At 46.8% G+C, this 576,716-nt stretch overlaps 4 protein-coding genes, 1 long non-coding RNA gene, 1 other non-coding gene and 9 pseudogenes across 7 annotated transcripts; 12 read left to right on the top strand and 3 right to left on the bottom strand.

Moving 5' to 3' along the window:
• Positions 1 to 5,608: 5,608 nt before the first annotated feature.
• Positions 5,609 to 374,228, top strand: Idua (alpha-L-iduronidase). Of its 2 annotated transcripts, XM_065439736.1 has the most exons (11): positions 5,609 to 5,820; positions 9,134 to 9,271; positions 29,262 to 29,461; positions 31,195 to 31,287; positions 33,588 to 33,763; positions 35,119 to 35,219; positions 35,949 to 36,027; positions 39,334 to 39,620; positions 48,585 to 48,688; positions 366,372 to 366,493; positions 373,804 to 374,228. In XM_065439736.1, exons 1-11 carry the CDS (start codon positions 5,609 to 5,611, stop codon positions 374,221 to 374,223), a joined length of 1,932 nt encoding a protein of 643 aa, XP_065295808.1. In that variant the 3' UTR covers positions 374,224 to 374,228. The 2 variants fall into 2 exon arrangements, with proteins under 2 accessions (XP_065295808.1, XP_065295809.1); XM_065439737.1 differs by lacking the exons at positions 5,609 to 5,820; positions 9,134 to 9,271 and adding an exon at positions 11,860 to 11,957.
• LOC139056483 (uncharacterized) lies at positions 50,628 to 55,993 on the bottom strand. The gene is made up of 2 exons (XM_070534723.1): positions 55,917 to 55,993; positions 50,628 to 52,856 (listed from the first exon to the last, which is right to left on the bottom strand). Exon 2 carries the CDS (start codon positions 52,420 to 52,422, stop codon positions 51,373 to 51,375), a length of 1,050 nt encoding a protein of 349 aa, XP_070390824.1. The 5' UTR covers positions 52,423 to 52,856; positions 55,917 to 55,993; the 3' UTR covers positions 50,628 to 51,372.
• Positions 54,816 to 54,973, top strand: LOC135907971 (U2 spliceosomal RNA; annotated as a pseudogene).
• On the top strand, positions 79,807 to 79,986 carry LOC135907975 (U2 spliceosomal RNA; annotated as a pseudogene).
• LOC135907967 (U2 spliceosomal RNA) lies at positions 106,079 to 106,258 on the top strand (annotated as a pseudogene).
• Positions 147,246 to 147,425, top strand: LOC135907974 (U2 spliceosomal RNA; annotated as a pseudogene).
• Positions 163,602 to 163,781, top strand: LOC135907966 (U2 spliceosomal RNA; annotated as a pseudogene).
• On the top strand, positions 192,574 to 192,753 carry LOC135907973 (U2 spliceosomal RNA; annotated as a pseudogene).
• Positions 211,280 to 211,459, top strand: LOC139055026 (U2 spliceosomal RNA; annotated as a pseudogene).
• Positions 241,020 to 241,199, top strand: LOC139055046 (U2 spliceosomal RNA; annotated as a pseudogene).
• Positions 282,145 to 282,332, top strand: LOC135907970 (U2 spliceosomal RNA). Its single transcript, XR_010566155.1, has one exon. It is a non-coding gene; the product is annotated as a U2 spliceosomal RNA (small nuclear RNA).
• Positions 300,075 to 300,253, top strand: LOC135907972 (U2 spliceosomal RNA; annotated as a pseudogene).
• Positions 318,565 to 441,616, bottom strand: LOC139054316 (uncharacterized). Its single transcript, XM_070531140.1, has 2 exons — positions 441,557 to 441,616; positions 318,565 to 320,311 (listed from the first exon to the last, which is right to left on the bottom strand). Exon 2 carries the CDS (start codon positions 320,059 to 320,061, stop codon positions 319,150 to 319,152), a length of 912 nt encoding a protein of 303 aa, XP_070387241.1. The 5' UTR covers positions 320,062 to 320,311; positions 441,557 to 441,616; the 3' UTR covers positions 318,565 to 319,149.
• Positions 374,574 to 375,184, top strand: LOC135907935 (homeobox protein slou-like). Its single transcript, XM_065439738.1, has one exon. The coding sequence runs from the start codon at positions 374,585 to 374,587 to the stop codon at positions 375,143 to 375,145; it is 561 nt and encodes a 186-aa protein (XP_065295810.1). The 5' UTR covers positions 374,574 to 374,584; the 3' UTR covers positions 375,146 to 375,184.
• Positions 429,904 to 438,907, bottom strand: LOC135907964 (uncharacterized). The gene is made up of 3 exons (XR_010566154.2): positions 438,457 to 438,907; positions 437,217 to 437,322; positions 429,904 to 430,635 (listed from the first exon to the last, which is right to left on the bottom strand). It is a non-coding gene; the product is annotated as an uncharacterized lncRNA (long non-coding RNA).
• Positions 441,617 to 576,716: the final 135,100 nt, after the last annotated feature.

Raw genomic sequence — 576,716 nt, forward strand, 5'->3', positions numbered from 1 at the left:
TATATGTATATATCGATGTAGTGATACCGCAGCGTTATTTTCTTACGTGCGTTCTGTCGCATTGCCAAGTAATTTCGCTCAAATGAATGAACGAACAACTTTATTTGTCCGTATTAAAACGCTGCAGGACGTGCGGGGGTGGGAGGCGACAGAGACGTCTACTCGAGGTAAAGCTCCATCACTTCCACGGCCCAGCGCACTATGTCGCCCTGCAGACTAGGTTCGGAGCTCTGCCCCCGACAGCTCCACATTCCTAAGGCGGGGGGGAGAGGGGGGGGGGGAGGCGGAGGGGTCGAGGCATTCTAAAAGTATGTGGTTATAGTTACCATAAGGGGGCTGCGCAACGATAACAGTTGGGATCTAGAAATTGATCGGGGTATAGTTTATTCAGGAGTAGCGGAGTAGTGACGGCGTGTGTCTGCAGTTGTCTCCATATGATTTCCATTTACCTTGAGTGGGGAGGAGTGAGAGGGGGTAGAGTGCGTCGGGATGACTTGTAGTGTTGACAGGTGTCGTGGTATGTAATGAGTCTGTTGCGGAGGCGTACCATGCTAATTAGGCGAGCTATGAAGTGGCCAACGGTAAAAGAGCCATGTAAGGAGCACTTGTGGATTAGCGGCATATGGGAAGGCAAAAAGGACGTGGCTTAGAGTAGCTTGCCATGGTAGTGATAGCAGAGATGAAAATAAACAATTGATTGATTGCATTAGAAGCTATATAAATGAGTTCGAGAAATCGGGTCAGGTGGTGTTAGTAAGAGATATGAATGCGCACATGGAGGATTTAGACAAATATACTGACTATAACGGTTCTGTAGTGTGGGATCTGTGCGATGAACAGAACCTTATAGTAGTTACCATATACAGGCTGTCCCAGCTAACATGGACCCAGATTTTAAAAATACTGAAGAGCTCTAGAGAAATCGTACCGACTGCATAGTAGCAGTAGTCGTATGTACTTACGGCCAGTATTTCTTTCATGACGAAGTACTACTTAATTACTTTTAATTAGTGAACTTTTTAATTAGTGAATTGCTTGAATTGCAAACATATTAATTACAATGTTGTAGGGCATCTTAAATAACCTCCGAATCAATCATTTATTTCGTAATGAAGTGGTCCTGGTTGTTTTTTTTTTCAAGAAAAAACAAAAGCCCGCGAAATACGAAATAGATGCGCACTCGCACGCCGCTACTCAAGCGCCTACAATCAACCATTGAAAGATATACGGCTGCATTCTCTTATCGCCGCATCGCACAAGGCTCCGGTACGCTTATCGATGCGTCAGCGGCGTGTTCTCTTGATGCCGCGACCATCACATAGCGTGAAGCCCTGTATCGAGCTGCCGCCGCTAGTAACGCTGTGTATTCGTGGCTATTCGCTTGGGAGCGCTTGAGTAGCGGCGCGCGAGCGGGTATGTATTTCGTATTTTGGATGTTTCGCGCGCTTTTGTTTTTTCTCGGAAAATACCAACGAAACAAAGCTGAGCACTAAACAAATGCTTGATTCGGAGGTTATTTGAGGTGCCCTACAACACTGTAATTGATATGTTTTCGATTCAAGCAATAATTAAAGAGTTCACTAATTAAAAGTAATTAATCAAGTAATACGTCGTGATGGAAAAAATATTGGCCGTAAGTACATACGACTACGGCTACTATGCAGTCGGTACGATTTCTCTAGAGCTCTTGGGTATATTTAAAATCTTGGTCCATGTTAGCTGGGACACCCTATATATCTGAGGTCGTTTGCTGCAGCGTTATGTCATTTGCGCCTCTCTTGCCCTCGGCTGCAGTTGCGGAAACAGCACGAACCTTTAGCGGGCCTTCATCGGCCTGATTTGTGTAAGGGCCGCACCCAGCCATGGTTTTAGAAAAAGGTGCGGCCTTTGCACGAGTATATATGTTAACAGAGATAATAGGCGTCATGGACAGGTAACGTGGCAATGCGAAAACAAGCAGCCATGTATCGACTACACCTTAGCCTCAGAAACAGTATACGAGCGACTAGACCAAAGGGTGATAGACGAACATCGAAACAATAGCCTGACTAGTGATCATAAACGCCTAACCTTCAAATCTGGGAGAGATACCAACGCAAAACATGAGCAGCATCAGAATGTATAAAAATGAATGAAAAGCAAACAGCAGAGATGGCGAAAGACGTAGAGGAGGAAATGGAGGCGTTTCGTGCGACAGTGTGAGAATATAAAGAACTGGTAGACGTTCTGCAGCAGGAGATAAGCCAGACATGGCAAAAAAAAAGTGTTGGGTTGCAAAGAGGAAACCACGTAAGTGGCGGAACAAGGAAATAAAGCAAGCTATAGCAGAGTCTACGCAGGCGTCTAGGGATCATCGAGAAGCCAAAATGTTGGGATTACACGAAGAAGCGGCGCTCCTTGGACGAAACGAGGTAAGAAAAGGGTGGCGAGTGAGCTCGTGCAAGAGAAAAATTAAACGCGCAAGTGAACGTTGGGTGCACAACATACGCAAAAGAGACAAAGGTGCTCAGAAAAAGATTCTAAAACCATGTAAGAACACTCGGAGACAACAGAAGTTCGAATCCTCGAGTATTTTTTACAGCGAAGGTGTATACCTTAACCATCCAAAGAAATTTTCGTGTCGTAAGCAAACAACACCCAATACGTGGGCCGATACCGAACATAGTGGAGGTGAAGGCGGAGGTGAAGCAGGTGTTATGCACGTGGGCCGATCCCGAAGATGGTGCAATACCGCCCTGATCCGAGGCGGAGGTGAAGCAGGTGTTAAGCACTCCCCATACGTGGAGAACCCGGCATACGTGGGCCGATCCCGAAGATAGTGCAATGCCGAGCCGACCCGCGGCGGAGGTGAAGCAGGCGTTATGCACTCCCCATACGTGGGCCGATCTCGAAGATAGTGCGATACCGGCCCGACCCGAGGCGGAGGTGAAGCAGGTGTTATGCACGTGGGCCGATCCCGAAGATGGTGCAATACCGGCCTGATCCGAGGCGGAGGTGAAGCAGGTGTTAAGCACTCCCCATACGTGGCCTGATCCCGAAGATAGTGCAATGCCGGGATGACCCGCGGGGGAGCTGAAGCAGGCGTTAAGCACTCCCCATACGTGGGCCGATCCCCAATATAGTGCAATACCGGCCCGACCCGAGGCAAAGGTGAAGCAGGTGTTAAGCACTCCCCATACGTGGACTGATCACGAAGATGCTGCAATACCGGCCTCACCCGCGGCGGAGGTGAAGCAGGCGTTAAGGGGCCCACATACACAACTTCTCTGGTCATCCTTCTTCACAGTGAAAGGGCACTGAGTTTTTTTTAGATTTGAAGGTGGTAAGCTCGAATTTACCTCCTCCAGTACATTACATGTCCTTGCTTGGAGTGGCGCGTGACACCGGCACAAATCCCGAGAGCCAGTGGGGCTATACTAATCCAATTAGGAAGACCAACTGAGCTTCAACAAAAGACACTCCCTCAGCAAAACAAGAATTGGCCTCCCTGGTGCAGTATTCGGCCATTCCCTCCCAAATGACTCATGCGATCAACCAATGGCCCTGAGTCACCAGCAGCAGCGGAGCACCTGACCAAGGCGGCGGTCAGACCTGTAACACCTGTAAGGCACTCGGAACCCGGACAGGCCGCCAATGGAAACTGACCCTGGCAACATTTAACACCCGAACCCTCTCGAGTAAAGCTAGCTTAGCAGGCCTCTTTGTGGAACTATCAGGCATTATTTGGGATATCATTGGCCTTAGGGAGGTTAGAAGAACTGGTGAGGCTTATACAGTGATGACTAATGGCCACGTCCTCTGCTATAGAAGAAGCAGTGCGGAGATAGGATTCCCAATCCATAAGGACATAGCGGGCAACATTGATGAATTCTACAGCATTAATCAGAGGGTAGCAGTAGTCGTAATAAAGCTTAATAAAAATAGGAAGTATAAATTAAAGGTAGTGAAAGCCTACGTCCACCTCCAGTCATGACGATGATGATGATGATGATGAAGTAGATCAGTTTTATGAAGGTGTTGAATTAGCGATGAGAAAAGTGCAAACTCAGTATGCTGTAGTCATGGGCGATCTTACCCGAATCTGATAAATTTTCAACTCGAATGAAAGGTGCTCCTTCAGATTTTTTTGCCAGGGCCTTTCCGTTTCTCATCCACACGAACTTATAGCCATTTTCCTTTCCTTTGGAGTGGGTCAGCCGGAAGAGCTCCCGGTTCATACGCGTCAGGTTTTTGTTAATTAACAGACGAGCCTCAGGCTGAGTAAGATCCGGGAGACCTTTCCAAGCGCGAAACCATTTCTCTTTCACTGAAGCGCTCTGTATTTGCACAAAAACGGGCAGGTTACAGCTAGAATTAGTGAATCTTTGTTGATTAGTTGATTATACATTTCTATCTTTTGCGCAAGTAATCGAGTAGGCCAGCTCACGGACTAGTCTTGTGCTAACTACCACAGGCAAGTTTAAAAAAAATTGTATGTGTTCGCTTAAACACCCGGTATTTAATACCAGTTATGTAGCTCGATAAAATGATGTTTATAAGCGTGCAAAATGGGCAAGGTTATCCGAACCCTGCTCCTATATTTCTTCAAAAGTCTATTGTGGCAGAATACGGCAGAAGCAGGAGGGAGCCTGAAGGACGTTTACGTCCGACGGATCGAGAAGCCAAGATATGGCTGATAGTACAGACGCTTGATGGCGTCGAGCAACGTATTTCCTTCAATTGCTGCGGGTGCCCTTATCGTACGTGACTTATTGCGTGTTTTCTTTTGGTCCTCATCGGCGCGTATCGAGCTTAGAGTATATAGCGGGGCGCCTTCCAGCGAGTGCCCAGAACGCTTGTCCTTCTATCCTGGCCCGACTCTCGTTCTAATTGTGATAGCGACCACAAGCTGAGCACACCAGAGTGGGCCTGATGCCTCAAGGTAGAGATTCTTCCGAGTCTAGGTTTCAAGCGTGAATGGACATATGTAGCAGCCAAATGTCAATCGTTCAGTTGTCACATGGCGTCGAAAGGACACATGGAAGACCGTAGCAATGAGATATTTCGCTGTGAAATGCAATAACGGCCGTAGGAACATTTAAGCGCTCATTTATGGCGTGCGTGCGTGAGTGGGTGGGGGGAGGGGGGGGGGGAGTTGCACAGCGGCTATAGTAGCACCAATTCAGCTCTCAGGAGATGACACTACTGTTGTGCTGACCTTTCTATGGTGTTGTGGGGCGGAGAATGCACGTAACGTGTACTTTGTTGGGATCGGTAGCGAGCAGAATCAAATTATGTGGCGTGGGTGGTGCACCGCGTTCAAGCAAACCGCACTGTTTACAACCGAAGAGCGCTCGCTTCGAAAAACGCGCACACTTACAAAAGAAAAAAAAAAAAGACGGGTTTCGTGACATCACTTGTGGAAATGCTCAGGCACTCGAGCAACAAGAGCTGCTCCAGATATTGACGGCTCCGTATTCACTCCTAGATAGAGCAGCACACAATATAATGGGAGTGTTGCCACTTTTGCTGTCGACTGAGATAGCGTGCACTGGACCAGTTTATCGGCGCTGATAACCGCCCGCGTGTGTTGTGGGTCTGGCGTTTCCGGCCCAGCGTCCGCGCAGTCATGTGCAGAGAGGGTGTCGAGATGTTCGCGGTGGTTGTGTTGCTCCTTTGCAAAGCGATCGTAAGCGAGTCGACCTGCCTGGACTCCGACATACTGTACGTGAGAAGGCTAGACGGGCTGAAACAGACAACTTCAAAGAACTTCGAAGTTTTCATTAACGCTTCTGATGTTGTTGGTATAGTGAAGCCCTTTTGGAAAAGCACCGGCTTCTGGTATGTATGCATTTGCGCGACTTGTTCGCATCTCAGTTGAACAGCGAAGCAGATTTACTGACATTTCGTGCGCCACGCGTCGGGGTTGCTTAGTAGCTATGGTATTGGGCTGCTAAGAACGAGGTAGCGGGATTGAATCGTGGCCACGGTGGCCGCATTTCGATGGGGGCGAAATGCAAAAACACCCGTGTACTTAGATATAGGTGCATGTTAAAGAACCCCAGGTGGTCCAAATTAATCCGGAGTATTCCACTACGGCGTGACTCACAATGAGATCATGGTTTTGGCATGTAAAACTCCATAATTTTAATTTCGTGCGCCGCGAGCAGCTACCCTCGAAGCTTCTCTATTAATTTGGTGATAACAAACAGCATGCAGTGCAATCTACGATGCTCTGTTCTACGCGAATGAGCTCGAGCTGTCTGATGCGGCGCCTATTTTTTTTCGATAAGCGCAACGTGAGATATCATCCAGGCTCTGAGAGAGAGGAAATGTAAGTGAGAAAAAGCATCAAAACTTTGATACGCGCTGTGTATGTTCACATCGCGTGAGTTGGAAGCGCTTCGAACAAGCACTTTACCGCGGCGCCGCATTCCGATGGGTGCAGATTGCCAAAATACTTCTATACTGAGATTTTTTGTTGAGGTTAAAGGAGCTCATGCAGGTATAGGAATTAATGCCGAGTCCCCCACATACGGCATCCTTCAAAACCCGTATTTGTTGTTGTGGGACATTGAGAGCACATAATCTGAATTCAATTTTGAACAAGTATGGTATAAACGTGCCTTTGAGGTTAGCTAAACGGGCACTACCAGAAAAATGAATGAAATAACCGAAATCTTTATGGGCGAACTTGTGCACCCCCCCCCCCCAAAAAAAAAAAGAAAGCAACACAAAAGTGACTATGGTATGTAGCGCGGAGCACGGTCGGTGGTCGTCGAACCGAACCCCACTGCTCAAGATCGTTCGATCGTACATCTCAAAGCGATCAGTGGTGCTCGCGCATATAGATTCGAAAATGCTCTGCAATGTTCGTCCAGTGCCTACAAACCGATACGGTAGACTTTGTCTCGATACTGAGTTCGCGACAACGTTTACGAATTTTCCGGTAGAGAAAGCGCGTCTTGCTCACTAGAGATGACAACAAAAAATAAAACACGCGCGTGGTAATATGCTACAACAATTTATTGGGCTGTATTTAAATAGAGTAACATCGCATGGTACAAGACAAACGGAAGCAAACGGATGAATCTCTGAATTCAGCGCCTCTTCCTTTTCCTTCCATTTGTCTCATGGGCTGCTCTATTTAGCTACAAGATGTACCAACCAGCCAAAGTTTGCAGTATATTGGGCTTAGTAACTGTTTGCGTTATGAACTACACTAAAGAGCAAGAATAGATCAATTTAGACTGATAAAGTATCCCTTCAAAACCCAATTTCATTCATTTCGCCAGAAAAAGTTCGATTATATTACAGGAGAAAATGGAGACCAAGCTACCCAATTTTGAATTTCGCGCTTAAACCCCAGCCCCAGTATACGTCAGTGTGACGTCAGGGTTTTCAACGTATTTTCTCGTGTGTGGAATGTGTGTTTGGCGCGGCAAAAATTGTCGAAACATCGAAGATGAACTCTTTCGTTCATTCAAGATGCAAGGTTGTCCTTCTTTGCCGATCAGTCTATTAACTACACCCGTGTGGACGATGTCAGAATAACTGACGTCACAGCAAGTTGGTGTGTGGGTTCACCTGTCTTTCGTCTTGGCGTCTTTCCTGACTTGCCGATCCTCCTCTCACAGTAAGAATGGCCATTATGCTATTCCAGAAGTATGATTTGCCTACATAACGTGGCCTTCCTGTTCAGTGGCCATTTCGGCAGTCTTAATTAGGCCTCGCTATAACGAAGTCCGAAAAGAATCCAGTAGCGTGTTCGTCTTGATTACTGCTTTGCGACGCGTAAATGCATAAATTTACTGGGTCTCGTAAACTGGGTCGGGCTGCAGTCAACCTGCCTGCACACGGGTGGGCTGACCAAGACCGACCCGCTCGGTAGAGTGCAGGAAAAGTGGCTGTTGCCGGGTCGGCCCGTCGCAGCCAGCAACGAAGTGCCAGCAGACGCCATGTTCACGCGCTCTCGCGTCTCACTTTGACGGCGTAGTAATGTATGCGAGACTGTCACGCTCGCACATGAATCCAGTACGTCTCCTTGCCGGGAGCTCTGGTTTGCTAAGCCAGGAAAGGCACAAGAATGAAAGACAAGTGACGACTTGGGAAGCCTCCGCACGGGGTCGCCATGACATCATGGATTCTAATGTCGCCTGCTACGAACTAGTTTATTGAGTGTTATAGTTAAGTAGGGATTATATACATTGCATTACTAAAGGAGCAGAGGACTCGGCCTAGTAAATTTGGAGAATGCTGTCAGCGCAAAACTGGCCCCAACACCTGGAAACGCACAGAGATCCGTCAAGTGATAATGACGTACCAGCGCCGTGGTTTTGGAGTGAAATTTGAGAAAAGAAACTTCCGACCGTTCTTTCGGAACCAGTTCGTCAACGAAATAAACGAGATTATAGTGTTTGGAGAATACTTCATCAGTCTAATTTGATTTTATTGGTATTTTATAGTGTCTCTATAAATTTAAATGTGCTGGGTGTTTTGGCGACGGCTATCTTTATTTAAAACGGGGGATTTGAGAAGAAAAAAAAAGTTATATTTGTGGTTTGAATTCAGAGCTGGCGGCGTACGCATGGACTTGTGCGGTATAATCGCTGATAAGTTTCTTAATGAACAAAGTTTCCCAAATTAGCACTTATTCGTAAAACAAACGCTCATATTCATTTTGCGTAATCACATAACTCGTCAGTACTCGAGGCACTTCCACTCCGAAAGTAAATCCTGGCAACATCATCAGTTTCAAGATCACTCGTCCTTAAAGTCAGCGACACACTGTCACATAGTTTCGTGCCGCATTACTGAAGGATGCCTTCGTGGGTGAATGAAGAGCAGAACGCCCGCGCACTTCTCCGCGAGCTTTCTGTGCGCTTTTGCCCTCACATCAACAAGTAGATCGCGTCGCGGCAACCCTGATGCGAGCGTTGTGGAGATGTTCAGTGAATTTAGTTGTGTTCCCTTAAGGAGATTCCTACTTTACCGAAATAATTAGCTGTAGTGTTCGTAGACTTCGTGAACGTTTCTTTTTCTTTCTGATTGACGTGTGCCGAAAAGAGGGAAAAAAAAGTTTCCGCTGTTCGAATTGTCCTTCGGAAGCGCCATAAAATTGACGCAAGCTCTTCTTATTCTGCGGTTATTGCAGCCCGCCTGAGCCGCACAATGACCCGGAATTCTTCTTGGGGGACGACATGCAACAGAACTTGATATACATCGCTTCCGTTCCTGGGTACGGGACAACCCAGGTCAGGATGCACTGGCTCCTTGACATTGTGAATGCCAAGTAAGTTGCATTGCGGCACGGCGTGAACTGCGATTGAGGAAATCATATCAAATGCCACGTTCCTGCTTCCGAGGGTATCACGATCAAGATTCGCTTTCATTTGTAGGGCCCAGTGCCACAATCATCGCGTCCGAGCGGCATTATTGTGTCGTACGAACACAAGACTCTTATAATAATAATAATAATAATAATAATAATAATAATAATAATAATAATAATAATAATAATAATAATAATAATAATAATAATAATAATAATAATAATAATAATAATAATAATAATAATAATAATAATAATAATAATAGTAATAGTAATAATAATAATAATAATAATAATAATAATAATAATAATAATAATAATAATAGACAGAAGACCTTTCACTCTAAAAAGGTACTTGGCCCATGGCCAACTGCGGGCCTTCAAAAAAGAGGACTTCTTGATCTGAAAAAGTTTTTAGAGGACACCAACATATTGGGAAAATATTAAGTTTCAGATGATCCGAATACGCTAAATGAGTAACATAAATGTTGTTCATGGTTCATAATTGGTTTATGTGGAGATCGCAACTTTTACGAAATATGTATAATTCTGTTCTGTACTTGCATTGTATTACATGTGTTATGTGTTTTGGCTGTTCAAAATATCTTACTTTATATATGCGCATGTGTACTGAACTAATGCACAAAACTTTGCGACTCATGTACTGTTGGACTGTAGATTTTTTATTCATCCAGTGTTCTACTGAGTGTTATATTCTGTGTCGCTATTCTCCCTTTTTATGCAAATTTGTTTCGTTTGCCAAGTGACAAGCAGTGGCCTAACGTTTCACTTCAATAAAACAACAACAACAACAACAACAACAACAACAACAACAACAACAACAACAACAACAACAACAACAACAACAACAACAACAACAACAACAACAACAACAACAACAACAACAACAACAACAACAACAACAACCTGGGGGCCTGATTCCCGATGTAAAGTTCCCCGCTTGCCCGAACGAGTAGTAGTATAAAAGCGTTTATTCAAGCTGTAGTCAAGCTGTTTTTCCAACAGCTTTTAGCCCTTGGTATCCACCAGAACACTTGTAATTCTGGAAATAAATAAAATGAATATTAAAATTATTGGTTTCATCAGAACTTGCCCACAAAGGGACGAATTAGTATTTTCTTTAAACGGCGATTGATCACGGTGACGTAGACCGCATGCGCAACGAGCACTACACACCTTCGCTATCGAAAAGATTTTCCTATTATTTTTTCATTGCCTTCTGTGGCATTCTACACAGATCATCAGCTCAGTGTCTACTGACTCTTCGGAATCGACCCATATGGAACAAGATAATCAAAACTTTCTGGGGTGTTTTCGACATTGTGGAAATCCGTGTGCTTTTATTGAAACGGAGACTGCTTTACACGCGGGTCTGTGGGCTGTACAGGAGCTTGGCTAAATAATAAAACAAAAAATCCGGTAGAGCCGACGAATGTCGACGTTAATGCGATCAGCATTGAAGCAATAAAGCGACACACAGTATACTGGCACCGCCGAGACATGCATGCAGCCAGGATTTACTCTTGCGCTTCTTACTGCACGCGCTGCGGCATCTGGCGGCGCCGCCGGAAAGTCCGCGCGTGGCGCGGCGTCGATTCCGCTGAGGATCGGTAAAATTTACAGGATGATTTTTTTGTCATTGTAGAGCGGCACAAGGACAGCGGCACGTACCTAGCTACCGGAGTTCAACTCAAAGAGGTTAATTGAAGAGCGCCGCACACCTACTGGGACATACCCAGTGACCCAAGTTGCTATCAAAGAGGCTCAATTAACAGCAGCACATACATAGCGGCACATACTCAAGTGTTGGATGTCGGAGTCAAACAGGTTCATCGAAGAGCGGTGCATGCCCAGCACCACATGCCCAGTGCCACTTACCCAGAGATTCACGCCTGTGTCAGAGAGGTTCGTTGAAGAGCGGCACATACTCAGTGGCTTAGGTTGGCGCGACGGTTGGTCTCGAACCCCGTACCCTCAGCACAGCAGCCCGATGCGCAACGCATTCGGCCATGGACTACCCAGAGACCCAGTTGGCGGGAAAACGGCTAGAGACGCAAATAGGCAGATAGATAGAAAGACAGACAGACAGACAGCCCCCGTAAAGTGCGGGAAGTATCCTAAGGATGCTAATGCCATTAAAAAGGCGTTGTTGCAATTAGCAGATATATCGACGACAATCAAGTTGATTCTCAACCGGTGCCCCAGTAATTGACAAACTTGAGGCCTGGCAACTGGCTTACAGTGCCCTGAACGCGATTCCACCTTGGCTTCGTGCCGCAATACCTTCGTACAATTGTTTGTAGTTACCGTCTGTCGTAATTTATTTCAGTGGAAACCATTTATATCGATTGCTATCGTCTGCTCAGGGACAAGCCTACTGAAACGATCCCATCTGCTCAAAGAAACGTGAACGCGCGTGCCCAGCCACGCACGCACGCACGCACGCACGCACGCACGCACGCACGCACGCACGCACGCACGCACGCACGCACGCACGCACCGAGAACCGCACTTTCTAAAGTGTTCCAGGTACACACGGTGTTCCCGACAAACGCGCCGGGCTCTCTGCCCCACCGCAGACATCTGATTGTTCTGGGAACCAACCTCGAGCTTAACGCGACATTAGGTATGTATGTAAATGTTCAAATCGGCGATCGGTGAAACGGATCCATATGGCTGCCTGCACATTTAATCTCGCGTCCCCCGCCCACGATTCCCCTTATAGCCAAGCTAGCGCACGGTCGCATCCCCAACGGAAACGCTTTGAGCGCCGCTTAAGCCCTTGGCCAAACAGTGAGACAAGCGCCTGGGCAAAGTTCAAAGGAGCCCCGTAACCGGGAGATGAGTAGCGGGGCGACGAGCAGAGGGGGGCGCTTCGTGTTTCGCTTGGGGGCACGGCGCGTCAAATGGGAATTGCCGTACAGCCTTCGCGACGAGCGCCGCAGTGATCGCCTCAATTCTAAAACCACTGCCTGCAGGCGCAGTCTACTACGAAAACATTGGGCTCCCCCCCGCACCTCCGCCCCCTATTCGCCCCCCTCCCCCCCTCCCGCGAGACTGAGTGATTGCTGCATGCGGTCGGGCGAGCGACGAAAGTTCCTCGTCGCTTGCGCAATCACCGGGCGGTGCTTTCTCTCGTTCACGGAGGCGGTCATGATATACCTTGACCGAACCAAGCGGGATGTATGCGGTGGGCGAGCGATTAAAGGCTGCTAGTTTGCTGGTCGTGTAGCATTCGGGGCACGAAATCAGGCTAGACTTCTTTCCTATAGATCTGTAATTCTTCCTACGTTAGACTACGCCTGTGTGATCCGGGACCCGCACTCTGAAACCACCATAGATAAACTTGAACGTGTGCAAAAGTAGGCTGTTCGCTTTATTTATCAGAATTTCGGACGTACCTCAATAACACAGGTATTAGAAAGATCTAAACTTCAACTCTCAGTGCAAGGAAATCTCAAGCCCTGACTAAAATTTCTGTACAAATAATTAAAAGACATCGTAAAACTGACGTCACAGAAATGATCTCCCCTTCTTACGGATACGCCACAAGAAAAATACGCGAGCTGACCATAACCCCTTTTCAAACCAAAAGCAACTGTTTCAAATACTTTTTTCCCGCGAACTGTCAATGATTGTAATGGTTTAACAAACATTCAAATCCTACAACCTGCAATAACATTATTTTTGTCGCATTCACCGAACTGAATTAAGGCTCTTTTTATTTTTGCACGTGACACTGAGTATGTTTTGTTTGTGCTATTTACTTTTTTTTTAACTTGCTGTAATCTGTACTTGCCTTGTAGTGTGCTATACGTAACTTATCGTAACCTATGTATGTATTTCCCACCCTGCTAAGATTCCCAAGAGGGAATTGCAGTATAAATAAGTAAATGCATGCGTGCATGAATGAATGAATGAATGAATGAATGAATATGTTCTTTCATTGCTAAGTAACGAGTAAGTAAGAATTTCGATTCGACTCGAGAATTGTATGTGACGTGGATAACGACAGACGCACTAGCGCACACCCGCTCTGGGGAAGTGTTACGAAACAGCGCCTAGGCCAGAGGCTGCGGTAGGCAGATGGAAAGAATGTAAAGTCTATTAAGATAATCAGACTACAGCATGGTGCTCATATTCACAAAAACTTCTTACGATAGAATTGTTCGTAAGAGAATATTAAAGCCAACCTTGGTTCTGTAGGTATTACTAGCAAACGTAGCCGGTGAATGGGGTAAGGAGCACTTACGTGCGAAACGTTTTGTGCGGAATTTGGCTCCGGGTCTTTTGTTGTTTTGCTTTAAAGACAGAACTACCTCGCCTATTCGAGGTGCGGTGATGGCGACACTGATTTGGTCGCGACTGGCATAAGTGATCAAGCGAGAGCAATTTCCATCGTGTGCTTTTGGCACATACCCTTCGAATCAGTACGATATCTGACAAGACAAGCAGTGTCCAGTACCATAGAAGGCAAGCTCATCATGAAGGAGGAGCGCTGTCTCTGCTTGCAGCAAAAATTTGGAGCAGCGAAAGCTGGTGCCCGATTAACGAGCATGAGATGCGTTGCAGCCCACCTGTCCTGTCTTGAAACGAACACTCTATTTCACAGTAAACTTATACATCGGAGCAGAAGCAACAAGCCGCGTTCTGGCGCTTGAGATTGCGCTCCAGACTGCAGACGACGCTCTGGTATGACTTGGACGATTAACGAGGCGCTGGAAAGTGCGCTTTCGCGTGCACACGGTCCTGATTTCCTCACTTAAGTCACGTAGCCTCCACTCCAGTCCCTCATTACCGTGAAACAACATACCAGTCCGTGCGCCAGTGCTAGGCAAACGATCACATTCGGGGATACAATTATATTGCCGATTACAAAAACGGCGCCGAATAAAACAACACACGAAGAAGGGAAACACGAGACAGCACGTAGGCGCACTAACAACGGAGTGTTTTATTTCTTGACATAGCAATATATAGCTGCTGTCAAAAAACAACAAGAACTAAACAAGGCAGTCATCTGCATCGCACAAGGAAGCGAAGATACAGAATAACATTTCAAGAGTCACTCTCAAGATATGCCAGCTCCTTTGCCGAAAGCGAAATTGAGGCTTCACTGATACATTCAAGACCGCGCTTTTTTATCTCAAGCGCTTCCAATATCTCCCTAGTGAGTTGATGGTCAGCTCTGTACAGAACACTGGTTCTATCGAAATCTGGGATGCACTTGTGCGCCTTACAATGCGCACTTATATGACCGGAGAGCTCGTTTTCCATCTTATACCTATGCTCATGTAATCTGTCATTCAGACATCTGCCCGTTTGGCCTACATATGTTGAACCGCACGACAAGGGGACCGAATAAACTACTTTCTGTACACATCTGACATGTTTCTGCCCATGTTTTTTTGCGCACACCTGTTTGTTTTCGCGATTTCCTGCGTTCACTTTGGCACACATCAACCCAAGACGTTTCGGAGCGGAAAATATTCTTCTTCGTGTGTTGTTTTATTCGGCGCCGTTTTTGTAATCATGCTTAACCAACTAGCCCACCAACACATGCTCAGTATATTGCCGAGTTTTTGCGTGAATGGACACTGGACGAATTGAAGTATATATCCGATAGCGTTCTTGACACTGCCAGTAGATAGTGAGCTTGGCACAGTGCCAGGAACGCTGTGGGCCATATACGCCGGCAGGTCCGTGCCGAGTCACATGAAATCTTGCAAAAGTGATCGCTCGCGATTACTGGCTGAGATCACTCAAAAGCATGAGCGCAGGGACCCGCGGCCGCGAGCGGGCAATTATCGACGCTTCTGCTTTGAGTTACGATCTAAACGGAGCTTATGCAGTAAACTGTACTTCTGCTTAGAATCACTATATGGAATTTTGCTTAGGGTACCTTCGTATTCAGGCACCACTCGAAATCACTTGCGTGGCGTTTGCGAGCTACGTGGCACTAGGGGCGATTAGTGTGTGCAGGCGAAAAGATATCGTCAAATTACGACACCCAGGAGGCCTGGCCTGACCTATACGTGTCAAGACAAAAGTGGCCACCACGGTTTGGGGGTTAATCTTCACCACATGCGCGCAAAAGTTGGGTGAAGCACGCTTCCGGGCAGTTGCGAATTAAGGTTTTCGTGGCTTGACATTGTATTATTGCGAATAATTTTTTTAACAATTCCATTCGGGTGGTAGATCCGGTCCTCCGAGTCGGACTACCAGACGCTGCAGATCCAAGCCACAGAAAGCGTGCGCAACCCAAACGCCGGGTCAGTTTCCGGAGAGGTGAGAGGGAAGGATTAACTGAGGGCAGCGCAGAAGTTCTTGTGATACCCGACTAAATGCCGCTGCTTTCAGGACAGTCCTATGCCAGCACAGCAAGTTGTTAGCACTATGATGTTGCTCCTGTCATTGCTTATCTCTCGGCTCAAAAGAAGAGCTTAAGGTGCCGCTAACAAATGCAAACATCGCCACTTTGCCATTATCGACGTGAGGCGCACAAAGTACGACAACACGAGGTTGAAGCACAGTCGCGAAACCGCGTAGACGACCGAGCCTTCGCAGCTCGCACCATCAAAAGTGCGCTGTCGGAAGCTGCATAGCGCTCACACGAACAGAAACCGGCAGCATACTGCATTTGCTCCCACGTCGTCAGTGGAAGCATTTTGAGGCACTCCCAGTCAAATTTCAGCAACCTTAAAGAACAAAGCGAATGCAGTTGGAACACCCCCCCCCCCCTTTTTTTTTTCTTTTAAAAACCACTAGATATGCCACTTAGCTCACTCCAGGCACATTGCGGTAGGTTCTCGTGTCGCATCGTTCCGGGCCTCTTCAATAATAATAACAACAACAATAATAATAATAATAATAATAATAATAATAATAATAATAATAATAATAATAATAATAATAATAATAATAATAATAATAATAATAATAATAATAATAATAATAATAATAATAATAATAATAATGATAATAATAATAATAATAAAGAAAGTCCGTTGGCGGGATTGAACCTCGGGCCCCTGGCACAATAGGTAAATGCTATAACCATTAGGAAACGATCGCGTTTTTGTTCTTTATTGCCTTATTTACCGCTGCACGAAAATTTCACAATATATAGGCATGTGGCTCCCGTCGCACTCTGGCGCAAACACGTTTACAAATTATTCAGTTCTTTCAGCACACCAAGGATAGTGACCCAGTCAGGCGGCACTCGCACTTCTCTCGTGCCAACGGCGACTCTTTGAGACGACTGGCGCACCCATCACGTTGCATAGCACGAGCTAGAGCACGTACGCGAGCGCCAGTCTCCAGCAGAGAACAGAGTTATCACTGCCTTTCGCGGGCTTCACGTCGCAAAACAACAAGCTGCTTATTAAAAATGAGATCGTTCCAGTTTCTATCGTCATTCCCTTGTGAAAGCTAGCGCTTTGAAACGCTGTGTCGTACTGCACCGCCTCCTGGATCGGCTCACATTTCCCAGCCCTTTTCTTGTTGCAGCTAACGCTAAGCAGACGCTGTGTGTCATTGTATCCACTTCAGTAACGACCCTGGTCACAACGAAAGAGGTTGTAACGTCTCATTCCCGGCGCACAAAGAATCAGTCGCCGTGCCATCGTCTTCACCGTCGTCATCGTCTTGCAGCTGTCGTTACACACGCGATTGCTCGCCTTATCGACAAACAAGTTGGCCCGCCTGGTAACGCTTTGCGGAAACCTAAACAATGCATATACGTCCGTCTATGGCTTGCAGTAGCATTTTCAAATGCCTACTCTTTCCTTATCGGAATGGCCAACAGCCCACTATGTGACTTCTGCAGGTGCAATGAAATGATCGAGCATCTTCTGTGTCAGTGCTCTCGTTTTAACCCACAAAGAGCAGTCCTCTCAGCCACCTTAGTCAAACTGGACAAGCGCCCAATGACAGAAAACAAGATTCTTGGAACCTGGCCTACGCGAACATCAGCGCGATCCGCTATGAAGGCGCTGCTGTGATACTTGAAAGACACGGGACTTTCTGACAAATTGTGACTGTACACTGTGTGACGTAGGACTGTACGGTGACACTGCGTAAGACTAGGAACGCCTTTGCGGGCTGCGTGACAGTGCCCACAGAAATAGCTCGTGTGTACGTGCGTGTGTGTTTAGGCTTTTTTTTTCCTTTTTTCGTATCCTTCTTTCTTTCTCATCTATTGCATCCCCTTGCCCCTCCCCCAGTACAGGGTAGCCAACCGGAGATAATCTCTGGTTAACCTCCCTGTCTTTCCTTTGCCTTTCTCTGTCTCTCTCTCTAAACAATGCTGAATATAGCTGAGCTAGGTGCAAAACGCTTCACGTGGCATTGATTCCCACGTTGTTGGTTTGCGATTACGTAATCGAATCGAATCGAATTGAATTCTGGGGTTTTGCTTGCCAAACCCACGATTTCATTATGAGGCAAGCCGTAGTGGGGGACTCCGGTTTAATTTTGACCACCGGGGGTTCTTTAACGTACACCTAAATCTAAGCACATGGGTGTTTTCGCATTTCGCCCCCATCGGAATGCGGCCGTCGCGGTCAGAATTTGATGCCGTGACGTCGTGCTTAGCAGCGCAACACCATAGCCTTACGTAATCGAGACTGAGATGGTTGGAGCAGCGACAGAACATTGAAGATCTGCCTTCTTGCCTAATCCGCTTGTCTGTGACAACATCACGAAAGTTGCGAACGGACGTGGTCAAGTACGAGTGAGTGCTGGCACGTGGGAGCCCTCCTCCATTAATAATGCGGCCTGAAAAAAAAAAAAAGTTCTGCGAGGCAACTGCATGCGTGGATATTATAGTCACCCACATTTGCCTGACTTTAATAAAACTAATATTCGTTAAGGGACGACACTGCCCTTTAATCATTGTAACGTTTCAATAGAAATATTATAGGCAAGTTTGTAGTCGAAACCTTTACTTTTACCGCGTCGTATAATATAGTGTGAACATTGGTGTCGTTTAACAAGAATAGAATGGCAACTTTGAAGAAGAAATAGAATAGAAGGTTTGGTCAGTCTCAGCGTTGGCATTGGAACAAAAGTATTGTTGAGCACATTGGCAGTAGACGTTCTATGAAGGCGTAGAATTGGCTATGGACTCATACGAGTTTTCGACAGCGATACACTTGTGCCCCACCCGTTCAGATAGTCAGCAAATGACGCTACCGTCTCAACGGCTCTGTTCAACTGAATAATTTCTCAGCCATCCTCTAAAATGCGTTATATAGGAATACTGGGCACTCTACAAAGAATAATGAAGTTTTCAGATAACTGTTTCGATATTTAGTGAGGCGTGTTGACGTCATGAATTCGAGCCGTGACTGTGCGGGACGGAGTGAAAATGCTGTCGGATGCGGCGCGACGTCCTGACCTGAACGAAAAATAGCTCATGCAAAGCAAAAGCTCTGTAGTTCGAAAAGACAATATTAAGAATGACCTACATCGCAAGCTTTACAAGCATTAGAATCCGTTCAGAGCTGGAATATCAAAATACAATACTAGGCTGGAAAAAGAGGGTGGAGGAGGAGGAAGGAGGAGCTACGAGTATGCAATATGCCAAAAAGAATGTAGCTTGAGCAAGTGAAAACGTTACTAAGCTCTTGGCTGACCATTATGTACCACCGAGATCGACAATATGAAACTAAGCTAAGGAGGCTAAGGAAATTACCTGTTTTTTAAAATTGAAATGTATAATTGATTATAGAGGACGGATAAATTTGTGATAAATTTAATATTGGTAATATCTGAAAAAGAAAATGAAAGTGGGAGAGCAGACAACTTTGCCGCCATTGGGAGCCGAACCTACGTCTGAATGACGCGCGCGCTGCGTTATTTCTGCTTTAATTTATTCAGAGTGTGACTCTCAAAGATTATTTGTACCCCAGTGGTTGTGCGTCTCGTCGCGATCAGGCTCATCGCGCTCTCCTTACTTTTCTAGAATTAACTATTTTAGATTCACGTTTGTAACTCAGACATTTTTAACATTCTTTAGTAGCTTGACCTGCAGTGACCTGCCCTACTGTGTGTGACCACAACCGTGTGTTTTACTTCATTTTTTGAGATTTGTCACCTTGCTCTTTCTTTCCTCTTCTCTCCCTGTCTTCCTGTCTTTCATTTCCGTGTTTCTGTCGCCTTCCTTCTGAAGAGTAGGCAGGTGTCGTGCCCTTTCCGGTGGCAGTTGCCAGCCTGCTCCTCGCTTTCCCTTTCCTGTCAAGTGTATATATGTTTTCAAAACAAATAATAATAATATCTATACAGAGTATGAAGTTTATCACAAACTTAGCTCTCATATATAGGGTATTATATATTTAACTATAAGACAGCTAATAGCCCATATGCTTTCCCCATACGCATTGTACATTTCCTTCATGTGGTTCTTACTAAAAAGTTGAACCCCACCTTTCCCCTTAACCTTGCGAGATCGATAATGCTTCAGAGGAATCTGCAGCGTGTGAAACGGCGTATGCATGTCGTCTGATTATGTATGAAATTTATAGCGCGAGCGTGTCTTGCGGTGGTCTGACCACTAACGAGGAAAGGTAGAACTAGTCATCCTGCATTAACCATTCGCTCGCTCGCACTTTAAAGTTACTATGAGATGATTTTTTACAAGAATTTGCACAGCGCCAAGTATCATGGCCTTCTGCTTCGTCCAGAACCAACCGAAATACGTAGTCACCCACCATAATTCTTAACCAAAGATGCCTTGGCACGCTGAGTGGTTCGTTATCGCTTGCTAGTATGGACGATAGACATGCTGCCTTCCCTATTTCTATCAGCCAAGCTTTCTTTAGGATAGCCCCGCCGTCGCCGCTGATCGCTGCACTAGTAATAGTTCTACATCGACCCGCAGACAGCGGCGTTCTCGGTTTTACTTCGGCCAGAACAAACACGGTCATCACTCTGAAGGTTGCACGAAACTATAATTTCTAGAGCACATTTGTGTGTGGAATTCGAGCGTAAACAATCGCTTGGATTATACTTCCCCTCGTTAGGGGTGCCACGTTCGGTTTCCAAGATATTCTATAACTTTGTGGGCGGAATGCTGGCCCTGAAATACCTCCTGTATCACACGAAGTATGCCACATTCTCAGCTTACGATCAATGTATGGCAATACGAAGTTACCGCCAATGCACTTGGAGGCAAGAAAGAGGCATAAACAGGTAGATACCGCTTTACCTTAGTTTTTATTGTCTTCAAAACATCATTGGATTTCAAGCTGACAATGTGGCAGAACGCGCAAAATTAGATGGACTTTATGGTTAAACGATGAGGTGTAGCGTCCCACGGCTACACGTGACACCTTAAGCCCTATACGCGCCAGCGGAAAAACGGGCGCGGCGTTAACACGCAGCGCCGGCAGTGCGGCCACACCAACTGGTGGCGAGCCGCTACGGCAGTCGTGTGACAGCATGAAAATCTCGCCTCCTCCTTTTTAATCTGCGGTGTGAGCTATCGCGTGCTTTTTCCTTCGTCTGCTGACAGATTGGCGCTGCGCTTACGTTCTTCGTCCTTCATTCTTAATGCGAGTCATGTCTCATGAAAATGACGACGTCGTTGCCATTGATCATAATCATATGGGTGTGCTCCCTACTATTGCGGCGGCGCCGCGTTCAAAAGACAAGGAGAATGAGCTACTGGGTGTCGCCTCTGCGCCCTTGTATTCAGGATCCGTCTTTTCGTGCAGAATCGGATATGGCGCACTGTCTCTAAAAAAACCTTTCTATCGGGACGTCTCGGTTTAGATTCACCATTGAAAAAAAAAAGAAAAATCTCGAAGCATGACAATCACAACAAGTGCGAACGAGAACAAACTCGAGCCAACCAAAACAAGCGCGAGCGAGAGTTGACGCGAGCAGACGATAAAGCAAAACGAGCTCATACAGTGGTCGGGCGGGTCCGCATGACACCAGTTTCTCGCGCGCACCTCACTGGAGGGACCGCTTTCACTGGTTTCCTCCGATCGCGGCTCACTTGCCGCCGCGGCGAGGCACGAAAAATCACTCCAGGATGAGATCCCTTCCGCGACACGAAAGAGCTGCCGCGAGGCCGTCTGCAATGCGCGCTTTGCGTTTGGCGCCACGCCGTGCGAGAAGCTTCCACTGGTGTGGCTCTGGCGTCATAGCGGTGGGTTCCGGACGAGGGCAGATCTAGAGCAGGACAGGACGTGGGATGGAGTAGCGGTCAAGTTATTGTTCTCCTCCCTTGTCAAGCATGCATCATTGGACAAATGGGTATCGAGCATCGGGCTGCTGCGCTGGGTGTCCTTGGAATCCAACAGTGGGAAATGAATTTTTTTTTTATTGAAGAGGCCCCAAACGAGGCGAGACAGGTGCTTACCTACCTACCAAGCGCATGGTCAGAGGAAAATATGCTTGGCGTTAGAAGAAGTAGAAGAAGAAGAAACTTTATTAATGAATGGTCCGGCAGTTTTTGTTGTGGTGGCCTCAGGTGGCGGCTCGAAGTCCTTGGACTCGGGCGGCATCTTCGGCTTGCCGGACGGCCCAGAGCTGGTGTGCCAGCTCTGAACTTTTGAGAGCCGCCTCCCAGCGGTGGCGACGCCGACGGTTAGAAAAGAAAAAAAAAATTGTGGTGTGTTGAAGGACGCCCTTGGCTTCAAGGCTTCATAAGTAGAGGAAAAAGTCAATTTTCGTAATGTATGTCAACGGTCACGCTATAGCGACGGTTAAGAGGCAGAAACAAATGAACAGAGAATCGAAATGTTTATTGTGGATGAACTTGTGTCGATAAAGCAAAGTAACCATTCAGTGACAACGATTGAGGCGAGCACGGTCGGCAGTGATCGAATCGAATCTCACTGCTCAAGTCCGCCTGCTATGTATACATGCATCATCGTGTACTTATACAATGTAGCAGTGGATGGTGCCAGCGTATATTCTACATCGCACAATACTATTCAGGTATTGCGTACACTCGGGTTAGACACGGCTGTCTCGCTGTCGAATTGACGACAACGTCCGCGAAATTTCCGATGTAGCAAGCGCGTCTGGCACGCAAGCGATAACACGATGACAGTGACAATTCCGTCAAAGCGGTCACATGCAAAAAGTAAAACATTGCACGCATGGCGTAATTTGTGTCGCTGGAAAAATAACCGACGCACAGCAAAGCATGTATTGGGAATTTGGTAAGATGTATAAACTTTGTACGTAAAAATAACCCACCCGCTTATTCTGAGAGTTAAAAAAATTTAAACTACTAGGGCTGCGACATTTCGACAAAAACGAACAACAAATATATCGGAACAGAGTTAAGGAAGCTCACGTAGAAATGGTAAGCAGAAAAGACGAGACGCGGCGCGTTTATATATGTCTTTTCTGGGTCCTCGTCCTTAGCGCTGACCTGCCTAAAGTTAGCTAACCTACTCCTAGCCTATGTCGCTAGGCAAAACAAAATAGGCAGGACAATACGTCATGATTTAACAATTTAATACGTTCGTACGTCAGACTAGCTCGTAACAACAGGCACTGTCCAATATAGTGAAAGCTTACGAGATGCTATAGGCGAAGCTCCGACCTGAACGAAAAATAGCTCACGCAAACCAAAAGCTTTGCAGTTCGAAAAGAGAATATTAAGAATGACCTACATCGCAAGCTCTACAAGCATTAGCGCTGGAATATCAAAATACAACTGCTTCGATTGCCCAGTAGCACTGGTCTTATAGCTCTGTAACACAGAGACTGTGACGGCCAGCAAATTCTTGACTTGAATGTGAGACGTGATCAGCTTAGCTCGTGTGATAGACGCTGAAGCTGCTTGACCGTTGATTCCAGATGTCAGTCATTTCAGTGCCCCTGCAACAGTTGTCCGAAGCACTGCCCTCGATGCCATTTGATCATCTTCAGAGCCACCTTAACGCTTCTCTAAGGAGTCAGCTTGTCTTTGCTAATAACCGATACAGACACGCGCAAAGCGAAGCTGCAGCCAGGAATAAGCGCACATTTGACACGGATGTGCTCTATCATTACTGTTGAAAGGGCAATTTGGTGTAGTGTATAGCTTTAAGGGTCGAAATGTTCGGGGTTGGGTGGGAGGATCAAAAGCCGATCGTGTTCTTGTATTTTCTTCTCTTTCATTTCCAGCCAGCGATGGTGCGCTTTTGGCCACTATAGAGTGACGAGAAATCGCGCTGAAAATCGGGGTTCCCGCCTTGCACAATGCCTGGGTGGGGGGAGGGGCACAGGGCTTTCGAGAACCGGAAGCAGCAGCGCGATGTATACGATCGTGCTCACCGAGGAGAGAGAGAACCACGCTCTTGACACCCGCATTTGGCGCAACGTTGAAAAAGGAAAAAAAAAGAACAAGAACGGGGCTATTCCAGGCACAAGTGGCTGTCGCCCATCAGGTCCCGAGAGAGAGAGAGAGAGAGAGAGAAAGCGGCCCCCTTTATGTCGGGGCGTGCGCTGCAGCGCGCACACACGCGGGAGCACGCATCCAGTGTCGCAGCCGTCAAGCGCCCGTTGCGCGTCTCCTTTTTCGCTTTCAGGCGGCCCTCGGACGCCGTCGAAGAGCGGCACGCCGTCCTGCCCTAATTGGCCTGGCCCCCGCGAAGACGGCCGCTACTGCGTTCGTCTCTCGCGACGCGCTTTCGCTCGGCAAACTAAGCGACTCCCCAATTCTCGATAGCGCGTCCCCGCGGCTGCTCTGAATCAGCAGATGACGTTTCAATTTCACGAGCGACAGGCTGCGCGCACCGCGGCGGTGTGCGTCGGGGGGCAGCCACGCTGGGGTCGGGAGTCTCTTCATCGATCCGCGCCGGCAGCACAGCGGCGCGGAGGGGAGGAAGATCCCGCGTCGCTCGCCTCGACTGTGTAAACAGCGTAATATGCCCTCCCTAGTTTCAAAGAAATAATATTGACGTTTAATTTCGTTATTTGTTTGGAACGCGCTCTGGCGGAATAAACAATATCGGTAATGGCCGGTCGCGCAACCGTCACTGGCGGCGGCGCTCTTCCCTAGCCGCCCGCATCGCCGCCGCTGGCGCGGCGGCATCGTCGTTTGGGCGCTTGCAGGCTCTCGCTTGCGATTCGCCGCAGACGCCCGGCGGGCGCGGAGAGCGAACGCCTCGCCGAAACGTCGCGCAGGGCAGAGAGGGGACGCCATATGCCCAGCCCTTTCCTTCGGGCGCGTCGACGACGGCGATAGTGGAGGGCACCGCGCGGGAGCATGCACGGAATCGCGAGAAGAATGAACGCCCCGAAACCGGCAATTTACATGGCGGGCGCCCGTTCTCCTCGATAGCCTTGCGCGCGAGTTTATCCCCGCGAGCCGGGCTGAGGGATACCGCGCGCTCGAACCACCTCGGCTGTCGCAGCGCGAACGCCTGCAGTTCTCCGTTTTTAATCCGTCCTTTGAGTGAAAGATTATACGGCCCGGTTTACTAATCCCCACGCCCGTAATTGACGTTCTCTTCCTCGGGCTTCCGGGAGATATCCTACCGTCGCGTTGCAAATGACAGGTTCTCGAACCTCGCCCGCTAAAAGGATAATGGCGTGAAGCGCCGCAGTTTCCAGAATTAGCGGATCGTTTTGCCGCCGCGCAGCTACAGAGTGCGTCATGGGGACCTTTGAGAACAGGGCAGAGGGTAATAAATCAGCGGGAGAAGAGGCGGATTTTTTTTGGAAAACTTTAAACGCGCTTTTCAAACTTGAAAACACAGCAATCTTCGCGAATTACGCAATAATCGAAACGGTCGTTTCGAAGCGTTTCGTGTCTTGCACGTGACTCGGACACGTCATGATAACAGATCGATGCCAACTTGGGCTGCGTTCTCTTTTCGTTTTAACTTTATTGAACAGCCCTATGTTTCCGTACAGTAATTGCTGTTGCGTATCCTCTGACGCGACAAGGCATTCTGACGAGGCTGGCCGGTCCGTACGCGAAAAAGCCCGAACGTTTCCGATGCGCCTTTCCGGAACCGACGCTACAAGAAAAATTTCTTTCCTGGCTAGAACTATTGTACACACTTATTGGTATTCTCCTAACCTCCAAGCTACAAGTGACACCAGAAGTTTCCCGCTCTGATGATGCGACGTTTTTCAGTCGCTTCTGGCTTGGGATGGCACTTACAAAGGCTTACTCATTCCGCGTGCGAATGTCTGGCACTCTTATGTGCGACTCTTGTGGAAGCAAGTAAACCAATGAATACATTTTGTATATTTGTCCCCAATACGACGTCGAACGTGAATCTGTCCACAGCATTAAACCGGCTAGAATCGAAGACCGTTTATGTATACGAAGATTCTTAGATCACGGCTGTTCGCGTCGCGGGCGCAGAAAGTAAGGAGTCTCCAGGTCTGTGCGATTGTTTACAGGTTTGCTGCGTATCTTCGCGTGTGTGCCAGCTGGTGCTCTTTCATTCTTTCTTTTCGTTGTTACGTTCCCTTTCTCCAGGGCAGGGTAGAAAACCGAACGGACATCTCTCTCATTTCTTGGCCCTATGTCTCTGACACGACTTTAGAACTGGGCAGCCCAGGCCGCGAACAATGTATTAGATGAGGCACTTTGAATTGGACCGATCATGCGGTTTTCCGCGCTTCTTGGCTGAGGCGTTAGTGACAACTGTGCAGCCTTAAATAGTTGAACTTGATACGGTCGTCATGAAACGCACCCCTATTCGACTCGGAAGCTTGTGGCGAGAATATACCGTTTAATTTTTATCGACTTTTCTCATCGAATATATTTTTTAACAATAGTCGCATGTGGCAATAACTTTTTTAAAGCGAACTTTCTCTGTCTACTCCACCACGGCTTCGCGTCCATCGGTCTGTATTTCGCAGGAAATTTTCATGTGTCAAATCATAAGAAGGCAACAAACAAGGACACAAAGCATAGGCGAAAATATTTGTAGTTCCTAAATGAAATGGAGAACTGATAAATGGAAATGAAAAGTGGGATACGAACCCACGTCTTCGCATTACGCGTGCGATGCTCTTACCAATTGTGCTACCGCAGCGCTGTTTTCCCATACCCTTTCTTGGGTATTTATGTCTGTCTACTGGAACTAACTATACAGGGTGATAATATTTAAGTTTTACGGAATATTTAAAAATCGCCTGTGGCAGATAGCATAATTCTTGTCCTTGAGCTTGATTATTCTAAGAAGTGGACATTACTAGTACGAGAAATCGAAACACATATTAAAATAATTAACTTCTCAGTTAATTACTTTACGGCATATATTGCAATTTACGAATTCACATATTTACGAATTACGTTTTCACTTGAATTTAATTTCCAGGATCACACCAGTTTCTAGATATGATTTCCAAAAGTGTGGAATGAAACACATGGCCGTTCCAGTTACTTTTGTGCTTCAATGCATAAAAAAGCACTTTGTTAAAAAAGCAAGTGGAACAACAGTGCATTTTTAGGGTAAGTTCGATGGCGCATATCTGGAAACTGGTGTCATTCTGGAAATTAATTTCAAGTGGATACGCCTTGCAACCTCACCGGCTGCAATTCGTACATTGAAATATGTAATTAATTCAAACAATACTTAATGGATTTTTGTTAATTATTTGAATATGTGTTTCGATTTCTCGTGTAATTAACGTCTGCCTCTCAGAATAATGCAGCTCAAGGACTAGAATTACGTTATCCGCAGCAGCCTATTTTTAAATTTCCACAAAACTTTAAAATAAATTATGCGGTTTTACGTGCCAAACCACTTTCTCATTATGAGGCACGCTGTAGTGGAGGACTCCGGAAATTTCGACCACCTGGGGTTCTTTAACGTGCACCTAAATCTAAGCACACGGGTGTTTTCGCATTTCGCCTCCATCGAAATGCGGCTGCCGTGGTCGGGATTCGATCCCGCGACCTCGTGCTCAGCAGCCCAACACCATAGCCACTGAGCAACCGCGGCGGGTAAAACTTTAAAATGATCCCCTTGTATATACAGGGCGATAATTTTTAAGTTTTGTGGAATTTCAACAAACATAAAAAACAAAATAAATATTGCATGAGGTTCCACTGTGCGCCGGAATAAAATAAAGTAAACTGTACGCCTTAATTAAGCTATAAAGCATATAATTAACCGCTTCACATATAGATCGCAAACTGCGCGTTGGATTTGCATAATATACATGTGTTATGTCTCTCTTTGCATGCATTTTAATTAAGAATGTTTCGAAACAGTTTCAATTAACTTTGATTCCGACAAGGGTGTTGGATCTGCAGTACTTTCTTTCTATATTTAATTATCGGAGCGTTAGCACATTACGGGAGGGGGGGTGATACAACAAATTGGAAAAAAAACATAATTTTGTAAGCAGGAACAAAATCAAGGCACGGATGAGAAGACAGAGAAAAAAATTATCACGGAAAAAAAATTATGGGGTTTTACGTGCCAAAACCACTTCTGATTATGAGGCACGCCGTAGTGAGAGAATCCGGAATAATTCTGACCACTTGGGTTTTTTTAACGTGCACCTAAATCTAATTACACGGATGTTTTCGCCCACATCGAAATGCAGCCGCCGTGGCCTGGAGTCGATCCCGCGACCTCGTGCTTAGCAGCCCACACCGTAGCCACTAAGCAAGCATGGCGGGTAAAATTATCACACATAATTCTAGCAGAAATATGCACTGCACAAGGATAATGCCTACTTAAAACAAATAAATGACAGTAATACAGATCACGAATGTATGTGATCACTGCAATAAGTAAAAAGAGAACAATAACAAAAGATTTGGAAGCACAGCAGGAATTAAGAAAACTATGCTTTGAAGTGCATTGTGGCAAGTCGTTTCATCAAAGTGTTTATACAAGTCGTTCCATTCCATCATGGCCACATACAGAAACGATAAACGAAGGGAATCGGTACACGAAAACGAAGATTTCATACCTTGTATTTATTATCTAAATGATAAGTCAGAATGTCCAGGCAAGTAGTTATAGTGCTCCATTAAATAACTTTTTCATTACTTGCGCTAGGGCAGCAACTGGAGAAACATATTAAATATTGAAGTCATACAAACTGAGCCGCAATTCTCAGCGCCAGATTAAAACAATCCGTCCCCAAAATTTGCTAAAGAAAGTGCATTGGTGCTGCAGTTAAAATCTTCCGAACCTGCACGAGAATACGCTATTTGCTGGTAAGACGAGTGCACGTTTTGTAGGCGGATATGCGGAAACTGACCTAAGGATTTCTGCGACGTAGATACAACTTCACGACTGCTCGACTTCAATGCCGCTGCTTTAACATGCGCCACAAAGTGCGTAATTAGAAACGTGATCGACCGAGAATACGGCCACCGATAGTGCTCAGTAATCACCTTTTCCTATCGACTGGTGCAGGGTGAACTTGAAGTGACGTTAAGACGCTTCTGCACTTACTTCCGGTTCGCTATAGTACGTGTCCTTGACATGCATACATTGCTTATTATTTGCTAGTCGTTTTCCGGGGGACCGCAGTTCACGCGCTAACAACTCAAAGATCTTGCACAGCGCAAAGCGCGCCTACATGCATCGGAACTTTCTCGAAGGTTATCGTTAATTCTACGCGTCGCCTGTGTTGTCGGCAAACCTTGTGTAATAAGATTGTATGCGCGATGCGAATAGTGCTGTACTTTCTACAAGGCGCGGGGGCGCCAGCGAGTACGCTAGAATCTTCTACGTGTCATGTATAAATAGCCGACGCGTTTGATCCGCAGATCAGTTTTCGACGATCGCTGACTGTGCTCGCCGCTATATCGTTGCGCATGGAGTGTCGATCACTTGTTTTCCTGAACACAGGTTTGTTCAATAGAACGTTAGTCTTCGTTGCTCACACTTTTCCCTACTGTCCTGCCTCTTCGCCGTCGCTACAACGTGACACTATACAGAGTGGTGGCCGAGTCTATACAATGGATGAACCAGATCTTTCTCACTGACAGCACCTCCTCGGAGACTGGCGGCAGTACAACGTTCGACTTCAGTTTGCTGGACACGCTGCTCGACCGGCTGCGAGCGCTGGGCCTCAAACCTGGCCTGGAGCTCATGGGAAACCCATTCCCGCGGCCGCTGGACTTCGAGGCGCGTGCTGACCTCGACCTATGGAAGGAGCTCGTGGCTGCGATGGCTCGCCACTACCTCGGTACGTACACACACGTAGCGCAAAGTACAGGCGAAAAAAAAAGGGGATTATGAAAGGCCTAGCCAGGTGTATTACCCTGCCTGAACCGAAAGAGGAGACCTATACGGCAACATCATTCTCGCCAAGTATCTGCGTCGACCGCTTTCGGCGAATCGGTGGGCACCACAGCAGGAAAGGTTAAAGAAGCTCGGAAAATACAGCGCTGACGGATTGGTAAGAAGGCGCTCTGTTCGTTCTTACTAAAGTGTAGGTTTAAGCTGCAATTAGACCGGTATACAGTTGGATTTTGAAGAGACAAAAAAAAAAAAAGAAACTGTGGTGTATCGAGGTCAAGAAACTGGAAAGGATTCGTGCGTTTGGACCTATCATCCAATTAGTGTACGTGGAGGACTCTTACACCGACGTATAACGACTGCAAAGTGTGTTTATTATTCGGGTAGCAGCGCGGACAGACGTCAGTGAACTCTCTGCTGCGATGTTATCTCTATTAGTGTCACTTCATTTGTTCATTCATTTGTTTTTTAGCATTGATATTTATTCCTTTACTTTCTTCACTGCATAAAAATAGATAAATGGGGCAGCCCAAAGCACTCTTTACCTCCATCTCTCCACACCAACCTTTGTATAACATAGCGGAACAGAGGTCGAGAATTCGGTCACCCGCGGCGGCGGCCGCATTGCGATGGCGTCGGAGTATTGTACCCAGTTGTGTACTTATATTTAGGGGCACCTTAAAGAAAACCAGGTGGTTAAAATGAATCCGAAGTCCTCCATTACGACGTCCTTCATGGTTATAGCTCAAGCGAAAACGCACAATGACAAGGTGACAGAACGGGACAGCGTTCTGTCGTTGTGTGCGTGCGCTTTAGTTACGTGTTTGTTCCGCAACCAACAAGCCCAATCCTCCAATCTTGTGTCCTTTATTGTTTGCTGCCAGCGACTGGACTTAAAACTCCATCGACTGTAATAAGAGAAGCACTCGAACTAGCGTGGTAGGCACATTATAACAAACATTCTGCAATTTCAGTGAACCCATAGATAGCAGATGATATCGACCCTGCGTGCAAGAGAGCCCAAGCGTATGCGCATGCGCTGCTCCAGCAAAGCCATGTTTGAGTACCATGGTGAAGAAACAGGGAAGTCGGGACGCAGCTTAACGTCACAGGGAACGGCGTTTAAGGGTACAGAGCACGAATGTGTCCTAGCTGTGTCCTTAAGCTGCGACCCGACCTTGCGCCGTTTCTTCGCCGTCACAAATAACTAACTAGCTCACATGTGGACCTTGCCGCTGTTAATTTTCGAATTCGCTTACCTGCTTGAACGGGTAAACAGCGCCCAAGACGAGAACAATGAAAGATCAGCAGCACATGCGCTGATGACGATAATCAGCGCATGTATTATTGACCTTTCATTTGCCTCGTCTTAGGCGCTGTTTCTCCGTTAAAATGCAACACCATGTAGCTCAACGTCGATCCCTTATGTATCTGCTTGAGTTCGCTACGTCTAAAACAATCTGTTAGCGCAAAATAACCACTACTGATTGCACCTGCGGGTAAAGGTGGGTTTACCTTGGGAGTAAAAATATTTCTTATGCCGTTGTTTGCGCTTTGACGGCGCTTTCCACGAGGCGCTACTCCGATTTAGTTTTGTGTGGTGACTGAGCAGAATTGCCAGAACGCCATCAAAGGCCACTGCCCTGTATTTCCTTTTCTTCATTATATTGACGACTGTAGATAGGTACGACGAGGATTACGTGACGCAGTGGAATTTCGAGTCTTGGAACGAACCGGATCACAAGGGCTACGGAAGCAACTTCACGGAACAAGGTAAGTTTGTGACACCCGCTGGAGGTCATGTTGTATGTGGTCATGTCATGTTGTTCTAAAAGCTCGGAGAGCCCGGCATTACATAATGCGTAAAGTGAACAAACGCATATGCCTGTATACAGGGCAACTCTACTACGTAGAAGGAAATACCCTCAATAATGCTACACTTACACGAGCGTTTTTCTCATTAGAGTCAGAGCCAGCTTGCACTGAACTTTGCGAGCGCGATCAAGGAACGAACGTGAGTGAGTATGGCTGAATTAAAGCCTAGTGTTCTCGGAAATGAAATGTAGTAGTACTCGGTCTTCCCCGAGTTTGACCTGCGTTGACTCAAGCACGCTCGAAAGTGTCCGTATAACAAACGGTGTCACGCGATGATTTTCCAGGGGCGAGAATAGCTCAACAACACCGGTGGAAGTTGTCTCGCGTAAGCCCGAGCATCGATTTCTTTGAAATTGACCGGCCCAGTAACAAACAATAAACGATGAACATCTTAGCCCTTGAAGATGCGCATAAGTCGAGTTGATGATAGCTGTAGAGCGGCCTGTTGCGCTAGTTGGTGGAAGTTATCTTGTAATGCTGGGATTACTACGCTAAGACACACGGAGAACAGAATAAGAAAAGGACAGTACGCGCGCAGACTCACAACTTAATTGTATTGGGCGACAGATGGCATATATATATATATATATATATATATATATATATATATATATATATATATATATATATATATATATATATATATATATATATATATATATATATATATATATATATATATGTATATATATATATATGTATATATATATATACCAGAAAAGCAGTTCTGGGTCCGGGTAAATATTCACAGTGAAGTAGACGCGCGTATGAAGCGGTTTATTGACGTTTCGGCCGGGGTCCGGTATATATATATATATATATATATATATATATATATATATATATATATATATATATATATATATATATATATATATATATATATATATATATATATATATGTGTGTGTGTGTACATTCACCCCATAACGGAAAGATATATACAATCTTTCCGTTATGGGGTGAATGTAGCGTTTTCTGCTCCTTTAAAAATGGCTCATTTGTGTGCACAGGTCCTGAGAGAGATTGAATAGATTACTAGCCATAGCCCTTTTGTTTGCCATGTAAGCCACAGGTCACAGTTTGTTCCTTGCACGTGCGGCGTTGTTTATGAATTCCACTTCTCATGCGTCTGTGTTCATGTTGGTCAGACCGGACGCTGTATTAATATCCGTCTAAATGAACATTTTAAGAATAAGTCATCTGACGAGCATTCCCACGTAGCAAAACATTGCCGGGATTGTGAAAAAGAGACAAAAAAGGCGTGCCTTCCGCTTCTAGAAAAACCAAAATTTTTTTTCGGTCATGGGGATCGTCGTACGCGGGAGCTGTTCGAAGCATATGTTATAAAGAAGAAAGCACTTGTATGTGTTAGCGACCCCTTCCTTGTGCTTGCTGACTGTGAGGTGCAAATTCTGGACGCAAGATTGTGACGGCAGTGATTTTGGATGGCCTATCACCATGATGACGTCATTTTGATCATTGTGTATATATATATATATATATATATATATATATATATATATATATATAAACGAGAAGAAAGGGGGTTAACCGAGGGTCCCGATTTTATTAGTAATATCATAAGAAGCCAACAAACAATGACACCAAGGACAACATAGGGGAAATTACTTGTGAATATGTTGTCCTTGGTGTCATTGTTTGTTGGCTTCTTATGATATTACTATATATATATATATATATATATATATATATATATATATATATATATATATATATATATATATATATATATATATATATGTGTCATTTTTCGCCCGATAAAATTCAGTTGTTAGTCTGCGCGCGTCCTGTCCTTTCCTTCTTCGGTGAGTGAACTTGCAAAGTTCACTTGGGTTTGTTTAAATTACAATGTTGTCTATCTTTAACGATAAAAAAAATAAATAACTAGAGCACGCCGTCAAAATGCATGGCGTCACGGCGAGTAAGGACGGCATGGGGTTGGGGTCAACGGTACTTAGTTTCTTCCGTCTTTTGTGGCTTACCAAGCTTCCTCTCACGTTAAACATACCTTTTCGTGGTATCGTAGAAGCGGAATTGATAAAATGCAGCTTGACACGATTTTTTTTTTCTTTCAAGCGTCCCTTTAAATATGGTCGTGGTGTTGGCCGTCTTGCACGGAATACGACGTGCAGTGTTCTGTATACGCAAGTGACTACGCTCGTGCACGCCTTTCAGGACTGTGCAACTACTACGACGCCTGCTCAGAAGGGCTGAACGAAGCCAGTCCTCTACTGAGGCTGGGCGGTCCCGCCGAGAACCTGGCGCCCCGCCACCGCTCGCCGCTGGCCTGGGCGCTGCTCGACCACTGCGAGAGGGGCGCCCGGCTGGACTTCATCTCCATCCATCAGAAGGTGCGACGGAGCACCATTTGTAGGGAGGCTCGCGCCACAAAGGCCTTTCGAGTTTCACGAACGAGTTAGGTGTCTGCAGCCACTGAGCAAAGTGAAGCAAGTGAAGAAGTGTGTTGCTGTGATTATGCGTACTGCCTTATTATGTGGACATTCATTTAAGTGTATAGTAGTAACGTTCTGCTGTACTCTGTACGTACGCGTGTGTTAAACTAGTCATGTGGGACAGGGAACGGCCGGCACCACATCAAGACCCCAACACTTCCTACAGTGTGCTCGAGTGCACCAAATTGAAAAAAGAGAGAAGAGGCTTTTTTTTTCTTTAAATAAGACTATATATATTATTCTCGTACACGGGATTCGAGCCCCGAACCTCGAATTGCCTGCCCGAGGAAGTAATTCTAGTAATTCTACTCACTGAGTTTAATGAGAAACTAGCAGAGGGCAATGCGAAGGCCGATCAACTGTCAACTCGAAGCACAGGATCAAACTGGAACAACATTCAGTGATGTGTGTCGTGCGCATATCCGCGGGTTGTAGGAGTGAAAGAGGAATTCAAAAATTTCCCACCTCTCTGAAAGCTGCAATACTTCCTGGTCTGGCAGTCGCAACCAGATCATATTTAAGGCAGCTGTCCCGCGCTTGGTTGTCTGGCAGGAACGAAGTTTTTTTTTTCAAGCTAAAAAAAAAAATATCTTTATGTTCAGGTGCATTTTCTAGAAGCTTGCATTATGGCCTTGAAAAATGATGTTGAACTACGAAGCCTTGCTTTGCGAAAAACCTTTATTTTTGAGGAACGAGTTTCCGTAACAGCCTTACGCCGTCTTTAAGTGAATGGTATGGCTAATTTTCGTGAAACATCCTGCAACTCGCCGGCTTCCGCGCAACTAATTTCGTTTTCATGATTGCAAACGCGCGGAACATAGAGAGGTGGTTCGGTTTAACATTAAGCTTCGTTACTGCCTTTGTAAGTGCACGCCATATTTAAATCTCGCAACTAATCTTTGTAATCTTCGTCTAAATCTGTAAACATGACCAGCGTGATTTTTTGCGCTGAATTACTTATCTTGTAACTTATCTGTTAAGTGTGACTAACCGTAAAAAACGCAATGAAGTGCTTCATTGGGACACTTCCATAGCCAATTCGTCCTAAACCATTGATCATGAAGCATTGTTTGAGCTAGAGTAAATATTATTACATTGACAAAACCAACAAACACAGGCTTGTCGCAGAAAAAAAAAAGGAAGAGAGAGAGAGAGAGAGGGAAGGAGAGATGGGTAGCGAGAGAGAGAAAATACCAGGAGAACAATTACGAAGTTGCGTAAATGATCAAGGAACTGGGTGATAACTGTTCCAGGGCAATGCCTCCACGGGGGACATCGTGGAAGCGGAGATGGAAGCTCTGTCCAGGATCCGTGAGCGCTGCCCGAGCCTTAGCACGAAACCCTGCATCAACAAGTGAGGGCCGCAGTGTTCAGCATGTCTTGCAGTTGTAGAGGGCCATATGAAGCCACGATAGCTTGAACTTTGGGCAAGATGGCTGCCGACGGAACGTGGTACGAGAAAGTGCGAGGCAATGTAAATGCATAAATTCGAATCGCTGCCAAAGCCAGCGGTCGTGCATAGAAGGTGAATACTCGGCCACAGGGACTGTGGAGCCGTTTTTATGCTAAGCACGCAGTAGCTAAGTTGTTCTTGCTTTGAGAATCCACGAAAAAAAATGTCCTCTACACGCCATGGAAAATTTCCTTTACTTTTTACATGTGATTCCGTGCTTCAATGTTAAAATGTATATGACGCGAAATAATTGACCGAAGAAACTAGAACTCTCTTAATTAAACAATTTATAAATTTATTTTGTGGGTACAGTCTATCAAGGCACAAGCGTTTGCGGTACTATGCTACGGCCTATAAAGTTGGCATGTCTTACGGCCTGCCGGCCGTAGTGGGCCGCTCCATTTCGTTTAAAACCAACCAAGAAACTTTAGAGGTACGCTAGTTATCGCTGTTACTGTGTCGAATGTGGACGAAACTCGTCACCCACACATAAAAAAAATCTTCGTATTACCACATTCTGCTCTTCACTAAAGAGCAACAAAAACAGGAATATATGGGAACAGATAAAGCTGCCTGTATCTTTGAACGCACTCCACCGATTTCTGATTTCCACCGCTTCTCTATTTCCAGCGAAGCGGATCCCATCAAGAATTGGGCCGAGCCTTACCCGTGGCGCGCCGACGCCACATACGCGGCAATGCTGGCTCGAGTGAGTGCTCTCGACCGTTATTATTAGCACGGTTCAGGCCATAATTAGCGCCAGCGCCTGAAGCAGATACCTAATAGTACCGTGAACAAACGTTTCAATTTTGGAAGTGTTAGTTCTTAGAGCACGTGCGTTGTGCGCTCCTTGTATGTGACACATTTACAATTGAGGCCATAAGAGATGTGTAGGGCTTGGCCCGTGCAATTTTTTTTCATCTTCTTCCATCACTACGTTGTCTTTTTCACTTGTGTCTGTACTTTTCGAACCTTTGTCATTTACTCCTGGGTACTGGAATATGAAAGCACGAAACTTTGCATTTTCGTACAAGCAGCTTTTTTGCAGTACACTGTCGCCTTACAGAAAAGAAGCCTTGCAATCTTCCTTCCTTTCTTTCTTCTTTCTTTCTTTCTTTCTTTCTTTCTTTCTTTCTTTCTTTCTTTCTTTCTTTCTTTCTTTCTTTCTTTCTTTCTTTCTTTCTTTCTTTCTTTCTTTCTTTCTTTCTTTCTTTCTTTGACGGGGAAGTGGATGGTAGTTATTACCAATTGTAAACTGAGACTCGTTGTTATTTAAGCCCATATCCAGAAGGCAGAGAAGTGGACGGGAAAGTGGAGGGAGGTGTAATAGAGTAAGCTAGCGGTTCCACGCAAGCGTTCAGTCGACGCGGTTAATATTGGGTTTTGTATAAGACACTCGAAAACGAGAACGAAATCGAGATAGCGCCGTAAAAACGCTTGACTGCCTTCCGAACAAATCATTCGTCTTGTAAGTCGTTTTTAGTTGCACGCAAGCCCGGACGTTCGCTTACAGGCGCCGACTTCCTCTCTCCGGCGCACACGTTAAAAGGAAAACGATGATCGAAACATTAGCACTGGTATTTCAGAACCATAAAACGTAAGCCTATCGGACGAAGCCTAAGCGTCTCGGGATTTAATCCTACAAAGGGCAAACACCATTCCACGTCGAGAAAAATTATAACAACTCGTTCACCTTTATTTCTGGCCACGGAGAGTGCAATCGTCATCTTCATGAAAGGGGAACAGGCGAGCGCGTGGCAAACATGTAGTGCGGCGTAACGGCGAAATATGAAAAGAAAGAAGGAGAGATCGTTACCGCTCTTTCTGCTACCTGCACTCCTTATTGTGTGTGTGTGTGTGTTTTTCTTCTTTCTCTTTTGGTAATCCATGCGAGTGGAGAAGAGCTGAAGAATCTGATAGGACGATCATGTTAGCTGTCCTGCTCACGGTTTCCAAAGCTGCGACAAATAGAGTGCGTCCATATCGAATTCAGACCCAGTAGTTCTTGTTCGTGGGCGTGCCACAATGAGGATTAAGATAAAATAAGCATTTGGTACGAGGTTGCATGCGCAATACGGAATGGTGTCCTGATGCTCTCCTTTTGTTTTCGCATCTAGGCGGGGCGCCGCTCAACGTATGGCCCACGAGGCTCCCTGCCACGAGCTCGTGTGTTCTCTTTCCTAAAGACGGCGACTGCGCATTCGCACACACACAAAAAAGTGTTTTTAAGTAAAAATAATTATAGCAGTTATTTATTTATTATTGGTTTGCTCAACTACCGACAATTGAAAACTCGCTCCAGTGGATCGAAAACGCACTTAAGTTTCCCGCCCCTAAATCACAATCTTGAGGTATCAAACTTGGCGTTGCAAAAATTATAACGTTGGGCTTTGCGCGGTTAAACACCACGTTCCTTTCCCCTTCACGAAGGTGCTATATTCGTGCGCACAATATCGAAGATCAGTAAGACTTGAATTTTAATGCAAGAGCAGTTAAAAGCTCGAAAGTAGCTTAGCTGCGTTCCAACGTCCGTCCTTTCCGTTACTCCGACAACGACGGCGGCCGCAGTCGTCGTCATGAGGCCACCCTCTCACCATCAGCTATACGCCCTCGCCACAGGGCGAGGAAAGAGACAGCTGTGTCCAGCATCACCGCAGCTTTGTTCGCTCACCAAGATATCCAAGCCCCGTTCGGTTGCCGAGGCAGGACAATCGCACATCGCACAAAGCTTAATGCACTTCTCGCATCGGAAGAGACGACTGTGCCACATGTGACGAGTGTGGGAGCGAGGAAACAATCGAATAGGTTCTTTGCCACTGTCCGCGCTACAGCGCACACAGGCGGTCACTCGCAACCGCGTTGGCCCGTCTCGATGGCCGGCAGCTTTCGGAGCAGACATTCCTGGGGTGCGGGCCTGTACGGCCGGTCACGCCAGAAGTCGGTCAAGGCGTTGCTAAACTTTCCAAGTTCGAGCAGCCTATCAGGGAGACTTTAATAATCCCAGACTCTCCCCAACTGTAAGGTTTCCCCACCTGTCAGGTGCCCGGCTCGAGCGGTTGGCGGATGGGAGCAAATGGGAGCCGCCGCCAAACTTGTTTGTCGAGTTTTGATCGAGGGAGAGAAGGGACGCGGAGCAACTGGTGTCGCGCGAATAGTGTTGAGCTAAGAGCGGTGCAGGACGGGTCGCAGTAGGTGTTGTGACCCGGAAGCAAGCTGGCCTCTGCATAACCGCTTCATATTGAGTGCATCCGTCATGCCTTGCTGGTTGTATATATTCCTGTAAATGCATTGTTAAACCAAGAAATTTCTCGTGACCTTTGGCGGCGACGAATATCCGCCACCTGGAGTGAGCAGGTACGGACGGAAGGAGCCTGTGGAGATTTACTCCACCACCTCCTTTTCTTTTCTCTCGCGCATTTGCTTTCTTTATCCGCTGCTCTTTCAGCCTGTCTTTAGCCCTTACCCTTTAGCCAGTGCTAGGCCAGCATTTAGCCGGTGCTAGGTAGCAAACCATACGCTCCTCTTCTAAATCCAACTGTATTTTCACTCACTCACTCACTCACTCACTCACTCACTCACTCACTCACTCACTCACTCACTCACTCACTCACTCACTCACTCACTCACTCACTCACTCACTCACTCACTCACTCACTCACTCACTCACTCACTCACTCACTCACTCACTCACTCACTCACTCACTCACTCACTCACTCACTCACTCACTCACTCACTCACTCACTCACTCACTCACTCACTCACTCACTCACTCACTCACTCACTCACTCACTCACTCACTCACTCACTCACTCACTCACTCACTCACTCACTCACTCACTCACTCACTCACTCACTCACTCACTCACTCACTCACTCACTCACTCACTCACTCACTCACTCACTCACTCACTCACTCACTCTCACTCTCTCACTCACTCAAAACGAACGAACGAACGAATGAATGAATGATTGAATGAAAACCTGCTCGCCCCTTTTCTTTCTGGGGTGGTGAAGCTGGTGAAATCCCACCTGGCAGAGACTGGCTCGTGCGAGTCGCTGAGCAGCGACAACGGCTTCCTCAGCTACCCGCCGCAGCCCTTCAGCCAGCGCACGCAGCTGGCACGCTTCCGCATGAACCTGACCGAGCCGCACGTACTGTTCGTGCGCAAGCCCGTGCACGCCGTGCAGGCGCTGCTGGGAAAACTGGCCAGCCGTGCTGTCTACGCGTCCGCCAGGGCTGAAGACCGGGACGACCACGGCGAACCGGGGCCCCAGCTGGACGTCATCGCAACGGCGTCGGGGTGAGGTGGACACTCGGGAGCTAACTTTCGCCGTCGGGCCGCGTCGGCCGAATTCTTGTGAAAACGCGTGCTCGGCCGAAACAGTTTCGCTGTTCATTGGTAGTAGAAAGCCAAGCAGCAAAGATTCCGAATATTGACGCTCGTAGTCAGCAATACATTCAGGAAGACCTGTGATTTAGTAAGTTAAAAAGAAAAAAAAACTAAGAAGGCGGGTGGGTGCAGTGACCATTGCCCAACATGTGCACTACGGGGGCCCCTAGTGCCGTAGGACTTGTGCTACATGCCATAGATGTGTTTCGCTTGCGCTAGGAGGCTTAAGCAGTAAATAGATCAAAAACAAGCTTTCATAAATACCGCAGCAGTCACACCTTCTCGTCGAAATACCGAAAAGATGATCACGCATAGAGGAATTTGTAAAATCCTTCCAGTAAGACGAAGTAACAGCGGACTATGGTGGATTACCCGCTATCGGATTTGAATCCTCGCCGTCCGAAGTTCAGTCAATCGGTGACACCGCTGGCTTCCCAAGGGATGGCGCCACTGTGGTGACGCGCTAAAGTATTTCTCCGGCCGGCTGTGTTGCGTATACCGCGCCTCTGTTCGCACGACGCCTGCGTCCAGAGACTGTATACGAGAGCTTCATGTATAATTTGTACTCATCTGTCGTATTATTATTATTATTATTATTATTATTATTATTATTATTATTATTATTATTATTATTATTATTATTTCAAAAAACGAGGCGTGCGTCAACTCTAAGTGCTATGAGAAAGCGCAGAAGTTGCGCACGGTTAAACTTGAGCTGAAATACCATGGTTCGATAACTTGAGCTTTCTGTGTAGTTTTGTGTCTTTCATTTCACTCCGATGGATTCTTACGGAGCGGGTGTATTACGACACAGAGAGTACTACTTGTACCTACTAATTGAAATAAAGAAATTATACATTAATGGGAATTGAAAGTGGATGACGAAACAACTTGCCATATATATATATATATATATATATATATATATATATATATATATATATATATATATATATATATATATATATATATATATATATATATATATATATATATATATATATATATATATATATATATACACAAGATTTATAGGTGAGTTTACAGCTTACGTGGAATTTTACACTGTTTGCGAGGGTGTAGCCAAAGTCCTCACAAATTAACGGCATGTTACAGAGCAGGGTGTAATACGTACGCTACGTTTGTATGTTATAGATCTATTATTAAGTGCAGTTTACAGAATTCTGATATCGTTTTCTTATTGCCGAGTTAGAGAGCTGTAAACTTGGTTCTTAATTTTCTTGTAATTTTGCAATTTTAGGGTGCCTTGATAAGAAAGATTGGCGGCATAAATCAATTGGAAATGCACTCCCTGTTTATGGACTTTTAACGTTTTCCTGTAAAGGCAACGAACCTTATCAACATCGGGGGTTGACGAAAAATACAATTTCTTCGTTCCCATACATATATATAGGAGCTCCGGAGCTAAATTTTCCATTTAAGGTGGAGATGGTCCGTGTAATGCAGCAGCATTCAATCGACGATGCGGCTCACCCCTTTCGCAACGGCACCAATCGGCCTTACTGTCGAGATGCCTACTTCTCGGGAAGCCCATCCGTTCATTACAACTTCGAATTGAAATGATGAAGCAGTTTTTATAGCCTCAGTTGCAGTGGCTAGGTTGCTAGTGGTTGCTTAGTAGAGCCGAGCTTGTGCTGCCTTAAAGAGGAAAACCAAAGGACCTTGTGCAGCACGATGTTTCGAACCACCTTTTTAAGTGCAATCAAAACTCTTTCCTCTGTCAATCCACGAAAGCACCTGTGCATAAAGAAGACACCACAAGCCTCCTATGAACGTGCTTGATTTTGAACACCTCAGTGAATTACTATAATTTCAGTGTGTCCCGCAGAAGTATGAGGCTTTAATTTCTTGTTGGATGTTGGCGCCATGTTTAGCCTAAATGTTTGGGTATAGGTGCAATGTCAGATTTTCAAAACGAACCTGTCATAACCGTTTCTGAATTATAAAGATCTGTATATCACTGACCAGAGTTGAACGTGAAGCATTAAATTGGACTACGTACTGGCCACTGCCTTTCCGTATACTGACAGCAACTGACAGTCTCAACTCGTTTCGCTTACCTACTGCTTCTAAGGGCCGGCGTCAAACAACTTACTTTTGGTATGCAGTTCGCAGCGCAAATAACACCGGTTTAACCTCGATATCAGTGGTAGTTCAGTCCTCATCCTACTGCCGGACGTTTCCATGGATGTACAATTTTCGTGACGAAACAAGTTAAAATGGCTTAAAATCAAAGTAAATGTCGTAGAATTTATATGTAGCAAGCATTTCTTAAGTGGTTCTTGCACCGCAGCAAATACTGTTCTGGTCTCTTAGTCAGATATTCCACCCTGTTCACGTTTATGCTTTGGCTGTGCACCTGAACTGTCACTTCAGGTTTTAAAAGCGTGCATGAAAAGTTGCAACCCGCTAGACGAGCTCCGTCAGTCGGCAATCTAAACGCTGCCTTAAAGTAATAGATTGTTTAGCCGCTTTTTATAAGTTTCACATACGGAAACAAACAAAAAAAACTTATTTGAAAGTATCGTCAGAAGCGTATGCATACAAAACTCGAGCGAACAAACTGAAACACTATGAGACGCACGCGTACGCCGCCCGGAGTCTAGCAGACGACAAATGCATGAGTTCCATGGCCCTGACGTCACACGTTTTCGTTACACGCGGTTTTTGCGAGCGATCCCCTCACCGGTTTTGAAGACGTCTCACTTAAAAAAAAAGAAAAAGACAAATAATAGCACAGTCCTTGAACAGAATAAGAGGATGTTAGCCTCCATTCCACGAGTTCAATGCGCGGCGCTTGGTTTAGGTGGTCCTTCCGTCACCAAGTCAAGCTTAAATATTCATTCGTTGCTATCTCTGTTCATGCTGAACAGCTCCTGCGGCGACTGCCTTGCCGCCTCTCAGCGTGGAGTGCCTCTTAAGCTTTATTTTTGCTTCTTTGGTTTTTGCCTAATGCTGTTCACTCGGTGGATTAGAAAACATAGAAGGAAGGAAAACTTTCAGCCTGGGTCAATATCCGACGAGCAGCGTAAACATCGGGAATGTTTACAGTATTCACGGCGGCTTTCCCGGCCTGCTGTCCGGGATCGTCTCGAGTCGTAGATGAAGTTCATCATAAATCTCCCAACGGAAGCTGCGTGGGCCAGCATGGCAGCGTCCCCACTGACATTAGAGTTTTAGAATAGGGGCCCCAAACGTTTTGGGGCCCCCAAAAAATTGCGTGTGCGAGACGCAAACTGTGTTTGGGTTTTGCGTTCGGAAGGCTATTTCACCGATTTAGCGGGAGCCCAAATAGCGGCCACAAAAGCTTTGCGTCAGCAAACATGGCGGCACCCATCGAAGCGACGGCTCTAACCTAGCACCAAACTGGGTTCGATTCGTGGTAACGCGTGAAGTTCGCAAGCTAGGAGAAGTGACTGCGGTTATAGCTTTATCTCAACTAGCGTGTGTTATGAAGATTGATTTATTAGACGCCGCTGCTTCCGAATTTGATTGTGGATTTTATAGCTCGTAGGCTTAACACGGCTAAGCTTGGCTGGTGAAGGTACGTAAAGTTGGCTTGCTCAAAACTAAGCGCAACTAATTGTTTGCTGCTTACAGATTAACCTCTAAATTGTAATTAAACGCGAATGCACGCAAGTCAAAATTACCATTCCTATCATAAAATGGTATATTTTATTTAACTATTTCTAATAGCTTTTCTTTGACGCCGTAGTGGCGCTGTCAGCGCAAGACGCTATCCGCAAACGCAAAGCCCTGTATATTCAAGCCCTGTACAAAGCCCTGTACGTGATTCAAGGATACTCCGCGTCTTCCGGTTTGCGGCGGCTCCATGTTGGGGGACCTATAGGCCTATGCGCGCGCCTGCTGATAAGGTTCCCCAAGATGGCGGAAGGTAGCGGAAGCAGACGACAGCAGCGGATGTGACGTCACGTGCATGCTATATATGTATTCTAAAACTCTTCACTCCTGCGTTCCCTAACGCTAACACCCGCAAAGCTCTTTGGGGCCTCAAACTTTTGGGACCCCTATTCTAAAACTCTCTATTTACCTGCATCGACCTTCCGCTAATCATAACCACTGCTTGCGTATCAAGATAATAGATATCACGATACGGTCGGATGAAAGGAGGAAAGCCTGCTGGCGGCATCCTAACTGTTTAGACCAAGGCGCTTGAACATTGGTCGGATGTAGTCGGAGGAGAGAGAAAAGCCAGTGCGCTGCTATTTGAGCCTCCAGAAGTTGCCGTTCAGCTGGTGAAACACCTCGAATAACGATGCACCCACTTGCATATATAGGCGCCAATATTCTATTAAAAAAGGAAAACTTAGATTACAACGACGATCGTGATGTCAGTTTCCGCTCTGTGCCCTTTCAAATGCTGCGCTAAGTTGTCATTTCACTCTGTCCGTCTCGCTAGCGTACCGGTGGTTAGCAGAAGGGACCGCGCGCCACGGGTAATTCGGGGATAAAATGACGCTTGTTTTCGTGTTACAGTGGCTTTGCACGACTCGCCGCGGCAGCACCGTGGCTATGTTGTTGCGCTGCTGATCATGATGTCGCGGGTTCGGTTGAGGTCGCGGCGGCCGCGTCCCTATGTGGCCGGAGTGCAAAAAAAAAAAAAAACGCTCATGTGCCGTGCATTGGGTGCACGTTTAAGAACCCCCGGTATACCCCGTGCAAATCGTGGTTTTGGCACGGAAAACCCCAGAATTTAACTTTTTTTTTTTGAGAAATGGCTTTGCACACTGCGTTCACTGAGCACGGTTTCTGGTGCCATGCGCAGTCCTTGTCAAAAGTTGCGAAGCCACCCCAAGAGATACGTTCTCGCACGCTTCCAGCACGAATCCTGTAGCACACCAGGCGTTTGCGAAGCTCGGGAGAACGAGGGGCATAGTCACCCCTAATCTCTCGGGCTTTGGAGAAACGAAACCTTTAAATGTGCCCCAATACACTGCCAGACCAATGCCCCGCCCTTCTCTTTCCCAATCACGATTGAATGTCACTTGATCCTTAAAATTCGGCCATGTGAACAAAAGCAAAGTAAAAAAAAAATAAACATTTACTTCTCCTTCTACAGACGCAAATTGCGCTAACGAGTTCCTTGAATGATTTGACTAATGTGCGGGAACCGTACAGTGGTCGTATATGATTTTACGGAGGTCCGAACACTCGGAAGCGGACACCTTATGCTGCGCATTCAAACCCTCGCCGGGCGTCAGAGTTAAGTGCCTTTGGCGTCGGTGTGCATGGCTGACAGCATCGAAATCCCAAGTAAGGAACGAACCTGGGATCGCTCTCAAGTCGCGCGATTACTTATTTCCCGTGTATAAAATGACTCACAGCATGCAAATTTCCGCAGATGTTATGTTTGGATCTATTTTTGTTTTCCGTGGTATTGCTTGGTCCATTACTGGCCCGAGAAGCTGTTCTCCTTTCTCTTCTTATGATTCTTTTGTTCTGATGAAGGATAACAAAGCGGAGACGGAACTACCTAAACGTTCTCTCCTCCCGGGATACCGCCGGTGCGTGCGAAGCGTGTAATTGATGGCGAATTCATTTGGTGGTAGACAGGTCTGCTCTTAGCAGCTCCCTTTTATTCTCGTCAGTCGACAAGCCCTTTGCCCACGCTTTTTACTCAGTGTTTATCTGACTTGCTTTTTCTTTCTTACTTGTTATTTTTTTTCCCTTCTTGCGTTTACGAGAAGAGGCAGATTGGTTAGAGGAGCGAAGGGGATGTGAAGCGGTGAGGGGGAGCGATAGATGAACGCCGGCCGCGGGCCGGGACGGTAGTGATCCACAAGCGGTGCCGATTTCCGTGGGGTCAACCCCCCCGTTCTCGTCAATTATTTTCTTCATATTTCACAGAGAAGTGGAGGTGGAGTGGGGGGCACCGACTCGCTTGCGGATGTTTATGTTCTGATACGCTTAAATTTGGTATGCATGCCCGCTTCCCGACTCCCCGCGCATTCCCAACCGAGGAGAAAGAGGCGGACGACCCGTGGTCCTTTACCTCACCGGACCCCCGTCCTCTCACGCATCCGGGCAGCGCTTCTCCCTAGGCGCCCTTTCTTCCCCACGCGAACGGGTGCCGAGGCTCCCGCCTTCTTTTTTTAGGGAGAAAGGGTCTCGCGCGGTGCGGCCATGCAGCAACGAGCGTTGTCCGCGGAAGCCCGTGCAGGCGCGGATCGATCAGGCGGCAAAGCGGGGGCGCCAAAGGAGTCGCGTGTCCCCGGCAGGCGACGGTGCTTGCGCGCGTCGCCAGCAGAAGCGTGACGGCACGCTTGTGCTTCTAGCAACGCTGCCGCTGCACCGCCAAGGCACGCGCCGCTTGCGGTCTCGGCGGTGTACGGTTGCCGCGCGGCGCCGCGCTACGCCGCTCCAGCGCCGACTTGCACATCTGTGCCGCCGAAGCAACTCGCCAGCAAAAACGCAGGACCACGAATTTATGGTTAACGCGGGACGGCGCAGACACGCAAGTAGTTAAAATCAAATGGTTAACTTTTTCACCCCGTGCCGCCTTGGGACGTTAAGTCCCATCATTAATTTCATTAACGACTTTATGGCTTACTTGTAGGGCGGAAGCTTTAGAGCGTCATTGGAAGCCTAAGATCCAATTGTCTGTCGCACGCTTCCTGTCTGTATAGGGCTTTTCGGCCCGCTTGCTGAGGCGCGTCGCTACGAGGCCGTTTCTTGTTTATTGCTTGTTCCGTCGGCTCTTTTCAAAGCGCGGCAAACAGGAACGACGCAGAAGGTAGCTTGTCGCAAACAACTCGATCTTCTCATTTACAATGGTGCTCCAAAAGTTTTGCATCCGCAAACAAGTAGCACAATTACAACTAAAACAAGCTACTAATGATTACAAGCCATCCAATTAGGCCATACAAAATAAAATGATATCGACATTTCCGAATGAATGCTGACGACACACAGTTACCTTCATTCCTATATACGAGTCATCGCTTTGAAAAAAAAAAAAGAAAGCTGGCGCGCATTAGTTAGGGTTACGCAGTATATTTTGAGCACTATTTGATTACGATTTTTTTAAAGTTATGTCTGTGTAGGAGAGTGCGGCATCGTGTGTTATGATGGTTACAACATCTTGCTTGATCGGACGGTACATATAAAACCGAAACAAACAAACAAACAAACAAACGTATAAAATAAGATGTATATAGAAGTCGGATCGCGTTGACACACTATTCAGAGAAAGTTCAAGGTGGCTCATTGTACGCCATTGTATGTCGGAACAAACACATATAGCATAGCAAGTAATCCCAACAAGTTTAATAAAGCGCACTGTACGCCCCACCAAACACACATATGCACGTCATGTAATGACAGTTTTGAAGAGCAGAAATGAAATAAAAGTAAAGTTTATGGGACCTCAATAGAGATAGAGAGAAATAGAAAGTTAGAGTTATTTTTCTTTGCTTCGATAGTTTGCCCCCACACAATAAACTGGGTATTGCAACCCGTAAACACACACACACACACACACACACACACACACACACACACACACACACACACACACACACACACACACACACACACACACACACACACACACACACACACACACACACACACACACATATATATATATATATATATATATATATATATATATATATATATATATATATATATATATATATATATATATATATATATATATATATATATATATATATATATATATACTGTCGGCGTCAGAAGTTGCGGGACACAGCATTTGCGAAAAAAACTGAACTCCCCGAAAACCTAGGCACAAACAGGCATTCAATGTTGAAGTATTCAACAGCTTGTGTGATGCACATCATGTACGATTCAATTGGAACCGGCATGCTCATAACATTCATGGAACCCCTGCACGGCGAACTTTTGAGGCCAGTTGCAGCTGGTATTGGTCAACGCAGTTCATGAGGGATCGGTGACGAGGATTGTAAAATCAGTGACGGTCGTTGAGTGGGTGGCCTAAGCCGCCTCTTAAACATAATTGCGGTATCTTGAGGAGCGTAGCGAGAGGCAACAGTCTCGATTCAGTTCCACAATGGCAACGTGTTTTATCAAGAATAATTAAGCTTAGGGAACGCAGGTCAATTAAAGAGAACCAAGTGAGTGTCGCGCAATCTTTATGGCCATCGGCGAGAATGAATTCGCGTGGAAGAAATTTGCAGTTTCGTTCGACAGCTAAGCCGTGGCACCGATAGCATGCGAAACTCCAGAGCGCCGCCATTGCTAATTTTCCCTTTAAATCGGTTTCATTTTGTGCCTGAAAAATATTCAGAATACCACGCTGGTGAATATAGTGATGCGTAACGCACAACCCGTAAACACAATAGAGAGTTTTAGTTTAGGGGACGCAAGCGGCTTGTGTACGCAAGAACTAGGGGCCACGGTTCTGCGCATGCGCAGACCCGGACCCGGCGCCCGTAGTTCTTGCGTACACAAGCCACTTGCGTCCCCTAAACTAAAACTCTCTAATATCTAGTGACTACGCGCTTCGTATACCCAGCATGGTGGCTTAGTGGCTATGACACTCTGCTGCTAAGCACGAGGTTGCCGGTACGATCCCCGGCCACGGCAGTGGTATTGCGAGGAGGGCAGAATGCAGCTGTATGTTAAAGGACCCACTTGCTCGATATCAATCCGGAGAACGGAGACGAGTTTCCTCCGCCCCCCCCCCCCCCCATTCCCCAGCAGCTGTATAGTATAACTGTCTTCCTTACCATATACGCTGTGCTTAAGGAATAATTAAAGCATTCGCTCAAAAACACCCAGTACTGGGTACCAACCCACTCCCACTGTAGCGATTCCCGCCTAATGCGACCCCTGCGACTCGTGCAGGTCTTACTCGCTGTCGGCGCTGCTGTACTACAGCAACGAGTCCACGTGGGAGCCAGGTGTCGAAGCCAAGGTGTCTGTGCGCGCAGAGCTGGACTGGAGCACCGGTGAGTGCTGGGGCAGCGTTGGTATTTATCTGCGAGCCCTCCATCACGCCGCCGCTAGTGTGCCAGATGCCAGCTATAGTAATATGACCCACTTCGCGTCGTCACCATATAGTATGTTGTCCAGTTTACAGTTTCGTGGTGCGGTTCCTGTAGCGGTCCTGGCAGTGCAGACATCTGGACTGCAAGCAAGTACGAGAGCCCTTTTCAGTGCAGCATGCGTTGGCACTAAGGGCGAAAATAATATATATATATATATATATATATATATATATATATATATATATATATATATATATATATACATAAACGAGAAGAAAGGGGGTTAACCGAGGGACCCGATAATTATATATATATATATATATATATATATATATATATATATATATATATATATATATATATATATATATATATATATATATATATATATATATATATATATATATATATATATATATATATATACATACATACATACATACATACATGCAGAGATAGAGCGAAGAAGACAGGAGGCTGTCCTGTGTTCCTCTAGTCTTCGTCTATGTCACTTCGAGCTAAAAACATAGAATACGATACCTTACCAACTGTCCATCCTTTTGCAGCCCGTATACGTTTGACAAGGACTGCACATACTCACACAGCGACACATGGTTTTCGCTAACAAAAGAAGAAAAGGGAGTGACGGAAAAAATCTCTTTGCAGGAGAAAGTGCTTGCCCCATATGTCGCTCCAATTTACGAGCTGCCACCACCCCTTCCATGAGGCAACAAAGTTGTCCGTCTTATCGTATGCAGTTCTGGCCTTGGTTGCGAGAACTTGTGTGCGCCCGAACGCACGCAAGAAAACACACACCCAAGTTTTTTTCACTGACTACGGAGTGGGCACGTGTCACGAACCCGAGTACATTACCAATAACATAGTTTTGACCCGTACGCTTAATGCTATCACGTAGACACATGATCCTAAGAGCCGCTAGAAGTTCGTTTTTATTGCGACAGCAGTAAATGCTTGGAATAGGTGTTGCCGGTCCGTCCTTTCCTTTACTTTGACGGCGTACGTTGTCAAGTTGTTGTCAGGTCACTAGCTCACCTTAGCTTAACCACCTTCACAGGGCTAATAGTTCATATTCACATATTACTAAATCCTGCTTCAGATCCTCGTTGCAGAAAATTGGAGTTTTCTGACTTATTTTGCCAAGAACTACTGATGATCATCGACGGGATCCTAATGCCTGCAATAGACACCACGGAGTTTGCGTAATATACTCTAAGCAACTCTCGCCAACAAAAAGCTGCAGATATCCCTGTGACGTCAGTATCAGTACAACATTAAGTGAAATTAGCATTTAAAAATTATGGCGACATTTTAATGATTGTGCTTTTGACATCTGCTACGCTACAATTGAGACTGCTTTGCAATGTACGTAAGCGTACTTTACACACTTTCGATTGCAATACCCGAGTTTTCCTTATGACGTTTTCCTTTTCCTTATTTATTGTGTCATTTCCAGCAAAACAATGCAAGAAAAGCTCAATGAGCTACATGAGTACATCCGAAGAAGATTACCCCAGTCTTTTGTTTTCAGATACTTCACAAAATTATGTCTCTGCCATTAAAGATCGCTACGTTTCTTTTTTTGCTGCGGCGATAAAGGTCGTTCGCGTAATTAGGAACGCCTTTCAGATACTTTGCCATTACGGTGGTTCTCTGTTGCAGCCGTGCCCGCCCTTCACGCGCGTTTTCTAACTGTACAACCATTCTTCCTGTGCGTCGCTTTCTTAACATTTATCGATTTAAATTGATATAGAGATATTGCCATATAGATAGTGCGCATTGCGGACGGATAGCAGTGATCCTGTCCACGATAAGATAATGTGTAGTGCTTACTGCGACCTACGCCTAATGTAAAAAAAAAAAAAAGTCTCGGACGCCTTCGTGTCGAATTCAATTGCTTTTATTGTGCCGAATAGGACTTATGGAGATTATATGAAAGATGGTATGTGGCAATTGTACACTAATAATCACAATGGTTCGTGTGGAATAATGCTTTTAAAAAAACAAAATCGTTGTGATGAACCAGGCTGCTCGCAGACTTCACACTGTCATGAAGGCATGTGCAAAGTCCGAGGCCCACATTGCGTCGACTCGTCCAACCATAGCAGTCGAGATCGCTCCACGAGCCTCCGCAGCAGGAACCCACGTCACGCACAAGAATGCAATAGATGTAGGTCCCACTCCAAGCCTGCCGTCTTGAGAAGCAGAATCCACACCTCCATCTGCTGGTTCCCGCTACTGGCATTAGCCTCGACGACCACCGCGAAAAGGGTTTCCATAACTATTTGCGCTGCGTCAGCACATGGTATATAACAGTGTGTTAGCTGGTCTATTCCTGTTGGGTTCCGACCTCTATCCGACACTTCCGAAGATGAGCGAGCGAATAGCCCCTCCAGGTGTCACACAGTCTTCGTAGACATTCACACCGGTCATACCGAGTCCTGATGGCGAGTGCCGGGCGATGACCGTGATCGTGTCGCACCCGATGCCAGGTGGCGGTGTCTTTCGTCTGGCTGCGTGGGAGCGCACACTAAGTCTTCCACCACGTTGTCTTCGCCAGCTTCGTCGTTGAATGACTGTGTGACGCCATTCAGCCTGTCGTGCTCATCCTGGTCGACGTCTGCTGCCTACGGCTGTGTTACTGCATTCAACCTCTGATCGTATTCTTGCTCCGTGTATTCTGCCATTTTACCAAGGAAAAGCTCGAGGCTCTGCCTAATGAGCGGCGGCGAAAGCTCGATTGCGGCAACGACGTTCTTGCAGACGCATCTGTGGCTGGCTTCGTGGAGGCGGGGGATGCAGAGACAGTTACGTTGAAGCCGTTGGTGGAAATGGTCGAGACCCAGTGACAGCAGCAGACGTTCGCTCAGCTCGCCTGTCTCGAGCGCCAGAAGTGCAACCGCTGTGAGACCCCGAGCAGTGTCGCCATCCTGCATTTTCGCAGCCTCTACGACGTCATCCTGGAGGCGCGCAACTGCGGCGGCATGGACTTGCGAGACATCCACGCAATTGTTGTCAAAAAGGTGAGAGACGTCGGTGGCAGTAGCAGGAAAGGCAAAATGTTGAGGCGCGCCGCAGGATAGATAACGGTCCGGCGGCTTGTTGTGGAATGAGCTTACAGGTGGCCTTGACGTAGGCGGAGGTGAGCTATAAAGCAGTTCTGTGAATGCTGGAGTATTCGCGCTCAACGAGAGGCGAACGTTTGTCGGGGGTGGCCAACGGCAACCAGTCACGTCATTTTGGCATCTGGGCGCCGAGACGCTCACAACAAGCTGCGCGTGGATGTAACTAGCTGCGGCCCACGCCGTGCACACGGCCCGTTGTATGGGCCGCAGTAGCGCTTGGCCCCATGGCTTGGTGCTGGCAGCACGTTGGTGATGCGCAGACGCAGATCGTTGTTGCTGCCGAGGAAGGTGAAGCTCAGGCGTCGTGAGAAGCAGAATCCACAGCTGCTGGCGGTGGTTGCCGCCACTAGAGGCGGCCTCCGAGAACGAAGCGAACAGGATTCCTGTAGCTAGATGACCTGTGTCAGAGCGTTGGTGATGCGCTGACGGACGTTGCTTTTGTTGCCGGAGAAAGTGCAACTCAGACGTCTTCGGGAGCAGAATAGACGGATGCAGCTGCTCGTAGCCGTCAATGGCAATGACTTCGACGAACGTCGCAAACAGCATTCCCATTGGAAGTTGTACTGCGCAAGCACGATGACAATGTGCTGACGGAGATCGTTTTCGCTGCCGAGAACGCCGAAGAAATGCTCAGTGGCCTGGGATGGGTAGATGCATAGTAGGACCAAGCGTCAAAGCTCCGGTGTCTCGCGGCTTGTCACAAAGAGGCATCGAACGTTCTGGCTTCTCCTGTATCTGTGCAGCGGCTCCGGCAACGCGGACACGTCCTGACTTTCGGCGATGTTCAGGCTTTGTGGATCCTCTGGCCGTGGCGATGCTGCCTTAGGTCGCTATTGACCGCGCGCGACCCCAGTGAATCAGGATGACCTTCTTGTTGGACTGGAGCTTAAGCTACTGCTTGAAAATGGCGATTCGATGAACGAGCGTCAACTGCACGAGGATGCGTGGGTCCACTTCTTTGTCATCGTTCCACGTCTCGTGCTCGACTGTAAAGAAGTAAAAAAAAATTCACGCAGAAATGTATGTGTTTGACCTGCCGTGGTTAGTTAGTGGCTATGATGTTGTGCTGCTAAGCACGAGGTCGCGGGATGGAATCCAGGCCACGGCGGCCGCATTTCGAGGGGGCTAAATACGAAAACACCCGTGTACTTAGATTTAGGTGCACGTTAAAGAACCCCACGTTGTCCAAATATCCGTAGTGCCCCACTACGACGTGCCTCATAATCAGATCGTGGTTTTGGGACGTGAAACTAAAATTTAGTCAAAATTTAAATTTTCTTTTGTTGTCTAAGTATACGTAAGCGTTGTGCGACTTGTGCATTTCCACAGAGCCCGGTGCATTAGCCATGTTATGGAACCTGATCCAACCAGTATTACCCCTTATCAACCCTCATTGATCGTTCGCATACCATTTTCCATAGCGAACAAGATAAGGCAGGTTTAGGATAGAGTTCCATACCGCAGTCCAAGGCTGTGCCTTTGGTGGGAGTCGAAGCCATGACCTTTGGTGTTAATTAAGGTGAACTAAGGTTAATTGATTGAAGCTAGTACGAAATCACCAGTACATTTTCTGAGGGAAGTATGTAATGATTTATTGATGGTTCGGATGCTTGTTTTGAGCTCGTTCTTTGTTGAAATGTCCGGTGTTCTGTGTGTTTTATGCGCGATTGCAATGAATGTATGCACTGCTCGCTTGACTTTGCTGAGCACTTGTAGCCTCTGCCTTAAGGTGGTATGAGCCATTGCATATTGTGTTTGCTTACGGAGGTATGAGCCATTCATTGTCTTACGTGACGGACCAATTTCTCGTTGAGTAGGTATAGAAATGCTTACTCATTTAAAAGGCTACTGCTCTCACCACTACGGTTTCCCTCGTAACTCATTGTGGAGTTTTGGGACGTTAGACCACGTTGCTGCTGTAGGAAACTATTCACGCGCCAATCGTCTGTAAGCTCTTCATTGCTCGAGGGAAGCGGAAATAAGTGATATTAGGCAATTAGAGGCAAGAGTTCGATGCCAATCGGGCTGCAGCGTGGGGGGAACTGGTTCCAAACGAGCAGCTCCTATTCGGGATAGCACACGACGTCGACACGCCTAATCTTGAGGAGGTAGAAAAGTAAAGCGTCGATTTAAAATCATTATTGTCATGACGAGGAATATTTAATGGAATATGGATATTTATCTCTCTGCGTAATTTCGCAGAGAACAAAGCCGGTCACCCGCACAATTGCAGTGCTTGTAGGATCAGTGAAAATTGCTCTACCTTGATCCTTCCGCTTCGCGGCCATTCTGTTGTCCACATGGTGTTTACAAATTACAAACCATACTTACCGTATGGTTTGTAATTAAAAAAAAGAACAATTCAATGGCATTCTGCTGTGTGAAGGTGGATGACCAGCGAAGCTGTGTATGTGGGCCTTTTAATGGTGAACTGTCCATTGCCGGCCTTGAAACGCGGTATGCACACAAATGGAAGACGAGATGCGACTAGTCGCTCATCCACGATGTTGAGCCTCGGAAGACGATGAGGCACCGGGGGTTATAACATACCCATCTATTCTTGCAAAACGCGGCACGACGTCTTTATCTTACGAATCCTGGCACCTAGGACAGACCCGCACCTCACCGCTCTCCGAGGGCACACACTTCTCCTCTGTAGTCTAGGCGATCATGCGTTGGTCGACGTCCCGCAGTGCAGTAGTGGTTGTGAAGTCACTCGAAAACCAACGTAGACATAGCCGACGCGCGTCAAAGTGTAGTATCTGTTCCTATCAACTTAATATCTAATACAGGTTCTATTGGGGCCTAAGATATTATAGTTATGACGTAGTAGTTCTGCGGAAACCCGCAAGGTGGAGAGAAGTAATGAATAAAGGGAAAATAAGACATCCACCCGTTCGTAGCAATTGCAACAAAGGAAATCCATACGGGTTCCACGAAATTCCACCCGTTCGTAGCAATTGCTACGAACGGGTGGATGTCTTATTTTCCCTTTATTCATATTATAGTTATGTTTTCAATTTGGCGGAGTGCTTAACGCCTGCTTCACCTCCGCCGCGGTTCGGCCTGGTATTGCACTATCTTCGTGATCGGTCAAGGTATGGGGGGAAATTCTCGATCTGTACGGCTCGATAGACGAACTCAGTATTTACAGAAGCTAGCCATGTGGGCCTTCGCTGTAACAACTGACGTATTTCTGCTTTGTTCCGCCGCCTGTCGCGTTAGTTTAATGGTGTTGCGCCGGTAAGCTCTAGGTCATGGTTTCGTTCCCGGCTGCGGCGGCCGTAGTTCGGAGAGGGCGAAGCGCAAAAAAAAAAAACAGAAAGAAGAAAGAAGACGTTCGTGTACTTCGATTAAAGCGGGCGGTGAATCAAGAAGCCCAGCTGACCAAATTAATCCGGAACCTCCAACTATGGGGTGTCTCATAAACAGATCCTAGTTTTGGCGCGTAAGACCACAGAAGTTAACTGAAAATGTTGTCCTCGTTACTCAATCAGACGACTCTTCTAGATACTTTGCCACTACGGCGATTTTCTATTGCTACTATAGGCGCTCCTCGCATGTCTTCTATTCGTACACCTATTCTATGTGTGTCACTTTCTTTTATTGATATTTTGTTATTCCCTATACGTTAGGGTACGCAAGTGATTGAGTGGCGGTGGCTATCATAGCTGACATTAACGATTACGTCAGCGATATGTTCATGTCATCGCGGTTAGTGAGACTTGCGTAGAAAGCTTAAAAAGGTATCTTCGAGACTCGCGCGTCCAATCCCGTTTATTTTATTGTCTCAAATCAGCGCAATGAATGACTATTGTGAAGACACTATGCGACGACTACACTTACGTATGAATGGAAGGTGTGGGCCAGTTCTATTAAACAGACAAAAACTTTACGATCAACATCATTCCGTGCGCATAAGACGGCGCGATGAAGGAATGCGCAACGTGTGAGGCCACCACTGGCGTCCACTGGTCTAACCGCCGGCTATCTCGGACGCTCCACGAGCCTTCGCAGCACAAGATCACGCGACAGACAAAAAATACCGTGACTACGCCTTGCACTCCGACCCCGCTGTCTTGAGTAGCAGAATCCACACTTCCAAGATGCTGGTCACTGTTGGATGCCGAGTACTCAGCTCCCGGCCTGGCACCTTGTGCAGAGATAGTCACACCCAACAACGATGGTAGGAGGGAGCACTACGTCGAAGCAGCACAGAAGAGACACAGAGTTTACAACCAAATACAACGAAATACAAGCAGATTTGACCCGCCGTGGTTGCTCAGTGACTGTTGTGTTAGGCTGCTGAGCACGAGGTCGCGGGATCGAATACCGAAATGCGAAAACACCCGTGTACTTAGATTGAGGTGCACGTTAAAGAACCCCAGGTGGTCGAAATTTCCGGAGTCCTCCACTACGGCGTGCCTCATAATCAGAAAGTGGTTTTGGCACGTAAACCCCATAATTTAATTTTAATTTTTTTAACCAGATTTGGAACGGAGAGACCGTCGTCCGCTCCAACCTGGTCAAGAAGAACTCAAGGCATCAGGTTGCCAACACTGCTAAGGTGCTGCATGGCTAAGGTGCAAAGAAAACTGCAAAGAATACCGAGAAATTGGACCATCGGATACCTAGCATATGAAGCTATCACTGATGAATTATAATAACAGGAAGCACTGATAAATAGATCAGCAGTTGGTGTGTTAAAAGAGGTATTATAAGCATACAGAATGAACTGTTCTTACATTGCACTTATTTTTTTTTAGCTTAGCAAACGTCCTGATGCCGCAGGCCAGTACACAGCGAGTGAGAGTAACATAAGGAATTGTAAATAAGTAATTTCACCTGCGCCGAGAGAAGGTATTTGATGCGGCCAACTATTCCTGTTTTGCGAACAATGTTTTCGATCATACTTATATGACTATCCTACGACATATTTGCAGAAAAGGCCGCTCCTAGGTACTTAAAAGGATAAACAAGTTAAATGCTACGACATTCTAAAACAATATCTACATGTGAAAGGATTTCTTTGTTCTTTGGTCTCAACATAATTGCCTTTATTTTGGTGTAATTAATTTTTACGCCATTCGGTAACTACCATACTGCTAATTTTTGTACTTTACAATTGCCATTATATATGTAATAACATTTATATAGGTTATTACCTGAAGCAAAAATGCTGCTGTTATCGGCATGTGTAATAAGTTTTGCACTGCAATCATTACGTTTACCACATCATCAATATATAATGTAAACAATACATGACCTAATATACTCCCGTGCGGAACTTCGTAAACTGCCTTCATATCTCGTCACCTTGGTTTATTTACTTGGACGATTTCTTGCCGACGACCTAGGCAAGGTCTTGTTACTTCCTCTGTGCGACCACGTTCCCCATAGTAATTAGGTTTTATTATTCGAGATTTGTGGTGAACTAAATCAATACATTTGTATTTTAAACAAACTGTGTTATAATGTATTCTTTTTGCTGAAGTATTGCCGTTTCTGCAGATTTATTGTTGCAAAATCAACAACAACAAGAAGTAGCTTTTTCAAGAGCCAAGTCGAGTCCCAAACTGTGCTTATAGTATTATGTCTGGAGCACATTGCTTACTTGTGGGTTAGTTCGGTGTTATATCTTTGCACATAGTGATTTGTTTCTTCGTCGGAGCCTACATTTTGAAATCTGAAGAGATGACCAAACAAAAGTGAGTTTTGTAGGAGCGTCCACCTTTACGCGAATCGGTGTACGTTGGCCTGTCATGGTAAGAAATGTTGTTCTTGCCTCAAATCGCCGGGCAGCGGTGCCAAACGCAAGGTGCACGTCGTTTTCAAAACTCGCACATTGAGAAGCGTGAGCGAACTGGGAAATGGTGACTTTTAGTCGCCATGGCTACGCATTGCTTGACATCGAACTTTTATGCACTATGTGCGATAACTGTGGTGGGAACGTTCAGCTGTTAGAAACATCAGAATGCGCTCAGGTAAATAAAAGTGAGGCGTGCAGACAGGACACAAGAGTAGAGAAGTGGACAGTACGAACGCCGCCGAGAGTTTCATCCTCCATAGGAAGCCCGCATGTTGCACGGCTAACTTATTCCAATCGGCGTAGGGGCGGCTCCAAAGGCGACCGTCTCCCAGGGCCGCGCAACGGACCCTTAGACACGGCAGCATGATTCAGCCTGGCATGCCCAGTTGATGGTTGAAGAAAGCGGCACATCATTTGAACTTCCAATGGGACGACACGATTATGACTAAACCACGACATGGTTCTAGCGCGGAACATACAAATCGCAATTAGGGAAGCTAACGAAGCAGGATTGTGCAGATAAGTATGGGAACATGGAAAAAGGCTCAGAGTACTAGAAATGAAGCTTAGAACGACAGAAAGCTGAGCTAGTTGGTAAGGATTCATTATGCAAATAAACCTTTTCTACTCTTCTGTCCTGTCTGCACGCCTCACTTTTATTTGCAGAATGAATCCTTACCAACTAGCTCAGCTTTCTGTCGTACTGCGCTCAGGTGTTGCCTGCACTTGAGATATCGAATGCAACTACACTGGTTGTCGCTGTCACATTTAATGATGACAGCATTGTCCGATGCAATGTCCTGAAGTCATTCAGAATTGCATCAAGACGCTAGTCAGTGGATGGGTTACACAGCATTGATCAGCATTGACCTTATCCCATCGAAAGGGCTACACAGCAGTACACAAGATTGGCCCCAAAGGCAAGGAAACAAACCAGAAAAAGAAGAAAAGCGTTTATCGCGACGAGTATCCTGCTGATGATTACTGAATGAGTCCATAAATTTGTATTTCTTCCATTTTAGTTGTGTAATAGACGTTTTTTTTTCATTTTAAAAACAATTGTCTCGGAACTCTAATTTTTTCAACATTTTTCTCATCATCTAAGCAAGCGCAAATGCGAAGAATTTTCTTTCAGTATTTAGTGCGCAAACTAGGAAAGCTACTGGAGTACAATTATTGTGGTTGATTGAAGCGTTATTGTTCCGGAAGACATTTACTATCTAACAATGCCTAAAACTGAGCAAAGAAACAGTAAAAATTTGAAAAAAAGCGAGCATAATGATATTGGGCGAGCAGTATACTTCAACAAAAAGAAGAATAAATGCTGAAAACAACGATGGAATATATTTTTTCTAATACCTACATATGCTGAGCGACCTCTCTGCCTTTCTGTAACTAAACTTCTTTCTCATTTTTCTGTCTACATCTATTGAGAAAAGGGTTTAGCAATATGACCTAAAGTATGTGGTACGTATACGGCCTAACATCTTCTCTAAAATAATATGATATAGCATTCAGCTAACCGCTTTAGGAACAATTCGCCTTGATAAAATTCCAACTTACCCGTCGGAATACCCTTTTCGATAGGGGGCGAAATGCAAAAAAAACACCCGTGTACTTAGATTTAGGCGCACATTAAGGATTGCTAGGAGGGAAAAATTAATCCAGAGTTCCCCACTACGGTGTGCCTCATATTGAGATCGCGGTTTTGAAAAGTAAAACCCCTATGACATATTTTTTTAAAAATCGGTCTGCACTACATAATAGTTTGGTAGTAGTTGCCATGAAGATGTTCTTAGACGGGATGAAAACATGTTCCTCAGTGCGCGGAAGTGATAGAGCAGCAGTGGATTCTATGGCGGACGACGATGATATCAATGACAGGTTACAGTGTCATGCTTTCTGCGATATACGTAGGCAGCTTAAAAAGATATCCCTGAGACCTGCGCGTCAATTCATAGCTGTTTTATATCATCGAATAAGGGCATTAAAAACAAAAGCGATTATTCAATGCAGCGAGTACACAAACGTATCAATTGTTCCTGTGGCCCAATACTATTAAATCGAGAAAATGTTTACGATCTATCCGACCGCTCGCACATCTCATGGCGTCATCAAAGCACGCGCAGCATTCCAAGCTCATTTTTTGCGCGTCTCGTCCACCAGTTGGTCGTCGCGGTAGCCCCACCTTCCTCCGCAGCAGTAATCCATGTGCCACACAAAATTGCGGGGGCTGCCAGTTGCGCTCCAACACCACCCAGCTTCAGAAGCAGGATCCACACGCTGATGTTGGATGGAGAGTAATTCAGTTCCTGTTCGTATGCCTAGTCTGCAGATCACGATGGCAGGACCGGCTACGATGTCAACGAAGCACGGAATATATATGTGCAGAGTGCGTGCAAAGATCATCAGCCAGATTTGGTCCTACTTCATTTGGAGACGACAGGATGCCTGCGGGCCCGTGTTTTTCTGGATTGTCTTCCTTGAGGCTGCAAGCTCGTTTCCAAGACATTCCAGCGCCAGATGACATCTGCCAGTGTCTGGCGGCATTTCACAGCTTGTGCAGGATTCAGTGGCCTCCTTTCCATCTCGAGCACCATTATCTTCCTTCTCAGTAGCAGTTGTATCAAGGTCTGTAATATCGCTTGTACGAAGTAGGCGCCTATCACGGTCTTCAGCAGTCACTCCTCTTTTATTAACATCCACACTTTCTTGCTGCTCCGCAGGTACTTTTGGAGGGTTGCAAGTGGTTACCATGCTTGATTGCTGGTTGGCTTGTTTAGCTTCAATAACCACGCACCCAATTAGAGAAGTATCTGGAGAAATTGAGCCCGAACCTTTGGCGTCGTCGGCTTTTTCTATGCAAGTTAGTTTCTTGGATGCCTTCGACTGCGAGGAGGCTTCCAGCTGCTGCCGCTGCATCCATTCTGCCCCTGGAGCACTGAGTTCTGAGACGCTGTCGCAAGTAAGGTTCTTGAGACTCATCCTCCTCCTAAGCAGCATGCTGTACGTATTTTCGACACTTCTGACGACGGGAGTGCCGATGGCACCGCCACGTTTCATGCAGTCTTCGTAAAGAGTCGCAACGGCCATATCGAAACAGGATAGTGAGCGCCGGGCTGTTACCGTGTTCGCGTCGCTATCATCGTCTTCAGGATCGCTTTCCAGAAGAAAGCCGGGCGAAAGTGGTGGTGTCTCGTCTTTTGTAGTTTTTGGCGATACTGGCGGTGCCTTGTGGTCTTTGTTGCTCTCTTCCGCCAATGATCGCCTCTCTCGACAGTACTTCAGCAATACATCAACTTTGTGTGTTGGGAAATCCCTCTTTGTCGGCACGCAGAAGTCGACGTCGTCACCGTCGCCGCTATCGTTGTCGTAACACGGCTGGGACTGTTCCCATAGGACGAAGCTGAGATTGGACACACCCGACAGTTGGCACCGGTGTCTTTGCTCCGGTTGCGTGGGAGCATATACGCAGTTTTCTTCCGCATACTCCACCGCTTCGTCATTGAAGGGTTGCGTCACTGCATTGAAACTGTCGTGTTCATCCTGGCTGACGTCTGCTTCATATGGCTGTATTGCTGCGTTAAATATTTCTTCTTCATCCTGGTTGACGTCTGCTGCATGTGGATGTACTACTACATTCAAGCTTTCATCCTGCACCCTGTATCCTGCCATCCTGCCATGAAAATGCTCGATGCTTTGCAGAGTGAGCGGCAGTACAACTTCGAGTGCGGCCCTGAACTTGCAGGAGTCTCTGTGGCTGGTTGCGTGGAGCCTGTGAAGGCAGAGGTAGCTTCGTTGGAGCCGCTGGTAGAGCAGTATGAGGTCAAGACCCAGCAGCATATGTGCACCGATATCGCGAATCTCCTGGTCCAGAACTGCAACCGTTGTAAGGGCTGAAACAACGCCGCAATTGCTCACTTGTCCAGCCTCTAAGCCACGATTCCTGCGGCGTTCGATCCCATCGGAAAGCGACCGTGCGTGAAGGGAAGGGAACGACAACCAGTGATGCCTTTTCCGCATGCGGGCGCAGTGGAGCTCACCACAAGCTGCTAGTTGGTGGAAGTCACTGCAGGCCAAGCCTCGCAGATAGTCTGTTGTAAGGGCCGCAGCAGTTGTGCTCTGGACTTGATGGGTCGAAAGATCCGGAGTCTGAAGCATGATAGTGCGTGCTTGAGTACGCGGGCTATACGCTGACGCAGATCGCCGTGCTTGTTGCTGCGGGAGGTGCCGCTCAGCCGACTTTAGAAGAAGGGTCCACAGCTGGAGCTGCTGGTCGCCGTCACTGGTAATGGCATCAAAGAATGCGACCAACTGCATTACTGTAGCTTGTTGCACCGTCTCGGCTCGTTGGTGATACACGAGCGGAGAGCGCCTTCGCTGCCAACAACGCAGAGGTCGTCTACAATCGCTCTGCAATGGTAGTTGCACTGTAGAATCTTGCGCAGAAGTTCCAGCCTCTTTGGGATTGTCTCGAAGACGCGTCAAATGTTCTCGCTCCACGTGCATCTGTACAATGGTTTCACCGACACCCACCCGTCTTTCCAGTGGTCGATGTTCAGTCACTGTGGATCTTCTGGCCGTCGCGGTGTTGGTTTCTACTTGACCGCGTGCGATCCAAGGCAATCAGAAGGACTTTCACGTCGGACTGGAATGGTTGCTGCTGCTTGAAAATGGCGATTCAATGAACGTGCATCACCTGCACGAGGACACGAAGGAGCACTTCTTTCTCATCCTGGAACACAACGTGATCAGCTCTGAAGAATTAAAGACAACGCAAATTTTCGTAAAATGCTTTGTCTGTTACTTTTATGGCGTGCAGCTAGCACATACTACGTGATTTTGCATATGTATATAACCTGGTCAGTGTAATAGGACATTCAGTGGTGATTCCGCGCTTGAGTTGAGTAAATTCTCTTTCCGTCGTCCGTTTCGTGCTGTTCGTTTACGAAGTTGTATGGTGTACTGGTAACTACTGGAATTTAACAACGGTGCGCCTGTTTTTTCCTGAGTAATAAAATATTTCAATTGATCTCCAAGTGATAAGATATTCCGCACAGAACTCACCTGCCGATAACTGTGGACGTTACAGCAATTTGATTTTGATCTAGAAATGGATAAGAACAGACACGGATATCCCCCCCCCCCCTCTTCCCCCATGTCTACTTTTTTGTAATTCCTATTTTTCGCCTTGAACTGTTTCTTGCGATGTACCCGCTAACACGACAGCTGACATTACTAAGCTTTGGAGCAATGTAGCTACACACGCCTACGTTAGGCACGTTCAGCGTATCTATCTAGATACCTAGCCTTTTATGTCGACCCCGTGACCCAAGTTGTCTGCTTGCTTGGACAACTTGGTATTGCCTCGTGGTCGTGATGCCATCGTGATCGTTGCATGGCCGTCATTTTAGATTCGCCATCCGAATCTGATCGTGCCGTAGTCCTCACGCCGTCAACGTCACACTGTCCTCGTTTATTCATTGTCATACCATCGTCTGGGTGCCGCAGTAGTCGTTCCACATCGTCCTCTATGAGCTCATATCGCCAGTTGATTCAGTTCATGTGATCATCATTACAGCTTCGTCATCCGGCTATCTTCAAAGCATCGTCGGTACGCCATCGCCATCACTGCGTCGTCGTCATACAGTCATCGTGATGGCATCGTGTTCATGGCCGACTTTGAGAAGTGAGAGTCATAGCAAATTGGCCGATACTGGCGATAGAGTATGTGGCATATAGCCGAAGCAATGGAAGTCTCAGAATGACCAACCAGTGCAGATTCTGAATAAAGGTGTCTTCAGCATTACGGCGAATAGCTACATTGCCTGAATGTTATTTTAAAAAAAAAGAACGTCGACAGCCACCGTGAAATGGGGTCTGCTGAAATCTTGTTAGAGTCTGAAGTGGTTGGTTGTTCTGTCCTTTCTATTCCTTTATTTTTTTTATTCTTTTCTTTTTATTTTCTAACACTCGCTGAAAGTTCGCCATGACAAAGGGTCGGGCATGACCACGACGGCATTACGACGATTGTATGGCGACGGCCCCATGGCGATGATGGAATGAACTCGATGGAATTACTAATGGAGTATCACGACAACGGTACAAAGACAATGGGATGACGATTCTGAAATGATGACTACGGTGTAATGACGACAGTGGGACGAGCATGGCATGGGGACAATGGCATGTCCACGACTGTATGACCAATGCATGACGACGAAGGTGTGACGACGATGATATGAAGAGAATCGGATGGCTAAGCTCAAATTGCGATGGTATCGCGGCGACAGTGTGACAACGAATGCGTGATGACGACTGTAGATGACGATGAAATGACGACGATGAAATGACAAAGGCCCATAATCACGTTTGAATAGCGAGAATGTGATGAAGACGTAGTGACGAAGTAGGGAAGACGTCGAGGGAACGACAAAGGCGGTATCTTGACCGTGGCTCCACGAAAATGGGATGACGTTTCTGAACTGATGACGATGTTACGAGGACAGCGTGAAGACGACGGCATGACGACAATTGTATGTGGTTCACACAAATAGTCAACTTGGGTCACTGGGCGGGCAAAGGTTAGATACAGGCACGGACATAGATAGATAGATAGATAGATAGATAGATAGATAGATAGATAGACAAACAGACAGACAGATAGATAGATAGATAGATAGATAGATGGATAGATAGATAGATAGATAGATAGATAGATAGATAGATAGATAGATAGATAGATAGATAGACAGACAGACAGACAGACAGACAGACAGACAGACAGACAGACAGACAGACAGACAGACAGACAGACAGACAGACAGACAGACAGACAGACAGACAGACAGACAGACAGACAGACAGACAGACAGACAGACAGACAGACAGACAGACAGACAGACAGACAGACAGACAGACAGACAGACAGATAGATAGATAGATAGATAGATAGATAGATAGATAGATAGATAGATAGATAGATAGATAGATAGATAGATAGAATTGAATAAGGTATTCTAAGGCGCGACAATCATAGCACAGACGGCAGCTTTATGGATTCCGCGTCACCGACCGAGATCCGATCCGCGCTGGGGACATGTACCGAGTTTTCTGGCTATTTACTTTTTCTTGCAAAAAAATCCTGATGTTTGTAGACAAGATGTTGACGCCAGCAATAGACGACGCAAAGGTTGCATGAAGTTTTCTTAGCAGATGCCGCATGGAGAAAGCTGCAGGTATTCTTGTGACGCATACACTTATACAATCTGACGTGAAATAGGCACTTATAACTTTGATGCTAATGTTATAATGATGTTGCTTCTACTGTGAAAGCCTCTGGACGTCTCGTTCACGTAAAAGTAGTATGTGCTTAGTCTCCAATATGTATCTCTTTTACTCGGTTCCGTCACGACACAGGACTTATTTACGGCTTTACTCACAGGTGTGCGACTTAATGTCTCATATGAAAAAAAGAGTGCGCTAGAAAAGCTGAACTAGGTACATCAGCCTATCCAGAGAAGGTCACAACAAATTTGTTCAGGCTTATACGGATACTTAATAAAAAATCGCTGTGTCCCTAGAAAAAAAGAAAATCGACAGCACACTTGTATGCCTTTGTAGAAGCACAGTCCAATTTCCGACGAAGCTGTTTCTTTCGAGCGTTTACATTACGAATGCTAGCAGCATGTAATTAAACAACACATTTTGGAACGTTACTCACATCTGGTTCACCCGTATGAAACGTTTCGCGCTAACAACGCATTCGAACACTGCAATAACAAATGATAATCAACGGCCCTACATCCCCAACACACCTTAAATATCGTAAACAATGTGGGCCGTACAGTCCCCCCCTCCCCTCCACCCTTTTACATCAAACCTTATCTCCGTTTGGTGTAAATATACGACATTCTTTAAACACCCTTGCAACGCCCAGGAACGCTGTATATGAAATTTACCGAAAGCGCCATAAGTATTAACCCAGCCATCATGAACAGTGTTTACTCATCAATCGTAAAACCTGCTCCCTATTGCCACGAAATTTAAACAAGGTGACGCGTCCGACAAGCGGAAACCTGCTACGAACCTCTTATTATGCCTTAAAATAGGGAGATCAGATTGTTCAATTATTACTTGCGAAATTCACAATTGAACGAGAAACGTTTCGCCCAGCATTAAACTTAACATGAGACCCAAATTCACCAAACCTAAATTTAATGTCACTTAGTGTTCTTTAGGGATGCTGTGAGGCACAGCGGATAAGGGCGGTGTAACGCTTTCAAACAGTTCGCGAAGGAATATCGTGGACAAAGGCTGTATTTTATGCAGAGATAACTAAGAGCACATGCAATTTAGCTATTGCGTTCTCCCTATTTTTTCATTTTTTAAAAATTTCGTGTTGGTGGCTGCTATATGCAATTCTTCTAGGAAAGTGGGGGAAATCCTGCGCTATTGATAGCACACTGATAAAGCTCGGGAGCGCTTGATTACATAAGTTTAATGCAAAGACCACATTTATGCAACCAGATTTGATCTTCGCCTACACATCACCCAAAGCCGGCCTCTTATCTCCAGAAAACACATATAACGTGCCTTGTTATTTCACCGAAGGACAGCGCGAAAACCTGCTGCACACGAAACGCATGAAAGTTGGCAGAAAACGGGTATTATGTGAATACTTCCAACAATTTCGTCATGACAAAAACATCCAGCATTATCCACACATCAGCACCAGGATCACCCCAATTCCCAAGAAATATGAACACACTGTGACGTACAGTTCTCCAAGGACTATAAAATATTGTGGATAACGGTCGAGAAACACTTTCGGAAACTTTATTTAAGAACTTTTTGCAGAACCCATCTTTGACTCACATACTTTGCAATTATGCCCACGCATCCTTCATGAGAATTCATCCTTACTTTAAAATGTGAACTTTAAGGCGTCTTTAGTTCTTTCAGGAGATTAGGGAAACCTAGGAGGAATTTCATAAAATAAGCTTGTGGAACTTTGCAAAGCTCGACCAAGTAATTTGCCACAAAGGCTGTTTATAAACTATGCAGTTCAAACTTTCCGTACACATCAACCATAACACGGCGCCGATCTTTTCCAAATATAACACAGCTTCCGCTCTTGGTTCTGTCAGGTGAGTGTGAAATTGGCAAGCATTTCATATAACGCCTCTCAACATGGGGAGAACGAGCGTTAAGCAATTTTCACTTCGCTCTTAACTAACCAACACATTTGAATATGTGACTGCAATGCACGCCTAATATGTCCCGTTTACCTAAGATACAAGCTGCACTGTAAAATAATTTACACCCTTAAAAGTGAAAAAAGGGTGTTAAAATAAATTATGGGGTTTTACGTGCCAAAACCACTTTCTGATTATGAGGCACGCCGTAGTTGAGGACTCCGGAAATTTGGACCCCCTGAGGTTCTTTAACGTGCACCTAAATCTAAGTACACGGGTGTTTTCGCATTTCGCCCCCATCGAAATGGGGCCGCCGTGGCCAGGATTCGATCCCGCGACCTCGTGCTCAGCCGCCTAACACCATAGCCACTGAGCAACCACGGCGGGTGAGAAAAGGGTGTTAATTGCTTATAACTCACACCCTTAGGGTGTGATTTATATAGGCGACACCCTAAGGGTGTGAGTGTAAATTGACGTGACCTCACACCCTTAGGGTGTGATTTATATAGCCGACACCCTAAGGGTTTGAGTTATGGACACATTTACACCCTTTTTCACTTTTAAGGGTGTAAATTAGTTTATAGTGTGGCTGAATGATCTAGACTTTTTCATGACAACGTGAGAACAGGCATATAACGTATTCGACCGATTCTGGTCACAATACGAGCTTTCAGGGAAACTGGCGCGTTTCTTCGTAGTGTCACCACTAATCATGGATTGCAAAATTATAGAAGCAGACAACTATTTTAGATATACAGTGAACTCCTACATGAGTGAACTTCAAGGGACCGAAGGAAGTAGTTCACTTAACTGAAAGTTCACTAAACTTAATATTCACTAGACCAACATAAAACATGGCATACAGAGTCAAAAGTTTGAAGTGCAATTCATGAAGGAAAAGACATGGCATCCATAGTGTTAGAAATGTGTGAAATGGAATTTGTACATATCAAGGAGTACAAGGTTTACAACTGTTATAATGCTGCCTTTCTCACTGAAATCTGTAATCTTCTTCTGCACTTGTACTTTTAAAGCACAGGAAGTAGCAAAACTGTCAGAGTCAATGTTTTTGTACACTTCTTCTGGCACAGCTTGCTGTTGAGACACAAAGTCTCTCAACTTTCCAGTGTGTCCTACAACCTCAGCTAGAGCTATAGGGCTTGACACTGGCTCGGCACTTGCCTCTTCTTAGTCGCACTCTTCTTCTTCAGGATGAACACTGGAAACAATGTCCAGATCCGTCTGTCCAGCGCAGGTACTCAGTGCACTGTCACACTGTGCATAGTCTTCAAACGAAGTATTGCTATCGACCTACAGCTGATGACAGATCTCTGTTCACATCGTGGTGTCTATCATCTCGTCGCGCTGTTGCTCAGGCTCGCATTCATTGCTCAGGGTAGAAAGGCCAGATTTCTGCCAGCAGGTTCTAATGGTAACCGGAGTTACTGACCACCAGGAACCTGTCACCATCTCGGCCGCCTGCCTGACGTTGATGGGGGCATTGGTGCCAACCCTTTGATTAATCGAAATCCGCTGAACCAGCCGCCGTCGGTACTCCACCTTCAAGTTTTGAATGAAGCCCGGTTGACCCTGCAGCGCAGCGCGAAAAACTTCGTTAACCTAATCGTAAAAATAAGCCTTAGTCCTCTGAGCGAGTTCGTTAAACTGAAATATTCACTGTTCTGAAATTCATTTGAGTGAAAAATTTTTGCATAGAACCTATAAGACATCTGCCGGGGATTTTTAAAAAGTTCGTTTTTCTGAAATATTCGATAAACCGACATTCGTACAACTGAGAGTTTACTGTATTGTTATCACGGCAATTTTCTATCGGTAGAGTAGACAATCTTCAGGCGTGTTCGTTAAGCACACACCCATACGTCCCGTTGATGATGATGGTGATTATATTAGATTATATTATGATAAGGATTATCCTTGGAAATATGGCACCTACCCACTATGAGGGACGTGCCAGAAATCCGGTGAATGTACGTACAGGAAATAATGAAAGGAAATAATCGCAGGAAATAATGACGATGTGGTAAAGCAAAGATTTGGAACAATCGAGGTATCATTTGTTCGGCGATATTGCACAACCGGTTGAATATGTGCTCTTCAGTACGCGTAAGTGATCGAGCGGCGGTAGTGCTCATGGCTGACGACGACGACGGTTTCATCCATAAGTTAGGGTGTCCTGGTTACGGCGAGCTGCCCTTTAAGCAGAGAACTGACATTCCCGAGACAGGCGCGTCAAGTTTTATTATTTCTTTTATTCCGTCGAATAGATCCAGTAAAGTACGATATGGAAGAATATACGCGGTCAGTACACTGATACACAAATGATCTTAGTGGGTTCCTGCTAACAAACAGTCGAAATGTTTACTGCGAAGACTACCTCACACGTTTCGACGTCGTCAATTTAAGCGTAATCTTTAAGTCCTTTAAAGTCGCTTTCTCCATAAATATGGTGTGGCCGCCACTGCACCAGCTTGCAGAGAAGGAAACCCAACCGTCGTGGTGCCCACAAAACGAAAGATGGCACGACGGAGTCCAGATGTCCGGCAGATTGAGTGGCGGGGAACTATACGACGGATCGGACACTGGACGCCGGTGTCTTTCCTCTGGTTGCATGGGAGACCACACGGAGTGTTCCGCCGTGTTATCTTCCTCAACATTGCCGTTGAATTACTGCGTGACTACATTCAGGCTGTCCTAATTATCCTGGTTGAGGTCTACGGCGTACTGCTGCGTCACTGCATTCAGCCGAGTACCTTCATTCTGCTCCCTGTATTGAGATCCTGTAAAGGGAAAGCTCGAGGCTGTGCCTAATTAGCGGCAGCGCAAGGTCGTGTGCGGCCAGGACGCTCTTGCGGATGCCTCTTTGGCTAGTTGGTTGTGCCGAGGAGGTAGCTGCAAAGACAGCCCTGTGGAAGGCAATGGTCGGGGAAATCCTGACCCAGGGCCAGCAGCAGATGTTCGCCAGGCTCGCCGATCTCCTGGGCCAGAAGTGCAACCACTGGGAGAGCCTGAACAGCGTCGCCAATCCTCGCCTGCGCAGCCTCTACGTCATCCTGGAGGCGCGCAACTGCGGCAGCACGGACCAGCGAGACGCCCACGCAGATGTTGTCGGAATGGATGGAGGACCTGGTGTCGGCAGCAGGAAAGGCAGCAGGTGCAGGTGTGCGGCAGGAAAGCAGTCGCGCTGGCGGCTTGGTGGGCATTGACCTCCCAGGCGGTCTTGGCTTAAACGGAGGTGAGCAGCTCAGCATCGCCACGAATCCATGTGCGTTCGGGCTGCATGAAAGGCGACCGTGCCTCGGGGACAGCGAGTGGCAACCAGTCACGTCACTTCGGTATCGGGGCGAGGGAAAGCGTCCAACAAGCGGCGGGTTGATGCAAGTCGCTTCGAACCAAGATGAACACACAGCCTGTTGCAAAGGCGGCGGAAATTCCCCGGATCGCTCGGCACGTTCCCAAAGCTGCAGCGTGTCCAGGATGGTGTTCGGTGCTTCAGTGCTTTTGTGATACGGTGAGCGTTCTGGCTGTCGAGGAAGCCGCCGCTCCTTCGGTTTGAGAAGCGGGATCCGCAGCTGCAGTAGCCGGTCACCCTCACGTGCAGGGGCCTCGATGAAGGCGGTGAACTGGATTCCTGTAGCTAATTGCGCTGCGTCAGCGCGATGTTGATGCGCTAACGCGCATGTTATTCGTAGCTGTGAACGCCAGGTAGCCTTTGGTGTTTCTGCACAGGTAGTTGCGGGATAGGACCCAGCGTAGAAGCTCCGTGTTGTCCCAGCTTGACACGAAGGTGCGTCGTACATCCTCGTTCCTGGTACATCTGTGCAGAGGCTCCGCCAACGTCGGCGCGTGTTGCCAGTAGGCGATGCTCATGCGTTGGGAATCCTCTGGCGATGACAATCTTGGTTTCAGTCAGTAGTGTTGGCATGCGACACCAGACAAACGGTAAAATTCTTGTCCGTCTCGAACGATTGCTGCCGCTCGAAAATGGCGATTCGATGAACGAGCACGAGCTGCACGAGGACACGCGAGAGCGCTTCTTTCTCAGCGTGGAACGCCGCGTGTTCGGTTCTGAAGATGTAAAGAAAAAGAAGAGGCGTCGCAAACTGCTTACTGTGTATTTTGCATGATTTCGTTGTAAAATTTGTTAAGTGTGTACTTGTTTATTGAAAAGCAACAAATTTTTTGTATTACCACGTGATAAAAAAAGAAGGAACGCGCACACAAACTAACGAACATAAAGAGCATATGCAATCTCTGATGTGGCCCTATGCATCCGTGCATCGTCAACATCGACGGTGCTGGTGAGACGCCATGCGGTCAGACCTTTGCGTGAGACAGACGCGTAAGCCATAAGCCAAGACAGACATCAGAAACAGAAAAAAAAGACACACACACAAAATATTGGCTTCTTTTATTAGATTGGCGCGTCATTTGGAATGCCTTTAGCAGCTCATAGTGTGCGACCAAGTTGGGGGCAATAAAGCGCGTAGTAATGAGATAGATGTCACTGTTACTGCTGCGCTCTTCTTGGGGGTCTGCAAGTTCTTTTATGGTCGCGTCAGCATTTTAGTGTGGTAGAAATCTATGGTACATGCGCAGCGTAGATTTAGTGCTTATTTTATTATTCTCTCTTCACTTGTCGCTGACTTAGTCAATGAGATTCAGATGAATAAACGATGAAGTAGACAATTTTGGACAATTTTACAGTGCTTTCGTACCTCTTACGCTTTAGCGTTTTTCTCTGAAGGAGCAAATCTTAAACGGTGCCCTGGTATGGTAGGGGAAGTGAAGCTAATTCTGTATTTGAAAATTTAATAATAATAATAATAATAATAATAATAATAATAATAATAATAATAATAATAATAATAATAATAATAATAATAATAATAATAATAATAATATACAACTACTACTACTACTACTACTACTACTACTACTACTACTACTACTACTACTACTACTACTACTACTACTACTAGAAGCTGCTATTGTAGATCTACTACCCAGCTGTGCGTGATGATCAGTGAACTACCTGCCTTTGTCCATACAGTATCCACTGGTGTGCCCCAAGGTTCCGCGTTAGGTCCACTTCTCTTGCTATTTTTCATCAATGACGTTTCCTCAGCAATCCCGTAGCCTTTATTTCTTCTTTACACTCACGACATCACACTTTTTAAGGAGATTCACACTACTGAGGGCTGCCTCGCTCTGCAGTCCTACCTATCCTTCTCTGAATGATGCCAGTTAAACGGACAGACTCTACATTAATCTGAAACCAGAATTTACTCGTATTCGATCGCGCGAAACCTATAAAATCGTCTACCTTTATTCTGTTGACCGGGCGGTGTTTTAATCAGTCAACAAAGGAACGTCTATTGCTTACAAAGGTGGTTCGTATTGGCCAGAATATACAGAAGGAGGTCCGATAGCTCAAGCCTGCAAGGGAATCTCCTGTGTTGAGATGAATGAAGAGAAGTGAGTAACCAACAGTGATTATACTTTATAACAACTATTAAACATAATTCAAAGAAGCAGAAAACGATAGTGTAAGCACCATCTATTAGAAACGGGATTAGTTTTTTTTCTTTAATGTAACAGAGGATACACTTTATTTTATATCGTCAAGCAGGTTATTCCACAATGTTACAGTTGCAAATTAGGCTTTGTGTCATTGATAGTTACTGCACACTTATGGTAGTATACTGTTGTTATTCAAGGCAAACCTGGTGTTATTTAAATGGTAAAGGGATACGTTGTCAGTTAGATTGATTTGTCATTTACATTATTATGCCTGAATAGTGTGGTATGGTGCAAGGAATTCGAATAGCATTTTATTTGGGCGTGTTAGAAAAAAGTAAATGAGTCTGTGTATAAAGATCGTTTCCTGACCTCATGCACCAACAACTTTTCAAGTCTGAGTAATCATCGTGTACACTTCCGCCACTTAGCTGCAGACGTAGTCGAACCGACGTGCGATCTCCAAGCGAATAATTCCTAGAATTATTACGTGTTCTGTTCTACTAGCCTCTGTTTGACTGCGGGTTTTGCAGATCAGGACACCAGGGACTACCTTCCTCGTTCCTGCCTATTTCAGCACGCACTCACCTCTCCACAGAATGCACTGTCGTTTTCTCCATATTGATGTTTTTCAAAACGTGTTGTTTTCAATTACTTCCGAGCTTCCTACTTTTTCTTGAGTCTTCTTTCTAGATGTGCTCCTGTCCTATCTTCTCATAGTTTCTGCCTTCGTCCGTAGATGCGCTCTGTCTCTCAGTAATGTGTTATTCCAGGATTGTTGCTAATTATGTGGCCCTTTATCCGCCTATTCCTGGTTTTTATTTTTCCTTTTTATATTTTAACTTTGTGATTTTAGTTGCGCTGGGGTGCGCTATGAACAGAATAGCACAGCATGGCACAGTGATAAAGATGTGGGAGCGCTCTAGCAACTGACGTTTACGGAAACGCCCCGTGTTCATATATACACATCACTGCACAGCCAGTTGACGCGTCCCATCTATATTACTTTCGAGTCAAGAAGCAAAGCAATACTGATAGCCATCTGCATAATTGCACTGTTACTCTTTAATAGCGCCAAGTTAAAGAAAAGCACATGGAACATCGCACGATAATTTGTGGAAATTAAAAATTCTGGGGTTTTACGTGCCAAAACCACTTTCTGATTATGAGGCACGCCGTAGCTGAGGACTCCGGAAATTTTGACCACCTGGGGTTCTTTAACGGGCACCTAAATCTAAGTACACGGGTGTTTTCGCATTTCGCCCCCATCGAAATGCGGCCGCCGCGGCCGTGATTCGATCCCGCGACCTCGTGCTCAGCAGCCTAACACCATAGCCACTGAGCAACCACGGCGGGTCAATAATTTGTGGAAGATAGATCAGTAAATACAAAAGTGCAGCGCTTCTCTGAGTTGTTAAGGTCCTCAAAATAACTCCACGAAGCCTGATAGACGCGGAGCAGCGCAATACGAGAATGCGACCAAGATTAAGAAAGACCCACACACAGCGATAACTTGTATCTCGGTGTATGCGTGCGCGCTGTGTGCGTGTCTAATTCATGGTCCCTGTCACATTGCGCTGTTCCGCGTCTATCGTGAATCTAAACCAACTAGCCAGGCAACGTGCCCCACAAGGCAACGTACTCATAGCATCCGCACCTTCTGCAACTAGACTCGAACAAGCCCAGTTGCTCTACACGCTACCCGCGATTTCCAAAACGTCTGTTCGATCTAAAGAAAAAAAATACACATGGCATTTCCGTGTCTCATATTGGTGGTACGGCCATTTCCGCTGGCAGAGAGAAAAACCTGAGAGCTTAATTTTTTTTTCAGCGGTGGCACTTGGTTCAAAGGGCCATATAAGATGATGCATTCGGAATCATGTGCATGAAATGTATAATTTTGATCACAGTTGGTGGCGTGTTACATGCGATAAATCAGCGCGACTTTTGCGTCGCTTAGGACAGTGACTAACTTGGAAAGGGCGCCGTGTCCCATGATGCAGCTGCGCGCGCAACACTTTTTTACATCATCGTCTCTGGTATACCATGCCCTGTTCAGATGGCCACAATGTGTAACTTCTTTCTCAGTTAGATGCAGACTGCTGAATACGATGGGTGGTTTCATAGATGCTGCGCGAAGCCGGTATGATACAGCCTGTGGGAAGGATAATATGAAGCCTATAGACAACAACGGAGCAATATGCTACACGAGCACATCCAAAGATTACCCCAGTCTCGTTAAGAGCTTTCCGCTTACTTCACAAAATATGTCTCTGCCATTAAAGATCGGTGCGTGTCCTTTTGCTGCGGCGATAAAATTTGCTCGCGTAATTAGGAACGCCTTTTAGATGCTTTGCCATTACGGCGCTTCTTTGTTGCAGCCGTGGACGCTGCTCACGCGCTTCCTAACTGTACAACTATTCTTCCTGTGCGTCACTTGCTTCTGAACATTCATTGATTTAAATTGATATGGACATATTGATAAATGGCTCGAAAATATGCTCTGTAGTGCACGCAAGTGATGGACCTGCGACGATGCGCATGACGGACAGCAGTGATCCCATCTACGATAAGCTAATGATAAGTGCTTACTGTGACTTACGGTTACAGCTAAAAAAAATGTCTCGGAAGGCTTCACATCGAATTAAATTTCCTTTATTGTGCCTGATAGGACATATGAAGATCATATAAAAGATGCTACGTGGCAGTTGTACATTAATAATTACAGTGGTTCGTGTGCAAAAGGGCTTTTCAAGAGACAAAATCGTTATGATGAACCAGACTGCTCGCACACTTCACACCATCATGAAGGCATGTGCAAAGTCCGAGGCGCCCATTGCGTCGACTCATCCAACCAGAGTAGTCGAGATCGCTCCACGAGCCTCCGCAGCAGGAACCCACGTCACGCACAAGAATGTAATAGATGTACGTTCCAGTTCAAGCCTGCCGTCTTGATTCATGCCTCCGTCTGCTGGTTGCCGCTAATGGCAGTAGCCTCGACGACCATCACGAAAAGGGTTTCCATAAGTAGTTGCGCTGCGTCAGCACATGGTATATAGCCGTGTGTTAGCTCATCTGTTCCTGTTGGGTTCCGACCTCTTTCCGACACTTCCGAAGATGAGCGAGCGAATAGCCCCTCCAGGTGTCACACAGTCTTCGTAGACACTCTCACCGGTCATACCGGGACCTGATGACGAATGTCGCGCGATGACCGTGATCGTGTCACCATCATCGTCTTCAGGATTGCTCACTGAAACAAAGCCAGGGGAAGGTGGTGGAGTCTCCTCGGTTGTAGTTTTTGGCGACAGTGGCGGTGTCTCCTCGTCGATCTTGCCCTCTTCCGTCTACCCCTCTCTGTCTACTGTACTTCAGCAAGTGTCGCGCTTTCGAGGGTGGAGACTCTTCCACCTTGGTCGGCGCGCACAACTCCTCGCTGTATACCCGTAACCGGCATCGTTGTCGTAACACGGCTGGAACGCTTTACACAGGAGGAAGCTGAGCTCTGACGGACCCGACGCGAGGTGCCGGTGTCTTTCGTCTGGCTGCGTGGGAGCGCACACTAAGTCTTCCACCACGTTGCCTCCGCCAGCTTCGTCATTGAATGACTGTGTGACGCCGTTCAGCCTGTCGTGCTCATCCTGGTCGACGTCTGCTGCAACGGCTGTGTTACTGCGTTCAACCTCTCATCGTATTCTTGCTCCGTGTATTCTGCCATTTTGCCAAGGAAAAGCTCGAGGCTCTGCCTAATGAGCGGCGGCGAAAGCTCGATTGCGGCGACGACGTTCTTGCAGACGCATCTGTGGCTGGCTTCGTGGAGGCGGGGGATGCAGAGATAATTACGTTGAAGCCGATGGTGGAAATGGTCGAGACCCAGTGACAGCAGCAGATGTTCGCTCTGCTCGCCTGTCTCGAGCGCCTGAAGTGCAACCGCTGCGATGGCCTGAGAAGTGTCGCCATTCTGCATTTTCGCAGCCTCTACGACGTCATCCTGGAGACGCGCAACTGCTGCGGCATGGACTTGCGCAACATCCACGCAACTGTTGTCAAAAAGGTGAGAGACGTCGGTGGCAGCAGCAGGAAAGGCAAAATGTTGAGGCGCGCCGCAGGATAGATTCCGCTCCGGCGGCTTGCTGTGGAATGAGCTTACAGGTGCTCTTGACGTAGGCGGAGGTGAGCTGTACAGCAGTTCTGTGAATGCTGGAGTATTCGCGCTCAACGAGAGAAGAACGTTCGTCGGGGGCGGCCAACGGCAACCAGTCACGTCATTTTGGCATCTGGGCGCCGAGAAGCTCACAACAAGCTGCGCGTGGATGTAACTAGCTGCGGCCCACGTCGTGCACACGGCCCGATCTATGGGCCGCAGCAGCGCTTGGCCCCATGGCTTGATGCGCTCCGATAGCTTCGGAGTGTCAAGCATGCTTGTCCGTGTGGCTGCACGTTGGTGATGCGGAGACGGAGATTGTTGTTGCTGCCGAGAAAGGTGAAGCTCAGGCGTCGTGAGAAGCAGAATCCACAGCTGCTGGCGGTGGTTGCCGTCACTAGAGGCGGCCTCCGAGAACGAAGCGAACAGGATTCCTGTAGCTAGATGACCTGTGTCAGAGCGTTGGTGATGCGCTGACAGACGTTGTTTTTGTTGCCGGAGAAAGTGCAACTCAGACGTCTTCGGGAGCAGAATAGACGGATGCAGCTGCTCGTAGCCGTCAATGGTAATGACTTCGACGAACGTCGCAAACATGATTCCCATTGGAAGTTGCACTGCGCAAGCACGATGACAATGTGCTGACGGAGATCGTTTTCGCTGCCGAGAACGCCAAAGTAGTGCTCAGTGGCCTGGGATGGGTAGATGCCTAGTAGGACCAAGCGCCAAAGCTCAGGTGTCTCGAGGGTTGTCAGAAAGAGGCATCGAACGTTCTCGCTTCTCCTGTATCTGTGCAGCGGCTCCGGCAACGCAGACACGTCCTGACTTTCGGCGATGTTCAGGCTTTGTGGATCCTCTGGCCGTGCCGATGCTGCCTTATGTCGCTATTGATCGCGTGCGACCCCAGTGAATCAGGATGACCTTCTTGTTGGACTGGAGCTTAAGCTACTGCTTGAAAACGGCGATTCGATGAACGAGCGTCAACTGCACGAGGAAGCGCGGGTCCACTTCTTTCTCATCGTTCCACGCCTCGTGCTAGGCTGAGAAGAAGTAAAAAAAAAATTCACGCAGTAATTTCTGTTGTGGTAATGTTGTGCTGCTAAGCACGAGGTCACGGGATGGAATCCAGGCCACGGCGGTCGCATTTCGAGGGGGCTAAATACGAAAAGACCCGTGTACTTAGATTTAGGTGCACGTGCCCCAGGTGGTCCAAATATCCGTAGTGCCCCACTACGACGTGCCTCATAATCAGATCGTGGTTTCGGCGCGTGAAACTAGAATTTAGACATAATTTAAATTTTCTTTTGTTGTCTAAGTATACGTAAGCGTTGTGCGATTTGTGCATTTTCACAGAGCCCGGTGCATTAGCCATGTTATGGAACTTGATCCGACCAGTATAACCCCTTATCAATCCTCATCGATCTTTCGCATACCATTTTTCATAGCGAACAAGATAAGGCAGGTTTAAGATAGAGTTCCATGCCGCAATCCAAGCCTGTTCCTTTGGTGGGAGTCGAAGCCATGACCTTTGGTGTTAATTAAGGTGAACTAAGGTTAATTTATCGAAGCTATTGCGAAACCACCAGTACATTTTCTGAGGGAAGTATGTAATGATTTATTGATGGTTCGGATGCTTGTTTTGAGCTCGTTCTTTGTTGAAACGTACGGTGTTTTGTGTGTTTTATGCGCGATTGCAATGAATCTATGCACTGTTCGCTTCACTTTGCCTAGAACTTGTAGCCTCTGCCTTAAGGGGGTATGAGCCATTTCATTTTTTGCGTGCTTACGGGGGTATGAGCCATTCATTGTCTTACGTGTCGGACCAATTTCTCGTTGGGTACGTATAGAAATGCTTACTCATTTAAAAGGCTACGGCTCTCACCACTGCGGTTTCCCTCGTAACTCATTGTGCAGGTTTAGGACGTTAGACCCCGTAGCTGCTGTAGGAAACCATTCATGCGCCAAGCGTCACAACGCTCTGCATGGATGGATGGATGAAACAACTTTATTCGGAATCCGGCAAATTTGACGACCCAGGCTCAGGTCTCCCATGAGGGGACTTCGAGGCCTTGCCTCGGCGCCGCCTCTCGGGCTTGCTGGACAGCCCACTCTTGTGTCTTGAGGTTGGAGCTGCGCAGAGCGGCGGCCCACTTCGACGCAAGAGCCTCCGGAGCTACTGCCATTGTAGCTGATGTAACCCGACACTCCCACAACATGTGTGACAGCGTCGCTCTAGTCTCCTGACATAATTTGCAAAGAGCAGTCGGGTATTGCGCGGGGAAAATGTGCTGCAATCGTACCGGACTGGGGAAGGTTTGTGTTTGCAATTGTCGCCAGATGACTGCCTAGCGACGTTTCAGCATGGGGTGAGGCAATTGTCGCAATTGTCGCCAACCGCCTGCCTAGCTGGTAGTGCTTGGTGATGTCATTGTACCTGACCAGGCGTTCTCGCGTGTTTTGAGCCAGCAGTTCTGAACTCGAAGAGGCGGTCTCCGATTCTGCGCGGCGGGTGAGGGAAGCGGGAAAAAGTTCTGTTAGGCAATTACAGGCAAGAGTTCGATGTCAATCGGGCTGCAGCGCGGGGGGAACTGGTTCCAAACGAACAGCTCCTACTCGGGATGGCAGACGACGTCGACACGCCTAATCTCGAGGAGGTAGAAAAATAAAGCGTCGATTTAAAATCATTATTCTCATGACGAAGAGTAGTTGATGGAATATGGATATTTATCTCACTGCGTAATTTCGCAGAGAACAAAGCCGGTCACTCGCACAATTGCAGTGCTTGTAGGATCAGTGAAAATTGCTCTACCTTGATTCTTCCGCTTCGCGGCCATTCTACAAACCATACTTACCGTATGGTTTGTAATAAAAAAAAAAGCAATTCAATAGCATTCTGCTGTGTGAAGGTGGATGACCAGCGAAGCTGTGTATGTGGGCCTTTTTAATGGCGAACTGTTCATTGCCGGCCTTCAAACGCGGTATGCACACAAATGGAAGGCGAGGTGCGACTAGTCCCTCCTCCACAATGTTGAGCCTCGGAAGACGATGAGGCACCGGGGGGTATACATACCCACGTATTCTTGCAAAACGCGGCACGACGTCTTTATCTTACGAATCCCGGCACCTAGGACAGACCCGCACCTCACCGCTCTCCGAGGGCACACACTTCTCCTCTGTAGTCTAGGCGATCATGCGTTGGTCGACGTCCCGCAGTGCAGTAGTGGTTGTGAGGTCACTCGAAAAAGAACGTAGACATAGCCGACGCGCGTCAAAGTGCAGTATCTGCTCCTATCAACTTAATATATAATACTGGTTGTATTGGGGCCTAAGATATTATAGTTATGTTTGCAATTTGGCGGAGTGCTTAACGCCTGCTTCACCTCCACCGCGGTTCGGCCCGGTATTGCACTATCTTCGTGATCGGTCAAGGTATGGGGGGAAATTATCGATCTGTACGGCTCGATAGACGAACTCAGTATTTCCAGAAGCTAGCCATGTGGACCTTCGCTGTAACAACTGACGTATTTCTGCGTTGTTTCGCCGCCTGTCGCGTTAGTTTAATGGCGTTTCGCCGGTAAGCTCTAGGTCATGGGTTCGTTCCCGGCTGCTGCGGCCGTAGTTCGGAGAGGGCGAAGCGCGAAAAAAAAAACAGAAAGAAGAAAGAAGACGCTTGTGTACTTAGATTAAAGCGGGTGGTGAATTAAGAAGCCCAGCTCACCAAAATAATCCGGAACATCCAACTGTGAGGTGTCTCATAAACAGATCTTAGTTTTGGCGCATAAGACCACAGAAGTTAACTGAAAATGTTGTCCTCGTTACTCAATCAGACGACTCTTCTAGATACTTTGCCACTACGGCGATTTTCTATTGCTACTATAGGCGCTCCTCGCATGTTTTCTAATCGTACACCTACTCCATGTGTGTCACTTTGTTTTATTGAGATTTTGTTATTCCCTATACATTACGGTACGCAAGTGATCGAGTGGGGGTGGCTATCATAGCTGACAACAATGATGACGTCAGCGATAAGTTCATGTCATCGCGGTTACTGAGACTTACGCAGAAAGCCTAAAAAAGTATCTGCGAGATTCGCGCGTCCGATCCCGTTTATTTTATTGTCTCCAATAAGCGCAATGAATGACTATTGTGAAGATACTATGCGACGACTACACTTACGTATGAATGGAAGGTGTGGGCTTGTTCTATTAAACAGACAAAAACTTTACGATCAACATCATTCCTTGCGCATAAGACGTCGTCATGAAGGAATGCGCAACCTGTGAGGCCACCACTGGCGTCCACTGGTCTAACCGCCGGCTGTCTCGGACACTCCATGAGCCTTGAGTGCATACCGTGACTACGCCTTGCACTCCGACCCCGCTGTCTTGAGAAGCCGGATCTACACTTCCAAGATGCTGGTGACTGTTGGATGCAGAGTACTCGGCTCCCGGTTTGGCGCCTAGTGCAGAGCTGGTCACACCCAACAGCGATGGTAGGAGGGAGCACTACGTCGAAGCAGCACAGAAGAGACACAGAGTTTACAAGCAAGAGAGAGAGAGAGAGAGAGAGAAAACATTTATTTGTCATCAGATTGGGCGACTTCCTCGCAGGGTGGAGCCCTTAGTTCAGGGCCCCATTGGCCCGCGCCACTCCGCGTGCCCGCCGGATCAGCCGTCGCTGCTCTTGCGGGTCTGAGCTGGTCAGCGCAGTCTCCCAGGAGGAAGGGGAAGGTGAAGGAATAGGGGAGTAGCCCGGAGGGTGCGGGCACTCCCAGGTGCAATGATATATTGTGGGCTTTGCTCCACAATAGGGACAGTATGAGGAATATTGTGTGGGGTGGAAGAGGTGAAGATAAAAGAGGCAGGGAAATGAATTAGTTTGAAGCTGTCGCCACGCAACGGCATCTTCTCGATTAAGGGAATTATGTGGCGCAGGGAAGTGTCTCCTGGTATCTCTGTAATATTGTAGAGTTTCAGTGTAGTTCAGTGGTTCTGTCGGTGCGTCGTCTGGGTTGGACAGCTCTTCCAATGGCGCCCGGTTAGCGAGCTCTCGGGCTACCGCATTAGCGCGTTCATTACCATGGAGAGAGGCGTGTCCAGGCGTCCAGACGATACGCACCTGTGTAACGCTGTGGGGTGTAATGATGTAAGGATGCGGTGTGTGTAGGGTGTCACCCTCCCTTGTGCCAAATTCCTGCAGGCGGTCTGAGAATCAGTGACCACTGTGATAGGTCCATCCGGTGCCGGCATGGTTGAAGCGTGTACGATGGCTAGGGCAATAGCAGCCTCTTCCGCCGTGCCACTGTCCACAGTGCTGAGCGTGGCCGAAGCTCTCAGAATGTCTGCACTATCTAGTACGACCAGACATAGGGCGCGTTTCTGTGGGTAGCGGGCCACGTCGGTGTATAGGACTGGAGTGTTTGATTTGTCATCGCCAAATAGGCGAGCCAGGGCTTGTGCTCTTGCCTTTCGTCGACCTTTATGACGGTCAGGGTGCATATTCCGGGGAATTGGGGCCACGTGAATTTTGTTGCGAATGCTAAGCGGAAGAAGTGTGCGGTTTTCCTGTTGTGGTTCTCTCGGTGTTTGGTATCCTAGCCGGGATAGAATGTGGCACCCTTGCATTGTTCGTTGCAGACGTTGCAATTGGCTGTTCAGATGACCTTCAACTAGTTCGCGGATGGTGTTGTGCACTCCCAGTCGTAGTAGCAGCTGCGTAGACGCATGTTGGGGTAGTCCGAGCGCTGCCTTTAGTGCCGTACGGAGGAGGGTGTCCATCTGGTGCATCTCAGTCTGAGTCAGATTATGATAGGGCAGGTGGTAGGTTAATCGGCTGATTATGAGGGCTTGCACAATTTGGAGTACGTCTTTTTCTTTCAGTCCTTGTCGGCGGTTTGTAATGCGCTTTATCATGTGCGTTATTTGGGTAAGTTGTTGGCGGAGCACGTGTAGGGTATGTGTGGCCTTCCCGTTGTGTTGTATGTGAAGGCCAAGTACACGTAGTCTGTCTACCCTTGGAATAACGTTGCCACTGAGATGCAATGTGATGGCTGGTGGAATATCGGTCCTGTTCCGTTTTTTAAATACAAGCAGGAGCTCCGACTTCTCAGCTGCGCATGTGAGTCCTCCGGCTGTTGCATACTCTTGAACTATATTGACGGCTTCCTGTAGTGCGTCTTGAATGGCGCCGTCTGACCCTGTGGTCACCCAGATTGTAATATCAATACAACCAGATTTGGGACGGAGAGACCATCGTCCGCTGCAACCTGGTCAAGAACTCAAGGCATCAGGTAGCCAACACTGCTGAGGTGCTGAAGGGCTAAGATGCAAAGAACACCGCAAAGAATACCGAGAAATTGGACCGTCGCATACTTAGCATATAATGCTATCACTGGTGAATTCTAATGACAGGAAGCACTGATAAATAGATCAGCAGTTGGTGTGCTAATTAAAAGAGGTATTATAAGCGTACAGAATGAACTGTTCTTACATTGCACTTATTTTTTGTTGCTAAGAAAACGTCCTGATGCCGCAGTGCAGTACACAGCAAGTGAGAGTAACATAAGGAATTGTAAATAAGTAATTTCACCTGCCCCGAGAGAAGGTATTTGATGCGACCAACTATTCCTGTTTTGCCAACAACGTTTTGGATCAGTCTTATGTGACTATCTTAGGACATATTTGCAGAAAAGGCCGCTCGTTGGTGCTTAAAATGGTAAACAAGTTAAATGCTACGACCGTTTAAAACAATATCTACATGTGAAAGGATTTCTTTGTTCTTTGGTATCAAAATAATTGCCTTTATTTTGCTGTAATTAATCTTTGCGCCATTCGGTAACGACCATACTGCTACTTTTTGTACTTTACAATTGCCATTATATCTGTATTAAAATGTATATATGTTATTACCTGAAAAGAAAATGCTGGTGTTATCCGCATGTATAATAACTTCTGCACTGCAATTATTAGGTATACCACATCATCAATATATAAAGTAAACAATACATGGCCTAATATATTCCCGTGCGAAACTTCGCAAACTGCCTTCATATCTCGTCACCCTGGTTTATTTACTGCGACGATTTGTTGCCGATTTTGTTAGTTCCTGTACGCGACCATGTTTCCCATAATAATTAGGCTTTATTATTCGAAATTTGTGGTTAACTAAATCACATACATTCGTATTATCAACAAACATTCGAACTGTCAAATATCTTTTAAAACTGTGTTATAATGTATTCTTTTTGCTGAAGTAATGGCTTTCCTGTAGATTTATTGTTGCAAAATGGTGTTGTGCACTCCCAGTCGTAGTAGCAGCTGCGTAGACGCATGTTGGGGTAGTCCGAGCGCTGCCTTTAGTGCCGTACGGAGGAGGGTGTCCATCTGGTGCATCTCAGTCTGAGTCAGATTATGATAGGGCAGGTGGTAGGTTAATCGGCTGATTATGAGGGCTTGCACAATTTGGAGTACGTCTTTTTCTTTCAGTCCTTGTCGGCGGTTTGTAATGCGCTTTATCATGTGCGTTATTTGGGTAAGTTGTTGGCGGAGCACGTGTAGGGTATGTGTGGCCTTCCCGTTGTGTTGTATGTGAAGGCCAAGTACACGTAGTCTGTCTACCCTTGGAATAACGTTGCCACTGAGATGCAATGTGATGGCTGGTGGAATATCGGTCCTGTTCCGTTTTTTAAATACAAGCAGGAGCTCCGACTTCTCAGCTGCGCATGTGAGTCCTCCGGCTGTTGCATACTCTTGAACTATATTGACGGCTTCCTGTAGTGCGTCTTGAATGGCGCCGTCTGACCCTGTGGTCACCCAGATTGTAATATCAATACAACCAGATTTGGGACGGAGAGACCATCGTCCGCTGCAACCTGGTCAAGAACTCAAGGCATCAGGTAGCCAACACTGCTGAGGTGCTGAAGGGCTAAGATGCAAAGAACACCGCAAAGAATACCGAGAAATTGGACCGTCGCATACTTAGCATATAATGCTATCACTGGTGAATTCTAATGACAGGAAGCACTGATAAATAGATCAGCAGTTGGTGTGCTAATTAAAAGAGGTATTATAAGCGTACAGAATGAACTGTTCTTACATTGCACTTATTTTTTGTTGCTAAGAAAACGTCCTGATGCCGCAGTGCAGTACACAGCAAGTGAGAGTAACATAAGGAATTGTAAATAAGTAATTTCACCTGCCCCGAGAGAAGGTATTTGATGCGACCAACTATTCCTGTTTTGCCAACAACGTTTTGGATCAGTCTTATGTGACTATCTTAGGACATATTTGCAGAAAAGGCCGCTCGTTGGTGCTTAAAATGGTAAACAAGTTAAATGCTACGACCGTTTAAAACAATATCTACATGTGAAAGGATTTCTTTGTTCTTTGGTATCAAAATAATTGCCTTTATTTTGCTGTAATTAATCTTTGCGCCATTCGGTAACGACCATACTGCTACTTTTTGTACTTTACAATTGCCATTATATCTGTATTAAAATGTATATATGTTATTACCTGAAAAGAAAATGCTGGTGTTATCCGCATGTATAATAACTTCTGCACTGCAATTATTAGGTATACCACATCATCAATATATAAAGTAAACAATACATGGCCTAATATATTCCCGTGCGAAACTTCGCAAACTGCCTTCATATCTCGTCACCCTGGTTTATTTACTGCGACGATTTGTTGCCGATTTTGTTAGTTCCTGTACGCGACCATGTTTCCCATAATAATTAGGCTTTATTATTCGAAATTTGTGGTTAACTAAATCACATACATTCGTATTATCAACAAACATTCGAACTGTCAAATATCTTTTAAAACTGTGTTATAATGTATTCTTTTTGCTGAAGTAATGGCTTTCCTGTAGATTTATTGTTGCAAAATCAACAACAACAACAAGTAGCTTTTCCAAGAGCCAAGTCGAGTCCCAAGCTGTGCCTATAGTATTATGTATGGATCACATTGCTTACTTGTGGATTAGTTCGGTGTTATATCTTTGCACATAGCGATTTGTTTCTTCGTCGGAACCTACATTTTTAAACCTGAAGAGATGAACACACAAAAGTGAGCTTTGTAGGAGCGTCCACCTCTACGGAAATCGGTATACGTTGGCCCGTCATGGTAAGAAATGTTGTTTTTGCCTGAAAACGCCGGGCATCGGGGCCCAACGCAAGGTGCATGCCGTTTTCAAAACCACGCATTTAGAAGCGTGAGTGGACTCGGAAATCCAGACTTTTAGTGACAATGGGTACGGATTGCTTGACATCGAACTTTTATGCACTGTGTGCTAAGTCTGCGGTCGGAACGTTCAGCTGTTAGAAAGCATCAGAATGCGCTCAGTTGTCGCCTGCACTTGAGATATTGAATGCAGCTACACTGGTTGTCGCTGTCACATTTAATGATGATAGCATTGTCCGATGCAGCGTTCTGAAGATATTCAGAATTGCATCAGGACGCTAGTCAGTGGATGGGTTACATAGCATTGACCAGCATTGACCTTATCCCATCGAAAGGGCTACACAGCAATACACAAAAGAACCCTCAAAGGCTAGGAAACAAACCAGACAAAGAAAAGAAAGTGTTTATCGTGACGTATACCCTGCTGATGATTATTGAATGAGTCCATAAATTCGTATTTCTTCCATTTTAGTTGTGTAATAGACGTTTTTTTCATTTAAAGAACAATTGTCTCAGAACTTAAATTTTTTCAACATTTTTCGCATCATCTAAGCAAGCGCAAATGCGAAGAATTTTCTTTCACTATTTAGTGCGCAAACTAGGAAATCTACTGCAGTACAATTATTGTGCTTGATTGAAGCGTTATTGTTCCACAAAACATTTATTATCTAACAATGCCTAAAACTGAGCAAAGAAACAGTAAAAATTTGAAAAAAGCGAGCATAATAATATTGGGCGAGCAGTAGCTTCAACAAAAAGAAGAATAAATGCTGAAAACAACGATAGAATATATTTTTTCTAATACCTACACATGCTGAGCGACCTCTCTGCCTTTCTGTAACTAAACTTCTGTCACATTTTTCTGTCTACATCTATTGAGAAAAGGGGTCAGCAATGTGACCTAAAGTATATGGTACGTATAGGGCCTAACATCTTCTCTAAAATAATATTATATAGCATTCAGCTAACCGCTTTAAGAACAATTCGCCTCGATAAAATTCGAACTTATCCGTCGGAATACGCTTTTCGATAGGGGCGAAATGCAAAAACACCTGTGTACTTAGATGTAGGCGCACATTAAGGATTGCTAGGAGGGCAAAATTAATCCGGAGTTCCCCACTACGTTGTGCCTCATATTGAGATGGCGGTTTTGAAAAGTAAAACCCCATGATATATTTTTTAAAAATCGGTCTGCACTACATAATAGTTTGGTAGTAGTTGGCATGACAGATACTCTTAGACGGGATGAAAACATGTTGCTCACTGCGCGGAAGTGATATAGCTGCAGTGGATTGTATGGCGGACGATGATGATATCAACGACAGGTTACCGTGTCATGTTTTCTGCGATTTACGCAGGCAGCGTAAAAAGATATCCCCGAGACCTGCGCGTCAATTCAAAGTTGTTTTATAGCGTCGAATAAGGGCAATACAAAATAAAAGCGAATATTGAATGCGACCGCCGGCTTGAGAAGCAGGATCCACACGCTGCTGTTGGGTGGAGAGTATTTAGTTCCTGTTCCTAAGCCTAGCTTGCAGATCACGATGGCAGGACCGACTATGATGTCAACGAAGCACGGAATATATACGTGCAGAGTGCGTGCAAAGATCATCAGCCAGATTTGGCCCTACTACATTTGGAGACGACGATAGGATGCTTGCAGGCCCGTGTTTTTCTGGATTGTCTTCCTTGCGGCTGTAAGCTCGTTTTTAAGACATTCCAGCACCAGATCACATATGCCAGTGTCTGGCGGCATTTCACTGCTTGTGCAGGATTCAGTGACCTCCTTTCCATCTCGAGCACCATTATCTTTCTTATCAGTAGCAGTTGTATCAAGGTCTGCAATATCGCTTGTATGAAGTAGGCGCCTGTCACGGTCTTCAGCAGTCATTCCTCTTTTATTAACATCCACACTTTCTTGCTGCTCCACAGGTACTTTTGGAGGGCTGCAAGTGGTTAGCATGCTTGAGTGCTGGTTGGCTTGTTTAGCTTCAATAACCACGCACTCTGTTAGAGAAGTATCTGGAGAAATTGAGCCCGAACCTTTGGCGTCGTCGGCTTTTTCTATGTACGTTAGTTTCTTGGATGCCTTCGACTGCAAGGAGGTTTCCAGCTGCTGCCACTGCATCCATTCTGCCCCTGAAGCACTCAGTTCTGAGACCCTGTCGCAAGTAAGCTTCTTGAGACTCATCCTCCTCGTAAGCAGCATGCTAGATGTATTTCCGACACTTCTGACGACGGCAGTGCCAACGGCACGGCCACGTTTCATGCAGTCTTCGTAGAGAGTCGCAACGGTCATATCGAAAATGGATGGTGAGCGCCGGGCTGTTACCGTGTTCGCGTCGCTGTCATCGTCTTCAGGATCGCTTTCCAGAAGAAAGCCGGGCGAAGGTGGTGGTGTCTCGTCTATTGCAGTTTTTGGCGATAGTGGCGGTGCCTTGTGGTCTTTGTAGCCCTCTTCAGCCAATGATCGCCTCTCTCGACAGTACTTCAGCAATACATCAACTTTGTGTTTTGGGAAATCCCTCTTTATCGGCGCGCAGAACTCGTAGTGGTCGTAGTCGCCGCTATCGTTGTCGTAACCCGGCTGGGACTGTTCCCATAGGACGAAGATGAGATCGGACACACCCGACAGGAGGCACCGGTGTCTTTGCTCCGGTCGCGTGGGAGCATACACGCAGTTTTTTTCCGCATACTCCACCGCTTCGTCGTTGAAGGGTTGCGTCACTGCATTCAAGCTCTCGTGTTCATCCTGGCTGACGCGTGCTTCATATGGCTGTATTGCTGGGTTAAATATTTCTTCTTCATCCTGGTTGACGTCTGCTGCATGTGGATGTATAACTACATTCAAGCTTTCATCCTGCTCCCTGTATCTTGCCATCCTTCCATGAAAATGTTCGATGCTTTGCAGAGTGAGCGGCAGTACAACTTCGAGTGCGGCCAGGAACTTGCAGAAGTCTCTGTGGCTGGTTGCGTGGAGGCTGTGAAGGCAGAGGCAGCTTCGTTGGAGCCGCTGGTAGAGCAGTATGAGGTCAAGACCCAGCAGCATATGTGCACCCGGATCGCGAATCTCCTGATCCAGAAGTGCAACCGTTAAAGGGCTGAAACAAAGCCGCAAGTGCTCACTTGTCCAGCCTCTAAGCCACGAATCCTGCGGCGTTCGAGCCTATCGGAAAGCGACCGTGCGTCAAGGGAAGGGAACGACAACCAGTGATGCCTTTTCCGCATGCAGGCGGAATGGAGCTCACCACAAGCTGCTAGTTGGTGGAAGTCACTGCGGGCCAAGCCTCGCAGATAGTCTGTTGTAAGGGCCACAGCGGTTGGGCCCTGGACTCGATGGGTCGAATGATCCGGAGTCTGAAGCATGATAGTGCGTGCTTGAGTAAGCGGGCTATACGATGACGCAGCTCGCCGTGCTTGTATCTGCGGGAGGTGCCGCTGAGTCGACTTGAGAAGAGGGGTTCACAGCTGGAGCTGCTGGTCGCCCTCACTGGCAATGGCATCGATGAATGCGACCAACTGCATTACTGTAGCTTGTTGCACCGCCTCGGCTCGTTGGTGATACACGGGCGGAGGGCGCCTTCGCTGCCAAAAACGGCGAGGTCGTCCACAGTCGCTCTGCAATGGTAGTTGCACTGGATCCTCTGGCCGTCGCGATGTTGGTTTGTACTTGTATTGACCGCGTCCGATCCAAGGCAATCAGAAATACTTTCTTGTCGGGCAGGAATGGCTGCTGCTTCAAAATGGCGATTCATTGAACGTGCATCACCTGCACGAGGACACGCAGGAGCACTTCTTTCTCATTCTGGAACAAAGCGTGATCAGCTCTGTAGAATTTGACAACGACAAATTTTCGTAGAATGCTTTGTCGGTTACTTTTATGGCGTGCAACTAGCACGTACTATGTGACTTTGCATATGTATATAACCTGGTCAGTGTAATAAGACATTCAGTGGTGATTACGCGCTTGAGTTGAGTAAATTCTCTTTCCGTCTTCCGTTTCGTGCTGTTCGTTTAAGAAGTTGTATGGTGTACTGGTAACTACGGGAATTTAACAACGGTGCGCCTGTTTCTTCCTGACTAATAAAATATTTCAATTGATCTCCAAGTGATAAAATATTCCGGCAGAAGTCAGCTGACGGTGACTGTGGACGTTAAAGCCATTTGATTTTGATCTAGAAATGGATAAGAACAGACACGGATATTACCCCCCCCCCCCATGTCTGCTTTTTGTAATGCCTATTTTTCGCCTTGAACTGTTTGTTCCGATGTACCCGCTAACACGACAACTGACATTAGTAAGCTTTGTAGCAATGTAGCTACACACGCCTACGTTAGGCACGTTCAGCGTGTCTATCTAGATACCTAGCCTTTTATGCCGACCCCGTGACCCAAGATGTCTGCTAGCTTGGACAACTTGGTATTGCCTCGTGGTCGTGATGCCATCGTGATCGTTGCATGGGCGTTATTGCATATTCGTCATCCGACTCTGATCGTGCCGTAGTCCTCACGCCGTCAAAGTCACACTGTCCTCATGCATTCATTCTCATGCCATCGTCTGGGTGCCGCAGTAGTCGTCCCACATCGTCCTCTATCAGCTCATATCGCCAGTTGATTCAGTTCATATGGTCATCATTACAGCTTCGTCATCCGGTTATCTTCAAAGAATAGTCGGTACGCCATCGCCATCACTGCGTCGTCGTCATACAGTCATCGTGATGGCATCGTGTTCATGGCCGACTTTGAGAAGCGAGTGTCATAGCAAATTGGCCGATACTGGTGATAGGGTATGTCGCATATTGCCGAAGCAATGGGAGTCTCAGAATGACCAACCAGTGCAGATTCTGAATAAAGGTGTCTTCAGCATTACGGTGAATAGCTACATTGCCTGAATGTTATTTAAAAAAAAAACGTCGACAGCCACCGTGAAATGGGGTCTGCTGGAATCTTGCTAGAATCTGAAGTGGTTGGTTGTTCTGTCCTTTCCATTCTTTTCGCTGTATGAGACATACACTGTATCAGCTGTTGGCCCACTTTGCAATAACACTCGCTGAAAGTTCGCCATGAGAAAAGGGTCTGCCATGACCACGACGGCATTACGACGACTGAATGACGACGGCCCCATGACGATGATGGAATGAACTCGATGGAATTACGGAGGCAATATGACGACAACGGTACAAAGACAATGGGATGACGATTCTGAAATGACGACTACGGTCTAATGACGACAGCGGGACGAGCATGGCATGGGGACAATGGCATGTCGACGACTGTATGAAGACTGTATGACGCCTGCATGACGTCGATGGCGTGACGACGATGATAGGCAGAGAATCAGATGGCTAAGCTCTAAATACTACCGTATGAAGGCGACAGTATGACAACGAATGCGTGATGACGACTGTAGATGACGATGAAATGACGACGATCACATGACAAAAGCGCATAATCACGTTTGCATAGCGAGAATATGATGAAGCCGTAATGAGGAAGCAGGTAAGATGTCGAGGGAACGACGAAGGCGGTATCTTGACCGTGGCTCCACGAAAATGGGATGACGTTTCTGAACTGATGACGATGTTACGAGGACAGCGTGAAGACGACGGCTTGACGACAATTGTATGTGGTCCACACTAATAGTCAACTTGGGTCACTGGGCGGGCAAAGGTTAGATGCAGGCACGGACATAGATAGATAGATAGATAGATAGATAGATAGATAGATAGATAGATAGATAGATAGATAGATAGATAGATAGATAGATAGATAGATAGATAGATAGATAGATAGATAGATAGATAGATAGATAGATAGATAGATAGATAGATAGATAGATAGATAGATAGAATTGAATAACGTATTCTAAGGCGCGACAATCATAGCACGGACGGCAGCTTTCTGGATTCCACGTCACCGACCGAGATCCGATCCACGCTGGGGACATGTACAGAGTTTTCTGGCTACTTCTTACTTTTTTTTTAGAAAAAATCCTGATGTTTGTAGACAAGATGATGACGCCAGCAATAGACGACGCAAAGGTTGCACGAAGTGTTCTTAGCAGATGCCGCACGGAGAAAGCTGCAGGCATTCTTGTGACGCATACACTTATACAATCTGACGTGAAATAGGCACTTATAACTTTGATGCCAATGTTATAATGTTGTTGCTTCGTACTGTGAAAGCTTCCGGACGTCTCGTTTACGTAACAGTAGTATTTACTTAGTCTCCAATATGTATCTCTTTTACTCGGTTTCCGTCACGATACAGGATTTATTTACGGCTTTACTCACAGGTGTATGACTTAATGTCTCATCTGAAAAAAAAAAAATAGTGCGCTAGAAAAGTTGAACTAGATAAAGCAGCCTATCCTGAGAAGATCACAAAAAAATTTGTTCAGGCTTATACGGATAGATCATAAAAAATCGCTGTGTCCCCAGAAAAAAAGAAAATCGACAGCGCACTTGTATGCCCCGGTAGAAGCTTAGTCCAATTTACAGCGAAGCTGTTTCTTTCGAGCGTTTGCATTACAAAGGCCAGCAGCATGTAATTAAACAACACATTTTGAAACGTTGCTCACACCTGGTTCACCCGTATGAAACGTTTCGCGCTAACAACGCATTCGAACACTGCAATAACAAATGATGATGAACGGCCCTACATCCCCAACACACCTTAAGTATCGCAAAAAAGTAGGCCGTACTGTCCCCCCCCCCCCCCCCCCTTCACCCTTTTACATCCAACCTTATCTCCGTTTGGCGTAAATATACGACATTCTTTAAACACCCTTGCAACGCCCTGGAATGCTGCATATGAAATTTACCGAAAACGCCATAATTATTAACCTACCCACCATGAACAGTGTTTACTCATCAACCATTAAACCTGCTCCCTATTGCCACGAAATTTAAACAAGATGACGCGTCAGACAAGCGGAAACTTGCTACGAACCTCTTATAATTCATTAAAATAGGGAGATGAGATTGTTCAGTCATTACTTGTGAAATTCACAATTGAACGAGAAACGTTTCGCCAAGCCTTAAACTTAACATGGAACCCAAATTCACCAAATCTAAATTTAATGTCACTTTGTGTTCTTTAGGGATGTTGTGAGGCACAGCGGATAAGCGCGGTGTAACGCTTTCAAACAGTTCGCGAAGGAATATTGTAAACAAAGGCTCTATTTTATGCAGAGATAACTAAGAGCACATGCAGTTTAGCTATTGCGTTCTCCCTGTTTTTCCTTTTTTTAAAATTTCGTGTTGGTGGCTGCTATATGCAATTCTTCTAGGAAAGTAGGGGAAATCCTGCGCTATTGATACCACACTGATAAAGCTCGGGAGCGCTTGATTGCATAAGTTTAATGCCAAGACCACATTTATGCAACCAGATTTGATCTTCGCCTACACATCCCCCAAAGCCGGCCTCTTATCTCCAGAAAACACATATAACGTGCCTTGTTAGTTCCCCGAAGGACAGCGCGGAAACCTGCTGCGCATGAAACGCATGAAAGTTGGCAGAAAACGGGTATTATGTGAAAACTTCCAACAATTTTGTCATGACAGAAACATCCAGCTTTATCCGCACATCAGCACCAGGATCACCCCAATTTCCAAGGAATATGAACACACTGTCACGTACAGTTTTCCAAGGACTATAAAATATTGTGGATAACGGTCTAGAAACACTTTCGCAAACTTTATTTAAGAACTTTTTGCAGTACCCATCTTTGACTCATATATTTTGCAATTATGCCCTCGCATCCTTCATAAGAATTCCTCCTTACTTTAAAATGTCAACTTTAAGGCGTGTTGAATTCTTTCAGGAGATTAGGGAAACCTAGGAGGAATTTCATAAAATAAGCTTGTGGAACTTTGCAAAGTTCGACCAAGTAATTTGCCACAAAGGCTGTTTATAAACTATGCAGTTCAAATTTTCCGTACACATCAACCATAACACGGTGCCGACCTTCTCCAAATATAACACCGCTTCCGCTCTTGGTTCTGTCAGGTGAGGTGTGAAATTGGCAAGCATTTCATATAACGCCTCTGAACATCGGGAGAACGAGCGTTAAGCCAGTTTCACTTCGCCCTTAACTAACCAACACATTTGAATATGTGACTGCAATGCACGCCTAATACGTCCCGTTTACCTAAGATACAAGCTGCACTGTAAAATAATTTACACCCTTAAAAGTGAAAAAAGGGTGTTAAAATTAAATTATGGGGTTTTACATGCCAAAACCACTTTCTGATTATGAGGCACGCCGTAGTTGAGGACTCCGGAAATTTGGATCCCCTGACGTTCTTGAACGTGCACCTAAATCTAAGTACACGGGTGTGTTCGCATTTCGCCCCCATCGAAATGCGGCCGCCGTGGCCAGGATTCGATCCCGCGACCTCGTGCTCAGCCGCCTAACACCATAGCCACTGAGCAACCACGGCGGGTGAAAAAAGGGTGTAAATTGTTTATAACTCACACCCTTAGGGTGTGATTTATATAGGCGACCGCCTAAGGGTGTGAGTGTAAATTGACGTGACGTGTAAATATTCTTTAACTCACACCCTTAGGGTGTGATTTATATAGCCGACACCCTAAGGGTTTGAGTTATGGACACATTTACACCCTTTTTTCACTTTTAAGGGTGTAAATGAGTTTACAGTGTGGCTGAATGATCTAGATTTTTTTCATGACAACGTGAGAACACGCATACAACGTATTCGAGCTATTCTGGTCACAATACGAGCTTTCAGGGAAACTGGCGCGTTTCTTCGTAGTGTCACCACTAATCATGGATTGCAAAATTATAGAAGCAGACAACTATTTTAGATATACAGTGAACTCTCACATGAGTGAACTTCAAGGGACCGAAGGAAATAGTTCACTTAACTGAAAGTTCACTAAACTTAATATTCACTAGACCAACATAAAACATGGCATACAGAGTCAAAAGTTTGAAGTGCAATTCATGAAGCAAAAGACATGGCATCCATAGTGTTAGAAATGTGTGAAATGGAATTTGTACATATCAACAAGTACAAGGTTCATAACAGTTATAATGCTGCCTTTCTCACTGAAATCTGTAATCTTCTGCACTTGTACTTTTAAAGCACAGGAAGTAGCAAAACTGTCGAAGAGTCAATGTTTTTGTACACTTCTTCTGGCACAGCTTGCTGTTGAGACACAAAGTCTCTCAACTTTCCAGTGTGCCCTACAACCTCAGCTAGAGCTATAGGGCTTGAAACTGGCTCGGCACTTGCCTCTTCTTCGTCGCACTCTTCTTATATAGGATGAACACTGGAAACAATGTCCAGATCCGTCTGTCCAGCACAGGTACTCAGTCCACTGTCACACTGTGCATAGTCTTCAAACGAAGTATTGCTGTCGACCTACAGCCGATGACAGATCTCTGTTCACATCGTGGTGTCTATCATCTCGTCGCGCTGTTCCTCAGGCTCGCATTCATTGCTCAGGGTAGAAAGGCCAGATTTCTGCCAGCAGGTTCTAATGGTAACCGGAGTTACTGACCACCAGGAACCTCTCACCATCTCGGCCGCCTGCCTGACGTTGATGGGGGCATTGGTGCCAACCTTTTGATTAATCGAAATCCGCTGAACCAACCGCCGTCGGTACTCCACCTTCGAGTTTTGAGCGTAGCCCGGTTGCGCCTGCAGTGCAGGGCGAAAAACTTCGCTGACCTGATCGTAAAAATAAGCCTTGGTCCCCTGAGCGAGTTCGTTAAACTGAAATATTCACTGTTCTGAAATTCGTTTAAGTGCAAAATTTTTGCGTAGAATCTATAAGAAATCTGCCGGGGATTCTTAAAAAGTTCGTTTTTCTGAAATATTCAATAAACTGACGTTCGTGCAACTGAGACTTTACTGTATTGTTATGACGGCAATTTTCTATCGGTAGAGTAGGCAATCTTCAGGAGTGTTCGTTAAGCACACACCCATACGTCCCGTTGATGATGATGGTGATTATATTAAATTATATTATGATAAGGATTATCCTTGGAAATATGGCACCTACCCACTATGAGGGACGTGCCAGAAATCCGGTGAATGTACGTACAGGAAATAATGAAAGGAAATAATCGCAGGAAATAATGACGATGTGGTAAAGCAAAAATTTGGAACAATCGAGGTATCATTTGTTCGGCGATATTGCACAACCGGTTGAATATGTGCTCTTCAGTACGCGTAAGTGATCGAGCGGCGGTAGTGCTCATGGCTGACGACGACGATGGTTTCATCCATAAGTTAAGGTGTCCTGGTTACGGCGAGCTGCCCTTTAAGCAGAGAACTGACATTCCTGAGACAGGCGCGTCAAGTTTTATTTCTTTTATTCCGTCGAATAGATCCAGTAAAGTACCACATGGAAGAATATACGCAGTCAGTACACTGATACACAAATGATCTTAGTGGGCTCCTGCTAACAAACAGTCGAAATGTTTACTGCGAAGACTACCTCACACGTTTCGACGTCGTCAATTTAAGCGCAATCTTTAAGTCCTTTAAAGTCGCCTCGTCCATAAATATGGTGTGGCCGCCACTGCACCAGCCTGCACAGAAGGAAACCCAACCGTCGTGGTGCCCACAAAACGAAAGATGGCACCACGGAGTCCTGAGGTCCGGCAGATTGAGTGGCGGGGAACTATACGTCGTATCGGGCACTGAACGCCGGTGTCTTTCCCCTGGTTGCATGGAAGGGCACACGGACTGTTCCGCCGTGTTATCTTCCTCAACATTGCCGTTGAATTACTGCGTGACTACATTCAGGCTGTCCTATTTATCCTGGTTGAGGTCTACGGCATACGGCTGCGTCACTGCATTCAGCCATATACCTTCATTCTGATCCCTGTGTTGAGATCCTGTAATTAGTGGCAGCGCAAGTTGGTGTGCGGCCAGGACGCTCTTGGCTAGTTGGTCGTGCCGAGGAGGTAGCTGCAAAGATAGTCCTGTCGAAGGCAATGGTCGAGCAAGTCCAGACCCAGGGCCAGCAGCAGGTGGTCGCCAGGCTCTCCGATCTCCTGGACCAGAAGTGCAATCACTGGGAGAGCCTCAACAGCGTCGCCAATCCTCGCCTGCGCAGCCTCTACGTCATCCTGGAGGCGCGCAACTGCTGCAGCACGGACCAGCGCGACGCCCACGCAGATGTCGGAATGGACAGAGGACCTAGTGTCGGCAGCAGGAAAGGCAGGAGGTGCAGGTGTTCGGCAGGAAAGCAGTCGCACTGGCGGCTTGGTGGGCATTGACCTCCCAGGCGGTCTTGGTTTAAACGGAGGTGAGCAGCTCAGCAGTGCCACGATCCCATGTGCGTTCACGCTGCTTGAAATGCGACCGTGCATCGGGGACAGCGAACAGCAACTAGACACGTCATTTCGGCGTCTGGACGAAGGGAAGCTTACAACAAGTGGCGGGTTGATGCAAGTCGTAGTGAACCAAGCCGAGCACAGAGCCTGTTGCAAGGGCGGCGGTAATTCGCCGGATGGCTCGGCACGTTCCCAAAGCTCCAGCGTGTCCAGGATGATGTTCGATGCTTCAGTGCTTTGGTGATGCGGTGAGCGTACTGGCTGTCGAGGAAGCCGCCGCTCCTTCAGTTTGAGAAGCGGGATCCGCAGCTGAAGCAGCTGTTCGCCCGCACGTGCAGTGGTCTCGATGAAGTCGGTGAAATGGATTCCCGTAGCTAATTGTGCTGCGTCAGCGCGATGTTGATGCGCTAACGAGGACGTTATTCGTAGCTGTGAACGCCTAGGTAGCCTTTGGTGTTTCTGCACAGGTAGTTGCAGGATAGGACCCAGCGTAGAAGCTCCGTGTTGTCCCAGCTTGACACGAAGGTGCGTCGTACATCCTCGTTCCTGGTACATCTGTGCAGAGGCTCCGCCAACGTCGGCGCGTCTTGCCAGTCGGCGATGCTCAGGCGTGGGGAATCCTCTGGCGATGGCAATCTTGGTTTTAGTCAGTAGTGTTGGCGTGCGACATCAGACAGGGTGAACTTCTTGTCCGTCTCGAACGATTGCTGCCTCTGGAAAATGGCGATTCGATGAACGAGCATCGGCTTCACGAGGACACGCGAGAGCGCTTCTTTCTCAGCGTGGAACGCCGCGTGTTCGGTTCTGAAGATGTAAAGAAAAAGAAGAGGCGTCGCAAGCTGCTTATTGTGTATTTTGCATGATTTCGTTGTAAAATTTGTTAAGTGTGTACTTGTTTATTGAAGAGCAACAAATGTTTTGTATTACCACGTGATAAAAAGGAACGCGGACACAAACTAACGAACAAAAAGAGCATGGCAATCTCTGACGTGGCCCTATGTGTCCGTGCATCATCAACATCGACGGTGCTGGTCAGACGCCGTGCGGTCAGACCTTTGCATGAGACAGACGTAAGACATAAGCCAAGAGAGACATCAGAAACAGAAAAAAAAGACACACACGCACACACAAAATATTCTCTTCTTTTAATAGATTGGCGCGTCAGTTGGAATGCCTTTAGCAAGTCATAGTGTGCAACCAATTTGGGGGTAATAAAGCGCGTAGTAATGAGATAGCTGCCGTTGTTACTGCGGCGCTCTTCGCAGCAATCTGCAAATTCTTTTATGCTCGCATCAGCATTTTAGTGTGGTAGAAATCTATGGCACATGCGCAGCGTAGATTGAATGTTTATTTTATTATTCTCCCTTGACTTGTCGCTGACTTGGTCAATGAGATTCAGATGAATAAACGATGGTTCGAAGTACAAAATTTGGATAATATTATAGTGCTAATTTTATAAAGCTATTATTATTATTATTATTATTATTATTATTATTATTATTATTATTATTATTATTATTATTATTATTATTATTATTCCTAGATTTGCTCCTTGTTCGTGTTAAGCTTCCTAGCTGTTAGTCCTCCTGCATTATCTTGTTATATGTCGTTGCTAAGGTGAATACTGGATCCTGAATCGGTGATTTTTCCGGGCCAAGTCCCTCAAGCCACTGGTGGCTTTGACAGGCCCGTTTATTGTACTTGGTGTTCCTTTGTGCAATTGTTATTATTATTATTATTATTATTATTATTATTATTATTATTATTATTATTATTATTATTATTATTATTATTACTACTACTACTACTACTACTACTACTACTACTACTACTACTACTACTACTACTACTACTACTAGAAGCTGCTATTGTACCTCTACTACCCAGCTGTGCGTGATGATCAGTGAATTACCTGCCTTTGTCCATACAGTATCCATTGGTGTGCCCCAAGGTTTCGCGTTAGGTCCACTTCTCTTGATATTTTTCATCACTGACGTTTTCTCAGCAATCTAGTAGCCTTTATTTCTTCTTCACGATCACGACATCACACTTTTTAAGGAGATTCACACTACTGAGGGCTGCCTCGCTCTGCAGTCCTACCTATCCTTCTCTGAATGATGCCAGTTAAACGGACTGACTCTAAATTCATCTGGAACCAGAATTTTTTCGTATTCGATCGCGTGAAAGCTATAAAATCGTCTACCTTTATTCTGTTGATCGGGCGTTGTTTTAATCAGTCAACCAAGGAACGTCTATTGCTTACAAAGGTGGTACGTATTGGGCAGAATATACAGAAGGAGGTCCGATAGCTCAAGCCTGCAAGGGAACCTCCTCTTTTGAGATGAATGAAGAGAAGTGAGTAACCAACAGTGATTATACTTTATAACAACTATAACAAGAAACAGAAAACGGTAGTGTAAGGACCATCTACTAGAAACGAGTATAACAGAGGATACACTTTATTTTATATCGTCAAGCAGGTTATTCCACAATGTTACAGTTGCAAATTAGGCTTTGTGTCATTGATAGTTACTGCACACTTATGGTAGCGTACTGTCGTTATTCAAAGCAAACCTGGTGTTATTGGAATGGTAAAGGGATACGTTGTCAGTTAGATTTATTTGTCATTTACATTATTATGCCTGAATAGTGTGGTATGGCGCAAGGAATTCGAATAGCATTTTATTTGACCTCATGCACCAACAACTTTTCAAGTCTGAGTAATCATCGTATACACTTCCGCCACTTAGCTGCAGACGTAGTCGAACCGACGTGCAATCTCCATGCGAAATAATTCCTAGAATTATTACGTGTTCTGTTCTACTAGCCTCTGTTTGACTGCGGGTTTTGCAGATCAGGACACCAGGGACTGCCTTCCGCGTTCCTGCCTATTTCAGCACGCACTCACCTCTCCACAGAATGCACTGTCGTTTTCTCCATATTGATGTATTTCAAAACGTGTTGTCTCCCTTTACTTCCTAGCTTCCTACTTTTTCTTCAGTCTTCTTTCTAGATGTGCTCCTGTCCTGTCTTCTCATAGTTTCTGCCTTCTTCCGTAGATGCGCTCTGTCTGTCAGTAATGCGTTATTATAGGATTGTTGCTAATTATGTGGCCCTTTATCCGGTTATTCCTGGTTTTTCATTTTCCTTTTTATCTTATAACTTCGTGATTTTAGTTGCGATGGGGTGCGCTATGAACGGAACAACACAGCATGGCACAGAGATAAAGATGTGGGAGCGCTCTAGCAACTGACGTTTACGGAAACTCCCCGTGTTCTTATATACACATCACTGCACAGCCACTTGACGCGTCCTGTGTATATTAGTTTCGAATCAAGAAGCAAAGCAATACTGATAGCCATCTGCGTAATTGCACTAGTACTAAACATGTTTATTTAATAGCGCCAAGTTAAAGAAAAGCACATGGAACATCGCACGATAATTTATGGAAGATCGATCTGTAAATACAGAAGTGCAGCGCTTCTCTGAGTCGTTCCGGTGCTCAAAATACCTCCACGAAGCCTGATAGACGCGGAGCAGCGCAATACGACAATGCGACCAAGAATAAGAAAGACCCACACACACCGCTAACGTGCAACTCGGTGTATGCGTACGCGCTGCGTGCGTGTCTTATTCATGGTTCCTGTCACATTGCGCTGTTCCGTGTCTGTCGTGAATCTAAACCAACTAGCCAGGCAACGCGCCCCACAAGGCAACCTACTCATAGCATCCGCCCCTTCTGCTTATAGACTCGAACAAGCCCAGTTGCTCTACACGCTACCCGCGATTTCCAAAACGTCTGTTCGATCTAAAGAAAAAAAAAATACACACGGCATATCCGCGTTTCATATTGGTGGCACGGCCATTTCCGCTGGCAGGGAGATAAACCTGAGAGCTTAATTTTTCTCTGCGGTGGCAATTAGTTCAAAGAGGCATGAAAGACGATGCATTCGGAATCATGTGCATGAAATGTATAATTTTGATCACAGTTGGTGGCATGTTACATGCGATAAATCAGCGCGACATTTGCGTCGCTTAGGACAGTGATTAACTTGGAAAGGGCGCCGTGTCCCATAATGGAGCTGCGCGCGCAACACTTTTTTACATCATCGTCTCTGGTATACCATGCCCTGTTCAGATGGCCACAATGTGTAACTTCTTTCTCAGTTAGATGCAGACTGCTGAAGACGATGGGTGGTTTCATAGATGCTGCGCGAAGCCGGTATGATGCAGCCTGTGGGAAGGATAACATGAAACCTACAGACAACAACGGAGCAATAACCTACACGAGCACATCCAAAGATTACCCCAGTCTCGTTAAGAGCTTTCCGCTTACTTCACAAAATATGTCGCTGCCATTAAAGATCGGTGCCTGTCCTTTTTTGCTGCGGCGATAAAGTTTGTTCGCGTAATTAGGAACGCCTTTCAGATATTTTGCCATTACGACGCTTCTCTCTTGCAGCCGTGGACGACACTGACGCGTTTCCTAACTGTACAACTATCCTTCCTGTGCGTCACTTTCTTCTGAACATCCATTGATTTAAATTGATATAGAGATATTGCTAAATGGCTCGAAAATATGCTCTGTAGTGCACACAACTGAAGCGATGGACCTGCGATGGTGCGCATGACGGACAGCAGTGATCCCATCTACGATAAGCTAATGATAAGTGCTTAATGTGACTTACGGCTACAGCTTAAAAAATATCTCGGAAGGCTTCACGTCGAATTAAATTTCCTTTATTGTGCCTGATAGGACATATGAAGATCATATACAAGATGCTACGTGGCAGTTGTACATTAATAAATACAATGGTTCGTGTGCAATAAGGCTTTTAAAGAAACAAAATCGTTATAGTGAACCAGACTGCTCGCACACTTCACACCGTCATGAAGGCTTGTGCAAAGTCCGAGGCGCACATTGCGTAGACTCATCCAACCACAGTTGTCCAGATCGCTCCACGAGCCCCCGCAGCAGGAACGCACGTCACGCACAAGAATGTAATAGATGTACGTTCCACTTCAAGCCTGCCGTCTTGAGAAGCAGAATCCACGCCTCCGTCTGCTGGTTGCCGCTAATGGCAGTAGCCTCGACGACCATCACGAAAAGGGTTTCCATAACTAGTTGCGCTACGTCAGCACATGGTATATAGCCGTGTGTTAGCTCATCTGTTCCTGTTGGGTTCCGACCTCTTTCCGACACTTCCGAAGATGAGCGAGCGAATAGCTCCTCCAGGTGTCACACAGTCTTCGTAGACACTCTCACCGGTCATACCGGGACCTGATGACGAATGTCGCGCGATGACCGTGATCGTGTCACCATCATCGTCTTCAGGATTGCTCACTGACACAAAGCCAGGGGAAGGTGGTGGAGTCTCCTCGGTTGTAGTTTTTGGCGACAGTGGTGGTGTCTCCTCGTCGATCTTGCCCTCTTCCGCCATAGAACCCCTCTCTGTCTACTGTACTTCAGCAAGTGTCGCGCTTTCGAGGGTGGAGAATCGTCCACCTGGGTCGGCGCGCACAACTCCTCCTGTATACCCGTAACCGGCATCGTTGTCGTAACACGGCTGGAACGCTTTACACAGGAGGAAGCTGAGCTCTGACGGACCCGACGCGAGGTGCCGGTGTCTTTCGTCTGGCTGCGTGGGAGCGCACACTAAGTCTTCCACATCGTTGTCTTCGTCAGCTTCGTCATTGAATGACTGTGTGACGGCGTTCAGCCTGTCGTGCTTATCCTGGTCGACGTCTGCTGCATACGGCTGTGTTACTGCGTTCAACCTCTCATGGTATTCTTGCTCCGTGTATTCTGCCATTTTGCCAAGGAAAAGCTCGAGGCTCTGCCTAATGAGCGGCGGCGAAAGCTCGATTGCGGCGACGACGTTCTTGCAGACGCATTTGTGGCTGGCTTTGTGGAGGCGGGGGATGCAGAGATAGTTACGTTGAAGCCGATGGTGGAAATGGTCGAGACCCAGTGACAGCAGCAGATGTTCGCTCTGCTCGCCTGTCTCGAGCGCCAGAAGTGCAACCGCTGCGAGGGCCTGAGCAGTGTCGCCATTTTGCATTTTCGCAGCCTCGACGACGTCATCCTGGCGACGCGCAACTGCTGCGGCATGGACTTGCGCGACCTCCTCGCAACTGTTGTCAAAAAGGCGAGAGACGTCGGTGGCAGCAGCAGGAAAGGCAAAATGTTGAGGCGCGCCGCAGGATAGATAACGGTCCGGCGGCTTGCTGTGGAATGAGCTTACAGGTGCTCTTGACGTAGGCGGAGGTGAGCTATAAAGCAGTTCTGTGAATGCTGGAGTATTCGCGCTCAACGGGAGGCGAACGTTCGTCGCGGGTGGCCAACGGCAACCAGTCACGCCATTTTGGCATCTGGGCGCCGAGACGCTCACAACAAGCTGCGGGTGGATGTAACTAGCTGCGGCCCTCGCCGTGCACACGGCCCGTTGTATGGGCTGCAGCAGCGCTTGGCCCCATGGCTTGGTGCGTTCCGATAACTTCGGAGTGTCAAGCATGCTTGTCTGTGTGGCAGCACGTTGGTGATGAGCAGACGCAGATCGTTGTTGCTGCCGAGGAAGGTGAAGCTCAGGCGTCGTGAGAAGCAGAATCCACAGCTGCTGGCGGTGGTTGCCGTCACTAGAGGCGGCATCGGAGAATGAAGTGGACAGGATTCCTGTAGCTAGATGACCTGTGTCAGAGCGTTGGTGATGCGCTGACGGACGTTGCTTTTGTTGCCGAAGAAAGTGCAATTCAGACGTCTTCAGGAGCAGAATTGACGGATGCAGCTGCTCGTAACCGTCAATGGCAATGACTTCGACGAACGTCGCAAACAGGATTCCCATTGGAAGTTGCACTGCGCAAGCACGATGACAATGTGCTGACGGAGATCGTTTTCGCTGCCGAGAACGCCAAAGTAGTGCTCAGTGGCCTGGGAAGGGTAGATGCCTAGTAGGACCAAGCGCCAAAGCTCCGGTGTCTCGCGGCTTGTCACAAAGAGGCATCGAACGTTCTCGCTTCTCCTGTATCTGTGCAGCGGCTCCGGCAACGCAGACACGTCCTGACTTTCGGCGATGTTCAGGCTTTGTGGATCCTCTGGCCGTGGCGATGCTGCCTTATGTCGCTATTGATCGCGCGCGACCCCAGTGAATCAGGATGAGCTTCTTGTTGGACTGGAGCTTAAGCTACTGCTTGAAAACGGCGATTCGATGAACGTGCGTCATCTGCACGAGGACGCGTGGGTCCACTTCTTTGTCATCGTTCCACGTCTCGTGCTCGGCTCTGAAGAAGTAAAAAAAATTCACGCAGAAATTTGTGTGTTAAACCTGCCGTGGTTAGTTAGTGGCTATGATGTTGTGCTGCTAAGCACGAGGTCGCGGGATGGAATCCAGGCCACGGCGGTCACATTTCGAGGGGGCTAAATACAAAAACACCCGTGTACTTAAATTTAGGTGCATGAAAGAACCCCAGGTGGTGCAAATATCCGTAGTGCCCCACTACGACGTGCCTCGTAATCAGATCATGGTTTTGGCGCATAAAACTAAACTTTAGTCATAATTTAAATTTTCTTTTGATGTCTAAGTATACGTAAGCGTTGTGGAATTTGTGCATTTCCACAGAGGCCGGTGCATTAGCCATGTTATGGAACTTGATCCGACCAGTATAACCCCTTATCAACCCCCATCGATCGTTCGTATACCATTTTTCATAGCGAACATGATAACGTAGGTTTAAGATAGAGTTCCATGCCGCAATCCAAGCCTGTACCTTTGGTGGGAGTCGAAGCCATGACCTTTGGTGTTAATTAAGGTGAACTAAGGTTAATTTATCGAAGCTATTGCGAAACCACCAGTACATTTTCTGAGGGAAGTATGTAATGATTTATTGATGGTTCAGATGCTTGTTTTGAGCTCGTTCTTTGTTGAAACGTACGGTGTTTTGTGAGTTTTATGCGCGATTGCAATGAATGTATGCACTGTTCGCTTCACTTTGCTGAGCACTTGTAGCCTCTGCCTTAAGGGGGTATGAGCCATTTCATTTTTTGCTTGCTTACGGGGGTATGATCCATTCATTGTCTTACGTGACGGGCCAATTTCTCGTTGGGTAGGTATAGAAATGCTTGCTCATTTAAAAGGCTGCGGCTCTCACCTCTACGGTTTCCCTCGTAGCTCATTGTGGAGTTTTGGGACATTAGTCCACGTAGCTGCTGTAGGAAAGTATTCACGTGCCAAGCGTCTCTAAGCTCTTCATTGCTCGAGGGAAGCGGGAAAAAGTGCTGTTAGGCAATTACAGGCAAGTGTTCGATGCCAATCGGGCTGCAGCGTGGGGGGAACTGGTTCCAAACCAGCAGCTCCTAGTCGGGATGGCAGACGACATCGACACGCCTAATCTCGAGGAGGTAGAAAAATAAAGCGTCGATTTAGAATCATTATTCTCATGACGAGGAGTAGTCGATGGAATATGGATATTTATCTTACTGCGTAATTTCGCAGAGAAGAAAGCCGGTCACCCGCACAATTGCGGGTGACCGGCTTGTAGGATCAGTGAAAATTGCTCTACCTTGATTCTTCCGCTTCGCGGCCATTCTGTTGTCCACACGGTGCTTACAAATTACGAACCATACTTAGCGTATGGTTTGTAATAAGAAAAAAAAACAGTTCAGTGCCATTCTGCTGTGTGAAGGTGGATGACCAGCGAAGCTGTGTATGTGGGCTCTTTAATGGCGAACTGTCCATTGCCGGCCTTCAAACGTGGTATGCGCATAAATGGAAGGCGACGTGCGACTAGTCGCTCCTCCACGATGTTGAGCCTCGGAAAACGATGAGGCACCGGGGGATATACATACCCACGTATTCTTGCAAAACGCGGCACGACGCCTTTCGCTAACGAATCCCGGCACGTAGGACAGACACACACTTCACCGCACTCCGAGGGCACGCACTTCTCCTCCGTATGTCTAGGCGATCGTGCGTTGGTCGACGTCCCGCAGTGCAGTAGTGATTGTGAGGTCACTCGAAAACCAACGTAGACATAGCCGACGCGCGTCAAAGTGTAGTATCTGTTCCTACCAACTTAATATCTAATAGAGGTTGCATTTGGACATAACATATTATACTTATGTTTGCAAGTTGGCGGAGTGCTTAACGCCTGCTTCACCTCCGCTGCGGTTCGGCCTGGTATTGCATTATCTTCGTGATCGGTCAAGGTATGGGGGGAAATTCTCGATCTGTACGGCTCAATAGACGAACTCAGTATTTCCAGAAGCTAGCCATGTGGACCTTCGCTGTAACAACTGACGTATTTCTGCGTTGTTTCGCCGCCTGTCGCGTTAGTTTAATGGTGTTGCGCCGGTAAGCTCTAGGTCATGGGTTCGTTCCCGGCTGCGGCGGCCGTAGTTCGGAGAGGGCGAAGCGCGAAAAAAAAAACACAGAAAGAATAAAGAAGACGCTCGTGTACTTAGATTAAAGCGGGCGGTGAATTAAGAAGCCCAGCTCACCAAATTAATCCGGAACCTCCAACTATGGGGTGTCTCATAAACAGATCTTAGTTTTGGCGCGTAAGACCACAGAAGTTAACTGAAAATTTTGTCCTCGTTACTCAACCAGACGACTCTTCTAGATACTTTGCCACTACGGCGATTTTCTATTGCTACTATAGGCGCTCCTCGCATGTTTTCTAATCGCACACCTACTCCATGTGTAACACTTTCTTTTATTGAGATTTTGTTATTCCCTATACATTACGGTACGCAAGTGATCGAGTGGGGGTGGCTATCATAGCTGACAACAATGATGACGTCAGCGATAAGTTCATGTCATCGCGGTTACTGAGACTTACGCAGAAAGCCTAAAAAGGTATCTGCGAGATTCGCGCGTCCATTCACGTTTCTTTTATTGTCTCAAATAAGCGCAATGAATGACTATTGTGAAGATACTATGCGACCACTACACTTACGTATGAATGGAAGGTGTGGGCCAGTTCTATTAAACCGACAAAAACTTTACGATCAACATCATTCTGTGCGCATAAGACGGCGCGATGAAGGAATGCGCAACGTGTGAGGTCACCACTGGCGTCCACTGGTCTAACCACCGGCTGTCTCGGACACTCCATGAGCCTTCGCAGCAGAACATCATGCGACAGACAAAAAATATCGTGACTACGCCTTGCACTCCGAGCCCGCTGTCTTGAGAAGCAGGATCCACACTTCCAAGATGCTGGTGACTGTTGGATGCAGAGTATTGAGCTCCCGGTCTGGCGCCTTGTGCAGAGATGATCACACCCAACAACGATGGTAGGAGGGAGCACTACGTCGAAGCAGCACAGAAGAGACACATAGTTTACAACCAAATACAACCAGATTTGGGACGGAGAGACCGCTGTCCGCTCCAACCTGGTCAAGAACTCAAGGCATCAGGTTGCCAACACTGCTGAGGTGCTGAAGGGCTAAGATGCAAAGAACACCGCAAAGAATACCGAGAAATTGGACCGTCGCGTTCTTAGCATATAATGCTATCACTGGTGAATTCTAATGACAGGAAGCACTGATAAATACATCAGCAGTTGGTGAGCTAATTAAAAGATGTATTATAAGCGTACAGAATGAACTGTTCTTACGTTGCACCTATTTTTTGTAGCTAAGAAAACGTCCTGATGCCGCAGTCCAGTACACAGCAAGTGAGAGTAACATAAGGAATTGTAAATAAGTAATTTCACCTGCCCCGAGAAAAGGTATTTGATGCGACCAACTATTCCTGTTTTGCGAACAATGTTTTGCATCAGTCTTATGTGACGATCTTAGGACATATTTGCAGAAAAGGCCGCTCGTTGGTGCCTAAAATGATAAACAAGTTAAATGCTACGACCGTTTAAAACAATATCTACATGTGAAAGGATTTCTTTGTTCTTTGGTCTCAAAATAATTGCACTTATTTTGCTGTAATTAATCTTTACGCCATTCGGTAACGGCCATACTGCTAATTTTTGTACTTTACAATTGGCATTATATCTGTATTAAAATTTATATAGGTTATTACCTGAAAAGAAAATGCTGGTGTTATCCGCATATATAATAAGTTATGCACTGCAATTATTACATATACCACATCATCAATACATAAAGTAAACAATACATGACCTTATATATTCCCGTGCGAAACTTCGCAAACTGCCTTCATATCTCTTCACCCTGGTTTAATTACTGCGACTATTTGTTGCCGATTTTGTTAGTTCCTGTACGCGACCACGTTTCCCATAATAATTAGGCTTTATTATTCGAAATTTGTGGTTAACTAAATCACATACGTTTGTATTATCAACAAACATTCGAAATGTTATAGATTTCTTATTAAACTGTGTTACAATGTTTTCTTTTTGCTGAAGTGTTCCCGTTTCTGTTGGTTTATTGTTGGAAAATCGTTAACAACAAGTAGCTTTTCCAAGAGCCAAGTCGAGTCTCAAACTGTGCCTATAGTATTATGTATGGAGCACATTGCTCACTTGTGGGTTAGTTCCGCGGCATATCTTTGCACACAGTGATTTGTTTCTTCTTCCGCGCCTACATTTTGAAACCTGAAGAGATGACCAAACAAAAGTGAGTTTTGTAGGAGCGTCCACCTCTACGGAAATCGGTATACGTTGGCCCGTCATGGTAAGAAATGTTGTTCTTGCCTCAAGACGCCGGGCAACGGGGCCCAACGCAAGGTGCATGTCGTTTTCAAAACTCACGCATTTAGAAGCGTGAGTGGACTGGGAAATGCTGACTTTTAGTCACCATGGATACACATTGCTTGACATCAAATTTTGTCCACTATGTGCGAAAACTGCCGAGGGAACGTTCGGCTGTTTGGAAACACCAGAATGCGCTCAGGTGTCGCCTGCACTTGAGATATTGAATGCAACTACACAGGTTGTCGCTGTCACATTTAACGATGACAGCGTTGTCCGATGCAGTTTTCTGAAGTCATTCAGAATTGCATCAGGACGCTAGTCAGTGGATGGGTTACATAGCATTGACCAGCATTGACCTTATCCCACCGAAAGGGCTACACAGCAGTACACAAAGGAGGCCCCAAAGGCAAGGAAACAAACCAGAAAAAGAAAAAAAGTATTTATCGCGACGAGCATCCTGCTAATGATTACTGAATGAGTCCATAAATTCGTATTTCTTCCATTTTAGTTGTGTAATAGACGTTTTATTCACTTTAAAACCAATAGTCTCGGAACTTACATTTTTTCAACATTTTTCTCGTCATCTAGGCAAGCGCAAATGCGAAGAATTTTCTTTCAGTATTTAGTGCGCAAACTAGGAAATCTACTGCAGTACAATTATTGCGGTTGATTGAAGCGTTATTGTTCCACAAAACATTTGCTATCTGACAATGCCTAAATCTGAGCAAAGAAACAGTAAAAATTTGAAAAAAAGCGAGGATAATGATATACAGCGAGCAGTATACTTCAACAAAAAGAAAAATAAATGCTGAAAACAACTATAGAATATATTTTTTCTAATACCTACCAATGCTGAGGGACCTCTCTGATTTTCTGTAACTAAATTCCTTTCTCATTTTTCTGCCTATAGCTATAGAGAAAAAGGGTCTGTAATGTGACCTAAAGTACATGGTACGTATAGGGCCTAACCTCTTCTCTAAAATAATATTATATAGCATTCAGGTAACCGCTTTAAGAAGAATTCGCTTCGCTAAAATTCCAACTTATCCATCGGAATACGTATTTCGATAGGGGCGAAATGAAAAAACACCCGTGTACTTAGATTTAGGTGGACATTAAGGATTGCCAGGAGGGCAAAATTAATCCGGAGTTCCCCGCTACGGCGTGCCTCATAATGAGATCGCGGTTTTGAAAAGTAAAACCCCCACGATATATTTTTAAAAAATCGGTCTTCACTGCACAATAGTTTGGTAGTAGTTGGCATGAAGATGTTCTTCGACGGGATGAAATACATGTTCCTCAGTGCGCGGAAGTGATATAGCGGCAGTGGATCCTATGGCGGATGACGATGATATCAACGACAGGTTACCGTGTCATGCTTTCTGCGATTTACGTAGGCTGCTTAAAAAGATATCCCCGAGACCTGCCCGTCAATTCAAAGCCGGCCTCTTATCTCCAGAAAACAGATATAACATGTCTTGTTAGTTCAGTGAAGACAACGCGCAAATCTGCTGCGCATGAAACGCATGAAAGTTGGCAGAAAACGGGTGTTATATAAATATTTCCAGCAATTTTGTCATGACAAAACATCGAGCTTTATGCACACATAGCGCCCGCATCACCCCTATTTGCAACGAACATGAACACACTGTCACGTACAGTTCTCCTAGGACTAAAAGATATTGCGGCTAACGGTCGTAAAACACTTTGAGAAACTTTATTTAAGAACTTTTTGCAAAACCCATCTTTGACTGATTTATTTTGCTATTCCCTCCACGCATCCTTCCTAAGAATTCCTCTTTACTTTAATCTGTCAACGTTAAGGTATGTTAAGTTCTTTCAGGAGATTAGGGAAACCTAGAAGGAATTTCGTAAAATAAGCTTTTAGACTTTGCAAAGCTCGAGCAAGTAATTTGCCGCAAAGTCTGTTTATAAACGACGCAGTTCAAATTTTCCGTACACATCACTCATAACATGGCGTCGATGTTCTCCAAATATAACGCAGCTTCCGCTCTTGGTTCTGTCAGGTGAGTGGAAAATTTGCAAGCATTTCATATAACGCCTCTCAACATGGGGAGAACGAGCGTTAAGCAATTTTCACTTCGCTCTTAACTAACCAACACATTTCAATATGTGACTGCAATGCACGCCTAATATGTCCCCGTTTCCCTAAGATATAAGCTGCACTGTAAAATAATTTGCACCCTTAAAAGTGAAGAAAGAGTGTTAAAATTAAATTATGGGGTTTTACGTGCCAAAACCACTTTCTGGTTATGAGGCACGCCGCAGTGGAGGACTCCGGAAATTTTGACCCCCTGTGGTTCCTTAACGTGCACCTAAATCTAAGGTCCACGGGTGTTTTCGCATTTCGCCCCCATCGAAATGCGGCCGCCGTGGCCGGGATTCGATCTCGCGGCCTCGTGCTGAGCCGCCTAACACCATAGCCACTGAGCAACCACGGTGGGTGAAAAATGGGTGCAAATTGTCTATAACTCACACCCTTAGAGTGTGATTTATATAGGCGACATCCTAAGGGTGTCAGTGTAAATTGACGTGACGTGTAAATATTCTTTAACTCACACCATTAGGGTGTGATTTATATAGCCGACACCCTAATGGTGTGAGTTAATTATAGCCACATTTACACCCTTTTTCACTTTTAAGGGTGCAAATTATTTTACAGTGTGGCTGAATGATCTAGGTTTTTTCATGACAACGTGAGAACACGCATATAACGTATTCGAGCGATTCTGGTCACAATGCGAGCTTTCAGGGAAAGTGGCGCGTTTCTAGTGTCACCACTAATCATGGATTGCATAATTATATAAGCAGACAACTATTTTAGATACATTGTTATCACGGCAATTTTCTATCGGTAGCGTAGACAATCTTCAGGCGTGTTCTTTAAGCACACACCTATTCATCCCGTTGATGATGACGGTGATTATATTATGATAAGGATAATCCTTCGAAATGTGGCACCTACCCACTATGAGGGACGTGCCAGAAATCCGGTGAATGTACGTGCAGGTAATTGCAGGAAATAATGACGATGTGGTAAAGCGAAAATTTGGAACAATCGTGGTATTATTTGTTCGGCGATATTGCACAACCGGTTCAATATGTGCTCTTCACTACGCACAAGTGATCGAGCGGCGGTAGCGCTCATGGCTGACAACGACGATGGTTTCATCCATAAGTTAGGGTGTCCTGGTTACGGCGAGCTGCCCTTTAAGCAGAGAACGACATTCCCGAGACAGGCGCGTCAAGTTTTATTATTTCTTTTATTCCGTCGAATAGGTCCAGTAAAGTACGATATGGAAGAATATACGCGGTCAGTACACTGATACGGAAATGATCATAGTTGGCTCCTGCTAACAAACAGTCGAAATGTTTACTACGAGGACTACCTCACACGTTTCGACGTCGTCAATTTAAGCGTAATCTCCAGGTCCTTTAAAGTCGCCTCGTCCATACATATGGTGTGGCCGCCACTGCACCAGCCTGCAGAGAAGGAAACCCAACCGTTGTGGTGCCCACAAAGCGAAACATGGCACCACGGAGTCCTGAGGTCCGGCAGATTGAGTGGCGGGGAACTATAGGTCGGATCGGGCACTGAACGCCGGTGTCTTTCCCCTGGTTGCATGGGAGGGCACACGGAGTGTTCCGCCATGTCATCTTCCTCAACTTTGCCGCTGAATTACTGCGTGCCTACATTCAGGCTGTCCTATTTATCCTGGTTGAGGTCTACGGCGTACGGCTGCGTCACTGGATTCAGCCTTTTACCTTCTTCCTGCTGCCTATGTTGAGATCCTGTAGAGGAAAAGCTCGAGGCTGTGCCTAATGAGCGGGAGCGCAAGTTCGTGTGCGGCCAGGACGCTCTTGCGGAGGCCTCTATGGCTAGTTGGTCGTGCCGAGGAGGTACCTGCAAAGACAGTCCTGTGGAAGGCAATGGTCGAGGAAATCCTGACCCAGGGCCAGCAGCAGATGTTCGCCAGGCTCGCCGATATCCTGGGCCAGAAGTGCAACCACTGGGGAAGCCTCAACAGCGTCGCCAATCCTCGCCTGCGCAGCCTCTACGTCATCCTGGAGGCGCGCAACTGCTGCAGCACGGACCAGCGAGAGGCTTACGTAGATGTTGTTGCAGTGGACGGAGGACCCGGTGTCAGCAGCAGGGAAGGCGGGAGGTGCAGGTGTTCGGCAGGAAAGCAGTCGCACTGGCGGCTTGGTGGGCATTGACCTCCCAGGCGGTCTTGGCTTAAACGGAGGTGAGCAGCTCAGCATCGCCACGAATCCATGTGCGTTCGGGCTGCATGAGAGGCGACCGTGCCTCGGGGGCAGCGAGTGGCAACCAGTCACGTCACTTCGGCATCCGGGAGCGGAGAAGCGTACAACAAGCTGCCGATCGATGCAAGTCGCTTCGAACCAAGCCGAGCACACAGCCTGTTGCAAGGGCGGCGGAAATTCGCCGGATGGCTCGGCACGTTCGCAAAGCTGCAGCTTGTCCAGGATGATGTTCGGTGCTTCAGTGCTGTGGTGGTGCGGTGAGCGTTCTCGCAGTCGAGGAAGCCGCCGCTCCTTCGGCTTAAGAAGCGGCATCCGCAGCTGCAGTAGCTGGTCGCGCTCACGTGCCTCGATGAAATCGGTGAATTGGATTCCTGTAGCTGATTGCGCTGCGTGAGCGCGATGTTGATGCGCGAACGCGGATGTTATTCGCAGCCGTGAACACCTAGGTAGCTTTTGGTATTTCTGCACAGGTAGTTGCGGGATAGGACCCAGCGTAGATGCTCCGTGTTGTCCCAGCTTGACACGAAGGTGCGTCGTACATTTTCGTTCCTGGTACATCTGTGCAGAGTTAACGTCGGCTCGTCTTGCCAGTCGGCGACGTTCAGGTGTTGGCGATCCTCTGGCCATGGCAACCTTGGTTTCAGTCAGTAGTGTTGGCGTGCGACACCAGACAAACAGGGTGAACTTCTTGTCCGTCTCGAACGACTGCTGCCTCTGGAAAATGGCGATTCGATGAACGAACATCGGCTGCACGAGGACACGCGAGAGCGCTTCTTTCTCAGCGTGGAACGCCGCGTGTTCGGTTCTGCAGGAGTAAAGAAAAAGAAGAGGCGTCGCAAACTGGTTACGGTGTATTTTGCATGATTCTGACCTGACAGCACAACTCTGGGCCGTCCAGCGAGCCGAGGAAGCCGCTTCGAGGCAAGGTCTCGGAACCGCGTTCGCGGCGGGTGCCCAGACCCACTAAACAGACGCCGGACTCAAATCTTGTTGATTTGAAATAAATGTTTACGCTCTCTTTCTCTCTCGTTGTAAAATTTGTTAAGTGTGTACTTGTTTACTGAAGAGCAAGAAATTTTTTGTATTACCACATGATAAAATAATGAAGAGAAACACGCACACAAACTTACGAACAAAAAAGAGCATATGCAATCTCCGACGCGGCCCTATGCGTCCGTGCAGCGTCAACATCGACGGTGCTGGTGAGACGCCGTGCGGCCAGACCTTTGCATGAGGCAGACGTTAGCCATAAGCCAAGACAGACATCAGAAACAGAAAAAGAAGACACACACAAAATATTGGCTTTATTTATTAGATTGGCGCGTCACTTGGAATGCCTTTAGCAACTCATTAGTGTGCGACCAATTTGGGGGTAATAAAGCGCGGCGTAATGAGGTAGCTCTCGCTGTTACTGCTGCGCTCTTCGCAGGAATCTGCATGTTCTGTTAATGTCGGGTGAGCAGTTTAGTGTGGTAGGAATCTATGGTATATGCGCAGCGTAGATTGAACGTTTGTTTTATTAATCTCTCTTCACTTGTCACTTACTTGGTCAATGAGGTTCACTTAGAAACGATGATTTGAAGTCGGCTATCTTTGGAGAATGTTATAGTGCTTTCGTACCCCTTCCGCTTTAGCGTTTTCCTTTAAAGGAGCAAATCTTATATGGTGCGCTGATATGGTAGGGGAATTGAAGCTAATGCTGTATTTGAAAATTTATTATTATTATTATTATTATTATTATTATTATTATTATTATTATTATTATTATTATTATTATTATTATTATTATTAGAAGCTGCTATTGTAGCTTTAGTGTGCAGCTGTGCGTGATTGTCAATGAACTATCTGCCTTTGTCTATAGAGTATCCACTGCTGGTGTGCCCCAAGGTTCCGCGTTAGGTCCACTTCTCTTGTTATTTTTCATCAATGACGTTTTCGCTGCAACCCAGCATCCTTTATTTCTTTTTTACGCTCACGACATCACACTTTTTATGGAGGTTCACACTACTGAGGGCTGCCGTTCTCTACAGTCCGATGTATTTCACCTGAAAGGTGCCAGTTAAACGGACTGACATTAAATTCATCTGAAACGAAAATTTTGTCGTATTCGATCGCGTGAAACCTGTAAAACAGTCCACTTTTATTCTGTTGACCGGGCGGTGTTTTAATTAGTGAATCAAAGAACGTCTATTGTTTACAAAGGTAGTACATATTGGGCAGAATATGCAAAAGGAGGTCCGATAGCTCAAGCCTGCAAGGGAACCTCCTGTTTTGAGATGCATGAAGAGAAGTTAGTAACCAACAGTAATTATACCTTATCAACGACTAATAAGCACAACTAGTAAACATAATTCAAAGAAACAGAAAACGGTAGTGTAAGGACCATCTATTAGAAACGAGATTAGTTTCTTTCTTTATTGCATCAAAGGATGCACGTTATTTTATATCGTTTAGCCCGTTATTCTATAATGCTACTGTTGCAAATTGGGCTTTGTGTCATTCATAGTTACTGTATACTTTTGGTAGAATACTGTTGTTATTCAAAGCAAACCTAGTGTTACTGGAATTGTAAAGGGGTATACGTTGTACGTTACATTTATTTGTCATATACACTAATATAACTAAATATTGTGGAATCGCACAAGGAATTCGAATAGCATTTTTATTCAGCGTGTTCGGAAAAAGGTAATGAGTCTATGTTTAAACATCGATTCCTGACCTGATGTACCAACTTTTCAAGTCTGAGTAATCATCGTATAGACTTCCGCCACATAGCTGCAGACGTAGTGGACCGACGTCCTCTTCTTATGCAAAAGATAATGAGTGTTCCGTTCCACTATAGCTTCTCTTTCACTGAGGGTTCTGCGGATGAGTATACTTGGGACTACCTTCCGTGTTCCTGCAAATTTTGGCACAGTCACCTCTCAGAGGAATGCGCTGTCACTTTCTCAATGTTTATATCTTTCAAAACGTGTTGTCTTCCTTTGTTTCCGAGCTTCCTACTTTTTCCTCAGTCGTCTTTCTAGCTGCCCTCCTCTCCTGTCTTCTCATAGTTTCTGCCTTCGTCCGTAGATGCACTGCCTCTCTCAGTAATGCGGTATTACAGGATTGTTACTAAATATGATGCCCTTTATCCGGCTATTTCTGGTTTTCCATTTTTCTTTTTATCTTAACACTTTGTGATTTTAGTTGTGCTGGGGTGCGCTATGAACAGAACAACACAGCATGGCACAGTGATAAAGATGTGGGAGCGCTCTAGCAACTGATGTTTACGGAAACTCCCCGTGTTCATATATAGATAGATAGATTATGGGGTTTTACGTGCCAAAACCACTTTCTGATTATGAGGCACGCCGTAGTGGAGGACTCCGGAAATTTCGACCACCTGGGGTTCTTTAACGTGCACCTAAATCTAAGTACACGGGTGTTTTCGCATTTCGCCCCCATCGAAATGCGGCCGCCGTGGCCGGGATTCGATCCCGCGACCTCGTGCTCAGCAGCCTAACACCATAGCCACTGAGCAACCGCGTCGGGTCGTGTTCATATATACACGTCAATGCAGAGCCACTTGACGCGTCCTATCTATATTACTTGCGAGTCAAGAACCAAATTTCGCTTTCTGACGACAATACTGATAGAAATCTGTGTAATTCTACTAGTACTAAAAGAATGTTTATTTAATAGCGGTAACTTAAAGAAAAGCACATGGAACATCGCACGATAACTTATGGAAGATCGATCGTTAAATACAAAAGTGCAGCGCTTCTCTGAGTCGTTAAGGTGCTCAAAATAACTCCACGAGGCCTGATAGACGCGGAGCTGCGCAATACGAGAATACGACCAACAATAAGAAAGACCCACACACACCGCTAACTTGTATCTCGGTGTATGTGCACGCGCTGTGTTCGAGTCTTTCTTATTCTTGCTCCCTGTCGTATTGCGCTGCTCCGTGTCTGTCGTGAATCTAAACCAACTATAGCCAGGCAACGTGCCCCACAAAGCAACGTCGCATAGCATAGCATCCGCATAGCATCCGCCCCTTCTGCTAATAGACTTGAACAAGCCCAGTTGCTCTACACGCTCCTCGCGATTTCCATAACGTCTGTTCGAAATAAAGAAAAACAAATACACATGGCATTTCCGCGTTTCATATTGGTGGTACGGCCATTTCCGCTGGCAGAGACATAAACCTGAGACATTAATTTTTTTCTGCGGTGGCACTTAGTTCAAAGGACCATGTAAGAGAATGTATTTCGAATCATGTGCATGCAGTTTATAATTTTGATTACAGTTGGTGGCGTGTTACATGTGATAAATCATCGCGACAGTTTATGCGTCGCTTCTGACAGTGATTCACTTGGAAAGGGCGCCGTGTGCCACGATATCAGCTGCGCGCGCAACACGTTTTTACATCATCGTCTATGTTATACCATGTCCTGTTCAGATGGCCACAATGTATAACTTCTTTCTCAGTTAGATACAGACCGCAGAAGACGATGGGTGGTTTCCTAGATGCTGCGCGAAGCCGGTATGACACAGCCTGTGGGAAGGCTAACATGAAGCCTACAAACAACAACGGAACAATAAGCTACACGAGCACATCCAAAGATTACCCCAGACAAAATTATGTCTCTGCCATTAAAGATCGGTGAGTGTCCTTTTTGCTGCTGCGATAAAGTTTGTTCGCGTAATTAGGAACACCTTTTAGGCATTTTGCCATTACGGCGCTTCTCTGTTGCAGCCCTGGACGCTGCTCATGCGTTTCCTAACTGTACAACTATTCTTCCTGTGCGTCACTTTCTTCTGGACATTCATTCATTTCAATTGATATAGAGATATTGCTAAATGGCTCGAAAATATGCTCTTTAGTGCACACATGTGAAGTGATGGACCTGCGACGGTGTGCATGACCGACAGCACTGATCCTATCTACGATAAGCTAATGATAAGTGCTTACTGCGACTTACGGCTACAGCTAAAAAAGAAATGTCTCGGAAGGCTTCACGTCGAATTCAATTTCCTTTATTTTACCTTATAGGACATATGAAGATCATATAAAAGATGCTACGTGACAGTTGTACATTATTAATTACAACGGTTCGTGTGCAATAATGCTTTTAAAGAGACAAATTCGTTACGATCAACCAGACTGCTCGGACACTTCACACCATCATGAAGGCATGTGCAAAGTGCGAGGCGCACATTGCGTCCACTCATGCAACCACAGTAGTCGAGATCGCTCCACGAGCCTCCGCAGCAGGAACCCACGTTACGCACAAGAATGCAATAGATATAGGTCCCACTTCAAGCCTGCCGTCTTGAGAAGCAGAATCCACGCCTCCATCTGCTGGTTGCCGCTAATGGCAGTAGCCTCGACGACCATCACGAAAAGGGTTTCCATAACTAGTTCCGCTGCGTCAGCACATGGTATATAGCCGTGTGTTAGCTCATCTGTTCCTGTTGGGTTCCGACCACTTTCCGACACTTCCGAAGATGAGTGAGCGAATAGCCCCTCCAGGTGTGACACAGTCTTCGTAGACACTCACACCGGTCATACCGGGACCTGATGGCGAATGTCGCGCGATGACCGTGATCGTGTCACCATCATCGTCGTCAGGATTGCTCACTGAAACAAAGCCAGGGGAAAGTGGCGGAGTCTCCTCGGTTGTAGTTTTTGGCGACAGTGGCGGTGTCTCCTCGTCGATCTTGCCCTCTTCCACCAGAGAACCCCTCTTTGTCCACTGTACTTCAGCAAGTATTGCGCTTCCGGTGGTGGAGAATTGTCCATCTCGGTAGGCGCGCACAACTCATCGCTGCACCCGTCACCGGCATCGTTGTAGTAACACGGCTGGAACGCTTTACACAGGAGGAAGCTGAGCTCTGACGGACCCGACGCGAGGTGCCGGTGTCTTTCGTCTGGCTGCGTGGGAGCGCACACTAAGTCTTCCACAACGTTGTCTTCGTCAGTTTCGTCATTGAATGACTGTGTGACGCCGTTCAGCCTGTTGTGCTCATCTTGGTCGACGTCTGCTGCATACGGCTGTGTTACTGCGTTCAACCTCTGATCGTATTCTTGCTCCGTGTATTCTGCCATTTTGCCAAGGAAAAGCTCGAGGCTCTGCCTAATGAGCGGCGGCGAAAGCTCGATTGCGGCGACGACGTTCTTGCAGACGCATCTGTGGCTGGCTTCGTGGAGGCGGGGGATGCAGAGATAATTACGTTGAAGCCGATGGTGGAAATGGTCGAGACCCAGTGACAGCAGCAGATGTTCGCTCTGCTCGCCTGTCTCGAGCGCCTGAAGTGCAACCGCTGCGATGGCCTGAGAAGTGTCGCCATTCTGCATTTTCGCAGCCTCTACGACCTTATCCTGGAGGCGCGCAGCTGCTGCGGCATGGACTTGCGCGACATCCACGGAACTGTTGTCAAAAAGGTGAGAGACGTCGGTGGCAGCAGCAGGAAAGGCAAAATGCTGAGGCGCGCCGCAGGATATATAACGGTCCGGCGACTTGCTGTGTAATGAGCTTACAGGTGGTCTTGACGTAGGCGGAGGTGAGCTATAAAGCAGTTCTGTGAATGCTGGAGTATTCGCGCTCAACGAGAGGCGACCGTGCGTCGGGGGTGGCCAACGGCAACCAGTCACGTCATTTTGGCATCTGGGCGCCGAGAAGCTCACAACAAGCTGCGGGTGGATGTAACTAGCTGCGGAGGACGCCGTGCACACGGCCCGTTGTATGGGCCGCAGCAGCGCTTGGCCCCATGGCTTGGTGCGTTCCGATAGCTTCGGTGTGTCAAGCATGCTTGTCCATGTGGCAGCACGTTGATGACGCGCAGACGCAGATCGTTGTTGCTGCCGAGGAAGGCGAAGCTCAGGCGTCGTGAGAAGCAGAATCCACAGCTGCTGGCGGTGGTTGCCGTCACTAGAGGCGGCCTCGGAGAACGAAGCGAACAGGATTCCTGTAGCTAGATGACCTGTGTCACAGCGTTGGTGATGCGCTGACGGACGTTTCTTTTGTTGCCGGAGAAAGTGCAATTCAGACGTCTTCAGGAGCAGAATCGACGGATGCAGCTGCTCGTCGCCGTCAATGGCAATGACTTCGACAAACGTCGCAAACATGATTCCCATTGGAAGTTGCACTGCGCAAGCACGATGACAATGTGCTGACGGAGATCGTTTTCGCTGCCGAGAACGCCAAAGTAGTGCTCAGTGGCCTGGGAAGGGTAGATGCCTAGTAGGACCAAGCGCCAAAGCTCCGGTGTCTCGCGGCTTGTCAGAAAGAGGCATCGAACGTTCTCGCTTCGCCTGTATCTGTGCAGCGGCTCCGGCAACGCAGACACGTCCTGACTTTCGGCGATGTTCAGGCTTTGTGGATCCTCTGGCCGTGGCGATGCTGCCTTATGTCGCTATTGATCGCGTGCGACCCCAGTGAATCAGGATGACGTTCTTGTTGGACTGGAGCTTGAAGTACTGCTTGAAAACGGCGATTCGATGGACGAGCGTCAACTGCACGAGGACGCGTGGGTCCACTTCTTTCTCATCGTTCCACGTCTCGTGCTCGGCTGTGAAGAAGTAAAAAAAATTCACGCAGAAATTTCTGTGTTAGACCTGCCGTGGTTAGTTAGTGGCTATGATGTTGTGCTGCTAAGCAGGAGGTCGCGGGATGGAATCCAGGCCACGGCAGCCACATTTCGAGGGGGCTAAATACAAAAACACCCGTGTACTTAAATTTAGGTGCATGTTAAAGAACCCCAGGTGGTGCAAATATCCGTAGTGCCCCACTACGACGTGCCTCATAATCAGATCGTGGTTTTGGCACGTGAAACTAAACTTTAGTCATAATTTAAATTTTCTTTTGATGTCTAAGTATACGTAAGCGTTGTGCGATTTGTGCATTTCCACAGAGCCCGGTGCATTAGCCCTGTTATGGAACTTGATCCGACCAGTATAACCCCTTATCAACCCTCATCGATCGTTCGCATTCCATTTTTCATAGCGAACATGATAAGGTAGGTTTAAGATAGAGTTCCATGGCGCAATCCAAACCTGTACCTTTGGTGGGAGTCGAAGCCATGACCTTTGGTGTTAATTAAGGTGAACTAAATAGAGTTCCATGCCGCAATCCAAGCCTGTACCTTTGGTGGGAGTCGAAGCCATGACCTTTGGTGTTAATTAAGGTGAACTAAGGTTAATTTATCGAAGCTATTGCGAAACCACCAGTACATTTTCTGAGGGAAGTATGTAATGATTTATTGATGGTTCAGATGCTTGTTTTGAGCTCGTTCTTTGTTGAAACGTACGGTGTTTTGTGTGTTTTATGCGCGATTGCAATGAATGTATGCACTGTTCGCTTCACTTTGCTGAGCACTTGTAGCCTCTGCCTTAAGGGGGTATGAGCCATTTCATTTTTTGCTTGCTTACGGGGGTATGAGCCATTCATTGTCTTATGTGACGGATCAATTTCTCGCGGGGTAGGTATAGAAATGCTTGCTGATTTAAAAGGCTACGGCTCTCACCACTACGGTTTCCCTCGTAACTCATTGTGGAGTTTTGGGACATTAGACCCCGTAGCTGCTGTAGGAAACTATTCACGCGCCAAGCGTCTCTAAGCTCTTCATTACTCGAGGGAAGCGGGAAAAAGTGCTGTTAGGCAATTACAGGCAGGAGTTCGATGCCACTCGGGCTGCAGCGCGGGGGGAACTAGTTAGAAACGAGCAGCCCCTACTTGGGGAGGCAGGTGACGTCGAACGCCTAATCTCGAGGAGGTAGAAAAATAAAGCGTCGATTTAAAATAATTATTGTCATGACGAGGAATATTTGATGGAATATGGATATTTATCTCTCTGCGTAATTTCGCAGAGAACAAAGCCGGTCACCCGCACAATTGTAGTGCTTGTAGGATCAGTGAAAATGGCTCTACCTTGATTCTTCCGCGTCGCGGGTATTCTGATGTCCACACGTTGCATGAGAACATCAGCAGGAATACCTCAGCCTCGTTCGGACGCTCAGCCTCGCTGGGACGTTGGGACCGTATGGTTTGTAATTAGAAAAAAAAAACAATTCAGTGCCATTCTGCCGTGTGAAGGTGGATGGGATGACCAGCTAAGCTGTGTATGTGGGCTCTTTAATGGCGAACTGTCCACTGCCGGCCTTCAAACGTGGTATGCACATAAATGGAAGGCGAGGTGCGAGTTGTCGCTCCTCCACGATGTTGAGCCTCGGAAGACGATCAGGCACCGGGAGGTATACATACCCATGTATTCTTGCAAAACGCCTCACGACGTTTTTCGCTAACGAATCCCGGCACGTAGGACAGACACGCACCTCACCGTACTCCGAGGGCACACACTTCTCCTCCGTAGTCTAGGCGATCGTGCATTGGTCGACGTCCCGCAGTGCAGTACTGGTTGTGAGGTCACTCACCCTGCGCCGAGAGAAGGTATTTGATGCGACCAATTATTCCTGTTTGGCGAACAATGTTTTGGATCAGACTTATATGTCTATCCTAGGACATATTTGCAGAAAAGGCCGTTCGTAGGTGCTGAAAATGATGAAGTTAAATGCTACGGCAGTTTAAAACAATATCTACATGTGAAAGGATTTCTTTGTTCTTTGGTCTCAAAATAATTGCCTTTATTTTGCTGTAATTAATTTTTACGCCATTCGGTAACTACCATACTGCTAATGTTTGTACTTTACAATTGCTTTTATACATGTATTAGAATTTATGTAGGTTATTAACTGAAAAGAAAATACTGATGTTATCGGCATGTATAATAAATTTTGCACTGCAATTATTACGTATACCCCATCATCAATGTATAAAGTAAACAATACATGACCTAATATACTCCCTTGCCGAACTCCGGAATCTGCCTTCATAACTTGACACCTTGGTTTATTTATTTCGACGATTTGATGGCATAGGCAAGATTTTGTTAGTTCGTGTGTGCGACCACGTTTCCCATGATAATTAGGCTTTATTATTCGAAATTTGTGGTTAACTAAATAACATACATTTGTATAAACAACTAACAGTCGAACCGTTATAGATTTCTTTTTAACCTGTGTTATAATGTATTCTTTTTACTGAAGTAATGCCGTTTCTGTAGATTTATTGTTTCAAAATCAACGACAACAACAAGTAGCTTTTCCAAGAGCCAAGTCGAGTCCCAAACTGTGCCTATAGTATTATGTCTGGAGCACATTGCTTACTTGTGGGTTAGTTCGGGGTCATATCTTTGCACATAGTGATTTGTTTCTTCTTCGGAGCCTACATTTTGAAACCTGAAGAGATGATCAAACAAAAGTGAGTTTTGTAGGAGCGTCCACCTCTACGGAAATCGGTATGCGTTGGCCCGTCATGGTAAGAAATGTTGTTCTTGCCTCAAAACGCTGGGAAGTGGGGCCCAACGCAAGGTGCATGTCGTTTTCAAAACTCACGCATTTAGAAGCATGAGTGGACTGGGAAATGCTGACTGTTAGTGACCATGCGTACGCATTGCTTGACATCGAACTTTTATGCAATATGTGCGAAAACTGCGATGGGAACGTTCAGCTGTTAGAAAACATCAGGTTGGGCTCAGGTGTCGCCTGCACTTGAGATACTGAATGCAGCTACACTGGTTGTCGCTGTCACATTTAACGGTGACAGCATTATCCGATGCAATGTCCTGAAGTCATTCAGAATTGCATCAGGACGCTAGTCAGTGGATTGGTTACATAGCAGTGACCAGCATTGACTTGAGCCCATCGAAATGGCTACACAGCAGTACAAAAAAGAGGCCCCAAAGGCAAGGAAACAAACCAGAAAAAGAAGAAAAGCGTTTATCGCGACGAGTGCCCTGCTGATGATTACTGAATGAGTGCATAAATTCGTATTTCTTCCATTTTAGTTGTGCAATAGACGTTTTTCTCACTTTAAAAACACTTTAAAAACAATCTAAGCAAGCGAAAATGCAAAGATTATTTTTTCAGTATTTAGTGCGCAAACTAGGAAATCTACTGCAGTACAATTATTGTGGTTGATTGAAGCGTTATTGTTCCGGAAGACATTTACTATCTAACAATGCCTAAAACTGAGCAAAGAAACAGTAAAGATTTGAAAAAAAGCGAGCGTAATGATATTGGGCGAGCAGTATACTTCAACAAAAAGAAGAATAAATGCTGAAAACAACGATGGAATATATTTTTTCTAATACCTACATATGCTGAGCGACCTCTCTGCCTTTCTGTAACTAAACTTCTTTCTCATTTTTCTGTCTGCATCTATTGAGAAAAGGGGTCAGCAATATGACCTAAAGTATGTGGTACGTATACGGCCTAACATCTTCTCTAAAATAATATGATATAGCATTCAGCTAACCGCTTTAGGAACAATTCGCCTTGATAAAATTCCAACTTACCCGTCGGAATACCCTTTTCGATAGGGGGCGAAATGCAAAAAACACCCGTGTGCTTAGATTTAGGCACACATTAAGGATTGCTAGGAGGGAAAAATTAATCCAGAGTTCCCCACTACGGTGTGCCTCATATTGAGATCGCGGTTTTGAAAAGTAAAACCCCTATGATATATTTTTTCAAAAATCGGTCTGCACTACATAATAGTTTGGTAGTAGTTGCCATGAAGATGTTCTTAGACGGGATGAAAACATGTTCCTCAGTGTGCGGAAGTGATAGAGCAGCAGTGGATTCTATGGCGGACGACGATGATATCAACGACAGGTTACAGTGTCATGCTTTCTGCGATTTACGCAGGCAGCTTAAAAGATATCCCCGACACCTGCGCGTCAATTCATAGTTGTTTTATACCATCGAATAAGGGCATTAAAAAACAAAAGGGATTATTCAATGCAGCGAGTACACAAACGTATCAATTGTTCCTGTGGCCTAATACTATTAAATCGATAAAATGTTTACGATCTATCCGACCGCTTGCACATCTCATGGCGTCATCAAAGCACGCGCAGCATTCCAAGCTGATTTTTGTGCCGTCTCGTCCACCAGTTGGTCGTCGCGGTAGCCCCACATTCCTCCGCAGCAGTAATCCATGTGCCACACAAAATTGCAGTGGCTGCCAGTTGCGCTCCAACAGCGCCCAGCTTGAGAAGCAGGATCCACACGCTGATGTTGGATGGAGAGTATTCAGTTCTTCTTCGTAGGCCTAGTTTGCAGGTTACGATGGCAGGACCGACTACGATGTCAATTAACGAAGCACGGATTATATATGTGCAGAGTGCGTGCAAATATCATCAGCCAGATTTGGTCCTACTTCATTTGGAGACGGTGATAGGATGCCTGCAGGCCCGTGTTTTTCTGGATTGTCTTCCTTGCGGCTGCAAGCTCGTTTCCAAGACATTCCAGCGCCAGATGACATATGCCAGTGTCTGGCGGCATTTCCCAGCATGTGCAGGATTCAGTGGCCTCCTTTCCATCTTGAGCACCATTATCTTCCTTCTCAGTAGCAGTTGTATCAAGGTCTACGATATCGCTTGTACGAAGTAGGCGCCTTTCACGGTCTTCAGCAGTCACTCCTTTTTTATTAATATCCACAATTTCTTGCTGCTCCACAGGTACTTTTGGAGGGCTGCAAATGGTTACCAAGCTTGAGTGCTGGTTGGCTTGTTTAGCTTCAATAACCACGCACTCAATTCGAGAAGTATCTGGAGAAATTGAGCCCGAACCTTTGGCGTCGTCGGCTTTTTCTACGTAAGTTAGTTTCTTGGATGCCTTCGACTGCGAGGAGGCTTCCAGCTGCTGCCGCTGCATCCATTCTGCCCCTGGAGCACTCACTTCTGAGAGCCTGTCGCAAGTAAGGTTCTTGAGACTCATCCTCCTCCTAAGCAGCATGCTATACGTATTTCCGACACTTCTGACGACGGGAGTGCCAAGGGCACCGCCACGTTTCATGCAGTCTTCGTAGAGAGTCGCAACGGTCATATCGAAAAAGGATGGTGAGCGCCGGGCTGTGACCGTGTTCGCGTCGCTATCATCGTCTTCAGGATCGCTTTCCAGAAGAAAGCCGGGCGAAGGTGGTGGTGTCTCGTCTATTGTATTTTTTGGCGATAGTGGCGGTGCCTTGAGGTCTTTGTTGCTCTCTTCAGCCAATGATCGCCTCTCTCGACAGTACTTCAGCAATACATCAACTTTGTGTTTTGGGAAATCCCTTTTTATCGGCGCGCAGAAGTCGTAGTGGTCATCGTCGCCGCTATCGTTGTCGTAACACGGCTGGGACTGTTCCCATAGTGCGAATCTGAGATCGGACACACCCGACAGGAGGCACCGGTGTCTTTGCTCCGGTCGCGTGGGAGCATACACGCAGTTTTTTTCCGCATACTCCACCGCTTCGTCGTTGAAGGGTTGCGTCACTGCATTCAAGCTCTCGTGTTCATCCTGGCTGACGCGTGCTTCATATGGCTGTATTGCTGGGTTAAATATTTCTTCTTCATCCTGGTTGACGTCTGCTGCATGTGGATGTATAACTACATTCAAGCTTTCATCCTGCTCCCTGTATCTTGCCATCCTTCCATAAAAATGTTCGATGCTTTGCAGAGTGAGCGGCAGTACAACTTCGAGTGCGGCCAGGAACTTGCAAAAGTCTCTGTGGCTGGTTGCGTGGAGGCTGTGAAGGCAGAGGTAGCTTCGTTGGAGCCGCTGGTAGAGGAGTATGAGATCAAGACCCATCAGCATATGTGCACCCGGATCGCGAATCTCCTGATCCAGAAGTGCAACCGTTGAAAGGGCTGAAACAAAGCCGCAATTGCTCACTTGTCCAGCCTCTAAGCCACGAATCCTGCGGCGTTCGAGCCTATCGGAAAGCGACCGTGCGTCAAGGGAAGGGAACGACAACCAGTGATGCCTTTTCCGCATGCAGGCGGAATGGAGCTCACCACAAGCTGCTAGTTGGAGGAAGTCACTGCGGGCCAAGCCTCGCAGATAGTCTGTTGTAAGGGCCGCAGCGGTTGGGCCCTGGACTCGTTGGGTCGAATGATCCGGAGTCTGAACCATGATAGTGCGTGCTTGAGTAAGCGGGCTATACGCTGACGCAGCTCGCCGTGCTTGTTGCTGCGGGAGGTGCCGCTGAGTCGACTTGAGAAGACGGGTTCACAGCTGGAGCTGCTGGTCGCCCTCACTGGCAATGGCATCGATGAATGCGACCAACTGCATTACTGTAGCTTGTTGCACCGCCTCGGCTCGTTGGTGATACACGGGCGGAGGGCGCCTTCGCTGCCAAAAACGGCGAGGTCATCCACAGTCGCTCTGCAATCGTAGTTGCACTGGATCCTCTGGCCGTCGCGATGTTGGTTTGTACTTGTATTGACCGCGTCCGATCCAAGGCAATCAGAAATACTTTCTTGTCGGGCAGGAATGGCTGCTGCTTCAAAATGGCGATTCATTGAACGTGCATCACCTGCACGAGGACACGCAGGAGCACTTCTTTCTCATCCTGGAACAAAGCGTGATCAGCTCTGTAGAATTAGACAACGACAAATTTTCGTAAAATGCTTTGTCGGTTACTTTTATGGCGTGCAACTAGCACATACTACGTGACTTTGCATATGTATATAACCTGGTCAGTGTAATAAGACATTCAGTGGTGATTACGCGCTTGAGTTGAGTAAATTCTCTTTCCGTCTTCCGTTTCGTGCTGTTCGTTTAAGAAGTTGTATGGTGTACTGGTAACTACGGGAATTTAACAACGGTGCGCCTGTTTCTTCCTGACTAATAAAATATTTCAATTGATCTCCAAGTGATAAAATATTCCGGCAGAAGTCAGCTGACGGTGACTGTGGACGTTAAAGCCATTTGATTTTGATCTAGAAATGGATAAGAACAGACACGGATATTACCCCCCCCCCCCCATGTCTGCTTTTTGTAATGCCTATTTTTCGCCTTGAACTGTTTGTTCCGATGTGCCCGCTAACACGACAACTGACATTAGTAAGCTTTGTAGCAATGTAGCTACACACGCCTACGTTAGGCACGTTCAGCGTATCTATCTAGATACCTAGCCTTTTATGCCGACCCCGTGACCCAAGATGTCTGCTAGCTTGGACAACTTGGTATTGCCTCGTGGTCGTGATGCCATCGTGATCGTTGCATGGGCGTTATTGTATATTCGTCATCCGACTCTGATCGTGCCGTAGTCCTCACGCCGTCAAAGTCACACTGTCCTCATGCATTCATTCTCATGCCATCGTCTGGGTGCCGCAGTAGTCGTTCCACATCGTCCTCTATCAGCTCATATCGCCAGTTGATTTATTTATTTATTTATTTATTAATCATACCCTCAGGGCCATTACGGCATTATTGGCCTCGAGCTCCACCACTGGAAAAGCTGGCGCCACCGTCGGCGTGACGTGCTAGGAGGGATCACGTGGACATAGCGGCCGCGTCGGCTGCTTCGGGCGCGCCGAAGCGAGCTGAAAACGAGCTTAAATTCCCTCGTACGCTGCGGTTTTCATTTAGTGGCGAAATTTCCCGCTTCGAGTGTCTCCTTTACAACGCTTGAAAGCACTACAATAGGTAGTGGCTGCCTTTGAAGGCGCGCGACATGGTAGGCTACTGCTCGGTGCCGCAGGGCCGGACGTACGTAACGGAGGCCGGTGTCAGCCTTATTCGCACGTAGCCGCAGGACAAGCTGGGTGAAGCTTGGCTCGCGAAACATAAAACCGGTAAACAGTCATCGGCTACAACTCGGGTATGCAGCAAGCCAAGACGCGAGGAAGATTTCTGCTACGGCGCCCGGTTCGCGACGTTCTGAAAACGCGCACTGAGACGCTCGCGCGAGTCCGCTGCCCGACTAATGTCATGACGGTTTAGCCTATGAACTTGTGATATTATAGATACTGGCAAGTTCAGTGGAGTGGAAAGGCAGCGGTAAGAAGCACATTTAAAGAAAGCATGGCATATGGTCATGTTTGTGTTATGAATTAATGCACTGGATTACAAAAAATGGCTGTGGCTTAGGTAAGGTTAAGCCCAGGATGCGAAGCATACTAGCCTTTATTTTAGTTGTTGAACCACTGTTTAGCCTGGTGAACTGCTGTTGCTTGGCTATATTTGGTTTGGCTAGACGAAGAAACAACTCATGCATTACTGCTTCGCCTTCAAGAGTGGAACGCGACAGCGTTCCCGTCGACCCGCCAAGGGGTGTAAGACAATGGGCTACAGGGCAGCGACTACGCGCCCCGCATTGGACGCGGTGAGCGTCGAGCAAAGCAGCGTTCGGCGCGGCAACGAAATGTGCGCCTGAGCAAGAGACGCACGCCTTAGAAACAGCTCGTTTCTAAGGCAACACCGCATTCACTAGAGGCGCTTTTGTACCGCTTTGAAGCATCGTACTCGTGGCTCAGTGGTAGCGTCTCCGTCCCACACTCCGGAGACCCTGGTTCGATTCCCAACCAGCCCGTCTTGCAAGAATTGAGCCAAAGCCACTTCTCCTCTGTCGTGACGTCACGGTGTCACGTGGTTTCATGGCGACACCGCCGCGCCTGAGGAGCTGGGTTGAGCTCTCGTAATATGCTTCGCATAAAAAGGAGCAGCGGGAAATTGCGCGCCGAGAACGCCGATAAACATACAGTGCGACGCAACTCAAGAAATAGCATTGAAAGTTCAAAGAATTTAGAAGAAAAAAAAGATTGAATCGTCGCGACGGCACATCACAGTCCCGTAGGCGTCAAGTCTCTACAATGAAATTATTTTTGAACAGCTTTGATAGCGCCCACGCAACAATGGTTGCTTGTATACTGTCAAATGTTCATATTCTGCGGCCTTAAGCTCATGGCACGGTGCGAAAACGCGCGCGCGGAGAAAGCGAAACAGTGCGCGGACAAGCATGCAGACGCGCAGTCGGTCGCGGCGAATCTGCGCGATCGCTGCATTGAGGCTTCATTCTATTACGCTCCATTTAGTTATACAAACACTATAAGAACATATTTCACATAGTTTGCTCTCAGCGTTTACCTACCTTTCACGCAAGAAGCCGGTTCGGGAGACTCCATCGCGGCGACCGCGCGCTGTGGCGTTCACTGTACGTATTCGGTAAAGGATCGCGGCTGTAAACGATTGTGTGCTTTCAGTTTGCCAAAGATTATTATTTAGACAGTAAGAAACTTCTCTCGTTTCGGAAGTACTTACAGAAATGTCCGGGAGAGCTCGCGCGTGGTGTTTTCAGTGAGCGCTGACAGCAAAACCTATGAGGAGCGCGCCACGTGATCCCTCATACTACGCCAGCGAGGCGCTTCCGATAGAGGGCGACTCCGTAACTCCTCGCCGCCAATAGAGGGGAGTGGTTACAATAAAAAAATGGGTAAATTCAACAAACAGGAGTTATTAGTGCAGAACATTATGTATATAAATATGTATAAACAAAACTATTTAACAAATGGCACCTAGATATACAATGTTAGCTAAGGCATTTGTGAGTACAGGTTGAACAATATGAAAAAAAAAAGGTTCCTAGTTATACAGTGTTAGCTATGACATTCTTGAATAATTGGTGATCTGCGATAGTGGCTATCGAGGCGGGGAGGTGATTCCACTCATTGGAAGTGCGTGGTACAAATGACTGCAAAAAAGCGTTCGATCTGCAAAATGAAATGTCAACCTTATGAATGTGGTCTAGTCTGGGTGATACATACGGAGGCGGAGAAATAAGTTTGTTGCGTAGCAGCGGGTGATGAAATAATTTATGAAAAAGGCACAAACGGAACAATTTTCGACGTGATAACAAGGACGGTAGGTTGAGGCTAGATTTCATGGCACTGATACTCGCGGTTCTATTATAGTTAGAAAGAATGAAACGAGTAGAGTTATTCTGAACCATTTCCAGTGAGTGTATTAGGTTTACTTGACCTGGATCCCAGATTGAAGCAGCGTACTCAAGTTTAGGTCGTATTAGAGTTTTATAGAGGATTAATTTTAAGGAAGAAGGTGCTTTGGAAAAGTTGCGTCGTAAGTAACCTAGCATTCTGTTAGCGTTACTTATTATATGGGTGATGTGGGTATTCCAAGTAAGATCAGAGGTGATGTGAAGGCCAAGGTACTTGTAAGTTGTTACCAATTCTAATGGAGTTTTATTAAGGGAGTACACAGGTGGTTCACTGGTAGTTCGAGATACGCGCATGAATTTACACTTGTTAACGTTTAGTTCCATTAACCATGAATTGCACCATGCAGAAATGGCGTTAAGGTCAGCTTGAAGCCTGGTAACATCCTCGTCGCGAGTTATTTCGGTGTAAATTACGCAGTCGTCAGCAAATAGGTGAATTTGAGATGAAACACAGGAAGGTAAGTCGTTAATATATATGAGAAATAGGAGGGGTCCAAGCACGGAGCCTTGTGGTACACCTGAATGAACAGGACTCAGATTAGATGTTACTTCGTTAGCTGAAACGAACTGTGAACGGTTAGTGAGGAAAACTTCGAGCCAGTACAGAATTTTAGGCTCAAGGTTTAGTTGTTGCAGTTTGTAGATTAATAAGCAATGGCACCTATGGCAGCTATGGCAGCTATGGCAGCACCTATGGCAGCTATGGCAATAAGCTATGATAGATAGATAGATTCAGTTCATATGGTCATCATTAAAGCTTCGTCATCCGGTTATCTTCAAAGAATAGTCGGTACGCCATCGCCATCACTGCGTCGTCGTCATACAGTCATCGTGATGGCATCGTGTTCATGGCCGACTTTGAGAAGCGAGTGTCATAGCAAATTGGCCGATACTGGTGATAGAGTATGTCGCATATTGCCGAAGCAATGGGAGTCTCAGAATGACCAACCAGTGCAGATTCTGAATAAAGGTGTCTTCAGCATTACGGTGAATAGCTACATTGCCTGAATGTTATTTAAAAAAAAACGTCGACAGCCACCGTGAAATGGGGTTTGCTGGAATCTTGCTAGAATCTGAAGTGGTTGGTTGTTCTGTCCTTTCCATTCTTTTCGCTGTATGGGACATACACTGTATCAGCTGTTGGCCCACTTTGCAATAACACTCGCTGAAAGTTCGCCATGAGAAAAGGGTCTGCCATGACCACGACGGCATTACGACGACTGAATGACGACGGCCCCATGACGATGATGGAATGAACTCGATGGAATTACGGAGGCAATATGACGACAACGGTACAAAGACAATGGGATGACGATTCTGAAATGACGACTACGGTCTAATGACGACAGCGGGACGAGCATGGCATGGGGACAATGGCATGTCGACCACTGTATGAAGACTGTATGACGCCTGCATGACGTCGATGGCGTGACGACGATGATAGGCAGAGAATCAGATGGCTAAGCTCTAAATACTACGGTATGAAGGCGACAGTATGACAACGAATGCGTGATGACGACTGTAGATGACGATGAAATGACGACGATGACATGACAAAAGCGCATAATCACGTTTGCATAGCGAGAATATGATGAAGCCGTAATGACGAAGCAGGTAAGATGTCGAGGGAACGACGAAGGCGGTATCTTGACCGTGGCCCCACGAAAATGGGATGACGTTTCTGAACTGATGACGATGTTACGAGGACAGCGTGAAGATGACGGCTTGACGACAATTGTATGTGGTCCACAAGGTTAGATGCAGGCACGGACATAGATAGATAGATAGATAGATAGATAGATAGATAGATAGATAGATAGATAGATAGATAGATAGATAGATAGATAGATAGGATAGATAGATAGATAGATAGATAGATAGATAGATAGATAGATAGATAGATAGATAGATAGATAGATAGATAGATAGATAGATAGATAGATAGATAGATAGATAGATAGATAGATAGATAGATAGATAGATAGAATTGAATAAGGTATTCTAAGGCGCGACAATCATAGCACGGACGGCAGCTTTATGGATTCCACGTCACCGACCGAGATCCGATCCACGCTGGGGACATGTACAGTTTTCTGGCTACTTCTTACTTTTTTTTAGAAAAAATCCTGATGTTTGTAGACAAGATGATGACGCCACCAATAGACGACGCAAAGGTTGCACGAAGTGTTCTTAGCAGATGCCGCACGGAGAAAGCTGCAGGCATTCTTGTGACGCATACACTTATACAATCTGACGTGAAATAGGCACTTATAACTTTGATGCCAATGCTATAATGTTGTTGCTTCGTACTGTGAAAGCTTCCGGACGTCTCGGTTACGTAACAGTAGTATTTACTTAGTCTCCAATATGTATCTCTTTTACTCGGTTTCCGTCACGATACAGGATTTATTTACGGCTTTACTCACAGGTGTACGACTTAATGTCTCATCTGAAAAAAAAACAGTGCGCTAGAAAAGTTGAACTAGATAAAGCAGCCTATCCTGAGAAGATCACAAAAAAATTTGTTCAGGCTTATACGGATAGATCATAAAAAATCGCTGTGTCCCTAGAAAAAAAGAAAATCGACAGCGCACTTGTATGCCCCGGTAGAAGCGTAGTCCAATTTACAGCGAAGCTGTTTCTTTCGAGCATTTGCATTACAAAGGCCAGCATCATGTAATTAAACAACACATTTTGAAACGTTGCTCACACCTGGTTCACCCGTATGAAACGTTTCGCGCTAACAACGCATTCGAACACTGCAATAACAAATGATGATGAACGGCCCTACATCCCCAACACACCTTAAGTATCGCAACAAAGTAGGCCGTACTGTCCCCCCCCCCCCCTCTTCACCCTTTTACATCCAACCTTATCTCCGTTTGGCGTAAATATACGACATTCTTTAAGCACCCTTGCAACGCCCTGGAACGCTGCATATGAAATTTACCGAAAACGCCATAATTATTAACCTACCCACCATGAACAGTGTTTACTCATCAACCATTAAACCTGCTCCCTATTGCCACGAAATTTAAACAAGATGACGCGTCAGACAAGCGGAAACCTGCTACGAACCTCTTATAGTTCATTAAAATAGGGAGATGAGATTGTTCAGTCATTACTTGTGAAATTCACAATTGAACGAGAAATGTTTCGCCCAGCCTTAAACTTAACATGGAACCCAAATTCACCAAATACAAATTTAATGTCACTTTGTGTTCTTTAGCGATGTTGCGAGGCACAGCGGATAAGCGCGGTGTAACGCTTTCAAACAGTTCGCGAAGGAATATTGTGAACAAAGGCTCTATTTTATGCAGAGATAACTAAGAGCACATGCAATTTAGTTATTGCGTTCTCCCTGTTTTTCCTTTTTTAAAGATTTAGTGTGGTGGCTGCTATATGCAATTCTTCTAGGAAAGTAGGGGGAAATCCTGCGCTATTGATAACACACTGATAAAGATTGGGAGCGCTTGATTGCATACGTTTAATGCCAAGGCCACATTTATGCAACCAGATTTGATCTTCGCCTACACATCCCCCAAAGCCGACCTCTTATCCCCAGAAAAAAAAAATATATATATATATATAACGTGTCTTGTTAGCTCCCCGAAGGACAGCGCGAAAACCTGCTGCACACGAAACGCATGAAAGTTGGCAGAAAACGGGTATTATGTAAATACTTCCAACAATTTTGTCATGCCAGAAACATCCAGCTTTATCCACACATCAGCACCAGGATCACCCCAATTTCCAAAGAATATGAACACATTGTCACGTACAGTTCTCCATGGACTAAAACATATTGTGGATAATGGTCGAGAAACACTTTCGGAAACTTTATTTAAGAACTTTTTGCAGAACCCATCTTTGACTCATATATTTTGCAATTATGCCCACGCATCCTTCATAAGCATTCCTCCTTACTTTAAAATATCAACTTTGAGGCGTGCTGAGTTCTTTCAGGAGATTAGGGAAACCTAGGAGGAATTTCATGAAATAAGCTTGTGGAACTTTGCAAAGCTCGACCAAGTAATTTGCCACAAAGGCTGTTTATAAACTATGCAGTTCAAATTTTCCGTACACATCAACCATAACACGGCGCCGATTTTCTCCAAATATAACACAGCTTCCGCTCTTGGTTCTGTCAGGTGAGTGGGAAATTGGCAAGCATTTCATATAACGCCTCTCAACATGGGGAGAACGAGCGTTAAGCCAGTTTCACTTCGCCCTTAACTAACCAACCCATTTGAATATGTGACTGCAATGCACGCCTAATATGTCCCGTTTACTTAAGATACAAGCTGCACTGTAAAATAATTTACACCCATAAAAGTGAAAAAAGGGTGTTAAAATTAAATTATGGTGTTTTACGTACCAAAACCACTTTCTGATTATGAGGCACGCCGTAGTGGAGGACTCCGGAAATTCGGACCCCCTGGGGTGCTTTAACGTGCACCTAAATCTAAGTACACGGGTGTTTTCGCATTTCGCCCCCGTCGAAATGCGGCCAGGATTGCGATGCGGCCAGAAATGGCCAGGATTCGATCCCGCGACCTCGTGCTCAGCCGCCTAACACCATAGCCACTGAGCAACCACACCGGGTGAAAAAAGGGTGTAAATTGTTTATAACTCACACCCTTAGGGTGTGATTTATATAGGCGACAACCTAAGGGTGTGAGTGTAAATTGACGTGACGTCTAAATATTCTTTAACTCACACCCTTAGGGTGTGATTTATGTAGCCCTAAGGGTTTGAGTTATGGACACATTTACACCCTTTTTCACTTTTAAGGGTGTAAATGAGTTTACAGAGTGGCTGAATGATCTAGATTTTTTCATGACAACGTGAGAACACGCAAAAACGTATTCGAGCGATTCTGGTAACAGTACGAGCTTTCAGGGAAACTGGCGCGTTTCTTCGTAGTGTCACCACTAATCATGGATTGCATAATTATATAAGCAGACAACTATTTTAGATATGCAGTGAACTCTCACTTGAGTGAACTTCAAGGGACCGAAGGAAATAGTTCACTTAACTGAAAGTTCACTAAACTTAATATTCACTAGACCAACATAAAACATGACATACAGAGCCAAAAGTTTGAAGTGCAATTCATGGAGCAAGAGACAGGGCATCCATAGTGTTAGAAATGTGTGAAATGGAATTTGTACATATCAACAAGTACAAGGTTCATAACAGTTATAATGCTGCCTTTCTCACTGAAATCTCTAATCTTCTTCTGCACTTGTACATTTAAAGCACAGGAAGTAGCAAAACTGTCAAAGAGTCAATGTTTTTGTACACTTCTTCTGGCACAGCTTGCTGTTGAGACACAAAGTCTCTCAACTTTCCATTGTGCTCTAAAACCTCAGCTAGAGCTATAGGGCTTGAAACTGGCTCGGCACTTGCCTCTTCTTCGTCGCACTCTTCTTCTTCAGGATGAACACTGGAAACAATGTCCAGATCCGTCTGTCCGGCGCAGGTAATCAGTGCACTGTCACACTGTGCATAGTCTTCAAACGAAGTATTGCAATCGACCTACAGCTCATGACAGATCTCTGTTCAAATCGCGGTGTCTATCATCTCGTCGCGCTGTTCCTCAGGCTCGCATTCATTGCTCAGGGTGGAAAGGCCAGATTTCTGCCAGCAGGTTCTAATGGTTACCGGAGTTACTGACCACCAGGAACCTGTCACCATCTCGGCCGCCTGCCTGACGTTGATGGGGGCATTGGTGTCAACCCTTTGATTAATCGAAATCCGCTGAACCAGCCGCCGTCGGTACTCCACCTTCGAGTTTTGAGCGTAGCCCGGTTGCGCCTGCAGTGCAGGGCGAAAAACTTCGCTGACCTGATCGTAAAAATAAGCCTTGGTCCCCTGAGCGAGTTCGTTAAACTGAAATATTCACTGTTCTGAAATTCGTTTAAGTGCAAAAGTTTTGCGTAGAATCTATAAGAAATCTGCCGGGGATTCTTAAAAAGTTCGTTTTTCTGAAATAATCGATAAACTGACGTTCGTACAACTGAGAGTTTACTGTATTGTTATGACGGCAATTTTCTATCGGTAGAGTAGACAATCTTCAGGCGTGTTCGTTAAGCACACACCTATATGTCCTGTTGATGATGATGGTGATTATATTAGATTATATTATGATAAGAATAATCCTTCGAAATATGGCACCTACCCACTATGAGCTAGGGACGTGCCAGAAATCTGGTGAATGTACGTACAGGAAAAAATGAAAGGAAATAATCGCAGGAAATAATGACGATGTGGTAAAGCAAAAATTTGGAACAATCGAGGTATCATTTGTTCGGCGATATTGCACAACCGGTTGAATATGTGCTCTTCAGTACGCGTAAGTGATCGAGCGGCGGTAGTGCTCATGGCTGACGACGACGATGGTTTCATCCATAAGTTAGGGTGTCCTGGTTACGGCGAGCTGCCCTTTAAGCAGAGAACTGACATTCCCGAGACAGGCGCGTCAAGTTTTATTTCTTTTATTCCGTCGAATAGATCCAGTAAAGTACGACATGGAAGAATATACGCGGTCAGTACACTGATACACAAATGATCTTAGTGGGCTCCTGCTAACAAACAGTCGAAATGTTTACTGCGAACACTACCTCACACGTTTCGACGTCGTCAATTTAAGCGTAATCTTTAAGTCCTTTAAAGTCGCCTCGTCCATAAATATGGTGTGGCCGCCACTGCACCAGCCTGCACAGAAGGAAAGCCAACCGTTGTGGTGCCCACAAAACGAAAGATGGCACCACGGAGTTCTGAGGTCCGGCAGATTGAGTGGCGGGGAACTATACGTCGGATCGGGCACTGAACGCCGGTGTCTTTCCCCTGGTTGCATGGGAGGGCACACGGACTGTTCCGCCGTGTTATCTTCCTCAACATTGCCGTTGAATTACTGCGTGACTACATTCAGGCTGTCCTATTTCCCCTGGTTGAGGTCTACAGCATACGGCTGCGTCACTGCATTCAGCCGTATACCTTCATTCTGCTCCCTGTGTTGAGATCCTGTAATTAGTGGCAGCGCAAGTTCGTGTGCGGCCAGGACGCTCTTGCGGATGCCTCTTTGGCTAGTTGGTCGTGCCGAGGAGGTAGCTGCAAAGATAGTCCTGTCGAAGGCAATGGTCGAGCAAGTCCAGACCCAGGGCCAGCAGCAGGTGGTCGCCAGGCTCTCCGATCTCCTGGACCAGAAGTGCAACCACTGGGAGAGCCTCAACAGCGCCGCCAATACTCGCCTGCGCAGCCTCTACGTCATCCTGGAGGCGCGCAACTGCTGCAGCACGGACCAGCGCGACGCCCTCGCAGATGTTGTTGGAATGGATGGAGGACCTAGTGTCGGCAGCAGGAAAGGCAGGAGGTGCAGGTGTTCGGCAGGAAAGCAGTCGCACTGGCGGCTTGGTGGGCATTGACCTCCCAGGCGGTCTTGTCTTAAACGGAGGTGAGCAGCTCAGCAGTGCCACGATCCCATGTGCGTTCACGCTGCTTGAAATGCGACCGTGCATCGGGGACAGCGAACAGCAACTAGTCACGTGATTTCGGCGTCTGGACGAAGGGAAGCTTACAACAAGCGCCGGGTTGATGCAAGTCGTAGTGAACCAAGCCGAGCACACAGCCTGTTGCAAGGGCGGCGGTAATTCGCCGGATGGCTCGGCACCTTCCCAAAGCTGCAGCGTGTCCAGGATGATGTTCGGTGCTTCAGTGCTTTGGTGATGCGATGATCGTTCTGGCTGTCGAGGAAGCCGCCGCTCCTTCAGTTTGAGAAGCGGGATCCGCAGCTGAAGCAGCTGTTCGCCCGCACGTGCAGTGCTCTCGATGAAGTCGGTGAAATGGATTCTCGTAGCTAATTGTGCTGCGTCAGCGCGATGTTGATGCGCTAACGAGGACGTTATTCGTAGCTGTGAACGCCTAGGTAGCCTTTGGTGTTTCTGCACAGGTAGTTGCAGGATAGGACCCAGCGTAGAAGCTCCGTGTTGTCCCAGCTTGACACGAAGGTGCGTCGTACATCCTCGTTCCTGGTACATCTGTGCAGAGGCTCCGCCAACGTCGGCGCGTCTTGCCAGTCGGCGATGCTCAGGCGTGGGGAATCCTCTGGCGATGGCAATCTTGGTTTCAGTCAGTAGTGTTGGCGTGCGACATCAGACAGGGTGAACTTCTTGTCCGTCTCGAACGATTGCTGCCTCTGAAAAATGGCGACTCGATGAACGAGCATCGGCTTCACGAGGACACGCGAGAGCGCTCCTTTCTCAGCGTGGAACGCCGCGTGTTCGGTTCTGAAGATGTAAAGAAAAAGAAGAGGCGTCGCAAGCTGCTCATTGTGTATTTTGCATGATTTCGTTGTAAAATTTGTTAAGTGTGTACTTGTTTATTGAAGAGCAACAAATGTTTTCTATTACCACGTGATAAAAAGGAACGCGCACACAAACTAACGAACAAAAAGAGCATAGCAATCTCTGACGTGGCCCTATGCGTCCGTGCATCGTCAACATCGACGGTGCTGGTCAGACGCCGTGCGGTCAGACCTTTGCGTGAGACAGACGTAAGACATAAGCCAAGAGAGACATCAGAAACAGAAAAAAAAGGCACACACGCACACACAAAATCTTCTCTTCTTTTAATACATTGGCGCGTCAGTTGGAATGCCTTTAGCAAGTCATAGTGTGCAACCAATTTGGGGGTAATAAAGCGCGTAGTAATGAGATAGCTGCCGTTGTTACTGCGGCGCTCTTCCCAGCAATCTGCAAATTCTTTTATGCTCGCACCAGCATTTTAGTGTGGTAGAAATCTATGGCACATGCGCAGCGTAGATTGAATGTTTATTTTATTATTCTCCCTTGACTTGTCGCTGACTTGGTCAATGAGATTCAGATGAATAAACGATGGTTCGAAGTAGACAATTTTGGATAATTTTATAAAGCTGTTATTATTATTATTATTATTATTATTATTATTAATAATATTATTATTATTCCTCGACTTGCTCCTTGTTCGTGTTAAGCTTCCTAGCTGTTAGTCCTCCTGCATTATCTTGTTATATGTCGTTGCTAAGGTGAATACTGGATCCTGAATCGGTGATTTTTCCGGGCCAAGTCCCTCAAGCCACTGGTGGCTTTGACAGGCCCGTTTATTGTACTTGGTGTTCCTTTGTGCAATTATTATTATTATTATTATTATTATTATTATTATTATTATTATTATTATTATTATTATTATTATTATTATTATTATTATTACTACTACTACTACTACTACTAGAAGCTGCTATTGTACCTCTACTACCCAGCTGTGCGTGATGATCAGTGAACTACCTGCCTTTGTCCATAAAGTATCCATTTGTGTGCCCCAAGGTTTCGCGTTAGGTCCACTTCTCTTGATATTTTTCATCACTGACGTTTTCTCAGCAATCTAGTAGCCTTTATTTCTTCTTCACGATCACGACATCACACTTTTTAAGGAGATTCACACTACTGAGGGCTGCCTCGCTCTGCAGTCCTACCTATCCTTCTCTGAATGATGCCAGTTAAACGGACTGACTCTAAATTCTTCTGGAACCAGAATTTTTTCGTATTCGATCGCGTGAAAGCTATAAAACCGTCTACCTTTATTCTGTTGATCGGGCGTTGTTTTAATCAGTCAACCAAGGAACGTCTATTGCTTACAAAGGTGATACGTATTGGGCAGAATATACAGAAGGAGGTCCGATAGCTCAAGCCTGCAAGGGAACCTCCTCTTTTGAGATGAATGAAGAGAAGTGAGTAACCAACAGTGATTATACTTTATAACAACTATAACAAGAAACAGAATACGGTAGTGGAAGGACCATCTACTAGAAACGAGGATAACAGAGGATACACTTTATTTTATATCGTCAAGCAGGTTATTCCACAATGTTGCAGTTGCAAATTAGGCTTTGTGTCATTGATAGTTACTGCACACTTATGGTAGCGTACTGTTGTTATTCAGAGCAAACCTGGTGTTATTGGAATGGTAAAGGGATACGTTGTCAGTTAGATTTATTTGTCATTTACATTATTATGCCTGAATAGTGTGGTATGGCGCAAGGAATTCCAATAGCATTTTATTTGACCTCATGCACCAACAACTTTTCAAGTCTGAGTAATCATCGTATACACTTCCGCCACTTAGCTGCAGACGTAGTCGAACCGACGTGCGATCTCTATGCGAAATAATTCCTAGAATTATTACGTGTTCTGTTCTACTAGCCTCTGTTTGACTGCGGGTTTTGCAGATCAGGACACCAGGGACTACCTTCCTCGTTCCTGCCTATTTCAGCACGCACTCACCTCTCCACAGAATGCACTGTTGTTTTCTCCATATTGATGTTTTTCAAAACGTGTTGTTTTCAATTACTTCCGAGCTTCCTACTTTTTCTTCAGTCTTCTTTCTAGATGTGCTCCTGTCCTGTCTTCTCATAGTTTCTGCCTTCTTCCGTAGATGCGCTCTGTCTGTCAGTAATGCGTTATTATAGGATTGTTGCTAATTATGGTGCCCTTTATCCGGTTATTCGTGGTTTTTCATTTTCTTTTTTATCTTATAACTTCGTGATTTTAGTTGCGATGGGACGGAACAACAGAGCATGGCACAGAGATAAAGATGTGGGGGCGCTCTAGCAACTGACGTTTACGGAAACTCCCCGTGTTCTTATATACACATCACTGCACAGCCATTTGACGCGTCCTGTGTATATTAGTTTCGAGTCAAGAAGCAAAACAATACTGATAGCCATCTGCGTAATTGCACTAGTACTAAACATGTTTATTTAATAGCGCCAAGTTAAAAAAAAAAGCACATGGAACATCGCACGATAATTTATGGAAGATCGATCTGTAAATACAGAAGTGCAGCCCTTCTCTGAGTCGTTCCGGTGCTCAAAATACCTCCACGAAGCCTGATAGACGCGGAGCAGCGCAATACGACAATGCGACCAAGAATAAGAAAGACCCACACACAGCGCTAACGTGCAACTCGGTGTATGCGTACGCGCTGCGTGCGTGTCTTATTCATGGTCCCTGTCACATTGCGCTGTTCCGTGTCTGTCGTGAATCTAAACCAACTAGCCAGGCAACGCGCCCCACAAGGCAACGTACTCATAGCATCCGCCCCGTCTGCTTATAGACTCGAACAAGCCCAGTTGCTCTACACGCTACCCGCGATTTCCAAAACGTCTGTTCGATCTAAAAAAAAAAATACACACGGCATATCCGCGTTTCATATTGGTGGCACGGCCATTTCCGCTGGCAGGGAGATAAACCTGAGAGCTTAATTTTTCTCTGCGGTGGCAATTAGTTCAAAGAGGGATGAAAGACGATGCATTCGGAATCATGTGCATGAAATGTATAATTTTGATCACAGTTGGTGGCATGTTACATGAGATAAATCAGCGCGACATTTGCGTCGTTTAAGACAGTGATTAACTTGGAAAGGGCGCCGTGTCCTATAATGCAGCTGCGCGCGCAACACTTTTTTACATCATCGTCTCTGGTATACCATGCCCTGTTCAGATGGCCACAATGTGTAACTTCTTTCTCAGTTAGATGCAGACTGCTGAAGACGATGGGTGGTTTCATAGATGCTGCGCGAAGCCGGTATGATGCAGCCTGCGGGAAGGATAACATGAAACCTACAGACAACAACGGAGCAATAACCTACACGAGCACATCCAAGGATTACCCCAGTCTCGTTAAGAGCTTTCCGCTTACTTCACACAATATGTCGCTGCCATTAAAGATCGGTGCCTGTCCTTTTTTGCTGTGGCGATAAAGTTTGTTCGCGTAATTAGGAACGCCTTTAAGATATTTTGCCATTACGACGCTTCTCTCTTGCAGCCGTGGACGCCACTCACGCGTTTCCTAACTGTACAACTATCCTTCCTGTGCGTCACTTTCTTCTGAACATCCAATGATTTAAATTGATACAGAGATATTGCTAAATGGCTGGAAAATATGCTCTGTAGTGCACACAACTGAAGCGATGGACCTGCGACGGTGCGCATGACGGACAGCAGTGATCCCATCTACGATAAGCTAATGATAAGTGCTTAATGTGACTTACGGCTACAGCTTAAAAAAATATCTCGGAAGGCTTCACGTCGAATTAAATTTCCTTTATTGTGCCTGATAGGACATATGAAGATCATATACAAGATGGCACGTGGCAGTTGTACATTAATAAATACAATGGTTCGCGTGCAATAAGGCTTTTAAAGAAACAAAATCGTTATAGTGAACCAGACTGCTCGCACACTTCACACCGTCATGAAGGCATGTGCAAAGTCCGAGGTGCACATTGCGTCCACTCATGCAACCACAGTAGTCGAGATCGCTCCACGAGCCTCCGCAGCAGGAACCCACGTCACGCACAAGAATGTAATAGATGTACGTTCCAGTTCAAGCCTGCCGTCTTGAGAAGCAGAATCCACGCCTCCGTCTGCTGGTTGCCGCTAATGGCAGTAGCCTCGACGACCATCACGAAAAGGGCTTCCATAACTAGTTGCGCTGCGTCAGCACATGGTATATAGCCGTGTGTTATCTCATCTGTTCCTGTTGGGTTCCGACCTCTATCCGACACTTCCGAAGATGAGCGAGCGAATAGCCCCTCCAGGAGTCACACAGTCTTCGTAGACACTCTCACCGGTCATACCGGGACCTGATGACGAATGTCGCGCGATGACCGTGATCGTGTCACCATCATCGTCTTCAGGATTGCTCACTGAAACAAAGCCAGGGGAAGGTGGTGGAGTCTTTTCGGTTGTAGTTTTTGGCAACAGTGGCGGTGTCTCCTCGTCGATCTTGCCCTCTTCCGCCATAGAACCCCTCTCTGTCTACTGTACTTCAGCAAGTGTCGCGCTTTCGAGGGTGGAGAATCTTCCACCTGGGTCGGCGCGCACAACTCCTCGCTGTATACCCGTAACCGGCATCGTTGTCGTAACACGACTGGAACGCTTTACACAGGAGGAAGCTGAGCTCTGACGGACCCGATGCGAGGTGCCGGTGTCTTTCGTCTGGCTGCGTGGGAGCGCACACTAAGTCTTCCACAACGTTGTCTTCGTCAGCTTCGTCATTGAATGACTGTGTGACGCCGTTCAGCCTGTCCTGCTCATCCTGGTCGACGTCTGCTGCATACGGCTGTGTTACTGCATTCAACCTCTGATCGTATTCTTGCTCCGTGTATTCTGCCATTTCGCCAAGGAAAAGCTCGAGGTTCTGCTTAATGAGCGGCGGCGAAAGCTCGATTGCGGCCACGACGTTCTTGGAGACGCATCTGTGGCTGGCTTCGTGGAGGCGGGGGATGCAGAGATAGTTACGTTGAAGCCGATGGTGGAAATGGTCGAGACCCAGTGACAGCAGCACATGTTCGCTCTGCTCGCCTGTCTCGAGCGCTTGAAGTGCAACCGCTGCGAGGGCCTGAGAAGTGTCGCCATTCTGCATTTTCGCAGCCTCTACGACGTTATCCTGGAGGCGCGCAGCTGCGGCGGCATGCACTTGCGCGACATCCACGCAACTGTTGTCAAAAAGGCGAGAGACGTCGGTGGCAGCAGTAGGAAAGGCAAAATGTTGAGGCGCGCCGCAGGATAGATAACGGTCCGGTGGCTTGCTGTGGAATGAGCTTACAGGTGGTCTTGACGTAGGCGGAGGTGAGCTATAAAGCAGTTCTGTGAATGCTGGAGTATTCGCGCTCAACGAGAGGCGAACGTGCGTCGGGGGTGGCCAACGGCAACCAGTCACGTAATTTTGGCCTCTGGGAGCCGAGAAGCTCACAACAAGCTGCGCGTGGATGTAACTAGCTGCGGCCCTCGCCGTGCACACGGCCCGTTGTATGGGCGCAGCAGCGCTTGGCCCCATGGCTTGGTGCGTTCCATTAGCTTCGGTGTGTCAAGCATGCTTGTCCGTGTGACAGCACATTGGTGATGCACAGACGCAGATCGTTGTTGCTGCCGAGGAAGGTGAAGCTCAGGCGTCGTGAGAAGCAGAATCCACAGCTGCTGGCGGTGGTTGCCGTCACTAGAGGCGGCCTCGGAGAACGAAGCGAACAGGATTCCTGTAGCTAGATGACCTGTGTCAGAGCGTTGGTGATGCGCTGACGGACGTTGCTTTTGTTGCCGGAAAAAGTGCAACTCAGACGTCTTCGGGAGAAGAATAGACGGATGCAGCTGCTCGTAGCCGTCAATGGTAATGACTTCGACGAACGTCGCAAACATGATTCCCATTGGAAGTTGCACTGCGCAAGCACGATGACAATGTGCTGACGGAGATCGTTTTCGCTGCCGAGAACGCCAAAGTAATGCTCAGTGGCCTGGGAAGGGTAGATGCATAGTAGGACCAAGCGCCAAAGCTCCGGTGTCTCGAGGCTTGTCACAAAGAGGCATCGAACGTTCTCGCTTCTCCTGTATCTGTGCAGCGGCTCCGGCAACGCAGACACGTCCTGACTTTCGGCGATGTTCAGGCTTTGTGGATCCTCTGGCCGTGGCGATGCTGCCTTATGTCGCTATTGATCGCGTACGACCCCAGTGAATCAGGATGACCTTCTTGTTGGACTGGAGGTTAAGCTACTGCTTGAAAACGGCGATTCGATGAACGAGCGTCAACTGCACGAGGAAGCGCGGGTCCACTTCTTTCTCATCGTTACACGTCTCGTGCTCGGCTGTGAAGAATTAAAAAAAATTCACGGAGAAATTTATGTGTTAGACCTGCCGTGGTTAGTTAGTGGCTATGATGTTGTGCTGCTAAGCACGAGGTCGCGGGATGGAATCCAGGCCACGGCGGCCGCATTTCGAGGAATCTAAATACAAAAACACCCGTGTACTTAAGTTTAGGTGCATGTTAAAGAACCCCAGGTGGCGCACATATCCGTAGTGCCCCACTACGACGTGCCTCATAATCAGATCGTGGTTTTGGCACGTGAAACTAAATTTTAGTCATAATTTAAATTTTCTTTTGAAGTCTAACTATACGTAAACGTTGTGCGAGTTGTGTACTTCCACAGAGCCCGGTGCATTAGCCATGTTATGGAACTTGATCCGACCAGTATAACCCCTTATCAACCCTCATCGATCGTTCGCATACCATTTTTCATAGCGAACATGGTAAGGTAGGTTTAAGATAGAGTTCCATGCCGCATTCCAAGCCTGTACCTTTGGTGGGAGTCGAAGCCATGACCTTTGGTGTTAATTAAGTTGAATTAAGGTTAATTTATCGAAGGTATTGCGAAACCACCAGTACATTTTCTGAGGGAAGTATGTAATGATTTATTGATGGTTCGGATGCTTGTTTTGAGCTCGTTCTTTGTTGAAACGTACGGTGTTTTGTGTGTTTTATGCGCGATTGCAATGAATGTATGCACTGTTCGCTTCACTTTGCTGAGCACTTGTAGCCTCTGCCTTAAGGGGGTATCAGCCATCTCATTTTTTGCTTGCTTACGGGGGTATGATCCATTCATTGTCTTACGTGACGGACCGATTTCTCGTTGGGTAGGTATAGAAATGCTTACTCATTTAAAAGGCTGCGGCTCTCACCTTTACGGTTTCCCTCGTAGCTCATTGTGGAGTTATGGGACATTAGTCCCCGTAGCTGCTGTAGGAAAGTATTCACGTGCCGAGCGTCTCTAAGCTCTTCATTGCTCGAGGGAAGCGGGAAAAAGTGCTGTTAGGCAATTACAGGCAGGAGTTCGATGCCAATCGGGCTGCAGCTTGGGGGGAACTGGTTCCAAACGAGCAGCTCCTAGTCGGGATGGCAGACGACGTCGACACGCCTAATCTCGAGGAGGTAGAAAAATAAAGCGTTGATTTAAAATCATTATTCTCATGACAAGGAGTAGTTGATGGAATACGGATATTTATCTCACTGCGTAATTTCGCAGAGAAGAAAGCCGGTCACCCGTACAATTGTAGTGCTTGTAGGATCAGTGAAAATTGCTCTACCTTGATTCTTCCGCTTCGCGGCCATTCTGTTGTCCACACGGTGCTTACAAATTACAAACCATACTTACCGTATGGTTTGTAATAAAAAAAAAACAATTCCATGCCATTCTGCTGTGTGAAGGTGGATGACCAGCGAAGCTGTGTATGGGGGATCGTTAATGGCGAACTCTCCATTGCCGGGCTTCAAACGCGGTATGCACACAAATGGAAGACGAGGTGCGACTAGTCGCTCATCCACGATGTTGAGCCTCGGAAGACGAGGGGTATACATACCCACGTATTCTTGCAAAACGCGGCACGACGTCTTTATCTTACGAGTCCTAGCACCTAGGACAGACCCGCACCTCACCGCTCTCCGAGGGCGCACACTTCTCCGCTGTAGTCAAGGCGATCATGCGTTGGTCGACGTCCCGGAGTGCAGTAGTGGTTGTGAGGTCACTCGAAAACCAGCGTAGACATAGCCGACGCGCGTCAAAATGCAGTATCTGTTCCTATCAACTTAATATCTAATACAGGTTGTATTGGGGCCTAAGATATTATATTCATGTTTGCAATTTGGCGGAGTGCTTAGCGCCTGCTTCACCTCCGCCGCCGTTCGGCCTGGTATTGCACTATCTTCGTGATCGGTCAAGGTATGGGGGGAAATTCTCGATCTGTACGGCTCGATAGACGAACTCAGTATTTCCAGAAGCTAGCCATATGGACCTTCGCTGTAACAACTGACGTATTTCTGCTTTGTTCCGCCGCCTGTCACGTTAGTTTAATGGTGTTGCGCCGGTAAGCTCTAGGTCATGGGTTCGTTCCCGGGAGCGGCGGCCGTAGTTCGGAGAAGGCGAAGCGCGAAAAAAAAAACAGAAAGAAGAAAGAAGACGCTCGTGTACTTAGATTAAAGCGGGCGGTGAATTAAGAAGCCCAGCTCACCAAATTAATCCGGAACCTCCAACTATGGGGTGTCTCATAAAAAGATCTTAGTTTTGGCGCGTAAGACCACAGAAGTTAACTGAACATTTTCTCCTGGTTACTCAATCAGACGACTCTTCTAGATACTTTGCCACTACGGCGAATTTCTATTGCGACTATAGGCGCTCCTCGCATGTTTTCTAATCCTACACCTACTCCATGTGTGTCACTTTCTTTTATTGAGATGTTGTTATTCCCTATACATTACGGTATGCAAGTGATCGCGTGGGGGTGGCTATCATAGCTGACAACAATGATGACGTCAGCGATAAGTTCATGTCATCGCGGTTACTGAGACTTACGCAGAAAGCCTAAAAAGGTATCTGCGAGATTCGCGCGTCCAATCCCGTTTATTTTATTGTCTCAAATAAGTGCAATGAATGGCAATTGTGAAGATACTATGCGACGACTACATTTACGTATGAATGGAAGGTGTGGGCCAGTTCTATTAAACAGACGAAAACTTTACGATCAACATCATTCCTTGCACATAACACGGCGTCATGAAGGAATGCGGAACGTGTGAGGCCACCACTGGCTTCCACTGGTCTAACCGCCGGCTGTCTCGGACGCTCCATGAGCCTTCGCAGCAGAAAATCATGCGACAGACAAAAAATACCGTGACTACGCTTTGCACTCCGACCCCGCTGTCTTGAGTAGCAGGATCCACACTTCTAAGATGCTGGTGACTGTTGGATGCAGAGTACTGAGCTCCCGGTCTGGCGCCTTGTGCAGAGCTGGTCACACCCAACAACGATGGTAGGAGGGAGCACTATGTCGAAGCAGCACAGAAGAGACACAGAGTTTACGAACAAATACAACCAGATTTGGGACGGAGAGACCATCGTCCGCTCCAACCTGGTCAAGAAAACTCAAGGCAGCAGGTTGCCTACACTGCTGAGGTGCTGCAGGGCTAAGATGCAACGAACACCGCAAAGAATACCGAGAAACTGGACCGTCGCATACCTATAGCATATAATGCTATCACTGGTGAATTCTAATGACACGAAGCACTGATAAATAGATCAGCAGTTGGTGTGATAAAAGGGGTATTATAAGCATATAGAATGAACTGTTGATACATTGCACTTAATTTTGTAGCTAAGAAAACGTCCTGATGCCGCAGTCCAGTACACAGCAAGTGAGAGTAACATAAGGAATTGTAAATAAGTAATTTCACCTGCCCCGAGAGAAGGTATTTGATGCGACCAACTATTCCTGTTTTGCGAACAATGTTTTGGATCAGTCTTATGTGACTATCTTAGGACATATTTGCAGAAAAGGCCGCTCGTTGGTGCTTAAAATGATAAACAAGATAAATGATACGACCGTTTAAAACAATATCTACATGGGAAAGGATTTCTTTGTTCTTTGGTCTCAAAATAATTGCCTTTATTTCGCTGTAATTAATCTTTACGCCATTCGGTAACGACCATACTGCTAGTTTTTGTAGTTTACAATTGCCATTATATCTGTACTAAAATTTATATAGGTTATTACCTGAAAAAAAATGCTGGTGTTATCCGCATGTATAATAAGTTATGCACTGCAATTATTACGTATACCACATCATCAATACATAAAGTAAACAATACATGACCTAATATATTCCCGTGCGAAACTTCGCAAACTGCCTTCATATCTCGTCACCCTGGTTTATTTATTTCGACGATTTGTTGCCGATGACATAGGCAAGATTTTGTTAGTTCCTCTGTGCGACCACGTTTCCCATAATAATTAGGCTTTATTATTCGAAATTTGTGGTTAACTAAATCACATACGTTTGTATTATCAACAAACATTCGAACTGTTATAGATTTTTTTTAAACGGTGGTATAATGTATTATTTTTGCTGAAGTATTGCCGTTTCTGTAGATTTATTGTTGCAAAATCAACAACAGCAAGTAGCTTTTCCAAGAGCCAAGTCGAGTCTCAAACTGTGCCTATAGTATTATGTCTGGAGCACATTGCTTACTTGTGGGTTAGTTCCGCGGAATATCTTTGCACACAGTGATTTGTTTCTTCTTGGGCGCCTACATTTTGAAACCTGAAGAGATGACCAAACAAAAGTGACCTTTGTAGGAGCGTCCACCTCTACGGAAATCGGTATGCGTTGGCCCGTCATGGTAAGAAATGTTGTTCTTGCCTCAAGACGCCGGGCAACGGGGCCCAACGCAAGGTGCATGTCGTTTTCAAAACTCACGCATTTAGAAGCGTGAGTGGACTGGGAAATGCTGACTTTTAGTCACCATGGATACGCATTGCTTGACATCAAATTTTGTCCACTGTGTGCGAAAACTGTGGTGGGAACGTACAGCTATTAGGAAACATCAGAATGCTCTCAGGAGTCGCCTGCACTTGAGATATTGAATGCAAATACACTGGTTGTCGCTGTCACATTTAATGATGACACCATTGTCTGATGCAGTTTTCTGAAGTCATTCAGAATTGCATCAGGACGCTAGTCAGTGGATGGGTTACGTAGCATTGACACAAAAGAGGACCTAAAGGCAAGGAAACAAACCAGAAAAAAAAAGTGTTTATCGCGACGAGTATCCTACTGATGATTACTGAATGAGTCCATAAATTCGTATTTCTTCCATATTAGTTGTGTAATAGACGTTTTTTTCACTTTAAGAACAAGTGTCCCAGAACTTACATTTTTTCAACATTTTTCTCATCATCTAAGCAAGCGCATTGCGAAGAATTTTTTTTCAGTATTTAGTGCGCAAACTAGGAAATTTACTGCAGTACAATTATTGCGGTTGATTGAAGCGTTATTGTTGCACAAAACATTTACTATCTAACAATGCCTCAAACTGAGCAAAGAAACAGTAAAAATTTGAAAAAAAGCGAAGATAATGATACGGAGCGAGCAGTATACTTCAACAAAAAGAAAAATAAATGCTGAAAACAACTATAGAATATATTTTTTCTAATACCTACCAATGCTGAGGGACCACTCTGATTTTCTGTAACTTAATTCCTTTCTCATTTTTCTGCCTATAACTATAGAGAAAAAGGGCCTGCAATGTGACCTAAAGTACATGGTACGTATAGGGCCTAACCTCTTCTCTAAAATAATATTATATAGCATTCAGCTAACCACTTTAAGGACAATTCGGCTCGCTAAAATTCCAACTTATGCGTTGGAATACGTATTTCGATAGGGGTGAAATACATATTCCGTGTGCTTAGATTTAGGCGGACATTAAGGATTGCCAGGAGGGCAAAATTAATCCGGAGTTCCCCGCTACGGCGTGCCTCATAATGAGATCGCGGTTTTCAAAAGTAAAACCCCCACGATATATTTTTTAAAAATCGGTCTTCACTGCACAATAGTTTGGTAGTAGTTGGCATGAAGATGTTCTTAGACGGGATGAAAGGATGTTGCTCACTGCGCGGAAGTGATAGAGCGGCAGTGGATCCAATGGCAAACGACGATGATATCTAAGATAGGTTACCGTGTCATGCTTTCTGCGATTTACGCAAGAAGCTTAAAATGATATCCCCGAAACCTGCCCGTCAATTCAATGCCGGCTTTTTATCTCCAGAAAACAGATATAACGTGTCTTGTTAGTTCAGTGAAGACAACGCGGAAATCTGCTGCGCATGAAACGCATGAAAGTTGGCAGAAAGCGGGTATTATATAAATATTTCCAGCAATTTTGTCATGACAAAACATCGAGCTTTATGCACACATCAGCGCCAGCATCACCCCTATTTGCAACGAACATGAACACACTGTCACGTACAGTTCTCCTAGGACTAAAAGATATTGCGGCTAACGGTCGTAAAACACTTTGAGAAACTTTATTTAAGAACTTTTTGCAAAACCCATCTTTGATTTATTTTGCTATTCCGCCCACGCATCCTTCATAAGAATTCCTCTTTACTTTAAACTGTCAACGTTAAGGTATGTTAAGTTCTTTCAGGAGATTAGGGAAGCCTAGAAGGAATTTCGTAAAATAAGCTTTTAAAATTTGCAAAGCTCGAGCAAGTAATTTGCCGCAAAGTCTGTTTATAAACTACGCAGTTCAAATTTTCCGTACACATCACTCATAACATGGCGTCGATGTTCTCCAAATATAACACAGCTTCCGCTCTTGGTTCTGTAAGGTGAGTGGAAAATTTGCAAGCATTTCATATAACGCCTCTCAACATGGGGAGAAAGAGCGTTAAGCAATTTTCACTCCGCTCTTAACTAACCAACGCATTTCAATATGTGACTGCAATGCACGCCTAATATGTCCCCGTTTCCCTTAGATATAAGCTGCACTGTAAATTAATTTACACCCTTAAAAGTGAAAAAAGAGTGTTAAAATCAAATTATGGGGTTTTACGTGCCAAAACCACTTTCTGATTATGAGGCACGCCGCAGTGGAGGACTCCGGAAATTTTGACCCCCTGGGGTTCCTTAACGAGCACCTAAATCTAAGTACCACGGGTGTTTTCGCATTTCGCCCCTATCGAAATGCGGCCGCCGTGGCCGGGATTCGTTCCCGCGGCCCCGTGCTCAGCCGCCTAACACCATAGCCACTGAGCAACCACGGTGGGTGAAAAATGGGTGTAAATTGTCTATAACTCACACCCTTAGAGTGTGATTTATATAGGCGACACCCTAAGGGTGTCAATGTTAATTGACGTGACGTGTAAATATTCTATAACTCACACCATTAGGGTGTGATTTATATAGCTGACACCCTAATGGTGTGAGTTATAGCCACATTTATACCCTTTTTCACTTTTAAGGGTGTAAATTATTTTACAGTGTGGCTGAATGATCTAGGTTTTTTCATGACAACGTGAGAACATGCATACAACGTATTCGAGCGATTCTGGTCACAATACGAGCTTTCAGGGAAAGTGGCGGGTTTCGTAGTGTCACCACTAATCATGGATTGCATAATTATATAAGCAGATAACTATTTTAGATATATTGTTATCACGGCAATTTTCTATCGGTAGCGTAGACAATCTTCAGGCGTGTTCTTTCAGCACACAACTATTCATCCCGTTGATGATGATGGTGATTATATTATGATAAGGATAATCCTTCGAAATATGGCATCTACCCACTATGAGGGACGTGCCAGAAATCTGGTGAATGTACGTACAGGAAATAATGATAGGAAATAATTGCAGGAAATAATGACGATGTGGTAAAGCGAAAGTTTGGAACAATCGAGGTATTATTTGTTCGGCGATATTGCACAACCGGTTGAATATGTGCTCTTCAGTACGCGTAAGTGATCGAGCGGCGGTAGTGCTCATGGCTGATGACGACGATGGTTTCATCCATAAGTTAGGGTGTCCTGGTTACGGCGAGCTGCCCTTTAAGCAGAGAACTGACATTCCCGAGACAGGCGCGTCAAGTTTTATTATTTCTTTTATTCCGTCGAATAGGTCTAGTAAAGTACAATATGGAAGAATATACGCGGTCAGTACACTGATACGCAAATGATGTTAGTGGGCTCCTGCTAACCAACAGTCGAAATGTTTACTACGAAGACTACCTCACACGTTTCGACGTCGTCCATTTAAGCGTAATCTCTAGGTCCTTTAAAGTCGCCTCGTCCATAAATATGGTGGGGCAGCCACTGCACCAGCCTGCAGAGGAGGAAACCCAACCGTCGTGGTGCCCACAAAACGAAGGATGGCACCACGGAGTCCTGAGGTCCGGCAGATTGAATGGGGGGGAACTATACGTCGGATCGGGCACTGGACGTCGGTGTCTTTCCTCTGGTTGCATGGGAGGGCACACGGAGTGTTCCGCCGTGTTATCTTCCTCAACTTTGCCGTTGAATTACTGCGCGACTACATTCAGGCTGTCCTATTTATCCTGGTTGAGGTCTACGGCATACGGCTGCGTTACTGCATTCAGCCTTTTACCTTCATTCTGCTCCCTGTGTTGAGATCCTGTAAAGGAAAAGCTCGGGGCTGTGCCTAATTAGCGGCAGCGCAAGGTCGTGTGCGGCCAGGACGCTCTTGCGGATGCCTCTTTGGCTAGTTGGTTGTGCCGAGGAGGTAGCTGCAAAGACAGCCCTGTGGAAGGCAATGGTCGGGGAAATCCTGACCCAGGACCAGCAGCAGATGTTCGCCAGGCTCGCCGATCTCCTGGGTCAGAAGTCCAACCACTGGGAGAGCCTGAACAGCGTCGCCATTCCTCGCCTGCGCAGCCTCTACGTCATCCTGGAGGCGTGCAACTGCTGCAGCACGGACCAGCGAGACGCCCACGCAGATGTTGTCGGAATGGATGGAGGACCTGGTGTCGGCAGCAGGAAAGGCAGCAGGTGCAGGTGTGCGGCAGGAAAGCAGTCGCGCTGGCGGCTTGGTGGGCATTGACCTCCCAGGCGGTCTTGGTTTAAACGGAGGTGAGCAGCTCAGCATCACCACGAATCCATGTGCGTTCGGGCTGCATGAAAGGCGACCGTGCCTCGGGGGCAGCGAGTGGCAACCAGTCACGTGATTTCGGCATCCGGGAGCGGAGAAGCGTACAACAAGCTGCCGATCGATGCAAGTCGCTTGGAACCAAGCCGAACACACAGCCTGTTGCAAGGGCGGCGGAAATTCACCGGATCGCTCGGCACGTTCCCAAAGCTGCAGCGTGTCCAGGATGGCGTTCGGTGCTTCAGTGCTTTGGTGATACGGTGAGCGTTCTGGCTGTCGAGGAAGCCGCCGCTCCTTCGGCTTGAGAAGCGGGATCCGCAGCTGCAGTAGCCGGTCACCCTCCTGTGCAGTGGTCTCGATGAAGGCGGTGAACTGGATTCCTGTAGCTAATTGCGCTGCGTCAGCGCGATGTTGATGCGCTAACGCGGATGTTATTCGTAGCTGTGAACGCCTAGGTAGCCTTTGGTGTTTCTGCACAGGTAGTTGCGGGATAGGACACAGCGTAGAAGCTCCGTGTTGTCCCAGCTTGACACCAAGGTGCGTCGTACATCCTCGTTCCTGGTACATCTGTGCAGAGGCTCCGCCAACGTCGGCGCGTCTTGCCAGTCGGCGATGCTCAGGCGTGGGGAATCCTCTGGCGATGGCAATCTTGGTTTCAGTCAGTAGTGTTGGCGTGCGACACCAGACAAACAGGGTAAAATTCTTGTCCGTCTCGAACGATTGCTGCCGCTCGAAAATGGCGATTCGATGAACGAGCACGAGCTGCACGAGGACACGCGAGAGCGCTTCTTTCTCAGCGTGGAACGCCGCGTGTTCGGTTCTGAAGAAGTACAGAAAAAGAAGAGGTGTCGCAAACTGCATACTGTGTATTTTGCATGATTTCGTTGTAAAATTTGTTAAGTGTGTACTTGTTTATTGAAAAGCAACAAATTTTTTGTATTACCACGTGATAAAAAAAGAAGGAACGCGCACACAAACTAACGAACATAAAGAGCATATGCAATCTCTGATGTGGCCCTATGCGGCTGTGCATCGTCAACATCGACGGTGCTGGTGAGACGCCGTGCGGTCACACCTTTGCGTGATACAGACGCGTAAGCCATAAACCAAGACAGACATCAGAAACAGAAAAAAAGACACACACACAAAATATTGGCTTCTTTTATTAGATTGGCGCGTCATTTGGAATGCCTTTAGCAACTCATAGTGTGCGACCAAGTTGGGGGCAATAAAGCGCGTAGTAATGAGATAGATGTCACTGTTACTGCTGCGCTCTTCTTGGGGGTCTGCAAGTTCTTTTATGGTCGCGTCAGCATTTTAGTGTGGTAGAAATCTATGGTACAAGCGCAGCGTAGATTTAGTGCTTATTTTATTATTCTCTCTTCACTTGTCGCTGACTTAGTCAATGAGATTCAGATGAATAAACGATGAAGTAGACAATTTTGGACAATTTTACAGTGCTTTCGTACCTCTTACGCTTTAGCGTTTTTCTCTGAAGGAGCAAATCTTAAATGGTGCCCTGGTATGGTAGGGGAAGTGAAGCTAATGCTGTATTTGGAAATTTATTATTATTATTATTATTATTATTATTATTATTATTATTATTATTATTATTATTATTATTAGTACTACTACTACTACTACTAGAAGCTGCTATTGTAGATCTACTACCCAGCTGTGCGTGATGATCAGTGAACTACCTGCCTTTGTCCATACAGTATCCACTGGTGTGCCCCAAGGTTCCGCGTTAGGTCCACTTCTCTTGTTATTTTTCATCAATGACGTTTCCTCAGCAATCCAGTAGCCTTTATTTCTTCTTTACGCTCACGACATCACAATGTTTGAGGAGATTCACACTACTGAGGGCTGCCTCGCTCTGCAGTCCTACCTATCCTTCTCTGAATGATGCCAGTTAAACGGACAGACTCTACATTCATCTGAAACCAGAATTTACTCGTATGCGATCGCGTGAAACCTATAAAATTGTCTACCTTTATTCTGTTGACCGAGCCAAGTCAGTCAACCAAGGAACGTCTATTGCTTACAAAGGTGGTTCGTATTGGCCAGAATATACAGAAGCAGGTCCGATAGCTCAAGCCTGCAAGGGAACCTCCTGTGTTGAGATGAATGAAGAGAAGTGAGTAACCAACAGTGAACCAACGTGAAGCCGGTATGACACAGCCTGTGGGAAGGATAACATGAAGCCTACAGACAACAACGGAGCAATAAGCTACACGAGCACATCCAAAGATTACCCCAGTCTCGTTAAGAGCTTTCCTTACTTCACAAAATATGTCGCTGCCATTAAAGATCGGTGCGTGTCCTTTTTTGCTGCGGCGATAAAGTTTGTTCGCGTAATTAGGAACGCCTTTCAGATATTTTGCCATTACGACGCTTCTCTCTTGCAGCCGTGGACGCCACTCACGCGTTTCCTAACTGTACAACTATCCTTCCTGTGCGTCACTTTCTTCTGAACATCCATTGATTTAAATTGATATAGAGATATTGCTAAATGGCTCGAAAATATGCTCTGTAGTGCACACAAGTGAAGTGATGGACCTGCGACGGTGCGCATGACGGACAGCAGTGATCCCATCTACGATAAGCTAATGATAAGTGCTTACTGCGACTTACGGCTACAGCTAAAAAAATGTCTCGGAAGGCTTCACGTCGAATTAAATGTCCTTTATTGTGCCTGATAGGACATATGAAGATCATATAAAAAATGCTACGTGACAGTTCTACATTAATAATTACAACGGTTCATGTGCAATAATGCTTTTAAAGAGACAAAATCGTTATGATCAACGAGACTGTTCGCACACTTCACACCGTCATGAAGGCATGTGCAAAGTGCGAGGCGCACATTGCGTCGACTCATCCAACCAGAGTAGTCGAGATCGCTCCATGAGCCCCCGCAGCAGGAACCCACGTCACGCACAAGAATGCAATAGATGTACGTTCCACTCCAAGCCTGCCATCTTGAGAAGCAGAATCCATGCCTCCATCTGCTGGTTGCCGCTACTGGCAGTGGCCTCGACGACCATCACGAAAAGGGTTTCCATAACTAGTTGCGCTGCGACGGGACATGGTATATAGCCGTGTGTCAGCTCCTCTGTTCCTGTTGGGTTCCGACCTCTTTCGGACACTTCCGAAGATGAGCGAGCGAATAGCGCCTCCAGGTGTCACACAGTCTTCGTAGACACTCACACCGGTCATACCGGGACCTGATGACGAATGTCGCGCGGTGGCCGTGATCGTGTCACCATCATCGTCTTCAGGATCGTTAGCTGAAACAAAGCCAGGGGAAGGTGGCGGAGTCTCCTCGGTTGTAGTTTTTGGTGAAGTGGTGGTGTCTCCTCGTCGATCTTGCCCTCTTCCGCCATAGAACCCCTCTCTGTCTACTGTACTTCAGCAAGTGTCGCGCTTTCGAGGGTGGAGAATCGTCCATCTGAGTCGGCGCGCACAACTCCTCGCTGTATACCCGTCACCGGCATCGTTGTCATAACACGGCTGGAACGCTTTCCACAGCACGAAGCTGAGCTCTGACGGACCCGACGCGAGGTGCCGGTGTCTTTCGTCTGGCTGCGTGGGAGCGCACACTAAGTCTTCCACCAAGTCGTCTTCGTCAGCTTCGTCGAATGACTGCGTGACGGCGTTCAGCCTGTCGTGCTCATCCTGGTCGACGTCTGCTGCATACGGCTGTGTTACTGCGTTCAACCTCTGATCGTATTCTTGCTCCGTGTATTCTGCCATTTCGCCAAGGAAAAGCTCGAGGCTCTGCCTAATGAGCGGCGGCGAAAGCTCCATTGCGGCTACGACGTTCTTGCAGACGCATCTGTGGCTGGCTTCGTGGAGGCTGGGGATGCAGAGATAGTTACGTTGAAGCCGATGGTGGAAATGGTCGAGACCCAGTGACAGCAGCAGATGTTCGCTCAGCTCGCCTGTCTCGAGCGCCAGAAGTGCAACCGCTGCGAGGGCCTGAGCAGTGTCGCCATTTTGCATTTTCGCAGCCTCGACGACGTCATCCTGGCGACGCGCAACTGCTGCGGCATGGACTTGCGCGACCTCCTCGCAACTGTTGTCAAAAAGGCGAGAGACGTCGGTGGCAGCAGCAGGAAAGGCAAAATGTTGAGGCGCGCCGCAGGATAGATTCCGGTCCGGCGGCTTGCTGTGGAATGAGCTTACAGGTGCTCTTGACGTAGGCGGAGGCGAGCTAGAAAGCAGTTCTGTGAATGCTGGAGTATTTTTGCTCAACGAGAGGCGAACGTGCGTCGGGTATGAGCAACGACAACCAGTCACGTCATTGTGGCATTTGTGCGCCGAGAAGCTCACAACAAGCACCGGTTGGATATAACTAGCTGCGGCCCACGCCGTGGACACGGCCTCTTGTTTGGGCCGCAGCAGCGCTTGGCCCCATGGCTTGGTGCGTTCCGATAGCTTCGGAGTGTCAAGCATGCTTGTCGATGTGGCAGCACGTTGGTGATGCGCAGACGCAGATCGTTGTTGCTGCCGAGGTAGGCGAAGCTCAGGCGTCGTGAGAAGCAGAATCCACAGCTGCTGACGGTGGTTGCCGTCACTAGAGGTGCCCTCGGAGAAGGAAGCGAACAGGATTCCTGTAGCTAGATGGCCTGCGTCATAGCGTTGGTGACGCGTTGACGGACGTTGCGTTTGTTGCCGGAGAAAGTGCAACTCAGACGTCTTCGGGAGCAGAATAGACGGATGCAGCTGCTCGTAGCCGTCAATGGTAATGACTTCGACGAACGTCGCAAACATGATTCCCATTGGAAGTTGCACTGCGCAAGCACGATGACAATGTGCTGACGGAGATCGTTTTCGCTGCCGAGAACGCCAAAGTAGTGCTCAGTGGCCTGGGATGGGTAGATGCATAGTAGGACCAAGCGCCAACGCTTCGGTGTCTCGCGGCTTGTCATAAAGAGGCATCGAACGTTCTCGCTTCTCCTGTATCTGTGCAGCGGCTCCGGCAACGCAGACACGTCCTGACATTCGGCGATATTCAGGCTTTGTGGATCCTCTGGCCGTGGCGATGCTGCCTTATGTCGCTATTGATCGCGCGCGACCCCAGTGAATCAGGATGATCTTCTTGTTAATAATAATAATAATAATAATATTTGGGGTTTTACGTGCCAAAACCACTTTCTGATTATGTTCTGATCTTCTTGTTGGACAGGAGCTTAAGCTACTGCTTGAAAACGGCGATTCGATGAACGAGCGTCAACTGCACGAGGACGCGCGGGGCCACTTCTTCCTCATCGTTCCACGTCTCGTGCTCGGCTGTGAAGAAGTAAAAAAATTCACGCACAAATTTATGTGTAATGCTATGTTCAGACTACGTTCGTAAGGCGCCGGTTTTTCGTAACATGCGTAGGCGGAAGCGCAACAAGCGTATGCGTCTAGTTCAGACTGCGAACGTAAAGGTACCAACGTGCGCAATTCACGCAAAAAGCGTGGGTGAGAGTGTTAAAGGGTCGGCAACATTTACGACTATGATATTACGACCGTTGCGACACAGCCAATAACCGATAAGCTTTCAGTTTTCAACAACCGGTGACGACACTCCCGTTCTCCCGTCTGCAGACGGCTCCGGGCGCGGGAAGTGTCATTCCGCTATTCCGTGCGCACGATCAGGTTGGCTGTGTTCGTGAAAATTTGTGCAGTGCGCCTTGCGAGACTGTTTTCAGTTGATCTGGTTTATCCGCCGAGGAAATCGATGGCCACAGATGCGTGCTCCGAACTTCGATGGGTGGTCTCACTAGGTTTTCAAGGAAGCGGAACTGCTGGGACGATATGCGCATGAAGTTATGAAACATCACAGCGTCACCAACTCGGAGCTTGGCGAAAAGGTTGTGAAAATCGCCGTCCACGGCCCTGTCGAGAAATACTTGCCGCTCCCAAACCCTTCTGCGTCACCTCCGTGGTCTTTGTGCGATTGAATACATGACTATAAGTTTGTATTGAGCGTGAATTTTTTCGATCTCGGCCAGCGCTTGCATGTTGACAGGAGCCATATTGGACCACTGGTGACGTCGATTCTGCAGCTCCAAATTTGATTGGCCTGTTGTAAAAGCCGTAATTTACGCAGCAGTAAATGTGAACAAAGGTGCCGGCTTAACTGCCGTAACTTTTTTTACAGCCGTTACGTTCGATACGCCGAAAGAGCAGTTACGCGCGTTACGACCGTAGTGTGAACATAGCTTTAGACCCGCCGTGGTTTGTTAGTGGCTATGATGTTGTACTGCTAAGCACGAGGTCGCGGGGTGGAATCCAGGCCACGGCGGCCGCATTTCGAGGGGGCTAAATACGAAAACACCCGTGTACTTATATTTAGGTGCACGTTAAAGAAACCCACGTTGTCCAAATATCCGTAGTGCCCCACTACGATGTGCCTCATAATCAGATCGTGGTTTTGGCGCGTGAAACTAAACTTTAGTCATAATTTAAATTTTCTTTTGTTGTCCAAGTATACGTAAGCGTTGTGCGATTTGTGCATTTCCACAGAGCCCCTTGCATTAGCCATGTTATGGAACTTGATTCGACCAGTATTATCCCTTATCAACCCTCATCGATCGTTCGCATACCATTTTTCATAGCGAACATGATAAGGTAGGTTTAAGATAGAGTTCCATACCGCAGTCCAAGCCTGTACCTTTGGTGGAAGTCGAAGCCATGACCTTTGGTGGTAATTCAGGTGAATTAAGGTTAATTTATCGAAGCTATTGCGAAACCACTAGTGCATTTTCTGAGGGAGGTACATAATGATTTATTGATGGTTCGGATGCTTGTTTTGAGCTTGTTCTTTGTTGAAAGATGCGGTGTTTTGTGTGTTTTGTGCGCGAGTGCAATGAATGTATGCACTGTTCCCTTCAGTTAGCTGAGCACTTGTAGCCTCTGCCTTAAGGGGGTATGAGCCATTTCATTTTTTGCTTGCTTACGTGTGTATGAGCCATTCATTGTCTTACGTGATGGACTGATTTCGCGTTGGGTAGGTATAGAAATGCTTACTCATTTAAAAGGCTACGGTGCTCACCGCTACGGTTTCCCTCGTAATTCATTGTGGAGTTTTGGGACGTTAAACCCCGTAGCTGCTGTAGGAAACCATTCATGCGCCAAGCTTCTCAACGCTCTGCATAGCTGGAGGGAAGCGGGAAAAAGTGCTGTTGCAATTACAGGCAAGAGTTCGATGCCAATCGGGCTGCAGCATGGGGGGAACTGGTTGCAAACAAGCAGCTCCTATTCGGTATGACAGACGACGTCGACACGCCTAAATTCGAGGAGGTAGAAAAATAAAGCGTCGATTTAAAATCATTATTCTCAATGATATGCGTGAAGAGTGCGCGATCCGTCTCGTGCAGGCGTACGCGATAAGCCGCATAACGTATGTTGCCCCCTACCTGAGGTGGATCGGGTCCGAAAAAAACAAAGTCGAATGCATGATCCGAAAGGCTTTGAAGAGGGCGATCGGCGTTCCACTCAACGCGAGCACCGACAAGTTTCTAGAACTCGGAGTTCACAACTCTCTCAACGAGTTAATCAAGGCGCACGACATTGCGCAATACGAACGATTATCCAGGTTAAAGGCAGGTCGATGCATCCTCGAGTCGCTCAGCATCGCGTACCACACTCAGCATGGAGAAAAGATGGCGGTTCCCGCCTCTGTTCGCGACCGCCTGACCATCCCGCCGCTTCCCAAGAGCATGCACCCTACGCACCACACCGGGAGACGCAACAAACGAGCAAGCGACCTACAGAAGAAGTTTGGTAACAGCAACGAGGCGGTGTACGTAGACGCGGCGCGATATGGAGGAGGGAGAAGCGCGCACGTGATAGCGGTTGTAGACCGCTCGGGTAGGTGCCTCGCGAGCGCCACGGTGACCACGGGACACACGGAAGCGGCCGAAGAAGCCGCGATAGCCCTAGCGCTCGTCGCGGTGCCGAACGCTGCGATCGTGATCAGCGACTCGCAGGCGGCAATCCGCGGCTTCGCGCGCGGTCGTGTCTCGCGGGAAGCGGCCCGCATACTCCAAATTTCTGACGACGGCGACTCGTCATCGCCCTCGCAACCCCAAAATTCTACGGTCTTCCTCCTCTGGACCCCGGCACACACCGATGTTCCGCTAGCGGGAAACGAGGCGGCCCACGCCACGGCTCGAGGTCTCACACGCCGAGCCGCCGCTGATTATGAGGCCGCCTCCGCCCCCGCGAGCGGGGCATCGGATCTGCCGGATCGGGACACTACAACAGAAACACAGCAACAAGAAACACACTGGGCGTGGGGCGATCGCCTAACCACGTTCAGAGACCTCACCCAACACTACAGACTCGAAAGACGCAGATTCCCGCCACCGCACGATAAACTGAACAGGAACGAGGCCGTGACGTTACGCTTGCTCCAAACACACACCTACCCTAGCCCCGCTATCTTACACCACTGCTATCCGCGTTTGTACCCAACAGACGCGTGTAAAACATGCGGACGCAGAGCAACGCTGCGACACATGCCCTGGGAGTGTACCGGCAACAACGGTAATCAAAGCAGCTCCGTTGGCGACGCGTCCATAATCGCGGCTGTTGCCAGAGTAGAAGGCTCGAGCTCCGTTCTTCCCGACGCCGCCCCGGATGCGGGAGCCGCCGGGGACTTTCTCCGTAGGCGTCGCCGCCGCTGGGAGGCGGCTATCAGAAGTTCAGAGCTGGCAGACCAGCTCTGGGCCGTCCGGCAAGCCGAAGATGCCGCTCGAGTCCAAGAACTTCGAGCCGTCACCCGAGGCCACCACATCAAGAACTGCATCAAGAACTGCTTTACTAAAGTTTCTTCTTCTTCTTCTCATGACGAGGAATATTTGAGGGAGTATGGATATTTATCTTTCTGCTTAATTTCGCAGAGAACAAAGCCAGTCACTCGCACAATTGCAGTGCTTGTAGGATCAGTGAAAATGGCTCTACCTTGATTCTTCCGCTTCGCGGCCATTCTGTTGTCCACACGGTGCATGAGAACATCAGGAAAAAATACATCAGCCTCGTTGGGAAGCTTTAGAATACTTACCGTATGGTTTGTAATAAGAAAAAAAAACAGTTCAGTGCCATTCTGCTGTGTGAAGGTGGATGACCAGCGAAGCTGTGTATGTGGGCTCTTTAATGGCGAACTGTCCATTGCCGGCCTTCAAACGTGGTATGCGCATGAATGGAAGGCGAGGTGCGACTAGTCGCTCCTCCACGATGTTGAGCCTCGGAAAACGATGAGGCATCGGGCGGTATACATACCCACGTATTCATTGAAATAGCGGCACGACGCCTTTCGCTAACGAATCCCGGCACCTAGGACAGACCCGCACCTCACCGCTCTCCGAGGGCACACACTTCTCCTCCGTAGTCTAGGCGATCGTGCGTTGGTCGACGTCCCGCAGTGCAGTAGTGGTTGTGAGGTCACTCGAAAACCAACGTAGACATAGCCGACGCGGGTCAAAGTGTAGTATCTGTTCCTATCAGCTTAATATCTGATACAAGTTGTATTGGGACCTAAGATATTATATTTATGTTTGCAAGTTGGCGCAGTGCTTAACGCCTGCTTCACCTCCGCCGCGGGTCGGCCCGGTATTGCACTATCTTCGCGATCGGTCGACGAGCTCAATTTTTCCAGAACCTAGCCATGTAGAGCTTCGCTGTAAAAATTGCCGGATTTCTGTTTTGTTTCGCCACCCGCCGCGTTTAATGGCGTTGCGCCGGTAAGCTCTAGGTCGTGGGTTCGTTCCCGGTCGCGGCGGCCGTAGTTCGAAAAGGGCGAAGCGCGAAAAAAAAAGAGAAGAAAGAAGACGCTCGTGTACTTAGATTGAAGCGGGCGGTGAATTAAGAAGCTCAGCTGGCCAAATTAATCCGGAAGCTCCAACTATGGGGTGTCTCATAAACAGATCTTAGTTTTGGCGCGTAAGACCACAAAAGCTAACTGAAAATTTTGTCCTCATCACTCAATCAGACGACTCTTATAGATACTTTGCCACTACGGTGATTTTCTATTGCTACTATAGGCGCTCCTCGCATGTTTTCTAATCGTACACCTACTCCATGTGTGTCACTTTCTTTTATTGAGATTTTGTTATTCCCTATACATTACGGTACGCCAGTGATCGAGTGGCGGTGGCTATCATAGCTGACAAGAACGATGACGTCAGCGATAAGTTGATATCATCGTGGTTTCTGAGAGTTACGCGGAAAGCCCGAAAAAGTATCTTCGAGACTCGTGCGTCCAATCCGTTTCTTTTATTGTCTCAAATAAGTGCAATGAATGACTATTGTGAAGATACTATGCGACGACTGCACTTACGTATGAATGGAAGGTGTGGGCCAGTTCTATTAAACAGACAAAAACTTTATGATCAACATCATTCCTTGCACATAAGACGGCGTTATGAAGGAATTCTCAACGTGTGAGGTCACCACTGGCGTCGACTGGTCTAACCGCAGACTGTCTCGGACACTCCACGAGTCTTCGCAGTAGAACATCACGCGACAGACAAAAAATACCGTGACTACGCCTTGCACTCCGACCCCGCTGTCTTGAGAAACAGAATCCACACTTCCAAGATGCTGGTCACTGTTGGATGCAGAATATTCAGCTCCCGGTCTGGCGCCTTGTGCAGACACACAACCACGACGGTAGCAGGGAGCACTATGTCGAAGCAGCACAAAAGAGATACAGAGTTTACAACCAAATACAACCAGACTTGACCCGCCGTGGTTGCTCAGTGACTGTGGTGTTAGGGTGCTGAGCACGAGGTCGCGGGATCGAATCCCGGCCACGGCGCCCGCAATTCGATGGGGGCGAAATGCGAAAACACCCGTGTACTTAGATTTAGGTGCACGTTAAAGAACGCCAAGTGGTCGAAACTCAAGGCATCTCGTTGCCAACACTGCTGAGGTGCTGCAGGGCTGAGATGCAAAGAACACTGCAAAGAATATTGAGAAATTAGACCGTCGCATACTTAGCATATAATGCTATCACTGGTGAATTCTAATAACAGGAAGCACTGATAAATAGACCAGCAATTGGTGTGCTAAAAGAGGTATTATAAGCATACAGAGGAACTGTTCTTACGTTTCACTTATTTTTTGTAGCTCAGTAAACGCCCTGATGCCCCAGGCCAGTACACAGCAAGTGAGAGTAACATAAGGAATTGTAAATAAGTAATTTCACCTGCTTCGAGAGAAGGTATTTGATGCGACCAACTATTCCTGTTTTGCGAACAATGTTTTGGATCAGACTTATATGAATATCCTAGGACATATTTGCAGAAAAGGCCGCTCATAGGTGCTTAAAATGATAAACAAGTTAAATGCTACGACAGTTTAAAACAATATCTACATGTGAAAGGATTTCTTTGTTCTTTGGTCTCAAAATAATTGCCTTTATATTGCTGTAATAAGTTTTGCACTGCAATTATTACGTATACCACATCTTCAATACATAAAGTAAACAATACATGGCCTAATATGTTCCCTTGCGGAACTTCGCAAACTGCCTTCATATCTCGTCACCCTGGTTTATTTACTTCGACGATTTGTTGCCGACGACAGAGGCAAGATTTTGTTAGTTCCTCTGTGCGACCACGTTTCCCATAATAATTAGGTTTTATTATTCCAAATTTGTGGTTAACTAAATCAATGCTTTTGTATTATAAAGAAACATTCGAACTGTTATAGATTTCTTTTTAAACTGTGTTATAATGCATTCTTTTTGCTGAAGTATTGCCGTTTCTGTAGATTTATTGTTACAAAATCATCAACAACAACAAGTAGCTTTTCCAAGAGCCAAGTCGAGTCTCAAACTGTGCCTATAGTATTATGTCTGGAGCACATTGCTTACTTGCGCGTTAGTTCGGTGTTATATCTTTGCACATAGTGATTTGTTTCTTCGTCGGAGCCTACATTTTAAAATCTGAAGAGATGAACAAACAAAAGTGAGTTTTGTAGGAGCGTCCACCTTTACGCAAATCGGTGTACGTTGGCCCGTCATGGTAAGAAATGTTGTTCTTGCCTCAAATCGCCGGGCAGCGGGGCCAAACGCAAGGTGCACGCCGTTTTCAAAGCTCGCGCATTGAGAAGCGTGAGCGGACTGGGAAATGCTGACTTTTAGTCGCCATGGCTACGCATTGCTTGACATCGAACTTTTATGCACTATGTGCGATAACTGTGGTGGGAACGTTCAGCTGTTAGAAAACATCAGAATGCGCTCAGGTAAATAAAAGTGAGGCGTGCAGACAGGACACAAGAGTAGAGAAGCGGACAGCGCCAACGCCGCCGGAAGTTTCATCCTCCATAGGAAGTCCGCATGTTGCATGGCTAACTTATTCCAATCGGCGTAGGGGCGGTTCCAATGGCGACCGTCTCCCAGGGCCGCGCAACGGACCCTTAGACACTGCTGGTAGAACCTAACTTGGCGCCATGATTCAGCGGAAAGAATAGCTCCAATCCTCCTGGCATGCCCAGTTGATGGTTGAAGAAAGCCGCACATCGTTTGAACTTCCAATGGGACGACACGATTACGACTAAACCACGACATGGTTCTAGCGCGGAACATACAAATCGCCATTAGGGAAGCTAACGAAGCAGGATTGTGCAGATATGTAGGGGAACATGGAAAAAGGCTCAGATTACTAGAAATGAAGCTTAGAACGACAGAAAGCTGAGCAAGTTGGTAAGGATGCATTATGTAAATAAAACTTCTCTACTCTTGTGTCCTGTCTGCACGCCTCACTTTTATTTGCATAATGAATCCTTACCAACTAGCTCAGCTTTCTGTCGTTCTGCGCTCAGGTGTCGCCTGCACTTGAAATATCGAATGCAACTACACTGGTTGTCGCTGTCACATTTAATGATGACAGCATTCTACGATGCAATGTCCTGAAGTCATTCAGAATTGCATCAGGACGCTAGTCAGTGGATGAGTTACACAGCATTGACCAGCATTGACCTTATCCCATCGAAAGGGCTACACAGCAGTACACAAGATTGGCCCCAAAGGCAAGGAAACAAACCAGAAAAAGAATAAAAGCGTTTATCGCGACGAGTATCCTGCTGATGATTACTGAATGAGTCCATAAATTTGTATTTCTTCCATTTTAGTTGTGTAATAGACGTTTTTTTTTCACTTTAAAAACAATTGTCTCGGAACTTAAATTTTTTCAACATTTTTCTCATCATCTAAACAAGCACAAATGCGAAGAATTTTCTTTCAGTATTTAGTGCGCAAACTAGGAAAGCTACTGGAGTACAATTATTGTGGTTGATTGAAGCGTTATTGTTCCACAAATCATTTGCTATCTAGCAATGGCTAAAACTGAGCAAAGAAACAGTAAAAATTTTGAAAAAAGCGAGCATAATGATATTGGGCGAGCAGTATACTTCAACAAAAAGAACAATAAATGCTGAAAACATCGATGGAATCTATTTTTTCTAATACCTACATATGCTGAGCGACCTCTCTGCCTTTCTGTAACTAAATTCCTTTCTTATTTTTCTGTCTACATCTATTGAGAAAAGGGGAAATGTACAATGCGTACCATTGTTCAATGTAGAATGGTACGTATAGGGCCTAACATCTTTTCTAAAATAATATTATATAGCATTCAGCTAACCGCTTTAAGAACAATTCGCCTTGATAAAATTCCAACTTACCCGTCGGAATACCCTTTTCGATAGGGGGTGAAATGCAAAAACACCCTTGTACTTAGATTTAGGCGCACATTAAGGATTGCTAGGAGGGAAAAATTAATCCAGAGTTCCCCACTACGGTGCGCCTCATATTGAGATCGCGGTTTTGAAAAGTAAAACCCCTATGATATATTTTTTAAAGATCGGTCTGCACTGCATAATAGTAGTAGTTGGCATGAAGATGTTCTTAGACGGGATGAAAACATGTTCCTCAGTGCGCGGAAGTGATACAGCTGCAGTGGATTGCATGGCGGACGACGATGATATCAACGACAGGTTACAGTGTCATGCTTTCAGCGATTTACGCAGGCAGATTAAAAGATATCCCCGACACCTGCGCGTCAATTCATAGTTGTTTTATACCATCGAATAAGGGCATTAAAAACAAAAGGGATTATTCAATGCAGCGAGTACACAAACGTATCATTGTTCCTTTGGCCTAATACTATTAAATCGATAAAATGTTTACGATCCATCCGACCGCTCGCACATCTCATGGCGTCACCAAAGCACGCGCAGCATTCCAAGCTCATTTTTGCGCCGTCTCGTCCACCAGTTGGTCATCGCGGTAGCCCCACCTTCCTCCGCAGCAGTAATCCATGTGCTACACAAAATTGCAGTGGCTGCCATTTGCGCTCCAACACCGCCCAGCTTGAGAAGCAGGATCCACACGCTGATGTTGGATGGAGAGTATTCAGTTCCTGTTCGTATGCCTAGTTTGCAGATCACGATGGCAGGACCGACTACGATGTCAACGAAGCACGGAATATATATGTGCAGAGTGCGTGCAAAGATCATCAGCCAGATTTGGTCCTACTTCATTTGGAGACGGCGATAGGATGCCTGCACGCCCGTGTTTTTCTCGATTGTCTTCCTTGCGGCTGCAAGCTCGTTTCCAAGACATTCCAGCGCCAGATGACATATGCCAGTGTCTGGCGGCATTTCACAGCTTGTGCAGGATTCAGTGGCCTCCTTTCCATCTTGAGCACCATTATCTTCCTTCTCAGTAGCAGTTGTATCAAGGTCTACAATATCGCTTGTGCGAAGTAGGCGCCTTTCACGGTCTTCAGCAGTCACTCCTCCTTTATTAACATCCACACTTTCTTGCTGCTCCACAGGTACTTTTGGAGGGCTGCAAGTGGTTACCATGCTTGAGTGCTGGTTGGCTTGTTTAGCTTCAATAACCACGCACTCAATTAGAGAAGTATCTGGAGAAATTGAGCCCGAACCTTTGGCGTCGTCGGCTTTTTGTACGTTAGTTAGTTTCTTGGATGCCTTCGACTGCGAGGAGGCTTCCAGCTGCTGCCGCTGCATCCATTCTGCCCCTGGAGCACTCAGTTCTGGGACCCTGTCGTAAGTAAGGTTCTTGAAACTCATCCTCCTCTTAAGCAGCATGCTATACGTATTTCCGACACTTCTGACGACGGGAGTGCCAATGGCACCGCCACGTTTCATGCAGTCTTCGTAGAGAGTCGCAACGGTCATATCGAAAAAGTATGGTGAGCGCCGGGCTGTTACCGTGTTCGCGTCGCTATCATCGTCTTCAGGATCGCTTTCCAGAAGAAAGCCAGGCGAAGGTGGTGGTGTGTCATCCATTGTAGTTTTTGGCGATAGTGGCGGTGCCTTATGGTCTTTGTTGCTCTCTTCCGCCAATGATCGCCTCTTTCGACAGTACTTCAGCAATACATCAACTTTGTGTGTTGAGAAATCCCTCTTTATCGGCGCGCAGAAGTCATAGTGGTCATTGTCGCCGCTATCGTTGTCGTAACACGGCTGGGACTGTTCCCATAGGACGAATCTGAGATCGGACACACCCGACAGTTGGCACCGGTGTCTTTGCTCCGGTCGCGTGGGAGCATACACGCAGTTTTCTTCCGCGTACTCCACCACTTCGTCGTTGAAGGGTTGCGTCACTGCATTGAACCTGTTGTGTTCATCCTGGCTGACGCCTGCTTCATATGCCTGTATTGCTGCGTTAAATATTTCTTCTTGACCCACGTTGACGTCTGCTGCATACGGATGTGTTACTACATTCAAGCTTACATCCTGCTCCCTGTATCCTGCCATCCTGCCAAGAAAAAGCTCGATGCTTTGCAGAGTGAGCGGCAGTACAACTTCGAGTGCGGCCAGGAACTTGCACAAGTCTCTGTGGCTGGTTGCGTGGAGTCTGTGAAGGCAGAGGTAGCTTCGTTGGTGCCGCTGGTAGAGGAGTATGAGGTCAAGACCCAGCAGCATATGTGCACCCAGATCGCGAATCTCCTGATCCAGAACTGCAACCGTTGTAAGGGCTGAAACAACGCCGCAATTGCTCACTTGTCCAGCCTCTAAGCCACGAATCTTGCGGCATTCGAGCCCATCGGAAAGCGTCCGTGCGTCAAGGGAAGGGAACGACAACCAGTGATGCCTTTTCCGCATGAAGGCGGAATGGAGCTCACCACAAGCTGCTAGTTGGAGGAAGTCACTGCGGGCCAAGCCTCGCAGATAGTCTGTTGTAAGGGCCGCAGCGGTTGGGCCCTGGACTCGATGGGTCGAATGATCCGGAGTCTGAAGCATGATAGTGCGTCCTTGAGTACGCGGGCTATACGCCGACGCCGATCGCCGAGCTTGTTGCTGCGGGAGGTGCCGCTGAGTCGACTTGAGAAGAGGGGTTCACAGCTGGAGCTGCTGGTCGCCCTCACTGGCAATGGCATCGACGAATGCGACCAACTGCATTACTGTAGCTTGTTGCACCGTCTCGGCTCGTTGGCGATACGCTGGTGGGGAGTGCCTACGCTGCCAACAACGCCGAGGTCGTCCACAGTCGCTCTGCAATGGTAGTTGCAGTGGATCCTCTGGCCGTCGCGATGTTGGTTTGTACTTGTATTGACCGCGTCCGATCCAAGGCAATCAGAAATACTTTCTTGTCGGGCAGGAATGGCTGCTGCTTCAAAATGGCGATTCATTGAATGTGCATCACCTGCACGAGGACACGCAGGAGCACTTCTTTCTCATCCTGGAACAAAGCGTGATCAGCTCTGTAGAATTAGACAACGACAAATTTTCGGAAAATGCTTTGTCGGTTACTTTTATGGAGTGCAGCTAGCACGTACTACGTGACTTTGCATATGTATATAACCTGGTCAGTGTAATAAGACATTCAGTGGTGATTCCGCGCTTGAGTTGAGTAAATTCTCTTTCCGTCTTCCGTTTTGTCCTGTTCGTTTACGAAGTTGTATGGTGTACTGGTAACTACGGGGATTTAACAACGGTGCGCCTCTTTCTTCCTGACTAATAAAATATTTCAATTGATCTCCAAGTGATAAAATATTCCGTCAGAAGTCAGCTGACGGTGACTGTGGACGTTAAAGCCATTTGATTTTGATCTCGAAATGGATAAGAATAGACACGGATATCGCCCCGCCGCCCATGTCTACTTTTTTGTAATTCCTATTTTTCGCCTTGAACTATTTCTTGCCATGTACCCGCTAACACGACAACAGATATTACTAAGCTTTGTTGCAATGTAGCTACACACGCCTACGTTAGGCCCGTTCAGCGTATCTATCTAGATGCCTAGCCTTTTATGCCGACCCCGTGACCCAAGTTGTCTGCTAGCTTGGACAACTTGGTATTGCCTTGTGGTCGTGATGCCATCGTGATCGTTGCATGGCCGTTATTGTATATTCGTCATCCGACTCTGATCGTGCCATAGTCCTCACGCCGTCAACGTCACACTGTCCTCATGCATTCATTGTCATGCCATCGTCTGGGTGCCGCAGTAGTCGTTTCACATCGTCCTCTATCAGCTCATATCGCCAGTTGATTCAGTTCATATGGTCATCATTACAGCTTCGTCATCCGGTTATCTTCAAAGCGTCGTCGGTACACCATCGCCATCACTGCGTCGTCGTCATACAGTCATCGTGATGGCATCGTGTTCATGGCCGACTTTGAGAAGCGAGTGTCATAGCAAACTGGGCGATACTGGCGATAGAGTATGTCGCATATAGCCGAAGCAATGGAAGTCTCAGAATGACCAACCAGTACAGATTCTGAATAAAGGTGCCTTCAGCATTACGGTGAATCGCTACATTGCCTGAATGTTATTTAAAAAAAACGTTGACAGCCATCGTGAAATGGGGTCTGCTTGAATCTTGCTAGAATCTGAAGTGGTTGGTTGTTCTGTCCGTTCCATTCTTTTCGCTCTATGGGACATACACTCTATCAGCTGTTGGCCCACTTTGCAGTAACACTCGCTGAAAGTTCGCTATGACAAAGGGTCGGCCATGACCACGACGGCATTACGACGACTGTATGACGACGGCCCCATGACGATGATGGAATGAACTCGATGGAATAATAATATAATATTTGGCGTTTTACGTGCCAAAACCACTTTCTGATTATGAGGCACGCCGTAGTGGAGGACTCCGGAAATTTTGACCACCTGGGGTTCTTTAACGTGCACCTAAATCTAAGCACACGGGTGTTTTCGCATTTCGCCCCCATCGAAATGCGGCCGCCGTGGCCGGGATTCGATCCCGCGACCTCGTGCTCAGCAGCCCAACACCATAGCCACTGAGCAACCACGGCGGGTAACTCGATGGAATGACTAATGCAGTATGACGACAACGGTACAAAGACAATGGGATGACGATTCTGAAATGACGACTACGGTCTAATGACCACAGCGGGACGAGCATGGCATGGGGACAATGGCATGTCGACGACTGTAGGACGACTGCATGACGACGATGATATGCAGAGAATCGGATGGCTAAGCTCTAAATACTACGGTATGACGGCGACAGTATGACAAAGAATGCGTGATGACGACTGTAGATGACGATGAAATGACGACGATGACATGACAAAGGCGCATAATCACGTTTGAATAGCGAGAATATGATGAAGCCATAATGACGAAGCAGGGAAGACGTCGAGGGAACGACGAAGGCGGTATCTTGACCGTGGCTCCACGAAAATGCGATGACGTTTCTGGACTGATGACGACGTTACGAGGACAGCGTGAAGACGACGGCATGACAAGTGTATGTGGTCCACACAAATAGTCGACTTGGGTCACTGGGCGGGCAAAGGTTAGATACAGGCACGGACATAGATAGATAGATAGATAGATAGATAGATAGATAGATAGATAGATAGATAGATAGATAGATAGATAGATAGATAGATAGATAGATAGATAGATAGATAGATAGATAGATAGATAGATAGATAGATAGATAGATAGATAGATAGATAGAATTGAATAAGGTATTCTAAGGCACGACAATCATAGCACGGACGGCAGCTTTATGGATTCCGCGTCACCAACCGAGATCCGATCCACGCTGGGGACATCTACAGAGTTTTCTGGCTACTTCTTACTTTTTTTTAACAAAATATCGTGATGTTTGTAGACAAGATGATGACGCCAGCAACAGACGACGCAAAGGTTGCATGAAATGTTCTTAGCAGATGTCCCATGGAGAAAGCTGCAGCTATTCTTGTGACGCATACACTTATACAATTAGACGTGAAATAGACACTTATAACTTTGATGCTAATGTTAAAATGATGTTGCTTCGTACTATGAAAGCCTCAGGACGTCTCATTTACGTAACAGTAGTATGTGCTTAGTCTCCAATATGTATCTCTTTTACTCGGTTTCTGTCACGACACAGGATTTATTTACCGCTTTACTTACAGGTGTACGACTTAATGTCTCATCTGAAAAAAAAAGAGTGCGCTAAAAAGCTGAACTAGGTACATCAGCCTATCCATAGAAGGTCACAACAAATTTGTTCAGGCTTATACGGATACTTCACAAAAATCGCTGTTTCCCTAGAAAAAAAGAAAATCGACAGCACACTTGTATGTCTTTGTAGAAGCACAGTCCAATTTCCAGCGAAGCTGTTTCTTTCGAGCGTTTGCATTACGAATGCTAGCAGCATGTAATTAAACAACACATTTTGAAACATTACTCACATCTGGTTCACCCGAATGAAACGTTTCGCGCTAACAACGCATTCGAACACTGCAATAACAAATGATGATCAACGGCCCTATCCCGAACACACCTTAAATATCGCAAAAAAGTGGGCCGTACTGTCCCCCCCCCCCCCTCCCCCGTCCACCCTTTTACATCAAACCTTATCTCCGTTTGGTGTAAATATACGACATTCTTTAAACACCCTTTCAACGCCCAGGAACGCTGTATAAGAAATTTACCGAAAACGCTATAATTATTAACCGACCCACCATGAACAGTGTTTACTCATCAACCATTAAACCTGCTCCCTATTGCCACGAAATTTAAACAAGGTGACGCGTCCGACAAGCGGAAACCTGCTACGAACCTCTTATGATGCGTTAAAATAGGGAGATGAGATTGTTCAGTTATTACTTGCAAAATTCACGATTGAACGAGAAACGTTTCGCCCAGCATTAAACTTAACATGGAACCCAAATTTACCACATCTAAATTTCATGTCACTTAGTGTTCTTTAGGAATGCTGTGAAGCACAGCGGATAAGGGCGGTGTAACGCTTTCAAACAGTTCGCGAAGGAATATCGTGGACAAAGGCTGTATTTTATGCAGAGGTAACTAAGAGCACATGCAATTTAGCTATTGCGTTCTGCCTATTTTTTCATTTTTTAAAAATTTCGTGTTGGTGGCTGCTATATGCAATTCTTCTAGGAAAGTCGGGGACATCCTGAGCTATTGATAACACACTGATAAAGCTCGGGACCGCTTGATTACATAAGTTTAATGGAAAGACCGCATTTATACTGCACATTTGATCTTCGCCTACACATCACCCAAAGCCGGCCTCTTATCTCCAGAAAACATATACAACGTGTCTTTCTAGTTCACTGATGACAGGGTGGAAACCTGCTGCGCATGAAACGCATCAAAGTTGGCAGAAAACGGGTATTATGTAAATATTTCCAACAATTTTGTCATGCCAAAAACATCCAGCTTTATCCACACATCACCACCAGGATCACCCCAATTTCCAACGAATATGAACACACTGTCACGTACAGTATTCCAAGGACTAATAAATATTGTGTAACGGTCCAGAAACACTTTCGGAAACTTTATTTAAGAACATTTTTGTAGAACCCATCTTTGACTCATTTTTCTTGCAATTATGCCCACGCATCCTTCATAAGCATTCCTCCTTACTTTAACATGTCAACTTTAAGGCCTGTTGAGTTCTTTCAGGAGATTAGGGAAACCTAGGAGGAATTTCAAAAAATAAGCTTGTGGAACTTTGCAAAGCTCGAGCAAGTAATTTGCTCCAAAGGCTGCTTATAAACTATGCAGTTCAAATTTTCCGTACACATCAACCATAACACGGCAGCGACCTTCTAAAATATAACACAGCTTCCGGTCTTGGTTCTGTCAGGCGTGTGGAAAATTGGCCAGCATTTCATATAACGCCTCTCAACATGGGGAGAACGAGCGTTAAGCCATTTTCACTTCGCCCTTAACTAACCAACACATTTCAATATGGGACTGCAATGCACGCCTAATATGTCCCGTTTACCTAAGATACAAGCTGCACTGTAAATTATTTACACCCTTAAAAGTGAAAAAAGGGTGTTAAATTTAAATTATTGGGTTTTACGTGCCAAAACCACTTTCTGATTATCAGGCAGGCCTAGTGGAGGACTCTGGAAATTTTGATCCCCTGGGGTTCTTTAACATGCACCTAAATCTAAGTACACGTGTGTTTTCGCATTTCGCCCACATCGAAATGCGGCCGCCATGGCCAGGATTCGATCCTGCGACCTCGTGCTCAGCCGCCAAACACCATAGCCACTGAGCAACCACGGCGGGTGAAAAAAGGGTGTAAATTGTCTATAACTCACACCCTTAGGGTGTGATTTATATAGGCGACACCCTAAGGGTGTGAGTGTAAATTTACGTGACGTGTAAATATTTTTTAACTCGCCCCCTTAGGGTGTGATTTATATAGCCGACACCCTAAGGGTTATAGACACATTTATACCCTTTTTCACTTTTAAAGGTGTAAATTAGTTTACAGTGTGGCTGAATGGTCTAGATTTTTTCATGACAACGTGAGAACACGCATATAACGTGTTCGAGCGATTCTGGTCGCAATACGAGCCTTCAGGGAAACTGGCGCGTTTCTTTGTAGTGTCACCACTAATCATGGATTGCATAATTATATAAGCAGACAACTATTTTAGATATATATTGTTATCACGGCAATTTTCTATCGGTAGAGTAGACAATCTTCAGGCGTGTTCGTTAAGCACACACCTATTCATCCCTTTGATGATGATGGTGATTATATTGGATTATATTATGATAAGGATTATCCTTCGAAATATGGCACCTACCCACTATGAGGGACGTGCCAGAAATCCGGTGAATGTAAGTACAGGAAATAATGACAGGAAATAATTGCAGGAAATAATGACGATGTGGTAAAGCGAAAATTTGGAACAATCGAGGTATTATTTGTTCGGCGATATTGCACAACCGGTTGAATATGTGCTCTTCAGTACGCGTAAGTGATCGAGCGGCGGTGGTGCTGATGGCTGACAACGACGATGGTTTCATCCATAGGTTGGGGTGTCCTGGTTACGGCGAGCTGCCCTTTAAGCAGAGAACGACATACCCGAGACAGGCGCGTCAAGTTTTATAATTTATTTTATTCCGTCGAATGCGTCCAGTAAAGTACAATATGGAAGAATCTACGTGGTAAGTACACTGATACACAAATGATCTTAGTGGGCTCCTGCTAACAAACGGTCGAAATGTTTACTACGAAGACTACATCACACGTTTCGACGTCGTCACTTTAAGCGTAATCTCCAGGTCCCTTAAAGTCGCCTCGTCCATAAATATGGTGTGGCCGCCACTGCACCAGCCTGCAGAGAAGGAAACCCAACCGTCGTGGTGCCCACAAAACGAAGGATGGCACCAGGGAGTCCTGAGGTCCGGTAGATTGAGTGGCGGGGAACTATACGTCGGATCTGGCACTGAACGCCGGTGTCTTTCCCCTGGTTGCATGGGAGGGCACACGGAGTGTTCCGCCATGTTATCTTCCTCAACTTTGCCGTTGAATTACTGCGTGACTACATTCAGGCTGTCCTATTTATCCTGGTTGAGGTCTACGGCATACGGCTGCGTCACTGCATTCAGCCTTTTACCTTCATTCTGCTCCCTGTGTTGAGATCCTGAAACGGAAAAGCTCGAGGCTGTGCCTAATTAGCGGCAGCGCAAGTTCGTGTGCGGCCAGGACGCTCCTGTAGAGGCCTCTTTGGCTAGTTGGTTGCGCCGAGGAGGTAGCTGCAAAGACAGTCCTGTGGAAGGCAATGGTCGGGGAAATCCAGACCCAGGGCCAGCAGCAGATGTTTGCCAGGCTCGCCAATCTCCTGGGCCAGAAGTGCAACCACTGGGAGAGCCTGAACAGCGTCGCCATTCCTCGCCTGCGCAGCCTCTACGTCATGCTGGAGGCGCGCAACTGCGGCAGCACGGACCAGCGAGACGCCCACGCAGATGTTGTCGGAATGGATAGAGGACTTGGTGTCGGCAGCAGGAAAGGCAGCAGGTGCAGGTGTGCGGCAGGAAAGCAGTCGCGCTGGCGGCTTGGTGGGCATTGACCTCCCAGGCGGTCTTGACTTAAACGGAGGTGAGCAGCTCAGCATCGCCACGAATCCATGTGCGTCCGGGCTGCATGAAAGGCGACCGTGCCTCGGGGGCAGCGAGTGGCAACCAGTCACGTCACTTCGGTATCTGGGCGAGGGAAAGCGTCCAACAAGCGGCGGGTTGATGCAAGTCGCTTCGAACCAAGATGAACACACAGCCTGTTGCAAGGGCGGCGGAAATTCCCCGGATCGCTCGGCACGTTCCCAAAGCTGCAGCGTGTCCAGGATGGTGTTCGGTGCTTCAGTGCTTTGGTCATGCGGTGAGCGTTCTGGCTGTCGAGGACGCCGCCGCTCCTTCGGTTTGAGAAGCGGGATCCGCAGCTGCAGTAGCCGGTCACCCTCCTGTGCAGGGGCCTCGATGAAGGCGGTGAACTGGATTCCTGTAGCTAATTGCGCTGCGTCAGCGCGATGTTGATGCGCTAACGAGGACGTTATTCGTAGCTGTGAACGCCTAGGTAGCCTTTGGTGTTTCTGCACAGGTAGTTGCGGGATAGGACACAGCGTAGAAGCTCCGTGTTGTCCCAGCTTGACACGAAGGTGCGTCGTACATCCTCGTTCCTGGTACATCTGTGCAGAGTCTCCGCCAACGTCGGCGCGTGTTGCCAGTCGGCGATGCTCAGGCTTTGGGAATCCTCTGGCGATGACAATCTTGGTTTCAGTCAGTAGTGTTGGCGTGCGACACCAGACAAACAGGGTAAAATTCTTGTCCGTCTCGAACGATTGCTGCCGCTGGAAAATGGCGATTCGATGAACGAGCATCGGCTTCCCGAGGACACGCGAGAGTGCTTCTTTCTCAGCCTGGAACCCCGCGTGTTCGGGTTCTAAAGATGTAAAGAAAAAGAAGAGGCGTCGCAAGCTGCCTACTGTGTATTTTGCATGATTTCGTTGTAAAATTTGTTAAGTGTGTACTTGTTTATTGAAGAGCAACAAATGTTTTGTATTACCACGTGATAAAAAGGAACGCGCACACAAACTAACGAACAAAAAGAGCATATGCAATCTCTGACGTGGCCCTATGCGGCTGTGCATCGTCAACATCGACGGTGCTGGTGAGACGCCGTGCGGTCACACCTTTGCGTGATACAGACGCGTAAGCCATAAGCCAAGACAGACATCAGAAAGAGAAAAAGAAGACACACACAAAATATAGGCTTCTTTCATTAGATTGGCGCGTCACTTGGAATGCCTTTAGCAACTCATAGTGTGCGACCAAGTTGGGGGCAATAAAGCTTGTAGTAATGAGACAGATGTCACTGTTACTGCTGCGCTCTTCTTGGGGGTCTGCAAGTTCTTTTATGGTCGCGTCAGCATTTTAGTGTGGTAGAAATCTATGGTACAAGCGCAGCGTAGATTTAGTGCTTATTTTATTATTCTCTCTTCACTTGTCGCTGACTTAGTCAATGAGATTCAGATGAATAAACGATGAAGTAGACAATTTTGGACAATTTTACAGTGCTTTCGTACCTCTTACTCTTTAGCGTTTTTCTCTGAAGGAGCAAATCTTAAATGGTGCCCTGGTATGGTAGGGGAAGTGAAGCTAATGCTGCATTTGAAAATTTATTATATTATTATTATTATTATTATTATTATTATTATTATTATTATTATTATTATTATTATTATTATTATTATTATTATTATTACTACTACTACTAGAAGCTACTATTGTAGATCTACTACCCAGCTGTGCGTGATGATCAGTGAACTACCTGCCTTTGTCCATACAGTATCCACTGGTGTGCCCCAAGGTTCCGCGTTAGGTCCGCTTCTCTTGTTATTTTTCATCAATGACGTTTCCTCGGCAATCCAGTAGCCTTTATTTCTTCTTTACGCTCACGACATCACACGTTTTGAGGAGATTCACACTACTGAGGGCTGCCTCGCTCTGCAGTCCTACCTATCCTTCTCTGAACGATGCCAGTTAAACGGACAGACTCTACATCCATCTGAAACCAGAATTTACTCGTATTCGATCGCGTGAAACCTATCAAATCGTCTACCTTTATTCTGTTGACCGGGCGGTGTTTTAATCAGTCAACCAAGGAACGTCTATGGCTTAGAAAGGTGGTTCGTATTGGCCAGAATATACAGAAGCATGTCCGATAGCTCAAGCCTGCAAGGGATTTCCTGTGTTGAGATGAATGAAGAGAAGTGAGTAACCAACAGTGATTATACTTTATAACAACTAGTAAACATAATTCAAAGAAACAGAAAACGGTAGTGTAAGGACCATCTATTAGAAAGGGGATTAGTTTTTTTTCTTTAATGTAACAGAGGATACACTTTATTTTATATCGTCAAGCAGGTTATTCCACAATGTTACAGTTGCAAATTAGGCTTTGTGTCATTGATAGTTACTGCACACTTATGGTAGTATACTGTTGTTATTCAAGCCAAACCTGGTGTTATTGGAATGGTAAAGGGATACGTTGTCAGTTAGAATTATTTGTCATTTACATTATTATGCCTGAATAGTGTGGAATGGCGCAAGGCATTCGAATAGCATTTTTTTGGGGGGGGGGGGGGGCGTGTTAGAATAAAGTAAATGAGTCTGTGTATAAAGATCGTTTCCTGAGCTCATGCAGCAACAACTTTTCAAGTCTGAGTAATCATCGTATACACTTCCGCCACTTAGCTGGAGACGTAGTCGAACCCACGTGCGATCTCCATGCGAAATAATTCCTAGAATTATTACGTGTTCTGTTCTACTAGCCTCTGTTGCACTGCGGGTTTTGCAGAACAGGACACCAGGGACTACCTTCCGCGTTTCTGCCTATTTCAGCACGCACTCACCTCTCCACAGAATGCACTGTCGTTTTCTCCATATTGATATCTTTCAAAACGTGTTGTCTTCCTTTACTTCTGAGCTTCCTGCTTTTTCTTCAGTCTTCTTTCTAGATGTGCTCCTGTCCTGTCTTCTCATAGTTTCTGCCTTCGTCCGTAGATGCGCTCTGTCTCTCAGTAATGTGTTGTTCCAGGATTGTTGCTAATCATGTGGCCCTTTATCCGGCTATTCCTGGTTTTTAATTTTCCTTTTTATCTTATAACTTTGTGATTTTAGTTGCGCTGGGGTGCGCTATGCACAGAACAGCACAGCATGGCACAGAGATAAAGATGTGGGAGCGCTCTAGCAACTGACGTTTACGGAAACTCCCCGTGTTCATATACACACATCACTGCACAGCCACTTGACGCGTCCCATCTATATTACTTTCGAGTCAAGAAGCAAAACAATACTGATAGCCATCTGCGTAATTGCACTATTACTAAAAATGTTTATCTAATAGCGCCAAGTTAAAGAAAAGCACATGGAACATCGCACGATAATTTGTGGAAGATCGATCGGTAAATACAAAAGTGCAGCGCTTCTCTGAGTTGTTAAGGTGCTCGAAATAACTCCAAGAATCCTGATAGACGTGGAGCAGCGCAATACGAGAATGCGACCGAGAAAGACCCGCACGCAGCGCTAACTTGTATCTCGGTGTATGCGTGCGCACTGTGTGCGTGTCTTATTCACGGTCCCTGTCACATTGCGCTGTTCCGCGTCTATCATGAATCTAAATCAAATAGCCAGGCAACGCGTCCCGCAAAGCAACGTACTCATCGCATCCGCCCCGTCTGCTAATAGACTCGAACAAGCCCAGTTGCTCTACACGCAACCCGAGATTTCCAAAACGTCTGTTCGATCTAAAGCAAAAAAAAAAAAAAAATACACATGGCATTTCCGTGTCTCATATTGGTGGCACGGCCATTTCCGCTGGCAGGGAGATAAACCTGAGAGCTTAATTTTTCTCTGCGGTGGCAATTAGTTCAAAGAGGCATGAAAGACGATGTATTTCGAATCATGTGCGTGCAGTGTATAATTTTGATCACAGTTGGTGGCGTGTTACATGTGATAAATCAGCGCGCGTGTTGATGCGTCGCTTATGACAGTGATTCACTTGGAAAGGGCGCCGTGGGCCACGATACAGCTGCGCGCGCAACACTTTTTTACATCATCGTCTCTGGTATACCATGCCCTGTTCAGATGGCCAGAATGTGTAACTTCTTTCTCAGTTAGATGCAGACTGCTGAAGACGATGGGTGGTTTCATAGATGCTGCGCGAAGCCGGTATGATACAGCCTGTGGGAAGGATAACATGAAACCTACAGACAACAACGGAGCAATAACCTACACGAGCACATCCAAGGATTACTCCAGTCTCGTTAAGAGCTTTCCGCTTACTTCACAAAATATGTCGCTGCCATTAAAGATCGGTGCCTGTCCTTTTTTGCTGCGGCGATAAAGTTTGTTTGCGTAATTAGGAACGCCTTTCAGATATTTTGCCATTACGGCGCTTCTCTGTTGCAGCCGTGGACGCCATTCACGCGTTTCTTAACTGTACAACTATTCTTCCTGTGCGTCACTTTCTTCTTAACAGCCATTGATTTAAATTGATATAGAAATATTGCTAAATGACTCGAAAATATGCTCTGTAGTGCACACAAGTGAAGCGATGGACCTGCGACGGTGCGCATGACGGACAGCAGTGATCCCATCTACGATAAGCTAATGATACGTGCTTAATGTGACTTACGGCTACAGCTTAAAAAAAATATCTCCGAAGGCTTCACGTCGAATTAAATTTCCTTTATTGTGCCTGATAGGACATATGAAGATCATATACAAGATGCTACGTGGCAGTTGTACATTAATAAATACAGTGGTTCGTGTGCAATAAGGCTTTTAAAGAAACAAAATAGTTATAGTGAACCAGACTGCTCGCCCACTTCACACCGTCATGAAGGCATGTGCAAAGTCCGAGGCGCACATAGCGTCGACTCATCCAACCATAGCAGTCGAGATCGCTCCACGAGCCTCCGCAGCAGGAACCCACGTCACGCACAAGAATGCAATAGATGTACGTTCCACTCCAAGCCTGCCGTCTTGAGAAGCAGAATTCACGCCTCCGTCTGCTGGTTGCCGCTAATGGCAGTAGCCTCGACGACCATCACGAAAAGGGTTTCCACAAGTAGTTGCGCTGCGTCAGCACATGGTATATAGCCGTGTGTTAGCTCATCTGTTCCTGTTGGGTTCTGACCTCTTTCCGACACTTCCGAAGATGAGCGAGCGAATAGCGCCTCCAGGTGTCACACAGTCTTCGTAGACACTCACACCGGTCATACCGGGACCTGATGACGAATGTCGCGCGATGACCGTGATCGTGTCGCCATCATCCTCTTCAGGATTGCTCACTGAAACAAAGCCAGGGGAAGGTGGTGGAGTCTCCTCGGTTGTAGTTTTTGGCGACAGTGGCGGTGTCTCCTCGTCGATCTTGCCCTCTTCCGCCATAGAACCCCTCTCTGTCTACTGTACTTCAGCAAGTGTCGCGCTTTCGAGGGTGGAGAATCTTCCACCTGGGTCGGCGCGCACAACTCCTCGCTGTATACCCGTAACCGGCATCGTTGTCGTAACATGGCTGGAACGCTTTCCACAGCACGAAATTGAGCTCTGACGGACCCGACGCGAGGTGCCGGTGTCTTTCGTCTGGCTGCGTTGGAGCGCACACTAAGTCTTCCACCACGTCGTCTTCGTCAGCTTCGTCGTTGAATGACTGCGTGACGGCGTTCAGCCTGTCGTGCTCATCCTGGTCGAAGTCTGCTGCATACGGCTGTGTTACTGCGTTCAACCTCTGATCGTATTCTTGCTCCGTCTATTCTGCCATTTTGCCAAGGAAAAGCTCGAAGCTCTCCCTAATGAGCGGCGGCGAAAGCTCGATTGCGGCCACGAGGTTCTTGCAGACGCATCTGTGGCTGGCTTCGTGGAGGCGGGGGATGCAGAGATAGTTACGTTGAAGCCGATGGTGGAAATGGTCGAGACCCAGTGACAGCAGCAGATGTTCGCTCTGCTCGCCTGTCTCGAGCGCTTGAAGTGCAACCGCTGCGAGGGCCTGAGAAGTGTCGCCATTCTGCATTTTCGCAGCCTCTACGACGTTATCCTGGAGGCGCGCAGCTGCTGCGGCATGAACTTGCGCGACATCCACGCAACTGTTGTCAAAAAGGTGAGAGACGTCGGTGGCAGCAGCAGGAAAGGCAAAATGTTGAGGCCCGCCACAGGATAGATAACGGTCCGGCGGCTTGCTGTGGAATGAGCTTACAGGTGCTCTTGACGTAGGCGGAGGTGAGCTATAAAGCAGTTCTGTGAATGCTGGAGTATTCGTGCTCAACGAGAGGCGAACGCGCGTCGGGGATGGCCAATGGCAACCAGTCACGTCATTTTGGCATCTGGGCGCCGAGAACCTCGCAACAAGCTGCGGGTGGATGTAACTAGCTGCGGCCCACGTCGTGCACACGGCCCGTTGTATGGGCCGCAGCAGCGCTTGGCCCCATGGCTTGGTGCGTTCCGATAGCTTCGGTGTGTCAAGCATGCTTGTCCGTGTGACAGCACATTGGTGATGCACAGACGCAGATCGTTCTTGCTGCCGAGGAAGGCGAAGCTCAGGCGTCGTGAGAAGCAGAATCCACAGCTGCTGGCGGTGGTTGCCGGCACTAGAGGCGGCCTCGGAGAACGAAGCGAACAGGATTCCTGTAGCTAGATGACCTGTGTCAGAGCGTTGCTGATGTGCTGATGGACGTTGCTTTTGTTGCCGGAGAAAGTGCAACTCAGACGTCTTCGGGAGCAGAATAGACGGATGCAGCTGCTCGTAGCCGTCAATGGTAATGACTTCGACGAACGTCGCAAACATGATTCCCATTGGAAGTTGCACTGCGCAAGCACGATGACAATGTGCTGACGGAGATCGTTTTCGCTGCCGAGAACGCCAAAGTAGTGCTCAGTGGCCTGGGAAGGGTAGATGCATAGTAGGACCAAGCGCCAAAGCTCCGGTGTCTCGAGGCTTGTCACAAAGAGGCATCGAACGTTCTCGCTTCTCCTGTATCTGTGCAGCGGCTCCGGCAACGCAGACACGTCCTGACTTTCGGCGATGTTCAGGCTTTGTGGATCCTCTGGCCGTGGCGATGCTGCCTTATGTCGCTATTGATCGCGTACGACCCCAGTGAATCAGGATGACCTTCTTGCTGGACTGGAGCTTAAGCTACTGCTTGAAAACGGCGATTCGATGAACGAGCGTCAACTGCACGAGGAAGCGCGGGTCCACTTCTTTCTCATCGTTCCACGTCTCGTGCTCGGCTGTGAAGAAGTAAAAAAAATTCACGCAGAAATTTATGTGTTAGACCTGCCGTGGTTAGTTAGTGGCTATGAAGTTGTGCTGCTAAGAACGAGGTCGCGGGATGGAATTCAGGCCACGGCGGCCGCATTTCGAGGAATCTAAATACAAAAACACCCGTGTACTTAAGTTTAGGTGCATGTTAAAGAACCCCAGGTGGCGCAAATATCCGTAGTGCCCCACTACGACGTGCCTCATAATCAGATCGTGGTTTTGGCACGTGAAACTAAATTTTAGTCATTATGTAAATTTTCTTTTGAAGTCTAAGTATACGTTAGCGTTGTGGTGGTGGTGGTAAGAACTTTATTAACAATCCGGCAAATTCGTGGCCTGGGCCTAGGCCGCCCCCGAGGAGGTCCGGAGATCCTGTCTCCTCGCCGCCTCACGGGCTTGCTGGATGGTCCATAGTTGATTTTCGAGGTTTGAGCTGCGCAACGCGGCCGTCCATCGCGCCGCAGCTTCATCTGGGGAAACTGCATTTTCTTCGCATATAACGTGACATTCCCAGAGAATGTGTCTAAGAGTTGCGTGAGCCCTGCTGCATAGCTTGCAGTTATCATCTGAGTAGACGTTCGGATATATCCTCCTGAGATGGACGGGATTGGGGAAGGTCTTTGTTTGTAGCTGCCGCCAGTCTACCGCTTGGGCCCTGTCGAGTTTGGGGTTAGGGGGCTGATAAACCCGCCTTGAGTTTTGATAAAATTTTGTAATGTCACAGTATCTGGTCATTCTGTCCCTCTCTGTCCATGCCTCCGTTGGATTTCCAACTCCAAGAGAGGATCCTTCTTCGCGGGCGCGGAACTTGAGACCTCGCGCTACGCGGTGGACCTCCTTGTTGAGGTTGGGTACGGGGGTGTCGGGGGACGTGTGAGCCGGGAACCATATAATGTGTCGTTCCTCCGTCTCCTCGGAGGTGACATAGTTCGCGTTAGCTTTGAGTATAGCCTCAGCCTTCGGCGAAATTCTGCCTTGTGCATAGTTTCTGACCGCCGTCTGCGAGTCACTGATTACGTATCTACAACTGGGGTTAACGATGGCTAGGGCTATCGCCACCTCTTCCGCTACCTCGGGTTTTTTTACACGCATGCTACAACAACTGACCAATTGTTTCTCGGTATTGAGGACGGCCACTGCAAAAGCACGTCGATCCTCGTATTCTGCCGCGTCTACGAACAGCGCTTCCTTGTCCCTACCGAAGGCTTTGAGTAAAGCCTTGGCTCTACTCTCTCTTCGACCCTGATTGAATTCGGGGCTCATGTTCTTGGGTATATTAGCCACCTGCAGCTTTTCCCTGATCGCGCTTGGAAGGGATGTCTTGTCGCCGTGCTGCTTGTGATAACTTATCCCGAGTTTGTCCAGGATACTCCTGCCCGTTCGTGTCTTCGCTAGTCTTTCGAGTTGCGAGATTTGGTGTGCTTCAATTAACTCTTCAAGCGTGTTGTGGACGCCCAGCTGTAGCAGCAGTTCCGTGCTGGTGCTGTCTGGAAGGCCCAGTGCCATCTTGTATGCTCTTCTAATGAGGGTGTTCAGTTTGGCATATTCGGCCGCGTACCAGTTGTGGTAGGCGGCCACATAGGTAATGTGGCTAATAACGAAGGAGTGTATGAGTCTGACGACGTTGGCCTCCCTCATACCCTGATGTCTGTTGGTGATTCTTCTGATGAGCCTCATCGTGTTCGTGATCTTAGTCTCCAAATTCCTGACCGTTTCTCCGTTGTTGCCGTTCGATTCTATGATGAATCCGAGCACCTTAATCTGCTTCACCCTGGGTATTTCTTGTCCGTCTTTGGTGCGTATGCAAATTTCTTCGTATGTAGCATGCTGGATGTAAGCCTTGGGGGGTCTTCCCCTAAGCGTCGGGCGGTAGAGGAGGAGTTACGATTTTTCTGGCGAGCAGACGAGACCGGTTCCGACGAGGTACTCCTCCACCACCTCGACCGCGGTCTGTAATCGCTGTTCGATTTCTCCGTCGCTTCCCTCGGACACCCAGATCGTAACGTCGTCCGCGTATATTGTGTGATGCACTCCCTCGATGGCGTTGAGGCGCTCGGGGAGGCCGATCATAATGAGATTAAAGAGCATCGGCGAGATGACCGAGCCTTGCGGGGTGCCGACGCTGCCTATGTTCCTGTCTTCGGATGCGAGTTTGCCCAGCGTTAAGGAGACTTTCCTGTTTGTGAGGAAATCCTTAACATAGCTGTACGCACGGTTTCCTAGATTGAGTGCGGCAATGCTGCGTAGTATGGCTGCGTGAGCTGCATTATCGAAAGCTTTCTTGAGGTCTAATCCTAGAATGGCCCTGGTACCTCTTGTCTTGTTGTCGAGTATCTGGTGCTTGATTTGCAACATTGCATCCTGCGTGGAGAGATGAGCTCGAAATCCGAGCATGGTGTCTGGATAGGCTTCCACGTCGTCCAAGTGTGCGTTGATACGGGTGAGGAAGGCGTGCTCCATCAACTTGCCGACGCACGACGTAAGGGATATGGGTCGAAGGTTGGCCAGATCTGGGGGTTTCCCTGGTTTGGGGATGAGCACCATTTTTGCTCTTTTCCACTGGTCAGGGATGCATCCTCGGGTCCAGCAATCGTTGATGTACTTGGTCAGTTCGGAGATGGTCTCGTTGTCCAAGTTACGAAGGGTCTTATTAGTTACGCCGTCCGGTCCCGGGGCCGACTTGCTGTTGAGCTTTTGCAAAGCGGCCCGGATTTCCGCCTCGCCAAAGCCTCTGTCCAGAGAGAAATTGGGATTTCCCGTGTATTCGCCGTGTTGAATAGTCGGGCTGTGCGGGGCGTATCTGTCTCAGAGTTCGGAAAGGATTTCTTCCTCGTCCTTGGTGTGTGTATGTATTAGCTTGCGCATGGTTTCCCGATGTGTTGCCTTGGTCTTGGTCGGGTCTAGCAGGTGTCGGAGCAGGCGCCATGTGTGACCGGTGCCAATCCGTCCGTCTATCTCGTTGCAGATCTCATCCCATTGTTGTTTACTAAGAGTTTTGCAGTGTTCTTTTATTTGTTTGTTGAGTAACGCTATGCGTTTCCTCAACTTCCTATTGTGTCTTTGTTTCTGCCAGCTGGCTTGAAGCGGTCGTTTGGCCTCCCACATGTGCACCAGGCGGCTGTCGATCTTCTCGACGGGAAGTTCTGGCGTCACGGTCTTTGTAACTTCATTGACGTCAGCCATCACTTGTTCGGCCCATTGTTGAATGTCTGTGATGGGCGCGTGCGTCATTCCGGCTCGATTCTTGCGGAACCGGTCCCAGTCCGTCCATTTGAACGTTTTGTTGGGTTCGACCGTTAAATTCTCCAATAATTTCGTTTCGAGAATTCTGTGGTCACTACCAAGGTCTTCGAACGTGTTATTCCAACTTGTGCCTCTTGCGTTCTTCACTAATGTTAGATCGGGCGTGGTGTCTCTTGTCAGCCCTGTTCCCATTCTGGTGGAGGAGCTGGGGTAGGTGATGAGGGTCAGGGCTGTTTCCTGTATATCCTGCCATAAAGCCTTGCCTTTGGCTCTTGTATAGGCATAGCCCCACGCTCCGTGCGGGGCGTTAAAATCTCCCCCGATTAGTAGGGGATGGGAGCCCGCGATGTCGGTGGCCCTCCTAAAAAGGGTTAGAAAGCGCTGTCGTATGTGCGCTGGCTTGCTGTATTGATTGAGGATAAACGTGCTGCTTTGGCTTTTGCTTTTAGGTATAATTTCTACGAATACTTGTTCAATCTGCGCTACCTTAAGGTCGTGACGAACGACCACTAAGCCTTTCCTGACCAAAGTAGTTACCGCTTGGTTCTCCCCGGATGGGGGACCGATGGCTTGGTAACCGGGTAGTTTTGCTAATTCGTGTGTCTCTTGTAGCATTATTACATCGGGTTTCGATTTGTTTTTAAGGTGTTGTTGCAGGACCGCTTTTTTTGCGGCGTAACTCCTGCAATTCCACTGCCATATCGTCAGCGCGCCTCTTTTACCGTGCTTGCCTATTTTGGTCTGGTCGAGGGCTGGAGGTCTGAACGACCCCAGATGCTCCTGCGTTGTTTACAGGGATGTCGTGGAACTGATTAGATGCGACCCCAGTTATGGGGGCCCCTGCGGTGGTTACTGGCTGCAGCTTGGCTACTCTAAGACTTAGGTTGGCCACGTTGCTTTCGAATTTGTCAATTCTCGACATTATGGTCGAGACCGCCAGCGTGAGGTTGCCGAGGCTTCCGCTTGTTCTTTGAGTACATTTTGCATTTCTGTTAATTTCTGTCCTAGGTCTGCCAGTTGTGATCCGGTTTGGCTGCTAACGGCTGGAGCCTTTCTCTTAGGTGGCGGAGGGTTGTCGTCCTCCTCCATGCTATTATTAGGAGTTACCGCAGCTGCACCTGCACTACAAGTACTCAGATGGGGAGATATGTCCACCCTTCGACTATTCTTAAGTTCCTGGATTTCTCTCGTGAGGTGTGAGATTAATTCTCTCAACTGCGCATTTTCCCGTCTCATTTCTGCTATTTCTTTAGAAGCTGCAGTTTCCTCAGTTCCGCCGCGGCGCGACGAGCCTTTGACCGCGTCTACCCAGCTCACCTTGTTGGTGGCCTCTTCTACCGCCGGGCCGACTCCGCTGCGGCGGGAAAGCGAACGCGTACGGCTCCTGGATCTGGTTCGGGCCGGTCCGGGTGTGCGGCTCCGTGATCTGGACTTTCTGGTTCTGGAGCGGGCCCTCGAGCGTGAACGGGGCCTGGTATCTCGGGAACGGCGTCCAACGGATTCCCTCGTAGCCTCCGATCCTAGAAATTCTTCCTGTTGTCGTTGTCTTTCCCAGCGTCGTCTCTTGACTATATATGGCGTCTTGAAGCGAGCCTTGCAATTCTTATCGGCCGTTAAGTGCTCACCCCCGCAAAGTTGGCAAAGGGGGTTGCACTGGTGGTCGAGACCTGGGTTGGCCGTGCCGCAGCCTCTACAGATGCGGTCCTGCGGATTGGGGCACACGTCCATGCGGTGGCCCAGTCTGCCGCATTGGAAGCACAGGTCAAGTTGTTTTCTGTACAACGCGCACCTGATGAGAGCGCCTCCGTAGCGGACGAAGGAGGAAACTTTCAGTCCGGAAAACAGCACGATGACCGTGGTGGTATTGCTGAGTCGTTGCTGAGTGGTTGCTGAGCCCGGTGCATTAGCCATGTTATGGAACTTGATCCGACCAGTATAACCCCTTATCAACCCTCATCGATCGTTCGCATACCATTTTTCTTGCGAACATGATAAGGTAGGTTTAAGATAGAGTTCCATGCCGCAATCCAAGCCTGTACCTTTGGTGGGAGTCGAAGCCATGACCTTTGGTGTTAATTAAGGTGAACTAAGGTTAATTTATCGAAGCTATTGCGAAATCACCAGTACATTTTCTGAGGGAAGTATGTAATGATTTATTGATGGTACGGATGCTTGTTTTGAGCTCGTTCTTTGTTGAAACGTACGGTGTTTTGTGTGTTTTATGCGCGATTCCAATGAATGTATGCACTGTTCGCTTCACTTTGCTGAGCACTTGTAGCCTCTGCCTTTAGGGGGTATGAGCCATTTCATGTTTTGCTTGCTTACGGGGGTATGAGCCATTCATTGTCTTACGTGACGGACCAATTTCTCGTTGGGTAGGTATAGAAATGTTTGCTCATTTAAAAGGCTACGGCTCTCACCACTGCGGTTTCCCTCGTAACTCATTGTGGAGTTTTAGGACGTTAGAACCCGTAGCAGCTATAGGAAACCATTCATGCGCCAAGCGTCTCAACGCTCTGCATAGCTCGAGGGAAGCGGGAAAAAGTGCTGTTAGGCAATTACAGGCAAGAGTTCGATGCCAATCGGGCTGCAGCGTGGGGGGAACTGGTTCCAAACGAGCAGCTCCTATTCGGGATGGCAGACGACGTCGACACGCCTAATCTCGAGGAGGTAGAAAAATAAAGCGTCGATTTAAAATCATTATTCTCATGACGAGGAATATATGATGGAATATGGATATTTATCTTTCTGCGTGATTTGGCGGAGAACAAAGCCGGTCACTCGCACAATTGCAGTGCTTGTAGTATCAGTCAAAATGGCTCTGCCTTGATTCTTCCGCTTCAAGGCCATTCTGTTGTCCACACGGTACTTACAGATTACGAACCATACTTACCGTATGGTTTGTAATAAGAAAAAAAAAACAATTCCATGCAAGAAGAAAGCCTTCTCCGACTCGTCCAATCCTTTGTCATATGCCACATTACCTACGTTGCTGCGTACCTCAACTGGTACCGGGCTGAGCAGAACAAGCTCGACACCCTCATACGAGGGGTCTACAAGCAAGCACTTGGTCTCCCACATTGCACCAGCACTGAACTCTTCAACCAACTGGGAGTTCACAACAACCTTTCCGAACTCATTGAAGCCCAACAACGCTCTCAGCTTGAACGGCTCACCCATACTGAAACGGGGCGCTTTATTCTGTCCACGCTTGGCTTCACCTACCATCAGCAACAGGGCCCCAAACAACCGATCCCGACCGACATCCGTAGCTGGATCTACATAGACCCTATCCCTAGAAATATGCACCCTGAATATAACAGGGCCCGGCGCCAAGCTCGGGCCGGAGCTATCATAAAAGCCCTTGCCAACGTACCTGGCGTCACATTTGTTGATGCAGCCCGATACTCCCATGGCACACGATTTGTGGCCGTTGCCACACTCGATGGAGCCCTACACCATGCCTGCAGCGTCACTACCCCCACTGCAGAGACGGCTGAAGAAGTGGCCATCGCCCTGGCCACTTTAGATCCCACCTGTCACACCATAGTGTGTGACTCTCGCTCAGCCGTTACTAACTTCAGCAAAGGGCGTATTTCTCCCCAAGCTCTTCGCATCCTCTGCCAGGCACCACACTCTAAAGACAGCATAATCTCCCTAACATGGATCCCGGCCCATGCGGGCCCTGTCCACCCACACCTCCCCAATCTCAACGAGGTGACCCACTCCATTGCGCGAGGCCTAGTCAACCGCGCCGGAGTCACTGGAGATGAGTTGGACACCAGGGACAGTCTGACAACTTATAACGATCTCGTTAAGGCCTTTTACCTGAGTCGCCGAATCTTCCCCCCGCCTCACCCAAAGTTCAGCCGGGCGCAGGCTACCACCCTGCGTCTACTACAAACAAACACGTACCCTTCACCCGCCGCCCGCCTCCACCTTATATTTCCGGACGTCTACACTACCCCCAACTGCCGGTGCTGTGGAATTCACCCTGCTACGCTTTCGCATATGCTATGGGAGTGCCCAGCACAGTACGCACAGACTAACACCACGACCCTCTCGTCGAGGTTGCATCAGGCTCTGTGGAGCTCCGCCCTCGACGACCAAACCTGGGCGACCCAGCACGCCCGCGAGGCGGCGGCGAGGCAAGCCCTCGACGTCCCTTCGTGGGAGGCGTAGGCCCGGCCATCATAAAGTGCTGGTTCTACAATAAAAGTTTATTCCTCCTCCTCCTCCTCCATGCTATTCTGCTGTGTGAAGGTGGATGACCAGCGAAGCTGTGTATGTGGGATCTTTAATGGCGAATTGTCCATTGCCGGCCTTGATACGCGGTATGCACACAAATGGAAGACGAGGTGCGACTAGTCGCTCATCCACGATGTTGAGCCTCGGAAGACGAGGGGTATACATACCCATCTATTCTTGCAAAACGCGGCACGACGGCTTTCGCTAACGAATCCCGGCACGTAGGACAGACACGCACTTCACCGCACTCCGAGGGCACACACTTCTCCTCTGTAGTCTAGGCGATCGTGCGTTGGTCGACGTCCCGCAGTGCAGTAGTGGTTGTGAGGTCACTCGAAAACCAACGTAGACATAGCCGACGCGCGTCAAAGTGTAGTATCTGTTCCTGTCAACTTAATATCTAATACAGGTTGTATTAGGGCTTAAGATATTATAGTTATGTTTGCAATTTGGCGGAGTGCTTAACGCCTGCTTCACCTCCGCCGTGGTTCGGCCTGGTATTGCACTATGTTCGTGATCGGTCAAGGTATGGGGGGAAATTCTCGATCTGTACGGCTCGATAGACGAACTCAGTTTTTCCAGAAGCTAGCCATGTGGACCTTCGCTGTAAAAACTGACGTATTTCTGCGTTGTTTCGCCGCCTGTCGCGTTAGTTTAATGGTGTTGCGCCGGTAAGCTCTAGGTCATGGGTTCGTTCCCGGCTGCGGCGGCCGTAGTTCGGAGAGGGCGGAGCGCGAAAAAGAAAAACAGAAAGAAGAAAGAAGACGCTCGTGTACTTAGATTAAAGCGGGCGGTGAATTAAGAAGCCCAGCTCACCAAATTAATCCGGAACCTCCAACTATGGGGTGTCTCATAAACAGATCTTAGTTTTGGCGCGTAAGACCACAGAAGTTAACTGAAAATTTTGTCCTCGTTACTCAATCAGACGACTCTTCTAGATACTTTGCCACTACGGCGATTTTCTATTGCTACTATAGGCGCTCCTCGCATGTTTTCTAATCGTACACCTACTCCATGTGTGTCACTTTGTTTTATTGAGATTTTGTTATTCCCTATACATTACGGTACGCAAGTGATCGAGTGGGGGTGGCTATCATAGCTGACAACAATGATGACGTCAGCGATAAGTTCATGTCATCGCGGTTACTGAGACTTACGCAGAAAGCCTAAAAAGGTATCTGCAAGATTCGCGCGTCCATTCACGTTTCTTTTATTGTCTCAAATAAGCGCAATGAATGACTATTGTGAAGATACTATGCGACCACTACACTTACGTATGAATGGAAGGTGTGGGCCAGTTCTATTAAACCGACAAAAACTTTACGATCAACATCATTCTGTGCGCATAAGACGGCGCGATGAAGGAATGCGCAACGTGTGAGGTCACCACTGGCGTCCACTGGTCTAACCACCGGCTGTCTCGGACACTCCATGAGCCTTCGCAGCAGAACATCATGCGACAGACAAAAAATATCGTGACTACGCCTTGCACTCCGAGCCCGCTGTCTTGAGAAGCAGGATCCACACTTCCAAGATGCTGGTGACTGTTGGATGCAGAGTATTGAGCTCCCGGTCTGGCGCCTTGTGCAGAGATGATCACACCCAACAACGATGGTAGGAGGGAGCACTACGTCGAAGCAGCACAGAAGAGACACATAGTTTACAACCAAATACAACCAGATTTGGGACGGAGAGACCGCTGTCCGCTCCAACCTGGTCAAGAACTCAAGGCATCAGGTTGCCAACACTGCTGAGGTGCTGAAGGGCTAAGATGCAAAGAACACCGCAAAGAATACCGAGAAATTGGACCGTCGCGTTCTTAGCATATAATGCTATCACTGGTGAATTCTAATGACAGGAAGCACTGATAAATACATCAGCAGTTGGTGAGCTAATTAAAAGATGTATTATAAGCGTACAGAATGAACTGTTCTTACGTTGCACCTATTTTTTGTAGCTAAGAAAACGTCCTGATGCCGCAGTCCAGTACACAGCAAGTGAGAGTAACATAAGGAATTGTAAATAAGTAATTTCACCTGCCCCGAGAAAAGGTATTTGATGCGACCAACTATTCCTGTTTTGCGAACAATGTTTTGCATCAGTCTTATGTGACGATCTTAGGACATATTTGCAGAAAAGGCCGCTCGTTGGTGCCTAAAATGATAAACAAGTTAAATGCTACGACCGTTTAAAACAATATCTACATGTGAAAGGATTTCTTTGTTCTTTGGTCTCAAAATAATTGCACTTATTTTGCTGTAATTAATCTTTACGCCATTCGGTAACGGCCATACTGCTAATTTTTGTACTTTACAATTGGCATTATATCTGTATTAAAATTTATATAGGTTATTACCTGAAAAGAAAATGCTGGTGTTATCCGCATATATAATAAGTTATGCACTGCAATTATTACATATACCACATCATCAATACATAAAGTAGACAATACATGACCTAATATATTCCCGTGCGAAACTTCGCAAACTGCCTTCATATCTCGTCACCCTGGTTTATTTACTGCGACGATTTGTTGCCGATTTTGTTAGTTCCTGTACGCGACCACGTTTCCCATAATAATTAGGCTTTATTATTCGAAATTTGTGGTTAACTAAATCACATACGTTTGTATTATCAACAAACATTCGAAATGTTATAGATTTCTTATTAAACTGTGTTACAATGTTTTCTTTTTGCTGAAGTGTTCCCGTTTCTGTTGGTTTATTGTTGGAAAATCGTTAACAACAAGTAGCTTTTCCAAGAGCCAAGTCGAGTCTCAAACTGTGCCTATAGTATTATGTATGGAGCACATTGCTCACTTGTGGGTTAGTTCCGCGGCATATCTTTGCACACAGTGATTTGTTTCTTCTTCCGCGCCTACATTTTGAAACCTGAAGAGATGACCAAACAAAAGTGAGTTTTGTAGGAGCGTCCACCTCTACGGAAATCGGTATACGTTGGCCCGTCATGGTAAGAAATGTTGTTCTTGCCTCAAGACGCCGGGCAACGGGGCCCAACGCAAGGTGCATGTCGTTTTCAAAACTCACGCATTTAGAAGCGTGAGTGGACTGGGAAATGCTGACTTTTAGTCACCATGGATACACATTGCTTGACATCAAATTTTGTCCACTATGTGCGAAAACTGCCGAGGGAACGTTCGGCTGTTTGGAAACACCAGAATGCGCTCAGGTGTCGCCTGCACTTGAGATATTGAATGCAACTACACAGGTTGTCGCTGTCACATTTAACGATGACAGCGTTGTCCGATGCAGTTTTCTGAAGTCATTCAGAATTGCATCAGGACGCTAGTCAGTGGATGGGTTACATAGCATTGACCAGCATTGACCTTATCCCACCGAAAGGGCTACACAGCAGTACACAAAGGAGGCCCCAAAGGCAAGGAAACAAACCAGAAAAAGAAAAAAAGTATTTATCGCGACGAGCATCCTGCTAATGATTACTGAATGAGTCCATAAATTCGTATTTCTTCCATTTTAGTTGTGTAATAGACGTTTTATTCACTTTAAAACCAATAGTCTCGGAACTTACATTTTTTCAACATTTTTCTCGTCATCTAGGCAAGCGCAAATGCGAAGAATTTTCTTTCAGTATTTAGTGCGCAAACTAGGAAATCTACTGCAGTACAATTATTGCGGTTGATTGAAGCGTTATTGTTCCACAAAACATTTGCTATCTGACAATGCCTAAATCTGAGCAAAGAAACAGTAAAAATTTGAAAAAAAGCGAGGATAATGATATACAGCGAGCAGTATACTTCAACAAAAAGAAAAATAAATGCTGAAAACAACTATAGAATATATTTTTTCTAATACCTACCAATGCTGAGGGACCTCTCTGATTTTCTGTAACTAAATTCCTTTCTCATTTTTCTGCCTATAGCTATAGAGAAAAAGGGTCTGTAATGTGACCTAAAGTACATGGTACGTATAGGGCCTAACCTCTTCTCTAAAATAATATTATATAGCATTCAGGTAACCGCTTTAAGAACAATTCGCTTCGCTAAAATTCCAACTTATCCATCGGAATACGTATTTCGATAGGGGCGAAATGAAAAAACACCCGTGTACTTAGATTTAGGTGGACATTAAGGATTGCCAGGAGGGCAAAATTAATCCGGAGTTCCCCGCTACGGCGTGCCTCATAATGAGATCGCGGTTTTGAAAAGTAAAACCCCCACGATATATTTTTAAAAAATCGGTCTTCACTGCACAATAGTTTGGTAGTAGTTGGCATGAAGATGTTCTTCGACGGGATGAAATACATGTTCCTCAGTGCGCGGAAGTGATATAGCGGCAGTGGATCCTATGGCGGATGACGATGATATCAACGACAGGTTACCGCGTCATGCTTTCTGCGATTTACGTAGGCTGCTTAAAAAGATATCCCCGAGACCTGCCCGTCAATTCAAAGCCGGCCTCTTATCTCCAGAAAACAGATATAACATGTCTTGTTAGTTCAGTGAAGACAACGCGCAAATCTGCTGCGCATGAAACGCATGAAAGTTGGCAGAAAACGGGTGTTATATAAATATTTCCAGCAATTTTGTCATGACAAAACATCGAGCTTTATGCACACATAGCGCCCGCATCACCCCTATTTGCAACGAACATGAACACACTGTCACGTACAGTTCTCCTAGGACTAAAAGATATTGCGGCTAACGGTCGTAAAACACTTTGAGAAACTTTATTTAAGAACTTTTTGCAAAACCCATCTTTGACTGATTTATTTTGCTATTCCCTCCACGCATCCTTCCTAAGAATTCCTCTTTACTTTAATCTGTCAACGTTAAGGTATGTTAAGTTCTTTCAGGAGATTAGGGAAACCTAGAAGGAATTTCGTAAAATAAGCTTTTAGACTTTGCAAAGCTCGAGCAAGTAATTTGCCGCAAAGTCTGTTTATAAACGACGCAGTTCAAATTTTCCGTACACATCACTCATAACATGGCGTCGATGTTCTCCAAATATAACGCAGCTTCCGCTCTTGGTTCTGTCAGGTGAGTGGAAAATTTGCAAGCATTTCATATAACGCCTCTCAACATGGGGAGAACGAGCGTTAAGCAATTTTCACTTCGCTCTTAACTAACCAACACATTTCAATATGTGACTGCAATGCACGCCTAATATGTCCCCGTTTCCCTAAGATATAAGCTGCACTGTAAAATAATTTGCACCCTTAAAAGTGAAGAAAGAGTGTTAAAATTAAATTATGGGGTTTTACGTGCCAAAACCACTTTCTGGTTATGAGGCACGCCGCAGTGGAGGACTCCGGAAATTTTGACCCCCTGTGGTTCCTTAACGTGCACCTAAATCTAAGGTCCACGGGTGTTTTCGCATTTCGCCCCCATCGAAATGCGGCCGCCGTGGCCGGGATTCGATCTCGCGGCCTCGTGCTGAGCCGCCTAACACCATAGCCACTGAGCAACCACGGTGGGTGAAAAATGGGTGCAAATTGTCTATAACTCACACCCTTAGAGTGTGATTTATATAGGCGACATCCTAAGGGTGTCAGTGTAAATTGACGTGACGTGTAAATATTCTTTAACTCACACCATTAGGGTGTGATTTATATAGCCGACACCCTAATGGTGTGAGTTAATTATAGCCACATTTACACCCTTTTTCACTTTTAAGGGTGCAAATTATTTTACAGTGTGGCTGAATGATCTAGGTTTTTTCATGACAACGTGAGAACACGCATATAACGTATTCGAGCGATTCTGGTCACAATGCGAGCTTTCAGGGAAAGTGGCGCGTTTCTAGTGTCACCACTAATCATGGATTGCATAATTATATAAGCAGACAACTATTTTAGATACATTGTTATCACGGCAATTTTCTATCGGTAGCGTAGACAATCTTCAGGCGTGTTCTTTAAGCACACACCTATTCATCCCGTTGATGATGACGGTGATTATATTATGATAAGGATAATCCTTCGAAATGTGGCACCTACCCACTATGAGGGACGTGCCAGAAATCCGGTGAATGTACGTGCAGGTAATTGCAGGAAATAATGACGATGTGGTAAAGCGAAAATTTGGAACAATCGTGGTATTATTTGTTCGGCGATATTGCACAACCGGTTCAATATGTGCTCTTCACTACGCACAAGTGATCGAGCGGCGGTAGCGCTCATGGCTGACAACGACGATGGTTTCATCCATAAGTTAGGGTGTCCTGGTTACGGTGAGCTGCCCTTTAAGCAGAGAACGACATTCCCGAGACAGGCGCGTCAAGTTTTATTATTTCTTTTATTCCGTCGAATAGGTCCAGTAAAGTACGATATGGAAGAATATACGCGGTCAGTACACTGATACGGAAATGATCATAGTTGGCTCCTGCTAACAAACAGTCGAAATGTTTACTACGAGGACTACCTCACACGTTTCGACGTCGTCAATTTAAGCGTAATCTCCAGGTCCTTTAAAGTCGCCTCGTCCATACATATGGTGTGGCCGCCACTGCACCAGCCTGCAGAGAAGGAAACCCAACCGTTGTGGTGCCCACAAAGCGAAACATGGCACCACGGAGTCCTGAGGTCCGGCAGATTGAGTGGCGGGGAACTATAGGTCGGATCGGGCACTGAACGCCGGTGTCTTTCCCCTGGTTGCATGGGAGGGCACACGGAGTGTTCCGCCATGTCATCTTCCTCAACTTTGCCGCTGAATTACTGCGTGCCTACATTCAGGCTGTCCTATTTATCCTGGTTGAGGTCTACGGCGTACGGCTGCGTCACTGGATTCAGCCTTTTACCTTCTTCCTGCTGCCTATGTTGAGATCCTGTAGAGGAAAAGCTCGAGGCTGTGCCTAATGAGCGGGAGCGCAAGTTCGTGTGCGGCCAGGACGCTCTTGCGGAGGCCTCTATGGCTAGTTGGTCGTGCCGAGGAGGTACCTGCAAAGACAGTCCTGTGGAAGGCAATGGTCGAGGAAATCCTGACCCAGGGCCAGCAGCAGATGTTCGCCAGGCTCGCCGATATCCTGGGCCAGAAGTGCAACCACTGGGGAAGCCTCAACAGCGTCGCCAATCCTCGCCTGCGCAGCCTCTACGTCATCCTGGAGGCGCGCAACTGCTGCAGCACGGACCAGCGAGAGGCTTACGTAGATGTTGTTGCAGTGGACGGAGGACCCGGTGTCAGCAGCAGGGAAGGCGGGAGGTGCAGGTGTTCGGCAGGAAAGCAGTCGCACTGGCGGCTTGGTGGGCATTGACCTCCCAGGCGGTCTTGGCTTAAACGGAGGTGAGCAGCTCAGCATCGCCACGAATCCATGTGCGTTCGGGCTGCATGAGAGGCGACCGTGCCTCGGGGGCAGCGAGTGGCAACCAGTCACGTCACTTCGGCATCCGGGAGCGGAGAAGCGTACAACAAGCTGCCGATCGATGCAAGTCGCTTCGAACCAAGCCGAGCACACAGCCTGTTGCAAGGGCGGCGGAAATTCGCCGGATGGCTCGGCACGTTCGCAAAGCTGCAGCTTGTCCAGGATGATGTTCGGTGCTTCAGTGCTGTGGTGGTGCGGTGAGCGTTCTCGCAGTCGAGGAAGCCGCCGCTCCTTCGGCTTAAGAAGCGGCATCCGCAGCTGCAGTAGCTGGTCGCGCTCACGTGCCTCGATGAAATCGGTGAATTGGATTCCTGTAGCTGATTGCGCTGCGTGAGCGCGATGTTGATGCGCGAACGCGGATGTTATTCGCAGCCGTGAACACCTAGGTAGCTTTTGGTATTTCTGCACAGGTAGTTGCGGGATAGGACCCAGCGTAGATGCTCCGTGTTGTCCCAGCTTGACACGAAGGTGCGTCGTACATTTTCGTTCCTGGTACATCTGTGCAGAGTTAACGTCGGCTCGTCTTGCCAGTCGGCGACGTTCAGGTGTTGGCGATCCTCTGGCCATGGCAACCTTGGTTTCAGTCAGTAGTGTTGGCGTGCGACACCAGACAAACAGGGTGAACTTCTTGTCCGTCTCGAACGACTGCTGCCTCTGGAAAATGGCGATTCGATGAACGAACATCGGCTGCACGAGGACACGCGAGAGCGCTTCTTTCTCAGCGTGGAACGCCGCGTGTTCGGTTCTGCAGGAGTAAAGAAAAAGAAGAGGCGTCGCAAACTGGTTACGGTGTATTTTGCATGATTCTGACCTGACAGCACAACTCTGGGCCGTCCAGCGAGCCGAGGAAGCCGCTTCGAGGCAAGGTCTCGGAACCGCGTTCGCGGCGGGTGCCCAGACCCACTAAACAGACGCCGGACTCAAATCTTGTTGATTTGAAATAAATGTTTACGCTCTCTTTCTCTCTCGTTGTAAAATTTGTTAAGTGTGTACTTGTTTACTGAAGAGCAAGAAATTTTTTGTATTACCACATGATAAAATAATGAAGAGAAACACGCACACAAACTTACGAACAAAAAAGAGCATATGCAATCTCCGACGCGGCCCTATGCGTCCGTGCAGCGTCAACATCGACGGTGCTGGTGAGACGCCGTGCGGCCAGACCTTTGCATGAGGCAGACGTTAGCCATAAGCCAAGACAGACATCAGAAACAGAAAAAGAAGACACACACAAAATATTGGCTTTATTTATTAGATTGGCGCGTCACTTGGAATGCCTTTAGCAACTCATTAGTGTGCGACCAATTTGGGGGTAATAAAGCGCGGCGTAATGAGGTAGCTCTCGCTGTTACTGCTGCGCTCTTCGCAGGAATCTGCATGTTCTGTTAATGTCGGGTGAGCAGTTTAGTGTGGTAGGAATCTATGGTATATGCGCAGCGTAGATTGAACGTTTGTTTTATTAATCTCTCTTCACTTGTCACTTACTTGGTCAATGAGGTTCACTTAGAAACGATGATTTGAAGTCGGCTATCTTTGGAGAATGTTATAGTGCTTTCGTACCCCTTCCGCTTTAGCGTTTTCCTTTAAAGGAGCAAATCTTATATGGTGCGCTGATATGGTAGGGGAATTGAAGCTAATGCTGTATTTGAAAATTTATTATTATTATTATTATTATTATTATTATTATTATTATTATTATTATTATTATTAGAAGCTGCTATTGTAGCTTTAGTGTGCAGCTGTGCGTGATTGTCAATGAACTATCTGCCTTTGTCTATAGAGTATCCACTGCTGGTGTGCCCCAAGGTTCCGCGTTAGGTCCACTTCTCTTGTTATTTTTCATCAATGACGTTTTCGCTGCAACCCAGCATCCTTTATTTCTTTTTTACGCTCACGACATCACACTTTTTATGGAGGTTCACACTACTGAGGGCTGCCGTTCTCTACAGTCCGATGTATTTCACCTGAAAGGTGCCAGTTAAACGGACTGACATTAAATTCATCTGAAACGAAAATTTTGTCGTATTCGATCGCGTGAAACCTGTAAAACAGTCCACTTTTATTCTGTTGACCGGGCGGTGTTTTAATTAGTGAATCAAAGAACGTCTATTGTTTACAAAGGTAGTACATATTGGGCAGAATATGCAAAAGGAGGTCCGATAGCTCAAGCCTGCAAGGGAACCTCCTGTTTTGAGATGCATGAAGAGAAGTTAGTAACCAACAGTAATTATACCTTATCAACGACTAATAAGCACAACTAGTAAACATAATTCAAAGAAACAGAAAACGGTAGTGTAAGGACCATCTATTAGAAACGAGATTAGTTTCTTTCTTTATTGCATCAAAGGATGCACGTTATTTTATATCGTTTAGCCCGTTATTCTATAATGCTACTGTTGCAAATTGGGCTTTGTGTCATTCATAGTTACTGTATACTTTTGGTAGAATACTGTTGTTATTCAAAGCAAACCTAGTGTTACTGGAATTGTAAAGGGGTATACGTTGTACGTTACATTTATTTGTCATATACACTAATATAACTAAATATTGTGGAATCGCACAAGGAATTCGAATAGCATTTTTATTCAGCGTGTTCGGAAAAAGGTAATGAGTCTATGTTTAAACATCGATTCCTGACCTGATGTACCAACTTTTCAAGTCTGAGTAATCATCGTATAGACTTCCGCCACATAGCTGCAGACGTAGTGGACCGACGTCCTCTTCTTATGCAAAAGATAATGAGTGTTCCGTTCCACTATAGCTTCTCTTTCACTGAGGGTTCTGCGGATGAGTATACTTGGGACTACCTTCCGTGTTCCTGCAAATTTTGGCACAGTCACCTCTCAGAGGAATGCGCTGTCACTTTCTCAATGTTTATATCTTTCAAAACGTGTTGTCTTCCTTTGTTTCCGAGCTTCCTACTTTTTCCTCAGTCGTCTTTCTAGCTGCCCTCCTCTCCTGTCTTCTCATAGTTTCTGCCTTCGTCCGTAGATGCACTGCCTCTCTCAGTAATGCGGTATTACAGGATTGTTACTAAATATGATGCCCTTTATCCGGCTATTTCTGGTTTTCCATTTTTCTTTTTATCTTAACACTTTGTGATTTTAGTTGTGCTGGGGTGCGCTATGAACAGAACAACACAGCATGGCACAGTGATAAAGATGTGGGAGCGCTCTAGCAACTGATGTTTACGGAAACTCCCCGTGTTCATATATAGATAGATAGATTATGGGGTTTTACGTGCCAAAACCACTTTCTGATTATGAGGCACGCCGTAGTGGAGGACTCCGGAAATTTCGACCACCTGGGGTTCTTTAACGTGCACCTAAATCTAAGTACACGGGTGTTTTCGCATTTCGCCCCCATCGAAATGCGGCCGCCGTGGCCGGGATTCGATCCCGCGACCTCGTGCTCAGCAGCCTAACACCATAGCCACTGAGCAACCGCGTCGGGTCGTGTTCATATATACACGTCAATGCAGAGCCACTTGACGCGTCCTATCTATATTACTTGCGAGTCAAGAACCAAATTTCGCTTTCTGACGACAATACTGATAGAAATCTGTGTAATTGTACTAGTACTAAAAGAATGTTTATTTAATAGCGGTAACTTAAAGAAAAGCACATGGAACATCGCACGATAACTTATGGAAGATCGATCGTTAAATACAAAAGTGCAGCGCTTCTCTGAGTCGTTAAGGTGCTCAAAATAACTCCACGAGGCCAGATAGACGCGGAGCTGCGCAATACGAGAATACGACCAACAATAAGAAAGACCCACACACACCGCTAACTTGTATCTCGGTGTATGTGCACGCGCTGTGTTCGAGTCTTTCTTATTCTTGCTCCCTGTCGTATTGCGCTGCTCCGTGTCTGTCGTGAATCTAAACCAACTATAGCCAGGCAACGTGCCCCACAAAGCAACGTCGCATAGCATAGCATCCGCATAGCATCCGCCCCTTCTGCTAATAGACTTGAACAAGCCCAGTTGCTCTACACGCTCCTCGCGATTTCCATAACGTCTGTTCGAAATAAAGAAAAACAAATACACATGGCATTTCCGCGTTTCATATTGGTGGTACGGCCATTTCCGCTGGCAGAGACATAAACCTGAGACATTAATTTTTTTCTGCGGTGGCACTTAGTTCAAAGGACCATGTAAGAGAATGTATTTCGAATCATGTGCATGCAGTTTATAATTTTGATTACAGTTGGTGGCGTGTTACATGTGATAAATCATCGCGACAGTTTATGCGTCGCTTCTGACAGTGATTCACTTGGAAAGGGCGCCGTGTGCCACGATATCAGCTGCGCGCGCAACACGTTTTTACATCATCGTCTATGTTATACCATGTCCTGTTCAGATGGCCACAATGTATAACTTCTTTCTCAGTTAGATACAGACCGCAGAAGACGATGGGTGGTTTCCTAGATGCTGCGCGAAGCCGGTATGACACAGCCTGTGGGAAGGCTAACATGAAGCCTACAAACAACAACGGAACAATAAGCTACACGAGCACATCCAAAGATTACCCCAGACAAAATTATGTCTCTGCCATTAAAGATCGGTGAGTGTCCTTTTTGCTGCTGCGATAAAGTTTGTTCGCGTAATTAGGAACACCTTTTAGGCATTTTGCCATTACGGCGCTTCTCTGTTGCAGCCCTGGACGCTGCTCATGCGTTTCCTAACTGTACAACTATTCTTCCTGTGCGTCACTTTCTTCTGGACATTCATTCATTTCAATTGATATAGAGATATTGCTAAATGGCTCGAAAATATGCTCTTTAGTGCACACATGTGAAGTGATGGACCTGCGACGGTGTGCATGACCGACAGCACTGATCCTATCTACGATAAGCTAATGATAAGTGCTTACTGCGACTTACGGCTACAGCTAAAAAAGAAATGTCTCGGAAGGCTTCACGTCGAATTCAATTTCCTTTATTTTACCTTATAGGACATATGAAGATCATATAAAAGATGCTACGTGACAGTTGTACATTATTAATTACAACGGTTCGTGTGCAATAATGCTTTTAAAGAGACAAATTCGTTACGATCAACCAGACTGCTCGGACACTTCACACCATCATGAAGGCATGTGCAAAGTGCGAGGCGCACATTGCGTCCACTCATGCAACCACAGTAGTCGAGATCGCTCCACGAGCCTCCGCAGCAGGAACCCACGTTACGCACAAGAATGCAATAGATATAGGTCCCACTTCAAGCCTGCCGTCTTGAGAAGCAGAATCCACGCCTCCATCTGCTGGTTGCCGCTAATGGCAGTAGCCTCGACGACCATCACGAAAAGGGTTTCCATAACTAGTTCCGCTGCGTCAGCACATGGTATATAGCCGTGTGTTAGCTCATCTGTTCCTGTTGGGTTCCGACCACTTTCCGACACTTCCGAAGATGAGTGAGCGAATAGCCCCTCCAGGTGTGACACAGTCTTCGTAGACACTCACACCGGTCATACCGGGACCTGATGGCGAATGTCGCGCGATGACCGTGATCGTGTCACCATCATCGTCGTCAGGATTGCTCACTGAAACAAAGCCAGGGGAAAGTGGCGGAGTCTCCTCGGTTGTAGTTTTTGGCGACAGTGGCGGTGTCTCCTCGTCGATCTTGCCCTCTTCCACCAGAGAACCCCTCTTTGTCCACTGTACTTCAGCAAGTATTGCGCTTCCGGTGGTGGAGAATTGTCCATCTCGGTAGGCGCGCACAACTCATCGCTGCACCCGTCACCGGCATCGTTGTAGTAACACGGCTGGAACGCTTTACACAGGAGGAAGCTGAGCTCTGACGGACCCGACGCGAGGTGCCGGTGTCTTTCGTCTGGCTGCGTGGGAGCGCACACTAAGTCTTCCACCAAGTCGTCTTCGTCAGCTTCGTCGAATGACTGCGTGACGGCGTTCAGCCTGTCGTGCTCATCCTGGTCGACGTCTGCTGCATACGGCTGTGTTACTGCGTTCAACCTCTGATCGTATTCTTGCTCCGTGTATTCTGCCATTTCGCCAAGGAAAAGCTCGAGGCTCTGCCTAATGAGCGGCGGCGAAAGCTCCATTGCGGCTACGACGTTCTTGCAGACGCATCTGTGGCTGGCTTCGTGGAGGCTGGGGATGCAGAGATAGTTACGTTGAAGCCGATGGTGGAAATGGTCGAGACCCAGTGACAGCAGCAGATGTTCGCTCAGCTCGCCTGTCTCGAGCGCCAGAAGTGCAACCGCTGCGAGGGCCTGAGCAGTGTCGCCATTTTGCATTTTCGCAGCCTCGACGACGTCATCCTGGCGACGCGCAACTGCTGCGGCATGGACTTGCGCGACCTCCTCGCAACTGTTGTCAAAAAGGCGAGAGACGTCGGTGGCAGCAGCAGGAAAGGCAAAATGTTGAGGCGCGCCGCAGGATAGATTCCGGTCCGGCGGCTTGCTGTGGAATGAGCTTACAGGTGCTCTTGACGTAGGCGGAGGCGAGCTATAAAGCAGTTCTGTGAATGCTGGAGTATTTTTGCTCAACGAGAGGCGAACGTGCGTCGGGTATGAGCAACGACAACCAGTCACGTCATTGTGGCATTTGTGCGCCGAGAAGCTCACAACAAGCACCGGTTGGATATAACTAGCTGCGGCCCACGCCGTGGACACGGCCTCTTGTTTGGGCCGCAGCAGCGCTTGGCCCCATGGCTTGGTGCGTTCCGATAGCTTCGGAGTGTCAAGCATGCTTGTCGATGTGGCAGCACGTTGGTGATGCGCAGACGCAGATCGTTGTTGCTGCCGAGGTAGGCGAAGCTCAGGCGTCGTGAGAAGCAGAATCCACAGCTGCTGACGGTGGTTGCCGTCACTAGAGGTGCCCTCGGAGAAGGAAGCGAACAGGATTCCTGTAGCTAGATGGCCTGCGTCAGAGCGTTGGTGACGCGTTGACGGACGTTGCGTTTGTTGCCGGAGAAAGTGCAACTCAGACGTCTTCGGGAGCAGAATAGACGGATGCAGCTGCTCGTAGCCGTCAATGGTAATGACTTCGTCGAACGTCGCAAACATGATTCCCATTGGAAGTTGCACTGCGCAAGCACGATGACAATGTGCTGACGGAGATCGTTTTCGCTGCCGAGAACGCCAAAGTAGTGCTCAGTGGCCTGGGAAGGGTAGATGCATAGTAGGACCAAGCGCCAACGCTTCGGTGTCTCGCGGCTTGTCACAAAGAGGCATCGAACGTTCTCGCTTCTCCTGTATCTGTGCAGCGGCTCCGGCAACGCAGACACGTCCTGACATTCGGCGATATTCAGGCTTTGTGGATCCTCTGGCCGTGGCGATGCTGCCTTATGTCGCTATTGATCGCGCGCGACCCCAGTGAATCAGGATGATCTTCTTGTTAATAATAATAATAATAATAATAATATTTGGGGTTTTACGTGCCAAAACCACTTTCTGATTATGTTCTGATCTTCTTGTTGGACAGGAGCTTAAGCTACTGCTTGAAAACGGCGATTCGATGAACGAGCGTCAACTGCACGAGGACGCGCGGGGCCACTTCTTCCTCATCGTTCCACGTCTCGTGCTCGGCTGTGAAGAAGTAAAAAAATTCACGCACAAATTTATGTGTAATGCTATGTTCAGACTACGTTCGTAAGGCGCCGGTTTTTCGTAACATGCGTAGGCGGAAGCGCAACAAGCGTATGCGTCTAGTTCAGACTGCGAACGTAAAGGTACCAACGTGCGCAATTCACGCAAAAATCGTGGGTGAGAGTGTTAAAGGGTCGGCAACATTTACGACTATGATATTACGACCGTTGCGACACAGCCAATAACCGATAAGCTTTCAGTTTTCAACAACCGGTGACGACACTCCCGTTCTCCCGTCTGCAGACGGCTCCGGGCGCGGGAAGTGTCATTCCGCTATTCCGTGCGCACGATCAGGTTGGCTGTGTTCGTGAAAATTTGTGCAGTGCGCCTTGCGAGACTGTTTTCAGTTGATCTGGTTTATCCGCCGAGGAAATCGATGGCCGCAGATGCGTGCTCCGAACTTCGATGGGTGGTCTCACTAGGTTTTCAAGGAAGCGGAACTGCTGGGACGATATGCGCATGAAGTTATGAAACATCACAGCGTCACCAACTCGGAGCTTGGCGAAAAGGTTGTGAAAATCGCCGTCCACGGCCCTGTCGAGAAATACTTGCCGCTCCCAAACCCTTCTGCGTCACCTCCGTGGTCTTTGTGCGATTGAATACATGACTATAAGTTTGTATTGAGCGTGAATTTTTTCGATCTCGGCCAGCGCTTGCATGTTGACAGGAGCCATATTGGACCACTGGTGACGTCGATTCTGCAGCTCCAAATTTGATTGGCCTGTTGTAAAAGCCGTAATTTACGCAGCAGTAAATGTGAACAAAGGTGCCGGCTTAACTGCCGTAACTTTTTTTACAGCCGTTACGTTCGATACGCCGAAAGAGCAGTTACGCGCGTTACGACCGTAGTGTGAACATAGCTTTAGACCCGCCGTGGTTTGTTAGTGGCTATGATGTTGTACTGCTAAGCACGAGGTCGCGGGGTGGAATCCAGGCCACGGCGGCCGCATTTCGAGGGGGCTAAATACGAAAACACCCGTGTACTTATATTTAGGTGCACGTTAAAGAAACCCACGTTGTCCAAATATCCGTAGTGCCCCACTACGATGTGCCTCATAATCAGATCGTGGTTTTGGCGCGTGAAACTAAACTTTAGTCATAATTTAAATTTTCTTTTGTTGTCCAAGTATACGTAAGCGTTGTGCGATTTGTGCATTTCCACAGAGCCCCTTGCATTAGCCATGTTATGGAACTTGATTCGACCAGTATTATCCCTTATCAACCCTCATCGATCGTTCGCATACCATTTTTCATAGCGAACATGATCAGGTAGGTTTAAGATAGAGTTCCATACCGCAGTCCAAGCCTGTACCTTTGGTGGAAGTCGAAGCCATGACCTTTGGTGGTAATTCAGGTGAATTAAGGTTAATTTATCGAAGCTATTGCGAAACCACCAGTGCATTTTCTGAGGGAGGTACATAATGATTTATTGATGGTTCGGATGCTTGTTTTGAGCTTGTTCTTTGTTGAAAGATGCGGTGTTTTGTGTGTTTTGTGCGCGAGTGCAATGAATGTATGCACTGTTCCCTTCAGTTAGCTGAGCACTTGTAGCCTCTGCCTTAAGGGGGTATGAGCCATTTCATTTTTTGCTTGCTTACGTGTGTATGAGCCATTCATTGTCTTACGTGATGGACTGATTTCGCGTTGGGTAGGTATAGAAATGCTTACTCATTTAAAAGGCTACGGTGCTCACCGCTACGGTTTCCCTCGTAATTCATTGTGGAGTTTTGGGACGTTAAACCCCGTAGCTGCTGTAGGAAACCATTCATGCGCCAAGCTTCTCAACGCTCTGCATAGCTGGAGGGAAGCGGGAAAAAGTGCTGTTGCAATTACAGGCAAGAGTTCGATGCCAATCGGGCTGCAGCATGGGGGGAACTGGTTGCAAACAAGCAGCTCCTATTCGGTATGACAGACGACGTCGACACGCCTAAATTCGAGGAGGTAGAAAAATAAAGCGTCGATTTAAAATCATTATTCTCAATGATATGCGTGAAGAGTGCGCGATCCGTCTCGTGCAGGCGTACGCGATAAGCCGCATAACGTATGTTGCCCCCTACCTGAGGTGGATCGGGTCCGAAAAAAACAAAGTCGAATGCATGATCCGAAAGGCTTTGAAGAGGGCGATCGGCGTTCCACTCAACGCGAGCACCGACAAGTTTCTAGAACTCGGAGTTCACAACTCTCTCAACGAGTTAATCAAGGCGCACGACATTGCGCAATACGAACGATTATCCAGGTCAAAGGCAGGTCGATGCATCCTCGAGTCGCTCAGCATCGCGTACCACACTCAGCATGGAGAAAAGATGGCGGTTCCCGCCTCTGTTCGCGACCGCCTGACCATCCCGCCGCTTCCCAAGAGCATGCACCCTACGCACCACACCGGGAGACGCAACAAACGAGCAAGCGACCTACAGAAGAAGTTTGGTAACAGCAACGAGGCGGTGTACGTAGACGCGGCGCGATATGGAGGAGGGAGAAGCGCGCACGTGATAGCGGTTGTAGACCGCTCGGGTAGGTGCCTCGCGAGCGCCACGGTGACCACGGGACACACGGAAGCGGCCGAAGAAGCCGCGATAGCCCTAGCGCTCGTCGCGGTGCCGAACGCTGCGATCGTGATCAGCGACTCGCAGGCGGCAATCCGCGGCTTCGCGCGCGGTCGTGTCTCGCGGGAAGCGGCCCGCATACTCCAAATTTCTGACGACGGCGACTCGTCATCGCCCTCGCAACCCCAAAATTCTACGGTCTTCCTCCTCTGGACCCCGGCACACACCGATGTTCCGCTAGCGGGAAACGAGGCGGCCCACGCCACGGCTCGAGGTCTCACACGCCGAGCCGCCGCTGATTATGAGGCCGCCTCCGCCCCCGCGAGCGGGGCATCGGATCTCCCGGATCGGGACACTACAACAGAAACACAGCAACAAGAAACACACTGGGCGTGGGGCGATCGCCTAACCACGTTCAGAGACCTCACCCAACACTACAGACTCGAAAGACGCAGATTCCCGCCACCGCACGATAAACTGAACAGGAACGAGGCCGTGACGTTACGCTTGCTCCAAACACACACCTACCCTAGCCCCGCTATCTTACACCACTGCTATCCGCGTTTGTACCCAACAGACGCGTGTAAAACATGCGGACGCAGAGCAACGCTGCGACACATGCCCTGGGAGTGTACCGGCAACAACGGTAATCAAAGCAGCTCCGTTGGCGACGCGTCCATAATCGCGGCTGTTGCCAGAGTAGAAGGCTCGAGCTCCGTTCTTCCCGACGCCGCCCCGGATGCGGGAGCCGCCGGGGACTTTCTCCGTAGGCGTCGCCGCCGCTGGGAGGCGGCTATCAGAAGTTCAGAGCTGGCAGACCAGCTCTGGGCCGTCCGGCAAGCCGAAGATGCCGCTCGAGTCCAAGAACTTCGAGCCGTCACCCGAGGCCACCACATCAAGAACTGCATCAAGAACTGCTTTACTAAAGTTTCTTCTTCTTCTTCTCATGACGAGGAATATTTGAGGGAGTATGGATATTTATCTTTCTGCTTAATTTCGCAGAGAACAAAGCCAGTCACTCGCACAATTGCAGTGCTTGTAGGATCAGTGAAAATGGCTCTACCTTGATTCTTCCGCTTCGCGGCCATTCTGTTGTCCACACGGTGCATGAGAACATCAGGAAAAAATACATCAGCCTCGTTGGGAAGCTTTAGAATACTTACCGTATGGTTTGTAATAAGAAAAAAAAACAGTTCAGTGCCATTCTGCTGTGTGAAGGTGGATGACCAGCGAAGCTGTGTATGTGGGCTCTTTAATGGCGAACTGTCCATTGCCGGCCTTCAAACGTGGTATGCGCATGAATGGAAGGCGAGGTGCGACTAGTCGCTCCTCCACGATGTTGAGCCTCGGAAAACGATGAGGCATCGGGCGGTATACATACCCACGTATTCATTGAAATAGCGGCACGACGCCTTTCGCTAACGAATCCCGGCACCTAGGACAGACCCGCACCTCACCGCTCTCCGAGGGCACACACTTCTCCTCCGTAGTCTAGGCGATCGTGCGTTGGTCGACGTCCCGCAGTGCAGTAGTGGTTGTGAGGTCACTCGAAAACCAACGTAGACATAGCCGACGCGGGTCAAAGTGTAGTATCTGTTCCTATCAGCTTAATATCTGATACAAGTTGTATTGGGACCTAAGATATTATATTTATGTTTGCAAGTTGGCGCAGTGCTTAACGCCTGCTTCACCTCCGCCGCGGGTCGGCCCGGTATTGCACTATCTTCGCGATCGGTCGACGAGCTCAATTTTTCCAGAACCTAGCCATGTAGAGCTTCGCTGTAAAAATTGCCGGATTTCTGTTTTGTTTCGCCACCCGCCGCGTTTAATGGCGTTGCGCCGGTAAGCTCTAGGTCGTGGGTTCGTTCCCGGTCGCGGCGGCCGTAGTTCGAAAAGGGCGAAGCGCGAAAAAAAAAGAGAAGAAAGAAGACGCTCGTGTACTTAGATTGAAGCGGGCGGTGAATTAAGAAGCTCAGCTGGCCAAATTAATCCGGAAGCTCCAACTATGGGGTGTCTCATAAACAGATCTTAGTTTTGGCGCGTAAGACCACAAAAGCTAACTGAAAATTTTGTCCTCATCACTCAATCAGACGACTCTTATAGATACTTTGCCACTACGGTGATTTTCTATTGCTACTATAGGCGCTCCTCGCATGTTTTCTAATCGTACACCTACTCCATGTGTGTCACTTTCTTTTATTGAGATTTTGTTATTCCCTATACATTACGGTACGCCAGTGATCGAGTGGCGGTGGCTATCATAGCTGACAAGAACGATGACGTCAGCGATAAGTTGATATCATCGTGGTTTCTGAGAGTTACGCGGAAAGCCCGAAAAAGTATCTTCGAGACTCGTGCGTCCAATCCGTTTCTTTTATTGTCTCAAATAAGTGCAATGAATGACTATTGTGAAGATACTATGCGACGACTGCACTTACGTATGAATGGAAGGTGTGGGCCAGTTCTATTAAACAGACAAAAACTTTATGATCAACATCATTCCTTGCACATAAGACGGCGTTATGAAGGAATTCTCAACGTGTGAGGTCACCACTGGCGTCGACTGGTCTAACCGCAGACTGTCTCGGACACTCCACGAGTCTTCGCAGTAGAACATCACGCGACAGACAAAAAATACCGTGACTACGCCTTGCACTCCGACCCCGCTGTCTTGAGAAACAGAATCCACACTTCCAAGATGCTGGTCACTGTTGGATGCAGAATATTCAGCTCCCGGTCTGGCGCCTTGTGCAGACACACAACCACGACGGTAGCAGGGAGCACTATGTCGAAGCAGCACAAAAGAGATACAGAGTTTACAACCAAATACAACCAGACTTGACCCGCCGTGGTTGCTCAGTGACTGTGGTGTTAGGGTGCTGAGCACGAGGTCGCGGGATCGAATCCCGGCCACGGCGCCCGCAATTCGATGGGGGCGAAATGCGAAAACACCCGTGTACTTAGATTTAGGTGCACGTTAAAGAACGCCAAGTGGTCGAAACTCAAGGCATCTCGTTGCCAACACTGCTGAGGTGCTGCAGGGCTGAGATGCAAAGAACACTGCAAAGAATATTGAGAAATTAGACCGTCGCATACTTAGCATATAATGCTATCACTGGTGAATTCTAATAACAGGAAGCACTGATAAATAGACCAGCAATTGGTGTGCTAAAAGAGGTATTATAAGCATACAGAGGAACTGTTCTTACGTTTCACTTATTTTTTGTAGCTCAGTAAACGCCCTGATGCCCCAGGCCAGTACACAGCAAGTGAGAGTAACATAAGGAATTGTAAATAAGTAATTTCACCTGCTTCGAGAGAAGGTATTTGATGCGACCAACTATTCCTGTTTTGCGAACAATGTTTTGGATCAGACTTATATGAATATCCTAGGACATATTTGCAGAAAAGGCCGCTCATAGGTGCTTAAAATGATAAACAAGTTAAATGCTACGACAGTTTAAAACAATATCTACATGTGAAAGGATTTCTTTGTTCTTTGGTCTCAAAATAATTGCCTTTATATTGCTGTAATAAGTTTTGCACTGCAATTATTACGTATACCACATCTTCAATACATAAAGTAAACAATACATGGCCTAATATGTTCCCTTGCGGAACTTCGCAAACTGCCTTCATATCTCGTCACCCTGGTTTATTTACTTCGACGATTTGTTGCCGACGACAGAGGCAAGATTTTGTTAGTTCCTCTGTGCGACCACGTTTCCCATAATAATTAGGTTTTATTATTCCAAATTTGTGGTTAACTAAATCAATGCTTTTGTATTATAAAGAAACATTCGAACTGTTATAGATTTCTTTTTAAACTGTGTTATAATGCATTCTTTTTGCTGAAGTATTGCCGTTTCTGTAGATTTATTGTTACAAAATCATCAACAACAACAAGTAGCTTTTCCAAGAGCCAAGTCGAGTCTCAAACTGTGCCTATAGTATTATGTCTGGAGCACATTGCTTACTTGCGCGTTAGTTCGGTGTTATATCTTTGCACATAGTGATTTGTTTCTTCGTCGGAGCCTACATTTTAAAATCTGAAGAGATGAACAAACAAAAGTGAGTTTTGTAGGAGCGTCCACCTTTACGCAAATCGGTGTACGTTGGCCCGTCATGGTAAGAAATGTTGTTCTTGCCTCAAATCGCCGGGCAGCGGGGCCAAACGCAAGGTGCACGCCGTTTTCAAAGCTCGCGCATTGAGAAGCGTGAGCGGACTGGGAAATGCTGACTTTTAGTCGCCATGGCTACGCATTGCTTGACATCGAACTTTTATGCACTATGTGCGATAACTGTGGTGGGAACGTTCAGCTGTTAGAAAACATCAGAATGCGCTCAGGTAAATAAAAGTGAGGCGTGCAGACAGGACACAAGAGTAGAGAAGCGGACAGCGCCAACGCCGCCGGAAGTTTCATCCTCCATAGGAAGTCCGCATGTTGCATGGCTAACTTATTCCAATCGGCGTAGGGGCGGTTCCAATGGCGACCGTCTCCCAGGGCCGCGCAACGGACCCTTAGACACTGCTGGTAGAACCTAACTTGGCGCCATGATTCAGCGGAAAGAATAGCTCCAATCCTCCTGGCATGCCCAGTTGATGGTTGAAGAAAGCCGCACATCGTTTGAACTTCCAATGGGACGACACGATTACGACTAAACCACGACATGGTTCTAGCGCGGAACATACAAATCGCCATTAGGGAAGCTAACGAAGCAGGATTGTGCAGATATGTAGGGGAACATGGAAAAAGGCTCAGATTACTAGAAATGAAGCTTAGAACGACAGAAAGCTGAGCTAGTTGGTAAGGATGCATTATGTAAATAAAACTTCTCTACTCTTGTGTCCTGTCTGCACGCCTCACTTTTATTTGCATAATGAATCCTTACCAACTAGCTCAGCTTTCTGTCGTTCTGCGCTCAGGTGTCGCCTGCACTTGAAATATCGAATGCAACTACACTGGTTGTCGCTGTCACATTTAATGATGACAGCATTCTCCGATGCAATGTCCTGAAGTCATTCAGAATTGCATCAGGACGCTAGTCTGTGGATGAGTTACACAGCATTGACCAGCATTGACCTTATCCCATCGAAAGGGCTACACAGCAGTACACAAGATTGGCCCCAAAGGCAAGGAAACAAACCAGAAAAAGAATAAAAGCGTTTATCGCGACGAGTATCCTGCTGATGATTACTGAATGAGTCCATAAATTTGTATTTCTTCCATTTTAGTTGTGTAATAGACGTTTTTTTTTCACTTTAAAAACAATTGTCTCGGAACTTAAATTTTTTCAACATTTTTCTCATCATCTAAACAAGCACAAATGCGAAGAATTTTCTTTCAGTATTTAGTGCGCAAACTAGGAAAGCTACTGGAGTACAATTATTGTGGTTGATTGAAGCGTTATTGTTCCACAAATCATTTGCTATCTAGCAATGGCTAAAACTGAGCAAAGAAACAGTAAAAATTTTGAAAAAAGCGAGCATAATGATATTGGGCGAGCAGTATACTTCAACAAAAAGAACAATAAATGCTGAAAACATCGATGGAATCTATTTTTTCTAATACCTACATATGCTGAGCGACCTCTCTGCCTTTCTGTAACTAAATTCCTTTCTTATTTTTCTGTCTACATCTATTGAGAAAAGGGGAAATGTACAATGCGTACCATTGTTCAATGTAGAATGGTACGTATAGGGCCTAACATCTTTTCTAAAATAATATTATATAGCATTCAGCTAACCGCTTTAAGAACAATTCGCCTTGATAAAATTCCAACTTACCCGTCGGAATACCCTTTTCGATAGGGGGTGAAATGCAAAAACACCCTTGTACTTAGATTTAGGCGCACATTAAGGATTGCTAGGAGGGAAAAATTAATCCAGAGTTCCCCACTACGGTGCGCCTCATATTGAGATCGCGGTTTTGAAAAGTAAAACCCCTATGATATATTTTTTAAAGATCGGTCTGCACTGCATAATAGTAGTAGTTGGCATGAAGATGTTCTTAGACGGGATGAAAACATGTTCCTCAGTGCGCGGAAGTGATACAGCTGCAGTGGATTGCATGGCGGACGACGATGATATCAACGACAGGTTACAGTGTCATGCTTTCAGCGATTTACGCAGGCAGATTAAAAGATATCCCCGACACCTGCGCGTCAATTCATAGTTGTTTTATACCATCGAATAAGGGCATTAAAAACAAAAGGGATTATTCAATGCAGCGAGTACACAAACGTATCATTGTTCCTTTGGCCTAATACTATTAAATCGATAAAATGTTTACGATCCATCCGACCGCTCGCACATCTCATGGCGTCACCAAAGCACGCGCAGCATTCCAAGCTGATTTTTGCGCCGTCTCGTCCACCAGTTGGTCGTCGCGGTAGCCCCACCTTCCTCCGCAGCAGTAATCCATGTGCTACACAAAATTGCAGTGGCTGCCATTTGCGCTCCAACACCGCCCAGCTTGAGAAGCAGGATCCACACGCTGATGTTGGATGGAGAGTATTCAGTTCCTGTTCGTATGCCTAGTTTGCAGATCACGATGGCAGGACCGACTACGATGTCAACGAAGCACGGAATATATATGTGCAGAGTGCGTGCAAAGATCATCAGCCAGATTTGGTCCTACTTCATTTGGAGACGGCGATAGGATGCCTGCACGCCCGTGTTTTTCTCGATTGTCTTCCTTGCGGCTGCAAGCTCGTTTCCAAGACATTCCAGCGCCAGATGACATATGCCAGTGTCTGGCGGCATTTCACAGCTTGTGCAGGATTCAGTGGCCTCCTTTCCATCTTGAGCACCATTATCTTCCTTCTCAGTAGCAGTTGTATCAAGGTCTACAATATCGCTTGTACGAAGTAGGCGCCTTTCACGGTCTTCAGCAGTCACTCCTCCTTTATTAACATCCACACTTTCTTGCTGCTCCACAGGTACTTTTGGAGGGCTGCAAGTGGTTACCATGCTTGAGTGCTGGTTGGCTTGTTTAGCTTCAATAACCACGCACTCAATTAGAGAAGTATCTGGAGAAATTGAGCCCGAACCTTTGGCGTCGTCGGCTTTTTGTACGTTAGTTAGTTTCTTGGATGCCTTCGACTGCGAGGAGGCTTCCAGCTGCTGCCGCTGCATCCATTCTGCCCCTGGAGCACTCAGTTCTGGGACCCTGTCGTAAGTAAGGTTCTTGAAACTCATCCTCCTCTTAAGCAGCATGCTATACGTATTTCCGACACTTCTGACGACGGGAGTGCCAATGGCACCGCCACGTTTCATGCAGTCTTCGTAGAGAGTCGCAACGGTCATATCGAAAAAGTATGGTGAGCGCCGGGCTGTTACCGTGTTCGCGTCGCTATCATCGTCTTCAGGATCGCTTTCCAGAAGAAAGCCAGGCGAAGGTGGTGGTGTGTCATCCATTGTAGTTTTTGGCGATAGTGGCGGTGCCTTATGGTCTTTGTTGCTCTCTTCCGCCAATGATCGCCTCTTTCGACAGTACTTCAGCAATACATCAACTTTGTGTGTTGAGAAATCCCTCTTTATCGGCGCGCAGAAGTCATAGTGGTCATTGTCGCCGCTATCGTTGTCGTAACACGGCTGGGACTGTTCCCATAGGACGAATCTGAGATCGGACACACCCGACAGTTGGCACCGGTGTCTTTGCTCCGGTCGCGTGGGAGCATACACGCAGTTTTCTTCCGCGTACTCCACCACTTCGTCGTTGAAGGGTTGCGTCACTGCATTGAACCTGTTGTGTTCATCCTGGCTGACGCCTGCTTCATATGCCTGTATTGCTGCGTTAAATATTTCTTCTTGACCCACGTTGACGTCTGCTGCATACGGATGTGTTACTACATTCAAGCTTACATCCTGCTCCCTGTATCCTGCCATCCTGCCAAGAAAAAGCTCGATGCTTTGCAGAGTGAGCGGCAGTACAACTTCGAGTGCGGCCAGGAACTTGCACAAGTCTCTGTGGCTGGTTGCGTGGAGTCTGTGAAGGCAGAGGTAGCTTCGTTGGTGCCGCTGGTAGAGGAGTATGAGGTCAAGACCCAGCAGCATATGTGCACCCAGATCGCGAATCTCCTGATCCAGAACTGCAACCGTTGTAAGGGCTGAAACAACGCCGCAATTGCTCACTTGTCCAGCCTCTAAGCCACGAATCTTGCGGCATTCGAGCCCATCGGAAAGCGTCCGTGCGTCAAGGGAAGGGAACGACAACCAGTGATGCCTTTTCCGCATGAAGGCGGAATGGAGCTCACCACAAGCTGCTAGTTGGAGGAAGTCACTGCGGGCCAAGCCTCGCAGATAGTCTGTTGTAAGGGCCGCAGCGGTTGGGCCCTGGACTCGATGGGTCGAATGATCCGGAGTCTGAAGCATGATAGTGCGTCCTTGAGTACGCGGGCTATACGCCGACGCCGATCGCCGAGCTTGTTGCTGCGGGAGGTGCCGCTGAGTCGACTTGAGAAGAGGGGTTCACAGCTGGAGCTGCTGGTCGCCCTCACTGGCAATGGCATCGACGAATGCGACCAACTGCATTACTGTAGCTTGTTGCACCGTCTCGGCTCGTTGGCGATACGCTGGTGGGGAGTGCCTACGCTGCCAACAACGCCGAGGTCGTCCACAGTCGCTCTGCAATGGTAGTTGCAGTGGATCCTCTGGCCGTCGCGATGTTGGTTTGTACTTGTATTGACCGCGTCCGATCCAAGGCAATCAGAAATACTTTCTTGTCGGGCAGGAATGGCTGCTGCTTCAAAATGGCGATTCATTGAATGTGCATCACCTGCACGAGGACACGCAGGAGCACTTCTTTCTCATCCTGGAACAAAGCGTGATCAGCTCTGTAGAATTAGACAACGACAAATTTTCGGAAAATGCTTTGTCGGTTACTTTTATGGAGTGCAGCTAGCACGTACTACGTGACTTTGCATATGTATATAACCTGGTCAGTGTAATAAGACATTCAGTGGTGATTACGCGCTTGAGTTGAGTAAATTCTCTTTCCGTCTTCCGTTTCGTCCTGTTCGTTTACGAAGTTGTATGGTGTACTGGTAACTACGGGGATTTAACAACGGTGCGCCTCTTTCTTCCTGACTAATAAAATATTTCAATTGATCTCCAAGTGATAAAATATTCCGTCAGAAGTCAGCTGACGGTGACTGTGGACGTTAAAGCCATTTGATTTTGATCTAGAAATGGATAAGAACAGACACGGATATCGCCCCGCCGCCCATGTCTACTTTTTTGTAATTCCTATTTTTCGCCTTGAACTATTTCTTGCCATGTACCCGCTAACACGACAACAGATATTACTAAGCTTTGTTGCAATGTAGCTACACACGCCTACGTTAGGCCCGTTCAGCGTATCTATCTAGATACCTAGCCTTTTATGCCGACCCCGTGACCCAAGTTGTCTGCTAGCTTGGACAACTTGGTATTGCCTTGTGGTCGTGATGCCATCGTGATCGTTGCATGGCCGTTATTGTATATTCGTCATCCGACTCTGATCGTGCCATAGTCCTCACGCCGTCAACGTCACACTGTCCTCATGCATTCATTGTCATGCCATCGTCTGGGTGCCGCAGTAGTCGTTGCACATCGTCCTCTATCAGCTCATAGCGCCAGTTGATTCAGTTCATATGGTCATCATTACAGCTTCGTCATCCGGTTATCTTCAAAGCGTCGTCGTCATACAGTCATCGTGATGGCATCGTGTTCATGGCCGACTTTGAGAAGCGAGTGTCATAGCAAACTGGCCGATACTGGCGATAGAGTATGTCGCATATAGACGAAGCAATGGAAGTCTCAGAATGACCAACCAGTACAGGGGCCCTATAACGTAAAACTATTCCAATATGTTTCTATTCCAATTTCCTGACATCAAATTTGCGTAACCACCGACGCAAGCGCCGGGCGGTCACCCATAGGGTTGTCTGAAGAGACCAATCAAACGCTCTCCTCGTTCATAGGAGGTCCCTTTTGTTTGCTTGAAAAACGAATAACATTGCCTGCACTGAGCGGCTTGTTGTATCTAATTGGCTGACAAGAGGCGAGGAGAACGCTCAAGTGGAGAGGGATTCACTAGGGCAGAGCCAGTGCACTGAAAACCGATAACCGGATGAAGAAGGTGGTGCCGGCGTCTGCGATTGGTCGGCTTTCCCTTACTTAGATTGTGGTGGCTGGTCGAAAATCGCGGCGGCATGCAACGGAAGCTTAAGAATGACGCTAAAATTGACCCTCAGCAAAGAAGAGTTGGTAGAATGAGGTAGTAAACGTGTCGAAAGTGCTTAAAAACGTTACACGGTCACGCAAGAAGTTTTATTATACGCAAATACACCCATGCTCTCCGGCAGGTATGAGTAGCCAGCGTCTCAGCGATCGGCGGCAGCTATCTTTTATTCCTTTCGGAACGGGGCAGCCTTCGGCTATTCCGAAAAAAATGCAGTTTTGTTCGGGATATTAATGCATCTTTATCGCGTACACGTCACTTTGACGCGGTGAGTTCGTGCGGTTTTGTGACGTCGTGTGACAGGCAGGTGAAGTGGGTGCAGCCCGAAAACTTTTTACCAATAGCCGAGGGCTAATGTCGAAAAGGGGTTGAATCAGAAATAACTGTTTTTCTTTTTTCTGTCAAATCATGCATAATCAGTGTGCACACATCATATCAGATGGGGAGGTATTCCGGTTTTTGTACGTCAGGTGACAGACAGTTGAAATGGGGGGGTGGTCGAAAAAAGTTTTTGACCAATCGCGGAGGGCTGATAGCAGAATTGGAATAGAAAACTTTGGAATAGTTTTACGTTATAGCGCCCCAGATTCTGAATAAAGGTGCCTTCAGCATTACGGTGAATCGCTACATTGCCTGAATGTTATTTAAAAAAAACGTTGACAGCCATCGTGAAATGGGGTCTGCTTGAATCTTGCTAGAATCTGAAGTGGTTGGTTGTTCTGTCCGTTCCATTCTTTTCGCTCTATGGGACATACACTCTATCAGCTGTTGGCCCACTTTGCAGTAACACTCGCTGAAAGTTCGCTATGACAAAGGGTCGGCCATGACCACGACGGCATTACGACGACTGTATGACGACGGCCCCATGACGATGATGGAATGAACTCGATGGAATGACTAATGCAGTATGACGACAACGGTACAAAGACAATGGGATGACGATTCTGAAATGACGACTACGGTCTAATGACCACAGCGGGACGAGCATGGCATGGGGACAATGGCATGTCGACGACTGTAGGACGACTGCATGACGACGATGATATGCAGAGAATCGGATGGCTAAGCTCTAAATACTACGGTATGACGGCGACAGTATGACAAAGAATGCGTGATGACGACTGTAGATGACGATGAAATGACGACGATGACATGACAAAGGCGCATAATCACGTTTGAATAGCGAGAATATGATGAAGCCATAATGACGAAGCAGGGAAGACGTCGAGGGAACGACGAAGGCGGTATCTTGACCATGGCTCCACGAAAATGCGATGACGTTTCTGGACTGATGACGACGTTACGAGGACAGCGTGATGACGACGGCATGACAAGTGTATGTGGTCCACACAAATAGTCGACTTGGGTCACTTGGCGGGCAAAGGTTAGATACAGGCACGGACATAGATAGATAGATAGATAGATAGATAGATAGATAGATAGATAGATAGATAGATAGATAGATAAATAGATAGATAGATAGATAGATAGATAGATAGATAGATAGATAGATAGATAGATAGATAGATAGATAGATAGATAGATAGATAGATAGATAGATAGATAGATAGATAGATAGATAGATAGATAGATAGATAGATAGATAGATAGATAGATAGATAGATAGATAGATAGACAGAATTGAATAAGGTTTTCTAAGGCACGACAATCATAGCACGGACGGCAGCTTTATGGATTCCGCGTCACTAACCGAGATCCGATCCACGCTGGGGACATCTACAGAGTTTTCTGGCTACTTCTTACTTTTTTCTAACAAAATATCGTGATGTTTGTAGACAAGATGATGACGCCAGCAACAGACGACGCAAAGGTTGCATGAAATGTTCTTAGCAGATGTCCCATGGAGAAAGCTGCAGCTATTCTTGTGACGCATACACTTATACAATTAGACGTGAAATAGACACTTATAACTTTGATGCTAAGGTTAAAATGATGTTGCTTCGTACTATGAAAGCCTCCGGACGTCTCATTTATGTAACAGTAGTATGTGCTTAGTCTCCAATATGTATCTCTTTTACTCGGTTTCTGTCACGACACAGGATTTATTTACCGCTTTACTTACAGGTGTACGACTTAATGTCTCGTCTGAAAAAAAAAGAGTGCGCTAAAAAGCTGAACTAGGTACATCAGCCTATCCATAGAAGGTCACAACAAATTTGTTCAGGCTTATACGGATACTTCACAAAAATTGCTGTGTCCCTAGAAAAAAAGAAAATCGACAGCACACTTGTATGTCTTTGTAGAAGCACAGTCCAATTTCCAGCGAAGCTGTTTCTTTCGAGCGTTTGCATTACTAATGCTAGCAGCATGTAATTAAACAACACATTTTGAAACATTACTCACATCTGATTCACCCGAATGAAACGTTTCGCGCTAACAACGCATTCGAACACTGCAATAACAAATGATGATCAACGGCCCTATCCCGAACACACCTTAAATATCGCAAAAAAGTGGGCCGTACTGTCCCCCCCCCCTCCCCCCGTCCACCCTTTTACATCAAACCTTATCTCCGTTTGGTGTAAATATACGACATTCTTTAAACACCCTTTCAACGCCCAGGAACGCTGTATATGAAATTTACCGAAAACGCTATAATTATTAACCGACCCACCATGAACAGTGTTTACTCATCAACCATTAAACCTGCTCCCTATTGCCACGAAATTTAAACAAGGTGACGCGTCCGACAAGCGGAAACCTGCTACGAACCTCTTATGATGCGTTAAAATAGGGAGATGAGATTGTTCAGTTATTACTTGCAAAATTCACGATTGAACGAGAAACGTTTCGCCCAGCATTAAACTTAACATGGAACCCAAATTCACCACATCTAAATTTAATGTCACTTAGTGTTCTTTAGGGATGCTGTGAAGCACAGCGGATAAGGGCGGTGTAACGCTTTCAAACAGTTCGCGAAGGAATATCGTGGACAAAGGCTGTATTTTATGCAGAGATAACTAAGAGCACATGCAATTTAGCTATTGCGTTCTCCCTATTTTTTCATTTTTTAAAAATTTCGTGTTGGTGGCTGCTATATGCAATTCTTCTAGGAAAGTGGGGGAAATCCTGAGCTATTCATAACACACTGATAAAGCTCGGGACCGCTTAATTACATAAGTTTAATGGAAAGACCGCATTTATACTGCACATTTGATCTTCGCCTACACATCACCCAAAGCCGGCCTCTTATCTCCAGAAAACATATACAACGTGTCTTTCTAGTTCACTGAAGACAGGGTGGAAACCTGCTGCGCATGAGACGCATCAAAGTTGGCAGAAAACGGGTATTATGTAAATATTTCCAACAATTTTGTCATGCCAAAAACATCCAGCTTTATCCACACATCACCACCAGGATCACCCCAATTTCCAACGAATATGAACACACTGTCACGTACAGTATTCCAAGGACTAATAAATATTGTGTAACGGTCCAGAAACACTTTCGGAAACTTTATTTAAGAACATTTTTGTAGAACCCATCTTTGACTCATTTTTCTTGCAATTATGCCCACGCATCCTTCATAAGCATTCCTCCTTACTTTAACATGTCAACTTTAAGGCCTGTTGAGTTCTTTCAGGAGATTAGGGAAACCTAGGAGGAATTTCAAAAAGTAAGCTTGTGGAACTTTGCAAAGCTCGAGCAAGTAATTTGCTCCAAAGGCTGCTTATAAACTATGCAGTTCAAATTTTCCGTACACATCAACCATAACACGGCACCGACCTTCTAAAATATAACACAGCTTCCGGTCTTGGTTCTGTCAGGCGTGTGGAAAATTGGCCAGCATTTCATATAACGCCTCTCAACATGGGGAGAACGAGCGTTAAGCCATTTTCCCTTCGCCCTTAACTAACCAACACATTTCAATATGTGACTGCAATGCACGCCTAATATGTCCCGTTTACCTAAGATACAAGCTGCACTGTAAAATAATTTACACCCTTAAAAGTGAAAAAAGGGTGTTAAAATTAAATTATTGGGTTTTACGTGCCAAAACCACTTTCTGATTATCAGGCAGGCCTAGTGGAGGACTCTGGAAATTTTGATCCCCTGGGGTTCTTTAACATGCACCTAAATCTAAGTACACGTGTGTTTTCGCATTTCGCCCACATCGAAATGCGGCCGCCATGGCCAGGATTCGATCCTGCGACCTCGTGCTCAGCCGCCAAACACCATAGCCACTGAGCAACCACGGCGGGTGAAAAAAGGGTGTAAATTGTCTATAACTCACACCCTTAGGGTGTGATTTATATAGGCGACACCCTAAGGATGTGAGTGTAAATTTACGTGACGTGTAAATATTTTTTAACTCGCCCCCTTAGGGTGTGATTTATATAGCCGACACCCTAAGGGTTATAGACACATTTATACCCTTTTTCACTTTTAAAGGTGTAAATTAGTTTACAGTGTGGCTGAATGGTCTAGATTTTTTCATGACAACGTGAGAACACGCATATAACGTGTTCGAGCGATTCTGGTCGCAATACGAGCCTTCAGGGAAACTGGCGCGTTTCTTTGTAGTGTCACCACTAATCATGGATTGCATAATTATATAAGCAGACAACTATTTTAGATATATATTGTTATCACGGCAATTTTCTATCGGTAGAGTAGACAATCTTCAGGCGTGTTCGTTAAGCACACACCTATTCATCCCTTTGATGATGATGGTGATTATATTGGATTATATTATGATAAGGATTATCCTTCGAAATATGGCACCTACCCACTATGAGGGACGTGCCAGAAATCCGGTGAATGTAAGTACAGGAAATAATGACAGGAAATAATTGCAGGAAATAATGACGATGTGGTAAAGCGAAAATTTGGAACAATCGAGGTATTATTTGTTCGGCGATATTGCACAACCGGTTGAATATGTGCTCTTCAGTACGCGTAAGTGATCGAGCGGCGGTGGTGCTGATGGCTGACAACGACGATGGTTTCATCCATAGGTTGGGGTGTCCTGGTTACGGCGAGCTGCCCTTTAAGCAGAGAACGACATACCCGAGACAGGCGCGTCAAGTTTTATAATTTATTTTATTCCGTCGAATGCGTCCAGTAAAGTACAATATGGAAGAATCTACGTGGTAAGTACACTGATACACAAATGATCTTAGTGGGCTCCTGCTAACAAACGGTCGAAATGTTTACTACGAAGACTACATCACACGTTTCGACGTCGTCACTTTAAGCGTAATCTCCAGGTCCCTTAAAGTCGCCTCGTCCATAAATATGGTGTGGCCGCCACTGCACCAGCCTGCAGAGAAGGAAACCCAACCGTCGTGGTGCCCACAAAACGAAGGATGGCACCAGGGAGTCCTGAGGTCCGGTAGATTGAGTGGCGGGGAACTATACGTCGGATCTGGCACTGAACGCCGGTGTCTTTCCCCTGGTTGCATGGGAGGGCACACGGAGTGTTCCGCCATGTTATCTTCCTCAACTTTGCCGTTGAATTACTGCGTGACTACATTCAGGCTGTCCTATTTATCCTGGTTGAGGTCTACGGCATACGGCTGCGTCACTGCATTCAGCCTTTTACCTTCATTCTGCTCCCTGTGTTGAGATCCTGAAACGGAAAAGCTCGAGGCTGTGCCTAATTAGCGGCAGCGCAAGTTCGTGTGCGGCCAGGACGCTCCTGTAGAGGCCTCTTTGGCTAGTTGGTTGCGCCGAGGAGGTAGCTGCAAAGACAGTCCTGTGGAAGGCAATGGTCGGGGAAATCCAGACCCAGGGCCAGCAGCAGATGTTTGCCAGGCTCGCCAATCTCCTGGGCCAGAAGTGCAACCACTGGGAGAGCCTGAACAGCGTCGCCATTCCTCGCCTGCGCAGCCTCTACGTCATGCTGGAGGCGCGCAACTGCGGCAGCACGGACCAGCGAGACGCCCACGCAGATGTTGTCGGAATGGATAGAGGACTTGGTGTCGGCAGCAGGAAAGGCAGCAGGTGCAGGTGTGCGGCAGGAAAGCAGTCGCGCTGGCGGCTTGGTGGGCATTGACCTCCCAGGCGGTCTTGACTTAAACGGAGGTGAGCAGCTCAGCATCGCCACGAATCCATGTGCGTCCGGGCTGCATGAAAGGCGACCGTGCCTCGGGGGCAGCGAGTGGCAACCAGTCACGTCACTTCGGTATCTGGGCGAGGGAAAGCGTCCAACAAGCGGCGGGTTGATGCAAGTCGCTTCGAACCAAGATGAACACACAGCCTGTTGCAAGGGCGGCGGAAATTCCCCGGATCGCTCGGCACGTTCCCAAAGCTGCAGCGTGTCCAGGATGGTGTTCGGTGCTTCAGTGCTTTGGTCATGCGGTGAGCGTTCTGGCTGTCGAGGACGCCGCCGCTCCTTCGGTTTGAGAAGCGGGATCCGCAGCTGCAGTAGCCGGTCACCCTCCTGTGCAGGGGCCTCGATGAAGGCGGTGAACTGGATTCCTGTAGCTAATTGCGCTGCGTCAGCGCGATGTTGATGCGCTAACGAGGACGTTATTCGTAGCTGTGAACGCCTAGGTAGCCTTTGGTGTTTCTGCACAGGTAGTTGCGGGATAGGACACAGCGTAGAAGCTCCGTGTTGTCCCAGCTTGACACGAAGGTGCGTCGTACATCCTCGTTCCTGGTACATCTGTGCAGAGTCTCCGCCAACGTCGGCGCGTGTTGCCAGTCGGCGATGCTCAGGCTTTGGGAATCCTCTGGCGATGACAATCTTGGTTTCAGTCAGTAGTGTTGGCGTGCGACACCAGACAAACAGGGTAAAATTCTTGTCCGTCTCGAACGATTGCTGCCGCTGGAAAATGGCGATTCGATGAACGAGCATCGGCTTCCCGAGGACACGCGAGAGTGCTTCTTTCTCAGCCTGGAACCCCGCGTGTTCGGGTTCTAAAGATGTAAAGAAAAAGAAGAGGCGTCGCAAGCTGCCTACTGTGTATTTTGCATGATTTCGTTGTAAAATTTGTTAAGTGTGTACTTGTTTATTGAAGAGCAACAAATGTTTTGTATTACCACGTGATAAAAAGGAACGCGCACACAAACTAACGAACAAAAAGAGCATATGCAATCTCTGACGTGGCCCTATGCGGCTGTGCATCGTCAACATCGACGGTGCTGGTGAGACGCCGTGCGGTCACACCTTTGCGTGATACAGACGCGTAAGCCATAAGCCAAGACAGACATCAGAAAGAGAAAAAGAAGACACACACAAAATATAGGCTTCTTTCATTAGATTGGCGCGTCACTTGGAATGCCTTTAGCAACTCATAGTGTGCGACCAAGTTGGGGGCAATAAAGCTTGTAGTAATGAGACAGATGTCACTGTTACTGCTGCGCTCTTCTTGGGGGTCTGCAAGTTCTTTTATGGTCGCGTCAGCATTTTAGTGTGGTAGAAATCTATGGTACAAGCGCAGCGTAGATTTAGTGCTTATTTTATTATTCTCTCTTCACTTGTCGCTGACTTAGTCAATGAGATTCAGATGAATAAACGATGAAGTAGACAATTTTGGACAATTTTACAGTGCTTTCGTACCTCTTACTCTTTAGCGTTTTTCTCTGAAGGAGCAAATCTTAAATGGTGCCCTGGTATGGTAGGGGAAGTGAAGCTAATGCTGCATTTGAAAATTTATTATATTATTATTATTATTATTATTATTATTATTATTATTATTATTATTATTATTATTATTATTACTACTACTACTAGAAGCTACTATTGTAGATCTACTACCCAGCTGTGCGTGATGATCAGTGAACTACCTGCCTTTGTCCATACAGTATCCACTGGTGTGCCCCAAGGTTCCGCGTTAGGTCCGCTTCTCTTGTTATTTTTCATCAATGACGTTTCCTCGGCAATCCAGTAGCCTTTATTTCTTCTTTACGCTCACGACATCACACGTTTTGAGGAGATTCACACTACTGAGGGCTGCCTCGCTCTGCAGTCCTACCTATCCTTCTCTGAACGATGCCAGTTAAACGGACAGACTCTACATCCATCTGAAACCAGAATTTACTCGTATTCGATCGCGTGAAACCTATCAAATCGTCTACCTTTATTCTGTTGACCGGGCGGTGTTTTAATCAGTCAACCAAGGAACGTCTATGGCTTAGAAAGGTGGTTCGTATTGGCCAGAATATACAGAAGCATGTCCGATAGCTCAAGCCTGCAAGGGATTTCCTGTGTTGAGATGAATGAAGAGAAGTGAGTAACCAACAGTGATTATACTTTATAACAACTAGTAAACATAATTCAAAGAAACAGAAAACGGTAGTGTAAGGACCATCTATTAGAAAGGGGATTAGTTTTTTTTCTTTAATGTAACAGAGGATACACTTTATTTTATATCGTCAAGCAGGTTATTCCACAATGTTACAGTTGCAAATTAGGCTTTGTGTCATTGATAGTTACTGCACACTTATGGTAGTATACTGTTGTTATTCAAGCCAAACCTGGTGTTATTGGAATGGTAAAGGGATACGTTGTCAGTTAGAATTATTTGTCATTTACATTATTATGCCTGAATAGTGTGGAATGGCGCAAGGCATTCGAATAGCATTTTTTTTGGGGGGGGGGCGTGTTAGAATAAAGTAAATGAGTCTGTGTATAAAGATCGTTTCCTGACCTCATGCAGCAACAACTTTTCAAGTCTGAGTAATCATCGTATACACTTCCGCCACTTAGCTGGAGACGTAGTCGAACCCACGTGCGATCTCCATGCGAAATAATTCCTAGAATTATTACGTGTTCTGTTCTACTAGCCTCTGTTGCACTGCGGGTTTTGCAGAACAGGACACCAGGGACTACCTTCCGCGTTTCTGCCTATTTCAGCACGCACTCACCTCTCCACAGAATGCACTGTCGTTTTCTCCATATTGATATCTTTCAAAACGTGTTGTCTTCCTTTACTTCTGAGCTTCCTGCTTTTTCTTCAGTCTTCTTTCTAGATGTGCTCCTGTCCTGTCTTCTCATAGTTTCTGCCTTCGTCCGTAGATGCGCTCTGTCTCTCAGTAATGTGTTGTTCCAGGATTGTTGCTAATCATGTGGCCCTTTATCCGGCTATTCCTGGTTTTTAATTTTCCTTTTTATCTTATAACTTTGTGATTTTAGTTGCGCTGGGGTGCGCTATGCACAGAACAGCACAGCATGGCACAGAGATAAAGATGTGGGAGCGCTCTAGCAACTGACGTTTACGGAAACTCCCCGTGTTCATATACACACATCACTGCACAGCCACTTGACGCGTCCCATCTATATTACTTTCGAGTCAAGAAGCAAAACAATACTGATAGCCATCTGCGTAATTGCACTATTACTAAAAATGTTTATCTAATAGCGCCAAGTTAAAGAAAAGCACATGGAACATCGCACGATAATTTGTGGAAGATCGATCGGTAAATACAAAAGTGCAGCGCTTCTCTGAGTTGTTAAGGTGCTCGAAATAACTCCAAGAATCCTGATAGACGTGGAGCAGCGCAATACGAGAATGCGACCGAGAAAGACCCGCACGCAGCGCTAACTTGTATCTCGGTGTATGCGTGCGCACTGTGTGCGTGTCTTATTCACGGTCCCTGTCACATTGCGCTGTTCCGCGTCTATCATGAATCTAAATCAAATAGCCAGGCAACGCGTCCCGCAAAGCAACGTACTCATCGCATCCGCCCCGTCTGCTAATAGACTCGAACAAGCCCAGTTGCTCTACACGCAACCCGAGATTTCCAAAACGTCTGTTCGATCTAAAGCAAAAAAAAAAAAAAATACACATGGCATTTCCGTGTCTCATATTGGTGGCACGGCCATTTCCGCTGGCAGGGAGATAAACCTGAGAGCTTAATTTTTCTCTGCGGTGGCAATTAGTTCAAAGAGGCATGAAAGACGATGTATTTCGAATCATGTGCGTGCAGTGTATAATTTTGATCACAGTTGGTGGCGTGTTACATGTGATAAATCAGCGCGCGTGTTGATGCGTCGCTTATGACAGTGATTCACTTGGAAAGGGCGCCGTGGGCCACGATACAGCTGCGCGCGCAACACTTTTTTACATCATCGTCTCTGGTATACCATGCCCTGTTCAGATGGCCAGAATGTGTAACTTCTTTCTCAGTTAGATGCAGACTGCTGAAGACGATGGGTGGTTTCATAGATGCTGCGCGAAGCCGGTATGATACAGCCTGTGGGAAGGATAACATGAAACCTACAGACAACAACGGAGCAATAACCTACACGAGCACATCCAAGGATTACTCCAGTCTCGTTAAGAGCTTTCCGCTTACTTCACAAAATATGTCGCTGCCATTAAAGATCGGTGCCTGTCCTTTTTTGCTGCGGCGATAAAGTTTGTTTGCGTAATTAGGAACGCCTTTCAGATATTTTGCCATTACGGCGCTTCTCTGTTGCAGCCGTGGACGCCATTCACGCGTTTCTTAACTGTACAACTATTCTTCCTGTGCGTCACTTTCTTCTTAACAGCCATTGATTTAAATTGATATAGAAATATTGCTAAATGACTCGAAAATATGCTCTGTAGTGCACACAAGTGAAGCGATGGACCTGCGACGGTGCGCATGACGGACAGCAGTGATCCCATCTACGATAAGCTAATGATACGTGCTTAATGTGACTTACGGCTACAGCTTAAAAAAATATCTCCGAAGGCTTCACGTCGAATTAAATTTCCTTTATTGTGCCTGATAGGACATATGAAGATCATATACAAGATGCTACGTGGCAGTTGTACATTAATAAATACAGTGGTTCGTGTGCAATAAGGCTTTTAAAGAAACAAAATAGTTATAGTGAACCAGACTGCTCGCCCACTTCACACCGTCATGAAGGCATGTGCAAAGTCCGAGGCGCACATAGCGTCGACTCATCCAACCATAGCAGTCGAGATCGCTCCACGAGCCTCCGCAGCAGGAACCCACGTCACGCACAAGAATGCAATAGATGTACGTTCCACTCCAAGCCTGCCGTCTTGAGAAGCAGAATTCACGCCTCCGTCTGCTGGTTGCCGCTAATGGCAGTAGCCTCGACGACCATCACGAAAAGGGTTTCCACAAGTAGTTGCGCTGCGTCAGCACATGGTATATAGCCGTGTGTTAGCTCATCTGTTCCTGTTGGGTTCTGACCTCTTTCCGACACTTCCGAAGATGAGCGAGCGAATAGCGCCTCCAGGTGTCACACAGTCTTCGTAGACACTCACACCGGTCATACCGGGACCTGATGACGAATGTCGCGCGATGACCGTGATCGTGTCGCCATCATCCTCTTCAGGATTGCTCACTGAAACAAAGCCAGGGGAAGGTGGTGGAGTCTCCTCGGTTGTAGTTTTTGGCGACAGTGGCGGTGTCTCCTCGTCGATCTTGCCCTCTTCCGCCATAGAACCCCTCTCTGTCTACTGTACTTCAGCAAGTGTCGCGCTTTCGAGGGTGGAGAATCTTCCACCTGGGTCGGCGCGCACAACTCCTCGCTGTATACCCGTAACCGGCATCGTTGTCGTAACATGGCTGGAACGCTTTCCACAGCACGAAATTGAGCTCTGACGGACCCGACGCGAGGTGCCGGTGTCTTTCGTCTGGCTGCGTTGGAGCGCACACTAAGTCTTCCACCACGTCGTCTTCGTCAGCTTCGTCGTTGAATGACTGCGTGACGGCGTTCAGCCTGTCGTGCTCATCCTGGTCGAAGTCTGCTGCATACGGCTGTGTTACTGCGTTCAACCTCTGATCGTATTCTTGCTCCGTCTATTCTGCCATTTTGCCAAGGAAAAGCTCGAAGCTCTCCCTAATGAGCGGCGGCGAAAGCTCGATTGCGGCCACGAGGTTCTTGCAGACGCATCTGTGGCTGGCTTCGTGGAGGCGGGGGATGCAGAGATAGTTACGTTGAAGCCGATGGTGGAAATGGTCGAGACCCAGTGACAGCAGCACATGTTCGCTCTGCTCGCCTGTCTCGAGCGCTTGAAGTGCAACCGCTGCGAGGGCCTGAGAAGTGTCGCCATTCTGCATTTTCGCAGCCTCTACGACGTTATCCTGGAGGCGCGCAGCTGCTGCGGCATGAACTTGCGCGACATCCACGCAACTGTTGTCAAAAAGGTGAGAGACGTCGGTGGCAGCAGCAGGAAAGGCAAAATGTTGAGGCCCGCCACAGGATAGATAACGGTCCGGCGGCTTGCTGTGGAATGAGCTTACAGGTGCTCTTGACGTAGGCGGAGGTGAGCTATAAAGCAGTTCTGTGAATGCTGGAGTATTCGTGCTCAACGAGAGGCGAACGCGCGTCGGGGATGGCCAATGGCAACCAGTCACGTCATTTTGGCATCTGGGCGCCGAGAACCTCGCAACAAGCTGCGGGTGGATGTAACTAGCTGCGGCCCACGTCGTGCACACGGCCCGTTGTATGGGCCGCAGCAGCGCTTGGCCCCATGGCTTGGTGCGTTCCGATAGCTTCGGTGTGTCAAGCATGCTTGTCCGTGTGACAGCACATTGGTGATGCACAGACGCAGATCGTTCTTGCTGCCGAGGAAGGCGAAGCTCAGGCGTCGTGAGAAGCAGAATCCACAGCTGCTGGCGGTGGTTGCCGGCACTAGAGGCGGCCTCGGAGAACGAAGCGAACAGGATTCCTGTAGCTAGATGACCTGTGTCAGAGCGTTGCTGATGTGCTGATGGACGTTGCTTTTGTTGCCGGAGAAAGTGCAACTCAGACGTCTTCGGGAGCAGAATAGACGGATGCAGCTGCTCGTAGCCGTCAATGGTAATGACTTCGACGAACGTCGCAAACATGATTCCCATTGGAAGTTGCACTGCGCAAGCACGATGACAATGTGCTGACGGAGATCGTTTTCGCTGCCGAGAACGCCAAAGTAGTGCTCAGTGGCCTGGGAAGGGTAGATGCATAGTAGGACCAAGCGCCAAAGCTCCGGTGTCTCGAGGCTTGTCACAAAGAGGCATCGAACGTTCTCGCTTCTCCTGTATCTGTGCAGCGGCTCCGGCAACGCAGACACGTCCTGACTTTCGGCGATGTTCAGGCTTTGTGGATCCTCTGGCCGTGGCGATGCTGCCTTATGTCGCTATTGATCGCGTACGACCCCAGTGAATCAGGATGACCTTCTTGCTGGACTGGAGCTTAAGCTACTGCTTGAAAACGGCGATTCGATGAACGAGCGTCAACTGCACGAGGAAGCGCGGGTCCACTTCTTTCTCATCGTTCCACGTCTCGTGCTCGGCTGTGAAGAAGTAAAAAAAATTCACGCAGAAATTTATGTGTTAGACCTGCCGTGGTTAGTTAGTGGCTATGAAGTTGTGCTGCTAAGAACGAGGTCGCGGGATGGAATTCAGGCCACGGCGGCCGCATTTCGAGGAATCTAAATACAAAAACACCCGTGTACTTAAGTTTAGGTGCATGTTAAAGAACCCCAGGTGGCGCAAATATCCGTAGTGCCCCACTACGACGTGCCTCATAATCAGATCGTGGTTTTGGCACGTGAAACTAAATTTTAGTCATTATGTAAATTTTCTTTTGAAGTCTAAGTATACGTAAGCGTTGTGGTGGTGGTGGTAAGAACTTTATTAACAATCCGGCAAATTCGTGGCCTGGGCCTAGGCCGCCCCCGAGGAGGTCCGGAGATCCTGTCTCCTCGCCGCCTCACGGGCTTGCTGGATGGTCCATAGTTGATTTTCGAGGTTTGAGCTGCGCAACGCGGCCGTCCATCGCGCCGCAGCTTCATCTGGGGAAACTGCATTTTCTTCGCATATAACGTGACATTCCCAGAGAATGTGTCTAAGAGTTGCGTGAGCCCTGCTGCATAGCTTGCAGTTATCATCTGAGTAGACGTTCGGATATATCCTCCTGAGATGGACGGGATTGGGGAAGGTCTTTGTTTGTAGCTGCCGCCAGTCTACCGCTTGGGCCCTGTCGAGTTTGGGGTTAGGGGGCTGATAAACCCGCCTTGAGTTTTGATAAAATTTTGTAATGTCACAGTATCTGGTCATTCTGTCCCTCTCTGTCCATGCCTCCGTTGGATTTCCAACTCCAAGAGAGGATCCTTCTTCGCGGGCGCGGAACTTGAGACCTCGCGCTACGCGGTGGACCTCCTTGTTGAGGTTGGGTACGGGGGTGTCGGGGGACGTGTGAGCCGGGAACCATATAATGTGTCGTTCCTCCGTCTCCTCGGAGGTGACATAGTTCGCGTTAGCTTTGAGTATAGCCTCAGCCTTCGGCGAAATTCTGCCTTGTGCATAGTTTCTGACCGCCGTCTGCGAGTCACTGATTACGTATCTACAACTGGGGTTAACGATGGCTAGGGCTATCGCCACCTCTTCCGCTACCTCGGGTTTTTTTACACGCATGCTACAACTGACCAATTGTTTCTCGGTATTGAGGACGGCCACTGCAAAAGCACGTCGATCCTCGTATTCTGCCGCGTCTACGAACAGCGCTTCCTTGTCCCTACCGAAGGCTTTGAGTAAAGCCTTGGCTCTACTCTCTCTTCGACCCTGATTGAATTCGGGGCTCATGTTCTTGGGTATATTAGCCACCTGCAGCTTTTCCCTGATCGCGCTTGGAAGGGATGTCTTGTCGCCGTGCTGCTTGTGATAACTTATCCCGAGTTTGTCCAGGATACTCCTGCCCGTTCGTGTCTTCGCTAGTCTTTCGAGTTGCGAGATTTGGTGTGCTTCAATTAACTCTTCAAGCGTGTTGTGGACGCCCAGCTGTAGCAGCAGTTCCGTGCTGGTGCTGTCTGGAAGGCCCAGTGCCATCTTGTATGCTCTTCTAATGAGGGTGTTCAGTTTGGCATATTCGGCCGCGTACCAGTTGTGGTAGGCGGCCACATAGGTAATGTGGCTAATAACGAAGGAGTGTATGAGTCTGACGACGTTGGCCTCCCTCATACCCTGATGTCTGTTGGTGATTCTTCTGATGAGCCTCATCGTGTTCGTGATCTTAGTCTCCAAATTCCTGACCGTTTCTCCGTTGTTGCCGTTCGATTCTATGATGAATCCGAGCACCTTAATCTGCTTCACCCTGGGTATTTCTTGTCCGTCTTTGGTGCGTATGCAAATTTCTTCGTATGTAGCATGCTGGATGTAAGCCTTGGGGGGTCTTCCCCTAAGCGTCGGGCGGTAGAGGAGGAGTTACGATTTTTCTGGCGAGCAGACGAGACCGGTTCCGACGAGGTACTCCTCCACCACCTCGACCGCGGTCTGTAATCGCTGTTCGATTTCTCCGTCGCTTCCCTCGGACACCCAGATCGTAACGTCGTCCGCGTATATTGTGTGATGCACTCCCTCGATGGCGTTGAGGCGCTCGGGGAGGCCGATCATAATGAGATTAAAGAGCATCGGCGAGATGACCGAGCCTTGCGGGGTGCCGACGCTGCCTATGTTCCTGTCTTCGGATGCGAGTTTGCCCAGCGTTAAGGAGACTTTCCTGTTTGTGAGGAAATCCTTAACATAGCTGTACGCACGGTTTCCTAGATTGAGTGCGGCAATGCTGCGTAGTATGGCTGCGTGAGCTGCATTATCGAAAGCTTTCTTGAGGTCTAATCCTAGAATGGCCCTGGTACCTCTTGTCTTGTTGTCGAGTATCTGGTGCTTGATTTGCAACATTGCATCCTGCGTGGAGAGATGAGCTCGAAATCCGAGCATGGTGTCTGGATAGGCTTCCACGTCGTCCAAGTGTGCGTTGATACGGGTGAGGAAGGCGTGCTCCATCAACTTGCCGACGCACGACGTAAGGGATATGGGTCGAAGGTTGGCCAGATCTGGGGGTTTCCCTGGTTTGGGGATGAGCACCATTTTTGCTCTTTTCCACTGGTCAGGGATGCATCCTCGGGTCCAGCAATCGTTGATGTACTTGGTCAGTTCGGAGATGGTCTCGTTGTCCAAGTTACGAAGGGTCTTATTAGTTACGCCGTCCGGTCCCGGGGCCGACTTGCTGTTGAGCTTTTGCAAAGCGGCCCGGATTTCCGCTTCGCCAAAGCCTCTGTCCAGAGAGAAATTGGGATTTCCCGTGTATTCGCCGTGTTGAATAGTCGGGCTGTGCGGGGCGTATCTGTCTCAGAGTTCGGAAAGGATTTCTTCCTCGTCCTTGGTGTGTGTATGTATTAGCTTGCGCATGGTTTCCCGATGTGTTGCCTTGGTCTTGGTCGGGTCTAGCAGGTGTCGGAGCAGGCGCCATGTGTGACCGGTGCCAATCCGTCCGTCTATCTCGTTGCAGATCTCATCCCATTGTTGTTTACTAAGAGTTTTGCAGTGTTCTTTTATTTGTTTGTTGAGTAACGCTATGCGTTTCCTCAACTTCCTATTGTGTCTTTGTTTCTGCCAGCTGGCTTGAAGCGATCGTTTGGCCTCCCACATGTGCACCAGGCGGCTGTCGATCTTCTCGACGGGAAGTTCTGGCGTCACGGTCTTTGTAACTTCATTGACGTCAGCCATCACTTGTTCGGCCCATTGTTGAATGTCTGTGATGGGCGCGTGCGTCATTCCGGCTCGATTCTTGCGGAACCGGTCCCAGTCCGTCCATTTGAACGTTTTGTTGGGTTCGACCGTTAAATTCTCCAATAATTTCGTTTCGAGAATTCTGTGGTCACTACCAAGGTCTTCGAACGTGTTATTCCAACTTGTGCCTCTTGCGTTCTTCACTAATGTTAGATCGGGCGTGGTGTCTCTTGTCAGCCCTGTTCCCATTCTGGTGGAGGAGCTGGGGTAGGTGATGAGGGTCAGGGCTGTTTCCTGTATATCCTGCCATAAAGCCTTGCCTTTGGCTCTTGTATAGGCATAGCCCCACGCTCCGTGCGGGGCGTTAAAATCTCCCCCGATTAGTAGGGGATGGGAGCCCGCGATGTCGGTGGCCCTCCTAAAAAGGGTTAGAAAGCGCTGTCGTATGTGCGCTGGCTTGCTGTATTGATTGAGGATAAACGTGCTGCTTTGGCTTTTGCTTTTAGGTATAATTTCTACGAATACTTGTTCAATCTGCGCTACCTTAAGGTCGTGACGAACGACCACTAAGCCTTTCCTGACCAAAGTAGTTACCGCTTGGTTCTCCCCGGATGGGGGACCGATGGCTTGGTAACCGGGTAGTTTTGCTAATTCGTGTGTCTCTTGTAGCATTATTACATCGGGTTTCGATTTGTTTTTAAGGTGTTGTTGCAGGACCGCTTTTTTTGCGGCGTAACTCCTGCAATTCCACTGCCATATCGTCAGCGCGCCTCTTTTACCGTGCTTGCCTATTTTGGTCTGGTCGAGGGCTGGAGGTCTGAACGACCCCAGATGCTCCTGCGTTGTTTACAGGGATGTCGTGGAACTGATTAGATGCGACCCCAGTTATGGGGGCCCCTGCGGTGGTTACTGGCTGCAGCTTGGCTACTCTAAGACTTAGGTTGGCCACGTTGCTTTCGAATTTGTCAATTCTCGACATTATGGTCGAGACCGCCAGCGTGAGGTTGCCGAGGCTTCCGCTTGTTCTTTGAGTACATTTTGCATTTCTGTTAATTTCTGTCCTAGGTCTGCCAGTTGTGATCCGGTTTGGCTGCTAACGGCTGGAGCCTTTCTCTTAGGTGGCGGAGGGTTGTCGTCCTCCTCCATGCTATTATTAGGAGTTACCGCAGCTGCACCTGCACTACAAGTACTCAGATGGGGAGATATGTCCACCCTTCGACTATTCTTAAGTTCCTGGATTTCTCTCGTGAGGTGTGAGATTAATTCTCTCAACTGCGCATTTTCCCGTCTCATTTCTGCTATTTCTTTAGAAGCTGCAGTTTCCTCAGTTCCGCCGCGGCGCGACGAGCCTTTGACCGCGTCTACCCAGCTCACCTTGTTGGTGGCCTCTTCTACCGCCGGGCCGACTCCGCTGCGGCGGGAAAGCGAACGCGTACGGCTCCTGGATCTGGTTCGGGCCGGTCCGGGTGTGCGGCTCCGTGATCTGGACTTTCTGGTTCTGGAGCGGGCCCTCGAGCGTGAACGGGGCCTGGTATCTCGGGAACGGCGTCCAACGGATTCCCTCGTAGCCTCCGATCCTAGAAATTCTTCCTGTTGTCGTTGTCTTTCCCAGCGTCGTCTCTTGACTATATATGGCGTCTTGAAGCGAGCCTTGCAATTCTTATCGGCCGTTAAGTGCTCACCCCCGCAAAGTTGGCAAAGGGGGTTGCACTGGTGGTCGAGACCTGGGTTGGCCGTGCCGCAGCCTCTACAGATGCGGTCCTGCGGATTGGGGCACACGTCCATGCGGTGGCCCAGTCTGCCGCATTGGAAGCACAGGTCAAGTTGTTTTCTGTACAACGCGCACCTGATGAGAGCGCCTCCGTAGCGGACGAAGGAGGAAACTTTCAGTCCGGAAAACAGCACGATGACCGTGGTGGTATTGCTGAGTCGTTGCTGAGTGGTTGCTGAGCCCGGTGCATTAGCCATGTTATGGAACTTGATCCGACCAGTATAACCCCTTATCAACCCTCATCGATCGTTCGCATACCATTTTTCTTGCGAACATGATAAGGTAGGTTTAAGATAGAGTTCCATGCCGCAATCCAAGCCTGTACCTTTGGTGGGAGTCGAAGCCATGACCTTTGGTGTTAATTAAGGTGAACTAAGGTTAATTTATCGAAGCTATTGCGAAATCACCAGTACATTTTCTGAGGGAAGTATGTAATGATTTATTGATGGTACGGATGCTTGTTTTGAGCTCGTTCTTTGTTGAAACGTACGGTGTTTTGTGTGTTTTATGCGCGATTCCAATGAATGTATGCACTGTTCGCTTCACTTTGCTGAGCACTTGTAGCCTCTGCCTTTAGGGGGTATGAGCCATTTCATGTTTTGCTTGCTTACGGGGGTATGAGCCATTCATTGTCTTACGTGACGGACCAATTTCTCGTTGGGTAGGTATAGAAATGTTTGCTCATTTAAAAGGCTACGGCTCTCACCACTGCGGTTTCCCTCGTAACTCATTGTGGAGTTTTAGGACGTTAGAACCCGTAGCAGCTATAGGAAACCATTCATGCGCCAAGCGTCTCAACGCTCTGCATAGCTCGAGGGAAGCGGGAAAAAGTGCTGTTAGGCAATTACAGGCAAGAGTTCGATGCCAATCGGGCTGCAGCGTGGGGGGAACTGGTTCCAAACGAGCAGCTCCTATTCGGGATGGCAGACGACGTCGACACGCCTAATCTCGAGGAGGTAGAAAAATAAAGCGTCGATTTAAAATCATTATTCTCATGACGAGGAATATATGATGGAATATGGATATTTATCTTTCTGCGTGATTTGGCGGAGAACAAAGCCGGTCACTCGCACAATTGCAGTGCTTGTAGTATCAGTCAAAATGGCTCTGCCTTGATTCTTCCGCTTCAAGGCCATTCTGTTGTCCACACGGTACTTACAGATTACGAACCATACTTACCGTATGGTTTGTAATAAGAAAAAAAAAACAATTCCATGCAAGAAGAAAGCCTTCTCCGACTCGTCCAATCCTTTGTCATATGCCACATTACCTACGTTGCTGCGTACCTCAACTGGTACCGGGCTGAGCAGAACAAGCTCGACACCCTCATACGAGGGGTCTACAAGCAAGCACTTGGTCTCCCACATTGCACCAGCACTGAACTCTTCAACCAACTGGGAGTTCACAACAACCTTTCCGAACTCATTGAAGCCCAACAACGCTCTCAGCTTGAACGGCTCACCCATACTGAAACGGGGCGCTTTATTCTGTCCACGCTTGGCTTCACCTACCATCAGCAACAGGGCCCCAAACAACCGATCCCGACCGACATCCGTAGCTGGATCTACATAGACCCTATCCCTAGAAATATGCACCCTGAATATAACAGGGCCCGGCGCCAAGCTCGGGCCGGAGCTATCATAAAAGCCCTTGCCAACGTACCTGGCGTCACATTTGTTGATGCAGCCCGATACTCCCATGGCACACGATTTGTGGCCGTTGCCACACTCGATGGAGCCCTACACCATGCCTGCAGCGTCACTACCCCCACTGCAGAGACGGCTGAAGAAGTGGCCATCGCCCTGGCCACTTTAGATCCCACCTGTCACACCATAGTGTGTGACTCTCGCTCAGCCGTTACTAACTTCAGCAAAGGGCGTATTTCTCCCCAAGCTCTTCGCATCCTCTGCCAGGCACCACACTCTAAAGACAGCATAATCTCCCTAACATGGATCCCGGCCCATGCGGGCCCTGTCCACCCACACCTCCCCAATCTCAACGAGGTGACCCACTCCATTGCGCGAGGCCTAGTCAACCGCGCCGGAGTCACTGGAGATGAGTTGGACACCAGGGACAGTCTGACAACTTATAACGATCTCGTTAAGGCCTTTTACCTGAGTCGCCGAATCTTCCCCCCGCCTCACCCAAAGTTCAGCCGGGCGCAGGCTACCACCCTGCGTCTACTACAAACAAACACGTACCCTTCACCCGCCGCCCGCCTCCACCTTATATTTCCGGACGTCTACACTACCCCCAACTGCCGGTGCTGTGGAATTCACCCTGCTACGCTTTCGCATATGCTATGGGAGTGCCCAGCACAGTACGCACAGACTAACACCACGACCCTCTCGTCGAGGTTGCATCAGGCTCTGTGGAGCTCCGCCCTCGACGACCAAACCTGGGCGACCCAGCACGCCCGCGAGGCGGCGGCGAGGCAAGCCCTCGACGTCCCTTCGTGGGAGGCGTAGGCCCGGCCATCATAAAGTGCTGGTTCTACAATAAAAGTTTATTCCTCCTCCTCCTCCTCCATGCTATTCTGCTGTGTGAAGGTGGATGACCAGCGAAGCTGTGTATGTGGGATCTTTAATGGCGAATTGTCCATTGCCGGCCTTGATACGCGGTATGCACACAAATGGAAGACGAGGTGCGACTAGTCGCTCATCCACGATGTTGAGCCTCGGAAGACGAGGGGTATACATACCCATCTATTCTTGCAAAACGCGGCACGACGGCTTTCGCTAACGAATCCCGGCACGTAGGACAGACACGCACTTCACCGCACTCCGAGGGCACACACTTCTCCTCTGTAGTCTAGGCGATCGTGCGTTGGTCGACGTCCCGCAGTGCAGTAGTGGTTGTGAGGTCACTCGAAAACCAACGTAGACATAGCCGACGCGCGTCAAAGTGTAGTATCTGTTCCTGTCAACTTAATATCTAATACAGGTTGTATTAGGGCTTAAGATATTATAGTTATGTTTGCAATTTGGCGGAGTGCTTAACGCCTGCTTCACCTCCGCCGTGGTTCGGCCTGGTATTGCACTATGTTCGTGATCGGTCAAGGTATGGGGGGAAATTCTCGATCTGTACGGCTCGATAGACGAACTCAGTTTTTCCAGAAGCTAGCCATGTGGACCTTCGCTGTAAAAACTGACGTATTTCTGCGTTGTTTCGCCGCCTGTCGCGTTAGTTTAATGGTGTTGCGCCGGTAAGCTCTAGGTCATGGGTTCGTTCCCGGCTGCGGCGGCCGTAGTTCGGAGAGGGCGGAGCGCGAAAAAGAAAAACAGAAAGAAGAAAGAAGACGCTCGTGTACTTAGATTAAAGCGGGCGGTGAATTAAGAAGCCCAGCTCACCAAATTAATCCGGAACCTCCAACTATGGGGTGTCTCATAAACAGATCTTAGTTTTGGCGCGTAAGACCACAGAAGTTAACTGAAAATTTTGTCCTCGTTACTCAATCAGACGACTCTTCTAGATACTTTGCCACTACGGCGATTTTCTATTGCTACTATAGGCGCTCCTCGCATGTTTTCTAATCGTACACCTACTCCATGTGTGTCACTTTGTTTTATTGAGATTTTGTTATTCCCTATACATTACGGTACGCAAGTGATCGAGTGGGGGTGGCTATCATAGCTGACAACAATGATGACGTCAGCGATAAGTTCATGTCATCGCGGTTACTGAGACTTACGCAGAAAGCCTAAAAAGGTATCTGCAAGATTCGCGCGTCCATTCCCGTTTCTTTTATTGTCTCAAATAAGCGCAATGAATGACTATTGTGAAGATACTATGCGACGACTACACTTACGTATGAATGGAAGGTGTGGGCCAGTTCTATTAAACAGACAAAAACTTTACGATCAACATCATTCTGTGCGCATAAGACGGCGCGATGAAGGAATACGCAACGTGTGAGGCCACCACTGGCGTCCACTGGTCTAACCGCAGGCTGTCTCGGACGCTCCACGAGTCTTCGCAGCAGAACATCACGCGACAGGCAAAAAATACCGTGACTACGCCTTGCACTCCGAGCCCGCTGTCTTGAGAAGCAGAATCCACACTTCTAAGATGCTGGTGACTGTTGGATGCAGAGTACTGAGCTCCCGGTCTGGCAGCTTGTGCAGACACACAACAACGACGGTAGGAGGGACCACTACGTCGAAGCAGCACAGAAGAGACACAGAGTTTACAACCAAATACAACCAGATTTGGGACGGAGAGACCGTCGTCCGCTCCAACCTGGTCAAGAACTCAACGCATCTGGTTGCCAACACTGCTGAGGTGCTGAAGGGCTAAGATGCAAAGAACACCGCAAAGTATACCGAGAAATTGGACCGTCGCATACTTAGCATATAATGCTATGAATTCTAATGGCAGGAAGTACTGATAAATAGATCAGCAGTGTGTGTGCTAATTAAAAGAGGTAATATAAGCGTACAGAATGAACTGTTCTTACATTGCACTTATTTTTTGTAGCTAAGAAAACGTCCTGATGCCGCAGTCCAGTACACAGCAAGTGAGAGTAACATAAGGAATTGTAAATAAGTAATTTCACCTGCCCCGAGAGAAGGTATTTGATGCGACCGACTATTCCTGTTTTGCGAACAATGTTTTGGATCAGTCTTATGTGACTATCTTAGGACATATTTGCAGAAAAGGCCGCTCGTTGGTGCTTAAAATGACAAACAAGTTAAATGCTACGACCGTTTAAAACAATATCTACATGTGAAAGGATTTCTTTGTTGTTTGGTCTCAAAATAATTGCCTTTATTTTGCTGTAATTAATCTTTACGCCATTCGGTAACGACCATACTGCTACTTTTTGTACTTTACAATTGCCATTATATCTGTACTAAAATTTATATAGGTTATTACCTGAAAAAAAAATGCTGGTGTTATCCGCATGTATAATAAGTTATGCACTGCAATTATTACGTATACCACATCATCAATACATAAAGTAAACAATACATGACCTTATATATTCCCGTGCGAAACTTCGCAAACTGCCTTCATATCTCTTCACCCTGGTTTAATTACTGCGACTATTTGTTGCCGATTTTGTTAGTTCCTGTACGCGACCACGTTTCCCATAATAATTAGGCTTTATTATTCGAAATTTGTGGTTAACTAAATCACATACATTCGTATTATCAACAAACATTGGAACTGTTATAGATTTTTTTAAAACTGTGTTATAATGTATTCTTTTTGCTGAAGTAATGGCTTTTCTGTCGATTTATTGTTGCAAAATCAACAACAATAACAAGTAGCTTTTTCAAGAGCCAAGTCGAGACCCAAACTGTGCCTATAGTATTATGTATGGAGCACATTGCTTACTTGTGGATTAGTTCGGCGTCATATTTTTGCACACAGTGATTTGTTTCTTCGTCGGAGCCTACAATTCTAAACCTGAAGAGATGAACACACAAAAGTGAGGTTTGTAGGAGCGTCCACCTCTACGGAAATCGGTATACGTTGGCCCGTCATGGTAAGAAATGTTGTTCTTGCCTCAAAACGCCGGGCAACGGGGCCCAACGCAAGGCGCACGTCGTTTTCAAAACTCGCGCATTTAGCAGCGTGAGTGGAGGGGGGAATGCTGACATTTAGTGACCATGGGTACGGATTGCTTCACATGGAACTTTTATGCACAATGTGCGAAATCTGCGGTCGGAACGTTCAGCTGTTAGAAAGCAGCAGAATGCGCTCAGGTGTCGCCTGCACTTGAGATATTGAATGCAGCTACACTGGTTGTCGCTGTCACATTTAATGGTGACAGCATTGTCCGATGCAGCGTTCTGAAGATATTCAGAATTGCATCAGGAGGCTAGTCAGTGGATGGGTTACATAGCATTGACCAGCATTGACCTTATCCCATCGAAAGGGCTACACAGCAGTACACAAAAGAACCCTCAAAGGCTAGGAAACAAACCAGAAAAAGAAAAGAAAGTGTTTATCGTGACGAGTACCCTGCTGATGATTATTGAATGAGTCCAAAAATTCGTATTTCTTCCATTTTAGTTGTGTAATAGACGTTTTTTTCACTGAAAGAACAATTGTCTCGGAACTTAAATTTTTTCAACATTTTTCTCATCATCTAAGCAAGCGCAAATGCGAAGAATTTTCTTTCACTATTTAGTGCGCAAACTAGGAAATCTTCTGCAGTACAATTATTGTGCTTGATTGAAGCGTTATTGTTCCACAAAACATTTACTATCTAACAATGCCTAAAACTGAGCAAAGAAACAGTAAAAATTTGAAAAAAGCGAGCATAATGATATTGGGCGAGCAGTAACTTCAACAAAAAGAAGAATAAATGCTGAAAACAATGATAGAATATATTTTTTTCTGATACCTACATATGCTGAGCGACCTCTCTGCCTTTCTGTAACTAAACTTCTGTCACATTTTTCTGTCTACATCTATTGAGAAAAGGGGTCAGCAATGTGACCTAAAGTATATGGTACGTATAGGGCCTAACATGTTCTCTAAAATAATATTATATAGCATTCAGCTAAACGCTTTAAGAACAATTCGCCTCGATAAAATTCGGACTTATCCGTCGGAATACGCTTTTCGATAGGGGCGAAATGCAAGAACACCTGTGTACTTAGATGTTGGCTCACATTAAGGATTGCTAGGAGGGCAAAATTAATCCGGAGTTCCCCACTACGTTTTGCCTCATATTGAGATGGCGGTTTTGAAAAGTAAAACCCCCATGATACATTTTTTAAAAATCGGTCTGCACTACATAATAGTTTGGTAGTAGTTGGCATGACAGATACTCTTAGACGGGATGAAAACATGTTCCTCAGTGCGCGGAAGTGATATAGCTGCAGTGGATCCTATGGCGGACGACGATGATATCAACGACAGGTTACAGTGTCATGCTTTCTGCGATTTACGCAGGCAGCTTAAAAGATATCCCCGAGACCTGCGCGTCAATTCATAGTTGGTTTATACCATCAAATAAGGGCATTAAAAAAACAAAAGCGATTATTCAATGCAGCTAGTACACAAACGTATCAATTGTTCCTGTGGCCTAATACTATTAAATCAATAAAATGTCTACGATCTTTTCCGACCGCTCGCACATCTCATGGCGTCATCAAAGCACGCGCAGCATTCCAAGCTCATTTTTGCGCCGTCTCGTCCACCAGTTGGTCATCGCGGTAGCCCCACCTTCCTCCACAGCAGTAATCCATGTGCCACACAAAATAGCAGTGGCTGTCAGTTGCGCTCCAACACCGCCCAGCTTGGGAAGCAGGATCCACACGCTGATGTTGGATGGAGAGTATTCAGTTCCTGCTCGTATGCCTAGTTTGCAGATCACGATGGTATGACCGGCTACGATGTCAACGAAGCACGGAATATATATGTGCAGAGTGCGTGCAAAGATCATCAGCCAGATTTGGTCCTACTTCATTTGGAGACGACGATAGGATGCCTGCAGGCCCGTATTTTTCTGGATTGTCTTCCTTGCGGCTGCAAGCTCGTTTCCAAGACATTCCAGCGCCAGATGACATCTGCCAGTGTCTGGTGGCATTTCACAGCTTGTGCAGGATTCAGTGGCCTCCTTTCTATCTCGAGCACCATTATCTTCCTTCTCAGTAGCAGTTGTATCAAGGTCTGTAATATCGCTTGTACGAAGTAGGCGCCTGTCACGGTCTTCAACAGTCACTCCTCTTTTATTAAAATCCACACTTTCTTGCTGCTCCACAGGCACTTTTGGAGGGCTGCAAGTGGTTACCATGCTTGAGTGCTGGTTGGCTTGTTTAGCTTCAATAACCACGCACTCAATCAGAGAAGTATCTGGAGAAATTGAGCTCGAACCTTTTACGTCGTCGGCTTTTTCTATGTAAGTTAGTTTCTTGGATGCCTTCGACAGCGAGGAGGCTTCCAGCTGCTGCCGCTGCATCCATTCTGCCCCTGGAGCACTCAGTTCTGAGACGCTGTCGCAAGTAAGGTTCTTGAGACTCATCCTCCTCCTAAGCAGCATGCTATACGTATTTCCGACACTTCTGACGACGGGAGTGCCAATGGCACCGCCACGTTTCATGCAGTCTTCGTAGAGAGTCGCAACGGCCATATCGAAAAAGGATGGTGAGCGCCGGGCTGTGACTGTGTTCGCGTCGCTATCATCGTCTTCAGGATCGCTTTCCAGAAGAAAGCCGGGCGAAGGTGGTGGTGTCTCGTCTATTGTATTTTTTGGCGATAGTGGCGGTGGCTTGTGGTCTTTGTTGTTCTCTTCCGCCAATGATCGCCTCTCTCGACAGTACTTCAGCAATACATCAACTTTGTGTGTTGGGAAATCCCTCTTTGTCGGCACGCAGAAGCCGTCGTCGTCACCGTCGCCACTATCGTTGTCGTAACACTGCTGGGCGTCCTCCCATGGGACGAAGCTGAGCTCGGACGCACCCGACATGAGGCACCGGTGTCCTTGGTCCGGTCGCGTGGGAGCATACACGCAGTTTTCTTCCGCGTACTCCACCGCTTCGTCGCTGAAGGGTTGCGTCACTGCACTGAACGTGTCGTGTTCATCCTGGCTAACGTCTGCTTCATGTGGTGCGTTAAATATTTCTTGTCGATCCAGGTTGACGTCTGCTGCACACGGATGTGTTAGTACATTCATGCTTTCATCCTGCACCCTGTATCCTGCCATCCTACCAAGAAAAAGCTCGATGCTTTGCAGAATGAGCGGCAGCACAACTACGAGTGCGGCCAGGAACTTGCACGAGCTTCCGTGGCTGGTTGCGTGGAAGCTGTGAAGGCAAAGGTAGCTTCGTTGGAGCCCCTGGTAAATGAGCATGAGGTCAAGACCTAGCAGAATATGTGCACCCAGATCACGAATCTCCTGATCCAGAACTGCAAGGGCTGAATCAAGGGCTGCAACAACGCCGCCATTGCTCACTTGTCCAGCCTCTAAGCCGCGAATCCTGTGGGGTTCGCGCCCATCGAAATGCGACCGTGCGTGAAGGAAAGGGAACGACAACCAGTGATGCCTTTTCCGCATGCGGGCGCAGTGGAGCTCACCACAAGCTACTGGTTGGTGGAAGTCACGGTGGGCGAAGCCTCGGAGACAGTGTTTTGTAAGGGCCCCTGCGCTTGGGCCCTGGACTTGATGGGTCGAAAACTCCGTAGTCTGAAGCATGATAGTGCGTCCTTGAGTACGCGGGCTATACGCTGACGCAGATCGCCGTGCTTGTTGCTGCGGGAGGTGCCGCTCAGCCGACTTTAGAAGAAGGGTCCACAGCTGGAGCTGCTGGTCGCTGTCACTGGTAATGGCATCGAAGAATGTGACCAACTGCATTACTGTAGCTTGTTGCACCGTCTCGGCTCGTTGGTAATACACGGGCGGAGAGCGCCTTCGCTGCCAACAACGCCGAGGTCGTCCATAATCGCTCTGCAATGGTAGTTGCACTGTAGAATCTTGCGCAGAAGTTCCAGTCTCGTTGGGATCGTCTCAAAGACGCGTCAAATGTTCTCGCTCCACGTGCATCTGTGCAATGGTTTCACCGACACCCACCCGTCTTTCCAGTAGTCGATGTTCAGCCGCTGTGGATCCTCTGGCCGTGGCGATGTTGGTTTGTACTTGTATTGACCGCGTCCGATCCAAGGCAATCAGGACTTTCACGTCGGACTGGAATGGTTGCTGCTTCAAAATGGCGATTCAATGAACCATATCCAGCTTTTCTGGACACGTACCAACTAGCGCCCCAAGCGGGCCCGGCACGAAGCTAGCGCGTTTTCAATGGAACGAGCGGGTTTTTTGCGAATAACAAAAGCTGCAGGCCGATTATTGAAAAACGCAGGTGACAAACGTGTTCTGGATGACAGTCCACACGAGCCAAATGCAGTGATCACTCTATGGCACGTAAAAATTTTGTTCCCACAGCACTTAAAGTTTTAGCAATGGAAGCCTATGGAAACGACGAAAATTTGTGCTCGATTTTTGAGGCAAGAACGATGACTGTAATAAAACTATCCCGTCTATCGTAATACGCAGTGCAGCGTATGTAGTCCGGAGACTCAGCTTTCGATTGATGCCTCTCTCGACTTTCCACATATGGCGTAAGACTGTTCCCGAAAGCGATTTTTGCAACACTGTCGTGAAAATTGCCGTGGTATCTATAAAAACATAAGCGTACCCCTCGGCGAAGCCTCGGTAGCCGTGGCCGAGCGGTAGAATAGCGAGCACCTATCGTCCCGCATCACGGGCGGCCGTGATTCGATTCCCCCTTCGCAGCGTTTTTTTTTTAAAGCAGCATAGGACCTAGTTTTGTAGTCTCTCACTAGATGGCAGAATCACAAAAGCCAAGATTTGCTTTCGGTTTTGGTTTTCCAGCTGCGCATTTTTTGAAAGCCGCATAGGGCTCATAGTCTCCTACCAAATGGCATAAACACAAAACTCAAGAATTGCTTTCGGTTCTGGTTTTCCTGTGGTGCTCTTGAAATATTATGCTTTCTGTTTTTCCTTCATAAAACGTAGCAGTATCGTGTTCATTTGTTAAGTCATCGCTTTTATGAAGGTTTTATTCATTGGATAACCTAACTAGAAGCTTGCGCATGGCTTTGTGTTATGAAAAAAAATAACTTTCGTGCTTGTAGCGTGGAACCTGCAAGAACCAAGATGGCTATTCTTATTGCGTTCTTCTGGAAGGTCCGTTTTCTTCGACTTTCGGCTGTCCTTAATGGCACACATTCCGAGCGAATGACGTCCAGCTGTGCCACGATGTTACCCGGTGGCCAGTGCCATTCCTATGCAACATTCGTGTGGAACAAAGGGTCTGCTAGGCTGAGTCGCTGCGCGAACATTAATTATTTCTAAATATTCATCCAAATAAGAAATGCACCAACTAGGAGATGTGCAGCGTCTGGATTAGTAGCTACTGTTAATGTGTTCCCTACAGCCAAGTGGTATCAATCCGTAGGTGTGGCCGTAAAAAACCATTTGAATAAATGTCCTTCGTTCGGTGCATTTGCTTTTAACGCGCAGCATTCTTTGTCGAGTACCCCAGCAATTTGGTAGCAAAATCGTGCAATATCGTACCTGTAACGCCAAAAGCTTGACGGATTTCCCATATAAATATATAGGTCTTCATAAAAAGGGTTGGGGTGACCAACTTGAAATTGGAAGTGGCATCAGCATAAATTTGGGCCAAGGTGAATTTAGCAATGATATGGGAGTGGCCCTACCTAAGTTTGGGGTGAAATGGTAGTGAGCCAAGCTGAAGTTGAGGCTGATATGGGGGTGGCCCAACCTAAATTTGAGGTCATATAGGGGTGGGTAAGCCTAAGTTTGGGGGAATATGGGGGTGGGCCAGCCTGGATTTGGGGATGATATGGGGGTGGGAGAACCTAAATTTGGGGGCGATATGGGGGGTGGGCCACCCTAACCATGGGCGTGATATGGGGCTGGGCCAAGCTGAATCGAGGGGGAGGGGGGTAGGGGGGCTAACCTAAATTTGGGAGTGATTTGCGGTGGGTCATCCTAAATTTGAGGTGATAGACGGGTGGGCCAGGCTAAGTTTGGGGCTGATATGGGGGTGGGCCAACCTGGATTTGAGGATGATATGGGGGTGGGCCCACCTAAATTTGAAGGTAACATGGGGACGCGCTAACCTAACCATGGGGGTGATGTTTGGCTGCGCCAAGCTGAATTGGGGGGGGGGGGGAAGGTGATGGGTGGACTAACCTATATTGGGGTATGATTTGTGGTGGGCCATCCTAAATTTGAGGTGATCGAGGGGTGGCCCAGCATTAGTTTGGGGCTGATATGGGGGTGGGTCAACCTCGATTTGCAGGTGGCATTGGAGTGGGCCAATATAAATTTGACGGTGTTGTGGAGGCGGGCCAATCTGTATTTGGGGGTGATATGGGGTTGGTCCTACCTAAATGTGGGGGCAATCTCGGGGTCGGTCAATCTGAACTTGGGGGCGATATGGGGGTGGGCACCTCAATTTTGGGGTGCGTCGACTGGAATTTCGGGGGACGATTTATGGAAATTCATGGGTGGACCAACTTGAAAATTAGGGGTGGCCCAATTGAAATTGGGGATGGGCCAACTCCAAGTTTAAGGCTGGGCGAAAAAAAATCGGGCGTGGCCGACTTAAAATTGGGGGGTGGGCCAATTTTAATTTGAAGGTGTGCCAACTTGAAATTTGGGGGTGGGCCTATCTAATGTTTGGGGGTGGGCCAATTGAAATTTGGGGGGCCTGTTTACGAATAGTTAGACAACACCAGTGGTGTTTCTGCATCTTTTTCATCATCTCAAAGTATGTATATTAATAATTGTTACCTAATACTCCTCAAGGTGAGCTACCACTCGAGCCTTCCCAGCCCACTGGTCTGATAATGTCACAGAAGTACTCTCATCGTGACAACTGCGACGTTCAATGCGGAGATCACATGAACAAATCGCAGACTGAGCTGACCATTTTCACACCAATGTCATTGCTAACACTACTCGCTCGTGCTAAAGGCACCACAAGCTGACAACTATCATAATTCAACTTTCACTCGCACGCTAGTCGACACGCTCTCAGTGCACTATTTCGCCAATAATTGGATAGAGCCTTGCTGTATGTTTTACTGTCATGTTGCGTCGTTTTTCACGTATGCCATCTCCCGAAAAGAGAATAGATTTTTGAGATTGACGAGGCAAGCTAGTATATAACTCATACGAAGCAAATGTATAAAGGGTTGTAGTGATTTTTCAAAAATGAATATAAGTAAATAAGATTTCAGATGGTATTGTTTCGGCCGGGCATGACAACGAGTTTTACCCGCCTGTCACAGTGCTTTGACAGAAAACCTAATCATTTTGCTCAAACGTGTTGCCCAATACAACATGTGCTAAATGTAGAAAAGTGCGGTGCGTGGTCACAGCTTCAAAGCCAGTCTATTTTGTGTACGGTTGTTGATATTGTAGTAATGTGGAGTTTTCTTCTTTATAAGAGCACAAAAAGAAAAATATAACAGATGGTAGCTAAGCGCAAAGTAAATTGGAAGATCTGAAACCAGCAATTATTTTTAATTTGTGGATTGGTCTTCTCCGCCGGTAGATTGCTGTCGCATTACTTCAAAGAATTTTGTTTGTGTGCAACTGCAGAAAAAACGAAAATACTACCATTTCATTGCCAGGACCTTTATGCCCTCCACACACACAAGAAGGACACCAGATAATTGGCAATATCAGTTTATAAACTGACATTGTTTTGCTAATTTCAATGCGGCGTGGTGCCTGCGGCCGGAGTATTTTCTTAGTATCAGTCCAGTGTTAGCAGTGAGAAGCAGTTCGGTCTACCATTCCCATGAGGGCATACTAGCCATTGTAGCGTTTTACTGTAGGACAAATTAAGTGCTAAAAACTTGGTGTGCCTTGTCGTTTCCGCAGGTCGTCCATCCATTCTGTTATGGTGACGATCAACATTGTGTCCGTCAGGCCTCCTCCTCATTTTTAGCTTCACCATCGCGAGAGTGGACAGAGAAAGGAAGCTTTGTTCACAATCAGCCCCAGCGGGATTCCACCACTCGTAACTGCTGCAATTTGCATTCAGTGACTGGGCATGCTAAGCACATCCTTAGTTTCACAATGACTAGAGTACGCAGAAAAAGTAGAGCTTTGGTCGCTATCACTACCACGAACCCATGTCAATGCAGATATGAATACGTGCAGGGGCTGAGTATGCTAACCTCTCCGCTACCACCTGCTTCCACCACCTTAGATTTTCCAGGCATACCTGCTTCTTGTTTTCATCGCAGACGCATGCCGGATAAACGCGGATAACTAAAAAATCTCAGTGCCCTTCCACTCTGTGAAGAAACATGACCTGCAAAGCTGTGTATGTGGGTCCCTTAATGCTGAACTGCACCTCCACCGTATGTCGGCCCCACATTGCACTGTCTTCGGGATCGGCCCACGTATGGGGAGTGCTTAACGCCTGCTTCACCTCCGCCGGGGCTCTCCCCGGCATGGCGTTACATTCGGGATCAGCCCACATATGGGGAGCGCTGAACGCATGCTTCACCACCGCTGCGGGTCGGCCCGGTATTACGCTACCTTCAGGATTTGGCTCTACACGCGGACGCGATGGTGGAGAAAGTAGCCCTTAAGAGGAAGCTTTAGCTCTGGTGGTCCTATCTAAATAAATGTAAAAGGAGAATTCGTTTTTCTCGACAGCCACTGCATCTAATTTGATAAGGTTTGTTGCATTTAAAACAAGAACTTAAAATCTAGTGTCTGTTGGTTTCGAATTCTTGAATTAGGTCATCATTTGTTTATTCAAAATTGTCCAAAATTGCAAATTTTAAGAAAACGAAACCATCAAGTTTACAACTCTCTTCCGGCAAAAAAAAAAACTGATATCAAAATTATGTACATTGCATCTAGCAGCACATCTAAAGCAGACAAAATTGATATATTACGCATGAATCTTAAAAAATTTTGTAATATGGAAATACAGCTTTTCCACAACCCTTGTTCACAGCGTAACGACTTATTTGGAATTGTCTAATGGATGCTGTTTACAGAACCGCGATATCAGTTCTTGATCTGGAGTTAATAATTTGTAAACTTCGTGCTTGTGTACTTTTCGCACTTTCGAATTGTTGAATATCTTTTACCAAAATTCAGGCCCTAAATAGAAATTCCGCTTCCAATAGTCACTAGAATTTACCGTTCTCTCCCGAAGTCAACAAATTTCATTAAAATCGGTCCAGGGGTTATCTAAGAAAAGCGTTTCGGCGTTTCACATCTATTCGAATAGGCCGAGTCGGAGTAGGGCCCGTGTTAAAGCTTCCTCTTAACGACTTCGCTGTAAAAAAAAGAATGAAAAATAGAAGAATACAAAAACGCTGCATCCATCAATATTGCTGGCTCAGATTTCGTCATGATGGCACCGTCCCCATCGGCACGGCTCCGTGAGCAGCTACCAAGCTGTTCACTTTCGTTATCTTCCTTCCCTCGGCGGCCGCGCATTGTCTTGATGCCAGCGGCGCGCTAAATCTGCACCATCATTCCGTCATGCATCGCTTCTGCGACCAAGCAAGCTTTCGGCGGCACACGTACACTGCCGCATTGACACCAAAACTTTAAACTGCTTGCTTTCGAGAAAACAGCATGAATAAAAATGGAAGGCGACTATAAGGCCACGTGGAATATGTTCGCGGGGCCATACTATTGATGACAGCATCCCGAAAGGCTAGATGTGGTCAGGTTGGCTTTACAGGTTTGGAAGGAATGACTGACGGTCTAGCTGCTTCATTATCACATAAACAGCACTTGAAGTTGTTAGCGCAGTTTGTGTGTGGTTCCTCTTTGTGTCCCGTCGTGAACTGCTGTTCTTTCTGTGGCTTTACAGATGTTCCTTTTCTGCGTCAGTTACGGCTTCCAAGAATGTTTACTTGGAAAATGTTTGTTTGCATGGCTCTTACAGAAGCATGTTTAGTCGAAAGTTTTTCGATTGGCTGCATAATCCCGAGGACGGGCTCCAAACTTCTCATTTTCTTTAGCCACGTAAGAACCATTACTGAAAATTTAATTAACGTAGCTTTGTTAATTACGCAAACAACTTCTCACCCTGCGAGGAAGTCGCCCAAACTCATGATAAATAAATGTTTTCTCTCTCTCTCTCTCTCTCTCGCACCTTACTCCGCATCTAGAGATTACCAATCTGAACATTCGAATGATAAAATGATATTAACATTGTTTGTATCATTTCAATAGTTTTGTTTCGTGCAGTTAAAAGCAGCCGGCATATTGATGGTGTTGTAGACTTCTTATAAAGTAAGTGTGAAAGCTTGGACAGGTTATCTTGGCACTAATCAACTTCATGAGCTTAAGCACATGTGCCCAACCTTGCACGACTGCCTTTACAACCGCTTCTTATATATTATACAAGAAGCACCTCAGAGCTACGGTACATCCCACAAAGTGTGCGAGAACATTGTGTGCGCTCCCGATTAAGTGCCTGAGCGTTGGTGGCATAAGGCTCGGTTTCCTGTCATCATAAGGAATAAAAACTGCTGCCTGGAGGAAAGCATTGGGTACATTTTCAGTACTTTTTAACATATGGATCAGCACGGATGTGCACGTTAGAACGAAAAGTACTGAAATATTAAGATGAGGCCTTCGCTGGATGTATTTTAGCTGTCTAATGATAAGATCTAAAGAAAAAATACTGTGATTTTGTGACAAATAATGCTGACATGAAATATGAGCTCCGACACAGTAGCCGTGGTGGAACTGGCCCCTGGACTATTGGGATACATTGAACCACGATACGCTGGTTTGATAGTTCGCGCTTGAACTTCCTGTATGTCGGCGCCGCTGTGCAGTGTTGGAGGCCCTTTTTAAACGACAAGCACTATTTTTCAGCTAATATTGAAAGCAACTGTATTCCTTTTTTAGGGGGGGGGGGGGGTTGAGCTTTTTTTTAGCGCCTAACTACAGTTCCAAAGTTATTAGTTAGCTCAAGATGCGCCTGCATGTGTTTCTAATATCCAGTATGTTGTCACGGATTCAATAGCGAAAGAGCGTTATCTTATCAGATTGCGCGCGTGAAGCGAATACTGGCCTACATTCGCCGTCACATTTGAGGACCCGAGATCGCGCTATGTACGAGCATTTCAGTCTGACGAACTGAGGCCTTGATCCGTAGATCGGAATCAGAGGAAGCACTTTGCGCGCAGCCATCGTTGCGCTTTGAGCGTTTTCCTTTCCAGCGCAAGCTCACCTAATAATGAGATATAATCGTGACTCACTCTTTGGAAGTGTTTTGTTCTTGACATCCCTACAATGGGAGAGTATAGAGGCGCTCCATCTTCATTGAGTGAATACTTGGAAACGGACTAGGGCTTTTCTTGCGTCTGCGTTTACACACTTACCGCATCAATTTGTTTTTTATACCCTAATTTAGGAGGCTGTAAAACACAGCAACCTTTTATTAACAGGATGTTTTAATAACACAGAAAATATAAATGCTTATTAGTCGGCTTTCACCTCATGGTAAGGAATTTCAATAAAGATATCTTTATGATAATTAAAAGCCTATCCTCTTTACAACGTTTAATCTGAGTTCCTCTTTGCAAGCTGATACAGACTTGCAGGTGGTTCGTATCGGGGGCCCTCAACATATGTCTAACCGTCAAACAAAGAGTTATTCCGAATGTTTCATATCAGGAAGGCGTGTTACCCTCCTGTCTTTTATTGCCGTTCGCAAACACGCATAAGATGAAAGTGCTGCGTGAAGAGCGTCGTTAGTCAAAACCAACGAACTAGCGTAACTCACCTCGCTTATATCGATGTCATTTAGGCTTATATAAGAAATATATATATCTTATATCGACGCATCACGAATCGAAAAAGAGTTGTCCGTGACCAGCCCAGCTAGGTTTCTTTCATTTCGTACTTCGTAGTAGCGGCTAATAGTAGCTCACGAAGCAGAGCACTCAGTGTGGATATTGCAGAGAAGGTGTTCTATATACTGTCTCGTCACCCACCAAAAATTGCCCGCCGTGCTACTGGCCATTCGTAGAAAATTGTATATGTGACGCCCAGCCATTTGCAACACCGCAACCTTGTTTTGCGATTGGAGAGTCCAGGTGAGAGAGAGGGTGGTTATGTAGATAAAGACACGCTATTTTCTGCAGTCACATAGGAATGCATGAATGAATGCCTTCATTTATTGAGAAAAAAGAAGAGCAAGCATCAGTGGAAGCACGTCTCAGCAGATTGGGAAAGAAGCGGGGGACAAAGAGGAAAAGCTGGAGGTCGGGTGGCAGGCAACGTCGCAGTGTAGGGGTGAGAGAATATAAGCAAGAGTTGGTGAAACCAGTTGAATTCTAGTGTAGATCTGTGATGTGGCGAGTAAATGATTGGAGTCACCGCCAAGCATCCGTCATTTACGGTAGTATAAGCACCCGCCGTTCTTGGTAACAAACGTTTACTGAAAACCAATCTTCGCAATTACTTATTCATCACCCATACCTCGCCACGTATTTCTTAGTGGCAGGGTCAGTGGATTTCAACTTCGCTGTCGCGACAAGTTACGACTATAACGTGACGCTTGCGGTTACGGTTGCCATACTCGTGACTCTTACTATTGCGCGAATACTATAAACATGTGTTTACTGCACAAGTTAGTGAACAGACATTTTAGAACCGCGTTTCTCACCTTACATACGCTCAACGCAAGCACCATTGCAGTATGTTACGGTGCGCGTTCCTTCAAGACAGAGACGAAAACAAAAGAACGCGTTAGAAGACAGGGTACCGACTTGGGCCTCGTGCCAAACATATCCAAGCCAACAATATTTATTTTATTTCAATAACCTAAAGGCCCAATGCGGGCGTTACGTAGGGGGGGGGGATTCATCAAAGAAAACTTAACAATATACAACACAGAATATGAACGGCTGAAGACAGGAATAAACAAATTAATAAGGCAGGTACAAGTTGACAGGGGAAAGAATGGCTAGGAACAGGTACTGAAATAATGCACATGTAGCAAATCTCACAAAACAAAACAAAAATCGCGCCTTCAGAAGTTACAAAACATGTCATCTAATATTCCACGGAACGTTACGGCCCACACGCACACAATAAAAAAAACGAAAAAAAAAACCGCATATCATTTTACAGTGGAATTTTCTAAGCATGACCAAAGAGCTGTTTGAAATGATGATGTTCCAGCGATAGCCGCAATGCTAGAAGGAAGCGAATTCCACTCTTCAATAGCCAGGACCAAAAGTGAGTATTTGTATCGTTCTGTCCGAGCGAAAATGGGTTAGTCTTCTTCATGTGATCTACACATGCCGGTGTGTGCGGCATCGGGAGAAGATGTGAACTTGCGGATGGTGTGTTGCTGTGGTAGAGTATGGAAAAAAGATAAACGCCTGTGTTTTCTGCGCATGACCAGAGGCGGGAGACGGAGCAATATTTTCAGTATTGTTACACTTTGATACCGAGAGTAACGGAAACGGATGAATCGAGCAGCCTTGTTTTGTATAGATTTCAACATGTTAACAAGATAGGTATAATGACGGTTTCAGATAACGGATTCGTATTCTATCACAGGCCTGATTAGCATGTTGAATGCGTGTAGTTTTGTGTCCTGGTTGGCTTGGTGTAGTCGGCGTCTAAGAAGACCAAGTTTTTTTAAGTGTTTGGTAGTAGTCAGTTCAATATGAGTGCTCCAGGATAAATACGAGCTAAAATTTACACCGCGGTATTTTACCGACGCTGAAGTTTCAATGATAGCATTATTAAATGTGTGGGCATTAGGAATCGCCTTAGCAGCGGAAGTAAACTTGAGATGTATAGTTGTGTCTGCGTTAATTACCATCTGCCCTACCGCACCAATGAGTTAGCTCATCAAGATCAGTCTGGAGAGCAATGATGTTAACAATCATGCCGTCGTTTCTGTGCAAAGAGGTTATGTATTTAAACTTCTGGAGTGACAGTCCAATCCGCCACCTACGGAAGCACTTGAAGCGCCGGCGGCCATATTGTTAGAGGAAAAGGAGCACGGTTACAGTACGTGGCTGCAAGCACGCACGACGCAACTGTGCTTGCGATTCTGCGATGAAAAATGAAATGAGACCCCTTTAGGAAGTATATCAGTCCGGCATTGTGTGTCGCTGTTGTCAAAAAAAAAAAGAATCTCATGGTGGTGGGTGCCTTGTGTTGTGTGTACAATATGTTGCGAGAACTGAAAAACAGTCGTTTCCTGTTTTCTTCATTCAGTAACCTGTCGCGTGCATCGGCACTGTGATGCCCTTTCGTCGATACGTGGTGCCGGGCCGTATTGGCAAAACATGACCTTGAAATATAGTATCCTTATGCCATTTCTTTAAAAAATCACTATTTGTGTTAATGAGCGTTTTTGATTTAAACCTAGAAAACAAGAAAAATATTCAACGGTAGGTCTCATTTTTGTCCGGCGTTTCAGTTCTAGCTGAAAAGAGTTGGCGAAAGCAATTTTACAATAAAGCTAAGGCGACCCACCATCTGTACAAAGCCGCAAGCCTACATGCGCTCCAATGAGGGCAACCTGCCAAAGTTAAAGTCATGCGTCACTGGCGGCTCAAGCAATCTTTACTTTTTTTTCGTTTCTGCATCCGTTCTTCCTGCGTCTGCGGCAAAAACGAGAAGTGGGAAGGCAGATAAACGGAAATTGGTGGAGGCAGGTGGTAGCGTAATGGTTAGAGTGCCCATCTCCCAAATGCAAGATGCTGCATTTGGGAGATGGGCTCGAATCCCCGTGGTTTGTTTGGGAAGACAGCTTTCTGTGCACTCTGGTGACTGCGACGCTCAGAATTAGGCGGCAGCCTGACGACAACGGTCGCCGTCAACGTAACAGAATAAGCGGGCGTGCAAGGTCCCACTTAAAGCCGAAAGTACATTCAGAGGAGATACGCTATAATCTTGTCGGCAAAAAAAAAAGTGATGAGTAGCGAGCGGTGTTGTTGAGCGACGCTGTAGACCGATAATGGCACCATAGACAGGACCATGCTGCAATCCCGGTGCTCAGCGGAAATATACGTCGACAGCATTTCAACTAGCGTGTTATTGATACTTCATTAAGGTCGTTGCGTGTTTGTGTTGTGTCTTGCAGGAGCGAGTAGTATAGGAGATGACATTGGAGAGAAGGCGGTGAGCGAAGTCCGCGAAAAGTAATTGAGGATAGCCATATTGAACGTCGACGCCGTGTTGAAGAAAGCCTGCGACTTCAGTTGCTCAGCCGCCAGAAAGGCTTGAGTGGTAGCATACCGCTGGGCGTATTTGGTAACCATAGCGATAGACACACACTTTGCGGAAGTAAACAGAGGAAAGGCACGTAGTGAGTTGGCCGCCCTTTTCAAGCTCTGGTATAGCTTGAAAAATGAATGTGGAGAAGTATGACGCACCAAATAGTATACGCCAATCCAAATAATTCAGCGTGGTCATACTTGCGCGACATGCCATGGTGGCCTGCCACCAGGACACCATGAAGTTGCAGCGATGACAGTTTTCATTGGGTACTTGAGAATAAAAACGAGCACATCAGAGACGTCCGAGGGAAGTTTCTACGGTATAAGGACACATCGCCTTCGCCCCCCCCGCCCCCCAATAACTAAATCACGCATATAAGCTTACAAATAGGGGCATCGTAAGATCGAGCACTAGGGCGCTTGTTGATCTTGTTCAGGATGACGTCAGCGTTTCATTCAGCGTTTATTTCTGAGAAAATGAGTTGGAGTTACGTTTATTTGCATCACAATGCCGGGCGTAATCAGGCAAACATTGACAGCATTTCATTAGAGGGTGCCTGACTACTCTGTGGAAATTACGTTTAGCAATGACAACAAACACAGAAAGCTTTGCTTACATCGATTCGCACATACGTGGGATACGCATAATTTTGTGACTATCAATCAGGCACGTACCCAGGGGGGGGCCCGGGGGGGCCCGGGCCCCCCCCCCCCCGAAGTCAAGTGGCATACCCCCCCCCCCCCCTCCCCACCCACGCCACCACTCCTCACACATTCCTAAAGCGCCGCCAGATCAATGTTGAGACTTGGCAGCTGTTCATCAGTCAGCATTATGCTCCCTTTATCAATTTTTTAATTGGCGGTAGTTATCGGCATCTATTGTAATGTGAAGGACAGTTTTCTCATAGATTCCGCACCCGCGCGATTAAATCGAGATGCGTTCAGTTGTCGCCATCTATTCACCCGTCACGCGCTTAGCTGTTGCTTTTGTTAGTTCAACCTTTTTTGTTTAGGCTTTTCCTGGGACCAGGAGAGGGATGCAGCTCTTACTCAGCTGGTCTGTACTCTCATGGAACGAGTTGCGGCCGGAGAAAACGCCATTTGCGTTTAACTTTTCCCTTTGCTTCATTATTTCCTGGAGTTACGGCTCGCCGCGGCGCTGGCAGATGCCCGGAACCATATTCACGTGATATGGGTTAGATAAGGTGGGAAATAAAATAATGTGAAAGAGCGCCCATCACGAAACCCTGCAATCACCCTTAAACCCATAAGCAAAATGACTGTCGCCCGTTACCTCGTCTGTTTTTCCATAATTGTATAGCACCTTTCGTGCAAAATTGGCAACTGGAAACAAAAATCGTAAGGAGATGAGAAATTAAGCGATGTACTAAGGGAGAGAGCGAAGGCAACAACCAAACTGCAAGCAAAAGCGAATAATAAAAAAGTTAAAGACTGAAATAAAAAGTTCATGAGACTATTTATGGATCAACATCTTTTCATTTAAAAAGGAAGTAGAGAAAACGCCGCCGGAAGTCGAGAACAATTACTTGTTTTGAATGACGCTTCTACAGTTATCGGTCAAACCGCCTCACGTAGCCACTTCTCTGCTGTGCTTATGTGGGTGTCTTTCTAACCTTTCGCGATGAGCGCAGTACGTCCAGAATCGCAGAGTCCTGCGCTCCACGCGGTTGTATGGGACTGGCGGCCGCACAGCGTTACGCAATTCGCGGAACTGTCAAAACTGATCAACAAGGCGAAAGTAACTGATATTCGAAACTATAACACGAGAAACACTGAAGAAGCCGTAAAAAATGAACGCAGCCTGAAATCAGTAAAAAAGAAACCTGGCATAGGAGAAACCATGATGTATGCACTAAAAGATAGGAAGGATAATATCATCAGCAATCTCGAAGATATAGTAAAAGCAGTGGAAAATTCTAAGCTGACCTGTGTACAGTACCCAGAGAAGTCACGATACCTCACTTAGAAACAGTAATGAACAGGATACAGAAACTCTCCTATATCTAGCGATGAGGTCAGAAGGGCCCTGCAAGACATGAAACGAAGAAGAGCGGGAGGAGAAGGTGGAATAACAGTCGATTTATTCAAAGATGGAGGAGACATAATGCTTAGAAAACTGGCGGCTCTTTATACGAAGTGTCTATCGACTGCAAGGGTCCCAGAAAACTGGAAGAATGCAGACATTATACTAATCCACAAAAAAGGAGACGTTAAAGAATTGAAAAATTGTAGGACCACTAGCTTGCTCCCAGTATTATATAAAATATTACCTAAATAATCTCCAACAGGATAAGGGCAACACTGGATTTTGTCAACCAAGGGAGCAGGCTGGCTTCAGGAAGAGATACCTTACAATGGATCACATCCATGTCATCAATCAGGTTATCGCGAAATCTGCAGAGTACAATAAGCCTCTCTATGTGGCTTACATAGATTACGAAAATGCATTTGATTCAGTAGAGATACCAGCATTTATAGAGGCACTACGTATTCAAGGAGTACAGAATGCTTACGTAAAAAGCTTGGAAAATATTGCTACATGCGTGTGGTATTTGTTTGTTTGAACGAGGCGCGTGGGCGCCATCACTCCAGAAAGGAGGAGGAAGAACGAACTGGGCTCGCGCTGTGAATCTAACTGGTCAGCGCTGCAACCGTTTTTTAAATATAATCTGTAAATAGTTTCTCGTCTTACTGATTCGTCCTTCGCGTAAGAATATTTACAGAGGTTCTACAGCTACCTCAATTCTACACAAGAAAAGCAGGGAGATACCTATAGAGAAAGGGGTCAGACAGGGCGACACAACTTCTCCAAAGCTATTCACTGCGTGTTTAGAAGAATTCAAGCTATTAAACTGGGAAGGCTTAGGAGTAACGATCGACGGCAAATATCTCAGCAACCTTCGGTTTGCCGATGACATTGTTCTATTCAACAACAATGCAGACAAGTTACAACAAATGATTGGAGACCTTAACAGAGAGAGGGTAAGAGTGGGGTTGAATATTAATATGCAGTAGATGAAGATAATGATAAATAGCCGGGCAAATGAACAAGAGTTTAGGATCGCCAGTCGGCTACTAGAGACTGTGAAGGAGTACGTTTACCTAGGTGAATTGATCACAGGGAACCCTGATCATGAGAAGGAAATTCACAGAAGAATGAAAATAGGTTGAATCGCATACGGCAGACCTTACCAGCTTCTGACTGGAAGCTTACCATTATCATTGAAAAGTAAGGTGTGCAATCAGTGCATTTTGCCAGTGCTGACATAAGGGACAGAGACTTGAGAGCAAGTTAAGGACCGCGCAAAGAGCGATCGAACGAAGATTGCTAGGCATAACGTTAAGAGAGAGAAAGAGAGCGGTTTGGATCAGAGAGCGAACGGGTATACACGATATTCTAATTGACATCAAGAGGAAAAAATGTAGCTGGGCAAGCCAAGTAATGCGCCGGTTAGATAAACGTTGGACCATTAGGGTTACACAATGGGTACCAAGAGAAGGAAAACGCAATCGAAGACGACAAAACACTAGGTGGAGCGATGAAATTAGGAAATTCGCGGGCGCTAGTTGGAATCGGTTGGCGCAGGACAGGGGTAATTGGAGATCGCAGGGAGAGGCCTTCGTCCTGCAGTGGACATAAAACATGATGATGATGATGATGGAGGTGGTTGGCCCCCCCCCCCGAAAAAAAATCCTGGGTACGTGCCTGCTATCAATTTAGATGCTTCAGAACGGCGCCCATTAGCCCAACATTTCCATCCACAGTGAGCAGAAGCGGCTGTCGTATCCACAGTAAAATTGATTTAAATGGCTTTAATCTCAAGGACATATCGTCGCCAACTTCCGTGGAAATGGAGTCGTCAAAATTGAATACAGGTGACAGGGAAATCAGGAGCTTGATGAACGGCAAGAAGGCGGAAGCTTGCACAAGACCTCAGGGATATAAAATGACTTCTTGAGCAGCTTGGTCAGGGGGCCATGCAATGGTTTCCACGTCTATTAAAAATCCTCCAAAATATTAACAGAGGCCGACAAAAATGCGCGAATTTTGGGAAAGGTGAAACCGCTGGAAATGTCACGACAGCCTTAGCCTAAATATAAAAGATGACTTAAAAATAAGAAACCATAACGTTGACAGGGTGGCCAAATTTTGGCACAAATAAATCGGCTGTTGAAGCAGTTCAGCTGAAACGCAATGGTGCGAAATAAGGCGAGAATGTCGGCAAGTGTTGAAGAAAGGTCAAGTAGGTCCTGCGGCCGACGCCAGCGCTCGGCAGCTGTCAAACGACTGCACGTATTAGCGAGATGCCTGGTCGTCAGTAATTACAGTATGATTCGGGTCTGAAATATTGGACGTGGACTCCATCACATTGAATACAGTGCATTCTTGGACAGATGGTACCCATTCTCTCGCAATGAGGATGGGAAAAAATTGTCTCACGTGCCGGCTGTCACCTTCCTCCTACTGCCAACATTCCTTTCCCTCCGTAGTTGCTTAGCTTTTATTGGGTTCGGCTGCTAATCACGAGGTCTCAGGATCGAATCCCAACCACAACAGCCGTATTTCAATGGGTGTGAAATGCGAAAACCCGCATACTTAGGGTTAGGCGCACGTTAAAAATCCCAAGTGGTCTAAATTATTCCCGAATCATCCACTATGGCGTGCCTCATAATGAAATCGTGGTTTTGGCAAGTAAATCCTCATAATGCGTCATGTAACATTCGTTAAGGATGTCCTGTGCAGTCGCACAACTCTTGAATGCAATTAAGTGTCAGGAGTTGCGCGCGAGGTCTTTGGATATGTCATCATCATCATCATCATCCTGGTTACGCCCACTGCAGGGCAAAGACCTCTCCCATACTTCTCGAACAACCCCGGTCATCTACTAATTGTGGCCCTGTCGTCCCTGCAAACTTCTTAATCTCTTCCGCCCACCTAACTTTCTGCTGCCCCCTGCTACGCTTCCCTTCCCTTGGAATCCAGTCCGTGTATAATAGCTGTGTCTTCCCAGTACTCACCTACGGGGCAGAAACTTGGAGGCTTACGAAAAGGATTCTACTTAAATTATGGACGAGGCTAGGAGCTATTGAAAGAAGAATGATGGGTGTAACGTTAAGGGATAAGAAAAGAGCAGATTGGGTGAGGGAACAAACGCGAGTTAATGACATCTTAGTTGAAATCAAGAAAAAGAAATTGGCATAGACAGGACATGTAATGAGGAGGGAAGATAACCAGTGGTCATTAAGGGTTGAATATGTGGATAGCCTTTATGGCGTTCGATAGCTGCTAGTCTACATTGCGGCTATATAATAAAGGCGGAACGGCAACATGGTAGCGAATGTGGAGAACATACAAATCCCGCATATATTACTGCACAATAATTTTAAATAGCGTTCTTGCTTCACGCACGTGGATAACCGCCATAGGAGACTACTTTGGAAGCTAACTGCAAGTACTGTATATGTCGTACCCAAGGGTGTACCTGGCCTGGTGGCCAGTAAATGTGACGTAATATTGCGAGCAGCTTCGGCCATAGCAGGCTAACGGATGACGACATGAAGTGACTAGCGCAAGAGTGGACAGGGGACACTAAAGACGCTACAAGGACAAGCGCCCAGTTGGAAGTTTGCGCTTATCCTTGTCGCCTCTTTAGTGTCCCGTGTCCACTCTTGCGCTAGTCACTTTAGCATGAAATACCAACTAGCCCCCTCTCACACCCTGCGACGACACAGGGACAGTTTGCTCAAATCTTGTTTCGTGACTTTTGTGTCAAGGTGAAAAACCAACATATCCATGTATATGTCTTAATACTTAAGCACATCTAGATTTGCAGCTTCGGCAATAGCCCATGAGTGCGCATTACAAAGTCGCTAGTGAAATAATTGTGTGCACCTTAACGAATTCGATAAGGGAAAATCAAAATCCATCCACGACGGCGTCTCTAGTAGGCGCTGGGCGATGTTCCGACGTTAACAATGTATGCCGATTGAAGAAAGGCTGCCCCGAAGTGCTTCTGACGGTTAGGCTAGCTTCTTTACTCCGTAGAATGAAAAAAAGAAAAAGAAAAGGAAAAGAGAAGAAAAAAACAACCGAATCAAAAGCCCAGAATGAACAATTGCTCGTCGCGAGTAAACGCTGGATGACGAGTAATTTCCAGGTGGCGAGCGAATACGCTTGATCAAGAACACTGATAACGCCGGCGGGACAAGCATTGTGGCGAAGTTCAATGCGCAGGGATAGCATTTACTTTTTTATTTTTGTTTGGTTGACGTCATCACGCGTCACCGCGGGAAGTTTGAAAAGTTCAAGGTGAGTACGCCACGTGGTGGCATTCACGCGAACTAAACCCTTGTGTCCAGAAAAGCTGGATACGCGTGCATCACCTGCCCGAGGACACGCAGGAGCACTTCTTTCTCATCCTGGAACAAAGCGTGATCAGCTCTGTAGAATTAGACAACGACAAATTTTCGTAAAATGCTTCATCTGTTGCTTGTAGGCTGTACATCTAGCACGTACTACGTGACTTTGCATATGTACATAACCTGGTCAGTGTAGTAAGACATTCAATGGTGATTCCGCGCTTGAGTTGAGTAAATTCTCTTTCCGTCGTCCGTTTCGTGCTGTTCGTTTACGAAGTTGTATGGTGTACTGGGAAGTACGGGAATTTAACAACGGTGCGCCTGTTTCTTCCTAACTAACAAAATATTTCAATTGATCTCCAAGTGATAAGATATTCCGCAGAAGTCACCTGCCGATGACTGTGGACGTTACAGCCATTTTATTTTGATCTTGAAATGAATAAGAACAGACACGGATATTCCTCCCCCCCCCCCCATGCCTACTTTGTTGTAATTCCTATTTTTCGCCTTGAACTGTTTGCTGCGATGTACCCGCTAACACGGCAACTGACATTACTAATCTTTGTAGCAATGTAGCTACACACGCCTACATTAGGCACGTTCTGCGTATCTATCTAGATACCTAGCCTTTTATGCCGACCCCGTGACCCAAACTTGTCTGCTAGCTTTTACAACTTGGTATTGCCTCGTGGTCGTGATGCCATCGTAATCGTTGCATGGCCGTTATTGTATATTCGTCATCCGACTTTGGTCGTGCCGTAGTCCTCACGCCGTCAACGTCACACTGTCCTCATGTATTCATTGTCATACCATCGTCTGGGTGCCGCAGTAGTCGTTCCACATCGTCCTCCATCAGCTCATATCGCCAGTTGATTCAGTTCATATGGTCATCATTACAGCTTCGTCATCCGGTTATCTTCAAAGCCATCGCCATCACTGCGTCGTTGTCATACAGTCATCGTGATGGCATCGTGTTCATGGCCGACTTTGAGAAGCGAGTGTCATAGCAAATTGGCCGATACTGGCGATAGAGTATGTCGCATATAGCCGAAGCAATGGAAGTCTCAGAATGACCAACCAGTACAGATTCTGAATAAAGGTGCCTTCAGCATTACGGTGAATAGCTACATTGCCTGAATGTTATTTAAAAAAAAACGTTGACAGCCACCGTGAAATGGGGTCTGCTTGAATCTTGCTAGAATCTGAAGTGGTTGGTTGTTCTGTCCTTTCCATTCTTTTCGCTGTATGGGACATACACTGTATCAGCTGTTGGCCCACTTTGCAATAACACTCGCTGAAAGTTCGCCATCACAAAGGGTCGGCCATGACCACGACGGCATTACGACGACTGTATGACGACGGCCCCATGACGATGATGGAATGAACTCGACGGAATTACTAATGCAGTATTACGACAACGGTACAAAGACAATGGGATGACAATTCTGAAATGATGACTACGGTCTAATGACGACAGCGGGACGAGCATGGCATGGGGACAATGGCATGTCGACGACTGTAGGACGACTGCATGACGACGATGATATGCAGAGAATCGGATGGCTAAGCTCTAAATACTACGGTATGACAGTGACAGTGTGACAACGAATGCGTGATGACGACTGTAGATGACGATGAAATAACTGCGATGACATGACAAAGGTGCATAATCGCGTTTGAATAGCGAGAATATGATGAAGCCGTACTGACGAAGCAGGGAAGATGTCGAGGGAACGACGGAGGCGGTATCTTGAGCGTGGCTCCACGAAAATGGGATGACGTTTCTGGACTGATGACGATGTTACGAGGACAACGTGAAGACGATGGCACGACGACAATTGTATGTTGTCCACACTAATAGTCAACTTGGGTCACTGGGCGGGCAAAGGTTAGATACAGGCACGGACATAGATAGATAGATAGATAGATAGATAGATAGATAGATAGATAGATAGATAGATAGATAGATAGATAGATAGATAGATAGATAGATAGATAGATAGATAGATAGATAGATAGATAGATAGATAGATAGATAGATAGATAGATAGATAGATAGATAGATAGATAGATAGATAGATAGATAGATAGATAGATAGATAGATAGATAGATAGATAGATAGATAGATTTGAATAACGTATTCTAAGGCGCGACAATCATAGCACGGACGGCAGCTTTATGGATTCCGCGTCACCGACCGAGATCCGATCCACGCCGGGGACATCTACAGAGTTTTCTGGCTACTTCTTACTTTTTTTAGAAAAAATCCTGATGTTTGTAGACAAGATGATGACGCCAGCAATAGACGACGCAAACGTTGCATGAAGTGTTCTTAGCAGATGCCGCATGGAGAAAGCTGCATGTATTCTTGTGACGCATACACTTACACAATCTGACGTGAAATAGGCACTTATAACTTTGATGCCAATGTTATAATGATGTTGCTTCGTATTGTGAAAGCCTCCGGACGTCTCGTTTACGTAACAGTAGTATGTACTTAGTCTCCAATATGTATCTCTTTTACTCGGTTTCCGTCACGACACAGGATTTATTTACGGCTTTACTCACAGGTGTACGACTTAATGTCTCATCTGAAAAAAAAAAAAGTGCGCTAGAAAAGCTGAACTAGGTACATCAGCCTATCCAGAGAAGGTCACAACAAATTTGTTCATGCTTATACGGATACTTCATAAAAAATCGCTGTGTCCCTAGAAAAAAAGAAAATCGACAGCACACTTGTATGCCTTTGTAGAAGCACAGTCCGATTTCCAGCGAAGCTGTTTCTTTCAAGCGCTTGCATTACGAATGCTAGCAGCATGTAATTAAACAACACATTTTGAAACGTTACTCACATATGGTTCACCCGAATGAAACGTTTCGTGTTAACAACGCATTCGAACATTGCAATAACAAATGATGATCAACGGCCCTACATCCCGAACACACCTTAGATATCGCAAAAAAGTGAACCGTACAGCCCCCCCCCTCCACCCTTTTACATCAAACCTTATCTCCGTTTGGTGTAAATATACGACATTCTTTAAACACCCTTGCAACGCCCAGGAACGCTGTATATGAAATTTACCGAAAACGCCATAATTATTAACCTACCCACCATGAACAGTGTTTACTCATCAACCATTGAACCTGTTCCCTATTGCCACGAAATTTAAACAAGGTGAGGCGTCCGACAAGCGGAAACCTGCTACGAACCTCTTATGATGCGTTAAAATAGGGAGATGGGATTGTTCAGTTATTAGTTGCAAAATTCACGATTGAACGAGAAACGTTTCGCCCAGCATTAAACTTAACATGGAACCCAAATTCACCACATCTAAATTTAATGTTACTTAGTGTTCTTTAGGAATGCTGTGAAGCACAGCGGATAAGGGCGGTGTAACGCTTTCAAACAGTTCGCGAAGGAATATCGTGGACAAAGGCTGTATTTTATGCAGAGATAACTAAGAGCACATGCAATTTAGCTATTGCGTTCTCCCTATTTTTTCATTTTTTTAAAATTTCGTGTTAGTGGCTGCTATATGCAATTCTTCTAGGAAAGTGGGAGAAATCCTGCGCTATTGATAACACACTGATAAAGCTCGGGAGCGCTTGATTACATAAGTTTAATGCAAAAACCACATTTATGCAACAGATTTTATCTTCGCCTACACATCACCCAAAGCCGCCCTCTTATCTCCAGAAAACACATATAACGTGCCTTGTTAGTTCACCGAAGGACAGCGCGGAAAACTGCTGCGCATGAAACGCATGAAAGCTGGCAGAAAATACTTCCAACAGTTTTGTCATGACAAAACATCGAGCTTTATCCACACATGAGCAACAGGATCGCCCCTATTTCCAAGGAATATGAACACATTGTCACGTACAGTTCTCTTAGGACTAAAATATATTGCGGATAACGGTCGTAAAACTCTTGCGGAAGCTTTATTTGAGAACTTTTTGCAGAACCCATCTTTGGCTCATTTTTTTTTTGCAATTATGCGCAAGCATTCTTCATAAGAATTCCTCCTTACTTTAAAACGACAACATTAAGGCGTGTTGAGTTCTTTCAGGAGATTAGGGAAACCTTGGAGGAATTCCGAAAAATAAGCTTGTGGCACTTTGCAGAGCTCGAGCAAGTAATTTGCCAAAAAGGCTGTTTATAAACTATGCAGTTCAAAATTTCCGTACAAATCAACCATAACACGACGCCGATTTTCTCCAAATAAAACACAGCTTCCGCTCTTGGTTCTGTCAGGTGTGTGGAAAATTGGCCAGCATTTCATATAACGCCTCTCAACATGGGGAGAACGAGCGTTAAGCCATTTTCACTTCGCCCTTAACTAACCAACACATTTCAATATGGGACTGCAATGCACGCCTAATATGTCCCGTTTACCTAAGATACAAGCTGCACTGTAAATTATTTACACCCTTAAAAGTGAAAAAAGGGTGTTACACTCACAGCCTTAGGGTGTGATTTATATAGGCGACACCCTAAGGGTGTGTGTGTAAATTGACGTGACGTGTAATTATTCTTTAACTCACACCCTTAGGGTGTGATCTATATAGCCGACACCCTAAGGGTGTGAGTTATGAACATACTTACACCCCTTTTCACATTTAAGGGTGTAAATTAGTTTACAGTGTGGCTGAAAGAACTAGATTTTTTCATGACAACGTGAGAACACGCATATAACGTATTCGAGCGACTCTGGTCACAATACGAGCTTTCAGGGAAACTGGCGCGTTTCTTCGTAGTGTCACCACTAATCATGGATTGCATAATTATATAAGCAGACAACTATTTTAGATATATATTGTTATCACGGCAATTTTCTATCGGTAGAGTAGACAATCTTCAGGGGTGTTCGTTAAGCACACACCTATTCATCCCTTTGATGATGATGGTGATTATATTGGATTATATTATGATAAGGATTATCCTTCGAAATATGGCACCTACCCACTATGAGGGACGTGCCAGAAATCCGGTGAATGTAAGTACAGGAAATAATGACAGGAAATAATTGCAGGATATAATGACGATGTGGTAAAGCGAAAATTTGGAACAATCGAGGTATTATTTGTTCGGCGATATTGCACAACCGGTTGAATATGTGCTCTTCAGTACGCGTAAGTGATCGAGCGGCGGTGGTGCTGATGGCTGACAACGACGATGGTTTCATCCATAGGTTGGGGTGTCCTGGTTACGGCGAGCTGCCCTTTAAGCAGAGAACGACATACCCGAGACAGGCGCGTCAAGTTTTATAATTTATTTTATTCCGTCGAATGCGTCCAGTAAAGTACAATATGGAAGAATCTACGTGGTAAGTACACTGATACACAAATGATCTTAGTGGGCTCCTGCTAACAAACGGTCGAAATGTTTACTACGAAGACTACATCACACGTTTCGACGTCGTCACTTTAAGCGTAATCTCCAGGTCCCTTAAAGTCGCCTCGTCCATAAATATGGTGTGGCCGCCACTGCACCAGCCTGCAGAGAAGGAAACCCAACCGTCGTGGTGCCCACAAAACGAAGGATGGCACCAGGGAGTCCTGAGGTCCGGCAGATTGAGTGGCGGGGAACTATACGTCGGTTCTGGCACTGAACGCCGGTGTCTTTCCCCTGGTTGCATGGGAGGGCACACGGAGTGTTCCGCCATGTTATCTTCCTCAACTTTGCCGTTGAATTACTGCGTGACTACATTCAGGCTGTCCTATTTATCCTGGTTGAGGTCTACGGCATACGGCTGCGTCACTGCATTCAGCCTTTTATCTTCATTCTGCTCCCTGTGTTGAGATCCTGTAAAGGAAAAGCTGGGGGGTGGGCATAATTAGCGGTGGCGCAGGTTAGTGTGCGGCCAGCACGCTCCTGCGGAGGCCTATATGGCTAGTTGGTCGTGCCGAGGAGGTAGCTGCAGAGATAGTCCTGTCGAAGGCAATGGTCGAGCAAATCCTGACCCAGGGCCAGCAGCAGATGTTTGCCATGCTCGCCGATATCCTGGGCCAGAAGTGCAACCACTGGGAGAGCCTGAACAGCGTCGCCAATCCTCGCCTGCGCAGCCTCTACGTCATCCTGGAGGCGCGCAACTGCTGCAGCACGGACCAGCGCGACGCCCACGCAGATGTTGTCGGAATGGATAGAGGACTTGGTGTCGGCAGCAGCAAAGGCAGCAGGTGCAGGTGTGCGGCAGGAAAGCAGTCGCGCTGGAGGCTTGGTGGGCATTGACCTCCCAGGCGGGCTTGGCTTAAACGGAGGTGAGCAGCTCAGCATCGCCACGAACCCATGTACGTTCGCGCTGCTTGAAAGGCGACCGTGCATCGAGGACAGCGAACAGCAACTAGTCACGTGATTTCGGCATACGGAAGCGGAGAAGCTTACAACAAGCGACGGGTTGATGCAAGTCGCAGTGAACGAAGCCGAGCACACAGCCTGTTGTAAGTGGGGCGGTGATTCGCGGGATGGCTCTGCACGTTCCCAAACCCACAGCGTGTCCAGGATCATGTTCGGTGCTTCAGTGCTGTCGTGATGCGGTGAGCGTTTTGGCTGTCGAGGAAGCCGCCGCTCCTTCGGCTTGAGAAGCGGGATCCGCAGCTGCAGTAGCTGGTCGCGCTCACGTGCCTCGATGAAATCGGTGAATTGGATTCCGGTAGCTAACTGCGCTGCATCAGCGCGATGTTGGTGCGCTAACGCGGATGTTATTCGTAGCTGTGAACGCCTAGGTAGCCTTTGGTGTTTCTGCACAGGTAGTTGCGGGATAGGACCCAGCGTAGAAGCTCCGTGTTGTCCCAGCTTGACACGAAGGTGCGGCGTACATCCTCGTTCCTGGTACATCTGTGCAGAGGCTCCGCCAACGTCGGCGCGTCTTGCCAGTCGGCGATGCTCAGGCGTGGGGAATCCTCTAGCGATGGCAATCTTGGTTTCAGTCAGTAGTGTTGGCGTGCGACATCAGACAGGGTGAATTTCTTGTCCGTCTCGAACGATTGCTGCCTCTGGAAAATGGCGATTCGATGAACGAGCACCGGCTTCACGAGGACACGCGAGAGCGCTTCTTTCTCAGCGTGGAACGCCGCGTGTTTGGTTCTGAAGAAGTACAGAAAAAAAAGGCGTCGCAAACTGCTTACTGTGTATTTTGCATGATTTCGTTGTAAAATTTGTTAGGTGTGTACTTGTTTAATGAAGACCAACAAAATTTTTGTATTGCCACGAGTCAAAAAAAAGGAACGCGCACCCAAACTAACGAACAAAATGAGCATATGCAATCTCTGACGTGGCCCTATGCATCCGTGCATCGTCAACATCGACGGTCCTGGTGAGACGCCATGCGGTCAGACCTTTGCGTGAGGCAGACGTAAGCCATAAGCCAAGACAGACATCAGAAACTAAAAAAAAAAGACACACACACAAAATATTGGGTTCTTTTATTATATTGGCGCGTCACTTCGGATACCTTTAGCAATTCATAGTGTGCAACCAATTTGGGGGCAATAAAGCACGTTGTAATGAGATAGATGTCACTGTTACTGCTGCGCTCTTCTTGGGGGTCTGCAAGTTCTCTTATTGTCGCGTCAGCATTTTAGTGTGGTAGAAATGTATGGTATATGCGCAGCGTAGATTTAGTGTTTATTTTATTATTCTCTCTTCACTTGTCGCTGACTTGCTCAATGAGATTCAGATGAATAAACGATGGTTTGAAGTAGACAATATTGGACAATTTTATAGTGCTTTTGTACCTCTTCCGCTTTAGCGTTTTTCTCTGAAGGAACAAATGTTATAGGGTGCGCTGATATGGCATAGGAAGTCAAGCTGCTGCTGTTCTCGAAAAGGTATTATTATTATTATTATTATTATTATTATTATTATTATTATTATTATTATTATTATTATTATTATTATTATTATTATTATTATTATTATTATTATTATTATTATTATTATTATTATTATTATTATTATTATTAATAGAAGCTGCTATTGTAGCTCTAGTGCGCAGCTGTGCGTGATTGTCAGTGAACTATCTGCCTTTGTCTATACAGTATCCACTGGTGTGCCCCAAGGTTCCGCGTTAGGTCCACTTGCTATTTTTCATCAATGACGTGTCTTCAGCAATCCAGTAGCCTTTATTTCTTTACGCTCACGACATCACACTTTTTAAGGAGATTCACACTACTGAGGGCTGCCTCGCTCTGCAGTCCTACCTATCCTTCTCTGAATGGTGCCACTTAAACGGACTGACCCTAAATTCATCTGAAACCAGAATTTACTCGTATTCCATGGCGTGAAACCTTTAAAATCGTCTACCTTTATTCTGTTGACCGGGCGGTGTTTTAATCAGTCAATCAAGGAGCGTCTATTGCTTACAAAGGTGGTACGTATTGGGCAGAATATACAGAAGGAGGTCCAATAGCTCAAGCCTGCAAGGGAACCTCCTGTGTTGAGATGAATGAAGAGAAGTGAGAAACCAACAGTGATTATACTTTATAACAACTGTTAAACATAATTCAAAGAAACAGAAAACGGTAGTGTAAGGACCATCTATTAGAAACGGGATTAGTTTTTTTTCTTTAATGTAACTGAGGATACACATTATTTTATATCGTCAAGCAGGTTATTCCACAATGTTACAGTTGCAAATTAGGCTTTGTGTCACTGATAGTTACTGCACACTTATGGTAGTATACTGTTGTTATTCAAGGCAAACCTGGTGTTATTGCAATGGTAAAGGGATACGTTGTCAGTTAGATTTATTTGTCATTTACATTATTATGCCTGAATAGTGAATAGTATGGCGCAATGAATTCGAATAGCATTTTATGTGGGCGTGTTAGAAAAAAGTAAATGAGTCTGTGTATAAATATCGTTTCCTGACCTCATGCACCAACAACTTTTCAAGTCTGAGTAATCCTCTTATGCACTTCCGCCACTTAGCTGCAGACGTAGCCGAACCCACGTGCGATCTCCATGCGAAATAATTCCCAGAATTATTACGTCTTCTGTTCTACTAACCTCTGTTTCACTGCGGTTTTTGCAGAACAGGACACCAGGGACTACCTTCCGCGTTGCTGCCTATTTCAGCGGGCACTAACCTCTCCACAGAATGCACTGTCGTTTTCTCCATATTGATATCTTTCAAAACGTGTTGTCTTCCTTTACTTCCGAGCTTCCTGCTTTTTCTTCAGTCTTCTTTCTAGATATGCTCCTGTCCTGTCTTCTCATAGTTTCTGCCTTCGTCCGTAGATGCGCTCTGTCTCTCAGTAATGTGTTATTCCAGGATTGTTGCTGATTCATCATCATCATCATCATCATCAGCCTGGTTACGCCCACTGCAGGGCAAAGGCCTCTCCCATATTTCTCCAACTACTCCGGTCATGTACTAATTGTGGCCACATTGTCCCTGCAAACGTCTTAATCTCATCCGCCCACCTAACTTTCTGCCGCCCCCTGCTACGCTTCCCTTCCCTTGGAATCCAGTCCGTAACCCTTAGTGACCATCGGTTATCTTCCCTCCTCATTACATGTCCTGCCCATGCCCATTTCTTTTTCTTCATTTCAACTAAGATGTCATTAACTCGCGTTTGTTCCCTCACCCACTCTGCTCTTTTCTTATCCCTTAACGTTACACCTATCATTCTTGTTTCCATAGCTCGTAGCGTTGTCCTCAATTTGAGTAGAACTCTTTTCGTAAGCCTCCAGGTTTCTGCCCCGTAGGTGAGTACTGGTAAGACACAGCTATTATATACTTTTCTCTTGAGGGATAATGGTAACCTGCTGTTCATGATCTGAGAATGCCTGCCAAACGCACCCCAGCCAATTCTTATTGACACAAAGAACATTACGGAGAAGCAGCTCACGAGATCCGGACCGAACTTATTCTACTTATTCTAAATAATCAGGAGAATTCTTATTCTCCTGATTATTTCCGTCTCATGATCCGGATCCGCCGTCACTACCTGCCCCAAGTAGGTGTATTCCCTTACGACTTCCAGTGCCTCGCTGCCTATTGTAAATTGCTGTTCTCTTCCGAGACTGTTAAACATTACTTTAGTTTTCTGCAGATTAATTTTTAGACCCACTCTTCTGCTTTGCCTCTCCAGGTCAGTGAGCATGCATTGCAATTGGTCCCCTGAGTTACTAAGCAAGGCAATATCATCAGCGAATCGCAAGTTACTAAGGTACTCTCCATTAACTTTTATCCCCAATTCTTCCCAATCCAGGTCTCTGAATACCTCCTGTAAACATGCTGTGAATAGCATTGGAGAGATCGTATCTCCCTGCCTGACGCCTTTCTTTATTGGGATTTTGTTGCTTGCTTTATGGAGGACTACGGTGGCTGTGGAGCCGCTATGGATATCTTTAAGTATTTTTACATACGGCTCATCTACACCCTGATTCCGTAATGCCTCCATGACTGCTGAGGTTTCGACAGAATCAAACGCTTTCTCGTAATCAATGAAAGCTATATATAAGGGTTGGTTATATTCCGCAGATTTCTCTATCACCTGATTGATAGTGTGAATATGATCTATTGTTGAGTAGCCTTTACGGAATCCTGCCTGGTCCTTTGCTTGACAGAAGTCTAAGGTGTTCCTGATTCTATTTGCGATTACCTTAGTAAATAGTTTGTAGGCAATGGAGAGTAACCTGATCGGTCTATAATTTTTCAAGTCTTTGGCGTCTCCTTTCTTATGGATTAGGATTATGTTAGCGTTCTTCTAAGATTCCGGTACGCTCGAGGTCATGAGGCATTGCGTATACAGGGTGGTCAGTTTTTCTAGAACAATCTGTCCACCATCCTTCAACAAATCTGCTGTTACCTGATCCTCCCCAGCTGCCTTCCCCCTTTGCATATCTCCCAAGGCTTTCTTTACTTCTTCCGGCTAATTATGCTATAGCTAATTATGCTAATTATGGCTTCTTGCTAATTATGTGGCCCTTTATCCGGCTATTCCTGGTTTTTTAATTTTCCTTTTTATCTTATAACTTTGTGATTTTAGTTGCGCTGGGGTACGCTATGCACAGAACAGCACAGCATGGCACAGAGATAAAGATGTGGGAGCGCTCTAGCAACTGACGTTTACGGAAACTCCCCGTGTTCATATACACACATCACTGCACAGCCACTTGACGCGTCCCATCTATATTTCTTTCGAGTCAAGAAGCAAAACAATACTGATAGCCGTCTGCGTAATTGCACTATTACTAAAAATGTTTATTTAATAGCGCCAAGTTAAAGAAAAGCACAAGGAACATCGCACGATAGTTTGTGGAAGATCGATCGGTAAATACAAAAGTGCAGCGCTTCTCTGAGTTGTTAAGGTGCTCAATATAACTCCACGAAGCCTGATAGACGCGCAGCGCAATACGAGAATGCGACCAAGAAAGACCCACACACAGCGCTAACTTGTATCTGGGTGTATGCGTGCGCGCTGTGTGCGTGTCTTATTCATGGTCCCTGTCACATTGCGCTGTTCCGCGTTTGTCGTGAATCTAAATCAACAAGCCAGGCAACGCGCCCCACAAAGCAACGTACTCATAGCATCCGCCCCGTCTGCTAATAGACTCGAACAAGCCCAGTTGCTCTACACGCTACCCGCGATTTCCAAGACGTCTCTTCGAACTAAAGAAAAAAAAAATACACACGGCATATCCGCGTTTCATATTGGTGGCATGGCCATTTCCGCTGGCAGAGAGATAAACCCGAGTGCCTAATTTTTTTCTGTGGTGGCACTTAGTTCAAAGGGCCATGTAAGAAAATGTATTTCGAATCATGTGCATGCAGTTTATAATTTCGATTACAGTTGGTGGCGTGTTACATGTGATAAATCAGCGCGACTGTTGATGCGTCGCTTATGACAGTGATTCACTTGGAAAGGGCGCCGTGTCCCAAGATACAGCTGCGCGCGCAACACTTCTTTACATAATCGTTTCTGATATACCATGCCCTGTTCAGATGGCCACAATGTGTAACTTCTTTCTCAGTTAGATGCAGACCGCTGAAGACGTTGGGTGGTTTCATAGATGCTGCGCGAAGCCGGTATGGCACAGCCTGTGGGAAGGATACCACGAAGCCTACAGACAACAACAGAGCAATAACCTACACGAGCACATCCAAAGATTACCCCAGTCTCCTTAAGAGCTTTCCGCATACTTCACAAAATTATGTCTCTGCCATTAATGATCGGTGCGTGTCCTTTTTGCTGCGGCGATAAAATTTGTTCGCGTAATTAGGAACGCCTTTTACATATTTTGCCATTACGGCGCTTCTCTGTTGCAGCCGTGGACGCTGCTCATGCGTTTCCTAAATATAAACTATTCTTCCTGTGCGTCACTTTCTTCTGGATATTCATTCATTTCAATTGATATAGAGATATTGCTAAATGGCTCGAAAATATGCGCTTTAGTGCACACAAGTGAAGTGATGGACCTGCGATGGTGTGCATGACGGACAGGAGTGATCCTATCTACGATAAGCTAATGATAAGTGCTTACTGCCACTTACGGCTACAGCTAAAAAAAAATGTCTCGGAAGGCTTCACGTCGAATTAAATTTCCTTTATTTTGCCTTTTAGGACATATGAAGATCATATAAAAGATGCTACGTGGCAGTTGTACATTAATAATTACAGTGGTTCGTGTGCAAAAGGGCTTTTAAAGAGACAAAATCGTTATGATGAACCAGACTGCTCGCACACTTCACACCGTCATGAAGGCATGTGCAAAGTCCGAGGCGCCCATTGCGTCGACTCATCCAACCAGAGTAGTCGAGATCGCTCCACGAGCCCCCGCAGCAGGAACCCACGTCACGCACAAGAATGTAATAGATGTACGTTCCACTTCAAGCATGCCGTCTTGAGAAGCAGAATTCACGCCTCCATCTGCTGGTTGCCGCTAATGGCAGTAGCCTCGACGACCACCACGAAAAGGGTTTCCATAACTAGTTGCGCTGCGTCAGCACATGGTATGTAGCCGTGTGTTAGCTCATCTGTTCCTGTTGGGTTCCGACCTCTTTCCGACGCTTCCGAAGATGAGCGAGCGAGTAGCCCCTGAAGGTGTCACACAGTCTTCGTAGACACTCACACCGGTCATACCGGGACCTGATGGCGAATGTCGCGCGGTGACCGTGATCGTGTCGCCATCATCGTCTTCAGGATCGCTCACTGAAACAAAGCCAGGGGAAGGTGGTGGAGTCTGCTCGGTTGTAGTTTTTGGCGACAGTGGCGGTGTCTCCTCGTCGATCTTGCCCTCTTTCGCGATCGAACCCCTATCTGTCCACTGTACTTCAGCAAGTGTCGCGGTTTCGAAGGTGGAGAATCGTCCACCTGGGTCGGCGCGCACAACTCCTCGGTGTACACCCGTCACCGGCATCGTGTTCGTAACACGGCTGGAACGCTTTACACAGGACGAAGCTGAGCTTTGATGGACCCGACGCAAGGTGCCGGTGTCTTTCGTCTGGCTGCGTGGGAGCGCATACTAAGTCTTCCACCGCGTCGTCTCCGTCAGCTTCGTCGTTGAATGACTGTGTGACGCCGTTCAGCCTGTCGTGCTCATCCTGGTCGACGTCTGCTGCGTACGGCTGTGTTACTGCGTTCAACCTCTCATCGTATTCTTGCTCCGTGTATTCTGCCATTTCGCCAAGGAAAAGCTCGAGGCTCTCTCTAATGAGCGGCGGCGGAAGATCCATTGCGGCCACGACGTTCTTGCAGAGGCATCTGTGGCTGGTTTCGTGGAGACGGGGGATGCAGAGATAGTTAGGTTGAAGCCGATGGTGGAAATGGTCGAGACCCAGTGACAGCAGCAGATGTTCGCTCAGCTCGTCTGTCTCGTGCGCCAGAAGTGCAAGCGCTGCGAGGGCATGAGCAGTGTCGCCATTCTGCATTTTCGCAGCCTCTACGACGTCATCCTGGAGACGCGCAACTGCTGCGGCATGGACTTGCGCAACATCCACGCAACTGTTGTCAAAACGGTGAGAGGCGTCGGTGGCAGCAGCAGGAAAGGCAAAATGTTGAGGCGCGCCGCAGGACACATTCCGGTCCGGCGGCTTGCTGTGGAATGAGCTTACAGGTGGTCTTGACGTAGGCAGAGGTGAGCTATAAAGCACTTCTGTGAATGCTGGAGTATTCGTGTTTAACGAGAGGCGAACGTTCGTCGCGGGTGGCCAACGGCAACCAGTCACGTCATTTTGGCATCTGGGCGCCGAGAAGCTCACAACAAGCTGCGGGTGGATGTAACTAGCTGTGGCCCATGCCGTGCACACGGCCCATTGTATGGGCCGCAGCAGCGCTTGGCCCCATGGCTTGGTGCGTTCCGATAGCTTCGCTGTGTCAAGCATGCTTGTCCGTGTGGCAGCACGTTGGTGATGCGCAGACGCAGATCGTTGTTGCTGCCGAGGAAGGTGAAGCTCAGGCGTCGTGAGAAGCAGAATCCACAGCTGCTGGCGGTGGTTGCCGTCACTAGAGGCGGCCTCGGAGAACGAAGCGAACAGGATTCCTGTAGCTAGATGGCCTGCATCAGAGCGTTGGCGATGCGCTGACGGTCGTTGCTTTTGTTGCCTAGGAAAGTGCAACTCAGACATCTTCGGGAGCAGAATCGACGGATGCAGCTGCTCGTCGCCGTCAATGGCAATGACTTCGACAAACGTCGCAAACATGATTCCCATTGGAAGTTGCACTGCGCAAGCACGATGACAATGTGCTGACGGAGATCGTTTTCGCTGCCGAGAACGCCAAAGTAGTGCTCAGTGGCCTGGGAAGGGTAGATGCCTAGTAGGACCAAGCGCAAAGCTTCGGCGTCTCGCGGCTTGTCATAAAGAGGCATCGAACGTTCTCGCTTCTCCTGTATCTGTGCAGCGGCTCCGGCAACGCAGACACGTCCTGAGTTTCGGCGATGTTCAGGCTTTGTGGATCCTCTGGCCGTGGCGATGCTGCCTTATGTCGCTATTGATCGCGCGCGTCCCCAGTCAATCAGGATGACCTTCTTGTTGGACTGGAGCTTAAGCTACTGCTTGAAAACGGCGATTCGATGAACGAGCGTCAACTGCACGAGGACGCGTGGGTCCACTTCTTTCTCATCGTTCCACGTCTCGTGTTCGGCTGTGAAGAAGTAAAAAAATAAATAAATAAAAATTCACGCAGAAATTTCTGTGTTAGACCCGCCGTGGTTGGTTAGTGGATATGATGTGGTGCTTCTAAGCACGAGGTCGCGGGATGGAATCCAGGCCACGGCGGCTACATTTCGAGGGGCCGAAATACGAAAGCACCCGTGCGCGTTAAGGAAACCCAGGTGGTGGAATGTTCAGAATGTCCCCCACTACGACGAGCCTTATAATCAGATTGTGGTTTTGGCACGTGAAACTGAAATTTAGTCATAAAATAAATTTTCTTTTGTTGTCTAAGTATACGTAAACGTTGTGCCACTTGTGCACTTCCATGGAGCCCGGTGCATTAGTCATGTTATAGAACTTGATCCGACGAATATAACCCCTTATCAACACTCATCGATCGTTCGCATACCATTTTCCATAGCGAACATGATAAGGCAGGTTTCAGATAGAGTTCCATACCGCAGTTCAAGCCTGTACCTTTGGTGGGAGTCGAAGCCATGACCTTTGGTGTTAATTAAGGTGAACTAAGGTTAATTTATCGAAGCTATTGCGAAACCACCAGTACATTTTCTGAAGGAGGTATGTAATGATTTATTGATGGTTCGGATGCTTGTTTTGAGCTCGTTCTTTGTTGAAACGAACGGTGTTCTGCGTGTTTTATGCGCGATTTGAATTAATGAATCCATGGTTCGCTTCACTTTGGTGAGCACTTGTAGCCTCTGCCTTAAGGGGGTATGAGCCATTGCATTTTTTCCCTGCTTACGGCGGTATGAGCCATTCATTGTCTTACGTGGCGGTCCAATTTCTCTTTGGGTAGGTATAGAAATGCTTACTCATTTAAAAGGCTACTGCTCTCACCACTACGGTTTCCCTCGTAACTCATTGTGGAGTTTTGGGACGTTAGACCCCGTTGCTGCTGTAGGAAACTATCCACGCGTCAAGCGTTTCTAAGGTCTTCATTGCTCGAGGGAAGCGGGAAAAAGTGCTCTTAGGCAATTACAGCCAAGCGTTCCATGCCAATCGAGCTGCAGCGCGGGGGAACTGGTTGCAAACGAGCAGCTCCTACTCGGGAAGGCAGACGACGTCGGCGCGCCTAATCTCGACGAGGTAGAAAAATAAAGGGTCGATTTAAAGTCATTATTCTCATGACGAGGAATATTTGATGGAATATGGATATTTATCTCTCTGCGTAATTTCGCAGAGAACAAAGCCGGTCACCCGCACAATTGTAGTGCTTGTAGGATCAGTGAAAATGGCTCTACCTTTATTCTCCTGCTTCGCGGCCATTCTGTTGTCCACACGGTGCATGAGAGCATCAGCAAAAAATAGCTCAGCCTCGTTGGGACGCTTTAGAATACTTACCGTATGGTTTGTAATCAGAAAAAAAAGACAATTCAGTGCCATTCTGGTGTTTGAAGGTGGATGACCAGCGAGGCTGTGTATGTGGGCCTTTTAATGGCGAACTCTCCATTGCCGGGCTTCAAACGCCGTATGCACGCAAATGGAATACGAGGTGGGACTAGTCGCTCCTCCACGATGTTGAGCCTCGGAAGACGATCAGGCACCGGGGGGTATACATACCCACGTATTCTTGCAAAACGCGGCACGACGTCTTTCGCTAACGAATCTCGGTACCTAGGACAGACACGCGCCTCACCGCTTTCGGAGGGCATACACTTCTCCTCCGTATAGTCTAGGCGATCGTGCGTTGGTCGACGTCCCGCGGTGCAGTAGTGGTTGTGAGGTCACTCGAAAACCAACGTAGACATAGCCGGCGCGCGTGAAAGTGTAGTATCTGTTCCTATCAACTTAATATCTAATACAGGTTGTATTGTTGTATTGGGGCCTAAGATATTATAGTTATGTTTGCAATTTGGCGGAGTGCTTAACGCCTGCTTCACCTCCGCCGCGGTTCGGCCTAGTATTGCACTATCTTCGTGATCGGTCAAGGTATGGGGGAAAATTCTCGATCTGTACGGCTCGATAGACGAACTCAGTTTTTCCAGAAGCTAGCCATGTAGACCTTCGCTGTAACAACTGACGTATTTCTGCTTTGTTCCGCCGCCTGTCGCGTTAGTTTAATGGTGTTGCGCCGGTAAGCTCTAGGTCATGGGTTCGTTCCCGGCAGCGGCGGCCATAGTTCGGAGAGGGCGAAGCGCGAAAAAAAAACAGAAAGAAGAAAGAAGACGCTCGTGTACTTAGATTAAAGCGGGCGGTGAATGAATAACCGCAGCTCACCAAATTAATCCGGAGCCTCCAACTATGGGGTGTCTCATGAACAGATCTTAGTTTTGGCGTGTAAGACCACAGAAGATAACTGAAAATTTTGTCCTCGTTACTCAATCAGCCGACTCTTCTAGATACTTTGCCACTACGGCGATTTTCTATTGCTACTATAGGCGCTCCTCGCATGTTTTCTAATCGTACACCTACTCCATCTGTGCCACTTTGTTTTATTGAGATTTTGTTATTCCCTATACATTACGGTACGCAAGTGATCGAGCGGTTACTGAGACTTACGCAGAAAGCCTAAAAAGGCATCTACGAGATTTGCGCGTCCAATCCTGTTTCTTTTATTGTCTCAAATAAGCGCAATGAATGACTATTGTGAAGATACTATGCGACGACTACACTTACGTATGAATGGAAGGTGTGGGCCATGTCTAATACAAGTGACTTTTGTAGGAGCGTCCACCTCTACGGAAATCGGTATACGTTGGCCCGTCATGGTAAGAAATGCTGTTCTTGCCTCAAGACGCCGGGCAACGGGGCCCAACGCAAAGTGCATGTCGTTTTCAAAACTCACGCATTTAGAAGCGTGAGGTGACTGGGAAATGCTGACTGGATACGCATTGCTTGACATCAAACTTTTATCCACTATGTGTGACAACTGCGGTGGGAACGTTCAGCTGTTAGGGAACACCAGAATGCGCTCAGGTGTCGCCTGCACTTGAGATATTGAATGCAACTACACAGGTTGTCGCTGTCACATTTAACGATGACAGCATTGTCCGATGCAGTTTTCTGAAGTCATTCAGAATTGCATCAGGACGCTAGTCAGTGGATGGGTTACATAGCATTGACCAGCATTGACCTTATCCCACCGAAAGGGCTACACAGCAGTACACAAAGGAGGCCCCAAAGGCAAGGAAACAAACCAGAAAAAGAAAAAAAAGTATTTATCGCGACGAGTATCCTGCTGATGATTACTGAATGAGTGCATACATTCGTATTTCTTGCATTTTAGTTGTGTAATAGACGTTTTATTCACTTTAAAAACAATAGTCTCGGAACTTACATTTTTTCAACATTTTTTTTCATCATCTAGGCAAGCGCAAATGCGAAGAATTTTCTTTCACTATTTAGTGCGCAAACTAGGAAATCTACTGCAGTACTATTATTGCGGTTGATTAAAGCGTTATTGTTCCACAAAACATTTACTATCTAACAATGCCTAAATCTGAGCAAAGAAACAGTAAGTATTTGAAAAAAAGCGAGGATAATGATATTGAGCGAGCAGTATACTTCAACAAAAAGAAAGATAAATGCGGAAAACAACTATAGAATATATTTTTTCTAATACCCACCAATGCTGAGGGACCTCTCTGATTTTCTGTAACTAAATTCCTTTCTCATTTATCGGTCTATAGCTATAGAGAGAAAGGGTCTGCAATGTGACCTAAAGTACATGGTACGTATAGGGCCTAACCTCTTCTCTAAAATAATATTATATAGCATTCAGGTAACCGCTTTAAGAACAATTCGCCTCGCTAAAATTGCAACTTATGCGTCGGAATACGTATTTCGATAGGGGCGAAATGAAAAAAACATCCGTGTACTTAGATTTAGGCGGACATTAAGGATTGCCAGGAGGGCAAAATTAATCTGGAGTTCCCCGCTACGGCGTGCTTCATAATGAGATCACGGTTTTGAAAAGTAAACCCCCCACGATATATTAAAAAAAAAATCGGTCTCCACTGCACAATAGTTTGGTTGTAGTTGGCATGAAGATGTTCTTAGACGGGATGAAATACATGTTCCTCAGTGCGCGGAAGTGATAGAGCGGCAGTGGATCCAATGACAAACGACGATGATATCAACGACAGGTTACAGTGTCATGCTTTCTGCGATTTACGTAGGCAGCTTAAAAAGATATCCCCGAGACCTGCCCGTCAATTCAAAGCCGGCCTCTTATCTCCAGAAAACACATATAACGTGTCTTGTTAGTTCACTGAAGACAACGCGGAAACCTGCTGCGCAAGAGACGCATGAAAGTTGGCAGAAAACGGTTACTATATAAATATTTCCAGCAATTTTGTCGCAGCAAAACATCGAGCTCTATCCAGACATCAGCACCAGCATAACCCCTATTTCCAACGAACATGAACACACTGTCACGTACAGTTCTCTTAGGACTAAAAAAGTATTGCGGCTAATGGTCGTAAAACACTTTGAGAAACTTTATTTAAGAACTTTTTGCAAAACCCATCTTTGCCTGATTTCTTTTTTAATTTTGCAGTTCCGCCCACGCACCCTTCATAAGAATTCCTCCTTACTTTAAAATGTCAACTTTAAGGTATGTTAAGATCTTTCGGGAGATTATGGAAACCTAGAAAGAATTTCGTAAAGTAAGCTTGTTAAACTTAGCAAAGCTCGAGCAAGTAATTTGCGCAAAGGCTGTTTATAAACTACGCAGTTAAAATTTTCCGTACACATCACCCATAACAAGGCGTCGATGTTCTCCAATTAAAACAGAGCTTCCGCTCTTGGTTCGGTCAGGTGAGTGGAAAATTTGCAAGCATTTCATATAGCGCCTCTCAACATGGGGAAAATGAGCGTTAAGCAATTTTCACTGAGCCCTTATCTAACCAACAAATTTCGATATGTGACTGCAATGCACGCCTAATATGTCCCCGTTTCCCTAAGATATATGCTGGCTGAACGATCTAGATTTCTTCATGAAAACGTGAGAGCACGCAGATAAGGTATTCGAGCGCTCCGGATCCCAATACGAGCTTTCAGGAAACTGGCGCGTTTCTTCGTAGTGTCACCGCTAATCATGGATTGCATAAATATATAAGCAGATAACTATTTTATGGATATTGTTATCACGGCGATTATCTATCGGTAGCGTATACAATCTTCAGGCGTGTTCGTTAAGCACACATCTATTCATTCCGTTGATGATGATGGTGATTATATTATGATAAGGATGATCCTTAGAAATATGGCACGTACCCACTATGAGAGACGTGCCAGAAACCCGGTGAATGTACGTACAGATAATTGCAGGAAATAATGAAGACGTGGTAATACTAAAATTTCGAACAATCGAGGTATTATTTGTTCGGCGATATTGCACATCTGGTTGAATATGTGCTCTTCAGTACGCGTAAGCGATCGAGCGGCGGTGGTGCTCATGGCTGACAACGACGATGGTCTCATCCATAAGTTAGGGAGTCCTGGTTACGGCGAGCTGCCCTTTAAGCAGAGAATGACATTCCCGAGACCGGCACGTCAAGTTTTATTATTTTTTTATTCCGTCGAATAGGTCCAGTAAAGTATGATATGCAAGAATATACGCGGTCAGTACACTGATAGACCGATAATCCCAGTGGGCTCTTGCTAACAAACAGTCCAAATGTTCACCACGAAGACTACTTCACACATTCCGACATCGTCAATTTATGCGTAATCTTTATGTCCTTTAAAAGTCGGCTCGTCCACCGATATGGTGCGCCAGCCACTGCGCCAGCCTACGCAGAAGGAAACGCAACCATCGTAGTGCACACAATACGAAAGATGGCAGCACAGAGTCCTGAGGTACTCCACATTGAGTGGCGGGGCAACTACTTCGGACCCGGCACGTGGCGCCGGTGTCTTTCCTCCGGTTGCGAAGGCGGGTACACGGAGGGGTCCGCCGCGTCATCTTCGTCAACTTTGCCGTTGAATGACGGCGTGACTACATTCAGGCTGTCCTATTTATCACGGTTGAGGTCTGCGGCGTACGGCTGTGTTACTGCATTCAGCCTTTTACCTTATTCCTGCTGCCTGTATATTGTGAAATCCTGTAAAGGAAAAGCTGGGGGGTGGGCATAATTAGCGGTGGCGCAGGTTCGTGTGCGGCCAGCACGCTCCTGCGGAGTCCTATATGGCTAGTTGGTCGTGCCGAGGAGGTAGCTGCAGAGATAGTCCTGTCGAAGGCAATGGTCGAGCAAATCCTGACCCAGGGCCAGCAGCAGATGTTTGCCATGCTCGCCGATATCCTGGGCCAGAAGTGCAACCACTGGGAGAGCCTGAACAGCGTCGCCAATCCTCGCCTGCGCAGCCTCTACGTCATCCTGGAGGCGCGCAACTGCTGCAGCACGGACCAGCGCGACGCCCACGCAGATGTTGTCGGAATGGATAGAGGACTTGGTGTCGGCAGCAGCAAAGGCAGCAGGTGCAGGTGTGCGGCAGGAAAGCAGTCGCGCTGGAGGCTTGGTGGGCATTGACCTCCCAGGCGGGCTTGGCTTAAACGGAGGTGAGCAGCTCAGCATCGCCACGAACCCATGTACGTTCGCGCTGCTTGAAAGGCGACCGTGCATCGAGGACAGCGAACAGCAACTAGTCACGTGATTTCGGCATACGGAAGCGGAGAAGCTTACAACAAGCGACGGGTTGATGCAAGTCGCAGTGAACGAAGCCGAGCACACAGCCTGTTGTAAGTGGGGCGGTGATTCGCGGGATGGCTCTGCACGTTCCCAAACCCACAGCGTGTCCAGGATCATGTTCGGTGCTTCAGTGCTGTCGTGATGCGGTGAGCGTTTTGGCTGTCGAGGAAGCCGCCGCTCCTTCGGCTTGAGAAGCTGGATTCGCAGCTGCCGTAGCCGGTCACCCTCACGTGCAGCGGCGTCGATGAAATGGGTGAACTGGATTCCGGTAGCTAACTGCGCTGCATCAGCGCGATGTTGATGCGCTAACGCGGATGTTAATCGCAGCCGTGAACACCTAGGTAGCTTTTGGTGTTTCTGCACAGGTAGTTGCGGGATAGGACCAATTGTAGAAGCTCCAGGTCCTCCCAACTTGACATCAAAGCGCGTCTGACGTTCTCGTTCCTGGTGCATCTGTGCAGAGGCTCCGGCAACGTCGGTGCGTTTTGCCGTTCGGCGATGTTCAGGCGTTGGCGATCCTCTGGGCATGGCAATCTTGGTTTCCCTCGATGTGTTGGTGTGCGAGCACCGAGAAACAGGAAGCACTTCTTGTCCGTCTCGAACGATTGCTGCCGCTCGAAAATGGCGATTCGATGAACGAGCATCAGATTCACGAGGACACGCGAGAGCGCTTCTTTCTCATCGTGGAATGGCGCGTGTTCGGCTGTGAAGTAAAGAAAAAGAAATGGCTTCGAAAACTGCTTACTGTGTATTTTGCATGGTTTGCGTGTAAACTTTGTTAAGTGCATGCTTGTTTATTGAAGAGTAAGAACATTTTTGTATTACCAAGTGATAAAAAAAGAAAAGGAACACGCACACAATTAACGAAAAAAAAAGAGAATATACAATCTCTGACGTGACCCTATGCGTCCGTGCAACGTCAACATCGACGGTGCTGCTAAGACGCGGTGCGTTCAGACCTTTGCGTGAGACATACGTATGCCATATGCCAAGACGGACATCAGAAACTGTAAAACAAAGACAAACACACAAAATATTGGGTTCTTTTATTAGATTGGCGTGTCACTTGGAATGCCTTTAGCAACTCATAGTCTGCGACCAATTTGGGGGTAATAAAGCGCGTAGTAATGAGATAGCTGTCGTTGTTACTGCGGCGCTCTTCGCTGGAATCTGCAAATTCTCTTATTCTCGCGTCAGCAGTTTAGTGCGGTAGGAATCTAAGGTATATGGGCGGCGTTGATTGAATGTTTATTTTCTTATTCTCCCTTGACTTGTCACTGACTTGGTCAATGAGATTCAGATGAATAAACGATGGTTTGAAGCAGACAATTTTGGACCGTTTTATTGTCCTTTCGTACCTCTTCCGCTTTAGCGTTTTTCTCTGAAGGAGCAAATCTTAAATGGTGCGCTGATATGGTAGGGGAAGTGAAGCTCATGCTGTTATTATTATTATTATATTATTATTATTATTATTATTATTATTATTATTATTATTATTATTATTATTATTATTATTATTATTATTATTATTATTATTATTATTATTATTATTATTATTATTATTATTATTAGAAGTTGCTATTCTAGCTCTAGTACCCAGCTGTGCGTGATGGTCAATGAACTACCTGCCTTTGTCTGTACAGTATCCACTGGTTTGCCCCAAGGTTCCGCGTTAGGTCCACTTCTCTTGTTTTAATGGTGCAATGGCTTCTCGGTTTAATGGTTTAAACCATTGATGGTGTAAAGAACACCATCAATGGCGTTTTCGCTACAACACAGCAGCCTTTATTTCTTTTTTACGCTGGCGACATCAAGCTAGTTAAGGACATTCACACTACTGAGGGCTGCCTCACTCTGCAGTCAGACCTATCCTTCTCTGAATGGTACCAGTTAAACGGACTGACTCTAAATTAATCTGAAATCAGAATTTACTCGTATTCGATCGCGTGAAACCTATAAAATCGTCTACCTTTATTCTGTTGACCGGGCGGTGTTTTAATCACTCAATCAAAGAACGTCTATTGCTTACGAAGGTGGTATGTATTGGGCAGAATATACAGAAGGACGTCCGATAGCTCAAGCCTGCAACGCAACATCCTGTTTTGAGATGCATGAAGAGAAGTGAGTAACCAACAGTGATTATACTTTATAACAACTATTAAACATAATTCAAAGGAACAGAAGACGGCAGTGCAAGGACCATCTATTAGAAACAATACCTTTTTTTCTGTGATGTAACAAAGCATATATTTTATTTTATATCCTCAAGCAGGTTATTCCACAATGTTACAGTTGCAAATTAGGCTTTGTGTCATTGATAGTTACTGCATACTTTTGGTAGTATATTGTTGGTATTCAAAGCAAACCTGGTGTTATTGGAATTGTAAAGGATACGTTGTCAGTTACATTTATTGGTCATTTACATTATTATGCCTCAATAGTGTGGTATGGCGCAAGGAATTCGAACAGAATTTTATTTGGGCGTGTTAGGAAAAAGTTAATGGGTCTATGCATAAAGATCATGTGTGGAAGTATGCTTATAGCACTATTAAGGGGGAGAGACTATGGCAGCAGGCACTAGATTTGAATTTAACTCTGATTACAGACCCCTCGTATCCCACCAGATTTGGCACGTCGACATGTAGAGATTCGACACCTGATCTCACTTTTGTTCGGGGGGTGGTGGATTCGTCCTGGTCCAATTCTAATATAGATTTTGGTAGCGATCATTACATACTTATGATTACTTTGGTAGTGGCTAATAAAAAGGAGCGCACATTCAGGATGGTTGACTGGGATGCATTTAGGAAAAGAAGAGCGCAGAGAATCGATGATGAGGGAAATGAGTTGACCTTGGAACAGTGGACTAGTCAGCTTAAAAGTGACGTTGAGGCGTCCACTAAAGAGGTTAAGACCGATATTGACACGGAACACATGGATAGTCGCCTGGCACATTTGTTGGAAGCAAAGCAGTCGATGTTAGCGAGATGGAAGGGTCAGAGATTAAATAGAAGGCTTAGAAAGCGTATAGCAGTGGTTAATCAGGAAATTGAAGACCATTGTCGGGTACTGTGCAAGCAGCAATGGGATGAAGTGTGCAATTCTATTGATGGTCGCATTAAGAGGGGAGGCGCCTGGAGTTTGCTCAGACATTTACTAGATGAGACAAACACTAAGTCTAATCAGAGGACTGTGATAGGTTAGCTGGTCCATCAGGCGTGTCGGGACTCCACGGAGCAGGAGTTGCTAAAGGATTTGGCTCAGAGATACCTTCCGTTGGAGACCCGGCACGATACACCTGATGTGGTTTTGGAATATAGTGGAGACGAAAATGCAGCTATGGACGCGGAATTTACTGAAAGTGATATAAGGATGGCGCTGCAGAATCTTAATGGTCGATCGGCATCAGGGCCGGATGGCATTACGAATAAAATGCTGCGGAATTTAGACGATGGGTCAATTGAGTTCCTTACGCGGCAGATCAATTGCCTATGGAAGGAAGGCTCTTTCCCGGAAGAGTGGAAACTGGCAACTACTGTTCTGATACCCAAACCGGGGAAGGCCATAGGGCTTGAAAATCTCAGACCCATTTCCCTGACATCGTGTTTGGGAAAAGTCGCTGAGCATGCCATTTTAAATAGGCTAACGCGTTATGTTGAGGGCAATGGGGTCTTTCCGCACTCGATGATAGGATTTCGGCCCGGCCTCTCGACTCAGGATGCTATGATCAGGATTAAGCATCAGATCCTTGACCGGCGAACAAGGGATACTAAGGCACTAATTGGACTTGATGTGGAAAAAGCTTTCGATAAAATCCGACATTCTTTCATTATACGGGTGCTATCGGACTTGAATTTGGGGCAGCGGCTTTTCAATTTTGTCAAGGCTTTCTTTACGGATAGAAAGACATGTCTCAGGTTTGGGGAGATAAAATCGGAAGTCGTTAAATTGGGTTGCTGTGGTACTCCGCAGGGATCCGTACTCTCGCCTATGTTATTCAATCTGGCGATGTCGAAGTTGGCTAATAGACTGGACACTGTCCAGGATATTGGCTATTCTATCTACGCGGATGACATTACTATATGGAGTGTCGGTGGTAGTGATGGAGAGCTTGAGGCTAGGCTGCAGCAGGTGGTAACGCTTACGGAGGAGTATCTGGGTCTCATGGGGCTCAAGTGCTCCTCTAAAAAGTCGGAGTTGTTGATCTTCAAATCTAAGAAGCTAGGTCGTAGGCCGAGGGGTTGGGTACCGGACATTGAGCCTTGCATTAGAATTCATACTAGGGAAGGGTCGGTGATACCCAAAGTTGAAGCAATCAGGGTCCTGGGTTTTGTACTTGAAGCGAACGGATCGAACATTAGAACCATTCAGCGTATTACCAAGAAAACGGAGGAGGCCATAAGACTTATAAGAAGGATCTCTAATAGGCATAGGGGTTTAGGAGAAGAAGGTGCAATGCGCTTAGTTCACGCATTTATTATGTGTCATTTCTCGTATGTGGCAGCTATGCTAAATTGGAATAGGGGGGAGAAAAATAAATTGGATGCATTAATCAGAAAAGCCATCAAGGCTGCGCTTGGTCTGCCTATGACTACGTCAAACGATATGTTGTTACGACTGGGTTTGCATAATACTTTAGATGAAATTGCTGAGGCTCAACGTTCCGCACAGAGGGAGCGGTTGCTAGGTACACCACCGGGTAGGTATATATTAGAGTCAATTGAAGAATCGGTGGCTGTGTCGCACGATAGGGCGCCCCTACACGAGTTGAACGTGAACCTTAGGGCAAATATCATGGTTCGTCCATTTCCGCGGAATGTGCACCCCGTGCACAATGTAGGGAGGCGGGTCGCGAGAGCTAGGGCTTTGTTGCGAGAGGCAAAGGATCAGGAGGAGGAGTCTGCGTTTGTTGACGCCGCATGGATTTATGGTAAAAATGCTTATTCGGTGGTGGTATTAGATGGCAAAGGGAGCGTTAGAAATGCTGCTTCCATTTATACCAAAGATCCGGGGGTTGCTGAACAGGTGGCTATTGCTCTAGCACTAATTGATTCTAGAAGAGTTTTGGTGTTTAGCGACTCGCGATCTGCGATTACAGCCTTCTCGAGAGGACTTGTTGCGGAACCGGCTAACAGACTGCTGCAGGGTAGGGATATCACTTCGCATACCGTTACTTGGTTCCCGGCGCACATGGGGACAGTGGAGGGAGCCCCGCGTAACCTCAACGAGGTGGCGCACAGGGAGGCACGAGGATTAGTGTGCCGTGTACTCCCTGAAGGGGCTGGATCTCCCGCTCCTGAGTACAGGGACCAACTGTTAACCTTCAACGAAATCACCAAGCACTATTACTTAGGGCGCAGGGCATTCCCGTTGCCACATCCTAAATTAAATAGGCCGCAGGCGGTTACATTAAGGCTTCTGCAGACACGGACGTACCCTAACCCTGTCATCATGAATAAAATTAATCCGGACTGCGGGGTTTCAGTCTATTGTAGTAAGTGTGGGGGTTTGCTCGATTTACAACACATGCTGTGGCGCTGCTTGGCGTTGGCCGGTGATGGTTCTCGAGGTGAACAGTGGTGGCAGCGAATGCTGCACAGTGAAGTGCTGGCGGACCAGCTCAGGGCTGTCCAGAGGGCCCGTGTGATAGCAGAGGGGCTCGGCCTCTCTGTACCGACGTGGGAGTGGCCCGCATCAGTCCCAGACTGATCCCTCAGGACCTAAATAAAGTTCTTCATACCATACCATATGCATAAAGATCGTTTCCTGACCTCATGAACCAACAAATTTTTAAGTCTCAGTAATCATCGTATACACTTCCGCCACTTACCTGCAGACGCAGTCGAACCGACGGCCGATCTCCATGCGACATAATTACTAGAAATATTACGTGTTCTGTTCTACTAGCCTCTGTTCCACTGCGGGTTCTGCGGAAGAGTCTATAGCAGCGACTACCTTCCGCGTTCCTGCCTATTTCAGCAGGCACTCACCTCTCCACAGAAGGCGCTGTCGTTTTGTCCATATTGATATCTTTCAAAACGTGTTGTCTTTCTTTACTTCCGAGCTTCCTACTTTTTCTTCTGTCTTCTTTCTAGCTGCACTCCTCTCCTGTCTTCTCATAGTTTCTGGCTTCGTCCGTAGATGCGCTCTGTCTCTCAGTAGTGTGTTATTACAGGATCGTTGCTAATTATGTGGCCCTTTATCCGGCTATTTCTGGTTTTTCATTTTCCTTTTTATCTTAACACTTCATGATTTTAGTTGTGCTGGGGTGCGCTATGAACAGAACAACACAGTATGGCACAGTGATAAAGACGTGGGAGCGCTCTAGCAACTGACGTTTACGGAAACTCCCCGTGTTGATATACACACATCACTGCACAGCCACTTGACGCGTCCCATCTATATTACTTACGAGTCAAGAAGCGAATTTCTCTTTCTGACGACGATACTGATAGCCATCTGTGTAATTGTACTAGTACTAAAAATGTTTATTTAATAGCACTAATTTAAAGAAAAGCACATGGAACATCGCACGAAAATTTATGGAAGATCGATCTGTAAATACAGACGCCGAGCGCTTCTGTGAATTGTTCAGGTGCTCAAAATAACTCCACCAAGCCGGATAGACGAGGAGCAGCGCAATACGACAATACGACCAAGAATAAGAAAGATCGACACACACCGCTAACTTGTATCTCGGTGTATGTGTACGTGTGTCTTATTCATGGTCCCTGTCGTATTGCGCTGCTCCGTGTCTGTCGTGAATCTAAACCAACTATAGCCAGGCAACGTGCCCCACAAAGCAACGTCGCATAGCATAGCATCCGCATAGCATCCGCCCCTTCTGCTAATAGACTTGAACAAGCCCAGTTGCTCTACACGCTCCTTGCGATTTACATAACGTCTGTTCAAAATATAGAAAATAAAATACACATGGCATTTCCGCGTTTCATATGTGTGGTACGGCCATTTCCGCTGGCAGAGAGATAAACCTGAGAGCTTATTTGTTTCAGCGGTGGCACTTGGTTGAAAGGGCCATGAAAGACGATGCATTCGGAATCATGTGCATGCAATGTATAATTTCTATCGTAGTTGGTGGCATGCTAGATGCGATAAATGAGCAGGACTGTTGATGCGTCGCTTCTGGCAGTCGTTCACTCCGAATGGGCTCCGTGTGGCACGATAAAGCTGCGGGCGCAAAGCTATTTGACACTGTTGTTTCTGATATACCATGCCCTATTCAGATGGCCAGAGTGTCTAACTTTGTTTAACAGTTATATGCAGACTACTGAAGACGACAGGTGGTTTCATAGATGCTGCGTAAATCCGGTATGATACCGCCTTTGGGAAGGATAATATGAAGCCTATAGACAACAGCGGAGCAATAAACTACAGCACATCCGAAACAGATTAACCCTGTCTCGTTCAGACGTTTGCGCATACTTTACAAAATTGTCTCTGCCATTAAAGATCGGTGCGTTTCTTTTTTACTGCGGTGATAAAGGAACGCCTATTAGATACTTTGCCATTAGGCGCTTCTCTGTTGCAGCCGTGGACGCTGCTCATGCGTTTCCTAACTGTGCAACTGTTCTTCCTGTGCGTCACTTTCTTCTGAACATATATTGATTTAAATTGATATAGACATATTGATAAATGGCTCGAAAATATTCTCTTTAGCGCACGTAAGTGACGGACCTGCGATGGTGCGCATGACGGAAAGCAGTGATCCTATCCACGATAACCTAACATGTAGTGTGTACTGCGACTTACGGCTACAGCTAAGTAAATAAATGTCTCGGACGGCTTCACTTCGAATTCAATTTCTTTTATTGCACCTGATAGAACATATGAAGATTATCTAAGAGATGCTACGTGGCAATTGCACATTAATAGTTACAATGGTTCGTGTGGAATAATGCTTTTAAAGAGACAAAATCGTTATGACCAATCAGAGTGCTCGCACACTTCACACCACCATGAAGGCACGTACGAAGTCCGAGGCGCGCATTGCGTCCACTCATCCAACCATAGCAGTCGAGATCGCTCCACTTGCCTCCGCAGCAGGAACCCACGTCACGCACAAGAATGCACTAGATGTACGTCCCACTCCAAGCCTGCCGTCTTGAGAAGCAGAATCCACATCTTCCCAGCTGATTTGCGGTGCTAGCAGGGGCCTCGACGAACACCGCGAAAAGGGATTCCATAACCAGTTGCGCTGCATGAGCACATGTTATATAGCAGTGTGTTAGCTGATCTATTTCATTTGGATTCTGACCTCATTCCGACACTTCCGGTGATGAGCGAGCGAATAGCGGCTCCAGGTGTCACACAGTCTTCGTAGACACTCACACCGGTCATACCGGGACCTGATGGCGAATGTCGCGCGGTGGCCGTGATCGTGTCGTCATCATCGTCTTCAGAATCGCTCTCTAAAACAAAGCCAGGGGAAGGTGGCGGAGTCTCCTCGGTTGTAGTTTTTCGCGACAGTGGCGGTGTCTCCTCGTCGATCTTGCCCTCTTCCGCCATAGAACCCCTCTCTATCCACTGTACTTCAGCAAGTATTGCGCTTTCGGGGGTGGAGAATTGTCCATCTGGGTCGGCGCGCACAACTCCTCGCTGCACCCGTCACCGGCATCGTGTTCGTAACACGGCTGGAACGCTTTCCACAGCACGAAGCTGAGCTCTGATGGATCCGACGCCAGGTGCTGGTGTCTTTCGTCTGGCTGCGTGGGAGCGCACACTAAGTGTTCCACCACGTTGTCTTCGCCAGCTTCGTCATTGATTGACTGTGTGACGCCGTTCAGCCTGTCGTGCTCATCCTGGTCGACGTCTGCTGCATATGGCTGTGTTACTGCGTTCAACCTCTGATCGTATCCTTGCTCCATGCATTCTGCTATTTTGCGAAGGAAAAGCTCTAGGCTCTCCCTAATGAGCGGCGGCGAAAGCTCCATTGCGGCCACGACGTTCTTGCAGACGCATCTGTGGCTGGCTTCGTGGAGGTCGGAGATGCAGAGATAGTTACGTTGAAACCGATGGTGGAAATGGTCGAGACCCAGTGACAGCAGCAGACGTTCGCTCTGCTCGCCTGTCTCGAGCGCCAGAAGTGCAACCGCTGCGAGGGCCTGAGAAGTGTCGCCATTCTGCATTTTCGCAGCCTCTACGACATCCTGGTGGCGCGCAACTGCTGCGGCATGGACTTGCGTGACATCCACGCAACTGTTGTCAAAAAGGCGAGAGGCGTCGGTGGCAGCAGCAGGAAAGGCAAAATGTTGAGGCGCGCCGCAGGATAGATTCCGCTCCGGCGGCTTGCTGTGGAATGATCTTACAAGTGGTCTTGACGTAGGCGGAGGTGAGCTGGACAGCAGTTCTGTGAATGCTGGAGTCTTCGCGCTCAGCGAGAGGTGACCGTGCGTCGGGGGTGGCCAACGGCAATCAGTCACGTCATTTTGGCATCTGGGCGCCGAGAAGCTCACAACAAGGTGCGCGTGGATGTAACTAGCTGCGGCCCACGCCGTGCACACGGCCCGTTGTATGGCCCGCAGCAGCGCTTGGCCCCATGGCTTGGTGCGTTCCGATAGCTTCGGTGCGTCAAGCATGCTTGTCCGTGTGACTGCACATTGGTGATGCACAGACGCAGATCGTTGTTGCTGCCAAGGAAGGTACCGCTGAGACGTCGTGAGAAGCAGAATCCACAGCTGCTGCTGGTGGTTGCCGTCACTAGAAGCGGCCTCGAAGATAGAAGCGTACAGGATTCCTGTACTTAGATGACCTGTGTCAGAGGGTTGGTGATGCGCTGAAGGACGTTGCTTTTGTTGCCGAGGAATGTGCAACTCAGACGACTTCGGGAGCAGAACTGACCGATGCAGCTGCTCGTCACCGTCAATGGCAATGACTTCGAGGAACGTCGTAAACGGTATTCCCATTGGAAGTTGCGCTGCGCAAGCACGATAACAACGCGCTGAAGGAGATCGTTTTCTCTTCTGAGAATGCCGAAGTAGTGCTCGGTGGCTCGGGAGAGGTAGATGCATAGCAGGACCAAGCGCCAAAGCTCCGGTGTCTCGCGGCTTGTCACGAAGAGGTGTTGAACTTTCCGTTTCTCCTGTATCTGTGCAGCGGCTCCGGCAACGCAGATACCTCTTGACATTCGGCGATGTTCAGGCGCTGCGGATCCTCTGTTCGTCGCGTTGCTGCCTTCTGTCGCTATTGATCGCGTGCGACAACAGTGAATCAGGATGACCTTCTTGTTGGACAGGAGCTTAAGTTACTTCTGGAAAATGGCGATTCGATGAGCGAGCATCAACTGCACGTGGATGCGCGGGTCCACTTCTTTCTCATCGTGCCACATCTCGTGCTCGGCTGTGAAGAAGTAAACGAAAATTCACGCAGGAATTTTTGTGTTAGACCCACCGTGGTTGGGTAGTGGCTATGATGTGCGTTGATAAGTGATGTTCGTGTTATATTTTCCGCTCTGAAACGTGTTGGTTTGATGTGTGCCAAAGTGAACGCAGTAAATCGGGCAAACAAACAGGTGTGCGCAAAAAAACATGGGCAGAAACATGTCGGATGTGTAAAGAAAGTAGTTTATTCGGTTTCCTGGTCGTGTGGTTCATCATATGCAGGCCAAACGGGCAGATGTCTGAATGACAGATTGCACGAGCATAGATATAAGATGGAAAACCAGCTCTCCGGTCATATAAGTGCGCATTGTAAGGCTCACAAGTGCATCCCAGATTTTGATAGAACCAGTGTTCTGAACAGAGCTGATCATGAACTGACAAGGGAGATATTTGAACCGCTTGAGATCAAAAAGCGTGGTGTTGATTATATCAGTGAAGCCTCAGTTTCTCTTTCGACAAAGGAACTGGCGTATCTTGAGAGCGACACTTAGAAGTTATTCTGTATCTTGGCTTCTTTGTGCGATGCAGATTACTGCCCTGTTTCTTCTTATTGTTTTGATCCTTGACAGCAGCTATATATTACTATGTCAAGACATAAAACACTCAGTTGTTAGTGCGCCTACGTGCTGTCTCGTGTTCCCCTTCTTCGTGTGTTGTTTTATTCGGCGCCGTCCTTGTAATCATGCTTAACCAACTAGCCCACCAACACATGCTCAGGGGCCATGATGTGCTGCTAAGCACGAGGTCGCGGGATGGAATCCAGGCCACGGCAGCCACATTTCGAGGGGGCTAAATACGAAAGCGCCCGTGTACTTAGATTTAGGTGCGCGTTAAAGAAACCCAGGTGGTGGAAATTTTCGAAGGTCCCTACTACGACGTGCCTCATAATCAGATCGCGGTTTTGCCACGTGAACTTGAAATTTAGTCATACTTTAAGTTTTCTTTTTGACCCGCCGTGGTTGCTCAGTGGCTATGGTGTTGGGCTGCTGAGCACGAGGTCGCGGGATCGAATCCCAGCCACGGCGGCCGCAATTCGATGGGGGCGAAAACACCCGTATACTTAGATTTAGGTGCACGTTAAAGAGCCCCAGGTGGTCGAAATTTCCGGAGTCCTCCACTACGGCGTGCCTCATAATCAGAAAATGGTTTTGGCATGTGAAACCCCATAATTCAATTCTTCTTTTGTTGTCTGAGTATACGTAAACGTTGTGCCACTTGTGTATTTCCACGGAGCCCAATGCATTAGTCATGTTATAGAGCTTGATCCGACTAGTAGAACCCCATATCAACCCTCATCGATCGTTCGCTTATCATTTTCCATAGCGAACATGTTAACGCAGGTTTAAGATGTAGTTCAATACCGCAGTCCAAGGCGGTACCTTTGGTGCAAGTCAACGCTATTACTTTTGGTGTTACGTAAGGTGAACTAAGGTTAATTTATCGAAGCTATTGCGAAACCAGCTGTACATTTTCTGAGGGAGGTATGTAATGATTTATAGATGGTTCGGATGCTTGCTTTAAACGTGTTCTTTGTTGAAACGTACGGTGTTCTGTGTGTTTTATGCGGGATATCAGTGAATGTATGCACGGTTCGCTTCAGTTTGCTGAGCACTTGTAGCGTCTGCCTTAAGGGGGTATGAGCGATTGCATTTTTTGCTTTATTACGGGGGTATGAGCCATTGATTGTCTTACGTTACGGACAAATTTCTCGCAGGGTAGGTATAAAAATGCTTACGCATTTAAAAGGCTACGGCTCTCACCACTACGGTTTCCCTCGTAACTCATTGTGGAGTTTTGGGACGTTAGACCCCATTGCTGCTGTAGGAAACTATTCGCGGGCCAAGCGTCTGTAAGCTCTTCATTGCTCGAGGGAAGCGGAAATAAGTGATATTAGGCAATTAGAGGCAAGAGTTCGATGCCAATCGGGCTGCAGCGCGGGGGGAATGGGTTCCAAACGAGCAGCCCCTACACGGGAAGGCAGACGGCGTCGACATGCCTAATCGCGAGAAGGTAGAAAAATAAAGCGTCGATTTGAAATCATTATTCTCTTGAAGAGGGATATTTGTTGCAATATGGATAGTTATTTCTCTGCGCAATTTCGCATAGAACAAAGCCGGTCACCGGCACACTTGTAGTGTTTGTAGAATCAGTGAAAATGGCTCTACAGTGATTCGTCCGCTTCGCGGCCATTGTATTGTTTAGACGGTGCGCGAGAACATCAGCAGAAAATACCTCAGCCTCTGAGGTATTACACTGTGTATAATACACTGATACCCCGTTGAACATTATACTGTGTGATGGTGGATGACCAGCGAAGCTGTGTATGTGGAATCTTTAATGGCAAATTGTCCATTGCCGGGCTTCAAACGCAGTATGCACACAAATGGAAGACGAGGTGCGACTAGTCGCTCCTCCACGATGTTGACCCTCGGAAGACGATGAGGCACCGTGGGGTATACATACCCATGTATTCTTGCAAAACGCGGCACGACGACTTTCGCTAACGAATCCCGGCACCTAGGACAGACACGCACCTCACCGCTCTCCGAGGGCACACACTTCTCCTCCGTAGTCTCGGCGATCGTGCGTTGGTCGACGTCCCGCAGTGCAGTAGTGGTTGTGAGGTCTCTCGAAAACCAACGTAGACATAGCCGACGCGCGTCAAAGTGTAGTATCTGTTCCTATCAGCTTAATATCTGATACAGGTTGTATTCGGATATAACATATCATACTTATGTTTGGAAGTTGGCGGAGTGCTTAAAGCCTGCTTCACCTCCGCCGAGAGTCGGCCCGGTAATACACTATCTTCGCGATCGGTCGACGTATGGAGAGAAATTCTCGGTCTGCACGGCTCGATAGACGCACTCAATTTTTCCTTAACCTAGCCATGTAGAGCTTCGCTGTAACAATTGCCGCATTTCTGTTTTGTTTTGCTACGTACCCACCGCGTTAGTTTAATGGTGTTGCACCGGTAAGCTTTAGGCCGTGGGTTCGTTCCTGGCCGCGGCGGCCGTAGGTCGATCTGAGGGGGCGAATCGCAATCAAAAAAAAAAAAAAGAAAGACCCTCGTGTACTTAGATTCAGGTGTGCGGTAAAAAAGCCCAGCTGGCCAAGTGAATCTGGAACCTTCAACTACGGCGTGTCTCATAAACAGATCTTCGTTTTGGCGCGTAAGGCCACAGAATTTAACTGATCTTTTTTTCTCGTCACTTAATCAGACGACTCTTCCAGATACTGTGCCACTTTCTCACCTCAACTACTGTCAACTCATATGGGGAACCTCAGCGCCCTCTAGCCTGTAACGCATTCATTTTTTGCCGAAGAAATACATTCGTCATGTTTATAATGCACCGTACCCATCCCCCACAGCTCAACTTTCTCACAATTCCAGAAGAATTAGTATACACAACTTATATAAGTACCGACTGAGCGTGAAGTTCAAAACAGAAATAAGGCATAACCTCAATAGTTTACAACTTCTTGCTAATTTGCAAAACAAATTACCATACTACCCAACTAGATATGCAGAAAGTTGGTTAGTAAATACTCCTCGTCTTACTACCGGACAACAGCGTTTATCCTACACGTTACCCTGTCTTTTGAACGCCTACAAATTCGATGGCTTTGATTTATTTCTTGTTCTTACCAGAATCTTCGCCTTATGTATAATGCTTGATTCTGGATACTTCCTCTCGCAGTGAATTCATGTTATTCCATTGTTTGTATTGTCATTAGAATCTTTTTCTGTGCGATCATTACCCTGTATTTATATTTAACTCAGTAGCAGCAGCAGCAGTGGCTGCTGCTTTGTTTCGTTTGCGTAATTTTGATGTGTTGGTGTGCTTGCCAAAATAAAATGAGACCAGGAGTTGCGGGCTCGTCAAGCTGCCTGCGAACAGCTTTCTTCTTTCCGCCCTCCCATCTAACATGTACGATGGCAAATAAACATCATTATTAACGAAGGCAATTTTCTATTGCTACCATAGGCGCTCCTCCAATGTTTTCTAACCGTATACCTATTCCACGTGCGTCGCTTTTTTATTGAGATTTTGTTATTCTCTATACATTATGGCACGCAAGTGATCGAGTGGCGATGGCTATCATAGCTGACAACAACGATGACGTAGCGATAAGTTGATATACTCGTGGTTTCTGAGAGTTACGCGGAAAGCCCGAAAAGGTATCTCTGAGATTCGCGCGTCCAATCCCGTTTCTTTTATTGTCTCAAATAAGCGCAATGAATGACTATTGTGAAGCTACTATGCGACGACTACACTTACGTATGAATGGTAGGTGTGGGCCAGTTGTATTAAACAGACAAAAACTTTACGATCAACATCATTGCTAGCGCATAAGACGGCGTCATGAAGGAATGCGCAACGTGTCAATGGTCTAACCGCAGGCTGTCTCGGACGCTCCACGAGTCTTCGCAGCAGAACATAACGCGACAGACAAAAAAAAAAAATACCGAGACTACGCCTTGCACTCCAACCCCACTGTCTCGAGAAGCAGAATCCACACTTCCGAGATGCTGGTCACTGTTGGATGCAGAGTATACTCAGCTCCCGGTAGGGCAGCGTGTGTAGATATGGTCGCACCCAACAACAACGGTAGGAGGGAGCACTACGTCGAAGCAGAACAGAAAAGATACAGAGTTTACAACCAAAACACAACCAGATTTGGGACGGAGAACCCGTCGTACGCTCCAACCTGATCAAGAAGAACTCAAGGCAGCAAGTTGCCAACGCTGCTGAGGTGCTGCAGGGCTGCAGCGAGGACACCCCAAAGAACACCGAGAAACTGGACAGTCGCATACTTAACATATGATGCTATCACTGGTGAATTCTAATGACACGAAGCCCTTATATATAGATCAGCAGTTGGTGTGATAAAAGGGGTATTATAAGCATACAGAATGAACTGTTCTTACATTGCACTTATTTTTTGTAGCTTAGAAAACGTCCTGAGGCCCCAGGCCAGTACACAGCAAGTGAGAGTAACATAAGGAATTGTAAATAAATAATTTCACCTGCGCCGAGAGAAGATATTTGATGCAACCAACTATTCCTGTTTTGCGAACAATGTTTTGGATCAGACTTATATGACTATCCTACGACATATTTGCAGAAAAGGTCAATCTTAGGTACTTAAAATGATAAACAAGTTGAATGCTACGACCGTTTAAAACAATATCTACATGTGAAAGGATTTCTTTGTTCTTTGGACTAAAAATAATTGCATTTGTTATGGTGTAATGAATTTTTATGACATTAAGTAACGATCATGCTCCTAATTTTTTTACTTTACAATTGCGATTATATATGTATTATATGTTATGTAGGTTATTACCAGAAATAAAATATGCTGGTGTCATGGGCATGTATAATAAGGTTTGCACTGCAATTATTACGTATACCAAATCATATATATGTAAAATAAACAATACATGACCTAATATACTCCTGTGCCGAATTCCGGAATCTGCCTTCATAACTTAACAGCTTGGTTTATTTATTTCGACGATTTGTTGCCGATAGCATAGGCAAGATTTTGTTAGTTCCTGGTTGAGACCCCTTGTGCCATAATAATTAAGCTTTTTTGTTCAAAGCTTTTGGTTAACTAAAAGAAATACATTTGTATAAAGAACAAACAGTCGAACCGTTATAGGTTTATTTTCAAACAGTGTTATAATGTATTCTTTTTACTGGAGTAATGCTGTTTTTGTAGATTTAGTTTTGCAAAATCTACAACAACAAGAAGTAGCTTTTCCAAGAGCCAGGTTGCGTCCCAAACTTTGGCTATAGTATTATGTCTGGAGCACATTGTTTACTTGTGGATTAGTTCGGCGTCATATCTTTGCACACAGTGATTTGTTTCTTCTTCGGCGCCTACATTTTGAAACCTCAAGAGGTGACCAAACAAAAGTGAGTTTTGTAGGAGCGTCTGCCTCTGCGAAAATCGGTATACTTGGCCCGTCATGGTAAGAAACGTTGTTCTTGCCTCAAAACGCCGGGCAGTGGGGCCCAACGCAAGGCGCACATCGTTTTCAAAACTCGCGCTTGGTACCCAGTGACCTTGGTACCCAGTACCCAGGTACCCAGTGACCATTGGTACCCAGTGACCGCTTGGTACCCAGTGACTGGGTACCAAGCTTGGTACCCAGCTTGGTACCCAGTGACCATGGGTACGCATTGCTTGACATCGAACTTTTATGCACTATGTGCGAAAAGTGCGGTGGGAACGTTCAGCTGTTAGGAAAGATCAGAATGCGCTCAGGTGTCGCCTGCACTTGAGATATTGAATGCAGCTACACTGGTTGTCGCTGTCACATTTAATGGTGACAGCATTGTCCGATGCAATGTCCTGAAGTCATTCAGAATTGCACCAGGACGCTAGTCAGTGGATGGGTTACATAGCATTGACCAGCACTGACTTTATCCCATTGAAAGGGCTGCACAGCAGTACACAAAGGAGACCCCAAAGGCAAGGAAACAAACCAGAAAAAGAAAAAAAGTGTTTATCTCGACGAGTGCCCTGCTGATGATTATTGAATGAGTCCATAAATTCGTATTTCTTCCATATTTGTTGTGTAATAGACACGTTTTCATTTTAAAAACAATTGTCTCGGAACATAAAGTTTGTTCAACATTTTCCCATCGTCTAAGCAAGCGAAAATGCAAAAATTATTTTTTCAGTATTTGGTGCGCAAACTAGGAAATCTGCTGCAGTATAATTATTGTAGTTTATTGAATCATTATTTTTTCACGAAACATTTACTATTTAACAATGCATAAAACTGAGCAAAGAAACAGTAAAAAAAATTGAAAAAAGCGAGCATAAAGATATAACGTTAGCTATATACTTCAACAAAAAGAAGAACAAATGCTGAAAATATTGATACAATATATTTATTTTAATAGCTGCATCTACTGAGCGACCTATCTGCCTTTCTGTAACTAAATTTCTTCCTCCTTTTTCTGTCTACATCTATTGAGGAAAAGGGTCAGCAATGTGACTTAAAGTACATGGTACGTATAGGGCCTAACCTCTTCTCTAAAATAATAATATACAGCATTCATCTAACCGCTACAAGAACCCTTCGCCTAGCTAAAATTCCGACTTATCCGCGAGAACACGCGTTTCTATGGGGGAAAAATGCAAAAACACCCGTGTACTTAGATTTAGTCGCACATTAAAGATTGCCAGGAGGGCGAAATTAATCCGGAGTTCCCCGGTACGGCGTGCCTCATAATGAGATCGCAGTTTTGAAATGTAAAACCCCATGAGATATATTAAAAAGTCGGTCTGCACTGCATAATAGTAGTAGTTGGCATGACAGATACTCTTAGACGGGATGAAAACATGTTCCTCAGTGCGCGGAAGTTATATAGCTGCAGTGGATTCTATGGCGGACGACGATGATAACAACGACAGGTTATAGTGTCATGCTATTTGCGATTTACGCAGGCAGCGTAAAAAGATATTCCCGAGACCTGCGCGTCAATTCAAAGTTGTTTTATAGCATCGAATAAGGGCAATACAAAACAAAAGCGAATATTGAATGCGGCGAGTTCACAAACGTATCAATAGTCCCTGTGCGCTGATGCTATTTAATCAATAAAATGTCTACGATCTATCCGATCGCTCGCACATCTCACGGTGTCATCAAGGCACGCGCAGCGTTCCAAGCTCATTTTGCGTCGTCTCGTCCACCTTCGTCGTCGGTCGTCGCGGTAGCCCCACCTTCCTCCGCAGTAGTTATCCATGTGCCATGCAAGAATGCAGTGGCTACCAGTTGCGCTCCGACACCGTCGGCTTGAGAAGCAGGATCCACCCGCTGCTGTTGGATGCAGAGTATTCAGTTCCTGTTCGTAAGCCTAGTTGGCAGATCACGACGGCAGGACCGACTATGATGTCAACGAAGCACAGCATATACACGTGCAGAGTGCGTGCAAAGATCATCAGCCAGATTTGGCCCTACTACATTTGGAGACGACGATAGGATGCCTGCAGGCCCGTGTTTTTCTGAATTGCCTGCCTTGCGGCTCCAAGCTTGTTTCCAAGATATCCCCGCGGTGGAATCTCGTCTATTGAATTTTTTGGCGATAGTGGTGGTGTTTTGTGGCTTTTTTTGTTCTCTTCCGCCACTGATCGCTTCTCTCTACAGTGCTTCAACAAGGCGTGAACTTTCTGGGGAGGGAAATCCCTCTGTCGGCGCGCAGAAGTCGTCGTCACCGTCACCGCTATCGTTGTCGTAACACTGCTGGGACTCCTCCCATAGGACTAAGCTGAGGTCGGACGCACCCGACAGGAGGTACCGGTGTCTTTGCTCCGGTCGCGTGGGAGCATACACGCAGTTTTCTTCCGCATGCTGCACCGCTTCGTCGTTGAAGGGTTGCGTCACTGCATTGAACCTGTCGTGTTCATCCTGGCTGACGTCTGCTTCATATGGCTGTATTGCTGCGTTAAATATTTCTCGTTGATCCAGGATGACGTCTGCTGCATACGGATGTGTTACTACATTCAAGCTTTCATCCTGCACCCTGTATCCTGCCATCCTGCGAAGAAAAAGCTCGATGCTTTGCAGAATGAGCGGCAGCACAACTACGAGTGCGGCCAGGAACTTGCACGAGCTTCCGTGGCTGGTTGCGTGGAAGCTGTGAAGGCAAAAGTAGCTTCGTTGGAACCGCTGGTAAAGGAGCATGAGGTCTAGACTCTGCAGCATACGTGCACCCAGATGGCGAATCTCCTGATCCGGAACAGCAACGGTTGAAAGGGCTGCAACAACGCCGCCATTGCTCACTTGTCCAGCCTCTAAGCCACGAATCCTGTGGGGTTTTCGCCCATCGAGATGCGACCGTGCGTGAAGGGAAGGGAACGACAACCACTGATGCCTTTTCCGCATGCGGGCGCAGTGGAGCTCACCACAAGCTGCTGGTTGGTGGAAGTCACTGCGGGCGAAGCCTTGCAGACAGTGTTTTGTAAGGGCTCCAGCGCTTGGGCCCTGGACTCGATGGGTCGAAAACTCCGTAGTCTGAAGCATGATAGTGCGTCCTCGAGTACGCCGGCGATACGCTGACGCTGGTCGCCGTGCTTGTTGCTGCGGGAGGTGCTGCTGAGCCGACTTGAGAAGAAGCGTGCACAGGTGAAGCTGCTGCTCGCCGTCACTGGCAATGGCATCGACGAATGCGACCAATTGTGTTACTGTAGCTTGTTGCACTGTCTCCGCTCGTCGGCGATACGCTGGCGGGGAGTGCCTACGCTGCCATAAACGCCAAGGTCGTCCACAGTCGCTCTGCAAAGGTAGTTGCACTGTAGATCCTTGCGCAGAAGTTCCAGCTTATTTGGGATTGTCTCGAAGATGCGTCGAATGTTCTCGTTCCTCGTGCATCTGTGCAATTGTTTCACAGACACGCACCCGTCTTCCCAGTGGTCGATGTTCAGGCGCTGTGGATCCTCTGGCCGTCGCGGTGTTGGTTTCTACTTGACCGCGTGCGATCCAAGGAAATCAGAAAGACTTTCACGTCGGACTGGAACGGTTGCTGCTGCTTGAAAATGGTGATTCAATGAACGTGCATCACCTGCACGAGGACACGCAGGAGCACTTCTTTCTCATCCAGGAACACAGCGTTATCAGCTCTGAAGAAATAAAGACAACGACAAATTTTCGTAAAATGCTTTCTCTGTTACTTTTATGGCATGCAGCTAGCACTTACTACGTGACTTTGCATATGTATATAACCTGGTCAGTGTAATAAAACATTAAGTGGCGATTCAGCGCTTGAGTTGAGTAAATTCTTTTTCCGTTGTCCGTTTCGTGCTGTTAGTTTACGAAGTTCTATAGTGTATTGATAACTATGGGAATTTCACAAGGGTGCACCTGTTTCTTCCTGACTAATAAAATATTTCTTTTGTTCTCCACACGATAAAATATTTTGGCAGAACCCAACTCACAATGGCTGTGGGTGTTAAAGCCATTTGATTTTGATCTAGAAACGGATAAGGATTAACACAGACATATCCATATCTACTTTTTTTGTAATTGCTATTTTGCGCCTTAAACTGTTTCTGGTCATGTACAAACTAAAAGGACAACAGATATTACTAAGCTTTGTAGCTATGTAGCTACAGACGGCTACTTTAGGCACGTTCAGCGTATCTATCTAGCTGCCTTGCCTTTTATGCCGACCCCGTGACCCAAGTTTTCTGCTAGCTTGGACAACTTGGTATTGCCTCGTGGTCGTGATGCCATCGTGATCGTTGCATGGCCGTTATTGTATATTCGTCATCCGACTCTGGTCGTGTCTTAGACCTCACGCCGTCAACGTCACACTGTCCTCATGCATTAATTATTGTACCATGGTCTGGATGCCATCGTAGTCGATCCACATCTTCCTCTTTCTGCTCGTATGTTCAGTTCATTCAGTTCATATCGTCCCCTTTACAGCTTCGTCGTCCGGTTATCTTCATAGCATCCTCGGTACTCAATCGTCATCATTGCGTCGTCGTCATGCAGTCATCGTCAAGGCATCATGTCAATGCTAGACGTTGAGAAGCGGCATAGCAAATTGGCCGCCTAAGGCCGCCTTATTGGCCGCCTAAAGCAAATTGGTCATAGCCTAAGGAATGGAAGTCTCTGAATGACCAACGAGTACGGATCGTAAGTAAAGGTGTCTTCAGCAATGCGGTGGTTAGCTACATTGCTTGAATGTTAATAAAAAGAGTCGTCGACAGGCACCGAGAGATGGGATCTGCTGGAATCTTGTCAGAATCAGTAGCGGTTTGTCATTCTGGCGGTTGCATTCTTTTCGCTGTATGGGACATACACTATATCAGCTGTCGGCCCACTTTGCAATAACACTCGCTCAAAGTTGGCCATGACAAAGTGTCAGCCATGACCACGACGACATTACGACGGCTGTATGACGACGACGCCATGACGATGATGTAATCACGTCTATGGAAAGACGAAGATAGTAGACGATGACGATATGAAGACAATGGGATGACGATTCAGAAATTATGACTATGGTTATAATGACGACAGCGGAACGAGCATGGCATGGGGACAAGGGCATGTCGACGACTGTATGACCAATGCATGACGACGAAGGCGTGAGGACGATGATATGAAGAGAATCGGATGACTAAGCTCAAATTGCGATGGTATCACGGCGACAGTGTGACAACGAATGCGTGATGACGATTGTAGATGACTATGCAATCACGACGATGACATGACAAAGGCGCATAATTACCTTTGAATAGCCAGAATATGATGAAGACGTAATGACGAAGCAGGAAAGATGTTGAGGGAACGATGAAGGCGGTATCTTGGCCACGGATCCACGAAAATCGAGAAGACGAAAAACGGTTAGATACAAGCACGGACGTAGATAGTAGATTAGATAGATAGATAGATAGATAGATAGATAGATAGATAGATAGATAGATAGATAGATAGATAGATAGATAGATAGATAGATAGATAGATAGATAGATAGATAGATAGACAGACAGACAGACAGACAGACAGACAGACAGACAGACAGACAGACAGACAGACAGATAGATAGATAGATAGATAGATAGATAGATAGATAGATAGATAGATAGATAGATAGATAGATAGATAGATAGATAGATAGATAGATAGATAAATAGATAGATAGATAGATAGATAGATAGATAGATAGATAGATAGATAGATAGATAGATAGATAGATAGATAGATAGATAGATAGATAGATAGATAGATAGATAGATAGATAGATAGATAGATAGATAGATAGATAGATAGATAGATAGATAGATAGATAGATAGATAGATAGATAGATAGATAGATAGATAGATATCGGGAAGTGAATAAAGTATTCTAAGGCACGACAATGGTAACACGACGGCAGCTTGACGGATTACAAGTCACCGACCGAGATCCGATCCACGGTGAGGAGAAGTACGGAGGTTTTTGGCTACTTCTTACCTTTAAACAAGATGATGACGCCAGCAACAGACGACGCAAATATGGCATGGAGTGGTCTTAACATATGTCGTTTGGAGAAAGCTGCAGGTATCCTTGTGACGCATACACTTATACAATCTGACGTCAAATAGGCACTTAAAACTTTGATGCCAATGTTACAATGATGGTGCTTCGTATACTGTTAAACCTGCGAACGTCTCCTTTACGTACCAGTAGATTGTACTTAGTCCCCAATATGTATGTCTTTTACTCGATTTTCGTGACGATCCACGACTTATTTACGGCTTTACTCACAGTTGTACGATTTGATGTCTCATGTGAAAAAAAGAGTGCGCTAGAAAGGCTGAACGAGGTACATGAGCCTATCCACCGAAGGTCACATCAGCTTTCTTCAGGCTTATATGGATATTTCGTAAAAAAAACTTGCTGTGCCTCTAGAAAAAAAGAAGCAAATCGACAGCACACTTGTATGCCCTGTTAGAAGCACAGACTAACTACCAGCGAAGCTGTTTCTTTCGAGCGTTTACATTACTAATGCTAGCAGCATGTAATTAAACAAATTAAACAACACATTTTGAAACGTTACTCACATCTGGTTCACCCGTATGAAAAGTTTCGCGCTAACAACGCATTCGAACACTGAAATAACAAATGATGATGAACGGCCCTACATCACCAACACACCTTTAACATCTCAAAAAAGTGAGTCGTACTGCCCCCCCCCCCCCCACTCTTTCACATCAAACCTTATCTCCGTTTGGTGTAACTATACGGCGTTCTTTAAACACTCTTGCAACGCACAGAAACGCTGCATATACAATTTACCGGAAACGCCGTAACTAAATTACCCACACAACATGAACAGTGTTTACTCATGAACCATTAAATCTGCTCCCTATTGCCACGAAATTTAAACAAGGTGACGCGTCCGACAAGCGGAAACCTGCTACGAACCTCTTATGATGCGTTAAAATAGGGAGATGAGATTGTTCAGTCATTACTTGCGAAATTCACAATTGAACAAGAAACGTTTCGCCCAGCATTAAACTTAACATGAAGCCCAAATTCACCAAATGTAAATTTAATGTGACTTAGTGTTCTTTAGGGATGCTGTGATGCGCAACGGATAAGGGCGGTGTGACGCTTTCAAACAGTTCGCGAAGGAATATTGTGGCCAAAGTCTGTGTTTTGTGCGGAGATAACTAAAAGCACATGGAATTTAGCTATTGCGTTCTCCCCATTTTTTTATTATGGATTTGTCCAGCCTTACAACGGGAGCGCTTCCGTCTCCTTCTGCAAGCCGTCCTTCGGTGCAGTCTAGGTATGATCACCAAGTACACAACAGATACCGCAGAATATTCTTTAAGGTCATATATGTTTAAACCATGCGTGCCAGGTAACGTCAGCGAAGCTGTTCAACGAGAAAAAATATATTTGAAAAATCACCGCACAAGCACTCCGTACCGAAGGTTAACCAGCGAAGCTTAAACTTGCGACCCCGGTGTTTATCACTGGGTTATCCAGACGGTTCATTAAACGACGGCTTGGTAGGTTGCTGGATCCTCAGTACGCAGTTGCTGCTTGTGCTCGGCTTCACGAAGCTGTTCTTCTGCCTGGGCTGCACTGTCCGCACGGCGTAGACGAGCTCGCTCCCGGTTCTGCTCTCGGCGTTGCTTATCGAAAGCTGCCTTCTCCTTAAGAGTACGTATGACGCGTGGCCTGCCCACTTCGGAGCCGGAGAGAATCTGCTGCGGCGCTCTCCTGCGACGGAGAGCAATGACGTCACTAGTGGCGCAGCTAATGCCACACCACCTAGAGAGCACAAGGCCATTTCACTCCGAATTATCATGTCATGTTACCTGGCCCGACTGCCATAGATTCTTATAGGGATGCTCCCAAGGAGGCAACAGTGATTCTGACGTCACCACTTTCATCACGCCAGTCTTGTCAATGGAAATTTCGGGCCAGGTAGCGTGACGTCATGGATCGCAATAAACAGGCCTTGTGCTATCCAGGTGGTGTTGGCTAATCGTGCGCCTCTGTTTCTCTCTTTCTTTTTTCGCGCATGCGCATGGAGTTACACCAGAGGGGTTTTAGGCGTACAGGTGACCGACAGACGAACGGACGGAAGGGCGGACGAATAGCTTGCCATATACAGCTTCACTGTGGCAGCATGGCTTAAGACACAATCATAAGACCTGATGTGTTTGGTCATCAGAGGTCTGACGACCGAACACTTTAGTGTAGTAGGGACTGTTCCTATCGTTCGCGCTCTTGTTATATTTTTTTTACAGTTATCGAGCTTGGGTGTGAGGCAATCTCGTAAAAGCAAAGCCATTGTTATGCGTTGTCTCTGTCTGTCTCCAACTTGGTCCGTTCCCCTCCTCCTCGGTGCTTCCAGGCATGCACGCAGGGGGGGGGGGGGGTCGACCAGTGTCACAAAGTAATTTTGTAGGGCCAATAAAACGAAAGTTGTAGGTGCTTTTTATTAAAAAAAAGCAAAAAAAAAAGACAAGCACGGACAACACTGCAACGGCGAAGGGATGCCAATGACGCCAGCACAACGACGGCAGCAGCACCACTACAATGCCGCGTCAACAACGACACGGACGACCACGACGGCACAACAGCGATAACAGCAAAGGCAGCTTGACGGACAACACGTCACTGTCCCAAGATCCGATCCACGCTGAAGACAAATACAGGGTTTTATTTCTACTTACATTTTTTTACAGTAAAGAAATCTGCCCGGATACTTGTTACGCCACCCACTATACAATGTGAAGTGAAATTAGTACCTGAAACTTTGATGCCGATGTTCTATTGATGTCGCTTCGTACTGCGGAAACCTTCGGACGAATTGTTTACCTCATAGTGGAATGCACTTTGTGTCCGATAAGTGAGTCCTTTACTTTATCTTTATTAGAGTACCCGATTTTTTTGTACCTTTACTGGCAATACTACTTTTCCTGCTGGGATAGTTTGTAGATGATTCTAGCTTAAAAAATAGGGGAAGTAAAACATGGACGAAGGGGGGGAGGGTGAATGACATGACAGCTGCTCTAGTCTCTGGACACTGAACACATAAAAGGGCCTACTACTGAATAAATAGAACTCATTACTACGTGTAGCTTGGCTACTTGGTTCAATATTCAAGTTTACGAAGTAGTAGTACTAGCAGCAGCAGCAGCAGCAGCAACAGTAGTAGTAGGTAGTAGTAGTAGTAGTAGTAGTAGTAGTAGTAGTAGTAGTAGTAGTAGTAGTAGTAGTAGTAGTAGTAGTAGTAGTAGTAGTAGTAGTAGTAGTAGTAGTACATACACTTTATTACAGAAAGAAACCAGAAGGGCCCTTGCCCCAGTCCCCCAGATGCGGTAGGGGGGGGGGGTAGAGGCGGTAGGGGGGGTGAAAAACGGAGTTTGTCCGGCAGGCCGATGCCCCCATTCCAAGGCCCCACTGGCACGCGAAATCCGCTCAGCTTGTTGGATCAGACGTAGCTGATGTTCCAGTGCCGGGTTAGACAGCAGAGCCTCCCATTATTCCCATGTGCCGTTTGTTTCACGTTCTTCTCCGTGTTCTGCGCACTCCCACGTGGTGTGCAAGGGTGTTAGTGTTGCTTCACACTACGGGAACATGTCTCTACATGCCGTTGGCTAGATCAGGCGTAGATTGCGCGGATTTATGCAGGTTTTCGTCTGTAATCTTCGCAACACGGTTGCCTGCGCCGCATTGAGTTTGGCGTGCGGGGGTGGATAGATTTTTCTATTTTCTCTATAGTATTCTTTTCCAGTACGGACGCTCTCCCTATCAGAGTGGAATTCCGTGCATCGGGCCCTAACTTGCTTAAGACTTCTTTGCCTGTTGGAGTCTGGAGCAGGCGATTTTTTCGTGTCCGTAGCTGTGCTTCGGTTACTTCTTCAATCCTGTTGTGCAAACCAAGCGCCAGTAGCTTGTTGTTTGAAGTATTCCGAGGTAATCTTATGGTCGTCTGAGATGTCATTCTTCTTATTTAGTTTGCTTTTTCTTTCTCTTCCTTGTTCATAATATGATAGGGGAGTGAGTATGTGATGCTACTGGTGGTGAGATTTTTTACCTATAGGAGGGTATCTTGTTCTCTCATTCCCGTATGCGGTTGTTTGTTATAGCGATGATCATGCGTGAATTCCGTTATACAGCTGTTTTGAATGCATTTAGTTGCGTAGGCACCTCTGATTAGCTTGGAGCCACATACATAGTGTTCTTATGGTATCTTTCTCTGTAATAACTTTTACTTCCAGCTTGACTTCCAGCTTTAGACTCGGGTCCGTCCTTTGTGCTTTTCTCTTTGTAAAGCGGATAAGTTCGGAATTTTCCGCTGAGCATTAGAGTCCCCGTAGTCTCGTGTACTCTTCTATGGTACTAGCTGCCTGTTCCAGTCCATCTTCTTTCTCCGCTAGGCTGCCTGTAGTTGTCCATACGGTTATGTCGTCAGCATATACTGTAAGTTGTAGACCGGCGATTTCTTTGCGTTTCGATCTTTCAAGGCCTATCACGGCAACGTTGAAACGTGTGGGTGACATTACCGCCCCTTGTCGTTTTCCTTTCTTTGGTGGTCGAACGGTCTCGGATTCGTAATCCCCCTCGTTCATTATTGTAGTTCTCTGATTAGGGAAACTCTGGACGTATTGAAATATTTTCTGTCCACAGTTTGTTTCCTCCAGCCCTTCAAATATTCCTTTCTGACTGTTGGTATGTAAGGCTCCATTTATGTCAACTCAACCGCCATGATGAACTCTTCCCCGACCTTTGAGATGTCCGCTAGTACTTCTTCCTTTAAGAGTAGTAGGATATCTTGTGTTCAAGACAACAGAAGGTCGGGCTTACATTTGAAGAAACCAAACCCAGGCTCAACATCGAAGCCAACTTGCCCCGAAGCTCTTTAATGAGCCAAATTTAGGTCGCTTCCAAAACACAGTGTTGTGTAAATTCAGGTACTCCGATAGTAAAAAGTGAAAATATATATATATATAGAGAGAGAGAGACAAAAGGGAAGGAAAGATAGGGAGGTTAGCCAGTGTAAATACCGGCTAGCTACCCTGTGCTGGGGAAAGGGGTAAAGGGAATAAAAGTAGAAGGAAGAGAGAAGAAAAAAAGAAAAAAAAGAAAAAAAAGTGAAAGTATAGCACTCTGCAATAGCACTATGTAAATAACCAAGACTTCTGTTACGCGTGGAAGATATTTTCACATCGTAGCGATGATGCAGAACCAAACACTGCCAAATACGCGAGTTATCGGATTTTGGTTAATTGCAGCTACCCTAAATTTGTTTGGCTACGAGTAAAGGAAAGAGAGGACAAGAAAAGCTACAACGACGAATACCGACGGCGACGATGGAGGGAAGCCACACTCTTAGGCAAAGTTACACCCTTTGGCTTGCCCCTTCTGCCACACAACAATAATCATTATCTGCCTTGATGCGTTTCCTTTCTTTAACGCTGCGAGCCCGGTACTTTCCAGTAACGAACGGCACGCGCGTTATCAGCATAGAACAGTTTACACCCCTTGGAGTGCCCCTTCTGATAACGCGCGTGCCGTTCGTTACTGGAAAGTACCGGGCTCGCAGCGTTAAAGAAAGGAAACGCATCAAGGCAGATAACGATTATTGTTCTGTGGCAGAAGGGGCAAGCCAAAGGGTGTAACTTTGCCTAAGAGTGCACCCGCCGCAGTTGCTAAGCGGCTATGGTGTTGAGCTGCTAAGCACGAGGTCGCGGGATCAAATACCTGCCGCCACGGCCGCAGTTCTGTGGAGGCGAAATGCAAAAACGCCCGTGTCCTGTGCCTTGGGGCACGTTAAAGATTCCCGTCGTGGTCAGAATCAATGCGGAATCCGACACTAGGGCGTGCCTTAAAGTAAAGTTGTAGATTTGGCACCTGAAACAAAATTAATTTTATGAAGGGAGGCCAATGACGTCAGTACAACAGAGGCGGCATCGCAACGACATAGCCACTTCTACAACGATAAGCGCGACGTCAAAACCAAGGAAGTCGATGAAGGCACGACAGTGATAACACCGACGGCAGCTTCACGGATTACACTTCACCGAGCTGAAATTCGATCCACGGTGGGGTCAAGTACCACGTTTTGTGGCTACTTCTTACTATTTTACAAGTATTCGTGATGGTTATAGGCAAGATGATGACGCCTGCAACAGACGACGCAAGGCTTGCATGAAGTAATTTTAGCAGCAGTAGCTTAGGGAACGCTGCAGGTATCCATGTGACGTCAACATACAATGTGAAGTGAAATTAACACTTAAATCTTTGATATCGATGTTCTATTGATGTTTCTTCGTATTGTGCAAACCTCCGGACATCTTAGGTGCATCACAGTAGAATGCACGTAGCCCCCAAAATGTATGCCTTTTACTCCCTTTCGGTTAGAATACGAGATTTATTGACGCCTTTACTCGCACGTGTACGACTGAATTTGTCATATGAAAAAAAAAAATGCGCAAGAAAAGCTAAATGATGTGTACATGAGCATGTCAGCAGGAAGTCACATCACCTTGATTCGGGCGTATATGGATACTTCGTAGAATTATCGCTCTGTCTCTAGAAATAGAAACCACAGCACACTTCTGTGAGTTTGTAGAAGCACAGCCCAATTTCCGGCGAAGCTGTTTGTCTCGAGTGGTTGCATTACAAATATCAGTAGCCAGCAAATAAATCGCGAACTTTCGAACGTTCCTCGCATCTGACTCCCCAATATGAAACGTTTCTCGCTTCCAACGAATTTGAACACTAAATAAAGTATACCAACGGCCCTACACAAACAACACACCTTTAACTTCTCATTAAAATGAGCCCGTATTGCCCTCCTACCCCCATTTAAACCAAACCTTATATCGATGGCTATCTTTGTATTTACAGAAGACTTAAGGTAAATTATATGCTGTTCATTAAACACACTTGTAACGACCAGGAAGAGTGCATACGTAATTTACTTAAAACGCCATAATTAACCCACACACCATGAACAGTGTTGACTAATCACCCATTGAACCTCCTCCATATTTCCACAATATCTAAACAAGGTGACTCGTCCGAAAAGCGGCAACCTGCTACGAACCTCATATAATGCACGAAAATAGGTAGATAAGCTGAGTTCCTTTGTTACTTGCAATCCTCACCATCAAACGAGAAACGTTTCGCCCAGCATTAAACTTAACATAGAACACTTTTTCCCCAAATGTAAATTTAATGTGACGTAATGTTCTTTAGGGATGCTGTGAAGCATAGCGGATAACGGCCGTATAACGCTTTCGAACAGTTCGCGCAGGAATATTCTGGACAAAGGCTGTATTTTATACACAGAAAATTACCTGCACATGCACTTCAATCACTGCCTTCTCTCAATTTTTTTTCTTTTTCTTAACTTTTGTGTTGATGGCTGCTATGTGCGGCTCTTCTAGGAATGTAGGGGAAATTCTGCGCCATTGAGAACGCACTGATGCTGATTCGTAGTGATTAATTACATACATTTACTGCGAAGACCGCTTTTATTCCACGGATATCATCTCCGCTTTTGAATCACCCAGTGCCCGCCTCCTATTTGCAGAAAACATATACAACGTGTCTTAGTAGTTCACCGAAGGCTCCGGGTACACCTTCTGTTAACCTCGAAGAGCGGATGAAATTTGGCAGAAAACTGGTATTCTGCAAATATCTGCAACAATGTTGTGATGCCAAAAACATTAAACTTGATCCACACATACGCTCCAACATCACCTCTATTTTCAATGGATATAAACATAGTGTCACGTACAGTTCTTCTAGGCCTAAGAAAATTGAGGATATCGGCTGCAAGACACTTCTGAGGACCTGATTAAGGAACATTTTGCAAAACCCATCTTTAGCTGATTTTTTTGCAATTCCGCCCACACATCCTTCATAAGCTCTCCCCCTTACGTTAATACGTCAACTATGAGGCACCTAATGCTTTTCAGCCCGATTAGGGAAACATATAAGGAATTTCGTATAATAAGCTTGTAGAGCTTTGCAAAGCCCGAGGAAGTAATTTGTCGCAACCATGTTTATAACATCGCAGTTCAAGTTTTTCCTCGAAGTATAACACTACATCCGCCTTTGGTTCATGCAGGGCACTGGGAGAAGTTTGTATTTCATAGAACGCCTTTCAGCATGCCGGAAACGAAGGTTTAGCGATTTTCACTTTGCATTTAACAAACCAGCACACTTAAACATGTGAGTGCAATGCATGCCTAATATATCCCCGTTTCCATGAGATATAAACTGGCTGAATGATCTGGATGTTATCTGTTTCATGAGAAAATGAGAACACGACTATACAGTGTTTTCTAGCGCTTTTAATCCCACTAAGAGTTTTTCTGCGAAATTGGTGCATTTCTTCTTAGTGTCGCCAAGACTCATTGTCCGCATAAATATATAAGGAGACAACAATCTTAGATATATTGTTAGTATGGCGGTTTGCTATTGGTACAATACACAACATTAAGGCATGTTCGTTAAGCGCACACACATTCGTCCCGTTGATGATGATGGTGATTATAATATCATAAAGATGAACCTTCAAAATATGGCACGTACGCAGCGTGACGGATGTGTCAAGAATTGGGGGATTACACGCGCAGATAATTGCAGAAGATAATGAAGAGGTGAAAGTGAAACTTGGAGAAATCGAGTTTTTTATTTATTATGTGTTTTGACATATTGCTCAATGGCTTGAAAATGTGCTCTCCAATGCGCGCAAGTGATCGAGCGGGGGTGGTGCTGAAGGCTGACAACGATGATGGTTTGATTCGTACGTTTGCGTGTTGAATTGAATTCTGTGGTTGTACGTACGAAAACCACGATTTCGTTATGAGGCACGCGGTAGTGGGCGATTCCGTATTAATTTTGATCACCAGGTGATCTATAACGTGCCCCCCGTGCACGGGACACCGGCGTTTTTGCATTTCGCCCCCATCGAAATGCGGCCGCCGCGGTCGGAATTTGATCTCGCGACCTCTTGCTTAGCAACACCATATGTAAGCAACTGCATCGGGTTAGCGCGTCATGGTTACTGGGAGTTAAGCGTTCGGCATAAAGAGACATCCCAGAGACCGGCGCGTCCAATTCAATAGTTTTTTTATTGCGTCGAACAGGTCCAATAATATACTATATATTATATGGGGCCACTGCACTAATACACCAGTGGCCCTCACGCGTTCTTACTTATAATCAGACAAAATTCATATCACGAAGACTGTGTTACACGTTCGGACATCGTCTAGTGATGGGAAATGTTCAGGTCCCCTTAACGCAAGCTCGTCTAATCACATCCGATCCCAGCCGCCGCACCAGCCTCCGGAGAAAAGCACAACACTCGTGGGGTCCACGCACTGTCCGCGCTGTCCACTGTCATGAGTCCTCGAGTGAACAGCGAGGCAACAACTTAGGACCCCACCGAGTACGCTGGTGTCTCTCTTCTGGTTGCATGGGAGCCCGCACCGCCGTGTCATCTTCCTCAACTTTGCCCTTGAATGAGTGCGTGACTACATTCAGGCTGTCCAATTTCTGCTGGTTGAGGTCTGCGCCGTACGGCTCGCTTAATGCATTCAACTTTTTACCGTCATGCTGTTCCCTGTATTGTGCGATACCGTAAAGAAAAGCTCGAGGCTGAGCATAATGAGCGGCGGCGCAGGTTCGCGTGCGGCTAGAACGCTCTTGTGGAGGCCTCTATGGCTAGTTGGTTGTGCCGAGGCGGTAGCTGCAAAGATGGTGCTGTAGAAGGCAATGGTCGAGCAAGTCCAGACCCAGGGCCAGCAGCAGATGTTTTCCCGGAGCGCCGATCTCCTGGGCCAGAAGTGCAACCACTGACGAAGCCTCAACAGCGTCGCCAATCCTCGCCTGCGCAGCCTCTACGTCATCCTGGAGGCGCGCAACTGCTGCAGCACGGACCAGCGCGACGCCCACGCAGATGTTGTCGGAACGGATGGAGGACCTGGTGTCGGCAGCAGGAAAGACAGGAGGTGCAGGTGCGCGGCAGGAAAGCAGTCGCGCTGGCGATTTGGTGGGCATTGACCTTCCTGGCGGTGTTGGCTTAAACGGAGGTGAGCAGCTCAGCAGCGCCACGAATCCATGCGCGTTCGCGCTGCTAGTGACGTCATTTGGGCATCCGGGAGCGGAGAAGCTTACAACATGCGGCGGGTTGATGCAAGTCATAGTGAACCAAGCCGAGCACACAGCCTGTTCCAAATGGGGCGGTAATTCACCGGATGGCTCGGCACCTTCCCAAAGCTGCAGCGTGTCCAGGATGATGTTCGGTGTTTCAGTGCTGTGGTGATGCGGCGAGCGTTCTGGCCGTCGAGGAAGCCGCCGCACCTTCAGCCTGACAAGCGGGATCCGCAGCTTCAGTAGCTCGTCGCCTGCACGTGCAGCGGTCTCGATGAAGGCGGTGAACTGGATTCCGGTAGCTAATTGCGCTGCGTTAGCGCAATGTGGATGCGCTAACGAGGACGTTTTTCGTTGACCTGAACCTTGAGGTAGCCGTTGGTGGCTGTGCTCAGGTAGTTGCGGGATAGGACCAATCGTACAAGCTCCAGGTTCTCCAAGCTTCACATGAAGGCGCGTCTGATGTTCTCGTTCCTGGTGCATCTGTGCAGAGGCTCCGGCAACGTCGGTGCGTCCTGCTATTTGGCGATGTTCAAGCGTTGGGGCTCCTCTGGCGATGGCAATCTTGGTTTCCGTCGATGCGTTGGCATGCGACCACAGAGAAACAGGGAGCACTTCTTGTCCGTCTCGAACGATTGCTGCCGCTCGAAAATGGCGATTCGATGTACGAGCACAAGCTGCACGAGGACACGAGGAAGCACTTCTTTCTCATCGTGGAACGCCGCGTGTTCGGCTGTGAAGAAGTAAAGAAAAAGAAGAGGCATCGCAAGCTGCTTACTGTGTATTTTGCATGGTTCCGTGTACAATTTGTTAAGTGTATACTTGTTTATTGAAGAGTAATAAAATTTTTGTATTACCACGTCATAAAAAGAAGAAAAGAAACACGCACACAAGCTAACGAACAAAAAGAGCATAAGCAATCTCTGAGGTGACCCTATGCGTCCGCGCAGCGTGAACATCGACGGTGCTGGTGAGACGCCGTGGGGTCAAACCTTTGCGTCAGACAGACGTAAGCCATAAGCCAAGACAAAAATCAGAAACAGAAAAAATATGACGTACACAAATTATTGGCTTCTTTTATTAGATTGGCGCGTCACTTACTGCCTTTAGCAACTCATAGTGTGCGACCAATTTGGGGGTAATAAAGCGCGTAGTAATGAGATAGATGTCACTCTTACTGCTGCGCTATTCTTGGGTGTCTGCAAGTTCTTTTATTCTCGCGTCAGCAGTTTAGTCTGGTAGGAAACTATGTTATATGCGCGGCGTAGATTGAATGTTTGTTTTATTAATGTCTCTTCACTTGTCACTTATATTGGTCAATGAGACTCACATGGGTGAACGATGGTGTGAAGTAGACTATTTTGGATAACTTTGATTGTGCTTTCGTACTCCTTCTGCTTTAGTGTTTTTCTCTGAAGGAGCAAATCTTATATGGTGCTCTGGTATGGCAGGGGAAGTGCAGCTAACGCTTTTTAAAAAATCATCATCATCATCATGATCATCATCATCACCATTATTATTATTATTATTATTATTATTATTATTATTATTATTATTATTATTATTATTATTATTATTATTATTATTATTATTATTATTATTATTATTATTATTATTAGAAGGTACTATTGTAGCTCGACCACGCAGTTGCGCGCGATGGTCAGTGAACAATCCGCCGTTGTCTATAGAGTATTCACTGGTGTGCCCCAAGGTTCCGCGTCAGGTCCAGTTCTCTTGTTATTTTTCCTCAATGACGTTTCCTGAGCAATCCAGCAATCCTTTATTTCTTCTTTGCGGTGACGACATCAAACTAGTTAAGGACGTTCATACTACTGAGAGCTGCCGCGCTCTGCTGACCGTACTATCCTTCTCTGAAGTGCGTCAGTTAAACGCACTTACTCTATATTCATCTGAAACGAGAACTTGGCGTATTCGATCGCTTAAAACCTATAAAATTGTCTACCTTTATTTTGTTGAACGGGCGGTGTTTTAATCAGTCGATCAAAGAACGTCTATTCTTTACAAAGGTAGTGCATATTGGGCAGAATATACACAAAGAGGTCCCAGAGGCCCGCAAAGAACCTCCTGTTTTGAGGTGCATGAAGAGAAGTTAGTAAGCAACAGTGATAATGCATTAGCAACGACACATAATCACAACTAATAAACAATATTCAAAGAAAAATAAAATGGTAGCTTAAGGACCATGTACTCAATGTTCTATTAGAAACGGCCTTAGTTTTCTTCTTTAATGTATAAAAGGATACACGTTGTTTTATATTGTTAAGCAGGTTATTCCGAAATGCTACAATTGCAAATTGGGCTGTGTGTTATACGTAGTGACTGCACACTTTTGCTAGCAAATAGTTGTAGTTCAAAGCAAACCTGGTGCTATTGGATTTGTAAAGGGATACGTTGTCAATTACATTAATTTGGCATTTACATTAGTATGTCTCAATAGTGTGGAATGACACAAGGGTTTGAAAAGCATTTTTATTTAGTGTGTTAGGAAGCAGTTCATGAGTGTACGTATAAACATCGTTTCCTGACCTCATGCACCAACAACTTTTCAAGTCTCCGTAACCATCGCATACACTTCTGCCCCTTAGCTGCAGACGTAGTTGAGCCGACGTCCGATCTCCATGCAAAATAATTCCTAGAATTATTACGTGTTCGGTTCTGCTTCTCTTTCTCACTGCCGTTTCTATAGGAGAGTATACCAGGGACTACCTTGCGCCTTCCTACCTGTTTCACGACAATGATAACACACTGTCAACCGCCATGCGCTTGATTAGATAAATTTACTTCAAAGACCGCCTTTATTCCACAGAGTTGATCTGCGCCTACACCGCATGCATTACCTCCTTCCTATCTTTAGAAAACATATACAACGTGCGTTCTTAGTTTACTGAAGACTCTGGGGAAACCTGCTGTGAACGTCGTATAACGCATGAAAATGGGCAGAAACTGAGTATTCTGTAAATATTTGCAACACTCTGGTGATACCAAAAATCTTCAACTTTATCCATTCATCACCACCAACATCACCCTCATTTGCAAGACATACAAACACAGTGTCACATACAGTTCCCCTAGGACTCAACAATATTGCGGATAACGGCTGTAAAACCTTTCCCAAGTCTAGATCTATAGGAGTACTTTGCAAAATCCATCTTTAACTAATTTTCTTACAATTCCGCCTCGCATCCTTCATAAGAATTCCCCCTTACCTAAAGATGTCAACTTTGAGGCACCTTAAGTTACTTCAAGAGACTAGGAAAACCCATAAGGAATGTCGTATAATAAGCTTGTACAGCTTTGCAAATCTTTAGTAAGTAATTTGTCGCAAAGGCTGTTTGTAAGCTACGCAGTTCATGTTTTCCCTCCGTATTACCCATAGCTTGGCGTCGATTTTGTCCAGGTGAAACACTACATCCCCCTTTGGCTCATGCAAGGCACTGGGAAAAATTTGTAAGCATTTCATATAACGCCTCTCAGCATGTGGAAAACTAGGGCTTAGCAATTTTCACTTTGCCTTTAACTAACCAACACACTTCAATATGTGACTGCAATCCACACCTAATATGTCCCCGTTTCCCTTAGATATAAGCTGCCTGAATGATCTAGATGTTGTTGTTATTTTATTACAAGGTTAAAATACCGATATAATGCTTTCAAGCGCTTTTAGTACCACTAAGAGGTTTGCTGCGGAATTGGCGCATTTCTTCTTAGTGTCGCCGATAAGTATTGTACGCATAATTATATAGACAGACGATTTTAGATATATTGTTATTATGGAGATTTGCTTTTGGTACCGTACACATTATTAAAGCGTGTTCGTTAAACATACACGTATTCATCTCGTTCATTATGATGGTGATTATGTTATGATGACGATGAGCCTTCAAAATATGGCAAATACCCACTGTGAATGATGTGCCAAAAATCGGGTGACTGTACGCACAGATAACTGCAGGAAAGAATGAAGAAGTGGTGAAAGTAAAACTTGGAATAATCGAGTTTTTCATTGATTGTTTGTTTTGAAATATTCATCAACGGCTTCAAGTGATCGAGTGAGAGGTGGTGCTCATGGCTGACAACGATGATGGTTTCATCCATGAGTTAGGGTACTGGATTGATTTCTGGGGTTGTACTTGCGAAAACCAGGATTTGATGATGAGGCACGCAGTAGTGGGGGGACTCAGCATTAATTTTGACCACCAGGGCATCTATAACGTACCGCTATGGCATGGGACCTTTTCGAATTTTGCTTCCATCGACACGCGGCCGCCGTGGTCGGTATTTGATCTCGCGCCCTTTGCTTAGCAGCGCAACACCAAATATTAGTCACCGCAGCGGGTTAGGGTGTCATGGATACTGGAAGTCATGCGTTCAGCATAAAAAGACATCCCAGAGACCGGCGCTTCAAATTCTCTTGTTTTTTATTGCGTCGAATATGTCCAATAAAATAATAAAAATTATATGTGGCCAGTACACTAACACCCGTGGTCCTTGTGGGCTCTTTCTAACAATCAGACAAAATGTTTATCACGAAGACTATTCCAGACGTTCGGGCATCGTCAATCCATGCGAAATCTTAAGGTCCTTTTAACGTCGCCTCGTGCAATCATAGGCGGTGGCAGCCGTAGCACCAGCCTTCACAGAAAGAAACACAAGCGTCCTGCAGTCCACGCAACGAAAGACACGATGGAGCCCTCGAGTGAACGGGGCGGCAAGTACTTCGGACCCCGCAGAGGGCGCCGGTGTCTCTCCTCTGGTTGCGTGGAAGCTCACACGGAGTCTCCCCCCGCGCCGTTTCCTGCACTGCTCCATTGAACGACTGCGTGACTACATTCAGGCTGTCTTGTTCATGCCGGTTGACGTCTGCTGCATACGGCTGCGTCACTGCATTCGCCTTTTTGCCGTCATCCTGCTCCTTGCATTTTTCGATCTTGCCATATACAAGCTCGAAGCTTTGCATAATGAGCGGGGGCGCAAGTTCGGCTGCGGCGAAGACGCTCTTCCGGAGGCCTCTATGGCTAGTTGGTTGTCCCGAGGTGGTAGATGGAAAGATATCCCAGTTGAAAGCACAGGTCGAGCAAGTCCAGTCCCAGGGCCAGCAGCAGATGTTTGCCAGGCTCGCCGATCTCCTGGGCCGGAAATGCAATCACTGTGAGAGCCTAAACAGCGTCGCCAATCCTCGCCTGCGCAGCCTCTACGTCATCCTGGAGGCGCGCAACTGCTGCAGCACGGACCAGCGAGACGCTTACGCAGATGTCGTTGGAATGGACGGAGGACCTGGTGTCGGCAGTAGGAAAGGCAGGAGGTGCAGGTGTGCTGCAGGAAAGCAGTCGCGCTGGCGGCTTGGTGGGCATTGACCTCCCAGGCGGGCTTGCCTTAAACGGAGGTGAGCAGCTCAGCAGCGCCACGAACCCATGTGCGTTCGGGTTGCATGAAAGGCGACCGTGCATCGCGGGCACCGAACGGCAACCAGTCACGTGATTTCGGAATGCGGAAGCGGAGAAGCTTTCAACAAGCTTAGGAATCATGCAAGTCGCTGCGAACCAAGCCGAGCACACAGCCTGTTGCAACGGCCGCGGTAATTCGCCGGATGGCTCAGCGCGTTTCCAAAGCTGCAGCGTGTCCAGGATGATGTTCGGTTCTTCAGTGCTTTGGTAATGTGGTGAGCGTTCTGGCTGTCGAGGAAGCCGCCGCTCATTCGGCTTGAGAAGTGGGATCCGCAGCTGAAACAGCTGGTCGCCCTCACGTGCAGCGGCTTCGATGAAAGCGGTGAACTGGATACCCGTAGCTAGTGTCGCTGCGTCGGCTCGATGTTGATGCGCTAACGGGGACGTTTTTCGTTGACGTGGACGCCGGTGCAGCGTTTGGTGGTTGTGCATAGGTAGTTGCGGGATAGGAACCAGCGTATAAGCTCCGGGTTCTCCCAGCTTGACACGAAGGCGCGTTGGACGTCTTCGTTCCTCGTGCATCTTAGCAGCGGCTTCGGCAACGCCGCCCCTTCTTGCTATTCGGCGATGCTCAGGCGTTGGGGATCCTCTTGTTACGGCAATCTCGGTTTCCGTCGATGCGTTGGCGTGCGACCGCAGAGAAACAGGGAGAAGTTCTTGTCCGTATAGAAGGAATGCTGCCGCTGGAAAATGGCGATTCGATGAACGTGCATGAGCTTCACGAGGACACGCGAGAGCGCTTCTTTCTCACCTTGCAATGCCGCGTGTTCGGCTGTCAAGAAGTAAAGAAAAAGAAGAGGCGTCGCAAACTGCTTACTCTGTATTTTGTATTATTTCCTTGCAAAATTTTTGAAGTGTGTACTTGTTTCTTGACGACTAATACTTTTTTTTGTTTTACCACATGATAAAAAAGAAAGAAAGAAACAACCAAGTAAGTAAACAAGCTAACGAACGAGAAAGTCCTTACGCCTTCTTTGACGGGACCCCATGAACGTGTGCAGCGTGAACATCGACGGTGCTGGTTAGACTGTCGACTGTCAGACGTTCGTTTGACGTAACCATGAGCCAGGAGGGACATAAGAAGCAGTAAAAAAAAAGCGCTAAATTGTGGCTTCTTTTGCTACATTGGCGCATCACTTCGAATGCTTTTGGCAATTCATATTGTGCGACCAAATTGCGGGTATTAAAGCGCGTAGCAATGAGCTAGCTGTCACTGTTACTGCGGCGCTTTTCGCGGGAATATCGTGTGCTGATAAGGCAGGCGAAGTGAGTGTGGTGCCGTCTTTTAAAAGAAATTATTATTATTATTATTATTATTATTATTATTATTATTATTATTATTATTATTATTATTATTATTATTATTATTATTATTATTATTATTATTATTATTATTATTATTATTATTATTATTATTATTATTATTATTATTATTATTATTGGTTGCTATTATAGCACTACTATGCTGCTGCCTCCTTCATACGTTCTGGTTCGTGAGCGAATCTGAACTATTTCTTTTTGACTACGCAGTCTTTAATGGTGTGCCCCTAGCTTCCATGTGAGCTCACAAACTCTTCTTACTTTTCATCAACGCCGTTTCCTCAGAAATCCAGAAGTCTTCATTTATTTTTCGAAATATTTAAGGAGATACACAGTATTGAGAACCGCCGCGGTCAGCTGTCAGACCTATGCATCACTGCAAGGGGAATATTAAATTGGCGCACTTTTAATAATTCGCAAGGAATAATTTTATCATATTCGCTTAAAACCCTTAATGTCGTCTTCCTGTATTCTGTTGATCGTGCGGTGTCGAGCAGGATTGTTCCAAGAAGTGACCTGGGTGTGCTGTCTCACAGCACGTTAAGCTTCTTCACCCAATCCAAGTTAGGCCCGTAGAATCACAAGGTCTAAGCGCGCTCGGTTCTGTTTGCAGACTTACAAGATTTCGTACACAAATTGTTTTGCGCATATTGTTACTATCTTGAATATGCCTCAGCGGTGTGGAATGGTACAAGCAATTCGAATAGCATATTAATTTAGCTTTTCTATGTATAAACATCGTTTCCTCAGCTTATGCACCTACAACTTTTGAAGTCTGAGTAATCATCGTACACATTTCCGTCACCTTGCTACTGACGTAGTCGTAACAACGTACTCTTTTTATGCAAAATCATTCATGGAATTATTACGTGTTCGGTTCTACTAGATTCTGTTTCACTTAGAGTTCGAGCACCAAGGATTTACCCTCCGCCTTCTTGCCTATTTCAGCAGACACTCACATCTCCACGCAATGCGCTGTTACTTCCTCCATCTTGATATCTTTCAAAACGCGTTATCTTCCTTCTGTTCCGAGTTACCCACTCTTTCTTCAATGTTATTTCTAACCGCACTCATCTAATGTCTTCTCATAGTTTGTTCCTTCTTCCGCATATGTGCTCTGTCTCTCAAGATTGATTTTATTGCTGGATTGTTGCAAATGGTTGTGTCTGCATTTCCGGGTTTGTTTTTTGCTTTTTTATTAAATTTTCTTATGGCAATACTTTTGGATTATAGTTGTGCTACGGTGCCCTTTGAAGTGAACAACGAAAGCAAGGCACACAGGTAAACATGCGGGAGCGCTCTAGTATTTGACGTTTACTGAAACTTCCGGTGTTCATATATACCGATAATAGTACAGCCCCTTGAGGCGCTCTATCATCTCACTTACCTGTCAAGAAGCAAATTTATCATTCATGTAGCAATACTGATGCTAAATATTTAATGTAAAATTACTAAAATTTGTTTATTTATTATAGCTAAATTTAGAGGCAAACAGATTGAATGTCGAACTAATGTTTATGGAACATCCATCTGTAAAAACAAAAGTGGAGCCCTTCTTTAGGTTGCTCATACGCTCAAAATAACTTTACCAAGTAACTTGCTCATAGTGTCCAGCCCTTCTGCTATTCTAATTGAACAAGCTCAGTTGAGCTACACACTCCCTGCAATTTCTAAATCATCTGTCAGACCTAGCGATATGAATACTCACGGTATATGCGCATTTCACGTTGTTACGGGCATTTTTTTTTTCATCGGTGGCACTTAGTTCAAAGCGCCATATCAACCGATGTATTCGGAAATATGTGCATGCAATATGTGTGTTTTTGATCGCGGTTGGTGGCGTGCCAGATGCGACAAATGAGCACGACTGTTGATGCGTCGCTTCTGACAGTGTTCACTCGGAATGGGCTCCTTATGACACGAGACAGCTGTGTGCGCAACACTGTTTTGCATCGTCATCTCTTGTATGCCATTCCCTGTTCAGATTGCCATAATCTCTAGTTTCTTTTTACCGCAGTTCGATGCAGACTACTGAAGACGATGCACAGTTTCATAGATGCTGCATGAAGCGGGTTTGATATTGCATATAGGCAGGATGATATGAAGCCAATGGACTAGAGCGGAGCAATGTAAGCAAAATTTATAGAATAGCTGAGAGCTCGATGAAAACTTCCTAACCTGGTGCTGTGTGCTGGGAAGGGTCAAAAGGCCAATGAAGCAGGCACGCAGGTGATGAGAATATTCATGTGAGGATGTTGGTCGCCGAAACTGCAGCGGAATACATTTACTCTCGAATTTATTCCTGTTTCGTACAGCAGACAATGATTATAAAATAAGAAAATAAAATAAAAGATAAAGAGAACAAAGAGGGAAATAGTTTTTTTTATTCAAATATATAGTTACGGAAGAGGATTGAAATAGCGATAAGCTTCACGTTCTCCACAAATGCTAAGAAATACGAAAGTGGCATCATAGCCAGCTTGCTGCTGGTATTAGCCGAACCAACATGCTTTTGTTTTCTTTGGTTTTTATTTCACCGAAAGGAAAAGGAAAATACTTTCACCCTGTATTGGTGACGGTTACCCATATTCAAGAAAATAATTATGAAACATAAGAAAGAACCTTATAGGTTCGGAATAATAGAGTTTCATTTGCTAAATAGAGAAAATGAAGATAGAGGTAACGCGAGTACAAGTTGCCCGCCTGGCACTTTACTGAGTGCACACATGTACGCCTATTAGTGGAATCCCGAACATAGATGAAAAAAAAAGTCACAATTTGCCGCGGCACACCCAGCACAGTCACAGCGTAAGCTGAAGGAGCGCCGCGGTAGGAACTCCGTTTTTGACAGCAGGCACTCGAGTGTCTCCACGGCGAAGTCTCTTGCGTCGTTTTGACGAGTCACATCCACACATGTCACATCCCTTGGCCCGTGGCACGATACGATGCTGTTGTTGTTGTTGACGATGATGATGATGATGATGATCATGATGATGATGATGATGATGATGATGATGATCTAGTTGCATACGATTTGAAGTGGGACGGTCACAAACAGTCGCGCAACCTGCTGTATCTATTCAGGTATGCTACATATGCTTTAAATACTACAAGTTCTTGATAGACCTTCTTAATCTCTTTTATTTCTTGCTCAAGTCAATTCACCCATGCATTCGCCATTTCCCCATGTGGTTCGGAGCCTGGCGATAGCTGCGACGGACACCGTCGGTGGCGGACAACATCGCCGACCGAAACGGCTACAGGACAGAGCCCACAACACCTTACGGTGTAAAAGTCGTACTGCACCTCTCTCCACTGCGGGTGCCCGCATAACTCACTGTGGAATTTTGGGACGTTAAACCGCACAATTCATTTTATGCGTAAATTGTTGTAGGAAACGCATCACGCGCCAAGCGTCTCAAAGCGCTTGCTTGCTCGAGGGAAGCGGGTAAAGTGCTGTTAGCCAATCACAGTCAAGCGTTCGATGCCATTCGGGCTGCAACGCTGGCGGAACTGGTTGCAAACGAGCAGCTTCTACTCGGGGAGACAGACGACGTCGACAGGCCGAATGGCGAGGAGGTAGATAAATAAAGCTTCGATTTAAAATAATTATGCTCTTGAAGAGGGATATTTGTTGGAATATGGATATTTATTTCTCTGCGTAATTCCGTAGAGAACAAAGCCGGTCACCAGCACATCGCTAGTGTTTGTAGGGTCAGTAAAATGGCTATACATTCATTCTTCTGCTTCGAGTCCGTTCTGTCGTCCACTCGGTGCATGAGAACATCCGCACAAGATAACCTCAGCCTCGTTGGGGCGCTTTCGAATTCTTATCGTATTCATAGCTCTGTGATTGGAAAAAGAGATAATTGCGCATTTCTGATTTGTTTCGCCACTCGCCACGTTAGCTTAATGGCAGTGCGCTGGTAAACTCTAGGTCGTGGGTTCGATACCGGCCGCGGCAGTCAGTTCGGCAGGGGCGAAGTGCAAAAAAACGCTGGTTTGCTTGGATTTAAGTGCGCGGTGAGGAGCCACAGCTGGCCAAATTAATCCGGAATCTGCAACTATGGCATGTCTTATGAAGAGATCGTAGTTTCGGAGCATAAGACCATAGAAGTTATCTCAAAATTTTTTTTTCTAGTCGCCTAATCAAACGGCTCTTCTAGATACTTTGCCACTAGGACGATTTTCTATTCGTACCGTAGTATGCTCCTCGCGTGTTTTATCGTACACCCTCTCCATGTGCGTCACTTTCTTCGATTATGATTTTCTTAATTCCTGTACATTATCGTGCGCAAGTGATCGAGTGGTGGTGGCTCTCATGCCGGACCTAAACGATGACGTCGACCATAAGGTGTCGTGGTTACTGAGAGTTACGCGGTCCGCGAAAAAGATATCTCCGACACTTGCGCGTCCAACGCGATTTCTTTTATTTTGTGAAAATAAGCGCTACGAATGATTCTTTTGAATATCCTATAAGACTACTGCGCTTACGTAAAAATGGAAGGTGTGGGCCAGTCCTATTAAGTAAATAAAAAGTTTACGATCAACATGACTGTTTGCGCATAACACAGCATCATAAAGGAAGGCGCAACGTTTCAGGCCACCACTGCGTCAACAGGTCTAACCGCAGGCTGTCTCGCACGCTCCACGAGCCTTCGCAGCAGAAGATCATGCGGCACGCAATAAATAGCGTGACTACGCGTTGTCCTCCAACCCTGCCGTCTTGAGAAGCAGAATGCACACTTCCAAGATGCTGGTCGCTGTTGGATGCAGAGTATTCAGCTCCCGGTCTGTCGCCTTGTGCAGAGATGGGCACACACAAGAACGACGGCAGGAGGGAGCACTACGTCGAAGCACCGCAGAAGAAATACAGAGTGCGCGCAAAGATCATAGGCCAGATTTGGTACAGGGAGACCGTCGTCCGCTCCAACCTGGTCAACACCACACTTGCCGGTCTCCTGGGTCAGAAGTCCAACCACTGGGAGAGCCTCAACAGCGTCGCCAATCCTCGCCTGCGCAGCCTCTACGTCATCCTGGAGGCGCGCAGCTGCTGCAGCACGGTCCAGCGCGACGCCCACGCAGATGTTGTCGCAGTGGACGGAGGACCTGGTGTCGGCAGCAGGAAAGGCAGGAGATGCAGGTGTGCGGCAGGAAAGCAGTCGCGCTGGCGGCTTGGTGGGCATTGACCTTTTAGGCGGTGTTGGCTTAAACGGAGGTGAGCAGCTCAGCATCACCACGAATCCGTGCGCGTTCGCGCTGCTTGAAAGGCGACTGTGCATCGGGGACAGCGAACGGCAACTAGTGACGTCATTTCGGCATCCGGAAGCGCAAAAGCTTACAACAAGCGGCGGTTCGATGGAAATCGTAATGAACCAAGCCGAGCACACAGCCTGTTGTAAGTGGGGTGGTGATTCGCCGGATCGCTCGGCACGTTCCCAAAGCTGCAGCGTGTCCACGATTTTGTTCGGTGCTTCAGTGCTTTGGTGATGCGGCGAGCGTTCTGGCCGTCGAGGAAGCCTTTGCTCCTTCGGCTTGAGAAGCTGGATCCGCAGCTGCAGCAGCTGGTCGCCCTCAAGTGCAGCGGCCTCGATGAAGGCGGCGAACAGGATTCCCGTAGCTAACTGCGCTGCGTCAGCGTGATGTTGAAGAGCTAACGGGGACGTTCTTCGTTGACGTGGACGCCGAGGTAGCCTTCGGTGGCTCTGCACAGGTAAATGCGTCATAGCACCAATAGTACGAGCTCCAGGTTCTCCCACCTTCACATGAAGGCGCGTCTGACGTTCTCGTTCGTGGTGCATCTGTGCAGCGGCTTCGGCAACGCCGGCGCATCCTGCCATCCTCTGGCCATGGGAATTTTGGTTTCCGTCGAAGTGTTGGTGTGCGAGCACCGAGAAACAGGAAGCACTTCTTGTCCGTCTCGAACGATTGCTGCCGCTGGAAAATGACGATTCGATGAACGAGCATCAGATTCACGAGGACACGCGCAAGCGCGTCTTTCTTGGCGTGCAACACCGCGTGTTCGGTTCTGAAGAAGTAAAGAAAAAGAAGTTGCTTCGCAAACTGCTTACTGTGCATTTTGCATGGATTCTTTGTAAAATGTGTTAAGTGAGTACTTGTTTATTGAAGAGTAATAAAATTCTTGTATTACCACGTGATAAAACAAAGAAAGGGAACACGCACCTGAACTAACGAACAAAAAAGAGCATATGTAATCTCTGACGTGACCCTATGCGTACGTGCACCGTCAACATCGACGGTGCTGGTGAGATGCAGTGCGGTCAAACCCTTGCGTGAGATAGACGTAAGCCATATGTCCAGACGGACACCAGAAACAGAAAAAAAAAACACAGACAAAATATTGGCTCCTGTCACTTGGACTGCCTTTAGCAACGCGTAGTGTTTGACCAATTTGGGCGTAATAATGTGCGTAGTAATGAGCGAGCTGCCGCTGTTACTGCTGCGCTCTTCTTGGGAGTGTGCAAGTTCTTTATTGTCGCGTCAGCAGTTTGGTGTGATAGGAATGTATGGCATATTCGCGGTGTAGATTGAATGTTTGTTTTATTAATGTCTCTTCACTTGTCACTTATATTGGTCAATGAGATTAACATGGGCGAACGATGGCTTGAAGTAGACTGTTTTGGACAACTTTGATAGTGCTTTCGTACCCCTTCCGCTTTAGGGTTTTTCTCTGAAGGACTTGATTTAGGAACTTTTTGCGAAACCCATTTTAGCTGTTTTTCTTGCAACTCCGCCTACACATCCTTCATAAGAATTCCCCCTGACATTAAGATGTCAACTTTGGGGCACCTTAAGTTTTTCAGGAGATTAGAGAAACATATAAGGAATTTCGTATAATAAGCTCGTAGAGCTTTGCCAAGCTGGAGGGAGTAATTTGTCGCAATGCTGATTATAAACAACGCAGTTCAAGTTTTCCCTCCGTATTAACCATAGCATGGCACCGATTTTGTCCAAGTATGGCACTACATCCGCTTCTGGTTCGCGCAGGGCACTGGGAAAAACTTGTAAGCATTTCATATAACGCCTCTCAGCGTGTGGAAAAGGAGGGCTTAGCAATTTTCACTTTCCCTTTATCTAACCAACAAGCTTTATTATGTGACTGCAATCTACCCCTAATATGTCCCTGTTGCCATTAAATATCGACTGCCTGAATGATCTAGTTTTTTTTTTTTTTCATGACAAGGTGGGAACGCCCATAGAATGCTTTCGAGATCTTTTGGTCCCATTAAGAGCTTTGCTCTGAAATTGGCGCATTTCTTCTTAGTGTCTCCGATAATAATTGTCCGCATAACTATATAGCAGACAACAACTCTAGATTATGGCGGTTTGCTATTGGTACCGTACACAGTATTAAGGCGTGTTGGTTAAGCGTACACCTATCCATCCGGTTGATGATGACGGTGATTATATTATCATAAAGGTGAACCTTCAAAATATGGCAGGTACGCACTTTGAGGGATGTGCCAAGAATCGGGGTATAGTACGCACAGATAATTGCAGGAAAGAATGAAGTGGTTAAAGTAAAACTTGGAGCAATCGAGTTTTTTATTTATTATTTGTTTTCAGATATTGCTCAATGGCTTGAAAATGTGCTCTTCAGTGCGGGCATATGTGATCGAGCGGTGGTTGTGCTCATGGCTGACAACGATGATGGTTTCAGCCATACGTTTGGGTGTTGAATTCTGGGGTTCAACGCATGAAAACGACGATTTGGTTATGAGGCACGCAGTAGTGGGGTATTCCGTATTAATTTTCCGAATGCACGGGATTCCCCAATGCACGGGACTCGGGCGTTTTTGCATTTCGCCCCCATCGAAATGCGGCCACCGCGGTCGGAATTTGATCTCGCTACCTCTTGCTTAGCAGCGCAACACCATATACAAGCCACCGCAGCGGCTTAGCGCGTCATGGTTACTGGGAGTTACGCGTTCGGCATAAAGAGACATCCCAGAGACCGGCGCGTCCAATTAAATAGTTGTTTAATTGCGTCGAACAGGTCCAAAATATACCATATATTATATGGGGCCAGTAAACTAATACACCAGTGGCCCTCGTGCGCTCTTGCTTGTAATTAGACGAAATTCTTATCACGAAGACTATGTTACTCGTTCGGACATCGTCTATTCATGGGAAATGTTCAGGTCCCCTTAACGCCAGCTCGTCCAATCACATCCGACGCAAGCCGCCGCACCAGCCTCCAGAGAAAAACACAACAGTCGTGGGGTCCACGCACTGTCCACACTGTCCACTGTCATGAGTCCTCAAGTGAATAGCGAGGCAACAACTTCGGACCACGCAGAGGGCGCCTGTGTCTCTCTTCCTGTTGCGTGGGAGCCCACACCGCCGTGTCATCTTCCTCAACTTTGCCCTTGAATGAGTGCGGGACTACATTCAGGCTGTCCTATTTCTCCTTCTTGAGGTCTGCACCGTACGGCTGCGTTACTGCATTCAGCCTTTTACCTTCTTGCTGCTCCCTGTATTGTGCGATACTGTAAAGAAAAGCTCGAGGCCGAGCATAATGAGCGGCGGCGCAGGTTCGTGGGCAGCCAGGACACTCTTGCGGCGGCCTCTACGGCTAGTTGGTTGCCCCGAGGCGGTAGACGGAAAGGTATCCCAGTTGAAAGCAATGCTCGAGCACATCTAGACCCAGGGCCAGCAGCAGATGTTCACAACGGTCGCCGATCTCCTGGGCCAGAAGTGCAATCACTGGGAGAGCCTAAACAGCGTCGCCAATCCTCGCCTGCGCAGCCTCTACGTCATCCTGGAGGCGCGCAACTGCTGCAGCACGGACCAGCGCGACGCCCACGCAGATGTCGTCGGAATGGGTAGAGGACCTGGTGTCGGTAGAAGGAAAGGCAGGAGGTGCAGGTGTGCGGCAGGAAAGCAGTCGCGCTGGCGGCTTGGTGGGCATTGACATCCCAGGCAGTCTCGGCTTAAACGGAGGGGAACAGCTCAGCAGCGCCACGAATCCATGCGCTTTCGGGTTGCATGAAAGGCGACCGTGCATCGGGGACAGCGAACGGCAACTAGTGACGTCATTTCGGCATCCGGGACTGGAGAAGCTTACAACAAGCGGCGGGTTGATGCTAGTCGTATTGAACCAAGGCGAGCACACAGCCTGCTCCAAGGGAGGTGGTAATCCGCCGGATGGCTCGGCACGTTCCCAAAGCTGCAGCGTGTCCAGGATGATGTTCGGTGCTTGAGTGCTTTGATCATGCGGGGAGCGTTCTGGCCGTCGAGGAAGCCGCCGCTCCTTCGGCTTGAGAAGCGGGATTCGCAGCTGCAGTAGCCGGTCACCCTCATGTGCAGCGGCCTCGGTGAAGGCGGTGAACTGGATTCCGGTAGCTAACTGTGCTGCGTCGGCTCGATGTTGATGCGCTAACGGGGACGTTTTTCGTTGCCGTGAACGCCTAAGTCGCCTTCGGTGGTTGTGCACACGTAGTTGCGGGATAGGACCCAGCGTAGAAGCTCCGAGTTGTCCCAGCTTGACGTGAAGGCACGTCGGACGTCCTCGTTCCTGGTGCATCTGTGCAGAGGTTCCGGCAACGTGGGCGCGTATTGCCATTCGACGATGTTCAGGCGTTGGCGATCCTCTGGGCATGGCAACCTCGGTTTCCTTTGACGTGCTGGCGTGCGACTACGAACAAACACGGAGCACTTCTTGTCCGTCTGGAACGATTGCTGTCGCTGGAAAATGGCGATTCGATGAACGAGCATGAGCTGCACGAGGACACGCGCAAGCGCTTCTTTCTCATCGTGGAACGCCGCGTGTTCGGTTCTGAAGAAGTAAAGAAAAAGAAAAGGCATCGCAAACTGCCTACTGTGTATTTTGCATCATTTCATTGCAAAATTTCTTAAGTGTGCACTTGTTTCTTGAAGAGTACCACGTGATAAAGAAAAAGCAGGAAACAAGCACGCATACAATCTAACGAACAAAAAAGAGCGGATGCAATCTCTGACGTGACCCTATGCGTACGTGCATGCAGCATCAACATCGACGGTGCTGGTGAGACGCCGTGCTGTCAGACCTTTGCGTGAGACAGGCGTAAGCCATAAGCCAAGACTGACATCAGAAACAAAGAAAAAGAACGGAAAATTGTGGCTTCTTTTATTATGTTGGCGCGTCACTTGGAATGCCTTTAGCAACTCGTAGTGTGCGACCAATTAGAGGGTAATAAAGCGCGCAGTAATGAGGTAGCTGCGCTGTTACTGCTGTGCTCTTCTTAAGAGTCTGCGAGTCCTATTATTGTCGCGTCAGCAGTTTAGTGTAGTAGGAATCTATGGTATATGCGTGGCGTAGATTGAATGTTTGTTTTATTAATCTCTCTTCACTTGTCACTTACTTGGTCAATGAGATTCCCATGAGTAAACGATGGTTTGAAGTAGACAAGTTTAGAGAATTTCCATTTCTTTCATGCCCCTTCCGCTTTAGTGTTTTTCTCTGAAGGAGCAAATCTTATATGGTGCGCTGATATGGCAGGACAAGTCAAGCTCTCTCATTTTGAAAAATCATCATCATTATTATTATTATTATTATTATTATTATTATTATTATTATTATTATTATTATTATTATTATTATTATTATTATTATTATTATTATTATTATTATTATTATTATTATTATTATTATTATTATTATTATTATTATTATTATTTCTGGGGTTGTACGTGCGAAAATCCCGATTTGATTACGAGGCACGCCGTAGTGAGGGGACTCCGGTATAATTCTGACCACAAGGGCATCTTTAACATACCGCTATGGCATGGGACGCTTTTGCATTTTGCTTCCATCGACATGCGGCCGCCGCGGTCGGAATTTGATCTCGCGACCATTTGCTTAGCAGCGCAACACTATAAGCCACCGCAGCGGGTTAGGGTGTCATGGTTACTGGAAGTCATGTGTTCAGCATAAAAAGACATCCCAGAGACGGGCGCTTCAAATTCTCTCGTTTTTTATGGCGTCGAATAGGTCCAATAAAGTACTATAACTTATCTGGGGCCAGTACACTAACACCCGTGGGCCTCCTGGGCTCTTTCTAATAATCAGACAAAATGTTTATCACGAAAACTATTCCACACGTTCGGGCATCGTCAATTCATGCGAAATCTTAAGGTCCTCTTAACGTCGCCTCGTCCAATCATAGGCGGTGACAGCCGTAGCACCATCCTTCACAGAAAGAAACAGAAGCGTCCTGCAGTCCACGCAACGAAAGACACGACGGAGCCCTCGACTGAACGGGGCGGCATGCACTTCGGACACCGCAGAGGGCGCCGGTGTCTCTCCTCTGGTTACGTGGAAGCTCACACGGAGTCTCCCCCCGCGCCGTTTCCTGCACTGCTCCGTTGAACGATTGCGTGATTACATTCAGGCTGTCTTGTTCATGGCGGTTGACGTCTGCTGCATACGGCTGTGTTACTGCATTCGACTTTTTGCCGTCATCCTGCTCCTTGCATTTTGCGATCTTGCCATATAAAAGCTCGAAGCTTTGCATAATGAGCGGCGGCGCAAGTTCGGCTGCGGCGAAGACGCTCTTGCGGAGGCCTCTATGGCTAGTTGGTTGTCCCGAGGCGGTAGACGGAAAGATATCCCAGTTGAAAGCGATGGTCGAGCAAGTCCAGACCCAGGGCCAGCAGCAGATGTTCACAATGCTCGCCGATCTCCTGGGCCAGAAGTGCAACCACTGGGAGAGCCTGAACAGCGTCGCCAATCCTCGCCTGCGCAGCCTCTACGTCATCCTGGAGGCGCGCAACTGCTGCAGCACGGACCAGCGAGACGCCCACGTAGATGTCGTCGGAATGGATGGAGGACCTGGTGTCGGCAGCAGGAAAGCCAGCAGGTGCAGGTGGGCGGCAGGAAAGCTGTCGCGCTGGCGGCTTGGTGGGCATTGACCTCCCAGGCGGGCTTGGCTTAAACGGAGGTGAGCAGCTCAGCAGCGCCACGAATCCATGCGCTTTCGGGTTGCATGAAAGGCGACCGTGCATCGGCGACAGCGACCGGCAACCAGTCACGTGATTTTGGCATCCGGGAGCGGAGAAGCTTACAACAAGCTGCGGGTGGATGCACGTCGCTGCGAACCAAGCCGAGCACACAGCCTGTTGCAAGGGCCGCGGTAATTCGCCGGACGGCTCGGCACGTTTCCAAAGCTGCAGCGTGTCCAGGATGATGTTGGGTGCTTCAGTGCTTTGGTGATGTGGTAAGCGTTCTGGCTGTCGAGGAAGCCGCCGCTCATTCGGCTTGAGAAGCAGGATCTGCAGCTGAAGCAGCTGGTCGCCCTCACATGCAGCGGCCTCGATGAAGGCTGTGAACTGGATTCCCGTAGCTAGTGTCGCTGCGTGGGCTCGATGTTGATGCGCTAACGGGGACATTTTTCGTTGAAGTGAATGCCGATGTAGCATTCGGTGCTTCTGCAGCCGTAAATGCCGGATAGGGTCCAACGTAAAAGCTTCAGGTTCCCCCAGCTTGACATGAAGGCGCGTCGGACGTCCTTGTTCCTCGTGCATCTCCGCAGCGGCTTCGGCAAAGCCAGCACGTCTTGCCATTCGGCGATGTTCAGGCGTTGGGGATCATGTGGCCTTGGCAATCTCGGTTTCCGTCGATGCTTTGGCGTGCGACCGCAGACAAACAGGGAGAACTTCTTGTCCGTATCGAACGAATGCTGCCACTGGAAAATGGCGATTCGATGAACGTGCATCAGCTGCACGAGGACACGCGAGAGCGCTTCTTTCTCACCTTGCAATGCCGCGTGTTCGGCTGTCAAGAAGTAAAGAAAAAGAAGAGGCTTCGCAAACTGCTTACTCCGTATTTTGCATTATTTCCTTGTAAATTTTTTTGTAGTGTGTACTTGTTTCTTGACGACTAATAAAACCTTTGTTTTACCACATGATAAAGAAAAAAGAGAGAAACAAGCAAACAAGCAAAAAAGCGAACGAACAAAAAATCCATGCGCATTCTTTGACGGGACCCCATTCAGGTGTGGAGCGTGTACATCGGCGGTGCTGGTTAGACGGTCCTCTGTCAGACGTTCGTTTGACATAACCAAGATCCAGGAGGGACATAAGAAACAGTAAAGAAAAAGCACTAAATTGTGGCTTCTTTTGTTACATTGGCGCGTCACTTCGAATGCTTTTGGTAATTCATATTGTGCGACGAAATTCCGGGTATTAAAACGCGTGGTAATGAGCTAGCTGTCACTGTTACTGCTGCGCTTTTCGCGGGAATAAGGTGTACTGATACGGCAGGCGAAGTGAAGGTGGTCCCGTCTATTAAAGGGATCGATTATTATTATTATTATTATTATTATTATTATTATTATTATTATTATTATTATTATTATTATTATTATTATTATTATTATTATTATTATTATTATTATTATTATTATTATTATTATTATTATTATTATTATTATTGGCTGCTGTTGTAGCACTATTACGCTGCTGTCTCCTCGATAGGTCCAGATTCGTGAGCGAATCTAAACTATTTCTTTTTGACTATGCAGTCTTTAATGGTGTGCCCGTAGCTTCCGTGTGAGCTCACATACTCTTCTTAGTTTTCATCAATGCCGTTTCCTCAGCAATCCAGAAGTCTTCGTTTCTTTTTCAAACTATTTAAGCAGATGCACAGTATTGAGAACCGCCGCGGTCAGCTGGCACACCTATCCTTCACTGCAAGGGGATTATTAAATTGGTGCACTCTTAATTAATCGCAAGCTAGAATTTTGTCATATTCGCGTAAAACCCTTAGTATCGTCTTCCTGTATTTTGTTGATCGTGCGGTGTTGAGCAGGATTGTTTCAAGAAGTGACCTGGGTGTGCTCTCTCACAGCACGTTAAGCTTCTCCACCCACTCCAAGTTAAGCTCGTAGAATCACGAGGTCTAAGCGCGTTCGGTTCTATTTGCAGACTTGCAAGAGATTCCGTACACAAATTGTTTTGCGCATATTGTTCACATAGATGTGTTTCCACTACCTTGAATTTGCCTCAGCGGTGTGGAATGGTAAATGCAATTGGAATAGCATAATAATTGAGCGTGTTCGGAAAAAGTTAATGAGTCAATGTATAAACATCGTTTCCTCAGCTTATGCACCTACAACTTTTGAAGTCTGAGTAATCATCGTATACATTTCCATCACATTGCATTTTTTCTGTTTAGGTAACTGCGGTGTATATTTTCAGAACGTAGGAGGTTTCTTCTTCTGTTGCATAATTATTTTCTTGAGAAGCATTAGCTGTTTCCCATTCATGGTTGCTAAGTGTTTTTATTTTACATTTATTTCAATAAAAACAAAAGAAGACAAACAACAGGGTGTCGGTTCGGCTAATACCGGCAGTAAGCTGCCTTTTCTGCCACTTTCATTTTTCATAGCCTTTGCTGATAGCATGACGATGAGCAAACCGAGAACAAGATGAAAGCAGGAGCCAACGTATCGGCAAGTTTCGACAAGCTAACGTTTCCTCTTGTGGAAACGTTGGCTCCTGCTTTCACCTTGTTCTCCTTTTGCTCATCGTCCTGAATTTCGATCTCCCACCTTCCCCGTGATTTTGCTGATAGCATGAAGCTTATAGCTAATTTAATGCTCATTTATAACTTTACGTTTGAATTCTTGAAAAATAATTTTCTTCTACGTTTTCTTCTTGGTTTCTCTTCTTTTTGGTAATCTTCACTGTCTGATGTAAAAACGGAACTAAACGTTGGACAAAATATATTCCGCTGCTGTTTTGATGACCAGCATCATCAAAGCAATATTCTTATCGTCTACATATCTCTTGTGTCCACTTTTTTACTTTCCCCAGCAGAGAGAGCAAGGTTAGGCATCTTGTGTCGACGTCTCTGCCTTTTCATAAATTTTACTTGCATTGCACCACTCTTGTCTATCGATTTCATCTTATCATTCGCAATGGCTGTATCATACCGGCTTCACGAAACATCTATGAAACTGCCCATCGTGTTCTGCAGTTTGCATCGAACTGCGGAAAGAAATTTAGACGCTGTGGCCATGTCAACAAGAAATAGCCATGGTATACCAGAGAGCTGATGTAAAATAATATTGCGCGCGCAGCTGTGTCGTGTCCCATGGCGCCTATTCAGAGTGAACGACTGTCAGAGGGTACGCACCATTAGCCTTGCTCATTTATCGCATCTAGCACGAGACCAACCGCGATGGAAACCAGACACTGCATGCAAATGATTCTGTATACATCGTCTGATCTGGCCCTTTGAACTAATTGCCGCCTGTTGTGACACACTGCGTGCCTATCATCGAGGCAAGTGGCGCTCCCCCCACTCCCCTCGTTCTTCTGACGTGTTTGCCCTTGTGACAACCTGCAAAATTCCACGAAAATGCCAATCCCTTTCCGTGGGTCGAACTGCGAAGTCCGGGGGCACAGAGCACCACGGTGACTCTACTGACAGCCTTGGTGGTGTGCAGCTTGGACTTCTCCCGCGACAGAAGAGGAAGGCATCAGCATCCGCCTGCCTCGTTCCTGCCGGCGATGGCTTGCCCAAGTGATTTAAGGCAGAACGAGCCCATTGTTGGAAGACAGAGCCGCCACCAGCCACACCGTCGGTATGGTGCGCTCTCCGGCACCGCAAACTGTATGCTACTTTCTGCTATATCTTCACGTAATCTATAAAGCTTTTCTTCTCTTCTTCGTCTGCTCCAAGAGTCCGTCTCTCGTCCTCCACTCCGATATGCAGTACACCGGAGAGCGAAATGAAGCTCTCAGTTTTAACTCTCTTCTAGCAAAAATAGCCGTAACAATAATCTCAGACGTCGGTATGCTATGCATATTTTCTTTTCTTCAATTCAAACAGACGTTTTACAAATCGCAGGTAGCATGTAGCGCAAGTGTGACTTTTCTGTTGATTAGCAGAAGGGGCGGTTACTATGAGCAAGTTGCTTGGTGGATTAATCTTCAGCATATGAGCAACTTACAAGAGGCCTCTACTTTTGTATTTACAGATAGATCTTCAATAAATGGTAGTTCGACACTCGATGTGTTTGCCTTTATATTGTGCGCCATAACAACAATCTTTAGTAATTATGAAATTAAGTAGATTGCAATCAGTTTTGTTGCATGAAAAAATAAATTTCTTAACTCGTCCGTACGATAGGACCCGTCAAGTGGCTGTACGATGATGTGCATATATCAACAGGGGAAGCTTCAGTAAACGTCCGATGCTAGAGCACTGCTGCATGTTTATTTGTGTGCCTTACATTGTCCTTGTCTTCAAAAAAGCACTGAATCACAACAACAAATGAAAGTTACGGGATGCAGAAAAACATAATGAAAAACAAATAAAACGCCGAATAAGCAGGCACACATTTAGGAAAGATACTGCAATAGCACAATAATGACAGACAGAGCACATATACGGAAGCAGGACCAAATTATGAGAAGACAGGAGAGGAGTGCAGCTATAGAAAGACGACTGAAGAAAAAGTGGGAAGCTCTGAACACGTTTCGAAAGATATAAAGATGGATGAAGTGACAGTACATTCCGTGGAGAGGTGGGTGTCTGCTGAAATAGGCAGCAAGGCTAGTACCTGTTATACTCTTCTGTAAAATCCGCAGTGAAACAGAAGCTAGTAGAACCGAACATAAAATAATTCCATGAATGATTTTCCATAAAAAGAGGACGTCCGTTCGATTACGTCTGCAGCAAAGTGACGCAAGTGTATACGATTACTCAGACTTGAAAAGTCGTAGGTGCATGAAGTCAGGTAACGATGTTTATGCTTTTTCCGAACCCGCTGCATTAAAAGGCTATTCGAATTCCTTGCGCCATTCCACAGCACTGCGGAATATTCAAGAAAGGGGAGATATATGTTAAGACGTAAGATGAAACTACCAAAATTGTCCAAGATTATCTGTTTTAAACCATCATTTAGCGATGTGGATATCATTCGTAACGTAAGTGACAAGTGAAGAGACCGCACTAAAACAAAAATTCCATCTACGCAGCGCATAACCCACACATTGCTGCCAAACCAAACTGCTCGCGCGACAATAACAAAACTTGCATATTCTCGAGAAGAGCGCAGCAGTAACAGCGACAGCCAGATCATTACAACGCGCTTTATTACGCGCAATTTTGTTGCACACTAGGAATTGCTAAAAGCATTCGAAGTAAGGCGCCAATCTGGTAAAAAACCCACGACAGTGCGCTTTCTTTCTGTAATGTTTCTTATGACTGTCTTGGCTTAAGGCTTATGTCTCTCTCACGCAAACAAGACGTCTGACAGGACGGCATCTGTCCAGCACAGTCGATTGTGACGCTGCACGTGCGCCTAACGTCTCGCCAGTCATGCAACATGGTCTTTTTGGTTCGTTAGCTTAATTGTTTGCGTGTATGTTTCTTTTTTTTATCATGCGCTAATGCAAGAATATTATTAGTCTTCAAGAAACAAGCATACAAATGACAAATTCTACAAGGACATCATACAAAACACCGAATCAGCAGTTTGCGAAGCCACTTCTTCTTCTTTACTTCTTCACAGCCGAACACGCGGCGTTCCACGATGAGAAAGAAGAGCTTCCGCGTGTCCTGGTGCAGCTGATGCTCGTTCATCGAATCGCCATTTTCCAGCGGCAGCAATCGTTCGAGACGGACAAGAAGTTCTCCCTGTTTGTCTGGTGTCGCACGGCAACACTACCGACGGAAACCAACATTGCCACGGCCGGAGGATCCTCAACGCCGGAACATCGCCGCATGGCAAGACGTACCAGCGTTGCCGAAGCCGCCGACCAGATGCACGAGCAACAAAAACGTCCAACGCGCAATCGTGTCAAGCCGGGAGAACCTGGAGCTCCTACCCTGGGTCATATCCCGCAACTACCTGTGGAGAACCACCGAAGGCTGCCTCGGCGCTCCGGACAACGGAAGACATCCCCGTTAGCGCAGAAACAACGACGTGACGCAGACCAACTAGCAACGGGAATCCAGTCCACCGCCTTCGTCGAGGCCTCTGCACGTGAGGGCGACCAGCTACTGCAACTGTGGATTCTGCTTCTGACACTGAATGAGCGGCGGCTTGCTCGACAGCCAAAACGCTCACTTTATCACCAAAGCACTGAAGCACCGAACATCATCCTGGACACGCTGCAGCTTTTCGAACGCGCCGAGCCGGCCGAAGATTTACCGCCACCCTTACAACAGGCATGTTCTTTTCGTGTTTCTCTGTCACGTGTTTTCTCTGTCACGATGAGGGCATATGAAAGTCGAGGTGCCCAGCGTGGTTCACGTTCTCCCGGGCGGCCGTGCTACAGTCGAGGGCCCTGCTGCCTTGGAAAATGAATTACGCCGACGGGCTCTTAGGCGCAAGTACATCTGCGAAATAGCCGGGGCTTCGAAGGAGGAGACGCGCCTGAAAGCTCAAATCGCCTACTCTAAGGTAGTTACCACAAAGAAAGACAACCTGGTGGCACTGAATACACACGGTGACATTGGCGATCTGAGGGATGATTTTGCTGAACAGAGCAAGCAGCGCCTGTGTTCTGGTGTCGTGGTCATCAGAGAAGCCAAGCCTACCAATAGAGAGAAGCTGGGTCTGTCGGCGATGGCTGCGAAGGGTGGAGCGTTAAAGCGCCTCGCTCTTGCTGATACGTGAGAGGCACGCTGGAAATTTGCTAAAGTGTCGGTGAACAGGAGCTCTCCAAGATTTCACCATTGAAGAAAGAGATCACAGAGGCCTAAGGCACTGGGATTCCTAAAAGCAGTACAAGACGTATGTCAAGAGGAGACTTTAGATTCTCAGTACAACACTGTTCTGGATCTTGAAAGCTTGAACCTGCCGCCATGATTCTGGAACTGAGGACATAAGAATGCGTATGTTATTTGCAGCGTTTCATTTGTAATTAAATAATAGTAAGTTAATAATAATATACCAGCCTCCTGCGTGGTCTGAAGTACGTCGAGGACTTCGTCGTACCGTCTTTCATTGCGTGGTACCCACGACGGTTGGGTTTCCTTCTGTGGAGGCTGGTACGGCTACCACACCCTGTGGTTGGACGGGGCGACATTAAATTCCACTTAAATTGACGACGTTCGAACATTTGAAGTAGTCTTCGTCGTAAAGGCTTTCTTTATTAGGAAGAGCCCACGAGGTCCATTGGTATATTAGTGTACTCGCGCTGTAGAATCTTCCATAAAATGCCTAAGTGGACCTATTCGACGCAATAAAATAACGATAGAATGTGACGCGCCAGTCTCGGTCATGTCCCTTCCTGCTGAAAGCGTAGTTCGCAGTAAGCTGGACACGCTGACCTATGGATGAAACCATCGTCTTTGACTGCAAAGAGCACCACGGCCGCTCAATCACTTGCGCGCACTGAAGAGCACAATTTCAAGCCGTAGAGCAAAATCTCCGTACAAATATTAAATAAAAAATTCGATGGCTCCAAATTTTACCTCCACCACTTATTTGTTCTTGATTATCGTTGTTCTCATACGTTCTTATACTTATATGTTCTTGATATTGATTATCGGCGACATTAAGAAAAAATTCGCCAATATCGCAGCAACGCTGTTAGTCGTAGTCAAAGAGCTCGAAAGCACTATATGGGTATTCTCACCTTGTCATGAAAAAAAAAAATATAGATCATTCGGCCAGTTTATACGTAAGAGAAACAGGCACATAATAGAGGTGCATTGCAGTCGCATATTCAGGTGTGTTGATTAGTTAAATGCAAAGCGAAAATTGCTCCCTCGTTTTCCCCATGTTGAGAGGCGTTATATGAAATGCTTACAAAATTTTCCCAGTGCCCTGCACGAACCTAAGACGGATGTAGGGTTATACTTTGACAAAACTGACGCCATGCAATGCGTAATGTGGATGGAAAATGTGAACTGCGTAGTCTATAAACAGCGTTTGCGAGAAATTACTTACTCGAGATTTGCAAAGCCCTACAAGCCTATTATACAAAATTCCTTATAGCTTTACCTAATCTCCGGGAAGAACGTAACGTCCCTCAAAGTAGCATATTAAGGTAAGGAGCAATTCTTATGAAGGATGTGTGGGCGAAATATGAAGAAAATACCTTAAAGATGGGTTTTGCCAAAAGTTTTTGACTCAAGTCTTCCGACCTCTTTTACGGCCGTTATTCGCGATAAGTTTTAGTCTCAAGGGGACTGTACGTGACACTGCGTTCATATTCGTTTGAATTGCGGGTGATGCTGGTGGTGATGTGTGGATAAATTTGAACGTCATCGGTATCACAAAATTGTAGCAAATATTTGCACAATACCCGTTTTCTGCCAAATGTTATGTGTTGTTGTAGGAGGTTTACTGCATGTTTACCCGGAGTGTTCGGTGAAGTGTCGAGGCAACTTGTATACGTTTTCTGGAGATAAGAGGCAGGCAATGGCTGATGTGTAGGAGAGGATAAGATCTGTTGAATAAATGAGGTCTTCGCAGTAAATTTATGCACTCAATCGCTCCGTATCATTATCAGTGTGTTATCAATGGAGCGGAATTTGCCCAACTTTCCTATAGAATAACCCTATATATCTGCCACCAAGGCAATAATAATAAAAAAAAATGAGAGAACGCCCTGACTAAAGTGCATGAGCTTTTAGTTTTCTGCCTATAAAATACCGTCTTTGGCCATAATTTTCCTTTGCGAACTGTTTGAAAGCGTTATACGGCCGTTATCCGCTTTGCTTCACAGCGTCCCTAAAGAATACTACGTCACATTAAGTTTATATTAAATGTCAAATTTAATGCTGGGCGAAACGTTTATCGTTTAAATATGAACTTTGCAAGTAATAAAGGAACGCTGCTCATCTGCTTATTTTCACGCATTAGAAGAGTTCGTAGTAGGTTTCCCCTTGTCGGACAAGTCAGCTTGTTTAGATTTCGTGGAAATACAGATCAGGTTTAAAGGACCATGGGTAAACACTGTTCATGGTGCGTGGGTAAGGAGGCCATTTAAGGAAATTACTTATGCAACGATCCTGCACTTTGCAAGGGTTCTTAAGAAGGGCGCCTAATTTGCTTATACTGTATTAGAAGAAATATGCGACAGTCACCGAGATAAGGTTTCGTGCAAAGAAGGAGTGAACAGTACGGCTCATGATTATGAGAAGTTATACGATAACTAAGTTTTAGAATTCGTTTTAAGCGGGTAGCGTTACATACGCGTGTGTTTCAGATGTGAGTAGCGTTTTAAAGCCTGTGCTTTAATTACAGGCTACTGGCATTCGTAATGCGACCGCTCGACAGAAACAGCTTCGCTGGCAACTGTGCTGCCGTTTCTTCCTCTTGCCTATTTTTTTAGAAACAGGGCGATAATTTTACGATGTATACGTAAAGACTTGAAGAAAGCTGATGTGACCTTCTGCGGATATGATGACATACCTTAATGAGCTGTTCTTGCGCAGTTTTCTTTCTTTTTTTACATGACACACTAAGTCGTATAAGTGTGAGTAAAGCCGTAAATAAATCGTGTATTTTAGCAGAAAGCAGCAAAGGAGAGGCATGTTGGGGACTAAGTCCATTCTACTGGCACGTAAAGAAGACGTCCGGATATTTGCAAAGTATGAATAAACATCATCACAACAACTGCGTCAATGTTTTAAGTCCTAACTGCACTCTACATTGTGTAGAGGGTGGCGTCGCAAGAATACCTGCAGCTTTCTCTAAGTGACTGCTTCTACCACTACCTCATGCAATGTTTGCGTCATCTGTTTCAGGCGTCACTATCTTGTCTATAACCATCATGAATCTTTGTAAAAAAGTACGAATTATCTAGAAAACTCTGTCCTCTGTACGAAACTGCTCACGCGACAATAACAAAACTTGAAGATTTTCGCGATGAGCGCAGCAGTAACAGCGACAGCTAGATCATCACCACGCGCTTTATTACGCGCAATTTGGTCGCACACTAGGAATTGCTAAAATCATTCGAAGTAAGCCGCCAATCTGGTAAAAAACCCACGACAGTGCGCTTTCTTTCTTTAATGTTTCTTATGTCTGTCTTGGCTTAAGGCTTATGTCTCTCTCACGCAAACAAAACGTCTGACAGGACGGCCGGCATCTGACCAGCACAGTCGATTGTGACGCTGCACGTGCGCCTAAGGTCTCGCCAGACATGCAACATGGTCTTTTTTGTTCGTTAGCTTAATTGTTTGCGCGTATGTTTTTTTCTGTTTTTTTTTTATCAGCGCTAACGCAAAAATATTATTAGTCTCCAAGAAACAAGTACACAAATGACAAATTCTACAAGGACATACGAAATACCGAATCAGCAGTTTGCGACGCCTCTTCTTTTTTTTACTTCTTCACAACCGAACACGCGGCGTTCCACGATGAGAAAGAAGCGCTTCCGCGTGTCCTCGTGCAGCTGGTGCTCGTTCATCGAATCGCCATTTTCAAGCGGGAGCAATCGTTCGAGACGGACAAGAAGTTCTCCCTGTTTGTCTGGAGTCGCACGGCAACACTACCGACGGAAACCAACATTGGCACGGCCTGAGGATCATCAACGCCGGAACACCGCCGAATGGCAAGACGTACAGGCGTTGCCGAAGCCGCCGACCAGATGCACGAGCAACGAAAACGTCCAACGCGCATTCGTGTCAAGCCGGGAGAACCTGGAGCTCCTACGCTGGGTCATATCCCGCAACCACCTGTGCAGAACCACCGCAGGCTGCCTCGGCGCTCCGGACAACGAAAGAGATGCCCGTTAGCGCAGAAACAACGACGTGACGCAGGCCAACTAGCAACCGGAATCCAGTTCACCTCTTTCATTCAGGCCTCTGCACGTGAGGGCGACCAGCTACTGCAGCTGTGGATCCTGCATCTCAAGCCGAAGGAGCGGCGGGTTCCTCGCCGGCCAGAGCGCTCACTTTATCACCAAAACACTGAAGCACAGAACAGCATCTTGGATATACTGCAGCTTCTCGAACGCGCCGAGTCATCCGGGAAATTGCTGTGGCCCCTACGACAGGCTGTGTGCTCGGCTTGGTTCGAAGCGACTTACATCGATCGGCAGCTTGTTGTAAGCTTCCCCTCGCCCAGATGCCGAAATGACGTGACTGGTTGCCACTCGCTGCCCCCGATGCGTGATCGCCCTTCAAGCTGTGCGACCGCGCACGGATTCGTGGCGCTGTTGAGCTGCTTACCTGCGTTTAAGCCAAAACCGCCTGGGAGGTCAATGCCCACCAAGCCGCCAGCGCGACTGCTTTTCTGCCGCACATCTGCACCTGCTGCCTTTCCTGCTGCTGACACCAGGTCCTCTATCCATTCCGACAACATCTGCGTGGGCGTAGCGCCGGTCCGTGCTGCAGCAGTTGCGCGCCTCCAGGATGACGTAGAGGCTGCGCAGGCGAGGAATGGCGGCGCTGTTTAGGCTCTCCCAGTGATTGCACTTGTGGCCCAGGAGATAGGCAATCCGGACGAGCATCGTCTGCTGGCCTTGGGTCCCTACCTCCTCCACCAGTGGCTTCAACTAGACTATCTGTGCATCCACCGCCTCCAGACAACCAACCAGCAATAGAGGCCTCCGCAAGAGCGTACTGGCCGCACTCGAATTTCTGCCGCAAGTCATTACGAACAGCCTCGAGCTTTTCCTTGCTAGGATCGCAGAATACACGGAGCAGGATGACGGCGAAAGGTTGAATGGAGTAACGCAACCGTACGCAGCAGACGTAAACCAGTGTGAATTCGACAGCCTGAAAGAAGTCACGCCGTCACTCAACGGCAGAGCACAGGAAGACGACCCGACGCAACCAGAGGAAACACGCCGGAGCCTCCTGCCTGGTCTCAAGTACATCGAGGTTTCCATCGTACCGTCTTTCACTGCGTGAACCTCACGATGGTTGGGTTTCCTTCTGTGGAGGCTGGTGCGGCGGCTGCACCCTGTGAATGGACGAGGTGACTTTTAGAGGACCTAAAGATTCCGCTTATGTTTACGATGTCTGGGCGTGTGAAGTAGTCTTCGTGGCAAAGATTGTTTGTTTATTAGGAAGAGCCCACGTGATCCATCGGTATTTTAGTGTGCTCGCCCCGTATAATCTTCCATATGGTGCTTTATTGGACCTATTCGACGCAATAAAAGAACAATAGAATTGATCGCGCCGGTTTCGGGCATGTCTTTTTCTGCTTAAAACGTAGCTCGCAGTAAGGAGGACACGCTGACATATGGATGAAACCATCATCTTTGTCAGCCAGTAGCGCCACGGCCGCTCGATCACTGGCGCACACTGAAGAGCACAATTTCTAGCGGTTGTGCAATGTTGATTGATTGATTGATTCTTTATTGATTTATCACATATACATGTGATGGGAGGCGCAGGGAAAAGCCATTCAAGGATGGCTTGAGGGAGTCCTTCGCCCCCACGCTGGCAAAGACAACAGCAGAGGCACACACGTCCTGTTCACATGGTCGTACACTTTTACAAAACCATCATATTAAGCCCAACATTGCCATAAACCTAGACAAAACCATAAAATTAAACACATTAGGTACTGTCCTACGTAGGGCATCATGCGTTAACATACTTTACTTCACCTCAGCATCGAATGACAGCACATTTCTTAACAATGTACGCTAAGTAATAGTGACATTGAAACAATATAGTTAAATACCAATCGTAAACAGCTCTAGAGATCGCCGTTCAAATAATAAAGAAACTCGATTGCTCCAAATTTTACCTTCACCACCAAATAATTCTTTGCTGCAATAATCTGTGCGTACAATCGTCTGATTTCTGGCTCACCTGTTTTACTGCGTACGTGCTATATTTTGAAGACTCATCATCATCATAATATACTCGTCATCACCCTGAACGCGATGGATAGGCGTACGCTTAAGGAACATGCCTCTACAATGCCTACGGTACGAATAGAAAATCACAGTGATAACAATAAAACTAAAATAATTGTATGCTTATATAATTATGCGAGCGATTAGTGTCGACACTCAGAAGAAACGTGCTAATTTCGCTGAAAGCTCTTAATGTGACTAGAAGCACTCCAATATGTTTTATGCGTGTTCTCACGTTGTCATGAAAAAATTCTTGATCATTCAGCCAGTTTATATGTAAGGGAAACAGGCACATATTAGAGGTGCATTGCAGTCGCATTTTCAGGTGTGTTGATTAGTTAAATGCAAAGTGAAAGTTGCTAAGCCCTCGTTTTACAAATGTTGAGAGGCGTTATATGAAATGCTTACAATTTTTTCCTAGTGCCCTGGACGAACCTAAGGCGGATGTAGGGTTATGCTTGGAAAAAACCGACGCCATGCAATGCGTAATTTGGAGGGAAAATTTGAACTGCGTAGTCTATAAACAGCCTTCGCGACAAATTACTTACTCGAAATTTGCAAAACCCTACAAGCCTATTATACAAAATTCTAGCTTTACCTAATCTCCTGGAAGAACGTAATGCGCTTCAATGTTGCATTTTAAGGTAAAGAGGAACTCTTATGAAGGATGTGTGGGCAAAATATCAAGAAAATACGTTAAAGATGGGTTTTGCCAAACGTTCTCAAATCAAGTCTTCCGAACTGTTTTACGGCCGTTATCCGCAATAAGTTTTAGTCCACGAGGGTTGCAATGTGGGCTTGTTGGTAATGCATCTTCAAGGGGAGTATGGTAGCGCGATTCAAAGACGGGACAAGAGAAGACACAAAGGGAGGAGGAGGAGGAAGTAAACTTTATTACTCTAGAAAGAGTAATTCAGCGGTCGTGCCGGATGTCTTGATCTTCTATTGGTTGCTGAAGATCTCCGGCCTGCATGGTTGGCGCCCCTATTCCAGGGCACCACTGAGCGTGGCTGCTCGTCGGGCATGATCCACCAGCTTCCGTTGGAGGCTAGGGTCGCCGCTGGAGAGCACGCTCTCCCACTGCTCCGCACTCGGATTTTCTATTTTGTGGAATTCCTTATTTGTATTGCACTCCCATGTGATGTGATAAAGTGTGGGTATTGCACCACACCAAGGGCATGTGTCCCTGTATTGACTTGGGAACATTTTGCATAGTATATGTAAATTTGGGAAAGTTCCTGTCTGCAGCTTTCGCCAGTAAACTGCCTGTTGTTGAGTGAGTGTATTGTGGGGCGGAGGATATCTGATTCTCGTCCCTCTATGGTAATTTAGTATGTCAGAGTACGTTGGGATCACTGTCATGAAATCCTCAGGATCTCTATTTAGGTCCGCTCGGTTTGCATGCTCGCGAGCGATCCTATCAACCCTTTGGTTGCCCTCAATCTCAGTGTGCCCAGGTACCCAAAAGATGGTGTGTCTGATGCGTTTATTCTGTTGGCCAGCGCGGAGGAAGATTTGGAGCGCTTTTTGACCGATTCTGCCATTAATGTAGTTGCGGCATGCTTCCTTGGAGTCGGTTAGAATTATAAGGGATCTATTTGTGCGGTAGCCCTCCACAGCTGCTAGAGCAACAGCCATTTCCGGACACACACAGCGCTGTGTGTCCCTTTGTGTCTTCTCTTGTCCCGTCTTTGAATCGCCCTACCATACTCCCCTTGAAGTTTTAGTCGTAGGGGAACTGTACCTGACACTGTGTTCGTATTCGTTGGAAATGGGGGTGACGCTGGTGCTGTTTTTTGGATTAAACTTGAACGTTATCGGTATCACAAGATTGTAGCAAATATTTACAGAATACCCGCTTTCTGCCAAATTTCATGCATTGTAGGAGGTTTACTGCATGTTTACGCGGAGTGTTCGGCGAACTAACAAGGCACGTGGTATACATTTTCTGGAGATATGAGGCAGGCAGGCAGTGGGCGATGTGTAGGCGAAGATCAAATATGTGGATTAAGTACGGTCTTTGTAATCAAATTTATGTAATGAAACGCTCCAGAGCGTTATCAGTGTGTTATTAGTGGCGCAGAATTTCCCCCAGTTTCCTAGAAGAACCGTATATAGCTGCCACCAACACGAAATTTACAAAGAAAAAGATTGAGAGAACGCCATTATTAAAGTGCGTGTCTTGTTAGTTTTCTGTGTAAAAATTCAGCCTTCGTTAACAATATTCCTTCGCGAACTGTTTGAAAGCGTCTTACGGTCGTTATCGGCTATGCTTCACGACGTCCCTAAAGAACACTACGTACCATTAAGTTTACATTTGGTGGTAATAATTGCATGTTAAATTTAATGCTGGGCGAAAGGTTTTCCGTTTAGTTATGAGTTTTGCAAGTAATGACTGAACCTTTCTTATCTCCCTATTTTCACGGATTATAAGAGGTTCTTAGTAGGTTTCCCTTGGTCGGACTAGTCACCTTGTTTAGATTTCGTAGAAATAGAGACCAGGTTTGATGGGTGATGAATAAATATGGTTCATCGTGTGTGGGTTACTTACGGAATTTTCAGTAAATGACTTATGAAGCGTTTCTGGACTTTGTAAGGGTGTTTAAAGGACGGCGTATAACTTGTTTATACTCTATTGGAAGAAATAGGACAACTACCCATATAAGGTCTTGTGTAAAGAAGGGGGGAACAGTACGGCTCATGTTTGTGAGAAGGTAAGGGCGTGTTGGTGATCTAGGGCCATTCATAAAAAATTGTTGATTAAGTCTTCAAATGCATTGTAAGCGGGAAACGTTTCATACCGGTGAACCAGATGTGAGCAACGTTTTAAAGTGTGTAGTTTAATTACGAGCTACTCGCATACGTAATGCAACTGCTCGAAAGAAACAGCTTCACTGGCATTTGGGCTGTGCTTCGTTAAACTCACACAATCGTGCTGCAGCTTTTTCTTTCTTTTTTTTTTTCTTGAGATAAAGCAATACTTTTACGAAGTACGCGTAAACACCTGAAGAAAACTGATGTGACCTTCTGTGGATATGCTCATATGCACTATTTAGCTGTTCCGCATATTTTTTAGATGACGCAGTAAGTCGTATACCCCGTGCAAGTAAAGCCGGAAATAAATTGCGTATTGTAACCGAAAGCAGCAAAGGACATGCATGTTGGGGACTAAGTGCATTCTACTTTGACGTAAAGAAAACGTCCGGAACTTTGCACAGTACGAAGAAACGTCATTAGAATATCGGCATCAATGACTTGGGCGCTAATTTCACTTCACATTGTGTAGTGGCTGGCATCAAAAGTATAGCTGCAGCTTTCTCTAAGCGACTGCTACTATGCGATGTTTGCGTCATTTGTTGCAGGAGTCACCATTTTTTCTAAACCATAATGAATCCTTCTAAAAAAAAGTAATAATTATTCAGAAAACTCTGTACTTGTCCCCAGCGTGGATCGGATCTCGTGTCGGTGACGTGTAATAAGTCAAGTTGTTGTCGGTGTTATCATTGTCGCGCCTTCATCGTCGTCCTTGTTGATGACGTGCTATGTCGCTGTGATATGGCGTCGCCGTTGTACTGGCGTCATTGGCGTCCCTTCATGAATTGAATTGAATTCCGGGGTTTTACGTGCCAAAGGCACGATTGTTTTTGTGAAGCACGCGGTGATAAGCGACTCCGCGTTTATTTGACCACCAGGAGACCTTTAACGTACCGCCAATGCGTAGGAGACGGGCGTTATTTCATTTCGCCCCCATCGCAATGCGGCTGCCGCGTCCGGGATTTTCTCCCGCGACTTTGTGCTTAGTAGCGCAAGACCAGAGCCGCTAAGCCACCGCGGCGGGTGATATCTCTTCATCGTCACCGACGATATTCGTTGTTGAAGTTTTCCTCGTCATCCGTACTTTCTTTTTTTTTCTTTTTTTTTCTTTTTTTAACACAAAGGCCTGCGCGGCGCGCTCGCCTTGCCTCAACTTGAAAAGATGACTTTCATTTTTACAATAACAAAACAGACAGTGAAAAAGAAAGCATAGAGAAAAGAGCGATGACGCACGACAATAAGTGACGCGTGATCCGGATGCTACCAGAATTCGCAGTTTCGCCGGAAAGCGATGCACTGATATGGTAATAAGAAAGTATTAGACAACTACACGAAGTAAAGCTCGTAGTTTTGTCGGTCGTAGATATTGCAGTTAATATTAGATTTTAATTTAATCAAAAAGCATGACGTCACGCGCGCACAGGTAACCATGTAAAGATCCCAGTCAATGAGAATGAGATGAACTCTCGCTGTCACAGCGCAGGGGTTATGAGGAGCGCGGACCGCGGGAAGCTAATACGTCGTGCGTCCTCTCACTTTACCGCATCTAGAAAAATTGACACTACGCGACCTCCAACCCAGCACGAATCCACGAACCGTCTAGACTCGCCTTTCGTCTTTGCGCCAGCCCCAGGTTACCTCCAAGATATGGCAGCAATGGGCCGACTACAGGAGAACACTTGTGCTCCTTGCCTAGCGCGCGCTTGATCACTTCACCTCCAACATTGGGGGCGCGCAAAGACTGAGTATATGAAGCCACGATCCTTATCGGCGGATCCTCGAATGCTTACGTTAAATATATATACACATATATGGGGCTTTGTGTGCCAAAACTACGATCTGATCTTGAGGCACGCCGTTGTGGGGGACTCCGGAAATTTGAACCACCTGGGGTTCTTTAACATGCACCTAAATCTAAGTACATGGGTGTTTTCGCCCCCATCTAAATGTGGCCGCCGTGGCCGGTATTCGAGTGCGCGACCTCGTGCTTAGCAGCCCAACACCATAGCCACTAAGCAACTACGGCGAATCCTCAAATGCTTTCTCTTACACCCACAGCATATGGTGCGTGCGGCGCACGATATAGGATCTTATCGCACGTGGACTTTATACGGAACATTGCTTTCACGGCGATGGTGAAAATTCGGCTCAAATGTCCGAATTATTGCTGTCACCATAAAAGAAGAGTTCAATCTACGTGATGCGTACTATATATGCCTACTGCACTAAACGGCTCAAACGATAATGATATGGTGGAGATTCAGGGGAAGGGCGACGCAGTAACAGTGACTAATATCTGAATATTGCGCGCTTTATTACGCGCAATTTATTGACGAACCACGCAACATGTGTTCCTGGGAGCCTTTTCCGTGACCCGCAATCTGAATTTTATAAAAAAAAAGCCGCCGCTTTTCCTTGCGGCTTTTTTTCCATGCTGTTCTTGTACCATATAGGCCGCAATTAGCCTGTTCTAATGCCGCGCTTGTCCGTGACTATCTCGCGCACAACGCACGCCGCAACATCTTGGTCCCTCAACCACTAATGTGTACAAAGTATCTCGCATCAGCACAGCGACTCGCCAGTACCCTTATTCACGTCGAGAATATCTATCTATCTATCTATCTATCTATCTATCTATCTATCTATCTATCTATCTATCTATCTATCTATCTATCTATCTATCTATCTATCTATCTATCTATCTATCTATCTATCTATCTATCTATCTATCTATCTATCTATCTATCTATCTATCTATCTATCTATCTATCTATCTATCGATCTATCTATCTATCTATCTATCTATCTATCTACGTCCTTGGATGTACCTAACCGTTACCCGCCGTGGTTGCTCAGTGGCTATGGTGTTAGGCTGCTGAGCACGAGGTCGCGGGATCGAATCCCGGCCACGGCGGCCGCATTCCGATGGGGGCGAAATGCGAAAACACCCGTGTGCTTAGATTTAGGTGCACGTTAAAGAACCCCAGGTGGTCGAAATTTCCGGAGTCCTCCACTACGGCGTGCCTCATAATCAGAAAGTGGTTTTGGCACGTAAAACCCCATAACTTAACTTACCTAACCGTTTTCCCACCTAGTGACCCAAGTTGTCTACTAGCGTTGGTTACTTACAATTGACGTCATCCCATTGTCGTCATACCGTAGTCGTCAAGCTGTCGTCATACCATCGTCATCATTTCAGAAACGTCCTCCAATTTTTGTCGTGCCGTGGGCGTCATTCCGCATTCGTCATCCCTTCGATGTGTTTCCTTCTTCGTCATTACATCTGTGTGATGTTGCCGTATTCAGTCGCGATTATGCCACCTTTGTAATGTCATCATCACCAGGGCATTGTCATCATGCAGTCGTCATCATGCATTCATTGTCATACTGTCGCCGTAATTTTGTAGTGGTCGTTACACCGTCATAATTGGAGCTTCACCCGCCATGACTGCTTAGTGGTTATGGTGTTGGGCTGCTAAGCACTAGGTCGCGGGATAGAATCCCGGCCACGGCGGCCGCATTTCGATGAGGGCGAAATGGGCAAACACCCGTGTACTTAGCTTTAGGTGCACGTTAAAGAACCCCAGGTGGTCCAAGTTTCCGGAGTCTCCCTCTACGGCGTGCCTCGTAATAAAAAAAATGGTTTTGGCACGTAAAAACCCCATAATTTAAGTTTTAATTGGAGCTTCGCCATCCTGTTTTCTTCATATCATCGTCGTGACGCCATCGTCGCGATACTATTGGCCCCTCGTCGTAGTCGTCACGCTGCCGGCATGATACAATAGTATTAATTTCATAATCGTGATCCCGTTGTTGTCGTACTGTCTTCGTCATGCCACCGACGCCATTCCTTCTTTGCCATTCCATGGTCGTCACGGATTAGTCGTCATAAAGTGCTCATAATGTCGTCATTGCCCTGGCCGACCCTTTGTCATGGCCGACTTTGAGCAACTGTTGCATACAGCGGAAGGAATGGAAATGCCAGAATGACCAACCACTACAGATTCTAAGAAGATTCCGGCCGAACCCATCTCACGGTGCCTGTCGACGTTAATTCGATGAGCATTCAGGCAATGTAGCTAACCTCCGTATTGCTGAAAACACCTTTACTTAGAATCTGTACTATTTGGTCATTCTGAGACTTCCATTGCTTAGGATATATGCAACATACACTCTCACCGGTATCGGCCAATCTGCTATGATCCTGGCTTCTCAACGTCGGCCATGAGTAGATGGCATGACGATGACTGTATGACGACGGCGCAGTGACGACGATGGCATACCGACGACAGTATGATGACAGCTGGATGACGAGGCTGCAAAGAGGACGATATGGAATGAACACGACAGCATCCCAACTATGGTATGACAATGAAGGCACCCCAACTTTGTCATGGTGATGGTGTGAGGACAACGGCATAATCCCAGTCGCATGACGATGCTGAAATGACAGCGGTGCAACGATCCCGATGGCATCACGACCACGAGCACAGGTCTAGTTGTCCAAGCTAGTAGACAACTTGGGCCAATCGGTCAGCGTAAAAGGCTAGATAGCAAGATAGATAGGCTGAAAGTGCCTAAAGTCGGCAAAGAATGCTAATCTCATTAATGAAGATGTCTTCAGCAGTACATTGCTCCAAAGCTTAGTGACGTCGGCTGTCTGGCTAGTTGGTACATGACCAGAAGTAGCTTTAGGGGCAAAATAAGACATGGAATAAACATATACACGGACAAGTCCATGTCTATTCTTATCCTTTTCTTTTTCTAAAACAAATCGCATTAACATCCACAGCCACCGTGAGTTGGGTTCTGCCAAAATATTTTATCGTGCCGAGATCAAAAGACATATTCTTTTAGAAAGCAACAGTTGCACCGTTGTGAAATTTCCATAGTTATACAGTACGCCATAAAACTTCGTAAACGAACAGCGCGAAACGGACGACGGAAATAATATGCTCAACTCAAGCGCTCACTCACCAGTGAATCTTTTATTACACTGACCAGGTTATATACATACACAAAGTCACGTAGTACGCGCTAGATGCGCACCATACAAATAACAACAAATCCTTTTACGAAAATTAATCGTTGTCATTACTTGTTCAGAACTGATCACGCTGTGTTCCACGATGAGAAAGAAGTGCTCCTGCGTGTCCTCGTGCAGGTGATGCACGTTCATGGAATCCCATTTTCAAGCAGCAGCAACCATTCCTGTCCGACAAGAAAGTCTTTTCTGATTGAGTTGGATCGCCCGTGGTCAATACAAGTAGAAACCAACATCGCAACGGCCACAGGATGCACAGAACCTGAACATCGACGACTGGCAAGATGGCTGTTGGTGAAGCCACGGCACAGATGCACGAGGAACGAGAACATTCGACGCGTCTTCGAGGCAATCCCGGAGAAGCTGGATCGTCTGTGCAAGGTTCTACAGTAAAACTACCTTTGCAGAGGGACCATGGAAGACCTCGGTGTTGCTGGCAGCGAAGGCGCTTCCCGTCAGCGCATCACCAACGAGCTCAGAAAGTGCAACTAGCTACAGTAACTGAATTCGCCGCGTTGGTCGACGCCATTACCAGTGACGGTGACCAACAGCTGCAGCTGTGGACCCTGCGTCTCAAGTCGGCTGAGCGTCAACTTTCTCAGCAACAAGCACGACGATCTTGCCATCGAACCCAGGGCCCTACCGCTTCGGCCCTTACAAGGGGCTGTGTGCGAGGCTTAGCACGCAGTGGCGTCCACCAGCCAGCAGCTTCTGGTGAGCTTATCTGCGCCCGCATACGAAAAGGACATCACTGGTTGCGGTTCCCGTCCCTTAGCACATGGTCGCCTTTCGCTGGCCGCGAACGCCACAGGATTCGTGCCTTAGAGGCTGGACAAGGGAGCAATGGCGGCGCTGTTGCGGTCCTCCCAATGGTTGCACTTCTGGCCCAGGACAATCGCAAGCTGGTTGAACATCTGCTGCTTGGCCTTGATCTCAGACTCCTCAACCAGCGGCTCCAACTCAGCTACCTCTGCCTTCACCACTTCCAAGCAATCAGCTGCAGAGGCTTGTGCAAGAAGGCACTGGCCTCACTCGAAGTTGCGCTAAAGCTCATTCTGCAAAGCCTCGAGCTTTTTCTTGGCAGAATGGCAGGATGCAGAGAGCAGGATGAAAGCTTGAATGCAGTGACACAGCCATATGCAGCTGGCGTCAACCAGGATGACAAGCTCAATGCAGTCACGCAGCCATTCAACGACGAAGCGGAGGAATACGCGGAAGAAAACTGCGTATATGCTCGCACGCGACAGGAGCAAAGACACCGGTGCCTCCTGCCGCGTGTGTCAGAGCTCAGCTTCATCTTATGGGAAGCATCCCAGCCGTGTTACGACCACGATAGTGGCCACGATGATGACGACGACTTCTGCGCGCCGACCAAGAGGGATTTCTTACCCGAGGAAGTTCATGCCTTGCTAAAGTACAGGACAGAGCGGGGATCGTTGGCGAAAGAGAACAACAACCACAAGACACAGACGGTGTCATCAAAAACTACAATAGACGAGGCTCCACCACCTTCGCCCGGCTTTGTTCCGGAGAGCGATCCTGAAGACGATGACAGCGGCGCGAATATGGTCATAGCCCAGCCCTCGCCATCCCTTCTCGGTATGACCGGTGCGACTGTCTACGAAGACTGTATGAAACCTAACGGTTCATTTGGCTCGCTCGTCATTGAAAGCGTCATAAATACGTCGAGCAAGTCACTGAGGAGGAGGATGAGTATCAAGAAACCCACTTACGACATGGTCCCGGAGCTGCCCAGTCAGGGGAGCGCTGCAGGAGCAGAATGGACGCAGCGGCAGCACCTGGAAGCCTCCTCGCAGTCAAAGGCATCCAAGAAACTAACTTATATCGAAAAAGCCGACGATGACAAAGGTTTGGGCTCTAGTTCTCCCGATACTGCTCTAGTTGAGCCCATGGTGAGTGAGGCTAAACAAGCCAACCAGCACTCGAGCATCGTAACCACTTGCAGCCCACCAAAAGTACCTGTGGAGTCGCAAGGAAGCATGGATATTAATAAAATAGGAGTGACTGCTGAAGACCGTGACGGGCACCTACTTCATACAAGCGATATAGCAGACCTTGATACAATTGCCACTGATAAGGAAGATAGTACAGCTCAAGATTCTGCTGTCAAAGTGGGAAAAGAGGCCTCTGAAGCCTGCAAAAGCAATGAAATGCTGGCAGAGAGTGGCATGTCATGTGGCTCTGGAATAGCTAGTAAGCAAGCTTGCAACCGCAACGAAGACACTCTTGAAAAATGCGGGCCGGCAGGCATCCCATCGTGTTGCCGAATGTAGTAGGGACAAACCTGGCTGATGATCTTTGCACGCACTCTGCACGTTTATATTCCGTGCTTCGTTGACATCATAGTCGGCCCTGCCATCGTGATTTGCGCTCTAGGCATACGAACACGAACTGAATATTTTCCATCCAACAGCGACGTGTGGACCCTGCTTGTCAAGCCGGCGGGGTTGGAGTGCAACGGGCAGCCACTGCATTGTTATATGGCATATGAATTACTGCTGCGCTGGATCGTGGGGCTACCGAGACGGCCAACTGATGAAGGAGTCGACGCAAAATGAGCTTGCAATGGAACGCTGCGCCTGCCTCGATGACGCCGTGAGATGTGCGAGCGGTCGGACAGATCGTAAACATTTTATCAATTTAAAAGTATTAGCCCACAGGGACTATTGATACGTTTGTGAACTCGCTACATTCAATAATCTGTTTTGTTTTTTATTGCCCTTATTCGATGCTATAAAACAAATTTGAATTGACGCGCAGGTCTCGGGGATATCTTTTTAAGCTGCATGCGTAAGTCGCAGAAAGCATGACGCGGTAACCTATCGTTGATATCATCATCGTCCGCCATAGGATCCACTGCCGCTCTATCACTTCCGCGCACTGAGGAACGTGTTTTCATCCCGTCTATGAACATCTTCATGCCAACTACTACCAAACTATTATGCAGTGCAGACCTACTTAAAAAATATATATCATGGGGTTTTACTTTTCAAAACAGCGATCTCATTATGAGGCACGCCGTAGTGGGCCACTCCGGATTAATTTAGCCCTCGTGGTCACCTTTGATGTGTGCCTAAATCTAAGTACATGGATGTTTTTGCATTTCGCCCCCATCGAATAGCGTATTCCGACGGATAAGTTGGAATTTTAGCGAGGCGAAGTGTTCTTCAAGCGGTTAGCTGAATGCTATGCAATATAATTTTAGAGAAGAGGTTAGGCCCAATACGTACCATGTGCTTTAGGTCACATTGCTGACACTTTTTCTCAATAGATGTAGACAGAACATACATGAATTTAGTTACAGAACGACAGAGAGATCGCTCAGTAGACGTAGGTTTTAGAATAAATATATTCTATCGTTGTTTACAGCATTTATTCTTATTGTTGCTGAAGTATAATGCTAACGTAATATCATTATGCTCGTTTTTGCCATGTTTTTACGGTTTTTTGCTCACATTTAGGCATTATTAGATAATAAATGTCTTGTGGAACATAGCGCTACAATCAACCGCAATAACTATCGTTAACATTTTGTCTATTTAATAGCATTAGCCCACACTGACTATTGATAAGTTTGTGAACTCGACGCATTCAATTCTCGTATTTGTTTTATATTTTACTCATTCGACGCATTAAAACAAATTTGATTCGACGCGCAAGTCTCGGGGATATATTTTCAAGCTGATGCGCAACTCGCAGAAAGCCTGACGCGTTAACCTCTTGTTGATATCACATGGTTGTAGTTTAGGGGATGCAAGCGGCTTGCATACGCAAGAAGTAGAGGCGACAGTACTGCGCAAGCGCAGACCACTACGTCTACTTGCGTCCTTGGGTTGTTGGGGCGGCCTAATACATCGCTGCCCCTGAGCGGTAACGATACCCACGTGACCCTCGCGGTGTACGAGAACTTACGAGAAGCGAGACCAGCCGAGACAAGCTGCCCATCCCGTCACACAGACGGAGAACATGGCTGCGTCGGCGAGAACGTGTGCACGTGTGCATTTCACGGCTGACGTGGTAAAGAAGCTGGTCGCATAGCACACCGGCACGCTGTCGCCGGAACGGTGGCATGTCACAATTTGCAGGAGGCTCTAAATAAACGAAATACAGACCACAACGGATTATGCTGCACGAGACGCCTAAATACAGTTTACCAAACGTATGTTTGGATTGCTTCAGCTCGGCCTCAGTCGTGACGTAGGCGCGTAGATTCCGGATTCAGGCGTAGGCGTAGACTCCGGATTCATTTTGACCACCTGGGTATCTTTAGCGTGCACCTACATTTAAGTGTGCGGGCGTTCTTGCATTTCACCCCATTCGTAATGCGTGTTCCGACGGATAAATTGGAATTTTAGCAAGGCGAAGCGTTCTTCAAGCGGTTAGATAAATGCCATATAATAAAATTTTAGAGGTTAGGCACTACACCTAGCATGTATTTTAACCCCATTGTTGACCATTTTTCTCAATAGATGTAGACAGAAAGAAAGAAATTTAGTTGCAGAAAGGCAGAGAGATCGCTCAGTAGATGTAGATGATATCATCATCATCGTCGTCGTCGTCGTCATCATCATCATCATCATCATCATCATCCTATTTCATGTCCACTGCAGTACGAAGGCCTTCAATTACCCCTGTCCCGCGCGAACCGATTCCAACTAGCGCCCGCGAAGTTCCTAATTTCACCGCCTCACCTAGTCTTCTGCCGTCCTCGAGTGCGCTTCCCCACTTTTAGCACCCATTCTGTAACCCTAATAGTCGACCGGTTATTTAACTTACGCATTACATGACCTGCCGCGCTCCATTTTTTTCTATTAATGTCAATTAGAATATCGGCTATCCCGGTTTGCTCTCTGATTCACACCGCTCTCTTTCTGTCTCTAAACATTACGCCTAACATTCTTCATTCCATCGCTCGTTGCATGGTCCTTAACTTGTTCTCAAGCTTCTTTGTCAGTCTCCAAGTTTCTGCCCCATATGTTAGCACCAGTGAAATGTACTGATTGTCCATTTTTCTTTTCAATCATAACGGTAAGCTTTCAGTCACGAGCTGTCAATGTCTGCCGTACGCATTCCAACCCATTTTTATTGAGCTGTAAGTTTCCTTCTCATGATCAGGATTCCCTATGAGTAATTGACCTAGGTAAACGTACTCCTTCACAGACTCTAGAGGCTCACAGGCGATCCTGAACTCTTATTCCCTTGCCCGGCTATTGATCTCTTTATCTTGATTAACTTTGTCTTCTGCATATTAATCTTCAACCCCACTCTTACACCCTCTCTATTAAGGTTATTAGGTAGTAAATGATTTGTGGAAAAATAACACTTCACTCAACCGCAATAATTATACCACAGTAAATATTCTAGTCTGTGCACTCAATACTGAAACAAAAATTCTCTACATTTTCGGTTGCTTAGATGATAGGAGAAACGTTGAAGGAATTGATGTTCAGAGACAATTGATTTTAAAGCGAATGAACAGCTTCATTACACAAGTAAAATGCAAGAAATACGAATTTATGGGCTTATTCAAGAAGCACCAGCCGAGTAGTCGTCAGCACAATCACCTTTTTTGGTTTGGTGCCTTGCCTTCGAGGCCTATTTTTCGGCCTGCTGTGTAGCCCTACCAACGGGGTAAAGTCAATGCTCGTTAATGCTATGTAACTCCTGCTCTGACTAGCGTGTTGGCGAACTTCTTAATGACTCCAGTACATTGCATCCGACAATGCTGTTATCATTAAATGTGAGAGCGACAACCATCAAAGCTGTTCCCAATGTTTCAAGTGCAGGCGACACCTGAGTGCATTGTAGTGTTTTCTAACAGCTGAATGTTCCCAACACAGTTTTCACACACCGCTTCATGTGACCGCAGTGCATAAAATGTCAATGGCAAGCAATGCGTACCCATGGTGACTAAAGACAGCATTTCCCCGTCTACGCAGGCTGCTAATTGCGCGAGTTTTGAAAGCTACGTGCGTCATGCGTTGGGCCACGCTGTCCGGAGTTTGAGGGAACAACATTTGTTACCATTGTGGGTCAACGCGTACCCAGTATCGTAGATACGAACGTTCCTCCAAAACTTAATTTTATTTGGTCATCTCTTCAGGTTTCAGGATGTAGGCACTGAACAAGAAACAAATCACTCGGTGTAAAGATATGACGCCGAACTAACCCACAAGTAGGCAGTGTGCCCCAGGCATAATACTATAGGCAGAGTTTGGGAGTCGCCTTGGCTCTTGGAGCAGCTACTTGTTGTTGTTGTTGTTTTTGTTGTTTTTGTTTTTATTGTTGTTGTTGTTGTTGTTGTTGTTGTCTTTACAAAAATAAATTCTCTGAAATGGCATTACTTTAGCAAGAAGAGTACATTATTACATAGTTTGAAAAGAAATCTATAACGGTTGGACTGTTTGTTGATTATACAAAGGTACTCGATTTAGTTAACCTCAAACTTTTAATAAATAAGCTATTATGGGATAAGGGTTTGCACACCGGAGCGAATAAAATCTTGCTCATGTGACTGACAAGAAATCGTCGAAATAAATAATTAAAGGTCACAAGTTATGAAGATAGTTGCACGAGAGTATATTGGGTCATTTATTGCTTATTCTATATATTGATGAGGTATACCTATGAATTTCAGTGAAAACTTTATATACTCGTACATGCCGATAACACCAGCATTTTCTTTTCTCGTAATAACACACATAACTTTTAAGACATCTGCAATGGCAAAGTACAAAAATCACTCGTACGGTCAACCAGACTGCTACATTAGCAACCATATTAGCATATGGTCAACCGGTCGAAGCTGGCAGCAAGCACTAGAGATTTCTGGGCTGTGCACCCGTAGCCCATGCGCGTCGGCAGGGAAACGACAATATCATAGCCTTCCCTTTCTGTTTTATTTATTGATTGACTGTTCTTATTTTATTTATTATGAGTTTCTTAATTCCGTTAAATAATTACATCCAGTCGCTGTTAGTTGTAAAGCATGTGTTTAACAGCTTCGATAAAGCTTCGTTTAACATAGATTTCAAACTGTACGTTGGATCTGCATTTTTTTCTTAAATTATTGCGTGTAAATAGATCACCTCTGTGTGCAAGTACCTTTGTCTTTTATTCGCACCAAATCAGACCTTACGTGATTGCTACCTTCAAAGAACCTGTCATCACAAAATCCGAAGGGAGACGATACAGACATTAGAGAAATCCAATAGAGACATTGCAGGAAAGGCCCGAAAATGGCTCAAATTTCTGTTTTCGCTTAGGCTTAGCCGCATACCCTCATGTAGTCGCACTCGCAAAGACCCACTCCGCAACGAGACAGCGGCTCTTGTGCGCAGGTTCATCGTGGGCTGTGTACCAGGTCGACAACCAGCTGACCAATCCGTACGCATCCTGGGTGCGCCAGGGCTGCCCGCCGTTCCCCAGCCCGCTCCAGTTGGACCACATCAGGGCTAACGAGGTACGTACTTCTAACGGCTACACACTAACAAGGCCATCTACACCGACAGCGCCAGACCTCAGGATAACAGCTATACTATGCATGCCGCTGCCTCCGCGCAGCGAATGGACATGGCGCTGTCAACTCTCGTCCGTATGGCGCACGGCGCTCTCGCACGACCGTAGTCGACGCTGCGCACTCCGTGCAAAGGCTGGTTGCCTGTGCGGCGCAAATGTTCGGTGTACAGTCCAGAGCAAAAAATTTACGAACCACGTTATCGCGGGCCACACGGCCTCTCCGCGACATTTCCGGTGTGCCAGCGACGCTTGTGTTCGGTCATTTGTTGTTTCCGTCCTTGGTCCGCTGTTGCGCTGTTCTTATAATGGATTACCAACTAGCCCGGTCGCACATATTGCGTCACGAGGGCCAGATTAAATTATAGGCTAATGGGGCTGGAGGTCCGGACCCCTGACTTCCCGTGGGCCCTGTAAAAGTTTTTCGCTGACGGGATCCTCAGCTTATAGCGGCTATGGTATTGCGCTGCTATTCACAAGTTCACGGGATCAAATCCCGGCCGCGGCGGCCGCATTCGGACGGGGGCGAAATGTAATTACGCCAGTGTGTCGTGCATCTGGTGCACGTTTAATAACTCCAGATGGTCAAAATTATTCCGAAGTCTCTCACTACGGCGTGCCTCATAGTCATATCGTGGTTTTGGCACGTAAAACTTCACAATGTAATTTAACTCATATCAGACGCGTGCCGTTGGGATGATATCAGTGCATGCCACTCGGCGAGGCGCTTTGGAGGAGAACTAGGAAGTAGAAGAGTCTCGCATGGTACGTGAAAATTGACACGCCGGCGAAAAGAAGAGACACGTTAGCGCTGCTCTCGATGACAGGCGTCGCACCGCTTGGTGGCGCTGAGATGCAGTTCAGCACTAAAACCGGTGGATCTTCGAGAAGCAGTGACAAGGTTTGATATCACCGCCGAGTTACGCTATTGGACGATGACCTCAGCGCGCCCCCTGATATGGCTCGTGAGCAGGTCATGCACTCCGCCCACGCCATTGTTCTCCGTTCGCAACCAATCAGTACACATCCATACATAGCTTCCACAATCGTAAAGATAGATACATCAGCAGGTGGTGATCCGCCTCGGCTAGTTCATGCGAAGAGAAAGGGAAAACTATTAGCGAACGGCTTTGTAAGAGACACCGAACCAGTGGATTTTCCACCTAATGTCACACGGCTGCTTATAATGTAACTGGACGCATTAGGCACATGCAATTTAAATCCCTTGGTCATGGTACAAACCACGAGCTGCCTGCAGTTGTCGCTACTTTTATCAGGTCCATGCTCCATGCTTTTATCCAGGTGCAGGCTCGCGTCGTTCGTAAACTTTTGCTGTCGACTGTATGCCATGTTCTGAAGGGAAAAACAACAGCGTATCAACGCTTCAATCACTAGCGAATATCCGCCGCTTTATATATAATTTTGTGATGCCAGGCGTGCAATCGTTAGGCTAAAGTTGGTCGGGATTCTTGCCCGTCATTGTAAAGCTGGCAGTACTGCTACCCACCGTGATTTCCTGCTTGCTCAGGTGATTCTCGCGCATAGTTAGCCGACTCTCGTGTTTATTCTTCACTCATTTCGCATCTTACTCGCATTGTATTTCACGCGCGATTACATCGACCTTGTCTTCTTTAGTGTCCACACTTGGTTGACCCTTTCTTTATTGGCGCTAATGACGCTCGTACCGTTAATTTCACATACAGCGGGACTAATTTTCGCTTCTTGTGTGCACCACCGAAGCCGTCTTCCAGACATCATCGTCTCGCGTAAGCCATGCTTAGTGCGAGCGAACTCGCTCCATGGCCCAAAAGGGTGCCGTCAGGTGGCTTTGCCTCTACATACCTACATCTACAACGGTGCACCCTTTACAGGGGCATACTGCGCCCTGTTTGATTTCCAAGTATACTGACGCTAATTACGACCGGACCGTTAATTTTACGTACTCTGTGACTAATTCTCGCTTCTTGTATTATTGAGGCCTACATAGCGATACCTCTTTCGACTCGCTACGACGCTTAGGAGGTCCGTTCTTTTTTTCCTGGAAGAGCCATTCATTTTTTTCTAGCAGTTGTTACAAGATACCGAGATTCCAGATACTGCAACCCGTGTGAACTCAGCTAGAAGAGCTTATCTTCAAAAGCAGACCTGGCTTCCCGCTTGCGCGCGTCATCAATGGTGCTCTGAAACACGTAGTAAAGGAACTAAACATGTTCCATACCTAGCCCGGCGGTTGCATAGCTTTGACAGGGCGTTCATGTATCACAGCCAAATTCATGCGAGCGGCAAGATACCCGTCCAGCACACGACAGTTAGCCACGGAAAGAAAAGCTTCCAAAAATAAGTTCTATATAAGAGAAATCGACCAGAACTAATCTGCGATGACTAGCTAATGCGATTAGCCGAAACGCGTAATGTGGGGCATGTACTGCAGCCAGGCTGCTCTGTAGAGCTTGTCTCTCCACAAGCCGCGCCTCCTCGCGGTGCCGCCGCGAAGTCCGCGCGTAACCACTGGCACATACACAGTGACCCAAGTTGGCGTAAAAGAGGGCCATTGAATAGCAGCACATACCCAGTGGCACATACCAACGCGAACGGCCCACACTTTTAAACTGCACAAACTTTGGGATCGGCCAACAGTTTTGGTGGGATAACTAGACTGCTAGATAGCCGGGAAAAAATCTGGTCTGGCAATGCGAGGAATGCCATGCACATTAACAGTAGCGCACGCGGTCGATTTGCCGCGCGAGGCCAACTCAAACATTAGCATGAATGTAGTAGCCAACCTCGAAGAAAGGCAACACTTCATGTTAATGAGGGAAACCGCCCTCCACGTTGGTATAATTAGTGTTCGCAGCGCGTTTAAGAGCAGCATTTCTCCAGCATGCAAGCAGGACCGTTATCGCGAGGGCACCGCAATCTTAGGAAAAGAGCGCCATCTACCGTCGGATACTTTTTAAAGCGAAGATTGCTTCGCGTATACCATCCCATGGTTTCGCCAGGGTCCGTCCGTCCGTCCGTCTGTCTGTCTGTCTGTCTGTCTGTCTGTCTGTCTGTCTGTCTGTCTGTCTGTCTGTCTGTCTGTCTGTCTGCAGTCGAGTATATTCGTATTAACTTAAAAAAGAAATTAGTGCGTCCGGTGACGGGATCCGAGCCCGAGTCCCCCACCACGGCAATGCGACGCTCTAACCATTAGGCCAAAACCACATTTTTGCACGGTGTTTATTACAATGATTGATGTATGTACAGGAACTATTTAAAATATTATGGACAACAGATGATCATAACTAATGACAGATCAACGAGCACTACATACAAAAAACATACAAAGCAACACCTTTCACCGCAATAAAAACTATAGAAAGGCGAAGTCGTACAGCTAATCGAACGTGTATATCAAACCTGATGACATTCATTTTGATCGTAAATGTCCTTCAAGTGCCGAATCATCTGAGATAAAGGTACTTTTGAGGAGATAATTTACACCAACTGGCTCATTGCGATGGTCGCCGCATGTTGATGCTTATGATGCCCATACTATGGCACATTACCGACAACGGCCGATTGGCCCAAAAGCTTTCCGGTACATTAAAAATAAATCAGAAGAAATTATGAAATACATCCTTTTGATAAAACACACCACACAATGGAGCAATAGGAGGCACAGCTAACCAGCTCAGACCTGGCGGGACAACAGTCCTTCATACGACAGGTCAAGCGGGCGGCCGAGGCCAGCGGGGCCTTGGACTAAAGGGTCTCCGACCACTGCACGTAAAACGTTTAAGTCAATAAAAGTTTCTCTCTCTCTCTGAGATGATCGCTGCGTGTTGATCATGATAATAATTTCCATACTACGGCGCGTACCCACAACGGGCGATCGGTCCAAAAGTTTCCCGGTACATTAAAAATTAATCAGAAGAAATTAAGAAATACAAGTCAAAATAAAATATGCCTCACTTCGTAGCACGGGTGCGCGAGAGCATGATACGTGCGAGAGTTTCCTTTGCGCCGAAGAGGCAGGAGCCAAATGGGCAAATTTATAGCATTTCATTATACGCTTCGCGAAAGCTTCACTTCAGTTGGATTCCAACATGTGCGCGGGATATGCATAATTTTTCGCAATTAGATACTTCGAGTTTCTCATTGCAAACAGAAATCTGGGGTTACTGGAGAAGTTCGAACGACGAGAGTTGAACGTACACTTTGACTCTTACGAATTACTCTGGCGAGAATTCATTTGACTCTTTCCTCATTTGTACTCACAATGCATCCGTGGTTAAAGAGCACGTGCTAGTAAACCCAACGATGACACTGCTATGGCTGATTTCTTTTTACTGTGCGTGCATATATGCGTGCGGTGATAGTGTTGAGAATAGAATTCAATATTCCGTGTAAAATTAGTCGATCTATTGAAACAACAGTTCATAGGTTTCGATTAGGCACTGCCTATACTAAAAACTTCCTGTATAGGATAAGGAAAATACTACATGCTCATGTGAAGAGGCTGAAGAAGACATACAACCCCTTCTTCTACAGTGTAAAAATCATGATGCTGCCCACAAAAACCTCTCGAAAAAACTACATGGCTCGTATCGACGGCCACTATCCTTAGGAAAAATTTTAGGTCCATGGTCAGCAGAAGAACTTCAAATCATCGCTGCGCGCTCCTTAGTACAATTTTTGGAGGAATCAAAAATATCACAAAGATACTAAGTCATACAATAGTTATTGCTAGCATTGTTATTATTAACAGGCGCCTTTAATTACATGTTCATTGTGTCATCGTGTTCATGTAGCATTTGTATTTGTTGCATTTAGAGTGCGGCATTCAAATGCCCAACATCTTCTGTGTGAACAGCTTGGTTTTGTGAACATTTATGCTGTGTGAACTCATGTGTTGCGTGTGAACACTTGGGTTTTATTAGTATTTATGCCATGTGAACTCTTCTGTTGCACGAACATTTATTTATATTGCAGTACTGGGACTTAGCTCGTAAATGTTCGTTCAGGTATTTATTTGTGCAGTTTTGTGATTGCTGACAACTTTCCGACGGTAACTATTACGTAAGAGAAGAGGAATAGCCGGCGCCACACATAGGCACCAACCTCTCCTTAAATACATTTCATAAAAAAAGCTAATGTATAAAAAAGAAAGAGAATAAATTCGATAGGAAAGACGTTGCTGGTGGTGAGTTTATAAACTACGACCCCAGGCTGCGAAAACAGGTCTTACCCATTAGAATAAACACCCACTTTTTTTTCTTTATTACATGGGAGCAGAATTTTCAGCAAGACAAGTAAAACAAAGCGCTACAGAAAATTAAGGTCACGGAAAACACACAAAGAAGGATGCCTTTATTGGACGCTTGCACAGGACTAAACACTCTTGTTTGCAGAAGGTAAATATCGGAACCATATGAATGTGTTGTACCGGCGGTACAAAACAAACGTCAAAGGAGAATACCATGAAGACTTTTTTTAAAGATCCGGTGATGCTGGAATAAAAGCCATCTCTAGGACCACATGTAGACCTGACTTGGAGCATTGTAGACATTAGGAAAATTCAAATTTTGCGGAAATTTAATGCCATACAAGCCATATCCTCGATGCGTTTCAGTAGTCGCGTGATGCGTCTTACGTTGGGGTGTTCCTTCCCCGACCGAAATGAAACCAATCTCTTAGGGCTCACGCGCTTCGCGCAACGCAGACAGATAAGCAGTCAATGAGTTGATAAGGATGATAAGGAATGATGAGTTGTTATATGGGTATGATCAGGGCGGATAATGGTTCGACGCAGATTGACAAGGCGCGAAAGAGCGATAAGGGCTTATAATGGTCGGAGCAATTCTGATAAGGTTGATAAGAACCGATAATGGTCGGATAAAGTCCGATAATATTGATAAGGAGTGATAAGGGTTGATAAGAGGCGATCATGTCCGATAAGGTTGATAGGGACGAATCAGGCTTGATAAATATCGGATCAATTTCGTTAAGGTTTATAACAACCGATAAGGGTTGCTAAGGGTCGGATGTAGTCCATTAAGGCTGATAACGACCGATAAGGGTTGATAAGTGCTTACACTGGTCGGATAAAGTTTGATAAGCTTGATATTGACACCGAGCTGCGTGGAGATGAACGAGTGGAACCATGCTCACGCATACTTAGACAACTTCAGTGAAGTTTCTGCGTGAATTTTTTTCTCTGGAGACACAGTGGTCGATAAAACATCTTGTAGAGCGATAATATAAAAGTAAAGCAGCACCAGCACTAGTTGTTTTGTAGCACGGGAAAACTTCAAAAAGAGACGCCTTATGCTAATGCGCTCCGTGGACCACAGGCACGAAAGGTTTCCCCCCTAAACAAATAGGTTTTAGACTTCTATGAAACGATGCCCGAAACACTGATGAATTCCTGATGCTACGCATTCAAATGGGGGTTGATCTTGACCTCAGAAAACGCTTCAACGTGTTTTAACGCAATTGTTTATATTATTTCTTTGCCCTTGGTTTAATTTCGAGTGTAGTAAATTCACTGCACGATCGTGCCGTAATGTGCAAAGCGAACGGCCTGTTGCCAGCGCCTGGGTACTTTATATTTTCTTAATAATAAGAAGAATAATAATAATAATAACTTTATTTGCATCCGAAATACACGATGCCGGAGGCGTACAGAAAAGGCTGTCGCAATGCAGCTTGACAAGACCGCAGGCCCCCGCACTGGCAACTTCACGTAGCAGTCAGCAAATTATATAATATATATGAGTTATAATCAGAACTCACTGAAAATCCATGCATACAAAAAGATAAAACTCATTCCATATTCAGACATCGTTATACAAATTTTGTTATACAATTAATACAATTACAATACAATTAATACAAGTAAAACAATACAATTTGAAGTTATACAATTATGAAGCACAATCATTCAGCTTTCTAGACACTGTTTATCCAAACAAGAACGCCACCAGAGACCAGCGCACATAAAATGCACCGCAGAAATCGCAGATAACTCCGCAGTAAAAGTGCAGCAAAATTATACACTAACTATACTATTCTTGTTTCCCTTTTTGTTTTCTTCTTCTACGCGCTAAAGTATTTTCGAAGGTCCGCAAAAGTAATTTTGTCGGGCTCTATATTTTGTTTCTGCAGTGTATTCAATAACCTTGACAGCCTAGTGCCGTCCGGCTCGCTTTAAAACATTCAGCCAGCGCAGCAATACGTCTGCACGGTGTAATGTTACTCCGTCGCCCTTCTTAGGAGCCCCGGCTCGTGGCGTTCGGCACCAGCGGCGCCGGCGCTGAGCTCTCGGTGGAGCTCTTGCTCCCGCTGCCCTCCGCGGCCCTGTTGCTGGCGTGCAGCGCGCACGGACCACGGCCGGCGACACCGCGGGACGTGCGTGTGCATCGTGTGTCGAGCAACCGGACGCTGCTGTACTGGCGCCAGCCACGGGACGGATGCACGAGCGGCTACCGGCTGCTCTTCTCGGCCCAGACCGCGGGCCCGTACGTGCCCCTGACCGAGCGGCGGCCGCTCCTTCCTCTGCAGCTGGTCGACTGCGAGCTGACTCCGGCGGCGGCCGCGTGCCGGGGCGCGGGCTTCGTGCGGGTCGGCGCCTTCAGCCTGGCCGGCGGCCGCAGCGCGCTGTCGCGGCCCGTGCCCTGGCCGCGGCCGCTCTAATGGGCGCAATTACCGGCGGCGGCCGGGGGCCAATCTCGATGAGAACACTGTTGACCGAACAAATTGAAGCAGCCCCGCGCAAACAAGACCTCACCCCCTCCCCGCCGCCGCCACTGACAGCGCCCCATTGAGCGACTGCCATTTGCATGAGAATGCGAGAGCGAGCGCAGCGCCTTAATTTTCTGCCCGGGTGAAAGGAGCGGAAAATTGGCTTCTCCTCGCGGGAGGCCCGCGCGCGGCGGCGCTGCGCTCGCTCCCCGCGCGCCCCCCGCCTCCCCCCGGCGAGGCGGTCCCTGGCGGAGGGGCGGCGTCACGTGCGGCGGCGTCCGATGCCGCGGGGCGTCCAGAGCAACGCGAGCCCATGCAGCAGCCGCAGGCGTCGCCGGCCGAGCCTGGCTCGTCGCCCAAGCAGCCGACCGCCTTCTCGGTCGACGACATCCTGGACCCAGCCAAGTTCACCGGCACGCGGTTCCGGTGGCGGCCGCTGCTCGACTCCTCCACCGAGTGGCCACCCGACGAACGCGGCGCGTCGCCGGCCAAGGGTGGCAAGTCCTCGTCGTCGTCCTCGTCCTCGTCGTGCTCCAAGAAGAAGCCCGAGCCCAAGGCGGGCAAGCCACGGCGTGCGCGCACCGCCTTCACGTACGAACAGCTGGTGGCTCTCGAGAACAAGTTCAAGACGACCCGCTACCTGAGCGTCTGCGAGCGGCTCAACCTGGCGCTGTCGCTGCGGCTCACCGAGACGCAGGTCAAGATCTGGTTCCAGAATCGACGCACCAAGTGGAAGAAGCAGAACCCGGGCCTGGACGCCAACAGCCCCGCGCTGCCGGCATCGCCGCCGTCGCCCTTCTCGGCGGGATCCCTGTACGGGCCCTACCTGGCGCCCTACTCCGTCTTCCCGCAGCCGCCTTTCTTCCCGTCGTAGCGCCGCCCCGTCCCACCTTGTACAGTCGCAATAAACCCGTGCTCCCAGGTCAGCCTTTTCTCCGCCCCGACGAGGCTGGTCCCGGCCAGGGCCAGACTCGTCGACGGCACCCTCCACGTGCGCGGGCTCTCGGCCCGTGCCCTCACGAGGCCACTCGGGCCCGCGCGACGCGAGTCCGACGCAGTTGTGACGCCTAGTTCGATTGTACTTCGGGTGAAAGGAAATCGGGGACTCTTATGTTATCAGGAGCATAAGAAACTCTCCTCCGAACATCTGCTTTAGATCCGCCAAAGGCAGATTAATCCGCCCTCTGGCATGTTGTTGAACTGAAAGCGCCTGCAGCATGTGTTCACACTCGACTGTTGGGTTGGGACTGTTATTTAGCATAGGCGCGCAAACTATGCTCGCAGTGTGCTTGGCGAGCGCATTGTGTTATGGTGTTGTGCCTCGAGTCCCAGCATTGATGGAGGTAAATGACTCGCCGCGTCTGCAGACGCTCTCGGTCGAGCACACATTATCAATGTTGTATGCCCGTTTCTTGTGCTTTAAGTTCTGTCAGTCTGTGAAGTAACGGGTTTCCTCAGTGGAGCTTCGAATCATATCCAAACGTGATGATGAGACAATATCTGACTCCTGTTAACGCACGTTAGAAAGGGGAAGTCATCCGTGCGGCAAGCTACTTTCGCCACAAGGAGATAGTGCGTGAGGCAAAGCATCTTAATATTCAGAAGGGGAACATCGGTGTTGAGCAGTCGACTATTTCTTGGCGAGTTACTTTGACAATATCAATTTGAGTGAGTAAATTGCTCACGAATTACAAATAAAAACGAAAAAAAAGGAAGTTAGCTGAAGAGGTGACGTGAGTCTTTTGATGCACGCCGGATATACTATGACTAGATTCGCTAACGAACTTTAGGCTCTTTTTAACATTGATCAAGACCTACGTTTTCTTGCCAAGAGAGAATGCTTCCTCGTGTGCTCACTTTTGTCATTGTAAAACACAAGTGCGAGAGCTCACACGTCTGTCTGCAGATTATCTAGTGCTCAGTTGTTAACCAGAGAAAGAGCGCGTCAAATGCCACGGACGCTGTTGGCGACAATATCGCAATTTCGTGCTTGACGTAGCTTTCCATTCGTAGTAAGAGACCACTCAGACGATATTTACAGTTTATATTTTTATAGTCAACATCAGTCACCGAGCATGACTACGGCATTTTTACGAATTATTTGGCAAGGAACCTACATAGAAAATTTTCAGATAGGAAGATTGCGTGGAACTATAGTCATTTTGGAATGTGTGACATCAGTTCGCCTTTCGTGTATGTCCCCCCCCCCCTTCGTAATAGAATCTCCAGAATAGTTCAACTTTGTAATTTAAGTATGTCCACTATATCTACATCATGCAGTAGCGCAGGCTTAAAGACTAACCAGAGCACAAGCTATATGTTCGGAATTCTAGGTTATTGCGCACTGTTATGGAATACACCTCAAGCAGGAAATATTTCCTGTGAGTGACGTTGAGTTGTAAAGCAGCTTGAGACAATTCTCTTTAGCCATTGCATTCTTTTTACCAAGTACATTAAATACGACGTACCTAGGCTTTCACACATCGACGAGTAATGGTGCGAATGAAGACAACACGCGTCACCTGTTTCCCTGTACCCATTGTAGATCGAAGAAAGTAGCTGATATGGTGTAGCCATTTCAGGAGGTGTAGTAACTCTCGAGGTTACGATATATTATTCCGTAAAACTATTCTCATTATGCTAAGATGTGTTGTGCCACAATTTCACGTCAAGTTCACCGAAGTTACGCGACCACTGCAACCCTGAAATCATTCGATATTTATTCAGATGAGCTTGTCAATTTATGTGAGCTAAGCTTTCGTAGCCACACACACACACAGATGAATATATATATATATATATATATATATATATATATATATATATATATATATATATATATATATATATATATATATATATATATATATATATATATGTTTGCACCTAACTGAGCAAAAACACATGAGCATACTCAGCAACATACCATTTATATCTGCCTCCTCTTACCCAGTGTAGGGTAGAAAACTGGATATCTATCTTCCGGTTAACCTCTCTGCCTTTCGCATCTCGTTGATATATATATATATATATATATATATATATATATATATATATATATATATATATATATATATATATATATATATATATATATATATATATATATATATATATATATATATATATATATATATATATCCCTCTAGCTCTGCGTGAGCATTTCCAAAAAGAAATGGCTTCCCGGGCGTGTGATTTCATCATTTTTTTTTTTTTGAAATTGAGACAAGATGTAGTGTGAATATTCAAAAGCGATGACACCCAGGCAGAAATGATCAAGTGCTCCGAAAGTTCGCTCCTCTGAAAGTGAAATTGAGACTAAATCAATTAGTTCTTGCCAATGCATTTGATTTCAAATTGAATCTGCTTTAGTTTCTTACTGTACCGCACCTCGACTGTTTACCTTCTCTTCATGTTTTTATTACCGATAGTTACCACGTTTTTCTTGTCATAAAAATAAGTGAAAGTCTGTGTTCATTAATTAAATCTACAAAAACAAGATGTCGCGCACTACGTGACATTTTGTGTGCACAGAAATTGTCACATTTTGACGGAAACACCAGGACAGTGCTTGATCACGTCCGGGTTGACAACATTTGGAAGCAAAATGAAAACACGAGCAATAGCTTGTAGCGAACATGCTAAGCGACCTTCCGGTAGATTTATTTTCACACACACACACACACACACACACACACACACACACACACACACACACATATATATATATATATATATATATATATATATATATATATATATATATATATATATATATATATATATATATATATATATATATATATATATATATATATATTGTTTCCAATTCTGTGGAACACGTGGGCGAACATTGCAAGCACATTTACACAAAAAGCATTTCCAGCCTCTCCTGAACCATTTCGGCTGAGAGGCATCCTGTGAATACATTGGCATCGTGTCTGTTCCAGTCAACAATGGTTTGAATGAGACTTGAAAATTTGAATGTGTCAACCCTTGGCGTGCAAGGCTGAATGGCATGATGGTAATTTGTACGAGCTGATACCTGTACCGGACGTCGTAGATATAGGTCTGGATCTATTTTCAAGTTTTTTTTTTTATTATAAAGCTCATACAGGAATTTCAGCCGCGCTATTTTTCTTCGTTAAGACAGGGGCTTTAGACTGTCCCTGTCAAGGAGCGCAGTCAAGGATTGTTTTCTGTCGTAGCACGAAAAAAAAAATGAACCTGGCCGCTAGCCTTTGGAATCTTTCTAATTCACTAATTTCCGTTTGACTGTGAGGTCCTAAATGATACCTGCCTATTCCAGTGCTGGCCTTACTATAGTTTCATATGCCACAAGTTTGACATAGGGAGTGGCATTCCGTAGCCTCCTTTTACGGAAACCAAGCTTACGTTGCGCAGATCCGTAAGTGTACTCAATATGTTTGCTCCATCTCAAGTTAACGGTAATAGTGATTCCTAGATAGTTTACATGCTTGGAACGCTTAATTTCTTTCAGGTTAATGGTATAGGAACATTCAGGGGGGTTTTCTTATTTGTAACTCTCATACAGGTATTTTTTTTTAATTAATTTTTATGTCCCATTTAGCACACCAGTCTTTGATAACCTTCAAAGACTCACTCAAAATTCTTTGGTCACTGAAACTTTTCGCACAACAGAACAAAACGCAGTCATCCGCGAGCAATCTCACATCAACCATTGGATGGACACCAACTGCAATGTCATTAATATACAATAAAAATAATACAGGCCCGAGAAGTGAACCTTGCGGTACACCAGACAACACGGGCAATGTAGATGAATGACTTCCACATATTTCAACAAATTAGTGACGGTTATGCAAGCAGGCTTGAACCTATTTAATTATCTGAGAATAAACACCAAGGTCACACATATTGTCAATCAGTTTCACATGACACACCCCGTCGAAAGTCTTTGACAGGTCTATTGCAATCATATCGATTGGCTGCCTAGAGTGAATTGCTTTTGCAATGCTATGTATTGTTTCGAACAGTTGGGTAACTGTCGACACACACACACACACACACACACACACACACACACACACACACACACACACACACACACACACACACACACACACACACACACACACACACACACACACACACACACACACATGTATATATACACAAACTGGGCGATCGAAGCACTCAAAACAGTGCTCCTCTTAGACGAGTAAAGAGCGCATTACTCTTAACGTTTACCAATCAACTTAATCAAACTCGAAGCTCTCGCCATGCGTGGAAAATAGCCGGGTACCTTCTAGGATGACAAAGAATACTATAACGTTGTCGGAAAACTGTGACATCAGGCAGTTGATATAACCTGAGTTGGCTGCAGAGCACAAATATTTAACGATTCACATTCGAAAATGCTGCCCTTCTGAATTAATTTTTTTTTCAAAAATATTTCTTGGTCTTTATTTTCGCGTTCATATTCTGTTTACACTAAACAGGCGTAATGGGTTTTTCCCCGCTGGCTTTTACACTATAGCGATGTATATCCTTTCTTTTTGCTTTTTTTTTGTGGTGTACAGTTCGCCTTGTTAGAAGACAAACACAGTGCGCGCAAAGTGGCAGCGCATTTGAACGCTGACATTTCTCGAAATTGAACTGCCAGACATGAAGAGTACGTTGTTTATTGTACTGCATATCGAATATTTGCGAGCAACTTGATATGATTTGCACGCGTGTGAGCGCGTCTGCGCATAGGCGCGCATGTGTATGTTCAGTACACATGTTCGTACGTGTGTGTGCGTGTATCTGCGCGTAAGTTTACTCAATAAATACCACTCAGCATGTTCTTCCGCTTATAAATACAATAACTACAGGCGCATTGCGTAGTTATAAACCATAATTTAAACACAATATGATACTCTATACCATCACATTAGCACAAACCTGGACTGGTTGAATGGCTCTGGCTATGCGGGACGGAAATTTCTTTTACCCGCGCGAGTGCATCGTCGACGTGCTCAACATCACCAAACAAAATCGATAGCGACGGCGGTGAAAGCATATCTCGTTCGCGTGAACCCACTCGGCATTGAGCGAACAGACGCAAAACAACTCTTAAACGCAGTCATGGAATGTATTACTGGCGCTCGGTATACGATTGGATCTAATCGCACGCGTATCACGCAGCACGACTCCTTAAATTTGAGCAGCAAGCATGGAGATGCAACAATGTACGGTGCCCGGCATCAGAGTTCAATTCAATTTCACGTTCCCCCGCGTACTGTTTAGATTCAGCTGAAACCCGGCGGTTTCGGTTCGTTTGGTGTATCCCAGAAGCCTCATCTCCCATTTCAAGCACGCACGATGCTTTCGTTAGTTTCCCCTTTATACGTATACTAGTCGGAAATGCTTTAGGCAATGCCGAAACAACGACATTGCGCAAACGAAGCATGGCTGATAGAACAGATGCAGTGCAAAACTTGCTGTTGGATGGTGAAGTTGGTGCTTAGATGCCATAGTTTAGGCGCCGAGAAAAAAGCGCACAAGGACAATATCAAAAAAGTGACACGAACAAAGGGATGCATGTGGTGGGACATCATTAAAGGCCGAAGAAATATATATATATATATACATATATATATGTATATATATATATATATATATATATATATATATATATATATATATATATATATATATATATATATACACATATATATATGTATATATATATATATATATATATATATATATATATATATATACATATATATATATATATATATATATATATATATATATATATATATATATATATATATATATATATATATATATAATGCATAGCCAAATGCCGCATCCATGCTGAATGTTTCCTCCTTCAGGAGGGACGCCAGCAGTAGACGCTCGTTTTAGCTGAAATGTCAACGAAAATTAGCGTCACTGGTTGAGTTACATCCCGCTCAAGCTGTGAGCCAATGTGCGATTAAGGAATTTCCTTTGTAATCAGGAAAGATTTCTTTCAGTGCGCTAAGCAGTAAAGTTGCATGCATGAAACAAAGATCGTGTGACCGTAACGCCGTGCCGTATCCGTAACGTCACGCAGCCTGATAATCAGCTTGTGGTTTTGGCATGCGCAGCCCCATAGTTCAGTTAAAGTTTAACACATTTGCCACGATGCGATGTTCCGTGTGAGGCATGCGACAATGCTGACCTTCTCGGAGTTTATGAACAATGGCGCACAACGACGCCTCAAGCAAACACTTCTCGCTGTGTGTTCTGTGCACTATACGCAGAGGAACCACAGTGGTGCACGCAAGGTACCGTTTAACATCAACTCTCGTATTGGACTAAGCACTGAACAAATTAAACATTCGCCGTCAGCATCAGCCTCTAATTATCGTCGATAAACAGCACAGAAAGGTTCGCTTACATCGATTCCCACAGTGCGTGGGATCCGAATAATTTTTAAAATCTACTGCACGTGCCAAAACCACGATCTTATTGTGCGATATTCTGTAGTGGTGCGATTATACGACATGCTGAATTAATTTTGACCACCAGGGGTTCTTCAACGTGCTCCCCGTGCACGGTACACGAGCATTTTTTGCGTTCCGCCGCCATCGGAGTGAGGCCGCCGCGGCCGGAATCGAACCAGCGATCTCGTGCTCAGCAGCGCGACCCCACAGCGACTGAGCTACCGCGGCGGGCAATTCAAATGCTTAACGTTGCCAAAGGTGCCCTCAACTATGGGTCTCTCTTGTTTTCATCCTCCCTCATGCAGCAGGCCACGCCTATTGTTCGCCTTTACTTCAAGTTAGGAAAGCATTAAGAAAGAAAGAAAGAAAGAAAGAAAGAAAGAAAGAAAGAAAGAAAGAAAGAAAGAAAGAAAGAAAGAAAGAAAGAAAGAATCTGGCAAAGCTATATCTGCAGCTGCATATAATGAGCTGGATAGGGCCTTGGAACGATTTCAATTCCTTGAAGTGTGTTGAGTGGAATGATCGTCTCTTTTAATGTTGTCTATCATCTTAATTATGTGCACCTCGTGTTCACTCACTCCCTTTTTCCTCTTTCTGTGCGTTACGCCTTTGCCCGGGGTAGAGGGATCCTGACATTCGTGCTTGTGACATGCTTGTTCTTTTTATCTATCTATCTATCTATCTATCTATCTATCTATCTATCTATCTATCTATCTATCTATCTATCTATCTATCTATCTATCTATCTATCTATCTATCTATCTATCTATCTATCTATCTATCTATCTATCTATCTATCTATCTATCTATCTATCTATCTATCTATCTATCTATCTATCTATCTATCTATCTATCTATCTATCTATTTTTTGTTTGTTTGTTTGTTTGTTTGTTTGTTTGTTTGTTACATATACCTACAGCGTCCGAGTTGGGCATTATCGTAGGGGGTTGAATTACAAACATAAAGGTAAAAATATAGCCTCGCGAAAAACAGCATAAAATCAGTATCAAATTAGCATCAAATTTATTCTCATCCTTGCCTGCGTTTCTGCACAAATCACATTTCAGATTATTGATATCAGTGCACTATCTCTACATAACGCAGAGTAGACAGGTCAGTCAACTTTGCGGTCAACGGTTCCCGTTCGCTTGAGCGGCCGCCTGGTGGAGTCACTTCGCTGCCACCAGGCCTTTCCCTCCGCGGCTTCCCCGTAATCTCTTTGCAGACGGTGATCTCCATAGCCAACAGAGCGGAAACTTGCTTGCTTAGTCCCAATTAATGGTATTAAACTCTCTACGCGCGACCGCCTGTATGAAGAGGGCGATGGGAAAGAGTGATAAGGTAAAAGCTACAGAAGTTAAACAGAAAGATGTGGTAATCACAGAAGTATAATGCTAATTTTCCCATGGTTTATCTTTTTTATTTTTTTGTTCGCATAGCTTGTTTGTTCCCTCTCACTGAAGCCACCCAGATTCACTTCACATTAGACAGCTTCCATGAAAAAGATACGAGCCTGTCGAGGAATCTTACGAAGCAACTATGTGCGAAGGCGATAAGTCGTGCATAAGCACATAGGTAGTTGGGGCTGTATACCTGCGCGAACCAGGAACCGGTTTCACAAAGCTTTCCGCTTGTATAAGAGCTGTTTGACATTGGATGCATGGCCGCGCAATAGTATGTGCAGTATCCCTATTGACTGTCACAACCTAAATTTACCAAAATAATTTCTAGCGTGAGAAACATCGCTCAATACAGGCCTGCAGGTTCCAAATTACTCGTTCGCACGAATCTTTTGCCTGCCACACGCAATTGCAGGCTGTAGAAAGCTCAAGCGGGTTTTAATAAAGTTTCTCCTCCTCATAATAAAGTTTCTCCTCAAGCGGGTTTAGTTTACCCACAGCCATAGCCACAAGCACACACCGAGAATTCACAGACCGCCTTACTCGGCGCTGGACTGTGACACACATGCTTGTGTATATATTGAACTGAATAAGGTTGACGCACGAGGCGCCCATGCACTGCTGTAGCCACAATCTGAAGCCACAAGAGCAGCATTCCAAAGGGTCATTTTGACTTCGTTTTCGTGCCGTGAAAGAAACTATAAGTTGCTCTTCACTAGGTGTCCCCTGTATATATAATTATAGGATATGAGGGTTACAGAGGCTGGTGCCCGCTTGTTTCTGTGCAACTCAGTACACTGAAGTTTTTCAGTACTCAGTATTCAGTACACTGAATAAAACTGTGTCTACAGCATACAAAACACACGTGTTTGCGCGTTATGTATAAGCGCAGATATATCTGGAAATAAGTATTGTCCCACCCAAAGATACCGAAACAGAATGTCTATATTTAAATGGATCAGCAGCACATTTGCTTTATGTTAAAATGTTGACGAATGAACTGCTTTCAGGAGAGGGGCCTTGCATTATGAGACCACTGCATTTAATTACTTGCGGGAGCGAGTCTTGTTGGTGCAACGCAGTGGTTTGGATGGAAGTACTCGACGCCGCAGCAGTGTCACGCACGCCTCATGGTTCGAAAACAACGTAACTAAGCCGTTGTAATAACGTAACGATTCTATTCCAATTCTTGTTCTTTTCGCGGGTAATCAGTGGGCACAGCGGCGCACTGCCTACATACTATACATTGCAGCACCACGAACCGATCAATATACTGAGTGGCGTATGATAATTGTACAGCTAGAATACAGACCGGAGACAGAGGAATCCATAAATATTTACATTAGATGCCGCATCAGGATTCCTGAAGCGTCAGCACATTTACTCGCCCGTTCTCGCCCCAAAATACCACTGTTATCTGTCTTTTCTTTTTTTACTTTGTCTTCACTTCTTTTTTTTTCCCTCGCTAACAGATGTCATGCTATCGACACAGGTCACCCTGTTTATAGGGTATATACTGCTGCCGAGGACGCACACAATAGTCCTGTTAATCAGTGACATCCTTGAGTCCTGATGACGCTTAAGAAAAAAGGTACAAAAGACAAATGAAGCAACCCTGGATTCTTTATAAGCAGTACAACAGAAAACAAACACGGCGTATACATTTTCTCCCTTATCTGTGTAACAAGCCAGCGGATTTGCACAATATCAAGCGCCTCCGGACGATGCAGGCGAGAGCTTTATAATCCCGTTCATTCGTAATAATCTTCAGAATAAAACAGGATACAAGAAATTCCCGAGATGCGAGCAGCGTGGCCACAGAGAGCAATGCGAGCAAAACGTATGCACTCTTGGCGCCATACAAAGCAAACCAAGGTTAAACAAAAGGTTCGCCTAACGTACTGTCTTATGGATAGTGTTTGCATAAGTTGAAATGTAAACAAGTGCGTGTGTGTTTGGGGGGAGGGGGGGAGTAAACTTTGAGGTTTAAGTGCCAGGACCACTATACGTGATTATGAGGCACGACGCAGCGGCCAGGGGACTCTGGAATAATTTTGACCACCTGGGTTTCTTGAACGTACACGTAACAAACTCAGTACACAAGTGTTTTTGCATTTCGATACCATCAGACCGCAGCTGCCGCCGTCGGTAGGGAACCCACGACCTCGAGCCCAGAGGCGGAACGCCATAGCCACAGGGCTATATACCGCGGCGGGTCACGTGCGAGTGTTTTGTAGAACGCTAGGCCATGGCAGGCGCGACCCCTTCACTGCACTTTAAGTAATCGCGCGTATGGGCCATCTTAGTTGATGATAATGCTAGCAGCTCACGCGACTTGCAACAACTAAGCGCTGATCGATTGCGCATGGGTGAGACGCGCGATGCAATGATTTCCTTCCACAACGATACAGCGATTGCACTTTCAAAGAAGTAACTATGTTTCGCCGTTCTTGTGACGCATACGCAAATGTATCTGTATAGTAATAGACTGCCTCTCAATATCTGGTGGATGACGCACTCACATTTGCGCTACTGGTGGTTCAACGCGCCATAAGATAATTATTGATGCTTATATCACGCCAATCTAGCGTCGTACAGAAGCCTCAACAGATATTTCGTCAGTACAAAATGTTTATATCAGTACGGCATTTTGTCTTCGCACATAGAGAACCAGAAATATGTGCAGCAAAGTTAAGGTATTCGACGCGCACGACTACAAATCAAGAACGATAGTTTTCATACTTCGTCGTCAACTACCGCACGCGAAAGGCCAGCGTTTTGTGCGATCCAAAAATACAGCAGCATAAACGCGAATGTAGTTTTTTTTTTTCTTTCGCAACTTACAATGTGAAACTCCAAGGAAGCAACGGTAAATTTTGGGAATACGAGCCTTGATTTCTCTTTAAAAAAAAAACTAAATCTATCCTGCAGTTGAGAAAGCAAACCTGCACGAAAAAGTGGGGGCAATCTCTGAGAAATTCTTCAACCTCATATCTGCCATTCGGAGCTATACGGTCACTCTTTGTCGCCTATTGCACAGAATATTACGGTTTCAAGAACGAAAAGAAAGCTGATAATAAAGAAATAATAAAAAACGAAGAGAGCAAGGCGTACAGCAGCAAGTCAGCAAGAAAAGAAAGATATCAAAAACAAAACCAAACAAATGAGGAAAGGCAAGGGACACGACAAACGACCTATGCACCCAATAAGGGACTGCAACAAAAGTACAAAGCAAATCCTGTTTGTAACAGACGAATATGTTCATCCTCTGTTTACACCGTTGATTGAACACGATATCGACACGACGGGTTCTGTGTCGCGCTGCGCAGCCAATGTTCACGTTCGCAGTACAGGTGAACGTGTCTGACTGATAGACGCCGCCTGCCTACGGACACCCGCCTGTCAGTGGAACCTCAGTGCCCTAAGACGTCTGTCCGGCGGCGGGACAAAACAAAGCGAAAGTGCTGCCGTGTGTGGCTTGACATTCAGCGGAACGGAAAGGCGCCGTCGTCGACCGAGCGTGCGGCGTCCACATCTCGATGAAGAACGGCAGAGCACGTCACCATGATCGCGTCGCCGGAAAGGCGAGTGCGCGGGAACTCCGACATCTGGTGCAATGTTGTCATACGTTGATTTGCCGTCTGTCGATTTCTGTGCTCTGTGCGACGTTGCTTCCGATAGGCCGGCGTCATGCTACATAGTATAGGCTATAGATTGTGCTGTCGAAATTCGGTGTCACGCGCTCTGTCGAAACGATCATTGAGCGCTATCGGCGGCGTATACTCTTCGAGAGCCACTATAATTAAAATCACCGCTGCTTACAGATGTGAGCTAATTGTCACTTTGTAATTGCGTAGTCCCACAGCAAGGAGATCAACACGCGAAGGTGTATGCTTCCTGTTGGTGGGAATCATATCAGACCTCGACGAGTTCAATGTTGACAGCTTTTAATGAATGACCATTGATAGCGAACTTATGGCAAATGTAAATAGTAGGTCGTAACGTCTTATATTGTCAGAGACTGGCTACGAACGTGTTATTTGCACGTTACGTAGCAGAGTTTGACAAGCAAGCGTTTACAAGCACAAAGAAGAAGCATAAGCACAAATGCCACACATTTATGTGCAGCTCGCACACACACACACACATACTAAAAATAAAGCCAATGTTCATTGCTTAGTTATTCACACACTGCGTTTAAGTACACAGGTTGGGTGATTTTATTGTTCTCTTCACCAATGTGTGTAGATTGTAGTGCAATATACTTCTCGAGCGACTTTGTCAGCCCGTGCCCGCAATTCGGTGATGCCGCAATAATTGCACTTTCCTTTTATTCATATCAGGTACGAAAGCGTCTAAGTAAGCGACGGATCAGCGTTTGGGACATCGCTTTTTGTTGGGCGTTACTCGCGTAATGGTGTGCCTAGCTCGTTCCTTTTCACAGCGCGATTTACGCTATGTAAGACCTATACGCATATATGTCACAGGGCAAGCTGCTCGAAAAAAACATTAACGAGGATAGATTTCCAGTTAGACCAGACCTTCGCTTATAGTCGCGCGAAGAAATACGACTTACAGTATACTGTAAGTCGTATTAGCGTTCTATAAATGCCTGCATGCGAGGACGAGGGTGCTGCTCACTTTTTCACTATCTATAGAGTGCTCCGGGTGCGTGCACGGGACCTATAGCGTTCGGTCGAAACTCGGTGGCAGTCACGTATATATACGCCGCGGCCTGTATACTTTTAATGGAAGGTGTTTCATCGGGCCAAAACGAAACACGAGCGTGCGGATTAAAGCGCGAACTGTTTGCTGCTATTATAATCAGTTGCATAACGTGACATCCTATAAGCGAGCGGTTGTTGAAAGTTACAGTCCCCTAACTCTTGAAAGTTTTACGCCCTTTAGGGTGTTTGCTTGTCCAATGGGTAACACCCCCACAGTTAGGGATTTAAAATTTTTCATGAGCACGACAGCGGAGCCGGAACTATAGACGAAAAAGCGTGATTGAAAAAGACAATAATTCTGACAGCCTCGGGTGCACAGAAATATCCAACAGGATATCTTTGACAGTTTGTTTAATGCGCTTTTCGTGTGGTCTGTCACAGCTATCATCACTTTTGTTTGCCAGAAAAAAGTCGGCAAGGAAGATACCATCACTGGTCCCCACCAACGATTCGACCTTATACCCCTAAAACGTGAAGGCGTAAGTCATGGGACATCCGAACACTCTTTATACACCCATAAAAGTGTAAAAAACGTTTAGAGTCATTGCTCATCGAACGCATTGAGCTATTGAGTAACGACTATAAGTAATGTAACAGGGGCGCGAACGTTCTCGTTAATATAACTCGTTGGTATTTCAGACAAGCACTCACACATAGCGAGCAATATGTCGCCTGCGAACTTACCGCGCTAGTATGGCATGACACAGCACTTGTAAATATATAATAAAACGAAGCTAAACATAGTTGCGATCGTATGCGCATTATTTCCATTTAACAATACTAAGTTGAAAGCCCGGTTTTCAATTGTTGCCAAATGCCATAAGTTATTGTGGACACCGAAACAATCCCCCCCCCCTCCAAACTAACGTAGACAGACAGACAGGCAACGAAACACGAACGCTCGTGTTTCGTTGCTTCTGTGTATAAAACAATTTTGCGCTGCGTGTTACCATGCATGGTATCGTACCAATTGACCAGATCGCATGGCTTTTTGTAAAACTGGTTGCTCAAGAACCGGTTACAGCAAAATGGCATTTAAGAAAACAAGACAGTCATGCACCTGTACTTCCTTTTGCTGTTGCCAAGCGAAGAAATAAATAAAAAAAAAAAACGTGTTGCTGGGTGGTTTCCTCATAGTGGCGAAATTATAAATAGCGCGAACTTAGACGAAGTCAAAAGGGGATAGAAGACACAGAGCCTTTACTGTCCCGCGGGTTTCTCCCCTCTATTGTCTTCGTCTATGATTGCGCTAACCTTTTGTCAAAACAAAACCGTGCTATGAGGAGAAATCATTTTGCAGTGACAAAAAAGCCTGTAAGCCAAGAAAAAAATTAACGAAACAAAGGAATCTCGTGCAGGACATGCATACGGGCGTTCCTCTCAAATATGCGATTTTCACTGTTGTGCGACTCACACCTTGCGTTCGTGCAACTGCACGTTCGTTTTGAAGTAAAACGCCAAGTACACATTTAACGTCAACTCCTCACGGCAAAACACGCACGAGTACAACAAAAACAACTGCTCCGTTCAGTACCACTAATACAAACAATATGGTTCTGTTATGCATTGACAGCAGCGCAGTGCAGGTAGCCATGCATGACCAGAACAAACAGGCGTGCGACATGCATTCTAAAATACGTTCATTTATAATACTATGAAGATGTTTACAAAGCACCCGGCTTTCTTCTGCGCTGTGCCTTGAATGTTGCATTCGGGATTGTAATCAGTCTACCCCGCTCGAACGTAAGGTATACCGCATGCTGACATTTATCGCAGCTGACACGTGCCCTTGCAGAAGATTCCGTGTAAACTATGAACGTTGAACTCAGACGCGCAGCCACTTCTGGGTGCCTAAGGCGCCACGTGGCAATGTAACAAGCTGGACACCGCGTGCATGCCGGTAAATCGGCTAGGGAACTCCGCAGCTGCCAGGCGAGCAACTGGCGTGGAATGTGGAGCGACTCGCGGCGCACGGTCTCGACGCGTTTCTCGCGGCTGCCGTGCGTAGCGCCACCATCACGCAGGGCGGTGCTTGCGTTCGAGCGTGGCCAATGGGCGACCGCGAGAGGCGGGACCCGGCGGCCGCACCTCCCCTCTCGCGCGCCCTGTTTTCCCCGAGAAACGTCGCCCATTTCGGCGAGCGCGGGGAAAATTTCATTTCGCGCCGGCAAAGTGGCCCAATTTGGGGGCGCGTGGCCGCGGCAAGCGGGCAATTGACGGCGACACCAGCGCCGCCCCGCGATGCGGTTGCAGACAGCAGGCGCCGACAATTTCAAACGGGTGGCAGAGGGAAGGGGAGCGGAAAGCGAGCGCGATGAAGCCGCGATAAGTTATGCAACCAGACGGCAGCGGCCGGAGATCATGATCGCGGCCCGGAGTCAAATTACGGGCGAGCGGCGGCGGCTTGCCGCTCGGAATGGGCCGGATGGTTTGCTGATTCGCGTGGCTGCCAGCGGCCGCCAGATTACACTGCCGCGCGCCTCGACAGCTAGGTGCGCGCCTCGGAGCATGCCGAGCGGGCCATTCGCAGTCCTGCACGCGCGCGCCCGGTGATTTGGCGGCGCGTTCCGCATTGCGCCGCTCGCAAAAAGGCGCCCTCGGCAACACAGATTGCCCTCGCCATTGATCCCCACCCCCTCCCACTGCTCCCCGACTAGGGAAACCTTTGCTGCTGCCGCTGCTTGGCGGAATCATCTTGGCGGGCGCCCGCGCGCTCGGCAATCTGTAAGAGCTTCCGGAACGTGCAATTTGATTTCTGCGTGAGTTGCGCTGATGGGCGAAGAAAAGTCGAGGGCCTCGCGCGACCGCAGGGAAATGTCGCCCAATCTCGACACACGATGGTAACGGGAGCCAGAGGAGGGTAAAAAAAGAAAAACGGATTCAGGCGCTTCGATTGCGGGTCTCTCGGCGCGCTTTGAAGGAAGGATGTTCTAGAAGATTAGGCTAGCGCGACAGGACTGCTCCATTTTCGCTCCCTCGAGGTGCTCGAACGACGCTCGAATGGAGTGTTGATGTCGGTTCGCGGCGTGCGCTGGTCGCGCAGAAGAATTCAGCAACGTCGAAGCAAATGGTAAGTATAGCGTATGTGTGTGAGAGCCTGCGCCATGGCAAATCTTACGCTCGCTTCTTCTGGGCGAGCATTAATGGCTGAATCGCTATATACTCTATGTAAGTGCGCTTTCCACGCGCCTGTTAACTTTTTTACTTACCGATGAAAGATTCACTCAATTCTTTCCGTAAAGTCGAATTCGTTTGGAGATCTCCGAGAGCACTGTGCATGCATGCAAGCCAGTTGGCTCTACCGGGAAAAACAAAATCTAACGAGTATCGAATAACACCAAAACTACTGCATAAGAATAATTATTTTAGCCTCAAACACAGGCAAGACACCACAGATCAAGCAGATACTGACATTAAAATTCGAATTAAATTGCACAGACGTCTCAAAAAACATCTTTAAGCATACATATAAGAGTTTTATATAGGAACTCCGCCATACAGGAACTTTGTTTTATTCTTTTTTTGAGCTTGCGTAGATTTTACGTAAAGAATACAAATTCAGACATATTGGATCACTCCTGAGTGTGACTAAAGAGAAAGTGGCAGCACTTTCTTGTATGTGGAAGCGCTAAGCACTCAGAAGCTGCAGATGTATAACAAAAAAATGTATTAAATTCTGGGGTTTTCCGTGCAAAAAAAGAAAGAAGAAGAAGAAGTGATTACTAGGCACGCCATAGTGGGGGACTTCGGATTAATTTACACCACCTGGGGTTCATCGACGTGCACTCAATGTACGGTACAGGAGCGTTTTGCATTTTACCCCCATCGAAATGCGGCCGTCGGGGCCGGGATTTCATTCTCGTGCTTAGCAGCACGCGCAACGCCATATAGCCACTACGAAACCACGGCCGGGGGGCGGATAAGCGGTATTGTGTAGTGGACATAACGGGATTGCAGGCAATGGATTAGCAGACCTACTGGCAAAAGCGGCTCCATAATGATGCGGAATGTGTGCCATTACCATCAACAGATGCGTGACGGCATTGTCGAAAAGGAATTGTCGCTATATATGTCGACTTAGGTGTTCGCGGAAAGTACGAAGGAATTGATCTTGTGCCCCCGGAGTGAGAGAGTGATAAAGGTTAAATGACGCGAAATGCAGAGAGGTCGGCCTGTGGTACATTCCTCAAGCCAACTACTCTACGTTGGGAGAAGAGAAAGAGAGCGGGAAGGAAAATGCGCGTGATGGGCGACGATGATGATGAGAGGAGGAAGATGTAAAGCATATAGTAAGCAATTTGGACTACTTGCGGCTTGCAGTGAATCCTCATAGTATACACCTTGTATCTCGGGCTTTCAAGGAGTATACCGAAACACGAATGCATCGAGTACTATATACCTTGGTTCAGCGCATACAAAACATTTCCATACCGCATCAAGCCTGTGGCGTCCTTGGCTTATTCTTGGCTCCCCGACGCGTCAAAAACATTCGACGTCTGCTACTCGAGCGCCCCGGACACAACTATATATACACATAGACGGCATCTATAGCAAGCACTTCACGGAAACAAGCCACATTGACCTCTATCGTTTGCGATACTGCTGCGTCCATGGTCATCGAAAACACCACTGTGGAAAACATCGTACGTGATTTAATATTTTCTTTGAAGACATAGACATATGCTTAGCCTGCAGGTGCAGCACTGATGTGTTTTACACAATGAAGCATGCAGGTAAAGTGTTAGTGCTGCGTGTGACACAACGCAGCGGGTATGTATAACGCTGTGTATGTATGTGTATATAGAGCATGCAGTGCGCTTTCACCTTTTCTATCTGTATCCACGTATAATCTCATATGTGTATATATAATTTACATTTGCGTATATATCTGAACACCTCGCACTGCAAGGCAGCCTGATATATGCCCATTCAGTTACATGAGATTCCGAGTATAGATATACATTTTATACAGTCGAGCATTTCTTTGCATTATATCTATACACGCTCCTGTACATCTCGGACTACATCGGAACCTTGTTTACTCTTCTTATAGCTCTCCTAATTTCCTGCACTTGCCCCGGTTCTTCGTGTCTTAGTAGTTATATATTAACATTTCTTTATACAGCCCTCAAGTGGTAATTAAAGAGTAGCCGTCACCAACATAAGATGACGAAACCACCTTCGTTTACTCTGATTTCAGTAAAATTAAAAACTGACAGAGGCAGGCCGGAAAAGGTGAAACAAGCTTCCTGGAAAATGTATGCAAAATGCGCAAGTGCCGTCTGCACAAAAATGTTTGAACCAGTATACGATCAAAGAACGAATTGCCAACAGAACGCCACTTACAAAAGATTGCCCCGCGGGACAAGTTGTGAAATACAGCAGAGAAAAAACAAAGCGTGCGAGCAGTAAGATATTACAGGTAGCAACGCTCTCTGCGAGTATATATATACACCGCGACTGGAGAGCGAACCGCGAGTCTCTGTAATGCCACCTGAAACAGGCTGTGCCAGATTTCAGTTAATAGTTTGTTCGTCCTCAAGTCTTCAATGCGAAAAAAAAAGAAACGTTATTTCTGCATTTTTTTCTTTTAAATAAACGTTTTGATATATATATTATTGTTGGCTATGGCGCCGAAGCAAACAGGCAAGTAAACAAACAAAATAAAAACGTCTTCACTTGACGTAATCACTGCAGCCGCAAGGTGAAGTTCTTTGCCGCTGCTGGTTGGTTTCCATATACTTTCCCTGCAGTCCCCTGTGAGGCTTCTAACAGCGCACTATATGCTAATAGAGCTGCAGCGCTATTAGCGTATATAGATGCTGGACTATATATCAGTGCCGAAAGCTCAACTATGCAGTTCCAAAATGGGTCGCGGAGAAAATAATAATCAGGGCAACAGGCTAATTGAACCACAATATATATATATATATATATATATATATATATATATTAGTTATATCATAAGAAGCCAACAAACACTGACACCAAGGGCAACATAGGGGAAATTACTTGTGCTCACTAAATGAAATAAACAATTAACGGAAATTAAAGTGCATAAAAAAACAAGTTACCGCAGGTGGGAACCGAATCCACAACCTACGCACTTCGTGTGCGATGCTCTACCAATCGAGCTACCGCGGCGCCATTTCCCCATCCACTTTCTTGAGTATTTATGTTTCCTTGTAGAACCCTGGGCGGGTTAGCCAGCGCCACCACTCACAAACCTTGGCGGCAGACTGTCCTTTTTGCCGCAAGCGTCACGAGAGCGTGATCTTTTTGGGTGAAGGCAAATGGTCAATAAACCTACATATGCTACCTGAAGGCATCAATGTTGCCGGACTCAAGACCCTCGTTATGTAATAAACGAGAACAAAGAAGGTTAACCGAGGGGCCCAATTTTTATTAGTCAAATCATAAGAAGCCGCAGGTTTGGTTCCCACCTGCGGCAAGTTGTTTATTCATCCACTTTAATTTCCATTAATGTACCGTTTCTTTATTTCATTTAGTGAGCACAAGTAATTTCCCCTATGTTGTCCTTGGTGTCAGTGTTTGTTGGCTTCTTAGGATATGACTAATAAAAATCGGGCCCATCGGTTAATCCCATGGGTCCGATATATATAAATATGTATATATAGTTGAAGTAACGAAGGTGCACACTTACGAAAATTGCACCTTTAATGTTTTTAACGTTGCGGCCATGGCACGGCCTTCGTCAGAATATTTTGACGTAGGCCGTGCCACGTCCGCGACGTTAAAAAACATTAAAGATGCAATTTTCGTAAGTATGCACCTTCGTTACTTCAACTACCTATGCACCGGACCTACCGAACTTATCATCCAACTATATATATATATATATATATATATATATATATATATATATATATATATATATATATATATATATATATATATATATATATATATATATATATATATAGCAGGTGGTGTTGGGACCAAATGCCAGTTTCCATTCAGCTCCCCGTAGCAGTCGTATTTTTCTTACTCATGTAGAAGTGAAGGGATATTTCGGTCTCCACAACCACGCAGGAGGACATGCGTTCCATGTCTTCTGCGTATTTCTGGTGCCCACCACTTGAGAGCAGAGAAAGCGTTAACACCACTGCGTTTCATATTCCACTTTCAGTCATTCTGCATATTAGCCGTCAATAGGTATCCTTCACTCACGAATTATGATGGACTGTCGATACAGGTGTCTATAGTTGAATAATTTTGTTACAAGGGGCCGGATAGTCTACCGAAAGAGAGCCAATGTATTAGAATAGCGCCTTTTGCTTTTTATAAAGCGAGTGCTCACATTTTCAATTATTCGAGAGCAACATCAGAGTAATTAAACAGTGATTTAGTGTGCAGTCGTATATATATATATATATATATATATATATATATATATATATATATATATATATATATATATATATATATATATATATATATATATATATATATATATATATATATATATATATATATATATATATATATATATATATTCGTTAGCTCGATGTAGTGCGAGATGCATAAGAGCATGTATAGACAGAATGCAAGAAAAGGCTGGGCTGTATATCTATACTCAGAATCTCTCTCTCTCTCTCTCTCTCCATATAAATATATATCTATATATATATATATATAGCTTTAGCAGAACGGAGCACGTAGCGCATCCGGTTAATCATGGTGCCGCCTGTAGTAAAGTGGTCGTATACGGATAAATGCTCAGGCCACTGACGTGAAGTGCTGCCACATTCAATATTGACTATAGGCTTCATGTCCACCTGCAAATGAATGTCGCAGGTTGTTTTCTTCGGCAAGGACGAAAATGGAAAAAGGAAGTTGCGTACACCGATTCGTACCCCGTAACTCTACATAGTAGATGTACATTCGAGAACTGTGCGATAAATCGAAACTGCTCAACTTAAATACCGAATCAAACAACACGATATTTGATTCGTCATTTGGAAGTCTTTTATACTGACGCACCTTTACTATCTTCTCGTCTGTCTGAGAAGCATTTACCGATACGCAAAAGGTTAATTTGATGTGCACGAATCTGGGGCGCTATAACGTAAAGCTACTCCAGTCGGTTTCTATTCCATTTCTGGCACAACAGTCCTCCTCGATTGATCAAAAACTTTTTCGGGCCACCCACACTTCGCCTGTCTGTCACGCGAAGTTACGAAAACAGCGAGAACTGCCCATCTGATATGACCCGCACACATGATTATGCATAAATAGGCCGAACAAGACAAAAATAATTCTTTCAGATTCTACGCCATTTTCGCCATTAGTGCCCGGTGTCATGCTGTTACGATTGGCGTTTAACACCCCGGGCAAAAAGGATGCTCAAAGACCATGCCTAATCAAAACGGAGGATGGCTCCCTCATTTGCTGGATGAAACGAAACGGAGGATGGTTCCCTCATGGTTTTCTCTAATGGTTGCCGGTCTGGCGGGTGCCCTGCAGTGATTACAGGCGCCTTTGTGTGTGTGCGACTATAGGGAAGAACCCTTTTCACAAACTGTGTGACTCTAGGAGAAAACCCTTTCCGCGAACTGTGCGACTCTAGGGGAGACCGTTTCCGCGAACCAAACAGGACCCGCGGGTTGCCGCCAGCGGAGGCAAGCACATGAAACGTCGCCCAGGAGAGAAGGAGCAGCCGCCAAGCACCGACGGGACTCAGTACATGTCACGTGACGTTGATGTGTGCAACATCCCGCCTTCGATTTTAGTGGGCCTATTTAAGCGGCCCCGCAATGTTCTTTCTCAATTCATTCATTCTCTTCTTTTATATCCTTCACCAACCATGGAATAAACAGTGCAAGTTTCGCACTAGAAATCGTCTCGTCCCTGCCTGGTCGCCATGGTCTACCGGACGCCTGCAGCCCGCCGACAACGCCACGCTACCCAATAGTAACGCAGGTCGAGGTTCAAGCAACCGGCATCGCGACACCGGCTGTATATGCCTGAATCGTTTGTGCCCTACCCACTTCGCCTCCTGTCTGTCACACGAAGTCACAAAAACCGCGGAAACTCACCGCGTCAAAGTGACGTGCACGCACTAAAGATGTATAAATATGCTGAACAAAAACTTATTCATTTTTCCTTCGGAACAGCCGGCAAGGTGCCCTGTTCCAAACGTAATAAAAAATGGCCGCCCGACAATCGGTCATGGCACTGACTACTCGGAGCTCCCGGTCAAAATTGCAATGATTTCTTTGCGAACAACAACAGCAGCAGCAAAAACAACAACAACAACAACAACAACAACAACAACAACAACAACAATAATAATAATAATAATAATAATAATAATAATAATAATAATAATAATAATAATAATAATAATAAAGATTTGAGTGGCAGTATAACATTGCCGAGACCTTTCGACAGTTATATAGCATCGCTCTGCTTACTCTTTGCTGAGTATCCGCTTTAGCGTCATTCTTAAGCTTCCGTTGCACGCCACCGCGATTTTCGACCAGCCACCGCAATCTAAGAAAGATCAAAAGCGCACCAATCGTAGGCGCCGGCGCCGTCCTCCTTATCCGGTTATCTATACCTTCACCGCGCTTCTCGGACCCAAGGAAACAATCTCTACTTATGGCGTTCCTCGCCTCTTGTCAGCCAATTAAATAGGAGGAACCTGTCTTGCTGGCAACGCTATTTGCTTTCAACGCAAATACAAGTGCCCTTCAATAAACGAGGAGAGCGTTTTATTAGGCTGTTCAAACAACGCTGCACGTCACCGCCCGATGCTTGCGCCGGCGATTATAGGTAAATTTGGCGTCAGGAGACTGGAATAAAACAAGAAAGGAATAGTTTTACATTATGCGGCCCCTGCTCTTGTTTCTTGCGTGTTCCGATCTCGTTATTGCACATGCATACGCAATCGTGAACAAGCAGACATTTCGAAACCTATTCTGACAAGTATGTCCACATATATATACATAGCGATGGGCATTATTACGGGCCACTTGACGAACACGTATACAGTCGTCATTAATATGAAAGGGAGCAGATGTATTGTTTAAACAATGATTACTCGGGATGCATGCGTTCCAATCTAGGAACTTGATACATATCTATAACCTTTCCTGTTGAACCGTTGAACTTTTAGTATCATTGAACACATTTATGGAAGACGTGTGTGTTTAGCTCTTATAAGCGTGTAAAAAAAATTAGGCGTCCCCTTTCATATTGATGCAGACAGTACGTGACACAGTGCAGCTGGTGACTTGGACACACTGCAGATTCATGCGTTCGTTTTATGTTAATTCTCTACATGAGATATATATACTATACCCCTTCACCATGCATGTGTGTACATGCTCCGCACAGAACTCGACGAACTTTGCATACCATGACATCAAGGTGCGTCATTTTTTCTTTTTCACCTCCGTGTTGACAGGTTCTTTGATAGTAACGAATTTTTTGGGAAGGCGTTGCGTTATCAGCATATATATATATATATATATATATATATATATATATATATATATATATATATATATATATATATATATATATATATATAAATGAAATTTATTTGCGCTTTTTTCGTCATTCCACGGCTCACGCCCCATAAGCAATGTCGAGATCAATATTCACGCACGCTGAATCACAGCAAGCGAATAGGATCAGACGAGTGTACAGAGCTATACGAGTATGTATTAAGTCGGCTCTCATTCCTTTCGTGGTCAGTGTCTCAGTGCATGCATAAATGCAAACGTAAACTGTAAAAAAAAAAAAGCGATGGGAAAGGCTCTTGCTATGCGAGCGAACGTACGATAATGGCTCTCGCTATTTCTTTTTGTTTACGCTTTTTTTGTCTTTTACTTATCTATACACTGCGTATAGCGCTCAGTGAAGGCGAAATGGACTGGAAAGGGCGCACACATCACGCTAATGCAGCCCTTATTTCGAAGGTAGCCTCCTGAGCTTAGACCTCTTTCTCTTCCTAACCTATATTCTGTCTTCTACCGTAATGTCCTCACACTGATTGTCGTTATCGGGAATGTCAATTATTATTATTATTATTATTATTATTATTATTATTATTATTATTATTATTATTATTATTATTATTATTATTATTATTATTATTATTATTATATACACAAAAATGCTGTCTTGCGTCTTACTTGTGGAAATACAGACATATGTCTGCGTGGTCGTAAAGTTAAGCGGTTGGGGTTCTTGGAGCCAAGAGAGCTAAAGTCGACAGAGTGCGCAATAGGGGTAGGGGGGGGGGAGGGGGAGTGAATCAGCGCTATTCTACGAGCGCGTTTGCGCAAACAAGGAAGCGGGAGCGGCGCTGCAGCTCGTTTTTGGTGTCGCAAACGCCACTCGGCCAGCTGCAGCGCGGCCGCTGAGGTCGTTATGGAAGGCGTCGCAAGGTCCGCGGTGTATACGAAAATCCCATCGTGCATACGCAAAGGACAGGCGCCGGAGGCGAAAAACCTGCGTGGAGCACACGCAAGAAAACTGCATACGCCGAGTGCTAGCTGTTTCATCGAGTACTTTTACGCCGAATGATGAAGAGGATCGCATAAAGCTGGAGCAAGCATAAGGAAAGGACTATACAAGAGAAGGAGCAAGGTTTGTAGGGAGAAGGAAATAATCTGGGAGAAAAGAAACACTGAAGAGATTTTCAGCCGCGCCGATGGGGGGAAACCGCGCAATAGAGAAAAAGGTTGTCGCGCTGGGGGGTGCGCGGAAAAGCCCCGCGAAGTGAGCTGTAACGGGTCCTCGGTATACGCGTCTATACATAGCGAGATGGCCGCAGCGAGGAGGACATAAAAGAAGCTGCGGAGGCGGGCAAAGCGAAGGAGAAGGAGGGAGGGACTCGTACAAATCGAGGGCAAGAGGAGACGGGAGCATCATCGTCCTCCTGATCGCCGCCGCAGCAGCAGCCGACAAGCGGTCGCAGCGAGCGTATATACGCCGTCACCCAGCGGCGCTCAACAAGATTTGGCGCTGCTCCATCACCCGCCGCCGACGTCCCTTTGTCCATTGGGCGAGAGCGCCGGGCCTCGCGCAGTTAGAGACTGAGGCGGCTGCAGGTCTCATCGCCCCAACGGCGCGGATTATCGCCGGCTGAGTTCATTTGCAGAAGCCTCTTTCTCCGCCGGGGCGCCGAGCGGGCGGCTCGCGCTTCTGCCTCCCACAGAGAGAGCTGCGCACCGAAAAAGACACCCTCCGTTTGGTGCGGCGATAAAATGAACGCCGTGAATTCGCAAATAGGAACGCGTACATGCGCATACAGAAGCTCGGCGCAGCGCTGCTCGCGCAGTGTTTGTAGGTGCGCTTCGTTCTGACGGCGCGCTGTTTTCTTTTGTGAGAGGTGGTCGGCGAGATTTTCATTGGGAGTGGGTCGCTTTTCCTTCTTTTTTTTTTTTTCGTGCTATCTCCGACTTTTGCGTTTGTCGAGGTTCCGAAACGCAATAGAACGGGGCACCCCCTTTTCTCTCTTGGCTTCCATTAGGATTCCTCTTTTAGTGCGTGTTCCACGCATTACGCACACTCAATTGAGACACGCGAAGCTTTCGTTTTATGTTTCTTTCGAGCGACCTGTCCCCTCTCGCGCCCATACCACAGAAAAAAGCTTCTCTTCGGACGAGGAGGTAGAAAGCGCGAAGTCGAACACAGGGGGCACAAGACGCGAGAAAAGAAAGGATCTTTCGAAAGTCAGCAAAGACAGAAACAAGCAGCGAAACCAGAGGAGGAAAGCGAGAAAATAGGAAAGAGGACGGGAAGAAACAAAGCGGCGATGTCGAGGTTCAGCCGTGCGCAGCCGCGGCGGCGGGCGCCCAGCAGCAGAGAACCGTTTCAGCGCCACGCCGGGGACCAAGCGCGCGGAACCCCTGGGCTCGGACAAAGGGCACCGAGCGGGTCGACGGGGGAAACGGAGCCAGCCATTCGTGTAAAAAGCGGCCGCTCATCCGCGAAAGCGACTGCGCGCACCACCGCCGAGCGCCGGCCGGGGGACACGCACCGGACCCTCGCAAGTGTCGGGCTCGTTAACGGAACGGCTTCGTTATTAAGACGCGGCCGAGGGTGCACGTGCCCGCAAGAGGGGGGGGGGGGGGGGCAGGGTCGCGCCCCGTGCAGCGGCGCCTTTTGCGGGGAGCGAGGGAGGCGTTCAAGCGGCTCGCCATTACGGCCGACGCTCCTGTGGCGCACATGGCGGCCTCGGCTGCGCAGCACAGCAGTCTCGGGTGACAGCGGCGTCCGCCGTATCGGATGGCCGTCTCCTGGCGGACACCGCGTCTCCCTCGGAGCGCGCGAACAGAGCGCGCCTCTGCCCGCGGAGACGGGCGCGCGCGCGCGCGAGGATATATATGCATGCCGCGGGTCCCAGCGGGCTCGGGGAGGAAAAGACACGCTAGGCTACGCAGCCAAGTGAGCCCGCAGCCCCGAGGGAGCGCCTGACGCCGACGGCCCGCCACGGGGCAAAGGAGCACAGAACCGCATCCGCACTGGCGTTGTCTGAGCAAGATCCGCATCGTCATCATCATCATCATCATGTGAAACGGGCTATCTTCGCTTCCTGGACGGTATGTGAAAGACAGAGAGAAAACACACACACATGCACACACACACACACACACGCATCCACACACACACACACACACACACACACACACACACACACACACACACACACACACACACACACACACACACACACACACACACACACACACACACACAAAAGGAGATTCCTATGATGTGCAAGTATACGCCAGCGCCAAAGGCAGTGAAGATTCCAGCCTCTTTCTGTGGCGCTTTTTCATTGGCAAACTGATGCTTCATCGGCAAACACTATGCGGAAATGCGTCAGACGACTAGGCGATGGCGGAGAGCATGCAAATCACTGGCGGTCGCTAATAATTCGTTGGCACGCATACGATGACGATGAACACAAAAGGGCAGACATCGTGATTTAGGCTATATGCATGTCCCGCTTTTAGAACAGCGGCTCCACAGTTCTGGAGACGCTGCGCTTTGACCCGATTCCGTGCCCCAGACAACACATGAACGTAACGTGGCGCAAGCAATACAAGCGTACAGATGCAGCACCCCGAAAAGTGGGCGCTAGCGTAGAATGTATAGTAGCAAAGCAAATTATAACTACCTGTTCAAATATTGAAAGGAAGCCCATCCAAGAATTCCCGTAACGAAAATATGACCTCCCCATTTTGTTGCCACGGATATCTTTCTTCATCAGCTCCGCAATTTCTGGTTTCTCACTGCTGTGTGTCTCTGAGCATATCTACCGTGTGAATAACACTGCCAGTGGCGTTTACCTTTCCTACACCACTCCCTCTCCGTAATTTCTCCTTGCTGCACGCTCTACAAGCGGGTGCGCACCGTCACACTAGAAACAAGCTGGCCAACACTGTCCGGAAGCGACGTAACTTGATCTGCTTGTCACTCCGAAGGAACGATAACGCACTGTCTCACAAACGACGAGAAAATGCGGCCCAGCATATTACTACAACTGCTTGTACACTGTTAGTACCTATATGTTTTATGTATTTATTTACAAGTGCCATCTCAGTATCATTCTGTGCTACCGCTTCCCATTATTCTACCACATAGGTATGCTCAAGAGACAAGTAAAACAATACTATACATCTACTAAAAAGCAGTGCAGTTGATGCGTGGGTGTTGAACAACGGAAAGTTGTTCGTCGACAGGGCTGGTCAACTTTAATGCCCACTGTCGCGAATTTCAGGCGCGACGGTTTTTGTACGCACCACCGACGCACGACTTTTCTCTCACTCCCTCTTATATCCTCGACACTAAGCTGAGTGCCAACGTTGCTTTCCCTATTCAAGTGCACCACAATACACAACCACCGAGATCACAACAATGTTGATTCTATGAAACCGATCAAGCGAACTCGATGAAATTTCAAGCTTTAGCATAGTCCTTGGGCAACCTAATATCTCATGGATCTCATCATCACGGATGGAATGTGATGGATTTGTGTGACGTGTTCTGAATAAAAAAGTGGCCGGCCCTTTTTGTTCTCCTCATACACTTATATTTTATTTATACTGTATTTATTTATGAATACTGCAGTCACTGTTCGGGACTTTAGCAGGGTGGGAATCAGCAGATACAAGATCTTCGAAAAAAAAACCTTGGCGTAGAAAGTACATACAGCTATACAGACATTTCACATTTTGTAAAAAAAATACAACAAAAATTATATACAACTTTTGTAGGCTGAACATATTAGGTAAGCATGAACAGAATGAGGACAATCTGTCATTACATGACATATGCAACTCAACATTACAAGTACATAAAAATTTATCCAGTTCTGAATAAGATGACAACAAAGGAATATAGACGTAAGCCATATCTGTAAACTCGACATGGAACATAGACAAAGAAGGTTGCAGTACTTGCCGGTTTGTTAGTGAATCGAAATCCCTTACAGCTCTTGGGGGAAAAAAGTATTTAAAACAATTATTACGAGTTGGGTAGGGTCTTGATTTGCAGTCGCACCGTTGTCTCACATTACTCCCTTAGGAAATAAGAATAAGAGAAGACATATGCCGATCATAAAATGACCTGTTAATGTCTGATACAAGAACTTTAGACGTGAGCAACGATTTCGTTTAGCTAAGGCGTGTAATTTAGCCCTGTGGTGGTGGTGGTGGTGGTGGTGAATTGTAGCAACAGGCGGGTTTAGCCTGGCGAACAAGGCCGGCAATTGCTCCGCCCGAGCGTCTCGCACAATACCGCTGAAGGGTTTCACCATATGTCCATCAGACCGGTCTCCCTTAAAAAGTCGATGAGGAGACGTGAAGTTTCTTTGCGGGCTATAACTGATCCCTCGGGAAATATAAGGTCTTGCAGGCGTGCATGCGGAAGGTCCTTGTTTTGCAGATTTTTCAGGAGAGTGTCTCTTTCATCTTGGAATTGCTGGCAGGACCACAAAAAGTGCTCAATGTCTCCTGTCTCGTTGCATGCCGTACAGTTCGGAGAATTGATTCGCCCCGTTTTAAATAACCAGGCCGGTGTATAAGCAGATCCTGTCCTTATTCTATATAGCAATGTGGCTTCCTCTCGGTGCAATCTCTTGGTTACGCAGGGCATATGCGGTGGAATCCAAAGCGACGCAAAGTGATTTCGAACGTCAGATTTTTGCACTTGATTACTCTTTGGAGCCTTGATTTTGGGAGGATGATAGAGTGCTGCGTATGCAAGCGCATCAGCTTTTTCGTTTCCTGAGATGCCAATGTGGGAAGGAATCCACTGAAACTTTACGGTGAAGCCTTTGTTGTTGAGTTCTCTCACGATGGCTAGTGATTTGCGTGGGAACTTGAGGGATGGCAAACCACGGTATATTTGCTGTAATGCGGCCTTTGAGTCCGTAAGGACCACCACATTCTGTGGAGGCAAAGTCTTTAGTTTGCGCAGAGCAGAAGCGATTGCTACGCCTTCCACAACTGTCGACGAGGCTATACAGTCCAGACGGCCAGACCACGTATATCTTAGAGAGGGAATATAGAATGCAGCTGCACAGCGGTCTTCGTCTGCCTTGACAGAGCCATCTGTGTATACTTGTAGGTGATTCGGGTAAATCGTGCTCAGGTGCTCCAGGACCAATGACTTGGCTTCTGCAGATGGAATACAGCTCTTTGATTGCAATCGTGGTACACCTAAGTTGCATGTGATGTCCTCGAATGTCCAGGGTGGTTCTATCCTTTCCCTCTGTCTCGAGCAGCGCAATCCTAATACGCGAAGCGTGTTCAATGCGGCATAAAAATGTGAGCGTGGCCTGTTACCTATACGTCTTAAGAGGGCTCTACCGGGCGTAGACTCACTCAATCGTAGGAGCTGGATCATCAGAGCCTGGGAAGCCTGAAGTCGTAGAGGGCGTGTCTCAGCTTCGTAGAGCACTTTCTCGTTTGACGCTGGCTGAGGGACTCCAAGGCAAAGTCGGATACCTTTTCTGTGGATGGCTTCTAAGCGCTCGTATTGGCTGTCGGAGGGTGACATCAGAGGTAGCTGATACAGGACTCGACTGGTAACCAACGCTGTATGTAGTCGTAGCATCGACGTCGGGTGGTTGCCCCAGCGTATGCCAGCGACTCGCTTGAGCACGTGTAGCCTGGGTGACGATGACGCCACAACGTGGTCAACACCGCGGCGCCAGAGTAGCCTGTGGTCTAAGGTAACGCCCAGAAATCGGACGTTGGTGACTTGTCGAATCTGGTGTCCGTCCAAATTCAGCGTCAAGCGTGTAGATTTTCTTTTCATTCCAGGAAACAGTACGAATGATGATTTCTCTGCTGATAGTGATAACCCAATCGTTGCCAAGTGGCCCTGAATGGCTTTTACTGCTCCCTGGGCTATTCATGCAAGGCGGCGATGCTGGTAGCCGGAGACCCATATGCAGATATCATCGGCATATATGGATATCTTCACTGGTGTTCGATGGTTTAGTACTCTTGGGAGGCTACTCATGGCAATGTTAAATAATAAGGGAGATAAAACACTCCCCTGTGGCACACCGCGAAATATACGTATTTCATCACTCAAAGTGTCGCCAAGACGAACTCTGATGCGTCGATTATTGAGGAACGTATGTATAAAGTGCAAGAGATGCCCCGTGACGCCTATAACTTGCAACTCGCTGATGATGGCTCCTTGGGACACGTAGTCGTAAGCCTTAGAAACATCCATGAAAACAGCAAGTGTCGACAGGCCATCCGCACTGTAATGTTCTATGTGGCTTAGCAGGTCCAGCACATTGTCTTGAGCGCTTAGACGCTGCCGAAACCCAGTCATGCACGATGGTAGTTTTCGGCCCTGCTCGACATACCATGTGAGTCTTGTGCACGCCATCTTCTCCATTAGCTTCGCTGCACACGAGGTCAGTGATACCGGTCTGTATGAGTCCAGAGCTGCAGGATTCTTTCCAGGCTTCAGAACCGGTACCACCCATGCTACCTTCCATAAATGTGGAATAGCCCCACTGGCCCAGACTTGGTTAAAAAATGCCAGCAAATCACGCCGTCTCTCAACCGGTAGGTTAGTCAGCATCTGATTACTGATAAGGTCAGGTCCCACCGCACAGCGACGTCGTAGGCTGCTCATAGCTAGTTCCAGCTCTCTGAGTGTGAAAGGAGCATCCATTAGAGACGACGATAGCAGCGGGGGTGGGTTGGTTGTGCCGGCTGACCTTCCGGAAGAGTATATTTCAGCGAAGGCATTCGCAAGACAAGCGAGTGTCTTGCCTAACTTCAATGCTAGGGCTTCAAACGGCTTGTTTGGTCGAAAGGTGCCAGCAAGGTTATTAACGACCCACCATATCCGTGGAACTGGCGTGAAGACAGATAAGCTTGCACAAAATGATGCCCATTGATCTCTTCTTAGTTTCCTTGTATAACGTCGAATTACTGCGTTAATCCTGTTATATATAGTCTTCATTGGTGGGTCGCCCTTCGTCCTCATCAGCCTCCGTTCCGCTCTTCTACGGGCAGCGCATAGATTTTTGAGCTTTAGATCCGGAGCGGGGAAGTGGTCGGGTAGCTTCAGCTCAGCGGTAGCCAATCTTTTGCTACGTAACATGTCCGCGAACAGGTCTCCAGATGATTCGCTTAGGCCGTCCCTGTACGTATCCCAATGCGTCACAGGACAGGATCTGCGGCCGTTGGTTCTATATCCAGCAATGTTAACGAAGACAGGGAAATGATCACTGCCCATTCTATCTTTACTAGTCGTTGACGATGCGAGGATGTCCGTTGAGTGTAACGTCAAGTCGATGACACTGTAAGAGGCCGGTGGTCGAAAAAACGTTGGCTGTTTGTCATTTGCCACGCAGAGTCCCTCGGTGTTTAAAGCACTAACAATTTGCTTTCCACGTGCATCAATCGCCTTGTCGCCCCAGAGAGTATGGTGCGCGTTGAAGTCGCCACATATAATCCTAGGAGCTGGGCAGCGGCTGCAGAGGTCTCTTATTAGTTCTCGCATCGAGACCTTCAGGCGAGAGCTCACATACACGGAGGCCACGCTGAGGCTTCGGTTTCCCAGCCGCACTTGTACAGCAGTCACTTCCAAAGCACTGCTGCAAAGGTCTTGCACTGGTAGAACGTAGTGCGGTATTTCGCGTCTCACATATAGCATGGCGCTTCCGTTCGGAAATGTCGGAATACTTTGGTTTCCATGTGCGACATAACCAGCAATTGATCTGGAACTTGGAAGACCAGCCTCGGACAGGGCCAATATCGGCACAGGCATGTTACGCAAGAAAAGCGACAGTTCAGGTAAATGGCACGCAAGACCCGCACAGTTCCATTGCATAATAAGTGGCACTTGCGGACGAGATGGTGAACATTCTGTCCTGACCGCATCCATATTGATAGGTGCTTTAAAGAGAGGCAGAGCTGAGAATCACTGACTCGAGAGCCAGGACTACTTCGAGCATTTCCTTCATCGAGCTCGCCGGCATCTTCTCTATGTGTGATCGCAAGGCCTTGAAGAGAGCACGTAGCACCTGCTGACAGTCCTTCTGTGGTGTGTTTTCATCGCAACGCGATTGGGGTCGCTGCAGTACAGACACATAACTTCGCTGTTCCGGTTGTTCAGCAGTCTTCTCGTCTACGGGGCCTCTGTTCATTGATTTGTCTGTTTTACCCGGTCCGCTGCGCGATGGCACCACAGTGTCCTGGATTCCTGGAGAAGGCTTCAGGCTTGGAAAATCAGTTTCACTCTTTGAGCTCCATCTCATTTCGTCTGACTCTCTTTTACTGTCTGTCTTTTTCTTCGTCGTATTTTTCTCATCGTTTCCTGTTGGCCCCAAGATAAACGTTTTTTTACGCTTTATTGCCGCTGCCCGCATAGGACACTTGCTATAGCTAGCTGGATGACCACCACTACAGTTTGCACAGATAAAGTTCTCTCTGCACGCGCATGTTTTGAAATCGTGGGGTCCTCCACATCTCTTACACCGCTGCTCACCACGGCAGTACTTGGCCACATGTCCATAGCGCTGACACTTGAAGCACCGAGGTGGTGTCTCAACGTAGTCAATGGTCTCGTGTCTTGTGAAGCCCAAGTTGATCTTCTCTGGGCGGTCTGTATTTGGAGCGAACGTAAGAACCACGGAGCTGGTTCGCCTGGACTCCCAATCGGTTTCGGAAATTTGGACGCGTCGCGTGACTCTCCTTGCATGGTAGACTCCTTGTGGTTTTAGGTATAGCAGCAGTTCCTCGTCAGTGTACCACTTCGGTACTCCTCTAATAATGCACGTGTTTTGCAGGTACGAATTGGGCACTCGTGCTGAGATTGCAGTCCCTGAGATTGACTTGCAGCTGAGAAGGGAATTCACATGCTCTTCTGTCTGTACATCTAGAAGCAGGGCTCCTTGAGCAGTAAATCGGCTCCTAACTGGCGATGCGCCAAGAATTTTTTCAATTTCTGTAGACAGAACAATCGGATTTACTTTTTTCAGGTCGGCTCCTTCTGTGGCAGGCGTAACAATCACTGGGATTCCGACGGTCCTCTTCTTGTGGTGACGCACAAGCCTGAAGCCTTCATCGTCCAGATCTGTGATGTCAGCTATGTCACAATCGTCAATAATCGTAGACTCGTCGTCTGTTTCTGCAGCCTTGTATCGCTTACAGTCACGGTTGCTCTCGGGGTCAGTCGGTGGCCTCTGTCCCGGTGTCAGGTCAGGCGTAGTCATGACGGAGCTCTCGCCGCTACCAGATCGGGCTCTTCGGCAGGCTCCTATCGAAGCGGCGGGAGGCGAAGGTCCCCCCGGCCTCCGGTAGGGAAGGTACCTTGGCGAGTCGTCCGACGTCTTCGACAAATCTATTTGACAAAACGTCGAAAAAATTTAAAAACACTAGGGAGCGAGACAGCAGTGCGACTGTGTCGAACCAAACTTCTTCTTCCTCCCCCTAATTTAGCCCTTGTTATTAGGTCACTTACTGATGTGCGGTCATCGCGATTGTAAATAAAGCGAACAGCTCTTTTCTTGAATAATTTCCAGCCTTTCAATATTAGTTTTGGTGAACGGGTTCCAGATATTATCGGCGTAGTCTATTTGGGTAAAACAAGAGATTCATTTGCAAGGAGACTAAGTGTTGGAGTAGATGGTTTAAGTGCTCTACGAAGGAATAATAGCATACGGTGAGTGCTATAGCTGAAAAGGGATCAATGTGATTGTTCCACCTAAGGTCCACTGTTATCCAAAGTCGTAAGTATTCATATTTTGTCACTTCGACTATATAGAAACATGTTGTTGACGTTGTACTGATAAAGCAGAGGAACGCTCTTTTGAGTAAGTCTAACTTGTACTTTTCTTTTCGAGGAACATTTGCCATTTATCGCACCACGATGCGACCTTCCGTAATGCGTATACTGTAAGAGTAGCTGGTCAGATACGTCCTTAACCTCAGAGTACGCAGTCATCGGCGTATAGCCTAACTGGGACGTCATCAATGATATCATTTATTAATATAAGAAAGAACAGTGGCCTAGGCACTGAGCCTTGTGGGACAACTTAATACCCCGAAACTTTAACCGAATCGTGCTCGTGAAGCGAAGCAAATTGTTTCCGGTCGAGAATATGCGCTGAAACCTAGGATATTAGTTTGGCGCCCTTAAGTATGCAATTTAATTTGTAAAGTAGTTTTTTGTACGAGACGTTGTCGAAGGCTTTCCAGAAATCGACAAACGTTGCGCAAGTTTGATTGCCATTATTTAATGAAGTTGCAAAGTAATGAACCCTTTCGATTAATTGAGTTTGTGTAGAAAGACCTCTGCGGAAGCAGTGTTGATGTTTAGTAAAAGAAGTTGCGCTCTTCAGGAAACCCCAAGATATGCTTATGGATTATATGCACCATCAGGCTGCAAGTGGTCGAAATTAATGTAGTAGAACACGAAATGAAACGACACTAACATAATACAATGAGACTGGAAGACAATACTCACAGCTTGATAGTTTCCAAAGACGCTTCAGAATTAGCCATAGATTCATCCGGCCATGATGACAAACGGATTCAATTAGCGTGAACCATGGAGCCTGGCAACTGTGATTCGCCGCAATATAGGCACCCACCAAGTCAAGGCATTCGATTCGAATCGGATCTTCTCCCCTGCGACTCCCTCAAGACCGCGTGCACACTTATCGACGGCAGCTGTAGCGGCTTAAAGATGCTCTGGCGCCATGGCTGGCTGCACTGCGGAAAGGTGCACTCTGCAGAAATATGGCAGGAAACGCCTAATGCGTGTACAAACAGTGGTGAAGATCTAAATCGGTACTTATCGTATTGCTGTTCTGTTGCAAATCCGAGTTGCTGTGAGGAGATTGAATTAGAACGTATGTAGCCGGCTACGCCCTTTCTCTCTGTTTCGCAGCAACAAAATAAACAAATAAATTAAATTTAAGAAAGAATTGGCGGAAGTGATAACAAATATGTTCATAATAAAGATGAGAATGTCATGGCGGAGAGTTCAATCAACATTTAACTTCTGTGCACACGGCTAGATGATTGCGGTACATAATTTACAGCCATAATCAGTGGTGCTGGAATCCTCCATGCATACTAACATGAATGGCAGGTATCAGTCGAACAGCGATAAATTGATGGTAAGCTGTGAACACCATCGAAATCTGTTCAACCTCCAGCCCATAGCACCGAAACACTTCATAATGATGTATGAAGTTGCTCAATCAGTTCTATTTGTTATAGTAGTTCTTTTACTGAAGCATCCTGTACGTGGAAGCTTTGAAAAAAAATATTTATCCGCAGCAACAATAAGAATTGGCAGCTTCAAAAGCAAACCTTTTGGTTCCTTTCGTATCTAGTGCACCATGTACACGCACCTGCACATCGGCGGTGTACGAGAAGTGTGATGTTCGAAGATAATAACGCGCGTCTTTCTCAAATCTTGTTCATCGCGCTGCTCTGGTCGCATACGACTTGCTTCTTTTCTCCCCCCCCGTGTCAGCTTGGAAGCGCCATTTCAGGCGGACACCCAAGACATATAAGGTCAATGTCACGCCACAGAAAGAAAGAAAGAAAGAAAGAAAGAAAGAAAGAAAGAAAGAAAGAAAGAAAGAAAGAAAGAAAGAAAGAAAGAAAGAAACAAACAAACAAAGGTATAGAAGAACAGCACAGGCAGGGAAATTACCATAATGCATTAAATTATCCTTTTCGTGTACGTAGCCTGTCAACCAGAACATAAGTTGAGACATCGAGCTTATGCATTTATTTCTTTCCTTCTTTCTTTATTTCCACTAATAGCTTATCGCTGTGCTACGAATATAAAATTTCGCCTGATGTTTTTAAGTACATGGCACTGAGAATACATATATAGGAACCTTTCGGTGACCAGTATCATGAGAAGCACTCCACACCTTTCTAACGCGTGGGTTTCACAGAAACAGCTCGGCTGCTTAGCTGAAATACAGCATTTCAGTACACCATACAGCTACAAGCAACCAAAAACTGTTCCATATCACGGCGTACATCATATACACTCTGCAGGTCAACCACCATGATACAGCCCTTTCATAAGACTCCGATGTCACATTCTCCTCGTGAGACAACAAAGCTGCTCGGACATGGGAAAAAAGGTAAGTGCACGGCTTCTCTCAAAATAGCTAGTGGTTGTCAAATCTCAGAAAGTAAACGTACAACATTTTTGTTGTTGCTGTTGCTGTTAAGCTAATCTAAAAATTAAGTCATGGTGTTTTACGTACCAAAACCACGACGTGCTTATCAGGCACACAGTAGCGGGGCACTGCGGATTAATTTTTACTACCTGGGGTTCTTTAACGTGCACCTAAATCTAGGTACCAGGAGCGTTTTTGCATTTCGCCCACATCGAAATGCGGCCGCCGCCGCCGGGATCGAATTCGCGATCTCGAGCTCGCAGCACACAGTAACCAATATGTCGCGGCGGGTACTTAAGAAAAATAAACGCTTGATTTTAAAAAGACTGCAAAAAAATTATAATAAAGCTGTTGCTGGAAGTCACGGTTAGAAAAGCGCGCAGGTACAAAGACGATTCAAGAACAAAGAGCGAGCGCTTTGCGCTCGCTCGTACCGTGTTCTCCTTCTGTCGTCTTTATCCCTTCGCACGTTCCTATGGGGAACCAGCGCTGGCCAGGAGGCGCTACGACATTTTTCATGCGTTACTAAAATATGCTGAAACCGTCCGATAGGGAGGCTACGAAGATGGCACGACATATTTAGCGATAAGAAACGTGCGCCTGTATCAATGTTTGTCTAGCTTGATGCGGCCAGCCAAGTTCTGTCCATGGCCATGCGCGCTGCGTAGAGCGCATGCGCTGCTACGTCCTAGCACGTCGGTTCCCTGCCATTTGAGGAGCCGTGAAAAGTGTGACTCAAGACAATCGGTGAATTTGCTGACACGAAATCACTGCGTGTGCTACTGGAAACTGTGTCTACCGCTCGCTAGGCTGTGTGTTACGGCGCTGCTGTCGGCACGCGAAGCTTCAGCGCTGGTTGCCCATAGCCGTGAATCCACACTAACTCGCACAGTTCTCCATTTTGCTGTTGATAGGAGTTCGTTCGAGCGTGATCGCGGATCAACAAGTAGATTGAGCCCTCAACACAAGCCGTGATTGAAAAGAGCAGCACAGTCCAGCGCTATAAGTCGCACATCAGCACAGTGTGCTTCTAGCACTATGATGAGTGTTTCTAGCCCAGAATTCTTGGTAGCACAGAAGTGCTTGTAACACAGAGTGTCTTTAGCGCTATTCACTCTGTGCATATAGAACGAATAAGTAGCACAGAGTGCAAAGCCCAGGAAGTGATCTTTCAATGTGGACGAATAACGAAGCGAACTGACGAGGACGAGACGAGAAGGCGACACGAAGATGGCGCTGACTTACAACTGTGTGCCGCCTCCGCGTCTCGTCCTCGTCACGTTTGCGCTGTTATTCGTTCACTATGAATTTCAACCAAATAGCCCACCAACGATCATTAACAATGTTCTTTCAAGACTGTATTTTTCATTCGTTTGGAAGAAAAACAAGTTGTATACAATAGGAAGTCAGACCAAACTTTTCCTTTTCTTGCGAGAGCAATTAGATGCACAATCCAGGCGCATTTCCGCCGTCGGCGTCACCATGAAGTTCCGTATAAAGTCCATGTGCGATAACACCATGGCCGCGCGCCGCACGATGTATGCGGGAGTGAACGTGTGCGTGGGTGAGCCGAGGATGGTGGTTCGATCTCGTCAAGGCGGGAAGGAGGGAAAGAAGCTCGCCGCCTTCTACATCGCGCGCAAGGTACCGAGGGGGGTGGGTGGGAGTGGAGGGTCTAATCGAGCGGTAGCTGCGTATCTTAAAAGCGATCTGCGATGGGTACAGAGTGCGCCGAGTGCTAATAGCTCCATTTACGCTGTGTTCGCGCCGCTTAGTTCACGTTGAAGCGAGAGGCAGCGCGAAGGCCAATTGGCACGCTGCTGCTGCCGCGCTTCGTCACGCCAGCGTTTTGACAGCGAGTGTCGGCTGTCATCGAGTCAGATGTGTTCAGGTTTGCTTAAGAGCGCGTGACACCATTCTTGTTAATTTAGTTAGTAAGATAATGCTTACAAGAATATACGGCCTATAAAACTACTATCCTTACTTCATATAGCTGTTTAATAATTTGTTATCGCCATCGACGATTCGTCTATCGGAAAAAACTGCGACTTTATTTTCGCGCCGAAACCGCAACTGCAGTTCGTCGTCCTTTGTGACGTCACGATTTTTAACAGTAATTTCACGTATTCGGCCCGTTGTGGCGTAGGAAAAGTTTTCAAAACGTACTTGGTCGCATCTTTGGTTTCTTAATAATGCAACGCATAGTCCATCTTTACAGTGAAATATTTATCTAGAACCGAGCAGGCGCGGTCAATATCCGCATCATGGCCAGCTAGGTTGGCGCGTAAACATCAGAATTACGTGTATGTATGTATGTATGTATGTATATATATATATATATATATATATATGTGTGTGTGTGTGTGTGTGTGTGTGTGTGTGTGTGTGTGTGTGTGTGTGTGTGTGTGTGTGTGTGTGTGTGTGTGTGTGTGTGTGTGTGTGCAGAAACTCTTCACGAGCTTGGCTTAGAATACACTACAGGGTGCAAGTATTCTCATCTCTCTCGCGCTAAAGGACTTGGAATTGTTATGTTTAGCAACCTCTGTATTGACAAAAAAGATACGGTATTACAGACATGCGCAGCCGTTTGGGAGTGGTCAAAGACTGCATGCAACGGATGTGCAATGCGTAGCTGTGTTTTCGCGCTCACAAGCGTCCCTTTGGAGCTTCAAAAAAACGGATGCAATCACGTGAGCGGTCTGCACGCAGTGTAGGATGCCATCCCTATATCCCATACACTAACATGCCGTAAGCGCGCTCATGGGCGCGCGTGCTGAATCTTTTAAGAGCCCTGGCACTTTCACCCGCCAAGTATGCATCACGCGGGGGCCGTTTTCGCGTATATATAAGCGGCACCGATTTACGACCGCAATATACAGGTGCCCCCGGCGTCACGGTATCGCCAGCGAAATAAGGGGAGGCGACGAAGGGGCCATCAGCGGCGGCGAGCCGCCTTTGTGTCTGCCACCGTTTCCTTTGTACCTTTTCGGCGGTGCCCCGAGTCGGCGAGAGGCTCGGGATCCGGGGCCCATCAGCAGCGTGGAGGCGTGCGCGACGCCATTCGGTCCGAGCGACACCAGAGCCGCCGCTGACTCACGCGGCGATTATCAACGTGTGTGTGTGTCTGCGCGCGCGTGCCCGGCTGTGGCCGCTAATAGCTGTCTCCCGGGGCCCGCGGTTAGCGTGTCAGCTTTACGCGTCCCGTCAAGATGTGATACTCCCGCAGGAGCGCTGTGGCCGCCGCTCTGCCGGTCGCACCCAGCGAGGCTCCAGCGGGACGCCTCGCGGCTCCCCCTCCCGCGTCCCGAAAGCCGGGCCATAAGCGTTTCAAGTGGCGCTAACGAACCCCTGGCTTTGCGGCTACGAGCCCGGCTCAGCGGGGGTTTGGACTCCCGATCCCTCGCACCCCGTGCATAGCGTACGCGCGCAACCGGCCGGCTATACGCAGCGCGGTGTAGCAGTGGGGAACATCGGCCATGGTCGAAAGCGGGGGCTAAAGGGCCGACTAACGCGGTTAGGGGCCGCCGTAGCTGGGCGAGGTCGCGGCCACGGGCTTGCGCACTTCGCCGCAGCGTTCACTCGACGGCGTCTCGCTGGCCAAGTGCGCGGGCACGGCGAATTGAACTCCTTGGAGCCCCGCGGAAACCCGTTTAGCCCACTTTACTCTCTCGTCGAGGGCTGTTCGGATTTTTTTGGTTTACGGTGTTCGTATTTGCTTCGATTGCATGTCGTCCCTCTGGTTTAGGAGAATGCCACGAGCAAGACGCTATTACGCTGCCAGTCAAATCACGGTGCGGCTTCGCATACAACTAATACGCAAGCCATTTTTTTCCGCTCCAGCAGGTTTATTGGCTTTCCCATATTCAGTCTTTGGTGCACTTGTCGTTCGTTACTTCTTCCGCTTTGGCGTTGCCGCGGGTGCAGAACCCGTCAAGCATGTTAGAGCGCGTATACGTATACGTGCTCGCTGGTGGTACGTATTCGGTCCTGTCTTTTTATATATATGCTGAGATTTTAAAAGCTAGGTACATCCGACATCACAGAAAACGCCTGTTCTATATTTTTCTCACTTAAATGCAGAAAAATTCGAAGAGTGGCCTCTTTAGGGCCGGTTAACTCGAAATACCAAATGCACCACTACGGCAACAATATTGAAGAAAAAAACAGCAGAGAAAAAAATCGCCACGCTTTATACGCTTATCTGTAGCACAAGAACAATAAAAATCAGGACCGCTTCCTTCAATCCTGCGGACGTATACGTATACGTCGTTCCCTCGCAACGTCCGGCTACCTTGCGACGTCGTTTTACATCTCTCGTGTAGAATATATTCTCTGATAGAACGATACAGCGCATCCACGCCGTGCTCGAAGAAGCGAGTCACTGTTCCACACATATTTATAGAGAAGTCCTCAAGCCTGTCCGTCGCATGGCCTGACGTCATCACGTCAGAGCGCGCCGGACTAACTATACTTCACTTGCTTTACTTAATCTCTGCCCGCGTTAGACATACAAGAATACTGAGCGTAAGGTACAAGAAGCCTCTCAATGCTGTTCTTTCTTTCTTTCTTTCTTTCTTTCTTTCTTTCTTTCTTTCTTTCTTTCTTTCTTTCTTTCTTTCTTTCTTTCTTTCTTTCTTTCTTTCTTTCTTTCTTTCTTTCTTTCTTTCTTTCTTTCTTCTTTCTTTCTTTCTTTCTTTCTTTCTTTCTTTCTTTTTTTGTCTTACATATAAAGGGCTAAAAGTGAGATTGTGTCTGCAAGACATAAAAGTTATGATGCTCCATTATGCTTCCATTAAGGCTAATTTTTTCATTGAATAAACTTCGTAAACACTGGTACCTACACTTGCAGCCAAACTTTTAAAAGGTGTGGTTGTATACTTCTGCACAAAGCAATAATAATTTTGAAAGCCAGAAATATAAAAAAAATGGCTGTGGCTTAGGTAAGGTTAAGCCCAGGATGCGAAGCATACTAGCCTTTATTTTAGTTGTTGAACCACTGTTTAGCCTGGTGAACTGCTGTTGCTTGGCTATATTTGGTTCGGCTAGACGAAGAAACAACTCATGCATTACTGCTTCGCCTTCAAGAGTGGAACGCGACAGCGTTCCCGTCGACCCGCCAAGGGGTGTAAGACAATGGGCTACAGGGCAGCGACTACGCGCCCCGCGTTGGACGCGGTGAGCGTCGAGCAAAGCAGCGTTCGGCGCGGCAACGAAATGTGCGCCTGAGCAAGAGACGCACGCCTTAGAAACAGCTCGTTTCTAAGGCAACACCGCATTCACTAGAGGCGCTTTTGTACCGCTTTGAAGCATCGTACTCGTGGCTCAGTGGTAGCGTCTCCGTCCCACACTCCGGAGACCCTGGTTCGATTCCCACCCAGCCCGTCTTGCAAGAGTTGAGCCAAAGCCACTTCTCCTCTGTCGTGACGTCACGGTGTCACGTGGTTTCATGGCGACACCGCCGCGCCTGAGGAGCTGGGTTGAGCTCTCGTAATATGCTTCGCATAAAAATGACCTCAAACACGACGCACCCCGCGTCGCAAGCTACGCGATGTAAATGCCATATACATCGCGAAAATATTTATTTCGCAGCTTAGGCATGCCACCCAGCCGACATCAACTATAGTACAGTGCATGTACGTTAGGATATAGGATGTGGGGTATCAGGGTGAGGTACCTAGGTGGTATACAAAGCTGAAGCAGGAGTTGTGCTTGTCTCCTGTTGCCCTGGTGGTGATGGAACTTTCTGGAACTGGAACTGTAAGTTTCACCATCCAGAGATTTTTCTCTCTGTTAACATCGATGCGTTCTCTCCTTCTTTTCTCGGTCTCGCCCAACCCCATGTAGTCGATCCTTCACTGTTATTGTTGTCAACGCACCCCGTCGTTGTTCGTCAAAAATGGCGCAGTCTCGTAATAAGTGTTTAGTGGTTTGTGACATTGCGCATTGCTTGCAGGCAGAATCTTCAAGGGGAAGGGAAAACAAGAGGTGAAAGGCAGAGAGGTTAACTAGACTAAACACCCGGTTGGCTATCTGCGCAGTGGGATTGGCTAAGCGGCAGAAAAGATGCGAGAACAAGAATTTCCCCAAAGAAGAAGGCTCTGAGAGATGGTGCCATTTTGGAGGTGGTGCGTGATCGGTTGTCGCGCTAATGAAGGAGGCTGCGTGCTGAAGTGTTTGCCGCCTCCTCAGCGGCTTTCTGGTTGTTAATTGAAAATTCGTTTTCCCTCTAGCATGTGCTGGAGAAAATATTTCTCTACATCGTAATCTTTTTTTTTTTTTTTTGCGGTCATTAGACCGTGCCATCCGTGTTCTGCTGTAAAGCTTCTCAAGCAGCTTGGTGCGCTCGTTTGCTGCCTGGGATGCCGCCACGTGCGCAAACCAATTCGACCGCGAAAATCTTTTCGTGGTGCTTGTATTTCTTGGAAACGGCTCGTAGCTGACGGCGCGACTCATCATCATATCGTGGTTCTGACACATAAAACCCCAACTTTTAATTTAATTTAATCGGCCTCCTCGCAAGGTTATAATAAAGAACCCCGTACATGATACAGGAAGTGTTAAGCACGTCTGTAAGCTTAATCATCTCCACAATTTTGCTTACAGACTCTTCAAATTTTGTGAAGAATTTACTTCCACGATTTTGTCATTCGGCAGATCGACGTCATTACCTTGCCATTATCATTCTGGGGTAGACCTTGCCGTCATCACCAACAAGGTCTACCCCAGAATTCTGATAGTTCGTTTTCTTTGTATCTTTTCATATGGTTGGTCATTACGAATAAAGTTTATCCCTTCTGTCTTTTCTTTTCACTTTTCTTTTGCGCTTTTATTATGACGACAAATGCCGACTTCACTACACACTAAACAAAAATAACGCGAAACGGGAGTAAACCGCTCGTCCTGTATCGCATTCCCGTTTCTGGGTTTTTTTTACTACGTACCAGTCGAGGTAAAAATTTACTACCATGCTGACCAAGGTTTTTGTATGTAGAAACGAGAGTAATTTTTTAATCTGTGGGAAGGTTTTTAGGGACGATAGTGGGACTATATTTTTACTGCCATCACGAAGTTCTAGAGGCTATTCCTGAGAGTTATTTTTCAAGCCCATTCGCGAGTTTTTGGTTCTGATGTGGGAGTATTTTTTTACCTCATTCATCCAGTTTTCTAGGCTATTCCTGGGAGTTATTTTTAGGCCTATTCTCGAGTTTGTTGGTACTGATGTCGGGGTATTTTCTTACCTCGTTATCAAGGTTTCGTAGCTCTACCTGAGAGTAATTTTTCAAGCCCGTTCTGGAGTTTCTTGGGCCTGATGTGGAAATATTTCGAAGACAATTGAAAGATTACAAAGATGATTTCATGGATCCCAAGCATGAGGGATTGTTTATTAGTTCTGACATGTTTCTCATAAAAAAAGTCAGGCATGAGTTAATCATCACAAAACTATAGCCTTATAAGATACTGTGATAAGCATAATAAATATTTGTACTAACACACAGACTGGGGGCTGGTAACTGCCCATTAGATCTCTCATAGCAAAATAAAATACATCGCAACACATTCAATGTGCAATCCCACTAAAGTACAGTGAAAACAAGCAACATACAATATAAAATCTAACTGATAAATATACAGTCAGTACTAGAGACGTTCACATAAAACTCGCTGAATATGCAGGTCATTCCTTCAAACAGGCAGTTGTCCAGAACATGGGTGTGCAGTGCATTCAATGGATTAGTATGAACATAACTATGCAACATAAAAATATTGCACTTAAGGCCAAATGGCATCTGCTGCTAATGGCCATTACTGCGCTAGACAAAATGAAACAACCACGTGGTAAATACAGCAAGCATTCGTACTATCATATTAGTGCCGGCCACTGCCCACCATATCTCTCACTGCAAAAGGAAAACTATCAACGCATTCACGATGTAGTGAAACTAAAGCACAGTGAAAACAAAATGACACACAATACAAAATCTAACTCACAAATACAGAGGCAGTACTAGAGATGTTGACATTAGACACACTGAATATGCAGATCATTCCTTCAAACAGGCAGTTGTCCAGAACATGGGTCTGCAGTGCATTCAATGGATGATTATGGACAAAACTATGCAACATAAAAATATTGCACATAAGGCCACATGACATCTGCTGCTAACGGCCACTAGTGCCTCAGACGAAATGAAACAACCATGTGGTAAATACAGCAAGCATTCGTACTACAGTAAAAGCTCGTTAATTCGAACCGCAAGGGGAAGCCGCTTGAGTTTGAGTTAACGAAAGTTCGAACTAACGAAAGTGAAGGAGAGCAACAGTACACTGCGATTTGGAAGCAGTAGACCATGTCAGAAAGTGATGGCGTTTGCTGCGGGCACACGCCATCTTCAAGTCGAAGCTCTGGGTCCGACTGTGCCACACCACCGATGTCCACCGAAACGAACGTAAGCCGAGGCTTAACACCATCACAATGAATCGTGACGGCCGATACCTCCTAAGCTGAAAACAGAGGTGCACAACCGATGAAGACTGCCGAGACAAAAAAAAGAATGCTGAACACGTGAAGGTGGCGAAGGCCCTGATTCGTTGGTTCTTGATTGCAAGCTGTAGGGGTTGGAGGACGGGACGTCGGGATGAAAACCCACAAACTTGGGAGGATTTTATTTACATATTCTATACAGGGAGGTGAGCGTCAATTAACAGTCGTACTGTCATTACGGGCCGGCAGCAACTCGGACGCTGCGGCCCGCGGCAAGAAGTTCGAGAGAGGTGAATCAGGGGATCAGGGCATGTCCCAGAATCCTCAGGTCTCTCTGGAAGGCTTCTTATAAACCCTTCGAGCACTGCAAGTCACGTCATGTTTGACCAATGGGAGAGTCCACTCCGATGACGCCACTTTCAGCCAATGGTAGGCGCCCGTGTCGTGGTGTCACACCTGGCGGCTTGCTGCGGTCTTGCCTCGCAGACTGGCAATGCACTTCGAACGAGGAGAAGGGGAGGGCTGCACCTGCTTCATTGTCGGATGCCCACCTGCTAATCCCGGCGGCGCACGAACTTGTTGGCACGTAAACTTGTTGCCTTAAACTTGTTTGCTCGGCCGCTTCTCTGGAATGCGCTTCCTGCTTCTGCATTCCTCAATTAGCTGTGCTGCCATCCGATGTGGTCTGGGGAACTCGAAGTAGCCTCAGGAAACGGCGCCATATCTAACAGCTCGTCCTCGCCCCGGTAGTTCTGAATGGCCGGTGAACTCAATTCGCTGGCCATGAGGAACGCTGAAAGAAGCTGCAGGGTACTGGGGTCGAGCCACGTGGGGTCGAGCCACGAGAACATACGTCAAACAAACCAAATAACACAGCGCTGCCCCACGTGTAAGCGCAGGCTCTTCACCCCTGACTCGCCAGGCTATTACTGAGTCAAAATGAACCCTGATCTTTTAGTTCCCCAATTTCGACAAAACAGTTGTAACCACCCTTCCAAACAGCTATCCATTTCTCCTCGATTGCCGACAAGACCAGAGTACTATTGTTGTTGCAAAACAAAAGGGTCGTTGACGATGCAAACAACAAATGAAAACAGCCGAACATAACTTAAGTGGCCTAACCACACGAACAGCATGTTTCCAATCTATCGCAGTGGCGTACTTATCACACGTAATGGTGCCACTGAACAATCTGGTCAACCTCACAAGTACGTAATCACAAGCGCACTAGCCTTGTGGTCACTAAACAGAACGCGTACTTGCATTGTAGGCAAACTTTTCATTCACGCTTACTCACGTTTCTTTCCTGAAAGTCCTACAGGACACGTGACATAAACGAACAATTAAACTTGCGGGACTTACACACTCCGCAGAACCCTTAAAATAATGCGTCTTAATAACTCGTTCCACGCATACTTATCAGAGAAGTCAGAATACGGCTGCCCTAACACACACGAGCAACCCAGTCATAAAGTCTGCTTCCTTCCGTCCACACAGGACACGCGCTAATGGAACTAAGAACGCTTCTCCGTGCAAATCATGCACTCACTGAAAATCTACGCGCTTAACCTTAGAAAATTCAACACTTAAAAAGAAAGAAGGTTAAATAAAATACACGCGCGTTACGATAGGCCTCTCAACAATAACCTTGACCCTCAGGTTACTCACACACACAAAAAAAAAACCTATCTACTTATTAATGAGCATCTCGCGAGACTACATGTTTACTTAAAACGCATCTTTCAAATCTCGAGCTTTTCAAACGAAAACACAAAGCTCAAACCTTACACCTTGAAAGAAATCCTAGTCTCAAATCGCGAAAACTTTCCGATGCTCAAAAATAAAACAAAATAACATTTCACTTCTGCGGAAGCTCTCTTGGCTTCCCGTTCCCGATTGCTTACGACTGACTCATAGTCTGAGCCGTCCTCGCGGTCGTCGCGGCTTGAAAGCTACTCTGGCTGCCGAGAGACAACAAAAGGGCTGACTAACTATCAGCTCCCCCAAGACGTTACGGTCTCCTGCCAATTTGCGTCCTCGCGCCCCGCTTTCAACACAAACTCGATTGACCGCGTCGCTACTCCCCACCTGGTCTCGTCCTGCCACCTTGCGTTTCTTCGAACTGCACGCTGAGCTATGAAAAGAACTACGGAACGACGAGGAGCTTAACTGCCCCGTGCCCTTTGTCCGCGTCCGCGCAGAACATTCTTCGCGGTCCCCCTTTGACCTGTGGCTCGACCATTTTGGATGCGTCAACATCGTCCTAGACGACCGCACCTTCTTCCTCGCGCCCTGCCCTTTTGGGTTTCTCGCCATCTTTGGCGGCGCTACATTAATTACCGCGTTCCTATCTTTAGGGCGCTTCTTCCTGTGGCGCTTTCTCTTCGCACTCGCTTTCATGTCGCCTTCTCGTGCCTCGTGCTGGCCGGTACACATTTCGTCGGCCCGGCTCGGTCTCTTACCCGCACAGTCTGAGTGATTCTCACTTAAATCAACACTCGCTCTGCCTCGACTGGCGGACAGCTCAACCGACTCTGGCACAATGCAGCAGGCTTTACTCGAGTAAGACAACTCGCACTCTTGCGAACTGCCCTCTACTACATTGCCCAGCTCACGCTGTGCATCGGCACACAGCCCGTCGGTATCGATCGCTGTCTCACGCGCACAGTCCGAATGATTAATCAGTGAATCATCCCTCTCTAGGCTACCTAGACTGGCGGAGAGCCGCACCGATCCCTGAACAATGCAGTTGTTCTCTCGTGAGCTACGGAGCTCGCCACCCCGAGAACTATTCTCAACTGCATCGTCCAGCTCGCACTTCATTTCTGCACGCACATCTGGCTCTACATGGGTGCTCGCTTCTGTCTGGTCAGCAGTACCCTTTTCCTCGCTAGCAACCTTGCTAACCTTACCAGCGACGCACACACGCGGTAACTGTGCCAATTTGTTCGCAGCTGGCCTAGCTGTCTCCACAGTCATCTGTTGGCACAGCACCTCGTCGCTCTCACTACGGCCTTTAACGGCCTCTGTTGCCACTAAGGCATCGTTAGCAGCTAGCCTTTTCCCTTCACTTATAAATCTGCAGCTAATCTCACAGGCACTACTCTTTTCGTCGGCTTCTGGCGAAAATCTGCTAAATGCTTCCTCATTCTTTCGCTCTGTACTACCTACAGAATTCTCAGACAGCCGTTGTCTCTGTGCCAATAACTGATCACAATGCTGTATCTCTTTGATCAGTGCTGCCTTCTCTCTCTCATACTTTTCCTCTCGCTCAAGCTTACGTTGATTCTCACGTTCGCGTGCCTTCTCACGTTCGTGACGCTGACACCTAAGAGTAAGTTCTTGAAGCTCCTGCTTCCGTTCATTCTCGCGTTCTTCACGCTTAAGCTCACTCCTAAGTTCACGACGCGCTCGCAAACGTACACGACGCTCCCGCTCCCGTGGCTCCTGTATCACCTCCCAAGCAAGCTCAATGCTTTTGTCATCATTGCCACTATCGTTAATCGCTTTTATGATAGTTGGCGTTTTCATCCGTTCGTCCGCCTCAACTCCCAAATCGTCGCACACCAACAACAAGTCTAACCTCGTCAACCCTCTAAGATCCATGGCAGCTGCCCCGACAGGTGGTTAAAACTGTTTTCCTTAATTAATTTGTGCAAATACACAATGCAACAAATTCCCGATTCCCAGAACTATCAAAATTGAACACACAACCTTTGAGTCTGGCGAATCATAAGGAAAAAAAACCACGCGCTCACTTACGGTTGCAGCACCCTGCCATCCGGTTCATTTGTCCGCTGTTCCCGGTTCCTTCCGGACTCCCTGGGTCGAAGGCTCGCTCCTTCTTCGATACTCCCAGTCTCTACGGACCTCTTTCGACGAAGGCTCTCTCTTCTTCGCTCTTCCCGGTTCCTTATGATCTCTCACGACGAAGGTTGATCCGTAGCGCTGCCACCAGCTGATGCATTCGGAGGCGATCCTACCGCTGCCAACCAGATGTAGGGGTTGAGGTACGGGACTTCGGGATGAAAACCCAAAAACTTGGAAGGTATTTATTTACATATTATACAGGGAGGTGAGCGACAAGTATCAGACGTACTGTCATTACGGGCCGGCAGCAACTCGGACGCTGCGGCCCGCGGCAAGAAGTTCGAGAGAGGTGAATCAGGGAATCAGGGCATGTCCCAGAATCCTCAGGTCTCTCTGGAAGGCTTCTTATAAACCCTTCGAGCACTGCAAGTCACGTCATGTTTGACCAATGGGAGAGTCCACTCCGATGACGCCACTTTCAGCCAATGGTAGGCGCCCGTGTCGTGGTGTCACACCTGGCGGCTTGCTGCGGTCTTGCCTCGCAGACTGGCAATGCACTTCGAACGAGGAGAAGGGGAGGGCTGCACCTGCTTCATTGTCGGATGCCCACCTGCTAATCCCGGCGGCGCACGAACTTGTTGGCACGTAAACTTGTTGCCTTAAACTTGTTTGCTCGGCCGCTTCTCTGGAATGCGCTTCCTGCTTCTGCATTCCTCAATTAGCTGTGCTGCCATCCGATGTGGTCTGGGGAACTCGAAGTAGCCTCAGGAAACGGCGCCATATCTAACAAAGCGCAGCTGCGACGTACTTGATTCGCTGTGTTTTGGCGTTTGCCGTGCCATCTCCGCACAACATTAGCAGCTGTACAAGATTTCTAAAGCCTCCGGGATTCGCAACGGGCAAGAAGTCTCTGAGGTTACGTAGAACGGAGAGGCGGCAGCCGCCGCTGGCTTCTGGCTGACCCCGTGCAGGTTAGATTTTTTTACGATTTTGCCTTTTCTCGCCGTTCTCTCCGTTTCGGAGGCAATATAGCCTTGTGTGTAGGCAGTAGGCGTGTTTTTCTGGCCGTGTGCCAGGCGAGCGTAGTTCGAATTATCCGTGAGGGAACCTTCTCGTGTTCGAATTAACGGACTTTTTTATACATAGACTTCTATGGAGCTTGGCCGAACCAAGTCGCACAGTTTGAATTATCCATAAATTCGAATTATTGAAGTTCGAATTAACGAGCTTTCACTGTATCACATTAGTGCCGGCAACTGCCCACCACATCTGTCACGGCAAAATAAAAACTATCACAACACATTCAAGATGTAGTGAAGCTAAGTCAGTAGTAGAGATGTTCACATTAGACCCACTGAATATGCAGACAATTTCTTCAAACAGGCAGTTGTCCACAACATGCGCGTGCAGTGCATTCAATGGATCATGAACAATACTATGCAACATAAAAACATTGCACTTAAGGGCAGCTAGCATCTGCTACTAATGACCATTAGTGCCCCAGCGAAATGAAACAATCGTGATAAATACAGCAAGCATTCATACTATCACATTAGTGTTGGCAACTGTCCACCATATCTTTCCTTGCAAAAGAAAAACTATCACAACACATTCAAGATGTAGTGAAACTAAAGTACAGTGAAAATAAACAAGTGACACAATATACAAAACTCTTCAGTATTGCAACAAGCAAATGAGAGGGCACTAGAGATTACCATTAGACCCATCGATAGCATACTGACCTTCAAACAGCTAGTTGCCCAAGACATGGGTGCACAGTGCAATGAATGGACAGTTAGGAAGAAAACTGCAACAACCATGAGCAACATGTTCTATGAACTTTCAAACTTTCTAAAAAATGACCTCACTCAGATAAGGAAAATGGTGATTGCTAATACACACGACAAAACATATATGTGAAAACAGCCATTAACTGATACTAAAGCCCCTCCATACACGTTTCCGCCGACCAGGTTAAGTACCGCCAACCTACCCTCTTCCTCCACGCTCCTCTGCCACTCACCCCCTTAGTTTCCGGTGTCAAGCGGAATTTCCGTAGCTGCAGCTTCCTGTTCCGAGTGGAAGTAACGCTATGTTTTTCTTAACGTTGTTTACTTTCGCGTCGATGGAGAGGCTTTAATTGCACCAGCTGCAGTTTAAACTGTGAATGCGATTCCATCCAAGCACCACCGCCTATTGCAATCAGCGATCTGATCGTGTTCGCTGTTTCGCATCAACCTGCGACGGGTTGTGCCACGAGAGACAACGTACAGTGGAATGTAGTGCCTGGGCGCTTGGAGACCACTGCCGTTTTTCGTGCATTTAGAAAACAGCGACCACGAATTACTACTTCAGCGGAATACAACAGCTTGTCGCCTTTGCATTCTTCTCACGGTGACTCCCACAGCTCTGCTAAGCACGCGTGGGCGTCTCACCATCGGCAGTCAAAGCGGAAATTCCCGCAGCACAACTTCAGGAAGCGGTAACGCCGGAACCGGAAACTTTTAAACTGGAAATGCTGGAACTGGATTTGGTGTGAGGGGAAAAGGCGGCGCACAACAACGGTTGTCGCTACCTAAGAAAGCGGCAGTGGCACGTGGATGGAGGGGCTCTAACTGATACCACTCCCCCTTGTGCTCAAAGAAAACATATGCAGCCCGTTTTCCACACAAGAGGAACACGTTGCACAACTGTATTGCAGTACTTATGGGTACAAGCCAGATTTCAATTTCGTTGCCTAAAAATTGTAGTGCTTCTTAGATAGACTAAAAGGGAATTGAGCGTGTTGCCCTTGTCCGTTTCTAGGCATGCAGTTGTGATGGATGCCATATGCTTGTGTGACAAATTGAACATGGTGCTATAGGTACGACTACAAGGATGTATATTTGTAGCTGCCCTCAAACTCCTTCATGTTGCCAGTCAGCATCTATGGTGCATCTTTGTATTGCTCATCTAACACTGTTTACACACAGAAGGCATGTCTGAATACCAAACCGCCTTATTCTCCACAGTTACTTTAAAGTGAATGCGTTATGACAAAGTGTAATGTGAGAAGTCCATGATAAAGAAAAAAAAATAGCTAATTCAACTCCCTCCTGAATTACCAATTTCTGGGCCATTAAGTTTTGCATAATACACTTGATTAACACAGAGCCACGTTGGCCTAACCCTAGTGGCACAGGATATCCTTCAAGTTATCAGTTGGTACAGAATCATTGAGCATGCTGCTGGTGCTTTTGCCCCCGCTGAGAATACCTGTGGAATACTAACACACATTTTGTTGCTGAAGGTCCATTACAGAAATACTAAAGTGAAACAGTAAATCATTTTAGACTGATAAAACAATCTTTCAGAACTGTATTCATGAACATTGTGGCAATAAGAGGATTATTAGAAGAGAAAATGAAGATTTAACTTTCATTTTTCAAGTTTTATGCAGTGCCCGCACATCCGTGTGGAGTCATACCCCTTTGCGACACGGCGTGTACAATTGTACACGCGATTTTCACGAGCTTTTTTGCGAGCTTCTATCGTCGTCATCAACACTTGGGCCATTGGAGCCGCATTCGAATTTACCGCTCTACCGGACGGTGCTGCCATCTCGTGATTGCCGCGCCAAATGCATTACCAAAACAAGAAAACAAGATGGACGCCTCGACGTTCTACGGCGCGTCAAGTAGGTGCTCTTGGCTTTATCTTTTCTGCCTATTTAAAACGTTGATTAAGCTGGAACTAAAGCTGTGGACCTGATAACTAAGTGCTATAGATAAGAATAATACGGAATTATTTTTTATTGTACTACTGGTTAGGAAACGGTGGTCATGTTTACGATGGCGTGTCTATTTGTACACAACGTGTCACAAATGCACCGTTTAGGCGGCCGCCGGTTCATCCTGCTGTAACTGCGGCGAATGTCGCTTTTCTGCTTTACTGAGCCTTTTTTTCCTTTTATAGGCATCCAGACTCATGCGAGAACAAGACGCAAGACTCCGAACTCGTCAGTAGACCAGCTTTTTGACGCCATCATGAATGGAGATGTGTCAGACGCCGATCTTTCTGACGATGAAGTCGCCGATGTACAGGCAGCTCAAGCGGTAAGTGGCAAATAGCGAAATTTCTTGTTAGCAGTTGCATCATTTTGCCTTTACGTTTGCAGGTAACTGCATCGAATGAGGAGCATGACCCTAAAATGCATCCTGCAGACGACGAGGGTGATCTCAGTGACAGTGATGAGATGCCTGCGAAAAAAGTGAAGCATGTCAAGTGGCTCTCCAAACCTTTCGATCCAGTGGACACGCGCTGCACCTACCACCCGCTTGGCGGATCAACGCCAGAAGAACCGCTAAAGTATTTCATGAAGTATTTCACCGATGAAGTGTTCGAGGACTTCACGAAGTACACAAATATTTATGCCTTGCAGAACACAGGAAACGAACTTTCGTGCTCCGTGCAAGAGATGAAAGTGTTTTTTGGAATTCTCATTTACATGGGTGTCCTGAAATTCCCACGTGTCCGCATGTATTGGCAAAGCGGTACCCGAATTTCTGCAATTGCAGATGCAATGGCGGTAAACAGATTTTTTAAATTGCGAAGCGCATTGCACATAACTGACCAGAATGAGCCAAGGGATGCATCCAGTGTGGACAAGTTCTGGAAGGTGAGGCCGCTCCTCGATGTCATTAGGTCCCGGTGCCTTCAGCTTGAAGAGCTTGAACATAACTGCATTGATGAGCAGATGGTGGCATTTACAGGAAGGGTCCCAGCAAAACAGGTGGTGAAAAGTAAGCCAAACCCTGTTGGTGTGAAGATCTTTGTGCGATGCAGCACCGATGGTCTGGCGCATGATTTTGAACTCTATCAGGGCAAAGGCACAGGAGTAGACCGGGAGTTCTCCTACCTTGGTCTAGGGGGCTGTGTGGTAATGAGACTTGTGGAGTCATTCCCACAGCACCGCAACCTGAAATTGTTCTTTGACAATTACTTCACGTCCGTGCTGCTTCTGAGGGAGCTAAAAGGTATTGGAATCCTTGCCACGGGTACGATCAGGTGCAACAGGCTGCTGGGTTGTAAGCTGAAGGGCGAAAAAGAAACGCGAAAGGAGGAGCGTGGGAGCACCGATGTCAAGGTGACAGAGGAAGGAGACGTTGCCCTTGTGCGATGGAAGGACAACAATCTGGTCACGGTGGCCTCAACACAGGTTTCCACTGGTGAAGCTAGGGCTGTGAGCAGGTGGAGCTCCTCGAAAAAGGAGCGCATCGAGGTAGAATGCCCACAGGCTATACTAGAGTATAATCGCCACATGGGTGGGGTTGATAAGTTGGATTTTATCATGTCGCTCTATCACATCAGAGCAAAGACAAAAAAAATGGCCTGTAAGGGTAATTTCACACCTCACCTCATTTGCGCTTGCAAACTCATGGTTGCAGTATTTAAGAGATGCTTCTGCTGAAGGCCTTGTCCGAAAGAACACGATGGACATGCTACAGTTTCAAACCTATACTGCCATGAGCCTGCTTGTTTCCGAGAAACCTTTGGAGAAGAAGCGAGGGCGACCAAGTGCGGAAAGCTTACAGAGGGTATCAAAAGCACCTCATAATAGTGGACCCCTCCTTACAAACACTGTTCGTTTGGATGGTAAAGCGCACTGGCCTCAGCACGTGGATGCACGATTCCCACAGCGTTGCCGGAAGCCTGGATGCAATTCCAAATCATGAGTTCGGTGCAGGAAGTGCGAAGTGTTCTTGTGCCTGTCCGCCACTAATGACTGTTTTTATGAATATCACACCAAGTAAGCAAGAAGGCTGATCAGCTGATGACCAAAGAGGAATTTTTTATCGCTCTACCTGCAATATTTTCATGCAATAAAGCCTTCGGTTGACTTTTGCTGACTTAGTTGTATTGAGTCACAGTGTGTACATATGAGGACGCGACCTAATTTATTAAGTACCTAAGGTACCGGCTTGTTTATGGTTTTTTACTGAAATATTGTTCATCAAGAGTGCACACAGGCAGTTTCAAAATTTTCTGATGACTATATCCTAATGCGTGTCGCAAAGGGATACTTCAACTAAGTATATTCTTTGACACCTTTACAACAGAATTCATCAATATTGGCCAGTAGAACATTAGCTAGACCCGAACAGACACCGTCAAATTCCATATCACAGCGAGCTGGTGCAGGAACTATAAGGTGGTGGTGGCGGCACCAGTTTTCGTTTTTGCAAGTTATCTGGCTTATCAAGCCAATTCTCATGGTGGGAGTTGTTTTTTCGGTGTTGTAGAAGAATGATTTAATAAAGCTCAAACAAATTTTCTTTTTCGTGTCCCTTTAAAGCAAGCACTGTGCTACATGGCTTGGGCAACCTGTCAGCCACAGAACCCACGAGTGCTTTTGTTAGGCAAAATAATTTTGACAGAAACTTTCTTGAGGATATGCATCTGAAAATTTTTTTGCCTAGCAATAGTTCTTGTAAAAATTGACTAAATCCAATGCTATCACCTGCGGCTTTGTGTAGCAAAAATCCAGAAAGCAGTGCTCAATAAATGTCAAAATCCTGTGGGCCTTTTTCGAGTAGATAACGTGGAAGACCCAGAACAAAGCGAAAAGGCAGGCCAGGCCTGCCAGCAGTGACGCTGTCACAAACAATCGCTGCACATCCATGTGTAGCGCCTCCCTTCAACCTCTTCTTTTGTAAAAGGAGCCTTAAGGAGGCCCCCCGCAAACTGAAAGCCCGAGTTGTTAGCATCCAGGCGCAGCCTCTTCAGCAGGCCCTTTTCAACATGTACACCGTCGTCGATGTCTACCTGTGAAACAACAGAACAAGCACAGATTAATTTTCTACACTTTTGATCAAGGAAAGGTTAGGAAATAAGGTCAGGTTTGCAAAAATGGAAGTAGCTGCTTCTTGTTGATACGGTTTAAAGAACAAAGTACCCTTACGTATACCATACATGCGTTGTGCTGAGCTGTGTACTTTCACCTAAGACTAGAAAGTATTGGGAACTTCAATGCAAAAGAAAGACATTCATCTGCCTAGCTCTAAGCAAATGCGTTCCACCCCTTGGCACAGAATGAAATCTGGTGCTGTTCTAGCGGTTAGCACACATTGAAAGCTTCAAGCCTGATTTAGTATTAGGCCAAGGGTCAAGCTGTGCTCGATTATAGTCGGATACAACTTTAGAAAAACAGGGGCCTTTACTCCTCCGAGGCGGATGCACACGAGCATCCACTAATGGGTGCGCACTCTGGACTGACGTCATGCGCCGGACGGCCGGTGGCCCGCCGTCGAAGATGGCCGCCCAGGCTTCGAACTGGGCCAAGTCGCGTCAGCTGTGCGTGTCAATGCCTCGTCACAGTGAATTCCCAATCTGTTTGTCCTTGTCTATCATGCCGGAAATATTACTGCGAGCTTACAATGCGGCATCTGTGCCGCGTGCGTTTATTCTAAGCCGTGATCTCGCGAAGAAACATTGCAGCGAGCATCGCTGATGCTGCGCTACGCTTTGTCTGAAAATAGGATGCCTCGGTGATTGCTGCAAACACACATCCTGCCTGTTTGTTTCATGTCTTTTTTATTTCGCTCCTGAGTGAAATTAAGACAAGAAAAGTTTGCCAAAGTCTGGTGCCCGCTGTCAGCGGTGGGTGAGTTCGTGTACCATGTCGCTGCATTTTTCGTCGGACGGGGTAAAGTGATGGAGCAAAACCATTCTGAGGAGAAATTAGAAAAGTGTGCGCGCGTGAAACAAACCTACGAGCGTCTCAACAGAAAATACAGTGAAAGCTCGTTAATTTGAACTTCATTAATTCGAATTTATGGATAATTTGAACTGTACGATTTGGTCCGGCCAAGCTCCACAGAAGTCTATGTATAAAAAAGTCCGTTAATTCGAACGCGAGAAGGTTCCCTCACGGATAATTCGAACTACGCTCGCATGGCACACGGCCAGAGAAATGCACCTACGGCCTACACACAAGGCTGTGTTGCCTCCTAAACGGAGAGAACGGCGAGAGAAGGCAAAATCGGAAAAAAATCTAACCGACGCGGGGTCAGCCAGAAGGCAGCGGCGGCTGCCGCCTCTCCGTTCTACGTAACCTCCGAGACTTCTTGCCCGTTGCGAATCTCGGAGGCTTTGCAAATCTTGTACAGCTGCTAATGTTGTGCGAAGATGGCACGGCAAGCGCCAAAACACAGCGAATCAAGTACGTCGCAGCTGCGCTTGCAATCAAGAACCAACGAATCAGGGCCTTCGCCACCTTCACATGTTCGGCGTCTTCGTCTCGTCAGTCTTCATCGGTTGTGTACCTCTGTTTTCAGCTTAGGAGGTATCGGCCGTCGCGATTCATTGTGATGGTGTTAAGCCTCGGCTAACATTCGTTTCTGTGGACATCGGTGGTGTGGCACAGTCGGACCCAGAGCTTCGACTTGAAGATGGCATGTGCCCGCGGCACACGCCATCACTTTCTTACACGCCAAATTCCTGACATTCCCTACTGCTTCCAAATCGCAGTGTACTGTTGCTCTCCTTCACTTTCGTTAGTTCGAACTTTGGTTAATTCGAACTGAAGCGGCTTCCCCATGCGGTTCGAATTAACGAGCTTTTACTGTATTTGACAAAGAAGCCTCCAATTCAAAGATTTGTCACCGTCAACTTAGCGTGAGTGATCGTTGTCAACAGTGAGATAGCCGAGCGTCTAATGGCGGTGTTCGAGCATTGTGTATAGCACCGTCGATTGATTTCTTTCCACCAGTGCTCACCGCGCACGCAAGCTGTAGAATGCGTGCTGTGGCACAGTCACGCATAAGTTGTGTTGCCAGCGTTCCTGCTTCCATGCGTGTTTGCACTTACTCATATTTGTCCTTTTATTTTATATTAGCATTTGTTTTTGATAGTTTTCGTTCAGCAAAGTCCTTGCACATTTTCATTAGACAATCTCATTCAAAGCACTAACTCCTGTACACTGCAGGACTGGCCTCTTCCATCTCATTAAAACCTTTCTCACTGGTCTACCTCGTCTTCTCAATCTGCCTACTCGCTGCGTTTTCTGTCCTTGTTTCTTGTATTGTTGCTGCAATGTGATTAACCAACTTGCTCAAAACATATTTTGATCGCCTATCAAAACAGAAAGGTTTAGAGATACATTTTCTTAAAAGCGTCATGTGGGTTGCACAGCAACTTTGCCTCTTACCTCTGCTCACGTTTATGCATCAGTGCATGTGGCAGCTAGCCAGAAGTGCACATGAAAGGCTGCATATTGTGAAATACCTTGCTATGCTGTTGCATTTTTCATGCATTCAGTCTTAGTAAACAAACGGTTTCGCTGCCTATCACATATGATGGCGAAAATTTTCAGCACGAATAACAATGTGCAGCGGGGTGTGATTTCTGTCTGACGCTTTCGCCGTTGCAAAGACATTCTTCAGTGAATGGAGCCCAGCAAAGCAGTGCACTGAGAGCTTTTGCAACTTTCACCATTTATTACTTCACAAATGACATTGTCTGAACCTGGCCGTTGATCGACATGCCGATGGCTTGTAAATTAAATAATTGCCTCAATAAAACAAATTAAACTTCACTCAGCATTTTTTAGCACAATGCTAGCAGAGCTATTCAGGGTGAATAATTGTGCTTACATTGGTGTTACTTGCCCGGTCAGATAAATAAATACAACAATGACTGCGGTATGACTGTGATTTGACGTGCAGACTGCTAATGGTGCCTTTCAAGCGTGCCCTCGACTACTGCTATTAATAGCTACCCTACTGAGTATATTGGGCCTAACTAAGCTAATGATGTTTGATAATTGTTCTTATTCGCATTACTTGCCTAGGCCAGGTAACCAAAATAAACAATGCCACAACATGAATGTGTGTTTGCATGCAAGCTGCCAACAGTGGCTGTCACTGTCGCATTGGTTGCTGCCGTTTCACCAACAGTCGTTACGGCTTGACTTGGCTTTGACGTGCAGACTGCTAAAGGTGCCTTTGAAGCGTGCCCTGATGACTGTTATTTCATCACAGGGCCCGTCATGCTCATAGGTGGCTGCCCACTAGAGTATTTTGGGCCTTCTGACATTGGCATTATTCATCTCAACGGGCTGGAAAAAACAGTAGGGGCAGCACAACTGCACGCAAAGCACAATGTGCTTTGGCGTGCAAGCTGCTAAGAGTGGCTGTCAATTTCATTCACGTTGACTACTGCTTTTTCGCGTGAAGCTGGACAGTGGCTGCCCGAATGAGCATTTCGGGCCCCACATAGTTATTCAGTTAATAACTGCATTTGCATTCAGATTTTCCGGCATTTCAGCACGTTTCCATGCCAACGCTTATATTGAGCATCATCTGTGCAGAACGTTGCTTTTTCAGAATTGGGCTTCCATTAGAAGGAATATGTCATCAAGTGAACCGCTTATTTATTTGAGAGGTCACGGGAGAATGCTTGGCTGCTGTGCTTGACACAAAGTACACCGCTTCAGTGATGGGAGATCCATTGTTGCGTTTGCCGAGGTATGTGTGGCTGGCAGGAGGTCTGGACCTCGCTTCACGCAGAGTCAGAGACGAGGAGAGCTTTCTCTGCGAATAATTCTTTATACAATGTTTACATGTTGTCGTCGTTATCAGGAGAGAGACCAACAGAGCAGCTGCAAGCTGCTTAAATAACACCCCTCAGCCCAAAGATCTTCCAGACAGTCCCCAAAGACAAAACAAGGTCGTGAGAGAGAGGTTCTGGGCAGCCTCCGGGGTCCTAACGCCGCTCTCGGTGGCCGGCGCTTCCTTGAACCGTGCTGTGGCGTCAGGACGATTTGGCGGTCGGTCAGAATGGTGCGCCGGGCAAGTTTTATGGCCCGCATAGGACAAAGGGAACCAACTGCAAGGCACTGGGTCGAAACACAGCCCTCCTTTGGAAACTGTCCCAAACACAGCGGGAGTCGTTTGTGGTGCGGGCGCCGCCGGACAAACGAGGGGGGGGGGTGCGTTGCTGCCGGGACGGGGAGGGGCCGAATAGCAGTCCGTGATCCGGTGGCTGCTTCCGTCGTGGACGCCGTGCAGCCGCGAGGAAACTCGAGCCGTGCACGTAGTCGTGTCCGAAGCAGGCAGGCACCATGCGGGGATCAATGCTGCCTCCACAGTCGACAAACCATAGCACTGGCCTTCCGTCAGGCAAATCCCAGGGCACAAACATAACACAATATATGCTTCGAGAACTCGTTAGTGATCTTCTCGATCGTCGGTATCTCGTTGTGGTGAAAGAAGTCGTGCACACGAGCTCAGCGCACATGTGTCCTACTTCGTGCTGCTGCTTCTTTTCTCCACATTTTGTGGGCGTTTTCGCGAGGGCGTCGATAGTTTGCCACCCGAAATATGCGAAGCTTTGACCTCCCTCCTCACCTTTAACACGGTGCTTTCGCCGACACTGAGCATCTTGGGTTTGTAATGGTTGCGATAAATGCATTGTTTTATATAAGTACTTGTTCAGTAGCAACTGATTCATTTGAAGCTCGGAACAAGAGTAGTAAATGTGCCGTGTACATGTAAACAAGCACAAATGCCATGCAGAGTTGCTCTTTCTACTTTTGCCGCTTGCAATGAAGCTAAAGAGCAGACGACGGGCAGTGTTGTGGAAGGCACGGGGTTATTTTTCTGTCGCAATCTGGCATGTGCTGTAGCGCATGAGTGCTCTACTAAACCAGTCATCAAAGTCTTTATTTATACTGAGAATTGTGCGTTTCCTAAGCACGATTTTTTGAGCGGGATTATTTTAGTCGCGGAGGCAATCGGAGGTCGCGCTTCATTCATCCGGGTGGGGCCTCCCCTTTTTTCTAAATTTGTATCCAACTATAGTGACACACAAGTGCTCGAGAACTATTGAACAAGAGCAAATTGTTTTCGATTTACTGACTGCACTTGGGTGTAAAGCTTTTGTCTGAGAAATGAATAAACCACATACACAAGCAGCATTTTCTTAGTTAGCACAGTCTTTAATAGGTACTGATACCTTCAATTTAGAAAGCCCTGTATATTGGGCCTCATCAAACTAATTTCATAAAAGGTTTGGCAAGGTAGAAGCATAGAATTTTAGAGTCATTAGAAGACAGGTGAAATGAGTTATTTATTGCAATTATTACTCAAATTTAAAGTTTAGACCACTCATCCCAATGAGAAATTGATGCAAGCAGTTTGTACATGCCACATAAGCATTTAGATATCAAAAATACGGATTAGAGAAAACCTTTTCTTGGAGGTTCATTATTGCAAGCAGTCATGCCCTCGAGGAGAAATAACTTCTTTTTCTGTAGGTAGAAATGAGGCTCGAGTATTTTATTGACACATATATATGCCCATGCATATATGTTATCTCTGTTGTAAACCTTTTTTTCATGTATATGCAAGGTGTGTGTGTGTGTAACATCTCATTGTGCACAAAATCAAATCCATATGAACCCGACAAGAAGCTAAACAAACAAGAGAGCAATCCCAGTGACAAGCCATGTTAAACCAACGAGGTAGCCATCCCAGTAACAAACCGTATCAAAAATTTTACTGACATGAATTCTGACCTTTGAAACATAACATGTGTATATGAATACTATCTACATTAGAGCAATGGGCAACTTTAAGCAATGGCTACGCCAACATCAGAACGATGTGGATGAGAAAAGAGTGGCATCAAATGCTTTGGCAGAGCATGCCGCAATGACTAAACACAATAGTGACTGGATAGTGTCTAGCATAATCGGCCAGGAAAGAAATTGGAAGCCATGCCTGTACCTGGATTCCCTGGAGATGCAATCAACAGGACACACGTTTATCTGAAACCAAGGAGCCCACGCCCATCTTATGCTAAAACTTACTTAATTAAATATGCACTTCCACTTTTTGTAGCCTTATTGTGAACAAGGCTTCCATATGGAAGCCAAAATGTATTGCTTTTAATGTTGTATTTGGTTGGTCTGTCTGTCTTTGTCATGTTTCATACCGACCACACAGGCTTCTCTGAAACTCTTGATGATACAACTTTTGTGCGAAAGCATTGCTTAAGGCACTTTGGCATAAACTATGTCTTTAGGTGGTACAACGCATTTTTCTAGACACTCTAGAGCACATTATTCAAGGCACGAAACCTGAATTCATGATTCTTAAAAAGGCATTTTGGCTAGATTAATATAGTCTATATGGAGTATACAAGGCATAATTACTCAAGCGCCCAATTATATTTAACTCAGAGGAGGCTACTTTAGGTAAATTCATTAAACTGAGGGCACTCCACCAAAACATAAAATTCGTGATCAGCCACTAGAAATCCTGAAAATGGCAATACAGTAAAATGATTGCATATAACACAAATGTATCCTACAACTCGAAAGGCAGCGCCAGTTTTGTACGCACCTTTGAGAAAGCACGCAGATCACGTGCTTTATTGTCGTGCTGTCCAGCTTCCAGCAGTGCAGCAGATTCCTGCTCGATGTAGGGATGCCTCCAGAAACCGCATAGCCTTCAAAAGTAAGAAATGTTTAATTTATTGCGCTGTGAACCTGGGAATTTGTGATTTACCAGTGCCATGTGGAATTGCAAAGACAGCCCCACACAGCCAGCTGCATGAATTTGCGCCTGGTTGCACAAATGTCTCTTTGTTATATCTAAGGAGGTTACACTGATATTTTGTAACGAGAAGTTTCAGGGAGGAACGAAATCAGCAACAACAGGCTACCAGGACAATCAAAAACAAAACTCATATAAGCAGTAAAACGTGGCGCATTGGATTAAACAAAAATATTGAGCACATGAAAAGCATTCTGAAAGCTAGATCACGATTTTGTAGCGATGCTATTCCTTTTCGTTATTCGTAAGTGGTCTGACCGCCGCCCCGGCCCGTGCTACGTACTGGAACAGCCGGCCGTTTGCGGTGGGCGACAAGAGTGGTATAGAATCGAGGGGTAAGTATCGCTACAAAATCGCAGTCCTTACTTTATTACGCACTGCCGTATAACCTACGATTGCAAGAGCTGGCATCCCGTTCGTAAGAATTGGTTGGTCTATGTCTTTCTTAAAGGCCGGTGTCTGAAATGTCTCGATTAAAAATAAACTTCGTTACTGTAATATCGGCCTATGTCGGGTTTGCAACATAGAAGACAAATACGCGAAGACACTCAAGAACATAAAAAATACACAGGTTCTCGCGACGTGGTCCTCCAAACCAAACTGTATACATACAAAAATCTTCATACAAGCTTCTATCCGCTTAAGCGTCAAACATAGGAATCGTGTGCCAACGCGCGAAGCCCATGATACATCGACGGATACATTACACATGTACTGTACTTGCGGGAATGCATATATAACGAATAACTTCTTGCCAGAAAACTACCGAACGAACAGCAACTTTCAGTGTTTTCATAATTGTGTGCCCATTCAGGCATAGCAATCAAGGCGGGTAGCATATATTTTACAGCAGAATGCAAGTACGCTTACTGTAACATCAGAAGAAGCCTTCGTGAAATTGCTTGCTAAATGTGCACAGCAAGACGGCCAACCTACGATCAGAAAGCGCTTTGCTCTAGCTAGTTACACAACGTTCATTACGTAAATCATAAGTTCAAGAATGCGCGCAAGGGCCAAACTTGCTTACCTTTCAAAAAGACTTGGCCAACGCTCCTTCGTCTCAAAGGTACCGAGGCACCGACGTCTTTCTGGCGCAAGCACTGTAGAACTTCCGATGAACTCCAGCTCCACAAAAGCACAACCTTCAACAGCCTTCCATACACTACGATTCGAAGCTCCAGTACCAGACTTTTCACGGGAGCGCGGGCAGGCAGCTTGGCAGAACCACGACCGGCTTTATAAGCCGGTCGTGGGCAGAACAAAGGCAGCTCGGACGGGCGCTCTAGTAACACTCACTGTCGACACTGGTAGATCGCACGAAACACACGGCGAACTAACGGCGTTACACGAGTCCGGAGGGTTTGCGATGGCTACTGCACACGGCAAGGAGCACATTTTGTCTAGGCTCTTCTAAAATATAACTCAAATACCGCACTTTACGACAACCAACGTGGTATGTCGACCAAACAAATACTGCAGTGGCGCCACTCTGCGGTTTTTAGAAAAATGTGTCGTAAATGAGAAAATTACGTGTTTTTTCCTAACAACAATCGGTAGGGACACTTTAACAAATTTCTTGAGTCAAAAAGTGTTAACTTTGTATAAATATGCACTTTTTTATACGAAGTTTAAGAAAATGTACTATATATATATAAAAAAACGAAGCGGATGTCGCCTTCAAGATTCGCAACCGCTTCAGTCGCATGCAGTTTGCAAAAGCACGGCCTTCGAAATCAGACTTTGTCGCTCAAACGAAACTGTAGCTGGGAGGAGGGCAGGCATTTAGGCCCCAATTGTTGGGTTTACAGTGCCTAGGTAGGCTTCCTTATTTATAAAGAATATACAGGGACTAACGCCGAACCATGAGCGAGCTTTAAGCAGGGGACACACGGTACGATTCGGCGTCCGATCCAACGTGCGTGTATCCGAACGGTCGAGCGGCGCGTAAGCTCCGCCCAGATCCAGCCCCTCCCCCCCCCCCCCCCCCAGCTTGAGTTCAGATTCACGTCGAGAAACGCAATATAAAAACTCTGCACAACACTGCTTCGCTTTACGTGAACACTGTCAATAAAATTATGCCCCTGCAAGTGACAGAACACTTCACGACGGCGCGTTGTCCACTGACGGCTCCGGTAACAGTCAGCGATACGGCCGGCAGGCATAGCTAGGCGGACGCTGCGGCCGACGGCGCTCGATTCAGCCCGAGCTCGATGAAGAGGGCTTACTTTTGCCAAAACAGTTAACGCTGTGCACTTAGGTAGCCCGTAATCAAATACAATTGGTTTACTCGACGCAGTCGTTGCGAAGGGCAAACGTGCAAGCGAAGCGAGCAGCCTCGCTCGGACGGTCGGTGCATAGAGATCGGTGTGTGCTGTTTGTCCGCGGAAAGGCCCTCGCGTCGCGGCTCCCGATTTCGACGGTAGCTTAGTGCTAGTGTACTAGGCGCTGTTTTGCATAATAAACACATATTTGAGATAACTTTATTGAACTGGTAACTATTTCGTGTCGGCAACAAACTGCAGCAGGCAAGGGGGAAAAAAAAAAGACGGCGAGAAACCGGCCTGCCAGCGCCGCCTCCGTGGAGGGAACGTCAGAGAACATCACGTTAGCTGCGGCCAAACGACTGTGCGGAGAGTGCGGTTGTCGGACACATCGGACGATGAAAATTTGCCCGGTTTGTCGCACGCCGGACGTCCGATCCGGCGCTTCGGCATGCGCACGGCAAAACACCTCGATTCCGGCTGCCGTTCAGGCGCGTCGGCCGCCGGATCGGACACCGAATCGGACCGTGTGTCTCCCGCTTTAGTTGGCGAACACGAGCCCATCAGCGCGCCGTCTGTGCAGCTCCGTGTGCTTGCAATGGTGGATGGCCTACGGGCTTCTTTGACGCCTACTGAGCACAAATTCATGATCACCGCTCGTATACACGCTTCCTACAGCGCTAGCTGTGGTGTTTACGAGATTATGTGCCCTCACCTTGAATTGGCGAGACCGCTCGACATGATCGCATCTATTTCTAGTGCGTGAGGCTTTCCATTGACTGTCACTACAACTAACCAACGTTTTGTTTATTTTGTGCTACAGTGGGTCGTGACGATTCCGTTCACAGCTTCAAAGTGGACAAGAGACAGTCGTTTTCTCGCTCGTAGAAGCATGAAAAAGTGGGCTTGTGTTTGGCAATGAACTTTGACCGACACGCTTGCTTCCGGCCGGAGCAGCAGACGCGACAACTCGCCGTTTGTAGGCTGCCGGCCGATGGCGGTATCCCTCGCGAACGGCAAGATATTTACCTGCCGTAGAGAGGATCGGTCCAGGAACGATTCTTGAGGCGATTTTTGTCGCTGAATACGAGCATGGCCACGCCGGCTCGCCGTGCAGAGCGGAATCGGAACATTATTTTTCGATGAGTTCGCACTGACGCAATGCAGTCGATTGGCTCGTCGGTCGTGCAACGGGCGGCGCGCCGGCAGGAAGCCGCGTCCACTTGAGACACCTCTTACGCGACGTATGTAGTACATACGTTCCAAGTTTCCAACGTTCTGCCGTTCCGCTGGTGGATGCACCGCCACGGCATCGACCTTTGCCATTCCTGCCGCGGCCGTGCCTGTCGCCGAGCGTAGGCTTAACTGGGTTGGGCGGAGCTTGCAACCTTGGGGAGTAAAGTGGTAGTGTTTAATCACGTGATCTTCAGGTTGGTTCCAGATCACGTGGTTTTAAACTCTCAATAGATGGTTTTTGGTCACGTGATCTAAAACTCCGTAGGTCGTAAAGCCGGCTCATGACATCCTTTTACTACGTTTCTCAGAGGTGGTAGTAAAACGATGTAATGTAACGCATTTTACTGCCGTATGCCAGAGTAATTTTCTGGTGCAAGGTAGTCTTCAAAGCTCATGAGCCGCAAAAACCCCAATGTCGGCTAACTTTTGTTTACAGTGTACGTGCCGCCTGCGTATATAACTCGTTGCTGCTGCGATAACCATCTCACAAGTTTTCAGTGATTTGGACAAGGGTGGGCAAATAGTGGTTTTAAGAGCGAATAGAATTCAAATCAAACGCTGCCAGAAGAGAATTGAATCGATTATGGTTTATTTTTCGAATAGTTCGTGAATAATGTACAGCGTACTCACCATTAATATCAAGCAAGTTTCACCTCCTGGTACTCACATTGGAAATTTTCTGTCATTAGACTGCAAATTAAACAGAAGGTTTTACTGTAAGCATAAAGGGAACATTATATGAACAACTAAGCTGTTCGCGAACTCAGAGCTGTTCAGGGTTTACACGGACATGCATTATCATATGTACAGTTTCGAAAGGCAGTCACTGCGGGCCAAATATCATAACCTTGCGACCAAACCAAAAGCTTCTTTTCTCTAGTTCAAATGGTCGCGCGGCAGACTGTGCCACAATTGAATCAAGCATGTCGCAATAAAACGTCTTAATTTGTATTCCAATGAGATGACACCGGTGCTACGCTGCCTCTATAAGTAGTATGAAAAAATACCCACTGCATGCTTTTGTAGCGGGCACTGTCTTTGCCTGAAAAGCCTGGCTCCTTAAGCGACCCAGCGTGCTCTAGTACGTCATGTCCTCTGGTGATGGAATGAAAGTTATCGCATTTTTGCTTCAATTTCATCTTTGATCCTGCACAGTCGACGCGGTGAACTATTCGACGACTATTGAAAAAAATATTAGGATTTAAGTGTTTACTCGATTCGAGGACCGAATCGAATAGGACAATATTAAATTCGTTATTCAAAAGTTTCGAACATTCGCATACCCCTAGATTTGGAACAGGGAGCAGCTACACGCAGCTCATGTCTACGACATGTTTTTGTAGCTATGACGTTTCTGCGTGAACCACGAAAGTGACCCCAACTGGAAACATCACTTTCAAGCTGCCGCCATCTAACTGGGTGAATAATGAGTGAGCATCATCGTGCTGCGTGGCCTCAACCATATCCCCTAAGTGGTGTCCAAAGCTGCAATAATATTCAGTCAATCTTAAAGCAGCGAGTTTAAAACAACAACGTTAACATAGAGATGACAGTGGTTTGTGACATTAGTGAGCGAAGAGCTCAACCACTCAACCTGTCCTCAAATAAACGTTCGCAACGGTTTTCACTGCAAACATAAGGTCTCAAATGGGACAAAGAAAGAAAGAAAGAAAGAAAGAAAGAAAGAAAGAAAGAAAGAAAGAAAGAAAGAAAGAAAGAAAGAAAGAAAGAAAGAAAGAAAGAAAGAAAGAAAGAAAGAAAGAAAGAAAGAAAGCATTTCAGAATCATGTGGGCGCACAAGTGAGGTGCCAGTCAACACAGTTTCCATCCCTGTTACATTTTAAATGAAATGTTGCGTTTCCAAGTACCGAGTTCAAGATTAAGCAGAGAAAACACGAACAGCGAGCACGAGTTCTCGTAGTGCTACTCGCCAGCAGACCTATCTTTCTGCGCCACCGCGGACGCACGAAACCCAGAGCAACTGCGCGGAACAATACGTTCCGAGGATTTCCATCTCGCGTAAACGAAATCACTTGCGAAAACGGCCTGGTACGCAACCATTGGTAGACATCGCGTGTTGAATTTTTCATGGCGCTCATCTAGCAGACGCTGGAAACAGTTATGAAAACAAAGGCAAGCAAGCGCAACGAGGCTAAGAACTTTGAAATAGAACAAATCGTTGTAAAGCACATCACGCGAATGCGCTGCCTCGCAAATACGGCGTGTGCCGTGTCCCTGGACGTACACTGCGACTGATGCAGCTGACGACCTGCACATGAAAAACAACAAACATCAGGTCCCTGTGACTTTCACGGGCTGAGATACACAAGCTAGCTTACTACAAACTGTCTCCCTCTAGCTTTAGTAAGAGTAGCTGATTCGACCAAAGTTTCGTGTTTTCTGGTCTATTTCTCACTAACTATTTTATTGAGCTATATACCTATTCATTCCACTTGACGAAAAAAAAAAAGCATTTTACTATACCGGTCTCAAAATCGATTTCGCCCATACAAGGCACTCTGTTGCACTGGGCTGCAGCAGCATGCTGTGGCAATAGCGCACTCTTGTGGTCACGCCGACAATACAGCGCACAAAATATGACCGCTTGAGACCGTGCTAGCGCGTCTCAGTGAACAGCCACTTTCGGATGAACCAATTCTGGCGTGCAAGCCTATAGCGCAGTCGTCGCAACAGAAGGCGATGTAATAAGCGTTTTGCTTAACACATTACGCATACTTAAACGACTCTAAAAGCGGCCGTGCTTTCTTACGCCCACTACTTGCCTTCCGCGCTTTTCGTTCCAGAGTTAAAGACATCCCCCCCCCCCCCCCCTGACGTCTTTGAGGGTAGCGTAGCAAATCAGATGTCTCTGTACCATTGAGCCTCCCTGCCTCTTTCATATATATCTCATTCTCAGAGGAAGATTTCGAAATACGACCGAGGGTGCCGCATCATCGCGTTGAGAGTGTAGATGCTCAGCGGAAACTATATGGCACCATGCGGCATGCCGTCCAATCCATTTTAAGATATATGATAGCCACATGGCCAGCAATTAAACGCAGTGTCACGTACAGCCATCAAAAGAAGTTTCGAAACTAGCAGCACATATATTCTTCCAACCTCCACAGTGGCTCAGTGGCTATCACTGTGTGCTGCTGCGCACGAGGTCACCGCCGGTAGGATTCTCGAACGAGAGAGAGAGAGAGAGCAAATGATAAATGAAAGGCAGGGAGGTTAACCAGGTCTGAGAACAAAGCGGCCGAATCGTGATGCGGAGGAAACATGTCACTTGGGTGCACTTTAAGTAACTCCAGGTGGTCGAAAAGAAGTCGCAGTTTCGCCCGAAAGGCGAAGCATCGTTTGCGATAGCAAATAAGTAGAGAGCTGTACGAAGTGGGGATAGTAGTTTTATCAGCCGTATAAACTTGGGAACATTCGCTCACTAATTGAATTAACAAGCATGATGTCAGCGCGCGCAAGCAAACATGAACAGATCACACTCGATAAACGCGGAAACTCACTGCAAAACGCTGCGAGCTGGTGTAAGCAAGCATGGCAGCAGCAGCAAGCGAATTGACCTTCGTGCGGTCTATCGCTTCAACGCAAGAGCGGCGTGAACACAGCGCGCACAAAGGTGTGAGCCGTTTGCAGATCCCTTTCAAGATACGGCGCGCGTGACCCCACGGGACCGCACGTGCTAAGTACGCACTTGTTGGAGAAGTCGAAGCCGCTCCCCCCCCCCTCCATCCCCCCCCTCCATGCCCACGACCTTTCGCGCGACGGAAGACGGCGCCTTTGCTCGCCGCTTTTTTCTTCGCGCGCGCCAGACTAGAGTTATAGCTCAGCGAGCTAGCGGGCCCAGCAGGCCAGCATAGACGCCACTGAACATGTGGTGCCCCACATGCGCATTGGCGTCTACGCTGGCTCGCTAGGTTATAAGTCTTCATTGAACCGCGATCGCCGGCTTCCCTAGCGAGCTCTCATGCACTCGCACATACAACATACGACGAACTGCGACAGTCTTATCGCCCTTGGACTTTATACAAAACATCACGGCGCCGCCGACGGCAAAAATGCGCTTGGACTACTCCATGCAATTGCTATCGCAATAACGTAATCACATCCCCCTTACGGCGTATATGGGACGTTAAACACCAGCAGTATACGTCCATCTGCCTACGGTAGAAAAGTCGCAGTTTCGCCCGAAAGGCGAAGCACCGATTGCGATAGCAAATTAGTAGATAGCTATACGAAGTGAGGATAGTAGTTTTATCAGCCGTATAAACTTGGGAGCATTCGCTTACTAACTAAATTAACGATGATATAGCAGTCATGGTTACGACGCAATTTCGTCTGCTCAGGCATTGAAGTGAAAAAGGTTTGCAGTCCCAGTCCCAGTCCCAGTCAAACAAAAAGAAAGACGTTTCGGAACCCGTACGGGTTCCTTGTGTGAGCAACAACTGGAGTGGTCACTACTCGTCTTGTCCGCCTCATTGTGAACAAGGAACCCGTACGGGTTCCGAAGCGTCTTTCTTTTCGTTTGACTTAGTCACTGACTGGAAACGTTTTTCATTTCATTGATATAATATGTAAGTGTGACTGAACGAGGACGTAGAAAGAAACACTAAGAGACAGCGCTGTCTTTGCGCCTGTTTCTTTCTACGTCCTCGTTCAGTGGCGCTTACACAGTATTTTATCATGGATTCAAACCAACTAGCCCGCCAGCGTGTTTTAACTAAATAAGCACGGTGTCACGCGCACGCGTGACACTGTGCTTGAACACATGAACACATCTCGCTCGATGAGCGCGGAAACTCGCTGTCAAAATGCTAGAGTGAGGAATTACGGCAGCAGCAGCGATCGAATTGACCTTCGTGCATATCTCGCTTCAACGCGAACGAAACGCCGAAAGCACAGCGCATACGAAGTTACCGGCACTATACGCGCGCTTGGCAATCACAGATCGCCATATATGATCGCTTTGAAGATGAGGCCCGCGCGGGCGCGCACTTTGGCGACGTCGCAGATCGCTTTCAAGATACTGCCACAGAACACCTATACAAATTTAGAGAAGGGAAACTGTACCTTCCACAGTGCTACGGAAATAAGCGTAGCGGTGGCGTCGTGAACTAAAGTATGCGACCACGGGTGGTGCTGCACAACAGGAAACGGAAACGGGGTTTTGCACAGTTTACCAGGTGTCCTGTGGCTTTACTGGGTTTCTGGCTGCTGCGCCTTGATCGTGCTCCCGCGAGTTTAGTTGCTGTGTGGCAAACGTAACGCCTAAATATATATGTAGGCGCTACGTTTGCCACACAGCAACCAAACTGGCTGGAGCACGATCGAGGCGCAGCAGAATACATGTAGCGCTGAGTCATATCAAGTTAAGGCACACTCTGAACTGACTTTTAAGGGCATCCCGGGCAGTTTTTCGTTTATTACGCCGCCGTTACCCCGAGTTGTGCCGCCGCGCTCCAGCTGTTGCATTTCGTGTAGGGCTACTGACAGAATGCGGTTTCCAGGTGGCACGATGGCCTCGACTGGAATAACCGCACACGACACCAAAGACTGAGTAAGCCTGAAAATATTTTATTTGCATTTTAAAAGTACAACAAAAAGCACACGTCTACGCATCCACACAAACGCGGTTACATAGTCAAGAACATAGTCAAGAAATGGCTCATTAATAAGGGTAGCACAAACGCACAAGAAAGAAGACCTAAGCTACAAAACGTATGGTCTGCTGCTAAGTATAATAATTTCCCTGTCACCGCGTGTAACTTTTATACAGCATCTTTACAGCACTACCAGGCCGGGTAGTTTGGCGGAAAGAACGCAACAGCTTACGGCCGTCAGCTGCCTCTTCCTTACGGGTGTCATAATTATCCTAATCTCCGCATCAACGTCGTGCAAGTCCGCATACAGGTATCTGTATCTGAACCATATGTGCCAGCTTAATACATGTGTAGTGAAATTATGCTAACCACTGCGTCTTATCAAACGTATTGGTTTTGCAAATGCGCATTACAGCTGACGGAACGACATACTGTAAGTGAAGCACAAGAGAACAAGGACAAAAGGAGGATACAACACTTGAAGAAGAAATGAAGAATTAGTAGGCGTACAGCAAACAAGCGATGACGGAGAACACACAATGATGCATGGAGTGTTCCGTGACATCGGTTTGCGTACTTACGGTGTTCTGGAGATCAACGGCATAAAAACGTACCTTCAAGCGTACTCCCTCAACCTCCGCCGCATTCATTATGATAATCAACGCCTAAACAAAATGAGGCACTACTTTTTGCCAAGAGTAGACCTCTTTACAGCAAGTCTATGCAGTGACTCGCATACGAAACCAGCATGCTTTCTAAAATGTTTTACCGCCGTAGTATTCGAACGCCAACGGCCAGGAAACACATCGATACCAATAGGCTGTCGGTGGTTAATCAAGTACAAAAACCTTGACGCTATGACTAAAAAGCAGCTCCAACAATCAAATTTTAAAAAAATCAACTGCCTATTTGCCTGAGGTAAAAAAGCATCCTTAGACACCTCGATTGTTTATGTCAATGGTTTGCGTAAAGTAAAAAATTCAGCATGTTCAGCGCCCCTAGCAGAGAAAGCACAAATTAAAGTATTCGATCAAATTACCGTAGCTCCACTTGCGCGCTTACCCTGAAACACGCCTCGATTGATTTTTCGCCCTCTGTGGCCATTTGTTGAACTTGAGAGTGTGCGGGGCCTGATACTGCGCCCGCACAGTCGCGCCGTAAGCAGCAGCCGCTGGAGAAGAACGCCCCACCCTTCTTCGCTCCCTCGCCTCAACCCCGTGTTCGCGCGCAAAAGGAGAGGGCGCGCTTCCGGCCCGCCTTCCTCGCTCGCACACGCGATAGTGAGCCGCGTTCGCCTGCTTTCTCTCGCACATACAGCATACGGCGCGCGGCGACGATTATATCACCCTCGCACTTTATACAGAACCTCACGGCGACGGCGACGGTGACGCCGACGGCAGAAATGCGCTTGGATGTCCATATAATTGCTATCGCAACAATACTTATGTGAACATTTAGGACATTGTAATCGCGAGCATGGAAAATGTCTTAATATAAGATGACTGACTTTGTGCTCCACATTCAGTGTGCCCTCTTCGTGCTACCTGAATCTCCTTGAGGCTGTCTCCATGCGCGTTGCCGTACTTAAACTTCATATCCCTTTTAAGCGGGTCACTGACCGAATGCACGTTGGTGCAGCTGCGCCGTGCGATAATTCCACTGCTTTGACAAAACACGAGATAGCCGGCGCAACATTAAGGTGGTTTGACGTTACCTTTGTACTGAAATGATAAATTAATGAAACCTCGACCTCTTGCTCAACAACCGGAGTGGCGACGAATGCGCCTACTTAGAGCGAGTCCACACGGTGCAACCTCTAACGTGAAAACAGCGTTGTTCACAGGTGGCAAATTAATTGCGGATCGAGATCGCCCGAAAGCGACACAGTGCGACAGCCGGCGCCTGTTTCAACCGCGAAACACGTGCGCGCCGCGGAAACCACAGCGAGGGGCACATGTGTGGCCTCTCTGCAGCAGAGCGACTGCCGCGCGTCGAAACACGAAACCCAGCGGCGGCGAAGACACGTTTGAGCTCCGTCGAGGAACACGTAAACAAACAGCGCCCGCGCTGCTCCCTCGTCTCCCTGCACGCAGAGCCGCCGAGGGAAAGGACCCCGCCCCCCGCGCCCGGGAAGGCGCACCGCGGGGTGGCACGTACGGTATAAGTTGAGTCGCGAAATGGTGTGCCGGAAGCTGACAAACTCCAAAGGGTGATTAATGAATTTCAAGGCTCTCGCTCAATGTTCTTGAGAGAAAGCTTTCTGAACAGCGAGTGTTTACACGAGCGGTGAACCAGATCCCAGCCAAGCTGTACGTATACGAGAACCCTTCGGTTTCTGCAACTAGCATCCTACGAAACGAACAGCGCAAAAGGAGCAGTGGACGAAAGAAGGCACCGTAAAACACAGGCGCTGTGCTGTGCTGTGTGTCCGAATCATCATTCCGTCCGCTGTTCCTTTCGCGATGTTTGTTGTCTACGACGTTAACCTACCAACTCGCTGGCTGTCTTGACCCGCAATAAGCTTTAGTTCGACGTGCGCATGGCGGTGCTTTTATATGATCGACATACTTCTCTTCCGCGCAGTTTGAACACATTATGTTATTTTTTCAGTCTCACCAAAACGCGATCCCTGCACGTCCTTTCCGATAAGGACATCGAGCTTGTTGATTCCTGGCCCCGCACATTACGAGGCCATAATAGGCTCCGTAACGAGTACATCAGTGCAAGCATGACTTTGTGTTATATCTATAGCACTTACAGTGAGACACACCGCGAATACTTGATAACGAAGAACCGTGCTTACGACGAAGAGAAAGCGGGGACATCGATAAATTCAGTATACGTATATGAGAAAAACTGTGTATGTTTCATTCTACAGACGAAGGGGATACATTAGACGGAAGAAAAAATGGCGATGACGGCGGTGTTTAGTAGCCCACGTCGGTGAGAAAAATGACCTGTTTGCCTACGACGACATTGAGCAAGGCAGCCTCATATAGGGCTTGTGCGCGACGCCTAACACGTATATAGGCATTATGCGAAAGGAGACAGGAAACTATACACACATGCATGGTGAATATGCAATGCTAACGTTACTTCGCGCTTAAGTATACTTTCGGATAAGGAAATAAGTGGGAATATTTTTTCCATGGGAAGTGAAGAGGGATTCTTTCATTTCCGGGAACTTTCATAGCCGTTTTAGACTTTTTATTTCCCCGTCCCAAATGGCCCAACGTGCCATTTCGAGGCATTTGGAGAGAAGTGAGTCAGCTTCTCTGTTATGGTGGTCGATGGAGGAGCATAGGGCCGCAGTCATTGCCGTTGCCTCCCGCACTTCTCTTTTGATGCCCATCTTCTCAATCAAAGAGGCCGAAGAGGCAATCGTAGGCTCTTCACCTGCCAGGTACGTGCACTACCGAAGCTCCTAGCTGTTCGAACTTGTCGTTGGTGCCCCTTTGTCGGATTAGGCCGAATGGTCATGGGATGCCTCTGATCACGAGTCTTGAACGACAGAGCATCAGGTACCACAATGTCATGACACCTGCCTCCGCGCTTTCAATTTTATTCCAAACCCAAGTTTTCCTAAATGTATAGTCCCAGAAATGTACAACTCTATGCGAAATTCTTGTCGTTTGATGGGACGCATTTACATGGTGAACGTCGCAGCCAATACTTCGTTTTGCTATGTCCCGAGTTGTTCACTGCGTCTGGCTGTCTAAGCATGCTAGCTGATGTATACGACTGTGATACTTCAAACTCTGTGGACAGTATGCATAAGAGGTTCGGTTTTAGCCCCACTTGGACCCAAATTGTTGCGCCGTTTCTGGAGACAGTCTTGAATAGGCCGAAGCCCTGTGAGCACTATTGTTTTGGATCCGTTGGGTGGAATAATTTGATCTTTTTTCTCCTTCCTTCTTTTTTTTTCAATGACAACGGTATTCATTCTTTCCAACCCTATATATACTCCCGTGCAAGGTAGCAAACCGAATATGGTTACAACTTCCCTGCCTTTCCTCTCGCCCTGTCTCGCTCCCTGTGTAACCGTTTCATCCACGTCTTATGCTAGCTTCCCTATTCCGTTCCTTTCTCGACTTGGCTGCTTCCGGGTTTCTCGCTAGGGACCGTTCGAACGTGTAGCGGCAACACGGTAATGGGCGTGACATTGGGCGTGCCATCAAGGAGAGCGGCTCAATTCGGCGCCTATAATGCGCGCGCGCGCGCTCAGCAACGACCGCCGCGCAGCAGCTCACTGCCCGCGACACGAGACAAGAGCACCTGTCGGAGTTCCGAAATAAGCGCCGCGCGTCGTACGCCGAGGGGGTTCAGCGAGCTACCGATGGGCGAGCGTGCAGCGCTGTGGCGCGATCCGAGGAAGCGATCCAAGCGCTCCTCAGCCGTGGCGCGCGTCGCACTTTTCCGAGCCGTCGCCCAACGCGCGGCTGCAGACAGGGTGCTTTTGTCCGGGCCTTCGAGAGGGGACGGCATGTGCGCGCGCTGCGTAAAAAACGCCGCCGAGCGTGAACGTTCGGCGAGGAAAGCAATTTGCGAAGCGCGCGTCCCGAAAATAGCGCCCGTCACTATTGAGGCCGCCCGGCGATTCCCCCCCCCCCCCCTCCTGGCAACGTGGTTTCCATTCGGCCTTGCGGTCTCTCTCGCGCACACACCGATCTTTTGTTGTCCCACCCGTCCCTCTGGGCGACAGCCCACGCATGACGCCGCCGCTTCATTTGGATTTCGGTAAGAGGAGCGCGCAATCTGCGCCCGGGTCCGCACATGCGAGACAACGCGCGCGCATCGTCCAAAAGACGAGCCTCTTTGTTTCAAGCGGCCCTCCCCAAGGGCGAGATAAAAAAGTACACAAGAGACTTGGGCACTGCGGGGGCCACGGTATAGTTAGGCGCAGCGTGGCACTAAAGCGGCAGCGACAATCGATGCAATCGGGACGGAGGAAACATACGAAACGCTTTGGTGACGTCGCTCCACCCTTCCATGAGCAGTTTATATTTTGAGACATCTGCGATCTCTTCTGTCAAGAAGAAATCTCGGGGGGGGGGGGGGGGGGTATCCGGGACGGGTACTGCGGGCACAGTGCACGACGACAAGAAAGAAAAATAAATAACTACAAGGCTCGCTTGCAGGCGCCGTCTTCGTCATATAGGCAGTAATTACTGCAATGGGTGACGCTAGACGGCACATTTCAGCGAACAGGAGTTTGTAAGTGATTGTCCCTTTGTCATCGTCGTCGCTTACGATAATCTAACGGCCGTGCTACATATAGCCGCGGGCTGACTGATAGCGCAGTTGGCCTTCCCTTCGGGTGTTGCACGTAACATCTGCAGCGCAGCATATGCACAGTGCGGCGGCCGCGTTTCAGTTCGACGTTCGCGACTCGGCTTCTAATGTTTCACCGTGGTGACGCGGCGCCCCCTCCTTCGCCGTTGTTTCTTTCTCGCGGCCGCCGCAAACTAAAGAACACAGAGGGCGGGGGGGGGGGGGGGGGATCACGGAGGCGATGACTACTGGCAGTCTTGTCTTTATGGGGATCGACGCCTTCCAGGAATAGACGCGCTCAGCGGCCCTTTAAAGCCTTCGGCGACATGTGCCGATGGAACGCGACGCGGGAAAAAACAAAATATGTTTTTTTTGGTACACGCGGCTGCGCAGGGACACGGATGAGAGCTTCGCCGGTCGCTTCAAGGGACGCACGTTGGGACGCGCACTTTCTGTTTGTGTGTACGCGGTGAGTTGGGCAACATGGCCGTGATTTGTTACGCAACATTACCCGTCGGTAGTATGATGTCACGGAAGCGTGCAGTCACAAACTTGACATAAAGGAGCACTTCCGCTAGTGCTGAGGTAAATGTCCAAGGTTATTAGTAGAAATCACCGAAAAGGCCGCATTTTCACGTGACCAACTATATAGAATATCACACATTTCGTCGTTGCCCAAGTAGCGATAATGACGTTACCTGAAAGCAAGTTTTTTTTTTAAAGTATAGAGGAACGTGGCTTCGATCGAGTGCCGCTGCTGTCGCACTTTTAATACATTAGCACTATTAGGCTACTTGACGGACTTTCTTGGGTTTGCTTGTCTGGTGATGTCTCTGACCGTTTCCCGCCTACTTCGACCACTGCGTAGTCCATGGTCCAGTGGTAAGAGCATCGCGCTGCTGTGATGAGGGAACCGGGTTCGAAATCGACAGTCGAGCCAAGTAGGGTAACGAATATGTGACCTTGCATATTTGCCGAACATCAGTTTACCCGTTTCACACCAACCTTTGTTACTGGGAGTGGGCAGTCCATGGCGTTGCGGGTAGCGCATCGGGTGGCCGTGCTGATGGAACCGGGTTAGAAATCAACCGTACGGAACAACTTGGTTCATTGGGTACGTGGCACACGGTATGTGCCGCTGTTCAATGAACCTCTTTGATGCCAACTTGGAGCACTCGGTATATATATGTGCCGCTTGGCCTCTGCCGTTCCTGAATGAATTTAACGCCAAATTGGGCCACTATGCATAGGTACGTGCCACTTTGGGTATGCGCCGCCATTCAGGGAGCCTCCTCGACGTAAACTTGGGTCACTGAGTATGCGCCGCTCTTCAGTGAACCTCCCTGACGCCAACTTCAGTAACAATGTGCCACTTAGTATGCACCACTCTTCAATGGCAAAAGAAACAAAAATGATTTAAAATTTATCTGCCTCAGGGCTGTATAGAGCGTGCGTCCTATATGATCGCACAAGCTTGCATGAATGGTAAATTCATACAAGCGCCACGCGCGGACTCCGCGACGGCGCCTCGTGGATGAAGCGCCAGAGTGAAGCGCCAGAGAGGAGCCCGGCTGCGTGCACGTCCCATGCATGACGCGTTTCTGCGGTGGCGATATGATGCGTCTCTATACGTTGCTTCTTTGCTAATCGCATTAACGTCTACATTCATCGTGAGATGGGTTCTGCCGCAATATATTATTATTATTATTATTATTATTATTATTATTATTATTATTATTATTATTATTATTATTATTATTATTTATTTATGCTTTGCTAGCTCGAATCGTTCAACTTCAAGATGACGGACAACTCGGGAAGGCCTGCGGGGCCTTCACGATCCACCGCTTCGAAATGACCTGACCCGTGATTTGACCTGATACCTTGCGAGGGGTGACCGAATGAGACTGAGTGGGACCTGGAGTGTAAGTCTTGGATTATGAAGTATTAAGGCTTGTGCGACTCAAAAATGAGCGGAATCTTGGCATCCCGGTGTTAGGCCTATTATGGAAGGAGTGCAAACATACATAGACGCTTAGCTGGTCCACGGAAGTGCGTGAAGTACCCTTAGAATGCTAACGAATTAATACTTCCCAAATGCATGCTAATCTGCGCCACTGTTACATCGAAGACAGTACGTGAGTTCGCACACGCACCCTTTGGGAGTGCTACGGAAATACTGGTTGTTCTTATTGACGGCGACCACTCAGGTTGCGTTGCATCACGGTGTCGTCATAACGTGCCTTTTACCGCCCAGCGCCGCATACAGACTTCTAGCTATAGCCTCCTACGTGAAAATGGTGACGCGAGGCGAGAAAAGCGAGAAAAATTACAAATTACTGGCTAAAAAAGTAAACGCACAAATGAGTTGTTGTCTATTCGAATGAGGTATATACCCCAGGCAACGTCTATTTCGAAACTATTGACAATTACGTTTCAAATCCAAAATGTGGGACTGTGGCTGTTCTTTGGTCAACATTTCAAACCGAGCACGCCGCGGCACGAAAATAGCTGCGGCACTTCCCTTAACAACTTACCTGCAAAGGAAAAAAAAAAAAAAAACAAGCGACGCAAAGCAAGGCAGCGAAAGAGCTGCGCGGTTGCCGGCGCGCAAGCCCGCGGTGTCTCGCGTCGCACTGGTGCGGCTCGTTTGTGCGGGCTCGTAATCCCTGCTGCCTAGGGACGGCCGCCCGCGGGGAAATTCATCGGAACTGGCTTCATTAATCCTGGCGCAAACATCCTCTCTCGGTCAGCGCGGCCAATTGAAAGCGATGCCGGCCGCTCGATTCTCGACTGGCCGCTGCCGACGCGGCGCGTGCTGCAACGACGAGTCCCGTTCCCCCGCGGGACCGAGAGTCGGCGCAGCGGCTGTTTGCGAGCCACGGGCCCGGGCCAGCGCGCGTCGTGCGTTTATGATTACCGGCCTGCTCTGTCCGCTGTGAATAATGAGTACCGCAAACAATACGAGGCCGGGAGGAGAAAGGTAGGCGGACGCGCTCCCGTTTCGCGTGCCCCCATGAAGGCGCGCCATATGCTCGACGGACGAGGCACCCATCACGCTTTAACAGACCTCGTCATCATAGAAAACAAATGCCCGCTGATGTAACGAAAAGCGGTACGCTCGGTGGAGCTTCTTCTTTCACCCGCATAGTCTGGCACGTATCGAAAGGCTGGTTGACTTCGGGCAATATCGGAAGGAATGTATCTAACGTTCAGCAAATAGAGCACGCATTATTTCGAATGTTTTTCATATAAACGATTAAGAAGGAACGCCGACTCGCGGATGTTGAACAGGGCGGGCGACATAAATGCACAAGGACTCTTATTTCGCATGTATATTATGTTTATGACGGGAGTAGTGTACAGCCCGTCTTTAGATGTATGCTCGTGACATGGGGCAGGTACCTTTGACGTTGTCCCCAGGGGGCAGAGCATTATAGCATTCAATTACAAAAGCTAGAACGCTTGAAATAAATGCGATATGGGCAGGTACTTTTGACGTCGTCCCCAGATGGATGAGCATTATACCATTCATTTACAAAAGTTAGAACGCTTGAAAGAAATGCGATATGAGTGTGGCCCAAAGCGTATAGCTGAGTGAAAGCATAGGAAGTTTATTGATGAGGCCCAATATATCTTCGATGGTTTCTAGTTAACCTCCCTACCTTCTTCTTATCTCTTTCCCTCCTCCCCTCTCTAGACCAAAGCAAGCACACTGGTTTTTGTAACGTGAAAGAATTTTACGCTCACTAGGAGCTAGTGTTTGAATGGCGGCAACAGAATATGTGCTATCACGCAAAGAAAAAGTGCCAGCGACATCGACAATCACCTCAGCACTTCGTGTCACCTTGCACGTGAAAGAAACGACACTGCGGCGTACGTATTTCGCCTACAGGTGAGCTCCGTATGTTTCTCTCGTCGTAGGCAATGGCTGTGCATCGGGTAGCGATTCATTATTTTGACAACTTGCCCTACCAACATATTGCAGTGGCTTTCTTATTTGATCATGCGTGCGCGGCTACAGCGACTACGAGTGTGCTCTACAGCATGGGTTTTGGTTTGTGCGGCTGATAAAGTGCAGCGTTAGCTTCAGATACACTAAACGCAGTTGGTCGGACCAACAATTTTAGTTGGAGGAGCACAGGCTTTGTATATATAGGACCACAGAACATCCCAGTGACGCACTTCCCTAAGCCGTTTCATTTTTCATTCGTTGCGGAAAAATGAGCATTTAAAATACATTGTACTCATCCCATATAGGATAGACCCAAATATATTAGATCGTATTACCATACTTAATACCGTTCTCGTCCACTTGCTCTTGTCAATATGAAATTGAAACTCAGGTGCTAACTGCAAGGTTTCCGTAGAAGATTCCTTAGTATCCCTTAACCGACTTCGAAAACGTTTTTAGCCAAAGGCTGAAACTTACATTCAAGCCAAGTGCAGAAAATAACTCGACATGAGCCTTATGGTACTGTGGCCTGTCAGCCCCGCATCCTTAACAATCTTCAATCAAGTATTTAGAACTATATCATTCATTGAAGCTATCAGTGTCGCATAAGGTGACTGTATACGAATGAGTTCTTGATGTAACGCATAGACAGAGGCCAATTATTTACTCGCCCAAGCGACGGGCGGGACAATTGGTGGCACAGCTTTGCCATAATATATCTGCATATACATTTCACACAAGTAACATTACGACCGCCACTTGCGCAGCCGAGAGAAGGAGAGAGAGAGAGAGAGCTTTATGATTCTAGAATGCGTGAAAAAAATTATAGTGAGGCTAAGAGGTGACGACATTATAATATAACATTTGCGTATCCGTTTAAACGAGGAATCGTTGTTGAAAAGAACGAAAATATTCGCACTCAGTCCCGAAGAAGAAGAAGAAACATTTTTAAAGAATGGTCCGGCAGTTTTTTGTTGTGGTGGCCTCAGGTGGCGGCTCCAAGTTCTTGGACTTGGGCGGAATCTTGCCGGACGGCCCAGAGCTGGTCTGCCAACTCTGAATTTATGCCACCTCCCAGCGGCGGCGACGCCGAAGAAGGTCCCCAGCGTCTTCAGCAGCCGGGGCGGCGTCGGGAAGAAGAGAGCTCGAGGCTTCCCGTACTCTGGCAACGGCCGCGATTATGGATGCGTCACGAACGGAGGTGATTTCAGCACCGTTGTTGTCGGCACATTCCCAGAGCACGTGTCGCAGCGTTTCTCTCTGTCCCCAAGCTTTACAGGCATCTGGGGGATATAAACCCGGGTAGCAGTGGTGTAAGACGGCGGGGCTAGGGTACGTGTGTGTCTAGAGCAAGCGTAAAGTTAAGGCCTCGTTAACGTTTAACTTATCGTGCGGTGACGGGAATGTGCGTCTTTCGAGTCTGTAGTGTTGGGTGAGGTCTCTGAAGGTGGTTAGGAAATTGCCCCACGCCCACTGTGATTCTTGTTGCTGCCCTTCTGTCGTAGTGTCCCGATCCGACAGATCCGATGCCCCGCTCTTGGGGGCGAAGGCGGCGGCCACATAATCTGCGGCGGCTCGGCGTGTGAGACCTCGAGTCGATGGCATGGGCCGCCTCGTTGCCCGCGAGCAGGACGTCGGTGTGTGATGAGGTCCAGAGGAGGAAGACCGTAGAATTTTGGGGTTGCGAGGGCGATGACGAGTCGCCGTCTTCACAAATTTAGGGTATGCGAGCAATTTTTTATCTCTTATAATAAATGCAGTGTGTATAGAGAAAGATGGTAAAATGGAAGGAGAAAGGCAGGGAGTTAACCCGCACAGAAAATTCAGTTCGCTACCATACGTTGGCGGACGAGGGATCGAGTGGGTAGAAAGATAAGAAAGTAAGACAGAGCACAGGGCGTACGATCACAGCACAGAATCACTTTCAGCACAATGAATGTCAATTACGGTTGAACATATCATAAGCAGCCAACAAACAAAGACAACAAGGATAACACAGGGGAAATTACTTGTACTGACTAACTCAAGTATAAAAATTATAAATTAATTGAATTGCAAGTGGATGGAAAAACTGCTTGCCATAGGTGGGGAACGATCCCACGTCCTTCGCAAGCGGAGGAAAAAACAACTTGCCGCAGGTAGAAAACACTTTCAATTCTATTAATTTATAATCTTTTTACTTCGATTAGTCAGTACAAGAAATTTCCCCTGTGTTGTACCCTTGGTGTCTTTGTTTGTTGGCTTCTTATCATATGATTAATAAAAATCGGGCCCCTTGATTAACCCCTTTCTTCACGTTAATTACGGTTGAAGCCGTTGGTGTGGCTTTATCTGATTAATAAATGTAGCAGTGGTTAAAGCAGAACGTTGGGCTATAGTTGGTGATGAGTAGTTTAACATATTTACAGCGCTGAAAAAACGGAAGCACAAAAAATGAAGTAGACAGGACGGGCTCTGTGATTTGAGCGCAGTGTCTTCGTCGCCCTCTATAACGATGACTTAGGTCGGCATTCCAAAATGGCTTGTTATGCCGATGCGGGCCGCGTGATCAACGCGAGCTAACGTAGTATCAAGCAGTCGTCTCAATACACTGTATCGAGAAGAGTCACACAGAACGCATTCAAGGCTCTCCTTCGTGACCACAGTCACCATGGCGTTATGGGACGTCCCAATGGATGAGGCATGTATGTGCTGCAAAAAAAAAAGCCCGAAAACGATTCGGCACATCGTTATGGAATGCCAAGATATTCACCCAGCGAGACCCGTAGGGAGTGTCCATGCACCTTCCAAAAGCGTTGGGATTCAAAGAAGATGAAAGGATTAACTGCTCAGAAGTCGAGATAAGCAAGAGACGATAAGAGTATTGGTGCAAGAAAGTCAGGGAAGAGAATGATAGGAGCGGAGTCATTGCAAGTGTAGGTAATGGTACAGTGCAGTGATGGAGGTGCTACCTGCGTAAGGTCAATTTTAAATAAGCAAAATGCTAGATAGCGATATGCGTAGTAAAACATGTATAAATCAAGCAGGCTAGGTGTCTCTTTGTACCTCCCCGTTCCAAATGGGATGCCAATCATTATCATCATCATTACCATAATCATCATCATCACGGAAAAGGCGAAGGCGCCCTAGAGGTCCCTCCTAGCCATAGCCGACAAAGCAGAGCAGCCTCGCGTAGACAGAGTCCAGATGTGATGATGCGATACGAAGGTGGAGTGAAGATCTCAGGTGGCGTAATCAGTTTCCCTGAAAACTTGGGGTGCTCCACGTGATATCTGGCGCATGCACGCCAAATGTTTTAGCGGTGCGTCCGATCTGTCTGATCTTGTGCGATTCCTGTGCGACATCTTCAAGAGTTCAAAGGACGGTTCCTGTTGAACCCTCGAGAGTCGTTATCACATCCGTGCAAATTGACATATCAGAATACTTCTCATGCAAAAGAAGCAGCGACATATTTCTAAGGGCAGGAGATGGCATCTGGTATTTCCTATGTGTGTGTGATTCTTGCATGGTACAATGACTGGTTCATTCCGTGTCGAGCAACACGCCCAGGAGGAAACGACTGTTAAGTAGCGGGAGTCGTTACGGCCCATAACCTCAATGAACATTCATGCCACGCAGCCAACAACGAAAGCAAGTTCTTCAAGCTTGGGCAGCGAAGACACTTCGGACGCCTCAAATCGCCGAAATGCACAAGCTTCCGGCGGCGAACTTGAACTAGCGTGCCCAACCGCGTGGGCGTCTGCCTGTGCAGAGTGTTTGTAGGCGCAGAACCCTCTCCCCTTTTCTCTGGCACACGTTGCGTTTGGGCCAGCGAGCTACTTTAAAAATTATGGGGTTTTACGTGCCAAAACCACTTTCTGATTATGAGGCACGCCGTACTGGAGCACTCCGGAAATTTCGACCACCGGGGGTTCTTTAACGTGCACCTAAATCTAAGTACACGGGTGTTTTCGCATTTCGCCCTCATCGAAATGCGGCCGCCGTAGCCGGGATTCGATCCCGCGACCTTGTGCTCATCAGCCTAACACCATAGCCAGTGAGCAACCACGGCGGGTGTCGAGCGCGCTACTTTCGACGCAGGAAGGCGCAGTGCGGCAGCTATACGCACCGGCAAAACCCAGACATGGCGACCGAGCCCCGGCTGCGCGTGCTGCGGCAGATGGTCCCATCCCTGTACTAGACGAGAGTGTTCCCAGGAGGGTATAAAAGCGAAAGCCTTCGCCTTTCGTGCTCCAGCAGTTTTCTGAGGTGAGCCCTCTTCAAGTATTAATGTAATTAAACGTCTTGTTTTTGCTCAGCGTTGCTTCGCCACTCTCCGGGCCCTTTCCGCTGATCTACCTGGTCAAGCTCCAGGACGCTGGGACAACGCAACTCTCGGGCATGAGGAGCCCCATGAAGTTAAATGAAGCCTAATGGAAGGCTAGTGCAGCAACCTCAGGTCATAGAACAAAATGATGTCTGCTACCTTTCTGAATGTAGTGGGGCAAGATGACCAGAACATGCTCAGGTAAGGTGCCTAATGTGGACACATGGGACTTCCACCGCCAATATATGAATGTACTGCATGCTCTGGGCGACACTTACCACTGTGATGTACGTTTGGGCAAACCAAGGCAAATTCTTGAATAGCTCGCAGTGCATGACAATTGGTCCTATTACAATTGCAACTACTGGCGAGTACGTGCGAGCTGGATCTCAGTTACCCCAGAAAAAGTGTCCTGTACAATTCTAACATATATAATGTACTGGCACTGACCAAGTTTTTCAGTCCGGAACCTTGAGAAGTAGGATAAATTGCCCTCAGGTGCTGTTTCATGTAGGTCATGTGAGTGCCCCATGTAAGGGCGTTCACTCTCTATCAATGAATATTAAAAGAAATCCGTGATTCACTGCATACGAAATGCATAGGAAATCAAAGTATTCAGGTACACAGATGTAATATATGTCTCGATTTCGGATGTCACACTTCTTAACTTTGTGCCAGACTTCTAGAGACTGCTACTCTGACAATGACGTACGTTCGTAGCAAACGCCTAGAAATGTCATCATACCAATACGCAGTCATGGCGTTCACTCGCAAACCAATGCCACCCTACATTGTAACGCTGTACAACTAAACAACGATGCTAAAAACCACCTTCTTCGAAAGAATGCCGCGAATGGCCTTGTGTGGGTGCTTTTATCAAGTGCCTAAACATGAAAGATTACAGACTGCTAATGTCTCGCTCTACGCTGACGATATTTGCATCTAGCGTCCGGCATGACAAGGCCACAAGTGCGCGTCAGAATACAGAAAGCGGCAACTCTGGCAGCGGCATACCTTCGCCAACAAGGTCTGACGATTTCTACAGAAAAATGGGCACTGTCATTTACGCGAAAAGCGATGTATTTATACCCGATGTGTGTCGACGGCTAGTCCATCGTGCACAAGCAAGCTCACAAGTTCTTAGGCGATATTGTGGATCGTGACCTCACCTGCAGTCCGCATGTGCCGTACATGAAGAAAAAGCTCATTTGTGTTGCGAATATGTTCAAATTCGTAGCTGGAAAATCTTGGGGACCGTCCGTGTGCTCCATGTTTGAGCTACACACAGCACTTTTTCTCGGATTTTTGCAATACAGTCTTCCTGCTTTATCCAACACGTGCAAGACTAATCTCATTGCACTACAGAGCGTACAAGCCCAAGCACTTGGGACGTGTCTTGGTTTTCCGAGATGTTCTTCGACAGCTGCAACGATTGTAATTGCACAGGAGCACCCGATTCATATCATCGATGAGACGCTATAAGAGCGCACATTCGACACCTTGCTCGGCTACCATCCCACCATTTAGCCGATTTGCCAGTGCGAAGACCACAGGCTACATTCTGTGGTATTGTGGCAAGACACCATGACTCGATCGATATTATCTAGCTTCAAGCCTGCGAAACGCCCAACATCGGCATTGTGGTGTCTGCGGCAAACTGACGTGTGCTACTCAATTCCTGGGATTGCTAAGAAGGCAGACTTGTGACCGCTAGCCTTGAAGTAGTTGTCTCTGCTTCTCCTCGACGAGTATTATTTTGACCGCATACACATTTACACGGACGGTTCCACCAATTCAAACAGCTCTACCAGAGAAGTAGTTGTTCCACTAGACGCCGTCATTTTGCAGTTTAGCTATTCGCACAATCTGATGTCGACAGCAGCGGAAGTTGCGGCTCTTAAAGGCGCTCTCAAGTACGTGCTCCAGCATCCACCAAATCGTTGGGCCATTTTCTGCGATTTCAAAGCCACCCTACAAACTCTGTAGTTTGCCCTACGTCATGCTTTACACGAGCAGCTAGTGTACGAAATAAGGCACGCTCATGATCACGCGCTTGAGAAAGGCCACGGCATGTATTTCAATGATTACCAAGCCATTGCAGAATTTTCGGTAACAACAGCGCAGATGAAGCTGCGCGCTCGGCTCCCCAAAAACATCTGCGGGTTCCTATATACTACTTTCAAGAACTGATTCTGCCCGACAACTTCAATCACTTGCTCGCCACATCACACTTATACGATGGAATTCACCGGGATTCACCAACTGACGCTTGCACTCTCTCGACCCTAACTTGCGACTTCGCCTGTCACCTGGACTCTCCAGTCGCGAAACAACTTTACTGTGTCGCATGTGGTTGGGCGTCGCATTTATAAATTCCCATTTATTCCTGATACGAATGGCCAACAGTGCGGCGTGCCATTTGCGCGGGTGCGATGAGACGCCAGAGCACCTTCTGTGTCACTGCCCATCCTTTCACACGCAATGATGTACTTTACAAGTGAAACTCAACCTGCTAGACAATAGAGCGCTCTCAGAAGAAAATATCTTTGCACCATCCATGGTCTTGCGTTCTTGCATGCAAAAGGCCACAAAAGCCCTTCTGTGTTTCTTGAAATACACTCGATTGTATGAACGCCTATGACAGTGGAGATTCCTGTGAATGAACGACTATTATTTTTCTTTTCTCTCCTTATCTGTTCTTCCCTTTCCCCCTCCCCAAGTGTAGGGTAGCCAACTGGACACGTCCTCTGTTAACCTCCCTACCTTTCATTCTTTGTTTCTCTCTCTCTCTTTTTTAATGCGTTGGCGTTCTTAGGGTATATACTTCACGCACTTTCTAGGGGCTATGTATCTATGCAAGACTCTATAGCCGCGTACAGCTTTCGAAAAACAGGGGCGTTTACTCCTCCGAGGCGGATGCACACGAGCATCCACCAATGGGCGTGCACTATGGACTGACGTCAAGAGCCGGACGGCTGGTGACCCCGCCGACGGAGAAGATGGCCGCGCGTTCTTCGAACTGGGCCAAGTCACTTCAGCTGTGTGCGTCAGCCCCTCGTCAGAGTGAATTCGCGAACTGTTTGTGATTGTCTATCATGCCGGAAATATTACTGCGAGCCTTTTGTGCACCATTTGTTCCGCGTACGTTTATTCTGAGCCATGATCCGGCGAAAAAAACATTGCAGCGAGCATCGCTGACGCTGCCCTTAGCTTTGCCTGAAAACAGGATCCCGCGGCGACACACCGCTGCAAACACACATCCTGTGTGTTTGTTCCATGTTGTTTTGTTTCGCTCCTGAGTGAAGTTACAACGACGAAAGTTTTCGAAAGTTTGGTGCCTACTGTTAGCGGCGGGTGTGTTAGTGTACTGTGTCGCTGCGTTTTTCCTCAGACGGGGTGAAGTGATGGAGGAAAACTATTCTCACGAGAAATGAGAAAAGCGTGCGCGCATGAAACAAAGCTACACGTGTCTCAACAGAAAATATTTGCAAAAGCCGCCTCCAACGCAAATATTTGCTGCCGTCAACTTAGCGTGAACGATCGTTGTCAGCAGTGAGATAGCGGAGCGTCTAGCGGCGGTGTTCGAGCGTTGTGTAGCCCTGTCGATTGATTGCTGTCCATGTGCTCACTGCACGTGCAAGCTGTAGAATGCGTGCTGTGACACAATCACGCATAAGGGTGTGCTGCCAGCGCTCGATATGCTTTCCCACAACACAGCTCCGCGCTGCTTTTCGATTCTCGTGATATGTTGCTATTAAAAATGCCTTAGGCAGTGTTAAGAGAACGGTAAAAAAAAAGAAAAAAAAAAACATACGAGAAGGTATACACGCAGCAGCTTGTGAACCCACTCCTAATACCTCTACCCGCGTCTCTTTGTAAATGTGTGTGTGTACGTTTTCTTGCGTTTATTTAATTTTTTAGTTCCCCCATTTTTTATATTTGAGATTTTCTTAGTTTTCGCGTTTGTGTGTGAATTTGTGCCTGCTTCCATGCTTGTTTGCGCTTACTCTTATTTCTGTCCTTTTATTTTATATTAGCATTTGTTTTTGGAAGTTTTCTTTCAGCGAAGTCTTTTTACACATTTTCATTAACCCATGTCATTCAAAGCACCAACTCCTGTAAACGGCAGGGCTGGCCTCTTCCATCTCATTAAAGCCTTTCTCAGTTGTCTACATCGTCTTCTCAATCTGCCTACTCGCCGTGTTTTCTGTCCTTGCTTCTCGTGTTGTTGCCGCAATGTGATTAACCAACTTGCACAAAACAAATTTTGATGCCCTATGAAAACAGAAAGATTTACAGGTACATTTTGTTAAAATCGTCACGTCGGTTCCAGAGTAACTTTGCCCCTTACCCCTGTTCATGTTGATGCATCAGTGCATGCGGCAGCTCGCCAGAAGTGCACATGAAAGGGTGCCATACTGTAAAACAGCACCTTGCTATGTTGCATTTTTCACGCTTCCAGTCTTGGTAAACAGACGGTTTCCCTGCCCATCACATATGCTGATACAAATTTTGAACCCGACTAACATTGTGCAGTGGGGTGTGATGTGTTTTATCATTGTTCTCTTATTCGCAATATTTGCATGAGCCAGATAACCAAAATAAACAATGCAACCACATGAATGTGCTTTGGCGGGCAGGCTGTTAATAGTGGCTGTCAATTTCGCGTTGACTTCCCTCAAGTCCATTTATTTTCAGATATAGTAAATCCTTTCGAATTTTTTTTTGTCCCTCTTCTTGTCGATCGCTGCTTTTCATGTTCATACCATTTCAAGCCTATGCAAATCGGTTGGATTGTTTCGCGCTTTGTTACAAAATTTTGTGTTACTCGATGTTATGTAATATTCGTCGATTTATTTGAACTCTTTGTGCATGACTGACCGTCATCCTGCTGTTCTGCCAACTGTAACGGGGTCGTGACCTCGTCAAGCTGCTCAAGCTTTTACTCCTGTACTCCAGATATCCAAAGGAAATAAAGTTGATTGATTGATTGATTGATTGATTGATTGATTGATTGATTGATTGATTGATTGATTGATTGATTGATTGACTACTGCTTTTTCGTTTCGAGCTGGACAGTGGCTGCCCGAATGAGCATTTTGGAGCCCACATATTTATTCAGGGTTAATAATTGTATTTTCATTCAGATTTTCCAACATTTAAGCATGTTTCCATGCCAGTACTTAAATTGAGCGCTATCTGTGCAGCACGTTGCTTTTTCAGAATTGAGCTTCCATTAAAAGGAATATGCCACCAAATGAACTGCTTATTTATTTAAGACGTCACGGGACGATGGTTGGCTGCTGCGAACCCACCGGCAAAATTTTGGTAGCCCTAATAAGGGCTGTTCTTTCGTTAATAAGATGTTAGGCTTCGTCGAGTGGCTCAGTGCCGGACAACTCGCAGTCGGAGTCGCTTTCTTCAGTGTCATCTTTACCCAGTTGGATGATGATGGGTTGGATGTGGTCGCTCCCAGACGTGTCAAGCCTGAACTTTGCCTCCAGGTCCATCACGTGGTGAATGTTCTTACTCCAGCCTTTCGCCGTTAAGTGCTTGATTTTTTCCCTCATGACTTCTTCGACCATACACAGCTTGAAGTCGCTGTTGCCCGCAGCGATACCATTTTTCACCTTTGCCCACGCGAGCTCATTAGGATTAAATTCGCAGTGGTACGGTGGGAGCCTGAGTACAATGCCACCGGCCCTTTCAGCTGCATTTCCTATGATGTAGCTCAGAAAGCGTGTCTTTACAGATGCTACCAGCTGAAGTAGCTGCTCTTCCCCATCCTTTTGCTGTAGGCATTATTATTGCTTTTGAGCAACTTCTCTATTTTTTTTCTACTTCCAAGCTGTCGTCGGCAATTTCTCTTCTGGCCGGGTATGGTAAGGTGCATTGTCCAAAACAATAACGCTACCAGCTGGCAACTTCTGCAGAACGTCATTAAACCATCCCTTGAAACGATTGCCGTCCATTTTTTCATGGTAGTCACCTGTTTTTTTGGCCTCGGAATACATCCAAGCAGCCGCCGACGAAGCCATCCTCGCTGCCGATGTGCGTCACAATCAGGCGCTGGCCTTTTCCAGAAGGTTGTTTCAGACCCACCGACAGGCCATTAGCTCCAGCGTACAGGCGTCCGCGCTTCTGCACCACGGTGCCTGTCCACACGATCAACCGAGTTGGTTCCGCCGTCACCCATGTCTCATTCAGGCAAAAGATATTTCGGCCTTCCGCCCGGTAGCGCTCCACGTCACGCAGGTAGCGATCCCGCCATTCAGCGATGCCATCGCGGTAGATAAGCAGCGAGTTGCGGCTCCTCTTCTTGTTCTTGAAACCTATCTCAACAAGCAGGCGACGCACAGTAGACCGCTTCAGTGATGGGATATCCATACGCTTCGAGAACTCGTTAGTTACCTTCTCGACCGTCGGTATCTCGTTGCGGTGAAAGAAATCGTGCACACGCATGACCTCAGCGCGCACAACGTGAAGCTGTCATACTTCGTGCTGCGTCTTCCTTTCTCCGCATTTCGTGGGCGCTTTCGCGAGGTCGTCGACAGTTTGCCACCAGGAATATGCGACGCTTTCACCTCTCTCCTCACCTTGAACACTGTGCTTTCGCTGACACCGAGCGTCTCATGACATACTTGGTCGTGTCCTCCACACTGCGTTCAGGCTCCCTGTTACGACAATACGTACGTGTAGCAGTGGGGGATCATGCTGCGTGAATCGCTATTCAGGATGTGGCCACTCTTGTTGTTCTTGTCGAGGTTCCTTGGTGGTGTGGACATCGAGGCGACACAAGGCTTGTTCGGCAACAAAGCATCGCATTCCGATGTCACCTCGCTGGGCTCCATGGCGGAAAACACGCACGGAATGTCTTGCGTGAACTGGCGAGATTTCAGGCTCGCAATAAATAAATAAATAAATAAATAAATAAAATAAAGAAAACGGGAAAGAAAAAAAAAACCGCCTATCACACTCTTGAAAATTAGTCTGTGAAAACACAAAACCAATAAAAATATAAATTTTATGCTGTTTGGAACCAAGGGTATTTATTTAAAACGATGAATGAAGCATTTTTGTACGTTTGCTACCTCGACCGTATCCTCGCCCCAGGTTTGTAATGGTTGCGATAAATGCATTGTTTTTTATAAGTACTTATTCAATAGAAGCTGATTCATTTTAAGCTCGCAAAACGAGTAGTAAATGTGCCGTGTAAATGTAAACCAGCGCAAAAGCCATGCAGCTATTTCTACAACTCTTCCTACTTCCCACTATTTTCTCTTTCTACTTTTGTCACTTGAAATGAAGCTAAACAGCAGACGACATGTAGCGTTGCAGAAGGCACGAGGTTATTTTTCGCTCGTGATCCGGCACGTGCTGTAGCACATGAGAGCTCTGCTATAAATCAGTCATCTAAATACAAAAGTCTTTATTTATACCGAGAACTACGCGTTTCAGAAGCAAGATTTTTTTGAGCGGGACTGTTTTAGTCGCGGAGGCAGTCGGCTGTTGCGTTTCGGTCGTCTGTGCCGCGCTATATAATGACGAAAAAGATCCCTCAAATTTCTCCGATGCTGAGTGGAATCAAACGCATGTTACAATGGTTCCTCAGGGACAGCAGCCCGACGGATTAGTACGCTGCAGCGCCATGAATGCACTAGGTATATGCCGCTCTTCGATGAACCTCTCGTCAACTTGGGTCTCTGAGTATGTGCCACTGAATGTGCGGCAAGCGAGGGAACAAAGAGCGTTCGCAGGCACTGCATGGCGCGCCACGTTTCTCGTCTCGGAGGCCGCTCGCGAACTTTTCAGCAGCGCCACTAGATCGTGCAGCGTGTTCGGAAATGAGCGCGAGGGAGGAGCCCGGTTGCCGCATGACGCGCTTCTCAGCGTTCGCACGCGCCGACGCACCATGCATTTCTGAGGCCATGCGCAGGCTTCGTGGAGGCGGCGATAGGAGGCGCCTAGCGTTCTTAGCGAAGTGCGAAAGAGTAGTCCCGCTGCAGCGTAAAGTTTCCTACAATAATGACTAGAGGGAACTCTGGCACTGTGATCGTTCAGCCACCATGGAAATGATGGGAAGTACATGGATTTGTCTGATCTTTGGGCTTGCTGCTTCAGACGTTTTTTCGACTTCGTTTGTTACGCTTTATCTAAGTGAGTGGGAAGGGCAGCGGCAATAGCGTGAACATGCTCCTAACCAGGCATTTTTGCATACTTCAGTTGCTGCTCTCTGCCATCGGTGACTGCGACAACAGCATGTTCTTGGAGACAAGGACGCACCCCCTTCAAGATAGCGGCCATGGGATTCGCAGCCTGCCTGATCTTCGCTTGAACGTGCAAGAATCATGGCGTGATTACTCATATCACTCGTCAACGGGAACATCACATGACCTGAAAGCAACGCTAAAGCAGACTGTTTTAACAACTACTTTAAATCAGTATTTCTAAAAACGAAACATCGAAATACTTTTCCCAACACTACATACAGTATGCCAAACGTAATGCCTCCAATTACTATCACATTGGAGGGTATCAGGAACTGTCTCAACTCTATTAATGAAGCCAAAGCAATTGGACCAGACGGAATCTCTCCGAGGATACTCAAAGCCTGTTCATTCATTATATCCCAATACTTAAAAATAATATTCTGCATAATCCTCGAAAGTGGCGTGCTCCCTAAAGATTGGAAAAAAGCCCATATAGTTCCAGTGTTTAAAAGCGGTTCCAAGTCATCCGTATCTAACTACAGGCCAATTTCACTTTGTTCCATATGTTGCAAAATCTTTGAGCACATTCTTTACAGCAATATAATAAGGCACTTAGAAGGAAACAATTTTTTCTTTCCAAATCAGCACGGTTTTCGCAAAGGCGTGAGCTGTACCACTCAGCTGATTGAACTATTTCATGAGCTTGCAGATAGCGCTGAAAGAAGAATACGTACAGATGCAGTCTTTCTCGATTTCCGCAAAGCCTTTGACTCCGTATCACATGATCTGTTAATACATAAAATGAGCACTCTTAATTTGGATGCGAAAGTCATGAAGGTTATTGAAGATTACCTGAACGAAAGAATTCAATGCGTAGTTATAGGAGGCAAGAATTCTAGTTTTGCCCAAGTCACTTCTGGAGTGCCGCAAGGCTCGGTGCTGGGGCCACTGCTGTTCTTAATTTACATCAATGACATCGCTTCATACATTTCCTCACAAATTAGACTTTTCGCAGATGACTGCGTTGTTTACAGATCCATTCGCAATCAATATGATATAGACGTACTCCAGCAGGACCTCAACAGCATAGCCTCCTGGTGTCAAAACTGGGAACTTAGCCTGAATACTGATAAATGTTACCAGGTAACATTCACTAAATCTAAAATCACTAATGAACCTATTTACAAACTGGCAGATTCCATGCTCAGGAAGGTTAACGAAATTAAATACTTAGGTGTTCATCTAACTGCTGATCTGTCCTTTTCCAGCCATATTGATATGACCGTCAGGAAAGCCGGGAAAATGCTCAGCCTACTTATACGAACCCTTAGAACTGCCCCTCAGATTCTTAAAACCATGGCATATAAGTCGCTGGTAAGGCCGCAATTAGAATATGCCACCGCCTTGTGGGATCCCCACCAGCGGTACCTGATTGATAAGTTAGAAGGCATACAAAACCGCGCTGCCAGGTTTATATCAAAGCAGTACTCCAGACACGCAAGCATAACAGCATTAAAGAAACACGTCGGACTAGAGCCCTTACAGATAAGACGTCAGAAGCACCGACTGAAACTTCTGCACGCAATATACACTGACGCGACAGGCATTGACAAGCTAAAATACCTTAAAGCACCCCACTACATATCAAACAGAAGAGACCACAGTTTCAAAATACGTGAAATTTCCTGCAAAACTAACTATATGAAGTTTTCTTTTTTTCCGCGCACTATTTCGGAATGGAATAAGTTGCCAGTTGAAGTTGTGAGTGCTCCTCGGGATGTATTTTTAAGACTAATCAATGATTTGTAATTGCAAACGTCTTCCAAACTAATGACTGCAGGATGAATGCACTGTTTTTCTTGTACTGTTTTTCTTGCACTTTTTTGATGTACTTTTTTGATGTACTTTTTTGACGTACTTTTTTGATGTACTTTTTTGATGTACTTTTTTGATGTACTTATATTTAACTTGATGCGTTGCTCCGTTGTCATCCCTCCCTTTTGTGTGATTATATTCTCGTGCTAGTCACTTCATGTTGTACCCACTCCCCTGCTATAATGCTTCGGCGCTGCAGGGTGTACTGTAAATAAATAAATAAATAAATAAATCTGCCTCCATAGCCCTAAATTTCAGAGAATTCAATACTTTTCAAAGTACAGGAGACTCTCCGAACACACGCAATCACTACTAATTGCAGCTGTTCAGCAGAGCTAGCCAACTCAAAACGCACCTGCGAGAAATTCATACGGGCGTAAATGGCTCTTGTCGCTGCATGCGTCCGTGATATAATGGTTTCAATAACGGCGTTCTGTGCTAAAGGTCATGTGCTCAAATTCTGCCGTCGGGCAATTTTAATAATGTTTCTGTACTTATTTATTACACATTGCTTTGTTGCAAATTATGAGCTTACAAAGTCACGAAGCCGTTTGAAGCCACAAGGACGACGTTTAGGCTAATCCATGTACTTCTCGTGATTCTCGTGCTTGCTGAACCGCCCCGATTTAGGATCCCGTAGACACTATAGCCGGAGTTCCCTCTAGTAATTATTGCATGAAACTATATGCGCTGCTGTACACGCTTCATACATGACTCGCTTTGACGGTGGCAATACGATGTGTCCCCATATTGACTCAGTGGATGTTTGGCTTAGCTCTTTATGTTTGAGTTCTCTACTGCAGTAGAAAAAGAGAAAACAGATGATTATACAAATCAGTTTGCTTCAACCAATGGACGCGCAGACATCACATGGAAAAAGTTAAACCAAGTCATCGCGCACAATGACTCTGCTTGGTTGAACTCTATTAAAGTTCCTATAGAAGCCATATTACGACAAATGTTGACATTAATGCGATTAGCATTGAAACAATGTAGCCACACACCGTACTGCCGCCGCAGAGACCCGTTATGTATGAGGCGTGTATAAAGCCGGGATCCTGTATCGCGCTTACCCCTGAACACGCTGCGCCATCTAGAGGTGACGCCGAGAATTCCATGCGTGGTGCGTTTGTGAATATATATTCAGATAAGATATTCTGCGTATATCTGACGAGATATAGATTTCGTCTAGCACAGGAAAAATATTCTTTTTTTGTCATTGAAGAGTGTCACATACTCAGTGGCACACACCCACTGACCCAATTAAGCTGGCGTCAAAGAGATTCATGGAACAGCGGCACATACCCGTGGTGACGCAAGTTGGCCCGATGGTTGGTTTTGAACTCTGTTCCCTCAGCACAGCACCCTGATGCCGTACGCACTAGTCCATGTACTACCCAGTGACCCATGTTGGCAGGAAAACGGTTAGTTAGAAGGTTAGTCACCTGAAAGGGCGTGAATTTCCCAACGAATGCAAATCGCATTAAAGCAGCGAACTTTAAGAATGTAAGGATGCATTCAGACTGGGACACATAGCGCAAAAAATTACACAGGGACAAGCAGAACACAGGACGAGCGCTCGTCCTGTGTTCTGCTTGTCCCTGTGTAATTTTTTGCGCTATGTATCCCAGTCTGAATGCATCCCACCAACAGGCCCAAACTTCTTCCCTGCTAGAATGTAAGGAGACTGCAAGAAAACCACGTTTCAGTCAAGCAGTTGCAAATGTTATATTTGCGAATAAAATTCCGATGGATGGATGGATCAATGGATGGAAAAACTTTATTGACAGTCATGAGATACGCGACTATATCGCGCAGCGGGCCGCTCCCACGTTGGGACGGGCAGGCCGAGCCTGGCCGCCACATCGTCGCCTCTCTGGACGGTTCAGATTTGGTCCTCGTAGTCGAGGCTCCGCATCTGAGGTACGCCATCTTGACTGGTCTGCTTGATCTGCGCCTCGTAACGAGGGACATCGCCCAAGCATATGTTCTAAGTTGGCTGAATCGCCACACAGACGGCAGGTAATACGTGTCTGGATAGACTGAGTGTAATAAATAAAATGGGTTGGAGTATATCCCCGTCTGCAAAAGTCTGAGGGTGATTGTCTGCACTTTGGTCAGTTCCTTGTGTGGGAGCGGATAGACCTTCCTACTAAGGAGTGTCTATCCGATGCGAATATAGTTTGCCAATTTTAATTATCGAATCGAACACTGAATATGAAGAATTAAAAAAATAAAACGGAGGTACTAACTGCTGACAAATAAAACTGGTTTGTGTCCTCTCAAAAAAGGAGGCACTTTGGCTAGGTCAGGGCAATCCCTCACCTTCTCACTTTACAAACGACCCGATTGTGCTCTGAGCTGTCGTAATCCTCCCCACACCTGTACATTCTGGCAATTAGGGCCTGTGATAACGTGATAACTGGACAGACGAAAGCGCCCTAAATAGGGGGCTTTCATCCCCCATTGGATTAAGTGCAGGAATGTGCGTGGTGTGTGCAAAATAATTCGACCCTCAAAGGGTTAGTCTCTGGTCGGAAAGAGAGCAACGGGAGGGTGAACGACAACAGTTAATCCCCAAGCACTCCACAGTGTTCCCCCGTGTCGTCGAGTGAAGCGTCGGAAACGGTATATATTGTCTGTACAAATACAGAAAACGTAAATAACTTGAAGTTCGCATGCGCTGTCTATTGAACTACATGCAGGGAAGCATTTTGCCTCATCATGAGGAAATTGCCTGAAATTTAAAAGGTGGAATATGACGAGTCATACCCTTGATGTAGCGCCCTATAAGTGAACGATACACATTAAACGCGCAAGTCATTGATGGTCTGGCAGAAGTTCATGGTCAATGGCACATAGGTTGCTTCCGTTCTATCGGAGATTACAAACTTAATTAAGTGAAGCGATGTGTAGCTCAAATGGGGCACGCTAAGCGACTGATTAGTTAGTCTGCTCTGTCATCTTGAGTGCCCTGTTTGTGCTACACGTATACAGTCGCGTGCAATATGACTTGCAACACCCTTGTTCGTGGTCGAAGGGGCTCCATGGCTGCGCGGCGGCTCTGACATGCGAAATAGCGGTTTAATAAGTATCACTCATTGAAACTGTGTTTAGGTCTGGAACTTTCCCTGTGTCTGCGCAGCCGTATACAGTCTTGGAGCTCCTTCGACCACGGGCACCGGTGTTGCAGGCCATATTGCACGTGGATGTACATCACGTAATGTGTCTTAGGTTAAATCATCCTAATGCTATCTTCGGCTGGTCGTTTCTGAGCACTCTGGAGCCCTCTGGCGAGCGGCGTTGTCTTCGGCTGGTTGAAAGAGGGTGCGCGCCCTGCGTTCGGCTGGTTCTTCTCGATTGCTCTCCTCTATCTTGGAGCGCTCTGAGGCGCTCCAGGCCCTGTCGTCGGAGCAGTTATCGAGACTGAAACGTCATCGCAGCGCCGCATCGCTGCCGTTGGCGACGGCCCACCGTAACCTTGGCAACCTAAGCCACTGCATGCTGGCGTTTCGACGAACGTTCGTCCCGCCGGCACGACCGCCGGTTTTTCCGGCAGCGCCGGGAGCTTTGGATAGGCGAAACATCGGACGTTGGCAGTAGCCACGTGGTTTCGCATCAGCAATTTCCTCCTCCGAGAGCGAGTCGCACGTTCGGCTTGCGCGCTTGTCCTCTACCCTTGAGCTCGGGAAACGACCGATCTACCCGACTCTGCTTCGGGGCATACAGGCGACCAGTCGAAGATACCATAAGAATAATTAGGCAGCTGTCGCATATATGATTGCACAACACGCAACGCTAGACTTTTTCCGCAAGCATACACAAAGTGCCGAGTCTCTGTTCAATTACCATAACTACGTTGAGATGCTCCCAGCATTCTGTTTTGTCAACTGAGTGGTCGCAGTGTAGTGATTAGAGAACCTGACTCCCTATGTTCGGAAATTTATTTTTTCAGTTCAAATATTTTTTTTTTGATGATCGTGTAATTGCTTATTTGATCAACATCGGAAAGAATTGCCGTTGCTCCCTTGAGGAGCATCGGAAAAGAGAAACTGCTAGTCCTTGAAAGAGTAGCCGCATGGGGAGCAACAGTTCATCCCCTCGTAGTTACACACCCAGAAAGACGGATGGTTGTGGCAGGTCAGTTACTCCCCAAAAGGGGTAACTTTAATACCCCATTTTCTTATTTTTTTTTTCTTAGAGTGATAGATACGTAGCTGCTGAACGAACTAGCGCTACGCCTCACCGTGCCGGTGGCGTTTGCGAAGAAACTGTTTCTTGAATCGTGGAGAGACGACGTGCAGGCACAACGCATATTTTCTATTCTTTCTATCTTTATGGGGGGGTGGGGGGGGGCGAAAGGAGGTAGGGAAGCCTCTTCGGCATTCCTGACCAGCGACTGACTTTAGATCACACCAAATTACCGTGTAAAATGAACTGCAACGCTGGTTGAGCAGTCGCGGAATTTATCCTTCGTTTTGTCGGCGAAGCCTCCACCGGTACAACCTACTGCTTCGCTCGGTAAAGAATTTGCCCAGCGAAGAATCGGAATTTCCTGAACAACTTGAATTCGGGGCCATATTATACTGAGGCTTGGCTTGATTTCCTCTACAACGATAAAATGCTTTCGACCTCTAGAATCACGCACGCCTGCGATAACCAGCAGCTTTGCGGTATAGGCAACATTGGGCAGCTACACGCATGACGTCATGGCCTGGAGCTAGTTTATATTAGTTCGTTCCGTCTTGGCGCTGGAAATAGCACGGTAATAAATTACTGCTTGCACATCACAGGGACTTATATTTTCAGTAAAATCATGTGAATGTCGCCGTGCTGTCCGCGCTGGCGGAACGAACAAACTGAACCAAAGTGTCAAAAATTTTGCGGTGTCTCTCCCTAATTCAGGCGGATGCGTTTGACAGCCAGTACAGAGGCACCATCTTCATGGGTCTGTGCTGTATAGAACCTACCGGAAACCTATAACGTCTTATATAGGGCGATAAAAGAATATTTGAAAATATCAAATATTTATTTCTCGTAGCAAATACGATCGAATAACAAGATTTGTTCGAGTCGTAGCCAAAATCTCGGGATACCTCCCCCTCCCTTTTTGAAACATTCTTTTCGCCAAACGTACTAAAGAAATAACTGAAATCAAACGGCTGGGTTTCGCCGTCCCTATACACTGCAATCGGCAAACAGGCCGCGGCGAAGATGTTTCGAGCACCTGACGGAGACCCTCCCTCGCGCCGCGCACGCCCTCCTCGACTCTCGCCGATAGCTCCAAGTATTGGCTCCGTCGTTGCGACAGCTCGCGAACCACTGGGAAAAGCGCAAAAGGCGCGCAAGACGCGCCCAGTGTGGCGCGACCCGTGCGCGACGACGCTGCGAGGCCGGCCTCCGCCCGCGTGGTCGGTGCTTCGCGGCGAGCGGTCAACGCGGCATGCAAGCCTCCCTGCCGGCAGCGACGCCAAAAGCAGCAGCGTGCGACGTGGGGGAGGCCACGCAGCGGTGGCGTCGGCGTGTAATCTGGGCGTCGTCGTCGTCCTCCTCCCGAGGGGGAGCGCCCTGATGGGGGGGCTGCAAATGACACGCGAGGCAAACAGCGTTACCTCGGAAGCCAATTACCCGCCGCCGCGTGACACCGGAGCGCGCGCGCCCCGCCGAGACAAATCGGCTCCAATGACTGGGCTCGCCGGGGAAAATGGAGCCCCATTTGGAGAGGAAGCCCATCATTTGGGGCGCACGGCCCGTGTCGGATTGCGAGGACAACGGCGCCAATTTGTTCCCCGCGCGCCCACTCAGCCATTAAAAGCCTATGAATATTAATGCTCCGCACGCCCGCCTTTCATAAATATAGATTGTCAGTGGCCGACAGCGCCCCCCATTCCTCCATCCTCGCACCCTGCGCGCAGATTAACCTCCATCAGCGGCCGCCGCTACGCGCGACGCGCTGCAGTCTGCGGTCTCGCGCTTCTCTGCTCGGCGCGCACTTGGCGCAGCCAGCGGCGCCATGCGCGGCACCTGTCTCGCCCCTCGCGGAGCAGATCCAACGCTACCTGCCGCCGCCATTCCTCCGCTGGCTGCCCCCAGCTCGACAGACAGCCGCGCTCCCCCATTAATAAATTGTCCCCGCGGCCCGACTGCGCTCCATTGCTCGCCTCCCTCGGAGAAGAGGGACAGAAACGCAAAGGCGGCTAACGAGCTTGTCCCGAAACGGCGAGCCCACATGCAACGCCTTCTGCTGACGTCAGGCGGCGTCTCGAGGGCGTCCCGTCACGTGGAGGCCAGGTGCCCCTTCTCGCATGCAGCGCGCATCGTTAAGTATGCATGCGCGCCCCTCGGCGGCCGCGCAGAGGCGCCGCTCGAGGTAAACAGGCATGGCTCCCGAGAACGGCGAGCAGGTCAGTCGCCCCGCTTGTCCTGCTGCTGCAATCCGTCTGAGTTGCGGTGCTGCGATGCCGGTAGGGGGCAAGAAAGAGGACTGCACACACCGCGGGAAGGCGGCAACGCGTTGGCGCGGATGGTGGGCAGTCGACGCAAAGCAGGCCTGTCGGTGTGTTTGCGCAGGAGGATCATGGGTACAGGCAGGTCGTGGCCGCTTCCTTGCCCCGAAAGGACACAATACCACATTCACCTAAGCAGTCACCGGCGCGCAGAGAGGTGACATGGGTCTACATGGTTTATGTTATATGCCCTGCCTGTAATACATGCTGCGAATCAATGGCTTTGGGCTGTCATGCCTACTTTGCATGCGCAGCTATATACCGCTCTACACATTAGGTTGCAACAGCACAAACCTATTGAGTTCTATTTTGGTGCTCGTCTTGAAGGTGTCCACAGAAGAAAGAGGAAAGAGTTTTTCAATAGAGAAAGCTTGCTGACGGATAACACAGCCTTTAATTCATATTTACTCCATACCATAAAGGTATGGGTGTTTTCACCGCCTGGTTCCTTGCCGATTCCTCAGGGTGGTTTGCGCCATTTAACTAAGTAACAAGAACAATGTGCACAGATGAGCCACAATGCATCATCTATTCGACACTTACTCCCCCCCTCCCTTCCTCTCTCTCTCACGCACACACACACACACACACACACACACGCGCGCGCGCGCGCGCGCACACGCGCACGCACGCACGCACGCACACGCACGCACGCACACAAACGCGCGCACACACGCACGCCCACGTCTACCCCTTCCTCTTATTTATAATGTCAAAAGAGAAGATAGAAATGGTATCGGTATTGACGGCCATAAGACATTTAAAACATGAGGTAAATATTTATTACTGCAAACAATATATTTGCTTGTCAGGTTGTCTGTATGTTACGATTTGAACAAAGTAGTGCATGTGCGCGAAAATGCGGTATTAGGTGTAGCCACAGAATGAGAAAGCACTCGCTACTCTGACTGCAGCTGCAGAACCTCCATGCGCCATTTCTTGCAACATTGCGATTTCTATGCCCGTTTTGGAAATAAGCATATCCTATCAATGTTGGCCGGCACTTCTTGAAGCGCATGCTTCTTGCCATACCAGTAATGTCGCGATTTGCGCGCTATACTTGTACTTTTTGTCCACTGGCTGGACAGCTTGAGATGCTGTTGCAGCTGCAACGTGCAATGACACGTCTTGGCTTCTCAAAGTTCAGAAACAGGTAAGGCTAACGATGGCATTTTATAACTTATTTGGCAGTAGATCAAATGGTCTCCCTGACCTGTTCTACAAAAATTACCGTCAAAATTATTCTTTTATTAATGCGCCCCAAACTTTTAAATCTTACCGTTGCCGGTATTCAAAGAATTCGATGAGAATACATGGGTTACTTAAATTACGCTTTAACGCGCTAGCAATCGTGCACTCACAAAAATTTGTTTGTAGTCGGCTATCCGGAAAATCTACTTTTTCTTTTTATTAACGCAAATAAACGCGCGAAAAGCCTAGCGCAAGCCACGTGCTCTTCTCACTTGGATCTACAGCCTAAGAAGAAGCCGCAAGCTCAGTGCAATGCCGTTCTGATTAGTACACTTGGGCTAACTTGCAACAACAATTACAACAACAACAAACTTGTCCTCGAAAGAATGAGAACTCTCATAACGCGCTGCCTCGCAGCATATGGTTAGAAAGCGAGGAATAAACTGTAATGCAGGGAAGTAAACTGAGATAAACGCATAAGCCAGTGATCACGCAAATGTGAGGTCACCGACCTAGCGTTGCATGTATATGCGAATCCCTGAGCCCCTGCTTCGCACGCAAATGCATTCGTCTTGCACTGGGTGGCGCGTGGCAGTGAATTGCATCGCAGTATGTACAGGATGCCTGCCCACACGTGGACAGCGGTATATAGCATCCTTTGTCCGAGCAGAGAGGCTTGGCAAGAGCTGGCCGAGTTGGATTTCATGCAGTGTTGAGAAATGGACGCAAAGACAAGCGAGCGCTGTCTTGCAAGTAATGTTTGACAGAGAGGAACATGATTGACTCATTGACTCATTGTTATCGACCATTGAACCTTTTCTCATGGTCCCTTGCGACTGATTCGAAGGCTCATGAGAGAAAGACGATGAGAAGGAGGATGATAAGAATTACATATATATAGCTTAGGCTTGGATAGACAGGCGCGTCGGCTATTGCATATTTGAATGAGTCTGGTACTCTATGAATACCTGAACATTAACTTGCTTCTATAGAGTGTGTGCCTCACGGATCGTTCATTATGGGTTAGTTGTGAGACAGCGTGTGTTTGTTTTAGAGTACCGTGTTGTTTTCCTTTAAGCTGCTTAGAAATAGTGGGAAGAAATACAGCAGCTATCAGTATGACTGTACTGGGGATGCACAATCAACTGTTAAAATTTTTTTTTATAAAATCAAGATTATGTACAAAAGCTTTGGTGTCGATACAACAGTAAATTAAATGAGCACTTTGCTCACCCAGTTCCCAGGATCAATAAACGCACCGATACGTCACATAGCCCCTTAGCTCACCTTATATAGGAAGTTTATGCATTCGCCATGACTTTTTGACAAAGCCAAAGAACGACTTAAAGAAGAAGAAAATAAACAAGGAAAGACGTAATTGCTTTCCGATCGATAATTGAGTTTCAGCTGGCCCGGTGCTTCCATTCATGATCAATGAACGCACACGTGAGATGTAAGAGCAGTCGAAATTTTTACAGTGGTACCCATTAAAGCTGTCCCACCACTTCTATATATAAACGAAAAGACATTAAAATACAACAGATATGTCCTCTCCCGACATACCGCAGTGAAGCAAGAACACGACGCAGTCTTTAGTTAAGCACAAAAAAATACACAACTGTTCTCATGTAGCGGCGCTCGTCCGGTGTTCTCGTGCGAGCGCTCCGCTAATCTAAGGGCTCGAAGGAGCGCGGCGTGAACCAAGAGTGGCGAAGACGACCGCCCTCGTAACTGCCAGCCTCATTTTTACCGCGCGCGCGCGCGTAGGCCGCGAAAAGCGGCGCGCTTAAGGAAGGCGTTAAAAAGCTGCCGAGGAGGAGTGTCGTAAAGTTCGCGCAGCGGGGACGAGCAGTAAAGCAAGTGCCCGTTTAGTGCCGCCCTCCATCAGGCGTCCGCCGCTAAGCACTGCAACTGCGCGCCCCGCTTCAGTCTTCCCGCGTGCAGCCTCCGCCGCGTGTAGTACCACATATATACCCTCCCCGCACACGCAGTTCACTTTTGCGCGAATGGGTTTGAACAGTTGTACCCCACACTTGCGCGAGCGACCTATTATCGGCAGCGCTCGTATTCTTTCGCAGGGGTCCTTTTCGAAACCGCGGAAGGCGTGTAGCACAGCGTTCGTGGAAGAACGAACATTCTCACTTCAAGAGGAAAAAAGAAGAAGAAGCAGAAGAAGAAGAGATAGAGAGAGAGAGAGAAGAGGGGCTATATGATAAAATCATTGATGCGTCCGTCTTGAGAGGAAGCTGCCTATATATACTATAGGACAGAGGGATACATGGCGGCGGCTTGATCGTGACGCAAATAGCGTGCCGCTACTTTTTCGTCCATGCCCTCACCCATGCCGGCGCCGGGATATGCATCTTCCGTTGTAGTGATGTTTTGAGGTATACCTCACTGCTGCTGTGCGCCTGTTTATGGACCCTTTTCTCGGCGATCCCATGGGCACCGCCATGTTCGATCCCGTGGTAACGTGTCCATTGGATTCTTCAGCTTCCCCCGTGTTTACCGTGGATGTTCGTGACGCTCGGGGCGGCTCAGCAAACCTCTGTGTTAGTATATTGTAGACGGTGACTGGGTGGAGAACACGAAGATTTGGCCGCTGCTTCAGATCACTTGTGAGCGCTTTCCGAGCCCATTACGCCTTGTCCAAACAGTGCGAGCAGCGTATACGTGTTCCTACTCATTTGAAGCGGAGCTAGAAATGTATTCCAAGCTCTCCAAGCTTTTAGCTTTTGAATTAAATCAGGTATATAGTGTCTTTTCCTCTTTCTTTTTATATGCCAATCACTTTGAAGCAACGTCTTCTCACATTTCTGATTCAGTAACGTTCTTCTCTAAGATAACTTTCTGATTGTTGATTTTCTGCCCAATCGCTCGGGAGTGTGCATGCTCAGTTGCGGTATAGTTGTTCTTGCCTTGCATAATTAAGGCTTCAAACGTAGATGTTCGGTACTTTTTAATCGATTGCATAGCAAAAACGTATTATCGCTAGTCACTCGCTTAATCTTTGCACTGTCACGGAACGTCCAACTTCGAACAATGATGCCCTTTCGGTGCACTCTTCACACAGGCCTCCGCGCATTTATTCTATTCACGTATTACTGATACGTGGTCGTAAGTATGAGTGCGTGTATGTCGGCGTGGATGCGTGTAGATACCGCGTGAGAAACTTACTATAGCAGGAAACGGCGCTGCTCCTTTTGTCCCCGTGTAACAAGCAGACTCTTGCCGACGTTTCCGGGGTTGAAGTCATTTCTCAGGAAGCTAGCGATACAAGGCTGGCGGATGAGTGATTTTATATATATATATATATATTCGAAGAAAGCTGCGCATCGCGAAGGGCCGGCAACACAGGCATTCCTTGCGTAGCAGTGGTCCACGAACTTGGCCACGCAGATTCATTACGTTCTTTTACATGTCAATTACTATTTTTTCCGTCCAACTACTGCGTATGCAGGTCTTCCCTCTTGTGTTCCCCATTTCGAAGTGCGTAAGCAATCGCCCAGTTGAATTTTCCGATAGATCATCACACAGTAACAGGGTAGAAGCGGCAATGATTTCGCGTTCGCGCACTTTTGCACTGTTTCGACTGAGGCTACGCGCGAGGCGCGCCGCCGGTAGCGCCATCTCGTTCCTCTAGAGCGAACTACACTCCGCGCAAAGGGTCCATGTGTGCCAGAGATTCATCAGAGCTTAAACGTAATACCATTGTCACAGTGTACTCTTGCACGTGGCCATGGCTGTTAAAAACATGCTCAGACGTATATCCGTTAGAGGCCGTGCCACTGGCAATATTTATATTTGGACGACAAGCTAATTATTCAGTACAACAAGCTTTGTACACAAATAAGTGTACTGTAACTGCCCTCTGCACGCGCTTCCGAGCTCCAAAACGTGGTTCCAGAGGGGCGTCAATATTGAAAGAAGTCCGCCTCCACCCTGACGAAAGGACCGAACGTAATTCGCTGGCGCATCTATACAAGTTCTCTCTACACACTAGATAGCACTTCCGTCAACACTGCATTTCCAGATTGGCTGTCAAGTTCTGCTTATTCTAAAAAATTTTAAAACTGCCAGAGTGATACGTGATGGAAAGAATTAAATTGAATGGAATAAAGGAAGAGCACGCACGACAAGCGCTGATAGAAACTTTTGTATACCACCAACGCAACCGATAGAAAATACTGAAGCGATAAAAGACAACAGAAAAAGCGCAAACAAGAAAATAAATAAAATAAAATAAAGAAAACACTTCAAGTCGTAATAACGAGCCCCGTACGCAAGAAGGAGCGGACACGTGACTCATCGGTGACAATAACTAAGGCTCACATGCGCTTCAGCAATTTTCTTTTACGCGCATCTTTGCTAAGGAGTTAGAGCACATGAGGAAGCTGTCTGACTGTCGTGCTTCTCGAGTGAGCAGTTGCTCTCCCCAGTAACACCTGAGGTATATTCTTTGTTTTCTTTACTGCGCCTATTGTACGTATACGGTGTGCGTGTGTGATTGCGCATGTGTGACAGACTTCCCACCGTCTTTCTCCTTTCTACTCCGTGGCTGATACGCAAGAAGGAGAAGTACAGAGAGAGCAGAGTGCGCGGCTCCGTATATACCCCGCAAGCTAATTTCCATTAGTCGCGCTCAAGCAACCCTATACGCGATGGATCCAGTCGGCCGTCTCCCTGCGCCTCTTCCTCGAGCCGGACCAGCCGCGCGGACCAAGCGAGTCGGCGGCGGCAAGGGTGAGGGCGCCCGGGAAGAGACCGTAAATCGCGCGGACTCCGGCGAACGCCTCGACTATACGCGCCGCGGTGCTGGGAATCAAGTGAGGCGCATCCGCGGAAGCCCGCTTTCCGAGTGAGCGCTCGGCCGCGGAGCTCCGCTTCTGGCGCTGTAATTGACCTATTTGGAGGTAAAACGCCGGCTAATTGCGGTGCTGCTCGAGGCGATCGATCGCTACCCCGCTCCTATGTCCTCCTCTTCTTAGCCCGCCTGTGCTCTAAGGCCGCCACCGCTGGCGCCTAATTAGCTCGCTACACCACCTCGCTGCGCGAGAGGCCAAGACGGTAACGTCTCGGAAAGGAGAGAGAAGCGAAAGACAAACAGCCGCCTCGCCCCACCCGCAACCTTCCTTCCGTCTCACGGTGTTCAAGTATACTGTCTCTCGTCTATGCAGGTATCGATGCGTACCCGGCTAAAGAAGATTTGGTCCTGCAAGGTTCTCCGTGCAACCGCCGTAGATGTTTCGCAACGCTTCGAGGAAACGAACCTAAACTGCGTTCCTTGCTGTCTCTCTCTGGTACAGCATATTTTCTTCTTTATTTTGTTTAAGCTAGTCTGGTAAGACTTCCAAATAAATAAAGCAGACAAGGTCATTGCCTCTTACCGCAATGGGCGTGCACGGAATCAAAACGTATATTATCAGATGAAAAAGAAAACTTTACGTTACACCAATTACTCACATCACTAATGATCTCAAATTAAGGTAATCAGTAATCGTGCGAAATGACTAGCGCAGTAACTAGTTATGAACAAATATAGTTAAGCTGTCAGAACATTCCATATTGCTTCTAAGAAATCTGGATGCTGAAGGCGTTGCAACTGCCACAGCGGCATGTTGGGGGAGTTTTGAACACTTAAATACAGCGGACAATCTTTCGAAGATAGCGCCAGACGGTCGCCTAACTCAATGGACAGAATTTGCAGAAGCGCAAATACTGGCAGGGTCCTACACTGGCGAAACGACTGCATTTGAGCGAATTTCAGCGTACGAGAATGATACACTCTAAGAAAAAAAGGACTAAAAGGGGTAGGGAGGTTAGTCCTTTTGGGGACTAACTGATTTGCCACAACCATTGGTCCTTTTGGGGACGAACTGACATGGGATGAACTGTTACTCCCCATGCACTTACTCCTTTGGGGACTAACAGTTGCCCCTGCCCGATGGTCCTCAAGGGAGTAACGGTAATTCGTTCCGATGCTCCGCAAAGGTGGAATTAATGAAATTAGGCATTTATACTCTAATAAAAAAATTAATGAGCTGAAAAAAAGACGAGCGTCCGAGAGCAGGATTCGAACTCACATCCTCTCGCTCACAAGTCAGGTACTCTAACCACTTCACCACGCCGCTTGCTTGACAAGATTGCCTATTTAGACAAGGTTAAGCATGGGAACACAAGTGTGGCAATATAAAAGTGACTTTGTTATTTGTGCAAGGTATGCAGTGAGAGTCTAAAGTTGAGTGTACTTGCAACCATAAGCGACTGCGAAAAGAAATCAGCCCGAGTATTATTAGGGTAATTTAAACTTAGGCACTACGCAATGTATGCGTGTAGCGAGCTCAAACGGGGCACCGAAGACGACAGAGAAGGGCAATTTCTCTGTCACTTAGCGTGAGCCGTTTGAGCTACCCATCGCTTCAGTTCGCAACCTCCTCGGAACGGAAGGAACTTAGGTACTATTGACCAAGAAAATTTAGCCGTCTATCAATGACTTGCGCGTTTAATGTGTATCGCTCACTTATGGGGTGCGCACGAAGGGCATGCCTCTTCACATTCCAGTTTTAGGTTTCACGTAATTTTCGAAGATGCAAGGTGCTGCTTTGCATGTAGTTCAATAGACAATGCACTAACTTCGAACCATTCACGATTTATAGACAATACCGTTTTCACCGCATCGCTCCATGACACGGGCGAAAACAGCGAAGTGCCTGGGGAGTAACTGTTGCCGTTCGTCCTCCCATTGCTCTCTTTCCGAGCAGGGACTAAACACTTACTCTCCGAAATTTGCACACGGCACGCACATTCATGCAGTTAGTCCTTTGAGGGACGAAAGCGCCCTTTTTAGGACTAACGGCGCAGTTACTCCCGTTTTCCCGGAGATTTTTCTTAGAGTGTATAGAGCGCGTAGTACCGCTTACACTTATCAATGTTTGCCCAAGGTTCGATGGCCCTGGTACATTTTGCAGCAAGATATTTAACGAATATAAATAAGCACACCACGTGAGTGCACGAGTATCGCCATGTCGCACTATCGAGTTTTCACAACGTGGCAATTCGTAGCACTTGCGGCACAAACGCTTTATACAAAGTGTTCGGTCAGGCATACATCAGCCATCTTGAAGGGGCCGCGCAAGATGACGAAGACAGAAGGCACGAACACACAGGACAGCGCTGACATGACAGCGTGTGTTCCTGCCTTCTGTCTTCGTCATATTGCGCTGCCCCTTCAAGATGTTCAACCAGTAAGTACTAACTCACCCAAATGTCGATCCTTCTACAATATATCAGCCAACTTACCACAACGTATTTCTGCACTGCACTAAATGATATTAATTTATCGGTGTATTTAGTAGCAAGGATAAAGGCGATAACAACAAAAAGAAAATTCAGGAGCGGCAAGTGGAACCGACCATGAGTATGTCATACATTATAAATAGCAGGAAATCCGGGGCTGAGGACGTACCGGCTGTCTCGGCGAACACTTTCAAAAAATCTTAAAGGTCGCCTGTGGCAGATAACACAATTCTAGTTCATGACCTGGTCGAGACGGACATTACTTGCACAAACAATTGAAATTCATAAAGCTAATTAACAAACATTCACTAATTAAGTCTGAACTAACTATCTTATGGCTCATATTGCAACTTACAAATTCTAGCCGTGGAGTTCGTAAGGCGGATGCACTTGGAACGAATTCTCATGATGACACCAGTTTCGGGATATTAATTCCTGAACTTTGCGGAGAAATGCATTGGCGTTCCAGTTACCCGTGTGCTTGAATCCATAAAACGACGTATTGTTAAGAAAGTAACTGGTAAGACCAGTTACGTAAGTAGACCATCTTATGAACTGTAATTGCGTTATCTGCCACGGGCAACCATTAAGAATTTTTGAAAGTGTTCGCAGAAACACCCTGTATCTCATTTACGCCGGAAGAAAGCTGAGCCCGCTGTAGTAGAGGAGGAGGCTGCTGGAGCCCGCTATAGGAGTCAGTTACGCTGGGTTGCTGATAAGTACTTAGCTTTACACCCAAAAAACGGGGCACTTTCGCCCGAAGGGCGAAGCATTGACAGGGACAGCAAGGTGTCGCGTTGCGCTGGGACTCTTCTGTTTGGGGCCTCCACATACTCTGGAATTCAGCCACAGGGATGTTTGCTCCGCAGTCCTGGAATCAGTCACACCGAATGTCACGTTAAACCTGTATCTTTTCCTCTTTATTTTCTTGTGTGCTTTTCAATTAATGATGACTGATTCTTCCTGCTATTATTGCTTTCATTTACACACGTAGTTACAGCTTTCAACAGCACTTACTCTACAGCACTTACTCCACTGGGCACGGTGGCACTGCCAGTATGCGGCACGCTAACCCGTTTGCATTCATTGTACAGCTGTCCTTCGGCCTGCTGCTTCATGCCGGGGATGGCGGCACTGCGCAAGCCGGGGCTACCAGGGCGGCGCAGGAGCTCTACGCTACCCGATGCCACGTGCTGGATCCACCGCCATACTCATCGTGGGAATTGCACCATCAACACCGGAAGATAGCATGCTCGGAGATACTGGCCCGTGATCTGCGTTCAGCGCCACTGCTCTCCGCTGCCTTAAATAGCCTGCCTGGGATCGACTCGGCCACTGGGCACGGTGGCACTGCCAGTATGCGGCACGCTAACCCGTTTGCATTCATTGTACAGGTGAGAAAGGATTTTGGATATTGCATCCGCTCAAGCGACCCTTTCTTGCTAGTGCTGCCGTGCCCACCGTTTTGTATCCTGGTTTCTGATGTCGCCTTGGCCTTGACAAAATTGCTGCTATTAGGTGGTGATATTGAAACTAACCCTGGCCCCGATCTAACCCAAATTTCAAAACCGCTGAAGGATATTGCAGCTGACATCAAAGATATTAAAGAAAAACGTTTAGTAGATATGGAAAAAAAGCTTGACCTCCTTGCAGTCCTTGAAAATAGAGTCGAATCCTGTCAACAAGAAATTGCCTCTATGAGAGAAGTAATAGACATTCTTCAACATAAAATTGACGACCTTGAAAACCGCAGTAGGCGATCTAACCTAATTATTTATGGCCTAAAGGAAAAAAACGATGAAACTAGCGAGTCGTTAGAGCAAATTGTAAACAAAGACATTATCGAAGACACCCTGGGACTAGAAAAAGTTGCCATCGAGCGTATACATAGGTTGGGGAAACGAGCCACAGATAAAACTCGACCGGTAATAATGAAGTTACTTGACTACAGACAAAAAGTGGCAATCTTAAGCCGAGGTTTCAAACTAAAAACAACTGACTACTCAATTGGTGAAGACTTCTCTAAAAGAATAAGAGACATACGGAAGAAACTTTGGGATAGCGCAAAACCAAACCGTGAAAGAAAGGAAAAAGTATCACTTTCTTTTGACAAACTTTACATTAACAAACGCGCATATATTTGGGATGAAGAGAAGAAGGACAAAGTACCGATGCAAAAAAACGACGCAGAAACAAACCGCCGAATAACCCGCAGAGCCGCACAAGCGGCACAAGCCGCACAATCAAAAGATTAACATTGATAAATGTAAACGCCCGCAGTGTCCTAAATAAAACAGAAGCCTTGGAAGGCCTTCTAGTCGATTACGAGCCCGATATTGTGGCCATCACGGAAACATGGCTATCACCCGCTATATTCGACCACGAGATTGCCCCGCCAAACTACACAATCATCCGGAAAGACCGACCTTCACGAGGTGGAGGAGTGGCCTTACTGATAAAAAACTGTCTTCGCTTTGTCCTTCTTCCCGAGGTGGACAACGCTGAAGCCGTTTTCTGCAAACTTTTGTGCGACGGGACGTCAATCGTAACCGGTTGCGTTTATCGGAGCCCTTCCTCTGACAGTGCATGCCTTTCAGCAATTCAAAAATATATGCAGCGTCATGTCCATCAATCCAGGATTATTCTTGCGGGCGACTTTAACCTAGCTGACATAGACTGGTCCACAATGCATCATACGTCAGAAGCCTCTGAAGTGCTAATAGACTTAATGCTAAATTTTAACCTACATCAACTTGTCACTCGTCCTACCCGCGTTCAAGGCTCAACGAAAAATATCCTCGACCTCATATTTTTTAGCAACCATTTTACTACAAGTCAACCACAAATAGACATTATTGAAGGAATATCTGATCATAGTATACCTATGTGTACATTCCAGCTTGATCATTGTATTACTACCCAGTCAACAGTAAAAAGCTTTTTTAACTTTCATAAAGCAGATGACGCAAGCATACTAACCTATCTGTCGCATGAATTCGATTCCTTTTCGGAAAAAGCATCTCAGGAATCTACTGATGTAGATGCATTGTGGCTACATTTTAAAACCATCGTCCTGCACTGTATAACTAATTATATTCCAATGCAAAAGAAAAAACAGCACCTTAAAAATCCATGGATCACGCGCGAAATAATCCATGCTAAACGGCGCGCAAATCGGCTTCGTAAGGCTAACAAGAATAACCCAAAACCATCTACAACCTTGAAGTTAAAATCTGCAGTTATGCATTTCAAGCAAAAACTAAAAGATTCCAAACGATATTACTACAGTGTCACTCTTGCTAACTTCCTAAAAGATAACCCACAAAGATTCTGGAAACATCTGCGCAGTACCGAGCAGACAACAGCCAAACTAACTGAAGAAGAAAAAAGTGCAACGGCAAACAAATATAACAATTTCTTCAAATCAGTCTTCACGGAAGACAATGGCACACTCCCCCCTCTTCCACCATCCTGTACGTCAGTGCTTGATCGGTTAATAATAACGGATGCCGGCATCCACAATCTTCTCCTCAACATTGACCCTAAGAAATCAACCGGGCCTGACGAAATTCCAAACGAATTCCTAAAAAAATATGCTGAGTGGTGCAGTAGATATCTGGGACACATTTTTCGTAAATCACTAGCAACTTCTAATCTACCACATGACTGGAAAAAGGCTAAAATAATACCGATCCACAAGAAAGGAGACAAAAATAATGTTGCCAATTTCAGACCCATATCTCTCACCAGCACTTCATGCAAAATACTAGAACACATCATTCTAAAACACATGACAGTATTTCTAGAACGTGAAAACATCCTATCGCCTCACCAGCATGGTTTTCGATCTGGCTTATCAACCATCACTCAACTAACAGAGGTAGTTCATGACCTCGCTCTTAGTATTAATAATCGTTCTCAAATTGACATGATTTTACTTGACTTATCTAAAGCTTTTGATTGCGTGAGTCACACTAAACTAATTGCAAAAGTGGAGCATGCCATCGGGAAAGGAGAAGTTTCTGCTTGGATAACAGCTTTTCTAACACACCGCTCACAATTTGTTATGTTTGACCACATGCCATCTGATGTCGTTCCTGTCACATCTGGAGTACCACAAGGCTCGGTACTCGGGCCGCTATTATTTCTAATCTTTATTAACGATATAACCGATAATATAGGGTGCAAAATCAAACTCTTCGCGGATGACTGCGTGATATATAAGGAAATTAACAGCCATAACGACCATCTCGATCTTTCTGATTCCCTTAACACGCTAGCCGAGTGGTGTTCCCAGTGGCAAATGTCTATTAACGTCAATAAATCAGTGGCAATGACAATAACAAGAAAAAAGCAACCCTCTCATTTCACCTATGTCGTTAATGGCACGCCTCTTTCCATGGTTGAGCAACAGAAATATTTAGGAATAACGCTGACATCAAACCTCAATTGGGAAACACACATAACTAATATTACAACTACTGCACTACGAAAGCTATTTTATCTAAAAAGACGCCTAAAGATCGCTCCAACGAACATTAAGCTTCTGGCCTACAAAACATTTGTGAGACCTATTTTAGAATACGCTAACACAGTTTGGTTTCCTTACACAGCAACTAACATAGCTAAACTTGAAGCTGTACAAAGAAAAGCCGCAAGGTTCATTCATAGTAAATATCGTTCTACTGACTCACCTTCACGTCTCTTAGCTTCCTCAGGCCTCAACACATTATCGACGAGAGCGAAACAAGGTCGATTAAAATTTCTGTTTCAAATGCTGCACCATCAGTATAAAATTGATATCACCCGGTACATTTCATATTCGCAATCTAGAATAACACGGCATCAACACGAACATACGCTAACTGAATATTCCTTTTCTAATGACGCATTCAGGTACTCATTCTTTCCTCGAGTAATCAGAGAATGGAATGAACTTAACTCATCATTAACAGCGACAAATTCTTTATCCCTGTTCGTTTCACAACTGGAGCTCATCACAAGAGATTATTAATGATTTCTCATGTTTGTTCCCTGTTCTCTTTATGCTAAACAGTGCTTAGAAAAAAAATGTATACACTTCTTTGTTTCCAATACTTCACGTTTTTTGCTTTGACTATGATATGCCCCGGTTGTTGTTCATTTTTGTTCTGCTTTGTTTAGTGTTCTGTTGTATAGCTTATCTACCTTATCCTTTGTATTTTGTTGAATATTGTTGCTTTTTCATTCTTGTGTAACTCGCAATGTATTTATGTCTGGAAAAGAAAGTGTTCATGCCCGTCTGCTAGGCTCTCGGCTGAGAGCGGCAGTATTGTAAAATAAATAAATAAAATAAAAAATAAATAATAGCAGTCCTGAAAGTTTATTTGTGGTTATAACTTGAAATAATCCGCCCAATTCTCGGCCAATGCCCCGCAGTGGTTATGAGTTGGATGCGCGCAACATCACCGACTCCTGGAACGGTGTTCAAACTACACGCGGGTGCGACATATTGGCGCGACGCAGCACGCAATGCCTCACGTGCTGGGCAGACTCATAGGACGTGCACCCTGGCATCCGCGAAATGTCTCTCGCACGCGGGAAGTTCTTAAGGATGTTCTGTTCCGCTTGCTGACCCAACCATCCGTGGCCTACGGTGTTACATCAGAGATGTATACAATAAGGACAAGACGAGCCCCATGCAATGGCTACCTGTTCTGAGTAATCTTGTTGCGCTGAAGGGTTTTTCATCATCCTATACACAAATACTCATTGTAAACATTGGTTAGTGTGGTTTTCTCCCTAAAACGTGTCATTTTGTTAGTTTGAGTGTTGATGTACTTGACAAGTGACAGAGAAAGAAAGAGGCTTCCACACACACACACACACACACACACACATACACACACACACACACACACACACACACACATATATATATATATATATATATATATATATATATATATATATATATATATATATATATATATATATAGAGAGAGAGAGAGAGAGAGAGAGAGAGAAATGCAGAACATGACGGCGACGGCTCAAAGTAATTGCTAGCCCATATAAATGCTATCACAATAAATATTAAGCGAGGAAGCCCACATCATCTCCACCAACGGGCGATAATTAACAGAAAGAAGTGTAACCTGAGGAAGAATCGGAAGACCAGTACTCTACTCTACTGGTGACGCAAGACCCTGAAAACCAGCTATGGCTGGTGGACGGGGCTCGGGCGGCGGCAATAACGAACCATAGCTACCTGTACTGAGGAGGTCACCTGTCTTCGGGCTCAAGTCGAAGAAGCCTGGTCAAATAAACAATAAAGTCTATTTTTCTCTCTCTGGGAAGCTGTGACTGCCACAACTTTATGCATAATCCGCCAGAAAGTCAACGCACTTGCAACATCGATCCTGCAGCTTCTTAACTCCCCTCAAATACTTTTCTGCTGGTGTATCGATTCATTTGCAGCATTGGTTGCCTACAGAACGTTCCCAAATCGTTGTCCCTTTATGTGTTTTTTGAGATTGGGAAAAATATTATTGTCAAAAGGAGCCAAGTCTCGTGAATATAGGGTGGATGGGGCACACATATTATCAGAACCTTACAAGCCCCGGAATATGAGAAAAATAAGAATACTCGCGCAGCTTGGGCCGCGCCCCCTGAAGTTCGAATTTCCAACCTATAAGGCTTGTTCCACATAGATTCCACCAGGTGAGTGGAACATCAATAGCTTCTCGAGACTTAGTGTTAACATTACAACTTAAGATTGAGCGTCGCATTTTTTCTTGTCGTTGTTGTTAGGTTTTTTTTGTATATTGTGGAGATGCACGACTCTCACGCGCCACTGATATGTTGTTTTCTCGCATCGCTCCCGTCTCCTGTATCCGGCTTCGCCGCGTGGCTTTACTGCAGCTGTCGGTATGCTTGCAGGGTAGTACGAGAGATGGCGTGAGCGTTGCTTTGCTAGCGCCACCGAATGGCGGGGTTACTTGGGCGCAAAAAGGAGAAGGCTCTTCCTCTTTGGTTCGGGTTCGGAAAGCGGCGCGGACGTGCTGCGCATGCGCCAATCCATGCTTCTGCGAGGCCATCTCGCGAGGCCTACTCCGGAATGGACGAACCCGATCATTCGAACGCACCACAGTTCGTGTGACCGTACGCGCGAACGACCAGTATTGGTGTCCGGCAGAAGAAACTAGGAATAGGCAAGAATCAGATGTGTGCGTTAAGAGACAAAGCCGGCAATATCGTTACTAATATGGATGAGATAATTCAAGTGGCTGAAGAGTTCTATAGAGATTTGGGCAAGATAGAGACGTTGGGCAAGATTTTGCCAGTCACTAGACCCCCGAAAGCCACTTTCCCACATCTGGAGAACCATACGTGGTCTACGTTCCTTCCCTGAACAACGCTTCCCATTCAAGGCACTGGCGCTCTTCCAGGGGCGGCTAAAGGCTGATGTTGCAGAAGACTTTTGTGCAAGGATCGCTGGCCAAGCAACCGGTCCAGGCTTTCCAGCCCCCAGTCGCATCCCTGTTTCACGTGACGGCCGCATGGATCTTCCATTCATAATGGAGGAACTAGAAGCGGCTCTTGCTCTATGCAGGCGTTCTTCATCCGCGGGACCAGATGGAATATCCTACCGCGCCTTGAACAACCTGAGTGATGGCGCACGGAGAGAACTGTTACATCTCTACAACTTATCTTGGCAGGATGGCATGGTTCCCGAAGAATGGAAGATAAGCCGCTTGGTCCCTCTCCTGAAGCGAGGCAAGTCCCCACTTGAAACCACCTCATACCGCCCAATAGCGCTGGCCAGCTGTGTGGGAAAGATAATGGAAAAGATGATCCTTGCCCGCTTGGAGTGGTACCTGGAGCACTACAACATGTTACCGAATTGCATGGCTGGTTTTCGTCGAGATCGCTCTTCTATAGACAGTGTTATTGATCTCGCTACGTACGTCCAGCTTCAAAAGTCACGCAAAAGATTATCTGCAGCTCTGTTCTTGGATGTCAAGGGGGCATACGATAACGTATCCCACGAGGCTATCCTCGATGCTCTTGAGATGGTTGGCCTAGGTGGTCGAGTTTTCCAATGGATCTCTCATTACCTTTTTATGAGATCGTTCTTTGTCTGTACCGGTGATGGTAAAACCGCACTACACTACACGTACCGAGGTGTACCTCAAGGCGGTGTACTAAGCCCTACCCAATTCAACCTCACACTCATTGGTCTCGTTGATCATCTGCCAGCAGCGATCAAGATATCAATGTACGCCGACGACATATGTATATGGACCTCAGGTGTGACACGTCCTCAGATACGTGCAAGACTTCAAAAAGCTGCTACTCTAACAGCTATATACCTCCGCAACCAAGGCCTTGAAATCTCGTCAGACAAATGTGCACTGATGGCGTTCACTCGCAAACCAATGACACCCTACGCCATATCAATAAATGGCCAGATAATTTCTTATGAGAAGACTCACAAATTTCTTGGCATAGTCATTGATAGAGATCTCTCATGGAGCCCGCACGTTACCTACTTGAAAAAGCGTCTGACAGCAATCTCCCAACTTTTCAAGTTTCTGGGAGGAAAGACTTGGGGAATGTCAGTGCATGCAATGTTGGAATTGCACAGGGCTCTTTTTCTGGGCTTCTTGAGATACAGTTTGCCCGTACTGACCAACACCTGCCAGACAAATCTTCGTGCTCTACAGGCTATTCAAGCTCGGGCTCTCAGGGTTTGTCTTGGTTTGCCAAAATGCACATCGACAGCAGCGACTATTGCGATTGCTCAGGACCAACCTATACAAACACACATTGCGGTAGAAGTGTTGAGAGTGCACATTAGGCACGTTGCCCGAGCCTGTTCCCACCATCTGGCAACACTACCATCAGAGAGGCCGCAGGCAGCTTTTTGTACTACGACTTTGGAGTATTCCACCTGCCTCCCATCAGGCTACACCCCCGCAACTATGCCATCGATTCCTCCATGGTGTTTAGCTCGACCCTCAGTGCACCTCACCGTACCAGGAATCAGGAAAAAATCTGAGCTGTCATCACCAGCTCTTAAACAACTAACTCTGCTTCTTTTGCACGAGAGGTACGCCGAACACGTATGTACATATTTATACTGATGGATCGGCAACTCTCCAGTGTTTCTCTAGAGCCGTGGTCTTCCCAGCGAAAGCCACCACCATCAGTTTCAAGACATGTCACCCAACGACACCGATGGCCGCGGAACTTGCAGCCCTTCGCGCTGCACTTCGTCTCGTCAACCAAGAACAACCTCGAAGGTAGTCAATATTCAGTGACTCCAAGGCTGCACTGCAATCTTTGCTATCGGCCCTGCGGCGCGGACCACACGAACAACTGGTATTTGAGATTAGAGAACTCATTCATACCTTGACTGAGAAAGGACATCACGTGACATTTCAGTGGCTTCCAAGTCACTGCGGAGTCATAGGGAACGAACACGCTGATAACGCTGCTCGGTCGGCTCTTCAAGGGGACGAAGAGGAGCCGATACCGTTATCCAGGACAGATGCCGCTCGAAAACTTCGAATGATCAGCCGTCACATCACGTTATCCTTGTGGAACGCTGGAAGTTTTCACAACTACCGACTCCACCATCTTGACTCCTCCCTACGCCTTTGTATTCCAGCTGGGCTCTGTCGTCGCGAAGCTACCCTGCTTTGTCGACTATGGCTAGGGGTGGCTTTCACCAAGTCTTTCGCTTACCGAATTGGATGGGCCGACGACGCCTCGTGTGAGGACTGTGGTAACGAGGAGACTTTTCAACACCTTCTTTGTGACTGTCCTCGATATAATTTACAGAGACAATCACTTGCAACCGCGATAGTGCGCTTAGACCAAAGACCTCTCACAGAGGAACTCATTTTCAGATACCGCCATCATAAGCCATCGCAGCAGAGGGCGACGAGGGCACTGTTGCGGTTCTTAAGGGCGACAGAACTGGACAGGCGACTGTAGCCTGAACAGATGTTGATAGTGCTACAAGTGTTAGTGTGCTGTGCGATGACAGTGTTCGGTGACAGTGACCGATTGTGATTGTGTGTCTATGCTCCTTCCTTTCCTTATCTCTACTTTGTTTCCACTTTACCTCCCCCCCTCTCTCCCCAGCGTAGGGTAGCCAGCCGGATTTTCTTTTCTCTGGTTAACCTCCCTGCCTTTCCCCTTTCCTCTCTCTCTCTCTATAGAGTACCAGTAACACCCACGACGATAAGGTGAGAGAGAATAGTCTAGAGGAACTTGAAATCCCACAAGTAACGCCGGAAGAGGTAAAAAGCGCCTTGGGAGCTATGCTAAGCGGGAAGGCAGCTGGGGAGGATCAGGTAACAGCAGATTTGTTGAAGGATGGTGGGAACACTGTCCTAGAAAGATTGGCCGCCCTATATACACAATGCCTCATGACCTCGAACGTACCGGAATCTTGGAATCTTGGTTTTTTGGATGCCGGTTGTTGTCAGGGTAGAGACGCTTTAGGCCTACGAAGCTTACGAAGCTTTACGAAGCTGCCTGTCGCACGTGGAGGGACACAAGCTGGTGGACCGTGGCGTTCGGGTGTTGCAATTTGCTTCCCTCATTCTAGTTAGCCTCGCATGAATTGAAATTACTTGTTCGACTCAAGGAAGCGAGCTTCGTTCACGTGAACTTAGCATCTGAGTAGCCGCCCGATCTTTTGCTAGCCGAGTTGAACTTCGTACCACGTGGGCGATGCGCATGCAGAATTCCTTTCCCTTGCACTACTTTAGTGTTTACTGAGTGCGTTGAGTGTACGCAGCATGAGTGGAGTCAGCCCTGGTTTGCTGTGACCTGCACATCGTCTGCGCTGCTGGCCCTGACTATGATCGAGCCACTCCGGGAGATGGTGATGCTGTGGCCAGTTCGGCGCAGCGACTTCGGCGGCTGCCTGTATCCGGCTCGCAACCCTCAGCGGCAGAGAAAAGAGCCGACGGTCACCAACAGCTACTGCGGCTCTCGCCAGCAGGGTGCGTCGGCGCGAGCGACGCTTGCTCGCACCGACTACTGCGTCGCCGTTTCCGGAGTCTTGGGCTGGAATCGTGCCGTCGAGTCTGCAAAGCTGCTGCTGTGACCAGCGGACGCTAGCGGGGTACACAAGGACAATGTCGGCTCGCATGTTATGGACAGCGTGTGGACATTACCTGGGCGCGGCCACTGTTGCATGTACTACCTTGTTCGCGAAGAACCCGTTGAAGTTAGACCGTGTGACATGTTTCTCCGGAACATGCAGTGATTAAAGGGAAGCTGAAGAGTCTGTCGAATTCAATAAGACGCTCATATACGGATGCGGGAACCTTATAAACCATGTAGTTCAAATTTGGTTTTTTTTTTTTTTCAAATAGGAGCGACGTAATCGTCGGTTGAAATTGCGCTGTAGCTCCGCCCCCCGTCGAATGCCGCGCGCTGCTGCTGACGCTGACGATGCGAGCGGAGACCGGAAACCGCGGTGTTGTGACGTCAACTTTAGTGTTTTGCTCCTTCGCAGCCTGCGCGACCGTGCCTGACCGTGCTTGTTTCTGCGTGCGTGCCGTCGTAATCTGCTTCGATCGACCCTGCATTTCTTTGTTGGTGCGTCTGTGTGTATGTAGAGTGGTGGTCAACGTGCGCAGCATCAACTGATCTGGTGGGCCGATCATGCCGTCTTTCTGTGCAGCCTACGGTTGCACGAACACCAGCGGCCGCGACGATGTTGTCTTCCATTGCTTCCCACAAGACAAGACGCTTTTAAGGAAGTGGGAGGCTGCTGTAAAGCGAAAGAATTTCAAGCCCTCAAGAACAACACTGCTGTGCTCCAACCACTTCCGTAACGACGATTATCACCAGAATTTCCCCTAGCAGGGTTTCTAAACGCAGCGCGAAAAGATCGGAGCAACGAAAACAAAGACGGCATGAGTGCGGACTGACTGATGATAACTGGTGTTGGAAGGCCTTATGAATACACGAACTCGCCCAAACCTGGATTTTGATTTACTGCGAGCTCCTTCATGTTAGCACGCTGAACGGAAGGTGCATGTTTATTTCCCGCCCTCGACGCAGGTTTCGTCGCAAAGCACCGCGAATTTTCTATTTGCACGTGTGTTGTAAAACAGCCTGCACGCAGCTACCATAACGCAGTGCAAATGTAGAGTTTGCATGTGCTGGAAAGCCGGCGCACGCCAGGACGCTACGCTCCCCCCGTCTCTCGCGCACAGCGAGAAACCGACCGTCTCACGTAGCCGACGGAATTCGCCGCCTTTACGACTTCGGTTACGATTAGTGTGCGGATGGCGCACAGATGAAGGTCACTACACGTACTGCATGAACCGGGAAGCTTTTCACGCGTTTGAACCGTCTTTGTAGGTTGCCGACAGCTTTGGACAGCGCACAAATGCCGACGATCGCATCCCCGCTTACGTTCCACGAGGAGGCATGCAGGAACACAACACTGCAGTTGTTTGACCGGAAACGAGCTCACTAGATCGGCGAAAGATCGGCGAGATCACTAGATCACTTTGCAAAAAACATACTCACCAAAGAGCATTTCCAACACGAGGAGATCCCAAGACTTTCGTTCGCTTTCGCTTTCGTTCGCTTTCGCTTTCGTTCTCGTCGAATGCACTGCTCGCACCAGCATCGTTTGCTTCTTCGAGAGGCCGGCTCTTTGCAATCGGCTCGTACATGTAGGGAGCAACGCCGAACTCTTCAGAAAAACGTAGTCTCTCTAAATTTTCTATTACCTCTTAATTTTCCATTACGGCACCAAACTACCTGGCACCGCGCTTCATGTGGAGCGGCAGCGGTCGGTCGCTAAAGTTGACGTCACGGGTCGCCCGACCAATCACAGGCGGAAACGAGACGCGCGAGCTGGGCGTGTCCGCTGCTGCACTTTTCGTCGAAATAAAATATATTTGCGCTTTCTTTCGCTCAATTTCGATACGATATTCGAATTCGGAGGGTCGAAAACCATTATGTACACATGTTCACTCATTTTTTCTGGAAAACCTTTCAGCTTCCCTTTAAATGTTGGGGGGATGTGGGGATGCGCGACTCTCACGCGGCCCCTGATATGTTGTTTTCTCGCATAGCGCCCACCTCCTGTAATCCGGCTTCGCCGCGTGGTTTTATGCGGCTGTCGGTATGCTTGCAGGGTAGTACGAGAGAAGGCGCGAGTGTACTCTGCTAACGCCATCTAACGGCGGGGTTACTTGGGCGCAAAAAGAAGAAGGCTCTTCCTCTTTGGCTCGGAGTCGGCCAGCGGCGCGGACGTTATGCGCGTGCGCCGATCCATGCTTCTCCGAGGCCGTCTCACGAGGGCTACCCCGGAATGGACGGACACGATTGTTGGTGTCCAGCATGGCCGGGGAGAACATATTCGCTCGTTATCCGGTCGCGGTTAGTTGGACTTCCGCGATTTGTCGCGCGTCCATCGGCATGTTTTGTGGATAGCAACTCGGCTAGCAGTTATTAGTCTATGAATGGTGCAATAAATGCCCTTGAGATTGTTTGCACTACTGTGTTCTCGCTCCTTTGTCCCAAGAACACGGGTGAGAAGCCCACAGTATATACCGGGTCTTGTTTTTTAGAAGGATCGAAGTTTTTAAAAATTGCCTTTGGCACATAGCATAATTCTAACCCTTGGCCTAAGTTACTCGATGAGGCGGCCATAATTTCTACGAGAAATCAAAATGCTACATTAAATAATCGACATAATTAAGCTAATTAACTTTTTAATTGAATACTTTACGGCAAATATTTAAATCTACGAATTATAGCCGGTGAGTTCGCAAGGTACGACCACTTGGAACGAATTCTCAGGACTGCACCAGTTTCAAGATATCAATTTTCAAGCTATCCGACGAAATGCATTGGCGTTCCTGTTACTTCTTTTGGTATAACGCTGATTTCTGCATTGAAGCACAAAAGTAGCTGTACCACCAATGTACTTCGTCGTACACTTTGAAAATTAATATCTCGAAACTGGTGCAGCCCTGAGAATTCGTTCCAAGTGGATGTACGTAGCGAACTCACCGGCTATAATTCGTAGACTTAAATATTTTCCGTAAAGTCATTCAATAAAAAGTTAGAGTAGTGATTTTAATTAATTAATTAGACATTTTGATTTATCGAAGAAATAATGTCAGACTCATGGAGTAATATTGTTTAAAGATTAGAATTGTGCTATCTGACACAGGCTACTTCTAAAAATTTTTGGACCTCCTTAAAAAAAGGAAAGCACCCGGTATTGTACTGTCAGAATGAGAGGCGTTTATTTGAAAATGTGAGGGTGAACTATGATAGCGGAATGTACATACAGTCCCGCAACACATTGTATTCATGTTTCCTGACATGTGTATTACATACGTTTGTTATATTATTTACAGCCCCGTAGTGAACGTACTTATTTTCTACGGGCGTTGCTAAACTTTGAACGTATCAACGCCGATTGCCGTTATGCAATGTATGCATGCTATTACTTTCATGTGGCTACTGATATTCCTTTATTATTATTATATATTTTCTTTTCTGCTCGGGGTGAAGCCGTGTCAGGCCTCAAGGCCTTTAGGTTTGCCTCAATTTTTTGTACAACAACAGAAATAAACGATCTTTCTCTCTCTAATGTTTGCAAAAGATGTACCACTTACTTACTCATGGTCCTCGGAGTTTTCACGCCGACTACGCTTGTCAAGTGGATCTACGAGAGGTATGTTCAAAGCCGACTAGAGAGACGCGCTCTGAGACAGCGCGCCTGCAAGCGTAGTATTACACGACGAACGCCGTCGTGTACACACATCGCACTGCACATTGCCCGAAATATGGAGGGACTAAGTTGACGAAACAGGCAAGTACTGCGTCTACAGACATAGCATCCAGCTTTATAGTGAGTTAAACATGCAGCCATCAAAGCGGGCATGCCTCAAGGGCTGCTGGGATGACTTCGTGGATAACGACGTCATGCGCCCCTTTGATGTCCAGGAATAAAGCAGCGCGAGTACGTGCACACATTTTTCAGCGCGATACGCATTACATACAGCAAAAGATTTCGGACCGCCATCAGAGAAAAAAAAACAATAAAGAAAGAAAAATTCACGCAGAAACTCATCTGGGAGTTGTATGAGTGCGCGTAAGCGATGACGTTCCGATCATTATTAGCCATTATCGCTCTTTAGCGCCTTATCCATCCGCGTCGAACCATTATGAACCGTGATGAAAGGTACACCGGGGGCGGCTGCGTATACGGCACGGCTGCGCGGACCACGTCTTGAAAGCGATCAGTGATGCGGACAGAGTTTGCCGACTGCTGATAGCTCCGCGCGCTGTGTTTTCGCCGCTCCGCGTTGAAGAGACACGCGCGGGCCCACATGTTGAAAACGATCTGCGAAAGGGGCCGGGTGCGGCTTGTGCTGAGAGCATCCTGAGCGCTGTGTTCTTGCCGCCTCGTTCGCGTTGAAGCGACAGGCAGCATGAAGGTCTAGTCACTCGCTGCTGCGGGCTTTATTTTGAAAGCGATCGTCTTACGGTACGGACGGACAGAGGGACGGATGGACATTTTTCTCGTTGGGTAAGCGTAAAAATGCTTACGCGTTTAAAAGAAAACAAAGTATGGTCGCACCCAATGCATTTGCCTTCGGTTTGACAGGCGCCGAATATTTCGCCGTACGACAAATTTCTTGATCATTAAACTGCCAGCTGAGTGCGAAGTAGCAAACTAAACTTTCTCGCGAATACTGTGCTCCTAAGGTTATTTAGGTTGGCTGTACGTAGCTAGGTCAACAGTGTTATTAATCGACGGCCATCCCGAAAGTCAGCCACTGCAGGCATTTGAGTATCATAATCTACCATAACGTACCTGTCCAGACATACGAGGAAAATCTTTCCCCTATTTTCACCTACGAAGCCAGTCAATGGAATTGCACAGTATGCGATGGATGTTCCCAACAAGACAAAATAAGTAAATGGGATTTGGCGGCGCAAGAGCGACTAAAGCTGTGCTGCGCCAAAGACAATGTGTTATAAAACCCTATTTAAATATAGGGAAAGCTGTGTTGATCTTAGCTTGCGTAATGGATCATCTCCTAAAGCTAGAATAGGATGTAAATGTATGTGACGTTTATATGAATTGTGCAGTAGTCTTCGTCTGGGTATGTTTCAATATGTGTACATGTCAGTAAAACGTGCATCACTGTTAGCGGTTCTTGACACTTCTCGCATGTTGGTGGGTCTTCTTTTGTAAGTAAGAAAAAAAAATGTGTGTGAGATGTGTGTGCGCAATCCGTAGTCGGCATAAAACTACTTTGACAAACCATTCCTGGTGATTACGCGACTTCCACTCGCCAAGTACGTATTTAGTAAGATGCAGCCTGTTGTTAACACAACGGTCCCATTCGCATTGCCATTTGTCATTAAGGCCTTCAGAATTGCTAGGATACAATCTTTGTATAGTAAAAAAAAAAGTACTGTCTTATAAGTACTGCGCGCTAACCAATTGCGCAATCTTTGTATCTTTGTATAGAATTGTTGTGTTCTTATGCCTTTGTACATGGCCATGGATGCCCATCTATCCGCTGCTTCATTATTCGGTATCTCAACATGGCTTCGGACCCAGCAGAAATGAATTGATCTCCCCTATTTGTTAAAACCAACATGTTTAAAATATCCCCTAGCAGGGGTTCACACTCAGATTTTAGATGTAGAGCTTTTAGTGTACTTAACGAATCAGTGAATATGACTGCATGTTTTGTGCTTGTCAGTGACAATTTCTTTAACTTAGCCAGCAAATTTTCGAGACGTATTCACTTGAAATGAATTTGCAGGATGACAGCAGTTTCGAGATATGGTTCAAAGTGTAAGATGAAATACATTGGCCTTCCGGTTACTTATGCATATTGTTAAAAAAAATAAGGGAAACAGTGCATTTTCACGGCGAGCTTGATGACCCATATCTCCCTCCATGGAGGTCAACGAACTCGTCCACTCCAAGGCCCGAGAACTTATCGACCAGGCCCCGGAGGACACAGAAGAGCCCACTAGACAGACAACATAGCAAGAAAACCATTCAACACTACAGACTCAACCGCAGAACACTCCCACCACCGCATCCACAGATCACGAAGATGCATGAGACAACACTCAGACTGTTGCAAACCAAAACGTTCCTACACTCAAGGAGGTTTAATCCCATGTTCCCTACTCAATATGATGAACAATGTAAATACTGCAAACGGCTAAAAACACTCCGGCATATTCTCACAGATTTCAAATAAAATCCAGACTTGTCTACTCTATTTCCTATTCCCACACCCAAGAGCAGTGGGAGACGCTCGCTGGTTGAGAGTAGGGTCGCAGCCAAGACGGCGCATGTATTCCCGTGAAGAGGAAACCACTCCTGCAAATCAAGCCACCCTTGTTCCCATTAAAGATGTTTTATCTGTCTCGCTCTCTCTTTCCAAACTGATGTCATCCTGGAAATTCATTCTGAGTGGACACGCCTTCAGACTAACCGGCCGCAATGAGTAAATTGCAATATCTGCCATAAAGTAATTAATTAAGAAGTTAATTAGTGATTTTTAATTGATTTAATAAGTGTTTCGACTTCGCGTGCGCGTAATGTCCTCCTCGCTGAATAGTCCTGCTCAAGGACTAGAATTATGTTATCTGCAACAGGCGAATTCCTAAAAATTCCGGAAAACTTGGAAAAACGATCACTTCGTGTATATATATATATATATATATATATATATATATATATATATATATATATATATATATGCACGCAAACTATTCTTATCTTAAAGAGTTCCTATGTAGCTTAAACCCATCGCGCGTGTGCCGATAAGCGATGCACTGTGCCTACATAAATCCTTGTTTTTTTTTTGTGCAATAAAGGAATCTTGCAAAAGCTGCTGCGTCCACATGGGTTATTACACAGACCGAGCCATGGCTGTCGGAGTGCAACTGACACTCCAACAATGTTGCCGAGTGCCATTGTCCGGACTCATATAAACATTGGTGTGCACAACGTTGACGTGCTTTTGTGGACCACCGGCAGTGGCTGTAGCCTCGGGCGTAGCTATTGCGGCCCGGATGCCGGCTTGATGCGCAAGCACAGCATTGCTGTCTAGTTGGTTGAGAGAGGTGGAGAGCACCTGTACATCGGAGAGCCCATGTGAGAGCAGGAAAGAACCCTACACGAGAGGTCGAGTAGCGAAACAACTGAGCCTGATGTTTCTAATGGTGAGTTCAGAAGTTCTCGTGAAAAGTGGTCGAAAATTATATTTCGCTAAGCCCACCAATCTACAGTTTTTATTTATTTTTTTGCCATGGAGAACTTCTTAAAATCGCCCTTGGTAGATAGCATAATGCTATGTCGTTTAGCTGGATTACTGAAAGAGGCGGACAGTGCTTGCACGAGAAATCGAAACACATATTTGACTAATTAAGAAAAATACACTAATTACTCGTTTAATCAATTACTTTACCGTTCATATAGTAATTTGCGTATTGTGGCCGGTGAGCTCACATATCTATAGCGTATCCACTTAGAAATAATTTTCAGATTGACATCAGTTTCGAAACGTTCATTGACAAACTATGCGACGAAATACGTAGGCGTTTCAGTTACTTTTTGTGCATCAACGGATAAGACGGCGGTTTGTTGCACGAAACCCGTGCGATTCTTAGAACTCATTGCAAGTGGATATGTCTTGTGAACTCGGCGGCTACAATTCGTAAATTGCAGTATGCGCCACAATATATTTATTTAAATGTTAATGAGGTATTTTTGTTAGTTAGGCGATTATGTATTTCGATTTCTCGTGCGCTAATGTCCACCGCTTCAAGTAAACAAAAATTTTTTACGGTCTGTAAAAAGAACACACCGCGTTTATGGATGAACGAAATGAGCACTTTAAATCAGTTGATAATAATATTTGGGGTTTTACGTGCCAAAACCACTTTCTGATTATGAGGCACGCCGTAGTGGAGGACTCCGGAAATTTTGACCACCTGGGGTTCTTTAACGTGCACCTAAATCTAAGCACACGGGTGTTTTCGCATTTCGCCCCCATCGAAATGCGGCCGCCGTGGCCGGGATTCGATCCCGCGACCTCGTGCTCAGCAGCCCAACACCATAGCCACTGAGCAACCACGGCGGGTACTTTAAATCAGTTCCACAACATGAATAACATCATGCTTGAAGTAGTCATGTATCCATGTATTGGCTCCTTTAGAAAATCTTGGTTCATGTAATGTAGGATTATGATACAGCATATAGCCAACAATGTTAACGTGGGCTGTATTATTCAAATAAAAATAAAAAGACGCAGTTTCGCCCGTAGGGCGAAGCATCGATTGCTATAGCAAATTTGTACACAGCTATTCGAAGTAAGAATAGTATAGTTTTATCGGCCGTATGAACTTGGGAACATTCGCTTACTAGCTGAATTAACGAGGACGGTGTCAGCGCGCACAAGCAAACATGAACACATCACACTCGATGAGCGCGGACACTCGCTGCAAAATGCTGGAAGCTGGTGTGAGCAAGCGCGGGAGCAGCAGCGAGCGAAGTGACCTTCGTACGGTGTATCGCTTCAAGGCAAGAGTGGCGAGAACAATGCGCGCAAAGGTATGAACGGTCTCCAGATTCCTTTGAATATACGGCGCCCGCAACCGCACGCGGCCGTGCCATGTACGCACGGTACGCATTTGTTGGCGGAGTCGACGCCACCCCCTCCCTCTCATCCCTCCAGGGCCTCTTGCGCGACGGAAGACGACGCGTTTGCTCTCCGCTTCCTCCTTTGCGCGCGCCAGATTTAGCCGGGATCGCCGGCTTCCCTCGCGCGCTTTCACTCGCTCATACAGCATCAGACGCGTGGCGACGATGTTATCACCCTGGGACTTCATAGGGAACATCACGGCGGCAGCGACGGCGATGTCGATGCCGACGGCAACGGCAAAAATGCCCCTGGAGTGTCAATATAATTGCTATCGCAATAAAACGAGAAATCGTCAACGTAACTGCAGCAGGATATGAGACCAGGCTAGTTGGTGTTCCGTCTTGTTAAGACGCGGCAACCCAGAGGTTCCGCCCGCGGCCCCAGCGCCGGTAACTCCCCTAGCGGGTAGATTGGAAAGTTGACGGTCGCCACCTGACCCGCCGGAGTGACCGCGCGCCCGTTTGCGTGGAGCGCGTGCTACCCCGGTGGCGGCATTTCCGCAACGTCACTCGTGGCCTCGTCATCCCGCAAGCTTGGTGCAGATTATTCTTGTGTCGTTCAGTGCCAAAGCAGCCTCCAAAACACGACATATCGTGACTAGCCCATGAAAATGCACATTTCAGGAAAACTTGGAGATGCGACAAGCGCCGAGATGTTTGCAGAGTCCAGTCATATGTTTTTCTCTTCGCATGGCCTCTTTTGATCTGTGTCGTGTGGTGACTTCAGTGGCCCTTACGTATACACAGCAATAAAGTTCACTAGTTCACATGTTAAAATCGTGTGAACTAGAGCCTCTGGAGGAACGCAGAAGTAAGCATAGGCTAAAGTTTCTTTTTAAAATCATGAGTGGGCGAACGAAAATAAACAAGGATCTATATCTACAACCCCCAGGACGGAGATGCGATCGTCTAAACAATAGCAGAGCTATTCAACCTTATTTAACACGTACTGATGCTTTTCGTTTCTCCTTTTTTCCAGACACAATTGAAATGTGGAACAGATTGCCTGATGCAGTTGTGAGCAACGAGGGCTCTGCCGAATTTGAAAATGCGTTGGATACTTTCTTTTACGAGAACGTATACTAAATTGTTGCTGCGAGCACTTTCGTTGACTTTTCTTTGTATAACTACTGTTATTTGCTTTTGTTAACTTCCAAGAGCGCCAGTGCATTTGTATGTTACATAGAAAGAAAATTATGTATCATGTATTCTTGACACATCACCCTCCCTGTAATGACCCCAACAACGGGGTTGACAGTATCAAATAAATAAATAAATAAAGTCTAGTGAGCTCCGTACATACGGGTGCGTTCACTCGATGCTGGTCCCCTTAAGGGAGAAGACCGCTGAACGCCCGGTACTTCCACGTCACGAACGACATCTGCATTATCGGCGTGATATAGCGTTCTCGACAGGAAAGTAGCGAGCGCAGAGTTTTCAAGAGAGGAAACCCTAGCAAGGTAGATGACAATTGTCGTTGTGGGACAAGATAAGCCACAGAGGATGCAAACTCGTTTAAGAGCGCATGGGAAAGTGTCTTTAGGCGAGCTAATACACCCATTTGAAACGGTGGTTTTTGTTGTTATTTTGGAATTGCACTCTTTCCCGCAGTGTGTGTTTTGCCAAAATGCACATTGCGTTTTATTTTTGCCGCGATATCTTTTATTCTATCACAACCCTTTAAAAGTCTTTCGGCGTCCCCGCTGAAGTAATCGCGCAGTGTCTGCCGAGACGTGTATATATATATATATATATATATATATATATATATATATATATATATATATATATATATATATATAGCGAAACACGAAACAAGATCGTGCTGCCCGGTCGCTGCAGGTTGCGAGTCAGCAATGTGGCCTGGCCGTCCAAATTATTCGGGAGTCGCCCGTTACGGCCTGTCTCACAATCAGATCGTGGTTCTCGCATGTAAAACCCCCTAATTTATTGTTTTTACATTTCCCTGGACCACGCCGCCGATATATATACAGAGAATAATAGAGGGCCTTAAGATGGCAGTAGCACCTCTAGCTGCTCTGATACGCTGATGCCACGCTCTTCAGTTTATCTATATATCAGCACCATGGTGAAACAATTTAAGCGAAGGTAGTGAGTAAGATATGAAAGGTAGGGAGGAGAGAAGAGGACCAAGTAAATGTGTGTTTCCACTTTACGACTGGGGCATGCCACCTCCATGATGAATGCTGTGTATTTAGCTGTGGGAGACTGCTGCGCACTCACCTACAAATGCTTTGTTCTAACCGATACTGCTATGAAACCGCCGAAGACTTCATACGCATAATATTGTACCGGCACCGATGCTACACCAAAATGAACATGCTCCTGAATGACTATGATTGGCTAATACACTATGATTTGCTGATGATAGGCAGCTTATCTATATAAAAATATTAAATTATGGGGTTTTACGTGCCAAAACCACTTTCCGATTAAGGCACGCCGTAGTGGAGGACTCCGGAAATTTCGACCACCTGGGGTTCTTTAACGTGCACATAAATCTAAGTACACGGGTGTTTTCGCATTTAGCCTCCATCGAAATGCGGCCGCCGTGGCCGGGATTCGATCCCGCGACCTCGTGCTCAGAACCCAACACCATAGCCACTGAGCAACCACGGCGGGTCTCCATAAAACAGCATCGAGCTGGAACAACCTAAACGAAACCAGTTGTAAAAACCGACGATTTGCAGGTGCCATGTACATAAAGTAGCAAGTTGACATCCATAGCCTACTGTAACCATACGAAGTGCTCGAACACCGACTTGGCGCAAACCGCTGAAAATACACACTCATGGCTTTTTACTTGCATGAAATTTTGAAGTCCCGAGCACCATCAAATTCTGCAAGGTGTATGTTTTGCACGAAACATACTTTTAGTACTCTGAAATTAATGAAACGGTGCAGTAAGGGCGTTCTGCTTACGAATGCACTCATTTTCAAAATTTTCAGCGAAAGTAAGGGTGTAAAAGGATGTTCCGACAGCCACTCCACCCTCGAGGGTGTAATTTTCCTCAGCGTGTACAGTAACTTCAGCGGCTGATGGCTTGATCGACAAGCGGGCTTCTTTGCACGAAACATTGCAGGAAACAGTTTTTTTTAATAGGAAATGCTGCGGATTCGCATCAGAAACTTCACCGCTCATATTGAGGCACACGCGCTCATCTCTGACGTGACTCAGCACAGGCGCGCAAGAACGCAGGAACGCATGCGCTCCTCTTAACGGGCATGGCCATGGACAGAAGTTTGCTGGACCTATCGGGATAAAAGACGCACTCATAGAGACACAAATCTGTTGTTATTCAATATGTGCCATTTTCGTTTAGTTGCACACTCAAACAACCGTAGCGCCTTCTGACCAGCGGTGGTCCACCATAGTACACGATATGATCAGTGTTTTGAAAAGGACGCCTCGCTGAACAGCTACGGCGCCTTTCGTTTCCGTCGCATAGGCTGTGTTGAGCATTGTCCTCCACCACCAAGGCATCCGCGCACAAATGGACTCAGCTACCCTTTTGATATCAGATACACTACGTGGTATATACGCATCATCAAGAGGGAGCGCTGTGTTCTCTCAGCTAACGTCCGATTTCATAGCAGCTGCTTCTAATGATGAGTAGGAGGAGTAGCAGTTGCACCTCTAAAATAAAGCAAACAAACGGTGCTCAGGTTAGTTCTTTTCGTTGTGCAGGGCATTAGTGTCTTCCAACGTCAATGGAAAGCGACAAACTGCGGGGGAAAAAAACTACGGCTGGAAGGACGGCGTTAAATGTTCAAAGTTCGAGAACAACACAACACCTGCTTGCCTACTGACCAAAGTGGACGTGGAACTAGAGCGCACTGGCCCAGCGCATCTCCTTCTGGGAATGGTGACTGCCCAAACATTGATGCTGGACCGAGCTGTCAATTGAGTTCAGCCACCTGCGAGTACAGCTTCATAGCGTGACTGGGCGTGAAGTAACCAAACGTGGCCCAACCGTTACGCGGCAGCCGACCGTGTCCACATAGCATGCCGGTGCGCGCCCCCCTCTCCCGCGCCACTGTCGGCGCGCGCTTGTCCGAGCCCGACTGTTGGCCGTCTTTTATCCGGCCGAAAAGGGTCGCCTGATCCCGAAAAGCCACAGTGGCGCGTGCGGCAGCGCCTTGCTCTACGTGTGTTATTTTCTCGCGTGTCTCGTGAGAGCCGGGTGCGTGGCGAGGCCGGCGACGCGCAGCGGACCTTGGCAAAGCCCGCGGTCCGGCCGTCGTCGTCATCATCGCAGGTGCACGGCTCAGTGCGCCCCGCGCGACGGCTCTCTCCGCCTGGCGTGGCAGCGTCGCGCGCCCCCTCGCGGATCGATGGGCAGCCGCAAATGAGCGCGCAGCGGGTCATGCGGAAGAGCGGGCCACCCTGGATCCCGGCCGATAAAGAGGCCCCCAAATTTTCCGGATTAGAGGTGCGCCCGGGAAGCGACAAAAGCGGCCGCTAATCCCATTGCCGCAGCCAGCGCCCGCACGCCTGCCTGGCTCCTTTTGGCGCTTACGGGGGGACCCTTTGAAGACTCTGCGCGGGGCCGATACGCACGCCTGAATCACGCCCCGCCGCCGCCATGAAAGATGCAGCAAGCCGCCGGCACAGGTAGCGGCGCCGACTGTCGGGCTACCGCGCGGCCTCGTAAATCTCCGAGCGAAAATGCGCCCGCTGAATATTTCAGCCGAGTGTGCTATTCGGCCGCTCACAATTCCTGTTTAGCGCCTCCTCTCGGGACAACGGCGTCGGCGCCGTCGGAGCCAATTCATTAGAGCGCCGCTGGTGATCGCCGCCGCCAGGCTCGAGCACTCCGCACAAAGCCAGCCCTCCCCGCAGCGCCACTTGAGCCGGTGCCCGACAGATGGCCCGCTAGACGGCTGGTCGCAAGGGAAGCATCCAAACCCGCTGTGCGGCTCAGACTCGAGCCCGCCCTCTCTCTCCCGGCGCTCCCAGAGCGCTGTCGCCATCTGAGCGTTGGTGTGGGAATCGACACGAGCATCGTTCACGGCAGCCTGGATAGATGGCGCTGAATCGCAATATTTGTCGAGTCATTGTGTCAGCGCTGAAGTTCGCAAATGCCATTCTGTGCCTAAAATCGGATAGGTTGTCGGTTTGGAAGTTAACCAAAGATCGGTGAGTCGATCGGCTTTGGGAGCCCACGACAAAACCACAAATGAGGCAGTGCGAGGGCACATAGGTTTAGACAGACGCGCAGAGCAAAATTAGTTTTGAAGGAAGTCTCAGGAACATGCATCAAAATAAATGGGTGGCTAAAGTGCACATGTATGTGTAGCTGAAATAGTGCACACAGAATAAAGAAAGAGGTCAAGAAAGTTGGCAACCTAGTACAGGGTAATTAAAAGTGTAGGAAGACAACCAGCAGTAATCAGAAAGAAAGTGACAGAAACAAAGCTAATTGGATGCGAAGAATGGAAACGAAAAAGGCCATGGAATTTACAAGAATGAATAAAAAGAGATTAGAAGGGAAAACCTGTACGATAACACGAAGGGAAGTGCCTTGCTATATGAAGTTCGAGCTGGTTGCCTAAGGACAAAAACATCAGAGCAAATATTCGCAAATAAATCCGACATGTGTATGCTGCAACAAAAATACGGAGACGACTCAGCATATTCTAATGGAATGCGAAGGCGTGAAGTTATGGACATCCTCACGTGTTCACACCGATAGTACCTTCTTCCCTCCCTCTCCTTAATTTATTCCCTCAAGCCCATTCCCCTGTGTAGCGTAGCAAACCGGTAGTGCGTCTGTCTGGTTGACCTCCCTACCTTTCCGTCCTTCATATACCTCCTCCTCCTTCACCCAACAAGAGCAGTACGTAACGTACAACTTCGAGAAGCACTGGGATTTGAAGTAGACGGAAGTATCATCCGGTCAGCCGTCCAGATATGTAAGAGACGTTTAGAGTATGGTGTTAAGAAAAGCAGGGAGGAGGCTGATACGACCGGATCCATTGCAGGCACAGAATTTTGAACAAAGGTACGGGCACGTTTATTGTTTGCTCGGCGGTCATTCTGAGGACAGGTACGCATAAACATTTATTTTTATACATTCGCGTCCATTCGTGTTGTACATCCGTTATACACATTGCTTATACACATTCGTTATACGCATTCGTGTTTTCATTTAGCGATATATTGAGGCAAAGAATTTGACACGGAAATCACTGCCCCGACTGGCAGTGGGCGAGTTCCCTCAGCGCTTTCGCAGAGGGAGAGGCAGCATGGAAACGCTAGCATGATGAGCGGCATTGGAGCCAGTTGTGGAACAAGACGATGACAAACGGGCGAGCAATGGCACGAGCCGTTGCTGATGATGATAGTTCCTGCTCGCACACACGAAAATCTTACGGTTAACCCTAGCCATAAAGGGCTTAGTTGTATAATAATTTAAGCTTTATTAGTAAATTATGCTTTCACAACACGAAAAGAAAGCCACTTATACTGTGACAGGAGGTGTCGTAAGACAGGAAAAACGCAATACGGGTGGCGAAGCCGCCTCGAAGTTCTCGCACCATGCGGATAGCCATGACGTCATTGATTTTAACGGCGGCGGCACGGGCTAAGTTAAATTTTCATCGCTTAATATGGACTACAGGTATATACATAGTACTGTGAAGGAACCAATGACTGAACTTGGCAAGTTTCAAGAACGTTTACTTTGCCACAACGGCCCAAATGCGAAAAAGTGCTTGGAAAACTATGACATCACACTGACGTACCTGAGCATGTGTTGGTGGGCTAGTTGGTTAAGCATGATTACAAAAACGGCGCCGAATAAAACAACACACGAAGAAGGGAAACACGAGACAGCACGTAGGCGGTACCGACGATGGGGTTTCGGCGCGAAATTAAAATAATTAAACTTTGACCTTTATTTTGTCGACTAATAATAAACATATTACCGCAAAACTAATAAAAATAGAATTTGGAAATATTATACTTTATCCGTCTAAGCTGATTCAGTGTATATATACTCCGTAGTGCCTCTTTAACATTACGCAGTTTCATAGGTGTCAACATTTGTCGTACTCTCCCCTACTTGGGCCGCCGGGACAGAAGCTCCGATTTCAAACGAAGAAATCCACCAAGTTCGCAAAAAGCGCACACACTCGGCGAAAGTGTTTTGTCGACGAGCGCCGTTCACCGCTGCTGCTGCCGCAGACATAACCGACTTGACATACACGAGGGCGAACCAGAAAGTATTTGCCCCTATTTTTTATTAGCCAATATAAGGTACCTACAGGTAATTAGAAATCTACGTGCTATTCTACGTACCTTATACTATTTTCCCACATAGTCCTCACACCGGTTCAGACCATTTGTCCCATCGCAGCACTAAATTTAAGATGCCGCTGTGGTAGAATTCGTCCGGCTGACTGTGGAACACCCGCCGGGCTGCTGTCTTGGCTTCATCGTTGCACGTGAATCGTTGTCCTGCCAGGAAATTCTTCAGCGGACTGAAAATGTGCAAACTAGTAGGGGCGAGGTCCGGGCTGCATGGTGGGTGGTCTAGATTCTCCCAATGAAAGACTGGAGCTTATCGGCGGTTCTGATTGCCACACTTCATTGCTCGTACGCCGTGGACGTGTGACGCACAACCGCCATCTTCAGCAACTGACAGCAGCGCCGTTTCGTGGAGACACCGGCCGATAAGGCCGGGGCGGTCCAAGAAAGGTCCACCGCTGGGAACGGAAATGTTAACTCCGCATTTAGAGCCGTAATTTGGCTAAAAAAAAAAAATAAGGGCAAAGGCTTGCTGACTCGCTATCGTAGCTAAGAATACAGCAAAGTGCACTCGAATAGAAAGCGCCGGACTCAGTTGATCCAGAGCTCCATGTGGTCCATATACTGAACACAACAATGACGGCACGAGTATACGCATTGGAACCTGGTGGAGAGACTCAGCTGATATTGCTACTTGCATAACAGTTGGCTGTGTTGTGGGTTTGCCGCTTCTGCGGAAGCTGAGGACGACGAAGTGAACTGAGTCTCGACGACGAAGATGAACCCTCAGGGAAGAGCGTCGGACAGACTGTGCTTCGATTAGATTAAACTCAATAGTTCTTGCCATAGGCGCCGACTCCGGGGGGGGGGGGGGGAGGGGCTCCGGGGCCCTCCTCCTCCCTCTCCCCCGGCGATGCGGAAGCCTAGCCCCCACCTAACGTGTCATTGCCAGAGTTTTGTCACCGACGTCATTTGAGGTTTCTTTTGATTTGCCTCGAGCTTTTCACTTAAAATTTTATTGTGGCTAAGAGCTTACTGCATCATTGTTGGCGCGGGCCATGCACGGATTTTAATTTATTTTTAGCTTTATTTCTACAAATCGTGACAATAGGAGAGCAAGCGCATTAGAAATACCAGCGGCAGCTCCCACATCCACATTTTGTCACTCCAACATTGTTTTAAATTTCCACTGTAAGCACCATGCACTTACATAATATATTCAGATATAGACACAGGACAAAATTTATTATATTTTTAAAAAGGTAGCCAATTAACAATTATTTCTAAAGGTATGGATAGCTTATGCCCAGAGAATTGATATGTTGCTGTATGTTCACCTCGCTTCAAAACACTTTGCGTGTCTTTTTTTTTTTTTTGGCCCTGAAAAACAAAACAAAAGAAAACTGTAGACTTTAGTGACTCCTTCGGCAGTCTTTTATCAACGGCATGTCAAATGCACGTGAATTATATGTGTCTCAGTATTGCTTCTCTTTCCAGTTAACAAAGCTAATGACTCTTAAAGAACACTTCTAATAATTTAGGACATCCATTAAGGATGCAAACATCGTCATCTGCATGTAGAGGTCATAAATATGTACAGGGTGTCCCAACTGATTATCATGCACCAAGATTTTTAAAAAAAGTAATGCGTTACTCGAAGAAAACCTACTGCCTAGATGTTTAGTTAGGTAATTGTAATTATTTATCTAACTCAAGACCTGCTATCATAACTATCAAATGCCAATGAGCATTTGTACGCACATCCACAGGACATCTAACTGAGGTATTTCCAGCGACGTACTAATTGCGTACTAATTTTTTCCGACTGATAATAGAACCCTGCGAGAATGGCGAATACCATGTGACTGCGCTCCCACCCGCATCATAAAACAGCGCCCTCGAACAGGCTCCATCTGAGTAAGCCAGTGCGAAATGAAAGAAATAACGAAAAAAAGAAACACCGCCGAAGCAGTCCGTACAGATGGTAAACTAGCAAAGCTGAAAAGTGCGGCCCCGGTATTTACCACGGGGTTAGTCACGACGGTTCATTAAACGACGGCTTAGTAGGCTGCCGGATCTTCGTTACGCAGTTGCTGCTTGCGCTCGGCTGCACGAGCCTGTTCTTGTGCCTGGGCTGCAGCAACGGAGTGCCTAGATGTCCTTTAGGCAGCAGCCGGTGGTCAACGGCGCTTACGAATTCGTAGATAATAAGGGCGCACTGAAATATGATAGTTTATTCGTGCAGGAGTGTCGATTGACGATTCAGCTCATTTAGAAGTGGTTAGTTACTTTATTGAACGCATCGTTTTTGTTTATCTCAAAACGTGGGGCCGCTTCTCGGTCTGTTTATTTGGCTTCTATTCTATGCCGTGAACCTGTTTTTGCAGCACCTATGCACTCTCATGAAAGCTAAAACCGTCACTTTAATTTGGCTTCCGTCCGAAGCAAATCTCTGGAGCGAGATATAGCTGCGCGCGCACTCTGTCGATGCGGTGTGAGCAAAGCCCGGAGTTTGAAACATGCTCTGCCTATTACTTTGCTTTTCGCGTTCCGTGCGAGGTCAGAGAGGCGCTTCGGCCCCATTATCAAGGGGCTTTTGTTATCAATGTGATAAGTCGGCCTTGAGAGAGGGATAATAATGTGACGTAGAGAGGAAGGAATAACTGCAAAGCCGCGAATCCTTCTGTTGGTGCTCCTTCCGTACCATTATCAAGGTGATGCACTGTCGCATCGTGTTTGCGAAAGGCAATGCAGTTGCTTTCAATCAGCTTATTTGAGGGTGCTGCTTTATGATGTGGGTGGGAGCGCCAGTCACGTGGTATTTTTCGTATTTCTTGAGGTTTGTTTGCCAGTCGGAAAAAAATGCATGCAATTAGGACGTCGCTGAAAACACAGCAATGACATGTCATTTCGAGACTGCCTCAGGGTGCCTACAAATGCCTCATTGACACTTTGATTATTGGGACAGTACATCTCGAGTAAGATAATTATTTGCAATTGTCGAATTAAATTTCGGGAATGAAAGAATTACTGGCAGTTACCCCACTGTATTGGAAACAATATGTAGTACTTGGTTTTCTTAGAGCAATGCAACTGCTCTTTTTTTTTTGTCTTGGTGCATGATAGTTGGGGCGCCCTGTATAAATCACTCAGTAACCGAAATAAGGCCAAGCCGCATTCATTCAAAATTAGGATCAACAGCAATCATACGCAGGAACGCTTATACTCGCACTCACAGAAAAATACAAAAAAGAAAAAGACATAGAGAGGCTGCAGTTATGCCGGAAAGGCGAAGCAGTATTAGTGTTTACGAAGTATACGACAATTACACAAAGGAAGATTACACCACCGAGAGATGCCAGATTCTTGGTGGTGGGAGAGGACTCAGGCTGTGAAATTGAATTGTCTCCTACTATGAGGTCTTGTAAATTCTCATATAAGGCCATCCCTTCAGTGAACAATTCTTCGAGGTCACACGAAGTTTCTTCAAGTGCGACACACACACACACACATACACACACCACACACACACACACACACACACACACATATATATATATATATATATATATATATATATATATATATATATATATATATATTTGTACATTTCGGCCCGCAGGACCCGACGTAACATATGCACGTAAGAGACGACGAAACTTTTGGAAGTAAGCCATGGTTACTTAACAACGTTAACACGTCTTACTTCCAAAAGATTCGTCATTTCTTTCCTGCACACACAATCGTCGATGGGTTTGTACACTTGACAAAGCCATCGACGATTCTACCCTTGGAATAATTAACACTCAACAACTTTGAATTCGACGTTGAACATTACGTTCAAACCAGTGGTACCTCCATGGGCACATTAATAGGTCCCAATTATGCTGACATTTTCATGGGCATACTAGAAAAGAATTTCCTCGATACTCGTGACCTCAAACCATTCTATTACAAACGCTTCATCAATGACAGTTTCTTAATTTGGCACCATGGTGAAGCTGCATTACTTTCCTTCATTACCGACTTTAACAACGCCGCACCGCCAATTTCCTTTTCCCATTCCTAGTCATCACTCAGCATAAACTTTCTTGACGTCTCGGTATCTCTGTGCAATGGTAACTTAACGACAAATCTTTACAGAAAGCCCACTGACCGACAGCGATATCTGCATTTCAAAAGCAGCCATGTCAAGCATTGCAAAACGAGCATTCCCTACAGCCAAGCTATCCGGTTCAAAATAATTTGCTCGAACAATAGTGAATTCACTGTCAACTGTAACCAGCTTCGTAACGCACTAACCGTACAGATATACCCTTCACAAATAATTGACGATGCCCTTAAACGGGCCGACTGTCTCGACCGGAAAGAACTCCTCTGCACGAACAAGCGATCGGCGCCGATTTCACGAACTAACCTTATCCTAACACACTCTGCATCTATTCCTAACGTGTCCCACATTCTCAGGAACATTATAACTTACTAACACATAGCGACCGTTTTAAACACATTTTCACGGAATCGCCAAGAGTTGTCTATCATCGCTCTAGGAATATACGTGACCTAGTAACCTCTTCCAGGATTAAAGCGATTGCTCCTGCTGGTTGTCATCCCTGCAATAAGCCCCGTTGTAAAGTTTGTACACACATGACCACATCAAAGACTGTTAGAAGCACAGCATCCAATTTTTCTATTAAAATTAACGGCGACTTCACTTGCGACAGCACTAACGTCATCTATCTGCTTTAATGTTCAGTTTGTCGTATGCAGTATATCGGTCAGACCGAAACATGTTTTCGTGTCAAATTCAATAACCACAAAGCACACGTTAACAGCTTGCCACACCTTCCATTATCTAAACATGTTCGACTGCCAGGTCATACGTTTCACAATATCAGTGTAACCATAATACAATCAGGTTTCAAATCGCACCATGATCGAGAAGTACAAGAATCCTTTCTCATCCATAAATTTAACACTATGTCATCCAGTATCAGCGAGAGCGTAGGAAAAATATCGTGCCTTTCTGCCATATCTTGGTGTGTATGTTCTTGTACAGAATTGACAAATCATGACAAATCAGTTTTGCCATGTCGCAATCGATATTATTTTGTACTTCATGCACAATCATCGTGACACGTTAATGATATTTAATGCATATCATTTATCGTGCTTCAGTTATATTTGCTGCTGTACTTACTTTTTTTCTATTATTTGCAAGTGTACACGTGCATGTACTACTGATTATGACCACGTGCGCATGCCCATGAAAGCGACCGCGCGCTTGTATCTGTGTTTATTTTGACGAAGGCCGGGCCAAGGCCGAAACGTTAAAAACATTAAAGATGCAATTTTCGTAAGTGTGCACCTTCGTTTCTAAAACTACCTATGCACCGGACCTACAGAACTTCTCACTCAACTATTACATATATATATAGTTCGGAAGGAAAGCTGGTCGGGCCCCAGCCCCTACCGGAAAAATGAGAACTGTCCGCCTAAGGTTCTTGCCATATATATAGTAGCGTGACTATATCCAGCGATGGACTTTTGTCTTGCATTGCCCACACAGTGATAAACTTCGAACTCACGAGGCATTCGGCGCACATTGCTTTTCGCAAGCGCCTCCTCCCAACGTGTTAGCCCAAAAGAGAAGACTGGAGCAGCGAACAAACTTGCAACGGCGTAGGCTGCCAAGCAGCATGCAGGTTGTTTTTATATCACAGTGGCTTTTTTAGCGACCTAATATACGCATAAACGTACATTACGCCTCGCTTCTTGTGCACAAGAAACTTCAGCTCAAGAAGCTGCATATGCCAGCGTTAAGAAGCGTGAATCTGACGGCACAGTCTTCATTGCTCTTCGATGCAGTGTTTACTTTTCCGAAATAATCGCCAACGGTTGGCCAGTAGTTTCTCCTTCTCGTATCCACGCATTCTACTGATGCTGCTTTCACGCAGTTAGAGATCGAAATGAAGGCAAGTGCCTATTTTTCCTTGTGCATCTGTCCTATGCATTTTTTACTATGACAATCGATTACGTGGGGAATAGTTCGGCCTGTATAGTTACGATAAACACTCCGACGTCTCCTGACAGATGTTTTTTTACCCGATCTTCTGTTTTATTTTTTCCGCGTGAATACTCATTAAAGAATAGCTGTGATTAAATACACTTTCATTTTGAAATTGATTTTCCAAACCTAGTTAAGAGTGTCTTAAAGGATCCATGAAACAATTTTCATTATTAAAGGACGTCGCCTCATGCATCTCCTGCCGCAAAAATGTTTTGAATCCTTGAACTGTGCTTCAAAAGTGTCCAGCCTTGATGTAGCTAGATGCGTGCGCATCAGCGGGTTCTACCTCAGCACGCTTCAATAGCGCTTGTAGCGCTACGGCTCGCCGACTTTCTCTACTTATACGCCAATGAATGATAATAAAGTAAGGCCAAACAAGATCACCAACAACAATTAAAAAATAAAAGAATCACGAAGCAAAATGCCATAAAACCATTTTGCTCAGTCAACCGCGCACAGTTATAGGAGGCTTTAAAGCAGAATTTCTGTCGCTAGTGGCAAAGCTCGATGAAGAAGAACGAACGCCTCTGGAATAAACGATTTCTGTGAAAGAAATAGAGGACGCAATAGATTCACTACCTTTTACCAAGGCACCTGGCCCTGACGGCCTAGGAGTAGCATTTTATAAAACATTCAAAACAATGATAGCGCAGATGCTCAAGGTTATCGCCGAATCGTATCAGCAAAAATATATACCCCTGTCCTTCACAACTTCACACATAGTTCTCATCCCAAAAACTGAGGCACCTGAAAAACGTAAGTTGGTGGGGTCTTATCGCCCGATAAGCCTTACAAACGTCGACTATAAGATATTTACGAAGGCGTTGACCAAACGATTGCATGATGTGATAACGAGGCTGGTTAGCACGCATTAGACCTGTGGTATAAAGGGTAGAAGCATCGCCACTAACATACACGTAGCTCGAAGCGTACTAGAATGTTGTGCTGTATTTGGTGAGCGAGTGGCCATGATGTAACTAGGGGCGCTATAACGTAAAACTATTCCGAACTTTTCTATTCCGTTTCTGCAATCAGCCCTCCACGATTCGTCAAAAACTTTTTTGGATCACCCCTACTTCCCCTGTCTGTCACACGACGTCACGAAAACCGCGATAGCTCCCCATCTGATATGACGTGTACACGCTGATTACGCATGATTTGACCAAACAAAAGAAAAACTGTTATTTCTGATTCGACGCCTTTACGCCATTAGCCATCGGCTATTGGTAAAAAGTTTTCGGGCTGCACCCACTTCACCTGCCTGTCACACGACGTCACAAAACCGCAAAAACTCACTGCGTCAAATTGACATGTGCACGTTAAAGATGCATTAATATGCCAAACAAAACTTAATTTTCTTCAGAATAGCCGCAAGCTGCCCCGTTCCGAAAGGAATAAAAGATGGCTGCCGCCGTTTGCTCAGGCACTGACTACTCGCACGTGCCGGAGAGCATGGGTTTATTTGCGTATAATAAAGCTTTTTGCGCGGCCATGTGACGTTTTCGAGCGCTTTCGGCCCGTTTACGACCTCGCTAAGCAAGCTTTCCTTTACTGAGGATCCTTTTTAGCGGCATTCTGAGCCTTCCGTTGCATGTCGCCGCAATTTCCGACCACACACCGCATGATAAGTAAGGGAAAGCAGACCAATCGCAAACGCCGGCACCAACCTCTTGATAAGGTTATCGATTTTCAGTTCGGTGGCTCGGCCCCATCGAATCTCTGTCCACTTGAGCGTGCTCCTAGCCTTTTGTCAGCCAATTAGATAAGACAAACCACTCCATGTAGGCAATTTTATTTGTTTTTCAAGCAAACAAAAATCACCTCCTATGAACGAAGAGAGCGTATGATTGGTCTGTTCAGGCAACCCCGCGGATGGCCGCCCGTTGTTTGCATCTGTGGTTACGCAAATTTTGTCAGGAGATAGGAATAAAAACATATTGGAATAGTTTTACGTTAGAGGGCCCTAGATCTTGCTAAAGCCTTCGACCGTCTTTCCCATGTTCTATTCGCTATATTTAAGCATTCCAACGTAGGAAGCGTAATAACAGACGGTGTCAGGATGGCGTGTGCTAATTGCTCAACTCGGGTCATTGTAAACGGGGCTCTGACTGACAGCTTGCAAGTCTTCTGTGAGGCAGGGATGTCTGCTGTCGCCCCTTGTGTTCGCGGCCTGCCTTAAGCCTTTGTGCAAGGCCATCCAAAAAAATGAACGGATAACTGGCTTCAGGTTACAGTCAACGCAGGTGAAAATATTGGCGTATGGCGATGACATCGCCATATTCGGTTCAAATAGTGATAGTATTTGTAAGGCCATGGCGGAAGTTGAAAACTTCTGCAAATGCACCGGGGCGCAAATAAATTGGGAGAAGAGTCATGGAATTTGGCACGGTGAATGGGATGAAACGCCAGACTACTTCTCTCGACTTCGGTGGTCAACCACTGTAACAACGCATCTAGGCGTGCCTCTGGACTTTTATCGCGACCCTGAGCCATACTGGAATGAACAAGTGGTGAGAGCAAAAGAAAAAGCTAAAGCATGGCAAGGGCGACAGCTGTCAATATTCTCGCGTGCCACAGTGTGTAACCTATTTCTTACCTCTAAGATATGGTATGTCATGAATGTGCTGTGAGGTTCGCGGATCAACATGCAAACAATCCACCGTGTCTTGGCCGTTTTCATGTGGGCATCGACTTGGAAAAGAACCAGCCGCACAAGCTTGTTCTTGCTCGTAAAGAAACGGGGCCTTGGGTTGACACATTTATTTGTCTGATAAGTAGTGTCGCGCTTTATGTGCCTTCACGATGAGAATGGTGTGTTCCTTCGCACAGTCATGCAACTGCTTTTATATCGTCACCTTCCAGAATTTGTTGTATTATTGCGTGACACAATGTATCGTGCCATTAAAGGTTATCTACGAGAAGTCGTGCTTACGTGCAAAATGTTGATGTGCAGTTTTCACTGCAGTATCTCGCCAATATTACTAGGGAAAACTGTATAAGAACCTAATTGACACTATCCTCCCTGTACCGATTTACCATAGGTTAAACCGTGGAGGCCCAGGAGATGTCCTCAAAAGGGTTAAAATAATGCCAGTACACCCTTCTGTAAAAACGTTTTCCTTTAAACTGCACACTAGTACATTATCAGTCAAAACAATTATTTTTTAAAATTTATTTATTTGCCTTTATTTCCATAAACATACAATTTATGGGGGATTTAAGGAAAAAGTTGCTCGCAGCAACTTGACGGGCCTTAAACCCGGTCTGAGGGCAACAGGAGCAGGCACAGGCACTGATTCAGGACCGAAAAAAACAATACATAAGAAAAAATAACAAGTTGGCTTAGACATTATGCCAGCAAACAGAAATGCAATGTAAAGAAAACATTACAAACCATAAAAGAAAACCTACGCAATCCACACTGTACACTAGAGCAACAAAAGCAGTAATAGAACTATTAACCAAGTAAGCATTGTAAGGAAAGAATAAGACATGATTCAGCCGTTGACAAAGGCTAATATCAAACGGAGATGTGTACCGACAGTCTAGCTCAGTAACAGTCACAAACAACAAATTAAGTCGTGTTCAAAAATCACTGAAATACTCATATAAATGCGATATAGGACAAGAAGTGACATCTGTGTTATTATGTTTAAGCGTGTTTAACAGGCGGGGTAAGCGATGGTGTAACATTTGAAGAGCATAGTGCGAGGATGCGGCACATACCAGTGTTCAGGTGACCGTGTACTGTATTCTGTTCTGTTTCTAATTATTTGCGCTACCGACGTGATATATGACTGGCTTTGTTCTACTTCTTTACTAAAGGCTAGCAACAGCCTCAACTCTAACAGAGAATGCAGTGCGAGTAATTTCAACTGTTTGAGTAGAGGTGCAGTGTGAGCGTCTACTGGAGCATTACAGATGCTACGTATTACCTTTTTTTGAAGCAAGAATAACCGGTGCATGTTTGTAGCAGACGTCGTACTCCGCACAAGACAGCAGTAGTGTACGTGGCTCGTGAAGAGAGCATTGTACAAAATAAGTTTGACCTTACGTGGCAGCGGTCTCAAACTGAAGAGCGTGCCAACGACTTGCACAAGGTTTCCTTCAAGGAAGTCGATGTGATCAGTCCATAACATATGGCTGTCAAAAAACGCACCCAGCGTCTTCGTAGACCGAACAAGCTCAATTCTTGAAGAACCTATTATAATGCCGGTCTCCAAGTTCACATCGTTATTTTTTTGGTTGAAATAAAATAGCTTTTGTTTTGTCAGTGTTAATTTATAAGTCATTATTCTGTGACCATCTCTGTATTTTTGCAAGAACATGGTTTGTGGTTGAAACCAGGCTTGCAATGTTGTTCGATGAACAACAACAACAAAAAAAAACATGGACGCATAACAAATGTATTTTTGGCTCGTGGTCCATTAACTGCTTCTTCTGCAAGAAATCTGAAACGATAAAGCATGCGTTTCTAGATGCTGGGATCCTATCTTTTTCTGGGATCTGCTGCAAAGAAGGTTTATAAAAGAGTTCCCTTTAGATCTACATGGAATAAGATACCGGTAGAAACAGAGGGTTTTCCGTATGACGGTATAATGCCCCTGGGCCTCCACAGTTTGCGGAAAGCTAGAACACAGATCAGTAATGCTGATGTCAATTTCCGATCTACACGCGATCACTTCATTGAATCTGTAGTACGGTTCAGGGATGTCCATCGGGTACTCCCTGAACAGCCAACATGGATTGACATGCTAGATAAATTGGCAGCATTGAACAAAATTTAATATGTCGTGCCAGCAAAATCCTTGTTGATACGTTTTATATTTTGCGTATTGTTTGTGTATAATGCCAAAGCCGGCAATAAAGGAAAAAAAAAAGCGTCCGCGTGGCCTAAGGGAGAATGCGTCGGATTCCACATCTGAAGATTGCAGGTTCGAGTCCTGTCGCGGACGATGTTCTTTTTTTTGTATAATGTTTATGTCATCTTTAGTTTTTATTTACGCGTTTTTATTATTCGTTAGCCTGTCACTTTCGGCAGGCGATGAAAACAATGAAATTTGTAGTCAGATGCGGAGGAAGGAATACTGTAATTTAGTCGAAAATACACAACAGTCTGAAACCCCCCTCACTGAGTTCCTTCCTCCTACGGTGAGCGCTCGCTCCGAATATTCTGAGTTTGGAATGCTCACGTTTGAGCCGCCGCAACCTGATGCGAGTGTACCCGGAATTCATCACGTTGCACTCGCGCTTATCGCCTGCTTATTGAAAGAACAACGGTTTTGTATGCGCGTCAAAACTGACTACTTGCTGGTGCCTGCGGTTCTTCAGTGACTTCGCGGTGAATAAAACCTCGAATGCAGACAAGGAGAACAAATAATCTGACAGATAAGTAACTGTTCCCGCACATGTTTATGCAAGTCGTAGCGAACGACTTCTCCAGCAACGGCCGTAACTTTGAGCGGCTAGGTTGGCGAACGAAACAGACCGTCACAGGATATGCTGTCACGATGTCGACGCGCATACGCGGCTCCTGCGTGGAGGATTAGGTCTCCATAGCCGTGCAGTGCATTTGGCTGCAAAATCGACGAAGCCGAGCGGATGCACCGTCAGGGTCTCTTCAATCGGCTGCAATTGAAGTTGAAAAAAGTTACGGAGACACTTAAGTCTCGTTACCTGCATTCAATACGAAAGCATTGTCACCCTTCCACGCCAAACTTTTTTTTTCACTTGGTCACGTGCTCGAATTCAGCTAAGTCAATTTTGAGTGTGGGCCACGTAAATTTTGGGAGTGGACCAAGTCAATTTTGGGAATGGGCCAGGTCGGTTCTCAAAGAGGGTAAACTCAATTTTCTAGTTGGGCAAAATCAATTTTTATGGTGGGCCAAGCGAATTTTGGGAATGGGCCCGGTCGGCTTCAGGTCAATTTTCTAATTGCGCAAAGTCAACTTTTTGGCTGTGGTCCACCCAAACTTTGGGGATGGGCCACGGCAATTTTGGGATTGGGTCAGGTTGGTGTTGAACGTGGGTCAGATGAATTTTCTAATTGGGCAAAGTAAATTTTTTGGGTGAGGGCCAAGGCGTCCGTCCAGTGCCGTGGATGTTCACCGTGGAATTTCGCAGTGCTAGCAGCAGTAGATCCAGCCCCGGGAACGTGACGTCATCACTTGGTCGTGTGGTATTGGTACCATCGGATGTTAAGGCCGGGCGCTCGCCGGATTTTCCGCTTCATGGGGCATATAAGGTTTAGGTATTAATAAAGCATGTGTGCTGTACGAATGGAGGCTCTCGTACGACTTAGACAATCATCATAGATGGGCCCTGCCGAAAATTTTTACAAGTAATTTTAATCATTCACCCTGCCTTATAAAGAATTGAAATATAGTAGCAGAACATGCTTTCAACTTCTCCATCTAATCCCTCGCCTAAATACATCTAGTGCGTCGGAAGAAATGTCCCAGAACAGTACAAGTTCCGTTCGGCTTGTATTATTCAGAGGTCTGTGGCTGGCACATCTAGGTCACGTCAGGTGGGCGGCTGAAGCCAGTGGGGCCCTGGAATTGGGGCCCTGGAAATGGGACCTCACCCATTACGTCCTGTTCCTATTTTCCCCTTTCCTCATTTACAAAAAAGTTTCTATCAAGTGAACATGCACCATTCACTATAAAAACGCGTAAACCCACAAAAGAGAAATGAAATAAGGTGTATATTGCAGGTACGCCCTGTGCGATACACGTCTCCTTTACTTGGCAAACAAGGAACTACGCCGAATGGACTTGCGCAGGAAAGAAGCGCAGGAAGAACACTGCCAAGGACAAGTAAAGAAGCCAAAGTATAAAATAAGGATCAGTTTAGTAGAATACAACTTAAAAAAAAACAGCAGTTGGCAACCAAGGCACACAAACCGCGCGGGGTTGAGTTACTTCACCAGCCAATCACAGAAGCAAACAAAATCGTCGTCATGCGGCCTTTTCAAAAGGCGTCGTACTTGATACCTCCGGAGCGCCTGCTGTTCTTGAATAGTCTTTTCATCGGCGGAAGCAATGAGGTGTGCAACAGACATGGACAAAGTGTATGGAGCCTGAGCATTTCCCGATTCAAAAGTCTGCGGTGCCATTCATTTCACTGATGAACCCGTCTTACTTACGAAACTTCACTGCCAACTAAAGTGAAACTTGACAATAAATAGTTGCAGCAAAGCAAGCATGTTATTTCAGTTCAATAAATAATTAGGGTTTGGCCATTCCGCATAATAAGCGAGGCAAAATGTATAAAATTACCCGCTAATAATTTTTTTGTGGTTCCACATTATTTGGGTAACAGAAAAAGTTTGAAGTATGAATTATTTGCAGCCTCCCGGAGGAACAGTGGCAGGCAGTTATCAGGGCGTGGGCGGGGCTTCACTGCAGACTTTATTTGTATCCGACTATAGTAACGTTTTTTGAATTAGCTCTGGGAGAACTATATAGAAATATATATTTTCGGAACCATCACAGTTCTTTTGGATCTTTCGTTTATCCTCTACCAAATTAAGTGCCGCAAACGACTCGTATTGTTATTTGGGAAGTTACGTAACGATGCGTGGCTGCCAGTCCAGTACAATCTCTTAGGGCGCAGGACGCTGCGATTCTAGACGTACTACGCCCACCGCGGAAGCTTAGAAAGACACTTACATGCATATGCACAGCAGAGAAGTGGCTATGTCAGGCAGCTCGACTGATAACTATAGAAGCGTCATTCAAAATAGATAGAATTGTTCTCCACTTCCGGCGGCGTTTTCTCTACTTCCTCTTTAAATAAAGAAATGTTGATCTATTAATATTCTCATAAACAACGGTTGAATTTGTTAACTTTCTCTTTTTCTTCCTGTTTGGCTGTTGCCTCGGTTGTCGACAATGGATTCCTTAGTAGATCGCTTAATTTCTCAACGCCTTGCGATTCTTGTTTCCAGTTAGCAATTTTGCACGAAAAGTGCTCTACAATTAAGCAAAAGCCAGGCGAGGTAACGGATGACATTCATGTTGCTTATGGATTTAACGGTTATTGCAGGGTTTGATGATGGACGCTGTTTCGCATTATTTTATTTTTCATCTTATCTAACCCATATCGCGCGTATATGGTTTCAAAAATCTATCAGCGTCGCGGCAAGCCGTTACTCGAGGAAATAATGACGCAAAAGGAAAAGTTAAACCTAATTGGCGTTCTTTCTGGCCGCAACTCGTGCCACATGCATACAGACCAGCTGATCACGAACCGAATCCGTTTCTTGCTCCCTGGATCAATGAACGAAGAAAGTTGCACTAACGAAGCAACAGCGAAGCGGGTGACCGTCGAAAAGATGGTGACAAGTGTATGCATCTCGAGTTAATCGCGTGGGCACCGAATCGATGAGAAAACTGGCCTTCACACCTCAAAGATGCCGATAATTACCGCCATCCAAAAGGAGTGAAAAAGGCAGCAAAATGTTGACTACCGAATAGCTGTCAAGTTTCAACATTGATTTGGCGGCGCTATAGGAATGTGTGTGAGAAATGGTGACGTGGGCGGGGGGCCCTGCCCCCCCCCCCCCGGGCTCCTCTTGGGTACGTGCCTGAGCCAAACCCAAAAAATTATTTTAAGAAATGTTCGTCGGAGCATCCGACGTTCGCAGGGTAATTAGGGCGACTTGAAACACCACGTGACCTCGAATATACTGTGCTAATTTCAGTTATCGAAAGTGTAAACAAAAGGGTCAGTTGATGCACATGCACGTGGTTTCTGATAGTCTATGTCGGGCGATTCAGGGCACATATATACAATAGTGGGAATGCATTTATTGCGAAATATCGGCGTACGCGCTTATATTTACCGCTCCAGCACCGCATGGCAGCGTGCGTGTGCTATCTCTATCTGCCTTTTCGATCATATAAAGAGTGAGAGAGAGAGGTGTACGCAACGGGCGCAATAAACTAAAACGAACTGTTCGCTAGCTAAAAAAAAGAAAAGAAAGAAAACTTTTATCACTAACCTTTCATAGATTTTATTCATGGAACGCGTTCTAATGGCTGATTTCAAGCGTGGCATTCTCGAAAAAGCCGATTCCCTATGTAAAATACTTGCAACGAGATTTTGCTTCTATAGAACCGCTGGTAAATTTATGCGAAGGAAACGTTCATTCGATGGCGCCGACACCAAAACAGCCATAATGCGACAGTGTTCGCACGATCTAAATTGGGCAGCGCAGCACGAAGGTGCAAATGCCCGAAAAGCCCCCCCCCCCCCCCCGCCCCCCATTACTGTTGAACCTTCTATAACTGCAGAAATTCTATAACAACGCTATTGTAATCACTTTCATTTAAAGGACCATGGTACCAATAATTTCACGGCGTGTCCCGCCAGTTTGGAGCCAGCAAACACGAAGCCGCCTCTGCGGTGCATTATTCGAAAGTGTATATGCGCCCCTCATTCACCTGCTGTACGTAAGTACCCCTAATAAACGCGGTCGTGTTGTGCATTTACTGTGCCTCTTAAGCTCATTTCGGTGAAGCTACATGTTCGCAGCAGACACATCTTCATATAAAATGCGAGCAGACTCTAATGCCCCATCAACGTTACCGGCTCGAGGAACAGAAAAAGGTCGTTTTAATCTAACAGACCCATATGAACTCCTTAAGTGCGCACTCGTGTCCTTTTAGCAAATGTACAACGGGTAATAACGGCTCGCCACTTCGCGCTCGCGAGAATGGTAGGGAAATAAACACAATTGGCGACGGCCCTGCAAAGGCAACCACAAAATAGTGCTGCTCGTGCAATCGTCTCCTGTTCAGGAGGCGAACAGAAAGCGGCGCCAAAAAGAAAGAAAAAACAAAAGGCCCCGCAGAATGGAACCCCATTTGCGCTTTAATAAAGGTTAGCTCGCGTTTCCAGCGCGTCGTGCTCAGTTTTTCGCTGAGCGGCGAAGTCGGCGGCCGAGATTAAGAGCGACATTCAGGAGGCGCAGTGCTCGCAGCACGTGTATAGCGGGCGGGCGCGCGCGGTGCCAAACGACTCCTTAAGCAGCAGTTTAAACAGCAATGGGAGAAGCGCCCAGACGACAGCCACGCGCCGCCGCATTCATAATGGACGCGAATAAGGGACGGCAATAAAGCGGGCCCCGGAGTGCCGCAAACTCGGCATGCACCGCCGTGATACGGCGCGCGGCATTAGGGCGCGCTCGGGAACGCGCTAACTTTCCGGAGCGCCATTTCATATTTACCGCTTTGCCGCCAGAGAGCGAGCCGCCGTCGAGTGAATAAAACACAAGCCAGCGCGCCGCTCGCCGCGGCGCCCTCTTCTCGGCGGTAATTTGCGCACAATTTCATAATTTGCGCCGTTAGCCGCCAGGCGGTCGCTCGCGGCGGTGCGAAGTAGGCAGCGCCGGGGGGTCTTGGCGGTCGATGGGAGGAGGCGGCCGCATGAAACATTGATCGCCGACACCACGAACGTCGTTGCCACGGGACGTCGCCTGCGGGAGAAGTCACTTCTCTCCCGAGTTCTCCCGAGCATCCCGCCCGGAACGCCACATGTAACGCCGCGTTATGTTGCAAGGACGGCAGCTGCCAGGCGTGTCGCGCACTCTAGCGTGGAACTAGTGAAACCGACAACGTTTTCCCGCTCTTCTTTTCCCCCTTAGGGCTGTTCTTGCTTTCCCGACGGGCACACTACTTCGCGTGTGGTGTGACAGCCTGCATGCGCAGAGGGTTCGCTTTTGTGGTTTTGGTATTAATGCTGATAGCCACGAAGCCCTTTCCAACACGTCATCAATTTTTTTTTATTTGATGCCGAAAGCGAGCGAGCATGGCCCGCCGCTCTTTCTGCGCACCTGAGGACGCCGCAAATCAGCAGCCTCATTCATCTTTAACAAACTACAGGCGTGGAGTACACCTCATGCATATTGTACGGAAGAGGCCCATCCGTAGCCAGTCGCCGCACTTAATGCTCCGGCTGCAAACAGAACATTAGCAAATTACTCATAAAGTCGAGCTCCATGAATACGTAAAGGGCTGGAAGCGCATCCGCCCAACTCTGCAGTCGCGCCAGCTAACCACACCGAGCGCAAATTGAGCACCCGTGCACCACACGACAGCGGCGCATGCGGGGAGAGAGACTAAAGAGCCAGACTCGACGTCCACGCCCCAAAGCGGTGGCCGTCGGTAACTGCTCAACGACGCGATCGATAGCCCCTGGCGTCACAGATGTCAACCAAAAAATGCGCGAGAGAGACAACGAAAACGTCACCGACACAACACATGGCGCCGCCTCGTGAAGGTAAGAGAAAAGCAGCGTTTCACGAAATGACCGCCCGATGTCGGCACGGTTCTCGCTGGGAAGTGAGTGTTTTGTGCAGGAGTTTTAAACCTCGGCGATAGATGGCGGTCGCACTCTCTTCAAGCTTTTTGTTAAACTACGAGTGCATAAGCAACCACGTGCCGGGTAGTATCGGGAAATCTGAAAGAGCATGGTCGAAGACATTTGTAGCGAAAGCGCAGTTTCACACACAGTTAATTTCGGGGGAAGGCAATTTCACATTCACGAAAACGTCACAATTATCCACCAATAGAAATGTCAACGGGACTCATGAGAAATGGTAACCAACCTATTTCAAGGTGCACGCATTTTCTTTATCAACAACAATTTGAAGTATTTTGCCACTTCGTGGATGCAATTTCATTTCCGTGATAATTACCCATTCGGAACTGGCCGATGGTCGACGATTGGCGAAAGGTCGGAAAACAGTTGGCTTGGCTGCCAATCCTCTCGGCCGGCCATTTGCTGGCATAGTATAGCGATACGTTTGTTGGCCACTACATTGCTGCAGAATGGGTCAGAGACCTTGGTTCAAGAACGCAGTAAGACCATTTCTCAGATGCAGTTACAGGCCGACCGGAAGGCGAAGTTAGGATAACGCCGTGTCACCCTATATGGCCGACGAAGTGAGGTCATCGCGGTACGTAAGGATAATTAGAGATTTCAGTTTTCCTAGCGGAGGAAATGTTTTATGAAATACTTGTAACCGTACGCCATACTAGCTCGCTCCGCAAATCAAGCGTACATGACATCTTGCTTAATTATTTTAAACCGTCTTCACCAGATATGATTCGTCCTAATGCAACACCGAGGAAGGAAGGCTGTTCACTTGCTAGACTTCATGTGTAACATATGTATATGCATGCCAATAAGATCAGTCTGCCGAAATCAAGACCAAAGGCATCCTATCTGCCGAGCTCTGCGGGATCAGAGTTTTGCACCGCTTCGAGCGACACTCGAATTTATTCTTCAGGAGACACTGCGTCACTAGACATTTATTTTTTTCGACTCCGAAGGTATGCAGCCCTCCAAAAGATTCAAAGTTCAATGTGCCTAGAGCTCTATGAGCAACTTCTATCAATGGTAGGACATTTACAACATCGAGCAAAAAAACAGGGACACGATATGATTTATCAGTGGCGGTAGGCGCACTGAGGTGTAAGTGGACACGATCGCGCTGACTAATCCGCCGATTCTGCGCTCTATAGTGGCAGATGTGGTTCCTTCCACTCGCAAGAACAGACGCAACAGCGACACCAGTGACGTCTCGATCCGTGGCACGCAATGGTACTGGTCGTACTACATTGGCCTCGTGGAATTCAACGAGTTCCACGAACAGTCGCTTACATTTACTGGCTCCCGACTTGAACATCTGCCTATACCGCCTGAGCAACCGAGGTGTGAAGACACTCTGTTGTATTTGCTGAGACTTGGTGTAACAGTCGCCAAGTCATATTCGTTCAGAATTGAACAGGCCGGCGGCCCTACAGCTGTTCCACTTGTGGCTGTGAGGAGAAGATCTCGCATCTTCTGTGCATCTGCCCACGTTATAGTGCGGAGGGTTCTTGAGCTTAGTGCACTCTGCAAGGATGTGTGCTAGAGTGCCTTTTGATCGTCTGCAAAACGGGCATGAAGTGTCATGCTCTGTTGGGAACATCTTGTGCAAGAACCCCCCACCCTCCCCAGCCCCAACCCCCTTGAGCGATGGGAGACCTTCTTGTCCAGCCCCGACCTACCGACCCAGGTCGCGCTGGCGGCTAGGGGCCAGGAACTGCTGGACGCATATGGGACCTGAGAAGAAGGTTCCATCCCATCTGGTGCCAGCGAGCACCAACCTTTGCTAAGGGCTCAGTATAAAAGTTGATTCTCTCTCTCTTATAGTCCGGAGAGGCAGGCGTATGTGTACCACGTTAGATACGCTGAACAGCCGGCTACTGTCCGAACAAAAGATATACCACGTGGACAGTGGTCGCAACGGACGTGCGAGCTGAAGGCAGCCAGACCGCGAGTTCGTTTCATATGAGCTGCGGGCCTACAAGGTAGGCTGTGATATAGTGGCGTGTGCCTCTTCAATTCTGCGCACAGATTTTCATCTCCATACTCGTCTTTATCCTTTGCTATCTTTTTAACACCATTTTTTTTGCTACGTGCAGGGCAGCATCGATTGCGATAGGAAATTAGTAGACAGCTATACGAAGTAAGGATAGTAGTTTCACCGACCGCATGAACTTGGAAACATTCGCTAACTGAAATGACAAGCGTGGTTTCAGCGCACACAAGCAAACATCACATTCGATGGGCGTGGACACTCGCTGTCAAAACGCTATTGTGAGCAAGCGCGGCAGCAGCAGCGAGCGAGGTGACCTTTGTGCGTCTATCGCTTCAACGCAAGAGCGGCGAGAACACAGCGCGCACAAAAGTATGAGCCGGTTGCAGATCCCTTTCAATATTGGGGGCGAGGAGTTACGGAGTCGCCATCCGTCGGAAGCGCCTCCCTTGCGTATAGTATGAGGGATCACGCGGCGCGCTCCTCATAGGTTTCGCTTACGGCGCTCAATAAAAACACCACGCGGCAGCCCTCCTGGACATTTATGTAGGGACTCTCAAAACGAGGGAAGTTTTTGACTGTCGATATAATAACCTTGGGCAATCTCTTTACCGAATACGTGTAGCGAACGCCACTGCGTGAGGTCGCCGCGATGGAGTCGCCCGAACCTGCTTCTTGAGTGAAAGGTAGGCTAACGCTGATAGTAAATTATGTGAAATATGTTCTTATAGTGGGCTGTCTGTATAACCAAATGGGGCATAACAGATTGATGCCTCAATGCAGCGATCGCACGGGTTCGAAGCTACCGACTGCGCGTCTGCATGCATGTCCGCGCACAATGTTTTGCTTTCGCTGTGAGCGCGTTTTCGTACCGTGCCGTGAGCTTTAGGCCGCAGCAGATGAGCATTTGACAGTACACTAGCAACCATTGTTGCGTGGACGCTATCATACCTGCTCAAAAAAAAAAAAAAACATTCGCTATAGCGACTTCGAAGCTTACGGCGACTGTGATGTGCCGTGGCGACGATTCAATCTTTTTTTGTCCTCTAAATTCTTGGACATTTATCAAGTTGCGTCGCGCTGTATGTTTATCGGTGTTCTAGGCGGGTGATTTAGCTCTGCTTCTTTTTCCAAATCCAGTGCATTATTTCATGATATAAACCTGACCATATGCCATGCCTTTCTTTAATGTGCGTCTTACCGCTCCCTTGCCGTTCCAATGAACTTGCCAGTATCTAGCATCAACGAGTTCATAGACCAAACCATGATGGCATTAGCTGGGCAGCGGGCGCGGGCAAGCATGTCAGTGCCTGTTTTCTCCTACTCACCGAACATCGCGCAGTCCCGGCGCCGTAGTAGAAATCTTCCTCGCGTCTGTACTTGCTGCATACCCGAGTTGTGGCCGATGGCTGTTTGCCGGTTCTAAGTTTCGCCAGCCAAGTTTCACGCAGTTCCTTGCCCTGCGGCTACGTGTGAATAAGGCTAACACTGGGCTCTATTGCGTACGTCCGGCACTGCGGCACCGAGCAGTAGCCTACCATGCTGCACGCCTCCAAAGGCAGCCACTGCCTATTATAGTACTTTCAAATGTTGTCAAATAGACGCCCAAGGCGGTAAAGCCTCACCACTTAATCAGAACCGCGGCGCAGCTGGGACTTCAAACGTTCGCTGTCAGCTCGCTTCGGCGCTTCCGAAGCAGCCGACGCGGCCGCTGTGTCCACGTGATCCCTCATGCCACGTCACGCCGACGGTGGCGCCAGCTTATCCAGTGGTGGAGCTCGCCCCCAATAATGGCGCGCGCGACGGCGCGCGGCCGTGCTAAGTACGCACTTGTTGGCGGAGTCGAAGCCGCCCTCCACCCCTCCTGCAGTGCCTCCCCGCTTTCTTCCATATATGGCGAGCGAGATTGAACCATGGTCGTCAGTTCCCCTTGCGACCGGTCGCGACATGCGCAGTTGCTGCCGGAGCACACGCCGCCCCTCCCCCTCCCTCCCTCCCATCCCCCCACGGCCCTTCGCGAGACGGAAGACGGCGCGCTTGCACTCCGCTTTCTTCTTTCGCGCACGCAGGATTGAGCCGCAATCGTCGTGCTTTCACTCGCACACACAGCATACGACACGCGGCGACGGTGTTATCGCCCTTGGACTTTATACGGAGCATCAAGGCGACGGCGAAAATGCGCCTGGCGTGTCCATAAAGTTGCTATCGCAATAAAACAAATATGGGAATTTTGAGGCCGTGCATATTGAACAAACGAATAAACTGCTAGATGCAATATTTATTGCAGTGACGCGTTCCCTAATGGACGAACAGAAATAAGCGCTGCCTAGATTGGCGCTTATTCATCGCCGTTTCAAGCGGCAGAAGGGTATCTTCATGACATCACACGCAAATTAAATCTCGTTCTGATTTGTGTCCCAGACCCAAAATTTTCCAGATAGATTCGTTGCAAGGACTCCTTGACGCAATGTCTCAATATACGATTTTTTTTTCGTTTTTCTTCTTCTGCAGTGTCGAACATTTCTTTTAAAAAGAAAGCTGGTATATTAAGACCCCTGCCGTTTTCACTGCCAGGCTACGTGGCTGGGCGGATGTGACCAACAAGAAAAGTTTCAACAATATATAGGCTTATTACCGAAAATGAGCTAATTGACATTTAAAATTTTTCTGATAAATCGAATCCAAGCAATGGTAAAGTCATATCTTTGCGTAACAGAAATCCCACGACTCAGAGCACTGTAGAGATAATCATCCTCGAAAAGTACTACGAAATACATTTTTTCTCCTTTTAGGTCTCCCAAAAGCGTTACCCTTGCAGTTTGGGACCTAATCTAACACCAATGCAATTTTTAAAGGAAGTTTGCAGATGGAAATCTCGAAAGTGGTGCTAACTTTAGGATTCTTACGAAGCAGTAATGACTTCAATACTGATCTCCTTCACTTTAGCATATGCAGTACGTATCTTAAAGTGAATAATATAAAAATGATTAGCACAATTTAGGTAATAAGTCTTATTGTTCATGGATCTTTTGTTGTTGCTAATGTCCGCTTAGTCATGTAGTCAATTACAAAAAATGGCAGGGGCCTAGATATCAGAGGTTCTTTAAAGAGAGCGCTTCACGTAAAAAATAAATAAATAAAGCAGCCTATGTGTCGCAAAGTAGAATGCTACTAATTTATTTCTTTTTGTTATTTATCCGCGCAATTCATCCATAAACTCAAAAGCGCTTTCCACCCATCTTAAGCCTGGAAAAAGTTATTTATGTCAGATGTAAGTTATAACGTGCCTATAAAGACAAAAGAGGCTGCTCGTAAAATTTATTTAGAGCACTTCAATGAGAAATAATTTTTTTTTTTGAAGAGCGCAATTAGGTTTGCCAGGTGGCTCCACTGGTGACTATCATCATTGTGACGTTTTCGCGCGACCTTATGGCCCATCATAGCTTAGCACAGTCGGAGCATACTTAGCTGACCTCGCTTCCGAAATAGAGTTTAATACTAACATCACTAGAGAAAAAATGTGCCGATGGAATTGTTCAGCCATCCCGAGAATCGTGGCAAGTATGCTATCAGCAAAAAATAGAAACGCGAAAAGTGGAGCACGTTGCTGGTAGTGCACCACCTGCTCTGTACATGTTCAGTTCAGGCGACAGATCCGAGGATGCATGTCATACAGACACACGTTCGGCCAGTCTGCTGCACCACTGCAATGCTTTCCCCCCGGCCACAGGATTGATTGATTGATTGATTGATTGACTGACATATTGATGGATTGATTGATTGGAAACGTTAGCAAAGAGCACATTACTTCACCGGATTCTCCACAGCTACTGAGTGACTGATTGATAGAAAATTTTGGCAAAAAGCACATTAAGAGACCGGCTTCTCTACACCTGTAAATTGTTGAATGAATGAAGAGTGACTGGGAAAGTGAAACACTTTGGTTATACTATAGCAGTTTGCAGGCAAACACGGGGCAGTGAATTTCAATTTCAAAAAAAGAAAATTACCACCCAACTCCGATGTGTGCATGCCTCGAAGATATAATAGCTCCTCGTGTGATTAAAACAGGCGGTGTAGATTTTACACAAATAACCTGCACGTGTGGTCTTTTCTGAAATTTTTGTGTAAATGCTTCCATAATGAAAGCGAATTTCATAACCTCTTCTTGAATGAGTTACTTGTTTCACCTTTACAATTAATTCACTTCGTACCTAATTTCGAGCTCACAAATAAATTACGGCAACACCATGGGTGTTGTTAATTCTACGCGGTGTTCAGTAATACTCAACATGCGTACGTATAATTTTTTCTTAAATATTGTATATACTTGCGCTTGTTTGCGCTGTCAAAGTCACGTAACGGTAGAAATCGGAGGTTGTATGGCAGTAATAATTTCTATACAGCAATTACGCAATCACAAATAAGCCTCGCAAGGTAATATGAGAAGTCACAATGTCACTCGAAATTAAGCAGCTTACGCAAATCCGGCTATCTGGCGTCACTCCCGTAGTGGCAAATGCGCCACCGAAAGAACTCGCATAGACACCAGCGCCAGATTCCCCTCTAGTGGGTCCTCCTAGTGGGAGCTTATCACCAGCTGTGAAGAGACCATCGATCATCTTCTGTGCCACGGTTCTCGCTTCGATAAACAACGCCAGACTCTTCAGTGTGTCTTGAATAGACTGGACGACGGGCCATTTACAGAAGCAAATGTATTTGGAACCTGCCCTCATTGCTCACCAGCCCAGAAAGCTATTCGAGCGCTTCTGCAGTACCTGAAGGCGACTGACTTGAGTGCCCGACATTAAACAGGCTGCACCTGGCTAAAGTACATGTTAAAGTGCGATCATGACTTGTGTCTTCTCTCTCTCTTTCTTTCACTCCCCTTCGCCCTCCCCACGTGTAGGGTAGCAAACTAGACAAAGTCCGGTTAACATCTCCGCCTTTCCTTCCTCCCTTCTCTTTATCTCTCTATCACCAGCTGTCGTCTACAAGCGAACACCGCACAACTATTACTCTGCGAGTTCAAAAAGTCGCGGTATGGCTCAAAAGGCGAAGCATCGATCGCTATAGCAAATTAATGGACAGCTATACGATGTGAGGATAATAGTTTTATCAGCCGTATAAACTTGCAAACATTGGCTTACTAACTAAATTAACAAGCATGGTGTCACGCGCGCGCAAGCAAACGTGAACACATCTTACTCGATGACCGCGCACACTCGCTGTCAAAACGCCGCAGTGAGAAAGTGCGGCAGCAGCAGCGAGCGAAGTGACCTTCGTGCTGCCTCTCGCTCCAACGCGAAGCGGCGAGAACATAGTGCACACGAAAACTATCAGCATTCTGGCACACTCTGTCCTCATCGCAGATCGCTTTCAAGATAGGGCCAGCGCTGCCGCGCCATACGCAGCCGACGCCGGAGTAGAACGCCCCCCCCCCTCCCTCCTCTCCCCCAGGTGCCTTGCACGCAAGGGAAGACGCGCTTCCTCCCCCCTTTCGTCCCTTGAGCGCGCGAGATTGATTGAGCATCCATCGCCGGCGCACCCTCAGACGCTTTCACTCGCACATACAGCATATGGCGCGTGGCAACTATCTAATCGCCCTTGGACTTTACACGGAACATCACAGCCACGTCGACGCCGACAGCAGAAATTCGCCTGTAGTGCCCATATAATTGCTATCGCAACAAAGAGCGTCAGCCAGGACAAAGGGTGGTAAGTTTCCTTCGAAACAAACAAAAGGTCACAGTAGAAATTTCCATTGGCCGTCAAAGCCACCAACATAACCACCGGTTCTCGTATAGTCGCCAGGGTTAGTGATAAACTACAAACCTAAACATATGGAGTAGCCTGAAAGTTTGAGCACCATTCAATTTTTGTCACCACCCTCGTTATATAATGTGCGCACAATGTTTGCAACATTCTCGTAGAGGGCACGTGCGAACCCTTGGATTAACATGCGTTCATTTGCAGCACCGAGACACGCTGGGAACTCGTTGCTTGTGAGGCATTCCTGGGTGAACCTTCCCAGCGCCATGTGTCGTATATACACATGGGAAAAATCCGCTGTCATTTTAACAGTCATACATTTATCATTTTTGACAAGCAATCAGCGTCATTCCGAGAAGACATTTCTATCGCCGTAAACAAGAAGTGAAGGAGAGACCCACGAGTACTACATGAAAAAAGAAACTGCTTGTGATAATAAATCGACTCGTTTGGCTGCCGCGTGTAGTATATTATGCTGTACGCCTTACAAATGACTGCCTTCCGTCATGTTGACGTTTGAATGCTTGGAAATAGAGCTGCCACGATATTTCCTCTCATTTTCTGTCATTCTATGCCTATTTCAGATATCTATCTATCTATCTATCTATCTATCTATCTATCTATCTATCTATCTATCTATCTATCTATCTATCTATCTATCTATCTATCTATCTATCTATCTATCTATCTATCTATCTATCTATCTATCTATCTATCTATCTATCTATCTATCTATCTATCTTCTATCTATCTATCTATCTATCTATCTATCTATCTATCTATCTATCTATCTATCTATCTATCTATCTATATGTCTGTCTGTCTGTCTGTCTGTCTGTCTGTCTGTCTGTCTGTCTGTCTGTCTGTCTGTCTGTCTGTCTGTCTGTCTGTCTGTCTGTCTGTCTGTCTGTCTGTCTATCTATCTATCTATCTATCTATCTATCTATCTATCTATCTATCTATCTATCTATCTATCTATCTATCTATCTATCTATCTATCTATCTATCTATCTATCTATCTATCTATCTATCTATCTATCTCCCAGCTCTTACGTGAACTCACTGGTTCAAGTTGTCTACCATCTTGGATCCCTAAGTATGCGCTGGTGGTCATGATGCCGTCATGATCGTTTAATCGTCTTTGTTTCAGCTTCGTCATCTGACTGTCGTCATCCGTCTTCGCCATGACCTTTACGCCGACTCAATGGCCAAAGTTGTCTAATAGCTTGGGTCACCAGGTATGTGTTCATTTATGCCGTCTTGTTCGTTGCATCCTCGTCAATGCAATTTCGTCTTCCGACTCTCGTCATGCCATCGTTGTCACGCCATCGTTGCCATACGGTCATCATGCATCATCATGCCATCATCGCGATGCCATCGTCTCTCATACTTCATCATCATATTCTCATCGTGCGGTCGTCGTCACACCATCGTCGCCATACCGACATCGTTCAAATGACGTCATTTCTCCGCTGTTTTGTTGCAATCAGGCTTTCGTTTTTCTATCTTGATTATACCACCGTTGCTATGTCATTGTCTTCATTGCGTCGTTGTCACGGAGTCGTCATCATGCTTTCATTGTCATACTGTCATCATGACATCACGGTTGGTCTATCGTCGCCATTCCAGTTTCGTCATCCGGCTATCGTCAGCCGTCGTCGTCACGCCATCTCCGTCACGCTGGCTTCATGATACAGCCATTATCATGCCATTGTCGTCATGCACTCGTTGTCTGTTCATTGTCATCATACCGTCGTGCTCAAGCTGTTGTTTTTATAGTATCGTCATTTCAGAATGGTCATCTTATTGCCGTGATGCCGTTCACATCATACCTTGAATCGTCATTCCATCGTCGTCACCGCATCGTCGTCATAAATTTGTCGACATGCCGTGATGCTCATGTCAAACATTTGTTTGACATGAGCATGACGTCGTGGTCATCGCATCGTCGTTCATCTAAATTCGTCATCTGACTCGCGTAACGCCGTTGTCGTCGTGGCATCGTCGTCATACAGTCGTCATCATCCCATTGTCCTCATGCTGTCGCCGACACTCTGTAGTCGTTATACGATCAGCAATATTTCAGAATCGCCATCTCATTGAAGTCGTGCCATCTTTTTCGTTCCATCGACATCATTCCTTCTTCACCCCTGCGTCGCCGTCATACAGCCCTCGTCGTACTGTTCACGATCGACATTGGCCTGTGAGTGTTATAGCGAAGTGGGCCGATACTGGAAAGAATTTGTGTATGCGCGTTGTGCGCGCCGATGAACGCGCCACTGGTGGCGGCCTTGCGCAGAGCACTCGGGAAAGGAGCCAGCCCCACGCCGTAGTTTGCAGCGTCGTTGATCGTGCGTCTCTGTCTTATTCACGTCTTATTCTTTCATTAGTTATTATTATTATTCATTATTATTTTATTATTTATTCGTCTGTCTTATTCTTTTAGGAAATGTGTTTAAAAATAGATAGTTCAGGGCGAGAATTGCTGATAGTTGCTGCATATGGTATTTTTGCTCCATTTTCGTTGAAAAGTTCGCTTCACGTTTGGGAAGTCATTACACCTCAATGCTGTCTGAGCAGACTTACCACGCCGAGTGATTTGTTTCTTTCACAACGTGGTCCCTTCTTGCATGTGAATTTTGTACTCAACTGAATTATTTATTATGCTTGCGCCACGGAAAACTAAACCCGGCCTTGCCGTCAGCGCTCATGTATGGCGCTGCTCGGACGTTAAATATATCGTGCCGCATCTCCCTCTAGTAATACTTAAAAAAAGTACTGAAAAGTTGGCCAGACTTCAGCGTTGTACGTTTTCAAGCAGCTACATTGGGGAATTTAAAACTGCAAAAACTGCAGTGGGAACGGCAGTTCATCGGCGTATGCAGCAGAATTGCATCGGCGGTACAGCACTAACACACCCTCTTATTAACCCGTGCCTTTGGTGACTTCGTTGACTAGTGTACACGTTTCCATCAATAAATTCGCAATTAGTCTTCTTGGGGCGACTTTGACTGCACTTATTCGGCGATTACTCAAGGATTCGTCGGAAGAAAGATCACAAGGGCATGTGCAGACATCGCACCTTGCGGATTTGTTTGAGATATAAGTCTGCATTAACGACGGGTGCTTATTATTGAGGTACAGAAGCAGCATTACGGCACTGGTAGAATTAGGAAGAAAAAACGATCGAGACATCGCATTACTCAACAAAATTTAGCGGCTAGTTAACATGAGCTACACTTCATGTAAATGGGGTTCATGGTTCTTGTCTGCAGCACGCACCTGGCACATACGTGGACCGGGTTGTCCCAAACACCGGTAACATCATGTTCATACCCGCTCCCACAGAGGCCAGCGTCTTCCCTACAGCTGTAACCATAGAAGAATCTGACACTCGAACAAAGGAGAAATAGCAGCCGTGAACTTGAGCCATCCGTGCTGCAAAGGGTTATCGTCTGCTACTGCTCCCGAACTTACTGTTGGAAGCGCCCGCTAGGTGGCTATCAGTGGCACCTCTATAGGCGGTGCACTACGGGAATATCCGAAGTATATCCGAATGTATATCCGCAGCAACGGAAGTCTCAAAATGATCACTACAGATTCTAAATAAACGTGTCTTCAGCAATGTCTTCAGCGTTCCGCGGTACATTGCTGGAATGCTGATCGTGTTACTGTTGTAAGAGTTGGGGTCGGGCATGAAATAGATGGTAGCTGGCCCATGCCGTCGTCCAACTCATTCACGCTGAGGACGTTGTTGAAGAGAGAGACTTGTTCTCATCGAGAACGAGGAATATGAGATTTATTTACAATATCTAAATGAAGGGTGGAGAACGTTACATTTCATCATTCTAGCATGACTGAAAGAGAATGCACACCGAGCAGCCGCGCAAAGGCTGCCTAAAACCACTCTGTCCTCCCTAGATTCCTAGGTGAGGGAAAACGGCCGTTCAACCTTCCACCAATGGGAGAGTCCAAAATCATTGTAGCCGACCCGCCTTTGAGGGTGAGGGTTTACACACTCACTTCCGCAGAGGTTTCACTGAACACACCAAGGTGAGAGTTCTCGCAGACAGGGGTCTTGCCCCAAGCAGGCGCCTCCTGATCCCAGAGCTGACCCCGTAGTCAGTGGCCGCCGCGTTTCTTCATTGACTGACGACTTCTGGGGCCCATGGGAAAGCACCGCAAAACATCCCCTTCCAGGAGTTCTCTTGCTCCAAGCAAACCGTGAGGTTGGCACCGAATCAGCTAACAATACTCGGCCCGCCGAACGTGACTAGACATGCCGGCGCCGTCCGGCTGTTGACGCGGAGCATTGCTGTTTTTACAAAGCGAGTTGTCGCAGCAAGCGGGGCAGGGTTCGACGGTCGCTTTTCCGTAGATCGCTACTCCCGCAGGTGGCTCGAAACAACTACAGCGGGCGCTGAAGGGTTCGGAGGTCGCTTCCTCGAAGATCGCCAGCCCCCGCAGGCCGATCGCTACACTGTCGACAGTCATTGTGAGATGTGTTCTGCCGGCATTTTTTTACAGTGTGATTATGGATAGCTGGCGTTGCACGGAGACCCTGAAGCGACCTGAGTTACATGCACCGAACTAGGCCCTTCTTTGTCTACACACTGGAGCCCAGAACGAGGAGGAGGAGGAAGAGTAATAGACAGAAAGATAGGCATGTTATACAGGGAGGGAGCCCAAAACGAAGTGTGACCAACGCTAACACTCAGCCGCGAAGTAGCTTGCCTAATATACAGGTATACCGCACCCCAGAGCACTGCAGGGTGGAGATGGCTCTTCTCCGCATGCTACAGCGTATTGTGCAGCTGGATTTGCGAAAAGAGTTCCAGGATGGCTTGCAGGGAGATTCAGTCACACGCCATTTCAGCTCTAATCTCCCGACGAAAGGTGTTCTTTCCATCGCTCTCAGAATAACGAGCCGGGAGAAAAAGCCTAGGTGAAAAAGAAACAGCTTCTGTGAAACGTGCTTCGAAGCACAGTTTAGGTCTTTGAAACAAAAGGGAAAAAAATCAGCGTACAGTGCTGTGCTAAAGCTTTCCCCGTAAATTTGTGCCTAAAATGAGCGTTTATGCGACTTTGACAAATTTTTTTTTCCCTGTGAAGATGCATCTATAACGAACATTTCCGTGCACACACACACAAAAAAGTCTATACGTACGCTCGCTTTCGCCTTAAGTTTAAGCACCAAGAGCGATAATAAATAAGTAGCACTATACATGGTTCTGACGATCATTAAGAAACACCCCACGTCTGGAAATGGCGTTTGGAAATGTCGCACTCTGTTATTTACTTTACATCGCAGTGCCAAAGATTTGTTCACAGAGACAGCGTTCTATCAAAGTGACTTCGAAAAAGTAAACCATCCCTCTTCTTACCACACTGCAGTCCTCGGCGAATGAAAAAAAAAAAGGAAACTAATTAGGCTGTGAACGAAACTCGAGGAGAAAAGATAAGCGTTCAACGAGGTAAGGCGCCGCGTGAAAGGCTCCGGTAGAGGGACGTCTGATTACACTTGAAGTACGCGCGGTTGTTTGCTCAACCGTGGTGAATCGAGAACGGCGGCAGCCAGTCGCATGGAGTCAGTAGCAAGCACTCAGCTTACACGAACCTCGAAATGTCACCACCACTGCGTCTGTATAGAGACCCGCGTGTTTGTAAGCTCCTTCGATCATCCCGGCTCACGACGAGGTGCGTAAACACAACAGGCGTCCGTCGCGTCCCCGCGGACCAAACAGAGATAATTACGAACAGTTAAAAGCGGTCTCGCGCGAATCGGGGAAGCGCACCAAGAGGGAAGAACGCGCGGCCACACGCGCATTGCAGAAAGAGCCAAGACGGGCTGCGGCCAGTTTCGCTCGTCGGGTGCCTCTCAATGGGAAAGCAATGAGCGAAGGCGTGCCTGGCAGAAGCGTCGCCTCTCGGGAGGCGATGTCAAGCGAAGCGGAGAGCGCACAGCCACCCGCCTGTTTTTTTTTTCTTTTCGTCGTCGTGCTATCGATTGCGGCCTGCCGAGATGAAGAGACCGCGCGATGCTGTTTAGAGAGAGGAGACACGGGGGAGCCGCGTTATTGCTGACAGCTCGTACACGGGGCGGCGCACAATGGGCGCCCTTGATTTAATGTTTGCCGGAGGGGCGACGTTGATGGCTTTCTCTGCTGCGGCGCACAAAGGAGCGCCCTTTTAAAGCGCCTAGCGGGGAATCGAATCAAGTACACGGCACATAAAACAGCTTTCGCCACTGGACGCGCGCTCTCCCGCGTCCTCCCTCCCGGCTGTCCGCCGACAGAGCGCGCGCGTGGCCCGCGGGCGGTTCCGGCCGGCGGCTCAGGCGCAGGCGCGGTTATTTACAGGGACGTGGCTCGACGCGCCTAAGAATGTTAGGCAAAAAGGTGTGCGGTCGAAGAAAGCAGGCCCGCCGGGAAAGCGTGTTTCCTGCGCGCGGAAAGCTTTTTCGCGCGAGCGGCGTCACGAGCGAAGCGCAGGCTGGGGAGGAGGAGGAGGCCGGCGAAAGCGGGCTCGCGAGCAACACGTATCTCGCATCTCTCTTTTCATCCTCCGACAGCGAAATGCGCTCGCTCGCCGCGATGCACTTGGCGCCCGGGCGCGGAAGATGGGCCGGGATAAGCGGAAACGGCAGCAGGGAAAACAAGGAACCGCCGCGTCAACAAGATGGCGGCGGCACAGTGCGGCTTTATCGAGGCATTTGCGGAATGCTCGCAGAGGGCCGGGGATTCTCGCGCGCCGGGCAAGAATCTCCGGGGGCGTGCAGGCGGAAAATGAGCTGCCGGGACGCGTGGGCGCCCAGGCAGGTAGACGAGCCATCCCGGCGCTGATGGCGCGTAATCCGAGGGGGTAATCGAATCCCCGGATTTGGGAGCCCTAATCTCTGGGGCCCCTGGCCGAAGGGGGACCCGGGCCCGCCGTCGGGGAGGCGATCGATGCCACAATTAGGACTGCTGACGGCGGCGGCCGTAACCGAATCGGCGAGATAAACGCGCCGTCAGCGGCCGCTCCCCGAGGGGTTGGAAGGGGGGGCTCTCAATTTGGCGCGTCCGGCCGCCTGACAAACGGCGCCGTCGCATAATTCCAGGTAATCGGGTCAAATGGCGGCCCGTCCAATAAATCGCGGAGATAGCTGTCAGCCGATTTGTCTTCATTGCGGCGCGCGCAGTGACAGCCTGTCGTGTCGGCCCGTGTCGCGGGCCGCGCGACCCATTAGCGGCCCGTCGCCCTGGCAACCGCTCCTAATGGCGTGGCGCCCCCTAATGGGGCTCGCCGGCGGCGACGGCGTGTCAACGCGCGCAATCACGCCCACCTTTAAATCGGGTTAAGGGAGAGAGGCCCCGGCGCTTGACACTGCGGGGCCCGGGGCGGCGGCCTCTCCCTCGACTCCGCGCGTCGTCCTCACCGCAATTAGCGGACCGCTCGTGGGCCGATTGTATCGGCGCGCACAATGCGGCCGAAACAGGAGCCGCTTCCATTACCCGGATCAGGCGCTCCCGCGGTGGGGGAGCGCTTGAAAAGCAGCCGCTTTCAAAAACGCCCGTCTTGCTGTCGGGCTCCCTTTGACGTCCCGCGCAATTAGGCCCGCCAAGCCAGCGACCGAAGTCCCCGCGTTCGACAAGCAGCCGCGCCTTTTGTCTTACTTCCCCTCGGCTTTCAGAAGCGCGCGGAACTGCGCCGCAAACCTGTCCACGCGGCACACGCCGTGGCCGCAGCTTCGTTAGCTGGGCCGACAGAGCGCGCCAAAGACTCCTGGCCTGCACCACTCTGGTGCGCCGAGAGGGAACCACGAGCGCTCCACTCGGGCCACGGGGTGAAAAGGCTCCCCGCAGGCAGGGGGGAGTCCCGCCTTTATTTATTTATTCACATTTTCGTTTGTCGACGCTCTTACGGTCCTTGGTCAGCAAACCAGCGTTCTGGGTTCCCTTAAGCAAACTACCATCGTCGACGTCGCTAATAGTCGAACCTTTACAACGCAATATTGCATCAAAACAAAAAAACTAGCCAGTTCAAATAAATGTACGGCTGTCTTAAAGATGAAAGAATTCAAGCGTGGACCACAATATCGTTTAAGTGTAAAGGATTCAATAATTAAATAGGTTTACTCGGAGAGACCTACTTCTGATTTGAAAGTATAAAACAAGAGTTTCCGCAAATAGACCAAACGTCAGCGTTTTATAAAGGACTGGAAAACCCTGCATCCAGATATCATTATTACATAAATTTTGTCTGGTACATCTCACGTTATTTTGTGTTCTCCATGTACCAGTGATCTACAGTTATCGAAAATCATGCGTCAAAATGGTCAGCAGACGACTTCCTGCGTAGTTCGACTGCCAGGAACAGGCAGCGCAATTTTTACAGCGCGACGGATAAGTGCCATCGCAAATCGTTCTCGTGTTATTTTAGGCTTTGTGGAAAACAATGTCGAAATTCACAGCCATAACTCTTCAATCTCCCTTTCTAGACACCCGAAGACTGAAACGAACAAAACGGCAGGAAAGAAAACATTTCTAACCGTACATTTTGTGTTTATTGGCTTACTTACATTGCTTGATCGTCTTACAGACAGAGCACGCTTTACAGACAACATCGAACTTTAAGCGCAGCCTAATTTTAGATAGCGCGGTACAGACAAATAAACGAACCTCAAAAAAGCGCAAGAAGCACACAGAAGCATTGCGACAAGAACCAAATCACCGCATGAAAATTCAAGACTCTGAGTATTACTATCCAATCCGGCTCCGTAGGACACGATTGAGTAAGGGTAAATACATGTACACTGGAAAGCTTGCGGAAACGCGTTTAATCTGGAGGCTTAAAGAACATTTCGTGAGTGAGCCGTGGAGTGAGCGATAGTCGATGCGCTCAACTTTCAGGTCGATAAGGGTCGGGAAGGGAGGGGTAGCAGCATGTGAGTGCATACCGTGATTTTTTTTTTTTTTGGGGGGGGGACGTTTTTTGGGGGATGTCCTTTGTGTTGTTGAGGTTCGATATCTGTGCTAGTTTTTATTGCTGGCGTTGTTGTCGTGAACGATTATTATTATTTTCTACTTACATTCTCGTGCAGTTGTTTCTTTATATTTTTACTGTACCATCGGCGTCAAATGAAACGTGAACAGCGGAGCGACTAACTCAGGGTAAAGTGCGCGCCATCCAGTCATCACAATTGACAGGCGCACACTTCCGGTTTGACTGCCCTGCGGGCTGATGTTCCCCTATATCGCGGTATTTTGGTGTCTGTGCTAGTTCTCTTTTACTTGGAAGCGAGAAGAGATGACGGCGTAGTAAAGATGACTGCGCAATCTGTGCAACGCGCACCTCTGTTTCATTTGACGCCGATATAGGATACACGCTTTCGCCGCACTGGGCGATACTGCTCACCGTATACCGTGATATTTTAGCTTCTGTTTTCTTCGATTTTTCTTTTGTCGCTTTCACATGCAAAAGAGCTAGAACAGAAACGAAAAGGGGGAGCATCATCGCGCAGTGCGTTCAAACCGGATGAGCGCGCCTGCAGATGGCGATGACCGGACGGTGCGCCACTATACCTTCACTTATGCTATACGCTGTTCACGTTTCATTTGACGCCGATAGTACGTGCGGCGACGCCGGCGCTCAGACCTCAGTATTGTCCTTTTAATAAATAAATAAATAAATAAATAAATAAATAAATAAATAAATAAATAAATAAATAAATATTGTTAGTATAATTTTCAGGATAAAGTTGCATAGCTGGCTTACTCTGTACTGCGCCTGTTTAATACACTGTTGATCGATTACGGGCTTTCTGTTGAACGCGTTACCACGGTCGGCCACGTTAGCGAAATACTTATTAGTAAGTCTGCTGCTCATTTTTCTCCACTGTCAGTCAACGTTCTTTTTTTAGGTCGAGAGAAAGAGAGAGAGAGAGAGAGTGAGAAAATTTATTTGCATAGAGGTCGACCTGAGCCAGTGCACAGGGGTAGGAGGCACGGAGACGTGAGGTTGCCATGAGGGATGACGATGACATTGAAAAGGAATGCGTAACGGTGGAGGCAAGTTCAGCATTCTGTTGATTATCAGGCAACTCGAGAATTGACATTCAGAAATGTCATCCAACAAGCTGTCGCGTTCCAAGTATTGGCTGGGGTTACTAAATCAAACAAAACTTAAATAATGGTTTCGAGAAGATGCTGGGTGTTGGCTTCTCCTACCATCACCATCATAAACATATCATTGCGATAGCAATTATATGGGTCATCCAAGCGAATTCTCACTGTCATCGTCGCCGTTACCATCAGCGTTACCATGAGGCTCTGCATATATTTAGGTGTATCTATTGCATATGCCATGCTGTATGCTATATTCTGTATGTGCGGGTTATTTTGCTACACTTCTATATCACTAAAGTTGCTCATGCCAGGTCTCGCATTTTTGACTAAATTATTCCTCAGAGTCTTGAGAATGGCACCTCACAAACAATTTTCATGAAACCTAAAACTCACAGCGCATACCTTTTATCTGAAGTCTCCTCAAACTGCTAAATATTGAAAGTGCACAACAATATCAGAGCTGAAATCTGAAAGTGATCTAATTTTACTGGCACGGCTCCTTACGGGCAGCGCAGTGGAACCTGCGCGATGCCGTTACATGTTTTACACGTCGTGGTAAAGCTCTTAAAAATGCCAGATATTTTGGCACATCCGCGTACACCACGTCCGTGTTACTCGCATCCGCGTATACTTAAACCAACGTCCGAGAAGCTCAATCGCCGAGCTAAACATAGCTATCGCAGTTAGCGCTTCGCCTTTCAGGCGAAACTGCCACTTCTTTTTTTATGTCCACTGCAGAACGATGGCCTCTCCCAGCAATCTCCATTACCCTGGTTTTGCGCTAGCTGATTCCAAGTTATGCCTGAAAATTTCCTAATTTCAACACAACACCCAATTTTCTCGCGTCCTTGACTGCACGTTCTTTCCCTTGGCATCCTTTATGTAACTTGAATAGACCACCACTTAACTGCCCTACGCATTATACAGCCTGTCCAGCTCTATGTTTCCCTCTTAATGTCAACTAGAATATCCATTACCTCCTTTCGGTCTCTTATCCGCACCCCCGTTTTCCTGTCTGTTAACGTTACGCCTAACATTCTTCGTTCCATCGCAGGTTGCGCGGTCCTTGTCCTACACAGGGGCCTAAATAACGTAGCCAACCATCTAGTTTCGTTCATATTCCTCAGTCATTTTATGAAGCAGATTTTGCACTGAGCGCCTGGCATTTCAACAGATGCACACAACATGTCTCTCTGTACATACTAACTAGCGGTTTTTCTCATGCGAAACAAGTGCTAGTATGCGAACAGTCACTTTATTATTCTCCAGTCCCCACTGCACATTGATATGAAGCAAATCATGGCGTTACCAAATATAAGCCCAGGAACCACAACCTTTCACATGGTCTCGTTCTACGTCATATAGTATGGAGTGGCGAGAACCTGCGGCATGTGTCACGTTCGCCCCATAGTGCGGCTATGGCTAGCCGCACTAGTGCGGCTAGCGCGAAATGTGCAAACCAAGAAAATGAAGTAATTTTCGTGCACGTGCCTCGGGCTCATAAATATTGTAGTGCAATTGAACTATCGGTGGAATTGGCAAGTTGCGTTACAAAACATAGGAGTTAGACCACAGAGTTGAGCTTATCAACGTGATTATGATCACCCCCATTTTGAAATTCCAATATTAATGCGCACGAAAACATAGAGGGTAGATTACACACCATGAGCTAAAGTATTTCCCAAAGTAATGCCTTGCATCAAAGTGCCCGCTGCGCTTCATGGATGCGAGATTTAAGTCAGCGAATTGCACGTGGTTTCCATTTGCCTTCCTTGTCAAGCAGGTGTGGCTCCTAGAAGCGCACTCCGCCTCTGCACTCAACACTAGAAATGAAGTACATGAACAACCAACGTCCAGAGTGATCAAGAGGGGAAAACAGTCTCGGTATTGTTAGGATTGGGGGCTCAATCCCCTCGCTCTAGCCCGTTGTCAAGATTGGAGTCCGGCATGAATAATAATAATAATAATAATAATAATAATAATAATAATAATAATAATAATAATAATAATAATAATAATAATAATAATAATAATATTTGGGGTTTCACGTGCCAAAACCATTTTCTGATTATGAGGCACAATTATAAGGCAGCTGGCCCATGCCGTCGTCCAACTTATCCACGCTGAGGACTTTGATGAAGGGAAGGAGTGCTTCTCATCGAGAACGAGGAATATGGATTTATTTACAGTATCTACATCAGTCTAGCATGACTGCGAGAGAAAGTACCTCAGTCTGACATGTCTGCTTGAGAAAGTACACTGAGCAGCCGCACAACGGCGGTTTATAAACACTCGGTCCCCCCCTCAATCCCAAGGGGACGGAAACGTTCGTCCATTCATCGTAAACAAGCCGTCTCTCCGCGGGACGGCTTACACACACACACTTCCGCACAGGTTCACGGTCCGGAGCCGACGTCAGACGGACTTCGTAGAACTCGGGGCTTGTGTCAGGAAAGGTGCCTTTTATTCGCCGAGCTGACCCCCGCAGCGCGGCCGGATGCCCATTGTCTTGCGTCTTGGATGGCGCGTGAGAAGGAGCCTCGAACTACGTTCCCGCGAGCACTCCCCCGCGAGAGGCAGACCAGGGCGGCGGTGGCAGGTTCAGTAACAATAGTTAGTCCACTGATCGCATTCAGTCACAACGGCGACGAGGCTAGAGCGTAACGGTGGCGTTCCAAGAAAGTTGACGCCGCTGTCGCAACTGGCTGGCAAAACTTGCACTTCAGCTGGGCGGTTCTTAACAGTATGTGAGAAAAGAACACCATATTTCGCGAATAACTATACTCAGTAGACCCATTACTAGAGAAACGTTTTAAAATTAGCTTCTGTACACATAGCCCCACTTGCGCGCATAAATTGTACTGTTTATCGCGGACGTTTCAAATTGTGCGTGGAGTTTGACTTATGGGAGTCTCAGAGAACATCCAAATTTGAAGGCATGTTTGCTCTAAGAAACAGACTTTGGGAAGAAACGTTTCTGGGGATCAACAATAAGGATTCCACTTTGACTTCATCCTAAGAACATGTTTCGAAGAGACAAAAAAGTTGTTGCAAAAAGTTGTGACACAACAAGACATAGAAATTCTGAAAATTATTGTTAAAGAAATCCCCGCACCAGCTCTCTTTAAGAGGAGAAATCCACTATGAAAACATTTACAGCCTATAAGTACTTCTTAGCTCAGCTACAATACCGTTTCAATGCTTCCATTTATAAATTATTTGTGTCGGTTCAGCACATATCATAGAAAGTGACACTTGACCTCCCTAAACGCTACAATACACAACTGTGACACCAGTTATTGCTACCTAAATAGCAGGTTATCTTGGCGTTTGAATTTATTGACCGGATAGCAATTTTTACCTACTTCTTCGAACTGGTTCAACACCTACATAAAAATTCTCCTGCCTTCAGCCTCGAGGACTTCAGCTCTACTTTAAACTAAATAATTTACGTTTGAATCGGTTTAGTGGTTGGCAAATGCAAACACTATGTGTTTATACGAATAAGAAAATCGGTGTTGGACCCCAAGAAGTTCTTCCTTCTATAGAGTCCCATAATGGTTTAGCATGACGACAATGAGGAAGTTAACGCTTCATGGTGAAGAAAGGGCCCTACGCAAACAATGGCATACCTTAGAGGCCAAAGAGAGGCGGAAATCTGTATAGCGCGAGGGTGCTAGCGAAGTGGCATCATCAATCACCTGCGCAAATTTGTGATCGGCGGGTCTCTAGCGAGGACGTACAGCCGACTGCAAAAGCTTTCAGAGCACGGAACTCGTAAACAACTTCAATTTTCTCACCACTTCGCGAATAAAATCTCGATTTAGGATCAGCAACGGGTTGACCGAACAGTGATGTATCCACTGCAATATATTTTTCTATGATGAGGATGGTTCTGTAAGCTCCGACAAAAGAATTTTGCTTTTATATCTGAACCCGCGATCCAAAAGAAGTTGCTGTTAAAGGCATTTTAAAAGAGTATGCCTAACGTGGAAAAGAAGTACCAGCGAGCAATGAACGATGGGAAGTTGAGCACTGTGTATACAACTCACTAACTGCGAAGTAGCTAGAAAATGAAGGCAACTACAGTATAAGCCGTTTCTAAGGCAAAAAACATGCATATTATACACTGAACGTTGTTTCGTCTCGCTCGTGCTTCACTACCGTAATGACGCACAGACACGCATGTACACACACGCGCACACACGCGCGCACACACACACGCAGGCACACGCACACATACACACACGCACACGCAAGCGCGCGCACGCGCACATACACACACGCACGCGCACACACGAGCACACGTACACGCACGCACACCCACGTGCGTCCACACACACACACACACACACACACACACACACACACACACACACACACACACACACACACACACACACACACACACACACACACACACACACACACACACACACACACACACACACACACACGCACGCAGAAGCACGCGCGCACATGGGCACACGCGCACATGTGCGCAGACACACATACATACACACACGCACACGCACACACACACACACACACATACACAAGCGCGCGCAGACACACATACACACACACGCACACACACGCGCACACACACACATGCGCATACACACGCGTGCACACACACACGCATGCACGCGCAGACACACATACACACGCACGCGCACAGATGCGTGCACGCGCACACACACGCACGCAGACGCGCACGCGCAGATGGGCACACGCGCATGCGCGCGCACACATACACAAGATGGTATGTTCATGGTGTCAGTTTCAACAGCTCAACCTGATATCTCGATTCTTTCGGCATCAAAACAGTGAGTCGCTACCTTTCGGGATTCCGACTCAGACTCCGGAGCAAAAACTCACAATGAGCTACAAACCTCCCACAAAATTTTAGAATACTTAGTTAGCCATTTGTCCGTGGCATTGTTGTTGTTAAGTTAGGCGCAGCTAAAGGGACAAATCATTGCAGTAACAGAATTTTCGGTGTTTCACGATGTTTTCGCAGTTCTAACGTGCATCAAGTGGCCTCAGCATCTATTGCACGGAACATGACAGTCGTATATAAACGTTATAAATAAGAGAATGGTACGTTCTTATTCCATCTACAACACGCGGATTTCGGCTGAACAAAGCGATAAATTATGCATCGAGAAACGGTCACGCGAACGTACTTAACATCTCCTGCCACCTCAGCTTCCACCGCACTCCACCACACCGTTACATAACGTGTAAGTTTAATTGGATTCAGGAAAAAGAAAAAAGTCGACAAATGTGTTGACTTCTTTTATTGGTTTTAGAAACTCTGCGAAGTGAAAAGATTACCTTTTCAAAAAGATTAGTATTTCCCTGCGCAGTCTCCTGATGGAGAAGAAAAATAAAAGGAAATGCATACACCACAATATTTTAGTATGGATCTATAAAACGCAGATATAATACCAGATGTGCCTTCTCAATGAACCACGGTGGGAGGACGAAGAGGCCTGGGCGAATGGTCGGGATTACATTCGCTTGCCCGGAGCGCTGAAGATCCATCAAAGCTGCACTGCCAATCGGGGTGCATTCCCGTTTCATCCCATTCGAAATTCAGCTCACATATCGTAGGCAGGGGTTTGCGCAACAATTCGTAAACTGGTATACATCAGGGCGCCTGTGGGAAAATTGAAGTCGGAAGTGATATGTTTATCATTCATAGGACTGCCCGTTTTTCCTCTGTATAATTTAGGCCAACCTACGCTCAAAAACATGGTCGCGGTGTGTGAAAATTAGCGAAAACGTTGTTCTAAATTTTTTTTTACCCGGCTTTTGTAGGTTCACCCCAGGTTTAGAGCATATCGACACGGTTCACCACGTTCAATCTTACGCTCTCGCCAAGAAAATTGCCACCCAACTTTGCTAGTCGCTAGATAAAAAGACCCAATTTTAGCAATATATCCTCAGCGAATACGATCCTCCTACTCAGAGTAATGGACAAGGGTTTTAATGCGATTAGCATTCTTTGGGTATTTCACGCTCTTTCCGGCGTCTAATTATGCGTCGGTGTACCTATGCCTGTAACCCTTTTCCAGCCAACCTGGGGCACTGTGTAGTCCCTGATCGAATGGTTAGTGTGAAACTGGAATCCAGTGTGAAACTGGGCACAATGACAAACCTTACTTTAAAATATTCTACCGGCGTGGATCTCTCATGTGAAGGCCTAGTTGAACATATTTATTATTTATATTTATTTATATTATTTATATTTATATATATATTATTTAGTATTTATATATCTCAGTTAAAAAAGAAAATTTTGTGCGTTTTCAGAAATTTTTCGTCTAAGCATCGTCAAGGTTTCAACCACAACTTTATTTCACAATTTTTTCGCGATGCTATTGTTTGTGCTAAAAATAATGTTAAACTGTGAAATTAAGCAGTTTTCCAGAAGATTACTTCCAAATTTGGTATAAGGTCACTTTTTGACGTTGTTCAGAACTGAAGCATTAAAGCCTTCTCGATAAAAATACGCGAGATACCTTGTCGTATACACACCAACTTTTCAGTTTGTGATCTAGGCATTTTATTCCGAGTAACCTTAATTTGGGTCGAGAAAATTAAATTCCACAACCAGTCTCCCAGGGAGGACCTCCGAACTGCGCCTTCACTGGAAAATACGTATGCGCCAGCGGCTAATTTTCTCGGTGGCATATGCACTGTGGTGATTTCTCAAGGGAACGCATGCTGTGTCACTTGACATCAGTATAAATACATCGAAGACGTTGGATGCTCGTCATTTCACCACTTCTAATTTGGGGGCTCGGGGCGGGCAGGTAGGCGAACACAGAGTAGATGTGACCTTTCTGCAGGGGCAGATAGTGGCTAACTTAGCCTCATTCTACCCGACGCCAGAGGCAGAATAATAACAGTGATTTCTTCTCCGGTGCTTCACACCAGAACGGAAATGGCGCTCGGCCAAGCACGCGTGAACACACACAGCAGACTACAGTCTGCAAACTGGACGTTTCTTGGCATTTGACTCCTATGCCACGGTATGTACGAAGGGTCGATGGTTCAGGTTCTTGCATAACTGAAAGTCTGCTGCGATTTTCAGCACTTATTATACGATGAATCAGTGCAGCATACAATACCTTGTGTCGGATAACTACCCGGACCTGACGACGACCTCGAAGCAGTCATGGGCCGCTATCGTGTACATGCTCGAAAAGCCGACGTTCGATTTCGCCTCACGCGATAGGACTAGATTGGCCTAGGCCGCGATATCGGCGCAGCCTGGACAATCGCGCGAGGCGAAATCGAATGCCGGCTTCTCGAACGTGTACAAGATAGCGGCCATGGTTTACTTTTATCACATAAATGAATTATCGCAACACGTAGTTGCGGAGGCGTCAGCATTCAAACGGCCGTCAGCGGATATTTTACTGCCATTTAGCGCGGATAAATAGCATGCGCCCACATTTTCTGCATGAGAAGTTGCTAAGCGCGGCATGAAATCAATTGAAGAGGGTTTAAAGTCGAGCTCGTTGTTATGCATCCATGGTACAAAACAGCACGACAGGACGAGCGTTGACTGCCAACAGTTACTTTTATTGTTGGTGCACGAATATATATAGAATATATAGTATACACAAGGAGTACAGATTTCCTCACTAATCGTGATGCCTTCGTTCTTTTTTATCTTGACACCCATGCGCAACTAGAATTTTTAATCCCTCTCTCCCCCATCCTCTATTTTCTACCCAATTCCCCTTGGCAGTCAGCGCTCGTACTGTCTTCTTCCTTCTAGTCCAAGCCTCTAGTGCTGTTTTCTGCAAAAAAATTCAACCGTCGCCTGTTAGTGCTTTGTAGTGAAGGCACACTTCGGGAGTTTCTACCGGTGAGATTGGTTGAAGGCTTTAAATTTTTTTTCTCACGTCAAACATTATTTACTCAAATTAAAACAGCTATATCACAAGACGAATGGTATGTGCGTATAATGAGATATTTCACGTATTTTTATGTGGAGGGCATGAACGCTTAATTTAGGTCCGAACATCGTCTAAAAGTGACTTTCTGCCCAATTCAGAATTAAATTTCTTGATACGTAGTTGATTTCATGGTCAAATATTATTTTTAGCGTAAACTATAGCAACGAGGAAAAGTGGTAAACATTTATCACTTAAAGCTTTCGGATTATTGCGTGAAATATTTCCACAAACGCACAATTTCTAGCTTCCTTAGCGAGCCAATTTAACGCGGAAAATCTATAAATGTGTTAACCTATGATGTCACAAAGAAAAAACACGCCAGTAGAATATTCTAAAATATTATTTTTCATTGTACCCAGTTTCACATTTCATTATTAAAATTTACCTCCGACCAACTTTTGCTTCTTCACGGAAAATTCGAAGAGCGCTTACGTCACCAAGGAATTTTTCCTGGATAAAAATACTTTGGTGAAACTTCATTCACACACTACCTAACTAGCCTAATGTTTGCCACAAAAATCGGCCATGGTTATTTTGGGGCCTCGGACGTTTCGCGTGCAATGACCCTTCAACCCCGCTGAGTATGGACAAAACAATGGAAAATTCGTAAGTGGTATTCGAATAGCAAAATTTTGGAATCGAGTCGCTTATACGAGTACTTGGGAAATACGACCGTGCAAAATAAAATACAAAATGAAGTATTTCCCATTTTTGAAAGGAACGCAGCAGTTGTGCGGCTAACAACGTGGCAGCGATCGAGCACGGCCTCGATGACTTCGGCCAAGACCAAACGCTCTCGTTCATTGACCAGTTTCTGGGATGGAGTGTGAAACAGTATACAACGGCGAGGCAGGAACGAGGCAACGTCACGCATTGTAGCTACCACGGGAGGGTGACGGTTTCGGCATATCGCGTGATATGGTCCACTGTGATGATGACCCAGCGGTTACCGGCAGCTGTCAGGGGAAGTTGCCCGTACAAATCGATGCCGACACGCCCAAACCACCTAAACTACGGGGCCGGGAAATGTAGAGGCTGCAGACCACCGGGCGACTGATCGAGTGAAGATTTGCGTCGTTCGAAATCGGAGCTAGAGCGAACAAACTTTCGAACGTAGTTGTGCATCTCTCGCCAGTAGTACCGCTGTCAAAGACGTTGGTAAGGTATAACAACTTCTGAGTGTGTACACTGTGAATCAGCGTGGAAGGGATGGGCAGATTGCGGAACGCAGGCTTTGCGGTATTACTAACCACCACTGGCGGCTCTAGGCGATGCAGACGTCAACATCTTCGAAGGAGACGGAGCGCTGCGGTGCATTGGTGACGTTCTTAGTGAGGACTTCGGAAAGAAAGAAAGAAAGAAAGAAAGAAAGAGAGAAAGGAAGAACGAAGAAAGAAAGAAAGAAAGAAAGAAAGAAAGAAAGAAAGAAAGAAAGAAAGAAAGAAAGAAAGAAAGAAAGAAAGAAAGAAAGAAAGAAAGAAAAGGCAGTTGAATGCAACAGTATCAATCATTAGAGCACTTTCGGGCTACAATTCATGCAATGTGGTGCGAAGAACTGGGAAAGGTGTGAAGGTGCCAGTGCTAACGTAAGCAAATGCAATTCTGTGCTTTAAGTCAGGAATGTTGTCAGGATTGAAGATTAACCAGAGGTCGGTAGGCAGGCAGGCTTCGGGGACCTACTATGAAACAACATATGAGGCAGCGAAGATAAGAAGGGTTGGGCTTATTTTGAAGTCGGAAAAGGGGAGCAAAATAGTTATGAAGAAAGACGAACGAACATGGACGAGAAGAAATGTCCGGCTAAAATACACAAATATCTCTGCCTCAAAAGCATGGACACCAAATGGAGGAAGAAGTCAAAAAAGGTGTCAACCAAGTACAGGCTGTTCTTGTAAACAGACAGCCGGAAGTCATAAAAAAAGAAAGTGAGAGAAAAAGAAACATTAAATCAGATGCAAATGATGGAAGCGAAAACGACCATGGCGATTTATAAACACGGCAAGAAAGGAATCAGGGGGAGAGGGGATCTGTATGATAACGGTTAAGATAGGGGCTTGCTATTTGAAGCCGAGCTGGCTAGCTGAGGAGAAGACTATACCGGAGCAAATATGTGTCATAGGAAGAGGCATTTGTGGTCTACAAAATTAGCCCGAAAGCGACTAGGCGCACCCTAATGGAATGCCAAGATATTCACCCAGCGAGACCTGTATGCAGTGCTCACCTTCCAGAAGCGTTTGCATTCGAAGCAGACGGAAACGTTAACTAGTCAGCGGTCGAGATAAACAAGAGACGTACACAGTACTGGTGGGAAAAAAGCTGGCAAGAGATTAATAAGGCCGGAGTCAACGCAATTGTAGGTAAAGGTACCATATGGTGAAGGAGGCTTTTAATACGAAAGATAGAGAAAAGATAGGCAAAAGAATAGATGGCGATATATGTAGTAAAGTGTGAATAAATTAAGAAGGCTAGGTGACTATTTGTCTCCCCCCTGTTTCAAATGAGATGCCAATAAGCATAATCCTCAACATCGGAAGCGCAAGAGATGAGCCCTACTGCAGTACGCGCCTAAGAGATGACGCGTTTCGGCGGTGGATGCGGTCTATCGCTATATTGCTTGATCGCTAATCGCGTTCATCGTGACATTCATCGTGAGGTGAGTAATGCTGATGTTTCCTTTTTTAGCTAGTAAGAGTGTTACTTATTTTTCTCATCTTTTCAATCCTATGGAGCATACAAGTTGTAATAGTCTTGCAGAAACCAGTGCACTATATCTAAGGAGAGATTACATATAACAGCGTAAGGAATTTTCGAAGCCGTTTCTTCTCTTCAATTCTTCAAAGCCCAACACGCGGCCTTACGCCACGAGAAAGAAGTGTTTCCGCGTGTCGCCGTGCAGCTGATGCTCTTTCAGAAAAGACAAAGAAAACGAAGCCTAGGTCGCCATCTTCCAGCGGCCAGAACCGTTCATGACGGACAAGAAAGTCTCACTGATTCAAGTGCACTTGTGTCGCAAGCCATCAATACAAGTGGATCTCGAGGTCAGCATCCCGATGTCCAGCGGATATGCAGCGCCTGAACCTCGACGAAAAGCAAGATTTGCTGGCATTGCTGGATCCACTGCTCAGTTGCACGAGGAACGACAACATACGCCTCTTCTTGGCGAGCCGCGAGAGCTTGGAGCTTCGGCGCTGCGTTCTAATCCACCCAGGAAGAGCCATCGAGGACTAGCTCGGCGTTCTCGGCAAATAATACCTATGTCACCGAATCACCAACGAGATCATGCAGCGCAACTAGTTCCACAAATCCTGTTTGCTCCGTACGCCGAGGCCAGCGCAAGTTACGGCGACCAGATGCTCCATCTGTGGATCCCGCTCCTCACAACGTCTGAGCGGCTCCTTCCTCGGCAGCAACAACACTCGGCGTCAGCGCATAAACAATGTGCTTTGGCACGGACCAGTATGCTGGACACTCCGGAGCTATTGGAAAGCACCAAGCAATCGGGTCATGCGCTGCAGCCCTCACAAATGACTGTGCGCAGGGCTTCGTGGAATAGGACTTCCAGACACCCGAAACATGTGTGCTTGTCCGTATCCAGATGCCGAATTTTCGTGACTGATTGCCGATCGCCACCGCCGACGCACGGTGGTCATGCGCTAGACGCGGAAACTCCAGGATTTGTGGCACTGCTTCGCCTTTCGCCTGAGCATACGACACGACCACCTGGAAAGTCGTCATTCACAAGGCATCCAGCGCGACTGGAGTCCTGCAGCATACATGGTTCTTTTGCCTCCCGTATTGCTTTCACCGGGACCTGTTGCTTCTTTGACAAGAGCTTCGGGTGCATCATGCTAGTCCGTGTGGCCTCAATTACACGCCTCCAGTGAGACGTACGCGCTGCGCGGATGAAGAATGGCGACTCTGTTGGGGTCCTGCCGGTGACTGCACTTCTAGTGCAGGAGGGCGACCAGCTGGGTGAACATTTACTGCTGGCCCTGGGTCTCGACCTGATTAACCAGCGGCTCCAACGCAGCTATATTTGCCTCCACTGCATCCAAAAAAACCGCCGCAGAGCTCCAGGCTATAAGGTCCCGGCCGATGTCGAACTTGCGCTAGCCCTCGTTATGCAAGGCGTCGAATTTTTCCTTGGCAGGGTGGCAAGAGACATGAAGCAGGATGAAGAAACAACGTTCAGTGCAGTAACACAACCATATGCAGCAGACGTATACAAGGATGCACGCGACAGGCTGAATGCAGGCACGCAGTCCCTCAACAACGAAGTGGAGGAATCTGGTAGGACGGAAGCCTCCATGTGTTATCGCACGCAACCGGAGGAAAAACACCGGCGCCTCCTGTCGGATCCGCCCGAGCTTTTCTACCTATGCGAAGTACCCCGTTCATGCCACGACTACAACGGCGGCAATGATGACGACGAGGAGTGCTGTGCACCGACCCAGAAGGATGATTCTCCACCCATGATAGTCCATTCCTTGTTGTATTCTTGTAGTCGGCGTTGTAGTCTTGGCATCATCGTGCTCGCTCGTGCAGGGGCCGGAGTAGCATGACGCTGGAAGAGAGGACGCAGTGCAGGCTTGCAACATTCCGCATACATTGACGACGACAGGACGGGCGGACCGTACTCCTTAGTCATAAACATTTTCTCAATTTAGTGGCAATAATTCGCGATGAGCTTTTTTATGTTAGTGCACTCACGCCATATGATCTTGAATATAATGCTTCAGTTGATGCATTCAATCTAATTAAAGAAATAGGATTTCACGCGCAATTGTGCAGTTGTCTTTGTATGCTCATCGCGGTAACCGAAGTAACGACGACACCTTTACTTATGGTTGACACTATATTCGTGTCTCGCGATGCGCGCAAGCACCGCACGAGCACTATCGAGCAACGAAGGGAATATTTCCAAGCTGTTTAGGAATATCTCCATGCCAATAAAAATAACAATATATGAAGAAGAAGAAGAAGAAGAAGAAGAAGAAGAAGAAGAAGAAGAAGAAGAAGAAGAAGAAGAAGAAGAAAGTGACTATTAGAAATGCAATCAATGAACCATCTCATGTGAATTCTAAATTACACAGAAGTTATTCGTACCAAGTTATAGATTTTCTACTTCGTCATTCGATACTGAAATTATCCTTGCTTGCAATCACTCTATTCATGGCTCTGCCACCTTGTGGGCACATGTCATATGTTGAAGGACCATGATGATCATCCACATCATTATCATCATCATTATCAAGAAAAAAAGGTGAGCGTGCTTAGGAGACAGGCCTCAATAGTGTCTACCATAATGACACTACTGGGGTGTGCCAACTATCATGCACCAAAATTAAAAAATATGCAAATGCAACTTAGCTGGACAGATCCAAGATAATGTTGTTTGCCGTCTCTTGTAGATACACAGATTATTTTTTTGCATACCGCCTAATTACATAATTCGTTCTAATCATTTATTTAATCGACTTCTCAAATATCATAGTTAGATGGAAAGAGCCAATGAGAAAATTGGAGAGCTGTATGAAAAACTCCCGACACAGTTTTCTGTTGCTTAATACGTGCTTTTCTACTAGTGTGAAATAAGCCTGCGAATACAGTACCTCGAGCGGCCACTCACGCTTGAATCTTGGGTGTATTAGGCGTTCTTTCAGTCTGTAGCCGGTAGTGCAGTCTTTATTACACGCAACCTAATGTTTCTGTCGTGAACCTATGGGCCCTTATTCGACGGTGTTATCAATGTCACTAAACTGTGGGAAAATACGATCTTCTATGTCTGCATTGTATCGTTTTTTTCGCATACGTGTTTGTAATAAACACTTTTTGAAGAGACGCGATCGGAATATTTCTTGGCAACAGAAGCGCCACTTGTAAACAAAAAATACTACACTAACATAGTTCGGTAGCAAATGCCACGATATACCGGTACAGTTACTATCCATCGTTCGTAAATGGTAGTGCATTTACAGCTGTGCCAGTGGTATGCACCCCGTCCATTGCTTTGTAAAGGCAACAATCGGCGCCGTTAATACCTGCCCCAAGTGAACTTTGTGACAAGCAATTGCTAGCTCCCGAATTTAGCATGAATGTTTTAAAGCAGGAGGTTTCATCATCATCATCATCAACATCATCATCATCGTCGTCGTCGTCATCATCATCATCATTAACAACAACAACAACAACAGCAACAACAACAACAACGACCTATTTTATGTCCACTCCAGGACAAAGACTTCTCCCCGCGATTTCCAATCACCCCTGTCCTGCGCCAACCGGTTCCAACTAGCACACGCAAATTTCCTAAATTCATCACCCACGTAGTGTTTTGCCGTCCTCGACCGAGCTTCCCTTCTCTTCGCACCCATTCTCTTACCCTAATTTCCCAATGGTTATCTACTCTACGCATTAAATGACCTGACCAACGGCATTTTTTTCTATTCATGAAAACTAGAATGCTCTCTGATCCAAACCGCTCTCTTTCTGTCTCTTAATGTTATGCCTTGCATTCTTCGTTACATCGCTCTTTGCGCAGTTCTTAACTTGTTCTCAAGCTTTTTTAGAGCGCAGCTCTTTGGCGTCCGTTCCTGGGTTTCGCGTCGTCGTCGGCGTTGTCGTCGGCCTCGTAACCAGCTCCGCTCCCCTTTCATCCCCCCAGCGCTAGCAGCGACCGACTGATACCGCTGGATGCCGCTGACGCCGCTAGAGAGTCAAGATAACGTGACTGTATAGAACACCGTCGCCGCCATGCAGAAAGAGGAGGAAAGGGTCCCCCCCCCCCCCTGTTCTTGTGTGGCGGATAGGGTGCTCTTCAGTTGCCGACGCGCCGGTTATTTCACGTAGGCCCCGGCACGTCGACGAATACGTGACCACCTTCCCACGGCTAGACCTGGTTCTTAGCGCTGCGGAAGCGAGGGTATCATATTGTTTGTGTCGGCATCGGCGGCGTTGTCCCTGAAACCAACTCCGCAGCTGGGGTTGACTCACTATCGGCGTCAGCGGCATCAGTCAGTCGCTGCTATCTCTTCCCTCCTCCCTTTATCGTGTTGTCCGCTTGCTGCGCGCGCTTCTGCCCCCATCGTTTGCCGCTGGGTGTACACGCCGCCCCCCTCCCCCCTCTTCCTGCGAGTCTCCGGTTGTCAAAGCGCCGGCTCGAACTTAATTCCTTTCTTCGCTCCTCCTCCAATGCAACCCCTGTGCGGTGGCAATCAGAGAGCCAGATCGGTGGCGGCGGATCTGTATATGTGCACCGCCCGAGCCGAAATTGCCGCTGCCGTTCGCCCTGTGCGGTGGCAATCAGAGAGCCAGATCGGTGGCGGCGGATCTGTATATGTGCACCGCCCGAGCCGAAATTGCCGCTGCCGTTCGCCACTGCGAAATTATCTGCCAGTTCTTTCTGAGCCATGAGCGAGACGACCGATGGAAGTCCTCCGTCTGCTGCTGCTGCTGCTGCTGCTGCTAAACGAGCTGCCAGAGCAGAGGCCCAGCGCCGTCGCCGTCAGAATCCAGAGGTGCGTGCCGCCGAAGCAGAAGCTTACCGTCGCCGCCGTCGAGATGATCCAGGAGTACGCGTCGCCGAAGCAGAGGCTAAGCGCGGCCGCCGAGAAGACCCTGCCGTTCGCGCCGCCGAAGCGGAGGCTCATCGCCGCCGTCGAGAGCAACCAGCAGTAAGCGAGGCTGAAGCAGAAGCTCATCGCCGCCCCTGCAGTTCGCGCCGCCGAAGCGGAGGCTCATCGCCGCCGTCGAGAGCAACCAGCAGTAAGCGAGGCTGAAGCAGAAGCTCATCGCCGCCGCCGAGAACGTCTTTGAGAATCAAGCATTGGTGTACCAAGTCGAACATATATCAGTCTATTTCTCCGACCACAAAGCTTCCTTCATGACTGTCAAGAACTGTTAGTGGAGTCTTTGTTAAAGGAATACGTGTGAAAAATAAAAAAAAAATTCTGTGATAGCGCATACATGTGTTGCTCGATTTCTTTGCCTCAATCTATCGAAAAGGTGAAACAGCTTATTTGCTGCGCTCAAATTTCGCATTAGGAAGTAACGTAATCGTCGGTAATTTTTTTGTCAGTCTCCAAGTCCCTGCCCCATATGTCAGCACCAGTAATATGCACTGATTGTATACCTTCCTTTTCAATGATAACGGTAAGCTTCCAGTCAGGCGCTCATGATCCCTGCCGTATGCGATCTAACCCATTTTTAATCTTCTGTGAATTTCCTTCTCAATATCAGGGCTCCCTGTGATTAGTTGACCTAGGTTCCTTCCTACTTCAATGCATTCATAGGCAACGTTTTAAAATAGCAAGTTTACTTATAGGGTATTAAGATCAACAGGGACGGCAGTGTGCATGCATACGACGTTTACTCTGTCAGCCGAAACTAAAACAAAGCTCTCACTCCGCTACCGAGCCCATATAGCGGAGTACCTGCCAGTATATACCGAGGATCTAAATCCACATAGCGGAGGTGATGATGATGATGATGTTTAACCTCCTTCGAGCTTTACACCCGCTAAGGGGGATAGGCCAAGAATCGGGCGGCAGGAGGTAGCTAAACGAAATTCTTATTTGAAGACAATAAACCCAAAGTAAAAGAAATACAAAGTAAGGAGATGATGCAATAACTAGACTAGTTTGCGAATGAGCAGTCAGACGGTGAATGCTAAAAGAAGTTACAGTCAAGGTGAAATTAATGTTATTAAAGAATTTAGGGTAGCCAAGTCAGGTGAAATGAACGCAGATTTGATATCTGGAATAAAGATAAAATAATTACCAGGGAAATCGTTTTGGTACAGTTAAGTAATCAAATACTGAGGAAGAAATGTTTCTGTGACGAAATATACGAGTATTATTTTCATTTGGGGCCTTGTGGAGGCCCCAAATAATAAACCCCGGTGGCCAGTAAACCACAGCAAATAAATTTTTTGTAAAGTTGTAGGGACCAAATTTTGAAACATACTTGAAACAGCTGTATTCCTTGCTGTGGAAAGCGACAGACATACAGCTAGAGAATCCGTAACTACGACAGCTGTCGATTAATTAGGCGGAAGTTCCCGCAGTGCTGAAACAATAGCTAATAATCCTGCTATGAAGATAGGCGTGTAATCTGGAAGCCCTATAGAAAAGGACTAACAAAGAGCACGAGAGAAAATGCCTACGCCAGCCTTCTCTTCAGACAGCGAAGCATCAGTGGCTATTATATTGCCTGTTCCCAGGTGAGAAAGGTAAACTAGTAATTGGCCATTTAAATATTGGTGGGGCATTAGTTTCAGGAGAAAATTTCAGGAGAAAATATAGTCAAATTCTATCTGGATGCTTATCTTAGATTGACCTGTTGGTTGAATACGTTGAATTTGTACTTTCAATGCATTTAGCTGTGCCCGTAGAAACAGAATCTGAGGTGTGCGTACTCGCGGCTAATGATTATTAAAAAATGAAATAGGTCCATTTATGAAAACATTCGTTGGTTTTCTTTGAAGAGAATCGTACATGTTTAGGTACATTTGGACTGTGAGGATCCTGACTCTACTTTTTAAACATGGTATTCGCGCTTCATTATACAGAACGGAGCTTACCTTGGTGATAAAACCAGAGGCGGCATTTTATTAGCTGGGCTGCCGGAAAACAACACACCCAAATTCCATGATGGGTGAGACATACATTTTATATATCAAAATTAATGTATGTCTTCGCAACGCATATCGTCGGTTACTCATCTTACGCAATCATCCCACGGCACGACTTGCATTAGACGCGACATTATCAGTATGGGTTTTGCAGTTTAGCTTCCCATCATGCGTGATTCCCAGGTATTTAAGAGAGCGTGGCGGTGCGTCAACTTGGTTTTCCCGTCGTTTTCCAGTCAAGCACTCTGCGCTTCGCTCCCACATTTCGGAGACGGGCCCTTAAGAACTGCCAAAATAAAAACAGTTCTGTGTAGCGTTGCAACGCGTGATATAGAGCAGATTGGCCGTAAGCGACGGTCAGCTAAAACCACATGTTGTTATGCCGTGCAATGAAAAAGCACAATCACGCTTACGTCCTGGAATGTCATTTGCAACGAAACTCCCAGAGATCCGGCCATTTCATTTCTATGCTCTTTTTGTGGTGTCACCATCGATTAACTTCCTTTAACTTGGCGCTGGTTTACTATTTTCTCGCGAACATCACTACATGACCATTCCCTTGCAATTCCTCAATACACAATATCTCGCATGGGCACAGTTCCCCGCTAGCAATTCTTGATGAAGCACATACGCCTAGCGTCTCACCAGAGATGTCATATGGTATTTTGTTTATTAGCTAGTTTGCGTGTTAGTGTGTATGTTTTTTTTTGTAGTCGCATGGTGGTGCAAACATATTAATCATCGCGTGTACATAAGTACACCCTTAAGGAAGGATAACATACGTATAACCGAGCAAGCATTTTTCGAAGCCTCTTCATTGTCTTTACTTATTCACAGCCGAGCACGCGGCGCTGCGCAATGAGAAAGAAGTGTTCCCTCGTGAGTTCACGCACGGTCAGAGAAAATAGCGAGAAAGAAGCCTAGGTCGCCGTGTTCCATAGTCAGCAACGTCCCAGTCAGACAAGCAAGTCGCACGTGATAAATTCAGGCAGCGGTCTGTATCGCGATGGCCAGAGGATCCGCAGTGCCTGAACTTCGACGAAGAATAACATGTGTTGGCGTAGCCGAAGGCGCTTCACCGTTGCACGAAGAACTACTACGTTCGACGAGTTTTCTTCATACGCCGCGAGAGTCCAGGGATTCGGTGCTCGGTGCCAACCCACCCGGAAAGAGCGATCGAGGAGGACTGCCTCGGCGTTCTCGGCAGCCAAGACTAGCTACGTCAGCTTATCACCAACGGGCTAGCGCAGAGCAATTAGCTTCACGAATCCTTTTCGCTACGTACACCGAGGCTACTGACTGTGACAACGACCAGATGCTGCATCTGTGGATACTGCTCCTCACAACGGCTGAGCGGCGACTTCCTCGCCAGCAACAACGTTCGGCGTCTGCGCATCACCAAGGTGCTGACGCACGGACCAGTATGCTGGACACTCCGGAGTTATTGCAAAGCACCAAGCAATCGGGTCACGTGCTGCAGCTGTCAAAACTGTCTGTGTGCACATCTTCGTCCGCAGCCACTTCGAGCAACCAGGATCGTGTTGCGCGCTTCTCCGCGTCCTTATGCCGCATTGATGTGACTGGTTGCCGCTCGCTGCCCCCAGCTCACCGTCACCCTTCGTTGGGCGCGAAGGCTTCCGGATTGCTGGAGCTGCTGTACAGCTCACTTTTCCTTACGCCGAGACCACCTGGAAGGTCATCTCACAACAAGCTATTAGACCGGCTCTTTTCCTGCACCACGCCTCGACCAATATCTTTTCCTCCTGCTGACACAAGGATCCCTTACACTTTTGACAACACTTGCTTGCGCACCGCAGTAGTCCGCGCTGCTTCAGTTGCATGCCTACAGGATGACGTAGCGTTTTCGCGAGTGGGGAATGGCGACGCTGCTGCGGCTCTCCCAGTGATTGCTCTTTTGGCGCAGGAGGGCCACCAGCGGGGCGAGCATTTACTGCTGGGCCTGGGTCTCGACCTGCTTCTCCACCGGCTCCAACGCAGCTATATATGCGTCCACTGCCTCCTAGCGAACCACCGCAGCGGTATCGGCAATAAGGTCCTGGCCGCAGTCAAACTTGCGCTTCCGCTCGTTAAGCACGGCGTCGAACTTTTCCTCGGCAGCATGGCAAGACACACGGAGAAGGATGAAGAGAAAACGTTCAGTGCAGTAATATTGCCGTATGCAGCAGACGTCAACCAGGATGAACGCGACAGGCTTAACGCAGTCACGCAGTCCCTCAATGACGAAGTGCTGGAAAACGACGGGACGAAAGGCTCCATGTCTACTCGCACGCAACTGGAGGAAAGACACCTGAGCCTCATGTCAGGACCGCACGAGCATAGCTTCGACCTATGCGAAATATCCCAGCCGTGCCCCTACTACAACGGTAGCACTGATGACGATGAGGAGTGTTGTGCACCGACCCAGAAGGATGATTCTCCAACCCTGAAAGTCCATGCCTTGTTGAAGTACAGGAAGAAGAGATGTTCAGTAATGCAAGAGGGTAACGACAACGACAAGATGACGCTATCGCGCGCAACAACAACCGACAAGACTCCGACACCTTTCCCCGGCTTTTTTCACGAGACTGATCCTGAAGAAGATGATGGCGACGCGAGCATTGTCACAGCCCCGCACTTGCCCTCCCTTCGGAAAGAGTGCGTGACGTCTGGCAGTGCTGCCGGAAGCGTCGGAAAAACGTCGGGCAAGCCATCGATTAAGGGGACGAGTCTCAAGAAACCCACTTGTGACACGTTACCAGTACTTCCCTGTGGTGAGAGTGATGCTGAGGGTGAATTGATCCAGCTGCAGGCCGGAGCGAACGACGGTATCATTGTCCTTGATCTGGCAGGTGATCCTTCCATACTCTGGTACTATCTTCCGCCCTGCCTCGGCGTTGCAGTCTAACCATCGTCGTTGCGTGGGCCCAATGCTGTTTGGAGTTCCTTCTGTGCGCGCTCATGCAGTGACGTGAATAGCACGCGGTTGGACTAGACGACGCAGGGAAGGCCTGCAACATCCCGCACACATTGACGACGATGGGACGGGCGGACCAGACTACTTGGTCATAAACATTTTCTCAATTTATTGGCAATATTTCACGATGACCAATGATATCTTAGTGCACTCGCGGTGTATGATATTGAATGTTCTGCTTTATTTGGTGTATTTGATGCTATTAAAGAAATAGGTTTTCAAGCGTAATATTGGGGTTGTCTTTGTATGCTGACCGCGTTAACCAAAGTAACGGCGACACCTTAACTTATGGTTGACACTGTATGCGTGTTTTGCGATGCGCCCAAGCACCACACGTGTACTTTCGAGCAACGAAGGGACTATTTCGAAGCTGTTTGATCTTGATGCATAATAATAAAGAAGAAGAAATTTGCTATTATAAGTGTAATCAATAAGCCATCTCATCTCAATTCTCAATTACACAGTCGCTGTTCGTACCAAGTTAGAGCTTTTCTAGTTCGTCAATCGATAGTGAAATTATCCGTGCTTGCAATCACCCTATTCCTGACTCTGCCCCATTGTGGCCACATGCCGTATTTCGAAGGGTCCTCATGATCATCCAGATCATTATCATCATAATTGTATGAAAAAATATGTGCGCGTGCTTAGGAGACAGGCCTTAAGAGTGTCTACCATAATTACGCTACAGGGTGTCACAACTATTAAGCACCAAGATATAAAAATAAGCAAATGCAATGTAACGGGACAGACCCAAATCAATGTTATTTGCCGTCACTTGTAGATACTCAGCTTAATAGTTTGCATTCCGCATAATTACATAATTAGTCCTAATAATTTAATCTGCTTCTCAAATATTATAATTAGATGAAAAGTGTCAATGAGAAAACTGTAGAGCTGCACGAAAAGCTCCTCACACAGCTTTCTGTTGCTTAATACGTGCTACATAAAATTGTTTTTACTAGCATGAAATAAGCCCGCAAATACCGTACCTCGAGCAGCCAGTCGCGCGGGAATTTTGCGTATAATCTGGGGTTCGTTCACTTTGTAGCCGGTAGTGCACTATTTATTACACGGAACCTAACAGTTCTCTCGTGAACCTGTGGGCCCTTATTTGATGGTGTTATAAATATTACTAAACTGTGTGGCCATACAATCTTCCTTTTCGGCGTTCTTTATTTTTTTTCTTATACGTGTTGGTAATAAACACTTTAAGAACAGACGCGATCTGATTATTTCTTGGCAACAGACGCGCTGCTTGCAAACAAACAAGTCTCCACTAACATAGCTCGGTAGCAAATCCCAGGATATGCCGATGCAATTACTATCTATCGTTCGTAAATGCTAGTGCATTTACAGCTGTGCTAGTGGTATGCACCACGTCCATTGGGTTGTAAAGGCAACAAGGCAACTGCCGTAAGTGAAGTTTGTGACAAGCAGTTACTAGCTCCAGAATTTAGCATGAATGTCTTAAAGTAGGAGGTTTACTCGTACTTAAATATATTCACAGGCAACGTCTAAAATAGGAGGTTTAGTTATATGATACTAAACTTTTTTTTATTAGCAATAGCTGGAAAAAACAGTTTGCTGTAAAGTGGCCTGAACGTTGCACAGGTCTGTAGTCTCTTTGGGGTAATCTTTATCTGATAATCTCCTATAGCTTATTGCTTATCTTGTGAAGCTTTACAGCATGACACAATCACACTTATACGCGTAGGTGATGCCGTAAAAGAAAAGGGGTGATGGTAATCAAAATCGAGTAAAATAAATATTCATCGGGGACAAAATATAGATTTCAATTTGACTTAGAATGCGCGCGAAGGCTATGCACTGAAAACGAAGACCACTAAACAGTGTTCATTAAATTTCTACAGGCCATTTACACTTCGCAATAATACCGGTATCCAATTTTTTGGTCGACGAGTGCTGCTAAGAGTATTTTGTGTAAATTTTGTGGCGTCTCTTGCAGGCATCATCATCTTTTCTATAATTCCCATAAAATTCTTGGCAAACGAATAAGTTGTGAGAAAACTGCACTTGTCTGCAACGGGGATGTGATCTCGAAGCCAATGACGTGTAAGCAATCATGCTGTCGCCGGTGTACGACGTCATCATTGTTGTCGTCTTACCAATAGTCGTGTCCCTGCTGTGGTGTTGTCATGGTGCCGCAGCTATCGTAATGGCGTGATTGGCATGTCTTTTTTATCGCCGTCAGTGAAATTGTCGTCGTTATTCGCTCGGTCGATTTATACATTCTTTTTTTTTTCATTTTTAGTAGCCCATGACGCTTTCGTTTGCATCAACCCTCCAAAGTTGTTTTGTGACAGCAGTCGACCCGCATGGCGCCAACGTCCACTGACATCTAGCAGTAGACGTAGAGACATAGACCCAGGTACACACTGAATGTTTGTCTCTGATAGATCCATATAAAGTGGTGAGGCTGTTGAAACAACTTTGCGGGTCTCTACCTGTGCTTGTATCGGCGGCTACATAAATTTTAAGTCCAGAGATTGAAATAAATATCAGAGTGGAATAACTTTGCGTTATAGCGCCCCATGAAAGCCAAACATGTAAACGAAGCAAGTACGCGCAAAAATTAAACAACAAGGCATGTAACAAATAAGAACCACGACTCTGAATTTCCTTAGCGCCCATAGAACGGCTTAATGCGTCCTACGTGGACTTCTGTTCGTGCGCGGTGCCGCTGTAACTGTGAAACGAAGACGGGGGCCGACGGTTCAGTCCCGTTCGTCAAGAAATCGTAGCACCTTCGATGCGGTCGAAAATAGCGTTGGAAAAGTTTCATGCGATTTCTCCAGCCACTTTTCATGGTCGCTGGTTGGAAATGGCTTCTGTAGGCTAAACCCAGCTGATTGGCCAAGACATGTCGTCATTGTGACGTGTTTGGTGTGTGATAGTGTTTCTCATTTAGCACCCAACGAATAGTCTAGAGGTCTACAAATCAGCTTATGTAGCCACATGTACCTATCTGTGCACTGGTCCTATCAATATGTTGATAACTGACTTTACTCTGTACACAACAACGCTATGGAACAATCAGCTCTACCTTACTTACCTTATTTCAATAAATATTCGCCTACAAGCGCAGATTTCCTTGGCTTCACAACGGTTTCGCGTGTCTCCTCGGTCGGTTTCTCGCATGCAGAGTCGAGTGGGTCCGGTGATGGTGCAATGAAAACAGGCTCGATCCGGCAGACTAGAAAGTCAAAGCGACCTACCCGGCGCTGGAAATGCCAGAGCTGTGCCATATAAACGCGGTATTCCTCATATGTTACACACTGATGAGAAGGAAGGAAGGAAAACATTATTTGGTCCTGCATGTAGTGATAATTAATCACTAAGCGGGCCGCTCCCACGTCGGGACCGGAAGGCCAAGCCTCACGGCCACGTCGTGAGCCTGCTGGACAGCGCAGAATTGTTCATCCAAGTCCAGGCTGCGAACAACACGAAGATATTGCAGGTTCAAATTGAACGTCGCTGCCCAGGTACCTTATCGTGTACCATATGTCCGCAAATTAACACAATTGGTTGTACGTAAAACGCAGAATTGACGCAAATATCTGTGAACCAAAGTAATTCTGCAGCGTGATCCTGTTGTCTGCTAGACATAACCGTGAAATCATCTTGAAAGCTCAAATTAGTCGCCTGTTTAAAATGCACTTGTTCCGAGGCGCCCGTACCACGCCATGCTGGCTATACGATCGTCCGCACGACACATCCGGTTCGCAATGTTTGCGGAAAATGTGACCAAGAACTTGGGAAACGTACCGAAAGATGTTATAAAAGAAGTGTGTTATGTACTCATGCTATGACTTTCGTTTAACTTAATATCTGTTATTGCTTAAAGGAACACTAAAGCGAAACAGTCAATCAATTCAGACTAATGAAGCATTGTTTGAGAACCCTGAAGGAAGTCATTAAAAAATAGTTTGATTATTAGATGAGAAAATGAAGGTCCAAGTATCAGTATTTGAATTTTGCGCTGAAACCCCAGTGCCTGTACGTCAGCGTGACGTCAGGGACTCCAAAGCAGGTTTTCGCATTTGGGCCGCGTTGGCTGAATAAAGGCTCCCGAAACTTCCATGTTTAATATTTGGTAACTTTAGAACACCAAGTAGTCAATCGGTGCCGCTATATATAATTAGTAGGCCCTAGAAGGTGCCATCAAAAGCCAAGACGTCACAGCCCCTAGGTGCGAGAACTTAAGTAGGCGTCGCCACCCGCATTTCGTTCTTGCGCTTTTTCTTGCTTACCAAACGTCTTATCGTTGTAAGAGTGCTGTTTTTGGTGTTATAGAACGGCAATTTACTTAAGAAAAAGAAATAATTTTTCACTTTAGTGTCCCTTTAAACATTTGCAACAGCTCCCGTTCTCGGTAATCTCGGGGCGAGATTAATGCTGAATACCACGGCTGATCCCAGTAAAGGTCACTAATCGTTCCAAAGTAGCGACAGCTGTGTCTACTTGTGCTTCACGTGGAAAGGCAAAATGATTGCATATTTATAACCGGAGCAATGTAGGCAACTGTAGGAAGCCAATTAATTAGGAGCCTCAGCTGCACATCAATTTATCTAAAGCTCTTCGTCCTCGGTGAAAAGCAGGAAATCTTGTAGGCTCTCTTACTGGCCAAAAAAAAAAAAAGAATCATCTGTCGGAAATCGCCGCACACATACAACCGTGACAGCCGCTATGGACTTGCCCATCCGCAGTTTCTGGGCCCGTAGCGGTTTGTTCTTTGCTTCACTGTCATTAGGGAAACGATAGAATGATTCCTCACGACTCTTCCATCTTCTGGGTGTGCAGAACGGCAAGCAACCATGCTCTCGAAATTTGTTTTTGAACTGCAACTCTGACGACATCAAAAGAAGGCTTGGCAAGCAACCGATCTACGCAGCAGACGCTGTGGTTTCGGAATTCGCTCGCACGCGATTGGATAGAGTACCGCGTCCGTTTCGTGAAGATCACGAATGCATCGGTCACTGTACATTACAGAATAAGCGCTGGCGTTCGCATGTATCTTTATTTTAATTCTGGCGATTTACCTGCCAAAACCACGACCAGAATATAAGGCACGCCGTAATGGGGGACCAGTTGCGGTTCTTTAACGTGCTCCCAATGCACGGTACACGGGCGTTATTGCCTTTGGCCCCCTTGGAAATGCGGCCGCCGCCGCGGCCGTGATTTCTTCCCGCAACCTCGTGCTTAGTAGCATAAGGACGAAGCCACTAAGCAACAATGGCGGGTAGTACATTCGATGTGTACAACAATATTTGCGACTTTCTTGCAACTGATCAAACGAGACTGCTACGTTATAGAATACGCGAGAATAGTAAAAGAATACCGCACTTAGTATGGTAGGCGTGCATTGCGCCGATATATATGCTAATGACAACGATAATCCGGAGGAAAATAATCACCCAGAAAAAGGAAAGGAAAAAGAACTACGACAGCAGAGAATAACTGATGCTTGAACCAACCATACCAAAACAAAATCTACGTGGTTTGCCACAAATTTCTACTGCACCCAACTGCTCACGCGGCAAAGAGGGAAGTGACAGATAGGCACCAATGATGGAGCTCTAACAGGGACAGCTAGCTCAACACTACACGAATACCTATCCTACCCGCTGACTGTTCACGCGATCTGATTTGATGAAAAAACTCTCCATCAAGTGAAAACCAATTGCATAAAACAAACGCAGCAATTTCTTCGTATACCGTTATTGTAGCGTCAACTTCAATGACGCACCCTCCCTTATGACTATCTCACGGACGTCGCTACATCATGCATAAGGGTTCCCTTCAGACATAGCACATGAACGTTATGGTTGTTAGCTTGTTTGTTTCCTTTTCATCCCATATAGGTAAAAAACTTCTCTCAAACGCGAGGAAACAAATGAAGAATCGCGAAAGTAAAATACTTATGCAAGACAGACAAATACATGCAAATAAAAGACTAAGGAATTTGCACATCTGATGATGAAGACGATGAAGATGACGATGATGGCCTCATACTGTGGCTCGTATTCATATCTTTGTCGCGTGGCGTACCGCGATGAGAAAGAAGTGCTACCGCGCGTCCCTGTGGAATTGTAGCTCGTTCACTGAATCGTCGTTCTGCACAGTCGGACTAGAAAAGCACGAATCTCTCTTCGGCGTATTCGCCGGCGAAGACACCGTCAGCGCATCACCCACCAACTTACGCAGCCACAACTAACTACAAGAAACCATTTCGCCACCAACACTGAAGCAACTGCGAGTGACGACAGGCATCAACTGCGTCATTGGATCGGGATTATCAAGACGGCTGAGTGGCGCTTTTCCAGGCAACGAGAACGACACATGTTCGCGCATTACGAGTCTGTTAAATCAGCGCTGCGATCTACCGGAATCTTTACCGCTGTGTTCGTCGAGGCATCCTCTAGTGACAGCGACCTCAAGCTGCCACTATTATTCATGCTTATCAGGAAGGCCAAGTTGCACCTTCCTCAGCAGCAACATCGATCTGCGTCAGCGCATCGCCAACGTGCTGAAGCTAGGACCAGCATACCTGACATTCAGGAGCTATCAGAGCAACCAGGGTCATGGAGCCAAGTCTTGCGGTCCTTACAACAACGGGCTGAGTGCAAGGCTTGGAACGCAGCAACTTCAAGCTATCCGCCGCTTGTTGAAACATTCTCAGAGCCCGGATGCCGAAATGACGTCGTTGGTTGCCGTTCGCCACCGCCGACGCACGGGTGCCCTTCGCTGGGCGCCAGTGCTCCAGTATTCGTGGTACTGCTCTGCAGCTCGCCCACGCCTTCGACAAGACAGCCTGCGAGGTCATCATCCACACCGCATAAGCCTTCAACGCGGCTGCTTTCATGCAGAACGCCTGCAGCTCCTGCCCTTGCGGCTGCTGAGGCCAGGATCTTTTGCATGCTTAATAGCGGCGCAGACATCACGCTGGTCCATGCCACAGCACTTGCGCGCCTTCACGACGGCGTAATGGTTGTCGATGCGAGAGATGGCGACGATATCGAGGCCATTCCAGTGGTTGCGCTTCTGGCCCAGGAGCACGGAAAGCTGAACGAATATCTGTGGCTTCTGGCTCCGGGTCTCGGTCTAAACAACCAGCAGTACCAACGCACTTACGTTTGCTTTCACCATCTCCGAGCAACAAGCATCAGAGGCTTCGGCAAAAATGTCCTCGCAGCACTTGAAGTTGCGCCCCCGCTCATTGTGCCGACCCTTGAGCTTTTCATTGCCAAGATGGCAGCATATAGAGAGCAGGACGAGTTTGAAAGATTGAATGCAATAACACATCTATGTGCGGAACACGCTCACCAGGATGAGCACGACAGGCTGAATGCCGTCACTCAGTCATTCACCAACGAGGTGGAGGAAGACGGCGTGAAGGAGGACTCTGTTTGTGTTCCCACGCAACCGGGGGAGAGACACCGCCACCACCTGTTGAATCCGTCCGAGTTCGGCTTCGTCTTGCGCAAAGGGGAGAATTAATACAGCCGCAGCAGCTGGAAGCCTTCTCGTAGTCAAAGGCATCCAGAAAACTCTCTTACATCAAAGGAGTAGACGACGACACAGATTTGGGCTCAAGCACTGAAGATACTTCTCTTGCTGAGCCCACGGCGAGTAAGGCGGAGCAGGTGGTTTAGCACTCAAGCATCATAACTACTTCCAACCCACCAAAGATACTGTGGAGTCACAAGAAAGCTTGGACGCTAATAAAAGAAGCCAGAACACTAAAGACTGTGACATGCCTCTACTTCATATAAGCAAGGTTGAACGTACCTTGACACAACTGCTACAGATAAGGAAGATGGTAGAGCTCAAGATTCTACTGTCAAAGATGCAAAAGAGAGTGCTGAAGCCTGCACAAGCAGTGAAATGCCGGCGGACAGTGACAGGCATCTAGATCTGGGACAACTTCAAAACAAGTTTTATCGAGCAGTCCTGTCGTGGCCAGGCTGGTGCTGACGACGGCCTCGCTGTCTCAAATCTGGCTGATGATCTTTGTGCGCGCTCGATATATGTTCCGTGCTGCGTCGTCATAGCCGCCCTACCGTAGTCGTTGCGTGGGTCCAGCGACGCTTCTGTACCTTGCTGTGGATACTCGTGCAGCGATTGGAATCGCCTGAGGTTGGACGAGACGCCGCACTGTGGACCTTCCACATTCCGCATACACTGACGACGATGGCACGTGTGGAACAGAGGTCTTGAATATAAATATTTTATCTATTCATGAGAGAGAGCAATAGCTCGTCACGTATAATCTTGAATATAGTGTTTCATGTGGAATATTCGATTCAATTAAAGAAATCGGGTTTCGCGTACAAGTGTTCGGGTTATATATATTTATTCTGAACGCGTAACTCACAAGTAACAACGACACCTTAACTTGTTGTTTGCACCACGGGGTCGAACTGATAAAAACTACTGCTTTGATTCTGCTTCGGTTTCAGTGCGCTCGTTATGAAGTTATAAAGGTTAGGGAACCGGTTCATCACAGTAAACTTTATCCAGCCATATATGGTGAAATGCTGCAGAGTGTTACACAGCCCATGCAAAGGCGTCGTCAAAAGGTGAGAGAAAAGGGCTTTGCGGCACATGGGAGTAATAAAGCAACGTCTTTTTTACACAAATATCA

The sequence above is a fragment of the Dermacentor albipictus genome, chromosome 1 (assembly GCF_038994185.2).
Source record: "Dermacentor albipictus isolate Rhodes 1998 colony chromosome 1, USDA_Dalb.pri_finalv2, whole genome shotgun sequence".
In the NCBI taxonomy this organism is placed as follows: Eukaryota; Metazoa; Arthropoda; class Arachnida; order Ixodida; family Ixodidae; genus Dermacentor; species Dermacentor albipictus.

Coding starts and splice junctions, on each gene's coding strand:
- Idua (XM_065439736.1), top strand. CDS start 5,609: ATGTGCAGAGAGGGTGTCGAGATGTTCGCGGTGGTTGTGTTGCTCCTT. Junction 29,462..31,194: donor GATGGCTCGCCACTACCTCG/GTACGTACACAC, acceptor TGACGACTGTAG/ATAGGTACGACGAGGATTAC. Junction 35,220..35,948: donor ACGAAACCCTGCATCAACAA/GTGAGGGCCGCA, acceptor CTCTATTTCCAG/CGAAGCGGATCCCATCAAGA.
- LOC139056483 (XM_070534723.1), bottom strand. CDS start 52,422: ATGGGAATGCTGTTTGCGACGTTCGTCGAAGTCATTGCCATTGACGGC.
- LOC139054316 (XM_070531140.1), bottom strand. CDS start 320,061: ATGCACCAGGAACGAGAACATCAGACGCGCCTTCATGTGAAGCTTGGA.
- LOC135907935 (XM_065439738.1), top strand. CDS start 374,585: ATGCAGCAGCCGCAGGCGTCGCCGGCCGAGCCTGGCTCGTCGCCCAAG.